The sequence below is a fragment of the Ceratotherium simum genome, chromosome X (assembly GCF_057802395.1).
Source record: "Ceratotherium simum simum isolate JZ-2026a chromosome X, ASM5780239v1, whole genome shotgun sequence".
In the NCBI taxonomy this organism is placed as follows: domain Eukaryota; kingdom Metazoa; phylum Chordata; class Mammalia; order Perissodactyla; family Rhinocerotidae; genus Ceratotherium; species Ceratotherium simum.
The window spans coordinates 56893953-57470668 of record NC_141940.1 but is presented as its reverse complement, the minus strand read 5'-3'; the positions used below and the strand labels follow the sequence as shown (position 1 = coordinate 57470668).

Sequence of the window (576716 nt, the reverse complement as noted above, 5' to 3'; positions counted from 1 at the left end):
AATAAAGATTTCCTAACTAAATTCTTGTATTCCAGATATTTTTGTTGACAGTATCAATTGGATAAAACAAACAAAACACTTTCCTAGAAAAATTGTACTTTAGTTTATGTATGGCAAGGAGTGGGAAGGGCAGTCTTAGCAGTGTGTTCATAGTCCCTTAATCTCTTGAGTTATTTCATGTAATGTATTTTAAAGATTGAGAAAGCATAATTTTTTAAAATGGACATTTTATCTAGTAGTAAAAAAACTACAAATATATTTATATTCACTAAATATATGGCTAGGAATTCAAGTGCTGGTTCTTGCTGATCACATATCTTTATATTTCTATCTAAGAGTTGAATCATTTAAAATATATTTATTCATTCATTCAGTGTATATTTATTATCTACTGTGTGCCACCACTCTGTCAACTTCTAGGGACACCATAGAGGAAAATAACACAACCTACTTAGTCTATGGCCTTGTGGAAGCTTCCATCTAGTGATGAAGCAAACAAAAAAAATAATTACCCAAGTAAATAATTATTAATGTAAAGAACAAATATTCTGATTCAAAATTCAGTCCTTCATTTAAAGTTAAAACATATTTTATGCTGTCACAGTGGTGTCAGGTCAAAGTCAGAGCTACAAATTAGACTGTGATCTCAAATTAGAACAAATCTTAATAATTCACAGAAAGTTTTATTATTGAGGGACATTTGCTTCCAGTTTTAATGGAGTAGCTTGCATCATAACAACCCTTTAGCTGAGAACAACTACATAATCTGTATCAAATGCAAAAATATTAACAGCTTTCTGAAGGAATTGGAGAACAGCCAAGGAAACCAGTATTTGAGGGACCAGGATCAGGAAGTGATGGAAAATTCAGTGAGGTGTACCTGACATCCTTCACCCCCTTTTCCCTTAAGGCAATTATCTATTCATAGGCTATAAAAGATTGAGAGGGTGAGCAAAATATGGGGTCTTGGAACAATCTGGAGAGTCATAGGGATGGTGTTTATTGCTATCAAGTGATCCAGAATTTGAGGAATCAAGATCTTGGAGAAGGATGTCAGAAAAAATGGTGGAGTAAGAATTTACAAAATTCATCTCCTTCAAAATATCAATGAGAAGATTCAAAAATAGAATCAACTTTTTTCAGAACTCTGGAATTACTCAAAGTGTCGCAGCAATTCAGTGAGCACTTATTGAAAAAAAAAGAGAAACCAGCAGAATACTAGAAGGGCAGTGAACATTGTGATGTTTTAACTTGCCCTATTCCCATCACCCTCTCTTCAGCTCTGTGGTACCCTTGAATCCCAATAACCTACAATCAGTTGGAAACCAGCAGTTTAGCAGCCACTGGAGGAGCCCAAAGGAGGTTGGAGCTCATTCCAAGCCTCATTCCCAGAGAATTCCAGAACGTTATTTGACTTGACTTTGAGCTGTATAATGACTTACAAAGACTTTTTCTCAGGGTGTGATTCAAAAACATAGAGGCAATTGTTTAACTTCTTAGCTGTCTGAGACAATGGATACCAATTGCAGAAAACAATAGATACTAATCAAAAAGCTTAAAAGGAAAATTTAGGGAATAAAATATTCATAGGGTTTATAAAAAACTCTATATATCTCTCTATATAAAAAACTCTATATATCTATATATAGATATATTTTTGGAAATCTGTAAGGCCATGCATATGTATAGGGCTGTTAGCATGCCCAGGGCTATGTGAATACTCAGGACAGACTTGAGCAGGAGCTAAGCTCTCATTTTGGTGGACCTGATGTTCAGGAGAAGCAGGAAGTAAAGGCTAAATTGACAGCTACACGGCTGAGTGTTGAAGGCATGTATAACATGTACACAGAGCCCTTTGGCAAATACTCAGAAACATTGGTTCCAAGTTTTTAAGGAAACCTCTGTCCCATCATTAGCTTACCACTAAGCTAAGTGAGAAAGATTTCATTAACCATGCATAACCAAAAATAAAGACTTTCAAAAATGTTCAGAAAAGTCACTAAACAATAAAAACAACAAACAGCAACAACAACAAAGCTGAAGGGGGATATTTCCATAGCTGCCAGATTATAAAAGTCCACATTTTTTAAAAAATTGAGACATGCAAAGAAATCAGAAAATGTAGCCCATACTTCGAAAAAGAACCAGTAATAGAAACTGTGACTGAGGAAGCCTAGATGCTAATTTTACTTGGTAGGGAGTTTAAATTAGTTATTAGAAGTTTCTTCAAAGAACTAAAGGAAACCCTATCTAAAAAACTAAAGGACAGTATGAAAAAGATATCTTACCAAATAGAGAATACAAAGAGACATATATTATAAAAATAGAACAAAATAAAAATTCTGGAATTGAAAAGTCCAATAATATAAATGAAAAATTCACTAAAGATACACAGCAACAGATTTGAGCTGGCAGAAGAATCAGTGAACTTGAAGGTTGGTCAGTTGAGATGATACATTTTTGAGGAATATAAAGAAAAAGGAATGAAGAAAAGTGAACTTCAGAGTTCAGATGAGCTTCAGGAACCAGTGAGACACTATGCAACATACCAACACATGCAAAAGGGGAGTCCTGGAAGAAGAGGAGAGAGTGAAAGTGGCAGAAAGAATATTTGAAGAAATGATGATTGAGGATTCCCAAATCTGATGAAGAAAAATCAATGAACACATCAAAGATGCTCAATGAACTCTAAGTATGAGATACACACCTTTGACCATAGTCAAACTGTCAAAAGACAAAAGCAAAGAGAGAGTCTTGAAAGCAGCAAGAAAGATGCCACTCATCATGTGCAAGGAATAATCAATAAAATTAACATGTGATTTCTCAACAGAAACTATGGATACCAGAAGGCAGTGAGATGACATATCTAAAGTACTGAAAAAAAGAAAAAAACCTGTCAGCCAATAATTCTATATAGAGAAAAATTAAGAGGAAATTAAGACATTCTCAAATAAAGTGAAACAAAGAATTTCTCACTAGAATATCTACCATAGAAGAAATAACTAAAGGGAATTCTTCTATTTGAAATGAAAAGACACTGAACAGTAACTTGAATCCACATGAAGAAATAAAGAGCACCAGCAATGGTAATTATATTGGTAAATATAAAAGACATTATACATTCATTTTATGTTTTTAACTCTTGTTTTTCCTCCTATCGTAAATAAAAATCGACTACATAAAGCAATAATTATAGATCTGCATTGATGAGCATATGAAATATAAAGATGTAATTTTTATGATAATAGCACAAAGTAACGAAGAGTAGAGCCATATAAGAACAAAGTTTTTGTATATTATTGAAATTAAGTTGATATTAATCTAATCTGGATTTTAATAAATTGATTGTTATATATTAAAATGGTATATTAGGAAATATCTATTTAATACCAAAAAGGCAATAATGGAGGAAAAGAGGAACAAAAATAATATAAGATATTCAAAAATATAGCAAAATGAGGCATAAATCCCACCTTTTCAGTATGTATGTTAAATATAAGTGGATCAAACACTCCAAGCAACACGAAGAAATTGGCAGAATGAATAAAACAACATTATTCCACTCTATGTTGTCTACAAGAGATGCACTTTAGATCTAAAGACAAAAATAGGTTGAAAACGAAAGGATGGTAAACACACACCATGTAAATAGTAACAAAAGAGAGTAAAAGTAGCTATAGCACTATCGGACAAGACAGATTTTTAAGACAAAAATTGTTACCAGAGGAAAATAAGCATATTTATAATGATAAAAGGATTAATCCATCAAGAATATATAACAATTATAAATATGTAGGCACCTAAATACAGAGTCCCAAAATATATAAAAGAAAAACTGACAGAATTGAAGGGACAAATAGACAATTCAACAATAATATGGGGGACTTCAATGCTTCACTTTAAATAAAGGATAGAATAACTAGACACAAGACTAAGCAGGAAATAGAAGTCTTGAATAACATTATAAATGAAGTTGATCTAACAGACAACTATAGAGTACTCCACATGGAAGCAATCATTTATTAAACTTTGTATTGAACAACTGTGCATGTACATTTTATGCCTTCCCAAAAGTTTTCCCAATGAAACAGTTTAAACTGAACATCGTTACCTTTCCAGACTTCTCTCTGACTCGTTTTATTTATATTTCTCATGTTCCAGGTATATAGTCCTGGTCACTGATCTCCAAACATTCCCTATTTTTCTCATATCTAGAAAATTTCTCATATTGCTTCCTCAACATGTAAGACTCCCAAACACATATTTACTATAAACATTCCAATAATATTTCCAAGTTCAAGGCAAATGTTAACTCTTTGATGGAACCATACCTATTTCCACAGTCAAGAGTAACTTTGAATTCCCATAGAACAAAATTATTTCTTTCCTTCCTTCCTCCCCCCCTTCCTTCCTTCCTTCCTTTTTTCTCCCGTCCTTTCTCTTTCTTCCTTTCTCTTCTTCCTGCCTTCTCTTTCTTCCTTTCTTTTAATAACATTTATTATCTTCAACAACTATAGGTCATATCTCCCTTTCCAGAAAATAATGCCATTCACGGTAGAGAGAATATTTTTGTCACTGGCACTTTCAGAGTTCCTGACATATAGAAGTGCTATATTATTGAACAAATGAGAGAATGAACAAGAAATTGGATGATAAACCCTAAAAGAGAAATATAAAAACAAATCATGGTATTTGACATAGTAGCCATAACTCTTGAGGAAATATGTTTCTAAGGCCTTTCTTATGTAAGTGAAGATATCACAATTGTTGATTGGCTTAGCACAAAAAACATCCATGTTAGTATCAAAATGCTCCTATTAAATATTTAGTTAATAATCCCACTACATTTCTTTATTCTCTAATTTATAATAAAGTTGATTTAATTAAGCAATAATTTCTTTCATTTCACAATTGTTTTTTCTGATGCTCTATAAAGAAACAGTATTTAGATTCTGGGAAAAAAATGTTAATATAGGAGATGTCAGCTTTCCTTTCCTTCCACAAAGATCAATGATTAGACAACTATCCAGAAAAAACAACAGTTCTGGGAGATCCCTAGAAGCCACTTAGAAAGTGTTAACAATACTATGGAATAAACAAACTTAGAATAACCACACAAGAAGAGAAGGAAGACAGCTTCATTTTGCCTGCATCATCCCATTCCCCAAGCTGGCATTGTTCAGTGCCAATAAGAAACTTCCCAGCTAATAAGAACTCCTCTTGCCAGGAAAGTAAGAGTGGCACATATACGAACAGCTTCTCTAGATTTTCCTGGCACTGAATAAAGGTCTCATTTCAGTTTTATCCTACCCAGATTGGCAAAGATAGTTGGCTGGGGACAAAGAAGAAAAGTAGGGGTTATTATTAACAAGCACACATCTGGAGTGATTGTGGTTCATGGAGACCTGTCCTGCACTGTGTAAATAAGTAAAGAAAACTCTTTTAAATTGGAGTTGGAAGCTGTGAAGGGAGACCTCTCATGTGCTACCACTTGTTGCTGTCTGTAGACCCTCAGTAGGAAGAGACATACCTTTCATTCCCAACAGGAAGAAACTTACTTTACTACCCCAGCAGGAGGAAGGAAGATTTTCTCCTTAACTAGCAACAGCCCAACCAGTGAGAAACCACCACACTCAGCCAATGAGAAGTTCAAGCTCTTACTCTCCTCCAATGGACTTTTGTTCAAAATAGCCCCTCCCAACTTCCCTCTTTCCTCTATAAAAGCAAGCCCTTCTCTTTTGTTCTCATACTTGCCTACGGTTTGCCATAGTTTGCATTTCCTAAATTGAAATTTCTCTGCTATTCTCAAATAAACTCATTTTGCTTGTAAAATAAATGGCCATTTTATTTTTAAGGTTAACAAGACAAATACAGCAGCTTCTGTAACTGACAAAGTTACCAGCTACCTGTACAGATCTTGCCAAATGCCTCACATTTACATTCACTAACACCAGCTGCTTCAGTCCCTTTCTACTCCCCCCACTCTCCACCAACCCCACCCTGGTGGAGCCCAGATCCACACCAGTACCATCCAACATCCCTGTGGCTGTTCAAGTATAAGATGCCAGATGCCTGAGTCCCTATCCACCCCCACTAGAGCTCAGGAGTTACACTAGCAACCAGCCTAGGATTCTGCATCTGTGCAAGTGCAAGACATCAACCTAGGTGCCCTGAGCTTACCCCCACCACCATGCCTGTGCTTGTGGCTAGCCCCTCCAGCTGTGCACCTAAATGCCACCAGCCTGACAACCATCATTGGCCTCCACTGCAGCATGCACACATGGAGGGGAGAGTGTGCAACACTGACAGCCAGAGCCTCCCACAGATGCTTGTGGACATGGATCCGGCCCTGCTTTCTATCATGAGCCAGCATCACCATGCACCCCTATAGATAGCCCTTCTAGATTTGCTCCTGCATGCCCTAGACCAATCCCCATCACCAGCCCTCACTACAGTGTGTATACCTAGGGGGAAAAGAGTGTGAAGCCATAGGAGAGCATGCCAACATCCGGGGTGTTCACAGATACTTGCAGGCCCAGATCAGACCCTGCCTTCTGTCATTGGTTGGCACCACAACACCTACCTGTATATTGCCCCTAAGGCCATGCACCTGCAAGCTCTGAGACCAACCCTCATTACTGGCCTCCAGGGAAGTGTGCACACCCAGGGGGAGAGAGTGCAGCTACAGGAGAGTATACCAACATCAAGGGCCCCCACAACTGTCTGAAGGTTTGGATCAGGCCCTGCCTTCTGTTATTGGCCAACACCACCATGCTCACCTGTAGATAGTCCTTCCAGCTGTGGACATGCATGCCCCCCAGCCTGATCTCCATCACTGGCCTTCACTGCAGTATGCATACCAGTGGGCAGAGGGTAAAGCTATAAGAGAGCACACTGACAAACAGGTTACTTCTAGAATTAGTGAACCCATAACTGGCCCTTGCTACCTGCTCTGACCCCCATCACTACAAGTATTCCTGTAAGTGACCTCTGCCACTACATAGGCACCTGCAGCTGGCTTCCACAGCCAGGTGTGTGCACACCACTGGCTAGAACCACCACTGCTGCTTGCCCTGGCCCCTAGTTACTGGTCCTGGAGATGCTACTTAGGAGCCCAACAGTCCTTGTAGCCACTGTGGACACCCTGCAGTGCTCAACAAGGATTACACAGTAGTTGATACTGTGGTCCCCAGTGACCTGAGCCAAGGAGACATCACACCTATGTCAGACCTGTTGCCAACACACATCACTGCACTTGGCACCCTGCACCACTAGATCCAGAGTCACACTATGATCTCGCATGCCCCATCTGCAAGTAAAAGTCCCCTCTTACCAAAATCAGTCCATAAAGTCTGAAAGATATTACTGCTTCTTCAAATGTGCAGACACCTACACAAGGCTACAGGGATCATGAAGAATCAAGGAAATATATCTCCACCAAAGGACTACAATAAAGCTCCAGAAACTGACTCCAAAGAAATGGAGATCCAGGAATTGCCCACAAAAGAATTCAGAGTAATTTTTCTAAGCTGTTTGGTGAGCTACAAAAGAACACAGATAAACAATTTAAGGATATTAGGAAAATAATACAAAAACAAAATGAGAAGCTCAACAAAGAGATAAAAAACATAAAGAAGAACCAAAAAAAAAATTTGAAACTGAAGAATAAAATGACTGAACTGAAGAATTCAATAGAGGGTTTCAACAACACTCTTGAACAAACAGAAGAGAAAATCAGAAGACAGATCAATTAAAATTATACAATTAGAAGAGCAAAGAAAAAAAAAGGAAAATGAATGAGGAAAGCCTATGGGACACCATCAAAAGAAATAATGTATTCATTATTGGAGTCCCAGAGGAAGAGAGAGACAAAGGAGTAGAAAGCTTATTTAAAGAAATAATGGCTGAGAACTTGTCAAACATAGAGAGAGACATCCAAGTTCATGAAGCTAATAGGTCACTTCAAAATTTCATCCAAAATATTCTTCTCCAAGACACATGATAATAAAATTGTCTAAAACCAAAGACAAAGAGATAATTTTAAAGCAGCAAGAGAAAAAATATTCTCTCATACAAGGAAACCCTCATTAGGCTATCAACAGATTTCTCAGCAGAGAACTTATGGGCCAGGAGAAAATGTGATGATATCTTCAAAACGATAAAAGAAAGAAACCAACAACCAAGAATGCTTTACCCAACAAAGTTGTCCTTCACAATTGAAGGCAAAATACTTTCCCTAATAATCAAAAACTGAAAGAATTCATCAACATTAAACCTGCATTACAAGAGGTTCTTCAAACTAAAACAAAAGGACACTAATTTGTAACATGAAAACGTGTGAAAATATACAATGCACTGGCAAAAATAAGCACGTAGTCAGATTCAGAATATCCTAATCTTGCAATATGGTGATGTGCTAACCCTTTACTCTAGTATAAAGTTTAAAAGGTAAAAGTATTAAAAACAGCTGTAGCTTCATCAGTTTGTTAAAGGATACACAATAAAAATGGAAATGGGATCATCAAAAACATAAAAAGAGTGGAGGAAAAGGATTGAATTTTTGTATGCAATCAAAGTTGAATTGTTATCAGCACAAACTAGCCTGTTATATCTATAAGATATTTTACGTAAACCTCATGGTAACCACAAAGCAAAAATCTACAATTAATATACAAAAGATAAAGAGAACAGAATCAAAGAATACCACTATGGAAAATCATAATTTACATAAGAAGGCAGCAAGAAAGGATGAAAATAAAAATGGAACTATAACAGTTAGAAAAAAAAAAACTAGATGGCATTAGTAGGTCCTTACCTGTCAATAATTACTCTAAATATTAATGGATTGAATTCTCCAATCAAAAGGCATAGAGTGACTGGGTGGATAAAAAACCAAAATTAGACAATATGCTGCCTAAAAAAGACTCACCGCAGCATTAAGGACACATATAGATTTAAAATGAAGGGATGGCAAAAAGTATTCTATGCAAGTGGAAATCAAAAGACAGCAGAGGTAGCTATACTAATATCAGACAAAATAGACTTTAAGCTAAAAATGATAACTTTAACAAGAGATAAAGATTGTAATTATATAATTATAAAGGAGTAAATTCATCAAAAATATGTAACAATCATAAATATATATGCACCCAACTTTGGAGTACCTAAATATATTAAGTAAACACAAACAGATCTAAAGGAATAGACAACAATACAATAATATAAGGGACTTGAATACCCACTTTCAACAGCGAATAGATCATCCAGACAGAAAATCAACAAGGAGACACTGTACTTATACCATACTTTAGACCAAATGGATCTAACAGAAATATACAGAATATTCCATCCAATAGCAGCAGAATACACATTCTCCTCAAGTGCACACATAATATTCTCCAGGATAGATCACATGATAAGTCATAAAACAAGTCTTAGAAATTTAAGAAGATTGAAATCATACCCATAATAATTTTACTGATCATTTTAATATGAAACTAGAAACCAATAACAGTAGGAAAGCTGAAAAGTTTACAAACATGTGGAGATTAAACAACATGCTCTTGTGCCAGCCCTGATGGCCTAGTGGTTAAAGTCTGGTGTGTTCTGCTTTGGTGGCCCAGTTTCAGTTCCCGGATGTGGAACCACACCACTCATCTGTCAGAAGCCATGCTGTGGTGGTGGCTCACATAGAAAAACTAGGAGGACTTACAACTAGAATATACAACTATGCACTGGGGCTTTGGGAGGAAAAAAACAAAACACAACAAAAAGAGAGGAAGATTGGCAACAGATGTCAGCTCAGAGTGAATCTTTCCCAGAAAACAACAACAACAACAACAAAATGCTCCTAAACAATCAATAGGTCAAAGAAGAAATCAAAAGGGAAATCAAGAAATACCTTGAAACAAATGAAAATGGAAGCACAACATATCAAAACCTGTAGGATTTTGCAAAAGCAGTTCTAAGAGGGATGTTTATAGTGATATGCCTACAATACAAAACAAGAAAGATCTCAAATAAACAACCTCACTCATATCTCAACGAATTAGAAAAAGAAGAACAAGCTAAGCCCAAAGTTACCAGAAGAAAGGAAATAACAAAGACCATAGATCTTTCAACAAAGGTGATCACCTTTCAACAAAGGTGAAATAAATGAAATAGAGACCTGAAATACAATAGAAAAGATTAATAAAATTAAGAGCTAGTTTTTTGAAATGATAAGCAAAATTGACAAACCTTCAGCTAGACTAACTCAGAAAAACAGAGAAGACTAAAATAAAATGAGAAATAAAAGAGAAGACATTACAACTGATACCAAAGAAATACAAAAGTTCATGAGAGGCTACTATGAACAATTATATGCCAATAGACTGGATAACCTAGAAGAAATGAATAAATTCCTAGAAACTTACAACCTACAAAGATTGAATCATAGAGAAATAGAAAATCTGAACATACCAATATCAAGTAAGGAGATTGAATCAGTAATCAAAAACCTCCTAACACAGAAAATCCCAGGAAGGACCAGTGATTTTACGGGTGAATTCTAACAAACATTTAAAGAAGGATTAATGTCAATCCTTCTCAAACTTTTTCAAAAAATTGAAGAGGAAGAAATCCTCTCAGATTCATTTTATGAGGCTGGTATTACCCTGATACCAAAGCCAGATAAGGATACTATAAGAAAAGAAAATTACAGACAGATATCTTTTACTTATGTAGATGCAAAAATTTTCAAAAAAATATTAGCAAACTGAAGTCAACAGCACATTAAAAGGATCATTCACCATTATCAAGTATGATATATCCCTGGGATGCAAGGATGTTTCAACATATGCAAATCAATAATGGGACACACTACATGGAAAGAATAAAAGATAAAAATCATATGATCATCTCAATAGGTGCATAAAAAGCATTTGATAAAGTACAACATCCTTTCATGATAAAAACACTCAACAAATTGGGTATAGAAGGAACAAACCTCAACACAATGAAAGCCATACATGACAAACCTATAGCCAACATCATACTCAATGGTGAAAGGTTGAAAGCATTTCCTCTAAGATTAGGAAGAAGAAAAGGGCTCTCCACCCTCACCATTTCTATTCAACATACTACTGAAAATCCTAGCCAAAGCAATCAGGCAAGAAAAAGAAATAAAAGACACCCAAATTTGAAAGGAGGAAGTAAAATTTTCATTATCTGCAGGTAATATGATCTTATATATAGAATATCCTAAACACTCAACAAAAAATGGATAGAACTAATCAACAAATTCAGTAAAGTTACATTATACAAAATCAGACAGAAATCAGTTGCATTTCTATACAATAACAGCAAAATATCTGAAAAAGAAATAAAGAAAACAATGCCATTCACAGTAGTGTTAAAAAACAATAAAATACTAAGGAATAAATCTGACCAAAGAGGTGAGTGATCCATATACTGAAAACCACAAGAATTTGATGAAAGAAATTGAAGAAGACAAAAACAAATGGAAAGATATCCAATGTAAATGAATTGGAAGTATTAATATTGTTAAAATGTCTATATTACCCAAAGCCATATATAGATTCAATTCATTCTCTATCAAAATTCCGATGGCATTTTTTACAGAAATAGAAAGAACAATCCTAAAATTTGTATACAGCCACAAAAGATCCCAGATAGGCAAAGCAATTCTGAGAAAGAACAAAGCCAGAGGTATCACATTTCCTAATTTCAGACTATACTATAAAACTATTGCAATCAAAACATTACTATACTTGCATAAAAATAGACACATAGACCAACAAAACACATTCAAGAGCCCAGAAATAAACCCACACATGTATGGTCAACTAATACTTGACAAGAGAATCATAATACTCAATAGGGAAAGGATAGTCTCATCAGTAAATGGTGTTGGGAAAATTAGATAACTACATGAAGAAGAATGAAATTAGACCCCTTTCTTACACCACTCAAAAATTGAACTCAAAATGGATTAAAGACTTAAATTTAAAACCTGAAACCATAAAACTTTTAGAAGAAAACATAAGGAAAATATCCTTGACATTGGTATTGGCAGCAATTTCCTGCATATGACAGCATAAACACAAGCAACAAAAGGAAAAATAAATAAGTTGGACTATATCAAACTAAAAAGCTTTGGCACAGCAAAAGAAACAATAAATGAAATGAAAAGGCAGCTTATGGAACGGGAGAAATATTTGCAAATCATATATCAGATAAAGAGTTAATATCCAATATATAAAAAACTCATACAAGTCAATCAAAAACCTAACAAACTGATTAAAAAATGGGCAGAAGAACTGAATAGACATTTTTCCAAAGAAGACATACAAATGGCCAGCAGGCACATTAAAAGATGCTTAACATCCCTAATCATCAGGGAAACACAAATCAAAACCGGAATGAGATATCACCTCATACCTGCCAGAATGGTTATCATCAAAAAGACAAGAGATAACAAGTGTGGGCAGGGTTGGGGAAAAGGGAACCACAGTGCACTGTTGGTGAGAATGTTAATTGGTACAGCCCTATAGAAAACAATATGGAGTTTCCTCACAAAATTAAAACTAGAACTACCATAAAATCCAGCAATCCCACTTTTGAGTATATATCCAAAGCAATTAAAATCAGGATCTCATCAAAATACCTGCACTTTCATGTTCATCGTAGCATTAGTCACAGTAGCCAAGACATGGAAACAACCTAAATGCCTGTCAATGAGTGAATAAAGATGTGGTGTGTGTGTATGTATATATATATACATACACACAATAGGAAAGAATATATACAATGGGAAAGAAGCCGTGAGAAAGAAGGAAATCCTGCCATTTGTGAAAATTTGGATGGACCTTGAGAGCATTATGTTAAGCGAAATAAGTCAGAGAAAGACAAATACCGTATGATGTCACATATATGTGGAATCTAAAAAAGCCAAACTCATAGAGTAGAGTGGTGGTTTCCAAGGGTTGGGGGATGGGGGAAATGGGGAGATATTGGTGAAAGGGTACAAACTTCCAATTGCAAGATTAACAAGTCTGGGAATCTAATGTACACTTGGTGATTATAGCTAATAATACTGCACCATATACAGTCATGCAGTGCTTGAAATGGGGATACATTCTGAGAGATGCATTGTTAGGCAATTTCGTCATTGTGTGAACATCATAGGGTATACTTGCACAAACCTGTATGGTATAAACTATTAACACATCTAGGCTATATGGTATAGCCTATTGCTTCTAGGCTACAAACCTGTCAGCGTGTTACTGTACTGAATACTGTAGGCAATTTTTAACACAATGGTATTTCTGTATCTAAACATATCTAAACATAGAAAAGGTACAGTAAAAATACAATATAAAAATAATAAAATGGTATACCTGTCTAGGGCACTTACCATGAATGGAGCTTGCAAGATTGGAATTGCCCTGGGTAAGTCAGTGAGTGAGTGGTGAGTGCATGTGAAGGCCTAGGAAGTTGCTGTACAGTACTATACACTTTTTAAACACTGTACAATTAAGCTACACTAAATTTATAAAAATGTTTTTATTTAATAATAAATTAACCTTTGCTTACTGTAACTTTTTTACTTTATAAAGTGTTTATTTTAACTTTTTGACTCTTTTGTAATAACACAGCTTAAAACACAAACATATTGTACAGCTATACAAAAACATTTTCTTTCTTTATATCCTTATTCTATAAGCTTTTTTCTACTTCTAAATTATTTATTATTTTACTTTTTAAAAAAACTAAGACACAAACATACACATTAGCCTAGGCCTACACAGGGTCAGCATCATCAATATTACTGTATTCTACCTCTGCGTCTTGTCCCACTAGAAGGTCTTCCGAGGCAATAACATGCATGAAGCTGTCATCTCCTATGATAACAATGCCTTTTTCTGGACTGCCTCATGAAGGACCTACCTGAAGCTCTTCTTGAGGAGATGTCACTCTTTTCAGAAATTGTCCGTAGTGGTTTTCTTGGTTTCTTTCTCTTTTTCGTCATAGATTTGCTTGTAAGCAGATAACGCACCATGAACATCCCTTTCTATTAATGAAAATCTTTCAGTGTTGGGGTCCATGTTTTCAGACTTTTTAAGGAGTTTATTGAGGTCTGCAAAACCTTCTGCTAAACACTTCACTGTGAATCTTTTTGGGGATTCTTACTAGTCTTCTCCTGCAGTTTCCTTTTCTCTTGCCTCTTCTTCAGCTATGTTTTTCTGTTCCAGTTCCAGCAACTCCTTATTAGTCAATTCCATGAACACCTCTAGGAGGTCCTCAGTGTCGTCCTCATTCACACTCAGGTTAAAGTCGTTTGCCATCTCAACTACAGCATTGTTGATTTTTGCAACCTCCTCATCCTTTGCAAATCTTTTAAAGTCACAGTTGAACCACTTGAATGTCTTCTTCCAGATGCTATTCATACACTCCTTGGTGACATCACCCCAAGCCCAAGCAAGGTTCTTGATGCTGTCACAGATGCTGTAATTCTTCTAGAACTGCATCAGTGTCTTCTCAATATCTTCCTCAGTTGCAGCAATAGCCTGGACAAAAGTCACCCTCAGATAGTAGGCCTTAAAAGTTGCTATGACTCCTTGATCCATTGGTTGGACCAAAGCAGTAGTCTATGGAGGAAGAAACACTGCTTTGATATTGGGATGAAGATCACCAAGAATAGGACAATGTCTGACAGCATTAACAACAATAAGCAAAATCTTGAAAGGTGTGTTACTTTTTAAATAGTACTTCTCCATTTTGCTGGCATAGCAATTCAGGAAAATATCTTAGAAAAGAAGCTGGATCATCCATGATTTCTTATTTCTCCTGTAGTACACTGGCAGTATGTCCTTATTGATATGCTTGAAGGCCCTGGGGTGCCCTGGGGTGCCTCACTGTGCCAGATCACAAAGAATTTCAATTTGTAGCCTGCAACGTTGCCCCAAGCAGGACTGTTATCCTGTCCTTAAAAGCCTTGAAACCTGGCATTGACTTTGCCTCCTATGGAGAAAGTCCTTTCAGGTCTTCATTTCCAGAATGGGGAGATTTCATCCATATTGAATATTTGCTCTGGCAAGTAATTCTCCTCCACAGTCAGCTTATCTAGAGTTTCCAAAAATTCTTCAGATGCCTTCACATCAGCATTCACAGACTCACCACTCACTTTCACATTATGTAATCAATAACAACTCTTGAATCATTTAAACCACCCAGAGCTTACAGTAAATTCAACATCCTAGACAGGTCCAGCCTTTCCTTTTAACATCACAAACAAACTTTTAGCTTTAGCTGTGATTGTCATGGTCCTGAGAGGGATACAATTCTGTGTCTGGTCTTCAATTCAGGTCATTAGAAGTTTCTCCATGTCTAATATAGGACCTTCTTGAATTTTTGTTAGTCTCACTGCCTTCAATGAAGCAGATCCTTTAACAGCTTCCATCGCTTTATTCTTGTTCTTCAAGATTGTAGCTATGGTGGAATGGGACATGCCTGACTGGTGAGCAATAACCATCACTGATTTTCTACCTTTGTAGTCCTTAATCACTTTTAGTTTTAATTCCAGGTCAATCACTCAACGTGGCCTCTAATTGGCAACATTAGCAGTGGATTTTGTATGCTTAGGGGCCACGATGAGCAAAACAACATGAAATTAAATCAAGCACAAGAGAAAATGATGCAATCAAGAGACACAGTAGACATAAGGTGTATGAGACTGCTGCTGGCGTAACACAGCATACTGTTTTACTGTATACTTTTTTTATAAGTAGGAAGAATACACTCTAAAATAACAATAAAAAGTATAGTATAGTAAATACATAAGCCAGTAACATAGTCATTTATTATCATTTTCAATTATTATGTACTATCCATAATTGTATGTGCTATACTTTTATACTACTGGCAGTACAATAGGTTTGTTTGCACCAGCATCACCACAAACACATGAGTAATGTATTGTGCTACAGCATTACAACGGCCATGATGTCACTAGGTGATAGGAATTTTTCAGCTCCGTTATAATCTCATTGGACTGCCATTGTATATGAAGTTCATTGTTGACTGAAACATTGCTATGTGGCACACGACTGCACATGAATGTTGCTAAGAGAGTAGATCTTAAAAGATTTTCACCACAAAAAAGAAATGGTATATGTGTAATGTAATGGAGGTAATAGGTAATACTATGGTGGTAATAATTTCACAATTTATAAATGTATCAAATCAAGAGTTTGTATACTTAAACTTACACATGGGGTCAATTGTAATTATATTTCAATAAATATGGAAAAAATTATATTGTACACCTTAAATTTATACAATATGTCAATTATATCTCAATAAAGCTGGAAAAAATATTTAAGGACTATATTGTCATGGTTTAAATATTAAGACAATTGCATGTTTCTTTGATATAAATATTTCCTTTACTATTTATGAAATATGTATTTTTTGCAATCATATATATTTATCTCTACCTTCCTCAGCACTTACCATAAAGCTTCTATATTGTATGTTTTAAATATTTATAAGTAGAAAATTTTTAAGGACACTTATTTAAACTTTTTATTTAAAAAACGGTTTCACAAAAGGGTACAAAGAAATATATAAGGAAGCCCCATGACCTTTCCCCCATTCTCCATTAATATTAAAATATTACAAACTATAGTGCAATATCAAAACTAAGAAATTTACATTAGTAATATCCATAAGGTTTATTTATATTTCACCAGTTATACATGTATTCATTTGTGTGTGTGTAGCTCTATGTAATTTTATCACACATGTAGCTTTGTGTATCCACCACCAAAATCAAGATACTCAATTATACCACGATTACAAGTCTCCCTTGTGTTACCCTTTTATAGCCACACCAATACCCTCCCCACTAACCCTAGCAAACCACTAATTTTGTCATTTAAAGAATGTTATATAAATGGAATCATATTGTATGTATGCTTTTGAGATGGACCTCTTTTCACTCAAAATAATTCTTTAGAGATTCAATCAAATATTGCATATATCAATAGCTCATTTATTTTTATTGCTGAGTAGTATTTTATGGTGTGGATGTATACCACTTTGTGCAACTGTTCACCCATTGAAAGACATTTGGATAGTTTCCAATGTTTGGTAGTTTTGAATAAAGTTTCCACGAACATTTGTGTCAAAATTCCTGTGTAAAGATAAGTCTTCATTTACTTGGGATGAATTTCCCAAAATGCAATTTTTGTGTCATATAGTAAGTTCATTTTTAGTTTTGAATTGAACCACTTAAATTATTTCCAGAACAGTTGCACCATATTACATTCCCAGGAGCAATGCATACATGACCAGGCTTCTGAATTTTCACCAGAATTTGTTGTTTTTACTATTTTTCATTTTAGACATTTTGATAGGAGTATAGTGATTATATCTTATTATGGGTTTAATGAGTTGCATTTCCTTAATGGCTAATGATGTTAACATTTTTTTATGTGTTTATTTGCCATCTGTATATCCTCTTCAGAGATATGTCTGTGCATGTCTTTGGTCACTTTCTATTTTTTTTTTAATGTTGACTATTGGAAGTTCTTTATATATTCTATATACCAGTCCTTTGCTGGATATGCGGTATACACTATTTTCTCTAAGTCTATAGCTTATCTTTTCAGCCATTTCACAGACCAAATATTTTTAATTTTGATGAGGATCAATTTACGAAATTTTTCATTTTATGGTGAAGTTTGTGAGTTATTTTAAGTTACTTTTTGTAAGAGATTGTGATTGTTATTATTATTGCCTATGGATGTCCAGTTGTTCCAACACCATTTGTTTAAAAGCTTATCCTACATCAAATTACTTTTTCTCATTTGTCAAAAATTAATTGTGTATATTTGTGTGGGTCTGCTTCTGGGTTCTTCATTCTGTTCCACTTATTTATGAGTTTATCCTTCTGACAATACTCCCCTGTCATGATTACTAAAGATGTATAATATGTCTTAACTCCACGAAAAGTGATTCTCCCTACTACATTCTTTTTTTTTTTTTTTTTTAAAGATTTTATTTATTCAGTTTTTTCCCCCCAAAGCCCCAGTAGATAGTTGTATGTCATAGGTTCACATCCTTCTAGTTGCTGTACGTGGGACTCGGCCTCACGTTGGATGGAGAAGTGGTGCCTCGGGGCGCTCCCGGGATCCGAACCCGGGCCGCCAGCATCAGAGCGCGCACACTTAACCGCTAAGCCACGGAGCCAGCCCCCTACTACATTCTTATTAAAAAAATTTTTGGGCATTCTAATGCATTCCCTTTCTATGTTAATTTAAAAATATTTGTCTATGTCTACAAAGAACTTGCTGGTATTTTGATAGGGATTGCATTAAATCTATATATCAATTTAGGGGGAATTGATACATTTACAATGTTAAGTTTTCCAATCCATTAAAAAGATATGTCTCTCCATTTTTTCAGGTCTTCTTTGACTTCTTTTATTACCATTTTTTAATTTTCTTCATTTAGAGCCTGTAAATGTTTTGTTAGATTTATATCAAAATATTTCACATTTTTGGAGGAATTTTGAATAGTATTGTATTTTTTATTTCAATTTACACTTGTTTATTGTCAGAATATAGAATACAATTGCAATTTGAGTATTGGTCCTTGATATTTAAACTTACAGAACACAGGGGCTGGCCTTGGGGCATAGTGATTAAGTTTGGTGTGCTCCACTTCAGTGGCCCTGGTTCACGTGTTTGGATCCCAGGTGCAAACCTACACCACTCATTAGCTATGCTGTGGCAGTGACCCTCATACAATTTAGAGAAAGATTGGCACAGATGTTAGCTCAGGGCTAATCTTCCTCAAACAAACAAACAAACATAAAAAAACAAGAGGAGGATTGGCAACAGATGTTAGATCAGGGTGAATCTTCCTCAGCCAAAAAAAAAACGATCTTACAGAACACACGGAATGTTAAGTTTTAGAAGCAAATTATTATCTAAGACTATTTCCTGCTTAAAACCTATCAATGCTTTCTCATTACAGTTGAATAAAAACTGAATTTCTTATAATTATATATAAGGCCCTATTTATTCTGTTTCCTACCTGTCTCCTTGCACATTTTTCTTTCCCATTGCTTTCCTTCTGTGACTCCAACAAACTGAATACATTTTGCATTAAGGATTTTTGCTTCTGCTTGGGATGCTTTTTCCTTTTTTCTTCAGTTGAGTAGGTTCTTCATGTCATTCAGATCTCAACTCAAATATGAACTGTATTGAGATATATTCACTGACCAACTACTCTAATGTTGCCCATTTACCCCCAACTCATCCACTCAAGGTGACTATATCATATTACATTGAATTTCTCCATAGTGCTTGTCATTTCAAAGATTATCTTATTTTTGTACTAATTTATAAACACCATGAGAGAAGGAACATTGTTTATTTCAATAATGTATTCCCCAATGCTAGATAAGTACCTGGCATATAGAAAGCACTTAATTAGTGCTTGCTGAATAAAAAATTATTGAAAAATACAACAATAAAATTTTTGATATTTTAAAATAATTACATTAAAGTTAAAAGTTATTTGTTCTAGTCAAACAAAAATTACAAATGACTTTGAAAGCTATCTTGCATTACTTAGATAATTGAATATATTGATTGCACTAACAATCACTTTGTCATCAGGCATAAAATGTAATCAATTATGTTGATAATTTTCATTATAATGTTATCGATTATAAGTTGTCTTACAATTTATCTTACAGTATTATTTGAAGTTCCACCTTTTCTAAAAGATGTTTTATTTCTCAAAAAGTATAGGACCACTTTTACATTTTCATATAGATTTAGCTGATGTCTTATTTTTAGACAGATGCTTGCACAGATTTTCTTTCATAGAAGGCTCACTCTCACCCTTTAAGCTAAAATAGATATAAATCTTAGAATAGAGTGAAGACATTAATATCTTCTTTTAATACAGAATGGACACTACAGAATAGAAAAATAAACATTTGTTCCAAACTTGTAGGTCTGGCAAAAATATGTGGTGGTAGGGGTTGAAGGCAATTTTCAGCACATAGAGAGTGTCTAGGTAATATGTGGTGGATACACATCAGGGAGTACTATGCAGGAATTATAAGCATCAGATTAGAAATACACACAGCAACATATATCTTATAGACTTAGTGCTGAATGAACAAAAGTTAAGAAATGGAAAGAAATATAAAATAGAATACCAATTATGAAACCTAAAAATAGATGCTAACATGGCAATTTCACTCTTAGGTATTTACCCAAAGGAAATGAAAGCATGAGTCCACATAAAGAGTTACAGGAAAATGTTCATAGAATCATGATTCATAATATTCCAGAACTAGAAACAATGAAAATATCCATCAACATTTGAAGAGTTAAAAGTCTTATATCCATACTATGGAATATTATTCAACAAAGAAAAGAAATAAACTCAGATACATGCAAAAACATGAATAAATCTCAAAATAAAATATATACTAAATGAAAGGAGTCATACTCCAAGTAGTATATACTGAATGATTCTATTCACATGAGGTTCTAGAATAGGCAAAACGAATCTATAGTGACAGAAAACAAATCATTGGTTGTGTAGTCCTGAGGGTAGGGGAAGATTGCAAAGAGATATGAGGGAACTTTTTGAAGGGATGGATATGTTCAATATTTTGATTGTGGCAATGATTACAGGGATAAATACTATGTATCAAAAATCACTGAACTGTTTTGAACTAGGTACTTTTCATTTTATTGTATGTAAATTATCTGTTTAACATTGAAGAAAATACATGCAAATAAAATAACGCTATATATTTTACATGAACACAGAAACCCCTAAATGTGTATTAAGAATATTCTAATGGGTTCTGCAGTGTGTGTGTGTATGTGTGTGTGTGTGTGTGAATAGTATTGGGGGTTGGAGATAAAGGAGAATGAGCGATTAAGTTAAATACGATAGGAGCCTTGTATGGGTAATGATGATAATATATCATGAGCTGAGGAGCATTATTAACTCAGCCTTCCACATTTGCAATCCAAGAGAGGAGAAAAAAACACCTATATATTGAGTGATGTGTCAAATCATGTGCTAGATACTTAGGATACCTGCCTACATAGACTTGATGGTATAACGAGGGAGATAGACTTGATATGAATAACACGTAATAAGTAAATAATTATGGTTACTTAAATAAATAATTTCACACGTAAAATTCAGAGAAGAAGAATACAGAAGGCCAAGGAAGCACAAAACAGACAGATCAGGGGTCTGGGTGCAGGAAGGAAAAGCTTTCCTGTGAAAGTAATGTTTAAGTTAAGACATTAAATATGAATAAGATTTAGCTAAGCAAGCAGAGGCAAAGATTTTCAGCTAGAGCAAGTAACATGTTATTTTGCTATGTTCTCCCATAATTACTCACATTGATCTTTTAGATTACTAATTTGGCATTCAGCAGTGTCCATCTGAATTTTCAGAGCATCTATTGTTTTTTTTTAATTGAGGTAACATTGATTTATAATATTGTATAAATTTCAGGCGTACATCATTATATTTCTCCTTCTGTTTAAACTACATCGTGTTCCCCACCAAGAGTCTAGTTGCCATCCATCACCATATAAATGTGCCCATTTACCACTTTCACCCTCTCCTCACCCCGCTTCAAGCCCTCTGGTAACCACCAATCTGTTCTCTGAATCTATGCGCTTATCTTCCCCATATGAGTGAAATCATACAGCATTTGTCTTTCTCCATCTGATTTATTTTGCTTGGAATAATACCCTCAGGGTCCATCCATGCTGTCACAAATAGCAAGATTTCATCTTTTTTTATAGATGAGTAGTATTCCATTGTATATATACCCCATATCTTTATCTATTCATCTGTAGATGGGCACTTAGCTTGTTTCCAAATTCTTGGCTATTGTGAATATTGCTGCAATGAACTTAGTGGTGAATATATCTTTTCAAATTAGTGTTTTCCTGCTCTTTGGATAAGTGCCCAGACGTGGAATAGCTAGATCACATGGTAGTTCTACTTTTAATTTTTTGAGGGATCTTCACAGTGTTTTCCATAGTGGCTGCACCAGTTTACATTCCCACCAGCAATATACAAAGGTTCCCTTTTCTCCACACCCTCTCCAGCAGTTGTTATTTCTTGTCTCTTTCATAATAGCCATTCTGACTAGCTTGAAATGATATCTCATTGTGATTTTGATTTGCATTTCCCTAATAACTAGTGATGTTGAACATCCTTTAATGTGCCTGTTGGCCATTGTATATCTTCTTTGGAAAAATATCTGTTGAGATCCTCTGTCCATTTTTTCATTGAGTTGTTTGTTTTTTTGGTTGTTGTTGAAATGTATAAATTCTTTATATATTTTGGATGTTAACCCCTTATCAGATATAAGATTTGCAAATATCTTCTCTCAGTCGGTACGTTGTATTTTCATTTTGTTGATGGTTTCCTTTGCTGTGAAGAAGATTTTTAGTTTGATGTAGTCTCTTTTGTTTATTTTTCCTTTTGTTTCCCTTGCCTGAGGAAACATACTCCAAAAGACACTGCAAAGACCCATGTCAAAGAGCATACTGCCTATGATTTCTTTTAGGAGTTTTATGGTTTCAGGTCTTACATGCAAGTCTTTAATCCATTTTCAGTTAATTTTTGTGTATGGTGCAAGGTATTGCTCTACTTTCATTCTTTTGCATGTGGCTGTCCAGTTTGCCCAACACCATTTAATGAAGAGACTTTCCTTTATCCATTGTATGCTCTTGGCACTTTTGTCAAAGATTAACTGCCCATAGATGTGTGGGTTTATTTCTGGGCTCTCAATTCTGTTCCATTGATCTGTGCATCTGTTTTTCTGCCAGTTCCATGCTGCTTTGATTACTGTAGCTTTGCAATATATTTTTAATTCAGGGAGTGTGATACCTCCAGCTTTGTTTTTTTGTTTTGTTTTGTTTTTCCTGAAGATTGCTTTGGCTATTCAGGATCTTTTGTTGTTCCACATAAATTTTAAGATTCTTTGTTCTATTTCTGTGAAAAATGTCATTGGGGCTTTGATAGGGATTCCATTGAACTTGTAGATTGCTTTAGGTAGTATGGACATTTTAACTATGTTTATTCTTCCAATCCGTGAGCAGAGAATATCTTTCCATTTCTTTATGTTTTCTTCATTTTCTTCCAACAATATGTTATAATTTTTCATGTACAAGTCTTTCACCTCCTTGGTTAAATTTATTTCTGGGTATTTTATTCTTTTTGTTGAGATTGTACATGGGATTGTAATCTTGATTTCTCTTTTTGCTAATTTGTTTTTAGTGTATAGAAACATGACTGATTTTTATATGTTGTTTTTGTACCCTGCAACTTTACTATACTTGTTAATTATTTCTAACAGTTTTTTGGTGGATTCTTTAAGGTTTTCTGTGTATCAAATGACATCATCTGCCAATAGTGACAGTTTTACTTCTTCCTTTCCAATTTTGATCTCTTTTATTTCTTTTTCTTGCCTAATTTCTCTGGCTAGCACTTCCAATACTATCTTGAATAAGAGTGGTGAGAGTGGGCATCCTTGTCTTGTTCCTATTCTTAGAGGGATAACTTTCAGTTTTTTGCCATTTAGTATAATGTTAGCTGTGGGTGTGTCATATATGGCCTTTATTATGTTGAGGTACTTTCCTTCTATGCCCATTTTACTGAAGGTTTTTTCATAACTGGGTACTGAATCTCTTCAAATGCTTTCTTTGCACCTATTGAGATTGTCATGTGATTTTTATCCTTCATTTTGCTAATGTGGTGTATCACGTTGACTGATTTGTGGATTTTGAACCATCCTTGTATCCCTAGAGTAAATCCCACTTGATTGTGGTATATGAGCCTTTCAATGTACTGTTATATTTGATTTGCTAATATTTTGCTGCTGATTTTGTGTGTGTGTGTGAGGAAGATCAGCCCTGAGCTAACATCCATGCTAATCCTCCTCTTTTTGCTGAGGAAGACCAGCTCTGAGCTAACATCTATTGCCAATCCCCCTCCTTTTTTTTCCCCAAAGCCCCAGTAGATAGTTGTATGTCATAGTTGCACATCCTGCTAGTTGCTGTATGTGGGACGAGGCCTCAGCATGGCCGGACAAGAGGTGTGTCGGTGCGTGCCTGGGATCCGAACCCGGGCCGCCACGCACTTAACTGCTAAGCCACTGGGCCGGCCCGCTGATGATTTTTACATCTACGTTCATCAGTGATATTGGCCTGTAATTTTCCTTTTTTGTGTTGTCCTTGTCTGGTTTTGTTACAAGGGTAATCTTAGCCTCATAAAGTGAGTTAGGAAGTGTGCCTTCCTGTTCAATTTTTTGGAAAAGAGAAAGATAGGTATTAAATCTTCTTTGAATGTTTGGTAGAATTCACCAGAGAAACCATCTGGTCCTGGACTTTTGATTTTTGGGAGGTTTTTGATTACTGTTTCAATTTCTTTGCCAGTGATTTTTCTATTCAGATTCTCTATTTCTTCTTGATTCAGTTTTGGGAGGTGGTATGATTCTGTGAATTTATCCATTTCTTCTAGGTTATCCAGGTTTTTGGTGTATAGCTTTTGATAGTATTCTCTTATAATTCTTTGTACTTCTGTGGCATCCATTGTAACTTCTCCTCTTTAATTTCTCATTTTATTTATTAGAACCATCTCTACTTTTTTCTTAGTGAGTCTAGCTAAAGGTTTGTCAATTTTGTTTACCTTTTCCAAGAACCAGCTCTTAGCTCCATTGATCCTTTCTATTGTGTTTTCTTTTAATTTTTTTTCATTTATTTCCATTATGATTTATTATTTCTTTCCTTCTACTAATTTTGGGCTTTGTTTGTTCTTTTTCTACTTCCTGTAGGCATAATGTTAGATTGTTTATTTGAACCTTTTCTTGTTTCTTGAGGTAGGCTTATATTGCTATAAACTTCTCTCTTAGAATGCTTTTGCTGCATCCTGTAGATTTTAGTACATTGTATTTTCATTTTCACTTGTCTTCATGTATATTTTGATTTCTCCTTTGATTTCTTCATTGATCAAATAGTTGTTCAGTAGCACATTGTTTAGTCTCCACATATATGTGACTTTTCCAGCCTTCTTCTTGTAGTTTATTTCTAGTTTTATACCATTGTGTTTGGAAAAGATACTTGATATGATTTCAGTGTTCTTAAATTTATTGACACATTTTGTTTTCACACATATGGTCTATCTTTGAGAATGTTCCATGTGCACTTGAGAAGAATGTGTATTCTGCTACTTTTGGATGGAATGTTCTGTATATATCTATTAAGTCCATCTGGTCTAATGTTTCATTTAAGGTCAATGTTTCCTTGTTGATTTTCTGTCTGGGTAACCTATCCATTGATGTAAGTGAGATATTAAAGTCACATACTATTATTGTGCTCCTGTCAATTTTTCCATTTAGGTCTGTTAATAATTGTTTTATATAATTTGGTGCTCTTATGTTAGATGCATATATAATAATAAATGTTATGTCTTCTTGATGGATTTTCCCTTTTATCATTATATAACATACATCTTTTTCTCTTGTTATCTTTTTTGGCTTGAAGTCAATTTTGTCTGATATAAATATGGCTACATCTGCTTTATTTTGGTTGCCATTTGCTTGGAATATCATCTTCCATCCCTCCACTTTGAGCCTATGTTTGTCTTTAGAGCCGAGATGTGTCTCGCGGAGGCAGCATATTGTTGGATCTTAATACTGCCATTTTATCTTTTGCTTTCCAGTTGCTCCATATTTCCTTTATTTCTTTTCGTTTGTGTTTCTGTCTGCAATTTCAGTTTGGTGGTTTTCTGTGATGTGTTTCTCAGTTTCCTCTTTTTTTCCTTTGCAACTCTGTTCTGACATTTTGTTTTGTAGTTACTATATGGTTTGTATAAAATTTTTCATAGATAAGATAGTCATTTTTCTGCTGATAGCCTCTTATCTTCATTTGTCTGTGCAGATTCTGTCCTTTTGCTCTTCCCCTTCTATGTTTTTGTTGTCACAAATTATCTCTTTTTGTATTGTGAGTTTGTTACAAAATTGAAGTGATTATAGTTATTATTAATGCTTCCTTTCCCTTTAAGCTTATGTTATAATTAAGTATTTTCTATCCTATTCTGACAAAGATTGGCAAGCTTCTGATTCTGTCTATTTGTCACCTTACCCAAAGCTTTGTATACCTTTGCCTTTTTTTTCAGGTGGGAGGGCTCCTTTCACCTTTTCTTGGAATGTAGGTCTAGTGGTGGTGAAATCGCTCAGCTTCTGTTTGTCTGAGAAGGTCTTTATTTCTCCTTTATATCTGAAAGATAACTTTGTTGGATAGAGTATTCTTGGCTGACAGTTTTAATTTTTCAATATTGTGACTATATCTCTCCATTGTGTCCTGGCCTTTAAAGATTTTGCTCAGAAATCTGCTGTTAGCCTAATGAGGATTCCCTTGTAGGTTATTTTCTTTTTCTCCCTAGCTTCTTTTAAAGTTCTTTGTTTGTCATTAATTTTTGACAGTTTTATTATCATATGTCTTGGAGAAGGTCTTTTTGCATTGAGATAATTGAGTGTTCTGTTAACTTCATGGATTTGTATATACAGTTTCTTCCTCAGGTTTGGGAAGTTCTTAGCTATTATTTCTTTAGATAAGCTTTCTGCTCCCTTCTCTCTGTATTTTCCTTCTGGGATATCCATTACCCTTATGTTACCCTTTCTAATGTAGTCAGATATTCTTGAAGAAGACCTATTTTTTTTTTGTCTTAGTTTTCTCTCCTCTTCTACCTGCATAATTTCTAGGTTTCTATCTTTAAGCTTGCTAATTTTCTCTTCCATGTGGTCTGCTCTATTTCCAATGCTTTCTAATGCCTTCTTCATTTTATTTATTGAGTTCTTCAGCTCCAGAATTTCTGTTTGGTTTGTTTTCTTCAGATTTTCAATCTCTTTGGTAAAGTATTTCTTCTGTTAATTGATTTTATTTCTGAGCTCATTGAACAGCATTTCTGAGTTTTCTTGTAGCTCATTGAGTTTCTTCATGATAGCTATTTTGAATTCTTTATCAGTTAAATCACAATCTTCCATGACTTTATATTTGGTTTCTCAAGAATTGTTTCCTTTATGTAGTGCCATGGCACTGTGGTTTTTGTGGTGCTTTCTGAGTTATTCTTCTACCAGTGCATTTGTTGTAGCAAACACATTTTTTCTTTATGTATAGCTTTGTCCTGTTTCAAACTTTTCAACTGTTGAGAGATTAGAAGCCATTCTTTTGTTTTTCAGTAGGTGACGCTATACTGCTAGTTTGGGTTATCTCTTACCTCAGCTGCCTCTGGTTATATTTGAGGATCTGCATGTTCTACCCTCCACTGCCTCTATTTGGGGTGTGATTGATACTCTTGTCATTGCTGCTCATGCTTCTGGGGATCACTGATGCCTTGCTGGTGTCACTACAGTTGCTATCTTTGCCATCAGGGGCACAAGGATAGCTGAAACCTCAGCAGAGTCCAGAATCACCTGGTTCAGAAGTTCTGCTGCTGTGGTTGGGGGAGGAGGATTTGAGGGAGCTGGGTACTTGGGGAACCATTTCAGATATTGCCTGTTACCTTATGGTCATAGGTGCCACTTCAGTTGGGATGTCATTCTGTGCACACTTCTACTACTGCTACCAGGCTCTGAGCTGAGAGTGGGGGGGCCTGGGATCATAGGGCTCCACCTGCACAGCTCCTTCTCTTCCTAAGGCCACAGGTGCCACCATGACTAGCTGGCTGAAGATGCACACACTGCTCTGCTGCTGCCCACTATGTTCTCTGGGGCTGGGGTGGCTAGCTCAGCTGCCATGGCCAAGATCCAAGATCCTGGGCTCTGCCCCTGCTTTTCCCCCATTTAGCCTCCTTTTTGTGCTCCCATTCACCCACCTGTGTTCATACCAATGTGTGGATCTTTCCAGCGTCCTGGTGTGTTGTGTGATGTATCCTTTGTTGGGTTATGGAGGTTTTATTTGTTGTAGTTTGAAGAGGAGAGACAAAAGGATCCTCTAATGCTGCCATGATGATGACATCTCCTGAATGTTTTAAATTTTGATAATAGTGCTTTATTAATATTATTATTTCTTGGAGTATATTTTGTTGCTTAAATTCCTCCTTCTTTTCTCTAGCAGTCTGATTTTATTTTGTTGGTGTAAATAACAGGAATATCTAATCAAATCTTGTTTCACATGTGGTAAAACAGAATGACTGACAGACAGCCTATATTCAGACTGGCTAATATGTTTTACTGCTTTATAGTAGCAACAATTTTGAGAAAAATTGAAGTGATTCACAATAAGTATCTAATTTTATGAGATGACTTGGTGTGTAAAAGCAAAGTATTTTACTTTTTTGCTTTTAAAAGTGGTACTTTTCTGCTACTATTTTCTTGTGTTGAGAAAGAATATATGCACTCAAGGTCTGTATCAGATTCTTGAGATTTTGGAGGAGAGAAAAATTCTGTACTATAAATAAAATTATTATGTACCCTCAGACTGAAATTGTGTTAATTCATGTATCCACATTACCTAAATCCACAGATACCTATATACATACCCACAAGTAATTTAGTTGAATAATAAAATAAGATTTAAAATTGTTATTTGTCTGATTCTTTTTCAAGTAGCTTATTAAACTACGCAGTAGCAATAGCAAAGAAAATTCTACTTAATGTAACTGTAATTAAAACTTAATTAGCTAATTAATTCATTATTCTACAGTTGAACTAAAATTATTATGAAATGATTCCATTAAAATATGTCTTAATGAGAATTTCTCAGATTTTGACTGTATTTTGCTGTTTGATATTGAGTCACATGGAAATATGCATTGGAGTCTATTTTTGAATAGAAAAATATCAAAAAAGTAATTACTTAAAAATTGTTTAAGGCCAGCCCCATGGCATAGCTGTTAAGCGTGTGCATTCCGCTGCTGGTGGCCTGGGTTCGGATCCCGGGCATGCACCGATGCACCGCTTGTCAGGCCATGCTGTGGGAGCGTCCCATATAAAGTGGAGGAAGACGGGCACAGATGTTAGCCTAGGGCCAGTCTTTCTCACCAAAAAGAGGAGGATTGGCATAAGATGTTAGCTCAGGGCTAGACTTCCTCACCAAAAAAATAAATAAATAAAAATTGTTCAGTGAATGTTTCCATTTTTCTGCTGCAATTTTTAAATAATGAGCATGACAATCCTGAGCATTGATTTTATTTGCATTGTTCTCAACTGAACAGAGCAGCAATCATAATTTTGCATTATTGTTAAAGAGATACCCGTATTTTCTCTGAGAATTTAAACTCTTCAGCTAGCCCTACAGAAGTAATCAAAGGTTAAACCTCCAGTTCATTTATTCTAGCTTTTTGTCATGATAATTTTATGTGTACTTGTCAATATGGTTGGAAGATAGTACAGAAAATAGATACACAATATATAAGGGTGACAGCAAACTCTAGTGTATATAAAGTTTAATATATCAATTTATATAATAGTAGTGATGTTTTGGGGCTTCTTTAGCACACAAGAGATAGAGCTAATTGTTTTACAGATAATTTCTGTCATCTTTAACAGAGTCCTACATTTTTATCTCCCTTTTACAGGCAAATTAGAGAAACAAAAAGATTCACTGATCAATCTAAAACCACACATCTAGGAAATGGCAGGTTAGTCTTTGATAGTTATTACTTAAAATTGTACAATGAATCTGAACCTAAAGAATTAAAAACTACCTTTTATGTCCATTTCAGTGGAAGAAGACAGACTATGGATATTGCCTATATGTTCTTCCCTTGCTCTTCCTTACTAATAGAATGTAAGAGTTCTTTTTTTGGTGTCACACAGTTCTGGTAAATGAGAAGTGAGGAGATATCTAATCAGCAGCTGGCATACAGACACTAACTTTCACTGTATAGATTAGTTTTCTAGGGCTGCCATAACAAAGTACAACAGATTTGGTGGCTTAAATTTATTTTCTCACAGTTCTGGAGGCTCAAAGTACAAGATCAAGGTGTCAACAGAGTTGGTTTCTTTTGTGGCCCCTTTCCTTGGCTTGTAGATGGCCATCTTTTCTCTGGGTCTTTACATCGTCTTCCTTCTGTATGTGTGTGTGTCCAAATTTCCTCTTCTTATAAGGACACCAGTCATATTGTTAAAGGCCTACCCTAATTACCTCATTTTAACTTAATTGCCTCTTTAAAGATCCTATCCCCACAGTCATATTCTGAAATACTGGCTAGGTTAGGACTTCAACATACAAATTTGAGGGGTACACAATTCATCGCACAACACTCTTCTTTTTTTCCTTGTGGAATACTCAAATGGTTCCTGGAGGTACAACAGCCATGTTTCAACTATGAAAATAAAATCTAAACGTTAAGGAGAGTGGAGCAGGATGTTCCATTACTAACAGTGCTTTAAAGGCCCATTGTCAACTACTATATCTGATTCCTTTCTTCAAATGATCATTCTTGTGTTCTTTCATCATTTATCATCCACTTCGTATATAGCACCAATCAATTTGCTAGCTACTGGGGTTACTTAACTACAAAATTCTCCCTACCCTCAAGGAGCTTAGAATCTAGCTACTGCTTAAAGGATAGTAAATTCACAGAAATATGGTTTTCTTACTGTTTATTTGCCTATATTGTAGTCTTTCATAAGGGGCTAGCAGATGATCTTTTCTGAACTGAGGGCCTATGGATCTGGTTGCAAGGGTTTCATAATGCTACTGATATCATATCCAGAAGTGTGTACATGTACATGTGTGTGATATTTGAGGGGCTAGGATCCATAGATTTCATTAGGTCTTCTAATGGATTCATAACCTAAATTATAGAAACTACTCTAGCAGCTAAGATATACTACAAGTCTCTGATCTACCTATCACAAATACCTTCCCAATCCTCTCACGAACATTATAAGGTGTTGATGGCTGTTATTGGGCAGTTTGTTTCCTGAAGCATTTCCCCTATGAAGAGCAAATTACTACTTCCCTGGTAAACACAACAGCAATTGATAACCAGAATGTATGGTAATAATTTAAACTTGATATACAGAACCCATGACTGCATATAATGCTCCATTGTATCCTTGTGAGTTAAAATATTAATGCCACTTTCAAAAATAAGATTTTTAAGACATTGTATTTGTGAATTCTCACAGTAGTTCTAGTCATATATGCATATTTGACCAAGAAGAAAACAAAGAAAATATCAAGCTAATTTATTGGTCACAGTTTACTGAGAAATACATAAACAATTAAAATAAAATCAGTTTTGCTCATAGACTTCAAGAAAAAATTATCCTCAAATGAATTTATTCCTCAGATAAAGTTTTACTTTTCCCACAAAGATGCATTAAGCAAATATAAAATATCAAGTGATAAGTAGAATTTGAAGCATATAATTTTTCTGAAGTATTTTACTTTCCTGAACGTTTCTCTAAGAAAGCAACAAAGGATCCTTCATTGTTATCACTGCCTTTATAGTTATTGATTTACCTCATGCACTCCCCGTGAAACTTTTGGGCATGTGAACATAACAAGCAGAAAAATGAACTTGTTAACACCAGGTGCTTACAACTGATCCATAACCAGTCTTACCAGATTTACAACATTTGTTAAGCAGATGCGGGAATGAACAGCCAGCTTGAATGTAACTTTTTGACACTTGCTAACACTTAAATGTTTTATCTGTGCTAGACACTGTTTTTTATAAACATGATCTCATATAATTCTAATGGCAACATTGAGAAGTAGATAATTTTCCTAGGATATATAGCTAGTAAGGGAAGGATCCTGGACATGAAAGCCAGGTCTGACTGATTGGCTTTAAGCTCTTGCTCTCAACAAGACTGTAAAGTAAAAATACGTGGAGAAAATGCCTCTATTTTATGAACTGAATTAATCAGATTATCTGTCTACATTTATTAGGTTTACTTAATAGTTCCTTTATCTTCACTTTTTATTTCAAGAGTTTTTTAGTTTGATGTAGTACCACTTGTCTAATTTTGCTTTTGTTGTCTGTGCTTTTGTGTCATAGCCAAGAAATTGTTGCCAAGACTGATGGTCAAAAAAGTTTTCCCCTATTTTTTCTTCTAGGAGTTTTATGGTTTCTTGTCTTACATTTAAGTCTTTAACCCTTTTTGAATTTATTTTTGTGTATAGTGTAAGATAAGTGTCCAATTTCATTCTTTTGCATATGACTATCCAGTTTTCTCAGCACTATTTATTGAAGAAACTATCCTTTCCCCACTGTGTATTGTTGACACCTTTGGCAAAGGTCAGTTCACTGTATATGTGTAGGTTTATTTCTCTGCTCTCTATTCTATTCCACTGGTTCATGTGTCTGTTTTGACTACTATTGCTTTGTAAAATATTTTGAAATCTGGAAATGTGATGTCTCCAGTTTTGTTCTTTTTTCTCAAGATTGCTCTAGCTATTTGGGGTCTTTTGAGGTTCTCTATGAATTTTGGGCTTGTTTTTTCTGTTTCTGTAAAAATGTCAATGGGATTTTTATAGGGATTGCATTGAATCTGGAGATCACTTTGGGTAGTATGGACATTTTAACAATATTAATTCTTCCAATCCATGAACACAAAGTCTCTTTCCATTTATTTTTGTCTGCTTTAATTTCTTTCATTAATGTTTCACTAGTGTTTCAGTGTACAAGGCTTTCACCTCCTTGGTTAAGTTTATTCCTAAGTATTTGATTCTTTTCAACACTATTGTAAATGGGATTGTTTTCTTTTTTCAGATAGTTCATTCTTGGTTATAGAAATGCAGCTGATTTTTGAATGTTGATTTTTTATCCTGCATACATAGGTCGAAAATGAAGGGATGGAAAAAAGATATTCCACGCAAATGGTAACCAAAAGAGTATAAAGGTGGCTATACTTATATCAGACAAAATAAATTTTAAGTCAAAACTGTCATAAGAGGCACAGAACGTCAATACATAATGATAAAAGGGTCAATTTTACAGGAAGATATAACAGTTATAAATATATATGCGCCAAACATCAGAGCACCTAAATATATAAAGAAAACATTGACTGATCTGAATAGAGAAATAGACAGCAATACAATAATAGAAGGAGACTCAATTAACAACTTTCAATAATGGATAGATAATCCAGACAGAAAATCAATAAGGAAACAGCAGACTTGAACAACATTACAGACCAAATGGACTCAGCAGACATATACAGAACATTCCACACAACAGCAGCAGAGTACACATTCTTTTTAAATGCATGTGAAACATTCTCCAGGATAAGTCACATGTAAGCCAATTTTTCAATCAACTTGCATGCTCTATTACAAATATCATGGAAACTATTTACGTAATGACAGTTTCACTCTCCATTATTTGCTGAAGTTACACTAGGTGGAAAAGAAAAACAAGCAAGACTATCTCATTTTTAGGTGTGTGTGTGAGAGAGATAGTTGAACAATGTAAACAATATTTCTTTGTCCATTTAAAAGGATGTGAAAATACTTGAATCTGCTTCCTAGATTTGGGTATAGAGTTTTTTTGGGTATTTTTAAACTCTAGTGTTTTCAAAAGTTGTAGTAACTGATGAAAAATATTCCATGTATTTTGGTCAACATCACCAACAAATATGTCTATTTATACACATAATTGCCTTTAGCATAACTATTTTAAATATAACTCCTATAACTTAGCTAAAAATTGCTTTCACAATTGTTTAACTTCATGAAAGATGACTTTAACTTGTAGATAAATGAGAAAATCATTAATAACTATGCAGAAGGGTCCAGTTAAATATGGAACATTGACTATTTGGCGAGGCTATGCTCTGTCACCCTGTTCTTACTTAAATATTTATTTATTCTCTAACCAATAGCCACAGTTTGAATGAATAGGTTTCTTTGAACATGTCTTTATATAACTGAGATCAACTCCTAAAGTCTCTTGCCAAGGATTTGATAGTCTATAGCAATTTTCTTCTATTTATATTTCTATTAAACATTTACACTTTATGAGAATTTTTAATCATATAGGAGCATTCGTATTTAATATTTCTAAGGTAGTCAGTGTTTAGACACAGATGTTGTATACTTTTACATCTGTGTGACATTGCTTCTACTGTTTCCTCAGCCTTGAATGACTTTACTTAACCCATCAAAATCTTCTTATCCTTGTATATTATAGAAATGCTGTATGTTTTTAAAACTCTTCTTTAACAGTACTAACATGAGTCAATCTCTCATTCTTTTGTATTCTTAAATACCTTTATAATAACACATCTCATTCTGCTGTATATTAGAAGAGCTAGTTGTTTCATTGGTTGTAATATCCTTGCAAGTAGAAAGCTTGTCTTATTTATTTTAATATTTCCTTTCCAAGTATCAAAAACCTAATAATAGATTTTGTGTATGGAAGTTGCTCAATAAGAGAAGATAAGGTAAGATAAAATAAACTGGGTAATTGACTAAAAGCATGGATTGATAGATGGGTGGATGGAGAAATGAATGGAGAGATGGATAGACAGGTAAACAAGTCAATTCAGAAAGACATGTATCAAAGTTTCAATAACTCATGAACTTGTAGAGTGATTCAACTTTATTATTAAACTATTATGGGGCTGGCCCAGTGGTATTATGGTTAAGTTTGTGTGCTCACCTTCAGCAACCAGGGGTTTGCAGGTTCGGATCCCGGGCATGGGCCAATGCACTGCTTGTCAAGCCATGCTGTGGTGGTGTCCCATATAAAGTAGAGGAAGATGGGCACGGATGTTAGCTCAGGGCCAATCTTCCTCAGCAAAGAGGATTGGCAATGGATGTCAGCTCAGGGTTCATCTTCCTCACAAAAAATAAATAAATAAACTATTATGAATATCTTATGGTTATTTTATTAAAGTGAACTACTCAAGAGCTCAGTGGAATATCCACTATTATCTGTTCTGCATCCATGACCTGCCTAACAGAATTTGACTGTCAAGAAATGTTTCAAAATTCATAGTTTTGCTATGGTCTAAGAATTTCTCATTGGTGCTGCCTATAATTCTGTGGAAAGCTCTTCAAGAATAAGAATTTCTGCAGTATTTCTGAGTATCTTATTTGAATGAGAGTTTAGTGACATAAATTGTTTGCTTTAAAAGTTTTCCATGTGGTCTGGATATTATGTTGCATATTCAAAACTCACACTTGTCAGAAACCCAGATGAGAGGCTACTGAGAAAGGCAGAAGTATGAAATTCTTCAGAGAGGTTTTGAAACACAGCTTTAAACATTGAAGTACTCAAGAAGGTGACCAGAGAAGAATAAAGGTTGATATTCCAGTTTCGCATACAGTTCTACACATGTGCTTCTACTTCCGAAAGATCTTTCATTGACAACAACTCATGAGAGCAGACATTGAAATGGATAGACACAGCTTCTGACCCGAAGATGCTCTTCTCATTTTAGCACTACTAGTAGTACTATGATGTCAATGACAACGATGACTACTACCACTATTACTACCACTGTGCTAATATTACAATTGGCTCTAATGTTACTAATAGTAGTTATATACCTTCCATCTACTGAGCATTTACACTGTATCAAGCATTGTGCTAAGCATTGTGTTAAACATTTTACCTGCAAAGTAACTTTTTATCCTCGTAACTTTGTGAAGTAGTTATTATTGGCCCCATTTACTTACAAGGACACTGAGGTTTAGAGAGGATGTTTCAAAAAATATTGCAGATAGTTAAGTGGCAAAACTTTCTGACATCAAGGCCAAATTTCTTAAGAAGTAAGGCCAGAGGTAGTTTTTTTTTTTAAGTTACAAGTAGACATGCAAATCTTAATGATTATAGTAATTTCACCTCCAAAGGGCCAATTAATAACATCAGTGTTAAATAATTACAAACCCTCAATTTGACTTTAACACACTACCCAAAACCAGACACTTAGGAAGAGCATATCTATGCTGAGTTTATTTATTTTATACTATTTTTTCTTTTTCTCCAAAAATACATCTACAAATTTTAAATTAAAATATATATATTTAAATTAAATAATATTGTCATATGACTATTAAAATGAGATAGAGGTGTATAGAGTAAAAATACGTCATCTCTTGCTGATGTCTCCAATGTCTCCTACCTCTGTAATTGTCAACAATTTATGTATATTCTTCCATTCTTTTTACATAGTTTTAAAAGCCACATAAAATGTTGGCTTCTTTAACAAAATTGGATCATCCAATGCATATTTTATTGTAAATTTTTAAAATTTACAATATATCGTGGTGATTTTTCCATGTCAACATATATAAATTTACATCATTTGTTTGAATAATTAAATAAATAGTATCAGCACAATGCTTGGTACAGTGTAAATAGATGCACCAACACTTATTCCACAATTATTTCACTGATGAATTTCAATATTTTCCCATTATAGATAGCATTTCAATTAACATCCATGGGCTTAGGTACTTGAGCTTTTGTGTCTATGGGATAGATTCCTAGAATTAGGATTGTTGGTTCAAAAATATATGCATTTTAAAGTTTGATAGATACCACCACATTCATTGCTCAATTGATATTAACATGCAATTAACTATAATTAATGTGTTTTCCAATTACATACAAGAGTGCTAATTTATCCACATGTCCACAAGCATTTGATGCTTTCAATCTCTAATTTTTTGATCAATCTGATTGCATTTTCTTTACCAGGAATTATCTAGGAATCATCTGTCTCCTGATGATATCTGGTAATGAGCAACTTGTTTCTTCCCTTAAATGGTTTACAATGTAATTTCAGACAAAAATGCTTATAAACTATTGAGTTGTAATGTTTATAGTGGAGATACTCTTGGGGTAGAGGGCCAGGGTTACATTGCCTTAGAGGTAGAGTCATTGGGCTCATATTATTCAGTTCAGGCTCCTAGCCAAAAGATGACACATAAAATTGCATTGAATAATCAAACTTTTATTTTTAAAAGGATTATATAAACATTTGAGATTTCAGAAACAAAACCAATAAGCATTTTGTGATCTGTCATAGACAATGATTCTGAAACTCCATAGTTCTTTATGTTTCATAATGAAAGTCCCCCTTTTTCATTTTCTGCACCACATATTGTCTGAGTTTTCTTGCACCTTTAGCAGTGGAATAATTGGTGCAGCAGTTAAGAATCTTGAGTTATTTTCCTGGATTTCCCACAGATATATATATAACTTTGGACAAGTCACTTTGTCTCAGTTGTCTTAAATTTTCCCATTTGGCCTTCTTAGTCACATTAAACACACCTTCAATTTTTGTAGGAATATACAGATATAGATTAATACATATTTATATACATATAATATATTATAGATATAGATATACATTATACAGAATACCCATCTATCTCTTAAATGGTAAGTGGTCATGACATTGCAGAGACAATTCAACCATTAGAAAGAAGTTCCAAATGGATGAATTGATGACTATAGAAAATAAGCATGGAGAAAGTGCATGTGTTTTCAGTTTGTGATACTTACATTATTACCCTGGAGCAAGTAGTTTGTGATCCTGGAAATTGAGCATAATAATTGAAAATATGGAGTTTGTTGTTAGGAATACTTGTGTTACAGTTGTAACTCTGGCTATTTAGTAATATGAAGTTAGGTAAATATTGTATTAGTATGGATTCTTTCTGTTTCGAGAACCAGAAATTCTGACTCAAAGTGGTTTAAGCAAAGACACAAATATATTGGTTCATGATGAATTGAGTAGTTCAATAGTAGACATAGATTATTTAATGGCTTGATTCAGTGTTCACATAATTTCACCAGGATGGGATTCTTTCTCTGTATTTCTTGGATCTACTTTAATATCAGCTCTATTGTTTAGCACCACACGGTCACAAGATGGCTGCAGCAAATATAATCTCTCTGCAATCTTTCTTCAACAACCATTGGAGAATAAGAAATTCATTTTTCTGATAGTTAAAAAATTCTGGAATGGCTCCAAGAATTTTGGCTGAGGAAAATGAAATATATTAGTTAGATTCACTTGGATCACATGCTGCATCCCTGAAACCTGGGTAATGATGCAATTTCTCCAAAAGCATTTAAGCTGAGAGTGAGTGAAGCATGACTGCTCAAAAGTGAAATAAGCATAGTATGGTCTCCAAAATGGGGAGTGGTGCATTGTGGCAAGAAAAAAAATTGTCCAAGTTATTATAGTATTAGTTTTCTATTGCTGTTGTAACAAACTACCACAAACTTAGTGGCTTAAAACAACAATTACATATATTACAGCTCTGGAAGTCAGAATTCATAAATGGGTCTCACTAGACTAAAATACAGGTGTCAGCAGAGCTGCCTTTCTTTCCAGCTCTAGGGTACAATTACTGTCTTGACTTTTCCAGCTTCTAGAGGCTGCCCACATTATATTATTAATAATAATATCAATATTATTATTAGGAGTAGCATTATATTTAGGAATCTTACATTAACATACAGCAATCTGTCAATATATGTTTCACCTGAAACACAATATGTTTCACCTTTCACATGTTTCTGTTAATATATTGTTTCACCAATATATGTCTCAGTTTAAAATATGTTTCACCTGTCCCTTAACATTTACCCTAATTTGTAAATACAAAGTCCAATTGAAACCAAAAAGAAATAACTTTCTGAGTAATGATTCCTTCATTTGTTATCCAGATGCATCATGCCTTAGCCTGGTTCTGAGGTTAGCAGCATGAGCTTGTATTCGTTAACCTTTCTACAAGGCACTTTCAGTTTTTTTCTCCCAAAGAACAGCAGGGATGAAGTAACACTGTAGGTGAGGAGTCAGATGGCTGGAAAAGAATAAGAATATTTCTGGGAAAGCATTCTAAGAATCAGAAGTGACTCTCAGGTAGACACATATGCATTTCATTTTCTTCACCCTTCCTTTATTGTTGTTTGTATGTCTGAATTCAGGATACTTGTTATTCTTACCACTTCTGAGGGAGCCCATTTCAGTTACGCCTTTATTCCTTAGCTTTTGGCACCTGCTCACTTGTCTGATGAGCCTGTTCCTTAATAAATAAATTTTAGCCATGGTGGTAGAGCTAAGAATGTTTTACAAGGAATTTAAAACATTTTGTATTTTGGTTTCTCTCATATCCTGTGAGTCTCAAAATGACAATTAAAGAGGCAGTGAAGGGTGAGATTTTAGCATTTTTGAAATGCTCTGGATCAGATAATTGTTACATTTCAATGAGAAAAATATCCATTTCAAGGACTAATGCAAAAACATAGGTTGAGATGCAATGAAATACTAGTTGAGAACACACACTTTTATGTAGGCTGATTCACACAAGACATCACAAACTCTACAGTCAGAGTCAATCATAAGTTAAAGATAAAAGGAAGGTTTTAAGGTGAAATTTAAAGAGGCAGAGAGGCACTGAAGTGGGCTCTGCATAACAGGTGGATCAAGAAGGCGTGAGATTCCCATGCCTAAGGCATCGAGTAATGCATTTTTTGATCTTCAAAAGTAAAAAAGAGAGCCTACACAGCATCATCTTATCCGAAGCCCTTTATATGCGTTAAACCCTCTTAGTAAAAGACAGAGCGTCCCTGAAGCATAGACTTATTGAAGAACTCATACATAATTTGTCGTTGGAATAAAAGAATGTGTTATACTTAATGCCCATTATCTTTTCCCATAATATTCTGAATTCAAAATTCACTAAATAAAAATAACATCATCTAGGCTCTTATATCAAATATCATCAATTCTAGGGATTTTAGCATAATTTTGTGACAATATCTAAGTACAAAAAATATTGAAAGAACTTTCAAACTTTCTTGTATTTAGCATTTTCTAAATAACCATGAGTTTCTAGCAAACAATTTTCTTTGGCATATGCCCATTTATTTAGATGTTTTAGTACTTTATATATGAACAGTTTCAAGGTCAGTTGACTAATAAGAATTTGTCAGTTTTGACAGAAAAGCAATTTTTACAGTTATTAAAAAATGAAAACCCAATTTACATTTCAGTTAGTTTCACGCTGCCATTTTTGATAAAGAGTGCTGAGAGAAGAGGTAAAGACAAATGTGGTTGAATCCCTAAATGTGGCCGGGTAGTGTAAAACAAAAAGAGATGACATTAAATACAAAAGTTGGTTATTTATTTCACAACACAGAATCATATTAATAGAGAATCATGAAAACAGAGCCTTTAGCCTTTACCAGGTAAAATTCTATTGCAGATGTAGAGACTTTCATTTTTTTTCACTTTCTTACAAAAATGAGCATCATGAAAAAAGACAATTTTTCTTAAACATTAACAAGCATGGATTAAACTCTTTTGTTGAATCTAGACTCACCCTTGGCCGCAAAGCCCCTGTTGCAGAGCAACACTTTGTGTTCTTTCTACCCATTCTCCATCTCTTGGTTAGAAAATTAATCACAACTCATACCAAAGAGCCAATAAAAACTGTTAAGTCATTGTGTGGTATAACGACTCCTTACAGCTAATTTTCGCATGCCTATGTTTAAACCAATTACTGGAAAGGAGAATGGACTTTTCATGGCTTTCTAAATCAGTGTTCATCCCATGGAACTGGAAGGCTGTCAGCTTCCTTGAGCACATATGAGGGTAAATACCTAAATAAAGGCAGGGCTCTGCCAGCAAGGAGGAGTAGCTATCAGATAGGAAACAAACTACGTTGTTGCACCATATATTTAGTAACATCATTTATTAATCTAGGGGAAAAAAAATGCTTTGGAGAGATATTAGTAATTATAAGATAATTACTAAAAATTGGTACCTTCAATTATTATTTTAAATTATATTTATAGGTAGACTTAATATATGAATATGTTTTTAACTAGCAGATACTGATAGATGTGTATGTAACACATATGCAGTGTGCAATGATGATTAATAAAATTTGACTAAGTAATTGTCATGCTAGGTATGTTTGAGGTGGGTTTGAATCTTTACTCATAATTAGTACTGGTAATTTTCGTTTTTCACTAAGATAGAAATCTAGAGCTAAATTAAGAAAAAATGCTATCTCACTGAAAAGGAAAAAAATAATGACATTGCTCAGAAAGAGAAAAATATAAGTATGAAACATAGAACAAAATATTATAATTGATTTAACCTGCAGAGCAGAATTTCTAAATATTAACTTACTGTAATGTTTTCTTTTCGTAGCTGATTTTAAAAGAAGTTAGACTTAATGGCTTCTGCTAAAAGTTTATAAAAACATTTCCAGTCTCTGACATCCTTGAGGCTGAAGATGATTTTTTTTAAATGAATAAAAATATAAAGAAGCATATGAAACAAAATTATAATTAGCAAGAAATATTGAGTTCCTTTAGTATTCACTTAAAAGCATTTTCAAACATGTTTGAATATGCCTATGTAGAACTCTTTGATTTTTGAGGGAATTGAAAGGAAATTCCATTTTAGAAGGATATCATAAAATTGTACTTTCATAAATATAGGAGCCATGTTCAAAATATATATCTCTTAGCTAATTGAAGTTCACAAATAAGTAAATAAAATTTTAAATGGTAGAGATACATTTAAACAGTGGAATGTTGATTAGTCATTTTGAATTATTTCAGAGAAAAACATGACAGTGGTGTCATTCACCTTGGTCTGTCCTTACTATCTCTATGTATCTCTATGTAATCTTTAGAGTTTGATTTGCTTCAGTTCAGGTTTCTAACTAATGAAAAGGTAAATGTTTTAGAAAGTTAAACTGCAAGGCATATTTTAAAAACATTATTGTTAAGAACAAAATATTTTATTTGGAATCATAATTTAGAAGTTATGTACAAATCTCTACGACAGGCATAGCGGGTGATACAAAGATGACAAACTCACAGTCCTCGCCTTCAAGGAATTCAATATCTAGGAGAGAAATTAAGACATGTTTATAAATTACTATAATACAAAACAGATTGTGACCAGCATTACGTAAAAGACACAAATAAACTGCTATGAAAGTAAATAGATAGTGGTGTGGGGGCATGGTCTTTGACTATTCCTGTCCTCACCAATAAAAACAGATAACTAGGACAGAAAAATCCAAAATCTCTCAAACAACAATGACCACAAATCTAGGTGACAAGGTATTCCTAAGAACCCCAACATATGAGTGGATGAGGACAAACCACCAATAATAGCAAGACTTGGATGCTATCAGCAACTGTGAGGGAGAAAGTGAGGGAAAGACAGGGTCTCTGACAATCCTGAGAGCCAGAGAACCTAAAAATCTCCAACACATACTCTCAGGGAAGCTCAGCAGGTAACTTGAGAACAGAGGTTATAAAAAAAAAAAAAAAAGAAAGACTTAAGAGGCTCCAAATCTTGGGCACATACAGATGGATTACACTTAGGTCAGATGATGCTGGAGGGCCCTGGGCTGTATGGATTTTCAAATCTAATCAATAAGGAACACTATCCTTATCCACCTTGCCATTCAAAGAGTATAGGGAAACTAATCTTTTTTAAGTAAGAAGAACAGGAGAGGGCAGGGGCCAAATCCCACAAAAAACACTATAGGAAAAATGAGAGAACAAGGAGCAAATTGATGTCCTTACAGACAAGGAAAGTGTGCCAGGAATAAATAAAAACTGAAATTTAATTTTATAGGAGAAATGAAAAAAGTCAAGAAAATAATAGAAGGTGTGAAAGAAGATATGTATATATATATATCTATATATATATCTCTTCTTTCACGGCTTCTATTATATATCTATATATCCAAATATCTATACCTATAGATATTTCTTCTTTCATTGCTTCTATATTTATATATATAAATATATATTATATATTATTATATAATATATAAATGCATTATATATGTTTATATATTTATAAATACATGATTTATATATATGATATAATCTGAAAATATATCTAATCATATCATATTTGGAGACCACAAATTAGAGAACAAAAGCAATAAAACAGAGAAAAGTACTAAAAATTATAATTTCAAAAAAATTCTCAAATAAAAGAAGACTTGAAAATATTTATTGAAAGAGAATACAAATGTCTGGAGAAATCAACATATTTTGCTTATCATCAAGACAAAAGTGAGTAAAAGCACTAGACTTAAAAGACCAGACAAAAATATCAAGTCATTTATAAGGGAAAAATAATCAGATTTACATTAGTCTCTTTAACCACAACATTTTATGCTAGTGGAAAACTTTATGGCAAGTAACTTAAGGAAAGAAAACATAAGTCAACAATTCTATATTCAGCCAAATTGACTTTCAAATATGAAGATCACAGACTAACTCTTACGGAAACATAAGAGCTCAAGGAATTTACTCCCTTGAACCCTTTCTAAGGAATCTACTGAAAAATAGTTATGGTATGAAATAACTTTACGATTTGACAAACTAGATATAAGACAACTCTAAAAATACATGGAGCAATAGAGAGAGTGTAGGAAAGTACAATAAGCCACTGATTGCCTTTTAAGCATTAACTGGGAGTAAATGGATATTGCTTTACATTACTTCTTGGGGGAGGAGAGAAAAAAGACATTATCAGGTAATTTCAATACTTCTTATCACAGGGAGCAAACAGGAAATAGCAGCCCCTCCTTAAAAAATATGGAACTAAGTGTATTCTGAAAAGTTACTGGTATAAATGTAATGACTAGAATTTTAAAAAAAGTTGTTAAATATTAAAATATACCAAAAGACCAAGAAAGCACACAAATAAAATAGACAAAGTTAAAGAGAATTTGTATCATAAGACAATATGATAGAAACAAGAGAAAAACATATGGATGGTATCAAAACATAAGAATTGGCTAAATTCATCTATTGAAAGAAAACAATTTATAGATTGGGTGAAAAAAAAAACCCTGCCTTTAAGAGATGCATTTAAATTAAAGAGATTCATAAAGGTTATAAATTAAAGAATGGACAAAGGTATATCATGATAATTCAAATATAAAAAAATAAGATTCCCAATCTGACATCTAAAAAGTTAGAATTTAGTCAAAGAAGCATAAAATAGGCAAAAAGGGCATTTTATAATGCAAAAATATATAATCTATAATAAAAATGTAATTGTTATTTGTATTTTTTTTTTAAAGATTTTATTTATTTATTTTTTCCCCCCAAAGCCCCAGTAGATAGTTGTGTGTCATAGCTGCACATCCTTCTAGTTGCTGTATGTGGGACGCGGCCTCAGCATGGCCGGAGAAGCAGCGCGTCGGTGCGAGCCCGGGATCCGAACCCGGGTCGCCAGCAGTGGAGCGCGCTCACTTAACCACCAAGCCACGGGGCCGGCCCATAATTGTTATTTGTATTGGTGTGCCCAATAATTCAGCAACTTTCTTCTCTCAATCTAAAACAGATTAAGTGAAAAAGGAATATATTAGGAAGGATATAGAAGATCTAAACAATATAATTGATGAGAAAAATTTTATAGAAATATTTAAAGCCCTCAAACTCAATGATAATTTACTTTCTTTTAACTTTGCATGAAATAATCATGAAAATTAATCATAACTTAGACTTGAAAGAAAAGCACAATAAATTCCAATAAACAGAAAGCAAGCAAGAAGCATTTTCTGACCACAATGTAATAACACTAAAAATTATTAACAAAATTATTTTAAATGTCCTTCCTCTACTAAATCTCTCTCACTTTCTCTCTCTCTCTCATACACACACACACACACAGACACACACACACACACACACACTCTTAACTCTCTTGGGGACAAAGGAGTATCTTTAAAAATTTAATTTTAGAATTTCTTAAAAGTAACAGTATTAGAAACATGACATATTAAAACCTGTAAATACAGACATATCAGTTGTCGAAGGAAAGTTTATAGCATTAAAGAGCTGTGTTAATAAACACCAAGACAAATGAAAATAGATGAATTAAACACCCAGTTCAAAAATATGGGAAAAGAACATGCAAGAAAGAAATTAATAAATAAAAAAATCAGAAATTAATTAATTAGGACCAAACCAGTGGAATACATAAAAAATCTTATTAATAAAAAAACATCCAGTGCCAGCCCCATGGCGTAGTGGTTAAGTGCGCGCGCTCTGCTGCTGTTGGCCCGGATTCGGATCCCGGGTGCACACCGAGGCACCGCTTCTCCAGCCATGCTGTGGTGGCGTCCCATATAAAGTAGAGGAAGATGGGCATGGATGTTAGCCCAGGGCCAGTCTTCCTCAGCAAAAAGAGGAGAATTGGCATGGATGTTAGCTCAGGGCTGATCTTCCTCACAAAAAAAAAATCCAAACAATTAGCTAAACAAATCAAGAAAGAAAGGGAGAAAGCATTAATGTATACAATTAGAAATTTATCCTTAGAAGGGATAAGTAGTCATTAAAAAAATCATAAGAGACTACTTTTCTCAACTTAAAGGTAAAGCAGTTGAGAGCTGTACTAGTTTGCTAGCGCTGCTATAACAAAATACCACAGATCGGATAGCATAAACAGAAGTCTGTTTTGTCACAGTTCTGGAGGCCTGAAGTCCAAGACGATGAGTATCAACAGTTTGGTTTCTTCTGAGACCTCTCTCCTGGGCTTGAAGATGGCCACCTCCTCTTTGTGTCCTCACATGGTCTCTTTTGTGTGTATAAGCTTTCATCTCTCTGATGGCTCTGTGTTCAAATTTCCTTTTCTCAAAATGACACCAGTCAGAGTGGATTTAGGTTCAAGCCTGATGACCTCATTTTAACTTAAGTACCCCCTTTAAAGGCTTTATCTCCAAATACAGTCGCATTCTAAAGTACTGGGTGGTTAGGGTTTCAACATATGAATTTGGGGAAACACAAATCAGTCCACAACAAAAGTCTAGATGAAATGTATAGTTTTCTAAGGTAAAAATATAACTTATCAAAATTAATTCCAGTTCAGACAGTGAGTTAAGAAAAACAAACAATGTCTATAGAGGCATTCTTTTCAAGGTGGAAGTGGACCTAAGGTGGAAGCAACCTAAGTGTCTATCAACAGATGAATGGATAAACAAAATGTGATATACAATAAAATATTATTCAGCCATACAAAAGGATGTTCTGATATGTCCTACAACATAAATGAACCTTGATAACATTATGCTAAGTAAAATAAGCCAGACACAAAAGGGCACATTTTGTATGTTTCTAACTGATACAAAATATCTAGAATAGAAAAATTCATAAACTAGAAAGTAAATTGATGCCTCTGAACTGTACACTTAGAAGGCATTAAAATGGTAAATTTTGTTCTGTATTTATTACAATTAAAAAATGGGAATAAATATGAACAGATATCTCTCTAAAGAAAATATACAAGTGGCCAATAAGCAAATGAAAACATGAGTGATGTCGTTTACATCGGGGAAATAAAAATCAAATCAAAAACCACAATGAGATAGCATTTCACATCCAACAGGAACGACAATAATAAAAAGACAAGGGCGTGGAGAAATTGGAACTCATACACTTATATTCATTATAAATTTATAAGGGTATAAATGAAAGTAAACCCAAAACATAAACTTAAAAAAATTAAAAAAACATTTTTTTAGCCACCAGAGAACTATCAGGATTCCTAAGAGCAGATGCTACAGGCTCAGAGGTGTGTCATTTCAGACTCCATGATGTATCGGCCTGCTTTACATTTCAACACCAGCCATAGAAACACCTTTTAGGCCTTCTTGTATCACCCATTCTTACAAGAGGAAAGACCAGTAAAATGACCAATTTTGTTCATATGGTGTCTTGAAGGAAAGTTTAAAGTCTAGTTTGAACTCTATGAGTGGATGCAGAATGACCTACTAAATTGTTTCTCTGTAGCTCATACACTTCTGATGAGAATAGAAAATGGTTCATCCTCTTTTAGAAAAAAATTTGTCAGTTTTTCAAAAGTTTAAATATAAATTAACATATTAACCAGTATGATAGGCAACATGATTACCCCCCAAATATGCCCATACTCTATATCCCAGAACCTGTGAGTATGTTATGTTATATGGCAATAGGGGATTAAGATTTCAGATGGAATTAAGTTTGTTAATCAGCTGATTGAAAAATGGGATTATCTGGGTGGGCGCAATATATCCACAAGTTTCCTTGTATCTTGAAGAGGATGTCAGAAGACTGAGGTAGTCAGAGAGAGATTTGAAGATGTTATATTGCTAACTTTGAATATGGAGGAATACGCCATGAACTATGCTGGAAAAAGACATGGAAATGTATTCTGCCCTAGAGCTTCAGGAGGAACTTAGCCCTATCAAGAACTTGATTTTAGCTCAGTGAGACTCATTTTGGGTATTCCAAAACTGTAAGATAATACATTTGTGTTGTTTTAAGCCAGTAAATTGTGACAATTTTTATGCAAGCAATAGAAAATCACTACATCTAGCATTTGCACTCCTAGTATATAGCCAAGAGAAATGAAAATATATATCCACACAAAAACATGTACATGAGTATTGATAATAGCATTATGTATGATATGCCAAAAGTAGAAACAACCCAAATGTTCATCAACTGATGAAGAGATAAACAAAATATGATATGTCCATATAATAGAATATTATTCAGTAATAAAAGGAAATGTAGCACTGATACATGATATAACATGGATGAATCTTGAAAACATGGTAGTGAAAGAAGCCAACACAAAAACCCATATATTTCATGATTCTATTTATATGTAATGTCCAGAATAGGCAAATCTATAGAGACAGAAAGTAGATTAGAGGTTGCCTAAGGTTGAGGGATGGTTGGGGAAAAGAAGCATGACTGCTAATGGGTACAGAGTTTCTTGTTGAGATGTTGAAAATGTTCTAAAATTGATTATGGTGATGGTTGGACAACTCAATGCATGTAGTAAAATATTTTTAATTATACCCTTTAAATGAGTGAATTGTATGATACGTGAATTGTATCTCAATAAAGCTGTTGCCCAAAAAGGAGCCTTCCTTGAAGAAACCGTGCAGCTTATGAAGTTGAAGAATGTTTTTATTTGCACTTTAATTGAGAGGAAAGATAATTTGAATTTGGACTTTAATTGTGTTTGAAAGTTAAGGAATTGTGCCAAACATGAGGTGGTTGGTTGATATATTAGTGAAAGCAGATTTAATGTCTTAATTTCCTTTAATTTTTCTTTGGGAGTTTTTTGATGGAAGGGATCTTATATTAAAACTGAATGAAGGTATCTCTATGTTGTGGTGCTTTGTTATTGGAGTATTTCTATATTATTATTTAATCTTATTGCAGAACCTCTGATAGACAATACTTGACAACGTGGCTAGCAATACTTTGGGATGGGAAATATAAGTAGTGAATTTTTAGCCTTGATCATAGAGTGGATGTGAAGTAATTTAAGCAAAGTCTTGTTATTACTAATTTCAAAATCTTCTAGGGGGGAATTTAAAAATGCCCTCCAGTGATCCTAGAAGGATACATCAGAAGAGTGATGGTGGATATCAGGTAAGTGGCCTTATGAAAAAAGGAGTTGGATTGTCCTGCTGAAATGAGTAATTCCTTTGCCAAAATGAAAAGGTCATGAGTCTGTGATTGAAATATAGTGGGTAAGGAGAAAAATCAACTGAAATTGTTAAAGAAATTGTTTTTTCCCCACTTTTGATGTTTCCTTCCATATTGAGGGGCTTTCATTAGCAAAACACTCCTGATCTCTTTCTTCCTCCATTCCTCAGTTGGAGGTGAAGAATTGTGAAAGGTGGATTTGGAAACAGAAACTGGGTATGCATAGCCTAGCTCCTTATTTTGTCCTTGTCTTTTGGAAGTGAGCTTCCTTCAGTGAGTACTCAGTAATCCAGGGACAGGTTTCACTTCTTTAGAAGATAGGGCCTACATTAGTCCTGTGCTGTTGAGTAAGTATGTCTGCCTTGTTCTGTTGCTCAGAATTAGGAAACTCACTCATCCACAGATATAAACCACATTTCCTAGCAACAAGTTGATATTCTAGATTCCATCTGCCTTACTATTTTATTTTTCAATTTGCTGAAAACTCAGTTGGAGAAGAGAGGTATTCTTTATTGGATTCCTTCAAACCCCAAACAAGCACATATTCTATTTATTGGATGCCAAAAAATATAACATATTTCTTAAATGTGAAGTATACAATAGATAAGGCATGTCAGCCTATTTATTACTGAGTGCTCCAAAAGCAGTTCCTATAGGAATTCATTCACACTGTTTTCCCATGAATCTGAATGTGTGATAATACATTGAAATTAACCAAAGGGGGATAAAAAAGTTCACTTCATGTTTACATTTACTATATATATATTGACTCTACTAAATACCATGTCATTGTTGAATTCTATTAGTAACACTTGTGTTTTGATGGTCTTTAGCAGGAATTTGGAAGGATAATTCCAAACATCTCACATCTTCAAATCTCATCATTAACTTAGTGAACACTAGTATCTGTTTCAAAGCATTGCTTCCAGATGTTAGTGAGTTTTGGGTATGTGATTCACCTCTTGACATTCCTGTAGAAACAGTCATGAGCCATCTAGGGGAAGAAATTTTTTTTTTGTAATTTATTTTAAAGTTTGTAGGCAGTTATACTTGTCTTTGTAATTTCTCTGCTAGATTCAAATGAGATCATTATGTTTTATTACAGCAGAAGAATTGGTTAACACTAACGAATGGAAGATTGAACTTGGTTATTAAATTCCTCGCTTATCAGGTGAACAGACTGCTTAATTAAAATTTTTTTATCTGGAGATTAGTCTTTTCTAAAGTCTCTCATTACTGCACTTAAACAGTGCTTTTCTATAATACAGAGCACTTTACTAATCTACTTTACATTCTTGTTTTAGAAATATCACCACTCTGGTCATACACAATTTCATTATGATCATCAAATACTTCCATACATGCATATGTTTTGTTCATGAAGCTCCCTATATATTTTTTAATACTTAGTCATGTTAGATATAGGAAAGTGCACAATGACAAAATAAGCATTTACAAAATTAATCACTAACTTCCAAATTTCTAACATAAAAAGGTATATATTTTGTAAAATTTTCATGACTTTGACATTAATGAGATACAGCATTAGTAGGGCCTCATAAAATAAGCATTTTTATTATCAAATAATAAACTATCATTTTATGTTTATAGAGGAGCTGACATTAATTATTCGTATTGCTATTCATTTTTATGGTTTCTATAAAAGCATCACTATTGCTGAATCCAAGGCATATTTAATCTTTCACCTTTGGTCTTCCAATTATCTCTGTATTGTTTCATGTCAATCTACATAATCCTATATTTTTCCTCCAATGTTTTATAGAAGCTATGCCTGTAAAACTGTTACTCCTTATTTTAGTCTCCTTATTTTAGATCATTTTAATTTAAAGTATCCATGCACATGCCCACTGTTGTTTTCTTACAGTGTATTAAAATAAAAATGCTTTAAAAAGAAGAAGAATTGGAACATTTAGAACTATTCACTATCAAGTCACTTATTTGTTTATCTAAATTAAAAGATAGAAAAGAGAACACAAGTTGGGAGAACAACGGCAACCTTATTCTTAATCTCCTCTTTATCCTCCCCAAACAAGCATAAAGTCAACCAGGATAATAAGTAAAACCACAAAGTTCCCGTGCTGTCAGTATTACTAGGAAGCAGAGAACACTACAACTTTTAAAATATCTTTAAGAAAACAATTGCAAAAGAATTCCTGTTGCCTATCCACTGCCTTTTCTGCAAGCTTGTGTGCATAGAGCAAAAGGGAGGAGAGGCTTGGAAGAAGTCAAGAAAAAGAGCAGAGGGAGTAGAAGTCTTAGAGAAAGTCAATGCAAAATCACTCCCAGAAAGAGAAAGCAAAACAGTAAATCAAAAAAATACTGAACACTAGTCATGACTTGGTAGTTCTTAGCTCTGGATATTGATTAGGGATTTGAACTATGTGGGACCAGAAGTGCCAGATTCATGGAAGCAGTGCATCCTGGGAAAAAATTAGATGTACAGAAGAGAGGCAGTACTCTTGAAGATGAGGCAGTGAAAGGAAAGAAGGAAACGAGTGAGGTACACTAAGGATTCTGAAAAAACTAATGAAAAAGAAGCCAAGATGGACCTTCTCCATTCCCCAACCAACACTAAAACCATCCATAAAAGAAAGTTCACAGAAGGGGACAGAATTGACAGAAGATGATTTTGAACTAGGAATCTCATCCACAAACTGAATAGGATGAGGAAAAAGCAGATACTATCACTAATACTACTGTAAAAGATTAGAAAGTGTGAAGAAAAGTTTTTCAGCTAATGAAAATTCTCCTCTGCAAACCAACCAGGGAGCAAAAGAAATTATAACACAATACTCCAAACTGAATTAAATACCATCAAACAAGCATTTTGGGATAAGAAGATAAATTAGAATCAGAAATAGAAATACTAAAAATATAAATTGAAAAAAAAGAATTGAATTGATTGAATTCAAGAAATAAGACAAAAACTCATATCAGAAGTAAAGATTAAAATACAAAGTAAATAGGTGCTTAATAAACAGATTAGAAGAAAAGCATGGAAACTGCCAAGAGAATAAAAATGAGATAAGAAACAAGCAAAAGGATCAGAAAAAAAGTAGTAAAATGCGATTGTAAATGGGATTATATTCTTGACTTCTCTTTCTGCTATTAATTTTTAGTGTATAGAAATGCAACTGATTTTTGTATGTTGATTGTACCCTGCAAGTTTACTGTATTTGTTGATTATTTTTATTAGTTTTTTGTGGATTCTTTAGGATTTACAATTCAACAAAAGGAATAAAATACTTAGGAATAAATTTAACCAAGGAGGTGAAAGACCTATACACTGAAAACTAAAAGATATTATTGAAAGAAATCGAAGAAGATATAAAGAAATGGAAAGATATTCCATGCTTATGGATTGGAGGAATAAACATAGTTAAAATGTTCATTACCTAAAACAATCTACAGATTAATGCAATTCCAATCAGAATCCCAATGACATTCTTCATGGAAATAGAACAAAGAATCTTAAAATTTATATGGAATAGCAAAAGACCCTGAATAGCAAAAACAATCCTGATAAAAAAGAACAAAGTTGGAGGTATCATACTCCCCAAATTCAAAATATACTACAAAGCTATAGTAATCAAAACAGCATGGAACTGGCAGAAAAACAGATACACAGATCAATGGAACAGAATTGAGAGCCCAGAAATAAAACCACATGTCTACGGATAGCTAATCTTTGCCAAAGGAACCAAGAACATACAATGCAGAAAAATCTCTTCAATAAATGGTGCTGGGAAAACTGAACAGCCACAAGCAAAGGAATGAAAGTAGACCACTATCTTATACCATACGCAAAAATTAACTCAAAATGGATGAAAGATTTGAATGTAAGATCTGAAACCATAAAACTCTTAGAAGAAAATATAAGCAGTACACTCTTTGACATTGATCTTAGCGGCATCTTTTTGCATGCATGTCTCCTCAGGCAAGGGAAACAAAATAAAAAATAAACAAAGGGACTACATCAGATTAAAAATCTTCTGTACAGGAAAGGAAACCATCAACAAAATGAAAAGGCAACCCAGCAACTGAAGAAAATATTTGCAAATCATATATCTGACAAGGGGTTAATTTCCAAAATATGTAAAGAGCTCATACAACTCGACAACAAAAAAATGAACAACCCAATCAAAAAATGGGCTGAGGACTTGAACAGACATTTTTCCAAAGAAGATATACAGATGGTCAACAAGCACATGAAAGGACGTTCAACATCACTAATTATTAGAGAAATTCAAATCAAAACTACAATGAGATATCACCTTACACTGATCAGAATGGCTATAATTAACAAGACAAGAAATTACAAGTATTGGAGAAGATGTAGAGAAAAGGGAACTCTCATACACTGCTGGTGGGAATGCAAATTGGTGCAGCCACTATGGAAAACCGTATAGAAATTTCTGAAAAAAAATAAAAATAGAAATACCATATGATCCAGCTATTCCACTACTGGGTATTTATCCAAGGAACATGAAATCAACAATTCAAAAAGATTTATGCGTCTCTATGTTCATTGCAGCATTATTCACAATAGCCAAGATGTGGAAGCAAACCAAGTGCCCATCAATGGATGGATAAAGATGTGGTATATATACACAATGGAACCCTACTCAGCCATAAAGAAAGACAAAATTATGTCATTTGTGACAACAAGGGTGGACCTTGAGGGTATTATGCTAAGCGAAATAAGTCAGGTGGAGAAAGACAAATACCATATGATTTCTCTCATATGTGGAAGATAAACAAACAAACACATAGATTAGGAGAACAGATTAGTGGTTGCCAGAGGAGAAGAGAGTGGGAGGAGGGTGAAATGAGTAAAGGGACCCATATGTATAGTGATAGATAAAAAGTAAACTATTGGTGGTGAACACGATGTAGTCTATACATAAAGTGAACTATAATAATGTACACCTGAAATTTACATAGTTATAAGCCAATATGACCTCAATAAAATTTTAAAAAGTGGTAAAATGGAATCCAACAAAGAAAGTATAACATTTGTATCATTAGTGTCCCTGAAGAAGAAAAGTCAATTTAATTTAATATATGTGTACATAGAAATAAGTACAAAAATAATTACAGTTATGTCTATATACATGGGTTAGTATATATATATCTGTATATCTGTTTATCTTTCTGTTTGTCTGTCTACCTTTCTATTTGTCTATCTATCTATGTCATCTATCTATCTATCTATCTATCTATCATCTATCATCTATCTATCTGTCTATCATCTATCTCTATCAACTATCTATCCTCTAGCTCTGTCTGCTGAAAGGGCATAGAAGCTGTGACACACCAATAGCAATGAGCACACCGTGTGCCTATATCATGGTTTCTAAAAACTCTTGTCCAATAAAAGGAACCAGGGCTCCTAAGAGAAATGGCTGACTCTTGAACTTAGTCAAGGGAAGCACAAAATGAGCCCTAGAACATCTTGTAGTGACAAAATGTAAGGAAGTGCTAAAAATCAAAAGGATACAGAGACATTTCAAAGGGACACATGGCCAACTGAACTCCCAATAGCCACAGGTGGAACAATTTGAGCAACAAATTAAATAACATAGTATTGAATTACAAATCAAAGTCTAAAATAAATATCCATGAGTCCATATTGACATAAATAAATGATTGAATAAATAAATAAAATGGGAGAAGACATAAATTTTTGTACAGAATTGCAAATAATTTATGTAGATATTCCCTAATCCAGGGAGCAAAAATTAATCATCACTCTCCTCTTTACTGTGGACTGGACTTAGTGTCTCCCTTCCAAAGAACAGAGTAAGAAAAATGTAACTTTATGGTGGAGAGACTTGGCAAACATCATTAGAACCTTAAAAGATCAAGATTAACATCAGTGATGTCAGGTTGACATCATGTAATTTCTGATATAATTTGGTGAGGAAGGCCTTTCACTTCTGTGATATTCTTTCCAAAAACTCAAATCCACAGTCTAGGCCTGAAGAAAACATCAGACAAAACCAAACTGAGGGATATTCTACAAGGTACTTGACCAGTACTTTTCAAAACTGTTAAAGTCATAGGAAACAAAGGAAGGTTGAGAAACTATAACAGACCATAGATGATTAAGGAGATAGGATGAATAAATACAATATGGTATCCTGTAACAGAAAAACAACATTAGGCAAAAACTAGTGAAATCTGAATAGTGTGGAATTTAATTAATAGCAATGTACCAATGTTGATTCCTTAATTGTGTCAAATGTGTCATACTAATGTAAGATGCTAACAATAGGGGACCCAGGTGAGGTTATACAGGAATTCTCTGTATTGTCTTCGCAGCTTCACTGTATATTTAAAATATTTTAAAATAAATATTTATTAAAAGTTGAAAAATTATCATAAGATACTATTTTGTACAACTCTGTAAATAAATTTAAAAAACCCTTAAGGAATATGTATAATTTCTTAGGCAAATATAATTTATCAGAACTAACCGTAGTAGATAAAAAATTTAATCATACCAATCTGCACTGAGGATTTGGAGAAATTAATCAAGGAACTACCCCACTAAGAAACATCAGGCACAGATGGTTTCACAGAGGAATTATATTAGACCCTGGAGACTAGATAATCCTGATGCTATTTAAAATTTTTAGAATATGGAATACAAAGGAAAGTTTCTAAATTCTTTTTATGAAGCAAGTATATTATTGATACCTAAACTTGATATAGATGGCACACACACATACAATTTTAGACCAATATCACTTTTGGATTTTAAGGCAAAATTGTAAACAAAATATCATTGAACAGACTCCCACATCACATTATGAAAATAATATACCAAGATCAACTGTTGTTTATACAAAAAAGAATGTTTCAATATTAGAAAATTGACTAATACGTTTCATCACATTAATGACTCTAAGGAGAAAAACATATAATTAACTCCATAGATGCTGAAAAAGTCTTTGACAAAATTCAAAACCTATTTCTAATAAAAATTCCCGGGAAAAATATGAATATATAGATATTTCTTTGAGATATTTATTTGTATTTACATATAAATACAATATATAAATATGATTATTTATAAATATATAATTTATAAAATATAAATACATATAAATTCTAAAAGAAATATCTGTATCTATATTTAATATGTATATTCCACAGAGATAAGAAAAGGCAAGGGTGCCCACTACTACTGTTACTCTTTTACATTGTACTGAAAGGGCTACATACTGCAATTAGACATGAGATAGTAATTAGAAGCATAAGAATAGAAAAATAAGAGTCAAACTATCTTATTCCAGATATCACAATAGAATTCCTGGAAAACCCTAGAAAATCATTGATAAAATTCAAACAATACAATAATTCAAGAAGTTAGCAAGATATAAAATTATCATGAGAATAGTGATTTTTACAATTCAAAACTGAATAGCATTCAAACCCACAAATAATAAACAATTAGGTGATAAAATATTTAGGAATAAATTTAATGAGAAATATTCAAAACCTATATTAAAAAATTATGATATGCTCTTGAAAGAAAAGAGTAAACTTGAATCGTCTACTGTTAACATTTTTCCCCTTTATTGTTTGCTCTCTCTTTCCACACACACACACACACACACACACACACACACACGTACTTTTTGAGGATGGGCTGTCAAAACTAAATTACATGCATCATGGCCCTTTACCCCTAAATATTTTAGAGTGTGTTTCCTAAGTTATGGCTATTTTTTACAAAAGTACAGAATAATTTTTAAATTCCTATATTTACGTTAATGAAACAATTTTATCTATTCTACTGTTCTCATTCCACTTTTGTCAGTTCACTTAATAACATCCTTTACAGCATTTTCCCCTCCGTATGGGGTCCAATCTAGGGCCAGCCATCACATTTAGTTTCATATCTCTTTAACCTCCCTTGAAATGGAACATTTTCTCAGCCAAATTTTTTTTTATGCCATCAACATTTTGGAAGAATGTAACTCTTCCTCTGTTTTTTTATTAGAACATGTAGCATTTTGTGTTTTTCTATTTCTTCATGATTAAATTGAGGATATGTTGAAAGGAGGGAAGGAAAGAAGGAAGGGAGGAAGGACTAATCCAATTAATTTGTCAACACAGTAATTGACTATATACTCTTAGTTTTGGACAAGGTAAGGTGTGTAGTGGGAAAAAAATGGAAATTTCTTTTTTTTTACAGTTTTACTGAGTCATATTTTACATATTATAAAATTCTCCCATTTCAAGCATATAATTCAATAACTTTTAGTAACTTTACCAAGTGATGTAACTGTCACCATCAATCAGTTTTGGAACATTTTAATCCCCCAATAAGATCTCTCATTGCCATGTACAGTTAATCACTGTTCCTTAGTCTACAGATTTGCCTATTATGGACACTTCTTACAATGGAATCATACAATATATGGTCTTTTGTGTCTGGATTTTTTCATTTAACATAAGGTTTTGAGGTTCGTCTGTGCTGTAGCAGGTATCAATAGTTTATTACTTTTTATCAAGGAATAATATAACATTGTATGGATATACCACATTTTTTCTATCCCTTCATCAGCTGATGGGCATTTGGGCTATTTTCACTTTTATGTTATTATGAATTATGCCCCTGTGAACATTCTCAATCAAGTTTTTGTGTGTACATATATTTTCATCTCCCAGTTTCTACCTGGGAGTTGCAATGCTCAGTCATAGGGTAAATTAATGTTTAATGTCTTAAGAAACTGCCAAACTGCTTTCCAAAGTTGGAGCACAATTTTACATTCCTACCAGCCCCTTAAGAGGGTTTCTCTTTCTCCACATCTTCATCAGCATTTGCTATTGTCTGTCTTTTATTTTTTATCTTAGCCCTTCTAGTAGGTAAGAAATGACACTTCCTTGTAGTTTTAATTTGCATTTCCCTAATGAAAAATAATCTGGAGGATCTTTTCGTGTGCTCATTAACCATTTGTAGATCACTTTTGGAGAAGTATCTGTTTATACCATTTGTCCACGATTTGATTGTGTTGTTTGTCTTCTTATTATTGAGATATGAGAGTTTTTTGCATAGTCTGCATACAAGTCCTTTTTCGGATATATGTTTTACCAATATTTTTCCCCACTAGTTGCTTGTCTTTTCATTTGATTAATAGTAACATTTTTTTTTTTTGTGAGGAAGATCAGCCCTGAGCTAACATCCATGCCAATCCTCCTCTTCTTTTGCTGAGGAAGACCAACACTGAGCTAACATCCATTGCCAATCCTCCTCCTTTTTTTTCCCCCTTTTTCTCCCAAAGCCCCAGTAGATAGTTGTATGTCATAATTGCACATCCTTCTAGTTGCTGCATGTGGGACGCCGCCTCAGCATGGACGGACAAGCGGTGCATCGGTGCGCACCTGGGATCTCAACCCAGGCCGCCAGTAGCCGAACGCGCACACCTAACCACTAAGCCAGAGGGCCGACGCCAATAGTGACTTTTGAGTTACAAAAATGTTGAATTATGATGAGGCCCATTTTACCTTATTTTTTCTTTTGTGACTCATATTTTTGGTGCTATATCTAAGAAATCTCTGCCTAATCTTAGGTCTCAAGATTTTCCCTTATATTTACTTCTAAAAATTTTATTCGTTTTCTTCTTACATTTACATCTAAGTTTCATTTTGAGTTCATTTTGGTACATGGTATGAGGTAAGATTTCAAATTCATAGGTTTGCATGTGGATATCCAATTATCCCAGCATCACTGAAAAGGCTATTTCCTCAAGGAATTGTCTTGTTGCCTTTGTCAAAAATCTAGTGACTATAAATATAGGGATTTATTTCTAGACTCTCAAATTTGATCCATTGATTTATATGTCTTTCCTTATGCAAGAACCATACTGTCTTGATAACTCTATAGTAATGCCAAGTAATTTTAAATTATTTTCAATAGATTTGTTTATTGTGGTATGGAAGAAGAAATACTGAAATTACTTTAGATTACTATAAATTGAATCAAATAAGTAAGTATGTGGAGATTGTTAAGAATTTTTGGTATCACTGTAGAAATGACATACAAATAGACAATGGGGAAGGCAAAACAGAACCTTAAAATAAGCATATGTATGAGTACAAACATGTTTATGTACCCATGTGTGTATACATATACACACATACTAGTGTACATATTTGTGTGTGTGCATGTATATGTGTATGTATACATTTCAAATTACTACATATTTTCTAGTTCTATTTGATGAAATGGCCAAGAAACAAAAATACCTCTGTTGGAATAAGCACACCTAGTGCCCAGATCTTGGTCTCTAATACCACTGTCCAATAAAACAAACTGGGGGGCCTCACAGAAATGGATAATTCCAGGGTTGGGGCAGAGTGGGTACAAGATAAGCCTGGAACATCTTGTTATGACAGCAAATAAGGAAATTGTAAAAAAAAAAAAAAAAGAGAGAGAGAGATGATAAGACAGAAGAGCCATATTGAAGGGCTACCATTGGCCAAATATGGGACAATTTGAGCATCCAAATAGTTAAATACAGTAATGCATTATAAACCATTGGGAAAAAAATTGAATGCCTGTAAATAATGATAAAAAAATAGATAAATAGACACATGGGAAGGAAGAGAGAGCTCTGGTTTACTGTAGAATGCCCAGGATGACTGGTAATACTAGGAAGACTGCTAGTGATATAAAATTATGATTATGCAAAAATCATTGTAAAGACTGGACAGACATGAATTATCGGTGGATGCTACACTCTGCTGTGTAACTTTCATGTTGAACAAGACTTTTCCATTGCTCTAAAGTTTGTCTCCATAGACTGCTTATAAGTTGAAAGTAGCGGTAAGTAGGCAAAGAAGAAATATGGGAACACTTTGACTGGATGATAAAAATTAGCATCACCAATAAGGGGCAAATGGACATCAGGTGCTTCTTTGTCCTTCAGAGAAAGAAACAATATCATTTACACAACATTGTGATAAAAAAAGCACAACCTAATTTTAATCATGAAGAAATACCAGAAAAGCACAAAATGTTAAGTGTTCTAATAAAAAATCGAAGGGGAGTGTAGTCTTCCAAAATATTGATGTCATAAAAAACAAATTAGCTGAGGAAAAGTTTCAGCTTATAGGAAGCTATGCAGACATAACAAATAAATGCAAGATGTGGCCCTGGACTGAATCTTATACAGGAGGGGAAAATTCTATAAAGGTTATTAAGTTAAATGGTAAAACTCAACATGAATAGTAGATTAGATAAAAAATTTTTATCAATGTAAATTTAATAAATTTATGATTGTTCTTTATTCACTTAAATGAATAATCACATCTTAGAAAACACACAGTAGAATATTTAAGAATAAAGGGCTGTAATGTATGTAATTTACTTTCAAATGCCCACCCTCAAAAAGTATGTGCGTGTGTATATATATATGTATATATATATATATGTAGGAAAAGAGAGAGAGAGCAAAGAGTAAATCAAATGGGACAAAAGTTTTAAAATAGGTGATTCTAGGAAAAGAATGTATGGGTATTCTTTGAATTATTTTTATTTTTGCATCATTAAAACATGTGAAATCATTTCCAAATAAAAAGGTTTATCAAAATTGAAAGAATAATCTTTGCAGTTTCTTTTAAATCTTGTCCTTAAGGTAATTGCATGCACTTACAGTGTCTTAATTTCACTACGTAGGTATTTTGAATTCTAGTCAATTCTTCTATTTTTCTACACAGTGTTTTATTTTCATAAACATATAATAAAAGTTAATTTGGAAAAGTTGTGGTGTTTTTATAATTTTTCCTGTTTTTGTCATATTTCCAAATGGAATTGTGTAATTACTAGACTTATAAAAAACAGATTTTTTGAAGTATGGTTGAAATACAATAAAATACACATTTTTTTATAATTTTTACTTATTTATTTATTTATTTCCCCCCAAAGCCCCAGTAAATAGTTGTATGTCATTGCAGCACATCCTTCTAGTTGCTGTAAAACACACATATTTTAATGCATCATTTGATAAATTAAGAAAGTGAACACATTTATTACCTCCAAAAGTTTCCTTGTGTCACTTTATAATCTTTCCCTTCCACCTCTTACCACCATCCAATGCAGTCCTCAGGCAACCGCTGATCTGTTCTCTGTTTCTACCTATTAATTTTCATTTCCTAGAGCTTTATAGAAATTATATCATACAGTATGTACTATTTTTTCTGGCTTCTTTCATTGAGCATTATTTTGATATCCATCCACATTGTTGGAGTGTATCAGTAGTTTGCTCATTATTATTGCTGAGTAGTATTCTATTTTATGGATATACCACAGTTTGTTTCTCTATTCACCAGTTAATGCACATTAGAATTGTTTCCAATTTTGGGAGATTATGAATAATGCTACTATGAACATACATGTGCAAGTTTTTTTATGGCCATATGCTTTCTTTTCTACCCAGAAGTGGAATAGCTGGGTCATATGGTAGGTGTATATTTAACTTTTTATTTATTTATTTATTTATTTATTTTATTATTTTTTTTAATTTTTTGTTTATTGCAGTAACATTGGTTTATAACATTGTAAAAATTTCAGGTGTACATCATTGTACTTCTATTTCTGCATAATTACATCATGTTCACCACCAAAATACTAATTCTTAACTTTTTAAGAAACTGAAAAACTATTCTCCAAAGTGGTTGTACCATTTTATATTCTCACAAATAGTGCATGCTAGTTTCAGTTCCTCCACATCTTCGCTAACACTTGGTATGGGTCAGTATTTTTAATTTCATCCTCTCTACTACATTTATACTGGTAGCTTATTGTGCTTTCATCTTGAATTTTTAATTTTATTTTCTCTTTGTGTTTATTTTTAGATAACTTCTATTGTTGTGTATTCATGCTTGCCAACCTTTTTTCTTTTTTTTTTGCAATTTCTAATCTGTCTTTGCTCCCATAAAGTGTATATTTTATCTTATAGATAGTAGTTTTTATCTCTAGCAGTTCTTTCTGGGTCCTTTTTATAACTCTCATGCATCTACTTAACTTTTTGAGCATATAGAATACAGTTATAATAACTGTTCTGATGTCCTTATCTGAAAATTCTGATATTTGTGTCAGTTCTAAGTCAGTTTGAATTGATGATTGATTTACTTCTTCATTATAGGTTGTATTTTCTCACTTCTTTGCATACCTGATAATTTTTTATTGGAATGCAGACATTGTGAATTTTACCTCATTAGGTGCTGGATATTTGTGTATTCCTATAAATATTATTGAGCTTTGTTGTGTGACATAGTTAGGTTACTTTGAAACATTTTTATTTTTTGAGTCTTGCTTTTTACTAGGCAGGACCAGAGCAGTACTCAATATAGGGCTAATTATCCCCCATCGCTGAGTCAAGACCTTTCTGAGTACTCTATCCAAGGCCACACGAATCTTGAAGTTTTCCAGTCTGGTTGTTAGAAACAAACACTATTCTCAGCCACTTGCAAGCAGCAGGCACTCTTTCCTCTAATCTTTTTGTATAATTCTTTCTCAGGTTTTGGGTAGTTTCCTCACATATGTGCACTGATCAGTGTTCAGTTGAATACTTGAGGTGGACCCTCTGCAAATCTCTGCAGTGTTTTCTGTGTGTAGTTTTCTCTACTGCTGCAGTCTGTCCTGAGAATTCTACCTGGCTTGGCCTCCCCAAACTCAGCTATGTCTTTTCAACTCAGGGTGAACACTGGACTGCCTTGGTTCCCAATCCCTGCTCATAGTTGGCAGCTTTCTCCAAGTATTAGATTATTCCTTTGTGTAAAATCTATCATTAATGACTTCCTCATGGCTCTTCATTATACAATCACTGACTATTAACTACTAGTTTGCACCACTCAGGATCCTTTCTCTACGGTCAAGCCATACTGGTCTTAGTTTTTCCTTTCTCAAAAAATTTACTTTTTTCCCATCTTTTTGTCTTTGCAATTTCTATTCTCTATGCGTAGAATGACCTCCTTCTGTCTATTTTAAACTAGTATATTCTCACTGATTTTCTTGGGTTGATATTAAATATCACTTCTTCAATGGAGCCTGTTTGGAGGTTAGACAGAATGAGGAGTCCAGTTTAGTGTAATTAGCTTTGGAATCAGACGTACTGAAGTTCCAGTCTTGACTCCACTATTTCCAAGCTGTGTGGGAAATAAGAATGAAGAAAATAGATGTTTCTAGAATTGAGTCTATAAAGATGTTTGGACCTTTAATTTATTTACTTAAGAAAGTGATTTTGGAGTTGACAATTAAAAGAACTACTTACAGAATCAAGACGTTATTTATAACTTTCAGGGCAATCTGCTGTGGGTGTGTGGGGACAGATTTAAATAAAATGTTCTCTGCCTCATAGTCTCTCTCTTCCTATATATATATATATGTGTGTGTGTGTGTGTGTGTGTGTATGTGTTTTTAACACCTTTTTAGGGAGGATAAAGAGAGAAAGTGAACACATTTATATAACATGTATAACACACTTAGTTAGCACTTGGAGGGCTCACTGTGTGTGACAAATACTGTTCTAATTGACATGTAATATATACGATATATTATATATATATATACAGTCTTCCCTCAGCTTCCATGGGGGATTGGTTCTAGGACTCCTGGAAACACCAAAATCTGCCAATGCTCAAGCCCTATATGTAAAATGTTGTGTAGTATTTGCATACAACCTAAGCACATCCTCCCATATACTTTAAATCACCTCTAGATTACTTATAACACCTAATGTAATGTAAATGTATGTAAATACTTGCTATGCTATATTGTTTAGGTAATAATGATGATAAAAAATGTCTATACATGTTCAGTACAGACACGGCCATTGTGGGCCTTTCAATCAGCAGTTGGTTGAATCTGCAGATGCAGAACCCACAGATATGGAGGACTGGCTGCATATATACATAGATTAAATGCTCCTAACAACTATAAGAGATAGGTACATTTTTAGCTTCATTATACAAATGAGTAAACTGAAGCACAAAATAGTTAAATAATTTGCTTCATACTGTGCAGCTAGAAAATGGAGAGAAAGAATTTTGAGAAGATCTGTACATAAATTTTCACATGCTACTTCAGGGTGATGGCAAGCTTCTTGGAGCTCATCATGCCAGCCTTGTTGGTATAATCTGAGTAGATGATAAATGGTGTTAAGTTCTGTCTTGGAAGAAAGACCTGAATGATCCCAAAAAGTTTCCTATCTGAAAGCAATTTAAAGGTGTTTAAAATGGGGATTTAGGAGTGGCCTGCAATAAATGTAGAACAGAGATATATCGTTGAGTGCAAGCAAAGATAGAAGCTGATGTCCAGAGACCAGAAGATTCCAGAGTGGACTAGATATCTTCTCCATTACTGCATTCCACTCCCACCACGTCTCACACCAAAACTTCAGAGTGAAACTGGAGATAAAAGGAAGGGATAAATAATTCAAATTTGCTATTTCTTCTTGTTTCAGTTTTAGTAAGTTGCATTTTAAATTTATAAATTTCAAGCAATTTTTATTTTGGGTGATAAAGTTACTCATAATATCTTCTTACTGTCTTAATATATGTAGAATTTATAATAATATCTTCTTTTATCATTGTTGGAATTGTTATTTGGAACTTATATCTTATACTTTTAATCAGTCTTTCCAGGAATTTACCAAATATTTTTAGTCTTCTCAAAGAATAATTTTGTCCTTGTCGTTCCTCTGTATTTTGTTTGTTTTCTAGTAAGCTATTTTCTATTCTTATTTTCTTCTTTTCATTTGTTCTTTTGTACTTTTGAATCATTTTCTACACTTTTTCTAGCTTCTGTATATAGACAGTTACCTGAATAATTTTCAGCCTTCTTTTCTAATATATGAATTTATGTTTATAAGTACTCATCTAAGTCTCTGTTTAGCTGTATCTTACAAGTTCTGAAATATTTTCAAATTTTAGTTGAAAATATTTACTTATTTTTATTTTATTTGGTTCTCTGTCTCATTTTTTATTTAGAAGCATATTTCTAAATGATTATAAGATAATAGATTGATTATAAATATTTACTACGAGAAGACTTATGTAAGCCTCATGGTAACTACAGTGAAAAGCCTATAGTAGATATAAACAAGATAAAGAGAAAATAATGAAACAGACTGTTACAAAAAATCCTCAAATCACAAAGGAAAACAGCAAGAACGAAAGAACTACAAAACAGAAGAAAACAATTAACAAAATAGAAATAGTAAACCATTACCTGTCAGCAATTACTTTAAGTGCAAATAGATTAAGCTCACCAATCAAAACACATAGAATAGGACTTTTAGGGGCGAGGTGATTAAGATATGTCAATATAGATTCATCAATTGTAACAAATGAACCACTCTGATGGGAGATATTAATAATGGGGAAGGCTATGCATGTGTGGGGGCAGAGGGTATACGGGAAATCTCTGTACATTTCTCTTAATTTTGCTGTGACTCTAAAACTGTTCTAAAAAAGTAATCTTAATTTAATATATATACCTGTATCTCTATGAGTATTAAAGGAAGTCATGTTATTTACTTTTATTTAATAAGTTTTTAGACTAAGATGCTAGTAATTGAAAAAAGATATAGAGTGGCTAGCTGGATAAAAAACCAAGATCTAACTAGAGGCTGTCTAGATGTGACTCACTTTAGACACATTAGGCTAGAGCAATTAGGCAAGAAAAAGAAAGAAAATGTATCCAAATGGGAAAGAAGAAGTAAAATTGTCACTATTTGGAGATGACATGATTTTATATATAAAAATGCTAAAGAATCCACCAAAAAGCTATTCAAAATAATTAATGGATACAATAGTTGCAGGGTATAAAATCAACATACAAAAATCAATTGTGTTTCTATACACTAATAATGAACTAGCAGAAAGAGAAATCAAGAATACAGTTCCATTTACAATCACAACAAAGAGAATAAAATATCTAGGAATAAATTTAACCAAGGAGGTGAAAAACCTATATGCTGAAAACTATAACACATTACTGAAACAAATTGAAGAAGACACAAAGAAATGGAAAGATATTCCATGCTTATTGATTAGAAGAATTAACGTAGGTAAAATGTCCATATTACCTAAAGCAATCTACAGATTCAATGAAATCTCTATCAGAAATGCAACAACATTTGTCATGGAAATAGAACAAAGAATCCTGAAATTTATATGGAGCAACAAAAAAGCCCAAATAGCCAAAGTAATCATGAAAAAAAAAAACAAAGCTGGAGGTATCATACTCCTTGATTTCAAAATATACTACAAAGCTATAGTAAGGAACTGGGAGAAAAACAGACATACAGATCAATGGAACAGAATTGACAGCCCAGAAATAAACCACACATATATGGACACCTAATCTTTGACAAAAGAGCCAAGAATATACAATAGAAGAAAGGAAAGTCTCTTCAAAAATGATGTTAGAAAAACTGGACAGCCACATGTAAAAGAATGAAAATAGATCTTATCTTACACAACACATAAAAATTAACTCAAAATGGATTAAAGACTCAAATGTAAGACATGAAACCATAAAACTACTAGAAGAAAGCATGGTAGGTTCTTTAACATTGCTGTTAGCAGTGCCTTCCTGAGTATGTCTCCTCAGGCAACAGAAACAAAGAAAAAATAAATGAATGAGACTACATCAAATTAAAAAGCTTCTGCATGGCAAAAGAAACCATTAACAAAATGAAAAGACAGCCTACCAATTGGGAAAAGATATTTCAAAACCGTATATCTGATCAAGGGTTAATATCCAAAATATATAAAGAACTCATGCAACTCAACAAAAAAAACCAAACAACCCAATTAGAAAATGGGCAAAGGATCTGAATAGACATTTTCCCTAAAAAGTTATACAGATTGTTAACTAGCACATGAAAAGATGTTCAAATTCACTAATTATTAGGGAAATGCAACTCAAAATCACAATGAGATATCACTTCATGCCCACCAGCATGGCTATTATTAAAAAGGCAAGAGGGGTCGATCCAATGGTATAGTGGTTAAGTCCATACGCTCCACTTCAGTGGCCCAGGGTTCGCAGGTTCAGATCCCAGGTGCAGACCTATGCACTACTCATCACATCATGTTGTGGTGGCATCCTGCATACAAAAAATAGAGGAAGATTGGCACAGATGTTAGCTCAGTGACAATCTTTCTAAGCAAAAAAAGAGTACCGTTGGCAATAGATGTTATCTCAGGGCCAATCTTCCTCACCAAAAAATAAATAAAATAAAATAAAAAGACAAGAAATAACAAGTGTTGGAGAGGATGTGATAAAAGGGAACCCCTGTACACTGCTGGTGAGAATGTACATTTGTGCAGTCACTATGGAAAACATTAGGGAGATTCCTCAAAAAATTAAGAAAAGGGAGTATACAACATAGCCACTCTGAAAACTGTCCTCCATTTCATTCTGGAGCCCAGACTTTACACCCAGGCATCACAATAGCTTCTCTCCTTGCAGAAAATCAACTGCTGCAATCAACAGAACCATACAAATTGTACAAGTTTGGACAGTAAACTCTGGGTGGGTCATTAAAACAACAGGTTCAGAGTGATGTCAGCATCATGGCAGGGTGAGTTGTTCCATTTGCCTCACCCCTCTGTAAGTTAAAACCAAACAGACATCCATTGACTAACAAAGGACTCTCTACACAGCACAACAAGACACCTGAGAAATCCATGCAGTTATACATCTGAAGATATACAGATGGTCAACAGGCACTTGAAAAGATGTTCAACATCACTAATTATTAGGGAAATGCAAATCAAATCAACAATGATATATCACTTCTCGCCTATCAGAATGGCTATAATTAACAAGACAGAAATAACAAGTGTTGAAGTAAAGGGAACCCTCACACAGTGCTAGCGGAAATGGAAACTGGTGCAGCCACTGTGGAAAACAGTATGGAGATTTCTCAAAAAATTAAAAATAGGTGTTGTCTCGGTGTTAAGTGCGTGTGCTCCACTTAGGCAGCCCGGGGTTCACAGGTTCAGACCCCGGGCACGCACCGATGCACTGCTTGTCAAACCATGCTGTGGAAGCATCTCATATAAAGTAGAGGAGGATGGGCACAGATGTTAGCCCAGGGCCAATCTTCCTCAGCAAAAAGAGGAGGATTGGCATCGGATGTTAGCTCAGGGTTAATCTTTCTCACACACACACAAAAAATTAACAATAGAAATACCATATGATCTAGCTCTCCCACTACTGGGTATTTATCCAAGGAACATGGAATCAACAATTCAAAAAGATTTATGCGTCCCTATGTTCATCACAACATTATTCACAATAGCCATGATGTGGAAGCAACACAGGTGCCCATCAATGGATGAATGGATAAAGATATTGTATATATATTTTATATATAATATATATGTACGATGGAATACTGCCATAGAAAAAAGACAAAATTGTGACAACAAGAATGGACTTTAACTGTGTTATGCTAAACGAAATAAGTCTTACAGAGAAAGACAAATAGCATATGTTTTCATTCATATGTGGAAGATAAACAAACACATTGATAAGGAAAACAGATTAGTGGTTACCAGAGGAGGAAGGGGTTGGGGGAGGGTGAAAGGCATAAAGGGGCACATATATATGGTGATGGATTAAAAACTAGACTATTGGTGGTGAACACTATGCAGCCTCTACAGAAACTGAAATATAATAATGTACACCTGAAATGTATACAAGGTCATAGGCCAATATGACTTCAATAAAAAAATTAAGACTAGAACTACCATGTGATCTAGTTATTCCACTTCTCAGTACCCAAAGAACATGAAAATACTAACTTGAAAATATATGTGCATCCCTATGTTCATTGAAGCATTATTTACAATAACCAAGAGTCATAAACAACCTAAGTGCCCATCAACAGGTGAATGGATGAAGAAGATGTGGAATACTACTCAGCCATACAAAAGATGAAATCTTGCCATTTGTGACTAAATAGATGGATATTTGGGGTATTATGCTAAGCAAAATAAGTCAGATGGAAAAACACAAATCGCACAGGATTTCACTCATATGTGGAAGACAAACAAACAAACACATAGATACCGAGAACAGATTGGTGGATACCAGAGGGAAAGGGAGTGGAAGGTAGGATCAAAAGGGTAAAGGGGCACACATGTAAGGTTATGGATGACAACTAGGTTTTTGGTGGTGAACATGATGTAGTCTATACAGAAGTCAAAATATAATTAGGTACACCTGAAAACCAATGTTACCACAATTAAAAAAAAGACACATTAGCTGAAAGTGAAGGGATGGGAAAAGATATTCCATGCAAATGGGAATCAAAACAGAGCAGAGGTAGCTATAATTACATCAGACAAAATAGACTTTAAGTGAAAAAATGGTCACAAGAGACAAATAAGGTAATTATGTAATTATAAAGGGGTCAACTTATCAAGACTATATAACAATTATAAAAAGTTATGCCCCCAACGTCAGAGCACCTTAAATATATGAAAAAAATATTAACAGGACTACAAGTAGAAATAAACAGAAGTACAATAATAGTACGGGACTTTAATATCCCACTCTCAACAATGGATAGATCATCCAGACAGAAAATCAATAAGGATATCAGATTTGAACAACATCATAGACCAAATGAACCTAACAGACATATATGGAACATTTCATCCAACAGCGGCAGAATACACATTCTTCTCAAACAGACAGAGAACATTCTTTAGGGTAAATCATATGTTAGGTCACAAAACAAGTCTTAATAAATTTAAGAAGATTGAAATCACATCAAGCTTTTTTTCAATTACAAATGTGTGAAACTAGAAATCAATTACAAGAATAAAACTCAAAAATCCACAAATATGTGCAGATGGAACAGCATGATCCTCAAAAAATAATAGGTCAATAAAGAAATGAAAAAAGTAAACAAAAAATATCTTGAATGAAAATGAAAACACAACATACCAAAACTCATGGGATGCAGCAAAATCAATATTAAGAGGGAAGTTTATAGTGATAAGTGCCTACATTTAAAAAGAAGAAAGGTCGTAATTAAACAGCCTAACTTTAAACCTCAATGAACTACAAAAAGAAGAACAAACTAAACCCAAAGTTAGCAGAAGGAGGAAATAATAAAGATTGAAACAGAATAAATGAAATATAGAATGGAAAAAGGATTTTAAAAAATCAATGTATTAAGAGTTGTTTTTTTGAAAAGATGAAAAATATTGATAAAGTTTTAGCTACACTAAGAAAAAAAGAGAAAAGACTCAAAGAAATGGAAGAGGAGACAATAAAACTAATGCCATGGAAATAAAAACAAGTTAATGAGGGAATATTATGAACAATTTAAAAGCTTCTTTATAGCAGAGAAAACATCAACAGAATGAAAAGGTGAATTTTCTCTGAATGAGAGAAAATATTTGTAAACCATCTATCTCATAAAGAGTTAATATTCAAAATATGTAAGGAACACCTACAACTCAATAGTGAAAAAACAAAAAACACAGTCGAAAAATGGACTAAGGAACTGAATAGACATTTCTCCAAAGAAGACATACATATGCCTGACATATTTATGAAAAGGTGTTCAATATCAGTAATCATCAGGGAAATGCAAACCAAACCATTGAGATACCATCCCACACTTTTTAGCATGGCTATTATCAAAAAAAACAAACAAAAAAAACCCAGCAAGTGTTGGCTAGAATGTGATCAAAAGGGAACCCTTGTGCACTGTTGGTAGGATTGTAAATTGGTACAGCCAGTATGGAAAACAGTATTAAGGTTGCTCAAAAAATTAGAAATAGAGCTCACTTATGGGTCCAGCAATCCTGCTTCTGGGTATATATCCAAAGTAAATGAAATCAGGATCTCAAAGAAATATCCACACTCCCACGTCATTGCAGCATTATTCACAATAGCCAAGATATGTATGCAACCTAAATTTCCATTGAGAGGTTAAGGGATAAAGAAAATGTGGTATATATATATATATATATATAACGAAATATTATTCAGCCTTAAGAAAAAAGGAAATGTGGCCATCTACAACATGAGTGAACTTGGAGGACATTGCGCTCAGTGAAATAAGCTAGATACAGAAGGACAAATACTACATGATACCTCTTATATGAGGAATCTAAAATAGCCAAACTCATAGAAGCAGAGAGTAGAGTGGTGGTTGTCAGGAACTGTTTGTCAAAGGGTTTAAAGTTTCAGTTATGCAACATGATTAATTTCTAGAGATCATCATCAATGAACAGTTAGATTCTTTCCATATCTTGGTTACTGTAAATAATGCTTCTATGAACACAAGAGTGCAGATACCTTTTTGAGTTAGTGTTTTTATTTCCTTTGGATATATTCCCAGAAGTGGAATTGCTGGATCATATGGCAGTTCTATTTTTAATTATTTTTTTTTAAGATTCTCCATACTGTTTTCCATAGTGGCTGCACCAGTTTACAATCCTACCAACAGTGTGCGAGAGTTACTTTTTTCTCCACATTTTCACCAGCATTTAGCTCTTGTCTTTTTTATGATGGACATTCTAACAGGCATGAAGTGATGTCTCATCATGGGTTTGATTTGCGTTTCCCTAATGACTAGTGATGTTGAGCCTCTTTTCATGTACCTGTTGGCCGTTTATATATCTTTGGGAAAATGTCTATCAAGTCATTTGCCCAATTTTTAATTAGATTATTTGATGTTGTTTTTTTGCTACTGAGTTGTATGAGTTATTCATATATTTCGGATATCAACCCCTTATCAGATATATGGTTTGCAAATTTTTTTCCCATTCTGTAGTCTGTAGACTGTCTTTTTACTTTGTTGATTTCTTTCTTTTTTTTTTTTTTTTGCTGTGTAGAAGCTTCCTAGTTTGATGTAGTCCCACTTGTTTCTTTTTTATTTTGTTGCTTGTGCTTTAGGTGTCGTATACAAAAAATCATTGCCAAGACCTATGTCAAGAAGCTTTTTTCTGTTTTCTTCTAAAATTTTCATGGTTTCAGGTCTTACATTTAAGTCTTTAAGCCATTTTGACAATTTTTGTGAGTGATACAAGATAGAGATCTAGTTTTATTATTTTACATGTGAATACCCAATTTTTATAGTGTCATCTATTGAAGAGACTATCTTTTCTCTATTAAGTATTCTTGGCTCCCTTGTCAAATATTAGTTGACTGTATATGCTTGAGTTTATTTCTGTGCTTTAAATTCTGTTCCACTGATTTATTTGTCTGTTTTTATGCCAATGCCACACTGTTTTGATTACTATAGCTTTATAGTATATCTTGAAATCAAGAAGTGTGATGCCTCCCACTTTGTTCTTTCTTGGGACTACTTCAGCTATTCAGGGCTTTTTGTGGTTTCACATAAATTTTAGGAGGTTTTTTTTTTTTATTTCTGTAAAAAATGCCGTTGGAATCTTGATAGAAATTGCATTGAATCTATAGATGACTTTTGGTAGTATTGACATTTTAACAATATTAATTCTTCCAATCCATGGACCTTTCCATTTATTTATGTTGTCTTCAATTTATTTTATCAATGTTTAGTAATTTTCAGAGTAGAGATCTTTTACCTCCTTATTAAGTTTATTCCTAAGTATTTTATTCTTTTTGATGCTATCATACATGGGAACATTTTTTTAATTCCTTTCAGATAGTTCATCGTTAGTGTATAGAAACACTACTGATTTTTGTGTGTTAATTTTGTATCCTGCAATTTTACTGAATTTGTTGATTAGATGAAATATTTTTTGGTGGAGTCTTAGGATTTTCTATATAAAATCATGTCGTCTGCAAACAGAGACAATTTTACTTCTTCCTTTCCAATTATGATAGCTTTATGTATTTTTCTTGTCTGATTGCTCTGGCAAGGAATTCCAGTACTATGTTGAATAGGAGTGGTAAGAGTGGGCACCCTTGTCTTGTTCCTGATCTTAGAAGAAAATCTTTCAACCTTTCACTGTTGAGTATGATGTTAGAGGTGGGCTTATCATATATGGCCTTTTTTTTTTTTTTGAGGTATGTTCCTTCCATATGTAATTTCTTAACAGTTTTTATTATGAATGTGTGTTGAGTTTTGTTGAATGCTTTTTCTATATCTGTTGAGATAATCATATGATTTTTTCCTTTTATTCTATTGTGATGTGGCACATTGATTGATTTGCTTATGTTGAACTATCCTTGCATTTCAGGTATAAATCCCACTTGATGATAGTGAATGATCTTTATAATGTGCTGACAAATTTGATTTGCTAATATTTTATTGAGAATTTTTGCATCATTATTCATCAGGGATATCATTCTGTAGTTTTCTTTTCTGGTGGTATCTGTTTCTGGCTTTGGTATCAGGGTAATACTGGGCTAGTAAAATGAGTTTGGGAGTATTCCCTTCTCTTTGATTTTTTGGAACAGTTTGAGAAGTATTGGCATTAATTCTTCTTTAAACATTTTGTAATATCTACCAGTGAAGCCATCTAGACATGAGCTTTTCTTCATTGGGAGATTTTTTATTACAGAATCAATCCCCTTATTGGAAATTGGCCTATCCAGACTTTCTATTTCTTTTTGAGTCAGTCTTGGTATTTTGTATGTTTTTAAGATATTTTTTATTTCTTCTAGGTTGTTCAGTTTGTTGGCATATAATTGTTCATAGTAGCATCTTATGATGCTTTGTATTTCTGTGGTAGCAATTGTAATGTCTCCTTTTTCATTTATAATTTTGTTGATTTGGGTCCTGTCTCTTTTTTCTTTGGTTATTCTAGCTAAAGGTTTGTCAGTTTTATTTATTTTTTCAAAGAACCGACTCTTAGTTTTGTTAATCTTTTCTATTATTTTCTTCTTTTCTATTTGATTTATTTCTGCTCTGATCTTCATTATTTCCTTCCTTCTGCTAACTTTGGGCTCAGTTTTTTTCTTCTAGTTCTTTAAGATGCAGAATTTGTTTATTTGGGATCTTTGTTGCTTCTTAATGTAGGTGTTTATTGCTATGAACTTCTCTCTTGAACTACTTTTGCTGCATCTTCATAAGTTTTGGTATGTTGTGTTTCCATTTCTTTTTGTCTCAAGATACATTTTTATTTTCCCTTTAATTTCTTCCTTGATCTATGGGTTGTTCAGTAGAGTGTGGCTTAATTTCCATGTATTCATGAATTTTCCAGTTTTCCTCTTGTTATTGTTTTCTAGTTTCATACTATTGTGGTCAGAAAAGATATTTGATATGATTTCAATTTTCTTGAATTTGCTAAAACTTGTCTTGTGGCCTAACATATGATCTACCTTAGCAAATGTTCCATGTGCACTTGAGAAGAATGTGTATTCTGCTGTTGTTGGATAGAATGTTCTGTATATGTCTGTTAGGTCCATTTGGTTTATAATATTGCTCATATATACTCTTTCCTTATTGATTCTCTGGATGATCTACTCATTGTTGATAGTGCTATTAAAGTCTCCAACTAGTATCATATTTCTGTTTATTCCTCCCTTTAGCTCTGTTAGATTTTGCTTTATGTATTTAGGTGGTTTAATGTTGGGTGCATAAATATTTATAAATGTTATGCTTTCTTGATGTATTGACTTCTCTATCATTATGTGATGACTTTCTTTGCCTTTTTTTTTTTTTTACCATTTTTAGTTTAAAGTCTATTTTGTCTGCCATAAGTACAGCTACCCCTGCTTTTTGTGTTTATATTTTGGTTATCATTTGCTTGAAATATATTTTTCCATCACTTCACTCTCAGTCTATGTGTGTTTTTAAGGCTAAAGTGAGTCTCTTTTAGCCAGCATATCTTTGGATCTTGTTTTATTTTTTAATCCATTCATTTATTCTATGTTTTTTGATTGGAGAATTTAATCCATTTACATTTAAAGTAATTATTGATAGTTAAGGACTTACTATTATTCTTTTGTTAATTGTTTTCTCTTTATTTTGTAGATCCATTGTTCTTTGTTTATTATCCTGCTGTCTTTTTGGTGTGTTTTGATGTCTATTGGTATCCATATGCTTTGACTTCTTTATCATATTCTTTTGTGTAATTACTACAAGATTTTCTCTTGTGGTTATCATGAGACTTACATAAATATATTAAAATTATAACACCTTATTTTAAGCTAATAACAACTTAACTTCAATAGAATTCCTAAGCTTTATACTTTTACTTCTCTTCCCCTCATATTTTAGGTTATTGATGTTATAATTTGCATATTCCTTCATACTGTGTAACTAATAACAGATTATTGTAGTTATACTCATTTTGACTGCAATTGTATTTTAACTTTTAAACTAAAGTTGTAAATGAATTATGTACCACCACTAACATGTCACAGAATCTAACTTTGACTATATATTTACCATTACTAGTGAGTTTTATGCTAACTTCTATGTTTTTATGATGTTAATTAGCATCCTTTCATTTCTACTCAAAAAATTCCCGTTAACATTTCTTGTAAGGTAAGTCTAGTGGTGATGACTTCCCTCAGCCTTTGTTTGTTCAAGAAAGTCTTTATCCCTCCTTCATTTCTCAAGAACAGCTTTGCTGAGTATAGTAGTCTTGGTTGACAGGGTTTTTTTCTTTTAATATATTGAATAGGCCATTCTATTCTCTTCCGGACTGAATACTTTCTGTTGAGAAATCCACTGATATTCTTATGGAAGTTTCCTTGTATTTAACTTCTTTCTTTTCTTTTACTGCTTTTAAAATTCTTTCTTTGTCTTTGACTTTTGACAATTTAATGACAACATGTCTCAGTGTAGTCCTTTTTAGGTTCAACCTAAAAAGGACTTTGGGATCCTTTGGGCTTCATGGATCTGGATGTCTATTTCTCTCCCCAGGTTTGGGAGGTTTTCAGTCATTATTGCTTTAAATATCCTTTCTGTTTCTTTCTCTTTCTCTTCTCCTTCTGGAATTCCCATAATGTAAATATTGTTTCTTTTCATTGTGTCTCATAAGTCCCATAGACTTTCTTCACTATTTTTAATTTTTTGGATCCATGACTGGATAATTTTAAATGTCCTATCTTCCAGGTCACTGATTCTTTCTTCTGTATGATCAAGTTGCTTTTGCAGCTCTCTATTGAATTCTTCAGTTTAGTTATTGTATTTTTTATCTCTACGATTTCTGGGTTTTTTTCTGGTTTCTATTTCTTTCTTGAACTTCTCACTTTGTTCATGCATTATTTTCATGATTTCATTTAGTTGTCTGTGTTTTCTTGTAGTTCACTAAAATTTAGGAGGATTGCTTTGAATTTTTTGCCTTATAGTTCATAGATTTCCATTCTTTAGGGTCAGTTATTAGAAGTTTATTAGTTTCCTTTGGTGGTATCGTATTTACCTGATTTTTCATGATACTTGATTCCTTACATTGGTGTCTGCATATGTCAGTATCTGGTCTCCTCTTCCAGCCTTTGCAGATGCACTTTGGCAGAGACAGTTTTTCACCAGTCAGCTCAGTTTGGGATTTTGTTCATGTCTGTTGGTAATGTTCTTGGGAAGGTGGTGTCTTCTATTAGGGTGTATTTTTGGGTGAGGCGACTGTTCAAGCTTTTAGGTCAGGAGTGGGAGTGTTTGCCACTATCTGAGAACAGCTGGATAGAACTGCTGGCTTGGTTTCTTGCCCATGTGAGGCTGTAGGATGGGCTTCACATTTAGCCGAATTCTCAGGTCAGGCTTATAGATGAGCAGGACTGGGTACTATACTCAGCAGTATGTGGGTCTATGAATTAGCTTCCTTGCCCTGGTAAGGCAGCAGGACAAAACTCAGGGACTACACAGTTCATTATTTGGGGACCCAAATCAGGCAAGAGTGTGCACTGAATATCCTGGTCAGGTGAAGACACCGGTTTTACTCTTCATACAGGGAAAGCCATGGGCTGTCCTTTCTCTTTTCATGTGCCACTGTAAGCAGAGCTGTTGGATGGGCTATGGAGCTTCCCATGTGTTGTGGTAAGCTTCCCTGGTTGGGCTGGCTGAGGACTGTATTCAGCCATAAGGGAGGCTACAAATTAGTTTCCCTGTGCAGGTCAGTGGGAGAAGCAGCTCCAAGGCGACTAAGTCTCTTTGTGATCTTCACTCAAACTGATCCATGCCCCAAGTTCCCTGGCCAAACAGGGCTGCTGGCTTTGCTTTGAGGGCACATAGTTTTGCCTGCCCACCTCTTGGCTAGAGCATTGCTGGGTTATGCAGCAGCTTCCAGGTGTTCTTGTCAGCCCGTCTTGTCAGATAGGGCTGGGGGCCATGCTCCACAGCAGGTGGGGCTATGACTCAGCTCCCCCACCTGTGTGACTGGAAAGGCCCACTTCTGGCAACTCCCAAATTTTCCTGAACAGGCTTTCTGGTTAGGAGGGGTTGGGAGCCAAGTTCTGCAGTGAGTATGGCTATGAATTAACTCCTCTGCCTGAGCATAGTGGGGGAAACCCTCTACACTTGGTACTGGCTTTGTTTTTGTTTTTGTTTTTTTTTTGGTGAGGAAGATCAGCCCTGAGCTAACATCCATGCCAATCCTCCTCCTTTTGCTGAGGAAGATCGGCCCTGAGCTAACATTTATTGCCAATCCTCCTCCTTTTTTTTTTTTCCCTTTTTCTCCCCAAGGCCCCAGTAGATAGTTGTATGTCATAGTTGCTTCTAGTTGCTGTATGTGGGATGCCACCTCAGCACGGCCAGACAAGTGGTGTGTCAGTGTGTGCCTGGGATCCGAACCCGGGTGGGTACTGGCTTTGTTTTGAGGGTGATCAGCTCTGCCAGCTCTCCTCTCCACTCATACATTGCTATATTATGCAATTTTAAACTGTTCTCTCCAGCCCTTTCTGTCAGATGGAGTTGGGGGCCATACTCTGCATTGAGTGGGGCTATGAGCCACCTCTCCTGCCCTGGTGGGACTTGTAGGGCCCACTTCAGGAAACTCCCAAATTTTCCTGAACAAACTTTCTGTCATTCTCCACGGAGGGTGAAAGTATAACTCAGCACTTCTGCCTTTGTGTGGGCAGTCCAGGCTCCAGATTTAGTAAAACTCCTTCTTTGAGGACTCAAGTCAACTTGCTTCTACAGATGAGCAAGGATGCTGGTTAGGACTACTGCTTGGGCCTTGCAGGTATGAACTTGGTCTGCTAATATCCAAGTGCTGGTTGTTGTAAGCCCTTCCCTACTTTTTCATCACAATCAGATTGCCAGTGGTTTGAGCCTCACAGATTCCTCTGTGATCTCATGGGGCAAATACAGAGTAGGGGTTTTGCAAGTGATCCATAACGCTGGCGGGGCAGGGGGAGGCTAGATGTCATTGCTGGGCTTTCTTTTCTGACTGGAGAAACCATTGGGGGAGATCTCTCAGCGTGGTGCTAAGCTGGCCTGCGGAGGGGCAGTGTGGTCAGCATGTAGCCATTCTTCTTACCCTTCTAATGCAGCCTATCTTGGTCTCTGTGGTGAAGGGAATGATTCAGCTTCACTCCTGTGTTCTAGGATTCTCTCAGTGGTGTCTTGTCCATAAACACTTTTAGTTGTTTTTCTTGTGAGGGGAGAGAAGTCAAGAATGACCTACATCGCCATTTTGGTGGTGATAGTTTCCTTCTCTCCTTAGCATATTGGTTATACTATTCTTACTTTTTTAAAGTGGTTGTTCAAAAGTTTCCAATATTTATTTACAGTTAATCCAAGTCCACTGTCACTTTATGGGAAGTTTGAGTACCTTACAGTAACAAAATAATCCTAATTTCTTTCTCCTGTCCCTTCTATCATTGTTGTCATTCATTTCACTTATATATAAAAATACATGTATATATATATTATATTATATATGTTGTATATACAATCAAATACATTGTTGTATTATTATTTTGAAGAAACTGTTATCTATTAGATCAATTAAGAATAAAAAAAATAGACATTTTAATTTTACCGTCACCTATGTTCCATCTCTAGAACATGTTCTTTTTTTCTTTATGTAGGTCCAAGTTTCTAACCTATATAAATTTTCTTCTCTCTAAAAAAGAAGTTCTGTAACATTTCTTAAAGCAGGTCTATTGGCAACAAATTTCCTCAATTTTTATTCATCTGAGAAAGTCTTTATTTCTTCACTTCTGAAGGATAATTTTATATGGTACAAAATTCTAGGCTGATGGCTTTTTCTCCCAACAATTTAAATATTTCACTTCACTACCTTCTTACCTGCATGGTTTCTGAAGAGATGTTAGAAGTACATCTTTTCTTTGTTTATCTATGTTTATCTATTTTTCCTATGGCTTTTTTCAAGATTTTTTCTTTATCTTTGATTTCTTGTATTTTGAAAATGATATGCCTACATTATTTATTTATTTATTTTGTTTATTTAAATAATATCCTGTTTGGTATTCTCTGAGCTTCCTGGATCTGTGGTTTGGTGTCTGATATTAATTTAGGGAAATTATCACTTATTATTATTTCAAATATTTCTTTTCTTTCTTTCTTTCTTCTCCTTCTGGTATTCATATTTCATGTATGTTATACCTTTTACGATTATACAATATTTTTTGGATATTTTGTTTTTGTTTTGTTTAGTTGTTCTCTTTGCTTTTCAGTTTTTGAGAATTTTATTGATATATCCTCTAGCTCAGAGATTCTTTCTTTACCCATATCCAATCTACTAATAAGCCTACCAAAGGCATTCTTTATTTCTGTTACAGTAATTTTTATCTCTAGCATTTATTTTTGCTTGTTTCTTAAGATTTCCATTTCTCTGCTTATATTGCTCATCTATTCTTGCATGTTGTCTATTTATTTTATCCATTATAGCCCTTAGCATATTAATCATAGTTGTTTTAAATTCCAAGTCTGATAATTGCAACATCTCATCCATGTCTGGTTCTGATGCTTGCTCTATCTCTTTAAATTGTGTTTTTTGTCTCTGGTATCCCTTGTAATTTTTTCTTGATAACTGGACATGTTGTACCAGGTAAAAAGAACAGCTATAAAGAGTCCTTTAGTAATGTGATGGTGAGATGTGTGGTGAGGGAAAGTGTTCTATATTCCAATGATTACCTAATCATTTTTTTCATTACCTAGTCAATTCTTTTGTAAGCCTATGGCTCTCAACTGTGAACTTCACAAATCTTTCTCAGTTTTTTCCTCCCTACTGGGTGGAACAGGATAGCTAGAGCTGGCTGGATTTGGGTATTTTCCTTCCCCAAGTTCAGTTAGGCTCTCATAATACCCCAGCAGGTTAAGCTTTGATTAACTAGTTTCCTCCAAGGGCAGACCTTGTAAAGGAGAACAGATGCTCTGGTATATTTCAAAGTGGCTCCTTTTCCTGCCTCCCTGCTAGAATCACAAGAGGATTTTCTTCCAATATATACTGTGGGAACTAGGTCAAACTCTTGGATGTAAATCTCACAATATTGTACAAGCTGGCCTATGATCAGGTTCTCTGGAGTTTTTAACTCTCATATTTGTTCTCAATAAGCTTCCATCAATTCGTCAATTACAGTTCAGGTTTTCCTACCCCAGCATTGGTTCCAGAGGTGGTTTCTGTTTGTGGGTCTCTGCTCTGGTAAGCCATGACTCCTTGTATTTAGCTGTGCTTCTCTCCAGCTATGACAGCAATTTGCCGTGTGTCCTCCTCTCTCTTACAGACCCAAGAAGAGCTGTTGATTTTTTACTACGTTCAGCTTTTTACTTGTTGTTAGAATGGAGTGGTGATTTCTTAGCCCCTTACATGTGGAACCCTAAATCTCAGTTTTCAAAGATCATATTTTATTTTGAATTACTGAAATGTATCAGAGTGAACCAGATTCTCGCAAGGTTCAAATTCCCAATGAGCTGCAATTCAGGGACATTTTGAAGCACTTTTCGTATTCTTAGGTCACTAGAACAAACTTTGGTGTAGTGTGCCTGTCATACTACTAAGGTTTTTTTTTCTTTTACTCATTCTAATTATGTTCTGATTTTAAAATTATGAAAAAATATGACAAAATTAGGTATTATGAGAAGGAATATGGGGGCTTCTTAAATTTGCCACAGTGGGCCACTGGAGGAAGCTTTTTCAGCAATATAGGCACCTGGGTTTACCCTGAGACTGAATTGTGGAAAGATGGAATTGCTAGCCTTTGAATATGAACCTTGGTTCATATTTTTTAGGCATTTAGAATATATGGGCCTGGACTGATACTGTAAGTTAGCATCATTAGAATTTGGTGACCACCTAGATATTATAAGTTAGAAGAATCAGAAGATTTCAAGATTCCTAACTTGTGTCATTAGGTGAAGCTTAATGCCATTTAGTACTGAAGAGAACATGAAGAGAAAACAGTTTTGCGTGTGTGTGTGTATGCATGTGTGTGTGATAGAGAGTGGGATAGATGGAAAATTCAGTTTTTGACATGCTGAGTTTGAGGTGTTACTGGAAAAGGCTCAACAGGAAGTTGGATATATGCTTCTGGAGCTCCAGTGAAAGATAGGACAACATTATAGATTTTGGAGTTATCAGAAGATGACAATGAATTGCAATGTAAATTAGCAATGAAAAATATTGGAAGAAGTAAAGCAAAAGAAAAAGAAATGGAACCACAGTTTGTGGATAACAACAGAGAGACTTGAGCACATTATTACTAATTGGCAGGATCTATTGGAAAGGAGTAATTGAAAGTGCAAGAAATAGAGGAATAATTAATGGTCAAGGTCAGGGAAGAAGAAGGATAACATGGAATCAAGAGGCAACTGGAAAGATCAAACGTAAAAAGGAATAGGGACAATTTTTCTGAGTCAGGATGGAAGCAGCAAGGTGTAGTGAAAGTGTAGATGAGGATCAGAGAAAAATAGAAGGATTTAACGCTTCATTACATTCATTTTCTCTGTGAAGTAGGAAGCAAGATCATCTGTTGAGAGTGGGAGGACAAGGTTGAGGACTTGGAGATTGTGATAAAGGTTTGGAGCAGTAACTATGAAAAATTCAGTCAGTATAATTATATGAATTTTCTCCAAAATTGTGGCTAGCCTGAGACCAGGATCAGTAAAGATCAGAGGTTATTTAATTCTGAGATCAACATTGGAATTAATTATCTAATCATGCTTAAGTCTGCTTTCTGATGCTGGCCAGCATTCAAATGTGATATATCATTCATACCTCCATAATATATACATATATATGTGTATATATATATGTGTATATATATGTATATATATGTATGTGTATATATATGTATATATATGTATGTGTATATATATGTGTATATATATACACATATATTATGTATATATACCATATGTACAATTCATACCTCCTGTGTTTCTCTTTATCCCAGGCTTCACAGTTAATAAAAGTTGGTTCGGTGAATGAAACAAAGGAAAAAAGAACTAAATTTTAACTCTTGAAAAGTAATATCAACCCAACATATAGCTCACTATAGTGAGCTATGTATATATATATATATATAATTGAGGTGATGAAATAGATGTTCTGTACATTCAATAACAGCAATCACATTTCTCCTTTTTTTTAAAACTAGGAAACAAAGATTAGACAGTATCTCTTAATCCTTTAATTTTTTAGTTCCTTTTTAAAGGAGAATAAATCAAATTCCCAAATCACTCTACCCGGAGAATCTTTTCCATTTAATATCTATAAATGTAAAATATGTGAATGTAATATATATATGACACAATTTAAAGTCATTGAAAATAAAATAGACTTTTAGGGAAAAATATAGATCTTTAAGTAAGCAGTCCTAAGTCCATCATAATCATTAGTAGTATCCAAATTTTCTGTTTAAAAGTTATTGCAAGTAGCCTATTCTGTATTTTGTATTTTCTACATGGACAAAAATTGTTTCAGTGTCTGGAGAATGTCATACACACAAAAGTCTTGCCATTTCTATTAAAAATCTCCCTCTGTGAGACTAATGTTTTAAAGATAATTTTATGCTTCCAAAAGAATGAGACTGGTAGCTGTGGAAATTGAACTACTGCACTTACAGTAATAAGCAAGGGAGACAAAAGTAATAGATTGGAAATTGAAGGAAAAAACTATGGTGGTCATTCCCACTAGCTATATCACCTCAGCAGTTTTCATCAAATCCCAATGTCAGTCCCTAAGGGAGAAATAATTCTCTTCATTGAGATGAGAACATACTTTCTATTAATTAAATTAGTTCATCTAAACAGAAGAAGAAAAGTAGGATTGAAAGATTGTGGAGAAGAAGCAACTATATCTTGGAGCCCAAAGGCTCTCTCTACATTGTTAAAGATCAGGCTAAACGCTTCAGAGAATAGTCATAGTAAGTACAGCAGTCATCATCACCACAGAGACATTTTCTCAGACTCCTACAGAGCTATAACAGGCAGGATCACTAAATGGTGTTATCAGAGAATGTGTATCCTTTCTGGTCAGTCAGCATGGGAAAGAGAAGAGGTCTGTGCCTGAGTTAATGTTAGAATGCTCATTGGACTTGAAGGAGACATGAGTTATAGTTCTAAATCTGCAAAATCTACCTCTGTAACATTGAAAACTCTGCTTATCTTTTTGGGCCTCAGCATTACCATCTGTATAGTAAAGTGGCTAGAATATATAATCCTTTAAAGTTCTAACATTCTATTATTTTCTCTCTTATTTTTTCATTTTTATTATAGTCTGACAGTAGAAATACTGTCATATCATCAAACATTTTATTCTTGTCCCCAACTCTTGCTCGTGTGCCTAGCAACATCTATATACAAATAAGAACAAGAGGAGCTTGAACTATAGGGGTAGTCTGTTGAGTGACATTTCACTAAATGACTTAGAAATAAAACACTGTGTTTTCTATGTAAATCCCAAATCAGGAGATCAGACTCATGCATCCTGGAAGATATTCACTATAAGATAGTAAATCTTAAGTATGCTTGGATGGTATTTTAAATTTAATATTCAATGGAAATAAAACCTGTCCTTGACCACCCAGCCAACATGAATTCAACCATCACTCTAGGTATTTATAATTATTTTCCCCATGTTAGCTTACAGGACTACCTCAAAAAATTAATTAGGCCAGATGTGAGGCATTTCCTATTTTGCTACTACTTTCTAATACACAACATAAATACTCATATAAGATACTTTTTTGGAAGGAAACACCTTCCAAATATCTAAGGTTTATGCTATAGTGAACTTTAGTTTTTAACCTCACAGTCTTGATTTGCAAACACAAAAGCTTAAATCTTTTAAATTTTAAGTAAAATATGTTTTTATACAAAATAAGACCATTTTAAAGCAAATATAAATTCTTAATTCTTGATATTTGAAGCTGTGTATGTCTACTGATGAAAGATACATATTCAAATAGTCTAACACACTTTTGAGGGACAAAGTCAAATGTTTGGTTTTGTTTGCCAGAGTCTATTGCTTTCATTATCAGTGTAGGCAATACAATGACAAAAATTATTATATGTGTTTTATGCCTTACAAAGAATATTATACCACTATATTATAAGTTTAATTACAATTCTCAACTACAATTCAGGTTTTCCTTCCCAGCACTGGTTCATGTGGCAGTTTCTCCTGGATAGTTTGGAAGATAGCAGCATAGGAGAATCCTGAATTTGACTACTCACACAGATACAACAAACCTACAACTACCTGCGGAACAATTTTCTCTGAGAGACATCTGGAAACTGGATGTAAAGAACCACCACAACAAAAGAACAATGCAGAGAGGAGTTGAAGAGGTGGATATACAGCTCTGCTGAGGAAAAAAAACACATCCTAGCCATGGCACTTCAACGTCAGAAGTGATCTCAAAGACACAGAGCTTTTCCTAGAGGAGCACGGGATTCAGACACCACATTAGGCACCCCAGCCCTTAGATCCCACAAAAGAAAGACAAGATCTCAAAATACTTGGCTTTGAAAAACAGTGGGCAATACACCCAGAAAAACTATAGAACTCCAGGGAAAGGACAACCTGCTCTTAAAGGGCCCATGCACAGACTCACTCAACCAAGGAACTCAGCACAAAAACACCAGATAGAAAAGTGTATAGTCCGTTGGTAAAAGAGACTCAATTACTGAGCTCAGAGCACATCTCAGAGAAGTAGGAGGCAGCTGGGCCTACATCCTGAGGGACTGAAACACTGGCAGCAGCCATTATTGTGACCTAGTTCAGCCATGCTAACACCAGTGTTGGCAAGGCCCATTGGATCCTTCCTCTACCTTGTTAACACAGGGCCCTGCCCTACCCATTAGGGCACCTGAAGCAATTGAGTGCAGCCAGGCAGCACAAGCAACCCATTCCAGGGACTAGCCCTACTCACCAGTGAGCCCACAGGAGGCTTGCACAGCTGGGCTTTTCAAACAGCCACACTGGGGATCTGACTCATCTACTAATTCCTGAAACAATTGCACACTGTTGTCCCTCGGGCCTACCCCACCCATCAGCACACGTGAGGCAGCTGTGTACACAGGGAAAGGTAGCCAGTACATGCTAAAGTCCTGCTTCACCCAAGTGTGAGCTGGCAACAGTCACATACTGTGCAGCCAGCCTCATGAGCCTGCACCACTGACTAATGCATCCAAGGCAGTCAAGCACCACAGGGCTGTGCAGCAAGCCATACCAGGAGCCTGAAGTAGTTATGCACCCATGGGCCTAACGACAAGCCACACCAGGGGCTTGATACACTCATAAGCAAAACCACAGTAGTTGTGTGCTACCAGACCTCACAGCCAGCTGTGCCAAAGGCTTGTCCTACCAAATAATGTGCCTGTAGCAGCTGCACGTGGCCAGGCCTCACAACCAGCGAGCCTGGGGGCCAGCCTAGCCTACCCATGTGTCTGCAGCAATAGTAGCCCCACCATAACTGAATGGCACATACAGTCCACACAGTGGAAACCCCCAGAGCATTTGGCATGGGTGAGAAGAGGGGAGCATGCTTCTGGGCCCCATAAAAATTTTTCTCCATAAGGCCACTTTTCCAAGATCAGGAGAAGTAGCTGGTCTACTCAATACATAGAAATAAGCACAGAGAGGTAGGAAAAATGAGGAGACAAAGAAATATGTTCCAAATAAAAGAACAGTACAAATCTTCAGAAAAAGAACTAAACAAAACAGAGATAAACAATCTACCTGAGAAAGAGCATAAACTAATGTTCATTAGGAAGCTGGCTGGACTGGGGAGAAGAATTGATGAACACAGTGAGAACTTCAAAGAGAATTAGAAAATATAAAAAGAATCAATCAGAGCTGAAGAATACAATAACGGAAATAAAAAATTCACTAGAGGGAATCAACAGCAGAGTATATGACACAGAAGAATGGATCAACAGTCTGGACAAAAGAGTAGAGGAAATCACCCAAGCTGAAGAGAAAAAAGAAAAAAAATAAAAAGAATGAGGACAGTCTAATGGACTTCTAGGACAGCAACAAGCATACTAACATAAACAATATAGGTTTTGCAGAAAAGAGAAGAGAGAGACAAAGTGGCAGAGAATTTATTTGAAGAAATAATAGCAAAAAACTTCCTTAATCTGGGTTGGAAACAGACATCCAGATACAGGACAGACAGCACAAACAAGATGAACCAAAAGAGGCCCACACCAAGACACATCATAACTAAAATGTCAAGAACTAAAGATAAAGAAAGAATCCCAAAAGCTGCAAGAGAAAAGCAACCAGTTACATGCAAAGGAGACACCCATTAGGCTATCAGGTGACTTTTCAACAGAAAACTTACTGGCTAAAAGGCAGTAGCATGATACATTCAAAGTGCTGAAGGTAAAAAAAATACCTACAACAAAGAATACCTGCCAAGATTATCATTCAGGATGGAAGGAGAGATAAAGAGCTTTCTGGACAAGTAAAAGCTAAAGGAGTTCATCACCACTAAATCAGTCTTACAATAAATGTTAAACAGACTTATTTAAGTAGAAAAGAAAAGGCCACAAATAGAAATAAGAAAACTATCAAAGAAAATGTATAACTGGTAAAAGCAAATATACAGCAAAGATAGTGGATCAACCACCTATAAGGCTTCTATGAAGGTCAAAAAACAAAAGTACTAAAATCATCTATATCTATGATAAAAGGTCAGGGATACACAAAATTAAAAGAGGTAAAATATAATGGCAAAAACATAAAACATCATGGGGAGAATAAAAGTGTAGTTCTTTTAGTAAGAGGTGGAACTTAAGACATCATCAACTTAATATAGATTGTTATTTACATAGGTTTTTATATATGAACCTCATGGTAACCACAAACCAAAAACCTATAATAAATACACAAAAAATAAAGAGAAAGAAACCTAAACATAACTCTAAATAAAGGCATCAAATCACAAGGGAAGAGAGCAAGACAAGAAGAAAGGAACAGGAAGAACTACAAAAACATCCATAAAAAAGTAACAAAATGGCAATAAGTACATACTTATCAATAATTACTTCAAATATAAATAGACTAAATGCTCTAATCAAAAGGCATAGGGCAGTTGAATGGAGGAAAAACAAGACCCATATATATGCTGCATACAAGAGGCATACTGCAGACCTAAAGACACCCACAAACTGAAAGTGAAGGGACAGAAAAAGATATTCCATGAAAATGGAAACAAAAGGCAAGCTGGAGTAGCAATACTTATATCAGATATCATAGACTTTAAAACAAAAACTGTAACAAGGGACAAAGAAAGTTATTACATAATGAAAAAGGGAACAATCCAACAAGATGATATAATAGTTGTAAATATCTATGCACATGACATAGAAGCACTTAAATACTTAAAGCAAATATTAGCAGACATAAAAGGAAAAATTGACAGTAACATAATAGTAGGGGACTTTAAAACTCCACATACGTCAATGGATAGATCATCTAGACAGAAGATCAATAAGGAAACATTGGCCTTAAATGACACATTAGACCAGATGGACTTAATATACACAGAACATTCCACCCAAAATCTTCAGAATACACATTCTTTTCAAATGCACATGGAACATTCTCCAAGATAGATCATATATTAGGCCACAAAACAGGTCTCAATAAATTTGAGAAGATTGAAATAATATCAAGAATCTTTTCCTACCACTACAGTGTAAAATAGAAATTAACTACAAGAAGAAAACTGGAAAAGTCACAAATATGTGGAGATTAAACAAAATGCTACCGAACAACTACTGGGTCAACAAAGAAATCAAAGGACAAACTTAAAAAAAAACAGGAGGCAAATGAAAATGAAAATACGACATACCAAAATCTATGGGCTACAGCAAAAGCAGTACTAAGAGGGACGTGTATAGCAATACAGGCCTACCTTAAGAAACAAGGAAAAGCTCAAATAAACAATCTAACAATACACCTAAAGGAACTAGCAAAAGAAGAACAAACAAAGCCCCAAATCAATAGAAGGAAGGAAATAATAAAAAATCAGAGTGGAAATAACTGAAATATAGAGGAAAAAGACAATAGGAAAGATGAATGAAATGAAGAACTGGTTCCTTGAAAAGATAAACAATATTGACAAACCTTTAGATAGACTCACTAAGAACAAAAAAGAGAAAAGCCTCAAATAAAATGAGACGCAAAAGAGGAAAAATTACAATGGATGCCAAAGAAATACAAAGGATTATAATAGACTACTATGAAAAGCTATACATCAACAAAATGGATAATCTAGAAGAAATGGATAAATTCCTAGAATCGCACAACCTTCTAAAACTGAATCAAGAAGAAATAGAGCTCTGAATAGACCAATCACTAGTAAGGAGGTTGAAACAGTAATCAAAAACCTCTTCCAAAATAAAAGTCCAGAACCAGATGGCTTCCCTGGTGAATTCTATCAAACATTCAAAGAAGATTTAATATCTATCCTTCTCAAGCTTTCACAAAAAATTGAAGAGGAGGGGAAGCTTCCTAACTCATTCTACGAGGCCAATATTACACTAATACCAAAACCAGACAAGGACAACACAAGGAAAGAAAATTGCATGTGAATATCACTGATGAACATAGATTAAAAAATCTTCAACAAAATATTAGCAAATCAAATATAACAATATGTTAAAAGGACACCGTGATCAAGTGGGATTCATTCCAGGCATGCAGGGATGGTTCAACATCTGCAAATCAATGAACTTGATACACCACATTAACAAAATGAAGAATAAAAATCACATGATCACCTGAATAGACACAGAGACAGCATTTGACAAGATTCAACATCCATATATGATAAAAATTCAGAATAAAATAGGTATAGAAGGAAAGTACCTCAACATAATAAAGGCACTATATGACAAACCCATAGCTAACATCAGATTAAATGGTGAAAAAATGAAAGCTATCTCTCTATGAACAGGAACAAGTCAAGGATGCCTGCTTTCACCATTCTTATTCAACATGGTATTACAAGTCCTTTCTGAGGCAATTAGGCAATAAAAATAAATAGAAGAGATCCAAATTGGAAAGGAAGAAGGAAAACTGTCACTATTTGCAGATGACACAATTTCATATTTAGAAAACCCTAAAGAATCCACCAAAAGCTATCAGAAATAATTAATGAATATAGTTAAGTTGCAGGGTACAAAATCAACATACAAAAATCAGTTGCATTTCTATACGCTAGCAATGAAATAGCAGAAAGAGAAATCAATAATACAGTCCCTTTTATAATTGCAACAAAAAGAATGAAATACCTTGGAATCAATTTAACCAAATAAGTGAAAGACCTGTTCTCTGCAAACTATAAAACGTTGAATGAAATCAAAGACACAAAGAAATGGGAAAGATATTCCATGCTCTTCGATTGGAAGAATTAACATAGTTAAAATGTCCATACTTCCTAAAGCAATCTACAGATTCAATGCAATCCCAATCAGAACCCCAATGATTTTTTTCACAGAAATAGAAAAAAAAATCCTAAAATTTATATGGAACAACAAAAGACCCTGAATAGTCAAAGCAATACTGAGAAAAAAGAATAAAGTTGGAGGTTTCACACTCTCTGAATTAAAAATATACTACAAAGCTGTAGCAATCAAAATAGCATGGGACTGGCAGAAAAACACACACAGAGATCAATGGAATAAAACCAAGAGCCCAGGAACAAACTCACACGTCTATGGACAGCTAATCTTTGACAAAGGTGCCAAGAACATACAATCAAGAAAGGAAAGTGCCTTCAATAAATGGTCTTGGGAAAAGTGGACAGTCACATACAAAAGAAGGGAAGTAAACGATTATCTTACACAGAACACAAAATTAGCTTAAAATGGATTAAAGACTTGAATGTAAGTCCTGAAACCATAAAACTCCTAAAAGAAAACATAGGCAGTACATTCTTTGACTTCAGTCTCAGGAATACTTTTTTGGAAATGTCTTCTCGGGTAAGGGAAAGAAAAGAAAAAATAAACAAATGGGACTACATTAAGCTAAAATGCTTCTGCATGGCAATGGAAACCATTAACCAAACAAAAAGACAACCTACCAGTTGAGAGAAGATATTTGCAAATTATATTTCCAATAAAATATCCAAAGTATATAAAGAACTCATACAACCGAACAACAAAAAAACCCAAACAACTCGATTGAAAAATGGGCAGAGAATCTGAACAGTTTTCCAAAGAAAATGTATAGATGGCTAACTGGCACATGTAAAGATGTTCAACATCACTAATTTTATGGAAATGCAAATCAAAACCACAAAGAGATATCATGTCATAACTGTCAGAATGACAAGAAATAACAAATGTTTGAGAGGATGTGGAAAAACCTTCATACACTGTTGATATGGATGTAAACTGGTGCAGCCACCATGGAAAACATTATGGAGATTCCTCAAAAAATTAAAAATAGCTGGGGCCGGCCCCATGGCATAGTGGTTAAGTGGACACACTCTGTGGTTGGCGGTCTGGGTTCGGATCCCGGACGTGCACTGATGCACTGCTTGTCAGACCATGCTGTGGTGGCGTCCCACATAAAGTGGAGGAAGATGGGCACAGGTGTTAGCCCAGGGCCAGTCTTCCTCAGCAAAAAGAGGAGGATTGGCATGGATGTTAGCTCAAGGCTAATCTTCCTCACCAAAAAAAAACAAAAATTAAAAATATAACTACCATATGAACCAGCTATTCCACTTCTAGGTATTTATCCAAAGATCACAAAAACACTAATTTGAAAAGATGTATGCACCCCTATGTTCATTGCAGCTTTTTTCACAATAGCCAAGACTTGGAAACAACCTAAGTGTCCAACTATGAATGAATGGATAAAGAAGAAGTGGTCCATATATACAATGGAATACTACTCAGCCATATAAAAGATCAAATCTTGCCATTTGCAATAACATGGATGGACCTTGAGGGTATTATGCTAAGTGAAATAAGTCAGATGGAGAAAGCTAAATACCATATGATTTCACTCATATGTGGATGAGAAAACAAAAGCAACAAACAAACAGGTAGACCGAGAATAGATTCCTGGTTACCAGAAGGGTAGGAGAGAGAGAGGAGGGTGAAAGGGATAAAAGGGCACATTTGTATGATGACAGCCACTAAAGTTTTGGTGGTGAACACGATGTAGTCTATGCAGAAGGTGAAATACAATGATGTACACGTGAAATTTATGTAATTTTATAAACCAATTTTACCATTATAAAAAAATAAATAAATAAATTTAAAGCTCTCTCTCTCTCTATATATATATAATTTAAATTTTTTAAAAAGTTTAATGAATATAAACAGATGACATCCTTTCTCATTGTACCATTGAACTGGTGAGCTCACACTTACTCAATAATCACCCTTTGTTGATCTAGAGCCTATAAGACACAGATTTATTTTTAAAAGATAAGATATATGGGAGGAGTGCTGCTTCAATGTACTGAACATCTGCCAGACAGATGAGCAGCATAGTCTCAGAAGTATGATTTTAGAGATCTCTAGAAATGTTACTTCTCCTGAGGTCTTCCATATGACTGACCACTATGCTGATTTTGTATTTGTATATCTGTTCTCGGTCCTTACTACTACAGTTTCTTAATACGGAAAACTTTCTATCTCCACTTATTTTTATTTAGGAAGATAAAGCAGAAAATATTTGGCCTCATTTCTTTTGCATGGCACGTGAGTGGAGTAGATGGAATTAACTCTTCTAGAATCCTGAAATTGTATATTCCTCCCACTTATGAATAGTGAAGATAAATAGGGAAATTTTTTTCCCAAGTCTCTTTTACCTTCCAAGTTTTTACATTATTTAGTTCCTCCAAACTCTCTTACCACTAAAATAGTTAGCCATCTAGAGCAGAGGTTGGTAAACTACAGGCCATAGACCAAATTTGGACTGCCACCTCTTTTGATAAACGTTTTCATTGGAACACAGTCATATCTGTTTGTTTACATATTGACTATGACTACTTTCATGCTACAACAGCAGAGTAGAGTAGTTGTGCCAGAGACTCTATGGTTCACAAAGCCAAAAATATTTATTATGTGGCCTTTTTCATACAATGTTTGCCAAACTCTGAAAACTAACACTCGACAATTTGTGTTACAATTTCAAATACATTTAGGGAAGAGAGGAGATTTATCATACACATTTAATGTTTTTCTTTTTTTTTGAGTAGGTATTATGTTTACATAGTGAAAAATTCAAAAGATATTTTTTATATTATAACTTAGAAATATCACTATCATCCTGTCTCCACTTCCTTGTTTCCCCTTGCCTTTACAGGTAGTTGCTTTGATTAGTTTCTTAATTATCTTTCCAGTGTTTCTATATGCAAAGATAAGCCAATGCTAATATATATTTATATATTTTTGGTTTCTTATGTCTCACCTTTCTTACATAGTAAGAAACGGTAGTATACCATATATGATATTCCATATCGTATTGTTTTCATTAGAAAATGTAGTTTGGAGATCTATTGGTGCACAAATATTTTTATGAGTTTTTTTTTTATAGCTTAATAGTATTTCACTAAGTGTTTATATCATTATTTTTGCAACCTGCCCCATATTACTGGACACTTGGTCTGTTTCTAGTTGTTTGCTATTATAAGCAGCACCACAATGAATATGTCTGCGTTACAGAGAAAAACATAGTCTTACTTTAAGTGCTACACTAATGTGGTTGTTTAAAATATACATATTTCATATCTGGGTAACACTCATTTGAACTGAATAACAAGGAAGAGAATATAGCAAAAACAGATGTTGAAAGAGATCAGTAGTTGAAAAAATAGAAGGAATATGGAAGATACATAATGTGTAAACTGCCTAGCCCAATTTAATACTGTGTGACTAAAATGCAAATTGTAGGAGTGTTATAAAATATCTCGATTGGTTCAGTGGCCAGGTGTGCTATAATTTCAGGCCTGCAAACGATATAATTTTGCTCTGAGATACAGGAGTAAGAGTACATACATACAAATTTTATAAATGATCCCTTGCCAAGAGGATATGGATCTGTGCAAAACCCCCAAAGGCAAGACAATATGAAGAAAAATGGAAAACCAATCTGGAAAATCAGTATGAAAAATAAGTGAAGGAATTTGTACATCTATGGCACAGTGACAACAACAACTTTTAGCAAATAAAGCAAGAGAGTGAATCAATAACATCTGCAATCTCGATGAAATTAGGAAGAAGTAGAAAACCAGTTAATCTCAATTCATACTTATGTTTTTGAAATGCTGGGCCCTCAAAAAGTTGCAACTAAACTGAATTCTTTAGAGTATGTGTTTGAATTTACATAAAATTGAAGACAATTTGAAATTAGAAAAAGTGAAAAGGCCAAAAGTTACATAGTACTGCACTCTCAAGTGCACACAAAACATAACACAATAGATTATCACGTTTGTTTGTTTTTTTGTAACTACTTCATTGTATATAAAGAGAAGCCCTAACAGCAGGTCTACTTGCAATAGATTGACAACCTCCCTAGGGGAACTATCTGCCTTTGGTGCTTTGTGCCTTTAATCAATTTCTGTCATCATGCTAATTTGTCACATATAATATGCAATGACTCCCATTATACATAAAATGAAATGCAATTTAGTCTAACACTCAAGATCCTCCACATCATCTTTGTCAATACATTCCCTAAGTGTAGCTTATGTTTTAAAAAAGTTGAATTATTTATCATTCTTATGACATATTCTGTGATTTCTTGTCTTGATGGTTTTAACCTTGTCAAAATATCATCTTTTCTCCCCACCTCCTACACACGTAACCATTCTTTCAAGAACAACTCAACTGCCTGTCTATGAAGCCTTCCCCCATCGCTCCAATAAAATAGGCAATCTTTTGGTATTCTTGTAGTACTTACTTCATCTCTTAATAGTATTTATAACATTTAGCTGTATTTAAGAATATTTTTTTCCCATTAGGATATAAACTTCTTAAGGGTAAATGTAATACCTAGGTCACATTTGTATGCACCAAAATTTGTGCACAACCAGACAAAACTACAATGGCGCCAAGAAGTTGCATTTCTCAGACCGAGAAAAACTTTCCATCTTCCTGTTTTCACAAATGTCAATAATTGAATGAAAGTCTGAAGAAAGAGGTGGGATAAGAAGGAAAGGAAAGCAATTGAAACGATAGAGAATGAGATTCAAATATTTCCTTTTTATTCATCCCACGCTTCCCCCATTTTGAGTAGAAAGTTGAAAAATAAAGAATTTTCATCTATATACCATCTTTGTATTTTCTGAACTCAGAAAAATCCCCTTGGTACCTAGAGGAAGTTTTCCTTGGGAGTTAAAAGCATAGTTAATCCTAAAGAATATACCATATTTTGTCAATGCTCATATGTAATTGATTATATTATGCATCATTTTGTATAACACTAAGAAAACAAAAACACTACCAATTAAACTTCAACATAACAATGATTGTAAAATAAATTCACCCTGATGTGAAATCTTAAAATCTATGATATATGCTAGTTTAAACAAAATAAGCTTATTATTAGTTTATAATACATTATTTTTATGAAGTCAATGTTTTTATAGAAAGAACCAAATAAAAGGAAAGTTACATAAAAACTATTCTAGGAGCATAAAAGTGTGATTATTAGAAATAACAGGAGAAGGAGGGATGAGTGGGGTGGGGAGGTGATTCATTTTTTTGGCTTTTTGGATGCAATATAAATCTACCTCTGCATGCTATTGAGACAGCCAACTTCATCTTGTACTTGTATGGGAACAATGGGAGTTTAACATTCTCTTTGTGGATGCTATTTTTATAAAGCCCTACGTTGCATTGGCTAGGAAGCTGGTTCAACCATACTAATCAGTATATCATCTAATCACATTTATCACTGAAGCTAGTATATACATACTTTCCTATTTACCCAGTATCACAATTTTTTTTTTAATTTTTTTATTTAACTATCATCATGAGTAACATTTGCATGTTAAGTGCAGACTTTTAGGTACAGTCTGGCTTTAATTTTGTAGGTTATGTAGCGATTTATTCATTGTATAAATTTGTAATTCATTACTAAACATATCTTTCTTGAAAACGTCTTTACATTCATCTCATTTGGATGTTCTGTTCTTGAGCCCTTACGAAAATTAGTTCTATGGGAGTCATAACTAAAGAAGGTGGCCTTGATGACAGTGATCTTAAATTTGGCTAGAAAAAATATAGAGATAAAATGGTCTCTACTGTCCAATACTTTTAGCCAGATGCTATAAATATCAGAGGTAATAGCTATAATCTTGCAAAAATTACCTGAGAATACATGCTATTCAATTTACCTTTGGATTTTTATTTCCTAGGACAAAACCCCCGCATGGAAAGTTGCCTGACACTCTGTTAACCACCCAGTGAGTGTGAAATTCTTGATAGATACTGATGGTATTTGAACCTGTTATTGTAAAAAAGAAAAGGTACACCATATAAAAGAGTAAGCCACACTGTAATTATTTTCTGTAATTTTTGATGCTGAATTTTTTTTGTAAGATTTTTGGAGGCAACAATGAATTATGAAAAAAAATGTGAACTTAACTATAAAATGACAGTTCTCTTTCTGTTCCCTAATTGTCTAGCTTCCAAATTCAAGTTTTTGCTAAAAAAACAAAATATATAAGAAAAACAAAATGCTGTTATATTTTGAACTACTCTTTATTTTGATTTCTACTTCATGATTTGCAATAAAAATAAGCTATTCAGCAGTCAGGTCTTCATTACATAGGAAGAGATAAAAATCAGATTTTATGTGCAAAACACATTTTTGAAAAATCCTGATTCCTGAAGGTATTTAGTTGTTTGAAATCAATAGATAGTCAGCTTCTTTAGATGAACTGGAAATTGGAAACAGCTTCATTCTTTCATTTTTATTATTAAGCTTAGAAACAGCAAGTAAAGTTAGCATCACTTTCGGATATTATGCTATGAGAAAGAAAGGGTTGTTGTGATCCTGTTACTTTTCAAATGATTGCTTCATCTTGTAAACAAACAGGAAACTCACAAGGGATAAATCTGATTGATCTTGTTCTATTGAAAAACCACAGTACATCTCTGGATTTAGGAAATGAGGAGAAACCCATTAGGTTGCCAGCTCTAGGAAATAATCAACATAGTCTATATCTCTGGGGACTTGACTGATGAATGAGGGAAACAAAGAAGATGGAAGGAAAGCAAGTGCACATTTAAAACAACAACAATTACTACAGGCTCAGATGTACATCACAAAAAATATTCCAATATGTCTTAATAGAATTTAAGAAAGCATTTTGTGGTAACAAGGCAAAAACTTGACTAGTATAAATCATAAAAAAATATCCTTGGGGTCTAAGCTCAATGATTAGAAATATCATTAACGTAAGGCATCCGTTGGAATCCTCTATGAGGCACCCAACTCACCCACATGCACACATAAATGAGGGCTCAGTTTACTAATGCTGCTTTTTTAAGACTAAACATAACATGATTTGTATTCAAAGAAAATGCAAATTAAATATGCAAGTGCAGTAAAACTTAGGAAATAGTAGTGGTGCTGCTCTGTAGGTTTGAAGGAGATATGTCAACAGGCATCTCTCCAAAGTAAGTGAATGCTTTTTATGAGGAATTTCCCATGAAATGTCAGTTTGACATTACTAGGCTGAAATGGAAAATATATTTTTTTCAATTAAGCAGAGAGACTAGAAAATGAAAAGGATCAGTGAGAAATGACAGGGATGCCATTTTCTGTGACCTATCACAAGAAATTATTAAGGTAATAAAACTTTATATAAAGGAAATATATAATATTAGGCACGTTATTTCCTAGGATTGTGGGATTTTTGCTTAGTATAAAATTGGTATTTTAATTAATGATTGTCCAGTCTCCACACACTTGTGACTCATCTTGAGTGGACTAAATGGATAATCCAGAGCAGAGCTAAAGAAGCTGGTTGCTGTACTATAGCCTGTTGGTTTACCACATGAAAGCACAGGCTGTGCCTGAAATGCAATGCTTGAGTAACTGGAGGCAGTTGTTAGGATCATTCATATGCAAGAATCTATTCTCATTTTCATTATCTGGATAGATCAGGCAAAAATTTTCATTTAAAATGAATTTTGTTGCTGATTGCCTATTTTTTTCATATCAGTTTGCATGCGCAGATGTCGCCTGAGACTATCTCAAAGCCCAAGATGTTGCTTCCATGTGTCTGATAACTAAAAATATCCAAGATAAGGAAAATTTGGGTATTGCATATAAAAGTATTTAGCCAAGAAATTCCATTCATCATATACGAGAATTGTAGATGTAATGAGAGTGAAGCTGCCCTTCTTATTCTATACATTTCTGAATAATCAAGCATATCTCAATAAAATCCCCAAGCTATTTGATCTTTATTCCAGAGATATAACTTATTCTATTTAATTATAGTTAGCTCCAATTATAATTTCAGAAGGCCGCTAAATTTGTGTTTTTAAAAATAATTTTTGAAACAATATTTTGTGAATAGGATGAGGATAAATTAATTCATGATAAATTGAAAATATTTGTTGTATATTGGTTAGGTAGAGAATTTGTCAACATCAGCTGCAATAATTCCTACAAGAAAAATAAGGAGATAATGAAATAACAGAAGCAAAGTCCTCTTTGTGAATAAAGGTAAAAATTTACCATCTACAACGGACATGGATAACCTGTCTTTTTTATTGTGATGTACATGGTAATTTATCAATCATTTATTAAATAGGTATTATTTGATTACTCAGCATGCCCCTGGCCCTATTTTTTAACTTAATTGATAAAGAGGCGTAGTCCCTATTATGTGCTTAAACAAAAGTCAGAAGTTCTACAGCTACTGGTTTCAAGGAGATTGCAAACTCTTTGGAGAGACAAGACTACATGAAGGAGAAAATAGTGATTAAAGAGGTACTGAACCAAAAGAGATTGCATGCAATAATAATTTAGAGATTGGAGAAATATTGATGGTCTAGAATAATTGTTAGACACTTCACAGGCAGTGTGGAATTTTACCTGGAAAAGTCTAACATAAATGGTTTAGTAAAAATTTTTTAATTATATAATTTATCACTAAAATATATGCTATAGAGCACTATTTTTCAAATATTTCTTCAGAAATTGAAACTGTCCTTTAAATAGAACTACATGCAAAGGCCCAATACAAAAAAAAATGCATAAAAGTGAAACTTCTGTAAAGTGGAGATAGGGTGACTGGCTTTTTCACTTTCCCCTATTTACATATACACAACTCTATTCTTAATTTAAATAGAGCATTTGCTTTCTACCTACTACATATATAAAATCAAAATCTGAACATGTCTCACCTCTCTCTCCCTCTGTTTCTGTGTGTCTCTTTCTCCCTCTTTCTCTAGCTTATTAACTTTCTATTGAATTTAGAATAACTTCCAAACTTAGAAGGTATGCAAAGCCTGTATGACATGGACTGTATTTTCCTCATATGACATGGACTGTATCTGCCGCGTTACGTCATTAGTCCCTTCTCTCATTTGTACTGTTGCGCTCCACACTCTAACCGTAGAAATATGGTTTCCAATAGCTCATAATTGAAGTGTTAAATATCTGAATAAGACACAGGAAAAAATTATAGAATATTGACTTGTCGAAAGACATTTTGTTAAACACATTCTTTTAGACTGTTCCGGGATACTATAAAATAAAGTGCTGAGACATTCATCCATCCAACAAATATTTATTGACCTTTTCCCATCTGAATCATGAAACAGTAACATTAGTAAATGATAATAGTAATGATATATTTGCAGGTGTATTAGGATTTTTAACCTATTAATGATTTTAAAAACTTGTTTCAAATCTGCCTCACTCCAAAGAACCTCTCAAAGTAGATGAGTTTTCAAGAGAACTTTTTTTCACTAACATCTGATTTTCTTACATCTTATATCATCAATTCTAGGTATCTATTACATGGTTACTTATAGATTGCATGTTTTACTCAATTTTCTTTCTTAAATTCCATAGCTAACATATTCCATAGTGTCTTTTGTAATTTGGTGGAGGGGTCATAGCAAATGTTAATGACTCATAATAAAATTTCCTTACTGTGCCTGCTCTAAATTTTTTCTCATTAGCAGATCTTCACAAGGAGAAAGTAGCCAAAGGATCTGCTCTGCTGATTGCTTTGAAATGGAAGGGTGTGTTTAAAAAGAAATTTTTGGAAACTTCATTCTATGTATGTTGATGTTTGAATTGTTTGCTGAGTACCTGTGGTTGAAACAATAAGATTTCTTTGGAACAGCAAGAATTACAATTGATTTTCAAAAGGTTAGGCTATAGAACGTGTCCTCTAAACCAATGGTTCTAAACTGGGGCAATTCCCCCACTTCCCAGGGGACATTAGGTAATGTCTGGAGACATTTTAATTTGCCACAACTGAGTCGAAGGAGCACTACTGGCATGATGTGGGTAGAGGCCAATAAAGTTAACACACGTCCTACAATGCACGGTACAGCCACTCACAATATATAGAATTATGCAGCCCAAAATGCCAGTAGTGCTCAGGCTGAGAAACTCTGGTCTAAAAACACCAACATAAAGCTACGTATTATATTGTAAGATTTTTAGGAAGTGGAGTTTTTCATGTGTTTATGTTGTCTTATGTAATGGTAACAACAATATTTTACTTTAAGCATTAAATTATTTTCTTTTATCTAAAACTGAAATGCAAAATGTATGTCTGTGCAAGAAGCAGGGGAAATGACTACTGAAGTAAGCCAGCAAACTGGTATCCAAATCCCAGCTGTGCAATCAAATAGCCACATGAAGTGAGAGTTGCCACTTCATCTCGTGAGTTCCAATTTTCTTATCCGTAGTTTGAGAGGACTCAAACTACTGGATTAGTCAAATGGTCTATAGTCTAATGGTTTATGATCTATCATCAATATTAATAATTTCTTCTAGAAAATTGCATCTTCTAATTATCCATTCCTTGCTGAAGAAAAAAGGCAGTAGACCCCTCTCCAGTGCCTTTCTCTTTAAATACATTTTAAAAGCATCTACTTCTATCTCCAAAAATGAACTCAACACTTTGTGTACAGTTTTAACATATTTTTTTCATTTTATTTATATACTTGTTCCTATTGGTCTATTCCAAAGACTGTCTTATATTGAAATATCTTCAAAAGCAAGCAGGCTGTTTGCTTAATTAATTTGTTTTATATGAACTGTGCCGAAATATATAGAAAAAACGTCTTTTCATAAGAAAAATGGAGTAACATTAAAATAGGTCCTATTTTAATATTAAAAAATTATTTTGAGGGAGCTGGCCTGGTGGCGCAGCAGTTAAGTGCAGGTGCTCCACTGCGGCGGCCCGGGGTTTGCAGGTTCGGATGCCAGGCGTGCACCGATGCACTGCTTGTCAAGCTATGCTGTAGCTGCGTCCCACATAAAGTGGAGGAAGATGGGCACGGATGTTAGCCCAGGGCCAGTCTTCCTCAGCAAAAAAAGAGGAGGATTGGCATCTGATGTTAGCTCAGGGCTAGTCTTCCTCACAAAAAAAAAAAAATTTATTTTGAGAATCCTATATTGGAATATCTGTTTAAAAGTTATCATGTAACATATACATATATTTGATGGTTTATATTGATAATTATAATCAAAAACATAGGTAGCACGAACATAATTAAAAAACCGTAAAAAATAATGTATTCATGACTACGGTTCCTTATACGATTTCCATCTCCTTACTTTTCCTTCTCTGTCCTTTTTAAATTTTTTTAACAAATAATAGAGAATAGATTTTCTAGTCCTCTAGTTCTCATATATAATCTCATACATTCATTCTTCAGCTAGAGCATTGCAAGAATATCTAAGATCAGAGTTCATTGCTGGCACAGGATGAGAACTTTCTTAATGAACTACCGCAAGCTTATGGAGACCCATCAGAACTGGAAATGGTGAACAGCAACCTTCCGCAATTGTACCGGAAGCATAATTCCTTTACTCAGTGTGATGTGTCCCTTCCTTCTCTCACCCAAGTTTTCATGCAAACACTCACTATGTGTGAGCAGTTCCAAAGAGGACTAATTGGTCCCTCACAGCTAAATCAGAGAATTTCTCTAACTTAATTATTCAGTGCCTATGCCTGAGAGATGAGCTTAACATCAATCCAGGGTTCCTAACCTGTGTCCAATACCCAACTTCTACAGCTGCAGCCTAGAAATTTATTGTGTCTAAGTTACTTTCTCTGCTTGGAATGATCTCCCTTTCTTTCATTTGTCCACATGGGAAACACCAACTAATTTTTCAAGATTTAACACGAGTCATGTAAACCATAAGAAAAGCTTTACATGATGCCCCCCAGGCACAGTTACCTGCTTCTTCTCTCTTAGTAACTTGTGTATACGTCAGTGATATTCCATACTTGTTTTCTTATGTGTCCTTCATAAAACAGGAACTCTTTGAGTTCCCTATAGACTGCTGGTTTCTTTTTAAAATGTTGTTATATATTTCTTAATTTGGAAAAAAATGCTTATAATCACATCGACCTAATAAGAACCATTGTTAGCATTTTTTTTTCTTTTCTCATGTATTTGCATAAGTTATGGCAGTTATGGCAAAGATTCTTTGCTTGACCAAACTTTAGTCAGGCTCCTGAACCTTCTCCTAGGCCCATCTGTGCACCTCCTTATAAAATCCAGTTTTTGCAAAAACCCTGCTAAGTCACTTTAACAGATCCCCCCCCACATCTGATCACCCTCGATATCTGATCAGGTTCCTCATCTCCCACCATCTTCCAGGTGATGATCTGATACCCCCAGCCTGCCTTCAGCAAGAATCCTGTTGGGTCAGTTTAGCCAGAACCCCTCTTACCCTATGTTTCCTCTTAGTAATTTTCGATCCACTGACCCCCACCATGCTCCTTGGCTATAAATTCCCACTTGCTTATGCTATAATCAGAGTTGAGCTCAATCGCTCTCCCCCACTGTAAAATCTCATTGCATTGGTCCCTATAACTATTGCAATTGTCCTGAATAAAGTCCGCCTTACTATCTTTAACAAATGTCATTGAATATTTTTTCTTTCACAGTTATTTTATAACTTTAGTCATATAATACCCACAATTTTTTATTCTATTTTATTATAGAATATGTAAAATGAACATGTTGTTTTATTATCTTCATAACAATCACTAGTGCTTGTATATTGTGTCTTGTGAACGGACCATATACTTAAATACTAATTCTACTACCACTGAATATTTGGGTTGTGTGCTGCATTTTAGGCCACTGTTGCTGAGCTCTAGAAGCAGTCTTCTATCCTCTGTTTTGTGATGCTTGGTCTGGGACTCTGCAAACCACAATTTTCCTTTGTCGACTGGCTCCTTGTTAACCTCTACCAATAAGGGTACTGGAAGAAGCCTGGAAGGCTGAAGGAGGAAGAAGGCAAGGCCAAGAATCTTTTGATTTGCTTCTTATTCCTTTAAGAATTACACTAGAAATACTTCTTTACATCAGAAGTTCATTCCATCAGCAGCAGCTAATTCTAGTTCGCATTTTTAGAAACACTTGTAGAACCAAACTCATTGTGCCCTTTAGAGACACTTACACCAGCTGACAGGTGTTTCCTCTTCAGAGACCTGAGTCCAAACTCTACAAAGTCCTTTCTCCAATATTCTAATTGCCACTAATTCTAACATTCCACTCTTTCCTTTTGTTCCATCTGCCCTTAGTGTTTTTTAATTCTGACAAATTGAACAGGTTTAAACAGTAGTTTGAATCTTACTTTACATCGACTTTGGTCTAAGAGAAAGCTTTAACTTAACGTTGTGAGAAAAATTGTAAAAGTACATATGGAAGCTTGATAAATATTAGGTTATTAGATTTACCAAAAAATGATTAATAGTTTTCAGAAATTAGAAGAAATTAAGTCAAGTAAGTCACAGTCATCCAAAAGAGGTGGTATCTAACTGGTAGCTGGAAAGTAACACATTAAATCCCAATGGTCAATCAGGTCAAATCAAACACCTACATAACAATTATTTTAAAATAATTGACAAGTGAGATCAATAATTATGCTAGAAAATTATTGTTAGCTAGGAAAAGTTAAAAATTTTAAATCTAGGAATGTGTTTACTTAGATTTCTACATATAGAGAAGATGACCAAAGATACAAGTGGATTTTGGAGTTGAAATTAAAGATGTTGTTGGGTCTGTATAATTAGAGTTAAGAGATTTTCATGTTCTAATGAATATATGTATTTATTTAGAACTTTCCTTATGCCATAAAAACAAACATAACAGAACATGGAACCAACAAAATATTGTATATTAAAAGTGGGATAAATAAAGAGAAATAAGAAGGAGATACAAAGTGGAGCAAGGAAAAAGGCAAAAATGCATACCTTAATGGCCCACAGTACACTTTTATGACAGTCAGGACAAACAGTTAAAAGCATTCGCATTGCTATATTGGATATTAAATATTTAAATATTTCTTTGCTTATTATTACATAGCCCCTCAGTGTCCTGTGCATTTGTAGTCCCAGGATCTCCTAGACATTTTCACAAGTCATCAATTAAAAGTCTAGTGCCTACAAACTTGATTTAACCTCAGATAGTAAGGTAATATAATATTGGACATTAACAGATCATGGGAGAAAATTATGATACTCATGTTCAGAAAAAAATAATTAGCAAATATCCATAACCAGTCGTGATGTTCTGTTTACAATTCTTTTTAAAAGTTGGGATTATTGAGACACAATAATACACACAAGGTCTATGAGTCATTATAAATGCATACTGTTACAGAACCACCTCCACAATCAAAACATAAAACATTTCCATCATCCCCAAACTACCTTCATGCTCTTTGGTAGTTAAACCCCTTCTCTCAACCCCCACACCCTGCCACCCACCGATCTGCTTTCTGTCCCTAGAGTTTGGACTTCTCATGAATGTCATATGAATGGAATCATGGAGTATGTCAACTTCTGCATTTGGCTTCCTTCACAGGAAGGGACATACATGGGACTCCTGGAGGTGCAATGTACCCTTTCTTCACCTTGGTAGCAGTCACAGGGCTTGATCACTTCATAAATTATTTGTCAAATTGTAGGCTTCTGCTTTCTACAATTGTGTATGTGTACTGTGTGGTTTAAAAATATAATTAACATTTAATTTCATGTAATTTACCCTTTATAAACTTGAAGGGTTACCTATTAAATAGCAATTGTTATCCTTTAAAAAAAAAGTGTAGTGCCTGGCATAGAAGAAGGGGCTCTAGGATCCTGTTCTATGGATATGGACTGAGTCCATTCTGAGTGATCTATGTCCATGCAGCAGTGTGTGCAAAATATTTTAGATGACCTCTAAATACACAAGGACCATAAACTTGTCTTTAATAAGAAACAAGTATAGTATTCAACATTAGCTTATTCAAATTTATACACATAACCCCTGTTCTCTATATCCAGCACTCACCCTTGTTACCATTAGAATGGAGTATATTATGCAATGTTATTACTCTGGTAGTCTTTGAAACATAAATCGTCTCCAGATTAAAATGATTTTGAGAAGTATCAGCTCCTTGGTTAAGCAGAATATCAAATGATTCTAAATATTTCAAGAAATTAGTGGCACTGGGATTTTTTTTTTTTAAATAACTGGTCTTTGCTGTGTTCTGCCATCTGCCAAATAATATTCATACATGAAAAGCCATAAATATTTCCCCCAAGTATGCAAAATCTTATGGTTTGACAACTGATTTCTAACCTATACAATAACATCACCACCACCAGAGAGGTTGAGGTCCTCTTCCTCACACATGGAGCCCATGGTATAGAATTAAGGTTAGTTAGTATTCCACATTTTGGTTTAGGTTTGGAAATACTGATGTAGATAGTAGAGTCTAGAATGACTAATGTGTTAAGCAGTCTGCATTGAATGTGTTTCTTCTTGTTTTATCATTGCATGAATAATCTTATTAGCAATGATGATTCCTCTAGTTCTTGGTAGCTTTTGAGATCCCATTTCTCTTATTCCTGAGTTTCAGAATCATCCTGGGGAAGCTGTGCCATTTGTCCTATTAATTTCTTTAAATATAATTCTGTTCCATAAAGAAACATTTTGCTCATAATATGTCAATATGTCCTGACATATCATGTGTACAGAAAAGGCAGGACAAATATCTGACTTCCTTTATATAGTGGTCCAGTTTTATTCTTTTGTGTGTGGATATCCAGTTTTCCCAACACCATTTGTTGAAAAGACTATCCATTCCCCATTGTATATTCTTGTCTCCTTTGTCATAAATTAATTGGCCATATATGTGTGGGTTTATTTCTGGACTTTCTATTCTATTCCGTAGATACATGTTTCTGTTTTTATGCCAAGACCATACTGTTTTAACTGGTATTGCTTTGAAGTATAGTTTGTAATCAAAGCACGATACCTCCAGTTTTGTTCTTCTTTCTCAAGACTGCTTTGGCTATTTGGGGTCTTACGTGGTTCCATACAAATTTTAGGATTATTTGTTCAATTTTTGTGAAAAATGAGGTTGGAATTTTGATAAGAATTGCACTGAATCTATAGATTACTTTAGGTAGCATGGACATTTTAACAATATTAATTCTTTCAATCCATGAGCACAGCATATCTTTCCATTTATTTGTGTCTGCTTCAATTTCTTTCACTATGTCTTACAGTTTTGAGTATACAGGTCTGTCACTATCTTGGTTAAATTTATCCCTAGGTATCTTATTGTTTTTGATGCAATTTTAAACGGGATTTTTTTCTTAAATTCTCTTTCTTATGGTTTGTTATTAGTTTATAGAAATGCAACAGATTTTTGTGTATTTTGTATTCTGCAACTTTACTGAATTCATTTATTAGTTCTAACAGTATTTTGGTGGAGTGTTTAGGGTTTACTATATATAATATCATGCCATCTGCAAATAGTGACAGTTTTACTTTTTCCTTTCCAATTTGGATGCTTTTTATTCCTTTTTTTCGTAATTGCTGTGACTAGTACTTCCAATACTATGTTGAATAAAAGTGGTGAGATATTATTCATCCTTTTGTTGTTCCTGATCTTAGAGAAAAATCTTTCAGGTTTTCACTGTTGAATATGATGTTAGCTGTGAGCTTGCCATATATGGTCTTGATTATGTTCAGCTACATCCCCTCTATACCTACTTTGTTGAGAGCTTTTATCATAAATGGATGTTTAATTTTGTCAAATGCTTTTTTCTGCATCTAATGAGATGATCATATGGTTTTTATCCTTCATTTTGTTAATGTAGTGTATGATATTAATTAATTTACAGATATTGAACCATTCTTGTATCTCTGGAATAAATCCTACTTGATCATAGTGTATGATCCTCTTAATGTAATGTTGAATTTGCTTTGCTAATATTTTGTTGAAGACTTTTGTGTCCATGCTCATCAGGGATATTGGCCTATAATTTTCTTTTCTTGTGGCACCCTTGTCTGGTTTTGGTATCAAGGTAATGCTGGCCTCATAAAATGATTTGAGATGTCTTCCCTCGTTTTCTATTTTTTGGAAGAGTTTGAGAAGGATTGGTATTAATTCTTCTTTGAATGTTCGTAGAATTCACCAGTGAAGTCATCTGGTCTTGGACTTTGGCTTGTTGGGAGCTTTTTGATTACTGATTCAATCTTTTTGCTAGTAATTGATCTTTTCAGATTTTTCTATTTCTTCATGATTCAGTCTTAGTAGGTTGCATGTTCCCAGGAATTTATGCATTTTTTCTAGGTTGTCAAATTTGATGGTGTATAATTGTTCACGGTAGTCTTTTATGTTCCTTGTATTTCTGTGGTATCAGTTGTAACATCTCCTCTCTCATTTTTTATTTTATTTGAGTTCTCTTTTTTTTTCTTGTTAACTCTAGCTAAAGGTTTTACAAATTTGTTTATCTTTTCAAAGAACCAACTCTCAGTTTCATTGATATTTTCTATTGTCTTTTTACTCTCTAGTTCACTTATTTCTGCTCTGATGTTTACTTCCTTCATTCTACTAACTTTGGGCCTCATTTGTTCTTCTTTTTCTAGTTCCTTGAGGTGTATAGAGCTATAGGAATTTATTGCTGCAGACACTCATTTTCATTTAGCTCAAGTATTTTTTGATTTCTCTTTTGATTTTTCTTATACCCATTGGTTGTTTAATCTCCCCATATTTGAATTTTCCAGGTTTCTTCTTGTAACTGATTTCTAGTTTCATACCATTGTTGTCAGAAAAGATGCTTGATATGATTTCAATCATCTTAAATTTATTAAGAGTTGCTTTGTGGCCTAACATATGATTTATCCTGGAGAATTTCCACATACATTTGAAAAGAATGTGTATTCTGTTGTTTTTGGATGGGCTGTTACATATATCTGTTAACTCCACCTGGTCCAATGTGTCATTTAAGGCCCATGTCTCCCTATTGATTTTTTGTCTGCATGATCTATCCATTGATATAAATGAGGTATTAAAGTTCCCTACTGTTATTGTATTGCTGTCCAGTTCTCCCTTTAGTTCTGTTAAAGTTTGCTTTATATATTTAGGTGCTCCATGTTGGGTAATTATTTACAAATGTTATATATTTTCGTTGGATTGACTCGTTTATCATTATGTAATACCTTTCTGTGTCTCTGATTACAATCTTTGTCATAAAGTCTGTTTTGTCTGATATAAATATAGCTACTCCAGCTTTCTTTTGGTTTCCACTTGCATGGAATTTCTTTTTCCATCTCTTTCCCATCTTTGTCAAAAATCAATTGACTATATTTCATTGGATCTCTATCTGGAAGCTCTATTTTACTTCATTCATCTATGTGTCTCTCTTTTTACTAGTATCATATTTTCTTGATTATATATTTGCATTAAACTTGAATAGAATAATTCCACTTCATTATTCATTTGCAGAATTCTGTGGCTCTTCTATTGCCTTTGTCTTTTCATATATATTTTAGAATCAGGTTGGTGATATTTATACAAATTCATGCTGGGATTTTGATTGTAAACACGTTGACTCTATAAATCAAACTGGAAAGGACTGGTATCTTAACAATATTGAATCTTCTAATTCATGAACATAGAATATCTTTCAATTTATTTATATCATCTTTAATACCTTTCATCAGGTTTTAGTTGCTTTCAGAATACGGACTCTGCACTTGTTTTGTAGATTTTTATCTACTACAATATTTTCATTTTTACTCTCATAAATGGTACTGTCTATAAAAATGTGATGTTAATTTGTTCATTGCTAATACATAGAAACATAATTAAGTATTTTACTTTAAAAATTAAACTTGATAAACAAGGTTTTTTACTTTGTACCCAGATGTTATCCCACCTGAGAAAAGGCCAAGTTCCAGGGTTCAGATCTCTGTCTTTATGTCTTTGAGTATCTCCCAGAAGGATGATTGAGGAAGAAAGTCCTGGTTGAAATAAAGTATTCTTGGGAAGTGAAATTAGGTGATAAGAATAAACCTAACTATGAAAGAAAGAAGGAGAGGTGAGCAGAAGGAATTTAGCTGGGATGAGAGATGTGCACAGGCTGTATGAAATGGACCTAGCAGTCTTCCTTTCTTTTATCCCTTTCCTCCATTAACCCTCTTTTCATACCCCTCTGTTATTTTCCCTATTATATATGTCCATTACAACCACTCTGAGAACTATATAGGGAACTTTGAGGTAAATCTCATGGATGTGGGGGAAATATATCAAAAATACACTTAAGAAAAAATGCTCAGCCTCATTTTTAACTCTGAAAACAGAAATTAAAACAATAATTATAAACAAAACAACAAAAAGATACTTTGGAAGTGTTCAAAAGGGGGATGTGTTCAAAATGCTTTCTAAATGAGTGAAACTTTGCTAAAAAATTTTGATAAACATATAACTCTCACTGATTTTTAAAACATACAAAATCTTTTATTAAAATGTTGAAATAATGCTATTATACCAATAGAACTGCCAGAATTTTAACATGTAAGGATGGATAGTATATCATAATACCAGAATACTGATTTACTGAAAACTGATTTATTGACTGGATAAATGTTGGTTGAGATTGATGAGTATCAGGAAAAGGAGATGGGCATCCTTTGCCTTGTGCAACACATACTTTCCTGGTGAGTTGTGTTTAACGTATATCATGTTTTTTCATTAAAGAACAGTAACATTATAAGAATGTGTTGATGTTTTTATTTCCACAGTTGCCATTCTCTTTGTAATCTGAGAAATATTAACATTGTCTTACCTGAGAAAGTTTCTACAACAACTGTAAGAAGAAGAGTATATGTATTCAATTTATTTATTGTAGATATTTTTATTTCTCACTGAACATTCATGTGCTCTCCACATTAGCAAGATCCCTATCACTTAGGAGAGCCCATGTGACCAGTTCTGTTCAATGAATGGTGAGCAGAAGTGGCATGTGATATCTCTGGGCTGAAATGTTGAAGATCTGGTGCATGAGTCTCCTGATCTTTATTCCCTTTCTCTAATGATAATGGAGGCCACATGTTTATGTGATAGAGCCACAAAATGAAAGTAGAAAAGTACTAAGTTAGTGCATGGAGGTCATCTTCCTGGCAAAGTTGCCAGATTTGTATTGAGCTTTAATCAAAGTGAAAAATAAACCTTTATATGTTTACTTCGGATTTTGAGGTTTCGTGTTATTGTTGTTGTTCTTAGCACGGCATAGACTAACTTACTCTTACTAACACAATATTCTTTGTTAAAACATATTTAACCTCATTCTGAGGATTGAACATATTACTAGTTACTTTGTTAATATTTTCTAACTTTCCTTCATTTTGTGCATATAATGTTCAAGCAGTTTTTAGATAAGTTATATATTTCTTAGTTTCTTTTAGAAAAAAATATGCATTCTGTACCATTCTAATATATTCCTTATATAGTCTCCATAAGATTTTACTATAATATATTTAACTGAAAAATTTTCAGTACAACAATTATAGGAGGCACTTTTAATATTTTCAAATCCTTTTGGCCTTCCTCTAGCAAAAGCAGTGTAGAACATTATAAAAATTTTTACAACAGCATGTTTTCTCCAAAAATTATTTGAAGTTTATTAATGTCTTAAAATTCTAATTAGCTGTTTGGATAATTAAATTCTAAAGACTAAAATTTGCCATCTGCTAGAAATGGAAACTGAATTAGATAGCTAGAAATTGTGCATTCTTTAATAATGCTGTGCCATGAAAATTCCAGAGTGTTTCTTTTATTTTCTATTATCCACTCTTTTCCCAATGTGATAGGCTGCTTTGTATCTGGATAAGTATCATAGCATTTGTTAAAAAATTATTAAAGTTTATATTATATTCCTTTCCTAATGAGACAGTAATAATCCAATAAAGCATTTGGGGGTTGATTTTTGGTTCTGTTACTAAGGAATTAACATTAGCAAAGCCAAATAAGAGAAATTAAATAAGTGAATGGAGTGTTTTTCAGAATTAATTCTTATAGTAGCTATTCCAGGAAAAGGATACCACACTTAAAATGGATATTATATTAAGATTAGACAATATGAATTGTTTGAATTTTATTGCATGGAACTTTTGGGGGAGGCAAAACTTATTTATCCCTAAAATATTACGCCTGAAAAAATAGAAATAAATCATTCATACACTGAAATTTGTGGAGTGGGGTTCAGAAAACATTCTATCAAAGCTATCACTCTTTTGAAATACCCAAATTAGCTGACTTTCATCAAAAAGAAAATAATAATCTAGAAATGAGCAAAAGTGTACAATTTCTTCTTTCAGCTCAGTTTTAAACTCCAATAATGGCTTATCTGAATCCTGAATATTTATATAAAATCTAAGCAACGGTGATACTGAGCCAAAAATGTTACAAATTACAGATAAACTCAATTAATTTACAAATAAGTTTAATGACTAAATTGGCATGTATTTATTTAATATTTTTCTTTTCAGCATCAACAAAAAAAATATTTCTGTGCATTTTCCTTTGTCGACAGAATAAAGATCAAATAACATAAATTGGCATTCAGGATCTTCCCTGATTTGATTAACTCCATTTTCCTTTTTTTCTTCCCACAGTAGCAATTCATTTATTGATTCATTTAACAAATATTTGTTTACGTACCTATATTCCAAGTTCTATTTTTGCTAATGGAGCATATAATGATGATAATAGTGATGATGATGATGGTGATGGTGACCCAATGATTTCAAACCTTTATGTAGGGCTATTATATATCAGCACAGTTCCCAATGTGTCACATTCCTAAACTCAATTGACCCTTGTAGCAGACTTATGACGTTAGTGTTATTATTATCCCTATTTTACAGATAAGAAACCTAACATGGAAAGATTAAGAGAGTGGTTCAAGGGCACATAGCAAATAAAGTGTGGGGATGGGATAACTTGATCCACAGCTTTATAGGAGGCTACAGCCAGGCCCACAACCAGAACCATGTGTCACAACCAGTGTGACAATGATGTCACTGTTTGGAGCCCTCAGAGCAGGATTCATCAAATTGAATATGCAATAGAATCTGTCGAACAAGGTTCAGCCAGTTGGTTAGAAATAGAAAACCCATGCAGTGTTTATTCCATTGAAGAGGACACAGTCAGGGCTTGCAGCTCATCAGAAAAAAAATTCTCCTTGTTGACAAACATATTGATATCTTAGTTGTGGGGCTTACTGCTCATTCTAGACTGTTATGTAATTTATGCACCAATAGTCTTTTGATTCCAGTTTGTAATTGATGGACCTCTTCCTGTGTTTCGTCTTATATCTCTAATTAGAAGCAAGACCTAGATACTAACACAACAATATGGCCAGAGTCTGCATGGTATTGGGCTACTTATTCCTGGTTATGATGTTATGGGCCCTCACATTTTCCAAACCTGTCCATATGCTAACTATTTTGACTGCAGAGCTATGGCCATTGGAGCCCATTCCTAATTATCCAATACTTACTTAAAGAGATATATGTCTGTGTTTATGGAGCGAAATTTAAATGAACTGGTCAAACATGGTCTGTGTGCCTTAAGAGAGATGCTTCATGCAGAGCAGGACCTAATTACAAAGAGTGTTTCCATTGGAATTGTTGGTAAAGACTTGTAGTTTATGATGTATGATGATGATAATGTGTCCCTCACTCATGGACAGTCTTAAAGAGCATAGAGAGTGGCACAGTCTGTTCATCTTACTGATGAACCTGCAGCAAAGACTGATGAATCAATAGAACATTAAGGGATAAGCCATCTATATGTATATTATCAAATAAGTAAGAATGCAGGATCATGTACCAATGACAATAATCTATACTTTGAAACAAAAGATGCAAAGTGTTGGAATAGTATTTTTTGGAAGTAGTCCCGATGCAATTTTATTTCAAGCAGTCTCACTGAAGCCATATAATGGGGTGCATTTTTCTTTGAAAGGATGTATATAATCATTTTCTAGAAAGTATAGGTATCTGTACTAATGTTTTTATATGAGGAATATAGTGTCTTTCTGTTTTTAATTATAACTGTGAAATAAAATTGTTTCACCTACAGAAAGAAAAAGTGTGGGACTGGGATTTAAATTCAGAAAGTCTAGGTCCAGAAATTTGGTCTTAAATGTTATGGTTTACTGCTTCTCGTAACTACTTTCCATTTTTAGAATAACCGTTAAATCTACCTGCACATACTTTCTCTCTTTTTTCTCATTACTCAAATTCAGTCCATTTTTCATCCCTCATCTTACACTTTACTGGTTACTTTCTAACCAAAATTAATAATTACTTCCTCTGTGTCTCCATGATACATTTTGAGACACTATTGTAGCATTTATTTCATTGTGTCTTCTATTGTTTTTGTTGTTTATATGTTGGTTCTTTTCACAAGATCATAAACACAATAAGAACAAGATCTATTTTTGATTAATAATTATATTCCTCCATTGCCCTTAGCATAGTGCCTTGGACTTAATACATGTTCCCTAAATGTTTCTTGAGGAAATGAATCATCAGATCTGCTTTGAAGAACATCATAGAGAACTTCAAAAATATATTACCTGTTCAAAACAGAGAACTCTGAGAAAAGTCATTAATACATTTCATTGCATTCATTTTTACTCTTTCCTATTTTATTTGTGTACTGGAAATTTACTTAGCCAATATATTCTATATTACTCAACTTACTGAAATTGACCTTTAGATTTGAAAGCTATTGAAAAGTATTTCCCATCTATTTTCTTAGGCCCCTGAGAAATTTTGAAGGTGAGTTTTCATAATGAAATGTGGAGTTTCATTTCCAACCATTGTTCTACAACTGCCAAGAGAAAGAGGACTAAAGGCATACCTACACACACAAAAAAAGTATAAATGAGAGCTTTCAATAGTCTAGAATGCAAGATTATTCCAGACCATAAAAAGGGTACTATGTTTTCCAGTAAATAGAAAATCATATGTCTACTATCCCTGACTGTAATAAAGTATAGTATATCGTAGGTGACATAAATTGCTTCACTTCCATGAAAAAAGGACATAAGATAACATGCTTAGTTTGAAATCAGTAAACTTCTGATGGTTCAGTATTCATTCTTTCACTCACTAATTCAAAGAAAACCACGCATTGAGTACCTAGTGCTAGAAATACAAAGATCTCTTGAAATCACATTCTATTGGGGAAATAGATTCATTAACAGACCATGATAATATGTTCTGATAAAAATGATAATTGAAAAACGTTTAGAAGTTCTATGATTACATAGATAAAAGAGCTATTAGTTTATCTTGAGGGGGTTAAAGGAGGCTTGATAAAGGAGGTGTTATTTGAGCTAAATCCTAAAAGACTTCTAGACAGATATTGGGGAAGAACATAACAAGGATAATCACTAGAAAGAAAAAGAAATTACTTAAGGTAAAATGTGCCATTATAATGAAACCTCAGGTACTCCTCTGTGCGAAAAATGCATGTGTTTGTGGGGGAAGCAGTGTGAGGTGAGAATAATAAATCTAAAAATGTGTGCTAAATTCAGATTGCAGAAGAAATTGCAAGCCATGTTAAGCAATTTAGACTTTGTACTATAGGCATTAGGAATCCAGTAAAGATTTTTAAACAGAGAAATGATTGTATCAGATCTGTACAAAGTGTGAAAAAAAGATGGGGGTGTGGCAACTGAATAGGAAGCTAGAGCAATGATACCATTGAGGAAAGAGAAGGGTCTGAACTAATTCTTTGATAGATGCAATGGAAAAGAACAAAGCCCAGGTTTTGATAGGATCAATAAAAAAGGTTAATTTTTTAGATAGCAAATGAGGAAGAAGAAGTTGAAAATGGAACTCTTTGTTATTATTTCTCAAAATATGGTCCAACAGCCATCAGCATCAGAATCACCTTGAGAGTTTGATAAAAATGCTTATTCCTAGACTTCACAACAGATCTACTGTAGTGTAATCTGAGGTTTAGGAAGAGGGAGGGGAGTTTAAATGAACAATAAGACTTTAAAGTTTTATCTTTGGTGATCTAGAAGATGATGTAAACATGCAATAGTAATTGCAGGAAATAAGACAGTGTTGCTTCAGTGTGGATTATGATAAAGCTATTTTGGGACAAGTTGAATCTGAGTACCTATCATTTATTTTAATGGAGGTATATAATAGGAAATGCAGATTTGGAATTCAAGAGAGTCTGGTGCTATAAATGTCAATGTGGGTGTCGTCAAAAAACAAATGATAATTAAAAAATTAGGAGTGGATATGATTGCTCAAAAAGCTATGCAAAGTTGGGGTCCCAAAGCCAAGTTACAAGAAAGAAATGAGCAATGCAGACAGACTGTAGGATGAATGAAGGAAGATGGAAAACATGGCCTAAATGGAGAGAACATGCTCTGCTTGAAAGCCATTCAAATTCTTTTCGTTTTAAAATGGTGAATTTTATGATATGTAAATTGTATTTCAATAAAGCTGTTATTTTAAAAAAGCAGTCCAACTCCTCATAAGAACATATTGAGTTCAGTTATTCTGCCTAGAATTTATTCCACTAAAAGTAATCATTTTGACATTATGGTTCATTAGTTTTTGGCTAGACTGGCTAATAGTCAAATGCCTGCTTTTCTAAGGAAAAATGATAAAAATACATTTCTGAACCTCCAACAATTAAAGCCAGAACATACAGGAGCCCAATCTGAAGTCATAGGGCAAATTAGTATATTCACAGAGTTGGGCAATCATCCATGCTATCTATTTTGGGGACATTTTAATCATCCCCAAAGAAACCCTGGCCCCATTAGTAGTCACTCTCCATCTCCCTGTTCCCTGCAGCCCTTGACAACCACTGATCTACTTTCTGTTTATGTATTTGCCTATTCTGGATATTTGGAATAAATAGAATCATATAGCAAAAAAAAAAAAAAAAAAAAAATTATTTTCGTTGTTTAATATTGCAACTGCTAAACTAAATATTTCTGGAGCCAGAGTCAGCCCAAGTGTTATTAATTTATAAACCATAGAGAAGAGAATTAAAAGAAGAAGACGAGGAGAAAAATCTGGGGCACATCAACACTGAATGGGAAAACAAGGAAGATAAATCAACAATATAAACTAAGGACTGACGGTGAAAGAAGTATGGGATGAACTAGAAAGTGAATAATTTCATGGAAGCCAAGAAAACCACAACATGAGAGAGTGAGTGAGAAAAGTGTCAAATCCTATAGAAAGACTAAATAGGATGAAGCTGTAAAGAGGCCAGTTATTTTATTTTCTAAGGGTAAAGGAAGAGAACCACCAAATGTTGGGGTAATACAAAAGCACTTATATTTGTTATATTTTTATTTCCTTGTAATTATACGTTCCCCTCAAATATTGGCATTAAAATATTTTTTTAAAAAGTTTTTATGTTAGTAGTTTGTGTGTTATCAACTGTGACCATAACAAAAAAGAAAAAAATTGTCCTTCCATAGAGTATGTGTCAATTTTAATAAAATTAAAACAGATGTGATCCTTTAAACACATGTTAAGCCACTATTTCAAATTTGGAGTTACCAGGAGCAATTTCCTATAGTATTTAGGTTTACAAGCTGATCACTAAACCTCTGTTCAGTCAAGCAATCATTTACTGACTATCTTCCAATGGCCAAATCTTAATGATAAGATTAACTAGTTAATTTTGTAAATTTGCATCAATAGAGTCCAACAAAGTTAAAAGTCTCTGAAAAGAATTGCAATATTTAATAATAAAACATTGAATTCTGTGTCAGAGTAGCTCTACAAAATTACTACTTTGAAACAGACTTTTTAGTCTAGAATTGATCTAATAACATTTAAATATCACATTATTATAGGTACCATGTATATAGGGATTCAAATAATGAATAGACTGAGTGTCTCTTTAATTAGGATACTAGATTCTGGAGCTTACAAAGAAGTAGATACTTTCCAAAACAGATATGTGCAAATAGATGTCTTGGTCAGCTCAGGGTGCCATAACAATACCATAGACTGGGTGGCTTAAATAATAGAAATTTATTTTCTCACTTTTCTGGAAAGTCCAAGATTAAGGTGCTGGCCAATTTGGTTCCCGGTAAGGACTCTCTTCCTGGCTTGCAGATGACCATCTTCTCATTACATCCTCAAATGGCGAGGAGAGAGAAAGAGAGACAGAGAGCAAGTTCTCTGTTGTCTCTTCTTTAAGAGCACTGATACCATCATTAGAGCTTGACTCTCATGACTTCATCTAATCCTAATTACCTCCCAAAGTCTCCATCTTCAAATAACATCATGTTGGGGTTTAGGGCTTCAACATATGAATTGGGGAGGGGCACAAATATTCAGTCCATAAAAATAGGTATCCTCAAATGCAAGTATAGAAACAAAGCCAGACACAGCACTAGCAGAAAAAGTTCAGACCTGTGGTATCCTTCAATTTTGATATTTTGTTAGCTGTTTAATTAATATTGGTAATCAGCAATGCCTCTTTGTCAACTTTTGAATGATACAACTTAGAAAATGTAAAACAAAACTGAAGAAAACCCCTCTAGTCTGTGGCCTGTCTGACTTGAACGCAAATGATCAGCCTCTCTTATATTCACACTGAAAAATATCATAAGAGGAAGGAGATATAAAGAATAAATTGAGGGAAGAGAAGTTATATTCTACTCTGAGTCTTTATGAAGAATTGCCATTCATACCCACAGACATTTTATGAAATGATTGAGATTGAGGGTAGAGTATTTTACTTAGGTGGTAGTAAATGCCATCAATCTATTTTTCTGTGAGTAATGCCAAGACTTGGAAACAACCTAAGTGTCCATCAAGAGATGAATGAATAAAGAAGTTAAGGTATATATATACAATGGAATACTACTCAGCCATAAAAAGAAGATGAAATCTTGCCATTTGAGACAACATGGATGGACCATAAGGGTATTACGCTGAGCAAAATAAGTTCAACTAAGAAAGACAAATACCATGTGATTTCACTCATATGTGGAAGATAAGCCAACAAACAGACACATAGATACAGAAAACACATTGGTAGTTACCAGGGGGAAGGGGGGGTGGGTGAAAGTGCTAAAGGGACACGTGTACAGTGAAAGATGACACCTAGACTTTTGGTGGGGAACACGATGTGGTCTATACAGAAGGTGAAATATAATGATGTACACCTGAATTTTATGCAATGTTGTAAATCATTGTTACTTCAATAAAAATAAATAAATCTATTTTTCCATATTAGAATTTACTTTGCATAGCACTGTGTGACATTTTTCATTCATGCAGACAGAAGTTGTCCACAAAGACTTAAGAAAAGTGTGAGACTACTGTAGGTATAAGTGGCCAATTCTTGAATACAATATTTCAAGTTTTCATACCTTCAAATAGAGGTTGGGGCACCTAAAATGTGAAAAGACTGCATTAACTTAAATCTGCCAGGAGTTTATTCCTTAAAGAGAGGTATACTTGCATGGTTCCAAATGCCATTGCTTGCCCTCGGCAAAATGATGAAGTTGGTAAAACTTCACTTCAGTACCTTCCCACTTTCTTCTGCACATCTCTTCTCCATTTTAATTCACAGTATTCCAGTAAGTTACTCTTTTTTTCTGGCCAGCTGCTCAAGGGCCTTCCACTGAGGTACTCCACTGGGGCAAGGAAACCCATCCTGCATTGGCCTTTTACCTCTTTATCCTTCCTTTAGCCTCAAAACAACATTCATTGCCCCATTATCTCAGGTCTATACTCTGTATAGAAAATTGAGAAACTAAATTTAGCAAAGATTTTTATGGAAAATAATTACTTAATTTTGTCCATTTTACAAGATAGTTTCACATTAGCAGCTGTCTTTGGAGAAGAGAATTTACTAGGGATTTCAAGCACAGAATTAGTGTCAGTATTAGGCATAATTTCGGCAGAGAGAACTTTTTTGTTATAATCTCAATGTCAAGCCATTAAAGATTGTCCATACTCCATCCATTATAAAGTCAACTCTATCAAACAGAAAAGAATTAAAATCTTTTCAAAATAAAAATTCAGCGATGCTTATGGATAATAGAAAGTACATAATAAAATATCAAATAATCAGAAAATTGATTAAAGTGTTAATATTTTATTTGTATGTCTTCTGTGAAATCCACATAGCCACAGGCATTAATTCACTCAAAATTACTTGACTTAACTGATTCTCTGTTGCAGTATACAGTAGGAATATAAAAGATTCAAAAGAGTAAAATAACACTCTATTTGCCTAAATAATAACTTAGTGCCTCACTTAAAGCATTTTGATCATGGTTCCATACTTTTAATATTAAAAATATGCCCCCAGGGCCGGCCCTGTGGCTTGGTGGTTAAGTGCGCGCGCTGCAATGCTGGTGGCCTGGGTTCGGATCCCGGGTGCGCATCGAGGCACCACTTCTCCGTCCATCCTGAGGCCGAGTCCCACATACAACAACTAGAAGGATGTGCAGCTATGACATACAACTATCTACTGGGGCTTTGGGGGGAAAAAATAAAATAAATAAAATCTTTAAAAAAAAAAAATATGCCCCCATACACTGAAAAATGTAAAAGATAACTTTTCTAAATAGGGCAGCAAAGTTGCTCTGCTTAAAATATATAAACAGGAAAAAACCATCAGTGGACTTTAATAATGATGGTTATTATTGGCTGCCATCAAATAATGTCTCCAACATTCAGGTACCCCAATTAATATAATTGTTACCTAATTAACATTATATCAATATTAATAGATTACTAAATTTAAATATGCATAGAACACAATGACCACATAATTTTCATAAGAGCAATAAGAGAATTTCCATTTTTAAAAAAGATTAGGGTTTTTAAAAAATCAATAGATTTAAGTGATATTAAGCATTCACTCTTTCTACTCATTTGGCTGACCATATATTTTTTCAAAATACAAATTTGTCATTTGAAGTGAAGTAAATGATGCATAATAATATTATAAAAACAGTATGGTAAATCATTTTTATTTTTGGCACTAATTCTAGTAATTTCATATCTGTGTTTGCAAACCAAACAGATAACAAGTAGAAAATCATTATAGGTGTGATTGAGTTAAAATATATATACACCCTTAAGCACACATACATAAAACATTAAAGTAGAGGGTTGATGGTATTTTAAGGAGCATCAGAATATGTTTTCCTCTGGATGGCACGAGAAAAGAGTAACAGAAACAATTCTGGTTTCCAAGAAAGTATCAACTAGAGGAGTACATGGAACTACTAGGCTTTTGATTTGGATAAGAAAAAATCATTGCTCTTCCTGAGAATGTCTGCATTTATCAAATATTAATTTACCTGTTAGTTAATGTCTATTCACAAAATCTAGCATTTTTGACATTTTGATTACATTTTGAATGCACAAGTAATCAAGTTCATTTAGACATGTTCAAAAATGCAAATAAGACAGAAATGAATCAAATAAACATCAATAAGAAAACAACCATAATCTTCATACTTTACCTATAAATATCTACTTTATATCTTTTGGCACATAACATTTTCAGCTCTTTTGAATAGTTACACATACACATAGACAAACACACAATGTAAGAAGATAGTCCTTCATCTGATTTTGATGTAGAAATTGTTCAGAGACCATCACTTTCTCACTTCACTCAAAATAGGCAGTTCCAGATGCATGAGTATTTGGTGCCCCATGGTCAAGCGGTCTATATCTGTCTGGGTGCAGTAACATACCAGACCCTTTTTCTCGAAAGGTATACAATTCTCTGTGCAGATACTACCCCTTTGCTCCAGAATTCTAGGGGCTGTTTTGTGATTTTTTCCACTGGATTTCACCATAAACTCCACATGATATCCTTTCCCACCACTGATAGCTCCAAAACTTTAGACTCTGCCAGGTCTTACAGCCTATGTGGCAGGGCTGCTTGAACCACAGTACGGATCCGAAGCAGAATCCTTTAGCTTTATATCCTTTAGCTTAAAGTTTCTAGCTTTATTCAAAGCTAGAAGTCTTCCATGACACAGGATTTATGGGTCAAAGCAATATTCCCAGAAATGGAATTTGTTGTTTCCAGAACCCAAAGATGTCTACCATACAATGTCATTCAATGTTTGTGGTAGGTGATGCAAGACATAGCAAATTGTCTTATATTTAGGAGGGAATAACCTGGCATGCCCTTGGCCACTGGATGCCTAAAAATCTCACTGATATGTCTGGTCTCAGAATCTTAATAAGGTTTATGTCCCATCCTCTGGAATGCACATGAATTATAAAGGCATCTAGTGTATTAGATACCTCTTGATTGTCCTATCCAATCAGCATGTTGTTATTGATGTAATGATCAGGATGATGTTCCTAGGGCTGTCCAGGATTCTCTAATCTTTTCAGACTACATTATGGCAGAGAATGGGAGAGTTAATACAGCCCTGAGGCAAAAGTATAATGAATATTGTTTACTGTCATGTGACTGCAAACTCTCTCTGATCCTTGTTTTTAAGTGTTATGGAAAAGAACATATTTGCCAAATCAGTTACCATGTATCATGTACCTGAGGACTTACTAATCGGCTTTAGCAATGATACTATGTTAAATATAGCAGCTGCAATCAAGGCTCCTACTTGGTTGGTCTTGCAGTAGTATACATTCATTCACAATAAACTCATTCATTTCTTCATGTGCTAGACAGAATTGTCTAACTATGTTGGGACAGAATTGTCCCAACTATGATAGGGACTTTTATGGGCTGAATTATGCCCCACCACTTTAAAAAAATTATGTAGAAGCCCTAACCCCTCAGTACCTCAGAATCTGACTGTATTTAAAGATGGACCTTTAAAGAGATGATTAAGTTAAAATGAGACTGTTAGGATGGGCCCTAGTCCATTCTGACTGGTATTCTTATACAAAGAGGAAATCTGGACACACAGACATCAGGGATACACATGTACAGAGGAAAGACCACGTGAGGACACAGTGAGAAGGTGGCCATTTGCAAACCAGAGAGACAAGCCTCAGAAAAAGCAAAACTTGCCAATGCCTTGATCTTAAAATTCTAGCCTCAGAATTGTGAGGAATTAAATTTCTGTTGTTTAAGCCACACAGTCTGAGCTACTTTGTTATGACAGCCCTAGAAAACTAATACAGGAACCAATACCCTTGTATTTTTTTTACATCTTTAATGATGGCACTAATCTCCATCCTCTACATCCAAGATATAATATTATGTTTGTTTTGCTATCTTTCCAGGATTGGGACATTTCAGATGTATCCACTTGGACTTCCCCACTAGAATGGATAGCTTTTACCCCAGATGGCAAAGACCAAATATACTGCTTACTCCAACTTCCAAGTATAAGAATTCCAATTATCCACTCAGGGACCAGGAAAATGACCACAGGATGGGACCATGTGAGCCAAACCTGAGCCAGGAATTCATTTATTAGCTTCCCAGTGTAAGCCCCTACTCTAACAAGGAGACTTGGATAACAATTTTGGTCTCTGAGCATCAATGTCAACTTCTGTTGACAGAAGTTGTAGAATTTCTGTTCAATAGTTTTCAAAATATCTGTTTTTTCCTCTTTCTTTAGTGTGTAGTCATCTGTGTAAATAACCGTAGCTTCCATTAGGAAAGAACTGAGGGAATCAGCGTAAATAATTGGTGAGATATTACAGTGTCCTTCCATCTAAGGACTTGGTCATCTCTTATATTGATGTGTCCTGGATCTTAAAATCATCTTAGGTGTGGGAATTGAGCAACAGATTGTAACATTTATTGTGGTGACTGCTCTCAGCCACCTGTTCCTCTATTCCTATCCTTGTTTGGTTGCATATATTAAGTAGAACCCTTTTTTGTTGCCTGTTTATATTGCTCCTAAGAGTGCTGTATTCTATAAGCCATCTCCACCACTCCCGGTGGGTCAAATCTCCTTGGATGCTCCTTCTAAACTTGTTGCTTTTTAGAGAATTATGGCCACTGTTTTCTGGTGATTAAACACCACCTTCTGGCCCCTATTACTTTTGGGCTTCATCATCCTCATGGATGCTAGCAGGCCAGGTTCTGTGACCGTGTCCCCTGCCATTATCCCTGTCCTACAGAGGAAAGCCATAAATATTTTTAGTGATGCTGCTGCCCCTCTCACCAGCACATTCTTGATCACTTTTGTAAATACTGTGTCTGCTTGACCCCTTGTGGAAGGTGACACTTTGCTGGGTCTTCTGGACTTACATAATATATCCATCCCTGAATGACCATTTCTTTCAGCATCTTTATTTCTTCCTGTACCATCTGCCACTGCACTTCAGGCATTTCTACATTGTTCAATGTGGGTTACTGCTTTTTCCAGGCTTCTAAGAGACACCTGTGATGATTAATTTTATGTGACAACTTGCTTGGGCAAAAAGATGCCCAGATAGCTAGTAAAACATCATTTCTGGGTGTGTTTGTGAGGGTGTTTCCGGAAGAGATTAGCATTTGAATCCATATATCAAGTAAAGAAGATCTGCCTCATCAATATGGGTGGGCATTGTCCAATCCGCTGAGGGCCTGAGTGGAACAAAAGGCAGAGGATGGGCAAATTTGCTCTCTCTGCTTGAGTTGGGACATCTGTCTCCTCCTGCCCTCAGACGTTGGTACTTCTGGTTCTGAGGCCTTTGGTTTTGGACCAGGACTTATATCATTGACACTCCTGGTTCTCAGGCCTGGAACTACACCATCAGCTTTCCTAGGCCTCCAACTTGCAGACAGCCAATCGTGGGACCTCTCAGCCTCCATAATCACATGAACCAATCCCTCATAATAAATCTCTTTCTATATATCTATCTGTATCTCTCTCTATCCATATTGGTTCTGTTTCTCTAAAGAACTCTGACAAATATACCATCTGACCAGTGAGTTTGCCCCACTTTCAGGGGTCCTTGTCAGGGGGTTAAATCCCATATGAAAGGAAAGTTCTCCCAAGTCAATCAATTTTTGCCTGTCCATTCTTCGGTTATAGCCCCCTTGATCAAACACCTTCAAAATCCAAATTCCAGGTGTATTATTCTGGCTCCTGGAAGTACATGCTAATTCTTGCAATTCATTTAGTGTATAGTTGTTTTCCTCAGGTATTATGCCCAGCATATCCCCACCCAAGTTAGGCTAAGGTTTAACTCTAGTTACTGGCTTGGAAGCAAAGCAAGGAGGTAGGGACATCTCCTGAAGAGGTCGTACTTCACCTGTCAGTGCTTCCAACATGGGAGAAGTTATGGTGAGCCACTTGTGGAAGTTGTGGAGGTTTTGGGGGTTTCCGTAGCCAACATCATCAAGTGCATATAACTCTATGTCTCTATCCCATGCTTCAGGGTCTTAGTTTTCTCAATCAGAGCACTGACCTTAGCATAATAGACATGACTTGACTGAGCATACCAATGTCATTGGAGCTCTGCAGCATTAACTATCAGTTTTTCAGTCTGCTTCTCAATTGTACTTGCTCTTCCACTGCAGCATAGAAGGGATTCTTGATTAATTAATAAAGGGTCCCTCTAACTCTCAGAATTAGCCTTAAGTTGCCTGTTAATAACATTCTTTTTTTTTTGTTTTTTATCCTTCTATTGGGAGCCAATGCAATTTTTCAGTAGCCAATTACATTCACTATCCTTTTAGGCATTTTCATCCCACATCTGTGAAATGCCTGAATAATCATACTTGGAAGGGAGATTTCCATCAGGGCAATTTTCTATGTCACCACTGGTGAAAATTTTAGCAACTGGGTTTCCACTTTGTCCCAGATACTATCCATTGCCCATTCAGGATTGCAGCCTCTTTGATCACCAGGAAGTGAGTGAGCTAGTCCTAAATCCTCATTTCACAGCCTGTTTTCTTAAATCCCACTTAGAACAACTTGCATTAGTTTAAGTCCACCAAGAAACAGACACCAAGATGAGATTAGATGTGTAAGAGATTTATTGGATAAGAGAACAGGAGATTCTAGAGAGATCCTCAGACTGCAATGTAGATATGAGGAGGGGGGAAAAAAGGAAGGAGGATTGAGTTGGAGGAGTCTCAGATTGAAGTGCAGTTCCAAGAAAGGTTCTGCCAGGCTGATGGAGAGTTTTCAAACTAAAAGGTCCAATATATTGCTGGTTTGGGCAGAAGTATATGTGAAGAGACAATGGTAAAGACTTCCAAAATTGATGAATGACTTCATGTCACAGATCCAAGTTGCTGAGTAAATTCCAAGTTGGACTAATACAAAGAATTTCACACCTCTAGGAACATCACAGAAAACAAAAGTAGAGGTTAAATCTTGAACACAGCTAGAGAAAGAGAAAAAGACACATTACATTCAAGGCAACACTGAAAAGAATTATGACTAACTTCTGATGAGAATAAATGATGACAAGAATATAATGGCACAACATCTTTAAAGGGCTAAAAAAAAAAAGCCTTTCAATCTAGAAATTTATGGCTAGTGAATTATTCTTCAAAAAAGAAGTTTAGTGAAGTTGATTTTCAGACATACCAAAGCTGAGAGAATCCATCTGCAGCAGAACTGCACAACAAGAATGCTAAAATAATTTATTTAGACTTGAACAAAATGGAATCAGATAGCAGGTAGGAGTGACAAAGGCCAGAATGGGTAATATGTTAGTAAATATAAATGGCTTAATATATATTCCTAATATATATAAATCACCTTAACAGACCATGGTTTAAAAGTAAAAATAACGATGATGCCTAAAGGGTCTATAGTGTACGTAAAAATAAAATATATGACAAGAGAGAAGGGGAAGAAGGGTGGTAATTGGAAGTATAGAGTTGTAAAGGTCTTATATTTTTCATGAAGTTATAGAATTTTTTTTGTAATTGAAATTTGTATTGAGATCATTGTAAATTTACATGCAGTTATAAGAAACAGTACAAAGAGATCCCATGTACCCTTTATCTACTTTCTCCCAATAAATCTATAGCAGAGTATCACAGCCAAGATACTGACACTGATACAATTTATCGATCTTTTTTCAGATATCCTCTGTTTTACTTATAATTATTTGTGTGTGTGTATGTGTGTCTGGTTAGTTGTATACAATTTTTTCACAGGTATAGATTCATGCATTCACCAACACAGTCAAGATACAGAAAAGTTCCATCACAAGGATCCCTTCTGTTGCTATTTTACAATAACAGCTCCCTCCCCACTCCTCCACACTTCCTAGCTTCAGGAAATTACTAACCTGCCATACATTTAACAAATTTTGTCATTTCAATGTATGAGTGACCTAGTTTCTCTCTATCCTCACCAGCATCTGGTGTTATCACTTTTTTTTCTAATTTAACAATTCAGATAGTTATATAACACTATGCACGATGATTTTAATTTTAATTTCCCTGGTGGATAATGATGTTGAACATAGCTTCATGTGCTTATTTGCCATATTTATACTCTCTTTGGTGAAATGTCTGTTGATATCTTTTTCCCATGTTCTAATTGGATTTTTTGATTTTTTACTGTTGAGTTTGAGAGGTTTTTTTATCTTTTAAACACTAGTCCTTTGGCAGGTATGTAGTTTTAAAATATTTTCTTCTAGTCTTTAGCTTTTCTTTTCAATCTCTTTATATGGGCTTCATAGAGCAAAGTTTTTAGTTTTGATTATGTCCAATTTATCAGCTTTTCCTTTTATAAATCATGCTTTTGAAGTCAGTTCTAAGAACATGTTGCCTAATTCTAGATCCAAAAAAATTTCTCCTACTTTTTCCTTAAATTTTACAATTTTAAAATTTACATTTAAGTTCATTACCCATTTTTAGTTAATAATTATAAAAATGTGTGAGGTTTAAGTTGAGGTCTTTCTTTTTTTTTATTTCTTGGCCTATAGGTGTTCAATTGTTACAGCTACATTTGTTGAAGAGGCTTTGCTTCCTTCAAAGAATTGCTTCTCCATTTATGTAAAAAATCAATTCAAGGGGCTGTCCCACTTGCTTAGTGGTTAAGTTTGCACACTCCACTTTGGCTGCCCAGGGTTCGCGGGTTCAGATCCCGGGCATGGACCTACATACCACTCATCAAGCTATGCTGTGGCGGTGTCCCATATACAAAATAGAGGAAGATTGGCACGGATGCTAACTCAGGGACAATCTTCCTCACCAAAAAAAAAAAGAAAAAAAAAAAAACAATGTATTTGTTAAGATCCATTTCTGAGTTATCTCTTCTGTTCCATTGACCTGTGTCTATCCCTCCATCAGTACCACACCATCTTGGTTGCTATAGCTGTATAGCAAGCCTTAGTATTGTGTAGAATGATTCCTCCCATTTTATTTTTCTTTGTCAAAAACACTTTAGCTATTATAGGTCCTGTACATTTCCTTATAAATTTTAGAACAAACTTGTCTATGTTTTAAAAAATTCTTGTTGTATCAAAACTATAAGTCAATTTGGTAAGAACTGATAACTTTATTATATTGAGTCTTTTAACTGATTAGTATGACATGTCTCTCCATTTACTTCAGTCTTCCTTGATTTCCTGCATCAGCTCTATGCAATTTTCAACATACATACTTGTATATATTTTGTTAAGTGTATACCTATGTATTTCATATTTTGGAGGAATTATAAATGATATCGTGTTTTATTTTTTTATTTAGGTAACATTGGTTTATGACATTATATAAATTTCAGGTGTATAGCATTATATTTTGATTTCTGTGTAGACTACACCATGTTCACCACTCAAAGACTAATTACCATTCATCATTGAACACATGTGCTCTATTACCCATTTTGTGTCCTCCCTCTCCCCTTCCCCTCTGGTAAACACCAATCTAATCTCTATCTATGTGTTTGTTGTTGTTGTTGTTTTTATCTTCAACTTATGAATGAAATCATATGGTGTTTGACTTTGTCTGGCTTGTTTTGCTTAGCATAATATCCTTCATGTCTGTCCATGTCATCTCAAATGGCAAGATTCACCTTTTTTTATAGCTGACTAGTAGTCCTTTGTGTATATATACCACATCTTCTTTATCCATTCATCCATTGATGGGCACTTAGGCTGTTTCCAACTCTTGGCTATTGTGAATAATGCTGCAATGAACATAGAGGTGCAAATATCTTTCTGCATTCGTGTTTTCGTGTTCTTTGGGTAAATGCCCAGAAGTGGAATAGCAGGATCATATTGTAGTTCTAGTCCTAATTATTTGAGAAATCTCCATACTGCTTTCCATAGTGGCACCAGTTTGCATTCCCACCAGCAGTGTATGAGGGTTCTGTTTTCTCCACATCTTCTCCAACACTGGTTATTTCTTGTCTTGTTAATTATAGCCATTCTGACAGGCATGAAGTGATATCTCATTGTAGTTTTGATTTGCATTTTCCTAATAAGTAGTGATGTTCAACATCTTTTCATGTGCCTGTTGGCCATCTGTATATCTTTCTTGGAAAAGTGTCTGTTCAGACCTTTGGCCCATTTTTTAATTAGGTTTCTTGTTGTTTGTTTTTTGTGTTGAGGTGTATGAGTTCTTTATATATTTTGGATGTTAACCCCTTATCAGACATATGATTTGAAAATATCTTCTCCCAATTGTTAGGTTGCCTTTTTGTTTTGTTCATGATTTCCTTTGCTGTACACAGCTTTTTATTTTCATGTAGTCCCATTGGTTTATTTTTTCTTTTGCTTGTCATGCCTAGTGAGACATGATATTCAAAAAGATACCACTAAGACTGATGTTGAAGAGCATACTGCCTATGTTTTCTTCCAGAAGTTTTGTGGTTTCAGACCTTACATTCAAGTTTTTAATCTATTCTGAGTTGATTTTTGTGTAATAGTATTAGATAGTGTTCTACTTTCATTCTTTTGCATGTGGCTGTCCAGTTTTCCCAACACCATTTATTGAAGAGACTTCCCTTTCTCAACTGTGTGTTCGTGGCTCCCTTGTCAAAAATTAGCTGTCCATGGATGTGTGGGTTTATTTCTGGGCTCTCAATTCTGTTCCACTGATTTGTGGGTCTGTTTTTGTGACAGTACTATGCTGTATTGATTATTATAGCTTCGTAGTATGTTTTGAAATCGGGGAGTGTGATACCTCCAGCTTTGTTCTTTTTTCTCAGGTTTCCTTTGGCTATTCAGGGTCTTTTGTTGTTCCAAATAAATTTTTGAATTCTTTGTCTATTTCCATGAAAAATATTGTTGAGACTTTGATAGAGATTGCATTGAATCTGTAGATTGCTTTAGAAATTATGGACGTTTTGACTATGCTAATTCTTCCAAACCATGAAAATGGAATATCTTTCCATTTCTTTGTATCTTCTTTGATTTCTTTCAACAATCATTTATAGTTTTCAGTGTACAGGTCTTTCACTTTGGTTAAATTTATTCCTAGATATCTTATTCTTTTTGTTGTGATTGTAAATGGGGTTGTATTCCTAATACTCTTTCTACTATTTCATTGTTAGTGTACAGAAATGCAACTGATTTTTGTATGTTGATTTTGTACCCTGCAACTTTACTATGTTCACTGATTATTTCCAATAGTTTTTTGGTGGATTCTTTAGAGTTTTCTATATATAAATTATGTCATTTGCAAATAGTGACAGTTTACTTCTTCCTTTCCAATTTGGATCCCTTTTATTTATTTTTCTTGCCTAATTGCTCTGGCTAGGACTTCCATACAATGTTAAATGAGTGGTGAACGTGGAGTGGACATCCTTGTCTTGTCCCTGTTCTTAGAGGGATAGCTTTCAGTTTTTCACCTTTGAAAATGATGTTTGCTGTGGGTTTGTCATATATGGCCTTTGTTATGTTAAGATACTTTCCTTCTATACTCATTTTATTCAGAGTTTTTATCATAAATGCATGCTGTATCTTGTCGAATGCTTTCTCTGCATCTACTGAAATGGTCATGTGATTTTTATTCTTCATTTTGTTAATGTGGTGTATCACATTGTTTGATTTGTGGTTGTTGAATCATCCCTGTATCCCTGGAATAAATCCCACTTGATCATGGTGTATGTTCTTTTTAATGTATTGTTGTATTCAATTTGTTAGTATTTTGTTAAGGATTTTTGCACGTATGTTCATCAGTGATATTGGCCTGTAATTTTCTTTTTTTGTGTTGTCCTTGTCTGGTTTTGGTATCAAGGTAATGTTAGCCTTGTAGAATGAATTAGGAAGCTTCCCATCCTCTTCAATCTTTTGGAAGAGTTTAAGCAAGATGGGCATTAAGGCGTCTTTGAACATTTGGTAGAATTCAATGGAACATCCATCTGGTCCTGACTTTTGTTTTTTTTTGGAGGTTTTTGATTACTATTTCAATCTCCTTACTAGTGATTGGTCTATTCAGATTCTCTATTTCTTCTTGATTCTGTTTTGGAAGGTTGTGTGATTCTAAGAATTTATCCATTTCTTCTAGATTATCCAGTTTGTTGGCATGTAGCTTTTCATAGTATTCTCTTGTAATCCTTTGTGTTTATGTGGTATCCATTGTAATTTCTCCTCTTTCGCTTCTGATTTTATGTATTTGAGCCTTCTCTTTTTTTTTTCTTGGTGTCTAGCTAAAGATTTGTCAATTTTGTTTCTTTTCCAAGAACCAGCTCTTAGCTTCATTGATGTTTTCTATTCTTAGTCTCTATTTCATTTATTTCCACTTTGATTTTTATTATTTCCATCCTTCTATTGATTTTGGGCTTCATCTGTTCTTCTTTTTCTCATTCCTTTAGGTATACTGTTAGATTGTTTGAGATTTTTCTTGTTTCTTAAGATAGGCCTGTGCTGCTATAAACTTCCCTCTTAATACCACTTTTGCTGTATTCCACAAATTTTGGTATGTCATATTTTCATTTTAATTTGTCTCCAGGTATTTTTTGGTTTCTCCTTTGATTTCTTCATTGACCCAATAGTTTGTCAGTAACATTTTTTTAAATCTCCACATATTTGTGGCTTTTTCAGTTTTCTTCTTATAGTTGACTTCTAGTTTCATACTGTTGTGGTCAGAAAAGATGTTTGGTATTATTTCATTCTTCTTAAATTTATTGAGACTTGCTTTTGGCCTAATATGTTATCTATCTTGGAGAATGTTCCATGTGCATTCAAAAAGAATGTGTATTCTGCAGTTTCTGGATGGAATTTTCTGTGTAAATCTACTAAGTCTATCTTGTCTAATCTGTCATTTAAGGCTAGTGTTTCCTTATTGATCTTCTGTTTCAATGATCTATCCATTGATGTAAGTGGAGTGTTAAGGTCTCCTGCTGTTATTGTGTTACTGTCAATTTCTCCCTTTGTGTCTGTTAACAATTGCTTTGTGTAATTAGGTGCTCCTATGATGGGTGTTGTGTCCTCTTGTTGGATTGTTCCCTTTATCATTATGTAGTGCCCTTCTTTGTCTGTTATTACAGTTTTTGTTTTAAAGTCTGTTTTGTCTGATATAAGTCTTGCTACCCCAGCTTTCTTTTCATTTTCTTTGGCATGGAATGTCTCTTTCCAACCCCTCACTTTCAGTTTGTGAGTGTTTTTAGGTTTGAAGTGTGTCTCTTATATGCAGCACTATATGTGTCTTGTTTTTCTACCCATTCAGCCACCCTGTAACTTTTTATTGGAGCATTTAGTCCGTTGACATTTAGAGTAGCTATTGGTAAATGTGTACTTATTTCCATTTTGTTACTTTTTTCTGTGTGTTTTAGTAGTTCCTCTTTATTCCTTTCTTCTCTTACTCTCTTACCTTGTGATATGATGGCTTTCCTTTGTATTGTGTTTGGTTTTTTTTCTCTTTATTTTTTGTGTATTTATTATAGGTTTTTGGTTTGTGGTTACCATGAAGTTCATATATAATAACCTATGTAAATGGCAACCTGTATTAAACTGATGGTCTCTTAAGTTTGACCTTTCATTACAAGTCCTAGACTTTTACTCCCTCCCCTCAAATTTTATATTTTTGATATCATTTTGAACCTCTTATTTTGTGTATGTGTATCCCTTAATCTCTTATCATAGAGGTAGATATTTTTAGTACTTTTGTCTTTTGATCTTCATATTGGGTTTATAGGTGGTTGATCTGCTACCTTTACTGTATATTTGCCTTTATCAGTGATTTTTTTCTTTGATAATTTTATTATTCCTATTCATAGCCTTTTCTTTTCCACTTAAATAACTTCCTTTAACATTTCTTGTAAGGTCTGTTTAGTGGTGATAAACTCCTGTAGATAATACTTCTCTGGAAAACTCTTTGTCTCTCCTTCCATCCTGAATGATATCCTTGCTGGATAGAGTATTCTTGGGTGTAGGTTTTTTCTTTTCAGCAATTTGAATATATCATGCCACTTCCTTCTAGCATTTAAGGTTTCTCCTAAGAAGTCAGCTGATAGTCTAATAGAGTTTCCTTTGTATGTAACTTGTTGCTTTTCTCTTGCAGCTTTTAGGATTCTCTCTTCATCCTTAATTTTTGACATCTTAATTATAGTGCGTCTTGGTGTGGGCCTCTTTGGATTCATCTTGTTTGGTGCTCTCTGTGCTTCCTGTTCCTGGATGCCCATTTCCTTCCTTAGGTTATGGAAGTTTCAGGTATTATTTCTTCAAGTAGATTCTCTGTCCCTTTGTCTCTCTCTCCTCCTCCTGGGACACCTATAATACAGATGTTAGTACACTTGATGTTGTCCCAAAGGTCCCTTGGCCTGTCCTCATTCTTTTTAATTCATTTTCTTTTTTTTTCTGTTCACCTTGGATGATTTCCTCTACTCTTTCATCCAGATTGCTGATCTATTCTTCTGTGTCATCTACTCTGTTGTTGATTCCCTCTAGTGAAATTTTCATTTCCATTATTGTATTCTTCAGTTCTGATTGGTTCTTTTTTATATTTTCCAATTCTTTATTGAAGTGCTCGTGTTCATCTATTCTTCTCCCAAGATCAGTGAGCATCCTTATGACTATTAGTTTGTACTCTTTTCAGGTAGATTGTTTATCTCTGTTTCATTTAGTCCTTTTTCTGAGGATGTGTCCAATTCGTTTATTTGGAAAATATTCCTTTGTCTCCTCATTTTGCCTACTTCCCTGTGTTTATATCTATGTATTAGGTAGATCAGCTACATCTCCTCATCTTGGATATGTAGTCCATGTAAGAGATGCCTTATGAGGCCAAGCAATGTGCTTCCCTCTTGCCACCTGTTCTAAATTTTCCAAGAGTGACCCCTGTGTGGGCTATGTGTGCCCTTCTGTTGTGACAGTGTTGCTTTTACTGCAGGTGCATGGGTAGGCTAGGCTGGACCCCAGGCTGGCTCATTGTAAGGCTCAACCATGTATGGCTGCTACAGTCCCTTTAGTCACTTTATTGGGCTGGGAAAGCCCTTGCACAGCTGTCTGCAAGGTCTAATAGCACACAATTGCCGATGTTTTACTGCTAAGTGAGTCAGGCCCCCAGCATGGCTGGTTGCTGGGCTAAGGGGCTCACCATTGCTGCAAGCCTCCAGTGAATCTCCCTGTGGCAGGAGGCTGTTGTCAGCTCTCTCAGGAGCACAGCTAGGTGGGGCTGGCCCCAGGTGTGGCAGCACATAAATTTTTAAGGCATTGGAAGGTGGGGCAGATCCTCTGTGTGGCTGTTTGTGATGGCCAGCAGCACAATTCTGTTGTGGCTGACATGCCCCACCACCCATAGACCCACACACCCCACCAATGCAGGCCCTCACCACTCTCATGCCCCACCAAGGCAGACCTACTCACCCTGCTACAGAGACCTGACACATCCCGCCTATGCGGGCCCACAGGTTCCCTATGGGCTTGCTGATGTGTGGGGCCAGTCCCAATTGTGGGATGCCCACATTGGCTGTGCTGGATTAAGTTGGTGCTCTAGTGGGTGGGGCAAACCCCTACACTAACATGCCAGAGGAAGAAATTCAATGGCATCTTCCAGGGTCTGTGTCAGCATGGTTGCACTAGGTCGCAATAATGGTGGCTGCCAGTGTCTCAGTTACTGTGAGAGTGGGCCCAGCCACCTCTTACCTTTCAAGGAAGCACTCAGAACTTAGTGATTGAGTCTATTTTACCAATAGACTGTGCACCTTTCCTTCTGGTGTTTTTCTGTTGGTTTCTGGAATGGGGGAATCTGTGTGTGGGCCCTTTAAGAACAGGCTTTTCTTTCTCTAAATTTTGATAGTTTTTCTGTGGGTATTCTTCATTGGTATTAAAAGCCAGCAAAGCTAGGTATTGTGGAAATTCATCTCAGTTGTACTGAATTCAAAGGCTGGGATGCTTATTGTGACATAAATCTCCAGCCTAGATTCCCCTACTCCTCTGGGAGAAGATTTGTACCTTTAAGATTGCTCCTGGCTGTGAAGAGCCACAGCTAGGATGTGGTTTTTTCCTCAGCAGAGGTGTATTTCTACCTCTTCCACCCCTGTCAGTGTTGTACCTTGTTGGGAGTTCTTTTTATCCAGTTTCCAGATCTCTTTCAGAGGTAACTGATTCATAGATAGTGGTAGATTTGCTGTGTCCATGGGAAGAGGTGAGTTCAGAGTCCTCCTATGCCACCATCTTCCCAGAATCTAATGGTATTGTGTTTTAATTTTGGTTGCCACATGTTCATTTTTAGTAGGTAGAGATGTGATTGATTTTTGCATGCTGATCTTGTATCCAACCACCTTGCTGACTTCATTTATTAGTTGTAGAAATTTCTTTCTGTGCATACATTCTTTGAAATTTTTTAATATAGACAATTATATCAGCTGCAAATAGGGACAGTTTTATTTTTCTTTAATAATCAGCAGGTCTTATATTTATTTTCTTGACTTATTGTAGTTACTAGAAGTTCCAGTAATATGTTGAATAAGAGTGAGAGCAGACATTCTTGCATTGTACCCAATCTTATAGGGAAAGCATTCAGACTTATACCATTAAGCGTAACATTAGCTGTAGAATTTTTGGAGACAGCTCTTCATCAAGTTGAGGTAGGTCCCTTCTATTCCTAATTTGCTAAATGTTTTTATCCTGAATTGGTGTTGTAATTTCTCAAATGTTTTCTGCATTAATTGATATGGTCATATGGTTTTTCTTCTTCAGGCTGTTGATATAGTGTACTATGTTGATTTTCATATGTTGAAACAATGTTACATTCCTGGAATAAATATCACTTGGCAATGGTGTATAATTCATGTTATACATTGCTGTGTTCTATTTCCTAATTTTTTTCAGGACTTTTTTTTTTTTTCTGTATGTTGTTTTATTTGTTTGTTTTGGTACTGTCCTGGGTTTTGATATCAAAATAATACTAGCCTCATAAAATAAGTTGATAAATGTCCCTTTTTCTTCTATTTTTTAGAAAAGATAGATTAAGACTGGTGTTATGTTTTCTTTAAATATTTGGTTGAATTACCTACTGAAACTAACTAGGCTTGGAGATTTGGTTTTCAGGAGACATTTAATTACCAATTCAATTTTTTGTTGTTGTTGAGGAATATTCATCCTGAGCTAACATCTGTGCCAATCTTCCTCTATTTTGTATGTGGCTCACTGCTACAGCATGGCTGACGGGTGGTGTAGGTCCATGCCTGGGATCCAAATCCATGAACCCAGGCTGCTGAAGTGGAGTCCACTGAACTTAACCACTATGCCATGGGGCTGGCCCCTAAATTCAATTTTTTAATGGTTATAAGGCAAGTCAAGCTGTTCGTTTCATATTGATTGACTTTTGGTAGTTTCAGGTTTTCGAGAAATTGGTCCATTTCTTATAAGTTGTCAAATTTATGAGGATAAAGATGTTCATAGGATTTCCTCATCATCTTTTTAATGGCTGAAGAATCTGTAGGGATACATTCTGTTTCACTACTGATATTGGTGATTTGTACCTTTTTTATGTCAGTTTTGTTGAAGATTTATCAATTTTATTGAATTTTGTAAAGACTTAGGTTTTGGTTTCATTTATTTCTCTCCATTGCTTTAAATTTTCACTTTCATTGATTTCTGCTTTTGTCTTTATTATTTCTTTCATTCTGCTTGCTTTGGGTTAATTTTGTTCTCCTTTTTCAGGATCTTGAGGCATAAATTTAGATTATTGACTTGAGATCTTTCCTCATTTCTACTGTCAGCATTTAGTGCTATAAAATTCACTCTAGGCACTGCCCTAAGTGCATCCCAACATTTTATTTTTAATTTTTTTTTTATTGCAGTAACATTGGTTTATAACATTGTATACATTTCAGGTGTACATCGTTATACTTCTATTTCTGCATAGATTACATCATGTTCACCACCCAAATACTAATTACAACCCGTCACCACACACATGTACCAAATTATCCCTTTTTCCCTCCTCTCTCCCCCCTTCCCCTCTCGTAACCACCAATCCAATCTCTGTCTCTATGTGTTTGTTTGTTGTTGTTATTATCTACTACTTAATGATTGAGATCATACAGTATTTGACCTTCTCCCTCTGACTTATATCACTTTGCATAATACCCTCAATGTCCATCCATGTTGTCACAAATGGCTGGATCTCATCGTTTCTTATGGCTGAGTAGTATTCCATTGTGTATATATACCACATCTTCCTTATCCATTCGTCCTTTGGGAAATGCAAATCAAAACTGCAATGAGATAACCCCTCATGCCCATCAGAATGGCTATAATTAACAAGACAGGAAACAACATGTGTTGGAGAGGGTGTGGAGAGAAGGGAACTCTCATACACTGCTGGTGGGAGTGCAAACTGGTGCAGCCACTATGGAAAACAGTATGGAGATTCCTCAAAAAATTAAGGATAGAACTATCATATGATCCAGCTATTTCACTGCTGGGTATCTATGCAAAGAACTTGAAAACATCAATGTGTAAAGATACATGCACCCCTGTGTTCATTGCAGGATCATTCACAATAACCAAGACTTGGAAGCATCCCAACATTTTGATATGATTTATTTTCATTTCATTCAGCCCTCTCAATTTTACATTTCCTTTGAGACTGCATCTTTTACTAACAGAGTGTTTGGAATTTTGTTGTTTAATTTTCACTTCTACAGAGATTTTCCTGTTTTCATGTGTGTGTTGATTTTAAGTTTGATTCCATTATGATCAGAGGACACAGTATATAACGTTATTTATTTTAAATTTGATTTATTTAAATTAAAACATATTTTAAATATGTTAAATTTGTATTTAAAATTGAGATTTATTTAATTGCCCAGGATATGCAATTAAAGGTCTGATGGTCTGATGGGTGACTGAAAAAATATTTATAAAAAATTATTTATTCTGTTGTTGTTTGTTGCTTGAATTATTTATTCTCCTGTTTCTAGTTGATCATGTTTTTCAATTTTTCTATATCCTTGATAATTTACTTTCTGTTTAGTAGTTCTATGAATTGCTGAGATGTAAGTGTTGAATTTTTCAAATATGAAAATGGATTTGTGTATTTTCCTCTTCTTATCTGTCAGTTTTTGCTTCATTTATTTTGAGGTTCTGTTATTTGATGTGTACACATTTATGATCACATTGTCTTTTTGGTGGATTGATGCTTATGTCATTATGTAGTATTCTTCTTTGTTTCTGGTAATTTTCATTGCTCTGAGGTCTACTTTAACATATATAATTATGGCCACTCCTGATTTTTTCTAATGTACATAAAGCTGTAAATATTTCATTTATACAACTTGAGTTTGGAGATCAGTATATATCTGCAAAAGAATAATCTATGCCATAAACACGTGCATCACCTCCAAAAGTTTCCTCCCACATTTTTTTATCATCATTATTATTATTTTTGTAATAAAAACACTTTAAGTATTACTCTCTTAGTATAAGTATATAATGCAATATTGTCAACTATAGGCACTCTGGTATAGAGTAGAGCTCTAGGACTTATTCATAGTACCCTATGGCTAATATCTCCCCATTTCCCTCAGCCCCCTGCCCCGGTAGACTCCCTTTTAATCTCTGCTTCTATGATTTTGACTATTTTAGATTACTCATATAAGTGGTATCATGCAATATTTGTCTTCCTGTGACTGGTTTATTTCACTTAGCACAATGTCATCCAGTTTCAGCCATGTTGTCACAAATGGCAGAATTTCCTTCTAAGGCCAAATAATATTCCATTGTATGTGTATATCACATTTTCTTTATCCATTCATCTGTTGATGGATATTTAGGCTGCTTCCATGTCTTGGCTATTGTGAATAATGCTGCAGTGAACATAGGAGTGCAGATATCTCTTTGACATCGTGACTTCAATTCCTTTGGATGTGCACTCAGAAATGGGATTGCTGAAACATATGATGATTCTATTTTTAATTTTTAAGAAGTCTTCACACTGTTTTCATGGCTACACCAATATACATTCCTATCAACAGTATACAACTGTTCCCTTTTCTCCACATCCTCACTAACATTTGTTATCTTTTGTGCTTTTTTCGATAATATCCTTCATAACAGGTGCAAGGTGATATACCATTGTGGTTTTGATTTACATTTCCCTGATTCCTGATTTTTTAATTAATTTTTGAATTGTGTATTTTTTCCATTATTTTATTTTCAAATTACCTATGTCATTGAATTTGAAGTGAGTCTCTTATAAGCAGTATATTTTTGGATCATGTTGGTTTTTTTATCCGCTGCATCAATCTCTATCTGCTGATTGGTGTATTGAGATCATTTACGTTTAAAATAATTACTGATATGTTAAACTTACGTCTGTCATTTTCTTTTTCTTTCTTTTTTTTTTTCTTTTTGCTTCCTCTGGTTCTCATTCTACTGTTTTTCTTTTCCTCCATTGCTCTGTAGTACTGGAATGTTTTTTAGGACTCCAACTTGACTTATTTATGGTAGTTTCAAATGTATCACTTTGAATGTTTCTTGAAATAGGCTTCTTACTCTGACTAGGTTTCTCCTGTCAGTTGCCTTCTCCTCTCCTCCCTCATCTCCTCACCAGTACAGTTTTCCTCATGGTTTCATAAGCAGAAAAGGGCAGTTTCAGGTTGAGTAGGAAAAAAGAGCACTTCTGTGGGCTGCTTAATTTTGGCAGGGATCCTAATATCTCTCCTGCCAGTTCTGCCAGTTTCTCTAGTGTTGTTAAAGGGACTCCTGCTGGATCCAGAAGAGAAATTGGCCTACCTGGACTGTGTTCTGTTGCTAGGTTTGGGGTCACAAAACACTGACTCTGGGTCAACTTCTTCTTGTGTGGAAAGTCATAAAATCTCCTAACATTGTGTTGTTCCTCTAGTCTTGGGGTCCCAAACAAGTTTTCCTTCTTCTTATCATCTTTCAGTGTTCTCTTTTTATTTCATCTTGCATTATTTCCAGCGTTTATAGTTATGCTTAGCAGGGAGTTGCAGGGAGAAATAGGTCTATACCATCTCTTCCAGACCATAAGTGTAGGGTAGAATGATTTTGAAATGTAGACTATGGTATGCTAAGGTTCATATTTTAATCTGAGGAGCCAGTTAAAAATAATTCAAAAAAGCATAAGTAAACATTTAAAAGTAAAGATAAAAGGGAATACTAAAAAACAAAAATCAACTTAACCAAAATAAAAAGAGGACAACAAGAATAGAGGAATAAAGATCAGACAGAACATATAGAAAAGGAACACCAGAATGGTGTCTGACTTTTTTCACTCAGCACAATGACTTTTTCATTCACCTATATGTAGAGTGCATCAGTAGTTCACTCCTTTTTATTTATGAGTAGCATTCCATTTTATAAACAAACAGCTATCAAGTAGCAAAAATGATTCTGTGAGATGTTCTTCTGTATCTCCACCCACCAAGAAGACTCCAATTTTTTGAAAATTAAAAACAAAAGTTGTGATATATGGTTTTTGAAATAAAACTCATGATTTATCCTATTATCTCTTATGTTTCAACCTATTAAAGACAAAGAGATGGCATATTACTTCAAGTGTTCCTTCCTCTATTTTCTATTTCTTAAACTATCCATACATATAGCTCTTGCATACTTACTACAAGTTTTATCATAAGATTTCTTTGTATGCTGTCTCCCATTCACATAAAAAGGACAATAGAAAATCTAAGTAAATAAATAAAATATTCTGTGGAATAAAACATGTTATTAAGATAAACATACAATGAAATTTTGTGGCATTTATCATGGCCAATTTGAAGTGTTAGAAGAATAAGTCATTTTGACAGTGTCCATTCCTTGTCAAGCATCAATAGAGGAATATATATTTTCAGAGACTAACACATCATTAAATAATTATCCTGCATGGCTTTTTCTCATGCATCTGCTATCTGTGTATTTGCAGGCCAGGAAACACAGCAGTTAAAAAGCAAAGTAAAAGATAAAAGCAATTTGAGTTACTTGGAGTGGAAACCTGCTGGGAAGAGAAGTGCTTGATATCGTTACGTGGATAATCAATGCTATTTCACAGTAGGTTCCTTTTAGAAGAGTGATTCAGGTTATTTAGAGAAATTATTACTACTTAAGTTTTCACAGAAATTCTATTTCATAACAAGAACCTGATAGGTTTGGATATCAACCCAGGAAATTTCATTAAAAAGTTCTACTTCAGGAACCATCCGCAAATCAAAGTTCAATATTTCCTGAAACAACAACATATGAAAGGTGGTCTATTGATTTCTCTTCTCTCACAAAACATCATCCATCAATGTGTAAAACATCTCATCTGACTGACTTATTTTTAAGTCAGAAATACTGAAAATCTTGACATGCTGTAGTACCTAAAAAAATATATTTTTCTTCTTTTTACCCTCTATTTATTGTGGCATTTAATTTCAATAATGTGTTTACTAAATTTGATTACCGATTACTTTTTTCATTTTTATTGGACTTATACCAAAGAATTATAAAACTCTTAACATTTCTTTAGAGTTAATCACATTGACATTTCCATAATTTCTCAAACTTAAAATGAATGGATTGTTTTTCGTTATAGTTATTTTTGAACCATGACCCAGATAACTCATCAAGATCACTTTATGGCACCAAATAATGGGGTATGTATTCCTCTTCACTTCTTACCTGTCTCATCAAAAAAGATGTACAAGGACATATTCAAGCCTCCTCATATCTTGTGAGATAGGACAGCAATATATTTTTACATAGATTTTCACATATATATGTTCAACCTTAGTCCTAGGGATTACATATATACAACTGCAACACTTATGAAGTGTCTAATATATGGTAAACATAAAGAACTTTCCTCTGTCAAATTCTCAGACCTCGGTATCTTTCTTGATTCCTTACTCAACAGACAATTTATGAAATAAATATTTCAGGTCCCTAACAATAGACAGAGCCAAACGGACCTGAAGCATCATTTTCTTCCCCCTATAGGTAGTATGCCAGAAAGCTGACCTAGCAGGCCTAAGCTAGTTCAAGGAAGAACAGGCTATCACTGGGTTCTGGAGGTTTCTTATTTCTAACAAGATCATTTCCCCAACCAGAGAGCTTCCTTTATTATATAGTCACGTAGACCTATTCATTCTACCTGATCCTATAAATGTGTAGAACACTAACTAAGATAAGGTTCCTTTCTACTGGAATGTTGGCCACAGTACAAGCAGATCATCTGTTTCCTAAGCTGTAGGATAATGAAAATTTGGAAGAATTGCTTGGACTCTGCTACTTCTAGCTTGCAAGATATTTTTCCCTAACACATCCTATTTTATATATGCTTTATTTTAGATTAATAGAGTATTTTGTGATTCTATTTTATTTTTTTATTGCTTATTAGCTATAACACTGTTTTGTTATTTAAGCAATTGCTCTTAAGTTCACAATGTACAATTTAAACTTTTCAGAGTTAACCTTCCAGCAATATGATACCTTTTCAATGTAATTAAAGGACCTGCAAATAGCATACAACCATTTCTTCCCTCCTGACTATTGTCATCATGCATTTTATTTCTACATATGTTATAAACCCTAAAATACATTGTCATTATTTTGTTATTTATTTATTTATTTGGTGAGGAAGATTGTCCCTGAGCTAACATCTGTGCCAATCTTCCTCTACTTTGTATGTGGGACACCACCACAGCATGGATTGATGAGTAGTGTGTAGGTCCGCACCTGCAAAGCCCAGGCGGCTGAAGCAGAGCTCGCGAACTTACCCACTGTGCCATTGGGCCGGCCCCCTACTTTTTTATTGTATTTTTTGTTGAGATATAATTGACATATAACATTTTATAAGTTTAAGGTGTACAACATATTGATTTGATACATTTCTAAAATGTATTTGATACATTTATATTGCAATAGGATTATGGGGTTAGCTAATAACACCTTTATCATGTAGCATAATTATCATTTCTTCTAGTTCTAGGAAGAACTATGTTTCTTAGCAAATTTATTGTTTATAATACAGTTTTGTTTTCTATTATTGTTATATTGTGTATTAGATCTCTAGACTTAACTATCTACTGGCTGAAAGTATGTACCCTTAAACACCACCTCTCTCATTTCCCCATCCCCCAATCCCAGGTAACCACCATTCCACTCTTTGTTTTCTCATTTGTTTTTCTCGTTTGATTGTTTTTTTTTTTTTTTTTACCATCCGCACATAAGGGATATCATACTGTATTTGTCTTTCTTTGTCTGACTTATCTCACATAGCATAATGTCCTCAGGACCCATCCAAGTTGTCCCAAATGGCAAGATTTCCTTTTTCTCATGACTGAATAGTATTCGATTTTATGTATATACATAAAATCACGTTTTCTTTATCCATTCATCCATTGATGAACATTTAGGTTGTTTCCATGTTATCTTGGCTATTGTGAATAATGCTGTAATAAACTTGGGAGTGCATATATCTATTTGATTGTCTGTTTCAAAGACTGCCATTCTTATGGGCATTAGGTGATATCTCGCTGTGGTTTTGATTTGCATTTCCCTGATGATTAGTGATGTTGAGCACATTTTCATGTATCTGTTGGACATTTGGATGTCTTCTTCATAAAATTCTATTTAATTTCTTACCCATTTATTAATTGGGTTGTTTGTTTTTTGGTATTGAGTTGTATGAGTTCTTTATAAATTTTAGATATTAAGCCATTATTTGATACACGGTTTGCAAATATTTTCTCCCTTTTCGTAGGTTGCCTCTTCATTTTGTTGATGGTTTCTTTCACAGTGCAGAAGTTTTTAGGTTTGATGTAGTTCTACTTGTTGATTTTTTCTTTTGTTTTTTGTGCTTTTGGCATCATATCCAAAAAATCATTGCCAAGACCCATGTTGAGGAGCTTCTTCACTATGTTTTATTCTAGGAGTTTAACAGTGTCAAGTTCTATGTTTAAATCTTTGATACATTTTGAGTTAATTTTTGTGAGTGGTCTAAGACAAGGGTCCAATTTCATTTTGCTATGGTTGTCTACTTTTCCCAACACCATTTTCTGAAGCAACTGTCTTTTCCCGATTGGATGTTCTTGGCTCCCTTGTCAAATATTAGTTGACTGTATATGTGGGAGTTTAATTATAGGCTCTCTTTTCTGTTCCATTGGTCTATGTGTCTACTTTTTATGCTAGTACCATATTGTTTTGATTACTATAGTGTGGTACAGTTTGAAATAAGAAAGTCTGTTGCATGTAGTTTTGTTCTTCTTTCTCATGATTGCTTTGGCTATTCTGGGTCTCTTATGGTTCCATACAAATTTTAGGATTTTTTTCTATTTCTGTGAAAAATACCAATGGGATTTTTATAGGGATTGAGTTGAATTTATAGATAGTTTGTGCAGCATGGATATTTTAACAAGATTATCACTTCCAATCCATGAACATGGGATGTCCTTCCATTTGTTTGTGTCTTTAATTTCTTTTAGCTCAGTCTTGTAGTTTTATTGTAAAGATCTTTCACCTCCTTGGTTACATTTATTCCTAAGTATTTCATTGTATTTGATGCTATTGTGAATGAGATTGTTTGCTTTATTTTCTTTTCAGCTATTTTGCTGTTAGTGTATAGAATTGCAACTGCTTTCTGTACGTTAATTTTGTATCCTGCAACTTTATTGAATTCATTGATTAGTTTTAGCAGTTTTTTGTTGAGTCCTTAGTATTTTCTATATACAAAATCATATCATCTGCAAACAAAGCCAATTGTACTTTCTCTTCTTGATTTTGGGTAATTTTTTTTCTTTTTCTTGACAGATTGCTCTGGCCAGGACTTCCAGAACTATGTTGAAGAGCAGTGGTGAGAGGGGGCACCCTTGCCTTGTTTCAGATTTTAGAATAGAAGCTTTCTCCCTCTCACTGTTGAGTATGATTTTAGCTGTGTGCTTGTCATATATAGCCTTTAGTATGTTGAAGTACGTTCCTTCTATACTCAATTTGTTGTGTTTTTATTATGAAAAGATGTTGCATTTTGTCAAATGCTTTTTTCTGCTGAGCACGATCCCTTTAATGCTGTTTGAAACTTTTATCTGTCTCTTTCCCAATATCCTCCCTCTCCTCAATTATAGAGCTCCCACCTTAGTTGTTTGGGTGCTGGTAGAGAGAAATGAGTTTCTCCAGTTTCATCCCACCCACTTGTAGTAGCAAGGCATTCACTCACCATTTTTCTTTCCCCCTAAATTGGATAAATCAGCCCTGTGATGTGTTTCCTTGGGGGAAGGGCATCACTAGGGAAGTTTGTCTTACCACCTCCTTGTGACTAAATTTGTATCTTTCACTTTTTTCTCTAATTGTGTGCTGCAATCTGCCCTTGGGGCAGCTGGACTTCTGCAAGTTCTCTTTCATGTCTGAGTGCCTTCCTAGGTAAGCACTCACTTGATTTTTGCCCTAGAGCTGAAAGAGTGGTCTACGCTGTTTCACCGGTGCCCCTGGCTCTGCAGCACGTATGCAGGTTTGTCTGCCTCTTACTGGCTGCACTGGCTGCACTGAGACTTCTCCTAGGTTCCTTGAAGTAAGGTGCTTGGTTCCAAAACATCCACCAGGGTACTTTTGTTTGTGTATGGATGTCTACTTTGTTGATTAAAAAGGGCGATAAAAAAAGAGGGACATTTTATGCCACCATGTTGCTGATGTCACTTTTCTCATCATTTTTGTTTTAAACAGTAAAACATCTTTTAAAAATATTTAAATAATAAGAAAAAATAGTTTATATTTACCAATTTAACTATTCCTGGTGTTCCTCATTCCTTTGTGTAGTTCCAGATTTATAGTTTATATCAGTTTCCTTCTGCCTAAAGGACTTGCTTTAATAGTTCTTGTACTGTAGCTATGCTGGTAATGAATTTTTTTGTTGTTGTTTTTTGTGAGGAAGATCAGCCCTGAGCTAACATCCATGCTAATCCTCCTCTTTTTGCTGAGGAAGACCGGCTCTGAGCTAACATCTATTGCCAATCTTCCTCCTTTTTCTTTTTCCCCAAAGCCCCAGTAGATAGTTGTACCCCAGTAGATAGTTGTATGTCATAGTTGCACATCCTTCTAGTTGCTGTATATGGGACGCAGCCTCAGCATGGCCGGAGAAGCAGTGTGACTGTGCGCGCCCAGGATCCAAACCCGGGCCGCCAGTAGCGGAGCGCATGCACTTAACCACTGAGCCATGGGGCTGGCCCTGGCAATGAATTCTTTCAGCTTTTGTTATGTCTGAAAAATTCTCTATATCACCTTAATTTTTAAAATATATTTTAGCTGGGTACAACATTTTACGTTAACAGGATTTTTTTCTTTCAGTGTTTTAGAGATATTGGTCCACATTTTCTAACTTGCATTGTTTATAATGAGATATTGCCATTCTTATCTTTCTTTCTCTGAACTTGTCTTTATTTTTCCTAGCTGTTTTAAAATTTTCTCTTTAATGCTAGTTTTCAGAAATTTAATCAGGATATGTATGTTTCTTGTGCATGGGGTTTGTTGAGCATCTTGAATCTGTAGAACTATAATTTTCATCAGGTTTGGAAAAAAATTGGCCATTATTGATTCAAATATTTTTCTGCCCTCATCCTTCAGGCACTCCAATTACATGTATATTGTTCTGTTGGACATTGTCTTACCATTCACTGATGCTTTGCTAATTAAAAAACATTTTTTCTCTGTGTGTTTTTTTTGGGGGTAGTTTCTATTGTTACTTTCTATTCATTTTTTCAAAATGTCTAATGTGGTATTAATTCCATTATGTATATTTTTAATCTTAGTGTAGTTTGCCTCTCCAGAATTTAATTTGAGACTATTATTTTAATATCTTCCATGTTTCTATTTAACATACTCAATCTTTCTTACAACTTCTCATATGTTTGGATTGCAGTTAAAATAACTATTTTAGTGTTCCTGCCTACTAATTCTATCATTGTAGCAATTCTAGGTCAATTTAAATGATTAATAATTCTCATCATTATGGGTCACATTTGCAGGCCTGGTAATACTTGATTGAATGTCAGACATTGTAATTTTTACCTTGTTAGGTGCTGCATATTTTTTCAATCCTAGCTATATATTTTTAAGCTTTGTTCTGAGATACAGGTAAGTTACTTTGAAACAGTTTAATACATTGAGGACTTGCTTTTAAGCTTTATTTTGTGGAATGAGAGTAACATTTAGTCTAGAGGTACATTTGCCTTACTACAGAGGCAAAACCCTTACGAATACTCTATTCCTTGTCATGTGAGTCTTGTGGTATTTCTAGACTGGTTGTTCAGAACGGAAAATATCCTTGGCCTTGTGAGAGATCTCAATAGTGTTCCCTCTAATACTTCTGAGTGGTTCTTTACCTAGACTCAGGAAGTTTTCTGGTATATATGCACTGATCAATACTAAGATGAATAATCAAGGAGACCCTCTGCAGGTCTCTAGAGCTTTCTTCTACTGTAGCTATCTAATTTCTGGTACTCAGACCTGCAAACTCTAGTTTATTGACTCCCTCAAATCCTAGCTGTATCTCTACACTTATAGAGACCACCAGTATCTGTCTGGCTTCCACCTCTCTGCTCCATGATCTGAAATCTCTATTTAGGTAGTAAATGGAACAATGATAGAGCATGCTTCATTTTTTGCCCCATTCTTAAGGATCACTGTTCTTCCTTGACTGATCTTCAATGGCTGAAAATTGTTGTTTCATATATTTTGTGCAATGTTTAAGTTGTTTTAGTTGGGAGAGAAAATCTAATTCCTTTTACTTCATCTTTGCTGGAAGTAAAATTTTCAAATAAAATAGTTATATCTTAATAAAGAATGTTAAAAGATTTGGAAATATAACAATAATAAAGTTGAACTGATAGCTCATTATTTAGCAAGTGTTTAATACTTTTAAAGAGTATTGAATGTGTTTATAGAACTTCTAAATTGCCAAATGTTATCTTGCAGGGGATTCAGGCAGTTGAATTCATTAGGAAATGTATAGGAAAAAAATGAAATTAAGAAACAAAGGTTTAAAAATTACAGATGAAAATTAACTATTATGTAGTGTGACCATGAAAAATCTCCAAAAATGTTCACACCATAAAATGATAAATATAATTATTTTAAACTAGTTTTTTTAAACATTACTATGAGTCTTATGAGTCAACATGTGTGTAAAGCATATTTGCAGCCCCTATCCACCGACAGCATTTGATTCATGTTATGAATTGAGCCTCAAATCTGCTTTCTTACTAAATGTCCCAGATGACTATGATGCAGGAGATCTGGGGTTTACTTGGTCTTTACCTCTGCAGTTAATATAAACCAGCTCAAAAATTTTAAAATCCTACTATTTGCAACAATGTAGATGGACCTGGAAGGCATTATGCTAAGTGAAATAAGTCAGACAGAGATAGACAAATACTGTATGATCTCACTTATATGTGAAAGCTCATTAAAAAAAAACCCACCAAACTCGTAGAACAAAAGATCATATTTGTGGTTACCAGAGGTGGGGGTTGGGGTGAGTTAGGTGGTCCAAAGATACAAACTTCTAGGTATAAGATAAATAAGTATTAGAGATATAATGTACAACATGATGACTATAGTTAACATTGTTGTATGATATATAGGAAAGTAGTTAAGAGAGTAGATCCTGAGAGTTCTCATCACAAGGAGAATTTTATTTTTCTTCTCTTTTTATTGTATCTATCTGAGATGATGGACATTAACTAAACTTGTTGTGGTAATCATTTTGCAATATATGTAAATCAAATCATCATGCTCTATACCTTAAACTTATACAGTGATGTATGTCAATTATTTCTCAATAAAACTGGAAAAAAAACATTTCAAACTGAAGCAAGATGAAATGTGTGTCACTGCATGTCCCCAAATAACTGATTTCTTATATTTATTTATTCAAGGAGAGATGATTTCTTAACAAATAAACATCTGAGTCAGTCAACATTCACTTTTCTAATTGCCACTTTAGTATCTCTCTCAAACGTCAGCTGTGTGTGTATAATTCATTAATCAAGCTAGTCATAGCATTCAGAATTATTTTTCTTAAGAAAATTCTCTCTATTGTAGCAGAGTATAGTGTTTAAAGTGATCCCAAATAAATTGTCATCCTATGCTCTAAAAATATAGGAAGGTTAAAGTTAAAAACATTAAAAAGAAGGAGAAAGTAGTCAGGAAAGACTGTAGAAATAAAAAAAATTGGGAAAATTAGACTAATTTCATTTAAAGTCTTAAGTAAAGTTGTTTTTCCTGCTAATAAAATATAATATTAACTGTATGACATTCTAATAGAAAAAAAAATCCAGAATGTTGGAATTTCAATTTTCTTTGTTTGACCAAAACAGATTATGTATGTTGCATTTGGCTTACTTTTACCTCAATAGCTAGAGCTAGATAATGGCTACTAAGAAGGGTCAAGGTATAGTTACTTTTGATGAACGTGCTATAATAATTCTACAAAAAAAAAACCAAGTATATTGTTCCTGGAAGTCAACCAATAAGAGGTGAAAATTTGGGACAGAGACTCCAAAATTGGGGTTGGGAAGTGTGTTAGGCAGAATGTCTCCCCCAAAGCTGTCTATGCCTTACTCCCTGGAACCTGTGAATATGTTGTCATGTGCCTAAAAGGACTTTAGAGATATCCTTTTTATAGGAAATATATTTTAATTAAATACAAATTAAATTTGTATTTAATTACAAAATAACCTTTGTAATTAAGGTTACTATGCAGTGATCTTAAAATAAGGAGATTATCCTGGATTACGTGGGTGAGTCTACATGAATCCTTAAAAGCTTATAACATTCTCTGGTTGGAGTCAGGCAGGTTGTGGCAAAAGGAAAAGCCAAGAGTTTTGAAGCATGAGCAGGACTTAATGCACTGTTTCTTGTTTGAAGCCGGAGGGTCAACATGATGAGCCTTAAGAAGCTGAGACAGGCTCTCAGAAGATAGTCAGAAAGGAAATAGGGACCTCAGCTCCATAGCCACAAGAAACTAAATTCCATAAACAATATGAATGAGCTTGGAAGTGAATTTTTCCTCAGAGCCCTCAGAAAGGAGCACAGTCTAGCTGACACCTTGATTTTGGCCTGTGAGACTCTAAGCTGAAAACCTAACTGAGGTACACTGTGTTAGGACTTCTGACCTATGGAACTGTGAGATAATAAGTTTGCGATGCTTTAAGCTGCTAAATTTGTGGTAATTTGATATGAGAGCAGTATAAAACTAATACAGGAGAGTTTTGTAAAAGAAGTAGTTAGACATAAGTATGTGTGAGTTTGTGTGTGTTTATTAATGTGCACATGTATATGTACATTCATAGGTGTGGATCACATTCTGTCAAATCATGCATTCCAAAAAAATATTTTTCATGTGATTTATTCTGGGTAAAGTATTTTTTTTTTTTCAGGTATGAGGGCTTTCTTGATCAAATCTTGTAGGGGGGTGGGTCTTGTGGCCGGGAACTCCCTCAGTTTTTGTTTATCTGGGAAAGTTGTTATTTCTCCATCATATCTGAAGGATATTTTCGCTGGATATAGTATTCTTGGCTGAAAGTTTTTGTCTTTCAAAATTTTGAATATATCATTCCACTCTCTCCTAGCCTGTAAGGTTTCTGTTGAAAAATCTGCTGAAAGCCTGATAGGGCTTCCTTTATAGATTATTCTCTTGTGCCTTGATGCCCTTAATATTTTTTCTTTCTCATTGACTTTTCCCAGCTTTACTAATATATGCCTTTGAGAAGGTCTTTTTACACTGATGTAATTAGGAGTCCTTTTGGCTTCTTTGACATGTAATTCCAGCTCCATCTCCATGCTTGGGAAGTTCTCAGTTATTATTTCTTTGAACAAGCTCTCTGCTCCTTTTTCCCTCTCTTCTCCCTCTGGAATACCTATAATCCTCATGTTGCATTTCCTAATTGAGTCAGATATTTCTCAGAGAACTTCTTCATTTCTTTTTAGTCTAAGTTCTCTCCCCTCTTCCATCTGAAGCATTTCTGTGTTGCTAACCTCCAGATTGCTAATTCTATCCTCCATATTATCAGCCCTGTTGTTTAAGGACTCCAGATTTTTCTTTATCTCATCCATTGTGTTTTTCATCTCTAACAATTCTGTTTGGTTTTTCTTTATAGTTTTGGTCTCTTTTGTGAAGAATTCCTTCTGTTCAGTAATTTGGTTCTTGATTTCATTGAACTGTCTTTCAGAATTCTCATGTAGCTCACTTAGAGTTCTTATGATGACTGTCTTGAATTCTTTGTCATTTAGATCATGGATTTCCATGCCTTCAGGATTGGTTTCTGGGTGCTTGTCTTTTTCCTTCTGATCAGGAGTATTAATAAATTTCTTTATAACATTTGATGGAGTGGATTTGTGCCAGCGTGTAGTGATAGTTTCTGGATGTAGGTTCTGCCTGCTGCCACTTAGGGAGGGGAGCATGAGTTGTGTAATCTGAGCCCACTGCCACGATCCCTGTCAGCTGTGCCTGTCCAACCCTGGGTCACTCCTTGGGACTGCAGCGGCCCTATGGGGTCTCCCACTGAATGGGAATATAGTCATGTGGGGGGGCTCAGGGCCACTGCCACCTGCTACCACAGACCCCAGGGGCTGTGCTCCCTGCTTCTGGGCCACAGCGGTACTATAGGTGTTCACAGCAGCCCAGAGCTTGTTTGCTTAGACTGTGGTCTCAGCCACCCTCTGCTCCTAGGTCACACCACCCATTGTACTTGGTGGGCGGGACTTCCCCTCTGCAACTGAGCCAAAGCCACTCACTAGGACTTGGTGGCATCGTGGATTCTCTCACCAGATGAGAGTGTGGTCACATGGGATCCCAGGGCTACTGCCACCTGTTCTCACAGTCCCACTGAGACACGCTTCCCCACTTTGAGGCCGTAGCAGTACTACGGGTGTTCACGGCAGCCAGGAGCTGGTTTGCCTGGACTGGGATCTCAGCTGCCCTCTGCCCCTAGGTTGCACCAGCTGTTGTGCTTGGTGGGCAGGAGCTCCCCTCTGGGACCAAGCCAGTCACTGCCTGGGACCATGGTGGGGTTGTGGTTTCTCCCACTAGATGAAAGAATGATCACATGGGGGCTCGGGGCCACTGTTGCCTGCTCTCACAGTCCCACTGAGACACGCTTCCCTCCTTTGGGGCTGCAGCAGTACTATGGATGTTCACAGCAGCCTGGAGCTTGTTCGCCTGAGCGGCAGCTCAGCTGCCCTCTGCTCCTAGGTAGCACCAGCCTGTGTGCTTGGCAGGTGGGGCTTCCCCACTGGGTCCAAGCCTGTGCCACTCTCTGTGGGCTGCGTGGCCCTGAGGGCTCCCCTACTAGATGAGGAAGGGATCACATGGGGGGCTCAGGGCTGCCATCACCTGTTTCCACAGTCGCGCTGAGGTGTGCTCCCACCCTCGGGGCCACAGCGGTGCTATGATCACTCCAGCTGGGAAAGTAGTTGCACACATGCACTGGGATGCCTGGGGTCCAGAGGGTGTTCATCTATCTCCACCACCTCCTCAGGGGGGGTAGTCCATCCACCTTCGGATATACAGCTGCTCGGGTCTCTCAGGTGTCCTTATGTGCTGTGTGGTTATCCTCCACTGATCAATGAATGTCCTTTTAGTTGTAGTTCAAAGGGGAAGAGACACAAGGAACAGCTCACTCTGCCATATTGCTGGCATCATCCTCCTGACATCATCACTCCTGGGTAAAGTATTTTAGAACATAATATAATAAGATGTGCAAACTGTGAAGCTTACATGTGAAGACAATCTGCTCTTTTAAAACTACCACTAATTTTCTGATCCTTCTTTGGGAAGGAATGCTTTTTGCTTTAGGAAAACACATGTATAAACAGACACGCAAACACACATGATGCTTTCATAAGCTTTTCATTATGCAAGTAAAAGTGAAAATCCTACTCTAAAATAGGAATTTCCAGAGATGGAGGTGTTTTTCCTAATGACGTAGAAGGCTGATTTACTGTGAATTTTTTTGTCACTACCTGAGTCAAATATGAAAATGTTGAAAGGGATTGTGGGAGAAAACTAGTTTCTTTTCTCAAGAAAAGAATTGGAATCTTTATTTCCAATCCATAAGAAATGATAGAAAGCATTCCATTGGCCTCTGTATCTTGTGATCTGCCTAGGGAACTAAGCAAGCAGCTAATCAAAAATGAATATCTGTTAAAGTGCCTATCCACAGAGTGCTGAGGGTCAACGGACTCTAGGAGCTATGATGGTTAGTACTTACTTTTCAATTGTTCATCAGCTTAATTTAACATATTTTTTAACACTATTATGTGCCAGACACTTTTCTAAATGCTAGAAGTACATGAGTAAGTAAACAAAAATCTATGCCTTCATTATGCTTACATCCTACAATGAAGATAGAAGGTGATAAATGGCATGGAAAATAAATGAAGAGTAAAGGTGTTTGGGAGTGCCAAAGGGAAAGACTCTTCTCTCAGATATCAACATGGCTAGTTGCCTCACCTTCTTCAAATCTTTGTCCAAATGTCAAACTATCAGCAAGGCCTTCCTTACCCACCATACTTGAAATTTCAACTTATACATTCCTAAACCAATTACTGGGGTCAGGGCATGGAATGTGCTGATTGGTTTGAGCCCTCCCTTGAAGCTCAGGTTGAGTCTACTTTCCCTCAAGTCCATTGGGTGTGTGGGATAGAGGTGTATACCAACCAAAACTCCAGATACTATTATTAAGAAGTAGGGGGAATGGATGTCTGTTGAGCAAAACCAGAAAATGCCCGTTACATGGATCTATAGAGAAGAGATGCTTGGAGCAGGATGGTTAGCTGATCTAAAGATTGAATGTTTGGAATGCATAAGAACTTCCAAAGAACTTCCCAGGTATTTTCAGTAATACTTTGTTACAGAAAAAAGATAAAATATGGGACTTCCTTTCAGAAATAAAATCTGTCCTTTTTGTATAAAAGGAGTATATTCACCAAAGCCTAGAAAATTTTGGTATATCAGGGTTGCACTAGTTGTCACACAATATATAAAACAGTCCACAGGTGAAATGTGAATATTATATATATGGTATATATTTCATATTAATTATCTAGATACACAGTCATCTGTTATTATTGATGGTTGTGTTGACTATTTTATATAATTTTGCATAAGCTACTTGGTTTACTTAGCTTTATCTGTGACAATTATGAAAAATATCCTCTCAATTATCAGCAGGTAATAAGAACTGGAATATATACAGAAGTAAAACTTTAAGAAGAAAGTTATTTTTTCTCAATTCTGAAAATTTAGGGAAAAAGACATGTTATGTGCTATTGGTATAAGTAGGTAATTAATATGCAGGACTTTATTGAATACCTATTTCATATCTTGCCCTTGTTTGAAATACTCTCAAGATGATGCAGGCATTTGTCAGTTGATCTACATGCTCATCTGCTTCATAGCTTTCCATAGGAGCAAGAAGAAAAAGAAAATGGCCTGAAGCACTGGAGATGGTCAACTGAATGGCCATTATGGGTTTTGTTTGGTCCATTTCGTGGAGGTCATGTCACCTTGATGCAATGGCAAGTTAGTTAACTGTAAGTCAAGGGTTCTCAACTTGGAAGGAATTAAGCCCTTTAAATTGCCTGCAAATTGTGCATATGCATGTGTGTGAGAGTGTTTGTGTGTATATGTATAAGCATGTGTTTGTGGATAGGCATTTTTTGGGGAAAAGAGGTCTATATCTTTTATTAAGTTCTCATAGTTACAAAATAGTTTAAAACATTGCTTTGTGATATACGGGAAACAACAAAATAAACAAGGTTTTTAGTCTCTCAATCACTGAAAGCATATGCTTGTATGGAATTAAAAGAATTCACATCCTAGTTCTCCCTCCAAAATTACCCCTAATCCACAGCCAACACCATAGTCTATATCCTCATCCTTTCTCACAGTGACTACTGTAATTGCCTCCTAACTGACTGTCCTGCATTCACTTTTGCCCTCTATAATCAATACTCTACATTGTAGCCAAAGAGATCTCACAAATGTATGAATAAGATAACGTCACTACTACAGTTAAAATTTTCAGATAGCTTTCATTCCACTTAACATAAAATACAAACTCTCTATAAGGTTTGGCCCCATATGACCTGGCCTCAATCTGTGTCTCCAATATTATTTTGAAACACTCTTCCTCAGTTCTTCAGCAACATCATCTTTCTTTCTTTTGTTTTTACTTTTTATTATATTTTCCAGTTTTATTGAGATATAATTGACACACATCACCATTTAAGTTTGTGTACAGCATAACGGTTTGACTTACATATATTGTGAAATGATTGTTATAGTAAGTTTAGTTAACCATCATCTCATATAGATACAAGAAAAAAGAAAAACTAAAAAAAAATTTTTTTCATTGTGGTGAGAACTCTTAGGATTTACTCTCTGAACAACTTTCATATATATCATACAGCAATGTAACTATAGTCATCCTGTTCTACATTACATCCCTAGTACTTATTTATCTTATTAGTTTGTACATTTTGACCACCGTCCTCCAATTCCCCTTCCCCCCACACCCTGCCTCTGGCAACCACAAATCTGATCACTTTTTCTATGATTTTGTTTGTTTGTTTTTTAGATTCCACATATAAGTGAGATTATAGAGTATTTGTCTTTCTCTGTCTGGCTTATTTCACTTAGCATAATGTCCTCAAGGTCCATCCATGTTGTCACAAATGGCAGGATTTCCTCATTTTTTATGGTTGAATAACAGTCCCTTGTATGTCTATACCACAAATTCTTTATCCATTCATCTATCGATGGACACTTAGGTTGTTTTCATGTCTTGGCAATTTTAAACAATGCGGCTATGAACATGGGCATGTAGATACCATTTTGAACTAGTGTTTTCATTTCCTTTGTACATATTCCCAGAAATGGAATTGTTGGATCTCTTGGTAGTTCTATTTTTAATATTTTGAGAATCCTCCATACTGTTTTCCATAGTGGCTGTACCAATTTACAATCCCACCAACAGTACACAAGGGTTAGCTTTTCTCTACTTCCATGTCAGAATTTGTTATCTCTTGTCTTTCTGATGATGGCCATTCTAATAGGCATGAGGTGATATCTCATTGTGGCTTTGATTTGCAATTCCCTAATGACTAGTAATATTGAATATCTTTCCATGTACCTGTTGGTCATTCACATATCTTCGTTGGGAAAATGTCTACTCAGGTCTTTTGCCTATTTTTTAATTGGATTATTTGTTTTTTTTGCTATTGAGTTGTATGAGTTATTTATATGATTTAGTTATTAGTCTCTTCTCAGATATATGGTTTTCAAGTATTTTCTCTGTTCTGTAGACTGTCTTTTCACTTAACTGATGGTTTCTTTTGTTGTGCAGAATCTTTTTAGCTTGATGTATTCTCACTTGTTTTTGATTTTGTTGCTTGTGTTTTAGGTGCCATATCCCCCAAATCATTGCAAAGACCCATGGCAAGGAGCTTTTTTCCTATGTTTTCTTCTAGGAATTTCATGGTTTCAGGTCTTACATTTAAGCCTTTAATTCATTTTGAATTAATTTTTGTGAATGGTGTAAGGTAGGGATCTAGTTTCATTCTTTTATATGTAAATACTCAATTTTTCCAGTACCATTTATTAAAGAAACTGTCTTTTCTTCATTCAGTATTTTCAGCTCCCTTCTCAAATATTTGTTGACCATATATGCTTCAGTTTATTTCTAATCTCTCAATTCTGTTCCATTGATGTATTTGTCTGTTTTTATGCCAGTACCATACTGTTTTGATTACTATAGCTTGAAATCAAGAAGTATGATGCCTCCCACTTTCTTGCTCTTTCTCAGAATAGCTTTGGCTATTTGGGGTCTTTTGTGGTTCTATATAAATATTAGGATTGTTTTTTCTACTTCTGTAAAAACTGCCATTGGAATCTTGATAAGGATTGCATTAAATCTATAGATGGCTTTTTGTAATATTGACACTTCAGCAATATTAATTCTTCCAGTCCATGAACATGAGATACTTTTCCATTTATTTGTGTCCTCCTTGTTTTCTGTCATTCAATGTCTTGCAATTTTCAGAGTAGAAATCTTTCTTTTCCTTGTTTCATTGTTTTTCCTAAATATTTCATTGTTTTTAATTCTATCATAACTAGGATCATTTTCTTTATTTCTTTTTTAGATAATTCATTGTTAGTGTATAGAAATGCTACTAATTTTTGTATGTTAATATTGTATCCTGCAACTTTACTGAATTTGTTGATTAGATCTAACAGTTTTTTGGTGGAGTCTTTAGAATTTTCTATATATAAAGTCATGGCATCTGCAAAGAGAGAAAATTTTATTTCTTCCTTTCCAATTTTGATACCTTCTATTTCTTTTACTTGCCTGATTGCTCTGGCAAAGACTTCCAGTACTATGTTGAATAAGAGTGGTGATAGCAGGCACTCCTATCTTGTTTTTGATCTTAGAGGAAAAGCTTTCAACTTTTCACCATTGAGTATGATGTTAGCTGGGGGCTTATCATATACGGCCTTATTATGTTGAGAAATATTCCCTCTATTCCTAATTTTTTAATAGTTTTTATCATGAATGGATGTTGAATTTTGTCAAATGCTTTCTCTGTGTCTATTGAAATGATTATATGTTTTTTTCTTTCATTCTATTAATATGATGTATCACAATGGTTGATTTGCATATGTTGAAACATCCTTGCATCCAATGTATAAATCCCACTTGATCATGGTGAATGATACTTTTAATGTGCTACTGAATTTCATTTGCTAGTATTTTATTGAGAATATTTGAATCTATATTGATCAGGAATATTTGTTTGTAGACCTTTTTTGGCTTTGGTACCAGAGTAATGCTGGCCTTGTAAAATGAGTTTGGGAAGGTTCCTTCCTCCTCAAACTTTTGAAAGAGTTTGAGAGAATTGGAGTTATTTCTTCTTTAAATGTTTTGTAAAATATACCAGTGAAGCCAGCTTGGTATGAGCTTTTCTTTTTTGGGAGATTTTTGATTATTGATTCAATCTCCTTACTAGTAATTGGTTTATTTGGACTTCCTATTTTTTCTTGATTTTTTTTTTAATTTATTTATTTATTTATTTTTTTTTTATTTATTTATTTTTTTTTATTGCAGTAACATTGGTTTATAACATTGCAAAAATTTCAGGTGTACATCATTGTACTTCTATTTCTGCATGGACTACATCATGTTCACCACCAAAATACTAATTACAACCCATCACCACACACATGTACCGAATTATCCCTTTCACCCTCCACCCTCCCCCCTTCCCCTCTGGTAACCACCAATCCAATCTCTGTCCCTATGTGTTTGTTTATTGTTGTTATTATCTACTACTTAATGAAGGAAATCATACGGTATTTGGCCTTCTCCCTCTGACTTATTTCACTTTGCATTATACCCTCAATGTCCATTCTTGGTAGTTTGTGTGTTTGTAAGGATTTTTCCATTTTTTCTTGGTTGTCCATTTTGTTGGCATATAATTGTTCATAGTAGCCTCTAAAGATCCTTTGTATTTCCGTTGTATCAGTTGTAATGTCTCCTTACTCATTTATAATTTTGTTGATTTGGTTCCTCTCTCTTTTTCCTTTGGTCAGTCTAGTAAAGGTTTGTCAATTTTGTTTATCTTTTTAAAAAACCAGCTCTTAGTTTGGTTAATCTTTTCTATTCTTTTCCTGTCCTCTATTTCATTTATTTCTTCTCTAATCTTTATTACTTTCTTCCTTCTACTGACTTTGGGCTCAGTTTGTTCTTTTCCTAGTTCGTTAAGGTGCAGAGTTAGGTTATTTATTTGGGATCTTTCTTCCTTCTTAATGTAGGTATTTATTGCTATGAACTTCTCTCTTAGAACTGCTTTTGCTGCATCCCATAAGTTTTGGTATGTTGTGTTTCCATTTTTATTTGTGTCAAGATCCTTTTTTACTTCCCCTTTAATTTCTTCTTTGATCCATTAATTGTTCAGGAAAGTGTGGTTTAATTTCCATGTATTCATGAATTTTCTTCTTGTTATTGCTTTTGAGTTTCATATTCTTGTGGTCAGAGAAGATACTTGGTATGATTTCAATCTTCTTGAATTTGCTAAGACTTGTTTTGTGGCCTAACATATGGTCTATGATAGAAACGTTCCATGTGCACTTGAGAAGAATGTGTATTCTGCTGTTGTTGGATAGAATGTTTTGTATATGTCTGTTAGGTTCATTTAGTCTTTAGTGATGATCAAATCTGATATTTCCTTATTGATTCTCTGTCTGGATGATCCACCTATTGTTGACATGATATATAAAAGTCTCCAACAATTATTGTATTCCTGTTTATTTCTTCTTTTAGCTCTGTTAGATTTTGCCTTATGTATTTAGATGCTCTGATGTTGGGAGAACAAATATTCACAGTTGTTATACCTTTTTGATATATTGACTCCTTTATGATTATGTAATTACCTTCTTTGTCTCTTTTTACCATTTTTAATTTAAAATTTATTGATTTTTGTTATAAGTATAGCTACTCCTGCTTTTTTTTGGTTATTATTTTCTTAAAATATCTTTTTCCTTCACTTTACTCTCAGTCTATGTGTGTTCTTATAAGGCTAAAGTGAGTCTCTTGTAGCCAGCATACCATTGGATCTTGTTTTTTTGTTTTCTTTTTTATCCATTGATTCATTCTATGTCTTTTGATTAGAGAATTTAATCCTTTTACATTTAAAGTAATTATTGTTGGATAAGGACTTACACTTGCCATTTTGTTCATTGTTTTCTGCTTGTTTTGTAGATCCATTCCTTGTTTTTATCCTCCTATCTTTTTCTGTGTTTTGATGTCTATTGGTATCAGTATGCTTTGACTTCTTTATAATGTTTTTTTGTGTTATTACTACAAGTTTTTCCCTTGGTTACCATGAGGCTTACATCAAATATCTTAAAATTATAACACCTTATTTTAAACTAATAACAACTTAACTTCAATAGAATTTCTAAGATTTACACTTTTCCTTCTCCTGTCCCTCAAATTTAGGTTATTGATGTTACATTTTACATATTTTTTATATTGTCTAACTAATAACAGATTATTGTAATTATGGTTATTTTTACTACATTTTATTTTTTAACTTTTAAACTAGAGTTGTAAGTGAATTATGCACCATAATTACCATATTACAGAATATAACTTTCACTACATATTTATCATTACTAGTAAAGTTTATGCTACTTTGTTATGTTTTTATGATGTTTTATTTCCACTCAAAGAACTTCCCTTAGCATTTCTTGTAGGCAGGTCTAGTGGTGATGAATTCCCCAAGCTTTTGTTTGTTCAAGAAAGTCTTCATCCCTCTTTCATTTCTGAAGGATAGCTTTGCCAGGTATAGTATTCTTGACTGACAATTTGTTCCTCTCAATATTTTGAATATATCATCCCACTCTCTTCTGCCCTGAAAAGTTTCTGTTGAGAAACCCACCAATAGTCTTATGGGTGTTCCCTTGTATATAACTTCTCTCTTTTCTCTTGCTGGTTTAAAATTATTTGTCTTTGACTTTTGACAATTTAATTATAATTTATCTCAGTGTAGCCCTATTTGGGTTCAATTTATTTGGGATCTTTTGGGCCTCTTTGATCTAGATGTCTATTTTTCTTCCCAGCTTTGGAAAGTTTTTAGCCATTATTGCTTTAAATATACTTTCAGTTCCTTTCTCTTTCTCTTCTCCTTCTGGAATTCCCATAATGTGAACATTGTTTCTTTTCATTGTGTCCCATATGTCCTATAGGCATTCTTCACTCTTTTTCATTATTTTTACTTTTTGCTCCTCTGACTGAATAATTTCAAATGTCCTATGTTCCAGGTCACTGATTCTTTCTTCTGCATGGTTGAGTCTGCTTTTTAGCTCCTGGATTTCTGTTTGTGGTTTTTTTTTTTTTTTTTTTTTGATGGTTTCTATTTCTTTGTTGAAATTCTTGTTTTGTTTATGCATTGTTTTCCTAATTTCATTTTGTGTGTGTGTTCTTGTAGTTCACTAATATTTATGTGAATTATTCTAAATTCTCTGTTGGACAGTTCATAAATCTCCCTTCTTTATGATCAGTTATCGGCACTTTTTAGTTTCCTTTGGTGATGTCATATTTACCTGATTTTTTGTGACCCTTGATTCCTTATGTTGGTATCAGTGCATTTGAGCAAGTGGTCTTGTCCTCCAGTGTCTTCAGGTTCACTTTGGCAGGGACAATTCTTCACCAACCAGATCTTTTTGGAATTCTGGATATGTCTGCCGGTAACATCCTTAGACAGGTGGGGTCTGCTATTAGGGTCTATTTTTGGGTGAGGCAACTGTTCAAGGTCTGTAGTGAGGGAAAGGGGGTATGTCACTGTTTAAAAAGAGCTGGATAGGACTTCTAGCTTAGTTTCCTGCCCAAGTGAGGCTATAGGATGGGCTCTGAAGTTGCCTAGATTTTCCAGTCAGGCTTACTAGATGGTCAGGACTGGGTAATATGTTCAGCAGTAAGTGGGGCTATGAATTGCCTTCCATGTCCTGGCAGGGCAGCAGGATAGGACCTAGGGCCTGGATGGCTTATTGTTTGTAGAGCCAAATTAAGCAAGAGTGTGCACTGAATACCCTGGTCTGGTGAGGCCACTGATTTTTCTCTGCAGACGAGGAAAGCCATAGGTTGTGCTCTCTGTTCAAGTGCCACTGTAAGCAGAGCTTTGGATGACCTACACAGCTTCCTGTGTGCTGTGATAAGGTTCCCTGGTGTGGCAGGCTGAAGGCTGTATTCAGCAATGAGTGGGGTCACAAATTAGTTTCTCTGCCTGAGTGCAGTGGAAGAAGCATCTCCAAGACCGTAGTTTGTTGTCTTGACTGAAGCTGACCTACACTTGTTTCCTGGCTGAATGGAGCCTCTGGATTTGCTCTGGGGGTGATTAGCTCAAGCATTTCTACACAGCAGCTTCCAGGTGTTCTCATCAGCTTTTTCTGTCAGATAAGCCTGGGAGCCATACTCTGCAGAGCTGGGTCTGTAACTCAGCTCTCAGTGGGACTGAGAAGGCCCAATTCAGGCAGCTCCCAAATTTTTCTGAACAGGTTTTCTGGTTGGGAGGGGCAGAGAACTGCAGTCAGCAGTAGGTGAGGCTGTGAATTAACTCCCCTGCATATCAGGGAGCATAGCAGTGGTACCCTCCATGTCCTGCATTGGCTTTGCTCTGAGGGCAATCTGCTCTGCCTGCCCTGCTCTTGTCTGGAGTGTTTTGGGGTTATGCAGCAGCTTCCTGGTGTTCTTACCAGCCCTTCCTGTCAAGTGGGGCTTGGGGCCATGCTCTGCATTGGGTGGGGTTATGACTTAGCTCCTCTGCCTGGGCATGGGCAGACCAGGCTCCAGGGCTGGAAAACCTCCTCCTTTTAGGACCTGAATCAGGCAAACCTGCATCCCACTGAGTTCCCTGGTCAGAATGAACTACCAACTTGGTATTGCAGATAAGCAAATGTTCCTATTGTTTGGGACTACTACTTAGGCTCTACAGGTAGGAACTTCTCAGTCTTCCAACATCCAAGAGTTTGTTGTTGTAAGCCTCTGACCCCTTCTCCATCATAATCTAATTCCTAGTTGTTGTGCCCCACAGATTTACCTGCAATCGTTGTGGGTCGAGACCAGAGTAGGGGCAGTTATTGCTATTTTATTTTCTTCTCTTTTAGGTTGAAAATATGAGATCAGTAATATGCAACAGTAATATGCAACTGAATCTCCCTTTTATGACTAGGAAGGCGCTTACATTTTATCTGAGGTTGAGATGATCTTTCTCTAGAATTTCTTTGTACATTTTTCTGTCTGTATTTAAGAAAAATGTCTCTTACTCAGGACCCAAAGCTATAGGGGAAAAATTTTGAAATGAACAGTTAAGATGGGCTTCATTGAACCAGAACTATCTTAAAACTGAATGGTGAATTTACTTAAGGCAAACCAAATATAGAAACAGACCAGGAAAGAGATCGTCACTGTTGAGAGCTTAATGCCATAAAGACACCCAGTAAAGTGGCCAGAGTGCTGGATTTCAAACTGAACTTGAGTTCTGAGATATTGGCTCTATCACTTACTGTGTAACTTTACACATAATCACTTATCTAATTTCTGAGCCTTATTTTCCTACCTATAAAACTGGAGAATTAACATTTGTTTTAAAGAATTTGGGGTAATATAAAGCTCCTGGCCCATAATTGACCACCAATAATTTGTAACTGCCATTAGGGAAAGCAATAATAATAAAAATAAGCACTTATTATGTGCCAGATATTCATTTTTTGGTGTCTCTATTTAATCCTTACAACATGCTTATGGTATAGGTGGTATTTTTACTGAGGCATAGAGAAATTAAGTGACTTTCCAAAAACCACACACCTAATAAGTGACAGCTAAATTTTGAACCTCAATAGTGTGGCTTCAGAGTCTTGGCTCTTAACTATTACTCCATTGTGGCATGAAAGCCAGAGGAAGAGCTTTTAGTGGCCAGTGAGGAAAGCCATTTTATATCTAGTGAATCAGGGAAGTCATATATCAAAACCTATGGCCAAAAGGGATGTCCTGAGGGGTCAAAACTAATGAAGAAACTAGGGTATTATAAATTAGTTAAGATGATTAAGATTTCCTTCAAACATTTGTATGATCTAAAGTTATCTTAATCTAGAAGTTTGAATATCTGTAGTTAGCAGCTATCACAATACAGTTGAGGTAAACAACAAGGAATAAGTAACCATAGAAGTTGGGCTTGTTGTCAATCTGGGGCTATCTAAAGTAGAAGCAGAAATTTGAGCAGTAAAAACATCCTTTTCTCAAAGGAAGATTGGCACAGATGTTAGCTCCGGGCTAATCTTCCTCAAGCAAAAAAATAGGAAGATTGGCAAAAGATGTTAGCTCAGGGCAAATCTTCCTTAGACAAACAAACAAACAAAAAATCCTTTTCTCTTATTTTACTTTTCTTTTTTTGTTTCTTATCACTTGTTCTTTTCTCAATGACTTAGTAAATGTTCACTTGGGAAAAACAATTTTTTCTCTTCTGAAGAGAAAAATAAAATTTCTAGTCAGAGTCAGGAGAGTGTGGCGTGTTTACCCATAAAGGCCAAGTATGGTGTTAGCAGAACTTTAAATTAGTTCTGAAGTTCATGGAAATTAAGGTTCTTGTGGCATAGAGAAAGAAGAAAATCAGGAAAACTGGAGTGAAAAATAGCTAGAACTGTTTGGCCAGCCATGGATAATTCTCTCATAGAAAATGATATTGTAGGGGCCGGCCCTGTGGCTTGGTGGTTAAGTGCGCGCGCTGCAATGCTGGTGGCCTGGGTTTGGATCCCGGGTGCGCATCGAGGCACCACTTCTCCGTCCATCCTGAGGCCGAGTCCCACATACAGCAACTAGAAGAATGTGCAGCTATGACATACAACTATCTACTGGGGCTTTGGGGGGAAAAATAAAATAAATAAAATCTTTAAAAAAAAAAAAAGAAAGAAAATGATATTGCTAAAAATGAAAAGTCATAGTTGGTTACTACACAGTTAGAAAAAGTGAATTTCTCCTTAGGGGCAATTTCCTTAAACTATAATAGCATTCTCTTATATTTAGAAAGCACTCCATAGTTTACAGAACACTAGCATTTAGTATCTCAGAACCTTATTGCCTACCCTTCTCCCTGTAGAGAGAATAAAGTGTCTACTGGCTATAAAGGGGATATGCTCAAGACAATTTAAACAAGTCAAGGTCAGGATCCCAGAAGACTACAGCCCTAAAATCTTCTGTGAGTGTGGCATAGGTATTGTACATAATTTGGGTACTGTATGGTCAAGGCTTAAGGGAAGACTTTTTGGGATTGGAAACTTAGATAAGGCTTAAGAAGGCCAGAGAAGGGACAGAACAGCTTGAGGCTGGAGGGATTAAATAGGGGCTTATACTCAGAGGTAAGATAGAAAAACAGGTCCTGAGTCAAATATTTGGCCTTCATTAGTGCTGACAAGGTTGCCAAACTAAATCTACGTGGAGTTATATGTACGAGTTATTTTAGTTTGGATCCACCTAGATAGAATTGTTGGGGAAAAAATGATACTATACTCGTGACAAGCTAACCAATGTACTTGTAAATAATTTTTGTATTCTGTGAACTCATCTGTTTTCTATATGTGTGTTTGTATTTCTACCTCATTTTCTAAAAGAAATAGTTCCCTGTTAAAAATCTAACCTTATCTCTGACCAATTAAAAGTAAAGCAAATTTTTCGAGTTTCAGATAGATCCATTAAGGAACTCTACATTTCTAGTGGCCAAATGTGTGGGTGGCAGACCAAAAAAGGTCAAAATAAAGAGTGGGGATAAGATGTAAATATATGAATGTTTATACTTCTCACCTTGTTTATTATTTTTCATTGAACATACCTGTTTGATGAACTTAAAATATAGGCAGCTCATAGAATAAAGAAAGAATATATTGGCTCTTGCTAAGGCCATAACAATAATACTAGCAACCACATTCAACTCTTGTCTGAGTGACAATTTCAAAGTCTTCCCTCAAATCCTTGACCATCCAGTATTGAAAATACATCCAGTCCCTTTGCCATGGTCCTAGATGTCTCTTAGGCTTCAGTCTCCTAGAAATCCTACCCTTCAATGTGCCAGATACTAGCAGTTTAAATTATCTCATTTAATATTCACAATAGTACTATCAATAAGTAGCATCATCTTCATTTTTAGGTAAAGAAAATGAGGTTCAAAAAGTGACTCAGAGCTATGCGGTAGAGTTAGGATTTGAAATTCAGCCTCTCATAAAGCTCACATTTTTTCCCCACTACTACATGTGTCTTCTCCTGAGAAATGAAATAAGGTTAGCATATACATAAACATTTATTTTTCAAACATTCACTACTTATTTTATTTTTTTACACATATATGAAGCCAAATGAATAAAAATAAATATATTTATGCAAAAAAAATGCTGTGGCTGGAATAAAAACTATTTTTTTCTTTTTTGATTAATTTGAAATACAATGTTCTGAATTATTTCAAAATTTAATGTTGCAGGGTAAGAAAGTTGTCTCTGTATGTGTTTGTGTGTGTATGATGGGGTTATATCCAGCTAGGAGAGTCAGAATTCAAGCAGAGTTAGGATGCTAGTGTCCAGAGTTAGAATGCAGGTCAGTGCATTTGGGCAGTCTAGTACTTGGTGTCAGATCCATAGAAAAATGAGAAAGGCATCCACATCAATAAGTGAGGAAGTGTCTGAGTATGGGATGCTGGAGTCTGCATGGAATGAGGAGGGTATTTGTGCAGGGAAAGAGGTGGTGGTCATGATGGGAGAATAGATACATATGAGAGGATTGATCAAATAAGTATACATATTAAGGATAATGGAAGCCAGGTTTCTCACTGTCTTGAGAATAGACTTACAAATATAGGAAAAGGATATAATTAGATGGAATCTGTTTTGTTGGAATGGAATTGGAGGTATTGTATACATTACCCATGGTTTTCAATATGTGTAAACAATCATGCACCCACTAAGAATACAGCATTGCTTCTGTGGTATTCCTTCTATGGTAGTCAGAAATCTATGATGACCCCCATTGAGTCATTCCCTTGTATAATCCACTCCCCTATAATACACGGGACCTGTGAATACGAGAGATTTCCACTTCTTTGATTAGATTTAGATTACACTATATAGCAAATTGAAGAGATTTTACAAATGTAATCAAAGTCCCTAATCAGTTGACTTTAAGTTAATAAAAAGGAAAGTTACTTTAGTGGGTTTGACCTATTTAGGTGAGGCCTGTTTATACAGGCTGAATTGTGTCCCCCCAAAATTAGTATGTTGAAGCTCTAACCCCTAGTACTCAGAACGGGACTGTATTTGAAGGTAAGGCCTTTAAAGAGGTAATTAAGTTAAAATAAGGCCATTAGGGTGGTCCCTAATCCAATATGACTGATGTTCTTATAAGAAGAGAAAATTAGGACACACAGAGAGACAGTAGAGATGAGCACACACGCTCAGAGGAAAGACCTTGAGACGATACAGGAAGAAGGTGGCCAACTGCAAGCTAAGGGGAGAGTACTCAGAAGAAACAAACCTGCTGACACCTTGTTCTTGGACTTTCAGCTTCCAGAACTGTAAGAAATAAATTTCTGTTGTTTAAGCCATCTAGTCTGTGGTATTTTGTTACGGCAGCCCTAACAAAATGACAGTCTTTAAAAAGAGGATCTAGAGGTGAAAGACCCAAAGCAGCTGCAGATGCTTTCCTGATGGGCTTGATAAAGCCATACTGTGGTGACAGCTGTGTGGCAGTTAAGGCAGGCAGCCTTTACAAACTTATGGCTCAGGCCTCTAGCCACAAGAAAATGAATCCAGCCAAAAACCAGTGCACTTGAGAGGACTCTGAGCATCAAATACAATTACATTCCTAACACACTTTGATTTCAACCTGGTGAGATACTGAGCAGTTAAGCCTTGCCCAAGATCATAATCCATTGAAACTGTGAGAAAATAAATATACATTGTCTTAAGCCACTGTGGTAATTTGTTATGCAGCAAGACAAAATTCACATAACTGCCAAAGACACATGACTTGAATTTAATAAAAACCCAAAATGAAGGACATTTTACAAAATAACTGCCTGTATTCCTCCAAAATGTCAAGGTCATAAAAGTAAAAGAAACACAAAGGGAAACTTCCAAGCTCAAGGAGCATAAACAGACATGACAAATAAATGCAACATGAGCTTCTAAACTGATATCTATTACTATGAAAAACACTATCAGGACAGTTGGTGAAATTTGATTGTGGACTGAGAATTAGGTGATAGTAAAGCATCAATGTTAATTTCTTGATTTTGGTTTTGTTGGAGAACATTGTTTTTTGAAGCAAAGTAAATATTTTAAAAAGTGATAGGACAGCAGGTTGGAGACTTACTTTCAAATGGTTTGGAAGAAAACTATTTGTGCTAGCAACTTTTCTGTAAGTTTGTTTCCAAATTTAAAAATATATAATGAAAATATTTTTATTTATTTTCATCAAAATTATGTCAAATTTAGAAATGAGAAAAAATATATGCCAAGACCAAATCTATGTGAGTTGAAATAAGATTAAGAGTTCCAAAGAACTGGAGTTTGTCTTCTCGAATGGCATTGTGCAGAGCTCAGTGAACCAACTTCCCAGAAAAACAAGCATAAATGGTGATAATTATTTTAAAACCCAACCATTAAAAATCTCTGAAAATTTTTCGGAGTATACAGCAAGTGAAAAAACATTTATTCAAGAGAATCTACTATAACTAGAAGAATAAGGACAGTTTGTGGCATTTGAACCATGATCTGCACCCTTTTTTCCCCTCCCAGCTCATTGTGATAGAAGCTGCACTCCAGGAAGATTCAATCAAGAACATATGGCTCCGTCTCCTTCCATCTGCCAGTTTGGAGCTAAGGTATTTTCCACAGTGGGGCAGAACCCAGCATTTCTCTTCCTCCTCAGCTACATGAAAAAAATCCAGTGAAAAGGGAATTCTAGGTGGAAAAAGGAAGTCCCAATCTCTGTGCAGGACTAGGCTGAAACTTTGCCTCTATCAACGTGTAGCTGAAGGGGAAGAGTATTGCTGGTGTCCTGCCCCTTCAGGGAAGAACCAGGAAAAGAGACAGCTAAAAAGAGCACATTAGGGGTCAGAACAAATATCAAGCATTAATCTCAAAACTATCTTTGTAAAGGAGCCAAAATTTAAATGTGGAGAAATTTAGTTCCCAGGGCACTCTTAAAAACAATAGCACAGTCAGCCAATAATTAGTTGAGCCTAAGTTCATGTATTGGAAAATTTAATATTGTTAAGGTGACAATACTCCTCAAATTGATCTACAGATTCAGTAAGATCCCTGTCAAAATGCCACCTGGTTTCTTTGCAGAAACTAATAATCTAATCCTAAAGTTTATAAGCAAATGCAAAGGACTCAGAATAGCCAAAAAATCTTGAAAAACAGGAACAAAGTTAGAGAACTCACTTTTTCAGAATTCAAAACATACTACAAAGCTACAATAATATGGACAGTGTGGTAGTAGCATAAGGATAGTAATATACATTAATGGAATAGAATTGAGAGTCTAGAAATAAATTCTCACATACAGTAAATTGATTTTCAACAAGAATGCTAAGATAGTTCAATGAGGAAATAATATTGTTTTCACCAACTAGTGCTTGGACAATTAGATAGCCACATGTAAGAGAATAAATTTGGGGCCATACTTCACTCCATATATAAAAATTATTGAAAATGGATAAAAGATCTAAATGTAAGTGCAAAAATGATAAAAATCTCAGAAGAAAACATAGGGGTAAATCTTCATGACTTTAAATCAGGCGACAGTTTCATAGATATGACACCAAAAGCAAATTTAAATAAAGAAAAAATATACAATATACCACACATCATCAAATTTAAAATGTTTGTGCTTCAAAGAATACTATCGAGTGTATAATGCAAAGTGAAATAAGTCAGAGGGACAAGGTCAAATACCGTATGATTTCCTTCATTAAGTAGTAGATAATAACAACAATAAACAAACACATAGGGACAGAGATTGGATTGGTGGTTACCAGAGGGGAAGGGGGGAGGGAGGAGGGTGAAAGGGATAATTCAGTACATGTGTGTGGTGATGGGTTGTAATTAGTATTTTGGTGGTGAACATGATGTAGTCCATGCAGAAATAGAAGTACAATGATGTACACCTGAAATTTTTACAATGTTATAAACCAATGTTACTGCAATAAACAAAAAATAAAACACAGATTTATTCTTCAAAAAAAAAAAAAAAAAAAAAAAAAACAGAATACTATCGAGTGAATTAAAAATAAATCAAAAGATGATCTACAGAATAGGATAGAATATTAGCAAATCATACATGTGATAGAAATTGTATCTGGAATATATAAAGAATTTACAGCTCTAACAAAAAGATAACCCCATTAAAAATGGGCAAAAGACCCGAATAGACATTTCTCCAAAAAAGATATACAAATAGCCAATAAGCACATGAAAAGATTGTCACTATCATTAACCCTCAGGGAAATGCCAAACAAATCCACAATAAGCTATCACTTTATGCTCACTAGGATGGCTATAATCAAAAAGACAGTTTATAGCAAGTGTTGGTGAGGACACATAGAAATTGGAACTTTTATACACTGCTGATAGAAATTTAAAATGTTGCAGTTACTTTCTAGGACAGAGTGAAAGTTCCTAAAAAAGTCAAACGTAGCATTACCCTATGATCAAGAAATTCCACTCCTAGGTATATAGTCAAGAGAAATGAAAACATATGTTCACCCAAAAAGCTGTACAATAATGCTGAAAGCAACATTATTCATAATAGCCAAAAAGTGGAAATGACTCCAGTGACCATCAACTGATACATGGATTAATATAAGGTGTTATATTTGTCTAATGGAATATTATTCAGCTGTAAAAATGAATAAAGTGCTGATACATGATACAACATGGATAAATCTTGAAAACATTATGCAAACAAATGAAGCTAGTCACAAAAGACAACATATTCTATGATTTGATTGATATACAATATCCAAATTAAACAAACCATAGAGACAGAAAGTAAACAAGTTGTGGCTTAGGGCTGGGGGGATGAGTGGAATGGGAGTGACTACTAAAGAGTATAGAGTATCTTTTTGGGATGTGGAAAATGTTCTAAAAGTGATTGCGGTGATGGTTGTATAATTCTGTGAATATACTAAAAATCATTCAATAAAAGTGAACAACACTTTAAGTAGGTGAATTGTATGTCATGCAAATATTGTCTCAATTAAGCTATTATAAAAAATTTCCAAATAACTCATTTTTATTTTGAATTATGTAAGACAATTAAATACACAGATAAAACATATTCTATTATTGACACTATTAAAGTTGTATAAAGTTAACTTACAAACATTGCACAATATTATTATATATTAAAAGTCATTTGTTACACTAAATTTCTCTTCCACACTATGTGTGAGTCATTTATAGCAATAGAACTCTCAATATTTTCAAAATATTTATCAGTGTTACCTGGCTTTAAAAAGTTGCATGTGCTGTACAGAAACTATCTGTTTTTTTAAGTGATCACAAAACAAAGAATATATATCAAGTGATTAATGGTCACTATCTTTGTCAACAAAGTTTTTCCCCCTTGTAGAACAAAGCCTTGGATATAGGCCTATTTTGAAAATTACATATAGTTCTATAGCATGGAGTGTCATCAATCACCACTAGGGATGATGAGCAGGCATTATGCACCATTTGCCTTCTGGTGAGACTCAAACTTATTTGAGATAAAGGCAAAAAAAACACATCAGTGTGGTAGTGATAAATTGGATCTACTCTACAATTATGTGAATACTTAAATACTACATGGGTTTGCGTATGTGTGATCACATATCACACAAATGCCCCAGTTCACTTCATACTAAACTGATTGCCATTCCATAAAATTCAAGGCTTTAGAGAAAGGATTTCTCAATGTCTAGAATGAGAAAGTACTTAGTTTTCAGACTTTGGACACTATCTATTAAAGCTTGGCAAAATTTCTAATTTATGCAAAAAGAACATTAGACATACGTCATGAGAAAATGCAGATATTCTTAGTGTTAGTCCATGCATCATGTATGGACATGTGTATCATATTATACACAATAGCCCTTGGACACGATCTCTATTTGATGTGGACCATACTTAAATCAGCTGAATGCAAAGATATATAGTCATAAATGGAGGGATACAGTTAATAGCTACTAACAGTATTGTCTCCATACATCCATTTTTTTCTATTTGTGACCAGTTTGTGCTCAGGCTTTTGCAGAGGGAGACTCATGTTTAATTATTGATGTCTCTGTAGTATACTAATAATCCAAATATCCACATCTCTCTACTCAAAGTAAACAAAGAAATAGAACAGAATAAACCACACTAAACAATAATTACATAATAAGAATCTAATTATTTGGTTAAAATGAGAACAGAAGGATATTAAAGAAGTTGATGAGGTATATAATTGGAAGAAAAACTGAAACTAGAGAAAGCAGCCTTGTTGAAATAGGATTTGGATTAAAGGGCAAGAGGGAAAAGAGAGGGAGATAATTTAATTAATAAGAATTACGTAAGGAATTATTTACTAAAACCAATTTGTCATTTGACATTTGAATTTTAGATTCTGATCCACCAAAATGTGTTTATGGCTCCATGAGGCTATAATCTTGAAAGGGGAGATCCTGTTCTTATGAAAGTTATGATTGGTATCTACAAACCCCTTGGTGAACACAATTTACTTAGGATCCATACTTCACTATGTGTATGCCTTTCCTTCCTTCTTTCCTTCCTTCCTTCCTTCCTTCCTTCCTTCCTTCCTTCCTTCCTTCCTTCACTAAGTATTACTGACCAATCACTATGTGCCAATCACTTTTTCAGACTCTAGGGAGACAGGAGTAAACAAAACAGACAAAATTCTCTGTCCACATGTAGCTCACATTCTTAAATATATGCTGTCTAACACATCTTCTTCTAGACTCGTCCACCTGGAAAAATAAATAAGTGTTCTCTCAGTCTTCTGTTCTTATTTGTTTCGTTGGTTTGTGCTCTTTAATTCAGTTCATCCATATGCCTTTTTTTTCTGATCTTCAGTCTCTCATATCATCAACTAGCTTGGAATTTGTTTCCTTCCTCCTCAAATAACACACTTTGGCCGTATAGATAGCTTAACTCTTTGACTTTGCCTTTTAGTGAGTCTTCTTATAAACCTCCCCCATGAACATATCTTATGGTCTGTGAAGACAAATCTGTGCTTCAGAATTTCCTGTCCATTTTTAATGCTCAGGTTCAGGTACCAGATATGGGACAAAGAAAAGAATAATATAAAAAATAAACAGATAAAAAAGAAATCCCCCACTGATATTATTACTGTAGATTAGCAAATCACATGTGGTTAATTCCATATATTATCCGGAAATCAAATTGGACTAGCAAAATAATGTGATTCTGGTTATCTCATTTTTAGAAGTTTTGTAATATGGTTAATGATATTTTAATTTTTGGTGCTCAATCAACAAGCATTTATGGTGTAACTACTGTGTGCTCACTTCTGTTCTAGTATTAGGAGAAGCACTAAGGAGATGTTATCTGGCACACAGTAGACAGGAAGTAAATATTTGTTTAATCACTTCATGAAGGAATGAATGATGAACACTGAAATTCAATGTACACCTTATTGCTAGATTGCATGTTTGCCCTTTATGAACTTGTCTTATTCAACATATGTTAACACGCTTACACCAGAAGCTATGCATTACACATGAAATGCTTCCATGAGTAACTAAACTTCATCTCGGGGAATTCATCCAGGTTTGCTTTTTTTCTATCCTTTTCCAATCATTCCATACATCAGTTATTAATTTACTTGTGTTAGCATCTGTGATAGCTAATTTTATGCATCAACTTGGCTGGGCTACAGTGCCCAGATATTTGGTAAAACATTATTTTGGATGTATCTGTGAGGGTAGTTTTTGTGTGAGATTAATATTTAAATGGATGGACTTTGAGTAAAAATTATTACTCTCCATAATGTGGGTGGGCCTCATCTAATCAATTGAAGGTATTAATAAAACAGAGACTGACCTCCCAGGAAGAAGAAGGAATTCTACCAGCAAACTTCCTTTGCACTCAAACTGCAACTCTTCCCTTTGTCTCCACCCTGCAAGACTATCTTGTGCGTTTTGGACTTGCCAGGCCTCTACAAGTACATGAGCCAATTCCTTAATATAACTAACTCTCTCTCACATATTAGCATATATATATATATATATATATATATATGTTGACACACACACACACATCTTGTTGGTTCTGTTTCTCTAGAGAACTATGACTAATACAGCATCTTAGCTCTCTTTCCATTTAGCTTCATTTGAGTTTGCAGCCACTCTGGATATGTCACATGTGACCTGATCCAGCAACATTGAAAGATGCTACTTCTTAGTCATTACTTCTCAATTCTACAGATCTTCAGGGATTAACTGATTCTTTTAACCTCTCATTTAACTTCTAACTTTTCCCTCTGGGTGAAAGCAGTCAAGTAATATGGTACAGATTGTAATTAAATTTTGTATTCAGAGAATGGACAGATGATTGTGGGCCACAGTTTGTAAAGGAAGGGTTCCCTATGAACTATCAATGTTGATGAGGGAGAAGAAGGATGTTTCAAGTTCGAATGACAACATAAGGAAAGATAAAGAGAATTTAAATATGTGGAGAGTGGTATGGTGGCCCTCAAGTGAGGTAGAATATCCATCCCAAGGAAAAAAGTTTTAATGGGTATGTTGGATTAAAACAATTTTAGACTTGTTATTATTGACAGGAAACAACAATTCATAATTAAAAAGTTTAGGAGATGTACAAGAAAGCCATTTTAATCAATAAGTAAAAATGAATTGTAATACTATTTCAATATTTTTAGTTAATTCTAAATAACATGTCTCAAGTAGACTACACATTTTCTCTGCAGTGTTTTCTGTTATTCCTGTTAGCAAATAATTTTATTATACATAAACTACTTGGAATGATGATTTATACTGCTAATTTTTTTCTCTCAACTTGGTTAAATATCTTATTGTTAAACATTGCTATCTGCCAAGAGAACCTCCATGCCTTTTAAGCCATCTTCTAAGAGTAAGTTTACATAATCATGAATATTTTTTCTGGGTTTTTGAAGAATCTGGCCACTGACTATTAAGAAGGGGATCAAATCCTATACGCTGGGAACAGTGAAACTGAAGTTATGGGAAGATGCTTTTGTGATTTTTCCACATATAGTTTTATCTATGGTGAAAGCATAAATTTGTTGGTGTTATAGCTGTCTGAATATTATGACCCAAATTGGCTCTTAATATCTCAACTTAACTTCTTACTTATTTGTATATCTCAAGATTTTTCATTATATTTGCTGGTTCAGACCCTAGATTGAAAATATTTAGACTTTGAATTGAAAGCTTTCCTCTCATTTTAACATAGGAATACAATGAAATATTTCTACTATACTATTTTATACTTTAAAAGGAGGTTAAAAAAGGCTATAATAGCCTTCCTTCTTCCCTTCCATTCTTTTCCCCTTTCTTCTTTTTGAAACACGGTAAACAATGAACAATCTTTGCAGATGAGTCGGTCAAATTTTCTCAATAAAATTTAGAGTTGATGCAAATTCAAATACTAAAATTTATTGGTCAAAATATTCTGGAAGAGTTATTAAAATAATACCTTTGTTTAGCATTGTAAAGGAAATTCCCAGGTTTATGCACCTTTCACTGTCTCCAATGTGCCACATATTATATTCTTTTTTCTGTGTTTTCTGCAAAGGCTATTCTCCCCTCTTTCCATCCATAACCAACCCCAAACACAATCACAGGCACAATTGCATGTTCCTCCAGCCTAGTTAAGTTCAACACATTCATATTTTAACTCATGGTCACTTGCTCAGGAAAGTTTTCTCTGACCCTTACCTTTCTAAGCTTGATCATATTTCTGCATTATACTCTCTTACAGCACCAAGGATTGCTCATTTATAGCAGTCATCATTATTATAATAATATTTCATTTATTTAAGTGTGTTTTCCCACTAGACAATAGAAATGATGAAGGAAGGGATTGTGCTTATTTCGTGCACATTTGTACCCTAAGCAGTTTCCACAATGCCTGCAACATAGAGAGTGGTCAATAATTATTTGCAGAGTGAATGAAAGAATGAATACCTGAACACTGGTAAGCTTAGAATTTTAGGTATAGAAATTATGCACATTTTAATAATGAGTAAATTGTGGCCCAGAATAATTAAGTGAAACGTCCAAGATCAGACAATATGTTGTAAATTAGTGGCAGATCCACAACTATGTCCATGACTCTTGTAAAAATGGCACTCTCACTTAGGCAATATTCTCACCACTAATGTGGGAGCACAGAAGAAAAACAAAGAATCAGGTAAGGGAGCTATTGCTAAATTGGATGAACATTAATTTCCGATTGAAAGAGAAAATTTTATTTACAACATACACATTGCTTTATTTTGCAAAAATAATTGTGATCAGTGCTGAACACTGAGTACATGCTAATTATTTTAGTTGTAAAAACAAAAGAAAAAGATCAGTGAGCTTATGTTGTTCATTTCCATTTTCTCTATAGCTTTTGTTCAAACAGTTTGGAGTGTAAATGTATTTTGATCATGCAAATCACTTGGTGTCAAGAATTTTTAATAATGTCTAGAAATGTGTTTATAAAAACTTCTAAGTGGTTTGAAACAATATAATTTTGTAAGCTGCATTTGGGGGGAAGGGTCTGCATATTAAATGTATTATTTCTCCACATGGTTCTTCTAATTTGGAGGATACACATACTACGCCTATCTCACTTAGGAATTTAAAGGTAAGAGTTGATTTGAATTGGTTTAAAACTGTATTACTTCATTTTTTGAGTCCCTACAGATGAGTTGCCTCCCTAAGTCTTACTAACAATTGAGATAAATGTGAATATTGTTAGTAAAGGGATACAAACAGGCATTTTTTTCCTGTAGGAGCCATCAGTTTTGAAATATCTAGCTACTACTCTTAATCCAGTAGGTCTGAATTACTTACCCTAAGCCATACATTTCTGTCACCAGGTTGGATTTCCCCTGAATGGCTCAATGGGAGAATATGAATTTTCCTTTTTATTTCTGCTATTTATATCAACTTGATATCATTTCATCGTGTAAAGCCAAATGAGATATCAACAGCTATTTCATGAATTTAGGTGGTAGGGAAAGGGGGCACACCAAATAAAAACTCCCAAAATATATGGAAGTTATCATTCTGTTGCATGGCTATATAAAAAAAGAAATATACATATATATATATAATGTGTGAATCAGTATTAGTTTCTTGTATGAAAATTGAATATTGTTTTGATATTTTAATAAAGTTAAATTCATTTTCTTAGGCCTACAAAGACACTGTAGAAAAAGTCTTTTCTCACCAATAGTTTTTTAGTGTTCTTTCAAGTTCTTCATTTATTATTGTTTTTCTTTTTTTCCAGTAAGACTTCAGGCATAATAATGTCTGGATTGAGTTGAATTTTACCTTAATAGTGTATAGGAAGTTACATTAGGAATTATGGGAATTAATGAGACAAGATAAGGAGGAAAGTTGTATATTTTCTCCTGAAGAATACAATCATCAGTTAAAACGGGATTCCCAGTGAAAATGGATATATATAGATAGCACAGTTGTAATGCATATAAAAGGATACTGGAGTGGATAGTTTGTTCCTTTTAAGTTTTCATAGTTGTAAGCTTCAGTGATTAAAAGTGATTTAAAACTGTGGTTTATATTTGTGATTTTCTCATCCCTTATGTATTGCTATTCTACCACAAAATTATTATTATTATTATACCAAAACTTACGGAATGCAGTAAAATCAATGTTAAGGAAGAAATTTCTATCTATAAGAGCTTCAACTAAAAAAGAACAAATATCTTGAATCAAAACCCTAAATTTACCCCTTAATACACTACAAAAAAAACAAACAACCCAAATCTACCAGAGTAAAAGAAATAATAAAAGACAGAGATAAATAAAATAGAAAATAGAAAAGTAATAGAGTAAAACAATAAAATTCAGAGTCGGTTCTTCAAAAAGATTAACAAAACTGAGAAACCTTTACTGAGACTAACTAAGAAAAAAAGAGTCAAATAACTAAAATGAGAAATAAAAGAGGGGACATTTACAGAAGTGAAAAGGACAACAAGCGAGTACTATGAACAATTAGATGGCAACAAATTGGATCATCTAGATTAAATGGACAAAATCCTAGAAACACACAATCTACCAAGACTGAATCACGAAGAAATAGAAAATCTAAATATATCTATAACTAATAAGGAAATTGAATCAATAATCAAAAACCTTTGAACAAAATAAAGTCCTGGACCAAATGACTTCACTAGTCAACTCTACCAAACATTTAAAGAATTAACAACAATCTTCCTCAAACTTTTCCAAAACATTGAAGTGTAGGGATTACTTCAAAACTCATTTTATGAGTCCAGCATTACCCTTATACCAAAGCTAGACAATGACGATATAAGCCAAGAAAACTACAGATAAATACCCATTGTAAATATTGATCAAAAAATACTTGGGGCTGGCCCATGGCCTGGTGGTTAAGTTCACCTGCTCTGCTTTGGTGGCCTGGGTTTGCAGATTTGGATTCTGGGCATGGACCTACACCACTCATCGGCCATGCTGTGGCGGCAACCCACACACAAAATAGAGGAAGACTGACACAGATGTTAGCTCAGGGTGAATCTTCCTCAGCAAAAAGAAAAAAAAAATCCTTTAGAAAATACTAGCCAACTGAATTCAACAACATGTTAAAAGTATTACACAACGTGACCCAGTGAGATTTATTCCTAGATTGCAAGGATGGTACAACATATAAAATTCAATCAATATAATACTCCATGTTAACAGAATAAAGGAAAAAATATCCACATGATCATCACAATTGATGCAGAAAGAGTTTTCAGAAAATTCAACGGACTTTCAGGATAGTAACACTCAACAAACTGAGAAGAGAGAAAACTACCCCAGCATAACAAAGGCCAAATATAAAAACCCACAGCTAACATTATACTCCTGGTAAAAGACTGAAATATTTTTGCTTAAGATCAAGAACCAGCAAGCATATCTGCTTTTGCCACCTCTATTCAACCAAGTACCGAAGGTCCTAGACAGAGCAATTAGGCTAGAAAAAGAAAAAAAAGGCATCTAAATAAAAAAAGGAAGAGGTAAATTTATCTCAGTTCACAGAAGAAATAATCTCATGTATAGAAAATCCTAAAGATTCTACACACAAATAAACCTGTGAGAACTAATAACCAAATTCAGCAAGATCAACATGTAAAAATCATGTGTTTCTATTTTACGTTAACAATAAAAAATATGAAAAACATTTAAAAAACAATTCCATTTATAATATCGTCAGATAGAATATGATACTTAGAAATAAATTTAACCAAAGAGGAGAAAGATTGTACACTGAAAACTACAAAATGTTGCAGAAAGTAATTAGACACAAATAAATGAAAAGATATCCAGTGTTGATGGATTGGAAGACTTAATATTAAGATGTCAATACAATCCAATGTGATCTGTAGATTCTTTGCAATCTCTATCAAAATCTCAAAGACGCTTTTTTGCAAAACTAGAAAAATACGTCCAAAACTTCATATGGAATCTCAAGGGACCCTGAACAGCCAAAACATTCTTGAAAAAGAATAACGTCAAAACTGTCACAATTCTGATTTCAAAACTGACTTCAAATCTACAATAATAAAAAAAAAATGTTATTTGGATTAAAGACAGACATATAGACCAATGAAATACAATAGAGTCCAGAAATAAACCCTCACATAGATGGTCAAATGATTCTGACAAAAGTGCCAAGACCCTTCAATGGGAAAAAGACATTCTTTTCAACAATGGTATTACGAAAAGTGGATATCTACATGCAAAAGAATGAGGTTGGATCCTTATACCATACCATATACAGAAATTCACTCAAAATGTATCAAAGACCCAAAAATAAGAGTTAAAACTATAAAACTCTTAGAAGAAAATATGAGAGAAAGCTGCATGGTATTGCAATGACTTCTTGGATGTGACGCCAAAAGCATAGGCTGCAAAAAAATAAATAAATAAATTAGACTACATATGAATTTAAAACTTTTGTGCATTAAAGGACAATATCAAAAGAGTGAAAAGGCACCACACAGAAGGGGAGAAAGGTTTTGCAAATCATCTATCTAGTAAGTAGTTAATATCTAGAAAATATAAAAACTTGCAAAATTCAGTCACAAAAAACAAGCAACCTAATTAAAAAATGGGCCAATGACTTGAATAACTGTTTTTCCAAAGAATATATACAAAAGACTACTACTAAGCACATGAAAAGATGCTCAATATCACTAATCACTAGGGAAATGCAAATCAAAATGACAATGTACCTCTTTATAGCCATTAGGATTACTATTATCAAAAAGCAGAAAATAACAAGGATTGAGGAGAATGTGAAGAAATTATTATTTTTGTGTACTGCTGGTGGGAATGTAAAATGGTGTAGCCACTGTGGAAAACAGCATGGTAGTTCCTCTAAAATTAAAAATAGAATTATAGTATGATTCAGGAATTCTATTTCTAAGTGTATATCCAAAAGAATTGAAAGCAGACATTCAAACAGATAGCTGTAATACCCATGTTCATAGTAACCTTATTCACAATAGCCAAAAGGTGGAAGCAACTCAAATGTCCATGGGCAGATAAATGGATAAACAAAAGTGGTATAGACATGCAATAGAATGTTATTAAGTCTTAAAAAGGAAGAAGAGAGAGGAGGAAGTCAAGATGGCGGTGTAAGCAGACTCTAACCTCCTCCCGCGGACACAACCAATTTACAACTACTCGTGGAAAAATTACCTCTGAGACAGAACTGAAAACTGGATAAGAGGAACTCCTGCAACAACGGACAATCCTAACTGAGGTAGAAGAGGCAGAAACTCCCTTCTGGAGAGGAAAAACGCTGCCTTCACAAGCCACAGCACCTCACGGCCACCCGGGAGCAGCCCAAAGGTACGCAGCCCTCCCTGGAGGAACGGGGCCCTGAGCCAGGAGCGCCCCCATTGTGGGCATTTTGTGGACCCAGCACAATCGAGACGAGTGGCATAATATCTGACTTTGCCTGCTACTAAAACATTGGGGAGTACCCACAGAAAAGCTGGTACACAAAGACATTAAAACCGGCTCTTAAAGGGCCCACGTGCAAACTCACCAGTTTCAGAAAGAAACCTAAAATCACCAGAAAGAAAGGTGCACAGTGCTTTGGTGAAAAGAGACTCACCTAATAGGCCCTGAGTGCATCTCGGTGAGAGTTGAGACCTCTCCAGGGACTGGGACAGTGGCGGCGGCAATTGTTGTGGCCTGGTGTGGGCGTGCTGACAAAGATTCAATAGGAGTTCTCCCTGGGTCCTGCTAGCCCAGGGTCTGCCCCAACAGCTAGAGCACCATTTAATTCAGCTCAGCCAGGGCGGGCAGCCGACCCTAGAGACTGGCCCCACCCAACAATAAGCCCTCAGGCAACTTGTGGGCCTGCATAGAGTGGTGACTGGATTCTCTGCAGCCTGGCGACTGAGCCAACTTCAGTGGGGCAGGGCATGCACAAGGAGTGGGTGGAGAGTGTGGGGCAGTGGTGGAGTGTGTGGGGCTCCCGCCATGGAAAGACTGGGTCCGCTTCAGGAGGTCGGGGTGTGCACACAGGGCAGGACTGTGTTGACTGTTTGTGTGGGCCTGTGGGCGGCAGGGCTTCTCAGCTGCAGAAGACTTGTGCTTCTCAAAGACCCACATAGGGAGTTTGCCCCACCTTCCAAAGCCTGAAACAATTGGGTGCCCCCGCGCCTGAGGCCAGCCCCACCCAGTTGGAATCCTCAGAGAGATGAAAAGAGACCTAAAAGCTGGGGGCTTATAGCAATTGTAAGCCCCTGAGCGTAACAACCTGCCATGCTGGGGGCCTACTCACTTAAAAGAAGTACGGCAACACAAATGTGGTATTAGAACTCTCAGCCAACTGTGCTGGGGCTCCCCACACCTGATAAAGAGACTGAAGGGCCCACAACAGCTACAAGCAGCTGAGCATTACAACAGCTGGCCAGGAGCATAACTCAGCCTCCCTGGGCGCCTACAGGGAGAGCAAACAGGCCACAGCAGAAGTACACACATAGCCCAAATAGGGGTCACCAGTGGAACATTGAGAACTGAGGGAAGCACATGGCAGGCATCCTAAGCCATCACTTACATAAGATCAACTATCCAAGAGCAGGAGATGTAGTTGACCTACCTAATACATAGACACAAGCACAGGGAAAGAGGCAAAATGAGGAGGCAAAAGAATACATTTCAAGTAAAGGAACAGGACAAAACGCCAGAAAAGGAACTAAGTGAAACAGAAATGAGCAACCTACCTGACAGAGAGTTCAAACTAAGAGTGTTAAGGATGCTAACTGATCTGGGGAGAAGAATAGATGAACTCAGTGAGAATGTCAACAAAGAAATGGAAGATATAAAAAAGAACCGATCAGAAATGAAGAATACAATACTGGAAATGAAAATTTCAGTAGAGGGACTCAAAAGCAGAGTAGAGGATACAGAAGAACGGATCTATGAGCTGGACGAAAGACTAGAAGAAATTACCCAAGCTGAACAGGTAAAAGAGAAAAGATTTAAAAAGAGTGAGGACAGTCTAAGGGACCTCTGGGACAACATCAAGCGCACTAACATCTGTGTTATAGGTGTCCCAGAAGGAGAAGAGCAAGACAAAGTGGCAGAGAATCTATTAGAAGAAATTATAGATGAAAACTTCCCTAACCTAAGGAAGGAAACAGACATCCAGGTACAGGAAGCACAGAGAGCCCCAAACAAGATAAACCCAAAGAGGCCCACACCAAGACACATCATAATCAAAATGTCCAGAATTAAAGATGAAGAGAGAATCCTAAAAGCCGCAAGAGAAAGTCAAGTTACATACAAAGGAAACCCCACAAGGCTATCAGCTGACTTCTCAGCAGAAACCTTACAGGCTAGAAGAGAATAGCATGATATATTTAAAGTGCTAAAAGGAAAAACCTTACAGCCAAGAAGACTCTACCCAGCAAGCTTATCCTTCAAAATGGAAGGAGAGATCAAAAATTTCCCAGACAAGCAAAAATTAAAGGAGTTTGTCACCAAGAAACCAGTGCTACAAGAAATGTTAAAGCGACAGATTTAAGGGGAAAAGAGAAGACCACAAATAGGAAAAATTATCTATTTCCATGATAAGAGGGTAATGGATACAAATGCACAAAAAAGAAGTTAGATATGATATCAAAAACATAAAAGGAGGGAGGAGGGGAGTTAAAGTGTAGAGCTTTCAGAAAGGGGTCAAACTAAAGAGACCATCAATTCTGTATAGAAGAAGAAAGGAACAGAGAAGGACTACTAAAACACTGAGAAAAAAAAGTTAAAAATGGCAGTACGTACATACTTATCAATAGCTACTTTAAATGTCAATGGACTAAATGCTCCAAGTAAAAGGCATAGGGTGGCAGATTGGATAAAAAAACAAGATCCATATATATGCTGCATACAAGAGACACACTTCAGACCTAAAGACACTCACAAACTGAAAGTGAAGTGATGGAAAATGATACTCCATGCAAATGACAATGAAAAAAAAGCTGGGAAGGCAGTACTCATATCAGACAAAATAGACTTTAAAACAAAAACTGTAAAAAGAGACAAAGAAGGGCATTACATAATGATCAAGGGAACAATCCAACAAGAGGATATAACACTTGTAAATATCTACGCACCCAATGTAGGTGCACCTAAATATATAAAGCAATTATTAATAGACATAAAAACAGAAATAGACAGTAACACAATAATAGTAGGGGACTTTAACACTCCACTTACACCAACAGATAGATCATCCAAACAGAAGATCAATAAGGAAAGATTAGCCTTAAATGACACACTAGAACAGATGGACCTAGTAGATATATACAGAGCATTCCATCCAAAAACCGAACAATACACGTTCTTTTCAAATGCACATGGAACATTCTCCAGGATTGGCCACATATTATGCCACAAAACAAGTCTCCATAAATTTAAGAAGATTGAAATAATACCAAACATCTTTTCTGACCACAACGGTATGAAACTAGAAAACAACTATAGGAAGAAAATGAGAAAAGCCATAAATACATGGAAATTAAGCCGAATGCTACTGAACAACGACTGGGTCAATGAAGAAATCAAAGAAGAAATCAAAAAATACCTGGAGATAAATGAAAATGAAAATATGACATGCCAGAATTTATGGGATACAGCAAAAGTGGTTCTAAGAGGGAAGTTTATAGCAATACAGTCCTATCTCAACAAACAAGAAAAATCTCAAATAAACAATCTAACAATTGGAGTGGACAAAGAAGAACAAAAAAAGCCCAACACCAGTAGAAGAAGGGAAATCATAAAAATCAGACCAGAAATAAATGAAATAGAGACCAAAAAAAAAAAAAAAGAAAACGTAAGAAAACCAAGAGCTGGTTCTTTGAAAAGATAAACAAAATTGACAAACCTTTAGCTAGACTCACCAAGAAAAAAAGAGAGAGGGCACAAATAAGTAAAATCAGAAATGAAAGATGAATAATTACAACAGACACCTCAGAAATGCAAAAGAGTATAAGAGAATACTCTGAAAAGCTATATGCCAACGAATTCAACAATCTGGAAGAAATGGATAAATTCTTAGAATCATACAACCTTCCAAAACTGGATCAAGAAGAAGTAGAGAATTTGAATAGACCAATCACCAGTAAGGAGATCGAAACAGTAATCAAAAACCTGCCCAAAAATAAAAGTCCGGGACCAGACGGCTTCCCTGGTGAATTCTACCAAACATTCAAAGAAGACTGAATACCTATCCTTCTCAAACTCTTCCAAAAATTGAGGAGGGGGTAGCTCCCTAACCCGTTCTACCAAGCCAACATTACCCTATATCAAACCCAGAGAAGGACAATGCAAAAAAAGAAAATTACAGGCCAATATCACTGATGAACATTGATGCAAAAATCCTCAGCAAAATACTAACAAATTGCATACAACAATATGTTAAAAAGATTATACAATATGATCAAGTGGGATTTATTCCAGGTATGCAGTGATGGTTTAACATTCGCAAGTCAATCAAGGTAATACACCACATTAATAAAATGAAGAATAAAAATCACATGATCATCTCAATAGATGCAGAGAAAGCATTTGACAAGATACAGCATCCATTTATGATAAAAACTCTGAATAAAATGGGTATAGAAGGAAAGTACCTCAACATAATAAAGACCATATATGAGAAACGCACAGCTAATATCATCCTCAATGGTGAAAAACTGAAAGCTATCCCTCTAAGAACAGGAACCAGACAAGGATGCCCACTCTCACCACACCTATTTAACATAGTACTGGAAGTCCTAGCCAGAGAAATCAGGCAATAGAAAGAAATAAAAGGGATCCAAATTGGAAAGGAAGAAGTGAAACTCTCACTATTTGCAGATGACATGATTTTATATATAGAAAACCCTACAGAATCCACCAGAAAACTTTTAGAAGTAATAAACGAATATGGTAAAGTTGCAGGATACAAAATCAACATACAAAAATCAGTTGCATTTCTTTACACTAACAAGGAAGTTGCAGAAAGAGAAATTAAGAATACCATCCCACTTACAATTGCAACAAAAAGAATAAAATACCTAGGAATATACTTAACCAAAGAGGTGAAAGAGCTGTACACGGAAAACTATAAAACATTGCTGAAAGAAATTTAAGAAGACACAAAGAAATAGAAAGATATTCCATGCTCTTGGTTTCAAAGAATTAACATAGTTGAGATGTCCATACTTCCTAAAGCCATCTATAGATTCAATGCAATCCCTATCAAAGTTCCTACAACATTTTTCACAGAAATAGAACAAAGAATCCTAAAATTGATATGGAACAACAAAAGACCCCGAATAGCTAAAGGAATGCTGAGAAAAAAGAAGAAGCAGGAGGTATCACATTCCCTGATTTCAAAATATACTACAAAGCTATAGTAACCAAAACAGCATGGTACTGGCGGAAAAACAGGCACACAGATCAATGGAATAGAATTGAAAGCCCAGAAATAAACCCACACATCTATGGACAGCTAATCTTTGACAAAGGAGCCAAGAACATACAATGGAGAAAAGAAAGTCTCTTCAACAAATGGTGTTGGGAAAACTGCACAGTCACATGCAAAAAAATGAAAGTAGACCCTTACCTTACACCATAAACAAAAATTAACTCAAAATGGATTAAAGACTTGAATGTAAGACATGAAACTTCTAGAAGTAAACATAGGCAGTATGCTCTTCGACATCGGTCTTAGCAACATATTTTCAAGCACCATGTCTGACCGTGCAAGAGAAACAATACAAAAAATAAACAAATGGGACTACATCAAACTAAAAAGCTTCTGCACAGCAAAGGAAACCATCAACAAAACGAAAAGACAACCTAAAAATTGGGAGAAGATATTTGCAAACCATACATCTGATAAGGGCTTAATCTCCAAAATATATAAAGAACTCATGCATCTCAACAACAAAAAAACTAACAACCCAATTAAAAAATGGGCAAAAGACCTGAACAGACATTTCTCCAAAGAAGATATACAGATGGTCAGCAAAGACATAAAAAGATGTTCAAAATCATTAACTATCAGGGAAATGCAAATCAAAACTACAATGAGATATCACCTCACGTCCGTCAGAATGGCTATAATTAACAAGATAGGAAACAACATGTGTTGGAGAGGATGTGGAGAGAAGGGAACCCTCATACACTGCTGGTGGGACTGAAAACTGGGGCAGCCAATATGGAAAACAGTATGAAGATTCCTCAAAAAATCAAGGATTGAACTACCATATGATCCAGCTATTCCACTGCTGGGTATTTATACAAAGAACTTGAAAACACCAATGCGTAAAGATGCATGCACCCCTGTGTTCATTGCAGCGTTATTCACAATAGGCAAGACTTGGAAGCAACCTAAGTGCCCATCAAGGGACGAATGGATAAAGAAGCTGTGGTGTATATACACAATGGAATACTACTCAGCCATAAGAAATGATGAAATCCAGCCATTTGTGACAACATGGATGGACATTGAGGGTATTATAGAAAGTGAAATAAGTCGGAGGGAGAAGGTCAAATACCGTATGATTTCCTTCATTAAGTAGTAGATAATAGCAACAATAAACAAACACATAGAGACAGAGATTGGATTGGTGGTTACCAGAGGGGAAGGGGAGAGGGAGGAGGTCAAAAGGGATTTTTTGGCACATGTGTGTGGTGATGGGTTGTAGTTAGTCTTTGGGTGGTTAACATGATGTAATCTATGCAGAAATAGAAGTATAATGATATACACCTGAAACTTATACAATGTTATAAACCAATGTTACTGCAATAAACAAAAAATTAAAAAAAAAAAAAGCAGAAGATTTTGACACATGCTACAACACGGATGAATCTTGGAGACGTTATGATAATTGAAATAAGTCAGACACGAGTGAATATTATATGACTCAACTTATATGAAATATCTAGAGTAGTCAAATTTATAGAGATTGAAAGTAGAATGGAGGTTGCCAGGGATTGAGGGAAGTAGGAAACAGGGAGTTATTGTTGAGTGGGTACAGACTTTTATTTTGGGAAGATGAAGAATCGATACACAGTTTGGGTAGATGAAAAAATTCTGGAGATGGATGGTGGTTATGGTTTCACAACAGTGTGTATGTACTTAAAGCCACTGAACTTTACACTTTAAATGATTAAAATAGTAAATTTTATGTTATATATGTTTTAACACAATCAAAACATTTTTAAAAACCTCAGGAAACAATTTGCCAGTTAGCAATGCTCAAAAATGAGATGATTTTTTTTTACATTGTTAACAATTTTAATCACAATGAATTAAAAATGTCAAATATGCTTTCATTCATAAGTTCCTAATCATATTAGAAAATAAAACCTCATTACTTACCTTTGGAACATGCTAGTGAACCAACACATTATTTTGAAAATTGATTAATAAGGGGAAATAACCAAGTATATATCCTTCCTTTCTGATAAAAACTATACCCATGTGTAACCAAGTACTTGATGAGGTAAGTTTGATTCATAGAAATTTAAAACCTAAAATAGTAATTCCTTAATATAGTAAAATAGTTAATCAATGTTCAAATTCATGTATTTTTGTCCACAAGTTTTTTAGGGATTATCCATTCAAATCAATAGAAAATTAAGGTCCAAACATCATAATTGGTTGATATATCTCCTTGATCTCTTTTCATATGTCCTTTATTATTGAAATGTAATTCACATGTCATAAAATTTATCCTTTAAAATGAACAATTTCATGGGTTCTAGTATATTCACAGAATTATGCAAGTAATACTATCACTTCAGAATATTTCAACATCTCAAAAAGGAATCCTGTCATCAATAGAAGTCACTCCTCATTTTTTCCAAACCCCCCCCCAATTGTAGTCAACCAGTAATATGCTTTCTGTCTCTACACATTTGCTAATTTTGGACATTTCATATAAATGGAGTCCTACAATAGGTGGTATTTTGTGTATAACTTCTTTCAGATTAGCATAATATTTTCAAAGTTTATCCATGTTATCGCGTGTAGATTAATTCATTTATTTTTATGGCTGCCTCATAGTCCTTTCTACAGGCTTACCACATTTTGTGTATCCTTTCATCAATTGATGGGCATTGGTATTTTTTTCATTTGTTGGCTATTATGAATAACGCTTCTCTGAAATTCTGTGTAAAAAGTTTTTATGTGGAAAAATGAGACAAAGCTGAAATTACTGACATAAGTAAGAAAGGAAACTGAGGACATTACTACTGACATTACAGACACTAAAAAAAAAAATTGTAAGTGAATACTAGGAACAATTGTATGTAAACAAATTAGATAACATAGATGAAATGAATAAATTCCTAGAAAGTCACAAATTACAAATCTGACTCAAAAAGAAGTAGAAAATATGAGTAGACCTATAATAACAAATTGAATTGTAATCAAATCTCTCTCACAATGAAAATCCCTCAATCAGATGGTTTCACTGGTGAATTTTACAAATGTTTAAAGAAGAATTATCACTAATACCTCATGAAAATTACAATACCCCAACTCACTCTTTGATGCCAGTATTACCTATATACGAAAACTAGACAAAATAATTGCAAGAAAATTAATTTATACACCAATATAACTTATGAATTTAGAAGCAAAAATTCTTGAAAAATGCTAATAAATGGGATCTAGCAACATATAACAAGGATTTTATGCTATAACTAATTGGAATTTATTTCAGAAATATAAGGTTGGTTCAACATACAAAAATCAATTAATATAATATGCCATATCAATAGAGTAAGAGACAAAAAGTGCGTGATCATCTCAATATATGTACAAAATAATTTGACAAAATCCAACATCATTTCATAATAAAAACATTCAACAAACTAGGAATAGAAAGGAACTAACTCAACCTGATAACAGGAAGCTATGAAAAAAAAGTGTACCATCATACATAATGGTAAAAGATTGAAAACATTTGCCTTAACATCAGGTATAAGAAAAGGATGTTAGCTTTTGGCGCTTCTATTCAACACTGTGCTAGATGATCTTACAAGGGCAATTAGGCAAGAAAAATAAATGAAAGTTACATAGTTTGGAAAAGAAGAAGTAAAACTGTCTCTTTTTGCAGATGACATAATCTTTTATATAGAAAATCCTAAAGATTGAGACAGGCAGTGGCATGAGATTGCAGAGGAAGGAATGGATGCCAAGAAAATTCAATGGGGGGGGGAAATAGGCTTTTCAACAAATGCTGCTGGGACAACTGTATCTGCATGCAAAAGGAAGAATTTGGAACCCTAATTTACACTAGGTACAAAATTAACTCAAAAAGGATCAAAGACCTAAATGTAAAACCTCAAACTCTAAAACCCTTAGAAGAAGAAATAAGTGTAAATCTTCAAGGCCTTGGATTATGCAATGGTTTCTTAAATATATCTGAAGTGCAAGCAACAAAAGGAAAAAGAGAGAAACTGGACTTCACCAAAATTAGAAAAGAAAACAAATTGTGCTTCAAAAGATTCTACCAAGAAAGTAAAAAGACAATGCACAGAATGGGAAAAAAATATGTGCAAAATACATATCTGGTAAGGGTCTAAAGGTTCTAGTATCCCAAATGTATAAAGAAGTTTTACAACTCAACAATAAAAAGGCAATCCAATTAAAAAACGGGTAAAGGATATGAATAGATATTTCTGAAAAGAAGATACACAAATGATCAATAAGCACATGAAAAGTACATTTCCGGGATATGCAAATAAAATCTACAATGAGATAAGACTTCACATTCACTAAGATGGCTACAATAGTTTTAAAAAATAGAAAATAATAGTTGAAGATGTAGGGAAATTGGAACCCTCATACATGGCTAATGGGGATGTAAAATCATGCAGCCACTTTGGAAAACAATTTGGAAGTTCTCCAAGTTAAACACAGTGTTGCTATATGACCCACGAATTCCACTCCTAGGTATACACCCTGAAAAATTGAAAATATATGTCTATACTGAATGTTATACATGAAAGATCATAGCAGGATTATTAATAATAGCAAAAAAAACAACCTCAATATTCATTAGTTAATGAATGGATAAACAAATGTGGTAGGAATATTATTCAGATATAAAAAGGAGTGAAGTCCTGATTCATGCTACAACACGGATGAACTTTGGAAACAATTTTTAATTGAAAAAAGGCAGAACCAAAAGGTCACATATTTTATTATTCCATTTATATGAAATATTCTTAATAGGCAAATCCATAGACACTAAAAATAGATTAGTGTTTGCCAGAATTTGGGTAAAGGAGAGAAAGGGGAATGACTGTAGCATGTATGATGTTTTTTGGAAGGGGAAATGATGAAAATGTTATGGAATAAGATAAAGATGATGGATGTTAAAACTTTGTGAATATACTAAAATTCACTAAATTGTACACTTTAAAATGATGAATTTTATCATTTGTGAATTGTATCTCAATATTTCTTTCAAGACGCATGCAGAAACATTCTGTTTTAACTTTAAACACATAAATTATTATTCATTTGCCAATCTTTTAAAGTAGGCAGAATTTCTTTGCACAATGTGTCCTCTAAATAAATTCTGAGTTTTCTTTTTTGTGTTAATCATACCCATAATGGCTTGTCTAAGATTTCTAATGTGGGCTTGCTTAAATTGAAGCCAGAATTAAAAGACACAAATGAAGTAATATGCATAAATTCCTTCTAGATTTTTATAACACTTCCCCCAACAATTTTTAGGTGTCTGACATACATTTATTTTGATTATGGAATGACATTATCTAGTCATTCTAAAGCATTCAGCTGTGTGTCCATAGGAAACCTGTTTTTGAATTGGTATTTAATCCATTTATATAATATTAATTAAAATTATATTATTATAATTACAAACAAGTTTTGTGTACCAAGGAAACAAGTTTTAGAAAGCATATAATCCATGTTATAGAACTAGAAGCCTTTTAAATATCATTCAACAGAAACTAAGCCTCATTCACTGTGCTTTTTTGAGAGTATTGGTGTTTTGGTGAGTCAGATAAGTGGAGATTGATAAGAAAAAAGTCTCTTGCATTCAAATGTGTGTGTAAATATTTTTGACAGTGTGCAGTCAAAACAAAATACAAATATTGATGCTAAAACTAATATAACACATTTTTACCTTTGCTTAATTAAAGCATCTTCATTGTTTTCATTGACTAACATAATAAGTGCATGTTAGACCTTCCTTTTTAAATGTTTTTACTAATGAAATTTATACTTATAAAATGTCTTATTTGTGTTATGTATTTGGATTCATATTTCAACATATCAGATTTGATTTCCAAACAAGCTTCCACTGCTTTAACAAAGACAACTAGTGATAATTTATTATAGACTTCATGGAACATTCTCATTGAAAAATATATTACGGTTTATAGATTAATTCCTAATTCACAGTCCATTCAGTAAAGATGAACTTACTGAGTTAAATTACTGTTAAAGTTTTGTGATATTTATCAATATAAAGAGCACCAAACAGCCACATGAGAAACAAAGAATGCAGTTGACTTTTGTGGTGTGAAACAGCCCACTCTACTATGTTACATCTGAAGTTCACTGGATAAACTTAACTTAATAGCTACACTAATTCTTTTTCCTTATTTTGAAGTTCAATTGCTATTTGCAATATTAGTTTTGGTTTATTAGGTAATTATTTTGAAATCTTATTCCAATTTTTACCTTTTCACACATAATTCTTCAGAGACAAATTCTTCAGGATACCTTTTGTCTCTAGAGTGTGCTTTAGATTCAAAATGCTTTTCAGAAAAATATCATTAACATTGACTTATTTGGAGATATTTGGCAATGGCTTTCACAATCCTTAGATACTGCATAGTTCATAGACGCTTTGAGACCTGAAAATAAATTTTATGGAGACACAATTCAATAAGATGAAACTGCAAATATGAAAGCATTTTTGAAAGCCACACTTATCAGCTTCTTTTTAAAAATACATCTCAGAAGAGTGATGTCATCATCATAGCAGCATGAGATACTTTCTTTGTCTCTCCCTTCAATCTATAACAAGTAAAATATCCATAACCCAACAAAGGCTACATTGCCCAACACACTAGGATGCTAGAGAGATCCACAAATTGATACATCCAAAGGTGGATGGATTGGAACACATGGTAAAGGTGAACCAGAGGAACAGGGAAGGTGAACCAGAGGAACAGGGAAGGTGATCCTAGGATCCTAGCCCCCTGGCTGTGGTGGCTGAGCCAGTCACAGTCAGCCCCAGAGAATCCAGTGGGCAGCAGTGGAGGCATGTGTCCAATTCCAGCCTCCCAGCTATGGCAATGCCTGAGGCCATGGGGAGCAGAGCAGAAGTGGAGGTAGAGCCCTGTGATCCTAGCCCCTTGCCTGGGCTCAGAGCCTGGTAGAAGTAGCGTAGGTGCATACATGACTCCTGGTAGAAGCAGCACCTGCAGCCACAAAGAAATGAACAAAAGCAGAGGCCGTACTTTGTGAACCTAGCTGTTTCCACACCCAGCCCCTCCCCCTGCCACTACAGCAATGCTTCTGACCCAGGAGATCCCAGACATGATGGAGGCATCACATATTTCTGTACCCCCAGCACTGAAGCCATAAAAAATAGCAACAGGAAGGCATCAGTGACCCCAAAGGCACAGGCAGTGATGATGAGAGTATTGGTGACACCTCTAACAGAGGTAGTGAAGAGTGAAAAGTGCCAAATCTCAAATATAACCAGAGGCAGCTCAGGTAAGAGAAACCAAAAATTGGTGCTGTAGCACCATCTACAAAATGAAAAGCCTCTAATTTCCAACTGTTTGAGTAATTAGAATTAAAAAAACAAAGCTATACCTAAATAAAAAAAATGTTCACTACGACAAATGTGCCAGTGGAGGAATAACTCAACAAGCACTATGAAAAGCCATAATAACACAGCATCACACACACAAAAAATAACAATTCTCCAGAAACCAAATATAAAGTCATGGAATATTGTGATATAACTAATAAAGAATTCAAAATGGCTGTCATGAAGAAATTCCATAAGCTATAAGAAAACTCAGAAAGGCAGGTCAATGAGCTCAGGAAACAAATAAATGAACAAAAGGAATACTTTACAAAGGATTGAAGCTTTGAAAAAGAACCAAACAGAAATTTTGGAGCTGAAGAAGTCAAAAAATGAGATGAAGAATGCATTAAAAAGCACTAGATATGGGCCAGCCCGGTAGCATAGTGGTTAAGTTCATGCATTCCACTTCAGCAGCCTGGGGTTCACCAGTTCAGATCCTGGGTACAGACTTACTTACCACTCGTCAAGGCATGTTGAGGATGTGTCCCACATAGAAGAGCTTCAACTCTACAACTATGACATACAACTATGTACTGGGGCTTTGGGAAGCAAAAAAGCAGAGGAAGATTGGCAACAGATGTTAGCACAGGGCCAATCTTCCTCAATTTCAAAAAAAGCACTGGATATAGAGCAGAATATGTGGAAGGGAGAATTAGCAAGTTCAAAGATAGAAAACTAGAAATGGTGTTTCTAGTTTTGGTTCTAGAAATGGTGTTAGAAGAGAAGAGAGAACTAAGATTTAAAATAAATTCATAGAAATTCTATGAGAATTACCCAACTCCATTAGAAAAAGCAAAATAAGGATAATGGGTATCCCAGAAGGAGAACAGAGAGGGACAGGAACAGAGAGCTTATTTAAATAAATAATAGCTGAGAACTTTGCAAACTTGGGGGAGGAACTGGAGAGGAACTGAATATACAAATACATGAAGCTAATAGAGAATCCAATTATTTCAACAAATCAAGAACTTTTCCAAGACAGATGATAATAAAACTGTCACAGTCAAAAACAAAGAATATTAAAGGAGCCAGAAAAAAAAAAATAGAGCCAGACCCCGTGAGCTAGTGGTTAAATTTGGCATGCTCCACTTCAGCGGCCCTGTTTTGGTTCCCAGGCACAGATCTACCCTGCTGATCAGTGGCCATGCTGTGGTGGCAGCCCACATAAAAAATAGAGGAAGATTTGCCACAGATGTTAGCTAAGGGTGAATCTTCCTCAAGGAAAAAGGAAGATTGGAGACAGCTGTTAGCTCCAGGTGCATCTTCCTCAGCAAAAGAAAAGAAAAGAAAGACAAAAAAAACCCAATAACCTACAAAGGAGCTCCCATTAGGCTATCAGCAGATTTTTCATCAGACACTCTATAGGCCAGGAGAGAGTGGAATGATATATTTAAAACATTGAAAGATAAAAACTGTCAGCCAATAACACTCTATCTAGCAAAGTTATCCCTCAGATATGAAGAAGAAATAAAGACTCTTCCAGACAAACAAAAGCTGAAGGAGTTCACTACTGTTAGACTTGCCTTACAGGAAATGTTGAAAGGGGCTCTCCTACCTGAAATGAAAAGGTAATGATATACAAGACTTCAAGCAAGGTGATAAATAAACAGATGGGATCATAAAATTGCAACTGTACATCAGAATAGGTCAGTAAACAATTATAAGGTAAAATTTAAAGAGAAAGGAAGCTTTAAAAATAACTATAACCACTTCAATTTGGTAACGAACTCACTAAATCAAAAGGGATAATTTATGATAACAAAAACATAGATGAGGAAGAGGAAAAGGATGGAACCTGTATAGGCAAATGAAAATGAGATGCTATCAGTAGAGAAAGGACTATTTTATCTATGAGACATTTTATAAAAACCTCATGGAAACCACAAAACAAAAATTCAGAACAGAGATACAAAACAGTAAAAAAGAAGAAACAGAAAAACATCATAGAAAATCACAAAACTAAAGTGGCTGACAGAAACACAAGGAAAAAGAATCAAAGAAAATATAGAGCAATCAGAAAATAAGATAAAATGGCAGTATTAAGTCTCCATATATCAATAATCACCCTAAAAGTAAATGGACTGAATTCACTGACAAAAAGATACAGAGTAGCTGGATGGATTAAAAAACAAGACCCAAAAATATGCTGTCTCCAGGAGATCCATCTCAGGTCTAAAGACAAATATAGGCTCAAAGTGAAGCGAGAGAAAATGATACACTAAGAAAATGGCAACCAAAAGAAAGCAGGTGTATCCATACTTATATCAGACAAAATAGACTTCAAGCCAAAAAGATAATGAGACAAAGATGGACATTATATAATGACAAAGGGGACAATCCATAAAGAAGACATAACATTTATAAATATATACGCACTTAACCTAGGAGCACCAAAATATATAAAGCAATTATTAACAGAGCTAAAGGGAGAAATTGACAGCAACACAATAATAGTACAGGACTTTAATACCCATCTTACACCAATGTATAGATCATCTGATGGAAAGTCAACAAGAAAACATTGCTCTTAAATGAAACACTGGGCCGGATGGACTTAGTAGATATATATAGATCATTCTATCCAAAAGCAGTATAATACACATTTTTCTCAAGTGAACATGGAACATTCTTAAAGATAGACCATGTTTTGGTAAAGAAAACAAGTCTTAATAAATTTGAGAAGATTGAAATCATGTCAAACATATTTTCCAACCACAGTGGTATGAAACTAGAAATCAACTACAAGAAGAAAGCTGGAAAAGTCACAAACATGTGGACACTAAACCACATGCTACTGAACAACTATTGGATCAATGAGGAAATCAAAGGAGAATCAAAAAATACCTGGAGACAAATGAATATGAAAACACAACATACCAATATCTATGAGATGCAGTGAAAGCAATTGGAAGGAAGTTTATAGGAATACAGGCTTACCTCTGGAAACAAGAAAAATCTCAAAGAAACAATCTATCAGTACACCTAAAGGAACTAGAACAAGAACAAACAAGGCGTAAAGTCAGTTGAAGGAAGGAAATAAAAAAAATCAGAATGGATATAAATGAAATAGAGCCTAAAAAGGCAAGAGAAAAGATCAAGGAAACTAAGAGCTGGTCTTTGAAAAGATAAACAAATTGACAAACTTTTAGCTAGACTTACCAAGGAGAAAAGAGAGAAGGCTCAAATAAATAAACTCAGAAACAAAAGAGAAGAAATTACAACAGATACCACAGAAATACAAAGGATTATATGAGAATATTATGAAAAGCTATACACTAACAAACAAATTGGATAACCCAGAAGAAATGGATAAATTCTTAGAATTACACAACCTTGCAAAACTGAATCAACAAAAAATAGAGAATCTGAATAGACTGATCATTAAAGAAATTGAAACAATAATCAAAAACTTCCCCCAAAACAAAAGTCCACAACCAGATGACTTCTCTGTTGAATTTTACCAAACATTCAAAGAAGATTTAATACCTATCTTTCTCAAACTGTTCCAAAAAATAGAAGAGGAAGGGACATTTCCTAACTCATTTTACAAGACCAGCTTTACCCTGATACCAAAACCAGGCAAAGACAACACACACAAAAAAATTATCGCTGCTGAACATAGGTGCAAAAATTCTCAACAAAATATTAGCAAACTGAAAACAATAGTACATTAAAAAGATCATGCACCACAATCAAGTGGGATTTATTCCAGAGATGCAAGGATTGTTCTACATCCACAAATCAAGCAATTTGAGATACCACATTAACAAAATGAAAAATAAAAATTATATAATCATCTCAACAGATACAGAGAAAGAATTTGACATTCGTCATTCATTTATGATACACACTGCCAATAAAATGGGTATAGATGGAAAGTACATTAATTTAGTAAAGCTCATATATGACAAACTCACAGCTAAATTCATATTCAATGGTGAAACACTGAAAGTTATCCCTCTAAGAACAGGAACAAGACAAGGCTGCCCACTCTTGCCACTCTTATTCAACATAGTACTGGAATTGCTAGCCAGAGCAATTAGGCAAGAAAAAAATAATAAAAGACATTCAAATTAGAAAGGAAGAAGTAAAACTGTCACTATTTGTGAATAACATGATTTTTTATATAGAAAACCCTAAAGAATTGGCCAAAAAGTATTAGAAATAATTAATGAGTACAGTAAAGTTGCATGGTACAAAATCAACATACAAAAATCAGTTACATTTCTATACACTCACAATGAAATAGCAGAAAGAGAAATCAAGAATACAATCTCATTTATGTTGCAACAAAAAGAATAAAATACCTAGGAATAAAATTAACCAAGGCAGTGAAAAACCTGTACATTGAAAACTAGAAGATATTGTTGAAAGAAATTATAAACACACAAAGAAATGGAAAGATATTCCATGATCATGGATTAGAAGAATTAACATATTTAAAATATCCATATTACCTAAAACAGTCTACAGATTCATGCAGTCAATATTAAAATCTCAAATGAAATATTTCACAGAAATAGAACAAAGAATCTTCAAACTTGTATGGAATAACAAAAGATCCTGAATAGCAAAAGCAATCCTGAGAAAAAAGAACAAAGCTGGAGGTGTCACACTCCCTGATTTCAAAGTATACTACAAAGCTATAGTAATCAAAACACCATGGTATTGGCAGAAAGACAGACATACAAATCATGGAAGAGAATTAAATGCCCAGAAATAAATGCACACATATATGGACAGCTAATTTTCTACAAGGTAGCCAAGAACATACAATAGAGAAATGAAAATCTCTTCAATAAATGGTGCTGGGAAAACTGGACAGGCACATGCAAAAGAGTGAAAGTAGACCACTATCTTACAGCATACAGAAAAATTAATTCAAAATGCATTAAAGACTTGAATGTAAGACCTGAAACCATAAACATCTAGAAGAAAACATAGGCAGTAAGCTCCTTGACATCGGACTTTGCAGTATCTTTTTTGAATATGTCTCCTCAAGCAAGGGAAACAAACTAAAAAATAAACAAATGGGACTAAAAGTAAAAAGCTTATGCATAGCAAAGAGAACCATCAACAAAATGAGACCACAACCCAGTAATTGGGAAAAGTTATTTGCAAATCAAACGTCCAATAATGGGTAATGTCCAAAATATATAAAGAACTCATACAACTTAACAACAAAAAAACAAAGAGCCAGCTTAAAAATGGGCAGAGGATCTGAAAAGACATTTTTCCAAAGAAAGTATACAGATCGCCAACAGGCACACGGAAAGATATTCAACATCACTAATTACTAGGTAAATGCAAATCAAAACCACAGTGTGATATCACCTCATGCTCATCAAAATGGCTCTTACTAAAAATACAAGAAATAACAGGTGTTGGAGAGGATGTGGATAAAAGGAAACTCTCATACACTGCTGATGGGAAGTAAATTGATGCAGCCACTATGGAAAACAGTATGGAGATCCCTCAGAAAAATAAGAATAGAACTGCCATATGATCTAGCTATTCTACTTCTGGGTATTTATTCAAAGGATAAGAAAACACTGAGTTGAAAAGATATATGCACTCCTATGTTCATTGTAGCATTATTTTCAATAGCCAAGTCATGAAACAACTTAAGCACCCATTGACAGATAGACAGATAAAGATGTGGTATCATGGAATACTACTCAGCAGTAGAAAAAAGATAAAATCTTGCCATTTGTGACAACATGGATGCACCTTAAAGGTATTATGCTAAGTGAAATAAGTCAGGGGAAGAAAGACAAATACTATACGATTTCACTCATATGTGGAAGATAAAAAGCAAACCCAAACAAACAAACACAAAGATGCAGAGAACAGATTGGTGGTTACCAGTGGGGAAGGGAGATGGAGAGAGGGCAAAAAAGGGTAAATGGGGACATTTGCCAGGTGATGGATGACGAGTAGACTTTTGGTGGTGAACCCGATGTAGCATATACAGAATTTGAATTATAATGCTGTACACTTGAAATCTATATAATGTTATAAACCATTGTTACCTCAATTAAAAAAATAAAAATACATATCATTTTTGTGCTTATTTAAAGATGAAATTTTACTAAGCTAATGAGTTATTGACCAAAAATTTAAGATGGTAATATATTAATCGAATTACAATAATGTCTTACATTAATCCAATTGCTTGTTGACTGGCTTATTGAATTAATGAGTATATAAGATCATACAGGAGATATGAATTGATACTTTTGGTGTAATGATATAGAGCTTATTGGCCATGGAAGCAGAAGATTTCAATTTGAATTCTGATACTTTTACTTAATAGATATGAGACCTCAAGAACATTGATAACCTGTCTGAACCATTATGTTCTCCTTAGAGTAAAGAAAAACATGTTTTAACTATCTCATGATTTACAGGTAAGAATCAAGTGAATCAATGTGCAGAAAAGGGCAATTAAAACTTTAAAAAGTGCTATATAACACGTTATTAGCAACATATTTAAGAGGTTAAATGGTCTATCAATTATATTAATTATCTAGAATGAAATAAAAATGTTCTAAGTTTATATTTATATCATTTCAGTACATTAGGATTGGGGTCTCAGAAAAAGGGAGAGGTCAATGAAAACACTAGGAATAACGCTATCAGATCCACTTTGCTTAAGTAGCATGCATTTAAGTCCAAGTCTGCTGGGACAGTTCCAGTTTATGCCTACTGTCCCAGCATAAGTATTATTAGTTCCTATTTTCGCTTTTAAAATTGTACTAGTTTTGACAATGATCTATATGCTCAACCTGATGTTGAGTTGTCAATGCCATTAGTCATGACTAGGAAAATGAATCTTCAGGAAGGATTTAGAAGTAACTCTGCACAAAGTTAGTAGATTGACCACATGCCACAAGAGTTTCAAGATTCCATAAATTTTAGATATTAGCATCTTGAATATTTATTAAAGCTTTTTAAAATATGCAACACTTCATATACATATATTACCATTATCATGGCTATATGACTAAATAACGTTTTGTCTGTTTTCAGTAATGGAAAGAGATTGTAATGTTTCAATAAATGCATCCTCATAATAAAATTCCATCATTGGTGAGTTTATAAATAAGCAGACATCTTAAAATGTACATATTTAAGATTTCTTATTATGTTTCCAAAGGGATCAGAATGGAGGGCTAAGGTTATGAGAAATAGACACAAGACTCCTTTAATTCCCTGAAGGAAATTCCATAAATCCTTTAACTCTTACCTATCCAACTTTGTCCATTCAATTTTTTACCAAGAATGTTTTATCCATCCTTTACCCATTTTGCACTACAACTTCAACTATTTTATCAACATTTGGTTCTCAACTGAACCTTTTTGCTTATATCATTGAGTCTCCATTTTCTTTATATTTATTACTTTCTAATACTTATTGTGAATATTGTGAGTAAAGATGCAGGAAGTATTTGACAAATCAACAAATCTGTAAGGAATGAAGTCACCCTCCTAGTATTAGAATAACTATTGACATGTGTAGAGGAGGTCCCTTTCGTTCCTTGTCCAGAACCTTATGAAGTTAAAGTTGGAATCACCTCACGTTTATGAGAGTTGCAGAAAGAATATAGTGTCCATATAGCTCCTTGATCAAATTATTCCCCTAAGCTTATTCTGGTATAAGAAGTTATTTATAAACTCCAAAGAATTACAACATTTCTGGAGACCATTATAGACACAAAATGACCTGGTTTGAAACAAGTGGACTCAGGAAAGTTAAGGAAAGGGAAAGACTGTCAAGTTTTTAATTTTCTTATAATGTTTCTACAGAGACATATGCTACTTAAAATGCAGGGCTATGTAATCATATACTTTATAGATAACCAATTTAATTTTCACTTAAATTCTTGATATGTAGTCTGAACGTTTTGAAGATCTATAGCAGATATATAAAATGAGAACTTCTGTTACAATGTATTCATAAGAAAATATTTTTTGAACATTCTGAGATACAGTTTCTATATTTAAAGATTAGAAATGCTTCCTCAAGTCTGCTTGACAATGCATTATGAGTTTTGGTTTATGCTTTTGGAGTATGCTAGCAGAACAGCTTTTGTTTTAACATGACAATGCTTTATTCTTGGAAGTAAATGTGCTATACATGCGATGCAGTCATTGCATTACAAACAGAAGGAATAAAGTCATAACTGCCTATTTACCAATTGAATGTTATGAAATTCAGCTTGGGGGAGAAATATGCCTTGAGGCCAAACGCATTATACAATTCATTCCTCTAGAGGTTGTTAAATTATTAATAAAAGACATTGCCACTACTTTACTAAACAGATGGCCAAGACAATAACAGAAACATAGTTTTAAAAAGCACATTGCAGGTACTACATTTTTCAAGGTCCATATGAATATCAGTCAAGAACATCAACATCTAATTGCTCTACTAGGACATATATATTTTTTCTAGGGATAATAATAGTGATTTTGAACATAATAATAAAGCAATCATTAGAGACAAAAATAGTGAAATAGGAAGCATGTCTTGTAATAAAACTTTTTTCTTGGTGGTTAATCTTATTAGCATGAATACTAAAGCATTTTGTTTGTCATCCAAATCAACTAGTTAAATATCTGGAGGAGATATAAACTTAATAGAAAAATTAATGCATATTATGTAGTTCTAAATATATTAAGTGAAGTTTTAGTAAACTATTAAAAGCTGGGGGAAGGAGAGTGATGTCACCAAGCCATGACATAGGAGATTCCAGCCTCTGTCCTCCCACAAAGATCAACAATTAGATAGATATCAATGAACAAAAACATTTTTGGGAGAGTTCTGGAGTCCCCTTAAGAAACTTCAGCAACACAGTGAAACAAAAACCTGAAAATAACTTCACAAGAAGAAAAGGAAGACAGCTTCATTTTACCTGTATCATCTAACCCTCTAAGCTGGCATTCCTCTGTGCCAAGAGGAAACTTCCTAGCTAGAAAGTGTTCTCCTCACCAGGAAAGGAAGAGCAAGGTGTCTGACGCTTCCTCATACTTTTGGGGCCCTGCACGAAGATCCTTCTTCAGGTTCACCCCATTCAGACTGGCAAAGCTGAGATGTGTAGAGATGGCTACAAACAAGGAAGAAAAGCAGGGGCTACCAATAGCAGCCATGCAGGCGTAGTAATCATTGTTCCAGTGATCTGTTCTGCAGATATACCCAGCAGATTTCACCACTGAAGAAACCACTGGCTAGCACAGCTACGTGGACCCCTGAAGATTTCACTAGCTGCTGCGCTATGGGTAGTGGTATTTGCTGATGCAAGCCACCTGAGTCTTTTCTCATTTCTCCTCTAGCCCCCATCAGAGCCCAGGAATTGCACTTGCAGCCATTCCAGGCCACTGTGGCTGCACATGTGCAAGACACCAGCTTGGACCCCTGTGCTGGCCCCTACCGTCATGTACGTTCTCAGTGCTATCCCTCAAGCTTTGCACTTTCACTCCACAGGCCTGACACACATCACCAGCCTCTTCTGCTGTGGATATGTGTGGGGGGACATTGTGCAGCTATGAGAAAGCCATGGGAGAACATGCTGATAGCCAAGGTCACTGCAGATCAGGCCCTGTCTTCTGTCTCTAGCTAGCACTACTCCGCTCACTTGCAGCTAGCACCTCTAGCTATGCACCTGAATGCTCCTAAGTCAACCTCCATCACTGGCCTCCACGGCCTTGTGCTTGTGGTGAGATTCAACAGCCACAGTAGTGCAAACTGACAACCAGGGCCCCTGTAGCTGCCAGTGAGACTGTAGTTGTCCCCAGACTTTTATGTCTGCCATGGCCCCTACCAAAGCATGTGTGTCTACTACACAGATACCTGCAGCTGGCCCCTGCAGCCAAGTGTGTGCACACTACTGGCTCTCGCCACTACTGCTGCCTGCTCAGTTCCCTAGCCACTGTACTAAGAGGCACAGTTGAGAACCTCAACAGCCCTTGCAGCCACTACAGATCACTGTCATGCTCACCAAAAACCACACAGTTGTCAATGGTGTGATCCCCAGCAACATGTGCCAAAGATATATCACCACCCACCCCAGAACTGTTGCTGCCACATGCCCCCTTACTTGGTGCCCTGCACCACTAGACCCAGGGTCACCCAGGGTCACAGCATGCTCCAGTATGCCCCCACTTGTGGTAGAAAGTCTTCCCTTATTGAAGTAAGTTCATAAAGTCTGAAAGAGGTGAAAGCTACAGGGATCACATAGAATAAGGGAGACATGACCCTACCAAATGCTATAGAAAACCTTCAGTAACTGGCCCCAAATAAATGGACATACAGAAATTGCCCAACAAAGAATTCAGAATAATTGTTCTAAAGATGCTCGGAGAACTACAAGAGAACAAAAATAAACAATTTAACAATATCAGGAAAACAACACAGAAACAAAAGGAGAAGTTCAACAGAGATAGAAAACAAAAAAGAACCAAACAGAAATTTTGGAGCTGAAGAAGACAACTGACCTAAGGAATTCAATACAGAACTTCAAAATCAGACTTGATCAAATAGAAGAAAGAATTAGTAATCTTGATAAAAGATCAATTAAAATTTCCAGTCAGAGGAGCAAAAAATAAAAAAGAATGAAAAGGAATGAATAAAGCCTATGGGACTTCTGTGAGACCATTAAGAGGATCTCAATACCTCAATGAGATACCAGGAGGAGAAAGTGAGAGAAAAGGCTGAAAGTTTATTCAAAAAGATAATGGCTGAGAATTTTCAAATTCTAGGGAGAGATTTGGATATCCATGTTCATGAAGCTCATAGGAAACCAAACAAAATCAAATTAAAGACATCCTCTCCAAGACACATTACATTAGAACTCTCAAAAATCAAAGACAAAGGGAGAATCTTAAAAGCAGCAAGAGAAAACAAGCTTATAACTTACAAGGCAACCCCCATAGGCTATCAGTAGATTTCTCAGCAGAAACCTTGCAGGCCAGGAAAGAATGAGATAATATATTCAAAATATATTCAGAAAGAAACACACTGCCAACAAGGAATATTTTACCCAGCAAAGTTGTCCTTCACAACAATAAGCAAACACATAAAGACAGAGATTGGATTGGTGGTTACCAGAGGGGAAGGGAGGAGGGAGGAGGGCGAAAGGGATAATTCGGCACATGTGTGTGGTGATGGGTTGTAATTAGTATTTGGGTGGTGAACATGATGTAATCTATGCAGAAATAGAAGTATAATGATGTACACCTGAAATTTATACAATGTTATAAACCAATGTTACTGCAATAAACAAAAAATTTAAAAAATAAAAAAAAAAGAAATGAAGGCATGATAAAGACTTTCCCTAACAAACAAATGCTGAGGGAGTTCACCACCACAAAACCCACCTTACAAGAAACGGTGAAGGTGGGGCCATCCCAGTGGCACAGCGGTTAAGTGCGCACGCTCCACTGCGGCAGCCCAGGGTTTGCAGGTTCGATCCTGGGTGCACACCGATGCTCCACTTGTCAAGCCATGCTGTGGCTGCGTCCCATATAAAGTAGAGGAAGATGGGCATGGATGTTAGCCCAGGGCCAATCTTCCTCAGCAAAAAGAGGAGGATTGGCATTGGATGTTAGCTCAGGGATGGTCTTCCTCACAAAAAAAAGAAATGGTGAAGGGAGTTCTTTAAGCTGAAATGAAAGGATTTAATTAGTAACGTGAAAACACATAAAAATATATAACACGCTGATAAAGGCAAGCATATATTCATCAATTTTCCGAGGAAAGCAGCAAAAAAGAAAGAAAACAAGGGAACTACAAAATGTCCAAAAAGCTATTAATAAGATGGCATTAGTAAGTCCTTACATATTGATAATTACCCAAAGTGTAATTGGATTGAATTCACCAATCAAAAAGCACAGTGAGGCTGGATGGATTTTAAAAAATAGACCCAACTATATTCTGCTTAAAAGAGACACACTTCAGCTTTAAGGACACACATAAGTTCAAAGTGAAGGGATGGAAAAAATCTATTTAAGTGAAAACCAAAAGAAAGCAGATATAGCTGTACTTATACCCAAAAAAATAGACTTTAATTCAAAAATGGTAAAAAAAGACAAAGACAAAAACAAAAAAGCAGGTCATTATATAAGGATAAAACGGTCAATTCATGAAGAAGATATAACAATTGTAAATATATGCACACCCACATCGGAACACCTAAATATCCTCAGCAAATACTAACAGATCTGAAGAGAGAAATAAACATCAATACTATAATAGTAGGAGACTTTAATATTCCATATTCAACAATAGCTAGATCATCCAGACAAAAAATCAACAAGGAAATGTTGGACTTGAACCATATATTAGAACAATAGAGCTACCAGATATTTGTAGAACATTCCATTCAACAGAATCAGAATATACATTTTTCTCAAGTGCACATTGAACATTATTGAAAATAGATCACATGATAGGCCACAAAACAAGTCTTAGAAAATTAAAGAAGTTTGAATCATACCAAGTATCTTTACCAACCACAATGGTAAGAAATCAGAAATCAAAAAGAAGAAAGCTGGAATACTTACAAGCATGTGGAAACTAGAAAATAAACTCCTGAACAACCAATGATCAAAGAAGAAATCAAAAGAGAAATCAAAAAGTACCTGGAAACAAATGAAAATTGAAGAACAACATGTGGAAATTTATGGAATGCTGCAAAAGCACTTCATAGAGGGAAGTTTATAGCAATAAGTGCATATATTTAGATATAGAAAAATCTCAAATAAGCAACCTAACTTTTAGTCTCAGGGAACTAGAAGAAGAAGAGCAAACTAAGCCCAAAGTTAGCAGAAGGAAGGAAATAATAAAGATCAGAGAAGAAATAAATGAAATAGAGAACAAAACAATGGAAAAGAACAGCAAAACTAAGAAATTGTTTTTTGAAAAGTCAAAATTGACAAATCTTTAGCAAGACTAAGAAAGAGAGAAGACTCAAATAAAGTTATTAATGAAAAAGGAGACATTAAAACCGGTACCAAAGAAATATAAAGGGTATATTTATATTCTTAGAATACTATAAACAAGTATATGCCAACAAATTGGATAACACTGAAGAAATGCATAAACTTCTAGAAACACACAACCTACCAAGACTGAATCATGAAGAACTAGAAAATCTGAACAGACCAATACTGAGCTAGAAGTTGGAATCAGTAGTCAAAAACCTGCCAACACAGAAAGCCCCAGGATCAGATGGCATCACTGGCAAATTCTAGACAACATTTAAAGAGAAATTACCCCCAATCCTTTCAAAATCTTCCAAAAAAATGAAGATGAGGGAGTATTCTCAAACTCATTTAACAAGGCCAGCATTACCCTGACATCAAAGCCAGATAAGGATACTAAAAAATAAATAAATAAATAAAAACTATAGACCAGTACCCCTGATGAATATAGATGCAAAATACTAAAATTATTGGCAAACCAAATTCAACAACAAATTAAAAGGTTCGTACTCCGTGACCAAGTGGGATTAATCCCTGGGATGTAAGAATGGTTCAACATACACAAATCAATAAATGTGATAGACTAAATTAATACAGTGAAAGATAAAATGATATGATCATCTCAATAGATACAAAAAAGCATTTGACAAAATAAAATATCCTTTCACGATAAAAACCCTCAATGAATTGGGTTTAGAAGGAACATACCCTATCAAAATAAAGGCCATAAATGACAAACTCAAAGCTATCATACTCGACAGTGAAAGACTAAAAGCTTTTTATATAAGATTTGGAATAATACAAGGGTGCCTATTCTCATCACTCTTACTCAATATAGTGTTGGAAATCCTAGCCAGAGCAATTTGGCAAGACAAAGAAATAAAAGCCATCCAAATCAGAAAGGAAAAAGTAAAATTGTCATTATTTGAAGTTGATATAACCTTATTTACAGAAAATTCTAAAGACTCCACCAAAAGACTGTTGGAATTAATCAACAAACTCAGTAAAGTTGCAGGATGTAAAATCCACATACAGAAATTAGTTGTATTTCTTACACTAACAACAGATATCTGAAAAAGAAATAAACAAAACAATCCCACTCACAATAGCATCTAAAACAATAAAATATTTAAGAATAAAGTCAACTGAGGAAGACAAAGATATACACAATGAAAACTACCAGAAACTGATTAAAGATATTGAGAAGACAAAAATAAATGGGAAGATATTCCATGTTCATGAACTGGAAGAATTAAGATTGTTAAAATGTCCATACTACCCAAAGCCATCTATAGATTGAATGCAATCTCTAACAAAATTCCAATAGCACTTTTCACAGAAATAGAAAAAACAAGCCTAAAATTTGTATGGAACCTCAAAAGACTTGAATAGCCAAAGCAATCCTGAGAAAGAACAAAGCATCACAAGCATCACACTTCCTGATTTCAACTACAGTAATAAAAGCATAAAAACAGACATATAGATCTATGGAACAGAATAGAGAGCCCAGAAATAAACCCCCACATTTATGGTCGACTAATATTTGATAAGAAAGCCAAGAAACTCAATGGGGAAAAAAAAATAGTCTCTTTAAAAAAAAAGGTTGGGAAAAATGGATAACCACATGCAGAAAAATGAAATTGGACTCCTATCTTACACCACTCACAAAAATTAACGCAAAGTGGATTAAAGACTAACATAAGACCAAATACCATAAAATTCCCAGAAGAAAACATAGTGAAGAAGTTTCTTGATGTTGGTCTTGGCAATGATTTTTTGGACATGACATCAAAAGCAAAGACAACAAAAGCAAAAGTAAACAAGTGGGACTACATCAAACTAAAAAGCTTCTGCACAGCAAAAGAAACAATCAACAAAAGGAAAAAGGCAACCTACAGAATGGCACAGAATATTTGCACACCATGTGCCAGATAATGGGTTAATATCCAATATACAAAAAGAACTCATACAACTCAATAACAACAACAACAAAAAAATCTAGGTGAAAAATGGGCAGAGAACTGTATAGACATTTTTCTAAATAAGATATACAAATGGGCAGCACATACATGAAAATATGTTCAACATCACTAATCATCAGTGAAATGCAAATCAAAACCACAATGAGATAACACCTCACACCTGTTAGAATGGCTATCATCAAGAGGACATGAGATAACAAGTGTTGGCGAGGATGTGAAGAAAAGGGAACTCTTGTGCACTGTTGATGGAAATGTAAATTGGTTTAGCCACTATGAAAAACAGTATAAAGTTTCCTCAAAAAATTAAAAATATGACTACTATATGATCCGGTAAAACCACTTGTGGGTATATATCAAAATGAAATAAAAACAAAATATTGAAAAAATATCTTCACTCCCATGTTTATTGCAGCATTATCCACAATAGCCATAATATGGAGACAAACTAAGTGTCTGTCAAAGGATGAATGGACAAAGAAGATGTGGTATATTTTATACAATGGGACAATGGGAAATTATTCAACAGTAAGAAAGAAGAAAATTCTGCCATTTGTGATAACATGGATGGACTTTGAGGGCATTATGCTTAGTGAAATAAGCCAGACAGAGTGTGTATCACTTATATGTGGAATCTAAAAAGCCGAACTCATTGAAACAAAGAGTAGAATGGTGGTTACCAGGGGCCAGGGTGGGGGAATTGAGGATATGATGCTAAAGGTTACAAACTTGCAGCTAGACGATAAATTAAGTTCTGGGGATCTAATGCACAATGTAGTGATTATAGTCCACAATATTGCACTATATATTTCAAAATTGCTAAGGGTAGAACTTAAATATTTGCACTATAAAAAAGAAATGATAATTATACGACGTGATAGAGGTCTTGGCTAAACTAAGGTGGTAATCATATTGTGATATATAAATATATCAAATCAATATATTGTGCACCTTAAACTTACACAATGTTACATGTCAATTATATCTTAATTTAATTAAACATAAATAAATAAATAAAACCAGGCAGAGATCCATACAATGGACTACTATTCAGCAATAAAAAGGAACTATTTACACATCAACAACATTGATGAATCTCAAAATAATTGTTCTGAGTGAAAGAAAACAGATTTAAAAAGTACATGTCGTATGTTTCAATTTATATAAAACTCCATAAAGTGAAAATTGATATGTAGTAACATAAAGACAATCAGCAGTTACCTAGGAAATTAGGGAAATGAAGGAGGAATTACAAAAGGGCCCAAGAAAACTTTTGAGAGTGGTAGATTTATTATCTTGATGGTGGTGATAATTTTAATAGATATATTCATATGTTAAAACTTATCAAATTGGACACTATACATATGTATTGTTTATTGTATGTTAAGTTTACCTCAATAAAGCTGTCAAACAAATAAAAATCACATACATGGAGAATCCAATCCAAGTGGATGAATCAATCTTAAGGTGTTAAAACTTATAAGAAAGATTAGTGAGGTACTTATATACCAGTTCACTATACAAATTAAAGTAGTGTTTCTTTACATCTGCAGTAATAATTTAGGAAATATGATAGAAAATATACTAGAATTTATAATAGCAACAAAAACTATAAAGCATGTAAAACCTAACAAAGGATATATAAAACCTTTAATGAGAGGTGGGTTTTCAATCTAGTGATAAAAATATGGCCTGATTAATGAATGTTAAATAAATTAGCACTACTAATTACTGGTCTAAAAAATTAAAATTGGAAACCATATAAAAAACTGAAGTCCTGGAGGGAAATATAGAGGTGGATAAGATCTTCTTGAACAAAACTGGAAGCATAACATATGTTTGCGTAAAAATTTTAAATTCATGTGGCAAAGAATATTATCAATAAAATTAGTAGAAAAGCAATATATATTAGAAAATATTTATAACATACATAAATAGGAGATTAGAAGATAAAACATACAAAATCTTTTTTAAATTGACAAGAGGGGATAGAAACATCCTTAGCAAAAGTGGACCAAGGACATGCATGGAAAGAGCTCAGAGAAACAAAATCAAATGGTTAAATACCAATGCAAAGATGCTTACATTCATGAGCACTCAGGGAAACATAAATTAAAATATCAGTTTGATAATCTTTTATGACTTTTAGAATGCCAAAAGTTTGAAACATAGATAACATTCATTACTGGCAGAGATTTATTTAAAGGATACTCACATACATTTACAGTAAAGAAAAAAAGTTGAATTATTACATCTTTTGGCAGGAAGCAATATGATAATATCTATTTTAATAACTGTATATAACTTTTGCATCCCAATTTCTGGGAACTGTTCTATAAAAATAAAAGCACTATTTATAATATAACTAAGTACTGGGGATGTAATGTATAAGTTAGCACTACTATATTGTATATTTGAAAGTTCCTAAGATAGCAAATCCTAGAAGTTCTCATCACAATGATTTTTTTTCTTTTTTCTTTTTTTAATCCATATGAGATGATGGATGTTAACTAAACTTACTGTGATAATCATTTTACAACATATGCAAGTTGCATCATTTTGCTGTAAACCTTAAACTTATCCAGTGCTGTATGTCAATTATATCTCAATGAAACTGAAAGAAAAAAAATAAAAGCACTAGTACCTAAGAACATATATACAAGAATATATGTGACCTTATAAAAAATGCCAAAAACTGGATATAAGTGAAATGGCCATTCAATAGGGGAATGATTTTAAATATAATACATTCACATCAGAGAATATAATGAAGCTATTAAAAAATTCACAATTGATCTATATCAGATGTATCAGTCATAGTTCTCCAGAGAAACAGAGCCAATAGGACATTATATATAATATGTGTATACACACACACACACACACACACAAACACACAGAGTTAATTCTTGTCATCCATGGTAGTTATTTCTGTTAAAAGTCATCACAAGCACTGGATTAGCAAATACTGAACCACTGCTCTTCAGGAAAATACACACACACACGTATACATATCTCACATAGATTATATCTTAAATCCCCAAAACAACTTATCCTGATAGATTGTATTTTCTATATTTCACAAAGGAGAAAACAAGGTTCAGAAAGGTAAAGTGATTTGCCTGAGGCCACCCCACTAACAGGTGCCAGAGCTGGGATTCAAATCCTGTCCAGCTGGCCCCAGAGCCAGGACTTCTTGCACTATACTGCACTGTCCACTACTGTTTCCATCCTCTGGTCATTTCTGTATTAGAGTTGAAAGAAGGAAGAGTGTAACCTTGACCTCAGCTAGGAATATGTGCACTGGATGACTCAAATTTTTTGCTGCTCTGCACGTGTCCACAAATAACCAAGAAAGCACTACAAATATTGATTTTGGGGTTACAAACAAAATTTTTGTTAGTAGGCGAATTCACAAATATAGAATCCGAAAATAATGAGAATCAACTGTGTGTGTGTGTGTGCATACGTGCATGTATGTGTGTGAAGAGATTTATTTTATCGATTTGGCTAACTAGATTATGGAAACTAGCAAGTTCAAAACCCTTAGGGCAGGCTGGCAGGCTGAAAACTCAAGTAGGAGTTGATGCTGCAGTCTTGAGTTAGAACTTCTTCCTGGGAAATCTCCGTTTTTTGCTATTTTGCTATTAAGGCCTTCAATTAGATAAGGCTCAACCATATTAAGGCTAATCCCCTTTACTTAAAGTCAACTGATTGTAGATGTTAACCACATCTACAAAATACCTTCACAGCAACACCTAGATTTGTGTTTGATTAAATAACTGTGCAGGTTGACACATAAAATTAGCAATTATACAAGATGACTTGGATTTACTTTTATGAAATACTGTTGAGGGAGAAAGAAGAAGATCCCAAAAAGCATGGATAGAGGAATCTCATTTTGTGAAACACATATTCAAAATTATTATATATATGTGTGTATGTATACACACACAAAAATGTGTGTATACATGTGTGTGTAATGTTCAGTGTATAGTAAATGAGCAAGGAGAAATCTGACAGAACATGGTAGTTAACTAGGGAAATAATAGGGAAATATGTAATGGAGGATAGAGAGAAAATGAGGAAGAACCTACCAGGAAACCAAAAATAAATAAAGAGGGAAAGAGAAAGAGAGAAAATAAGAAAGAGGGAGGAAGAGGAGGAGAAGGAGGAAGGGAGGGGAAAAGGGTGGCACTAAAACAAAGACAGCATATATAAATGTATGGAAAATTTTATAGATATAATATTTTAAAGCATGATAAATACAGAAAAATCATGGTTTACATGAATATACATTTATATGGAAGTAGTAAAAGTCATAAATAGTTGAGATAATTCTTTTTTTTGGGGGGGGGAAGATTCGCCCTACGCTAACATCTGTTGCCAATCTTCCTCCTATTTTGCTTCCTTTTTCCCCCCAAAGCCCCAGTATATAGTTGTGTATAGTTGTAAGTTCTTCTGGTTCTTCTACATGAGCTGATGCCACAGCATGGCTAATGAGAGACAAGTGGTGTGGTTCCATGCCTGGGAACTGAACCCGTGCTGCTGAAGTGGAACATGCTGAACTTTAACTGTTAGGCCTCCAGGGCTGGCTAGAGATAATTTTTTTAATGGAGAAAAGTGGAAAGTCACCCTATGTAACATTAAAACATATTACAAAGCCATGATCACTAAAATTGTGTGTCACTAGCACAGGAACAAACAAGTATACCAAGGAAAAAAAGAGATAATTCTAAATCATATACATTCACACATATACAGACACATATAATACTCGAAATTCAGAATAAGCAATATGGGGAATGAGCTATTTGGGAAAAAGAAAAGTTGGCTCACTATATGGAGAAAAATGAAAACAGACATTTCATCTATTAAAAAAAAGTCCAAATTGACTAAGACTTAAATGTGAAAGAAAACAGTAGAAAAATAACTTTCTAAATGTTGGAGAAGAAGTTTGTGAACCCTGGATGGGGAATAATTTTTTGTGTGTGTGTGTGTGTGTGTGTGTGTGTGTGTGTGTGTGTGAGGAGGACCAGCCCTGAGCTAACATCCAATGCCAATCCTCCTCTTTTTTGCTGAGGAAGACTGGCCCTGGGCTAAGATCCGTGCCCACCTTCCTCTACTTTATATGGGACGCAGCCACAGCATGGGTTAACAACCTGTGCGTCGGTGTGCGCCTGGGACCCTAACCGGCGAACCCCAGGCCGCCGCACCAGGCTGCCGCAGCGGAGCGCGTGCACTTAACCGCTTGTGCCACTGGGCAGCCCTGGGAATAAATTTTTAATCAAAACTCTCAAAAGCAAAAATTATAAAAGGGAAAAATTAATGGATATAACTACGTTAAAATGAAAGTGTTCTGCTTAGTCAGCATATTTAGCCAACTAGTAATACACTGGGAGATGATATTTGCAGTGTTTGTAACAAAAAGTGATTAATATATCTAGCTTGTATAAGGAATTCCTGCAAATCAAGACAAATACAGGAAACAGCAGAAAACTGGGCAAAAGATAGTTGTAGGCTATTTTGAGAAGATGATAACCAAATGTCTAATAAATATATGAAGACCTGCTCTACATCACTAGATATCATAAAAATGCAAATGAAAACAAAAAAGTGAGATACCTCTTTACACTCATCAGGTTTGTAAAAATTATAGTGAAATAATACCGTAATAATATGGGAAATGGGAACCCTTGTTCACTGCTGGTAGAAGCATAAATGTGCGCAGCCACTTTTGTCAGCAATCTAGCTATATTTAGTGAAATCAACTTTGGGTATACCCTACAACTCAGAAATCCCTCTCTTTACCATATAATCAAAGAAAACACTCACCCAGTGTGTTCACAAAGGTGTTCATTATAGTATTGTTTGAGGTAGAAAAACTTTGGAGGCAACATAGGTGACTATAGGGAAAAGCTTAAGTAAAATGTAACATATGAAATACTGACAAGCATATATAAATAGTTACATAAAAAGTACAATAAAAGATGCATCAGTCAGGATTATTTCAAATACAGTGGCTTACTCAACTGCAATGATTTCAATCGGAAGTAAGAAGTCTCCAGATGGTGCAAATGCTTTTTCTAGTCTCCTGCTCCATGACCAGAGGTATGTGGCTTTGCATCTTCATAATTGCAAGGTAGTTGCTTACCTTCAAGTATTACATACACATTCCGGGAAGGAAGAAGATGAGAAAAATGTAGGGCAAAGGGACAAGCTAGCTGAGTTGTTCCCTTTGAAGCTGGAAAACAATATTTTTCCTGTAATCTACTCCCAGTAGAATGCACCTACATTTTTTTAGCCAGAAGCAAGTCTTATAGACACTGCCAGATGCAAAGGAGTACGGTGAGGTGAGTATTTTAACTGGACACATTGTCACCTAGAACAAAAAGGGAACCTATTAGTAACCAGGAAGGAAAGAAAAAATATTGAGTAGGCAGTTGGCAGTTTCTATCACACATGAACAAACATTAAATACAAAACCGTGGGCAGGGTATTGAAATGGGATGAAAGATAAAATATGGGGGAGAATAACTAAATAAGAAAATAAAAATACACCATGTACAGACAGATGGTGATAGTATATCTTGAACTGAGGAGTACCAGCCAGCTTGTTTTTGTTCAACTGAGGCAAAACAAGCAACAAAGCAACAACATTAAAAAATAATGAAAACAACAAAACAAAGGCAAGATTGCCGTATTAAACAAGATATATTTGAGGTACTGAAAGACATTTAAAATGATTTAAATATAAAGTTTGGAGTGGGGAAAAATAAAGAGAGAAAGCCAAACAGAGCCTTGTAAACAAGATTTAGGAGGTTGAACTTTATCCTAAGAACACTTGGGGATCCATTGAAAGTTATTTTTCTTCAGCATTGACAAATATATGGTTGTGTAAATATGTTAGAAAGTGGAGTCAACATTTGATAATTATCTAAGGCAGCCCTACGTTTACCAGTGTGAGAACTCAGAAAAAGAATCAGTCATATCTTATTCTCTAATTCTCATTAAAATACTTTCTTCAGGTTTTAAAGAACTATATGAGTGACATTATTTAGAATATATTATAAGTTAACATTGCAATTACATGTAAGTTATACTATAATTTCACATGTGTTTATTGCAATGTATTTGTAAAGTTAAAAAATGTACATTCTGGAATTAGATATTGGTGACAGTTGCACAACCTTGTGAATATACTAAAAAACATTGAATCATACTCTTTAAAAGAGTGGATTTTATGGTATGTGAATTATATCTTAATAAAGATGCAAAAATACATTTTTAAAAATTTTTTTTCCCCCAAAGCCCCAGTAGATAGTTGTACGTCATAGTTGCACATCCTTCTAGTTGCTGTATGTGGGACGTGGCCTCAGCATGGCCAGAGAAGCGGTGCGTGGGTGCATGCCTGGGATCCGAACCCAGGCCGCCAGTAGCGGAGAGCATACACTTAAGCGCTAAGCCACGGGGCCGGCCCCAAAAATACATTATTTTAAGAATACATTGTATTCACATTTTTTGACATTGAAAGCTCTGGTCTGAATAATGAAAAAATACGTATACTTGTATAAAAATGTCACAAATAGAGTTTCAAAGCTATTTTCAAGATTTATGCTAAAAATCTTCAAAATTATATGCTTTAATATGATTTGAAAATTAAATCACAACTTCTGATAAAGAAACATTTAACAACTTTAATCACTTTTTTCTATCATATGAAACAAATGTAACTTGAAATAGCTCAATGAGCTGTAAAGATTGACAGTAGATGCATGTAAGGGGATTTTGACAAAGCAATTACCTGAAACTAATTTGAAATAATTTACCGTGCAGAAATTAAACTTACATTGTAAAATGTTAGCATTTTTGTGTCAAAACAGTAACTCAGATTTGTACTTCGATATTGCAATAACATGAATGATAAACTGTTTTGCCTTAAGGTTGTCTATCTGACTACGCAGTCAGAAATTGACCTAAATCGACTGAAAGATCAAGTTAGATAATTTAGGTAAATATAGCATATATAGTAGTTGAGAAAGTCATTGAAACAGAAAATGGCAATGTGTTTGTTTAGATTAGAACGTTAAACTTGCTAATAACAGAATAAAGTTAACAATCCTTAGTTTGCCATATAAGGTCTTTCATTCTTTGATCTCTGCCTAGCTCTCTAGTTTCACTTCCAGATGCTTCACTTGAATTCTTACTACATTTCACTGTATCAATCTAGCAATATTAAGATACTAACTTATAACACACCTATATGACTTTCTCATACGTTTTGTATTGAAAATATTTCAATAAGAAACATAATTGTGAGTATGGTGATATATAGAAAACATTTGTTTAGAAAGCATTATGATTTAAACAACATCTATAGTTGTAGCTAGAGAGAGAGGGGTTTTTCTGGCTATCGAATTGTTCTTTGAAGACCGGTTTCCCATCAAAAATCTACCATGCTACTATTTCCTGGGGATTCTTCATAACTATATCTATACTGGGAAAACATCAGATAATGATGGGACAATTAGTTTAAGAGTAAAATATTCAACTTTTTAGTCCTAATTTATTAATTATCTGCTGTGTAATTTAGGAAATTAAATGTAATAAGCTTTTTCTCTAACAGAGTAATAAATACGTAAAAAATATTTACATTGTGAATACTCAATGAATTCATCTGTGGGAACAGTTTGAGTTATCTGTAAAAAAAAAGGTACTACAAATTCAAGCTATTTCTTGGAAAGTAACTAGTCAAAACTGTTTAGGATGTATAGGATAGCAGTTAATCAAGTTTTCTGTGTAAACAGAGATTTAGAAGTAATTCGTTTTAACTTTTGTTGTTGAAAAGCTTTCTAAGTGTATCAGTCCACTCTGTGATCCTAGTAAATATGGTTTAGTGAACATATTGGCATCAGTCTGCTGAATTGGGATCTTACAGACACTCAGGGTCTTCATTTAACAAATATAAGAGTTGTATCTGCAATGCAGTCCTATTCAACCATAAAATGAAGGAGATCCTGCCAATTATGATAACATGGAGGGACCTTGAGGGCATTATGCTAAGTGAAATAAGTCAGACAGAGAAAGACAAATGCCATATGATCTCACTTATATGTGGAATTAAACTCAAAAACTCATAGATATAGAGAATATATTGCTGATTGCCACAGGTGGGGGCTGTGAGGTGGAAAAAATGGGTGAAGTTGATCAAAAGGTACAAATTTCCAGTTATGAGATAAATAAGTATTGGGTATATAATGTACAACATGATGACTATAGTTAACAATGCTGTATGGTATATTTGAAAGTTGCTAAGAAAGTAAATCCTAAAGTTCTCATCACAAGGAAAAACAAAATTTTGTAACTCTATGAGATGATGGATGCTAACTAAACTTATTGTGGTTTCACAACATATACATAAGTCAAGTTATTATGCTGTACACTTTAAACTTATATTGTGTTGTATGTCAATTATATCTCAATAAAACTGAACAAAAAACAAATATAGGAGATGTATTTGATTAGGCTGAATTGTACTTTATACTGAGATAGCCTCTTTAAGCATCTCTTCTTTTTTACAATCCTTACTCCTTTTTAGGCATCACAATCTCTATATTTTAAAGGACATTCTAAATAATTCAACAAATGGTACTTTCTATACCATTATCATCTCTAAGAAATATGTACTAGAATTGAAGTACTTTATAAATGTTGGGATTGTTTTATATTCTTTGGGGGATTTCTTTACCAAATAGGTAATTTTGGTCAAGCTCTCCCCAAAGCTATTGCTCTAAAACAGTGGTTGTCTAATTTTAGGGCCATAAATAATAGTTTAGAGGAGAGCTACATGTTAAAAATGCATGTTCCTGGTGCAACCTGAAGAAAGTCTAATTCAATAGGACAAAAATATGGCCCAAGAGCATACATTTTAATATGCTTTTAGAGAATTTATGAAAAGTGGTCCTTGAACCACTTGAAAAACATTTCTCTAAGCCTCATGTAAGATTTGTTTGTCTTCAAAGAACTTTTCTATACATATATATATTCTTTGATTCGATCTTATATTTCTCCTTTGTGTGTGTGTGAGGAAACTGATCTTTAGGCAAAATGGTTTCACTTAAGATGGCATTAGTCAAAGTATAATATCTATTCCACAAGGGAAAGTTTAAATATGACACGTTTTGTTACCATGTCTCAGCTTTGAATGTTCTTGCCAAAGCAACTTTTTTCCTGCTGATATATAGTTGGAGGCCTTTTATTCCTTGTAGCAGCACAGTAGGTGGTCTCCTGAGTCAGCAGGTTAGAACTAAGCACACTGCTCCTTTCCATCCTACTCAGTGGGAGAGACAGACACCTGTAGGGACCCTTAAGCTAAAAGGTTAGAAAAGCCCGTCTTTGCTCATATGCTCAAGACTTCTCTTACATAGATAGCTGGCTTAACTTAGCATGTAAGTACAGATAAAGAAGAAAGTTGTTTCAGGGCTAATGCTGGGGAAAAAGAGAAAAAAATAAAGAGTAATTCATTAAGAGACGTAGATTACCTTATCCTGTAGATATTATTTTGCTCAAATCATATTCTTTCAATTAGTAACTCTCCAACATATTCTGCGGCTCTATTGCCATAATTTTGGTATTTCAAATTTTTAATGGGGTATAATGTCTTCTGATTTTACATTATTCTCACATTCTTTTTTACTCACTTGCATTGTAGTTTTCCATGAATGAGGAAAATTGCAATTGGTGTGGCTAACATTCAGAGAAATCAAGAAATTAAAAAATTATAATCTCTCATACAAGTTTCATAAAATCTTCCCACAGCATTGTTTTTCAAAGACTCAGGAAAACGTTTTAAAATATTTGGAAATTGACAAAAAGGTTACTGGGTGTACTTTTAATGGAATGCTGGGTATTCTCTGGGGCACTCTTCTGGGGTTATCTGATTTTATAGCAGTTTGTACATTTAATTGCCTTTGAGCAAGTTTATAACTATGTAGGTTGTGGGAAACTGATAATGCAAATAATTCTCTTCCATACAGATGCAAATTAATTTTCTCCAATGGATATGCAATTAGTCATTTCCTTGTACTTATTGACTAATTTTGCATTTATTAGCAAATTCAGGTCAGCTTTCATAATTGCCTGTATATGTGTTGATTCTTTGAACCCTCCTTTGAATCTTTTTTTTCCATCTTGTTTCCTCATAAATTGATGAGTCAAACAAAATTTTTCACAAATATTCATTTTACATTTATATAAGGGTCATGGTTTTTCCCTGTATGAAATGCACTTTTAGAAAAAAATAAAACAGTGACAGAATATAATTTTAAAATACTACAACAATGTGTTTTTCCAGTTGAGGTAACAATTTTTCAAATATTTCTCAGAGTAACCACTATGATACAACAATGGAAGGCTTTGGCGATTTAAAGCTTCTTTACAAAAGAGCCTCTCTTCACTGAAGTTCCAGGAAGTTATATTATTATACTATCATTCTGTTAAAAGAATGTCTAGCTATCCTGAAAGTAACACAGCTTAATAATTTCTCAGAACACTATACTGTCCTGACATAAAGAAAACTGTTGTAAGAATATATTGAATTAATGAACCTAGTGTCAGATTTCTCCATGAAGGCTTCCAATGTAAACTTATATCAGTGGTTCCTGAACTGGATGCCCATAAAAAACCCTGGGGAGCTTATTTCTAAATATAAATAAAATAAAAGTTACCTTTAGCAATTCTGGTTTAATTATCTGGAATGAGGCATTAGCATTTTTTGAAAAGCTCCCAAGGAGACTCTAACTTATGACTAAGGTTGAAGACTACTAGTGTAAACCATTAAGAAATTATGGGGAAAATGCAACATGATATAGCAAAGAAGTAGTAGCAGACATAATACAACTATGTCTCATTCGCTAGAAATGAACAGCTCTAAAAATGTCTCCTCTAGCATCTATACTATAAATTACAAGGTAATCATTAAAATAGAATGAAATAGGTTTCTGGGATGACCTATAAAGATATTGGAAGTTGTCACATTCATCCTCACAGTAAGAAAACAGATGAACAAGCTGAATATCAACAACTCTTCTTAGATTCATCAGAGAATTAACGTCACAGGGAAAACTGCCAGCCCAATAACTGGAGACACAGGTGAATATAGAGAATCAGAGCTTGCTGGAAGCAGAAGCCGTTACTGGAGCCTGATAGGAACTTTAAAAGGATAATTGACCAATCGCTGGAGACTAAGCATGGATGAACTTGAAAGATACAAACTCCTAGTGACCCAGCCTTTGGGGGTCCCCCATACTTTCACAGGTTTTACTTCCAGGAGTCCTACCAGCTTCTCAAAGTGAAGATTAGAGAGAAATCCCAAAGCGCTTCTGGCAGAAGGAGAAGAAAAGTAACTATTTTGAAATAACCCAGAGCTCTCTGCTCTCATTAGTGAAAGCCTTCCCTCAAGAAAAACCATTTTACCAACATGATGTTTACCAGAGGCTAACTGACATCAAGGAAGGGAAACAACCAACTCCAGTCTCCTCTTTTTCACCTAAGATGGGGAAAAATGCTGAGAAGCACTTAGGAAGATCACAGTCCAGGGGTATAAGCCCACTAAAAAACTAAGACCTAATCTTAGGAATAGAGAACACTCCACCTCTCCCCACACTTTCCCACATCTAGAAGGCTCCTCTAAAATAATAGAGCATTACAGCTGAAAAGAACTGCAAGGCTCAGATTCCATTTAAGAAGGAGTCGATAGGGAAATTCAAAGACAATAGAGAAGAAAAAAACAAGGACATCAGGCAGGAAATTTTAGCCTCTGACACCTATAGCTATAACAAATATTAAACATAGCCTAACTTGTAATCAGATAACTATACAACTTCACATTAAAGAATTATATACCTCAGTTCATTTTACCAGATACAGCATGATCAGCTTTAAATTTAAAAATATATATATACAAATAATAATTGAAGGCAAAAAGCACAGTCTGAAGAGACAGAGCAAGCATCAAAAACATTTGAATTAGATATGACACAGATTTTGGAATAATTAGACAAGGAATTTAAAAGAACTATGATTAATACGCTAATGGCTCTAATGGAAAAAGTGGACAACATGCAAGAACAGATAAGTATAAAGTAAAGAGAGAGATGGAACCTCCAATAAGAAATAAAAAGAAATGCTAGAAGTAGAAAACACTGTAAAATAAATGAAGAATGCCTTTGACGGGCTTATCAGTAGACTGAACACAGCTGAAGAAAGAATCAATAAGCTTGAAGATAGATCAATAGAAACCTAAAAAAGTGAAATGCAAAGAGGAAAAAGAATGAAAAAAGGAGAAGATTATCTTATCCAAGAACTCATAATCATACTGCAAAGACAAAGGGGAAATCTTAAAAGAATACAAAGGAAAAGAATACCTTACCAAACAAGAATAAGAATAAGAATTACATTGGACTTCTCTTCAGAAATCATGCAAGCAAAAAGACTGTAGACTGAAATGTTTAAAATGATTAAAGAAAGAAAAACCCACCAACCTAGAATTCTGCATCCAGTGAAATTATCCTTTGAAAGTGAAGAAAAATACATTTTTTCAGACAAACAAGTTGAGAGAATTTGTCACCAGTAGACATTCCCTTTAAGAAATATTAAAAGAAATTCTCCAGAAAAAAATAAAATAAAATGTCAGACACTTTTATCTACATACAGAAAGGAAGAGAGTTAGAGAAGGAATAAATAAAGGTAAATTATAATATTTTATTTTTCTTATTGTTAACTGATTTAACAGATAACATTTTGTTCAAGCTAATAATAGCAACAATATATTGGAGGATTATAGCTGATGGATAAGTGAAATGAATGGCAGCAGTGTTATAAGGAACAGGAAGAAGAATGTGAGGATACACTTATAAGGTACTCTGCCTTCCCATGAACTGGTCTAGTGTTATTTGAAAGTGGATTTAGATTTGTTGTAAATGTATATGTTAAACTCTAGGAAAACTACAATTTTTTTTAAATGTGTAATTGATATGTTAAGAGAGGAGAGAAAATAAAATCATATAAAATGCCCAGTTAAAACTAGAGAAGGCAGAAAAAGAGTAGAAGAACAAAAAGAAACTAAGGATAAGGGTGATAAATAGAAAATAGTTACAAATATGGCTGATATTAATGCAACTATGATGCATTAATGATTTAAAATCAATGATTATGATTTTAAATATGAATTATCAAAATACACCAATTAAAATACAGTAACTGTCAGAGTGAATAAAAAAAGACACACTCATATGTTATCTACAAGAAACCACTTTAGATAGAAAGCACAGATGCAAAGGCATGGGAGAAAGATAGACAATGCTAATACTGATCAAAACTAAGCTAGAGGAGTTATATTAATTTTAAGCAAAATTAATAAGCCTTCACAAGGGCTTATATGCAAGGAAAATTTTAAGGCTTATGTACAAGGAAAATAAATAAAGGCTTCAATGAAAGGAGAATTTTCAGAGATAAAGTAGGTCATTACTTAATGATAAAGGGGACAATTCTATAAGAATTCTTAATGTGTATGCACCTAATATGAGAACATCAAATTACGTGAAGTAATAATTTATAGATCTGCAAGGAAAAGTATACAAATTCATTAATTTACTTGGAGACTCTGACAGCCCTTTATCAGTAATTTAAAGACCCATTAGAAAGAAAATTAGTAATAATATAAACTCTACAGCACAAAAAATCAACCAGATCAATTTGACGTTTATGGAATACTTCATCCAACAACAGCAGACTACACATTGTTCTAAGTTCATATGGAACTTCCACCAAATTTGCAACATTTTGAGCCATAAAACACACTTTAACAAATTTAAAAGAATGGAAATCTTACAAAGTATGCTATCAGACAAAAATGAAATTAAATAAGAAATTAATAACAGAAAGATAGCTGGAAAATCTCAAAATACTTTTGAGATTAAACAACACATAAGTCAAAGAAGAAGGATCAAGAGAAATTTAAAAACATTTTGAACTAAATGAAAATTAAAATACAACCTATGAAAATTTGTGGAGTGCATTAAACGCAGTGCTTAAAGGGAAATTAATAGCATTAAGTGCATTTATTAGAAGAGACGAAAAATATAAAATAAGTAATCTAAGCTTTCACTGCGGAAAACTAGAAAAAGAGCAAATTAAATCCAAAGTAAGTAGATGAAAGGAAATAATACAAATGAGAAATCAATGGAATTGAAAATAGCAAATTAATAGAAAATTTTTTTTTAATTTTTTGTTTATTGCAGTAACATTGGTTTATAACATATAAATTTCAGGTGTACATCATTATACTTCTATTTCTGCATAGATTACATCATGTTCACCACCCAAATACTAACTATAACCCATCACCACACACATGTGCCAAATTATCCCTTTCGCCCTCCTCCCTCCCCACTTCCCCTCTGGTAACCACCAATCCAATCTCTGTGTCTGTGTGTTTGTTTATTGTTGTTATTATCTACTACTTAATGAAGGAAATCATATGGTATTTGACCTTCTCCCTCTGACATATTTCACTTTGCATAATACCTTCAATGTCCATCCATGTTGTCACAAATGGCTGGATTTCATCGTTTCTTGTGGCTGAGTAGTATTCCATTGTGTATATATAACACAGCTTCTTTATCCATTCGTCCCTTGATGGGCACTTAGGTTGCTTCCAAGTCTTGCCTATTGTGAATAACGCTGCAATGAACACAGTGGTGCGTGTATCTTTATGCACTTGTGTTTTCAAGTTCTTTGGATAAATACCCAACAGTGGAATAGCTGGATCATATGGGAGTTCAATCCTTGATTTTTTGAGGAATCCCCATACTGTTTTCTATAGTGGCTGCACCAGTTTGCGCTCCCACCAGCAGTGTATGAGAGTTCCCTTCTCTCCACATCCTCTCCAACACATGTTGTTTCCTGTCTTGCTAATTATAGCCATTCTGACGGGCGTGAGGTGATATCTCATTGTAGTTTTGATTTGCATTTCCCTGATAGTTAATGATTTTGAACATCTTTTCATGTGTCTGTTGGCCATCTGTATATCTTCTTTGGAGAAATGTCTGTTCAGGTCTTTTGCCCATTTTTTAATTGGGTTGTTAGTTTTTTTGTTGTTGAGATGCATGAGTTCTTTATATATTTTGGAGATTAAACCCTTATCAGATGTATGGTTTGCGAATATCTTCTCCCAATTGTTAGGTTGTCTTTTCATTTTGTTGATGGTTTCCTTTGCTGTGCAGAAGCTTTTTAGGTTGATGTAGTCCCATTTGTTTATTTTTTGTATTGTTTCTCTTGCCCGGTCAGACATGGTGCTTGAAAATATGTTGCTAAGACCGATGTCCAAGAGCGTACTGCCTATGTTTTCTTCTAGAAGTTTCATAGTTTCAGGTCTTACATTCAAGTCTTTAACCCATTTTGAGTTAATTTTTGTGTATGGTGTAAGGTAACGGTCTACTTTCATTTTTTTGCATGTGACTGTGCAGTTTTCCCAACACCATTTGTTGAAGAGACTTTCTTTTCTCCATTGTATGTTCTTGGCTCCTTTGTCTAAAGTTAGCTGTCCGTAGATGTGTGGTTTTATTTCTGGGCTAGAAAAATTTTTTTTAAAAAAAGCTTAGTCTTTGAAAAGATCAATAATTAATAAACTTCTAGCCAGGCTAACAAAGAAAAAAGAGAAGACACATTATAATATCAGAAATGAAAGAGGGGTCATAACTACCGATTCAATGATATAATGCAATATTATTCAGCCTTAAAAAATACGGAATCTTGCCATTTGTGATGATATGGATGAACTTGGAGGACATTATGCTAAGTGAAATAATCCAGACACAGAACAAATACTGCATGCTCCCACTTATAGGAGGAATCTAAAGTAGTCAAACTTATAGAAGCAGAGAGTAGAATGGTGGTTACCAGGGGCTGGGAGGAGGGGAATACAGGAAAGTGTTGGTCAAAGGGTACAAAGTTTCAGTTATGCAAGATGAATAAATCCTAGATATCGCCTGTACAGCATAGTGCTTACAGTTAACAATACTGTATCTTATACTTAAAAATTTGCTGAGAGATCTTATGTTGAATGTTCTTGTCACAAAAATAAAATAAATAATAAAGATGTGGAAGGAAATTTTTAGAAATGATGATGATATGATCATGGCATTGAATGTGGTGTTGATTTCATGAATATATACTTATCTCCAAACTCATCTAGTTGTATCTATTAAATATGTACAGCCTTGTGTATATTAGTCACGCCGAAATAAAGTGTTTTATATAATTAGATCAAAAATTAATAACCTTCCAAAACAAAACAAAAAAAACACCAAACCCAGATAGGTTTATATTTCAACCTTGCTATAATCACTTTTTATTTCAGGAATATTTTTTTCCAGTTCTTTGAGATTTTCTACATAGACAATCATGTCATCTGTGAACAAAGACAGTTTTATTTCTTCCTTCCCAATCTGTATACCTTTTATTTCCTTTTCTTCTTTTATTTCATTAGCTAGGACTTCCAATATTGTTTGACAGGAGTGGTCATAGGAGACATCTTTGCCTTGCTCCCAGTCTTAGAGGGAAAACATCTAGTTTCTCACCATTAAGTATGATGTTAGCTGTACAGTTTTTTGTAGATGTTCTTCATCATCTTGAGAAAGTTTCTCTCTTCCTAGTATGCTCAGTGTTTTTATTGTGAATGGATGTTGGATTTTGTGAAATGCTTTCTTTGCATTTATTGATATGATAATATGTTTTTCCTCCTAAGCCTGCTGATGTGATGAATTTTATTACTTGTTTTTTGAATGTTGAACCAGACTGGTCAATCTAGAATAAACCCAAATTAGTAATGAAGTGTAATTATTTCTATATAATATTGTATTTGGTTGGTAATACTTATGGAAGAGTTTTACATTTAGTTCATGAGAAATATTAGTCTTTAATTTTCCTTTTTTGTAATAAGCTTTTCTAGTTTTGCTATTAAGGTAATACTGACCTCATAGTATGAGTTAGGTAGAAAATCCCAAAGAACTCGCAAAAAAATATTCCTGAAACTAAAAAGTGATTATAGCAAGGTTGCAAGATAAATGATTAATATACAAAAGTCAATTATTTTTAAATATACCAGCAATAAACTATTGAAATATGAAATTAAACATAAATCATTTATATTAGCACCAAAAAATGAAATACATAGGTGTAAATCTAACAATATACATAAAATCTACATGAGGAAATCTACAAAACTCTGTTGAAAAAAATCAAAGTGATCTAAATAAATGGAGAAATATTCCATGTTCGTGAATAAGAATATTCAATGTTGTCAAAATGTCAGTTTTTCTCAACTTGATCTATAGATTCAATGCATTCCTAATAAAAATCCCAACAAGTTACTTTGTGGATATCAACAAGCTGATTCTAAAATTTATACAGAAAGGCAAAAGAAACAGAATAGCAAACACAATATTGAAGAAGAACAAAGTCAGAGGACCGACATTACCCGACTTCAAGACTTACTCTAAAGCTACCGTAATCAAGACAGAATAGTATTGGCAAAAAAATAGACAGCTGATCAATGCGAGAGAATAAAGAGCCCAGAAATAGACCCACACAAAAATAGTTAACTGATCTTTGACAAAGGAGCAAAGGCAATTCAATGAAGAAATTATAGTCTTTTCAATAAATGGTGCTGTGACAGCTGGGCATCTACATGCAAAAAAAAAAAAAAAAGAATTTATTCACAGATCTTACACCTGTTATTAAAATTTGCTCAAAATGGATCATAAAACAGAAAACTGTAAAATTTATGGAACATAACATAGGAGAAAATCTAGGTAACCTTGGGTTTGTAAATGACCTTTTAGATACTACACCAAAAGGATGATCCATGAAAGAAAAAAATAAATGTTGGACAACATTAAAATGAAAAACCTCTGTCTTTCAAAGGCACTGTTAAGAGAATGAAAAGACAAACCACACAATGGAATAAAATATTTGCACACACTTATTTGATAAAGGACTTGCATTCAAAATCTCAAAATAATTCTTAAAGCTAAGCAACAACAAAACAACCCAATTTAAAAATGGGCAAAAGATCTTAACAGGCATCTCACCAAAGAGGATATAAAGATGGTAAATAAATATCTGAAAAAATACTCAATATCATATGTCATTAGGGAATTTCAAATTAAAATGACAGTGAGCTATCATTTCATATTATTAGAATGGCTAAAATGCAAAACCTGCCAACACTAAAGGCTGGCCAGGATGTGGAACAAAGGAATTCTCATTTATTTCTGATGGTAATGTAAAATGGTATCAGCCACATTGGAGGATAGTTTGGCAGTTTCTGGCAAAACTAAACATAGGCTTACCAAACAATTCAGCAATTACACTCCTAATATTTACCCAAATAAGTTGAAAATGCATTTCTACACAAAAACTTGCATACAAATGTTTATAGTGGCTTTATTAATAACTTCCAAAGTTGGAAGCAACCAATATAACCTTCAATAGGTGAATTAATAAACAAACTGTGGTACATACACACAATGGATTATTATTCAGGAATAAGAACAAATGAGCTGTCAAACCACGAAAAGATATGGAGGATCCTTAAATGCATATTTCTAAGGGAAAGAAGACAGTCAAAAAGCTAGATACTGTGTGATTCCAACCAAATGACATCCTGGAAATGTAAAACTATACAGAGAGTAAAAGATTAGTAATTTCCAGGTGTTCAGAAAGAGGGAGGAATAAGTGGGACACTAAGAAATTTTAGGGAGGTGAAACTCTTCTGCATGATATTGTAATATTGAATACATGACATTATTCATTTGTCAAAATCCATAGAACTGCACAGCACAAATGTGAACCCTACTGCAAACTATGGACTTTAATAATAATATATCAATATTGGTTCATCATTTGTAACAATAGAGCCACACTAATTCAGGATATTAATAATAGGAGAAATTTGAGAGGGAAAAGAGAAGGTGTATGGGAAATCTCTGTACTTTCTGTACAATTTTTCTGTGAGCCTAAAACTGCTTTCAAAATGAAGGCTATTAATAAAAAAATAGAATGATGTAAACTTATATATGTCAATATGGAACAATATCCAAGATTTAATGTTTAAAAACAATATACAGAACAATGTGTGTGTTATAACACTTTTATTAAAAAAGTGATATATGTTTATACATAGACCCAAGCATATACAGATATGTGTGTGTAAATATTTGTTGAAAGATAAACACAAAATAAGAAATTTTTAACAATAGTAGCCACTGGAGAAGGGAGGACATGGGGATGTCATATCAGAGATGGGAGAAAGACAAATTTTTCTATGTGTGTCTCTTTGTATTATTTGCACTTTTCAATGTCCATGCACTATTTTTATCTATTAAGTTAATTAATTTTAAAGCAACTCAGAACAAAAAACATTTGCTTTAAATCTAAATGTATGGGTTAGAGGGGAATTTATGATCCTCATAGGCAAATTACTCAAAAACAGAACATATTAATAAAATGTCCAAGAAATAAATATGAGGTCGCAAACAGGTCTGAGGTAGAAGACAAGTAAAGCATCTATCACAAGTAAGAACTACACATTTAAATAAAAATTTTTGTTACTTTCTTCTATTATACAGGGCATCAATAAATATTGAACATCTTAGCAAATGCTAAATGTGACAAAATCTGTCTTGACCATAGAATCTTAATTGCTATTATTTTATAATTTCATTAGCTATAAGCTTCATTAGAACAATAACTGGGTGCATTTTTTTGTATCTTCAGAGCCTTTCACTGTGCCTGTTACAAAATTGGTGTTCAATAGATATCTGTTGAATGAGTGAATCAATTCTGGCTACATCTAAAAGAAATAGCCTGATAAAAAGAGTACAAAATATTGGTTCAAAAATACTCGGAAGTAAAGAATAAGTTAATCAGAGAAAAAGAAATTTCAAGATAGAGCATTAATTATGTAACAGACAAACATACATACAGCCACACCCACACTCATTCCTCAAAAATATAGTCCTGCAACTAGCTTTCTCATTTCAGATTCATGTAAATGGGAGTAAATGTTTTGTTGTGATGAAAAGTATGGCTTCTATATATTGTGCACAGTTAATATAAAGTGAAGAATACTTGTATAAGCCTAAAATATGGAATTGCTTCAAGACATCATTTCTCTTTAGAAAATTCTAGAAAAACTATTCACAATTTAGTACATCCATGACAAATTTTACTTAGGGGAAAAACCGTGCTTTTAGGGAATGTAAAATTAGCACTGTTATAAATATGCTGAATAGAAAATGCAAGTGTTGCAAAAAAATGACTGCTCTAATTACAACAACCAGTCATTGTGCTGAGCATGTAACCTGCTTGAATTATCTTACTTTACCCTAGAATAAGCCAAAGAGTTAAGTACTAGTATTAGCTCCATTTTTCAAATAGGAAATTGAATCTTGGAAAGGTTATGTGGTTTGCTTCAAATTTCACAGGTGGCTGAATTGAGCTTTGAACCACATTCTGCCTTAGACCAAAGCTTAAGTTTTTCCTATTATGCAAACTACCTACCCATCATGCTAGAGCTATAATGGCAAATTTTTTAAAAAGCTGGATAGAGGTAAAGGAACACTTCTCTCCTTTTCAATCCATAGTAACAACCATTACTCTTGATCCTGGACTACAGGTAAAGAGCTAACTCACATTATAGATACCTCAAACAGATAATAAGACTATTAAGTTATTCACTCATTTTTAATATTATTTTCTGTAGCTCTCACAAGAGTTTTGCTGTTGTCTGCCAGAATGACATTAAACTATTTGTTCCATCATGTGCATAGGGACTTTCTGACTTCACCTCCTAAATTTAAAGGAAATGGAGGAAAATAGGCATGTGTCTGTTCCCCATTTGAACCACTTTTGTTCATCACTGAGATCACAAGGCACTCTGGCTCTCCACAGGAAACCTTTCACGTCCTAATGACAAAACACTTACAGTGCCTGTTCAAAGCTCTTTACTACTGACTGCAACCAGTAATGGATCACATGTAATAATTGCAGCCTGTCTAAAAATGTCCTCAGGGGAGAAATCAGCACAGGAGCCAATCATGAGAATAGGAACTCTAATAACTGAGCTCACACTAGATGCACAAAATGACAAAAGTATCCTATTTTTTCCTGAGTGAGACTTTCTGATGGCTCTTCAAACATTGTCAATCAAGGTTCACAACTCGCATCATTGAAAAAGCTAGGTTGCTTCATCAAATACCCAGTGCACTCAGATGGGCTGCTTTGCATTAACTTTCTTTACAACATTTTGAGGAAGGATATCATCTGATAATAAAACTCAAATAAAAAGCATATAACAAAGATTCCATATACTGTCACTTAGGTATTGAAGAGTCTTAATCAAACGTAGGATTCCAAACAATTGGACACACAGGTAAATAGAATAAAAAGAAAAGTGAAAAGAAAAGTAAATAACTCCTTTCATTGCTGTGACCAAACTACTGATAAATAAAACTGACTTTTAATATATATGCATGCAAAGATATGCTCACACACACACATACACCGCTCAGTCAAATATAAGATTACAACTAGTTTAACCAATTTTTAGATCTTATGCCTTCCCACTTATTTGTATAGGGTTTCTTATAGAATGCAGCAGTATGATGAAAATGAGTTAAATGTTTTCAACAAACGTCTTTTGTAAACAACTTTATTGAGATATAATTTACATGCAATAAAATTCATACAGTTTAAGCATACAGTCTGGTGAGTTTGGAAAAATCTAATTTTGTAACCTCCAGTACAATCATATTATAGAATTTTTCCATCACCTCAAAAAGTGCCCATATGCCCAGATCTTGGTTTGCAATACCACTTTCCAATGGAAGGAACCACGGCTCCTCGGAGAAATGGCTGATTTAGAACTAGGGTAGGGGAAATACATGATGAGCCTGGAGTATATAGTAGTATCAGAAACTAGAAAGTGCTAAAAAAAAAACAGTGTATGGGGCTGGTCAAAAAATCATGGGAGCCAACCTTAAAATGTTTCCAATGTCAAATATGGAATAATTTAAACAATAAAATAAATAACCATAATATCAAATTACAACACAAATAAATATATGAAATAAATATACATAAATCCACATTAATATACATAAATGATTACATAAATAACTAAATAAATGGGGGAGAAGAGACAAATTTTCCTTACAGAAGAATTCCAAATAATATATGAAGATACTCCCCCATACCATTGAGAGTTGTTGGACGTAGTGACTTGCTTGTAAAGAAGAGTATGGAAAGGGAGAATAATTGTAACTTTACAGTAGAGAAAACTGGCAAAAGCCACTTTAACCAAGTGATCAAGATTACCATCACCAATGATAGGTCATGTTAATGTCATGTACCTGCTGATGTGATATAATGAAAAGAGTGTTTCACCTGTCTGTTATTCTACCCCAAAACCCATAACCCCCGTCTAGGTATGAAGAAAACATCAGACAGACCCAAGTTGAGAGAGATTCTATAAAATACCTGACTAGTACACCACATAACTGCCGTGAACATGTAAAATAAGGAAAGATTGAGAAAATGTTACAGACCAGAGGAGATTAAGGAGATGTGGTGACTAAATGCAATGTGGTTCTGTGGGTTGGATCCTGAAACAGAAAAAGGACACTAGGAGGAAAAATGGGCATAATCCAAATAAAAGCTTATAGTTTAGTTAAAAATGTTATACCAACATTAATTTCTAAGGTTTGACATATGTAACATGGTTATATAAGATGTTAACATTAGTGGAAGCTGGATGAAGTGTGTACAGGAACACTCTGTAAATATCTTTGCAACTTTCCTATAAATCTAAAATTATTCCAAATTTTAAAAAATAGTTTCCTCATGCACTTTTGCAGTTTACAGCCTCCATTCCTCCCTAGGTTCTAGAAAACATTCATAGTTTTCTGTCACTTTAATTTTGCTTTATCTAGAATTACATAAAAATGGAATCAATATGTATTGTTTTGTATCTGGCTTTTTTCACTTAGCATAACTCTTTAAGACTCAGCCACAGATTGTGTGTATCATTAGAGTGTTCCTTTTTATGGTTGGGTAGTATTCTATTGTACGGATATAATATGATTTGTTTTTCCATTCACCCAGTTAAGAGGATCTAGATTGTTTCCAGTTTTTGGATATTACATATAAAGCTATTGTGAACTATTTGAGCTCAAGTCTTTGTATGAACATGTTTTCATTTCTCTTGGGTGTATACCATCCACTATTTTTACTCTAATAATGCAAGCAGTTCAGACTGAAGTCATAATATAAATATGCTGTAATTAATACCTGGTTTTGTCTGTTATTAATCTTGATTATCTTCAAGTAAATGAAATTAACTTCTTCAAAATGTCTTAGAAATCCTAGTTTAAGCTGTATTAGAGGAAATGTTCTCATTTTCCATAATTGTTCCAATGTATAGTAAGAAATCTGAAAAACAAATTTCAAGTATACCATTCAGCGTTATTAACTATAGTCATCATGCGGCACGTTAGATCCTCAGAACTTATTCATTTAAAAAAAGCTTTTTATTTGAGTTTCATTATAAGATATTATCCTTTCTCAAAATGTTGCAAAGAAAGTTAATGTAAAACAGCCCATGTGAGTGCAATGGGTATTTTATGAAGCAACCTAGTTTTTTCAATGAAATGATGGATGTGCTAATTTATCTTGATTGTAGGGAACATTTCACAATGTATTTGTATATCAAAACATCAAACGTATACTTTAAATATATTAGAATTTTATTTGTCAATTATATTTCAATAAAGCTGGAAAAATAAAAGAAAACCAAAGCTAATTATTCAAGGTCTTCTTTAAACTAAACAGCTTTCTTCAGGTCTCTACGACATTTCTTAATTTCTACATCACTTAATGTTGTTTTTTTTCCCCCTATAGCTATTGTTTTCCACTTTCTCCCATCCAACTCTCTTGAATTATCTGGAGTTAAACTCTTATCCCCTCTAGTCTTAAATAATGTAGATTATAGTCATTTAAAACAAATTACACACACAGAGACATGTACACACTTTTTCTTGGTAGTACAACTCCGTTTAATTAGCACTTCATTAGAAACCACAATTCTAGCCTGCTGAAGTTTGAGAAGTGGGTTTGAAGATGCACCAGTTCTCAGTAATTAGAAAGTGGAAAGAAGAGTTCTGGATTCAGTAGGAGTAATACAAATATATTATGCATTGATATTCTTTTCCTTTCCTCTTTCAAGTTATTGGGTCATTCTTCATGTTGCATTTTTTCAATTTGGAAGATTAGGTGATTTTTTTGGATATGGATGTAATGATCTGAATATTTGAGATGAGAAGAAAGAAATTGAAGAATAATTTAATATTTTATGTACATATTGAGTATCTATTATGTCTTCAGCATTGTAGAAAAGACAAAAACACAAAGCTGAAAATAGCATTGAGAAGATAAGACACTCTTACAAGGCATGGATAACAATAGTGGACAGTATGCATAATGGAAAACTCTGATTATACGCCCTAATAAATTATAATGACAATAAGTGTTATCATGGTAGATACTGCTTGATGACAGAACAACAGAACTACAAAACAACTGTCCCACCTTCCAGGAAAATAGTACAGGACAATTAAGGAAAATGACAATTACATGGACATGAAGCAATTAATTCATTGGATGCAGAGGTTTAACTGTTGTGAATAGATAAGCAAGTGGCATTATACAAGTTTTTAAGAGGTTAGCAGGCTACTCTTGTGACAAAATTTTGTGTCATTATGCTGCTGGCTAAATGACACATTGTCTGAGCTTCCTAAGGTCTTTGAAGTTAGCAGTAGTGTTGAAATTCGTGCCGCGCTTTTCTCACTCCTAATTCTTCTCTAAATTTCCCATAGATTATCTGCTTACCTGTATCAGATGGTGAAAATGCTGATCATTAGATAACACTCCTTACTTTTGTAATGGTGTGCAGTACAGTGTATAATGTACTTTTTCAAAACATCTTTAACATACGTTCATAAAAATAAATTAATATTCCCACTTTAACTCATTTATGAGAATACATTTACATGTCAAAGGAGAAAGAGAAAACAGGGAAAGTCTTAGGTAAATGAAGAAAGAGAAGTAATTATCAAACCAGTGTTGGCGTAAAATTATACATTCAAATTTGTCAATGCATTATGGTTTTCATCTGATCTGGGAATGTAGATCACTGGGTTGAAATGTTCTAAACATTGAATTTTCATCCTTGGTAAAAGAGGAAAAAAAACTATCTTGGAGCCTGCTTATCCCAGATGTAATTAGAACTGAAGATTTTTGAAGAAAAAATTATGTGGAATTTTATTTTATTTTATTTATTTATTTTTTCTTTTTCTTTTGCCTTCAGGAGTGTGTTTATTGTGTTTCAGATGATACATCAGGGACTCGCTGATCTACGAAGGGTAAAAGGAAATCCTCTCATTACAAACTGAGAAAGGTAAAAGGTACAACATTTTCACAGTGGCAAGAACCACATACTCAGAAGTAGATCTTGGTTTAATACAAATGATCTAATTCCTACTGATCTACGGCTATTTTTATAACTGGCCAAACCCCAACAGGTCACTTAGGTCAGAGATCAGTTATGTTCACATTCTCCTCTATGGATTCCTAGGGGTTACTGGCCTCTCTTACAAGATTTTATTTGAAGGAAGAATTCTGGTATTTGACAACAACGACTGAAAAAAAAGCAACATAATGAATAAAAAAAGAAAGTTAGGGATCACTGATCTAGCCCAACATGCACCTTCATTTTTATGGACAAAGCAAATGATGTTCACTGAAGTTAAGTGACTTGTCCAAAGTCACAGGACTAGTTTAATTTCAGAGAGAACATTAAGATTCACAGTCCATACATTTTTCCATTAGTCCACAATGCTTCTCAGATTAATGAGTTTTTAAAGAAGGAAAACTTATAGAATTCTGATTATTTTAATAAAAGATCATATATATTTCACAGAAGCATGATTAGATAATTATTTTCAAAATCCCTACTATTCATAAGAAAATCATTTCCTGACAATCTCAAGAATATTGTCCAATCATAGGGTTAAAAAAGAGACTGAAACTAAATGTTATTTTTGTCACTATAATAAAGATTGTGATTTTAAAACCTTAAATTTTCCCTAAGACATATTTCTTGGAGGATTGAAAGGATATCCTGGGGCGGTATCTGGGCTTGCTTAAAAAAAAATGGATTATCACTCAGCAATGGCAATGTATACATTTCTCATACTTAGCAATGATACTTTGCTCACACTTCAGGATTCATAGTTATAGAAGGTATTATTTAAGTCCCTTAAGATGGATGGGATTTGTCAGTACAATATTAACATTAAAAATCAACTGTTATACACATTAGCCAACGTTATCTAATACCTTTCAATTGGTATAGATATAGTTTTAATTCTATAAATTGGATTCAAGATTGAAGAACAATTAGAGCTGATATTATTTCTTCCAGTATGGGAAACTTTAAAGATATTTATAATTTATAATAATATTTCTTTGGTTAATTTTCCCTTTGAATTAAGTGCTTCAGAGCATGGGCTCAGTTTTCATATAGAGACATCCTCCATTACTATAATTTCCCTACTGATAATACTCCAAGCACAGAAGTACTATCGTATACTCCTTTTTTCTAAGACTTATTAGAATTTTAGTACTAGTAAGTCCAGTGCCAGTGAAGTACTAAATGGAAAAAATATATATATTCAAGTAATAAATTTTAATTTGAGGATTGAACTTATCAGGGTAACAAAACACTGAAATAGCATCAATGTCTGCCTGGCTTATTAAATAAACTATTTATATTGCATTTATTTTATTTATTTAAAATGTCATTGAAAGTAAGTGAAAAATTTCTTAGAAGAGCCTGTTCAGTTTTATAAAAACAAAAAACATAAAATGAAACTATCCACAGAATATCTTTTCATCCATCACAGTGATCAATACACACACATAGACACACATGCACACACATCTCCATGTTTTGGTAGTAAGTGTGACAATACAATCTGCTGCAGAATACATTCAAGAAAGGAAAAGATTGAGATAGGCAAATTAAGCTAGACTCTGGAACCAGAATCTCATGTTCTCAGTTCCCCATTGCCAGAGGAGCTGCATGACTACTCACAGAGTTTAAATACCCTGATAAAACAGTTGAAGTATTTATGTTGCCAATCTTTTTTTCATCTTCAATGTTTGAAATTAATTTACATTGACAGCACGTCTTAATTCAGACCACTGCACTTCAAGTTCCCAATAGCCACATGAGATTAGTAGCTATGGTACTGAACAGTGCAGGCTAGATTTCTTACCCCTTCAATCTAGTTGTTGCTATGTTCAATGAGTGTAGCACACAGGTATAACTACTCGGACTGAATCTTACCCTTACCTCTGTAAGGTGAAACCGCACTCTCCTTGAGATTAAGACCCGTTGAAATCTCGACTGAATTTTCCCATGCTTGCACTGATATTTGAAGGTTTTACCTACAGCTTACTGATGGATTGAGTTTAGTCCATGATGTTCCTCATACTTTTAACAATCAGAAATTAAATTTTTGGGTAAAGGGAGGATTTGACATTCAGTCTGCAATAGTCAAAGGCACAAAATAATAAACATTTTAAAATGCAAAGCCATGTTAAATTGATTCAAATGTTATCTTCCAGGTCTATCCCAGAGAATCATAGCTGTTGCTTACATAATAAAATAAAAAAGGACTTCACATGCCAATTGAATAATTGCAGGAATAGGTAGTTAGCTGCCATCTACCCAAATGGACATCAAATTACCCAATTTTCAAGTGTAAGTGTAAGAGAGCTTTTTTATTTTTTTGCACACAGTGGTATCAGAAATCTAATGTGACAATAATTAAAGAGATCTCTTATAAACATTATGCATGCTTATTAAACACCATAGAATCAAAATCAGCGGCTGGTTTTTGTCATATTTGAATGTTTTGCACCTATATGTATACTGGCAATTATCTGAACGGTTTGAAGCAAATGAAGTGCTGTGCTGGTTGGTCTTCTCTACGTAGCGAATCATATTGTTTCTTTGAGAGGTCAGTGGTGTTGCTGCCTATATTATAACCTCAGTATGTTCACTTCTTAGACAATTTTTCTTCTAAGGCTAGGAGGCCAATCTGCAATCCTCAGAATAATCTCTGAGTGTTTAAATATTCCCAGGATAAAATTTAGTGGAGAAAACACCATAGCCTTGTACTATTTGGGAGGACCAAAACAATAAATTTAAAGTTTACTGTTGAAAGAACTAAGTGAATAAATTTCCTCCAAAATTTACTTTCAAAACTTCAAAACTGCCTTTTTAAAGCCCTGTGTAGTGCCATCTTTTCTCTTGTTCTCAAACAACTTACATTTCTTTTGTTCTGAATGTGAAATTCAAGTGAAAACAACAAAAGAAAGTTTTCTATTCAGCTTCTGGAATACCCCTCTCACTGTAAACAAGTCCCAAACTGAATAACATGTATGCATCAACTGTTTTTAGATGCTAAGAAACAGGCAGTTCAGGACTATGATTGTTCATTAAAGGTGATACCTATAGCCACCACTGTTTTCTGCGTGAGGGAGCCTTCTAGACAGATATTTTACTGAACTAGGGAGACAGAAATCAGATGTCAGAGCTGCTGAGGAAGTTGGAGTTTGTGGTGCAGGCCCTTGCAGAGGATGGAATGGTGCAGAGAAGCAATTACAGAAACTTGCATAGAGGTCCTTTTAGGTTTTTGCCTAAATACTAAGCTTTTCCTGCACAGGATGAAAATCAACAAATCCTGGCTGAGAATAAATAGAGGGAGCAGTAAAGTGGATGAAGGTTCCAGAAGTAAAAGTTCTAAAACACATAGGAACTCAACCAGACAAACACACAAGACTTCAGTGAACATCCAGATACTCTGATGATACTCCAGAAGGTGTCATAACTTAGGAGTAGAACAAATCTAAAAATTATAGAGAAAAAAATCAAGTAAAAATTATATAAATAAAAGATGTAATGTATGAAATGAAGAATTTATTAGCTAGGTTTAATAGATTGGAGATGTGAGCAAAATGTGTTAGTGAACTTGAAGTTAGACCAATAGAAATTATTCAATTTGAATAAGATTGAGCAAAAAAAGTCAAAGATGAATAGAATTTAAAGGATGTGTGGAAAATATTAAATAATCTAAGATACATGTAATTTATCTTGTATCTCTTGTATCACTTTAAGGAGAGAAGAGAATGAATATAAAGGAGAAATATATCTTAAGAAATGATCACTAAAATTTTGCAAGTTTAGTGAAAACCATAAACTTACAGATCCAAGATGCTCAGTTAATACCAAGTAGATCACATACAAATAAAACTGTATTTAGGCATATCATAGTCAAACTGGTAAAAACCAAACATAAAGAGAAAATCTTGAGAGAGACAATGAAAAATAACACATCATATAGGAGGAAACCAATATGAATGATGGCTGATTTTTCATCAGGAACTACACTAATGACATCTTTAAATTTTGAAAAACAAAAACAAAAGAAAACCTATCAACCCAGAATTCTATATCCCGCGTAAATGGATATACAATGGATATACGTTAACATATGAAGTCAAATAAAGACATTTTCAGAGAAACAATAACCAAGAAAATTTGTCACTAGTAGATCTGCTACATAATAACTGCTCAAAGAAGTTCATCAGTTTGAAGAGAATTGACAGAAAATGAAAAGTTGAATCAATATGAAGGAGTGATGGGCAATGGAAATGATATATAAGAATGCAAATGTAAAATAAAATATTATTCTTAACGTCTTAATGTCTAAGACATCTAGGATGGCTTAAAGTGAAAATGTGACACTGTATTATGAGGCTTATGCTTCATGTAGATATAATATATTACAATAACAACATATAGGACAGAGTGGCAAATAAAACTATACCACACAAGGTGTTCATATTTTGTGTAGAGTGGTACAAAGTTAATTTTAAGTAGACTGTGATAAGTTAAGAAGGCATATTGTAATCACTAAAGCAACAGCTAAAAAATGCAAAGTGGTATAGTAGAAAAGTCAAAAGAAAAATTAAGATCGAATACTACAAGATGACTTCCAGATTCCCTCCCAGGATGCAAAGAGATAGAAGGAGTGTCTGTCCCACTCTTACAACAAAAAAGAGTCAGAAAAACTTCATATTCATAACTATTTTCAATTCCATGAGAGAGCTAAGGATACAGAGCACACAAGTGGAACAAAATCAAATGACAGACTGCCTACAAGGAAACAGGAGGGGCAAACTCATATTTATCTGGAGTAGACCAAACCAGACACAAGTAAGAAAAGTTCAATTAGAATAGCTGAGAAATGTGTGAAGGTAAAGTGGAAGTTGAAGCAACAACGTGAATTCTTTGGGGGACACAGAAATTGTATGAGCCTGTGATATTTGCAGAACCTTTCTTGACAAATGCCACTGTGCACCCACAGAAAAGGTGAGAAAGTGCCCTAGAAGTGTCTATCGTTGTGCAAATCTGGGGGAAAAAAACAGCAGTAGTGTATATTGGATAAGAGACTGTCTTGATCTTTGCAGTTGGTCATCCATCGAGAAAAAGAAAAGCCTTAGTCTCTGGGAGCAAGGGCCACAATGACAGCCTTAGGGCACACTAATTGTAGCCAGGGGCAGGAAAACTAAGAAGGCCACATCCTCTAGAACCAGGAACACAGGGAGGCTTCTAAAGCTAAGCATTAATCAGAGCAATAGAGACCATACAAATTCCCCCAGACCTACTGCCTAGCAAAGAAGCTTTGAATAACAAGTAACAAGAGAAAACTGATGGGAAAAAAAAAGGAGAGGAATCAAAGTGTAAAAAGAGACTCTCCCTGAGTCACAGCTTAAAAGAGTGACCTAAAATTCAGAATCAAATAGACATTGCACTGGTGACCCCTCACTCTCACTGCAGACCTTACAGGAATGTGAAGCCTGTGACACACTTAGGGTAATCTTAGCAACAACAAATCATAAACCTAGCACAATTCCTAAGTATCTTAATGCAAACATCCACACTAAAGTCCTGGCAGAAGTAAAGGCATGTACATTTCTAGACATAGTATCATTTAACTCAATCTCTATGTACTACACAATATTACTGTCTTTCAAAAAATTATACATCATATGAAAAAACTAGGAAAAACATGCCACCAAGACACAGAGCAATTATCAGAACCAGACTCATATATGACATAGATGTTGGAACAATCTGGCAGGGAATTTAAAATAACTATGATTAATGTGTTAAAGCTCAAACAGAGAAGAGGAATAGCATGCAATACCAGATGGGTAATTTCATCAGAGGAATGGAAACTATGAGAAAGAATCAAATGGAAATGGTAGAGACAAAAAGCACAACAACAGAAAAGAACACTTTCAAAAGGCTCATCTGTACTCAACATAGCCAAGGAAAAAGTCAGTGAACTTGAAGATAGATCAGTAGAAATTACCCAACTACAACAAAAAGAGGAGAAAGAAATAGCAAAAACAAACCAAAAAAAGCAGAACAGAACAGCCAAGTGTTGTGGGACAGCATCAAACTGTCTAACTGTAGTAGGCAGAAAAATGGTTTCCCAAAGATGTTCACATCCTAATCCCCAGAACCTGAGAATATGTAACCTTACATGGCAAAAGAGACTTTGCAGATGTGATTAAGTTAAAAAAACATGAAGAGAGGAGAGTATTCTGTATTATCTGGGTGGACCCAATCTAGTCACATGGATCCTTAAAACTGGAGAACCTTCTCCAGTAGAGTGAGAGGAAGTTGTAACTAAAGAATAATGATAATAGAACTGCAATGTTTCTAACTTTGAAGGGGCCACCAGTCAAAAAAGGTAGGTGGCCTCTGGAAGCTAGAAAAAGCAAGGAAAAATATTCTTCCCTAGCGTTTCCAGAAAGGAATGCAACCCTGTTGATACCTTTATTTTAGACCAGTGAGACCAGTATCAGACTTCCGAAGCACAGACTTATAAAATAATAAATCTGTGTTGTTTTAAGCCACTGTTTGTGATAATTTGTTACAACAGCAATAGAAAACTAATACACTAACATACACATAATTGAAATTCCAGAAAGAGAAAAAAAAGAGAATGAGAAGAAAAAATATTTGAATAGATAATAGCAAAGAATTCTCCCAAATTAATGATAGACACCAAACCTTAAACCTAAGATGCTTATAAAATATTAAGTAAAACAAAATCCACCAACCACAATTTAAATATGAAATATGAAAACAGAGGTCGCTTTAAAGTAAAAAGGTGGAGGATCTGGTGTCAAGATGGCAGTATAGGCAGACTCTGAACTCACCTCCTCCCATGGACACAACAAATTTACAACTACTCTTGGAATAATTATCCCTGAGAGAGAACTGACAACTGGATAAAAAGAATGCCCACAACAAGGGACAGTGCTGACTGAGATAGAAGAGGTAGAAATTCCTTTCTGGAGAGGAAAAAGCCATCTTCTAGCCATAGCACTTCACAGCCTGCTGGGAGCAATCTTAAGATACAAAGCCTTTCCTGGAGGAATGGGGTATCTGAGCGGGAGACCTTTACCACAATAAGCAACATTTGGACTCTTGACAACTGAGACAAGTGTCATAATATGTCATAATAACTTTGCTGGTTATTAATAACAATGGAGAATATCCCCAGAAAAGCTATCAGATATAAGGGAAGAAAAAGCCTTCTGGTAAAGGACCCATGCACAAATTCACCCATTTCATGAAGCAACCTAAAATCACCAGAAAGAAAGGTGCACAGTCCTTTGGAGAAAAGAGACTCACTTGATAGGCTCTTGGCGCATCTTGGCGAGAGGTGAGACTTCCCCAGTTTGGAACCACCTCCCCAGGGACTGAGACATTGGCGGCAGCCATTATTCTGACCTAGTAAGGTGTGCTGACACAGACACTGGAAGACACCATTGGAGTTCTTCCCTTGGCCTATTAGTGCAGGGGTCTGCCCCACCCACTAGAGCACAGATTTAATACAGTTCAGCCAGGGCAGACAGCCCACCCTAGGGACTGGCCCCACTCAAAAGCATGCCCGTGGGCAACTTGTGGGCCAGCATAGGCAGGGTGAGTGGGAGCTCTGCAGTGGGTCGAATGGATCCACTTCAGTTGGTCAGAGCATGTGCACAGGGCAGGACTGTGTTGAGGGGGTGGGTAGGCCTGTAGGTGGTGGGGCACGTCAGCTTCAGCAGACGTGTCCTTCTCAAACAGCTACATAGTGGATTGGCGCTACCTTCCAAAGCCTGAAACAATTGGGTGCTCCCATACATGGGACTGGCCCCACAAAGCTGCACTCCTGAGAGAGCTGGCAATAGCCTTGCAGGCCAGAGGCCTACAGCAATTGTTAACCCCTGAGCCTAGCAACCAGCTACACTGGGGGCCTACTCACTTAACAGAAAAACTGCAACAGAAATGTGCTATTAGACCTTGCAGCCAAGTGTGCTGGGGCTCTTGATGCTGGATAAAGTGACTGAAGGGACCATAGCAGCCATATTCAGCTAAGTATTACAACCAGCCAGCCAGGGGGACAGCCTACCCTCCCTGAGAACCTGCAGCAAGAGCAACCCTGACACAACAGAAGGACACATGTAGCCCACACAGGGGTCACTCTTGGAACTTTTAGAACTGGTGATGAGAGGGAAGCATACTGCTGGGCCTCATAAGACATCTCTTGCATAAGTCCACCTCTCCAAGATCAGGAGATGCAGCTGATCTATCTAATAAATAGATACATGCACAGAGAAAGAGGCAAAATGATGATACAAAGGAATACATTCCAAATAAGGGAGCAGAACAAATCCCCAGAAAAAGAACTAAACAAAACAGAGATAAACAATCTATATGAGAAAGAGTACAAACTAATAGTCACAAGGATGCTTACTGATGGTGGGAGAAGAATAGATGAACTCAGTGAGAACTTCAACAAAGAATTGGAAAATATAAAAAAGAACCAATCAGAGGGGCTGGCCTGATGGCATAGCTGTTAAGTGTGCACACTCTCAAGTGGCAGCCCAGAGTTTGCAGGTTCAAATCCCAGGCACGCACCGATACACTGCTTGTCAAGCCATGCTGTGGCGGCATCCCATATAAAGTAGAGGAAGATGGGCATGGATGTTAGCCCAAGGCCAATATTCCTCAGCAAAAAAAAAAAAAAAAAAGAGGAGGATTGGCAACAGATTTAGCTCAAGGCTAATATTCCTCACACACACACAAAAAGAACTAATCAGAAGTGAAGAACATAATAATGGAAGTGAAAAATTCACTAGAGAGACTCAATAGCACAGGAGATAATAGAAAAGAACGGATCAGTGAGCTGGATAAAAGACTAGAGGAAATCACCCAAGCTGAACAGATACAAGAAAAAAGATTCAAAAAGAATGAGGACAGTCTAAGTGACATCTGGGACAACAACAAGTGCATTAACAACCATATTATAGGTGTCCCAGAAGGGGAAGAAAGAGAAAAAGGGGCTCAAATAAACAAAATCAGAAATGAAAGAGGAGAAATTATAACAGACACCTCAGAAATACAAGAGATTATAAGAGAATACTACAAAAAGCTACACACCAACAAATTGGATAATGTAGAGGAAATGGATAAATTTTTAGAATCATACTACTTGCAAAATTGAATCAAGAAAAATAGAGAATTTGAATAGAACAATCACCAGTAAGGAGATTGAAATAGTAATTAAAAACCTCCCCCAAAATAAAAGTCCAGGACCAGATGGCTTCCCTAGTGAATTCTACCAAACATTCAAAGAAGACTTAATACCATGTCTTCTCAACCTCTTCCAAAAAATTGAAGAGGAGGGGAAGCTTTCTAACTCATTCTACAAAGCCAACATTACCCTGATACCAAATCCAGACAAGGACAACACACAAAAAAGAAAAGGCCAATATCACCAATGAACATCAATGCAAAAAACCTCAACAAAATACTAACAAATTGAATACAACAATATGTTAAAAAGATCATACACCATGATCAGGTGGAATTTATTCCAGGGATGCAGGGATGGTTCAACATCCAAAAATGAAGAATAAAAATCACACGGTCATCTTTATAGATGCAGAGAAAGCATTTGACAAGATACAGCATCTGTTTATGATAAAAACTCTGAATTAAATGTGAATAGAAGGAAAGTACCTCAACATAATAAAGGCCAAATATGACAAACCCAGAGCTAATATCATTCTCAATGTAGAAAAACTGAAAGCTATTTCTCTAAGAACAGGAACCAGACAAGGATGGCCACTCTCACCATTCCTATTTAACATAGTATTGGCAGTCCTAGCCAGAGCAATCAGGCAAGAAAAAGAAATAAAAGGGATCCAAATTGGAAAGGAAGAAGTGAAGCTGTCACTATTTGCAGATGACATGATTTCATATATAGAAAACCCTAAAGAAGCCACCAAAAACTTTTAGAAATAATAAATGAATACAGTAAAGTTGCAGAGTGCAATATCAACAAACAAAAATCAGTTGCATTTCTATGCACTAACAACAAAGTAGCAGAAAGAGAAATTAAGAATACAATCCCATTTACAGTCGCAACAAAAAGAACAAAATACCCAGGAATATATTTAACCATAGAGGTGGAAGATCCGCACACTGAAAACTATAAAACATTGTTGAAAGAAATTGAAGAAGACCCAAAGAAATGGAAAGATATTCTGTGCTCTTGGATTCGAAGAATTAACATAGCTAAAATGTCCATACTCCTAAAGCAATCTACACATTCAATGCAATCCCTAACAAAGTTCCAATGACATTTTTCACAGAACTAGAACAAAGAATCTTATAATTTATATGGAACAACAAAAGACCCCGAGTAGCCAAAGAAATCCTGGGAAAAAAGAACAGAGCTGGAGCTATCACACTCCCTACATGCAACATATACTAACAAAGCTATAGTAACCAAAGCAGCATGGGACTGGCACCAAAACAGACACATAGATCGATGGGACAAAATTGAGAGCCTGGAAATAAACCCACACACCAATGGACAGCTAATTTATGACAAGGGAGTCAAGGACACACAATGGAGAAAGGAAAGCCTCTTCAATAAATTGTGCTGGGAAAATTGGACAGCCACAGGCAAAAGAATGAAAGTAGACTATTACCTTACTCCATACACAAAAATTAACTTTAAATGGATTAAAGACTTGAATGTAAGACCTGAAACTATGAAACTTCTAGCAGAAAACATAGGCAGGACACTCCTCAACATCGGTCTTAGCAGCATACTTTCAAATACCATGTCTAACCAGGCGACAGAAACAAAATATAAAATAAACAAATGGGACTACATCAAACTAAAAAGTTTCTGCACAGCAAAGGAAACCATCACCAAAATGAAAAGACAACCTAACAATTGGGAGAAGATATTTACAGACCATATATCTGATAAGGGGTTAATATTCAAAATATGTAAAGAACTCATACATCTCAACAACAAAAAAACTAAAAACCCAATTAAAAAATGGGCTAAAGATCTGAACAGACATTTTTCCAAAGAAGATATACAGATGGCCAACATGCACCTGAAAAGGTATTCAACATTACTAATTATTAGGGAAATGCAAATCAAAACTACAATGAGATATCATCTCATGCCCGTCAGAATGGCTATAATTAAAAAGACAAGAAATAACAAGTGTTGGAGAAGATGTGGAGAAAAGGGAACCCTCATACACTGCTGGTGGGAGGGCAAACTGGTGCAGCCACTATGGAAAACAGTATGGAGATTCCTCAAAAATTTAAAAATAGAACTACGATATGATCCAGCTATTCTACTGCTGGGTATTTATCCAAAGAACATGAAAACACAGATGTGTAAAAATTTATGCACCACTATGTTCATTGCAGCATTATTCACAATAGCCAAGACTTGGAAACAATCTAGGCGCCCATCAAGGAATGAATGGATAAAGAAGATGTGGTATAAATACACAATGGAATACTACTCAGCCATAAGAAATGATGAAATCCAGCCATTTGTGGCAACGTGGATGGGCCTCAAGGGTATTATGCTAAGTGAAATAAGTCAGAAGGAGAAAGTCAAATACCACACGATCTCACTCATAAATAGAAGATAAAAACAAGAACAAACAATCACACAGAGACAGAGATTGGATTGGTGGTTACCAGAGGGGAAGGGGGCAGAAAGGAGGGTGAATGGGGTGATTAGGCACATATGTATGGTGATGGATTGTAATTAGTCTTTGGATGGTGAATGTAATCTACACAGAAATTGAAATATAATGATGTACACCTGAAATTTATATAGTGTTACAGACCAATGTTACCTCAATTAAAAGAAAGAAATGGTAGATGTTAATATTATTGTTACTATGACATTTTTTCATTCAATAAAAATTACTAACTAATTATTAATCCTGAAAAAAATAAAGTAAAAAGATTTTGAAAGATACAGTTTGAAATACTAAAGAAAAAATTTTGGAGCAGCTATATTAATCTCAAACATAGCAGAATACAAATTTTATCAGGGATAAAAAAGGATATTACATAATAATAAAGAATGGAACCTCACCAAGAAGACACAACAATCATAAAAGTGTATGTTCCTATCAATGGAATTTTGAAACTGATGAACTGAAAAGAGAAATAAATGAATCTGCAATTATGGTTAGAGACATCAACACTCGTCTCTCAGTAATAAATAAAACAAGTAGACAGAAAATCAATAAGGATATAGAAGACCTGTAAAACACTATCAACCAATTAGTCGTAAGTGACATTGGTATAATACTCCATGAAACAACAGCAAAGTTCATAGTCTTTTCAAATTCACATTGTTTTATAAGATTTATAGAGTGTTTCAACGACAGGACAGAACACATTGACACTTATATAGATGAAAGGAAGAATCCTTTGTTTCCCACAGCTCCAAAGAAAAGAAGGCTACCACACAGGGCCAAACGGGGTTGTACTGAGGACAGAGTAATAGCAAACTGAGTTGTAGGGGACAGCTTGTGTATGGCAAGTGAGGTGGGGTTAGCTAGGTTTCATGGGTTCCCTGTGAATTGGCTAATGTGAATAATTTTGCCAGTTCTAGGACATAAGGACTGTCCCTAGTTGTCCGGTACCTGGCCCCAGAATATGGAAGCCCAATAAGCGGTGCGGTTGGGATGTATATGCTTAGTGGCCTCCACAAGTGAAAGCCTGACAAGGGAAATAGCTGGGGTGGGGGCATAGTCAACTGCTCAGAGAGAGAAATTGAGAGTTTTTATCCATGATTTTAAAACTGTAACATAACACTTTTGAAATGTTTTCTTACTATTGTCCCCTTAGTGTCTTGACATCAGTTTTGAGCTCTATTTTGGGAGGTATTTAAGTGGCCCAAATAGTAGAGGAGATTTCCAGAAAGTAGAGCATGGGTTGCCCTAAACAGCATAGAAAACATTTTATTATGATAGTGAAAAGGAAGAAACCAAGTAGGGACTTGAGGAGTACCTGAAGGCAAGTTTGTAGCAGGGCTTCCTATTGTTTGGTGTTAACTAAGAGAATAAATCAGTCATGTCAGGGACCTCTAATAATATTTTGGTTGAGTTACAAAATGTCCTAAATGTGTGGGTTATGTTTTGTATGATGATTATTTAGTGGTCCAGGCTTTTTGTCAGAGTAGCCTCTTGATTGGTGTTATTAATCCACATACAACAAGAAGTACTAATAATATCACAAGTACCTCTTTGATTAGCTAATAATTACTCAAGGGTTGATCTATTGTCAAACACCATTTCTGCCAGGGTTCCCTGGTCTTAAATAAGCAGGCTTAATATTTGTTGTACTTTGAAAAATAAAATGCTGGAGTTTTGGATACTTGTGGGTTAGTGTCAATGATTTTTGATTGTTAGATTAGAGTGATAGTTCCTATGGCCATTCCAGAAAGTCCCAGAGTAGTGGTGAGTCCCAATACTATAGGTATGAATGTGGCATATTGATAACATTTGGTCAGGGTGGGAGAATGATTAATATTTATATAAATGGGTAGTTCAAGAGACGCCAAAATGCATCGATGTGATTTGTAACTTAGGAGTACTGGAAGGGCAAAATAGAGGCAATGAGTACTCTTGTTTGTTAGGCCACAATATGGTCCTATGGTGTTATCTTTACATTGGAAAATTGTAACTCATTTCAGGTAAATGGAAATTACTAAAGAACAAAATAGGAGGAGGACAGTGGGTTTTGTTGGGCATATGGTGAGGGTGTGGAGTTGTCCATTAGGTAGTTCATATGTGCTATGTACTGAGGAAACATGAGAGCAGTTGCCACTTGTGATGACAGGGATACCCAGATACAGAGGAGGTGACAGTTTAGAAGAAGTTATAATTTTCTAATATTTTTCATCTCAGGGCCAGAGAGCTGGGTAAATGTTTGGTGTAGAATGTGTGGAAGGAGGCTGATGATACATACAACAATTATAGGTAGTAAATGCGTGAGAAGCTAGTTCAGTTAAATGTACATATATGTTGAATATCCATGTAAATCCAAGTGGAAGGGGTGATGGGTTTAGATTTTATTTGCCATATAGTGTTTTGGAGAGTGAGAGGGTTAGGCACTATTAGGATAAGACAGACTGAGATGGAGGTGTGGATGCTGAACAGTGAGGAAAAGGGAGGGGAAGAAGATGGAGAAGAATGAGTGCTTTGAGCATTGAGAAGCTAGCAGAATTCTGTTATACCTAGGAGAGCACAAAGTGTGAGTACTTCAATAAAGTCACCTTTAGGCAGGAGAGGAGGGTGGTATTAGCAGGAACCTTGAGCATGGAGTCATTGTGGAGACATTGGACTTGGTCCCATAGGGGCTTAACATGATAGTAGGTAAAATTACAATCATAGCTCGCAGAACTTAGTTCTACAGGCATCAAAAAGCAAGGTTGGGTCATGGGGCAAATCAATTACAGTGTCTAGAAAATCTCTCCAGTCTTTTGGGTCCCACCTTTTAAAATAGGACTTGGCATTGTGATTAGTCACTGAAGAACCAAAGGTGTCTAGTGTTACCAATGGTAGAAAGACTTTGCCAGGTCTGGTATAGTCGGGACTCCAAGTAGTTGGTTAGGAAACAGGAGTGAAATCATCTCCAATGATTAGTCCTTGGGCTGGGCAATGTTGTTTGAGGTGATACCATCTTCTGCAATGAGCTCTTGGGCTGGGGCGATGTCTTATGTGAGGTGGGATTGGGGTATCCTTACCAACTCAGGTTGATATGGGTAATGTTTTTTTGGTTCTATGGTATTACAACGAGGCTGCCACTTGTAGAATTTGAAGGCAACCTTTGAAGGACCCGGAAGCTGGATTAACAAATACCTTTTAATTTAAATAAAAGGGTGGTGTGGGTGCATAGCTAGCAAATGTGATGCCGACATCTATGACCCTACCATAATTGGACAAAAGTGCCTGAGCCCATCTGGCACAATTAAAGCCCCAAATAAGGGTAGTCAAGTCTAAAAGCTTCCAAGAGTTCGAGGTTTTGCCCAAATGGGTGATGAGAGGGGTTCTGCTGCACATAGATTTCAAATCATATGGCCTGAATTTGGTGCTTGTTGTTAATAAGGTGTCAGGTTGTTTCCCAATTAAAAAATTTTTGGCTGAAGTTGAAGCACCAGCATTAGCCTTTAGGTAGGTCCTCCAACTTAGCCAATTACTATAGGCCCTTTGCCTCAGTTATCAGTCCAGCGTTGACAGGCAAGCAGACAAAGTCTTTGAGTCGCAGGACTTGAATTATTCAAGTTCAATGGCATATGAGCCTCAGAATTTGCCTTATTTGATTGAAACATTAGCTTATTTGGAGAGTTTGAGCTTCCAGATGACAAACCAGTGAAAGCACCCACACCAAGAATAACAAGACCAAGAGCCAACAGAATGGTGTGCAGCTGCATTTTATAGGCTTTTAGTTGTTTGATGCTTCTTTGCCTCCAGCATAAATTATTACCAAGGAGGGGTTGTCAGTGTTCATCATGGTGGGGTAGAGTGTTGTTTCCATTATTATTTTTTATGTAATTTTTATTTATCAAGTAGAGTTGCTCTTCTCCCTCCTTGTTAGTTCACATAGTCTTTGGAAATGGCCCTGCAGGAATAATTTCAATTTCCTGGAGAGAGTCACAAGGGGAGGCTAGATGAAGCATCCATTCCTTATTACCTAGATAGCATGGGAAATTTCTAGGTGGTAGAGATTTAGGTTTAAATGGGTCCCATAATACATGGACAGGTGTCAGGCCTGTAGGGCAGTCTATCATTAATGGGTCTGAGGAGAGCATCTGCTCTAAATCCTGTAATTTGGAAAGACTTTTGGTGTCAGGTTTAGCCCTAATCCTGAAGGTACCATTTTCATTATAACAGTGACGATTCTGTGGCTGCACCAAGCCACTGAGGTGATAAGTTCTTTAACTCACATCATAATGGGAACCAAAGTAGGCAGAGAGACATGTTGGAAGCCTGTGATGGCTTCTGTTTCTATGAGTGCCCAGTATGTAGCAAGGAGCTGTTGTTCCAGGGGTGTGTACCATGCAGCTACAGTGGGCAGTAGCTTAGTCCAAAACCCCATGGAAAGCTATTTGCTATTGTGCAGTGTCTATAGGCTCCAAGAAGTGCAGTTCTTGGGGGCCAGGACCTCAACTCCAAATTTGGATCCCAGAAAATTTAGACCCAGAGCAAGGCCTGTTGTATGACCAACTGGGTAAGCTCCAGGGTTTTCTGTTTCGGGAGTACCCACATAAAGGAGGATGTTTTATGAATAAGTTGACAGAATCCTTAATAAAATAGGCAAATGAGGCCAAAGAGGCCCAGCAGATGTTAGGCCTGTTTTAAGGTAGTTGGGACCTGTAGTAACTAGAGTTGATGTTTGACCCCCTTGGAAATCTGTCATCCCTCTGCTGACCAGGTAATATCCAAGAAATTAACAAAAGTCATCAGTCTTTGGATTTTATGCAGGGCAATACTCCAACTTCTGGCTTGGAGTCTGGCCATTGTGGCATCCAGGTCTGCCTGGATGGCCTCCAGAGATTCAGACCCTAAGAGAATATTATCTGTATAATGCCAGTGGCAAGTGGATGTGAAATGGGTGTATTTTCCAGGTCTTGATGCCAAAGGTTATGGGCCGTGGCAAGGCTGTTTAAATATTCCATAGACAGGCAGATAGAAGTACATTGGGTGCCTTCTAAAGAGAAGGCAAATTGCAACTGGGAAGCCACAGTAACGAGAACAGAATAAAACATATTGGTTAGGTCAATGACAGAAAAATATTTCCCAGGGACTATTTGAATATCCTCAGTTATCTCAATAAAATATGGCTGTTTTAATGAGAGGAACTGTAGCATTCAAGTTATTATAATCAACAGTGAGCTTCCATTCATTTTTATCTGTTTTAAGGACAGGCCAAATTGGACAATTGAAAGGAGGAATTGTGGAGATTATTGTCCTTTCTTTAAATAAACCTGGTATGACATGCCATAACCTTTCTGTTTATTGTTTCAACTGCTATTGTGGGATATTAACTATTTTTATTGGTATAGATAAATCAATGGGGTTCAATTTGTCATAGCCCATGAATAAGGCTATATATTTTCATTTCTTTCAGTCAGCAGATCCCCCTGGCATGGTGTCCCTTTCAATCATGGTGAATTTGAGTTCAAGAGATGGAATAACCAGTGGAATTTTTCTCAGTGAGATTATTCCAATTGTGACATCTAATTTAATTAACCTACTTAGGATTTTAGAACCAGTGACTCCTTGTAAGTTTAAAGGAGAACCTTTATTTTTAGAGGATGTGTGAACAGTACTGTTATTTGGGTTCCTATACCTAAGACAGCCAGGAAATGCAAGAAATTGTGCAGACTCCAATGGACCAACAAGATAGTATAGGAGCAATTGTCCCTCAGAGGTGACAGAGGTCCAGGGGACAAGCTAAATTGATATGGTGGAGGCTGAGGTGGATGCCATTGGAGCAAATCAGGGTAAGGGACTTGGGCTTGAACTGATGAAGCCAGAGTTCTGGGGGGCCATTGGGGCTGTGGTTGGGAACACCTCTGAGGAAGGAAATGAAACTTAGAATATCTCATACTTGTCAGAGCAAGCACCCAAAATTCAATCATTAGTTACCCTTAGATGCCTTAGTTGCCAATATGAGGTATCTTGAGCATTTTGAGGTGGTAAAGAGTTAAAAGGAGGTTGAGGAGGCTGAGGAGCATTAAATTTAGTGGGACAGCCTCATTGGAAGTTGTCATAATTGCCCCATTAGTAGTTAAAACTTGGGAAATTGGGTGAGCAGGTCCTTCATGATCAGCTAACATCTCTATACTATCTAATGCTTCTCTAATCATATAAATAGGAGTTATTAAAGAGAGTATGGTTATCCAATAACAAGTAAGGGTGCCCGTGAAAAGAATTATTTTGCCTGGGCATTGAAAGTTGCTCTCTCAGTTGTAGGAATAGCCTCCTCTCTCTCAGGTTGTTCTGCAAAATGATACACCCATTGAACCATGCCAATTTTATGTAGCAAGGTATGTTCTTCCTTTCAAAGAAGTTAAGTGGCTTTAACCTTCATGGCTATTACAGCAAAAGATAAGTGGACAGCCTTCTGGGCCATAAAGACCTAATGTAATAAGGGCAGAGCATCCTGGGGTAGCACCTCATCAGAGGAAACAGCATCTTCTATTTCTGAATCACCTCTCTTTTTAATACCAGTGTGAACAAGACCCCATTGTGGTTCCTCATTATCTTAAGGTTGTGAGATCTCTTAACAAATTATACATTTTTGGATGCTAGACAAACCAGCTAATTGTCTTATTTCAGCCACAGTAAGCAGTAGCTTCTATCTCATGCAAAATAGACATAATTGTCAAACAGCCTCTTTTTCATTACCGTTTGGAGGAAGTGCCTTAATATGTTCTATATTTCTAATCTAGTAAAATAGAGGCTTTCCAATTCAGTTTCTGATTTATTGTTGACTGTTAACTTCTGAGTGGTAAGAGGGAAAATCTCAGGGAGGCCTTGGTGGCCCACCTCATAGGCAACCGCCTCTCATTTTAAAGCCTCTCAATCCACCTCTGAGGGGTCAGTATTTGCACTCAGTACAGTGATAATTGCCTTTCCCTGAGAAAAGGTAGTTTGCTCCTTACCTCTAAGTATTAGACCTTTAGCAGGTTGATATGCACTAGCTTTTAATAGGGCCCATCCACATTGACTGAGGGCATTACATTGTTTAAGTAATTGGATCAATTTAAGTAATTGGCTCTTGTTTGGGGGAGTACAGGGATAATATATTCATTCTCTTGTCCCCTTTGAATTCAACATTGGGATACTGGGCTACTACTCCATCTGTGTGATTCACTATACTTTTGGGGATCGCCATGGCGAGCATGAAATTTATTGGCGATAGTAGCAAGGTATACAGCATCAAAAAAGATGAATAAGGTCACTACCCTCACCTGAGTAACATTGTCAACAATACTGGGATGCAGTTTCTCTACCACGGGGAAGCCCAAAAAACACCTTCCTCTACAAGAAGTTGCCTCAAACATACAGACTAGAGTTCTTCCCCAAATAATAATAAACACTGACACTGAAAAAGTGATGGGCCCCTGAATAAGCCTCTACTCTATACAATTGTGATCAGAAACATCAGAAAATCCCACCCCAGAAATTTGGGATGTGAGATGTGGCTCAAGTAACCTATCACTTCCAATTGTCCTAAGGAAAGCCACAATCTGGGCTGATAAGTAAGTATCCCCTGGATTTTAGCCAATTAGTACTGTTTCTTTTGAATAGTCCCACCCCATGGATTTTGAACAAGGAGAGACATGGCAACCACCTGTAGATGCACATCAGCAGACAACACCAGCTAAAGTGCAAGCTGGCCAACAGCCAGCAGTTCTGTCCCAAGCTGCTTTCACAGAGGTCTGGATCAAATTAGTAAACCAAAAGTAATCCCCACAAGAAGTAATACAAAAATTAACAGTCATGGCCATGCTATGCTGCTCATAACACCAATTGTTTTATAAGATTTAAATATTATTTTGATGGCATGGCACAACACACCAACATTCAGATAGATGAAAGGCAGAGCTCTTTGTTTCTTACAGCTCCAAAACAGAGAAGTCTGCCACAGAGGGCCACGCAGAAGGTTACACCTTGGGACAAGGTAACAGTAAGCTGGAGCTGTAGAAGGCAGCTTATGTATGGCAAGTGGGGGGGGTGGAGTTAGCTAGGTTTCACAGACTCCCTGTGGATTGGCTAATTTGAATAATTTTTGGAGGCTTTAGGGTATAGGGGCTGTTCCTATTTGACTAGTGCTTGGCCCCAGAGTGTGGCAACCCTTTCAGAGGAGCAGTTGAGGTATATACTTAGTAGTCTTGAAGAGTAGGAACCAAATAAGGAAGGGTGTTAGGGTATGTGCATAGTGGCCCTGAAGAGTGAAAGCCTGATAAGGGACATGATTCAGGTGGGGGTTTAGATAACTGACCACAAAGGGGAATTGAGAGTTTTTAAATCATGACTTCAAAACTGGATCAAGATAGCATTTGGGAAATATTATATTACACACTTGGGATATCAACAAGGTACACAATGTTCTGGGTCATAAAACAAACCCTAACAAATTTAAAAAAATGGAAATCAGGGGCCAGTCCTGTGGCACAGCAGTTAAATTTGGGCGCTCCGCTTCGGTGGCCCAGGGTTCTCAGGTTCGGATTGCAGGCTTGGACCGACACAGTGCTTGTCAAGCCATGCTGTGGTAGTGTCCCATATAAAGTAGAGGAAGATGGGCACGGATGTTAGCCCAGGGCCAGTCTTCCTCAGGGGACAAAAAAAAAGAAATAAGAGGAGGATTGGTATCAGATGTTAGCTCAGGGCTAATCTTCCTCACACACACACACAAAAATATTGGAAATCATATAAAGTAGGTTTCAGACCATAGTTGAATTAAAGTAGAAATGAATAACAGAGGATATCTGGAAATATCCCCAAATATTTGCCATTAAGCAAGACACATATAAATAACATATGGGTCAAAGAGAATGTTTCAAGAGTAAAAATCTATATATATATACATAGTTTGTACTTAAGGAAAATGAAAATACAACATATGAAAATTTGGTGGATGAAGCTAACATAGTATTTAGTGAAATGAATAGCATAAAATACTTATATTAGTAATGATATTTCCTTAAAAATGTTAATAAAATAGATAAATATGTAGTCAGGCTAACCAAGAAAAAAAAAAGAGGCAATGCACAAATTAACAATATCTTGAGTGTAAGATGGGAGATCACTACCAACCCCACAGATATTAAACAGTTAAAAGGGAATACTATGAAAATTTCAATGTTCATAAATACAACAACTGAGATAAAATGGACCAATTTCTTGAAAGACAGAAACTGTTAAAATATACTCAAGAAGATATAGATAACCTGAATAGTCACATATCTATTAAAGAAATTGAACCTGTAGTTAAAAGCCTTCCAAAAAGAAAGCACCAGTGCCAAGTGGTTTTACTGATGAATTCTATCAAATACTTAAGGAAAAAATAAAACAAATTTTATGTAACCTCATTTTAAAAACATAAGAAGAGTGACAATTTGCTTACTCATTTAATAAGGACAATATTTATACTAATAAAAAATCAGACAAAACCATTACAAGAAAAGAAATCTACAGACCAATATCCCTCATGAATATAGAAGCAGAAAATCCTCAAAAATAGTAGAAAATTGAATCAAGAAACATGTAAAGAATGGATTCATTCTGGCAATCCTATACTAGTTCAACATTCAAAATAAATAAATGTAATTCACTATATTAACTGATAAATTAAGATAAATCATATGGTCAACTCAATAGATGCAGCAAATTATTGAAGAAAATTCAGCACCCATTCTTGACTAGAAATTCTCAGCAATACTCAGAATACAAGGGTGATTCTCAAACTAATAAAGGACTTCTGCATAGATACAGAGAACATAATACTTAATGATGAGAGATAGAATGCTCGCCTCCTATGATTGAGGACAAGGTAGGGAAATTCTTTCTCACTTTTGCTATTTACCACTGTACAAGAAATCTAGCCAGTGTTATAAGGCAAGCAAATATAAAACAAAAGGAAATGAAAAAGACTAAAAGGGAAGAAATCAAACTCCATTCAAAGACAACGTAATTGTCTACAAGGAAAATCCAAAAAAATCAACTGAGAATCTCCTATAACAGATAAATGAATAGCAACATCATAGTTTACAAGGTCAATATACAAGAATCAATTATATTTCTATATATTAGAAAATGATAACTGAAAATTGAAATTTTTTAAAAAATTGCAATCACATCTAGAAAAATAAAGTACTTTGATATAAATCTAACAAAATATGTACAAGTAATATATACTGAAATCTAGCAAACACTGATGTAAGAAAGAAAAGAAAAAGACCTAAAGTAAGGGAGAGATTTACTATGCTCATGGATTGAAGTATTCAAAGTTGTTAAACATCAACCCTCCTCAAAAGAACCCAAATTAAAATCACAACAATTTTTTTGTAAATATATACAAGCTAATTCTAAAATTTATATAGAAAGGCATAGTAACTAGAATAGCCAAATCAATTCTGAAAAAGAAGAACAAAGTTGGAGGACTCAAATCACTTGATTTTAATACATTATAAAGCTACAGTAATCAAGACAGCTGGTGTTAGAGAAAGGATAAACACATATATCAATGTAACAGATTATAGAGACCAGAAACAGATCTTCAAAATCAAATTCAATTAATTTTTACAGAAGGATAATCTTTTCATCAAATAGTATTGGAACAATTGGACATCCATATGCAAAAAAATAAATAACTACACACATATCTCACATCTTATTAAAAAATTAACTCAAACCAGATCATATACCCAAGTATAAATATAAAAATATAAAACTTATAGAAGAAAATGGAGAAAATTTGCATGAATTTTTGTTTGGTAATACATTAATAAATTGAACTTTATCAAATTAAAAACTTTTGCTTTGCAAAAGATATGTTTAAGAGAATGAAAAGACAAGCCACAGATGGGAGAAAATATTTACCAATCATATATTTGAGAAAAGACTTGTATTCAAAATATATAAAGAACCTGCAAAACTAAGCAATAAACCCAGTTAAAATTGGGCAAAATGCCAAAAGAAGGAAAACAGATGGCAAATAAGCTTATGAAAAGATGATCAATGAAAACCTAGATGACCTTGAAAGTAACAATGACTTTTTAGATATAACACCAAAGTCACAATCCTTGAAAGAAATAATAGATAAACTGGACTTCATTAAAGTTAAAAACTTATGCTCTGTGAAAAACAATGTCAGGAGAATGAGAAGATAAGCTACAGACTGGGAGGAAATATTTGCAAAAGACACACCTGATAAAGGACTGTTATCCAAAATATACAAAGGAATATTTTCAACAATAAAGAAACAATCTGATTAAAAAATGATGCCTCACCAAGGAAGATATACAGATGGCAAATAAGCATATGAAAAGATACTGCACATCATATGTCACCAGGGAAATGCAAATTAAACCACAATGAGATATAATTACACACCTACTAGAATGGCCAAAATCTGGAACACTGACAACACTAAAAGCTCATGAGGATATGGGTCAACAAGAACTCTCATTCATGGCCAGTGGGAATGCAAAATGGTACAGCCACTCTGGCTCTATAGCCGGAAGACAGTTTGGCAGTTTCTTACAAAACTAAACATACTCTTACTATATACAATCCAGTAATTGCACTCCTTGGTATTTACCCAAAAGACTTGAAAACTTGTATCTACACAAAAATCTGCTTACAGAAGTTTATTGCAGCTTTATTCATAATTGCCAAAACTTCGAAGAGACCAAAATGTCCTTTAGTAGGTGAATGGATAAGTAAACTGTACTACATCCAGACAATGGAATATTATTCAGTGCTAAAGAGAAGTGAGCTACTGTGTCATGAAAAGACATGGAGGAACCTTAAATGCATATTGCTAAGTGAAAGAAGCCAATCTGGAAATGCTACATACTGTATGATTCCAACTTCATGACGTTCTGGAAAAAGCAAAAATATGGAGGCAGTAAAAAAAATAAGTGCTTGCCAGGGGTTGGGAAGTGAGTGGGATGAATAAGCGTAGCACAGAGAGTTTTTAGGGCAGTGAAAATATACCGTATGATGTGATAATGATGGATAGGTGTCATTATACATTTGTCCAAACCCATAAAATGTACAACACCAAGAGTGGACCTTAATGTAAACTATGGACTTCGGGTTTATGATGTGTCAATGTAGGTTCATCAGTTGTAACAAATGTACCACTCTGGTGATAGATGTTGATAATGGGGGAGCCTATTCATGTTTGAGAGTAGGGAGTATATGGGCAATCTCTGTACCTTTCCCTCAATTTTGCTGTGAACTTAAAACTGCTTAAAAAATTGTCTTAAAAAAAGATGCTCAACAGAATTTGTCATTAGAGAAATGCAAATTAAAACCACAAGATACTACTGCACACTAATTAGAATGGCTAAAACACACACACACAAAAATTGAAAATAACAAATGCTGGAGAGGATACAGAGCAACAGGAACTTTCCTTCATTGCCGTTAGAAATTGGAACTGTTACAGCCACTTTGGAAAACATTTGACAGTCTCTGGTAAATTTAAAAATTGACTTAGCATACATCCCAGCAATTGCACTTCTGGATATTTAACCAAGTTAATCGAAAACTTATGTCCACACAAAATATGTAAGAGAATGTTTATAGCCACTTCAATGATACTCACTAAAAACTGGAAGCAATCAAGATGGGGAATGGTTAAACAAACTGTCAATGGAATATTTTTTCAGAGATTAAAAGGAATAGAGATTGATTCACAAAACAAAATGGATAGATCTTAAATTAATTTCAGAAAGTGACACAAGGCAAATATCAAAACCAATATACTGTATGACTATTCATATGACATTCTAGAAAAGGCAAAATTATAGGAACTGAAAACAGATCAGTGGTTGGCAGTGTTTTGAAGAAGGGCTCACAATTGACTACTAAGAGGTCACAAGGAAAAACTTGTAGGGCATTGTTTGTCAAAAGCCTCACTATTGACATTTGGGCTGTATAAGTTTTTGTTATGGGAGGAGTGATGTACTATAAAATATTAGCATTGTAGGATACTTAGCAGCATCTCTGGTCTTTACTTATTAGATACCAAACTCTCCAGGTATAGCAACCAAAAATTTTTCCAGACAATGGCAAATGTCTCCTAAGGGAAAAATGGCTAAAGGTCAAGAATCACTGTTTTATGGTCAAAGAATTTGTCTTTATAGTACTGAAGTGGTGGACAAATGACTTTATGCACTTGTCAAAATCCATAAAACAAAAACAAAATCAACCAGCATGTTGGGGGATTCCAGTATCTAAGGAGACTCTGAGAAGTGAAACTATTATAATTTATGGTATAACTTCACTGAAGGGGAAGTGAGAGGAGAGAAAAAGAGCTGAAATAATTTAACTCTACAAAACAGTGTTTTGATTGGATATTTTAAGGCTAAACATAAAAACTCTACGTGAACACTGTACACTAGCTGGTAAATTTTTTCTCACAGGGATACGGGTCAGCAATTTTGAAATTACCTTATACTTAAAGTATGGCTAAATCAATCAATCAATAATCTGGTGATGATGGGAGCCAGATTTCTCACTATCAGATAAAGAAATTATAAATAAACAAGACAGAGAAGGCTGGAATAAATCTTATGGTGCTGGATGAGACTTTGAGATATCAGTAAGAACATTTTTTTTTAACATATATTCAGATGGATAGATACAGAAACAAATATAGATATGTGAGCACACATAGGCTAGTATACATACATATATCATATCCAATTTCTAAATATCATTCTCCAATAAATGGAGCAAAGTCTCCCTGCAGAAATGGCTGATTCTAGGACTGGGACAGGGAAAATACAAGACGAGCCCGGAATAGCTAGTAATGCCAGAAAATAAGGTCATAAATAAGCAAACAAGTAAATAAATTAATAAAATAAGGACAGGAAATGTCAAAAAGACACAGAGGCCAACCTGGAAGAGCCCCTAATGGCCAAAGTCGAAACAATTTGAGCCAAAAAATAAAGTAGTATTGGATTATACTCCAAAGTATAAAATAAATACACATGAGCCCATACTGATATAAATAAATGGTTGAATAAATGGGGGAAAAGAGACAAATTTCCCATACAGATGAATTACAAATAAATTAGGCAAATACTCCACTCTCCTCTTGAGCATGGGCTGGACTTAGTGACTCCCTTCTAATGATTAGAGCATAAAAGGGAAAATTATAATTTTAAGGTGAAGAAATTTGGCATATACCCCCTTAGCAAGTGATCAAGGTTTATATGACCAGGTAATAAGTCAGGTTCATATCATGTATATGCTGATATGATGTGATGAGAAAGTGCCTTCTCCTTTTTGGTATTCTTCCCAAATGTCCATAACCTCTTCTTAATCATGATAAAGCATCAGACAAACCCAAATTTAGGGCCATTGTGCAAAATATTTAATCATTATTTTTCCAAAGTGTGAAGGTTATGAAAAATAAGAAAAGACTAAGATCAGTGGAGACCCAGGAAACGACCACTAAATGTGATATAGTATCCTGGATTGGATCCTGGTGCGTAAGAAGGACATTAGTGGAAAAGCTGGTGAAACTTGAATAAAATTTAGCATTTAATTAATAGTAATGTAGCAACATTAATTTCTTCATTTTGACAAATGTACCAATTTTATATAAGAGGCTGACATTTGGGGAAGATAGGGACGGTGGGTTGAGCATATACAGAAACTCTTTGTAATAGTTTTATAGTTCATATGTAAATTTTAAATTATTCTAACATAAAAAGTTTAGTAATAAAGCGATATCCAAAAACATAAAATTGATAATCAAATTTAAAAAATTTAAAAAGGAAAATCATAGCCCAGATTTAATGGCAATGTATCATGGACATCTGTCTCTTTCTTCCAAACCCATCCTTGGAAATTCCACAAAAGAGAGGAATTTACGTCACCCAAAAATTAATAAGCAAATTGTAGAACCCTCTGGGAGATAGGAATTTGTTTGTACGGAAATTGCAGAGGGATGGACTTGTGATGTAGAGATAGGAGAGAGGCAAAATGAAAGCTTTCTAATTGTGCTCAAGTTTCTCTTTACTTTCTCCTATAACCCCATATACCCTTGGAACTTCTGATGCAAGGGGCAGTATTATCCAAAAATATGGAGGTTTTCATTCCAATGGTCCAGATAAAGAGAAGCACTGGCCCAGCACCCGCCACGGAGGTAACATCAGAGCAATGCCAAGATCAAATGAGATCAAGAGGCACTAACAAGTACCAGTGGAATTATTCACATCATAGTTTTTCCTCCTTACCTCCCATCCCTGATCTCAAGAGAAAATACAAAAGAAAGAGAGTGGCTGGTGAAGCAGTGCCTGAAGTACAGATAATAGGTGATTCCCTGAAGGCCAGAGGCTCTTGGTTGAGTGAGGACAAATAGGAATATTTTGAGGCTAGGTTTTAAACCTGAATCTTTGAACCAGTAGTCCCAGTCCCTGATTGTACCTTTGACTGGCCTAAGATGTTTTACAAAGATACCAATGAGTGGCCTCTAGCTAAGTCTAATTAAATCAGAATCTTGGAAGTTTGGTGCTATTTGCAGATACAAAATCTCACCAGGTGATAGAACAAGATTAAGAAACACTGTTCTATGCTCTGAGGTACACTTCTCTCTAAAAACTCATGCAGATGGTCACATTTTAGGACTAAAATTTTACTCCTCTTTCTGGATAAAGATGAGTAGTGCAGGGAATTAATAATCCAGTCAAATCAAGGTGGATCTCTTTGGGACTGCTGTTTGTCATAACAGAAGTTATGTAATGAATTCCTTAACATAACATTGGTTAAGGAATGGGCTTTATTAAGGAAAAGGGATTCTTACACAAGCCAGGGTTCAGCATGAAAAGAGACTAGGATCCCCATTGTCCCATTACCTCACAGGAAAGTGTACCAGGACCTGAACAGCACTTTTGGTCCTCCATTGGAGAGTGAAAAAAATCCTACTTTCCTTCTTATGAGGAAGAGTGGGTAAAAAAGGAATAATGAGAGAAACGTTATCAGTGACAGGACACACAAATTACTGGGGCTCCAGGCAGTCAAATTTGTGTGCCAAATTTGTTTTTGAGCAATCATAGAATGCCAGAACTATGAAAATTTAACAGTTTATGGAAATTAAATTTCAGATCCCCTATGCTAGTGGGAGTATGAATTAGAGAATGGGGAAGAAGCCACCATCCTGTGTGGAACTAGTCTACAACTCTTGCTTTGTGCAGAAGGGAGAGCTCTGGCTCAGCTATCTCATTGTTGACACAACTCAGAAAGAACATATGATATCGTTTTTAATAATCCTGCCCTTTGCATCAGAAGTCCCAAGGGAATATGAGAATGCAAACTAAAGTAAAGAGAAACTTGATACACTTAGGCCCTATAAAAAGACAAACTGAACAACATATACAAGAGAAAAACTGAATTAATAGACCACACAGAACAAGAATTTGAAATAAACATAATGTATATTCCCAGAAAGATAAAGAAGATAGCAGAAATATGAAGCATGAATAATTAAAAATAATGAATCGGAGATGCTGAGTGTGAAATACATAATTGTCCAATTACAAAACTCAATAAATGGGTTGAATCATATAATAGACACATCTTAAGTGTATCATTGAGATGGAAGACTAGGTTGAAAAATACACTTAAACAGCAACACCAATACTCTCAAACAGCAACACCTAAGTGCATATTATTGAGCTGAAAGACAGGTTGAAGAGCAAGCAGCAACAATAGAAAAGATGAAAGGATGAAATAAAATTAAGAAATCTGGAGGGGAGCCGGCCCCGTGGCTTAGCAGTTAAGTGCGTGTGCTCTGCTACTGGCGGCCCGGGTTCGGATCCCAGGTGCCCACTGATACATCGCTTCTCCGGCCATGCTGAGGCCACGTCCCACATACAGCAACTAGAAGGATGTGCAACTATGACATACAACTCTCTACTGGGGCTTTGGGGGAAAAAAAGGAGGAGGATTGGCAATAGATGTTAGCTCAGAGCTGGTCTTCATCAGCAAAAAAAAAAGAGGAGGATTAGCATGGATGTTAACTCAGGGCTGATCTTCCTCACAAAAAAAAAAAAAAAGAAATTTGGAGGATAGGATTGCAAAGTAGCAACATCAGCATATAAGGAGTCATTGATGGAGGTGTAAATGGAGGGTAGATATTATTCAAATAAATACTGACCATTATTTTCACATGATTAAAGATGTAAGCTGTATCATTGCAAAAGTTCATAGAATGCCAGATAGGAAAGATAAGGTTAAAAATCTAGGCTTAGTGACATTTTAAAACTTTAATAGATGTATAAATGTATGCTGAAATTTGCACATATCAGAAGTGTACAATGAATTTTTACAAACTAAACACATCTCTGTAACTACCACCCAGATCAATAAATAGAACATTGCTGGTATCCTTCCCCCCAAAAGTTCTCCTCACTCTTCCTTCCACTTATTATACCCCCAAGAGTATCCACTATCCTGAATTCTAACATACATATTAGGTTTTCCAATTTTTACACTTTATTAAAAGAAATCATATGTAAACAATTAATATTTGAGAGTCAGACAGACTTGTATTGAAATCCTAGTTCCTCTGCCGTTAATTGACTGTCTTTTGACAACTTTCCCAACCTCACTGAGTTTCAGTTTCTTCATGTATAAATGATGGAAATGAGAATATCTACCCAATAAGGTTGTCGTAAAAGTTAAGTGAAATAATGCATGGAAAATATTTAGCAGTGTCTAGGACATAATAACCACCTCTACCTAAATAATGGTTGTATGGTTATTATCATGAATATTGTGTATACCTGACATTTCTTTTCATATGTAATCTATCTAAAAAACATGCTCCTGTATGAAAAATAGAAAAAATATATGACATGCCTATTTTGTGTTGGATCTAGGTTTCTAGTAGGCATGTGAAGAGAGGGTAAATAAGTCACAGCCTGATCACAATCATATCTACCTTAAGTAGCTAAACATCATCTCAAATAACATTATAGTTAGAGCAGCCAGAAGAAAGATAAAATATATGGAGAGAAAAATGCACACCAAGATTCAAGACATATTACTGAGATAGAGGTCAACACTTCAAATTTATGAGGAATTTGATGACTCTGGCTATGTATCCATTTAACTTGATCAATACCAGCAGCCAGTCCAGATAATTCAAGATTTTTTTTAATTGATTTGGGGCCAAATTATAGTGTCAGTTGTCTACACTGACTAAAGGAACTAGAAAAAATCCAGGGCCTTAATGAATACATACAATATTTTGAATGTAAGATGGGGTTTTAACATTGAGGTTTTCAGAAGACTGTAAGTGCACTATGCCCAAAATTACCAGTATAGATAATGCTCTGGACCAATTGAAGTAGTGTGGGTCAAGAAAATCAGGTCTTATTCTTCTCTGTATTCTTCATACAATCTATCAGCATTTAACTTTTAGAAGACATTTCAAAAATATACACTGAATTGAATTTATTTTAAAATTTTAAAAGGTTCCTTAGGAGAGACATGTTAGTAAATAGTAAACATGTGCCTATACAAATATATTTTTATTAATTGCTTTGTTATATTAGATTACTTCTTGTTATGACAAAATTTTATTTTTAAAGGAGAAAAGCATTCTCTATTAACATAAGAATAAGCTTAGATGATCTCTACCTTCTCTTATACTTTTGAGAGTCTGGGATATATTTTACTTTTTTTTTTTTTTTTTGTGGTTAGGAAGATTAACCCTGAGCTAACATCTGTTGCCAATCTTTCTCCTTTTGCTTGAGAAAGATTGTCCCTGAGCTAACATCTGTGCCAATCTTCCTCTATTTTGTATGTGGGATGCTGCCACAGCATGGCTTGATGAGCAGTGTGTAAGTCCACGCCTGGGATCTGAACCTGCGCACCCTGGGCCGCCAAAGTGGAACACATGAACTTAACCGCTACTCACCAGGCCAGATATATTTTAATACATTATATTCCCTTTATCTATAAACACATTGGGACAAAAATCTTTTTCTCCATGACCCCTGTCTTCATTTCTATTAACATATTTAAAGTCTACATCTAAACAAACAAAATAAAAAGATGCCCTGTGTTATTTTAAGCAACTGTGTGAAAGACTGCACATTTCACATATTTTGACATACTTTATCAAAAATGTTAAAGGAATTTAAACATTTATGGCATATTCTTAGAAAAAAATTATGGTAAAAATGATTTCCTTACATTTATGAGGCTTATTAGTTTTTTTCATTCATAATTATACATAAACACTATGTCAGAATCAAAATTAAGTAAACTCTATCCTTTATATGAATCTATCTTGAAATACAGGGCAACAATCATCTAAATTCAGTAAATGTCAGTTAATACTACGTAGCTCTATGTAGTTAGAGCTTTCTAGTTCAAGTTAATTAATATGCAAATTTAGTTGGCTTTTACTAATTCTCATTAATGACTGAGAAGCCTATTAAAAATGACCAGATGTTGATAAATGATTATGTGAATAAATATTGTACAGATAAAATTGTCAATGCTCCTGTCATTGTATTAAAATATGGAGACATAGAAGTCCTTTTTTAAAAGTCAAGGGCACTGCAAAGTTACTACATAAAGGGAAAAAAATCAATGAGCTACTGAGTATCTATTTCATTTCTAAGTGTGGTGATAAAAGGTATGAGACACAATTTCTTGATAAGGAGTTTATACTCTAGCTGAGTAAGGTCTTACATAAATTTTGGGAAAAGCAGATGCAAATATGTAAAAGTAGATTATGGTTGTTCTAATTACTAAAGGGAATAAAGTAATCATTGAGGGTCTGAGAAAATGGAATAAGATTTAGAGAGAAAATAAGGCTTGAGTTGAGTCATGAGGCCCCTCAACTGTTTTTTTCATATTCTGCCCTGGTTTGCAGGACTCTATTTTAACTAGTTAATTTGTTTAGTTGTTCTATTCTACTACTATAACACCATGTTGTATATAGCCTAACGCTTCTGAATGCAGGAGTTTTCTGAAAAGCTAGAAGTCTCCTAAGTTTTTGTTTGGGAAAGCAGGGCACCAGCACTGACTTTCTCAGATTCTCCAGAACCTTTGATGTGTGTGTGTGTTGAGGGATTGGGGGTAAAATAACACATGTTTGAATGTTAACTCTCTTTCTCTCTTCTTTCCAGTGTCCTACTTATTCAAAATGTTTTCTCCTCTTCTTATTCTGTGGTTCATTTAAAAACTTCTATGATAACATTGAACATACTGCATGTTTTCTGTCTTGTATTCACTGTAAACTCTAAACAACATTACTCTATAGAATTTTTATTTGCATTTCTATTATAAACTTGCAACCACTAGTGCATATTTCCTTATACTGTTGCTCAATCAATTAGTACAAGTCTTCATTTGTGGATATCTGGTATATGCCTTAATATTTGTATTTTGCTATATGGAAGCATTCATGTTCCCTCAGGAAACCTGAGATTTTGCAGGGGAATCCAATGTGATGTTGAATATCGTATTCTGTACTTCATAGCATATTGAAAAATACTCTCTGCCTTCTTACATACAGACTACCAAATCTCACCAAATCATCGACTTGCTTCCAAAATTCCTACTAACCAAACCCATAGAAAGGGTATAGAAGAATATGAAATTTTATTCTGTGCAATGTACATATTTGAGGAAGTGTTAGTCAAACTGAAAATTTATATAATTGCATCATAGAGCATGTTCTCAAATCTTGGGAAAACACTATCTGAGCATTCATCAGGATATTGTTCACACTAGATCCTAAATACAATTTTCGCCACCAGTTAAACAATGAATATACCTTTCAGATTATTTATTTCAAAATCAGCGTATCTATAAGACAGGTAAGTGATAGCCTCATAATTAATCTATATACAATAAAGAATATTTTAAAAATGAGTATTAAATATTCTTTATTAGATTATGTATGTATGTGACATTATGAGACTTTATTAATCATATTACTTACTACTAAAATTAAGTATTAGCTAATAAGATTGAAAATCCAAGAATTAAAGTTTTTAATAGCTTTGATATTAGAAAATTACAGAACAAGGAAATTTATTAGAGAATAATGTCTTTTCCTAATGCATCTTCTCATTATTCCTTCTCTAAGTCCAGATTCAGGAGTGTGCCTGTTTTTGGACACATGAGGTCATGAAATTTGAAGTACGTAACGGAAAAAAAGAAAAATCATTCAGTGAAATAAAAAGAAATTTACACTGTCTTCCTTTTTGCCACTATGTATGTCCTTATTTTTGGCCTCTGAAAAATCAGATTTTTAGTGCTATTCTCTAGGCTACAATTTTTTTTTAAACAAGTACTTAATTTGTATAAAGAGACAACATTGTTTCTTCCACTTCTAAAGAAAAATATAGTACAGACAGCCATATCTCTCCAAATAAAGCATTATTAAAACACAATGTAAATATGAAAAATGTGCTGAAAGTAGAGTGACCTTTTCTAGGAAAATAAAACAGCTTTTAGAAAGTTATAGAATAAATGACAATTCAAATGCCTTTTCACATTGATTTTCTACTTGGAGAAATTTTGCCTGACCTTTGATCAAATTCAAGTACACATTATTCTATGATGTTAGTTGATTTTTTAATTAATAAACTAGGAAAGTGATATGTGTTTTGTTTTCATTGTTTCTGTAGTAAATTAAGAACAATAAAATCCATCCTCATGATTGATTATAAAACGGTGGCTTTTTTTACATTTTCAAAACATTGATTTTTTTCAATAGCAATTTAGAGGGGAGATAAAGCAACTATGGGCTAGGTAATGGGACATTAGCCTGAGAGGCATTCTAAATAAGCATGATGTCTGCAGGACAGTCTAATTCTCAAGAATTAACTGTTGTTTTGCTTTATCTCTCACTTTGGATAAATGTTCTTCTTGGCCTATAATATCAATCTTGCTATATAGTTTCAAGTGTGATTAAATTGTTTATCTTTTTGCTGATTTAATAAACTACATACAGATAACAAACCCACAAACATATGGACAGTCCAAGTTAAGACACAACCTCAAATTTAGGAAGCTACTTTATTACCTGAATGTTACATAATTTCATAAAAGAGTTTTAATAGAGTGAAAAAAATAGAGTTTTGTTGAATCAGGCCCTATCTCAGAGAGGACTTGTTCTGTGAATATTGCTCAGTCACTAGGGGATGTCACTAAAAGTATTGTGGCAAGAAACCTTGAATTTCCTTGCCTTGGTAGGTTTATGCCTCAAACTTAATGATGTTTGGATGTAGGCTATTTCTGTTTAATTTGTCTTCTGGTAACATAACTTCTCTTGACAGTATTTCATTTTGACTGTCATTGTAAATAACCTCTGCAGACTTCCAATGAAATTGTTCTACCATTATACAATACTTTCAAATAGTGGTAATACAACAATTAGGTAGCTGTAGTTTTACACTAAAACTATTTTGCCCAAAGTCATATACTCATATCACAACATCATAATGCAGTAGCTCTGAGATTCTGTTGACATTGTAATAGCAACATAATATTCTCATATAGGACTACAAATAGAATTGTACTCAAATTGTTTTTTCATTGAAATTCTACATTGTAACCGCCTTCTTAATATGGTCTCCATAGGCTACTGCTAAAAACTTTGTGTTCCATATACGGATGTAAACTTTGTATAAGGTGCTGGGAATTTAGAACCAAAGCACAAAATCAATAAGAGAAAAGTCATTATTTCCCTTTCTCCATTCAATATTTTTCAAACTAAGAGTTAAATTCCAAAAACTTCATTTATTCTTAAAATTAATTTTTAAAAAAAGATTGGAATTTATTAAAGCCAAAAGACAGTGCAAAACGTTCCTTGGAGTTTGATGACTAAGCTTATCATAGAATTATTTCTATACTCCAGAACAGAAACATGAACTATCATCAAGGAGAATGGAATCTTAAATCTTTAGCTTTACATGGGCAGCTGTGGCAGGAAAAACAACATCATCAAAAAAGACCAGGGCTTGAGTGACTGCAAACCAGAGAGTATTTAAGAGACATGACATATTTTATTTCAAAGTAAGTTCTCTTTATGGAAATTTTACTTTTGAGTTGAGTGTGGAAGCAACATGATTTCCTGAGTCTCCTTAAAGCTTCTGTATGTCCTATAGAAATTTCAGCCCAGTATGTGCTTCTATGCAGGTCCTCATCACCTTACATCTTAGTCTTTTTTTGGGGGGTGTGGGGGGTGGGATCTAGCTTATTCAGACTTTTATCATCTCTGGCCTAGTTTACTTAAACTCAGCTTCCTCTGTCTCCCTCTCCCCAGTCTCTCTAATCCAACCCATTTTCTACTATCAATCTAAATTATCGATAATGTTTCTTTCATTGAATCTCTCCCCATACTATAATAATCTTCCCCTCTTCTGAATTATGTAATACTTTTTTTGTCTCCACCATAAAATCAAGTACTGGATTTTACACTCCTTTGTATTGATCTCTAATGGTTTTATGCCTGTTCCTCTTAGCTCCCTATTTGATACTTTGAGGCAAGTTAACATTTATAAGAGCTGCCTTGATAGTTTTGTGTGCTGGTTTGTATTAGCTACCTGATCCTGCCGCCAAAAAGAGGAAACACTTTTTATGTTGAGAGAATTACAGTTTGCTAAAGTTGGTCTCTTCAGTAGCCTCACTGACAAAGAACAATCATACAGTGATTAAAGAAGATGCTAATTAATGGGCTTTTAAGTTGTTTCATTACACCAAAAGAGAGGAGAAGGGTGAGTGTAAACTCTATCTGGCTCTCAGTTAGCAGTGCTTTCAGAGAGGTCTTTAGAGGGGAGACAAAGTATAATTAGCCTTTAAACCAAGCTGGGATATTTCTTTTTGAGTACAATTTAATCACTAGCAGCCATCCCAATTAAGCAGAATTACTATCCCAATTAAGCAACAATCTTTGTTGTTAATTAGTATTAATTCAGCAACTTGGGATATGTCCCATGTAAGTGGACTTCTTAATTAAGTATCAATTAGATTGAATGCATTATATTAGAAATGATGATTAAATACTCTGTATTATTTACCAATTCTAAATTCAGGGTCTGATCTTTTAGCCCGTATTCCAATATGCTTTTGGAGAAGCTTGTGTGAAAAACTGAATTGATAGAATTTTAATGATGTTCCTATCGATTCCATCTGTGGTGAATGTCAAAATATTCTTCAGGGTTAACTATGTAGAATTTTTTGGTGTTACAAAAGAAATTTTAAAAAGATACATTCGGAAACAAACCAAAACACATTTTATCAATGACTTAGGTTTAATTTGGCAACATCCTATAGACAGGGAGTTAAGAAAATTGATTTACAGTTAATGGTTTTAAATAACTGTTATGTTAAACTCGTTCGACAAAATAGTACTTACTGTAATTTTATGAATTCTGTTTTAATAGCACACTATTCAATGTGAAAATCAGCTAAATACTTTTGAAATAAATGAAATGGCCTAACTAAAAGTTTAATTTTAGCTATTTAAATTAATCAACAGAATAATTCTATAGTGCATGTTTCTAAAGTTTTTTTCAGCAAGTATAAATTATCATATTTCTCCTGTTCATTTTCAGTATTGACGTCAAAATATCATGGTGTAATTAATTTTCATAAAAAATACTTTTCTAGTGGTTGTTTCTTTATAAGCAAATCAAAATATAAAACTGAAAACTTCTCTTTTCCTATTTGCTTCAAGTTATCCAGACATTTGTTTCAGAGTTCGGTTTTGCTTTGATTAGGTAAATATCTATGATGGTTAATTTTATGTGTCAACTTGAGTGGGCCATGAGATGCCAAAATATCAAGTTAAATACTGGTTAAATATTATTTCTGGGTATTTCCAGAAGAGACTAGCTTTTGAATTGGTGAACTAAGTAAAGCAGATGGCCCTCCCCAGTGTGGGTTGGCATCATCCAATTAGTAGAGGACCTCAATAAAACAAAAAGGTAGAAGAAGGTTGAATTTACTCTCTGCCTGACTACTTGATATGAACATCAATCTTATCCTGCTCTGAGTGCTCCCAGTTCTCAGCCCTTCAGACTCAGACTGGTATCTACACTGTCAGCTCTGTGGCTCACAGGCCTTCAAACTACACCACCAGCTTTCCTGTGTCTCCAGTTTGCAGATGGCAAATTATGGGACTTCTCATTCTCCATAATCATGTGAACCAATCCCTTATAATAAATCATATATATTCAGTTTCTCTGGAGAACCTTGACTAATACAATATTAAATGAGTTCATTAAGTACAATCATTCTTCCTTTTTAAAATATTGTCAGTTTCTTATTAAAATATATATACCAGGAGTTTCCAGGTTGGTACACACATTGATGTGTTAGGAAGGTGGTGTACCAAATTGGGCACGGAAGTTCTGTACCACTGAGATAGTCAGGAAGCTAGACGTGAGCTGGGAGCAAGGTCATTCCACCAGGTGCAGCACCCTAATTGCCTGGCAGCAGCTCTTCAGAGGTACAGTGCTCCCCACAACCCCGACTGAGAGTAGCCCCCAGCCTCATTATACCCTCATTTGCATTGTGGTTTTGACCCCCTCTGTGAGAGATCACCGCCATGACAGTTCTGGAGATGCCTATGTAAGGAAAAAATCTCCCGCTCCCGACGTGAAGGTGGAGACAATGCCCCGAAAGGCATACGTTCCAAGACCCTCACACACCCCCGGACCCAACATTCCAAAACCACTGACCACCACAAATTTGGTGCAGTTGCTCCCTGGAGCCTGCCTGCCCCTCCCCTTGGGGGTGTACTTTCGCTTTGCTAATAAATCTTCTATTGTTAAAACTGCTGTGTGTCCACTCTCAAATTATTTTGTGTCTGTGAACCAAGAACCTGGGATCCCACCACACTGAGCTGACCAGTGCCGGTAACACCACCTCCCATTCCTTGCCCTATACATATCTTCTTTTTGACTGTTCCTGAATTGTATCCTTTCATGATAAACTGGTGAACATAAGTTAAGTGTTTTCCTGAGTTCTGTAAGTCGTTCTGGTGAATTATCGAACTTGAAGGGGGTTGTGGGAATTGCTGAATTCATAGCCAGTCAGTCAGAAGTATGGGTGGCCTCTGGGACTTGCAACTGGCTTCTGAACTGTTCGAGTTTTGTGGCATTGAACTCTTAACCTGTGGGGTTTGTGCTAACTTTGGGTAGTTAGTGTCAGAATTGAATTAAATTGATAGACACCCAGTTGGTGTCAGAGAATTGGTGAGGGAAACACCCACACATTTGATATCAGAAAGAACCTCAGAATTAATGTTGAAAAACATGGAATTAGCTAGCAAGGCCCTGGATCATGGAAATAAGTGGTTCAGGAAGAAAAAGAATGAAAGGTCGGAGGATGAGGAAACTTTCATTTCTCAGTGACTTTGTGGTCACCCATGGTATAAAACAGCAGCTGTGTTGTGTTAGTTACTGAAGGTAAGAGTTATCAATGGAATTTAGAGATGGATTCAACTTCCAAGGAGTTGGTTCACTAGAGGCATAAGGAAATGCAAGCTAATAAGAAAAATGTAAAGTATAAATTCCCTTGATTATTGCTATCTGTAGTAGCTAAAACAAAATTAACAGAGAGTGTGGGGTTAGACCTTGATGTTCAACCAAGCTCAGATTTTGGTTGGTATGAGTTGTAGCCACTAACCTCAAAGCCATCCTCAAAGGGAAAAATCATACTGGAACAACAGAGAGTCCCCCTAAGACTTCTTGCCACCAAGAAGGTAGTCTATGTAGAGGGAAGGCTAAACCAAGAAACTACTGAAACCAGTGAGTATAGTGTAAAGAAGTTGTCTGTAGAACAGTTTCATCAGCTCCTTGAGAAACCTTTTACTAAAATGGATTGTGAGAGTGAATAGTTTAGGGAAAGAACTTTTGGTTTTGAATGCTACAGAGTGGAAGAGTATATTTGAGTTAATACAGGTCCCATGGCTCAATATGGAACAATCACAAATGGCTATTGATGATCCAGACACACAGCAGCTTATTCTCAAGGGAACAGCCAGGCTGATGGACTACATAAAAGCCACTGTGAAATCTCTTTACCCTGAGAAGGGGGACCATCTGATATCCCCTATAAATGTCAAGTGGGACACCCCAGAAGAAACAGTGGCTATGATTCCTGTGCAAGTCAAGTGGGACTGGCTTTATGATGACCAAGATATTCACCCAGTGAATATGCCCATTACCCGGGTCATGGTAAATGCAGTGGTTAAGAGGACTCTATCTTCATGGGCACCCTAGGTAAACTTACCACTGCAAAATCAAGCAACAGTATAAGAAGACTTAACAAACTTGCTGTTTCAGCTTCCCTTCGTGGGTCTTAAAAATATGTTAATATGTTTAATATGTTAATAAACATATTAAATTAATTAACAACAGAATGGAGAGAGGTAGAAGGGAGAGTCAAGGGACTCATCCTAACAGGGTGGAAATTTTTAAATGGTTATTAAGAAATGGAGTGAATAAAAGAAACATTGATAGGGCAAAGCAAAGAAAAAGAAAGTAGAGAGTCCGGGGACTTGTCCCAGCAGGATGGAAATCTTTAGATGGTTGTTAAGAAAAAGGATAAATAAAACTGTCATTGATCTGGTTGAAACAAAAGTCTTAATACAGCACTATCAAAGGTTGAGTGGACCAAAGGAACCCCTTATTGGTCTTTCAACAGTAAAGTGACTCTAAACAAGCTTGCTCTAATTACCCCTCTTTTAAGAAATTTAAAATATCTGAAGGTGAAGATTGCAATGAGAAACCTAATCTGGAGTCACTTGGAGCAGTTGATACGAATATTAATCATGAGAAAATTTACAAAAGGCCATAGTCCCTTGATTCTGCATAAAATGTTCAGGGAATGGAGAAAAGAAGTTTCTGGGATTCCTTTACATGGGAGCCTCACGCACTGTGGGACTAAAAACCCATTGGTGAAACCCTAGCAGGGGCTACAATTAAATTCAGAGAACATAGAAATGTAAAGGTTGATAGGATTGTTAAAGTTGGAATATTTAAACAGACTTTACGTGATGAGCTTCTCTCTTCTTTACCCAATGTTTTGTGGGAATGGATATTATGCCTGACTGGGGAACACTTCTCTTACCTAGTATTGTTAAACCAAAACCTGTTGATGAAGTCCTAATGGAAGTTACAGTTTGGAGTGTGTGAGTATATGGGACTAAAGTGACAATTTGGAGGAGAATAGTTTTGGAGAATTGGAGGAGAATATGGTTGAACTGGCTTTATGTGAAGGGGTTTTGCCTCTTTTACCTAAACATATTATGCGGATGTGTCAGACTAGGAAACATTTCCCCTACCCAGTATAATGAGACTGAAGGCATTGGAAGTGTGCGTTAAAGTAAGACATGTTGATGCTGTTGGGGGAAGAGGGAGAATCTCCCTCTGCCCTTTCCCTTAAGGTTCTTCTGGCTGGCCAAATAATCAACAAGACAGGTTAGCAGGAGAAAATAATACCAAGTTTAATAACATGTATACATGGGAGAAAGCAGGGACACTGCGTTTCTCAACACAATAGCAGAAATTCTCGTCTTAAATATCATTTTCAGCCAATGACAAAGGAGGATTTGGGGGTGGGGGGAGTCAGTTACAGGAGATTACCACTAAAGCACAGTAAACAAGAGTAAGGTTTATTATACAGCCCCAAGGCCTCATCTTCCACATTGATAAGTTACTAGAAATGAGCTCACCCCCCCCTTTTTCTCAATACAGAGAGGGAGATACCTTTACAAATGGAGACTTCCCTTGTAAATGATTGTCTGACAACTCCTCGCAGGGCCATCCAAAGAATGTGGCCAGAGAGACAGAACTCCCGATAAGATGGGCTTGTTGGTGCCTTTTCTATTGTAACCTCTATCCTAAATTATCTTTTATAGCAGTCATGATAATAACCCCTTCCTAAAACAGATTTTTTGGTTTTAAATTTTTTAGGCAATTTGGGAGGGGAAACTCAAATATTTTTCCTGAGCTCTCTGAGTCCTTATTGTCTTCAGCTCGAAATAATCCGCATACCAGAGTGGTGCTTCCTGGGGCAGCTTGCCCTGAGCACCATCAATGCCCATCAGAAGAGCTCCCTTCCAGGTTTAGAAGATGATGGGAATCGATGAATGGATATCTCGATATCTTCACTGGAGGTGATGTTCACCTGAGTTCATGAAATGAGTGGACATTGGGAGGACTACAGCAATGCAGACGTGGGCTGAATCTGGACATATTCCTCTTGCAGCATCTGAGGCATAAAATGCCAATAAGAACTGTTCTGTCTGCCAACAAAAGAGATAGAGACTGAAGATGGCTATGTTGCAGATTCTCTGGGAAGAAGGTCCTAAACATAGGTGGCAAGTCAGAATGGTGCTTGTAGCCCTAGGGGGCTACAAATGAGTCCTGAGAGAAATAGATACTGACTCTGGACTGAGAGTTTCTTGCCCAATGATTGATGTAACTGTTCAGAGTACTATTAAAAAGTGGAACAAAAGATATTGCAACAATTTGTATTGCTGAGTCACATTTATTAAGACCAAGGAACACAATTTACAATCCATAAAGTCTAACAATAGGTAGAGATATATCTTCCTCAGAATAATACCTTGATAGAGAATTGGAATGGGCCACTGAACGTTGGTTGTCTAAAATGGGAGAAGATATAAGCACGAAGGGCTGGGTTACACAGCTTCACAAGTGTGTGCTCACACTCAACATTAGAGGGAGTGGTAAGGGAGTGTCCCCACTAGATAAAGTCCTCTGTTTTTCTGGTGGATCTGGGGAAGAAGGGGTAGAGGAGGGTACTGGTATGACTATATAATTTCTTCCCACGAGGGGGAGAATGCTTGTATGAATATATATTCTTACAACAGTCGAAGGACACTGTTATAACAACTATACTTTTTTTCTTCCTTTCCTATATCACATCAACTTTCTTTTTCCTACTTGATGCCATGATTGTAGGAACAGGGCTACAAGTACAAATGCTGGAAATAAGGATGATTCTGTGGAGGAAGAGGGAGAATCCTCCCTCCTTTTCCCTCTGGTTCTTATGGCTGGTCAAATAATTAAAATGACATAAGGCAGGTTAGCAGTAAAAAAAATAAAACAAAGTTTAATAACATGTATACAATGGGAGAAATCCAGGAAAACTGAGCAACTCATCACGATGGCCAAAGTCACCACCTTAAATACCATCTTCAGCTCAAGACAAAGGAGGATGTTGCGGGTAGTGGTTTGGGACTTCAAAGGGGAGGAAGGCACTTCACATGGAGATGGAAAAGTAAATGTTTGTTGCACAACTGTCTGCTGGGCCACCTACAGAATGTGGCCTGAGAGACAGAACTTAGATAAAATGGGTTTGTTGGTCCCTTTCTTATCATACCTATTTTACATTACATTATAGTTATCTCATGGTATTAGCTCCTTCCTGGAACAGGACTTCTATCTTAAATTCTTTTATGCAATTTGGGGGAAGGCCAAATGTTCTTCTTGAGTCTTCTGAGCCTTTATTGTCTTCAGCTCAAAATAATCCACACACGTCTTGGGGCTGCCTGCCGTAAACCTCATCGATTCCTAAGCAAGAAATTATAACAATATTTTTAACCCTTTATGTCAGAATTCCTAAGGGGCTGTTAGGGTGAAATAAGCCTGCATCACACTGGCAAAACTGGGGTTGAGAGTGAATGCTGCTATGTTGCCTAATGGTTGAGATAGCTCACTAGTTCCGTATCTATGTGACCTTGCAGTATATAAATGGAAACAGACTGAGGGGGAGGCACTTGATAGACTAGTATTGCTGCCTGTAATCTGGAGCAGCACAGTGGCCAAACCTAATGTTCCTTCCAAAGGTGAAAAGGTTTGAGAGAAAATGAACAGATGGAGAAACAGTAACTAAGAGTAAAGGAATGAATAAATGGATTATGTAATGAGAGAAAATATTATAAGAACACATTGAAAGAGGCTCAGAACAAGAGATGATATTGTCTCAGCTTGATTATACCAGATGCCTGAAAGATTGAAGCTTATAGTGCTGAGACCACTCTTGCTTTTAGAACTTGACAAGATCTAATGGAAGCCTACAAACTTGAGTGGCCTCACCCTGAAAGACATTTTAGTATGATAGGATGATTAAATGGAATAATATTAATTACTGAATGTGATTCTGGTAATGTGCCAATATCTTTCAACTTCTATGATCCTTTTGCTATAAGCGATCCATGATCAAAGACCAAGACGTGGTCTGTGGTTTAACAAAAATATATATTTGGTCTTTGTCCTGAGTTCTTGGTACAGATGCCCTAAAATTGTTGGAATTTCCTGAGTTATAGAAATGTCTTTTATTATTCATAATGAACCCATTTCCACAATACCTTAGTTTATGCTAATGAAGTGACTCAGTGTGGGGCCCCTAGATTGCCTCAGGATGGGGGCTGGTCACCAGAAAGACAAAGGTATAATTAGAGAAGTCAGCAAGACGAATTGCTAAGAGGTCCCAATGCAAATATCCCCAATAAAAACAACAAAAACAATAAATAAACAATTACAAACTAATGAAAATAGCTCAGGGAAAGCCCTGGACTACAACAAAGCAGCAGCAAAACCCTGCAGAGATAAAAAACTGAGAATGGCTGCATAGAAAAGTGTAGGAAGTATTTTACCTCTGACACTCCATTTCTTTCTCCAGAGCAGCTTGGTACCAGGAGGGATACCCTCAAAGGAATTTCATCCCATTGGGAAAAGGAGAGCAGAAGAATCCCAGCAAGTCTCACTGCCATAGACGTTTGCAGCCTTTGATACCAAGGGCAGCCTTTGATACCAGATCATGGATCTGACCCGTGATTGCCAGGGCCATGCTTCTGCTGCTCTGAGCTTAGCTTCCTGGGTCCCAGGTCATGGTTTGAGACTGTGCTGCTGATTGTGACAGTCCCCTGATGCCAGAGTTGAGATTTTGACCCAATATCCCCAGTCTGTACTACTGCTCCCTGTTCCCATGGCCCAAACCACCACTGCATCCTGTCAGTCCAGGGCCTGTGCCACTACTGCTTCCCTGCCCCTCCTCCTGGCCCAAGTTACCGCAGCAAGCCCCAGAGACCCAAACTCTGGTTCCATGGGAGATCTGCCCGTGCCTGAACCTTAGATACTGTGGGAGATCAAGGTTTGGCCACCCTGAAATCTATCTCTTTACCTTGGTTGTTTTCTCTGAGGACATTTGACCTCCCCCACTAACTGCCTAAAGAATTTAAAACAAAAGATCTGTTTCAGGAAGGAGTTATTATCATGATGGCTGTAAATATAATGTAAAATAGATGTTACAATAGAAAAGGCATCAACAAGCCCATCTTATGTCTCTCTGGCCACATTCTCTGGATGGCCCTACAAGGAGTTGCCAGACAGACATTTACATTTATAAGGGAAATCTCCATTTGTAAAGGTATCTCCCTCTCTGTTTTGGGAAGAGGGGGGATGGCTTCATTTCTAGAGACTAATCAATGTGGAAGGTGAGGCCTTAAATCTGCACAATAACCTTACTCTTGTTTACTGTGCTTTAGTGGTAATCTCCTGTAACTGACTCCCCCCACCCCCAACATCCTCCTTTGTCATTGGCTGAACATGGTATTTAAGACGAGAATTTCTGCTATTGTGTTGAGAAACGCAGTGTCCCTGCTTTCTCCCATATATACATGTTATTAAACTTGGTATTATTTTCTCCTGCTAACCTGTCTTGTTAATTATTTGGCCAGCCATAAAAACCTTAAGGAAAAGGGCAGAGGGAGATTCTCCCTCTCTCTGACAATACCAATGCCACTGCCACATAAAGTGCATCTGTGCTTCAGGACCCAGGTGCTGTGGTAGTTCCATGTATACCTGATCCCAGGACCCAGCTCTGCTATAGCTCTGAGTGCCAGGATGCCAGACCAGGCACCATGAGTGATCACTTTGGCTAGAACTTACTCCCACAGGCATAAAGCAGAACAGGAATACCCCAGCAACATTTGCCTCCAAGGAACCAAATAGCCGTAGCCACCACTGCCACCCACAGGACCTCTGTAGTTTTCGCTACAGAAGATACCCTCAATCTGAACAGACATTGACCACAGCTAATGGAGCTGCCTGGAAACTATGTTGCTATAACCTTCCAGGAACCAAAGATGCTGCACCCCGCCCAGGTGGCACCTTCACAGCTACCTTCAGGTGAAAATCTTCCCCCCGAAGCCAGTCTGAAAAGGTCACTGCACCCTCAAATGCGCAGACGTAAATGTAAAGCCATCACAAACATGCAAAAGCAAGAAAATACGACAACACCAAAGGAAAACACTATTTCCAGTAACTGACCTCAAAGAAATGGAGATCTGTGAGTTACCTGAAAAAGAATTCAAAATAATTATTTTAAGGAAGCATAGTGAGATTCAAGATTGCAGACCAGGAGAGGGTGTCCTTCAGTAATGAAAGGGAGACAAAGACTCCTATACAAACGAAAACTGAGGGAATTTATCACCTCTAGACCTGCCTTAAAAGAAATGCTAAAGGGGGTTCTTTAAGCTGAAATGAAAGGATGCTAATTAGTAACATGAAAACATATGAAAGTATAAAATTCACTGGTAAAGGTAAATATATAGTCAAATTTCAAATACTCTAATACAGCAATGGTGGTATGTAAATCACTTTGAACTCTAGCATTTGGTTATAGGCAAGTGTTAGAAATAAGTATAGCTACAATATTTTGCTAATGGATACACAATATAAAAACATGTAAATTAGGACATCAGCAACAAACTTTTTTGGGAGGAGATAAGTAAATGTGTAGAACTTTTTTATGCAATTGAGGTTAAGTTATTATCAACTTAAAATAGACTGTTAGCACTATAAGATGTATTATGAAAGCCTCATTGTAATCATAAAGTATAACCCTGATGGTGCTCAGGGCAAGCTGCCCCAGGAAGCACCACTCTGGTATGCGGATTATTTCGAGCTGAAGACAATAAGGATATTTGACCTCCCCCACTAACTGCCTAGAGAATCTGGCATGGTGGCTCATTCCTGGAACAGATCTTCTATCATGATGGCTATAAAGATAATGTAAAATAGATGTTGCAATGGGAGGGGCACCAAGCCCCTTTTATCAAAAATAACTCTATCTCTCCCTGACCAAATTATCAATAGATGACCCTGAAAAGAATTGTCCTCCTGCCCTCTGAAGTCCCAGGCCACTACCCACCCCCAACACGTTCCTTCGCCTTTAGCTGCAATACTTAAGCAAGCAGCTTAGACAGAGGGACGAGTTGCTCATTTCTGAGCTTCTCCCATGTATACATGTTATTAAACTTGGTATTATTTTCTCCTGCTAACCTGTCTTGTTGATTATTTGGCCAGCCAGAAGAACCTTAAGGGAAAGGGCAGAGGGAGATTCTCCCTCTTCCCCCTACAACCCTATATAGATACACAAATGAAAAAGAGAAAATAATCAAAGCATAGGACTACAAAAAAATCATCAACTCACAAGGAAAGACAGCATAAGAGGAAGAAAGGATCAAAGGAAATACAAAATAATTAGAAAGCAATTAACAAAATAATGATAGTAAGTTCTTATCTATCAATAATTACTATAAATGTAAATGTTTTAAATAATCAAATTAAAAGACATACGGTGGCTGAATGGATAAAAAAAAAAAAAAAGACCCAACTACATGCTGCCTACAGGAGACTCACATAAGCTTTAGGGACACTCATAGGCTGAAAGTGAAGAGATGGAAAAAGTTATTCTATGCAAATGGAAACCAAAAGAGAACAGGGCTGGTTATATTTATATCAGACAAAAGAGACTTTAAGTCAAAAGCTGTAAAAAGAGACAAAGAAGGTCATTATATAATGATAAAAGTGTCAATTATTCAAGAGGATATAACAATTGTAAATATATATACACACAATATCAGAGCACCTAAATATATTAAATAATTATTAATAGATCTGAAGGCAAAAATAGACGACAGTGCAATAATAGTAGGGGACTTGAATATCCCACTTTCAACAATGGATAGATCATCAGCTGGAAAATCAATAAGGAAATAATGGACTTAAAATACACAAATAGACCTAACAGACATGTACTGAACATTCTAACAGTAGCAGAATATTCATTCTTCTCAAGTGCACAGGGGATATTCTCCAGGATAGATTGTATGTTAGGTCACAAAAAAATTCATAGAAGGAAATCTTGCTATTTGTAACAACATGGATGAAACTTGAAGGCATTATGCTAAGTGAAATAAGCCAGATAGAGAAAGACATATACTATATAATATCACTTATATGTGGAATCTAAAAAAAAATTTGATTTGGTAGAAACAGAGAATAAAATGGTGGTTGCCAGGGGCTGAGGAGAGAGAGAAATGGGCTGGTGTAGGCCAAAGGGTACAAATTTTCAGTTTAAAAAGAATAATTTCTGAGGATCTAATATACAGCACGCTGACTATACTTAATACGGTACTGTATACTTGAAAGTTTCTGAGAGTAGATCTTAAGCATAATCACCACACACACACAAAAAGAGTTAACTGTGTAAGGTGATTGATGTCTTAATTACCTTGATCTTAGTAATCATTTCACGGCATATATGTCTATCAAATTATCACATTGTACATTTTAAATATAGACTACTATATTTGTCAATTATTCCTCAACAAAGTTTTAAAAACATGCAATTTGAGGACGAGGATTTTCAGCCTCATCCCCAACCTCTAGGGAAGGGAGGGGGGGCTGGGACTGCATTATAAAAATTCTTGAAAAATAAGTTTCTGGGTTGGTGAACACATTGATGTGCTGGGAAGGTGCTGCACCTGGAGAGGGCATGGAAGCTCTGTACCACCCCTCATCATATCTTGCCCTATGTATCTCCTCCATTTGTCTGTTCCTAAATTGTATCCTTTATAATAAACCAGTAAATGTAAAATATATATGTACCATAATATATTCAGTGTATAATCTCAGATTGTATGTGTTTGATACAATAAAAATGTTTTTCACTCAGTCACAATGGATTGTAAATTACAGTAAAAACATATTTGTCTTTATTAAAGCTTTCAAATAAATAATTAAAATTTTTTGCATTATTGATGTTTTATGTTTTAAATATTCTGAAAATTTCAATTTACCCTTAAGAGTTTTTTTTTTCCTTCTTATAATTTTCAGTTAGCATTTCTACTAGTTGTTTTATTGGGGTTTATTTTCCTTGTTGTTACAGACTGTATTCAGCATTTTCATGTAGATACTACGTGAATACATGAAGGTAATGCCAGGAGATGAAATTTGCACAATATTTTTATTTTAATAACAAGAAACAATATATTTCTTGTTAAAGAAGAAACTGAAAATGAAAGGCACTTTGCTCTGTTTCTTATACCTGACAGCTCTGGAGATGACTTTGTGGTTAGCAACTGTACAGCATCTTTTTCTCTCTAAAAAACTGACATTTAATTATACTATTTTGGCTTGTCTTCCTTCAGTTATCTCATTAAAGAAAGACAACTCAAGGAAGTTGTATATATTTCCTCTAATGTTTAAGTTTTCTAACTAAAAATAGGAGGGCAGATTCAGGATAGCAAAATGTTGTTGAGGGAGCAGGGTTTAAGAAGGAAAATTTGCTAGTTAGGATTGCTTTTGACTATATATAAAAGAAAATCCATTACATGGCATGAAGAAGTAAGGGATTTATTTTTCTTGGGTATTAAGAAATTCAGAAGTAGGCAGTTCATAGCTCACCTGGCTGCTCAAAGATGCTTTATAGGCTCAGGTTTCTTCTCCACGCTTTTCTACTATCTTGATCATGTAGTTTTCTTCTCAATGATCAGAATTTGGTTGTGTGCCAGGCAGGAAGAAAGGCAAAGGGTAAAAGAACAACGGCTAAAACCTTTGTTATTTTATTTGTGAAGAAAAGTACTGTCCAGGGACTTCTGTTTATATCTTATTGGTCACAATATGATCACAAAGCCATTCCTAGTTGCAAAGAAGCATGGGTAGGTTACCGATTTAGGCATATTGCCTGACACTCCAGTAAAATCAGTGGTCTGCTAGCAAGAAAGAAGGGAAGAACCGATATCAGATAAGCAGCCAGCACTTTCTGCCAAGGGTCAATATGATACTGTCTTGTACATAGTTGTGACTTAACAAACACTTGTTAAAAAAATTGATGTTGAAGGCTCTCTGAATTAGTGACATTTGAAGTGGTTTTAATTTTTATCTTGTGCTTTTCTTTATTATCCAAATTTTCCACAGTAAGTACATTGTAAGATACAGATGTTAGAAAAAGAACAAAAATAATTTTAGTTATTAAAAGAATATTTTGTCGGGGCCAGCCTGGTGGTATAGTGGTTAAGTTTGCACACTCCACTTTGGGGGCCTGTGGTTCATGGGTTTGAATCCCAGACGTGGACCTACATACCACTTGTCAAGCCATGCTGTGGCGGCATCCCATATACAAAATAGAGGGAAAATTGGCACAGATGTTAGGTCAGGGACAATCTTCCTCAAGCAAGAAGAGGATGATTGGCAGCAGATGTTAGCTCAGGGCCAATCTCCCTCACCAAAAAAAAAAAAAAAAAGACAAAAGAATATTTTGTCATTCATTTCAATACCTTATATTGGACAAATGGCATAAAGAGTAACTGTTTGCTTACACTATATGTGTTTAGAAGAAAGAAACTTAGAGTAGTGCTTAAACTCCAAAATCTATGCTCAGATGACAAAAGAGAGTTGTTAAACTAGCTAAGGTAAGTAGGTCCTATTAGCTGTTATATTCAAATACAAACAATATTCTTCTCAGGAGGAATTCTGGTGAATTAAAAATTTCTATCACATGATAAACTATACTTAAAACTATAGTATTTAGGGCCGGCCCCGTGGCTTAGCGGTTAAGTGCGCACGCTCCGCTGCTGGCGGCCCAGGTTCAGATCCCGGGCGCGCACCGACACACCACTTCTCTGGCCACGCTGAGGCTGCGTCCCACATACAGCAACTAGAAGGATGTGCAACTATGACATACAACTATCTACTGGGGCTTTGGGGGAAAAATAAATAAATAAAATTATTAAAAAAAAAAACTATAATATTTAGAAATAATTGCCCTACTACATGAGCATTTGGCTGAGAACAAAGCAGAATTATCTGTTCTTTTAAAGACATTATATACCTGCTAAATCAGGCTGAGATCAAGCTAGCTTTCTTTTGGCAATCAATCACACAACTGACAATTCCAGTCAATTATGATCTTTAGGCTGTTTTTTGTTTATTTTTTAATTGTCTGCTGTTGTGTCCCATATTTCATATGCAATACGTATATCAGTTTTCACTCCACCCAATTTTACAATTTTATATTTTTAGTTTTGAAAATTCATCTTTTTATATATGTCATATTGTTATAGCCCAAAAGATATATTTGGATTCTGGTCCTGTCATCCAGCATACTGTCTATTCTTTTTGCCATGCCTTCAATGACATCATCAAAGTCATTGATAAAATATTAGAAAAGAACATAAAAGGGTGATGAAGATCTTCTGGCACTCTAAGGAAACCTCAGTTCTAGCCATCCTTTCATCGGTAGCCATTGGATAATGTTCTCAATCTTTTATAAATCCATGTAATGGTTATATCATCTCATCTTCATTTTCCCACATTGCACAAAAGCCTATTATGTACCTTTGCAATTTTTTTTTTCTGATCATTGCATATATCTCATTTCTATAATTAATCAGATCATAATCTCTTACTAAGAAAGCAAATATATGCAGCCTGTTGGGTATTTTGTTTTTGTTTCTGAACTCATGTTTACTCATAGTGATTCCTGTTTACTTTTCTAAGTATTAATAATCCATCTATATACTTTAATTTACTATTTCCTTTATTATATATATTTTTAATTTTCATAATTATTTTATTTTTATTATATTTTAATATTTAAAAATAGTGCCAGTCATCAAATTATTTGGTGATCTAATCCAGTATCAAGAGTTTAGCTAAGCTATTCCATGGTATTACTGCCTCGGCATCCATTTTGTTTGGCCAAGCAGCCTTCAGGGGCCTTAAATTGATAGACGCTAGCCCTTCACACAAGTGCATGTCCTAGATAACAGGCCATGGAGTCTCAAGTAAATGTAAGTTCCTGATATGACTTCCTCAACCTCCCTTGTGATAAACAGTCTCTCCCACCTCCCAGGGTCTTCCCCTTGTGCACCCCTTAGATAAGACCCCTGTGGAGTTTATTAAACCCCTCCTCTTTTTGCTTTGAAGTGACCGATACAGCCCTAGCCCAGGAACCTCAAAGCACTCCACCCATGGACCCTAATAAAGGCATGGGCCCCAGGTCTTGTTGCTTTCTCTGCTTGCACCCTGCCTCGACCTTCCTGTGTGGCTCCTCAAGGCATGCTGTGTACTTCCTTTAGGACTTGCAAGTGATAAACTTCTCTATCTCACTTTCTCTTATGGCCTTTTGCTAAACTTCAGCTCACCATTTGGCACCCTGGGGCTCTACTTAACAAATGTTTACTTAACAAAATCATAACAATTGACTTCAGGAACAGAATGGTAGAGTCACACTTGCAATTGACCAGAGGAATGCATTTTAGCTGCAAATGGCTGACTGACTGGCTCTCCCAGGTGAGTAATTCTATCTAGGAGGGGTTCACTGCTAGCTGGAGTTCTTTTGTGCTCCTTTGCTCTGCAGCATCCTGCTTATACAGAATGCTACTACAATCTCCCATCCCAAAGTCCAAGCTTTGAAAGAAACAACCAGACTCCTCCTGAAACCTCAGAGTATTGCTCATCAGAGCTTGTTTGAGGTGCTCTGGATGTGTTTTCCACTTGTTAATGCCCCATGAGGAGTAAATGCCCCTAGCAGGTGTTAGACTTCGGGTTTATTTCCCAACTCTCAGCACAGAAGCAACTACTGACTTTTAGAATTGGCTAAGATTTTGGCAGGGTCCCATTGTGTTGGTTAATGGCTGGGACACATCACTGGCAACTCCTGCCCAAGTGTGGGCTACCAGATAAAGATGCTGGGCAGTGACCTTAGAAGAAGAAGGAGACTCCCCTTCCTTAACTGCTGTGTTTTTGAGCAGCACCAAGACTCCAAGTCCTAACCAATATGATAGGGGAACTCTCACTCAGAAAGTCCTGGCTCCTCATAAAGGCAAGTGCTGCCAGACCCAGTGGTCCCTCTTTTGCTGGATACCTTGCTGCTATCATACCTCACCCTCTGTCCCAATGGGATATAGCAGGTCCCACCCCTGGTGCATGGTAGCACAAGATCTAATGGCATTATGTAAAAAGCCTGAACACCTAGTGCCAGCACCACCTAAACAAAGAGGAAGTTAACAAGCTCCTCACTAAATGTAAAATGCTCATAGAAGCAGCCTGGGTACTACTCAGCACCATAGCATACCAACATGCCAAAGTGATGATTCTAGCTCTCAGACTCTAGGGGCCAGCCTCAATGATCCTGCTGCCACTGTGCTAGTGAAAGCCAATCCTAGTCTTAGTGAGGTCGATTGGGACACTCTGGGGAAAGAAGCCTATGTGTCTGGCAGCCGGGGATGTACACAGCAAATCTTTCTGATAACAACTCATAAGGTCTAATCAGTGGGGGATAATAGAGAAGTAGAAACTGAAACTCAAAACTTTACACATCTCAAGATTCAAAATATCTTAAAATACTTTGTACAACAGGATGGAGAGAATGGGGCTTATTGGCTGTTGAGAGTGTTTAATACCAGCTCTGAGCTGCTACTCGCAGCCACAAAAATGAGGTAACTAGCCAGTATTTCCAAAGACCCCATAATGCATAACATTTTAAAAGATTTCTGGAGCCTAAGGGCCAAATTCTTGAGAGACATGGGGAACCCAGACCCCCCATCCACGAGGGGCTTCCCCAGAACCCATATCACTTTGTCAACCAGAATCAAAGCAAAATCTGCTACTGCAGACAATCCCAATGCCATAATTGAGGCTTCCAATGATGAAGGAAAGTCTAACTCAAAGGCATCAGTCCTAAAAATATAAAGGAATAATCCATTCCCCTGCCTACTTGGATTTTTATGGCTTGTATCCAAACTCACTCTTCTATCATGGTTATTACTGCAAAGACTCAAAGTCAATGGAAGACAGATGAAGTCCAACTCTTTCTCTGTAAGATTGATATGGTCCAATGAGTCTATCACTTCTTTGAACATAGCAACCCAGATGACCTGGATTTTATCTCCAACCCTGAAAAGGCCCCAGTTGACCCCCCCAATCCAGAGAATTCTTCTTACAGGGAGCCCCCAAATTACAAGGCCACACTTGTCCACCTTGTGAAGACCTCCCATACTATTCAGGAGGCCCTAAAGAAAATAGACATGGTGGCCTGCCATGAAGGAAATGTTCACCCAGACTCCCAGATTTTATAGTACCATGGTGGCCCACAATCCCAATGCTAGCCCTCAGATACCGGGTCCCACAATTCACCTCGCAGAGCACCCTTCCCATCTCCTGGTCCTGTAGCCCCATGCCAGTCCTGTTAGGAAGCAATACCTGGGGCAATTCTAAACAGCAGAGGGCCTTGTACAGGCAGCTCCCCCAATTGGGAATCCCTAGTGATCTTATATTTGGACAGCCCTGGCACAAGCCCCTCTCTCTAAAACAAATGATTACCTCAGTACAGAGCCCAATCTTAATGGCCCAGAGGCCTTCAGAGAGTCCCTAGCTTTTCCAACCTATGAGCTTCACACCTCCCCAAAATATTACCCTAGGGACTCCGTGGCTCCCTGGGACTCACCTCTCAGGGACAATCTCCCATTTATGATCAAGGTAATCCACTGAGAAAAGGCAATAACCAGACATTCTTGGGTCTATTGGACACAGGAGCCCAAGTCACAGTAATTCCAGGTAACCCTTCTAAATTCCTCAAGGGAATCTCGTATATCCTATAAGTCATAGCAGGTAAAACTGTAAAGGAAGTACAAACTAAGCTAAATTTGTCTATTAGCACCCTATTTCTAAAACAGTTGCCAGTGGTGGTGGCGCCCTGGCTCTCTCTTTTCCTATTATAGGTAAGGATGCCCTCACCCAGAGACATGCCTGATGAAATAAACCTAAATTCTTGGCCTTTCTCATAGGAGTTGTCAAATGGGAATCTGTCTAAGGGCCTCCTCCAGCAAAAGTAGCAAATATATCACAATATCAGCTGAAACATGGTATAAAGGGCCTTTGATCCATCATTAGAGATATGCTTGACACCTGGGTCATTAGGCTCTTATATTAACCTTTAATAGCCCTATCTGGCCAGTGTTAAAACTATCCACCAATGAATAGAGATTAACAACTGACTACTAAAACTTAAATACACAGAATCCTGCAATTAAGGCTCCCATTCCCACTATTATAGAGATGATAGATGACATCCAAAGGGCTCAAGGCCCCTACTTTGCTGTCCTAGAGTTAGCCAACATGTTTTACTCAGACACCTTTGGTATTATATAAATGACATTCTACTATGGGGGCCCTCTAAGGATGCTGTCTGGGAAGACTTACATTTAGTAACACAACATTTACAGCAAAGAGGATAGGCTATTGCCTTGGGTAAGATGCAAGGACCAGCCACTTCTGTCAAGTTTCTTGACATAGTGTGGTCAGTTGAGGGCCACAAAATTTCTCTCATTGTAAAATAGCAACTCCTCATGATCAAGCCTCCCACTACACTACAGCAGGCATAGCACATACTAGGTCTTTTCACCTTTTAGAAGTAACACATTTCAAACGTATCCATTCTACTTAGGCCTATTTATGCCATTACACACAAATTGGTTTCTTTCCATTGAGGAGAACCTCAACAAACTGCCTTATGGCTAGTACAACAAGCTATACAACAGGCCCTGCCTTTAGTCCCTCCGTGCTCAGACTTCCAAGTTGAATCACTGGTGAAGCTTGATTATGCTTCATGGATTCTCTGGACAAAGCATGCCTCTACTTGGCTGCCCATGGGGTTCTGAACTAAACATCTGCCCCATAGAACAGCCTGCTACACACCACTCGAGTGCCAAATCTTGGGCCTCTTGGGCCCTTTTATAGACAGAGGCATTAACAGGCTCAGCCCATACTGCTTTGCACACAAGTCCCCATCCTGCCTTGGGTCAAGAGTTCAAGCCAGCAGAGGCTCAGCTAGGCCACAGAGGCCTCACAGTTAAAACGGAAATGGGATCCTCAGGAAAGGCCTGATGTCAAAGGCCTTTCCAAATTACAGGAGGCTGTGGCTTCCCCCATGCTTATCCTCTTTCCCACTGACATTGAGGTACATCTAGTGGCACCCCTACTGTTGGCCCATTTAGCAGCTTGGGTAGCCCCTTGGGACCAACCGTCTGACATGAAAAGGAAGTTAGTGTTCTTCACCAATGGGATACCACTATTGTACATAATAATGCCTGCTGGAAGGCTGCAGCATATCAACCTGCTACCAGCAGATCGCTCGTCAAGGAGGGCTCTCCTGGCTCAGCCCAACTGGCACAGTTGGTGGCAATGCACCAGGCTCTGTAAGGGGCCATAAAAAAGAGACTCCCAAAGACACAATTTTTATTGATTCCTGGGCAGTAGCCAATGGGCTTGCAGTCTTGTCTGGATAATGACAAAGAATAATTTCATGATTCAGGGAAAGCCCATCTGGGGTGTCTCCACTTGGAAAGAGATAGCCAACTCACGGCATGCCAATTTTGGTCACTCATGTCTGTACACATACAGGCCAAGAAATACCAGAAGCACATTATAATAACATTACAGATTCTTCATCCAAAATACACACTTGTTCCAAGGACCCGCACAAGCCATCTCCCAGGATGCCGGACAAAACCCCAGACATAATTATTCCTCCAGAGATGCATACTCACTAGCAGAGTGGGCCTATGTTACATCAAGCCATAGGGAAGTGACGTAATCACTAAATGTGCATACAGGCATGACATTCCCCTCACCCCGGCCTAGCCAAAGTAGTGGTAATTAATTACCCACTTTGCTCCCAAACAAAACTCTAGAAAGTTCCTAGATGGGGACATGTGCCTCAGGGTGACAGATCCTACTCACAGTGGCAAATTGTTTTTATTGGGCTGATGCTGCCCTCTGCTATAGCTAGCAGGTATGCAACCACCATCATTGATACATTCACTGGACTCCTGCTCCCTCTAGAAACACTGTTTCCCATCATGTAATCTGCTTCTTAACCCACCAGACATCATAGATTCAAATCTAAGTTCCCATTGCACCCCCCAAGTTGTTCAGTCATGGAATCTTGTGAAATTTCCACCTAGCGTACCAGCCCCAACCAGCTGGACTTACAGAGAGGCACAGTGGCCTACTCAAAAGACTCCTCAAGCTCAAGCTTTTAAACAATAAGTAGTCCCCTAAATAGACAAAAAATTTACCCCACGCTCTAAGACTCTTTATTCTGGCCCTCAAGTCTCCAAATCCCCCACACCCAACTACCAGTCTTCTCCAAAGCCGCCCCTGTTAGTACTTACAGGGAACCCCTACACCTTGGACAACATTCATATCTGCTCACCAGATAAAAGCTCCCCTTAACATTTTAATTTTTTAAATTTTTTCGCCATCTTCCACACACTGGTGGATTATGCAATATGATCCTCTTGTAATAGAGAGCCCAAGGGGAAAAACCCCTACCAAATTGCTTAGAGATCATGATTATACAGATTTTATTGGCCCAGACAATGGCCCAGTAGTAGCAGCAAAGCTAAGGCTACTGGCTTTGCTTTACTATTTGGGTAATAAAGGCTGGCTAATTAAACCAAATTTATTAAAATTTTGTATGAGATTGAAATTATAGCTCCAGGACACACTAGTGGAACTGTGTGGATCAGAGAGAGGAAAAGAGACCCTCTACCTAGTAGATGCCAGTCACATTGGTAAATGAAATCCAAACAGACCCTGGGATCTAGCTGCCGCTATCAACAGACACAGCCAAGCCCCTACCTCACTTTAGGCGAAGAGGTAAAGGACCTCTTGCTCCAAAGCAACTACACTCCACCTTCGGTCAGTATCCAGATTGTTCACCCTGAAGGAGGCCCCTGCAAGCTAGTCAAATGCAAATGCTCTCTCTTGTTGAGGCTATTACCGTTATTGTGTACAGCCTGGATAATAGAGTTGCTATTAGACCCCCTTAAGCCTAACCCTGTCTGAGAAGCGCTGGAACAAAATCAGCCAGATGGACAACTGCATCACAAGTTGAGTAAGCACTAGATATTTGCAGGCCCTGTTAGAAAGGCTTTGGCCAGCATTCCACCAGACGTGGATTCTGACCCTGAGCTCATCTCCCTCTATAGTAAATGGTAATAATGGAAGTGATGCTTAAATGAGTTGCTCCCTCCTTATACCATGCCTCAAATTATATCCTAGGTGGAATGGTCCTCCCAATTTAACCAAATCAGTCCCATCTGGCTGGCAGGTTTGTGCTCTAATGATCTTACTCTTTGATGTATCAATCTCTGGATTATAAAGGTGCCATCCACAAAATATCCCTACAATTAGCTAATCAATGTGCTCAGAATCTATATGCATCATTGATGGAGTCCCCACAAAGCTCCGTCATGGACATCACACTCTCCTTTACAAGGTGCACCTCTGATGATCTGATGGAGCTCACTGAGATCTGTTCAATGAGCAGTAGAGCCCATGCTTGTAGTTCCATCCTGAGCCAGGCCTCTAGTATATATACTCAGAATTTAACACCTGCCCAAGAGTTTGTCATTGGAGATGACTACACCTCAGTTGGCGATGCCACAACCCAAGAGAGCAACAAGGGAGACAACGTGCCACAACCTTGCTGAACATTGGGACTTCCCCTCCCAGGTTGCCTCTGCACCAGGAAGGCAATGACTGTGGCAACTGTCAACCTTGAGGCCAAATTGCAAAAATGCCTCCAGTTGATTGACACTGAGAACTAGCTATTTTTCTGAAATAGCTAACTGCTTGCCTCCTGAAACTTGCCTTTATCAAAAAATTTGCAAAACCTAAGTCCCCTGATGCCTACCTGGCAGCACTAGACAGCATTTCACCTTTATAGCAAGCCACAAAATGTATTCTAAACCACACTAGCCACAATAAGGTACTTCTTTGTAAAGTCCTTAGCTTGACCTGCTTATTTCCTGCGATTGTGGACTTCTTCCCGCTTTGTTTGCTACTTAGTGGACTAGATTACAGCCTTGGTTTTCTACCTGACACATCCACAACAGACCCTACACACCTTGGCTTTTTTAGAGTCCACATATAAGTGATAGCATACAGTATCTGTCTCTCTCTGTCTGACTTATTTCAATGCCCTCAATTTTTATTCATGTTGCCACAAATGGCAAGATTTTCTTCTTTCTCATGACTGAATAATATTCCATTCTGTATATATAACACATCTTCTTTATCTATTCATCCATTGACGGACACTTAGGTTATTTCCATATCTTGGCTATTGTGAATAATGCTGCACTGAACATGGATGTTCAGATACCTCTACAAGATACTGATTTAAATTTATTCATAGATATACCCAAGAGTGAGATTGCTGGATCATATGGTAGTTTAATTTTTAATTTTTCAAGGAACCATCATGCTGCTTTCCATAGTGGCTGTACCAATTTACTTTCCCGCCAACAATGTATAAGGGTTCCCTTTTCTCCACATCCTCACCAGCATTTGTTATCTCATCTCTTTTTGATAATAACCATCCAAAAAGCTGTGAGGTGATATTTCATTGTGGTTTAGATTTGCACTTCCTTGGTGATTAGTGATGTTAAGCACCTTTTCATACACGTATTGGCCATTTGTATGTCTTCTTTGGAAAAAATGTCTATTCAGGTCCTTTGCTTTTTTTTTAACTGGATTATTTGTTCATTTGCTATTGAGTTGTATGAGTTCTTTATATAATTTGGATATTAACCCCTCCCAGATATGTCGTTTGCAAATATTTTCTCCCATTATGTAGGTTGTCTTTTCAATTTATTGATTGTTTCCTTTGCTGTGCAGAAGATTTTAGTTTGATATAGTCCCACTTGTTTATTTTAGTTTTTGGTGTCTTATACACAAAATCATTCCCAAGATCGATGTCAATGATCTTCTACCCTATGTTTTCTCAAAGAATTTTACAGTTTCAGGTCTTACATTTAAGTCTTTGATCCATTTTGAGCTAATTTTTGTAAGTGGTTTGAGATAGGGTCCATTATTTTGCATGTGGATATGCAATTATCCCAACAGCATTCATTGAAGAGACTTACCTTTCTGCATTGTGTGTTCTTGGAGAATTTGTCAAAAATTAGTTGACCAAGAGCTATCCAAAAATACCTGAGTTTATGTTTGGGTTCTCTATTCTGTTCCACTGGTCTATGTGCCCTTTTTTCTGCCAGTAGCATACTGTTTTGATTACTATAGCTTTGTAATACAGCTTGAAATCAGGAAGTGTGATGCCTCCATTTTGGTTCTTTTTTCTCAAGATTGCTGGCTATTTAGGGTGTTTTGTAGTTCTGTAAAAATTTATGATAGTTTCTTCTATTTCTGTGAAAAATGCCATTGGAATTTTGATAGAGATTGCATCAAATCTATAGATGGCTTTGAGTAATATGGACATTTTCAAAACATTAATTCTTCCAATCCAAGAACATGGGATATCTTTCCATTTATGTCTTCTTCAATCTCTGTCATCAATGTCTTATAGTTTTCAGTGTATTTGTCTTTCATCTCCTTGGTTAAATTTATTCCTAAGTCTTTTACAGTTTTTGTTGCTGTTGTAAATGGTATTGCTTTCTTAATCTCTTTTCGATAGTTTGTTGTTAGTGTATAGAAACTCAACTGATTTCTGTATGTTGAGTTTGTATTATGCAACGTTATTGAATTCATTTATTAGTTCTAACAGTTTTTTGGTGGAGTTCTTATACTCTTCTATATCTAACATTGTGTCATCTGCAAAGAAAGATAATTTTACTTCTTCCTGTCTGATTTTGATGTCTTTTATTTCTTTTTCTTGCCTAATCACTCTGGCTGATACTTCCAGTACTATGTTGAATAGGAATAGTGAGAGTGGGCATCTTTGTCCTCCTCCCAATTTTAGAGGAAATACTTTTAAATTTTCTGCATTGAATATGATGTTAGTTGTGGGTTAGTCATATAAGGCCTTTATTATGTTAAGGAACATTCCTTCTACACCTAATTTGTTGAGAGTTTTTATCATGAAAAGATGTACAATTTTGTCACATGCTTTTTCTGCATCTATTAAAATAATCATAGTTTTTATCCTTCATTCTGTTACTGTGGTGTATCACTTTTACTGATTTGTGTATGTTGAATCATTCTTGCATCCCAGAGACGAATCCCACTTTATCATGGTGTATGTTCCTTTTAATGTGCTCTTGAATTTGGTTTGCTATTATTTTGTTGAGTATTTTTGCATCTATGTTCATCAAAGATATTATCCTGTAATTTTCTTTTCTTGTAGTGTCCTAGCTTGGTATCAGGGTAATGCTGGCCTTTGGATATGGTTCTTTCTCTTAAATTTTTTGGAAGATTTTGAGAAGGATTGGTACTAATTCTTCTTTAAATATTTGGTCGAGTTCACCTGTGAAGCCATCTGGTCCTGGGCCTTTTCATTTTGGAAGATTTTTGATTACTATTTCAATCTCCTTACTCATTATTGATCTGTTTAGTTTTTCTATTGCTTCATGACTCAGTCTGGATGTGTAGAATGTTTCTAGAAATTTATCCATTTCTTCCAGGTTATCCAATTCATTGGCATATAATTGTTCATAGTAGTCTCTCATGATCCTTTGAATTTCTGTGGTATCAATTATAATGTCTCCTCTTTTATTTCCGATTTTATTTATTTGTCACCTCTCCTTTTTTCTGATTTAGTTTAGCTAAAAATGTGTCCATTTTATTTAACTTTTCAAAAAATAAGCTCTTTGTTTTGTTGATCTTTTCTATTGTTTTTATGATCTTTATTTCATTTATTTTTACTCTGATATTTATTATTTTCTTCTTTCTGCTAACTTTGGGCTGGTTTGTTCTTTTTCTAATTCTTTGAGGTGTGAAGTGAGATTGGTTATTTGAGGTATTTCTTGTTTTTTAGTATAGGTATTTATCACTGTACATGTCAGTCTTAGCACTGCTTTTGCAGCATCCTCTAAGTTTTGATATGTTGTACTTCCTTTTTTGTTTGTTTGAAGATACTTCTTGATTCCTTTTTGATTTCTTCTTTGACCCATTGGTTATTCAGGAATGTGTTGTTTAATTTCAATATATTTGTGAATTTACCAGATTTCCTCCTGTTATTGATATCTAGTTTCATATCATTGTGGTTGGGAAAGATATTTGATATGATTTCAATGTTTTTAACTTTGTTAAGATTTGTTTTGTGTCCTACCATATGATCTATCCTGGTGAATGTTCCATGCACACTTGAGAAGAATGTGCATTCTGCTGCTGTCAGATGGAATGTTCTGTATATGTCTGTAAGTACCAATTGATCTAAAGTATGGTTCAAGTCCAACATTTCCTTGTTGATTTTCTGTCTGGATAATCTACCTATTGTTGAAAGTTAGGTATTGGAATCCCCTGCTACTATTTCCTTTTATCTAACATAAGCATTTAGTGTCATATATTTCCCACTGAACACTCCTATAAGTGCATTACACATATTTTGATTATTTATATTTTCATTTTTATTCCATTCAGTGTACTTTTATTTATTTATTTTTTTGAGATTTCCTCTTTCAGGCATAGATTATTTAGAAATGTGCTAATTTCCAAGTGTTTGGAGGTTTTCCTGTGGTCTTCTTGTTATTGATGTCTAGTTAAATTCCAATATGGTCAGAACACATACTCTGGGTGATTTCAATTCTATTTAATTTATTGAAGTTTTATATCCTTTTAATGTCCCCAGATATGATCTATCTTCATTACTGTTTCACAGGCACTTAAGAAAATGTGTATTATTTTGTCATTGTGTGGAATGTTCTATATATCTCAATTAGTTTCTGTTTGATAATTGTTTTTTCAGATCTTCTGTATCCTTGCCGATTTTCTGTCTTTTAGCTCTATCAACTGCTCACAGGGGGTGTAGAAGTCCCCAACTATAACTGTGGATCTTTCTATTTCTCCTTTTAACTACACCAAATTTTGACTTATATATTTTGTGGCTCTGATATTTGGTGTATACCCATTTTGGATCACTATGTCTTCTTGGTTTATTGATTAGTTTATCATTATGTAATGTCTCTCTTTGTTACTAGTAATTTCCTTTGATTTAAAATCTACTTTATCTAATATAAATATAGCTACTCTTGTTTTCTTTTGATTCATGTTTGCATGATATATCCTTTTTATCCCTTTACTTTCACTCTACCTGTGTTGTTATGTTTGAATTGAGTTTCTTATAGTTGGGACATCGTTTTTTGGGTTTTGTTTTAATCTACTCTACCAATATCTTCCTTTTAATTGAGGTATTTAAACTACTTAATTTCATGATAATTATTGATATGTTAGTGCTTAAATCTGCCGTTTTATTATTTATTTTGTTTTTATTTCTTCTATTTCTTTTTCTTTTATTTGTCTTTTTTGGCCTTCCTGTGGATTGCTTGAAAATTTTTAGGATTCCTTCTTGATTTGTTTATAGTATTTTTGACTGTGTGCCACTTTGTATAACTTTTTGACTATTGCTCTTGATATTACAGTATATATTATAATGTTACTTAATCTATTGATATCAACATTTAGCACTTTGAATGAAGCGTGGAAATTTTACTTCAATTTAGGTCCCTTTGCCCTCCCTTCTTTGAAATAACATTGTCTTAAGGACATAATGATATAACAATTTTTTTTAATTATCTTAATTGTCATGTTCCTTTCTGCATTTGGATATGTTATACTCTCTACCCGGTGTGTTCTTTCCTTCTCTCATTGCCTAGTTAGTCTCTGGTGATCTTTTTTATCTCGACTGAAATATTACTTCCTCAGGGACACTTGCCCTGACCTGTTATCTCAACAAAAGTCGATGATAAAGAAACTCAAACAGTTCTCTCTTTTAGTAAATCTCATAGTTGGAATTTTAACATCTGTATAAGTATTTATTTGGCTAATGTCTGTCTTTTCTACTAGAATGAATGCTAGATGTAACCAAATACCACAGGTGGTTTTGCTCACTGATGTATCCCTAACACTTAGTACTTTGCTTGGCACATGGTACTTATCCAGCAAGTAGTTATTGAATGAATAAATAAACCTCTCTGAAGTGTGGTTTCTTCATCTGAATTATCAGTGTACAGTGAATTTTTTAATTTGTAATGAGAATTACAAGAGATGATGTGTATGAAAATTATAGAAAACGTAAAGAATAGACAGTGGCTATTATTATTGATAGACATAGGGAAATTATGATATGAGTGAATGAAGTTAGGAGTTCAATACTGTGTGCTTTGAATGTGAGGTGATTGCAGGCCATTCAAGTGAAAAGATCAAGGAGCTGGTTTGTAATACTAAATTGAAACTTCATAAAAAGTATAAAGACCTAGATTTAGGCTTTGAAAAGAGGCGTTGTTAGACTGTTGGTCTTGTATAGCACTCTTTAAAATACATTGGTCACTTTGGCACAACATAAAGCATTTATAGAACTATTCATGTATGCTTAATCATTTTGATAAAGTGTTTGTCTTTTTTTAATTTCTCCATTTTTTCCCTCAGTTTTTATTCATTCTTGGCCAATTATTCTTGCTCTGCATTACTTCAGATATTAAAGAACTTGGAAAGAACCTCAAAATATATACCACCTGAGGCTTCACCTCTTGTCTTTTGTTTTGCACTGGTAATTTGAGACATTCAAATATTTTTTAAATGTTTTAAATTTCTAAATAAGTGTATCAGGCTTAATTGTCTGAAATTAGCTTAAAAATTTATAACACAACCTCAAAATCTTTAAATAATCCAAATCATATGATTCTATTGCTTTTTGTCAAATTTATCTGATTTGCATTAATTAAAACTTAATCACAAAAGTTTATTATAGAAAAATCAAATAATACACAGGCAATGTTATTGGAGAACATAAGGGAAAACCGTATTTTCACACACAAAATCACTGTTAACCTCTTAGTGTACATTGTCTTGCATAGCTTCCTCTATCTTTGACAGAGGATTTTATGAGTAGCTACTATTTGCCAAGGAATGTTTCAGAGACTGGAGATACACAGTTAAGAAAATAGATAAAACTTCTTGCCCTCATTTGGCTTATATTATAGTGTCAGAAGGAAGAAAATAAATGCGTATCATGACACATGATGATTAGTGCCATGAAGAAAAACAAATAGGGTAAGGGATTTGAGACAGATATAGGATTGTGTGATGGTCATTTGGCTAGGGTTTTCAGGAAAGACCTCTCTTATGAAAAGATATTTGAGGGTTTCTGAAATGAAGAAAAAGCCATTTCTGGGGGAAAAGCATTCTAGGAAAAATGACAGATTAATAAATTTTCTCTTGTGCTTGCTTCTGTACTATTCCATTTACACATTCATAAGCCCAAGGAATGTTTGAGATATCCTGCAGTTGTACTCCAGATTACAAAGTTTCTCTTGGCCAATCATGGAGAGGAGGTTGTATTTTATTTTTCATATTTAAGTAACAGGTCATTTTCATGTTAAAATGATGAGGATCAAACTACTTTCAACTAATGCTCCTTATCTGTTGTGTTTTGAGGTCATTTACTTATTCAACCAAAGTTTATTTCCTTTTTTCTACATACTAGGAGTTGTATTAGGTACTGGAGATTCAGAGATAACTAAGATAAAAACCTTGCCCTTAAAGAGCTCTCATTCTATCAAGGGAGACAGATCTTTACACAAATAAGTGTAATAAAATCTGAAAGTTGCATAGAGGAGTGCAGTGATCAACTCTGCTCAGGTGGCAGCATCAGGAAGAGCAATATAAAGGATTTGATCCCGGGTCAAGGTTTTCAAAGACAAATAGAAGGAGTGATGTCAGCATCATCGTGGCATAGACGTCCACTATTTTTGTCCCCACTTTCAACAAGAAAAATTTGGCACACATTCACAAACAGAAGTGCCTATGTGGGAGTTGTGTGAGCCAGCACCATATGCCAAGGGACTTGGGCAGAGTCTCACCCACCTCTACATGGGGTAATAGGCAGAAGGACTTCAGCACCAGCTGTAGAACCTACAGGTGACTGAACTGGTTCTTGCCCCTCTTGGCCGTGTTCCAAGAGCACCTGCAGGATACTAATTTGAGTGATCACCTATGGATGAGAAAGCCTTTGTGTAAGTCCATGTTTCAAGAGGAGAAGTTCCTGCATTCTTTTGAAGCAAAATAAATATGAGTTTGGATGCACTGGAGTGGATGAGAGGAGTAGCTTGACTTTGCCAGCATCACCACTCCCCCAAGGTGGCGCATCATAGGACCAAGCAAGACTTGTAATTTCTCCCACAGGGGAAAGGAAGAGCCAGTGAGTGAAGGTGCAGCTTCCCCAGCTGTGCCGGACACTACCAAAGAAACTCATTTCTCTCTTGCAGCATCCAGCATGTTAAATTAGGAGCTCCATAACTGGAAATTGTATAAGATTTCCAGAGGGCATTAAAGAGACAAAGTTTCTGCTGACTGTATTCTGAACTCCATCAGGAAGTCTGCCCATAAGCCATGAGAAAAACCTCACCTTCAGATTCTCCCAACTGCTACATGGGCACTCCCAGTGTGCCATATGCCAAACCCACACTTCCTCCCACTCTACAGCTGGCTCCCTGAACAGAATGGAGAGAGCCCAGAAATAAACCCTAGTATATAAAATTAACTAATATTTGACTAGGAAACCAAGAATACTCAATAGGGAAAGGATAGTGTCTTCAACAAATGGTGCTTGGAAAACTGAATAACCACATGCAAAAAAATAAAATTGGACCCTTATATTATACCATTCACAGAAATGAACTCTAAATGGATTAATGACTTAAATGTCTGAAAAGACTGAAACTGTAAAACTCCTAGAGGAAAGCATATGGGAAAAGTTCCTTGGCATTGCTCTTGGCAATGATTTTTTTCTATATGACACCAAAAGCACAAACAATAAATGCAAAAATAAATAAGTGGGACTACATCAAACTAAAAGCTTCTGCACAGCAAAAGAAACAATAAACAAAATGAAAGTCACCCTATAGAATAGTAGAAAATATTTCCAAACCATATATGTGATAAGAGGTTAATATCCAAAATATAAAAAGAACTTATACAAATCTATAACAAAAAAACAAACAGTTCAATTAAAAAATAGGCAGAGGAACTGAATAGACATTTTTCAAAGAAGACATACAGATGGCCGTGAACATGAAAAGTTACTGGACATCACTAACCATTAGGGCAATGCAAATCAAAACCACAATGAGATATCACCTCATATCTGTTAGAATAGCTATCATCAAAATGACGAGAGATAACAAATGTTGGCAAAGATGTAGAGAAAAAGGAGCCCTTGTTTACTATTGGTGGGACTGTAAATTGGTATAACCACTACGGAAAATAGTATGGAGGTTCCTCAAAAAATTAAAAATAGAACTACCATATGATCCAGCTATTCTACTCTTGGGTCTATATCCAAAGTAAATGAAAACAATATTCAAGAGATATCTGCACTTTTATGTTTACTGCAGCATTATTCACAATAGCCTAGATATGGAAACAACCCAAGTGTCCATCACAGAATCAATAGATAAAGATGTGATATATATATATATATATATATACACACACACACACATATACACACACACACACACACACACACACAAATACAGAATGGAATGTTATTCAGCCATGAGAAAGAATGAAATCCTGACATTTGTACACCATAGATGGATCTCCTTGAAGGCAATATGCTGAGTAAAATAAGTCAGACGGAGAAAGTCAAATATTGTATGATATTACCTATATGTGGAATCTAAAAAAAGCCAAACTCATGGAAACAGAGATTAGAATGGTGAGTACTAGGGGCTCTGGGGTGTGGGAAACCGGGAGACATCGGTCAAAGAGTACAAACTTCCAGTTACAAGATGTATAAGTTCTAGGGATCTAACAGAGTATTGTGATTATAGACAACATTACTATACTATATACTTGAAAATTGCTAAGAGAGTAGATCTTAAGTGTTCTCAAACAAAAAAAGAAATTGTAATTTTGTGACATGATGGAGGTGTTAGCTAACACTCCGATGGTAATCATATTGCAATATATAAGTGTATCAAATGAATCAACACTTTTTACATCTTAAACTTACACAATGTTATATGTCAGTTATATCTCAATAAAACTGGAAAAAAAGGACAGATTAATGGAAGTTCACCATTTAGATAATGGTGTGCAAGAATGCATTAGAGACAGAGGGTATTTGAAAAGGTATGGAAGTACAAATAATATGGCATGTTCTAGGAACTGCAAATAGTCTTATGGGGCAAAAGAAGGAAGAAATTGAATTTGTCTCCTATCAGAATGTCAGCTCTGTGATGTCGGGGACATAGACCTGCTTGTTCACTAATGTGTTCCAAGAGCCTACAACAGCTTCAGTACCAGAGAAGGCGTTCATTAAGTTGGATAAATGAATGAAGCTGGGAATGTAAGTTGGTGCTGGATCATGAAGGATTATTTGTTTCTCAGAGTGTAAGGGATGCAGTTTGATATTTGCCTTCAAAATATTTTCTTTATTATTTTCCAGCAATTTCAGGAAATGAATATCCATGGTTTTCATGTTCTGCCTCTCTTAATTCATCTATATCTATGATTGCTACAGTTCTGTTAAGATTAATTTTAAAGACATAAATCTCAGAATAAAGGAATCCTCAATGAAAGCAATCCCCTACTTTGTGTCTAACATATAAACTTAGCTAAAGCATAAGTGCATATTAACCTGACTGAAAAAACAAAACAAAACAGTAACCTAAATATGTTCCAACCTTTGCAACATCTTGTACAAAAGATTATACTAGCCCACATTTTTCTGAATGAATAATAATAACAAGACCTAAAATTTTGATCTGATGATAAAATTTTACATTGGTATAATTTTGACTCACTTTTAATTTACTTCTGATTATTCTCCCTTTTTTTCCCATGGACATTTCTTGATTAGTCCTTTTTATTTTGAGTGTTGGTATATATATATATATATATATATATATATATATATATATAAATATGGAAGAGTACACACAGCCATAATCATAATCCCAACTATTATATACAGGGACATATCATAGTTCATGTCATTGAAACCTTTTACTACTATAATCTATGCAAAACTTGTAAAATAAGTTATTTTTTATGCACAATGTTGACAAATCCAGAAGTCATTCATTTTTATTCACCATTCATTGTTTTATGCATCAGCACCTTTTCCTTTGACCATTTCTGACTGCCTCCAATTTATAACATTCATTTTTATATTCTCAACACAGTAATCAAATCTTTAGACTTTGAGGAAAAGAAGAAAATTAAAGCTATTAACATGATAGAGAATGGTTTTATTTACTCATTATAAATGATTCTGAATCTGAGAAGATCATAAGAGATGCCTACAGGGATGGAGAATTTTGACTGGCAGTGTCAGAAGAGCCAAGGTCAAGGAAGACATTGCTATACATTTTTAAATGGCTTTAAGAAATGTTGAATTGTAATTGGACATAAGTAAGTCATAATCATAAATGCATGTTAATATAATTCTACAGAATGAACACCAAAATGAATAGACTTGACAAGGCTTGGACAATGTATCTGTGAATCATTTCCCTGAATTTTTACTTTTGGTGAAAAAAAGAACTTTGCACATCTTTCTCTACATTGTTTTTTTTTTTTTAATCAAAAGTGTTTTTTTTTTTTAAATCAAATTTCATGAGACCATGAATTAAAAAATGTCTACTCATGCAGACATATATCCCTATATTTGGACCACAAGAACATGGAATTTACAATGTGTTAATAAAATAGCCAAGAGAGGAAAATACCTGTACTTTGAATACATTATGTTCAAGTACCTTAACCTCATGAAAATAGTAAAAGTAGATAAGCATGGATGAATGAGAAAGTGTTTTATAATAATGCAAAAATTAAACATTGCCTAAAATAGCCATTCTGTATCCATTTTGCCAACCTGATGTTAAAAATAACCCTCTTTTTCCTTACTATGTGATTTTGCCTCATTTATTCCCAAGGGTGTTTCAAAGGGGCCAAATAAGGTTAGGTATTGGGGAGGGGATAGATTTCAATTCTGGATTGAATACCAAGTTCAGATGTTCAGAACAAGGATAAAACAATTGCAAAGAACTCTGGGAAGCTATTTCACTACATTGTTCAAAGTAAATTTTTATTATCAACACAAATCTATGGCATAGACACTGTGATATAGACCACCTGAATTGGAGTCTATTTACAATCTCCTCCTGAAGCAATAATTAAAGCTAATATTTAAAAATCAGGCATATGAAACACACTGCTTCTCCATTTAAAATAATATATTATTTTTATTCATTTAGAGAACACGTTGTAAAGGATTTAAAACTCAAAGCTATAAATTTTGTAGTTACAATTGCAAAATGTCTAATGACAACCAATACATTGCTACATTAAGTAATTTTCTCCTCATTATAAAATCTTATCTGAAGTTCCTTACCCAAAGTGTATTTAATTAACTGGTTATTTTATCTTAACCTATTTGATCAAACTTTAATTACCACTGACTACAAATTCACTGATAATCTTTAGAGTGCACATTTTGAGGAACAAATATCTTTCATAACCTACTTACATGGCATTTAACAAACACACACCACCCAGTTGTGTAAATACTCTGTGATGATAATGGCAATGAATTATTTGTGTATATTTAAAATTTCATCCTGCAACAGCTATATTGAAAATTGAATATGGCTCATGAAACATATAGGCTAAATGTTTCTTTAAATTGGACTTCCAAATGGGATTTATTTAGATGTTCCCAAATTACTTTTCTGAGTAACTTTACTTCCCAGGGCCAGAAAAAATTGTTATTCATTTTCATATCATTGAGCATAAATGACCTGTAATTCTCATAATTTTAAAGTAAATCATAATAAAATATGAATCAATTAGAAAAAAACAGTGTAATTATTTACTTTTAGTTTATTTTTATCAAAATGCTTTTAATACCCAGTAATATTTTTTGCTAAGGCCTGTCATTATGGGTTAACAATAATAATTGATTTTGACATTTATTTAAGAATTTAGAAATTTTCTTATTAATGATTAAAGAGCTAATCCCAATTGTTATCAGATGAACATTCATAAACAAGCATAGAGTATTTTCTATGAAAATATTAAAGCTTTTATAGGCAGAAATGACTATCTGCAATATTTGTGGGAAACTGAAGTATTTTTTCACAAAAAAATAAAACCACACTATAAGCACTGACATTAAAAAATATATATTTTATTTTGTGGGCTTAGTAGTCTGCTTTAAGTCACTTGTCAATTTCCTTTTAAAAATTAATCTCATATTTTCAAACAGTTGAAGTTGATATCATTATAGACACCATACTTTTAAAAATATAATGTATGACAGTAGGCTATCCCTTTTTAGGAACCAAAACAGCCTTTGGAATTTTCTAATTTTTTCAAGCTTTATTAATATATAATTGAAATATAACAATGTATGAATTTAAGAAATACAAAGTGATGATTTGATACATGTATCTATTGCGAAATAATTACCACGTAAGGTTAGTTAACACATCTATCACCTCACATAGTTACAATTTTTTTTTTGTAGTGAGAATGTTTAAGGTTTAGTCTTTTGGAACATTCAAACAGTATTGTTAACTATAATCACCATGCTGTACATTACATACATAGAACTCACTCATCTTATAACTCAAAATTTGTACCTTTTGACCACCTTCACCCCTTCTCGCCATGTACCTGCCCTGGCAACCACCAACCTACTCTGTGTTTCTATGAGTTTTTTTTTAATTTCAAATATAAGTGAGATCATACAGCATTCATCTTTCTCTGTCTGACTTATTTTCCTTAGCATAACACCGTCAAGTTTCATTCATGTCATTGAAAATGGCAGAATTTCCTTCTTTTTTATGGCTCAATACTATTACATTGTATATGTATATCACAACACCTTTATCCATCCATTCATCCATGGATACTTAGGTTGTTGCTATGTCTTGGCTATTGTAAATAATGTTGCAATGAACATGGATGTGCAGATATCTCTTTGAGATAGTGATTTCATTTCCTTAAGATATATGCCCAAAAGTGGAATGCTGGATCATATGGTAGTTCTATTTTTAATTTTTTGAAGAACCTGCATACTGTTTTCCAGAGTGGCTATACAAATATACATTCCCACCAACAGTGCACAAGGGCTTCTTTTCCTCCACATCCTTGCCAACATTTGTTAACACTTGTCTTTTTGATGATAGCCATTCTAACAGGTCTGAGGTGATATCTCATTGTGGTTGTGATCTGCATTTCCCTGATGATTAGTGATGTTGAGCACCTTTTTATGTACCCATTTGCCGTCTTTATGTACCCATTTGCTGTCTGTAGGACTTCTTTGGAAAAATGTCTCTTCAGATCCTCTGCCTTCTTTTTAATCAGATTTTTGTTGTTGTTGTTATTGAGTTGTATGAGCATTTACATATATGTATATATTTTGGATATTAACCCCAAATCAGATAAGTGGCCTGAAAATATTTTCTCCCATTCTGTAGGTTGCCTATTCATTTTGTTGATTTTTTCTTTTGCTGTGCAGAAGCTTTTCAGTTTGATGTAGGCGCGCTTGTTTGTTTTTGCTTTTATTGCCTGTGATTTGGGTGTCATATTCAGAAAAATTAGTATCAAGACCGTGTCAAGGAGTATTTACTGTGTTTTCACTTAGGAGTTTTATGATTTCAGATCTTACATTTAAGTTGTCAATCCATTTTGAGTTAATTTTTTGAGTGGTATAAGATAGAGGTCCAGTTTTATTCTTTTGCATGTGACTATCTAGTTTTCCTAGCAACATTTATTGAAGAAAATATATTTTCCCCATTAAATATTCTTGGCTCTCTTGTCAAATATTAGTTGACAATATATACTAGGGTTTATTTCTGAGTTCTCAATTCTGTTCCATTGGTCTATGTGCCCATTTTTATGGAAGTGCCCAACTCTTTTGATTACTATAGCTTTATAGTATAGTTTGCAATAGGAAGTGTGATGCCTCCAGTCTTGTTCTTTCTCAAGATTGCTTTGGCTATTCAGGGTCTTTTGAAGTTCCATACATATTTTAGGATTTTTTTTCTATGTGTGTGAAAAAAATGGCTTTGGAACTTTGTAAGGGATTGCATTGTATCTGTAGACAGCTTTGAGTAGTATGGATATTTTAACAATATTAATTCTCACAATTCATGTACATGGAATATCTTTCCATTTATTTGTGTCTTCTTCAATTTCTTTCATCAATGTCTTATAGTTTTCACTGGACAGGTATTTACCTTCTTGTTTAAATTTATTCCCAAGTATTTTACTGTTATTGAAGCTATTGTGAATGGAACTGATTTTCTTATTTCTTTTTCAGATAGTTCATTGTAAGTGTGTAGAAATCCAACTAACTTTTGTATGTTGACTTTATATCCTACAACTTCACTGAATTCTTTGATTAGTTCTAACATTTTTTTGGTGAAGTCTTTAGGATTTTCTAAATATCAGATCATGTTATCTGTAAACAGAGGTAATTTTCTTTCTTTCTCATTTGCATGCCTTAATTTTTTTTTTTCTTGCCTTGTTGCTCTCACTAGGACTTCTAGTATTATGCTGAATAAGAGTGGTAAGAGTAGTTATCCTTGTCTTGTTCCTGATCTTAGAAAAAAAGCTTTTAACCTTTCACCATTGAGTATGATATTAGCTGTGGGCTTTTCATATATGGTCTTTATTATGTTGAGATATGTTTATTTTATACCCAATTTGTTGAGAGTTTTATTATGAAAGGATGTTAAATTTTGTCAAATGATTTTTCTGCATATTTTGAGGTGATCATATGATTTTTATCTTTCATTCTGTTAATGTGATTTATTTCATTTATTGATTTCTATATGTCGAACTATCCTAGCAACCCAGGAATGAATCCCACTTGATCATGGTGCATGACCCTTTTAGTGTGCTGTTGAATTCAGTTTGCTAGCGTTTTGTTCAGAATTTTCGCATTTATGTTCATCAGAGATATCGGTCTGTAATTTAATGTGAAGAAACTTACAAAGTAATCTGAGTGCAATGTTTCCAGATTTTTGTGATTACTTTTTCCTATCCTTTTGAGATTTTACACAATTCTCTCACACACATTATTTGAATGCAATCTTTAAACCAATTCTCTATTACAGAGACTTCTCAAAGCACTAAACTTAATTTTAATGAAAGCAAATCACCATCTTTCTTTTTGCATTAATATTTAATAGGTTTACATAATACTTAATTATATAATTGTAATAATAAATAAAGTTGGATCTATAGGTTTGATAAGTAATAGCACCATAGATAAGCATAGCCGTTAACTTGTAAGTGCAAAAAATGTTTGCAAACAAGCAAGTAGCCAACTGGAAGTGAGCCATAAAGATCCTTTTACAGAGGGAATTGAAAGTGTTGGTTAATCTGGTGAGTTGATTAAGGGGAGGTGGGATAAATGAGATTTTATTGTAATTTGTAAGTTGACTTCTTTGCATAATAGTTATTATGAAATACTAATTGCATATATGATGCCTTTTGGGATTTCAGTCCATAAAACAAATCATTTAAATTATCTAAATCACATATTGTCATTTATTTCAAAACACTATACTCTGTAATATTTATGAACATTAAAAGCATAATGTCAAATAAAAGCAAAAGTATAAATAAAATCTCTTTATATCAGAATTAAATTTAGAAATTTAATTTCTAAAATTCTCTATCTACTAATTTATATAGATGTAATGATTATTTGATTCAATATTGCATCAAATTCATATTCGTTTGTTAAAGCTGCATTTAAAAGTACCACAGACTGGGTCGCTTAAACACCAAAAATTTATTTTCTCACTGTCTGGAGGCTGGAAGTCAAAGACCAGGGTTCTGGCAGGATTGGTTTACTCTGAGGCCTCTGTCCCTGGCTTGCAGATGGCAGTCCTCCTGCTGTCCATTCCCATGGTCATCCTCCTGTGCACATGGTTCCCTAGTGTCTCTCCATGCATCATAATCCCCCCTTCTTATAAGGACACCAGTCTGATTTTATTAGGGCTCACCCTATTGACCTAATTTTGACTTAATTATCTCTTTAAAAGCCCTATCTCTAAATACAGTCATATTCTGAGGTACTGGAGTGTTAGGGCTTCAACATATGAATTTGGAAGGATGCAATTTAGCCCATAACAATATTTAGTAGAGAAAGAATAAGTTATAATTACATCTGTGTTCTTGCTTCCAATAAATTTATATCATAACGATTTCAGATTTTCATTAGATTTAAAAACAGTTTAACATGGAAAAGATCATTTTAAACTTTAAAAAATAGCTCTATTAGAAGGGGATTTACTTTCATCATATAAATGCGTGCTTTAATTTATTGATCTTATCTCTGAAAGCTCTCTCACTCATATTTCTGTGCATTGTTTTATGTCCCTGCCAGCAAGATAAAATATAGGTAATGGTTTCTCTAAGAGGTGACATAGCTGTATTCTAACTCCACCAACTGACATTTGCCTGACTATTTCTCACTTAGAGGACAAAGTAGAAGACAATGGCAGTAGCTCCAGGGTTACAATTATTGGGAACAAAAATAAAAATATTTTGACTGGAGTAATACCAAATGTTGTCATGCTGCTGCCTTTGACACAGAAACTCACAGAAACAAAAACTTGAGCCTCAAATCATTTTTCATTTAAGCATGTTTAAAATGGAAAAAAAAAAGAAGTATAATATTGGATACATTAATTTATATTTCAAGTTCTTCTTTCTTATCTGCTTTTCTCTGTCAGCCTCCTAAAGCAAGAAAAGGGGGTAAAAAATAGTTATTATACAGCAACAAGAAGATTAAAGAAAACAAGCTGTTATTTTTCACACATTCATAGTTTAAAACATAACCATAATGCTGTCTACCCTCATAGACTTTTCTTTTCACATCTTACTCTGACCTTCCATCTGAAGATGAATCAATACTGCTTTACAAAAGCTTATAAGACTATATGAAATACTAAGTCAATATTCCATTTTCATCATGTTGGTAATTTAGTGTAATGCATTGTTGTATCACATCAAATAACCTTGAAAAGTCAGGTGTCCAGACCTATTATGTGGAAACCTTAACAGAAGTAGATCTAAGTGCACAGTCTAATCTCAACAAAAGACAAATAGTGATACCTAAAGCCAACACTTAGATAGGGCTCATTAAGTTCCAGGCACACTCTAAATGTTCTACATACATTAACTCATTTAATCCTCATAATGTTATGAATAAGGCACTAATACCATACATATTTTGTAGGTGAGAAAATCAACCACAAGATCCCACAGTTTGAATTCCAAGATTCAAACTCTGTTAATCTGACTGGAGAGTTGGCACTCAACTGTTACACTGTAATGCCTGGTATTAAGGAATCAGTGTCTAGAATTACACTGAATTCAGCTTCACAGCCTAATTCTGCCACTTCCTCAGGCAGCTTTTCTATCACTTGTTGTGCTTCAGTTTCCTCACCTATAAACTGGGAAAATACTGGCATATCTAAAAAGAGATATGCTGGGAAACAGAATAAAAGAGAGAGAGAGAAGGAAAGCAAAGTACCCCTTTAGAAACCATTCAAAGCAAGGAGTTTGGCTTGGTGATTTTGATTTTTATATTCTACCTCTGGATACAAGTGAATTTTGTCAAGGACCAAAGAAGTATGGAAGTGCATGATGCAGTTCTCTAGACTAGAGCTGTATCTCTGGCAAGTAACTCAAATTCTCTAGTCCAGTTCTTCAACTACAGATCCCTCATTGACTCTGAGGTTAATGACATCTTTCAAGAAGTTCTTTTGGCTGTGATTGACTCAGTCCTGAGTCAGCATTTTAATACTATTTGGAACCTATAGCCTCCAGAAATAGGATTCACATTAAGGGTAAGTTCAAATAGTATACATTTGGAAATGTAGTAAGATAGAAACTTCATATTTTTAAATGTAGCAATTCTTCCATACATGTATAAAGTCTATGCTTTGAGACATCACTGAATATATTGAATCTTGATATGCACATGACAATTTCAATATTACTTTCAAAAATTTAAATCAACTAAAATTTTAAATACCCTGCAGTTGCCAAGATATTTTCACTTTCATGTGTCCACGAAGAAAATTGCATGTAGGAATGCACGATAAAAGCTATCACAAAATGTTACTCTTATTTTTATTTATGCCTATTTTTATTGTATTTACTCTTTACCTCTTGTTAATAAAATAAAAACAACAAGATTTAACTGTTTAAAAATTATTCGTTATGATATCAGTTAAAAATATCAGTGATCTTAATGCATGCAATGATGTAATTGCAGGTTTCACTACTACCGCAGTTTTCAATCTTTTTCGGGTAGCACTATGTAGTTTGTTCAAAGTGAAGCTTGAGATTTTGCCAGGGTGGTTGACCATTGAGATGGCTGGTCATGAATCTGTCTTGCATTTCTTTGCGTTGTGTAGAAAAACAGACGGACAGAAAGAAAGAGAGAGGGAGAGAGGGAGAGAGGGAGAGAAAAGGAAGGAAAAGAAAAGAAAAGAAAAGAAAAGGAAAGAAAAGAAAAGAAAAGAAAAGAAAAGAAAAAAATGAACACTAAGTATTTATTTTAACCATGATAAGTCTTCTTAGAGTAAGGTTCTCTCATAATGGATCAGCAGGCTTTATACCCAGAATATTTTCTTAAGGTTTATGTCTGTCTTTCTTCTTTGTGCTAATAGTTTTGTTTGAAGTCTAACACCACTCACTAACAGCATTTCATTTTGATAAGACTGAAACCAGCTTATTTCATAAATATCACAGAGGATACATATCTCTTCTAGATAAATGTCCTTTCATTTATGGATTTGTCTAGTGGGTGCTAAAAGGCTTCTATACAGAATTGAAACTTTTTACAATCAGGATTTTCTCAATTTGGTTATTCTTGGTATCTGGCCTCCTGATTTGGAATTTATTCACATACCCTGCTTAGGAAAGAGATTCAGATTTGAATTTTTTAACTTAGTCCTAATTTACATGTTTTTTCTTGTATTCAAAGAATTTATTTCATCATATCATCCATTAACCATCTTGTTTTATTATATATGCATGTACGTGTATACACACTGGGGGTTTGAGATGTCCTGTATATTTCAAGGGCAGAGTGTCTTTATTGCCTTCAGCCTGAGGAATCTGTATACATGAGACGAATGTGGCCCATGTAAACAAAATCTTCATACACACTCTCTAAAGACAAAAGTGTTTTTTGTGTTCAAATAAAGCTGCAAGGCAGTCTCAAAACAAGCATTCTGTTGGATCAATAGCTGTAAATTGAATAGAACAATGTCTCATGCTGTTTTATAGAATTTTCAAAAGGTTCGCACCACATAAACCCAACTTTTCAAGCTCCACACTGGGATTTATTGTTTTGTTTATTTTCTCTAAAAAATCATTATTCACAAAGTAATAATAATACCCTAAATTCAAGGGTGTTTTCCTTAAAAGAAAAGAAGCAGAACTGTGCTTATTTAGGGCTCATATTCCCATTTTCCGAGAGAAGACAATGTGATAACCCAAGTCTGTTCAAGGATTGAGAGGATTGAATAGGGATGACATTTCCCTTTTTATTTTGGCTTCTATGAAATTAAAAGTATGTTTAACAGTGTTCAATTCTATTTTTTGCAATATTGTGTCATTATGTTAAAATGATTATCTCAAGATAAACAAACTAATATTAGAAAACAATATACATAATGCATAAAGAAAATAAATACAAATATTCATATTAATTATTCAATATAAAAATTAATACATTTTTTAAATTTCCTAAAGTACTAATTATATTTTCAGCCTTTGTTAACTTGTTTCTCATGTTTGTATTGAAAGCAGTATATATTTTTCTGTGTGATTTAAAAATAATATTCTGAAGAAAATTTTTCATTAAAAACCCTGTTTCTTCTAACATTACTCTATTTTCAAGTTTTGCTTTAAAAAAATTGTTACTTTCGCATAGGGTTATATTGTGCTTTCTTTTCTTCAGTAAAGATTTGGCAAAAATGGCTAAATTTTATTCAGGATTCCAGATATAAGTACAAGCATTTTATAAGCTGGAATTCTGTGAATATTTATAACAGGGAACAAAGTAATTTTCACTGGAGCTGTCTAGATCTTCCTTTAATATAGTTCAAAATTAAGCATTATTAGTAAGCATCCAAATTTGACAGATAGAAGTAAGACTTAAAACAGTTTGAATCTGTCACCAACCTTTTCTACGTTTAACATTAATACCCCTAATTACAGTGTCAGCATCCTTAAATGAATAGACTCATTTCCTCTAGGATCAGACCAATTTCCTTCATCTTTTAATCACACATTATTATGAATGCTTAACCACAAGGATATTGTAGGCCCCTCCTGTGAAATGGATAAGCCATATTAGCATGCACCACCACCAATAAGTGAAGCCAAAAGGGGAAAATGAAATAACACTAAAATAGCAGATTATGTAGATTTCTACCTTGGATACAAACCTGAGGCTACATACATTATACATATAACCTGTTGGGAGGAGTTCCCGGAGCAAATTATTCAATTTAGTTCTATACACCCAGAATCAAAGAAATCGTTTTCAATATAAAAGATAATGATATATAATTTTCATATTTATCTAACCTGGCTATCAATATTCTTAAGTTAAAATGCTTTATTTTAATCATTGCACAGAATCTTAGACAGACAAAGATATTAGTTTCTTGGCATTTTTTTTTTTTGTCTTTAATATCTTGTGTAATTGTGCATTTTATGGAAGTCATACACAAAGAAGTCAAAAGGAAACATGTCAAACTTAAAAGTCTCATGACTTATGCAGTTTAACAGGGAATTTGATTGCTCCATAATATAACAGGAAAGCAAGAACAAGGTTAAATGTATGAAATAATAAAAATATGTAGGAATGAATAATAGTAAAGCACAATACTTGGTGGAGTCAAATACCTGATATCCTTCTGGCAGGGTTCACCTCTCAGGCAACGTTGTGAAGTGGACACATTTTTCATCTATAAATTTCCAAGTCTCTACTTAATGCATATCTTTCCCCAAATTCCTATAAGGACTCTCACTCTAAATACCATATCAAAATCTGCTACCAGGAAAAGATCTGCTGTCATTTACCCTAATAATTTTTACACTCTAATTTTCATTTTAAATTTCAAAAGAAAAAGTCTTAGCTGCAGTTAATGCAATTTTCAATGTTAGTAAACAGGTCTGGATGCTCTGCAAACATAATTTACCAATACCAATACTAATGACATGATAATAATAGGATTCCTCTAGCTTGTTGGATAGTATGTAAACTCTTGCTTTATTTAGTTTTTCTAAATGTTAAAATCTATTACCATTTTAAGGAATAGTTTCTGATTTTCTTTACATAAATTTCATCTTTTACTCTATTAGATTGTCATCTCCCTATAGGTCAGGGTCATGTCTATTATACTCACTATCGTATCCCCATAAAAGAGCCTAACACTGAAAAAGTAATTGTTGAACAAATATCGAATCAAAACTTGGTTAATTACTTGGTACTTTCTGAGGTCATCAAAGAACTGATTAGAATTGTGTCCGTTTCTCAATTAATTAATAACTTAATTCAATTTTCTGAAGATAGTGTTGTTAAGAAACTCCTCTAAAATTTTCCTCATTGCCAACTTATACTAAAGAGAGAAAAAGGAATTATGCATTCTCTCCAATTCAGTGTAACTGGTCACCCTGATCAAATTCTAACTGTAATTATCTTTTTCTAAAACTTCTCGTCTCTATTTTGGTACTAGATATACATGAGGACATAGTAAGCTTCATCCTTCTGAGGACAGCTGGGTTGTATTAACCTTTATTAAAAGATACTTATTTTACTTTATTTTATTATTATTTTTTTTTTGCTGAGGAAGATTTGCCCTGAGCTAACATCTGTTGCTAATCTTTCTCTTTTTTTGCTTGAGGAAAATCCGCCCTGAGCTAACATCTGTGCCAGTCTTCCTCTATTTTGTATGTGAACCGCCACCACAGCATGGCCACTGACAGATGAGTGATGTAGGTCCATGCCTGGGAACTGAACCCAGGCCACCAAAGTGGAGCGTGCCGAACTTAACCACTAGGCCATGGGGCCAGCCCTAAAAGATACTTATTTTTAAAATGACGTCATCAGAAAATGTGACTCTGATCTTTTGAAAATTTTCTAACAATTTACGGAGGTTCAGGTGATGAATCATGTTTTTTGTATGCTAGCTTGTTATAATTAAATTTAAAATGTAGATGATATTTTGATATTAAAAATAAAGCCACAGTGTTAGTAAAACATTTAATTAACACATATTCTTGTGAGAAAAGGCTAGTGCCTCACCAAACTGTTTCAATTATGTCCAACTTCTATTAGACATTTTATTATTTTAAAATAAAACAGACATCTACTGACTGATACAAATCTTAAATAAATATTAAACACCTGAAATAATGATGCTGAGATTTTTATCATTGTTTTGTTTTATTGTATTATTACCATTACTATCACTGCTGTTATTGATATTTTACACACAGGATTCAAAAGAATAGACTAAATGAAACAATAAGATTCTACTCCCTATCTATCTATCATAACTATTTGTGGGCAAGTGGCTACTTACTGTTGGAGTCTACCAAATTAATTAAATATGATTAAAATTAGAGAATACTCAGGTAATACATTTTCTCATAGCATTTTTTTCACATAAAAGGAAACAGTGACATGTAGAAATCATGATACTATGGTTATCTCTGAGATTAATAAAGATTAAAGTGTTTGATAATAATATGTTCACTTTTGATAAGATGTGAAAAAACAAACACTCTTATACACCATTGGCGGGAGTATATATATTTTGGGGAGGGACCTTTGGCCATGGCAATAATCATTACTAACGCACATACCCTTAGCCATAACAATTCCATTAGAGATTCATCATACCAACATTCTCATGTAAGATAGACATGGAGATACACACACACACACATACACACATATAAATGCACACACACACACACACAAGGTATGTGAGTGTGGGAGATCAAGATTTGGCCACCCTGAAATATATCTCTTTACTTTGATTATTTTCTCTGATGGACATTTGACCTCCCCCACTAAGTGCCTAAAGGAATTTAACTCTGGCTATGGACAGACTGGCAAGGTCCTGGCTAAGCCCATTCTTTTCAAAGTTCTGTTTACGAAAACATTTGCATTTACAAGGGAAATCTCCATTTGTGAAGGTATCTCCCACTCTGTACTGGGGAGCCACGGGGGAGGGTGGTGGGTGGGGTGGGGGGATGGCCTTATCTCTGGAAACTCTTATCAGTAAGGTAGGAAAGGACTTAAATCTGCATACTCTCGATTACTGTGATTTCTGTCTCCCTCCTGTCTGCCTCCCCACTACCCCCAATATCCTCCTTTGTCTTTAGCTAAAGATGGTATTTAAGGTGGTGGCTTTGGTCATTTGTTGAGAAACTCAGTTTCCCTGGTTTCTCCCATGTATACATGTTATTAAACTTGGTATTATTTTTTCCTGCTAACCTGTCTTTTTAATTACTTTGCCAGCCATAAGAACCTTAAGGGAAACGGCGGAAGGGGATTCTCCCTCTTCCCCAACAATTAAATAATTTTTAATTTGTAATATCTCTAATGAAGTACCTGCCTGCTTTTTATGTTAATTCAATGTTAATTCAACAGATGTCTATTTTAGAAACTATAAATTTCTTATTTATTGTTTTTCTCATTGTGGCCACTGAAACATTATTTGTTTTCACATACTTGCTAACATTTTTGTGAGCTATGTTCTTATTTCATTCTGATTTGCGGCTGTTTACTTTCACAAATCTTCAAGCAATTGATGTTCATCATTTTACCGAATGAAACAATGATTTTTCATGAAAACTGTCAAGCAGTATTTACTACATCTATGACTGTCAAAAATAAACCCCCACAGTCTAAAATTCTCAAATCACATTTCTCATCACCATAGTTATGGCAGTAAATTAAAACCTCAGAAATGAGGGAGCAGATAAGAAATTACTAATGCTATTTGAGTAAAGGATAATGTCTTCTTCATAAAGGAATCAGGCTGATACTTTAATTCACCAGTTCTATATCCTAAGATTTATTTATTTGGTTTGGGGAGGAGTCAGCTGTTAAACTTGCACATCAATTTTACAGAAAGAAAATTTGTGTATGTACTTCCATGGTCTGAAGAAACATTATTATCCTATCATAATGAAAAATAAAATAACTTAAAAACTCAGAGAGTACACAGCAGGACATATTTGCAACACCAGTACTATAAATTTTGAATATTCATGTGTCATCTCAGATTGAGAATGTACAGGTCCTTATAGGATTAAAGCCCCATCATTCAATCTATAGTTAAGGAAAGAGGGGGCAGGGAATTACCTTTCACCGTCAACTGAAGTCAGTGCCAGAGCCTTGAAATAAAAAAAAAAATAGAGTCAGTTAAAAGAGGGAATGGTTCTAATCACTCCTTCAACAAATATTTGAAAGCATGGATTCTCTCTCATTCTCTTATCTGAGTTTTTCCCAGAGAGACTGAGAAAAGAGCTGTGACCAAGGCCAAGTAGCTGCTAGGGGTCTGTGACAAATGGAAGCATGATGAGGTGGGGTTAGGTTACATTCTCCAACCCAGTCCTTCCCTTTGTACCAAACACGCTCTTGTTTGGGCAGGTACCAAAATGCAGAGGGCTGTCATCCTCTTGATTATTCAATAGTCTCCTCCATTTTTCCTTTCATCTTTCTCTTTGTTTGTTTTTTTTTTTTTAAGGTAACATTGGTTTATAACATTGTATAAATTTCAAGTATACATCATTATACTTCTATTTGAGCATAGATTACATCATGTTCACCACCCAAATACTAATTACAATCCATCAGCACACACATATGCCTAATCATCCCTTTCACTTTGAAAAGTTTTCTTGGGATGATAAGAATTGTCCCTTTGTAATCACTTTCCCTATCCAGAAAACTGCTGTTGAAAAACCCAGCTCTTAGAAACCAATGTGTGCACAGCTCCTGAGAAAGCCATCAATGGGCATGCACGGGCATGCACGCGCACAGACACACAGGCACACACACAGAGAAAAAGGGCTAAAGAGAAAGACAGAAATGGATTCTATGGTACAGAGTATTCAGATTTAGCAAGGAAATAAAAGTTGTGAGAAAGTACCAAGATGTCAACTTTCTAAGGTGGCAAAAGCTCTCCAGAGAATTCTCAGAGCTTCTCTCCCTCTTTTTAATTCTGCAACAAAAGGGTAAAATGCTTTCCTCCCAGTCCACTCCAATCCAGATGGCAATGAAACATAATCTCCCTGCCATCCTGTGCAGTTATTCTGCATGACTGAGCTCTAAAGTTTTATCAGAGGCAACTGTAAGGGTTGTGAACCAAACTTTTTCTTACAGATTATAGGGAGACTTTTTTCTTACAAGACACTGACAAGCAACCCAGGGGATGTGTAAAGTCATTTTGTAAAATCATTTACACAATGTTGATATGACTGAGATAATCTCCACATCCTCTAAACAGTGATCAGCATCGCTCAGAAGAAAAAGGAATTAAAGAGTTAACAGAGTTGGGAGCTGCTTTCTTACCCTTATTTGAAACTTGAGCCTGGTTCTTGGGCAGTGCTGAGGTTTATGTCCTTTTTCTCCTTTTACACTGATTGCACTTAACCTTTTTTAGCGTTTTCCCCTGAGTCTTACCTTTCCCTTTGTTATTATAGCTGTTTTGCAAACTTTCCCCACCACCTGCCCACCAAAGGTCAGTCTAACAGATTTCTTAGTTGGATCAGGAGCTTGCTGGTTTAGTATTTCGTGCTTTGAGGCTTTCGGGGAACTAAAATCAGTGGTCCTAGGAATCCTCCAACACTGTAATTGTCACTTTCAAGACCCACTTTGTTGAAATATTTTATTTTCTTCCTAGGAAAAAATTTTTCCCTATCTTCAAATGTTCCATAATGCAAACATTCAGAATGCTTTCTTTCAGAATGCATTTTATCTATGTGTCAAACATCAGACATTGCCTATATTTCATTTTAAGGTTCAACCCTAGTAGTGAGAATTTTTCCTATAAAATGTAAGGTACAATACTCAGAACACATGGACTCCAGTTACAAAAAAATGATCATGTATGATTTATTTAAAATTACATTCCCATCAAATATTTCAGACTCCAATTCAATATATCTTTCATTTAAGCCATTTGAAAAAAGCAAGTATAAAATGTTTGATTCAAGATGAATTCAGGGCACTGCAAGCTGTCAGCAGATGGAGCTATTCTGCAATATATGCTTAAAATTTTTTCAATGAAGAAAGCAACTAAAATTGTTTAATATTTTAACTACATGCTTGTTTCATGACAGGATGATTAAAATTCATCTAGGAAAAAAAATTGTCTTTCCATAATTTAGGGTACTGATTCCTACATGTTTTCTTCCAAACTGTTTTCCATAAATATGTTAAAATGAAAACTTAACTGAATTTAATAATAATAAAGATCTGAGACAAATAATTGGAATGTCTAAATTTAGAAAAAAAAAATAGTGTATAGCATCCCTGCAATGGTAAAGAACTATTTTGTTCTTTTAACAAACATGAAACACTGTGAAAGTAAAGAAATTCTCTATTGCAATAATCCACCGGCTACTCTGGGATCCTATTTATGAGAGTTCGTAAAATTCCCACAATAAACACAAGGCTGTCTTCCTTTGATTTTGGACTATGTAAAATTTCCATTTTGATTTTCTTTTTTTTTTTTTGTGAGGAGATCAGCCCTATGCTAACCTCTGCCAATCCTCTTCTTTAATTCTTTGCTGAGGAAGACTGGCCCTAGGCTAACATCTGTGCCCATCTTCCTCCACTTTACATGGGGCGCCGCCACAGCATGGCTCACCAAGCAGTGCCTCGGTGCACGCCCAGGATACGAACCGGCGTACCCTGGGCCGCGGCAGTGGAGTGCGCGCACTTAACTGCTTGCGCCACCGGGCTGGCCCCCCATTTTGATTTTCAAGAAATAAAATCTCTTTAAAATTAAAGTTGCTGAATTACAGAAGTAGGAAGAGAAATTGGAGATATTCTCCGTGCCTAACATTGGCTTTGTCACCTAAAAGTCAATAAACATACTTTTCAATAGGCCGATAAGCAAGATGCTGATCTAAAACTATTCTCTAGGTAACACTGATTTTTCATTTCTAACTTCTTCAACCTTTTAGATTCCTTCAACCTTGACTGTGTTCTAACCTTCATCTCTGGATCATCAGTCACCTCCACAGTGTAATTTTGGAGGAATAATCAGAAATCTGTCCATGGCCTTCGTTTTATGCTGATTGATTCTATTTCATCATTTATTGACTCCTAAGCACACGTTAGAAAGCAGTGATTTTGTGTTTTTACCTTTCCTTAAGTCCTTTATTCTGTGTTTAGTTCAGGGAGAAATCTCATCTCTTATTTTATAGAAAAGTATACTGTTAATATTGTTTATTACTGTAAACATAGCTCTCTGCTCAACACATGAGTTCATTCATTCACTCATTCAAAAATAATTTAGTGAATGCCTACTATGTGACAGATGCTATGCTTTACATGTGCTATTTCAATTATGTTGCACAAAAATATATTGAATATGTACTATAGTATTTTCCATTGTGCAAATGAGGAAACTAAATTTTAAAGAGGTTATTTGCCCAAGGTCAAATGGTTTGAGTAGAAAGGAGAAGGAGTGTGGAGACAGGGGAGGCAAGGACTCTATTCCACATAGACATTCAGAGATCCAGAGGTCCTGCCATCTTCAATGCTTAGCTCCTAAGATCACCCAGAGCACTAAAATCCAGTCTGTGGAAAAGGGAATGGGGAGACTGTAGAAAATTTGTGGGCCATGCTTGGAAGTGGCTTATATTACTTCTGTCTGTGTTTTTCCAGCCAGAACTCAGTCACTAGGCCATTTCTAACTGTAAAGGAAGGTGGAAAATTTAGTTTAGCTATAGACTCAGGATAAAAAGTAAGTGGCTAGAGACTGAGTAATTCTTCTCCAAACCCTTGGAGCCTGGGAAGTCCATAAAGAGATGCCTTGCTGTTTATGTATCATTACAAATAATAATAACTCACTAAAGTTTTTGGTACCAATTCCAATGTGTGGGGGCAATTTCCCCACACCACCAAGCAATTCTCCAACACCAACTGGGTGTCTTACAATTCAACTCAATTTTGACACTCTCTATCTACCTGGATAGCATCAGATTCCACAGGTTAAGGGCTCAGTCTTACAAGACAGTCCTCCACTTCAGATGCCAATCACAAGTCCAGGTTTTTACCCGTACTTCTGATGACTGGCTACAAATCAGAGCTTCCCGTGACCCCCTCCTGGGGTTCAATTAATTTGATAGAGTGACTTCCAGAACACAGGAAACCCATTTACTTGCTAGATTATCAATTTGTTACAAAGGACATTAAAGGATACAAATCAACAACCAGATGAAGAGATACATAGGGCCAGCTCCTGAACAAAGGAGCTTCTGTCATCATGGAGTTTGGGGTCCCAGCAAGGTGGCATGTGGAAGCATTCTGGTTCCCCAACCTGGAAGCTCTTTGAACCCCTTCCTTTTGGGTTTTTATGGAGGCTTCATTACTGTTATGCATCACCTAGCGACGGGAACACATTCTAAGAAATGCGTCATTAGGTGATTTTGTGGTTGTGTGAACATCATAGAGTGTACTTACACAAGCCTAGATGGTATAACCTACTATACACTTAGGCTATATGGTACTAATCTTATGGGACCACCATCATATATGTGGTCCCTCGTTGATCAAAACGTCATTATGTGGCACATAACTTTATATAGGAATGGTTGATTAAACTTGGGCCATTGGTACTTGATTAAACCACTAGCCCCTTTACCCTCCCCAGAAATCAGTGGCTAGGACTGAAAGTTTCACCCTTCAATTCATGGTTGGTTCCCTTGGCAACCAGCCCCATCCTCAGGTGCTTTCCAAAAGTCACCTCATTTACATAAATCCAGTTGTGGTGGAAAGGGGCTTGTTATGAATAACAAAACACCCATTTTTCCTTTATAGCTCTGAAGAATTTTCAGGAACTGAGGACAAGAGACCAAATATTATAGCAAAAGATTCTCCCTTTGCTCTTATAGCTCAAGAAATTCTAAGAGTGTTAGGAGTTGTGAGCCAAAAACATTGGGCTGAAGGAAGACCAAATATATATGAGAAATATATTTTGATCATCTGAACGACCAAATATATACTTTTTATGAATCACACTCAACTTAATGTTTATTGTATGCAAAGTACTATGGGGAGTGAATGCATGCATTTTCTCATTTCATTTTCATAACAACCTCTGAGGTTGCTACTATTATTATCCAAAATTTACAGTAGAGTTGTATCTTATTTTGGTTTTAAATAAAATGTTCAAAAATACACAGTGGCAAATCCAGGGCTCAGACCCAAGCCAGAGCTCTAAACCACTTTTACAACACAGTCTTTCATTTTCTGAATAAATCCTGTTTGTAATAGAGAATTTAACCTACGTGTATTTTTTCACAGCACCTCTCCTGTCTATATCTTTTCTGCTTTTAAAAACCAGTCTCATTAAGTAGAATTGATTGAAATGTTGTATGAAAAGTACTAATAATTTTAAAAACTTGTTAACTAAAAATAGTGCACAAAATAATTACTTTATATATGCACATTCTCCTGATAGGCATATTTTGCTGTAGGTATACTCTAAGAGTTGACTAATTTTTATTTGGAGTTACTCTAAGAAAATATATCTTGGTGTTTTATGTAGTATTTATTATTGTTACAGTATTGGTAGTGGTTTAGATGTTTATTAACTTTTAATGTATGACATTCTTCCTGGTATTACCCTCGTCAGGATAAACAGCTATCATATGATTTTCTTTGATGTAAGTGGCTTATTTGCTTTCTCAATTTTTATGTGAAAATATTATCTAAATCTGATAATTTTTAGTACAAATATTTTAACCTTCTTTCCATTCCCATATTCTTTCTTTTTTTTCTTTTTTTTTTTTTAAATTTTTTGTTTATTGCAGTAACATTGGTTTATAACATTGTAAAAATTTCAGGTGTACATCATTGTACTTCTATTTCTGCATAGATTACATCATGTTCACCACCAAAATACTAATTACAACCCATCACCACACACATGTACCCAATTATCCCTTTCACCCTCCTCCCTCCCCCCTTCCCCTCTGGTAACCACCAATCCAATCTCTGTCCCTATGTGTTTGTTTATTGTTGTTATTATCTACTACTTAATGAAGGAAATCATATGGTATTTGACCTTCTCCCTCTGACTTATTTCACTTTGCATCATGCCCTCAATGTCCCATATTCTTCTAACTTGGAAGAAGGGGAACATTGGTTCACTCACAAAACCTATTATCTATGATACCAACTCAACGCAAGGTTGACATAGGGAAGCCATATTGTAGAAAAGAAACCATGTTGTAACTTTGAATGACCTCTGATTAACTAACCCAGACATGATCTGTGGATTTTATGGCCCCTCCCAGCTGCTATAAGTTGATAACTTTGTTCTTTTGAGTTCCTTAGGAATGTAATGACCCCTGGGCAGAGAGTTTATACTGATAGCCATCATCAATGACAACTTAAAGGTCAGAATATAGGGCATTGCTCCTGTCTCTGATGGTTATCCAGTAAAACAAAAGACTATCAGGAACTAAGGCCAAATGTCTGCCCCCACCTGGAGATCATATGCCTCCCCAACCCAGAGACCAGCCCCCTATATAACTGGCTTGTAGTTTTTGTTCTGTAAGATGGTTCTTTTGGACATTAGTAGGTCATCTTCCCTTTTGCTAGCAAGCTGTAATAAAAAGTCCTTTCTCTCCTACCACTTTGCCTCTTGACTATTGGCATGTCTTGCATGGGCAGATGACCCCCCTCCCTTGGGCGGTGACATGTATACAATTCTGAATTTAGGGTTAAAGGGCCCAAGCACTCAATTCCAATGTCTGTGTGTGTGTGGGGGGTGGTTCTCCACACCAACAAACAATGCTCTGATGCTAACTACATGTCTTACAATTCAACTAAATTCTGACACTACCTATCAGGAGATAGTGTCAGATCCAACAGGTTAAGAGTTCGTCCACAAGACTGCCCCTCCCCATGGTTTCAGGCAACAATTGCATGCCCAGGTTATTACCTGTGCTTCTGACTGACTGGCTATAGATTTGAGGTTCCCATGACCCCCTCCTTGGGTTCAATTAATTTGCTAAAGTGGCTCACAGAACTCAGAACTGAGGACAAAAGACCAAATATTGTCTCCCATTGATCTTATTGCTCAGGAAATTCCAAGAGTTTTGGGGGCTGTGAGCCAGGAACCATGGATGAAGACCATATAGATGAGAAAAGATGACCAAATATATATTTGTTATTAACCACAATACCATAAGGGACATGAATAAACCCTCTTTACTAATTTTTCAAATACAATTTAGATCTTATACATTGATATTAAAAAATTTCCAAAATTTATTTTAAGTGAAAAGGCAGGTTGCATACAATCAAGGAAAAAAGATGACACAATAAAATTGGGCACCACACTTGAACAGACTCTTCATAAAATACCCAAATGGCCGATGAACATATGAAAAGTTGTTCAACCTCATTATTAATTGGGGAATATATAATTTGAACCACAATTAAATGCCACTACATATCCACCAAAATGGCTAATATTAAAAAAGACTTATAATATCAAGTGTTGGCAAGGTTGTGGAACAGGCAGAACTCTTACATACTGCTGGTGAAAGTGTAAATTTGTAAAACCACTTTGGAAAACTGTTTGGCATTTTCCACTTTTGGTGAACATATTCACAACTCAAGACCCAACAGTTCCACTCCTAGATATATACTTAGAGAAATGTGTGTTTATGCGCACCAAAAACCACATACAAGAATGTTCAAAGCAGCACTATGTTTAATAGCCAACATCTGGAAATAAGCCAAATGTTCATCAACAGTAGAACAGATAAACAAACTGTGGTGTATTCATACAATGGAATACAACATGCAAGTGAAAATACAGTGAGCATCCGCTAAACAAAACAACATAGATAAAACTCACAAATAATATATTTGAGCAAAAGAAGCCAAACTGAAAAGAGAACATACTATATGATTCCATTTATATGGATTTCTAGAACAGGCAAAACTAACCTATATTGTTAGAAGTCAGCATACTCTTTAACTTTGATAAAGAAGGAGAATGTATCATTGAGAGATGATGGGGCCTCCAGGGTTCTAGTATTGTTCTATTTCTTGACCTTCATGATGGTTACTTATGTATGTTCACTTTGTGATCATTCAGTAAACTATACAGTTCTAACTTGTGCACTTCCTTGTAGTGGTTGTCATATTTATTTTAAAAATTTAAAAGGTAAATCCAAGTAAAAAACATCAAGCATATTAACATCTGATTTAGTAAAATAAATACTTTTATATAAGCTTACTAATTGAGAAAGATATATTTCAAATTGTTAAAATGTTCAATTCTGGTATATGAAATTGCATGACTTTAATATTTTCCTTTATATAGTTTTATATCATGTGATTTTTTTTCCCATCGTGTATGTTACTGTTATCATCTATAAAAAATGTTTATAAAAAATCTCTTTACAGGCTTTTGGTATTAGATAAGTGATGCTTTACCTTAATATAGTAACAGGATATACATTAACCTGCAAAGCAGCACATATTATTGCATAGTTTGGCAACTGTTGGTAATGTAGTCGTAAACTCATTTTTTTTCATTGACTCAAAATGGGAAAAAATGCTCACATATCACTAAATTCTGGTCTTCAAATGGAAATCTCCTGAAAGAAAAAAAAAACATAAAACATTAGATTATGCAATAAACATACACCTGTATTTGCTCCCTGGTTTATAAAGAGATCAGAAATGTCATCATTAGCTAAATAAATATTTACATAATCTCTCAAAAAGTAAGTAAATAGCATTATCTAAAGTTAATCAGATGAAATAGAAGATTTAGAAATGGTAACTCAAGAATCAGACATTTTACTTGCCATGTAATTTCCATGTACAATAAAATATTGAATCAAAAACTTCTCAAAATTTTCTTACAAATATCTTTGAATTGTTTTGATCTACAAAGATAATTAGCAGATGAAAAAGCTAATTTTAAAACTCGTATTAAAGCTTTTAATAGAAGCATTTTAAAAGCCTAACTCTATGGTTTCTCATCATACATCTATGTGCTACCTATATACCAGGTGAACACTTCCAACTCCTTCCTTGAGCTTCAGATCATTATATACAACCATTTACCACACATATGTACCTAAATTTTCCACTGTAACTTCAAACTCAAACATGTCCAAAACGGAACTCATGATTCCACTATCCAGTTGCAAAAACGCATTATCGTTTAGGAAAAGGGAAGAATGATCCTGAAGGCAGTTCAGAGGTTGGGAAGACTGCCAATACTACCAAAGATCCAGAGAGCACAGGATCTGGGAGTGGGACTGTCTCTTCTTCAGTTCCAGAGGGTAGGGTCACCTCCTCAGATTTAGTGAGCCAAGCCACCATCTCCCAGGAGTGAGGGGGCAGTATCATTATCCAGGGCCAAGGGGCAGGGCTACCATCCCTATGAACCTATAGAACAGAGCATGGAGTCAAAGAGGATTATTCTCTAGCCTTAAAATTTAATTGTATAACATTGTGCTTATAACTAATAATCTGTACTCAACACATAAAAATTTGTCAAGAGATTAGATCTCATGTTGTGTGCTTTTACCACAACAAAAAATATTTAATGGAATTTGTCCTGCTAGGTTTCAAATTTGCTTGGAACCCATGACTTCTTTATTTTTTCCTGTTTTTCCTTTTTTGGAATGGGAATGCCTATCCTATGCCTGTCCATTATTGTATTTTGGAATCAGATAACCTGTCTGATTTCACAAGTTCACAGCTGGAAAAGAATTTGCCTCAGGCTGAATCATACTTCTAGTCGTACCTATATTTGATTTAGGTGATGTTTTGGACTTAGCATTAATGCTGGAATGGGTTAAGACTCTTGGGTCTATTGGGAAAGGATGAATGTATTTTTTTTTCTTTTTATTTTATTGAGGCCATAGTAATTTATGACATTGTGAAATTTCAGTTGTTCATTATTATTTGCCAGGCACCATATGTATGTGCCCCTTTACCCCTTATGCCCACCCTCAATGCCCTTCACCTCTGGTAATCACTAATCTGTTCTCTCTGTCCATGTGTTTGTTTATCTTCCAAATATGAGTGAAATCATGCAGTGTTTGTTTTTCTCTGTCCAGATTATTTTGCTTAACAATACCCTCAAGGTCCATCCATGTTGTTGGACATGGGACAATTTTGTCTTTTCTTGGCTTAGTAGTATTCCGTTGTGTATATATACCACATCTTCTTTATCCATTCATCAGTTGTTGGGCACCTGGGTTGCTTCCATGTCTTGGCTGTTGTGAATAATGCTGCAATTAACATAGGAGTGCATAAGTCTCTTTGAATTGTTGATTTCAAGCTCTTTGGGTAAATAAGCAGTAGTGGGATAGCTGGGTCATATGGTATTTCTATTTTTAATTTTTGAGAAATCTCCATACTGTTTCCCATAGTGGTTTCTCCAGTTTGCATTCACACCAGCAGTGCATGAGGGTTCCCTTTTCTCCATGTCCTCTCCAACATTTGCTATTTTTTGTCTCGGTAATTATAGTCATTCTAACACGTGATATCTCATTGTAGTTTTGATTTGCATTTCCCTAATAATTAGTGATGATGAACATCTTTTCATGTGCCTGTTAGCCATCTGTATATCTTCTTCGTAAAAATGTCTGTTCATGTCCTCTGCCCATTTTTTGATTGGGTTGTTTGCTTTTTTTGTTGTTGCGTTGCATGAGTTCTTTACATATTTTGGAGATTAACCCCTTGTCGGATGTATGATTTGCAAATATTTTATCCCAGTTGGTGGGTTGTCTTTATGTCTTATTCCTGGTTTTGTTTGCCTTGCGGAAGCTCTCTAATCTGACGAAGTCCCATTTGTTTATTTTTTTCTTTTGTTTCTCTTGTCTGAGTAGATATTGTATTTGAAAAGATCCTCTAAGACTGATGTCAAAGAGTGTACTGCCTATATTTTCTTCTAGGGTTTTATGGTTTCACCTCTTACCTTCAAGTCTTCAATCCATTTTGTGTTAATTTTTGTGTGTGGTGAAAGATAATGGTCTACTTTCATTCTTTTGCATTTGGCTGTCCAGTTTTCCTAACACCATTTATTGAAGAGACTTTCCTTTCTCCATTATATGTTCTTAGCTCCTGTGTTGAAGATTAGCTGTCTGTAGATGTGTAGTTTTATTTCTGGGCTTTCAATTCTGTTCCATTGATCTGTGTGTCTGTTTTCGTACCAGTACAATGCTGTTTTGATTACTATAGCTTTGTAGTATATTTTGAAGTCAGGGATTGTGATGCCTCCAGCTTTGTTCTTTCCTCTCAGGATTGCTTTAGCAATTGGGGTCTTTTGTTGCCCTGTATTAATTTTAGGATTCTTTGTTCTATTTCCATGAATAATGTCATTGGGATTCTGATTGGGATTGCCTTGAATCTGTAGATTGCTTTAGGTAGTGTGGACATTTTAACTATGCTAATTCTTCCAATCCAAGTGTATGGAATATCATTCCATTTCTTTATGTCATTATCAATTTCTTTCAATAATGTCATAGTTTTCACTGTATAGGTCTTTCACCTCCTTGGTTAAATTTATTCTTGGATATTTTGTTCTTTTTGTTGCAATTGTAAATGGGATTGTCTTCTTGAGTCCTCTTTCTGTTAGTTCGTTATTAGAGTACAGAAATTCAACTGATTTTTGTAAGTTGATTTTGTACCCTGCAACTCTGCTATAGCTGTTGATTATTTCTAATAATTTTCCAAAATATTCTTTAGGGTTTTCTATATATAGAATCATGTCTTCTGCAAGCAGTGCGAGTTTCACTTCTTCATTGCCAATTTGGATACATATTATTTCTTTTTCATGCCTAATTGCTCTGGCCAAAACCCCCAGTACTATATTGAATAAGAGTGGTGAGAGTGGGCAACTTTGTCTTGTTCCTGTTCTCAGAGGAATGGCCTCCAGTTTTTCCCCATTGAGTATGATGTTGGTTGTGGGATTGTCATATATGGCCTTTATTATGTTGAGGTATTTTCCTTCTACACCCATTTTATTGACAGTTTTTATCATAAGTGGATGTTGGATCTTGTGAAATGCTTTCTCTGCATTTATTGAGATGATCATGTGGTTTTTATTACTCATTTCATTAATGTGGTGTATCGCATTGATTGTTTTGTGGATGTTGAACTGTACCTGCATTGCTGGTAAAAATCCCACTTGATCATGGTGTGTGATCCTTTTCATGTATTGCTGTATTTTGTTGCCAATATTTTGTTGAGGATTTTTGCATCATGTTCATCAGTGATATTGGTCTGTAATTTTCCTTCTTTGTGTTGTCCTTGTCTGGCTTTGGGATCAGGGTGATATTGGCCTTGTAGAATGAGTTAGGAAGTGTTCCATCTTCTTTAATTATTTGGAATAGTTCTAGAAGGATAGGTATTAAAGGATGAATGCATTTTTAATGTAAGGAGGTCATAAATTTTGGAGGTCAGAGGGTGGAGTATTACTGGCTGAATTGTGTCCCCCTAATTTCAGATTTTGAAGTTTTATTCCTCAGTACCTCAGAGTATGACTGTACTTGCTGATAGAGTCTTTAAAGAGGTAATTAAGTTAAAATTAGGTCATTAGAGTGGCCTCTAATCTGACATGACTAGTATATCCTCATAAGAAGAGGAAATTTAAACACAAATATGTACAGAGGAAAGACACTGTGAAGACACAGGGAGAAGATTCCATCTATAAGCCAAGCAGGGAGGCCTGGAGCAGATCTTTCCCACACTGCTCTCAGAAGGAGTCAACCCTAACAACTCCTTGATCTCAGACTTCCCAGCCTCCACTAGTGTGAGAAAATAAATTTCCATTCTTCAAGCCACCCGGTTTATGATATTTTGTTATAGCAGACCTAGCAAACTAATACGCTAATCTTCACTGACACTTCTCTATTGTAGTTCTTCATCATTTCTCAACTGAACTACAGCAAAATTCTCTTAAAAGCTGTCCAAGATGCCAAGCTAACACTAATGATCTTTTGCTCTTCCTCACCTCTGGATCTCTGCATGCTTTGTTTTCTGCCTGAAATGGATTTCTCCACTTCTTCCCAGCACCCTTCATGATCCTCCCTCACAGCCAAGCTCAGAATACTTGTGAAGACTTCCCTGACAATACCCTCTTTTTACTACCATTGTGGTTGATAACACATCTATTATTGAATTTACTGCTTTAAAATGATTTACTTACATACCTGTTTCCCCTATAAGTCAATGCATTCTTAGAGATCAAGGACCATGTCTTTATGTCTTTGTATTCCCAGTGACAAGGAGTTGAATTAAAGAAGTGAGATTATGTTATATACAGGTCCTTCTGATATTTCCATAGATAAAATCACATAAAATAGGTCTATCATTGGCTCAATTTATACCAATTCATTCATTCAGTCAATAAAATATATATTAAATGCCTACTAAGTGTCAAGCATTTTATAAGCTGCTACAGTTTCAAATGAAATAAGAAAATAGCCCCTCTTATCAATAAGCCCACAGTACCCTGAAAGATGTGAGAAAATCAGTGACTTAAACACTATATAATAAGAACCATAATAGAAATATGTACAAAATACTATAGATACAGAGAGAGACTTCTCATTTAGAATAGAATAAATAAGCTAGAGGCTGGGGAGAGGGTCCAGTTTTGGTATATTAGAGTTTATGCTTGTAAAGAAAAGTGGTTCCAGTAAAAAGAAGATACTGGGCCATGGATTTTACACGTATTATTTCTTTTTTGTCTCTATAACAACCCCTATGAGATAGGCAATATTATAATCCTAATTAAAGGACAATCTTCATATAAGGACAATGAGGCTTAGAGGTGTTAAAAAATTTGGTCAGCATCACATAGCAAGTAAGTGACAAAGCTGTAATATAAGCTAAATTTGCTTCAAGGAAGTGTCCAAGCTATTAGACATCACATTTTCCTCCCAAGAATATCAAGGAAAAAATGTTATGCCAGTGCCATCTAATATATTGAAATTTTAGCTATATGAAGACTTCAACATCATTTTAAAAGAACAAGACTTTTGTTCATACCCAAAACGTCAAAGCGTATATTCAAGGAGGTATAAATGTTTTATTTCTTTCTTAATGAATGTTATTATGGTTGGAAAAACAATGAGGTTACTATTCACTAATTCCATCAATATTGTCTTTGATGCTAAGGCTTTTATAAAACTCAGGATAATGACTATGTCTTCTTTTTTTACTCTATCCAATTGTTTCTCTTTATATGGGGTCTGGGGTATTGATGCCAAAGGCTTAAAACTGATAAAAGGTCTTAACATTGTTCTGTGGGAGGAACAAAAGAATTCTATGCATAGTTTACAAGTCATCATATACAATAAAAATGTTCTCTTCTCTTACTAATCTGTAAAAACCCTAATATAACATGACATGCATGATAAAGTACAGACACAATTGCTATACTCATAAAAATGATCTCAGAATGTTTCATCAAATATTAATATCTAAGTATTCTATTACAAATGCCTAAATAAGGGCACAAAAAACTTAATGGTAACACACAGGGAAAGAAATATTGGGAATTTTCTAATTGGACTCAATAGCACACTCACATTTTAAATTTTCCAAAAGAAAAATATGTTTTTTATGGTAAGTAATGAAAAAGATGTTATTCAAGGCACCTAACCCTTGCATCATTTAGTATCCCATAAATCAATAACATAAAGGCTAAGCCCCTCATGAGAGTTAAAAAATGTGTTTATGGATGGATTGGCTACAAAACCAACAGCAGGCAGAGGCAGTGGGTGCCTCCATGATCTAAGTGCTACAAAGCAGCATTTCTCATCTTGTAGTACATAGGCCACTTGTATATCTCCAGGTGGTCCTTGGGCTGATGCAAAAAATTAAGTCTTACAAAAATACATGCTGTTTTATTAACATGTATTTTCTACTGCCGATTTGAATCTGCATTAAAAAGCAAAACAAAAAATAACCTTTATTATATCCAAAGTAATGATTAGCGTGCCTGGAAATAGCAAAATGATTTTTCGATGTTTTGTTTTTGTGTTTTATTTTATTTTGTTTTTGCTTTGTTATTATTTTGTCTTGTTTTGATGAAAACCATCAGGAAAACAAGTGCTGTTACAAAAGTTTGCTGTTGTTTTATTTTATAGCCTTGTAAGTGAACCATCCAAAATATATAAAAATATTATATATATTCTCACAGCATATGCTCTGCCTGATCTAGATTGTTTTCTCAGTATTTTCAATGTTTTTCAAAGCCAAATTTTGTCTATAAATGTGGTTTGGTGCTTCAGCCTGCAGAAGTGTCAATAGTGCTTATCAAAATAGCCAGTGTCAATGACATCCTCCTGCAACTCTTCAGGTCACCAGTGTAAGAAAACAAAAGGTTACATGAGAAGCCAAAAGAAATATGGAGGCTTACTACTTAATTTCCTAACCTGTTTAAATTTCCCATAGCTTGAAGCTTGAGGACACACGGATCTGAAAACTGCTGTTAGCTATATTGGTTACAGCTGCATTTCCTAAACTCGCCTGATGATAAGAACCTGGAAACCATCACAGGCCTATTAAATCAGAATCTCTAAGGGATCCGGTCTGGAAATCCATTTGTTTAATAAGCTTACCAAGTGGTTCTTATGAGCAAGCAAATTTGGAAAACAGCAGGTTAGTGTATAATACTAACAATGTGAAAACTGTGATTTGTATCCTCTTATTGCTGACCTTTCTTTTACTCTGTAACCATAGATATTATCACTAACACCAACCATTTCTCCAACACATGTGTGATATTCTTCTGATGTACATGCTCAAGACAAGAACAAGTGTACTACATGGTTGGGGAGGAATATTCTGTTTTCTGGGTATGACTCTATTACTGATCCATCGACACTAAGCCATATTGTGTTACCTGTTTCATTAATTGTTTTCAGTAGAGGTGATCAAATTTGACAGATATATTCACATTTTGTGACAATTTATTGCAGACATTCAAACATCTGAAACAAGTAGCTTACCTGTTTGGCAATGGGATCAGTATCCCAGACCCTTGCCTTCTCACTCTCAAACCAGCAGACCTTGGGGCATATTGACAGAACTGTGGGACTCTGAGCATCATCGATTCAGAAACATGCCTTAAATAAATTTCATGCTTTATTCAAATTATGATGCACCATCAAAAAAGTATTCCAGTCTTCCATACTCCCCATCCCAAATATGAAGGAATATATTAGATGTTTATTTAAGCTAAGAAATTAGCATTTATCAACATGTATCAATTTAGATCAAAATTTGTTTCAGTAAAATATAGCATGTATATATGTTTTGTTATGTTCCACATGTTGAAATGTTATAACATATACATTATTGATTTACTACTTGAATTATGTATTGTAAAGTTTAATTTTTATTTTACTCATGACAGAGTTGATATTTAAAATTGGTAGTAGATCTTCCATTTAAAAAACACACATATAATAAAAGTTTTGTATTGATACTCTGTTTACAACCAAACATCCCCCAGTGTCCAACTGGAAGAAAAACAAGCATCATGGGGTGCAGAGTTAAACCCCAAATATGAGAACTTTTAGTTCAGAGATATGTCTACAGTACTGATTAAAAACAGGAAGAGGTTGACAAAGAAGGCTGCTAAAGTCTCTCCTTGAAAACTTAAATATATTCTTGAAAATAGAAATGGGAGGAACTGCCCAGTCTCCAGATGATTACTTTGTATTTACTGAGAACTTGTACAACTTTTCTACTTTTCACCACTTATCCCCTCCCCACCTCAAGAAACACTCCTACTACTTGCCTGGTTTTGGGGGGTCATGTGGCTGGTAAGTTGTTTTTTGTGTAGTGATTGCTATTTACCGCTTGATATCTATTTGCCACTTATTACTTAGAGACAAAAACTCAGTACTATACAGGGAGGTAATGTGCCCAAATAGAAGAACATATTTTTGGTCTGCTTTACACTCAGTGTGGCCATGCAATTCATTTTGTGGGACTTCTGGGAAGGCTGTTTAAATGAAGCTGACTCAGCCAGGCGAAGGACCCTTCTGTCCTTTCCATTTTTTTTTTGTTATTATTATTATTATTATTATTATTATCATCATCATCATCATCATCATCTGTAGACTGAAGTTTGAGAAGCCATCTTGTACCATGATGTGATTCAGAGATGGAAGCCATACCCTAAGAACAGTGGAGAAGAAAGATTAAAGGAGTCTGGCTCCCTGAAGACTTGGTAAAACCCACTGTTTTCATTCAGACTTATTTTATGTGAACTATCTGCATCCGTACTTATTTTATGTGGGAGAATAAACATTTGAATTTTTATTCTAGAGTTTCTGCTATATGGACCTGAATTTAATCTAACTGATATATGTCAATTTACTCTAGTTCCATCATACATTACACCGGTTAGGATTCCTCTATGCTAAAAAGTTTTTTTATTACAAAGCAAATGGCCTGAACAGGGTTAAGCATTACTTTCAGTCTGGTATGAATGAATAAAGTCTGGTAAAAATTTCTTTAACTTCTCTATATTTTGTTCCAGATTTTCTCTACATCTACGCCTATTGTTCTTTTCATTTCCTGTTTCAGAGGAAAAACTATCTTAACATTTTTTCAAGTATAACATAGTCATTTGTGCTCCTAATCTTGTCTTCTAGCCTCTAATGATTCTTTATTTTTTTTTTTCTATTTTCTTTCTCTCAAGCATCATTGGTTTTCCTTTGGTCTCAAAATATACCCAAATTTTCCAAAACTTACTTCCCTCAACCCTGCCTCCTTCACAGTCTGCTTCATCGATTTTCTTCTCCTAATGCCAAACTTTGTGAAAGAGCATTCTATGCTCACTACTTCCACTTCCTTACTATCAACTCATTCCTCAATTTCTTGCACTCTACCTTTATTCCATATTTTTAAAAAACATTCTCTCAAGATAACAATTGACTTTTTAACTATTATTTCCATAGTATTTTTTCATGCCTTCCCTTACTCAATCTCTCTATAGCATTTTATATGTTAACCTTTACCTCTTCTATTGGAACTCTACCCTTGGTTTAGGGCACTGCAATATCTTGGTTCATTTCCTTCTTAGATTGCTCCTTCTCAAACTCTGTGTCTCTTTCCTAACCATTTTCACTGGCTGTCTCTTGTGCCCCCTCCCATCCTCTCAGCTTAGCTTTTGCTACAGCTATTGCTTTGGCGCTTGGCTTAATGAAGATGTAAAGTGACAACATTTTGCTTCAACTGAACAAAATATCTCTTGCTTTCTGTCCACATACTTTAATGATGCTTCTAAAAAGTAGACCTGTGGAAACCTATCCATCAACACACGTGGACCTACAGGTAACTTGGAAGTGCAAGGGAGTTAATACCCTCAGAGTACATCCTATGACTACCAGAATTGGTGGATAAATGTTCTCATCCTCTGTCCTTTGGGAGGACCATTGTACACGACACGTCCTTTGGGATGACAATTGTGCATGACTCCACAGAAGATTCTGAAGGACATGAGCCTCAGTTTCTCACAGGAGGGACCATTTTGAAATGGTCTTTGAATTGGCTTTGTCATCTTCTCTGTTATTCTCTAACTGATCTGACCTCCCCATTCCTGGGATTTACTTCTCAGAACAAATCCCTGCATGCAACACTTTTTTTAGTCTGTGCTTTGTGGGGGCAACTCAGACAAAGCCATGTTTTAAACTCCACTTTTAAAAATTATAATTCTTTCAGCTTCATTGATATATAATTGACATATAACAATGTCTAAGGTTAAGGTGTCAAATGTGATGATTTGTTACACTTATATATGACAAAATTTTTACCACAGTAAAGTTAGTTAACACCTCCATCAACTCATATAATTACCTTTTATTGTGTATGTGGTGAGAACATTAAGATTTGCTATTATAGCAACTTTCAAGTATATAATACAGTATTGTTAACTATAGTCACCAAGCTGTACAATAGATCCCCAAGCTTATTCATCTTATAACTGGAAATTTGTACACTTTGACTGACATCTCCTCACTTCCCCCAACCCTGTAGCACCTGCAACACCATTCTACTTTCTGTTTCTATGAGTTCAGTTTCTTTAGATTCCACTTATGTGATATTATGCAGTATTTGTCTTCCTCTGTCTGACTTATTTCACTTAGCATAATGCCCTCAAGTTTAATCCAAGTTCTCACAAATGATAGGATCTCATTCTTTCTCATGGCTGAATAATATTACATTGACTATATATATACCACATCACATTTATCCATTCATCTATAGACAGATACTAAGGTTATTTCCATATCTTGGCTATTGTGAATAATACTGCAATGGACATGGGAGTACAGATATCTCTTTGAGACCCTGATTTCATTTCCTTTGAATACATACCCAAAAGTGGGATTGCTGGATCATATGGTAGTTCATATAGTAGTTCAATTTTTAAATTTTTGAGAAACTTCCATAGTATTTTCCATAGTGGCTGTACCAATTTACATTCCTACCAACAGTGCACAAAGTTCCCTTTTCTGTACATCCTCACCAACACTTCTTATTTGTAACTTGTCTTTTTGATAATAGCCACTCTAACAAGTGTGAAGTGATATCTTATTGTGGGTTTGATTTGCATTGCCCTGGTGATTACTGATGTTGAGCATCTTTTCATGTACCTGTTGGCTATTTCTATGTTTTCTTTGGAAAAATGTCTATCAGTTCCGCTGCTCCTTTTTTAATCAGATTGTTTTTTTTGCTATTGAATTGTATGAGATCCATATATATTTTGGATATTAACCTCTTATCAAATATATGGTTTGCAACTATTTTCTCCCATTCTGTAGGTTGCCTTCTCAGTTTGCTGATTATTTCTTTTGCTGTGCAGAAACTTTTTAATTTGATGTAGTCCCATTTGTTTGTTTTTGCATTTGTTGCTTGTGTTTTGGGTGTCATAGACAAAAAATCATTGACAGACCAATTTCAAGAAGCTTTTTCTATTATGTTTTCTTCTAGGAGTTTTACAGTTTCAGGTCTTACACTTACGTCTTAAATCTATTTCAAGTTAATTTTTGTGAGTGATTTAAAATAGGGGTCCAATTTCATTCTTCTGCATGTGGCTGTCCAGTTTTCCCAGCACCATTTATTGAAGAGACTTTCCTTTCCCCATTGAATATTCTTGGCTCCCTTGTTAAATATTAGTTGACCCTCTATACTTAGGTTTGTTTCTGGGATGTTGATTCTGTTCCATTTGTCTATATGTTTAGTTTTATGCCAGTACCATACTGTTTTAATTACTACAGCTTTGTAATACAGTTTGAAATCAGGAAGTGTGATGCATGTGGTTTTGTTCTTCTTTCTCATGATTGCTTTTATTTGGAGTCTTTTTTTGGCCATATCAATTTTGGGATTGTTTTTTCTATTTTTTTGAAAAATTACATTGGAATTTTTATAGGGATTGCATTGACTCTATAGACGGTTTTGGGTAGTATGGCCATTTTAACAATATTAACTCTTCTGGTCCATAAACATGGGATAACTTTCCATTTATTTGTGTCTTCTTCAATTTATGTCATCAAAGTGTTATAGTTTTCAGTGTACAGATCATTCACTTCCTTGGTTAAAATTATTCCAAAGCATTTTATTGTTTTTGATAATAATGAGAATGGGATTATTTTTATTTCTTTTTCAGGTAATTCATTGTCAGTGTATTGAAACACAACAGATTTCTGTATGTTGATTTTGTATCCTGCAACTTTACTGTATTAATTGATTAATTCTTACAGGTTTTTGGTGGCGTCTTTAGTATTTTCTTTATATAAAATCATATCAGGGCCGGCCCCGTGGCTTAACGGTTAAGTGAGCGCGCTCTGCTACTGGCTGCCCGGGTTCGGATCCCGGGCGCGCACCGATGCACCGCTTCTCTGGCCATGCTGAGGCTGTGTCCCACATACAGCAACTAGAAGGATGTGCAACTATGACGTACAACTATCTACTGGGACTTTGGGGAAAAAAAAAAAAGGAGGAGGATTGGCAATAGATGTTAGCTCAGAGCCGGTCTTCCTCAGCACAAAGAGGAGGATTAGCACGGATGTTAGCTCAGGGCTGATCTTCCTCACAAAAAAAAAAAAAAAAAGATCATATCATCTGCAAACAGACAGTTTTATATCTTCTTTTCCTATTTGGATGCCTTTTATTTATTTTTCTTTTCTCATTGCTCTGGCTAAGAATTCCAGTACTATATTCAATAAGATTGGTGAGAGTGGACACCCTTTTCTTGTTCCTGATTTTAAAGGAAAAACTTTCAACATTTCACCATTGAGTATGATGTTAGCTGTGAGCTTGCCATATATGGCATTTATTATGTTGAATTACATTCCTTCTATACACAATTTGTTGAATCTTGTCAAATGTTTTTTCTGCATCTATTGAGATAATCATATGATTTTTATTTCTCATTCTTTTAATGAGGTGTATCACATTTTTGATTTGTGTATGTTGAACCACCCTTGCATCTCAGGGATAAATCCTACTTGATTATGGTGTATGATCCTTTTAATGTGCTGTTGAATTCAGTTAATATTTTGCAGTGAAGTTTTGCATCTATGCTTATCTGAGATATTGAGAGGTTGTTTTCTTTTCCTGTAGTGTCCTTATTTGGCTTTGTTATCAGGGTATTGCTGGCCTCATCACATGAGTTTGGGAGTATTCTTTACTCTTCGGATTTTTGAAAAAAATTGAGAAAGATAGGGGTTAATTCTCTTTAAATGTTTGGTAGAATTCAGCATTGAAACTATCTGGCCCTGGGCTTTTCCTGCTTTGGGAGGTTTTTGATTACTGATTCAATCTCCTTACTCATAATTAACCTGTTCAGATTTTCTATTGCTTAGTGATTCACTCTTGGTAGGTTGTACGTTTCTAGGAATTTATATGTTTCTTCTAAGTTGTCCAATTTGTGGGCATACGTTCATTCATTGTTCTCTAATGATCCTTTTTATTTTTGTGGTATCAGTTGTAACGTCTCCTTTTTCATTTCTTATTTTATTTATTTGTGTCTTCTCTCTTTTTTTCTTAGTCTAGCTAAAAGATTTGTCAATTTTGTTTATCTTTTCAAAAATTCAGCTTATAGTTTCATTGATCTGTTCTGTTGTTTTTCTGGTCTCTGTTTATTTTTGGACTGATTTTTCTTATTTCTTTCTTTCTGCTAACTTTAGGCTTAGTTTGTTCTTCTTTTTCTAGTTCCTTGAGGTATAAAGTTAGGTTGCTTATTTGAGATTTCTCTTATTTTTCTGTAGATGTTTATCACTATAAACTTCTCTCTTAAACTGCTTTTGCTACATCCCGTAATTTTGATATGTTGTGTTTCTATTTTTGTTTACCTCAAAATACTTTTTTAGCTCCTTTTTAATTATTTCTTTGACCAATCGGTTGTTCAGGAGCATCTTGCTTAATTTCCACATATTTGTGAATTTTCCAGTTTTCTTTCTATTATTGACTTCTAGTTTCACACCATCATGGTCTGAAAGATATTTGGTATAATTTCAATCTTCTTAAATTTACTAAGACTTGTTTTGTGACCTTTCATATCATCTACCCTGGAGAATGTTCCCTCTGCACTTGAAAAGCATGTGTATTCTGGTGCTGTTGCATGGAATGATTTGTATATTTTAGGCCCATTTGGTCTAAAGTATAGTCAAGTCTAACATTTTCTCATTGATTTTCTGACTTGATCTATCTCTTGTTGAAAATGGGATATTGAAGTCCCCTACTATTATTGTATTGTTGTCTATTTCTCCCTTTAGATCTGTTAATATTTGCTTAACATATTTACTTATTTGGTTGCACATATATTTATGATTGTTATATCCTTTTGACAAATTTACCCTTTGCCAATATATAATGAATTTCTTTTTCTCTTGTGACAGATTTTGGCTTAAAGTCTATTTTGTCTGATATAAGTATAGCTACCCCTGTTCTCTGTTGCTTTTCACTTGCATGGAATATCTTTTTCCATTCTTTTACTTTGAGCCTTTGTGCATTCTTAAAGCTAAAGTAAGTCTCTTGTAGGCAGCATATAGTTGGGGCTGGCTTTCTTAACTATCCACCACTCTATGCGTTTTGATTAAAGAATTTGCCTTCAGAATAATAATTGATAGATACTTACTAATGCCATCTTTTCAAATATTTTCTGGCTGTTTTGTAGTTCCCTTGTTTGTTTCTTCCTCTCTTATTGACTTCCTGTGTGATTTGATGATTTTTTGGAGTGGTATGCTTTGATTCCCTTCTCTATCTTTTTTGTATGCACTATAGGTTTTTTCTTTGTGGTGATCATGAGGCTTACACACAACATTATATATATATATATCACAGTGCACTTTACTCTAATAACAACTTAACTTCTATGACATACAAAAACTTTACCCTTTTACTTCCCCCCCTTATGTTTTTCATGTCACAATTTACCCTTCTTTATATTGTATATCTATTAACATGTTACTGTAGCTACAGTGATTTTTAATACTTTTGTCTAACTTTCATTAGAGTTAAATGATTAATATGCTACTATGTTACACTATTAGAGTATTCTGTATTTGTCTATATAATTACTTTTACCAATGTGTGTATATTTTTATATGTTTTCATGTTAATAGTTAGCATCTTTTTATTTCAGTTTGGAGAACTCTTTTTAGCATTTTCTTGTACGACAGGTCTAGTGGTGATGAACTCCCTCAGCTTTTGTTTGACTGGGAAAGTCTTTATCTCTCCTTCATTTCAGAAGGACAACTTTGCTGGATAGAGTATTCTTGGTTGTCAGTTTTTTGTCTTTTAGAAATTTAAATATGCCATCCCAGTCTCTCCTTGCCTATAAGATTCCTGCTGAGAAATCTACTGATAGCCTTATGGGAATTCCCATGTAAGTTAGCAACTTCTTGCTCTTGCTGCTTTTAAGATTTTCCTGTGTTTTTATTTTTGACAAGTTTAATATAATGTATCTTTGAGAAGATCTTTTTAAGCTGAGTTTGTTTGGTGATCTGTGAGCTTAATGAACTTGGATATCCAAACCTCTCTGTGGATTTGGGAGATTGTCAGCCATGATTTCTTTAAATAAGCTTTCTACCTCATTCTCTCTCTCTTCTCTCTCTGGGACTCCAATAGTTCACAGATTGTTTCTTTTGAAGATATCCCATAGTTCACATAGACTTTCTTCACTCTTTTTCATTCTTTTATTTTTGTTCTTCTGTGACTCTACAGTTTCAAAAGTTCTTGTCTTCTAATTCAAAGATTCCTTATTCTGCTTGATCTATTCTTTTGTTGATGCTCTCTATTGCATTTTTCATTTAATTCATTGTATTCTTCAGTTCCAGAATTTCTATTTTTATGATTTATTTCTCTTTGTTCAACGTCTCATTTTGTTCATGTATTGTTTTCCTGATTTCATTTAATTATCTTTCTGTGTTTTCTTGTAGCTCATTGAGCTTTCCTAAATCAGCTATTTTGAATTCTTTATTGGATAAATCATAGATCTTCATGTCTTTGAGGTTGGTTATTAGAAGACTGTTGTGATCCTTTGGTGGTGTCATGTTTCCTTGACTTTTATTGTTCCTTGAGATTTTGTATTGCTGTTGTCACCTTTGAAGTAGCAGTCACTTTATTTAGTCCTTACTGACTTTGGAAGAGAAATAGCTACTGTCAGCTCTGCTAGGTATTCTGAGGCTTTCTCACACCTTCTATGGATATGCCTGCTCCACACTTTTTGCTCCTTCTTGTGGCAAAATTCTTAAGCTCCTGTTCCTTCTCTTGATCATCCAACACACTAGGCCAGGTGCTGATGGCCTCCCTTTTGCTTTCTCACTGGTGGAGCTAAAGCTCAAGTTTGTGGTCTCTTCTTGGCCCACAGATTCTGGTCATCTTTCTGTGTGTGCTAACTAGCTGTCTGCCAAAACTCACTCTTGCTGCCATTGGGACTGCACACGAGGAGCCGGACATTGGGTGAGGGTGGTGTGTGAGTGAGGCATGTGGAACACTGGGGGTGCCTGTGGGCTTGTTGGGGGGATATACAGGTGAGATGTCCCAAGAGGCTAATGGGTAGGTTTCTTTATGGAGCCTGCAACACTGTTATTAGGATATGTGTCCCTCTGATATGTTCCATTCCAAGTCCTGGCTGCTGTTCTCCCAGCTGCTCACTGCTCCCTAGTTGTGCAGCTCATGCCTCAGTACTCTGGGTGGGGTGAGAGAGAAATGGGCCTCTTTTGCAGTGTCCTGTGCAGCTCTGGAAGCCAGGTTCTCACTCACATGCCCTCACTTTCCCCTGCAGGATAAATCACAGACCAAGAAAGTCTCTCTTGGCACTGAACTCTGCTGAGTTGGGAGAGGGATGGCATGGGTAAAGTTAAACTGTTCCTCTTACTCTCTCCAATGTATCCAAACTCATATTTTTGGCTTCTATGATGTGCTAGAACTTCTCCACTGGAAATCTGGACTTCCACAAGGGGATTATCTAAGACAGTGTTCTCCAGAGGCTCCTGAACCATGACCAAGAAGTGCTAGAGCTGGTTCACAAGCCACTTAAGTGTCCACAGCCAGGTCCAATGTCTGTATGCTTGTTACCTGATCTACAGGTTGGCAAAGCTCCTCTTGGGTCCCTTGGCATATGTTGCTGTATCCCATAGCTCCCACAAAGAAACTTTCCTCTGTGGATGGAGGGCAAGTTATTGTTGCTGAGGGGGGATATGAGTGAGGGCCATCTTATTTGGGCATGTTGCTGTCCTCACCCCATCTTATTCTCTACTGTTTTATTGTTTGCTTTGTTATCTGCTCTGGGCCCCATCTACACTCCCATAGCTACAACTTTTATCTCTATCTCTGCTTCCTCTGATGCACACAGGGCATTTTCTGCCTATGCTATTTTTGCTCACGCTGTTATCTCCCTCACTTTTCAAGGTTCAGTTCAAATATCACTTCTTCCTTGAAGTCTTCCTCACTGTTCTGAGTTGTAATTTCTAGTCTTCTTTGTTCTCTCAATGACTTACTTAAAACTACATCAAGCTCAATTAAAAATTCCTTGAGTTCAGGATTAATCATTTCTGTTTTTCCCCAGCCCTTATCACAATGCTCTGCACATAAGATGTGATTGAGTATTCAAATGAACAATGGACAGATCATATAAAAAACACAGCTCTGACCTAGAATCTGCAACAATCAGTCCATGAAACCAATCCCCTATTTTCATCAAGTAGCCCAGGAAGTCAAACCAATATTTGCTGCAACCACTTCTGGAAGCCAAACAACAACCTCTGTAGAAATCATCCTCAAATGGCCAGGACTTGATCAATAACTGACGGCTTTCCTAATATTTCCTCCATTTCCAACTTAGAACCAATGAAAGAAAGCCAAATATGCCCCTCTAAGCAGTCACATAGGATGCCCCTGCTTCTAGTTAGCTCACTTACAATATTCCCATGCCAACAGCTTCCAATTAAGACACACCTGAAGCTTTCCTTTTTTCCTACTATATAGCTTTTTCATTCCTCTTCCTGCTTATGAGTCTGTGCCAAATGCAAGTGATGGTAGCTGACTCCCTTGCTATAGTAATCTTTGGATATAAAGCCTTTGCTTGTTCTTATTTGAGTAGTCTTCATTTATTTCCACAGAAGAAACCAATAATTATTTGGTGAAATTATAAAATTTACTCAAGGTTTCATTAAGAATGGTAAAGGGAGATTTATCAGCGCTTGGTTAAAAGTAGTGATTTGGGAATTTTAAAAAGGTCTTCCTTTTTAATATTGCATTGAGTTCAGACTCCTCAATTAAACAAGCTATATTAACTAGTAATGTGATCTAGCAGAAAATGTTTTGCTGAGAGAATATCAGAAAGAACAGCATGTTTTAATATTTAGTGAAGGTATAGAGTATTAAAAAGTGTCCTATCAGTCTCTGTTGGTGACCATCAAATAGTCGTAGCACACCATGATGTGGAAGTTTTGAGAAATGACATAAGCCCTCTGAAAGGAAGTAGGGGGAAGGATAGCATGCCCCAAACCTTTTACTATGCAACCTCTGCCAAAGGTTGACCTTTTCTACACTGAAATATAGGAAAAATGACTCATCTTCCCCCACGCTACATGAGAACACATTTTTTTGCTGGTTGTGACTATTTTGTTGTTTTGAAAGAGTATATTTTTGTTTTACTTTGCTTAATTGAAAGATTTTATCTTTTCTACTGTTCCCTGGGAACATATAGCTGTATTTTATATTTCTTCTAAATTCTGCATAATTTCCAAGCTCCAGTTAAATTTTCTCCTACAACTGCTGCTTTACCTGAATGCAAGTTTTTAGTAAACATACTTTATTGAGAAAGATTATGGATGGGAAAATACCTCTATATTAGTACAGTCATCAAAATAATGACTTCATTCAGAACACTGAGACTTTGTTTCTAAATTAAAACTTCTGGGCCGGCCCCATGGCTTGGTGGTTAAGTGAGCGCGCTCCACTGCTGGCGACCCGGGTTCGGATCCCAGGCTCGCACCGACGCGCTGCTTCTCCGGCCATGCTGAGGCCGCGTCCCACATACAGCAACTAGAAGGATGTGCAGCTATGACACACAAATATCTACTGGGGCTTTGGGGGGAAAAAATAAATAAATAAAATCTTTAAATTAAAACTTCTTTAAATTGCACGTCCCTGTTTGAAGACATCTTGGACAGGCTCCTACATTCACACTACTGTGCTTGAAAAAAAAGGGTGGTATATTTTAAAATAACAGATCTTAAGAATCACAATGTCTCAGATAAAATCATTTTTAATGATTAAACCTAAGGTTAACACACCTGTAATTAGATATTTTTCAGTACGATTCTTTCAATTAATTTTCTTTGCCTATTTTTAAGAAAAGGTTAAAAGCCACTTAAGAAACTCTCCAGTTTAAACCTGACTCTGCCATATAATTGGAGATGTTAGGAGAGAATGCATATTTGTTTTAAAGAATATTTATAACCATCAGATCTGGACAGGAAATTAAGCCGTGAACTCACTGCCAGGAAGAACAAATACACAGGAGCCTTTTCCTGTAATTTCTATTGTTGTGGTTCTGTAATCAGTGTTTGAACATAATATAAACCTCTTTGCAGTCTTCAGTGACCATTCCCGTGTCCAAACCTCAGAGGACAAAGTGTAAAACTGACATGTAGGCATCTCTTGATTCAATATAAATGAGGGGTAATATTGGTTTAAGAATTAAAAATAAATGAGAATTTATCCAACTGGATCCAAGCTGTGTTCCCACTTACCACAGCAGTATTCTCACCCTTGTAATGAGGAAAACCCAAGCGTGAATAATCAGGAGTAGATTTTGAAGTGAAATCCCATTTGTAAATTATTTTCCTAAAGTGTTAGTCCAATGTTTCTCAAAGTACTTATTTACATTCACATAAAGAAAAAAAGGAAATATAAAAGTTTGGAGGTTTATTGTTACTATAAATTCAGAAACAAAAATGCTTAGACACCTTTTTCTGCTTTAATTTTCTTCTGTGTCCTCATGTTTTTTCCTCCTGCTTATTCATACTTTATTACTAACTATACATATTTCCTAATAAAATATAATAATAGCTAACATTTATTGACTGCTTAACTCTCTATTACATTTTTTTGATTACTCTGATCTAAGAGAAAAATAATTGGAAGGAAATATTTATTAGTGAATTGAAGTAGAGCAGGAAGCCTTGCAAACACTTTCTTTTGCAGTATGACAATACTGTTGAATTGACTGTCGTTATATGACGGATTGTGCAGAAGGCAGAATAGCATAGTGATTTAACAGCTCAAACTGGTATGAGCTTATCTAGATTTAAAACCTGACTGTACCATTTACCAGATGGGTCAACTTGGGCTAGTTATTGTTGTTTTCTTTATTCCTTGTTATTTTTTATTTGTAAAATGGGGATGATGAAAATAATAGCAATATAAGGTTTTTGCGAAGATTAAATGAGTTGTCTCATTCTACTTAGAACTTTTCCCAGCACACACCATGCACTTAATTAGAACTGACCCTTATAATGCTTTGATTTAGTTTGATTTCTGTATGATCCAGTTAGGTGTGCATCATTCCCTAGCTACATAATGCACTCCAAGCTTCAGTAAGCTGTGTTACAGAGGGATACTGCTAATTATATGACACTATAGATACCAGCCATAAGGGTCATGGACAAATCAGTTAAAATCCAATTCTGCTATTAGAAACAAACCACCTTGCTAATGTGACTTCATTGTCTTTATATGCAAAGGACAGTACTTCAGTAAAATCTTGGTTATTAGAATACCATGATAATTCTAAAACCCTGGAAATCATTCGATTCATTTTTTGCACCTGATTTCTGACACTAAAGTTCATTTTTTCTACAATGTAAAAAATACATTTTTAATAAAGGATTGCATGTCATGTCAAAGAAACATTTGGCAATGTTTCAAATGCTAGAAGTTGTATTGATTCTATGATTAACTCTTCAAGTTGTTCTCAATTTCTCTTGGAATTTCTCTATTTTTGTCCCAGAAGTAAGAGATTTAAAAAAATAACACAAAATTTCTATTAATGGTAGTACAATGTTAATTAGATTACTATATTATTTCTACATCCTACAGAGTGAGACTTAGCAATAGTAGAAGTAACAAATTCAGAGGTAAAAAAGAAAATGTAAAAGGGAAATTATAAATTTACTAAGTTTTATTTCTTGACAAGTAAGTGAGAATTATACACAAATCTTCAAATGACTATTCTAAATGAAGACTAAGAAAAGTGAAGAAAATATATAATTATATCTAAAAAGTGATAGTCACTAATTAAATAATGGTGTCCTTCACCCTCTCCTCTCTAGCCCCTCATCAAATTCCTAGATCCTCACTCTTTCAAACCCTGGTCACCAACTATTGTTAAGCTGACCATACAGAAGTCTTCATTGTTGTCTATCAGCCATACCTTCCCTTTTATATTTGGAAATTATCTCATCAAATACCCACTGTGAAGCATATGAAAAGACGTTTAACATCATTAGCCATTGGAAAAATGCAAAACTCTGATGAGATACCACTCTATACCTATTAGAATGGCAAAAAAAAAAAAAAAAAAGATAAAGCTGTAAGCTGGCGAGGATACTGAACAACAGGAACTCTCATTCATTGCTGGTGGAAATATGAAATGGTACAGCCACACTGGAGACAGTTTGGCCATTTCTTATTTAATTAACCATATACTTAACCATGTAACCCAGTAATCCCATCCTCGGTATCTACTCTAGTGAAATGAAAGCTATGTTCATGCAAAAACTCATACATGAATGCTTATGGCAGCTTTGTTCATTAATGCCAAAATCAGTAAACAATCCAAATGTCACTCAGTGGGTGAATGGATGAGTTAGTACATCCATACAATAAAATACTGTACAGCAATATAAAGGAATGAACAATTGATACATGAAACAACTTGGATGAATCTCAAAGGCATTATGCTGAGTGAAAGAAGCCAATCTCAGATGGTTACATACTATATGATTCAATTTATATGACATTCTCAAAAAAAGAAATTATAATGATGGAGAGAAGATCAGTGGTTATCAGGGATTAGGGGTAGAGAGGAGGGTGTCACTATAAAGAGATAGCATGAGATAGTTTTGGGGGTGATAAAACTGTCTATCCTGATTGTGGTGGTGGTACACAATCTATATATTTGTTAAAATTCATAAGACTGTACATCATCAGAAAAAAAGAATAAATTTTACTATATGATATTTAAAAAAATAAATAGTAAAAGAAAACTCCCACTCTGTAGTGACTTTTATTTTCATTGTGCCAGGAAAAAACTCTTCTAAGAGCTTTTGATTCTTATAAATAAATCTATATTCAGGTATGGAAAATTATTTTGTACAATTTTTTGATCTTTCAAATTTTATTTTAATTTTTAAAATAACTTTCTAACACAAAAGAATATATTCACAAAGACAACATTTAAGTGAGATAGTGCTTCTTCCATAGAAAAAAACAGCTGACCTAGAAGATTTCACAAATAACTCATGCTCCTAGACTGGCCAGTAGCCCAAAAAGTTTTAACACTTTCTGCTTGCTCTTTGATAACCCCTTTCCCAGATTGTCATTGCTCAGCCAGCTTCTAAAGATACTGATCACTTGATGAGGCCTTCTTCCATATCCCAGGCTACGATGGCCCCTGGACCTACAGAATGAATAGTTTCCCAGTGACCTCACTTTTTCCAGTGAAAAAAAATGTGGGTGATAACTTGAACTGTTTACTTATCTTCCATAAGACATTCCAGGACTAATACTATCATGGTGCATATCCCTTTTATCTCAGTCACAATCAGAAGAGCAGGCTTTTTATACTGATCCCTAACTATCCCCATACTGCTCTCTCTGTATATCCCCTAAATTGACCCAAACTCTTACCTTTATGGGCCTTTCTATTATGATTTCTGGAACACTTTTGATCAACATCTACCATATTAACTCACAATCTCCTCTTTAAATGTTCTACTCCCTTTTTTGATCTAGTTGAAACCAGTTACTTGAAGAAACTCCTCTCTCCCTTCACTGACTTCTCAAATGGGAGCTGTTTTTCCTTTCTCTCTCCACTTTACTCAGTGCCTGGAGGTAGAGTCAGTTTACTCCTTGTTGAATAATTCATGTATACACTTGAGCAGTTGATTTTTTGCTGTAGAAAAATCATGCTACTTAGTTTCACTTTACATTCACGAATAAAAATCTCAGTGGGTTCGTTGATAAAACTCACTCTGCAAGATGATAACTTCACATTTTCTCTTTTCTACTCAAAATTTCAGTTTATGATTTCACTTCATTATTCACTGAGAAAATTGAGGCAATCAGATGAGCACTGCCATATCTCACCATCATATCCACCAATGTACTGCATCTCTTTACAATTATTAAGCCTTTTCTCTTGTTACAATGAACTATATACTGCTGCTCCTATCTAAGGACACTCCACTTCCCTATCCTTTGACTAGAATGATTATACATACTGGTTTTCCTAGGAAAAACTTACTCCCTTTATAACTAATTATTAATAGCTCAGATTGCCTTCATATTTCACTTATAAAGATCTGTGATTATTTTGGGCTCACCCAAACAATCTAGCACAATCTCCTCATCTTTAGATCCTTACCTTGATCACATCTGTAAAGACCTTTTGCCATTTAAGGTACTATATGCACAGGTTTTGGGATTAGGATGTGGACATCTTTGGGGAGGCATTATTCTGTTTAGCCCAGTCTTTAAGAGTTTTTCAAGATTTAGTGGATAAAGAAAGACAGAAGGAGTATAGAACTAAGTCTCAGAGGAGATTTACATAGATGGGTTGGGAAGAACCACTTTAGAAAGGGCACCTCTTTCTCTAAATCTGGAGGAATAAGATGATAGAAATGGAGATAGGTATATTCTAAGGAGAAGACTTTTTGCTGAATAATTCTGATCTTCATAAAGTTTTGATATTATATATTGTGAGTGAGTGTATTTGTGTATATATGTTGTGTGTAATTGAAGAAGAGTTTTTTTTAGTGGAGAAATAGTTGCTTAAGGGCTAGGAAGTAGTTTGAGAAAGCTAACAAGTTAAGTCAATGAAGAAAACGTAATAGAGATTCTAAGTTAAAACATCAATTTTAGTGGTTCTAACCTGCTCAGGTATAATGTTTTCTCCAGGGAAGTTATGCATCATTGAGTAAAAATAAATGATGATAGTTTATCAGGAATGGAGTGATGGAGAGGCTTAATATCTATAGCAGATGAAGATGGGGGACGTTGTTGAGGGAGTGTAGAGCAGTAGAGAAAGCATTAAGTATCTGACCACATAACAAATGAGAAAAGAGTGGGGCCACAATCTGAAGATATTATTCAATGCTTAATATTAATATTAACAAATATAAATCATACCTTTAGGAAATGTTAGCCAAGTGTATATACAACAGATTGAAATATAAATATATAAATAACTAGGTATTTGCAACATATATTTGCAGAATAATGATGTATTTTTAAAATTACATCAATTATTTAAAATATTTAACTTGTTCAAAAATGATATTGAAAAAATATTCAAATATAATTATTTTCACTGTTTTTCCACCAGGCCATCATAGTAGTTGACTAGATATATGTGTAGATAGCCTTAAAAGATGGGTTTTATATAATTTTGTGTTAAATGGGCCACAAAGTCTTTTCCTTCTATAAGTTGTTTACATTTTTTTTTAATTTTAGTAAAACTGAAAACCACATAAATATAAAAGATCAGATTACTCAATTAAAAATAATGGTTTAACTTTGTACAATAGTATAGTAATCTGCTTGCATGAATGAAACTGTTGTACTGTTAAATACCTTAAATAGAGATATGAAAACAGAATTAGTCTTTTAAATGAATATTCTCCTAAAACAGAACCTGAATTTCCACAATAAGATAATTATCATTTGTACATAATGAATGATGATTGAAGTCATAAGCTTGCACACAATGAAAATATAAAATGCATAGATTGGTTAATAAATAAAAAAAACTTTACAGTGTATTTAGGCTACGTTGACATGATATCAAATGAAGTACTTAATTTAGTTAATATATTATTGGAGAAAAGGTTTGTCTAATATATTGGTTGGTATTGTAAAGTCAAACAAGAACTAGAGGCACATAATAAATCTTTTACTTTTCAATCGATTGTATTGGTATTGTGAAGATATTACTTAGAGTAACAATTAGAATAATTTTTATTTCTAAACAGCTATTGTCGATTCTTAATGAGTAAAGCAAATATTCCTTTCATTCAACAAAGACCTTGGGGTCAGACAGACCCATATTCTAGTCTCAGATTTGCCAGTTTTTGGAGCTGTGACACTTAGGTAGAAAATTAAAGTGCTCTGACCTCAGTTTCCCCTCAAGACATCAAGAGCAAAGAGAAGAAAAACACCTCCCTCACAGAATTGAAGTGAAAATTTGATGAATTCCATATGAAGAGAATGCAGAGTACTTGTCATCAGGCAGCCTAAGAGTCCAATCACAGCTCTACCACCTAGTACCAGGCTTTCCCACCAATATGAGACTCATCTTTTCAACTGTAAAATGAAGATAATAATGGCCTCATTGTAGCATTGTCACAAGATTAAATGAAATTACATATTAAATTTTTAAAAAGTCAAAAGTTTATACAAATTTGGTGATGTGCACAGTTATAAGGACATGTTGTCATGATTATGAATGCCTATGAGTTAACGAAACATGTAAGTAATAATTTTTTTTAGTATTTTAAACAATTGGTTGGATTTTCTTGCTTGATTTTTCCTCATTCATAGCAATCCACTGGAAACTGTAAATTAGCAAAACAGCTCTAACTTGGCTTTGACTTTATGAGGGACTTGAAATTACTCTGTCTCTGAGAAACAGTACTACAAAAGAAATTGGATGTGTGTTGTGTATATGAAACATTTTTTTCCAGAAATTCACATACCATTAAACACTAGAATATAAACATAAACATTGTAATATATTTAGCTACTATTTTGGTTTACAGAAAATAAGAGGTCTAGGATTTGAAATTTGAAATTTTCAATATAAAAATAAAATATGTTTTGAATATTAAACTTGATGGAAAGTTTTACTTATTTAAATGAATTAAAAATACATGATACAAAGAAAAAATACTAACAAATCCAACGTTTTCTTGCTAACAAAACATAAGAAAAAATAAGTTGTATTTTTATAAGGCAAATTTTACTTATATGCTGCTCAGATTGGACCTTCTTTTAATTGTTATTTTCTTTTGACACAGTGACTGTTAAATAATTACAAAATTATTAATGTTGTTAGTTGTTGTATTAATGTTGTATTAATGTTGTATAATGTTATATAATGTTAGCATGGGGTTGGAGTGGGGAAAAACTTCACTAAATAATATAATAATTTTTTGGCTTTCAAGAGTTCACAGTAAGTGGAGGTGTATGCTTTGCAAGGTTTCATTCTACATGAAAGAAGACCTTTGAAAAAGAAATTGATCATCCTAAATTTATCGTCTGGGCCACTGGATAACTTTGACAACTTTTGATCAAAACTAATTAAAACTAAAACCAATGATGCATATATTGTGGAACAACTTTCATGAAATGAGTAGGGAGCTATTTAAAGGCACAGCTCATTAACTTCATTGCTGATTCCTTTGAGTACTGAAAAAAAAAAATGTATGATGTGTCCATTACCATCTCTCTTTGCTACAAAGCTCGTAAACTGTCCACCCATTTACTGGAAGAATGCAATTAACACAGAAGGAGGTTATTCATTTTAGATGAAAAGAAGCATGTCATGTTTGAAAGATAACTTCCTTTAATGTATAGATGAAGGAATATAATTCACCTACAAAAATAGGTCAGATATAGAAGAAATAAGGGAAATTGAGAATTCTATCAGAAAAAATATAGTCTCTACAGTGTATTTGGGTTATTGGTAACCTCATTAACTGCATATTTTATGAGAACTTTATGGACTGTATAGTTTAAAAATTTAGTGTCTAATCATAAGAACCATTTTAGAGTCTTTCATTTTCGAAGCAGGGTCATTTATAGTGCATATTTGTGATTCATTCAAACTCTTGGCATGTTATCGATAGGAAAAAAAATAGAAGATTGTTCCAGCATTTGGCATTTATATGCCATAACAAAATTTTAATGAATTTGAATATGAAGATGCTTTATGTAAGCCTTGTATGTGAGGAGTGTTTTTTTTAATCTAAACATTCAAGTTGGAAAAGCAAAAGTCAAGAGCCCAGCTCTCAAGGGTTAATAAGTGAATCTGATAAAACTCACTGAAATATAATAATACTGCAACTAAAACATAAGCCAGTTAAATGACTTATCTTTGACTATAGGCCCAATTGGGAATAAATAGATTGTAATTTGCAGTTGTGTGTTATTTGGTTTCATACATTTATATGTGAGAATGGCCTCTACCAGGTAGCATGTGGCAGTTACCAAGGAGATGAAAAGATAATTCTTTACCCCCCAAATTCTAGTAAGAATAGTAATCATATTGGGATTGGAATTAATTTGCCACATGGTGTACAGAAGCCTAAATCATAATTAAGTTGTATTTGACCACATATATTTATGTATTTATCCACAATACCACATTCTAATCATAAAATCAAATCATAGAAATATATATGAACTAGAAAGAATGATAAACATTCCCCGTTTTAACTGCCGTATATAAGTAACTCAAATTTAAAACTGAGAAAAATGCAAATCAGAATGAGTAGTCAACAAGATAAAGATTAAGAAAATATTTTGCTCCATGACATAGAGTCAAAGGTCGTTTTGTTAATCTAGTAATTTCCAAGTGGAATCACACTGGGATCATTAACAGTACAGACAATTGTGAGAACATGTTCTGTAGGGCCACAGTATGATCAAAGATACTGCCAAATTCTTGTACAACTCCTACCTAAGTATCTCATATTGTTCTCTACATGAGAAGATTTCATTCTAGAGGAACCAAGTAACAGTGGTACTTCATTATTAAATAAAACTCCATGAAGCTACATATTATTATTAAAATACCTTTTCAAGCTTCTGGCTTCCGGGATAGAATATAGAAAGCCAGAAGGGGTATGGCTCCATCCCTTACAATAAAAAATAGAATAACTTCAAGTTCAAGATTTAAAAAAAACAACTCATTGGAGATCTGGGGTTGCAGAGTAGACAACTGACCTTATGTCTCATGAAAAAGAATGCTTGCTGGGAAAGAGGAGAGGCAAACACATGTGTACCTCAGGTAGATACAATGGGACACTTGTAAGAAGACTTCAGATAGAATAGCTGGTGTAGTGGCATGAATGATGGCCCCCAAAAGATATCTCTACTACATGCTAGCCCCCAGAACCTTTGAATGTGACCTTATTTGGGAAAAGTGTCTTTGCAAATAAAATTAAGGAACATGAGATGAGATCAACCTGGCTTATCAGTGTAGGCGCTAAAATCAATGACAAACATCATTATAAGAGACACCCAGAGAGACACAGGGAAAAGTAGGAGAAAGCCATGTGAAGATAGAAGTAGCGATTGGAGTTACATAGCCGCAAACCGAGGAATTCCTGAAGCCATGAGAAGCTGCAAGAGGCTTGTAAGGGGAGAGGCTGGAAGGGGAGAATGAAAGATTCTCCCCTAGAGCCTTCAGAGGGAATATACCCTGCCAACACCTTGATATCAGACTTAAGCCTTCCAGAATTGTGAGAAAATAAATATCTATTGCTTAAAGCCACACAGTTTGCGGTAATTTACTACAGTAGACCTAGGAAACTAATAGGATTTTGATACTGGGAAGTGAGGTGATACTGTAACAAACATCTAAAAATACTGAAGTGTCTTGGGAATTGAGTAATATGTAGAGGCTGAAAGAATTTTGAGAAGTATGATAGAAGAGGCCTAGATTGCCTTGAGGAGACTGTTCGTAGAAATATGGATATTAAAGGCACTGCTAGTGAGGGCTCATAAGAAAGTGAAGAGCATGAGAAAGAAAGCCATATCATCTTACAGGATACATATATCATCATAAACAAAATGTTGATAAAAATATAAACATTAAAGGTGCTTCTGATGAGAGGCCAGAAGGAAACGAGTAAAATGTTATTGGAAAATTGAGAAAGGCAATCCTCGCTATAAAGTGGTAGAAAACTTGTCTGAATTGTGTTCTGCTATTGAGAGGAAGACAGAACTTGTAAGCAATGAATATGGATATTTAAAATGAAGAGATTTCAAGCTTAGTGTTAAAGGTGCAGCCTGGTTTCTTCTTGGTGCTTATAGTAAAATGTGAGAGGAAAGAGATAAATTGAGGAAAGAACTGTTAAGCCACAAGAAACACAAATTTGATGACTTGGAAGATTCTTAGCCTATTCAGATTGCAAGAGATGATAAAATTAGGAAATTAACTGCTGGGAAGGTATGCTCAGAAGAGAAGGCTTGTAGGTGTCACTGGAAACCTTTTGCTGAATAGATTAGGTGTGTTAATCATGGATCTAATCAACCATCTTGGCAGAAGTCAGGAATAGAGATAGAGTTATCATGGAAAGTTCTGTGGAGGACCCTCTTGTCTAATAGAACACCATGACATACACAGGAGAACCACAAGATGTTTTAGAATATTATATTAGTTGAAACACTACCAACTTGAACTGAAAGGGACAGAGAAAGGACAAAATAACATTATTCATCTCTATCCAATGTCATTTATTTGAAATGTCCAGATAAACAAATCTGTGGAGATAAAGAGTAGATTAGTAATTCTCTGGGGCTGGAAAGGAGAGAGAGAGGATTGAGAGTGATTGCAAATGGGTATGGATTTCTTTTGGAGTGATGCAAGTGTTCTAAAATTGATTGCGGTAATGATTGCACAGCTCTGTCAATATGCTAAAAATCACTTAATCTGACACTTTAAATGAGTGAGTGGCTATATGGTTTGTGAATTAAGCTGTTAAAATTTTTAAAAATTGACCTAAGAAAAGAAGACGAAGAGTTTTTAGGTTAATGATAGAGGTAATCCTTAATCTCCTTGTTTAACAAATGTGTATAAAAATAGTGTTCTTGCAAAAATAATTGAAATCACCCAAATATGCAAATAGCTTAAAAAGGAACCTAGTACAAAGTAAGAGTTAGGATACATGGACTACTATTAGGGTCTATGTTTTACAAGTAAACTCACCAATTTCCCATTTGGTAAATTTTCACTGCGTGAAACTTCTTGGAGAATAGAACTTACTCTTACAAAGCCTGGCACACACAAATCAGAACTGTTGCCAATTATCCTAAAGAAAACTGATTTGTTGCTAAAACTACTACTGTAGAATTAACCTAATATATACCTACTATTATCAGTAGAGTTTTAACTGTACTTTGAAACACTTGTATTTAGTTCACGGTGATATACAGCTTCCACTTCATTTAATGAAAGACATCAAGCAGTTTAAGAATGGTCATAAACATGATCATTCTGGGAAAGAAGTGTCAGGGAAATATATAATAAAGCTTGAAAGCCTTTCTTCCTTTGTATCAGACCTAAAAGTTTTCTGAAGCACTTATTTGGCAATTTGATCTTGTTATTGAGTACCCTCATGATTTGTTAGCAAAATTCTGCTTCTCTGCCTTGAAACTAACATTTCTTTCTGGTTTCTGACAGACAGCTCTAGTCTTCTGTAAAGATTAATTTAGCATGTCAAGGAAGGGAGCCACCTGGGATATTTTACCACAAAAAGAGGAATACACTGAAATAATCACATAATCTTTGCTGCCTTTTTCCTTCTCAGTCACCTTCTTAATCAGTCTTCTTATATGCAAACCCTTTTGGTTGACTTGAATGTTCATGACCTAAAGCCTGTTTATATTAGATATTTTAGGACCTTGTGATCAGAATCAAATGCTTGTTTTCTCACACATTACAAATGCGTAGGTGATAGATTCAATTAGAAAAAATAAGTTTCAGAATACATAAGGGCTATGTATTCTGGCAGCTATCATCAAGGCTCCTACAAGTTTTATTGCCATTCAATACTGGTAACTGAGCTGTAAAATGACCAGCATAGGTAGGAGTAAGTTAGCTCCACCACTAGATGTTCAAAATGACCAGAAGCTCATAAACATATCATTAATCTACTTAATTACTCACTGCCAAAGCATGGCTGTATTTACGCACACCCTATAAGTTTCATTTTACTCTTTTAGAAATCTCTTTCAACTGAATATCACCTACATTAAAATGTTGAGAAGGATGGAGGGCCCAGTGTTTTTTTTTCTCTCGGTCCCACAACTCTTAGGATTGTGAAATTTAGATGCATTTACTTCCTGTAGAAATCATCACTACTTTACTGAACACCATGTTCTGGGTTCTACACTAGGTGCTTGTTGATGTAAAGGTAAATATGATATGATCTCTGACTTGAAGGGATTCATAGTCTTATGGAGGAAGATAAAAATGTATTTCTATCTATCTATTTAGCTCATCAAAATGGCATGTTATGAATACTATAATAGAGGAATATGCATGGTTCCCTGGGCATGAGAAGGCCAGGGATCAAAGACAACTCTTCAGAGGAAGCTATATCTGAGCTGAGTCAGGAATAATAACTGAGCTGAGTCTGGAATGACAGGTAGGATAAATAAGTGGTATTTAGACAAGGAGAAAAGGCAGGGATGAAAAATGGAAAGACTATAATCTAAGCAGAAGGAGAAGCATGTGTGAAGGGCCAGAAGTGATAGATAATATAACTAATTCCAAGAATTAAAAGCAGTTTAAGCATGTTGAAAGATGGGTGATTTAAAGAATGTCTAGACTAAAGGGTCCAAGATGGCAGCATAAGAAGGCCCTGAACTCATCTCCTCCCTAGCACACAATGAATTTATACCTAAATATAGAGTAATTCCTCCTGAAGAAAAACTGAGGGCTGATTGAACAACTTTTGCATAGCAAACCATAGTGGCATCACATAGAGATGGGTAGGAAAGACGGAGACAAAGTATCAATAGGAACCTCAGCCCTAATGCAGTGACCTCCAGCATGAAGGGATATCACTCAGGGGCCTCCAAGCAGACTTGCTCACCCTGGGGCACAACAAAAAAAAGCAGTGTAAAGGGCACCTAGAATATAAGGGCAAGAAAATCTATTTACTAACTGTAGAGCATCTGCCAAATGAGCGGAACTGCTGGAACTCTTTCTGAGGTCATTCATCCAGGGTGGCCCAAACAAGGTGTGCCCCAGGGTTTCCCCACCCTCCACCCTTTCTAGCTTCAGCTGGCCTGACAAAGCTGTTCAGCACAAGCAGTCTACAGAGGGGATGCTTCTATACAAGGCTACACCTTCAAGACTGGGAAAGGTAGCTGTTTCGCCTAATTCGTAGAAACAAATACGGACAGTCAAACAAAGAGATAGAGGAATATGTTCCAAACAAAAGAACAGCATAAAACCTCATATAAAAACCCTAATGAAACAGAGATAAGTAATTTACCTGAAAAAGAGTTCAAAATAATGGTCATAAAGATGCTCACTGAACATGACAGAAGAATGAAGGAACACAGTAAGAACTTCCACAAAGAGTTAGAAAAATATAAGAAAGAACCATACAGAGCTGAAGAATACAATAACTAAAATGATAAATCACTAGAAGAATCAACAGCAGATTAGATGATACAGAAAAACAGATCAGCAATCGGTAAGACAAAATAGCAGAAATCATCCAATCAGAATAGCAAAAAGAAAACAGAATTTTAAAAAATGAGGATAGTTTAAGAGACAACATCAAGCATACTAACATTTGCATTATAGAAATCTCAGAAGGAGAAGGGAGAGAGAAAGGGGCAGAAAACTTATTTGAAGAAATAATGGCTGAAAACTTTCCTAATCTGGGGAAGGAAACAGACATCCAAGTCTAGGAAGAGCAAAGGGTCTCAAACAAGATGACTCACAGAGACCCACACTAAGACATATAATTAAAATGGCAAAATTTAAAGATAAAGAGAAAACCTTCAAGTCAGCAAGAAAAAAACAACAAGTCACATAAAAGGGAACCCCCATAAGATTATTAGCTGATTTTTCAGCAAAAATTTGGAAGGCCAGGAGGCAGTGGCATGGTATATTTAACGTGCTGAAAGGAAAAAATTACAACCTAAACTACTTTACCCAGCAAGGTTATTATCCAGAATTGAAGGAGAGATAAAGAGTTTCCCAGATAAGCCAAAGCTAATGGAGTTCATCACCACTAAAATGGCCTTACATGAAATGTTAAAGAATTCTCTTTAAGTGAAAAATAAAAGGCCATAACTAGAAATAAGAAAATATATGAAAGAAAAAATTTCACTGGTAAAGACAAATATTTAGTAAAGGCAATGGATCAGTCACTTCAAAAGCTAGTATGAAGGTTAAAAACAAAAGTAGTCAAGTCAACTATAACTATAATAAGTAGTTAAGGACTACACAAAGTAAAAAGATGAGAAATCTGACATCAACACACAAAACATGGGGAGAGGGAGTAAAAATGTAGTGCTTTTAGAATGCATTTCAACTTAAGTGACTATCACCTTAAAATAGACTGCTATATATATATGTCAATATATATGAACCTCGTGGTAACCAGAAATCAAAACCTACAATAGATACACAAAAAATAAAGAGAAAGGACCCCAAATATAACACTAAAAAAGCCATCAAACCACAAGGAAAGTGACAAAGAGAAGAAAGAAACAGAGAAGAACTACAAGAACAACCAGAAAACAACTGACAAAATGCCAATAAGTACATACCTATCAATAATTATTTTAAATGTAAATGGAATAAATGCTCCATTCAAAAGAAATAGGGTGGGGCCGGCCCCGTGGCTTAGCAGTTAAGTGCATGCGCTCTGCTACTGGTGGCCTGGGTTCAGATCCCGGGCATGCACTGACGCACCGCTTCTCCGGCCATGCTGAGGCCGCGTCCCACATACAGCAACTAGAAGGATGTGCACCTATGACATACAACTATCTACTGGGGCTTTGGGGAAAAAAAAAAGAAGGAGGATTGGCAATAGACGTTAGCTCAGAGCCGGTCCTCCTCAGCAAAAAGAGGAGGATTAGCACGGATGTTAGCTCAGGGCTGATCTTTCTCACACAAAATAAAGAAAGAAAGAAATAGGGTGGCTGAATAGATTAAAAAAACAGGACCCATCTGTATGCTACCTATAAGAGACTCAGATCTAAAGACACACAGATACTGAATATGAAGGGATAGAAAAAGATACTCCATGCAAATGGAAACAAAAAGAAAGCTAGGGAAGCAACACTCATATCAGGCAAAATAGACTTTAAAACAAAGACTGTAACAAAAGACAAAGAAGAGCATTACCTAATGATAAAGCAGTTAATCCAAGAAGAGCATATAACATGTATAAATATTTATACATCCAACACAGGAGCACCTAAATATATAAAGCAAATATTAACAGACATAAAGAGAGAAATTGATAGTAATACAATAGGGACTTTAATGGCCCCTTAGATCAGTGGATAGATTGTCTAGACAGAAAATCGATAAGGAAACATTAGCCTTAAATGACGTATTAGACCAGATGGACTTAATAAATATATACAGAACATTCCATTTAAAAACTATGCATCCAAAAACTGAACATTCTTTTCAAATGCACATGGAACATTCTCCAGGATAGATTACATGTTAGGCCACAAAACAAGTCTCAATAAATTTGAGAAGGTTGAAATCATATCCAGCATCTTTTCCAACCACAATGGAATGAAGCTAAAATCAATTACAATAAGAAAACTGGAAAAAACACAAACACGTTGAGACTAAACAACATGTTACTAAACGATCAATAGGTCAATGGAAAAATCAAAGAAGAAATCAAAAAGAGCCTTGAGAGAAATGAAAATGAAAACACAATTGTTCAAAATCTATAGGATGTAGCAAAAGCAGTTCTAAGAGGGAACTTCGTAGTGATACAGGCCTACCTCAAGAAACAAGAAAAATACCAAATAAACAATCTAAAATTACATCTAAAGGAACTAGAAAAAGAAGAACAAACAAAACCCAAAATTAGGAGAAAAAGGAAATAATAGAGATCAGACTGGAAATAAATGAAATAGAGACTAAAAAAAGCAGTAAAAAAGATCAATGAAACTGAAAACTTGTTATTTGAAAAGAGAAATAAAATCAATAATTCATTAGCCAGACATTAAAAAAAAAGGAAAGGGGGCTCAAATAAATAAAATCAGAAATGAAAGAGGAATTACAACTGAGACCACAGAAATTCAAAGGATCATAAGAGACTACTATGAACAGTTATACACCAACAAATTGGAAAACCTAGAAGTCAATAAATTCCTAGAAACACACAACCTTCCAAGACTGAATCATTGCAGAAATAGAAAATCTGAATAGATCGCATACAAGTAATGAAATTGAATCAGTAATTTAAAAACTCCCTTTTCTCCACATCTTCTCCAATACTTGTTACTTCTTGTCTTTTTAATAGTAGCCTCTGATGGGAATGAGGTGATACCTCACTGTGGTTTTGATTTGCATTTCCCTAAAAATTAGTGATATTGAACACCTTTTCATGTGCCTATTGGCCATCTGTATATCTTCATTGGAAAAATGTTCAGACCCTCTGTCCATTTTTTAATTGGTTTTTTTTTAAATTGTTGAGTTGTATGAGTTCTTTATATACTTTGGATATTAACTTCTTATCAAGTATGTAATTTGCGAATATCTTCTCCCAATTGTTAGGTTGTCTTTTTGTTTTGTTGATTTTGTTTTGCCATGCAGAACCTTTTTAGTTTGATGTAGTCCCATTTGTTTATTTTTTCTTTTGTTTCCCTTAACTGACGAGACATATTCAAAAAGATATTGCCAAGACCAATGTCAGAGAGGGTACTGCCTATATTTTCTCCTAGGAGTTTTATAGTTTCAAGTCTTATATTTGAGTCTTTAATCCATTTTGAGTTAATTTTTGTGAATAGTATAAGATAATGTTCTACTTTCATTCTATTACATGTGGCTGTCCAGTTTTTCCAGCATTATTTATTGAAGAGACTTTCTCTATCATATGTTCTTGGCTCCTTTGTCAAAAATTAGCTGTCCATAAATGTGTGGGTTTACTTCAGGACTCTCAATTCTGTTCCATTGATCAGTATGTCTGTTTTTCTGCCAGTGCCATAATATTTTGACTACTACAGCTTTGTAGCATACTTTGAGATCGGGAGTATGATGCCTCCACCTCTGTTCTTTTTTCTCAGGATTGCTTTGGCTGCTTGGGGTCTTTTGTTGTTTCATATAAATTTTAGTATTCTTTGTTCTATTTCCATGAAAAATGGCATTTGGACTTTGATAGGGATTGCATTAAATCTGTAGATTGCTTTAGGTAGTATGGATATTTTAACTATGGTAATTCTTTCAATCCATGAGCATGGAATATCTTTCCATTTCTTTCTGTCTTCTTCAATTTCCTTCAACAAAACGGAACCCTCATACACTGATGGTGGGAATGTAAATTTGTGCAGCCACTTTGGAAAATGGTATGGAGATTCCTTAAAAAGTTAAAAATAAACTACTGTATGATCCAGCTATTCCACTTCTAGATATTTATCCAAAGAACAAGAAAACATTAATTCAAAAAGATATAGGCACTCATATGTTCATTGCAGCATTATCCACAATAGTCAAGACTTAGAAACAACCTAAATGCCCATCAATAAATGAATGGATAAAGAAGATGTGGTATATATATATATATATATATATATATATATATATATATATATATATAATGGAATACTACTCAGCTATAAAAAGATGAAATCTTGCCATATGTGACAACATGGATGAATCTTGAGAGTATTATGCTAAGTGAAATAACTCAGACAGAGAAAGTAAAATACCCAATGATTTCACTCATATTTGGAAGATAAAACAACAACAATAACAAAAATGAACAAAAACATAGATACAGAGAATATATTGGTGGTTACCAGAGGAGAAGGGAGTGGGGGAGTGTGAAAGGGGTAAAGGGGCACATTTGTATGGTGACAGAAGGGAACTAGACTTTTGGTGGTGAACATGACGTAGTCTATGAAGAAGTTGAAATATAATGATGTACACCTTAAATTTACATAGTGACATAAACCAATGTTACCTCAATTGAAAAAAAAACTCCCCAAAACAAAAGTCCAGGACCAGAGTACTTCACAGGTGAATTCTACCAAACATTTAAGGTAGAGTTAATAATTATCCTTCTCAGTTTATTCCAAAGAATTAAAAAGAAAGAAATGCTTCAAAACTTATTTTACAAAGCCAGCATTACACTGATACCAAAACCAGACACGGACGCTACAAAAAAGAAAATTACAGGCTAATATCACTGAGGAACATAGACGTAAAAATCCTCAACAAAATATTAGCAAACCAAATTCATCAATACATTAAAAGGATCATACACTGTAATCAGGTGGAATTTATTACAGGGATGCAAGGATGGTTCAGCATCCACAGATCAATCCACGTGATATACCACATTAATACAATGAAGAATAAAAATCATATGATCATCTCAATAGATACAGAAAAAGCATTTGACAAAATTCAACATCCATTTATGATAAAAACTCACATAAAATTAGGTATAGAAGGAATGTACCTCAACATAATGAAGGTCATATATGAGAATCCCGCAGCTGACATGATACTCAATGGTGAAAAGCTAAAAGCTTTTCCTCTGAGATCAGGAACAAGACAAGGATGCCCACTCTTGCCACTTTTATTCAACATAGTATTGGAAGTCCTAGCCACAGCACTTGGACAAGAAAAAAAATAAAATCATCCAAATTGGAAAGGAAGAAGCAAAACATCACTATTTGCAGATGACATACTATATGCAGGAAACCCTAAAGACTCCACCAAAAAAATATTGAAACTAATAAATGAATTCAGTAGTTACAGGATACAAAATTAATGGACATAAATCTGTTGTGTTTCTATAGACTAATAAAGAGCTATCAGAACAAACAACTAAGAAAACAATCCCTTGTACAATTGTGTCAAAAAGAATAAAATACCTAGGAACAAATTTAACTAAGGAGCTGAAAGACCTGTACTCTGAAAACTGTAAAACACTGATGAAAATTTTTGAATATTACACAAATAAATGGAAAGATACACCATGCTCATGGATTTAAAGAAGTAATAATGTTACAAAGTCCATACTACCCAAAGCAATGTACAGATTCAATGCAATCCTCATCAAAATACCAATGGAATTTTTCACAGAATTAGGACAAAGAATCCTAAAATTCGTATGGGACCACTAAAGACCCCAAATAGCCAAAGTAATCTTAAGAAGGACAAAGCTGGAAGTATTATGCTCCCTGATTTCAAACTATACTACAAAGCTATAGTAATCAAGTCAGTACGATACTGGCACAATAACAGATACATAGATCAATGGAATAGAATAGAGAACCCAGAAATAAACCCATACATATGTGGTCTATTAATGTATGACAAAGGAGGGAAGAATATACAATGGCAAAAAGACAGTCTTTTCAATAAGCTGTGTTGCAAAAACTGGACAGCTACATGCAAAAGAATGAAACTGGACCACTATCTTACAACAAGTACAAAAATAAATTCAAAATGGATTAAAGATTTGAATCTAAGAACTGAAACCATAAAATTCCTGGAAGAAAACATAGACAGTCAGCTCTTTGGCATCAGTAGTAGCAATAATTTTTTTGGACCGTTTTCCTAAGGCAAGAGCAACAAAAGGAAAAATAAATGGAACTGCATCAAACTAAAAAGCCTTTGCACAGCAAGGGAAACCATCAACAAAACAAAAAGGCAACCTACTAAATGAGAGAAGATATTTAAAAATCACACATCCAATAAAGGGTTAATATCCAAACTATAGGAAGAACTTACACAACTTAATAAAAAAATTTTAGAAATTGGCAGAGGACTTGAATAGACTTTTTTCCAAAGAAGACATATAGATGCCCAACAGGCTCATGAAAAGATGCTCAGCATCACTAGTTATTAAGGGAAATACAAATCAAAACCACAGTGATTTCTCTTCTAGCCTACACAATGGAATACTAGTCAGCCATAAGAAACGATGAAATCCAGCCATTTGTGACAACATGGATGGACATTGAGGGTATTATGCAAAGTGAAATAAGTCAGAGGAAGAAGGTCAAATACCATATGATCTCCCTCATTAAGTAGTAGATAATAACAACAACAAACATACACATAGAGACAGAGATTGGATTGGTGGTTACCAGAGGGGAAGGGGGGAGGGAAGAGGGCAAAAGGGATAATTCAGCACATGTGTGTGGTGATGGGTTGTAATTAGTATTTGGGTGGTGAACATGATGTAATCCATGCAGAAATAGAAGTATAATGATGTACACCTGAAATTTATACAATGTTATAAACCAACGTTACTGCAATAAACAAAAAAATTAAAAAAATAAAATAAAAATAAATAATTATAAAAAAAAAACACAATGAGATACCACCTCACACCTGTCAGAGTAACTATGATCAAAAAGACAAAAAATAACAAGGGCTGATGAGGATGTGGAGAAAAGGGAACACTTGTACACTGTAGTTGGGAATGTAAATTGGTGAAGCCACTATGGAAAATAGTATGGAGTTTCCTCAAAAAATTAAAAATAGGGCTACCATGTGATCCAGCAATTCCACTTCTGGATATTTATTTTTTAAAAAATGAAAACACTAATTTGAAGAGATATATGCATCCCTATGGTCATTGCAGCATTATTTACGATAGCCAAGATATGAAAGCAACCTAAGTGTCCATTGGTAGATGAGTAGATAAAGAAAATGAGAGCTATATATATATACATGTATACATATATATATAGGCTATTTATATATGTATAATGGAATATTACTGAGCTATAAAAAAGAATGAAATCCTGCCAATTATGACATTAGTGGACCTAGATGGTATTATGCTAAGTGACATAAGTCAAAGAAATACAAATACCACATGATTTCACTTGTATGTGGAAATCTAAAAAACAAAACAAAAGAGAAACAGACTCATAGATACAGGAAACAAACTGGTGGTTACCAGAGAGGGGAGGGATTGGGGCAGGTGAAATAGATAAAGGAGATTAAGAGGTGTAAACCCCCAGTTATAAAATTAACGTCATGGGGATGTACTATACAGCATAGGAAATATAATCACTAATATTGCAATAACTTTGTATAGTGACAGATCATAACTAGACTTAGTATGGTGATCATTTCACTATAATGTACACCTAATACTAATAGGATATTGTATTTCAATTATACTTCATTTAAGAAAAAAGTTAGTGAAAAAAAGAATGTCTAAAGCTGGAGAAGACAATGTTCAAATTATGAATGTACTTTTAAATAAAATGGAAAAGTTCTGATTTTATTATAAATGCTGTAAATGAACATTAAAGAATTTTAAAATAGAAGATAATGTGAATAAATTCCCAGTTTAGAAAGAAAACTCTAGCAGCTGTGTGGAAAATTCATTAAGAATAGAATGCATGGAGGGTAGAAAGGGAAATTAGCAAATTTTAAACCATTATAGGCAAAAGACCATGAAGCCAAAAATTAGATAGTTACAGTAGATTAGGAGAGGATGTTTGGAGTCATACTAATAATATAGTGTCTCTTAAACTAGGTTACCATATGAACATAGAAGGTAAAGGAAAGGAAAAGCGTCACAAAATGACTGCAAATTGATTTTTTAAGTACAGATCCACAAGAATAAAAAGAACAAGAGAGGTTATGCTGGAAGCTAGAAAGCAAATGAATGAGTAGCAACTACTTTGGTATTCCTGAGAAAGCTAAATCCTAATATGGAAATTAGAAAAGCCAAGAAGCAACAACATTTATGTTGGAGAACCCATATTTGGCTTGCAAGACACCAAATTCTTCCAGTTTTCCTGTTCTTATTGCTACTCCTTCTCAGCCCTTCTTTTGTTTTTTTCTCTTTTCCTGACTTGCAAGTAATGGTGTATCTCAGAGTTTGTTTTTGGACCTCTCTCTGATCTATTTACACTTTCTTTCTTAGAGATCTCATCTAGTTCCATGGCTTTAAATACTACCGCATTGTAATGAATGGAACTACTATTTAGGGCAAAACTTCAAATTTTTTCTTGGTTTCTATCTTGTCCTCCAATTCCTCATTCAATCTGTCTGCAAATCCTCTTAGCTATTATTTAAAAATATTTTTAGAATCCAAACACTTTGCAGAAGCTTCACTACTTCTACTTTCACATAAATTAATGTTTTACCTCTTACCCATACTAATACAATAACCTCTTAATTAATTCCCTATCAGCTGTTAACTCCCCAAGAAGATCACCAGAAAAGCCTGTATATCAAGCAAAAGAAGTTTATTGGAGTTATTACAATAAGAGAGAACATCACATTGACAGTCTTAATAATATGTCTGAAAATGGGGAAACTGGGATGATATTAATTCAATTTAAGAGCCTGGGCTTAGTGGTATTAAAGTAGGCCTTTCTAGGAGAACTGGTTGGTATTGGCCAATTTACGACTAATAAGCTTTGTGTTGGTGGGCACAGCAAGGCGAGGGCATTGCAGTGAGTACTGATGAGTAAGCTGTTAAATAAGCTATTTTTGTAGTTCACAGATTTATCTTCAAGTAATAAGTATTTCTTGAAGCAAGGAGCTAAATATTGTGCATAATCTCAGTATTGTTTAACACAAAAAAAGGAATATATACTTCCTCTCAGAATTTTTAAACACAAAGACAAGAAAATATGTTGGTTTCAGTGTTCTTTTCTTTTTTTTTTTTTGTACTATATGGATTAGACCTGTAATTTACTGTAGGAAATTACTATCATTTCCACATAAATAGTGAGATCTCTACTATACCTACATTAATTCAAATTTTCCTTTACAAATGTTCCAATTGAGCTGACTTTTACATTTTAAATATGATGTTTTCCCCCTAGTCGTGGGGCTGGGTAACCCTTAGCATTTCTTTTGTTATTAATTGAGGTAACATTGACTTGTAATATTATATAAATTTCAGGTGTACATCGTTATATTTCAATTTCTGTGTAAATTACATCACGTTTACCACTCAAAGACTAAGCACAATCCATCACCATACACATGTGCCTAATCACCGCTTTCAGCCTTCTCCCTCCCCCCCATCCCCTCTGGTAACCACCAATCCAATCTCCGTCTCTATGTGTTTGTTGTTATTTTTATCTTCTATTTATAGTGAGATCATCCAGTATTCCACTGCTGGGTATTTATCCAAAGAACATGAAAACATGAATGCATAAAGATATATGCACCCCTACATTCACTGCGGGGTTATTCACAATAGCCAAGACATGGAAGCAACCTATGTGCCCATCATGGGACAAATGGGTAAAGAAGATGTAGTGTATATATATATATATATATACACACACACACACAATGGAATACTACTCAGCCACAAAAAAGGATGAAATCTTGCCATTTGCAACAACATAGATGGACTTTGAGAGTATTATGCTGAGCAGAATAAGTCAGATGGAGCAAGTCAGTTTTCATCCCTTACTCCTACTCTTGCCTCACTTCCATCAGTTCTCAATAGAGCAACAGGAGAAATTCTTTGAAAGTATAACTCATATCAAGTCACTCCTGTACTAAAAACTTCTAATTGAAGGGAAAAGTATCTAATATATATTGAGCATAGTCTATATGCCAGGTACTGTGTTACATTTTCATCTTTCCTATTCTATTTAATTTTCATGGCAACACAGGTGGTAGGTAATACTATTATCCAACTTTTATAATGAATAAATTAAGGTCCCAAGAAGCCCCAAGATTACAAAACTTGTAGTCAGGAGAACTGAGATTTGAATGTACCCTTGTTAAACTACAATATTTGTGGTATTTTCATTATTCTTTGATGTACAAGACATAATCTCTTCTTTCAATTGCCCTAGCACAATTCATTGACCAATTCCCCTTATTGGAAGGCTATATTTATTATTTACTAAATTTTTATATAATTTTTATCTTAGAACAATCACACTTCAAGTTTTGAGATGGACCAATGCCAATTGAAAAAATAAATTGAGATACTGTTAACAAAGAAGGAAGAATCAAAAGTTGGGTAGGTAACAGTTTCTGCCACATTCCACTCTTTTGATACTCAATATTTAAACTCATTGCTTTTACTATACATATACTTCTACAATTTGTTATATATATATACAATTGGTTATATATATATATATATGTGTGTGTACATATATATGTGTGTACATATATATACACATTAACCCACTTGCCTAACCCAAGGTTGGAGTGTATTACTGCATTCAGCTCAATATTCAGGACCTTTGGGTAAGATAAAGGTCCTTCCAACAGATCTAGGTGTTGATCTTTTTGATCTGCTGAACTGTAGCCAAAAGACAAGTTATAGTTCCCTAACAACCCAGTATATATATAATTGTCAACATGTTAGAGTATAACTACTACATAAGCTCTCATTCTGGAAAATAGAGAAAGGAACAAGAGGTAATCACTGATCCATGACCCATATTTTACTGGACAGGAATAATGAGGACTACTTGCTTTGAGAGAGGAGTTTTTTCTCGTGTTTTCTGAAAAAATCTTCCTTACCATTGCCTTCCATAGCCACTGGTTGTGCCCTCTTGGAGGATTTCCCTTGTCAATTTTCCTCCATAGCTACATCTGAACTTGATAATGAGAATGGTGATAAGATCTTAGAGATGTCCTTGTGAAATCAAATTATAGGGGACCATAAGAAAGAGTAACCAGGGAAGCTAGGTTCATTAGGAGAATTAATTTGGGGCTGAGGCATTTTAACCCCTGTGTTTGATGTGGTTGCACTAAGTTACACGGAGTGTTGTCTGTCATCATTATCTAACTCTACTGGCTACCTTAAGAGCCTGTCCTGCTATTATTTACTATTATATCTCTGTGAAATAAAGTCATGGCAGTCATTGTATGACATTTCAAGTTTTTCCACTACATGTGTGTCATATGAAAATGTTTTAGCGTTTGCTCTTAAACTCATAGTACCAAGAATTAAATATCACACTCTAGTTATAGTTTTCCTAGTACAGAATAAAGTGCTATGCTAGTGCTAGCAATGGCACTTATCTCAGTCTTCACACTCTTTGACGATATGCAGCTCTAGATTGCGATTTTTGTTAATCATATCACCACTTTTTACTCCTATTGAGTATATTGTCCAATGAAACCATAGACGTATGCATATGTGCTGTAACGAGCAATGTATCACCATCATCCTTACTTAGATGATTTTTAAACTTCAAAATTATCTTATATTGTTATTCAATTTCATCTTGTTATATTCTGCCCAGTTTTCAGGCAGCATGCATTTAATGTGTATCTTCTCTAATGGTGAAATATTAAGAAAAGTGGGGAAAAGTTCAAGTAAAAAAATCCCCCAGTTTCCAAAATAGTGATTTTAATGCCCATGTTTACCTTCTATTAATTTTTTCCTAAGTAGCCTTAAATAATTAAAATATATAAAAATTATGTAGAACATCCAGAAAATATGCAATATTGTGATATATGGGTCCAAGAATATAAAGAGATTTCTGTGCAATATAAATACATCTAATTATTCATTATTTGAAACCCAACTGACCTTCTCTCATATTTCCATCTCATATAATGCCAAGCCAAGGCAGCAAATTATATTTTACATGAAACAGATTGTATTTAAATTGAGAACATTTATTCTGAGACTTCCAAGAAGAAGGGAAATAAAATCCCAAGATATACAGGATATTACATTTAAGATTAGAAAGTAATTTAAGATGCAGAGTGAGAAGCCAGAGCTTGAATAATGTTAGCATTTTTGGTATACTACATAAAATTTAATTGTATAATATGTGAATTATCTTCCTGTCCTTTTAGCCAAACACAAAGTTACATCAGGTGTCCATAACCAGATAGTACTGCAGCTTCAATCAAGGCTGTAATTATTGTAAGAGAATTTTGGCAAAACTAAAGGAGCCCTTGAAATTGTTTGACAAATTATTTTATACAAACCCCGCTATGTACTGAATAGTGTCCCAATATTGGTGGTGAAATGAAAGAATGTATCTCAAATAAATGTTATTCTCTTTTTGAGTTATCTCCAATTATCAATTACTTCCTAGTAGCAACATCCTGCTCCTTTCCTTACCTCACCTTTCTACGGCATTTGATACTCCTTTTTGAAATTCTTTCCACCCTTGGTTTCAGGGGTATTATTCTTTCATAATTCTCTTCTACATCTATGAACATTCCTTGTTTTTCTTCTTTACAGACTCCTCTTCCTATACCTTTACATTCAACAGTGGTGATCCTTTAACATCTGAAATGATATACAATGTGTTCTTCTCATTCTATACACACTGTGTGAATAGCCCCATGAGCTACCTGGCTTCAAATGCTACCTAAAATGCTGGTAACTCCCAAATTGCTATCTCCAGTTATGGTCTCTTTCCTAACCCATAACCCACCTGCTTATTAGATAGCACCATCTGAATATTACACAGAGACTTCAGATTTAACAAATATTAGGTTGAGTTAGTCATCTCTCAACCAAATTTGTTTGTCCTCTTGCATTCAGTGTATCGTATTGGTTAATATTACAATTATCCATCTAGTAACCCAAGTTGCAAATTAGCCTTCTCCATTTCTCTTATCCAATATTCAACTGAGCATCAAATTCTCTACAGTTTAGCTCTATAGTATTTCCTAAATCTTTCACTGCTTTATACCTTCTTTTATTAATTTCAGTTCATCATTACCTCATGCTTAAAATATTGCAAAGTTCTCCTAACTGATGTCCCAGTGTCCAGTTTTGCTTTCCTTCAATCTCTTTCCTACATTGATACTTGAGTAATTTTTTCTAAAGCTAAAATATGATCATTTTAATGTCTTACATGAAACTACATAGATTGATATTGCTCATATCTATTGGTCTCAAATTTACTGTACATAAGAATTCTTTGGGGAGTGTTATTTAAAATGCAGATTGCTTCGTCCTCAACCCCAGAAAGCCTGAAACATTAGGAGTCAAATGGGGCCCAGGGGCATTCATGTTCAACAAGCCTTCTTGATAATTCCTATATCAGTGCACCTTGGATCACACTCTGATAAATATTAAAGTACAGATTTAAATCCAAATGTCTTGAGATGACTTATAGTCAGATATTAATTCTGTTTGTTTAGTATTCATGCATTACCAGTGCTTAATAATATAATATGTATTTTTTATTGTGGTAAAAAAAAAACATAAAATTTGAGGCCGGCCCAGTGACACAAGCAGTTAAGTGCACGTGCTCTGATCCGGTGGCCCAGGGTTTGTGATCCCAGATCCCAGGCACACATCGATGCACCACTTGTCATGCCGTGCTGTGGCAGTATCCCATATAAAGTAGAGGAAGATGGGCACGGATGTTAGCTCAGGGCTGATCTTCCTCACACACACAAACAAAAAAACAACAAACATAAAATTTACCCTTTTAGCAAATTTTTAATGTACAGTACAATGTTGTTAACTATATGTCCATTGTTGTTCAGCAGATCTCTGAAAATTTTTCATCTTGCATGACTGAAATTCTATACCCATTAAACAGCAACTCCCATTTTCCCCCTGCCCCTAGCACCTGTCAACTACCATTCTGCTTTCTGCTTCTATGAATTTGAGTACTTTAGATACCCCATATAAGTGTAATCATGCACGATTAGTCCTTCTGTGACTGGTTTAATTCACTTACCATCATGTCCTCAACCTTCATCTATGTTGTAGCATATGACAGGACTTCCTTTTTTTAAAAAAAAACAAAAGGTGAATGTTATTCCATTATATGCACATATCACATTTTTTTTATTCATTCACCTGTCACCGGACATTTAGGTTGTTTTCACCTCTTGGCTATTGTGAATAATGCTACAATGAACATGGGAATGCAAATATCTCTTTGATAACTTGTTTTCAATTCCTTTGGATGTATACCCAGAAGTGGGATTGCTGGATTGTAAAAGTTGTTCTATTTTTACTCTTTTGAGGAATCTCCATATTATTTTTCACAGTAGCTACACCATTTTATATTCCCACCAAAAGTACAAAAGAGTTTCAATTTTTAGACATCCTCACCAACACTTGTTATTTTCTGTTTTTTTTTATAGTGACCACCCTAACAGGTGTAAAGTTATATCTCATGGTTTTGATTTGTATTTCCCTTATGATTAGTGATATTCAGCATCTTTTCATTTACATGTTGGCCGTTTGTATGTCTTCTTTGGAGAAATGTCTATTCATGTCCTTTGCCCATATTTTAATTGGTATATTTGTTTTCTTGCTTTTGAGTTGTAGGAGTGATTTGTATATTTTGGATATTAACATTTCAGATGTATGGCTTGCAAATATTTTCTCCCATTCTGTAGGTTGCCTTTTCACTCTGTAGATCATTTCCTTTTTGCACAGATGCTTTTTTGTTTGATATACATTCACTTATAATTTTTGCTTTTGCTGCTTGTGCTTTTGCTGTCATACCCAAGAAATCATTGCCAATGACAATGTCAAGAAGATTTTTCCCCGTATTTTTTCTAGGAGTTTTACAGTTTCAGGTCTTACATTTAAGTCTTTAATCCATTTTGAGTTGATTTTAGTGCATGGTGTAAGATAAGGGTCCAATTTTATTCTTTTGTATGTGGATATCCAGTTTTCCCAATACAATTTGTTAATGGGACTATCTTTTCCCCATTGTGTAATCATGGCACCCTTGTTAAAGATCATATGATTGAACATGTATGGGTTTATTTCTGGGCTCTCTATTCTACTCCATTGATCCATATGTCTGTCTTTATGCCAATACCACACTGTTTCGATTACTGTAGCTTTGTAATATATTTTAAAATCAGAAAATGTGTAGTCACTAACTTTGTTTTTTCTCAAGACTGTTTTGGATTTTTTTGTGGTCTTTTGTGGTTTTATATGAATTTTAAGAATTTTTCTATTTCTGTAAAAAATGTCAATGGGATTTTGATAAGGATTGCATTGAGTTTGAAAATCTCTTTGAGTAATATGGATATTTTAACAATATTAAGTCTTCCCTTCATGAACACATGGTGTCACATACAAAACATCATTGCCAAAACCAATGTGAAGAAGCTTTTTTCCTATATTTTATTTTAGGAGTTTTACAGTTTCAGGTCTTACATTTAAATTTTTAATCTATTTTGATTTGATTCTTGTGTATGATGTAGGATAAGGGTTTAATTCATTCTTTTGTAAGTGGCTATCTAGTTTTCTCAATACAATTTTCTGGAGAGACTATCCTGTTACCATTGTGTAAACTTGACACCTTGTATATAATCGTGGCACCTTAGGGTGTCTTTACCTTTATTTGTGTTTTCTTTAATTTCTTTCAGCAATATTTTATAGTTTTCAGTGTACAAGTCTTTACTTCCTTGGTTAAGTGTATTCCTAAGTATTATATTCTTTTTCATGCTATCATAAATGAGATTATTTTCTTTTTGGATTGTTTATTGATAGTGTACAGGAATGCAACTGATTCTGTATATTGATTTTCTATATTACAAATTTGCTGAATTCATGTATTAGTTCTAATATATTTTTTTGATCTTTAGGGTTTTATACGTATAAGATCATGTCATCTGCAAAGAGAGATAATTTTACTTTTTCCTTTCTGATTTTGATGCCTTTTATTTCCTTTTCTTGACTATTTGCTCTAGCTAGGACTTCCAGGACTGTGTTGAAAAGAAGTGACAAAAGTAGGCATCCTTGCTTTGTTCTTAGCGGAAAAGCTCTAAGTTTTTCACCATTGAGTATAACGTTACCTGTGGGTTTTTCGTGAATGGTCTTTACTATGTTGAGGAAATTTCCTTCTATTTATACTTTGTTCAACCTTTTAAAGTGTGTTTATCATAACAGGGTGTTGAATTCTGTCCAATGATTCTTCTTCATCTATTGAAGTGATCATGGGTTTTTCATCCATTCTGCTAATATGGTGTATCATATTGATTGATTTTTATATGTTGAACCATTTTCGAATTTCAAGGATAAATCCTACTTGGCCATGTGAAATTTTCTTTTAATATGCTGTTAAATTCTGTTTGCTACTATTTTGTTGAGGATTTTTGTATCTATATTCATCAGGGATATTGACGTGTACTTTTCTTTTCTTATAGTGTCTTTTTCTGGCGTTGGTATCAGGGTAATGCTCGCCTTATAAAAAGATTCTGGATGTGTTCTATTCAATTTTTTGGAAAACTTTGAGAAGGATTGGCACTAATTCTTCTTTAAATTTTGGTAGAATTTACCAGTGAAGCCATCAGGTCCTGGGTTTTTCTTTCTTGGGTGGTTTGGGTTTGGATTCAATCTTCTTACTAGTTATTAGTCTGTTCAGATTTTGTATTTCCTCATGATTCAGTCTGGTGGTTGTATGTTTCTAAGAATTTATCCATTTCTTCTAGTTTACTCATTTTCTTTGGCATACAATGGTTTATAGTAGCCTCATAATCATTTTTATTTCTCTGACATTATCTTTAATATCTCCTCTTTTATTTCTGATTTAATTTGAGTCTTCTTTCTTTTATTAGTTAGTATAGCTAAGGGTTTGTAAATATTGCTGCTCTTTTAAAAATACAAATATTAATTTCATTGATTTTTTTTTTATTGTTTTTAGTATTCTCAATTTTCTTTATTTATACTGTGGTCTTTATTATTTTCTTCCTTCCACTAACTTTGGGCTTAGTTTGTTCTTCTTTTTCTAATTCATTGAGGTGCAAAGTTAGATTGCTTATTTGAGATTTTTTTTATTTAAAGTAGATGTTGACTATCTTAACTTCCCACTCAGAACTGCTTTTACTGCATCTTATAAGTTTGTATATGTTGTCTTTTCTTTTTTATTTATCTCAAGTTATTTTCTAATTTTCCTCTTGATTTCTTATTTGACTGATTGGTTCTTCAAGAGTGTGCTGTTAACTTCCACATATTTGTGAATTTTTTTGTTTCTTTTTTATTGTTGATTTCTAGTTCCATTCCATTGTGGTTGGAAAAGATACTTGGTATGGTTCCAATCTTCTTAAATCTGTTAAGACATGTTTTGTGATCTAATATGTGATCTATCATGGAGAATGTTGCATGTGTGATTGAAAAGAATGTATATTCTGGTGCTGTTGAATGAAGTGTTCTGTATATGTTTGTAAGGTCCATTTGGTAAATAGTGTTTAAGTCCTCTATGTCTTCATTGATTTTCTGTCTTATTGTTATATACATAATTAAAAGTGGGGTATTGAAATCTCCTATTATTACTGTATGACTATTTCTCCCTTTTGTTCTGTCAATGTTTGCTTCATATATTTGGGTGCTCTTATATTGAATGTGTATATATTTATAATTGTTATATATTCCTAGTGAAATGATCTTTTTATTATTATATAAATTCCTTCTTTGCCTCTTGTGACAGTTTTTGACTTAATTTTTATTTTGTCTGATATAAGTATGGCCACTTCTACTGTCTTATGTTTACCATTTGCATGGAATATCTTTTTCCATCATCTCACTTTCAGCCAATATATGTGTCCTTAAATCTAAAGTGAGTGTCTTTTAAACAGCATATAGTTGGATCTTGTTTTTTCATCCATTCATTCGCTCTGCCTTTAATTGTGGAGTTTAATCCATTTACATTTAAAGTTATTACTGATAGTAAAGGACATATTATTGACATTTTGTTAATGGTTTTCTCTCTGTACTGTAGCTTTTTCGTTCTTTCCCTCTCATGCTGTCTTCTTGTGTGTTCTTTAGTGACATGCTTTGATTCCTTTCTAATTTTCTTTGGTGTATCTTCTATAGGTATTTTCTTTGTGGTTACCATGGGACTTACACAAAACATCTTATAGTTATAACAATCTATTTTAAGCTTATAACTTAACTTCAATTGTATATAAAAACTCTACTCTTTTACTTCCTCCACACACACTTTGTTGATGTCACAAATTACATCTTTTTATAGTAGGTGTCCATTAACATATTTTTATAGTTATTCTTTTTACTTTTAATTTTTATACCAGAATTAAAAGTGATCTGTGCACTACTGTTACAATATTACATATTCTGTATTTGTCTATGTATTTACTTTTACCAGTGCGATTTATACTTGCATATGTTTTTATGTTGCTGTCTAGTGTCCTTTTGTTTCACCTTAAAGATCCCCCCTTAGCATTTCTTGCAAGGCAGATCTTGTGGTGATGAACTTTCTCAGCTATTGTTTTTCTAGGAAAGTCTTTATTCCTCCTTAATTTTTCCAGGACAGTTTTGCCAGATATAGTATTATTGGTAGGCAATTTTTTCCTTTAAGTTCTTTGAATATATCATCTCATTCCTTTGTAGCTTGTAAGTTTCTGCTGAGGAATCTGCTGATAGTCTTGTGGGGGCAATACATGACAAGTTACTTTTCTCTTGCTTCTTTGAAAATTCTGTCTTCAACTTTTGACAATTCACTTACAATGTGTCTCGATATGGACTTTGGGTTCATCCTTGTTGGAGTCTATTGGGCTTCCTGAATCTCGATGTCCATCTCCTCCAGATTAGGGAAGTTTTTGGCCATTATTTCTTCCAATAAACTTCTGCCCTTTTTTCTCTCTTCTCCTTTTGGGACTCCCACAGTGCATATTTGGTTCACTTGATAGTGTCTCATAAATCTGTTAGCCTTTCTTCACTCTTTTTCATTCTTTTTTTTTCTTTTTACTCCTCCAACTGTATGATTTCCAATGACCTGTCTTTGAGTTCACTGACTGTTTGATTTCCAATGACCTGTCTTTGAGTTCACTGACTGCTTCTTTTACTTGACTATATCTGCTGTTGAATCCTTCTAGTAAATTTTTCAATTCAGTTATTATTTTTTCATCTCCAATATTTATGTTTTTTTTTTTTTTATATTTTCTCTTTGTTGTTATTCTCCTTTTGTTCATGGATCATTTTCCTGAGCTCATTGAGCATTTTTATGATGGTTATTTTGAATTATTTTTCAGGTAATTCATATATCTTTATTCTTTAGGCTCTCTTTCGGGATATTTATTTTCTTCCTTTGATTGGACTGTGTTTCTTTGTTTATTCACGTGCCTTGTAACTTTCCGTTGGCATCTGAGCATTTGAAAAAACAGCCACCTCTCCCAGTCTTTATGGACTGGCTTCATACAGGTAAAGATCTTCACTATTTACCATGCTAAGTTTCTGGAGGTCTTTCAAATATTTCTGTGGGTATGTCTTCTCTGTACTTGTGTTGGTAAATTCTCAATTACAAGGATTTTTTGGTTTATTTTTTCAGGATTTTATAATCTCTTCCTCCTTTTGGCATGTATCTACAGTATTACGGGTTCTCTAGAGTTCTTGCAAGCCACCCAGCTCTTGTTTGTTCTTAATGGCCTTCAGGCATTTAGAATTCTGCTGGTCCCATCAGCACTCCAAGACAGGCAAAACAGAAACCAGTCTCTTGGGCAACCTCTTGCAAAACCAAAATGTTGGAAAAATGCTCCACTCTTCCCTTTTCCCCTGGAGGAAAAGGCCACCAAGCTGTCTTAGCCACTGTTTGCTGTACCGTGTCTCTTTTGGGTCTACAGCAAGCTTCCCAGCTCTCTTTTGTTCTCAGTGGCTCCCAGGCATCTAGATTATGCCCATTCCCATTAGTACTCTGAGATAGGCAAGATGGAAAAAAGTCCCTTGGACAGCCCCCTGAAAAGCTGGAACATTGGACACATTCTCAAACTATTTCCCTTCCCATGGAGAATCCAAGAATTGAGAGTTTTCTCCCACTCGTTCCATGCTAAGCCAATGAGAGGGACTATGGCAAGTGAGTGCTAATTCAAACTTTTGCCTTTATTCTCAGTGGTCCCCAACCCAGTGCCCTTTCCTTTTAGTACTTAAATTAAGGCAAGACAAAAACCAGTCCCTCGGGTAACTTCCTAAAAAGTCTGCACATTGGACATATGTTTCAGTCTTCTCCTTCCCTCTCCAGTGAGAAGCTGGGGACTGGAAGCGTTCTCCCACTTGCACTATGTTGAACCAAAGGAAAGGACTATAGTGAGTGGGTGCCACAAATTTTACTACTGACTTTTATGTGGCTGGTTTCATGCTTACCTGGGTTGCAAGAACCTCTCAACTGTTCTCTGGATTTCTCACAAAAGGAATTGGTCCATGTATTGTTGTTGAATAGGTATTTCCATGAGGGAAAGGAGAGTCTGGAACCTCCTATTCTGCTATCTTGATGAAGTCACCCCCTGTAAGTTTTTAAAAGTTATTTTAATAGGTTGGCATTCAATATCTGACTTCTACCCTCCCCTCCAGTTAATTGAACACCTCTTTTTTGTGCTTACTTATTTCACAGTATTTTTATACTTTATCTCTTATCTATCTGTTTATAGCTATGAACTTCTTGCTAGCAGAAACTATATCTCATTCATCTCTACGTCTTAAGCACCTAGATTGTGACCTGATATGTGACCCGGCACATAGTTTTATATCTTTGATTAGAAAAATAAATTATAATTCACATTACCTCTTCACCTACATATGGAAGAATTTTCAACATCTGGACTCTGAACCTCCCCAGAGTAAGTTCCTGTCTGCCTCAATTCTGCTCAGCTATAGGTACTAGACAACTTCAACTTGTCTTCCAATCCCAGCAAAAGAAAACCTTGACCAAAACAGGAAATATATTAAGTGGTTCATCCCTACTATTGAATGTGAAGATTTATTATTACTTGTACTATTTTAAGTTTGCTGTCTAGTGTGTTCTGTATTCATGTGTGCCCAACAAACTATATCAGTTTTCTACAAACTTTTTCTAGGTGTATTCATTTCTATTTTGTTTTGTTTTGTTTTGCATGGTTCTCAGTATTCTCTGCTGGAGCTAGAGCCCTGCCATGAATCTAAAATCCTTTTTCTATTGATCAGTTCCTCACCATAACCTTCTCTCTGAATGTTACATCCTCAAATCACTGTGCTACAGCTATTGAAAAGAGATGTGCTTCAAACTAGACTGTAGCTACTAAAACTATAAAAACACCCCCACTTCACAAATATATACTCAGATTGCCATAGTTTCTAGATGCTGTGATTTGTGTTACTATCCATCCATGTGAAGGCTTAGCCTCTCCATAACCCGTTAAGTCTCATATGACCACACCTTATCTCTATTTACTTTTGGTTTATTTATTTTTCCTTGCTGCTGCTCCTCTGTGACTTCAGCATGCCTTAAGGCAATCATGTCAAGATAATATTCCAGATCCTCATGTTACAATTCAAATAAACTGGGGCTACATTAAGATTGTATATGAGCCTTAATTCTATTTTCCACAAGCTTGTGGGAAATATTTTTGCCAGATAAAATCATGACATTCTTAACTATGAGCTTCTTGTACTACCTGTATGATTTTATGTTTATCTTTACTTATTTGAAGGTAAAATAATTTTCTACTGCTCACCAATTCACCTTTACTTCCAAAATTACAAAATCTTGAAATTAAAAATTCAAAAACTTAACAACATTTTGTCACTAAATCTTTATTTCAATGTCTGGTAATGGAATATCTTCTTCTTCAACACATAAGTAAAAAGAAAGTGCTCTCTATAACTAATTTTTACTTCCTGCCTAATTCTTCTTCTTCAAGACTTTAATATAAATATAAAATCAAAACAAATTTGAGACTTTTAAATTATCCACCTTCCTAATGTATCTGTTTCACTTAGTACATGGTAATGGAGTAGGGGGAAAAGGTGCTTCATTAATCATGAGGGCTGATATTCATCTGGCATTCAATGCTAAGTTCTACTACCAATCATCTCCTTATTGGCTTGGGTCCTTTTTGATTGGTCAGTGTCCACACATTACTGATTGCTAAATATTTGAACATCAGAAAGCCCATTGTTTTTCAATACATTTTTGGAAATAATCAGCTAAGTCACCACAGTTTTTACACATTTTATTAAGTATAAGTAAAACTAGTGATCAAATAGCATATTTGAATTAATTTTTGTGGTTTATGTAAGAGTGTATCTATACATATCTATCTATCTATCTGTAGAAAGAGAGAAACTATATGGGGAGATTTTAATTATTGATAATAAACTTCCACTTGTCCGAGGATTTATAGTAACCTTACTTATTCAATAATAAACAGCAGCAGCAACACTACAAAAAAGCTCTGTGTGTCTCAAATTTCTACAGATCAGCCAAAATTTCCTTGATATAAGCCATCTACTTTTTTTTTTGAAGATAAGAAATAGTGACAATCTAGTTTAAATTTTTTTTTCAAAGTGGATATTTGAATTGCCAACTTCAACATCTTCCAGCTCTCTGGAAACGCACCAAAACACCTACACACACTTACCCCTATGCATAGTGATATTTGTTGATTAACTAATGGTTTAATCCTTAATTTTAACCATCAATTTTTTTGTGTTGATTAAAATTATTTTTGTAGTAGCAACAAATTTACTGAGGATTTTCTGTAAAAATATGTTATTTAGGAATATTAGATTTGATAGTAATAAAAAATAAAGGAAAATGAATAATTATGTAACATAATAATTCCATAGTCCAAATTATTTGTTGTAAATTGTATAACTGTTCAGAATATGTTCACTCTCCCTTCTTCCCCCTTATTGTCAAAATACTGCATATATTTCCCTACCCCTTTGATATTTATCTTGGATATGTGACTTATTTGATCAATGGCACATGCACAGCTGTGATGTACAAATGCCCAATAAATGCTAATTACTGACACTCCTCATGAGCTTCTGACAGCTGCCTAGAGAATAAAATGTCCTTTTTAATGGATACTAATTCATTCTCGGCCCCCAAATGGAAAAACACATCATTCAAACCTTAACTCTACCTTCAGCCTGAATCCAAGCCAAGATGAGAGCTAAACAGAATCACAGCTAAACTGAAGACTCAGAAATGAGAAATAAATTTGTTGTAGTTTGTGAGATTCATAGGTTGCTTATTACTATGACAAAATCTAGCTAATCCATTATGTTTAGAAAACATATATTTGATGTGTCAATTTGGAATACTTTTTTGTTGTAAGTAATAATCATAATAATGTAAACAATTACTGATGCTTAAACAGTCCGTATAGTTTTACTTTTCTCATGAACAAGGAAGTCAAGACAGTAAGAAGTTGCTGCTGACATTTATTACATGGTTTAACAGTATCCCTTGGTATCTCTGTGGTTTCCCTCTTTGGTCTCAACATGACTGCTGTAATTCCAGATATTGCATCAGCATTTAATGTAGAAGAATGGGAGAAAAGGAACGGATAACATCTTGCTTTTCTTTTTTAATTGAGAATGGAAAAGCTTTTCCAAAGATGACCCTGGAAGACTTCTTCTTCTGCCTTATTGTCCAGAATTATGTCACATGGCTACTAATATCTATAATGTAGGCTGTGAAACTGGGCAATGCATTGCCCTGATTGGGTTAGATAAATTATGACCCATTGCTGAGGACTGGTAAAATGTTGCCCCATACAAAATCCGGCTTTTGATAGCAAGGAAGAAGGGAGGTGGTGGTGATGAATATTGGGAAGACAATTAAAAATGATTTCTCCACTAGAATTGTTTATTATACCCTCTAATTCTTGCTCTCCCCATCTACCTGTAACGCCAGAGTATGGTAATATACATGATGCCCAACACTATATATTTCAAAAATATGTTTTGCAGCCTTAGAAAAATGCCCTGTATTAATAATAAGACTTAACCAACAGATATTACACAGTTAATTGAAACAGGATAAGCATTAAAGTTAATTGAAACAAAGAAAGTACAGTATCAAGGTGAAGTCATCTTCACTTAAAGTTCATATTTAGTGGGCAGTCATCCTAACAACAAGGCTAAAGAGAATAAAATTTGATGTGTCAGATTTAATGATACAGAAAGTGGAGAAAGATTATATTAAAATGCAGTACATGTACATAGTCTGAGAGAGTTTATGACCCCTAGGTTTTATTACTCACATTCTCTTATGTGATTGGATGCTGTATATTATAATGCAATCTTCAGATGTTCAAGGCAAGGCTGTGGCACTGCTGTAAAAACCTTGTAATGCAAAAGGATTTAGTCTCTACAAGGTAATTCTCTATATACATCACTTTCACTGTTTCGAAGATTATGTGAAACATAATCTTTTAATATTAAGTAAAATCTAAAATACAATCACACATCTAGCTTTTGCATACTGGTTTACTTTTTCCTTTGTATGCAACTACTTTGCTCTAAAAATATAAATGCAGCACATACTCTCAACAATGCAATCCTTTCTTGATTTAGTTAATATCAACTTCTACAAAATTATTGTTACATTTTTTTCTTCCCTTCTAGAACAGCTGGTTTCCTCCTTACTTGGTGTATAATTCAAGGAAGATTTACTAGTATCTTCTTATTTCTAACATATTAACCCTTCTATTAGTTTTAAGAGAAGCTCATCACTTTAATCTAACTAAAATAGAAGACATAGCAGCAATTAACTTAGGTCATCTGTCATGTATGGTCTTAATTGGGCATATTAAAAATTTCTTCTTAAGTTTAGCTTGAATTCTTTCTGTTTTATTAAAAGGAAAAAAAAAAGTCATGTCTTTTCCTACATAAAAATGTGGGGGATTGAAGAGTAATTTAAGCATAAAATACCAAATTTCATGTTTGTTCTGCAACAATATTGGGTCCAAGAATGCTCTCAGTAATAGCAATTTAATATATTTGCTACTAGGAATTTGCAAATATGGACTTCAGTAGACATCAGAAAGGACAGAATTAGCCTCTCATTGTACCTAGTGACTAAATACATAAATCACAACAAATAAAGCTGCATTTTACTCAAAAATTAATGTGTAACATATCAATAAGGAATCATGGATCATAAGTGGCAACTGGATAAAATACACCCTGGGCTTATTAAAAATCTTTGATAAAATGAAAAATAATTGTGGGGCCAGACCGGTGGCATAGCGGTTAAGTGCATGCACTCCGCTTCGGGCAACCTGGGGTTTGCAGGTTCGGATCCCAGGCATGCACCAATGCACCACTTATCAAGCCATGCTGTAGTGGTGTCCCATATAAAGTAAAGGAAGATGGGCATGGATGTTAGCCCAGGGCCAATCTTCCTCAGCAAAAAAAGAGGATGATTGGCATCGGATGTTAGCTCAGGGCTAATCTTCCTCACACACACACACACACAAAAATGAATAATAATTGTGAACTATAGAGAAATAAAGATTAATTTACCACTTTTAATAAATTATAGAAAACATGTATAAATAGACACAGCAGACAATAAAATATGACGAAGTTATACTGACATTGATCTCAATTTTTAATGTACAACTTTGAATCAAAAGAAAATAGTTTTTTTCTAGTTGAAGGTGATTTTTTTGGTAAAAGTTAAGCTACTTAATGGAAATGTGAGAATCAGGGCCTCAGAAAGTAAAAGGTTAAGTAGTTTTTGATAAATTAAATGATGACATATAAAGTATCAAAGATCAACAGTCATAAATTTATTATGCTACTCTTTTTTTTTCCATTCAGTAAGAAAAACTCTATCCATGAAATCCCACTCACATCTTTCTCGTCTTTCAACACACATTATAGGAAATTGCATTTTTTTCTTACTTTTTACCTTTCTTGGTATTTTATGCTTTCTAAAGAAAATTTTTAAGAGGAGACCAGTAGAATGTCTGTGAATAGCATTTAATAAAGGTAGATGAAAAATAAAAGTAGAATGACTTCTTTAAAGAAAGGAATATAGCTTTTCCACTATTAATGTATAGTCATGCATGAAAAAGGAAAGACTTTATGTTGAAAAAACTTAAATTAATAACGTCAAGACAGCAAGATGAGAGTTAAAGACAAAATTAATAAAGAATTATTGTATTTATTTTCCTACAATTTATAACTATTGGGGCCAGCTACTTAGAATCTGATTTATAAAATGTACTGGTACAGTAGTGTATAGGAAGACCTAGTAAAAGAAAATTTGAATATTTTTGATGTATTCAAATCTGTAAGACCTAATGACTTGCTTCCTAGGGTGCTGAAAATGAGTGAGGTCATTGTAGGGTGACTACTTACTGGTTCTAACAACTTGTAGATGAGTGGGAGAGATGCTCAAATATTAGAAGAGGGACATTGGAAAAGGTCAAAGTCTAGAAATTACACATTTCTAAATTTAATCTCTATAACTCAGAAAAGCATGATAATTAATTTTTTAAACCCTTAGAAAACTATGTGTTTTATAACAATGCTTCACATATTCAAAAATTATGTTTGAGTAAATTAAACACTTTCTAAGCTACAATAATAGGCTTAGGATATTAAGAAGTTATAGAAATCTGTGTTTATTTGCGAAGGTTTCATTCAGAGACAAGTACTTAGAATGAACAAAAAAGGCAATTGTAGTCTAATGCATAAACTTGAACCAATGTTTTTATGAGGTCATAATTAGTAGTTAGTTTTAAGGTGCATGAAAAACCAAAATATAAAGACATACACACACACATGCATGCGCATACATACACACACATCCTAAATAGTTTGCAAATGAAGTCAAGGTGTAAGAACTCTATGGAGAGGAAAGACAATTAGACATAATTTAGACAATTATGTCCAAACTGAGAGATTCCATACAAGTCAATTAACCTTTCTAGACTTGTTATCTGTAAAATTAGGATGACTAGATAATTTCCAAGGTCCCTTACAGCTGTAAGGTTTTATGAGTCTGTTAGAGACAACCAACAGTTTAGAAGACAGATGAAAAGCACAGTAGAGAAATGTTTAAAATATCCAAACAGGATAAAAATTATTCAATACAAAGCCATTTCCTTTCTCACTGATGAAATTATCTCCCCCAAATACCATCTCAAACAAAAATTCTTTTATCAAGGAGACATATGTATCATATTAGAGACCATTGTAGATATGTCAATATTAGATTTGAACTACAGTTGTAGCAGTAGAACTGCAACGAGAGAGTTTAAAAAGAAAGAAACACTTTGAAGGATGAATCAGCAGACCTTGGTGATTGATTATATATATGTGGAAGATGGGGGGAAAAGAAGAATAAAAGTCGAATACATCTTTAATTTATGAGCATTGAACTTAGGAGAATTATATTACTGTTGATTAAACTGGGTGAGACAGAAGGGAAATTGGTTTTTGGATGGAAGATGACTACTTCACTTTTTGTCGAATTAAGTTTAAGAATATGGACTCGAGAAGAATTATCCAATGAATAGTATAAAGAATATGATAACAGCCTGGTAGATATGTTAAAAGTGGAGTCTAGTTTAGGCTACAGACTTTCTGAAGGCAAAGACCCTGTCTAATTTGTGTTTGTCTTATTTGTCAGGGCAAATAAGTAAAAAATTCTGGCTCAGATCCTGGTGCATCATAGATTCTCAATAAATAACTGCTGAATGAATGATTAATACATAAGTTCTTGAACAGATAAAGTAATGAGAAAAACAAGTAATCTGAGGAAAGCATAGAAAGAAAAACTGATCTTTACTGAGAGCTTCAGTTTAAGAACAAGTACAGAAACCAATGAAGAAAACAGAAAATAGCTAGTCAAGAAAAAGAAGGAGAACCAGGATTATAGTGTCATAATCACCAAAGGTTTAGTATTTCAAGAATATAATTCCCAGAATGATATTTCAGGTTTCAGATTTTCAGAGGAAATTCTACATCAACATTCCGACTGGAATAGTGCAATAATCTTCCTCATTCTAGTCAGGAATTTGCTTACCCTTTCATCAACTCTGACCAACAATCTCAATTATGTTGGTAAATAACTTTCCCCAACTACCATTTCTAACACTCTCATGACTACTCAGCTTAGTTATGTCATCCTCTGTCTATTCTACCCTTGTTCATGCTTCTGTTAATGCTTTATACCCTGTGGAAACCTCATTACATTGTGTATAAACGTCTCTATATACTTATTTTTCCATAGGATCTTCAATATACTTACCTCAGTTAAATCCCTTAAAAGATGACACCTTTTACCCAAAATCAACTATATCTCTTCCTACTCCCTATGAATCATTGAAAGGGACATAATTGGCTCACTCCTTCTTCCCTAGTGTCACTCGTAAACTATCTGTGTTCAGAAATCTGAAAATATATCGCTCAAAAAACTCTCTTCTTGTGACGTCCATGTTATTTATTTACACTTTCCTACTCTTTTTCAAACTCATCCCTCTTCTTTACTTAATTCCAAGACAAACATGTTCCTCAAAGTATTTACCACCTCGATCAGAGATTACCCAAGATGACTTTTACTTCTATATTTGTAGCTCTTTAAAGATACCAAACTCATAAATTTGTATCTTTATTCTCATTAAATTGATCCCCAAAGTATTTTTTTTTCACCCTTTGGTGTGGCCACAAGTATATTTTTAATAACTTTTCCATCTTGGTCCCTCTCTAACTACAATATCTTTAAATTCAGCCTCTCTCACCCGTCCACATTTATAGGGACTACGATTTGCTTTCACTGCTACTTCTATCCCCTTAATTCTCTCTATGCTTAAAAGTTTATGTATCTCATTCTGCTTTCTCTGGACTTACCAACAGTTTTATTCTGCTTTCACTGGCAAATGATGTAGTAAGTGGTTCACAAAAACAAATGTTTATTACTTTGTCACATTGCCTGTTGGTCTGGGGTTGGCTTCAGGTCTTCTCAATATGTCTTCTTGGTTCTGGGATTCAGGCTAAACGAGAAACCTCTATCTGTAACATAAAGTTTCAGTGGTAGAAGAAAAAGAGTAGTGGTAGAATCACATGATTGTTCTTAAAAAGCTTATGCCCAGAAGATCTAATTTCCATTTCATTGTCAAAGTATGTCATATGCAAAAGCCTATCATCAATGAGGCAAGGACTTATATACTCCTCCCTCAGTGAGGGTCAAAGCAATGATGTATATCCTTCTAATAAAGAATGACATCAAACAATAGGGAACAGTAATATACACTTTAGTAGAGTAGCCATCATGAATTTCTATTGCCAATAAAATATATGATGCTTTTGCTGGAACCATATGCAACCCTTGCCACATCCAACAAGCCAAGCTCCAAAATTGAATACTTACTACCATTGGTAATCCTTGCTTTGTCTCCTTGGATGTTGAACATCACTAGAGAAAGTCACAAAACCATGCTGGGTGGGTCCGCTTCAGAGTTAGGTTATGTCTTCTAGCATTCTTTGTTGCTCAGCATATTACTTTACATTTCTTATGTCCATTACCCTCACACTATTATTGCTGTGCCAAATATTTGCCATATTCCTAAAATTTCCATTCACAGTTTTGGTCCCTTCACTTTTAGCAGGTGAATTTGACTGTTTTAAAGATTTTTTCAATATATTTTATTATTCTATTTTGCCACTTTGAATCTTCTTTAAAACATTTTTTATCATCTCTGTCTTCTTTCAATACTCAGATCATGAGTTTCTTCAGTGACTGATTCCACTCCATTAATTTGCTTGAAACTATATGGAATTTGGAATCCAACAGACTTAGGTTTGAACTATGACTATCCTCATATGAGGATGGTAAAATAGAAAAATATTAATACTTCATAAGGGTAATATGAGGATTAAGTGAGATGATATGAGTTTAACATGTAATAGGTAATGATAACACGTAATAGGTAATGATAATAATTCGTTTTCTGTCCTCTCTTCTGCTCAGTATATACTAGTTTCCATTTGCTCTCTGTTGCCAAAGCAATTTGTATCTTCCATCTTGTCTTTCTCACTAGACTGTAAGGTACTTGAAGATAGTGTGTCTTATCTGTAGCTTTAAGTCTGATGAAGTTATGCAAATCCTGAAATATTGAAGTCACTCAATAAGTACATGATGAATAGATGGGTAAATGAATGGTTGAGAACTGTTTTAATTTGTAAGAAAGATTAAGTTCTCTTAGTATTCTTTCCATCTTCCCCTGAGAATGTCATCCATAAATATCCTTCTATTGTTTATATCTCTTTGTCAACAGACATTTTCCTTAACCTATGTTTCTTTGCATAAAATGGCTACAATTCTTCACATCTTTCTGTTTTAATATCCTATAGAATGTGACTCTTCAGATCTTCCTGTGAAAAAGTAGAGCCTATTTACTCACTTCCTTGAATTTGATTTGGACTTATGATTTGCTTTTGTAAAAATAATGCCACAGACGTAACTGAGTTCCCATTTTGAGTGCATGCCTCCTTGTAACTTTTACTTGCTCTCTTGTTACCTTGTCTAATAATCATGAGAACAATCCAGGGATAGGCTCCTGAATGATGAGAAACTCATGACCCAGTCACCCCTGCTGCCCCAACCAACAGCCACCCAGCTGCTGGACGTGAGAACAAGACCATCGTAGACTAGCCACCTCTCTGCTGACCTGTCAAGTCATGGTCTTTTACCTTTCACAAAATTTGACACTGATGAATACGCGCAAATCAGTGTGATGTCCACAAGGAAGGGGAAGCAAAGAGCACAACATTTCTTGTGTATTTCTACCTGCCAGGCACTAGGTTGGATCTCTTGTATAATCTATCTCATTTGATACTCACAGCCATATTCCGACAGGCAAAATTAAGCAAAAATTGCTTTGTTTAGTGTTTGAGAAAACTAAATTTGAAAAGATTGAGCAATTTTCTCAAGGTCACATAGTCAACATAAGATAAACCTAGCTCTACCAATCTATCAGAATCCCTCAAAGATTAAAGATAAAAGGTTACTAATAGTGGTTTCTCTATTATAATGATTAATAAAGGATTATGAAAATAGATTTTTCTTATGAAACACTAAGAGGAAGTACAATATTATTCTAATAACAGGTAGCTAAAACTGGGTTTCAAGAAATAATGGTCAAGTTTGCCTTTTAATATCTTGTATGGGCAAGTTTTATCATTTTATCTACTTCCTGTTTAGTATTTATGTGTCCAGCAATTTTGCTATCTTTATTTTTATCCTGCAAGCATTAACTAACATGGTATAACCATGTTTAACCCTCCTGCCTTTTTCATAATCACAAAGTTAGATTTCTGTTTATTCATCAAAAATGGATTTGATAATTCTGAAAATACAGTGGGAATGTTGACTGTTGTCTTCTTTGAGATTACTCAGCCACCTACAACTGGCACAAATATTAATGACCCTGTGGAAGGGCTATTATCTATGCAGTCAATTCTCGATATTCTGCGTGAGAATAGCTCATGGTAACTACAATATTTTCCTTGTTGTAAAATGTTAGAAATCATTCTTCATGCTAACGTATTACTTATTCAGTTATAGTTTAGTTCTAAGAAGACAAAGTATATCCTAATCTTAGAAGAAGCACAATAAAATATGCCACTATATTAAAATTAATGCTTCTAAATTGTCAGCAAAATGTCACTATAAATGGCCAATGTAAAAATAAAGTTTCAATTTACTGTAGTGAAAAAGGACTGGCCGTGGAATCATTGTTTTATCAAATGTCATGGGTGAAATTAACTGAGTTTTACCTTTTATTTTACAGATGAGGTACCTGAAGAAAGGCGAAGTAACTTAAGAAAAGTACTTGGTCTAGATCACAGTCTTATATTTCTAGGCTAACTTTCTTTCCAATAAGTCATGCTGGAAAAGTGGTGGCAGTAGCACTGGACTTGGAATAAGAACACAGTGTGGTCAATTAGACAGAGCATTAGCTTAGAAACCAGAAGACCTGTGCATAAATCCTAGCTTTACAACTTACTTACTCTGTGCTCTTGAACAAGTCACTACTCCTTTCTTAGTTTCAGATTCCTTCCAATTTTGTCACCATGTACTCTGAGTATCAATTTTTCTCTATGCCTCCTTAAAAATTTTAGTTGAATATTCCAAAGAGTGTTTTATTCTGTAATCCTAAAGGACTTGCTCTCTTACCATTCAACAAGTATTTTTCATTTACAGGCATATCTCATTTTATTGCATTTCACTTTATTGCACTTCATAGATATTGTATTTTTTCACAAATTGAAAGTTTGTGGCAACCCTGTATTGTGCAAGCCTATCAGTGCCATTTTTCTAACAAACAGCATTTGCTTACTTCATGCTTCTGTGCCACATTTTGGTAATTCCCACAATATTTCAAATTTTTTCATTATTATTATATTTGATATGGTGATCTGTGATCAGCAATCTTCGATATTACTATCATAATGGTTTTGGGTGCTATGAACCACACTCATATGACAGCAAACTTAATGGATAAATGTTGTATATGTTCTCACTGCTCCATTGACCACCCTTTCCCCCATCTCTCTCCCTTTCCTTGGGCCTCCCTATTCCCTGAGACACAATAATAATAAAATTAGGTTAATTAATAATCCTACAATAGCCTCTAAGTATTCAAATGAAAAGAAGAATCATACATCTCTCACTTTAAAACAAAAGCTAAAAAGGATTAAGCTTGGTGAGGAAGGCATGTCAAAAGCCAAAATAGGCTGAAAGCTAGGCCTGTTGTGCCCAACAGATAGCCAAGTTGTGAATGCAAAGGAAAAATTCTTGAAGGAAATTAAAAGTTCTGCTCCAGTGAACACACAAACGATAAGATAGTGAAATAGCCTTATTGTTGATATGGAAAAAGTTTTAGTGGTCTGGATAGAAGATCTAGCCAGCCACAACATTCTCTTAAGCCAAAGCCTAATCCAGAGCAGGGACCTAACTCTCTTCAATTCTGTGAAGGCTGAGAGAGGTAAGGAAGCTGCAGAAGAAAAAATTGAAGCTAGCAGATGCTGGTTCATGAGATTTAAGGAAAGAAGCCATTTCCATAAGATAAAAGTGCAAAGTGAAGCAGCAAGTGCTAATGTAGAAGCTGCAGCAAGTTATCCAGAAGATCTAGCTAAGATAAGTAATGAAGGCAGCTACAGATTTCAGTGTAGACAAAACAACCTTATATTGGAAGGAGATGCCACCTAGGATTTTCACAGCTAGAGAGGAGAAGTCAATGCGCTGCATCGAAGCTTCAAAAGACAGGCTGACTCTCTTGCTAGGGGATAATGCAGCTGATGACTTTAAGTTGAAGCCAGTGCTCATTTACCATTCTGAAAATCCTAGGGCGCTTAAGAATTATGCTAAATCTACTGTGCCTGTGCTCTATAAAAGGAAAAACATCACCTGGATGACAGCACATCTGTTTACAACATGGTTTACTGAATATTTTTAGCCCACTGTCAAGATCTAATGTTCAGAAAAAAATAATTCCTTTCAAAATATTACTGCTCATTGACAATGCACCTGGTCACCCAAGAGCTCTGATGGAGATGTACAACAATATAAATGTTGTTTTCATGAAGGCTAACACAACATCCATTCTTCAGCCCATGGATCAAGGAATAATTTTAACTTTCAAGTCTAATTATTTAAGAAATACATTTTGTAAGGTTATAGCTGACATAGACAGTGATTCCTATGATGGATCTGGGCAAAGTCAATTGAAAACCTTCTGGAAAGGATTCACCATTCTAGATGCCATTAAGAACATTTTTGATTCATGGGAAGACGTCACAATATCAACATTAACAGGAGTTTGGAAGAAGTTAATTCCAACCCTCAAGGATGACTTTGAGGGGTTCAAAACTTCAGTGGAGGAAGTAACAGCAGTTGTGGTGAAAATAGCAAGAGAACTAGAATTAGAAGTGGAGCCCGAAGATGTGACTGAATTGCTGCAATGTCATGATCAAACTTTAATGGATGAGGAGTTGCTTCTTATGAATGAGCAGAGAAAGTGGTTTCTTGAGATGGAATCTACTTCTGGTGAAGATGCTGTGAATATTGTTGAAATGACAACAAAGGATTTAGAATATTAGGTAAACTTAATTGACAAGCAGTGGCAGGGTTTGAGAGGATTGACTTCAATTTTGAAAGCAGTTCTATTGTGGGTAAAATGCGCTCAAACAGTGTCATGTGCTACAGAGAAATCATTCATGAAAGGAAGAATCAATTGATGTGGCAAAATTTATTGTTGTCTTATTTTAAGAAATTGCCACAGCCACCCCAACCTTCAGAAACCACCACCCTCTCCAGTCAGTAGATATCAACATTGAGGCAAGACCCCCCACCAGCAAAAAGATTGCAACTTGCTAAAGGCTCAGATGATGGTTAGCAATTTTTAGAAATAAAGTATTTTTTAATTAAGGTATGTACCTTTTTTTTCAGACATAATGTTATTGCACACTTAATAGACTACAGTATAGTGTAAACATAAATTTTATATGCACAAGGAAACCAAAAAGTTTGTATGACTCACTTTTTTGCAATATTCACTTTATCGCAGTAGTCTGGAACTGAACCAGCAATATCCCTGAGATATGCCTACACTTTTTTTCATTGTTTGCTATCTTTCAAGTACGTCTTCCTCAAAGGCGGAACACTTAGATTCTGCACTAGATTGTAAATTACTGGAGGACAAGAACTGTATTTAATTTAACTTTGTATCCCTAGTGCTTGGTACATAGTAGGTGCTCAATTAGCATTGATGACTCAGTGAGTGTCTCCTGTACCTTACAGTGTCACCTACAATCAGTATAAAATGGATAAATGACTGATGATCGTAACAATAATAATGCATTGAGTTATTCCAATGTATGAGGTACTGTGTCAAATGCTTTACATATATTATGTCATATAACCCACACAAAACTCCTATACATTAGGTGCAATTATTATATCTCTTTTGCACATGAAGAAACTAAGGTTAAGAGAACTTAAGTCTACACAGTAAATAAGTAGTAGAGACAGAATTTGAACCCAATATTCTGAATCCAGAGCTAACTGATGATAAAACAATATTGAGTTAAATCTACATCCACTTTATAAGTAAATTGAATTATCCCAAATACTATTATTTATCCCAAATACACTATCCAAAGTAAAATACTGGTTTATTTTTAGTAGTGCAAAAATGATATTTCATGCTAATATTTCCCATAAATACATTTATTCATTCATTCTTGCATTCATTCAATAAACATTTATTTATAACTTTCTTTGTGCCTAGGATGGTAATTCACATTGTCTGATTCTATATTGATATGATTTTGCTATTCAAAGTAACTATTATTTATATTACAGGCTTAATAATGTCTTTTATAAATCCAAAAAGATGACACTATCTTCTTAGACTGTGATTCAATGTCAAATTTCCTCTCTGGTAATAATGTCTATAGCTGAATATGCAGCATGATTTCTGGATTTTGAGAAACACTAAAATATCTTCTACGTTTTTACGACATAAAACACAAAGCTCTGAAATTTATTCTTCTGTACTTTAATGCACACAGAAAACCTCATCAAAAAATTTCAGTCATACAGAGAAAACTGGACTGTGGTTACCAGGGGCAGTGGGGGTGGGGGGTGGGCACAAGGGGTGAAGGGAGTCATATATATGGTGATGGACAAACAAAAATGTACAACCCAAAAATTTCACAATGTTAGAAACCATTAAAACATCAATAAAAAAAAAAAGCAAAAAAAAAATTTCAGTTATAGAACTAAAGTATGTTTTGGAAATGCTGGAATATTATCAACCTTACTCAAAAGAAAAGTTCTAAAGTATCACACTTACCTGTTAGTGTCTATAGTCATTGAACTTTATAGTAGGACATTTTGCTTCACACTTGACATTAAAAAAAATGTAAGAAAATACTGTGTGCCCTGAGCACACTTTGAGTTTATTTCCTGGGCCACCATAGTCTTTCTTTCTAAATTAGATCTTTTATTTTTGTCAGCTGTGGTGACCTGGGCTTTGTAGAGTGGGAATTCCTCAGCATTCCACAGACTTGCTGTTTTTTATGTTCTTTCTCAGAGCTCCCTGACAACAAAACAAAATAAGAATCCTTACTATTATTTTTTCTTTAATATTCTCCTGCAGAATATTCCCAACTGTATGAAGCAAACAATATCTTTGCAATTACTTCCCAGTAGAGAGAAGAGGTTTGTATTTCTGATACAGTCTTGGTTTGTAACAAATAGAAAGGATAAACTGGACCAACAGGGAAAAAATAAAAACAGACTACAGGCAGAATTTCATAAATGTAAAGGGAAAACATATATCTAAACCAAAAGTATGTTCACAATTTTACACCAAATATATTCAGGATATATTTTATATGGCATTAAATAAAGTATAAGATGTTATCTATTCTGAAGTTTGATAGGGTTTTCATGATGTTTAAAATTTTAATCACATTATTAAACTTTTTCATGAGAGCTTTGTTCATATGATAACTGCATCAAGACTTCTAAAAGTTACTAATATTTTTAGGAAAAATATTAAATTATTTCTATCGTTAGGCCAGGAATTATAAGAATCAATATGTTTTATAGGAATGTATTAGTGGAAGTATAGCAACAATTTTCAAAGAAGTTCTGTGAGATGCTTTTTATTTAAAAAATACAATTCCTTGTTAAATAATCTTTGGAAATGTGGCAAATTATATCTCCCTCTTACTCACAATATGCATTGGCATGTCAGGAACTTCGAGAAGTCCTGCAGTACAGAAACTTCTTTAACTTGGTAATACAGAATTTCCAATCTTATTTAATTATGGAGACATTGTTATCAAGTCTTATCCTACATAGCTGGTGATCTAGTTTGGGAAGCACTGTAAGTGATTATAAGTGATTATATTAATAGACAGTTATCTTTATATAGGTTAGCAAAAACCGTTGGAATGACATAAGCAGTGAAACTAGTGTTCCTAGATAAACCTCTTGCAAAACCCTGGTTTAGATCAGAAACAAGTACGTAAGTTGAATATGTGGTCTTTTCTTTAGAAAATTTGTTGTCTTTGAATAAGGACATATTGAATGCACAGATAACTGACATCTACAAACATGATCAAACTCAAATTAATGAGTTGTGGGAGTTAGGAAAAGTTGAAGTTTCCTAACTGCAGTTTATCACTTACATCAAAAGGATATGCACAGATCCATCTGTTAACTTCAGAGTTCCACATGGTCTAAGAGTTTAAGGGAAGGTAAGAAGAGAAACAAAGGGTATTTCAAAATGGAGATTGAACATAAAAGTAGTAAAGGCAGAAAAAAGAAAGATAAATATTTAAAGAAAGTAATAAAAGCATAACCAGCATAAATAAGACCTATGATATACACTCTAAAGTCTCTTGAAGACTCAGTCTTACACAAAGAGTTTTACAATCTTCTGCTTCCTGTATAATTCATCTTTTAGTTATTTTACTTTTCAACCTAAATTACTACCCTTTGCACGACATACACACATACACACACACACAAACACACACTCTTACCTTTATGGTAATCAGAGTATTAAAACTACTGAACATAAATATCGCTATAGAGGACTATTGCTAATGGATTGATTCTAAATCCAGAGAAAAATCATTACTCTCACTTAAGAGTGTTTTCCAACTTTATATTTTTCTGCCACTAAATATAGTCCTGGGGAAAATAACTGACCAAAGATATATGACATGATAGACTAACATGCATATCCCTTATATACACACAATGTGAGGATTCTGTGTGGCCTTAATCAGTATATCTGGTAGATAAGCAGATGTTTCATGGAAACATATAGTTTTCTTTAAAATATATTAAATAATAGAAAAATGTAAATAAAAGATAAAGCAAAGATGACAGTTCACTAAACTTTGGGATAAATTAAAAAATGATCTTACCAGTTAACTTGATAAGAGTTCAAAACAAGAAAAGGCACATTGAGAAGATTTCAGATCTGAGTGAGGTGGGAGTAAAGCTGAGAAAAATAGGCAAAAATAGATGAATAGATAAATACATTCTAGATGACTATGAATAAGTAAGATAATAATTTTATTAAAATAGTACCATGTCATATTTTAAAAAAATATTATACTGAAGCCAGAGGAGGCTTTCCTATTATTACACTGGACATTGGCAAAGCCATGAATAATATACTGCAGAGTGATGCTGAGCATAGTATATATCTTCATGACAATCACAGAAAGGGAGGATTATGCCAACATTTTAATATTCAATATTTAAGGCAATCTAATTATTTTATTTTATTAAGAGGAAGAACTGATGCCTTTATAATAATATTGCAGGAACTTTTAAAAAAAGAGCAACTTATCTATCACACAATTTTAGTTTTGAACTTCTGATAGTGTCCTCCAAAAATGTCTTTGAAAATAATAAACACATTAAAGATTATAGTTAAAATACAAACATGAAATATTTGCGTATATGTATATATATAAAATCCATTGTGTGTATGTATGTATCCCGTTATTTTACCCAATGCCTCTACGAAATAGTTATTGTTATTCTGATCTATTGTTATAGATGAGAAACTGAGGCTCTGAGTGGTTATGTGATTTGCCCAATGTCACACAGTTGGTGAGTAGTTGAGCTGGGATTTGAAACAAAATATATCTTACTTTAAAGACTGTATTCTTAAATTCTATGTTATTCTGTTTCAAAATAGTGCCTTACAAGTATACAGTTTTACATCTATCACAATATTTCCTTACATGATATTTATATACTTTGACATTTCTCAGTTGAAAATATTGTTAAATTGTTTCCATATAAATATTCTAGTGAATTTTTTGTAAATGATTAGCCAAGTAAATAAGAAGGAAAGAAAACAGTGGTTCTGTTTAGTCTTTCTTTTTATTAAACAAAAATGAAGGAGTCAATAAAAGTGCATTTCATTTTTAACCTCAAACTAATCCTCTTTTTTCTCTCTGAAGAAAAACTATCCAAGGACAGATAGCTCCAGAGAGACTAATTTTTAACTTTTTTCATAATAATCATGTAAAAATAAAAGATAATTGGAATACATTGTCATATAGCTTTCAGACTACAGAGAAAACCTGAAATTTTGAATAAGTTAAAACTCAGTTATGAGAGTGAATACATAAACAGGTCAAGTTAACACTGCCACAAACTATTTTTAAGGGAGAAACATGGGGAAATAAGAATAATGCCTTCTTGGGGACAAAGAGGTATAATTATTAATTTTTCTTCTGAATCGCATACTACAATTTTGCTCTCTGTCAACCAGTTTTCTAGGATACCTTATTCCTATACTGAGTTAAACTCTATTTTTCAGTCAAGTTTGTGTCCTTTTAAGACCAATGCTGCTTCCAGCAACTAATCTCGTCTCCTTTAAGTGAGCAGGTCACCTCCAAAAGCCATACATATCTCATTGCAATCTGGCTTATCATATTCAAGGACTATCACAAGCACTACAGTCCATGTGAGTGCTTCAGCAGTTCCATTTTATCTATACCCAGAAAATGCCATTTCCTTGTTGCAATCTGGAAGTTCTCTCCAAGGACTCTCTCCACAGTAAAAATAAATGGAAGGACATTGAATTAGAAGAGTGAAGACTTTTGTTACTTTCCTTGCAATCAATAGGTAGGAAATATCACAAGGGCACAGATGAATTTAATATACAGCTTTTGAAAGAGACAAAGCCTCTTTTAGAAAGACCATGGTCAGCTCTGATTTAGGCCATGGCAAGTGACAGGAGAATGCCTCTGTGCGAGTTTTCTTTTCTAGGTTTGCTTATCATGCAATCAATTAAGAAACATATTTTAGTTATAGGCCAAGAGGACTAAGATTAATAGCAAATATAACCAGTTTAGAAGTTGTGGATCTCTTGGAGTTTTGGGGATATAGGAGCTGAATCTTCTTAGCAGGAAGGAAAAGGAGAGAAAAATGGTATACTTTTTCTAATAATTTATGGCTTCCAATCAGGTACAAACTATGATTTGTGGACATAGATTTAGTAGTCACCTCAATAATTACTATAATAAAAGAGTGAATAACCTAGCTTCAACTGAGTAATGATACAGGAAAGATAAATTTAAGGTCATAATAAGAGGTAAATAAAAACATTTCTTTAGCTGGTGATTTATTACATATGAATAAAATCACAACTTTATTATATTTACTCAATTTTCTAAGACAAATCTTCCCTCAGGGAAAAGAAATTGAGTCTATTAGAGTGTTTTATCTTTAATTTCTCCTTTGTTTAGTTAATCCTTTCCTTAGTCTCAGATCATACAACTTCACATTTCTTGACAGAAACTACTACACAAAAATTAAAATTAAAGAAGTCTATTGTGGATCAATTTATGATCACTAAAATAACCATAGAGTTTAACTAATGCTTGTAATTTGCTAGATTTAGCAAATATACTTGAGATGCACTTTTGTTTAAAAAAATATTCATTGGTTACCTGAAATTCAAATTTACCTCAGTTTCTGCATTTTATCTGGCAATCATATCTATGTAGGAATTAGAGTATAATACTGATTACTAGGGGCTGAGGAGAGTGGGAAATGAGATGTTGATCAAATGGTACAAAGTTTCATTTATTGAAGATGAGTAAGTCCTAGAGATCTACTGGACAGCCTAGTGTCTAAAGATAACAATACAGTATTGTATACTTAATGATTTGCTAAGAGGGTAGATCTTGGGCTAAATGTTCTTATCACACAAAAAAATAATAAATAAAGAGGGCAAGAGGAAACTTTTGGAGGTGATGGATATATCTACGGCATAGACTGTGGTGACAGTTTCACTGGTATATACTTATCTTCAAACTCATCAATTTCTATACATTAAATATGTACAGCTTCTTGTATGTCAATCATACATCAATAAAGTGGTTTAAAAAACTAATTAGATTGACCATATTGTGCTTTATTAATTGCTTGATATTTTAATATTATTAGGGAGTGTGATGGTAGAGGTATCAATCTACGCCATAAACGTTGATCCAGTTTTGTCATGGGGACAAAACAAATGATTTTACACGTTTTCAATCATTTCAAAGTTGGTCTATATGGAGGAAAAAATGCTACTTTTAATATGAATATTATACAGGCATGATTAAGTCCATGTATATATATTTAAAAGTGGGATAATAAATATCCAAATATATAGCGCAAGATACCTGAACTTTAAAAAGATATGGCATTTAACTTATTTTTTTCTTAAATTGATACAAGGCAAGCTCTCTCTCTGACTCTTTCATTATCTAAGCTATCCCAAAGCAATGAAATAAATATCTTAAATTAAATCAGTATATTACAATGTACTATGAACATAATTCATAAAATGGGGAAATGGTTAAATCTTAAGGGTACTAAATCATTGGTATTTTTAACAGCTTTATTGAGATATAATTAAATTCTATTCCATTGATCTATATGTCTATCTTTAAGCCAGTATCATACTTTCTTGATTACTGTTGCTCTGTACCATTGGTGTTTTCAATTTAATTACTTTAGCTTCCATAACTATGCTACAGATGTTATAAATGTGTTTTCATCTATGCTTATACATGTATATTCAATTAGAAATATAAAAGAAATAGCAGATCTAATTACTGCTGTAAACTGCTGTTAAGCTGAATATCTCTCTGTGGTAAATATAGAAAGAATTTCCCAGTTTTGTGACACATGCAATTAAAGTTTGCACATTAATAATCTTTGAAAATGATATTAGTCACCTTTAAAAGTCCAATAGATACAATAAAAGTTTTATGGTAAATAGAAGTATGAGATGTCATTAAAATCTGTGAAACATTCTTTTGTCATTGTTCTATGTTTGTGCAGATAGAACAATGCAGATTTCTGCAGATCTCTCTGTTCAGGCATGACTGCAACATGAGAAACATAATTCAAGTGCTATTTGATCTATTTATATTTAACTTATAGTTTTGGAGCCTGTCTACCTGTCTGATAATAAGGTCTTCTCTATCAATGTTATCACATATAATCATGGAAGTTTGGCACATTAATCTACAGAATTGCCAGATGTTCCACCATGGTGCAATGTCATTAAAGAGTAGAATTCTCCCTTGGCATATGTCTGCTTATTGTCTCCTGTATATAGTCCTGCAATAAGTGTTAACTTGGTTATGATGTAAAGCTTTGTACTCATATAATGCTAAGGATTTTCAAGATGGTGAAATGTAATAAGCTTTTTGTTTATGAATCTCTTTACCAATAAAAGAATCATAAATTATGATACTTCTGAAAGCTTCAGGAATAAACAGAAACATGAGAGGTGTTTTATAATGACATAGGCTGTTGAATAATGCGCTACAGCATAGGAGGCTCTTTTTGAGGTACTTTGAAATGACATAGAGTTTTATAACTGCAATCCCTTGGGAAATAGTCCAAATGGGGTATTTTATTTCATGAGTGGCTTGGAATGGGAAATGAGTTAAGGAGCAGTAGATTGCAAGAGTTGCTACAAACATTTGACCCTAAAATTAAACCTAAAAACATTATCAATCTCATCTTTTGGATAGGAAGGAAAATTCAATTAACTTAATCAAAGTGCAATTGAAATAAAATCTCCCGTAAATTTCAGGTACAAATAAAATCATCTCTTTATTTTTCATTTATTTTTGTGTTACATTATTATCAGGAATTTAAACATTTCCCTATGAAACTGTTTACTTGGATTGTCATAAAACATTGGGAGTTATGCAGTCTTTGCTTTTCTCTGTCACTCAGTTTTGTTGTCTCCTTGTTGAAAATGAGTCTTATTTTTCACAATTTGACAAATCCAATGATGAAATGATTCAACCTTGGTTCAGATATTTGCACAGGATGAAGTGATTCTTTGAGAGAAGATGATGCCACTCCTGAAGAGTTAAGTATTCAAATGTGCTCCAAATTTAGGCTCATAAGGTTGTACATAACCAAATTTAGGCTCATAAGGTTGTTCATAACCTTTCTACCTCAAAGAATGTCAATATCCTCAGAGGCGCTTAGCCAGAATCAGTAAGGATACATGTCATTCTATGAAGCATCAAATTCCAAATCCTTCTCTCCTGAATACTTTGGGGTTTTTTTAATCATCAAAACACTTTTTGGTCTGCTAACAGAGCCTTTCTCTGGAATATGGTGCTTCTATTCCCATACATCCCTTTTTTCAAGACAACCATCCATAAATCTGGGAACCCTAACCCCCCCTTCTAAAGGCATTTATCTTTAATAATTCAAACGTGATTTTCCTTGCTAAATGAAGCTTCCCAAAGTGCCCATACCTACCTTTCTATGAGGAGCTGCTTCAGTTACTTGAGGGGATTTTCTAACACCACTCTTGCAAAGGAAAAAAAAAAGAGAGAGAGAAAAACTTTAGCTGAGTACCCCATTCCATAGCTCCTTAATAAGCTGAAACTTTAACATGTCTGACTGTGAAACATTCATTAATGTAAAAATCCTAACTAAGAATTTATTCACCAGTAAGAACAGCCTGATTGTGTAACATTTTATTACTGTCATAGCAAGGTTGAAGAGGAGTTTATGAAAAGTTAGAAATTAAGTTAGAGAAAAATTTTATACTAAATGATGAATGAACAAAAAGACTGCAGTATCTACACATAAATGCTTGCATTATTCAGGTGCCTAGCACTGTGTTGCATGTCACAGCTGAGAAAAGAAAAATAAAACATGTTGTTTCTACTCTGGAAGAATTTCTAATTTGCATAAACATGACCAGCATATGTGAAATAATTAGAGAAATAAAAAAAGGTACTGTGTGTTCAAGGATTAAATTGAGTGATGTAATAGCAAACATTTTAACCTAGTGAAACAATGCTTCCCACCGATTAATTTCATTAATAGTCTTCAGAGAATAAACTACAGAGGAATATTTCTGATTATAAAACTACATTTGCCTTTTAATGCTTAGTATTATGAAATAATAGTTTATTAAGGTTATCTGGGATGGTTATTTCTTTCTGCAACATATATTAAGATCCTCTTCCAAACAAGAAGAGTTCCTGAAGAAATACTTGTGCTTAATGTTTTCCATTGTAACAGAGTTAAATATTTATCAGTATTTAACCAAATCTCAAATTGTTTGCAACAATCAACATAGAATAAATGCTTTAAATTTATTTTATTTTTGCAATACTCTACTACTATACAACATAAACAATATAATATATATTTATCATATACGAACACCCCTATTGTACATTAGGAGAGCCTATTTATCATGACACATGGGAAACTGTAAGTTTCCATTAATGTTAACGATAGGTACACATCTAAACCCCAGGCTATTATAATTAAGAATTTTCTCCATTTGTTTTGAAAAATTGGAAAATACATTTGGTTGAAAAGTTCACCCTGTAAATTCTTCTACAGTATTGTCAACTAAATAATGTATTTATGTAAGATGAAATCCACTCTATATTTAGTTTGTCAATAAGAAACTAAACTATTATAAACATTATTAGATTGATGAGAAGTGAGAAGGCTAACAACCATCAAGTAACTATTTTTATTATAAAGATAAATGGAGTAATCTTCTGGGTGTAAAAACAATATATCATAAAATATATTGAACAGAGTTTACTTATAAAAATTACAAACTGAAAAAATCATTAGTTGTCAAGGGACATTCATCTTATAATTCTTTTCAAAAATGGAAAATTATTGACTAGACGTACAAGCACAAACAAACAAGACCATACACTATACACCAAGATTTAGTACACTATGTTCCACCTGGAAAAAGATAAGAATAAAAATACTTGTTTTTTTAATGCGTAGAGGTACAATTACATCCCTTAGCAATTGTTATAGGATACTTAAACTAGAGTTTTGCGTGACCATCTTCCAAATTTCTCCTATTTCACCAAGGTGAGCTGCTTAGCAAAAGTAGCATTAGTTTTAAAACTTAGAAGAGAAAAAAATTGTGCCATTAAAAATGAAATTATTTCATACTGTACTAAAAACATTTTATTAAAAGAGGGATATAACTCCCAACTTCCACATCTAACTGTGTGCAATAGTTTAATGAGCAAGAATTTACATTGCAAAACTTGGACCTCTATTGGGTGAGATGGAGAGAGAGTTTGGGAAGGGGTTTATGAGAGCATTACAAGAAAGAGGTCCAATCAGAACGCAAAATGAAATAGAAACATTAGGATTCCCAAGAGCTCTGTTTGGGTAGTTTTCTCTTGAATTAAATTCCTGAAAATTGTTTTATGTTTATTTTTTCTGCACTTTTTTTTGTACAACAGATGTTTTTGGCACAACAATGTCAATTTACATAATATATTAATCATATTTGCCATATTTCTTCTGCACATCTGTCCTAAATTTTTAAGCATATGATTTAGAGTATGTTTAATCAAAGGAAGTTTAGAGATATTATACAGATTTGCTACAAGAAAAAGATTATCTGGATTGACTAATGACAAAATGTATATTCTAGGCAACTGATCCCTCTAGACATGAATCTAAGGGAATATTGTCCAAGGCAGATAATTATTATATTTAAAAAGAATGTTATTTTCTACTTTTTTAATAAGTATATTGAAAATAAAAATTCTCACAGACACCGAGAAAGGTGTAAAAAATGATTAGGTGCATAAGAAAAAATAGTAAGAAAATACTAAGAAAGATATTGATTATTTTGATTAAAAACAGGATAACTAATAATGTCTTGTGATATGAATGAAGAGGATAAAGATTAGACCAATTTTAATAGATCTTTATTGATTAAAATATGTAGTGCTATACCTCAACCAGAAGCATCTCACTTGCATGGACTAAGTCAACAAATTTTAAGAAATTCTGCCAATATAGACAATTTGAGTTGACTTGTAGGCCTGTCCACCTTAAAATACCTGAAAATACTGGGTAAAACATAAAACATAAGAAAGCAAAAACAACACTCAAAACAAAATAAATAAATGCAAAAGAAGAAAAAGAATATTCTCTGGTTCCAGAAACAAAGATGAAACTTCAAATCAGATATCTTAGAATAATCTTCTCCATAAATGGCAGAAGGCCAATATGATCGTTTAAATATATGTTCACAAATTCTGTGATGGTCATCCTGTCCAAAGATGGATTCTAATTCCCTTCCTCCTTGAATATGGGCTGATCTTAACAATTCATTTATAATAAATAAAAGAATGTCAGGAAGTGACATTTTGATTTCTGAGGATGAATAAGAAAAGACAACTTAGCTTATGATTATCTCTATATGCTTGCTCTTGAAACTCAGCAACCATACTGTGAGGAAGTCATGTGGCTAAATAGATAGGCCACTAGTAGGTGTTCTGGCCACAGCCCCATTTATTGAGCTCCCATTATCAACCACCACACAGAGTATCAGCATCATGGTGATGTAAATCATTCCTCCTTTCTTTCCCATTTTTAGCAACTAATTAGACCTCTGTACATGAACAAAAGTGCTTCATTGCCCTATGCCAAGGGATCCTGGAGAACTCTTGCCTACTTGTGCATCTGAAAATAAACAAGCAAGGCCACAATAAGGACTGTGGATCCAAGGAATTTGGAGAACCTGCCTTACTCCTACTTGCCATGGTCAGGAAAAAAAAAAAAAAAAAAACCTGAGAGTGTTAAATTGGGCAGATACTCATAGATGAGAAAGACTTTGTAGAAGTCCAGTCTGCCTGAGGCGAGATTCCAGCACACCATCTAAGTAAGATAGAGATGAGTTTGGACACAGAGGAGAGGGAGGAACTTTACCAGAGCCACCCCCCCATCCCAGTGTGACACTATATAGGGTTAAGTTGTTTGGCAGTGCCAGCAGCAAGCTTTCTCATGGAGGAGGTGAGAAACAGTGACCTCTCCCATGGAGGAGCTGAAAAACAGTGCTGGTCACAGCTGGAGAAGCCTGTTTCTCTACAGAAGCACCCTGATTTCTGAGGTGTACCTCCATGACTGGGGGAAGAAAGAGAAAGGAAGGGAAGCAGATCAGAATATCAAAGGCCATTAAAAGAATATGGTTCTTGCATCTGCTTCAGGACTTAGCAGGAAGTCTACCCATAAGTCAAGGAATACCTCACTTGAAGATCTTCCCACTGGGTCTGTGGGCACCCAAAACACCCCAAGTGCTAAACTAACATCTCTCTCCACTCTGTGGCCATCTCCTTGTGTACACTGCCAATTGCAGCAGTGAGAGCAGGTGGAGTAATCAGAGTGCTCTCAGAAAAATGAACCAGGTCTGTGGGCAAGGGAGAGAACACAAACTGGAACTACAGCACCAACTTTGGGAAAACAAAAAAGAAGTTTCTTGAAGCCAACCTGATGACTTATAAGACCAAGAGACAACACAAAGCTTTAGAAACACAAAGGTTAACACAAAGGTTAAGAAATCCGCCACAAGATGGGGCAAGAAGAGTGCAGCAGGTCTATCCATAATAAGCCTAAGAAATCCCAGAGAAGCAACACCAAAAAATAGTACTCCATCTGAAGACAACCAGTGAAGATACTACAAATGTAAAAACAGCAAAGCAAAAACACAAAGAGCTTAAAAATCAAAGAATTATGCCATCACAAAAATATATCAATAATTCTCCAACAACTAAGTCCAAAGACATGGAATACTGCAAAAAAGCTGTATTGATGAAATTCAATTCAATACAAAAAAACTCAGAAAGACAGTTCATTGAGATTAGGAAAAAGATATATGAACAAAATGAGTTCTTTACAAAGACATAGAAACCATAAAAAAGAACCAAACAGAAATTCTTGTTCTGAAAAATTCAATGAATGAGATGAAGAATACAATAGAGAACATCTGTAGTAGAGTAGAGCATATGGGAGATAGAATACATGATTTAGAGGATAGGAATTTTGAAATAACACAGTTACAAAAGAACAAAGAGAAAAGAATAAAAATGAGTGAAGAAAGCCTGCATGATCTATGGAACTCAATCAAAAAAGCAAAAATCTGAATAATTAAGATTCCAGAAAGAGTAGAGAGGAAGAAGGCAGAGAGTTTATTAGAAGAAATAATAGCTGAGAACTTCTCAAGCCTGAGGAAGGACTTGGACATAAAAATCCATAAGGGTATTAGAACACTCTACTATCTCAATGCAAAAAGACCTTCTCCAAGACACGTTATAATAGAAGTGTCAAAAATCAATGATAAAGAAAGAATCCTGAAGGCAGCCAGGGGAAAAAAATAAAGTAACCTATAAAGAAACCTTGATTAGGCTACTAGTAGATTTCTCGGCAGAAATTCTGGAAAAGTGGAATAACATATTCAAAGTGTTGAAAGATAAAAATTGCCAACCAAGAATACTTTATGTGGCAAAGTTATCATTCAGATATGAAGGAGAAATAAATGCTTTCCCAGACAAACAAAAGCTGAGAGAGTTCACCACCACTAGACCTGCCTTGCAAGAAATGCTGAAAGGAGTTATTCAAGCTGAAATGAAAAGATATTAATCAGCGACATGAAAACATATGAAAATACACAACACACTGGTAAAGATGAAAAATAAACAGTCAGAAGTAGAAAACTGTAACTCTATATTAGGATGATATATTAACCACTTAACTATAGTATAAAGGTTAAAAGAAAAACGTATTAAAAATAAATATAGCTAACTATAATTTGCTAATGAATACACAACACAAAAAGAGGTAAATTGTGATATTAAAAATATAAAAGGGGAGGAGGAAAATGGTGGAGCCTTCACTGACAAATAAAGATAAGTTGCTATCAGCCTACAACAGACTGTTTTACCTATGGGATGTTTTATATAAGGCTCATGGTAACCACAAAGCAAAAATCTAGAGTAGATTCACAAAACATAAAGAGAGTAAAACAGAGCACACCACCATGGAAACTACCAATTTACAAAAGTAGGCAGAAATGGAGGGAAAAAGAAACAATGGAAGTACAAAACAGAAAGCAATCAATAAGATGACAGTAGTAAGACCTTACATATCAATAATCATTCTAAATGTAAATAGACTGAATTCACCAATCAAAAGGCACAGAGTAGCCAGATGGATAAAGAAACAAGACCCAAGCCTATACTGCCTAAAAAAGACTCATTTCAACTTTAAAGACACACATAGACTCAAAAGTGAAGGGAGAGAAGAAAATACTTCGTTCAAGTGGAAACCAAAAGAGAGCAGCCATAGACCTACTTGTATCAGACAAAATAGACTTTAAGCCCAAAATGATAAGAGACAAAGAACGTCATTATATAAATATATAGGGGTAAATACATCAAGAACATCTAACAATTGTAAATATATACACACCCATCATCAGAAGACCTAAATATTTTAAGCAAATACCAACAGATATGAAGAGAGAAATAGAAAACAATACGATAATAGTAACAGACTTCAAAACCCCACTTTCAGCAATGGATAGATCATCCGGACAGAAAATCAACAAGGAAACATAAGAATTGAACCAGATTATAGATCAAATAAACTTAGACATATATGGAACATTCCATCCAACAGCAGCAGAATACACATTCTTCTCAAGTGCACAGGGGACTTTCTCAAGGATAGATCATATGATAGGCCACAAAACAAATCCTAGCAAATTTTAAAAGATTGAAATCATATCTTTTCTTACCACAATAGTATGAAACTAGAGATCAACAATATGAGGAAAGCTGGGAAAATCTACAAATATGTGGAAGCTAAACAATACACTCCTGAACAAACAACGGGTCAAAGAAGAAATCAAAAGGAAAACTTAAAAATATCTCAAAACAAATGAAAATGGAAACACAACAATACCAAACCTATGGAATTATGCAAAATCAGTTCTAAGAGGAAAGTTTATAGCAATAAATGTATATATTAAGAAATTAAAAAGATCTCGAATAAAAAACCTAACTTTATACCTCAAGAAACTAGAAAAACAAGAACAAAAAGAGCTCAAAGTTAGCAGAAGGAAGGGAATAAGAAAGATTAGAACAGAAATAAATGAAATGGAGACCAGAAAACAAAAAGAACCAACAAAACTAAGAGCTAGTTTTTCAAAAACGTAAATAAAATTGACAAACATTTAGCTAGACTAAGAAAAAAAGAGAAAAGAATCAAATGAATAAAATTAGGCATTAAAGAGGAGACAACTGATACCACAGAAATACATAGAATCATAAGAGGCTACTATGAACAATTATATGCCAACAAATTAGATGACCTAGAAGAAATGGATAAATTCTTAGAAATACACAAAGTACCAAGACTGAATCAGAAAAAAAAAAACAAATCTAAACATCAATTACAAGTAAAGATTGAACCAGTAAGCAAAAACCTCCCAACACAGAAAACTCAGGACCAGACAGTTTCATTGGCAAAATCCACCAAACATTTAAAGAGGAATTCACGTCATCCACTCTTAAACTTTTCTAAAAAATTGAAGAGGAAAGAACACTTCCAAATTCATTCTACGAGGCCTACACCAACCTGACACCAAAGCCAGATAAGCACACCACAAGAAAACTATAGACAAATATCCCTGATGAATATAGAGGCAAAAATTCTCAAAAAAAATATTAGCAAACTGAATTCAAGAACACATTATAAAGATTATACACAATGACTAAATGGGATTAATCCTGGGATGCAATGGTGGTTCAATATATGCAAATCAATAAATGTGATATACCACAATAATAGGATAAAAGATAAAAATCACACAATCATCTCAATAGATGCAAAAACTCATTTGACAAAATACAAGATCTTTTTGTGATAAAAACCCTCAACAAATTGGGTATAGAAAGAAAATACCTCAACATAATAAAAGCCATATATGACAAATCCACAGCTAACACATTCAATGGTGAAAAACTGAAAGATTTTCCTCTAAGATCAGGAACAAGACAAGGTTCACCAGTCTTTTTCAATATAATACTTGAAATCATAGCTAGAACAATTAGGCAGGAGAACAAAATAAAAGGCATCCAAATAAGAAAGGAAGAAGAAAAATTGTCATTATTTGCAGAAGATCTAATTATGTATATAGAAAATTCCAAAGACTCAACCAAAAAACTGTTGGAACTAATCAAGGAATTCTGTAAAGTTGCAGGATATAAAATCAACATATAGAAATTAGCTGCCTTTGTATACACTAATAACAAAACATCTAAAAAATAAAGAAAACTATCCCATTTACAATAGCATCAAAAACAATAAAATACCCAGGAATAAATTAGACCAAGAAAGTAAAAGATCTGTACAATGAAAACTGTAAGACTGTTGAAAGAAATTGAAGAAGCCACAAACAAGTGGAAATACATCCTGTGTGCAAAGATCAGAAGAATTAATATTTTTAAAATTTCCATACTACCCAAAGCCATGTATATTTTCAATACAATCTCTATCAAAATTCTTTTTTTTTTCAATTTTTTGTTTATTGCAGTAACATTGGTTTATAACATTGTAAAAATTTCAGGTGTACATCATTATACTTCTATTTCTGCATAGATTACATCATGTTCACCACCAAAATACTAATTACAACCCATCACCACACACATGAAACGAATTATCCCTTTCACCCTCCTCCCGCCCCCCGTCCCCTCTGGTAACCACCAATCCAACCTCTGTCTCTATGTGTTTGTTTATTGTTGTTACTATCTACTACTTAATGAAGGAAATCATATGGTATTTGACCTTCTCCTTCTGACTTATTTCACTTTGCATTATACCCTCAATGTCCATCCACGTTGTCACAAATGGCTGGATTTCATCGTTTCTTATGGCTGAGTACTATTCCATTGTGTATATATACCACAGCTTCTTTATCCATTCATCCCTTGATGGGCACTTAGGTTGCTTCCAAGTCTTGGCTATTGTGAATAACGCTGCAATGAACACAGGGGTGCATGTACCTTTACAAATTGGTGTTTTCAAGTTCTTTGGATAAATACCCAACAGTGGAATAGCTGGATCATATGGTAGTTCTATCCTTGATTTTTTGAGGAATCTCCATACTGTTTTCCATAGTGGCTGCACCAGTCTGCACTCCCACCAGCAGTGTATGAGAGTTCCCTTCTCTCCACATCCTCTCCAACACATGTTGTTTCCTGTCTTGTTAATTATAGCCATTCTGACGGGCGTGAGGTGATATCTCATTGTAGTTTTGATTTGCATTTCCCTGATAGTTAGTGATTTTGAACATCTTTTCATGTGCCTGTTGGCCATCTGTATATCTTCTTTGGAGAAATGTCTGTTCAGGTCTTTTGCCCATTTTTTAATTGGGTTGGTAGTTTCTTTGTTGTTGAGATGCATGAGTTCTTTATATATTTTGGAGATTAAGCCCTTATCAGATGTATGGTTTGCAAATATCTTCTCCCAATTGTTAGGTTGTCTGTTCATTTTGTTGATGGTTTCCTTTGCTGTGAAGAAGCTTTTTACTTTGATGTAGCCCCATTTGTTTATTTTTTCTATTCTTTCTCTTGCCCGGTCAGACATGGTGTTTGAAAAGATGTTGCTAAGACCAATGTCGAAGAGCGTACTGCCGATGTTTTCTTCTAGAAGTTTCACAGTTTCAGGTCTTACATTCAAGTCTTTAATCCATTTGGAGTTAATTTTTGTGTATGGTGTAAGGTAAGGGTCTACTTTCATTTTTTTGCACGTGGCTATCAAGTTTTCCCAACAGCATTTGTTGAAGAGACCTTATTTTCCCCATCATATGTTCTTGGCTCCTTTGTCAAAGATTAGCTGTCCAGAGATGTGTGGGTTTATTTCTGGGCTTTCGATTCTATTCCATTGATCTTTGTGTCTGTTTTTGTGCCAGTACCATGCTGTTTTGGTTACTATAGCTTTGTAGTGTATTTTGAAGTCAGGGAGTGTGATACCTTCAGCTTTGTTCTTTTTTCTCAGGATTCCTTTAGCTATTCGGGGTCTTTTGTTGTTCCATATAAATTTTAGGATGCTTTGTTCTATTTCTGTGAAAAATATGTTGTTGGAACTTTGATAGGGATTGCATTGAATCTATAGATGGCTTTATGAAGTATGGACATCTTAACTATGTTAATTCTTCCAATCCAAGAGAATGGAATATCTTTCCATTTCTTTGTGTCTTCTTCAATTTCTTTCAGGAATGTTTTATAGTTTTCAGTGTACAAATGTTTCACCTCTTTGGTTAAGTTTATTCCTAAGTATTTTATTCTTTTTGTTGCGATTGTAAATGAGATGGTATTCTTAATTTCTCTTTCTGCTACTTCGTTGTTAGTGTACAGAAATGCAACTGATTTTTGTATGTTGATTTTGTATCCTGCAACTTTACCATATTTGTTTATTACTTCTAAAAGTTTTCTGGTGGATTCTTTAGGGTTTTCTATATATAAAATCATGTCATCTGCAAATAGTGACTGTTTCCCTTCTTCCTTTCCAGTTTGGAACCCTTTTATTTCTTTCTCTTGCCTGATTGCTCTGGCTAGGACTTCCAGTACTATGTTAAACAGGAGTTGTGACACTGGGCATCCTTGTCTGGTTCCTGTTCTTAGAGGGATAGCTTTCAGTTTTTCACCATTGAGGATGATATTAGCTGTGGGTTTCTCATATATGGTCTTGATTATGTTGAGGTACTTTCCTTCTATACCCATTTTATTCCGAGTTTTTATCATAAATAGATGCTGTATCTTGTCAAATGCTTTCTCTGCATCTATTGAGATGATCATGTGATTTTTATTCTTCATTTTATTAATGTGGTGTATTACGTTGATTGATTTGCGAATGTTAAACCATCCCTGAATCTCTGGAATAAATCCTACTTGACCATGGTGTATAATCTTTTTAACGTATTGTTGTATGCGATTTGCTAGTATTTTGTTGAGGACATTTGCATCGATGTTCATCAGTGATATTGGCCTGTAATTTTCTTTTTTGTCTTGTCCTTGTCTGGTTTTGGTATCAGGGTAATGTCAGCTTCGTAGAATGAGTTAGGGAGCTTCCCCCCTCCTCAATTTTTTGGAAGACTTTGAGAAGGATAGGTATTAAGTCTTCTTTGAATGTTTGGTAGAATTCACCAGGGAAGCCGTCTGGTCCTGGACTTTTATTTTTGGGGAGGTTTGTGATTACTGTTTCGATCTCCTTACTGGTGATTGGTCTATTCAAATTCTCTACTTCTTCTTGATCCAGTTTTGGAAGGTTGTGTGATTCTAAGAATTTATCCATTTCTTCCAGATTGTCGAATTGGTTGGCATATAGCTTTTCATAGTATTCTCTTATAATCTTTTGTATTTCTGAGGTGTCTGTTGTAATTTCTCCTCTTTCATTTCTGAGTTTACTTATTTGTGCCTTCTCTCTTTTTTTCTTGGTGAGTCTAGATAAAGGTTTGTCAATTTTGTTTATCTTTTCAAAGAACCAGCTCTTGGTTTTATTAATTTTTTCTATTTTTTTTTTGGTCTCTATTTCATTTATTTCTGCTCTAATTTTTATGATTTCCCTTCTTCTACTGATTTTTGGCTTTGTTTGTTCTTCTTTTTGCAGTTCTTTTAGGTGGAATGTTAGATTGTTTATTTGTGATTTTTCTTGTTTGTTGAGATAGGCCTGTATCGCTATAAACTTCCCTCTTAGAACCGCTTTTGCTGTATCCCATAAATTCTGGCATGTCGTATTTTCATTTTCATTTGTCTCCAGGTATTTTTTGATTTCTTCTTTGATTTCTTCGTTAACCCAGTCGTTGTTCAGTAGCATTTTGTTTAATCTCCATGTATTTGTGGCTTTTCTTATTTTCTTCCTATAGTTGATTTCTAGTTTCATACCGTTGTGGTCAGAAAAGATGCTTGGTATTATTTCAATCTTCTTAAATTTATGGAGACTTGTTTTGTGGCCTAATATGTGATCAATCCTGGAGAATGTTCCATGTGCATTTGAAAAGAACATGTATTCTTCGGTTTTTGGATGGAATGCTCTGTATATAACTACTAGGTCCATCTGTTGTAGTGTGTCATTTAAGGCCAATCTTTCCTTATTGATCTTCTGTTTGGGTGATCTTTCCATTGGTGTAAGTGGAGTGTTAAAGTCCCCTACTATTATTGTGTTACTGTCTATTTCTGTTTTTATGTCTGTTAATAATTGCTTTATATATTTAGGTGCACCTACCTTGGGTGCATAGATATTTACAAGTGTTATATCCTCTTGTTGGATTGTTCCCTTGATCATTATGTAATGCCCTTCTTTGTCTGTTTTTACAGTTTTTGTTTTAAAGTCTATTTTGTCTGATATGAGTACTGCTGCCCCAGCTTTCTTTTCATCGCCATTTGCGTGGAGTATCTTTTTCCATCCCTTCACTTTCAGTTTGTGAGTGTCTTTACGTCTGAAGTGTGTCTCTTGTATGCAGCATATATATGGGTCCTGTTTTTTTATCCAGTCAGCCACCCTATGCCTTTTAATTGGAGCATTTAGTCCATTGACGTTTAAAGTAGCTATTGATATCTGATTACTGCCATTTTTTAACATTTTTTTTTCTCAGTGTTTTAGTAGTCCTTCTCTGTTCCTTTCTTCTTCTATACAGAATTGATGGTCACTTTAGCTTGACCATTGTCTGAAAGCTGTACTCTTTAACTCCCCTCCTCCCTCCTTTTATGTTTTTGATATCATATCTAACCTCTTTTTGTGCATTTGTATCCATTATGTTCTTATCATGGAAATAGATAATTTTTCCTATTTGTGGTCTTCTCTTTTCCCCTAAATCAGTCCCTCTAACGTTTCTTGTAGCACTGGTTTCTTGGTGACAAACTCCTTTAATTTTTGCTTGTCTGGGAAAATTTTGATCTCTCCTTCCATTTTGAATGATAACCTTGCTGGGTAGAGTATTCTTGGCTGTAAGTTTTTTTCCTTTTCGCACTTTAAATATATCGTGCCATTCTCTTCTAGCCTGTAAGGTTTCTGCTGAGAAGTCAGCTGATAGACTTATGGGGTTTCCTTTGTATGTAACTTGACTTTCTCTTGCGGCTTTTGGATTCTCTCTTTATCTTTAATTCTGGACATTTTGATTATGATGTGTCTTGGTGTGGGCCTCTTTGAGTTTATCTTGTTTGGGGCTCTCTGTGCTTCCTGTACCTGGATGTCTGTTTCCTTCCTTAGGTTAGGGAAGTTTTCATCTATTATTTCTTGAAATAGTTTCTCTGCCCCCTTTTGTTGCTCTACTCCTTCCAGGATACCTATAACACAGACGTTAGTGCGCTTGATGTTGTCCCAGAGGTCCCTTAGGCTGTCCTCACTCTTTTTAATTCTTTTCTCTTTTACCTGTTCACCTTGGGTAATTTCTTCTAGTCTTTCATCCAGCTCACAGATCCATTCTTCTGTATCCTCTACTCTGCTTTTGAGTCCCTCTAATGAAATTTTCATTTCCAGTATTGTATTCTTCATTTCTGATTGGTTCTTTTTTACATCTTCCATTTCTTTGTTGACATTTTCACTGAGTTCATCTATTCTTCTCCCCAGACCAGTGAGCATCCTCAACACCCTTAGTTTGAACTCTCTGTCGGGTAGGTGGCTCATTTCTGTTTCACTTAGTTCCTTTTCTGGGGTTTTGTCCTGTTCCCTTACTTGGAATGTATTCTTTTGCCTCCTCATTTTGCCTCTTTCCCTGTGCTTGTGTCTATGTGTTAGGTAGGTCAGCTACGTCTCCTGCTCTTGGATAGGTGATCTTATGTAAGTGATGGCTTAGGAGGCTTCCAGTGTGCTTCCCTCAGTTCTCCATGTTCCATGGGTGACCCCTATGTGGGCTACGTGTGTCCTTCTGTTGTGGCCTGTTTGCTCTCCCTGTAGGCACCCAGGGAGGCTGAGTTATGCTCCTGGCCAGCTGTTGTAATGCTCAGCTGCTTGTAGTTGTTGTGGGCCCTTCAGTCTTTAATCAGGTGTGGGGAGCCCCAGCACAGTTGGCTGAGAGTTCTAATACCACATTTGTGTTGCAGTATTTCTTTTAAGATAGTAGGCCCCCAGCATGGCAGGTTGTTAGGCTCAGGGTCTTACAATTGCTGTAAGCCTCTAGCCTATGAGGTCTCTTGTCAGCTCTCTGAGGATTGCAGCTGGGTGGGGCTGGCCTCAGGCACAGGAGCAACCAATTGTTTCAGGCTTTGGAAGGTGGGGCAAACCCCCTATGTGGGTCTTTGAGAAGCACAAGTCTTCTGCAGCTGACAAGCCCTGCCGCCCACAGGTCCCCACACACAGTCAACACAGTCCTGCCCCTTGTGCATGCCCTTACCTCCCCAAGTGGACCCAGTCTCTTCATGGCAGGAGCCCCACACACTCCGCCACCACCCCACACTCTCCACCTGCTCCTTGTGCACACCCTGCCCTGCTCAAGTTGGCTTAGTTGCCAGGCTGCAGAGAATCCAGTCACCAATCTATGCAGGCCCACAAGTTGCCTGAGGGCTTGTTGTAGGGTGGGGCCAGTCTCTAGGGTGGGCTGCCTGCCCTGGCTGAGCTGGATTAAATCCGTGCTCTAGTGGGTGGGCAGACCTGGGCTAGCAGGCCTCAGGGAGAACTCCAATGGCGTGTGTGTCAGCATGCCCACACCAGGCCTCATCAATGGCCGCCGCCAATGTCCCAGTCCCTGGAGCGTTCTCACCCTTCACCGAGATGCACTCAGGGCCTATTAGGTGAGTCTCTTTTCACCACAGCACTGTGCACCTTTCTTTCTGATGATTTTAGGATGCTTTCTGAAACGGGTGAGTTTGTGTGCGGGCCCTTTAAGAGCTGGTTTTAGTTTCTTTGTGAACCGGGTTTTCTGGGGGTACTCCCCAATGTTTTAGCAGCAGGCAAAGTCGGATATTATGCTGCTGGTCTCGATTGTGCTGGGTCCACCAAATGCCTCCAGCGGGGGCTCTCCCCGGCTCAGGGCCCCGCGCCTCCAGGGAGGCTGCGTACCTGTGAGCTGCTCCTGGCGGCCGTGAAGCTGGCGGCTTCTGAAGGCGGTGTTTTGCCTCTCCAGAAGGGAGTTTCTGCCTCTTCCACCTCAGTTAGTATTGTCCGTTGTTGCAAGAGTTCCTCTTATCCAGTTTTCAGTTCTGTCTCAGGGGTAATTTTTCCACGAGTAGTTGTAAATTGGCTGTGTCCGCGGGAGGAGGTGAGTTCAGAGTCTGCTTACTCTGCCATCTTGACTCCTCTCCTCTCTATCAAAATTCTAATGGCATTCATCACAGAAATCGAAAATACAATCCCAAAATTTGTATGAAACAACAGAAGACCTCGAATAGCCAAAGCAATCCTGAGAAAAAAGAGCAAAGCTGAAGACATCACACTTCCTGATTTCATATTATGCTGCAAAGCCATAATAATTAAAAAAATTTGGTACTGGCATAAAAATAGACATATAGATGAATGAAACAAACAAAGAACCTATAATTAACCCCCCACATATACAGTCAACTAATATTCAACAAGGGAACCAAGAACACCCAATGGGGAACAGATAATCTCTTCAATAAATGTTGCTGGGAAAACTGGATAATCACATGTAGATCAATGAAACTGGACCCTTATCTTACATCACTCACAAAAGGTAACTTGAAATGGATTAAAGACTTAAACACAAAATCTGATACAATAAAATTCCTAGAAGAAAACATAAGGAAGAAACTCATTAATGTTGAATTGTGCAATGTTTTTTTGTATATGACACCAGAAGCAGAAGCAACAAAAGCAAAAATCAACAACTAGGACTACATCAAACTAAAAAGCTTCTGCACAGCAAAGGAAACCATCAACAAAATGAAAAGGGAACCTACAGAATGGGAAAAATATTTGCAAACCCTATATTAGATAAGGGGTTAATACCCCAAATATATAAAAATTCATACAACTAAATAACAACAACAACAACCAATCCAATTAAAAAGTGGGCAGAAGAATTAAATAGTAATTTTTCCAAAGAAGACATCCAAATAGCCAACAGGTACATAAAAAGGTGCTCAACATCACGAATCATCAAGGAAATGCAAATCTAAACCACAATGGTATATCACCTTGCACCTTTTAGAATGGCTATCATCAAAAAGACAAGAGATAATAAGTGTTGCTAGGATGTGGAGAAAGGGAACATTTGTATACTGTTAGTGGATATGTAAATTGATTCAGCCACTATGAAAAAACTATATGGATGTTGCTCAAAAAATTAAAAATAGAACTATTATATGATTCAACAATTCTACTTCTGGGTATATATTCAAAGGTAATGAAAACAGGATATCAAAGAGATATATGTACTTCTCTGTTGCAGCATTATTCACAATACCTAAGTTATGGAAACAACCTAAGTGTTTGTTAACGGATGAATAGATAAAGAAAATGTTGTATACATAAACAATGAAATATTATTTAGCAGTGAGAAAAAAGGAAATCTTGCCATTTGTGACGACATGGATGGACCTTGAGGACATTTTGCTGTGTGAGATGTCATATAGAAAAAGACAAATACTGTATAATGTCACTTATATGTGGAATCTGAAAAAGCCAAACTCATAAAAATAGAGAGTAAAATGGTGCTTACCAGGGCCTTGTGGTGGTGGAATAGGAGAGATGTTGTTTAAGGGTACAAACTAACAATAATAGCAAATAAGCCCTAGAGATCTAATGCACAGTATAGTGAATATAGACAACAATACTGTCTTATAATCATGAAACTTGCTAAGGGACCAGAAATTAATTATTCCAACCACTGAAAAAAGGATAATTATGTAACATGATAGAGATGGTAGTTATTGCTACAATAGCAATCATACTAAAATATATAAATGTATAAAATTAACATGTATACCTTAAACATAAACAATATTATATGTCAAATATGTTTCAATAAAAAAATTGAAAATCAATTAATGTAATCCACTTCATCAACAGGCTAAAGAACAAAAATCATATGATCATATCAATAAATGCAGAAAAATCATTTGACAAAGTCCAACATACATTCATTATAGAAATTCTCAGTGAATTAGGATCAGAGGGAGAACATCTTCAACTGGATAAAGAACATGTACCAAAAACCATGACTGAGTGTGATTTATCCCAGGGATGTAAGATTGGATTAGTAACTGAAAACCAATTAATGTAATATATTATATCAATAGAATAAAAAACAAAAATCACATGATTATCTCAATAGAAGCAGAAAAAGCACTTAACAAACTCCAAGATCTTTTCATTATAAAATATTTTACAAATTAAGAAAAGAAAGAACTTCCACAAGCTGATAAAGGTCATCCATAAAAATCCCAAAGCTCACATCTTACTTAATGGTAAAAGTCTGAACGTTTTCTCCTTAAGCTCAGGAACAAGACAAGAATGTCTACTCTTGCTAGGTGTATTCAACATTTTACTGGAGTCTCTAGCTAGGACAATTACACAAGAATAGAAATAAAATGCATCTAGATTGGAAAGAAGAATTAAAACTTTATTCACAGATGACATAATCTTGTATTTAGAAAATCCTAAGGAATCTACTTTAAAAAATATTAGAGACTAACGAATTAGTTCAGTAAAGATCAATGGAACAGAATTGTGAGTCCAGAAATAAACTCACACATCCATGGTCAATTGATTTTTGACAAGGGTGCCAAGACCCTTCAATAGGGAAAGAACAGTTTTTCATATAAGCAAACTAACAAAATCCAGCTAAATGTTGTGATGAGAATCTCACAACATGTCACTGAAAAGTTAAATTAAAAGTGATTAATATTAAAATGGATTTTTATAATATTTGAAAACTAGAAGCACACACAGACACTTTCCAAGGATACATAAGGACCTATCCTATTTGTCCTGTTTGCTTAGACATGTTATTGAAATATAAAATTATTTAAATGAAAATAAAGAAGTCTGTAATAAATAATATTAGAAGTGAACAGTGTCTTATAGCTAAACACAGAGTATGGGTATTTTAAAGAACAAGAAAGTAGTATGAACAACTTTATGCTAAATCACTTAAAAAGAGAGAAAATGAAAATTTTCTAAAAAATATATATTGTTTCTGGCTAGCAGAAACAAAATATCTGAATAGACCTAAAATCATTACAAAAAAATGAATTAGCTCATAAAAATGCAATCACAGATAATAAGGATACAAACTAAAGAATAACCCCCATGTTCATTTTATGAAGCTAGTGAAACTGCAATACCAAAACTGAATAAAAATATTCCATAGGGGGAAATTATCAGCCATATTCATATACGATCATATAGTCAACATTCCTAAGTAACATATCTGCATAGAATATCCAGGAAACATATTTAAAAAAAATTATTCTGGTAAATTAGAACAAGAATTAAAAGTTGATTTAACTACAGAAAATTTGTTAATGTAATTTAACATATTAAGAAATTAAAGGAAAAAAATTCATGTGAGCATTTTAATAAATTTAGAAAAACCATGTAATAAAATTCAATACTCACTCATTCTAAAAACTTGTAACCAAATCAGAATAGAAGAGAACTTCTTAACCTGTTAAAGGGTATCTAGCAAATAATTTGGAACAAAAATTAAATTTACTGATGAAACATTACAAGCATTTTCTTTAATGTTATATATGACAAAGATGGCTATCATCATTACATTTAAATAACATTGTATTGTAGGTTATAGGCAACAAAATAAGATAAAAATAGAAAGCGTGATTATTGTAAACAAAACTAGCATAGGAAGCATAATAATCTGCATAAAAAATAAAAGGAAATGTATAGACAAAGATTAGAACTCACGACAATGTTTAGGAATGTGGACAGATGCAAAATTGGTACATAAAATAAATATTGTTTCTATAAACCACCACAAAAGTAGATGATATAATTTTTAAAACAATCACATTCACAATAGCATACAAAAGAAAACGAATATGTTAGTTATGAATAAATATAGAACTTGAGGTTCCATATTTTCATGGGCAAAAGAAAACAAATTGAATAATATGGCACATTCATAAATATGAATATTTGATATTTGTCAATTTTCAAGTTAATCTATAAAATCAATGCAATTTCTACAAAAAAAATATTAGCAGTATATATTGTATAACTTAACAAGCAGATTCTAAAATGTAACTAGAAGAAAAAATATGCAAGATCACTATAGAAAAATGTAGAGGAAATTAAACCTGCTTAGCCCACAGACTTCCATCTCAGTGAAGTGTATTATGTGTTCTATTGGCAAAACTCTTCACATTATCCTTATCTTTCTCTCAAACTCCATATCCAATCCACATTCAAAGAAATAGAAGTACAATGATGTACACCTGAAATTTTTGCAATGTTATAAACCAATGTTACTGCAATAAACAAATAAGCTAAAAAAAAAAAAAAAAAGTATATCTGTAATGTGACCACTTCTCACTCCCTACATCACTAGTAATTTAGTCCAGCAGAAGTCATCTCTTGCCTATACTACTCCTAAAACCTAAATTGATCCATTCTACTTTTGATCACCTGATGCTTATTTCTCTCACAGTGGCCGGTTATCTTTTAGAAATGTAAATCAGATTGTGCCACTGTCCTAATCTCATCCATCCATTGATTTCCATTACACTTAGAAGAAAATCCACAATTGTTACTATGGGTTACAAGACCCTACATAATCTCTTCCTTAACCACTTCACTGACTTCATTTCCTACAACTTTTCTCTCTTTTTACTGTCAACCAACACCTCTTGTTGTTCCAACCCCATGCCAAGCAGTCTTGTCTGAAGAATTTTCCACCTCCGTATTATTTGTCTAAATATATCTTTTCTTGAACACTTTTTTATGGATTACCCTCTTTTTTATTCATGTCTCTATTTAAATATGATATGGCCTCAGAGAGGCCTTTTTTGTCCATATAACTATCCCTTTGCCCTATATTATTTGTCTTTATAGCATATATTACTGCCAGAAATAATATTATCTATTATTTTTTTTACTATTTCCTGCATTAGAATGGAAGCACCACAAGGGCAGGGACTTGGTTTTGTTCACCGTTGCAGCCCTAATACGAGAAGTGTGTCCAGCACATAATAGGCACTTACTAAATTATTACTGTAAAAGTGGATATATAGGATACTACACCTAACAATTAGAGAACACACATTCTTTTGAAGCATACAAGGAACGTTTACAAAATTTACCATATATTATACTACTATGAATCACACCAAATATGAAAGAACTAAGATAATGCACATGAACATTTCTGGCCACGATAGAATTAATTTATAAATTAACAATAATAACAATACAACAGCGCTAGCAAACACTTAGGGTTCATTTGTCAGGCACAGTTCTAAGTGCTTTACATATATTAACTTACTTAATCCTCACAACAATCCTATGATGTAGATATTATTATCATTCATTTTACAGAAGAGACTGAGATGCACAGAGGTTAAGAAACTTGCTCAAGATAACAGAGCTATGAAGTGGTAGAGCTCAATGTGTACTGAGGTAGCCCTAGGTAGTCTAGCTCCACAGCTTATATTCTTTTTTTTTTTTTTGGGAGGAGGACTAGCCCTGAGCTAACATCCGATGCCAATCCTCCCCTTTTTTCTTGAGAAAGATTGGCCCTGCGCTAACGTCCGTGCCCATCTTCCTCTACTTTGTATGGGATTCTGCTACAACCTGGCTTAACAAGCGGTGCATTGGTGCATGCCCGGGATCTGAACCTGTGAACACCGGACTGCCCCAGCAGAGCGCCCACACTTAACCACTGCACCACCAGGCCGGCCCCCACACAGCTTATAATCTTAACAACTAGTCAGTATTTAAAAAATAAATCATACATTTCTAGATTTAAAAATACCATTCTAAAAACTCTTGTGTCAAAGAAGAAATCATAATGTAAGTTAGAAAATATTTAGAAACAAAATATAATTAAAATATTGCATATAATAAACATATGTAATGTAGCTAAAAAGCCAATTAGAGAGAAAGTTTTAATGTCAATATTTTAATTTAGAGAGGAAGAAACACTCAAAATTGCTAAGTTAATCTTCTAACACATGAAGCTAGCCTATGAAGAAAAATGACAGTGAACTAAATTCAAGGAAAATAGAAAGCAGATAATAATAAAGATAAAAGCAAAATTAATGAAACATAAAACAAAGTCAAAATGGAGAGGTAAGAAAAAATATTCCAAAGATTTTTCTTTGAAAAGACTAATAAAATTGACAAATTTCTGGCAAGGTTGAAAGACACATAGAGAGAAAGAGAAACAGAGAATGAGAGAGAAATCAAATAAAAATATTCAGAGTTGAAAATAGGGGGTAATCTATAGACAGAGCCATGATATAAAACATAGAGAAAACTATAAACATTTTTATGGCAATATGTTTGAAATCTTGGAAAACTATAAAAATATATTATGCCAGTACGATTCAAGAAATAGTAAAAAACCCAAACAGACCTGTAATTGTTAAAATATTTGGTTTTAAGAACCTAATAATAAAAAGGAAATTAAACAAAAAACTTGAGACCCAAATAGGTTTATGTGTGAATTGTAAAAAAACATTTACAAAGTAGATTATCCCTCTCTTATACAAACTATCTTAGAGATGGTAAAAAAGGTTACATTCCAAAATTCATTTAATGAGACTTTTATAGTCTTCATAGGAAAACATAAAAACAAAAATCTTAGAGAAGATACTTTAATCGGCGTAAGATGGAGTAAGCACATGTCACCCTTTCCATTCCACTAACCGTAACTATAAAACCGGTACAGAACGTATGACACATCTATTTGAGAGCTCTTAAATGTGAATATCAGAAGGATGATTGGAGACCACCAGAATGAACCTCTAGTGAGTTCTATCATTTTTTTCTTCAACAATACCCCTTGGCCTGAATTCAGTATAGCCTGAAACCCAGAAGTGAGCATGGTGGTTTACCAGATAGAGATTCAGGAGAAGCCCTTCAATTCTGTCTCAAGGAGTGGTAAAAGGAATGCCTGGAACTTAGAGAAAGAAAAGGACATGCCTTGCTCTCTCTCTCTCTCTCTCTCCTTTTTCTCTATTCTCATGCTCCAGCTACCAGGTAATCCTGTGGCAGTGACAACGGCTGTCAGAGGGTGTGTGCAGAAGCCAAAACACTGAGAAAACTCTGAGGGAGAGGAAATTTCTTAACATAACAGCCAAAATCTTAACTCCCCTCTTTGCCTCAGGAGGCATGAGAAGTCCAAAGTGGCCAAGTGGCAGTCTTAACTTCCAGTTCAGTGGGATTATTCTTATGTTTCCTGCTGGAACTAAGACCTCTAGACCAGCACAGCATAAAGTCATGGGAACAGGAAGCAAAAATTTTGCTAGTGGGTCACCAGGGGTAATAGTGAGTGGTGGCACTACCATTGCCACTCCTTGATTCCTGGACTGGTGAATCCTGGATATGAGAAAAAAAAACACCATATATTGGCCACTGATTCAGAACACATTCAGACTTCTAGAGAATCTTGCACAACTCTGAATGGTGTTGCCACCTACCTAGTGCTCTGAGTCTTCAAAAGGCCATTTCGTTATTCTATCAAGTACCACTTTAGGATAGCAGGAGACATGGTTAGACAAGTGAATTCCATGAGAATGGGCACATTGTCTCACTTCTTTCACTGTGAAGTGACTTGCTTGATCATAAGCAATGTTATATGGAACACCGTGATAGCGGATAAGCCATTCTGTAAGATAATTGATGGCAGAAGCATTACATACAGGAAAGGCAAATCCACATCTAGAGAAAGTATTCTTAATTCCAGCAAAGTACTGCACCTTTCATGATAGAAGTGGCCCAATGGAATCAACGTGCCACCAGGTAGCAAGATAATCACCCCCACAAATGGTCCCATATCAGGAACTCAGTGTTGGTTTCTGCTACTGGTGGATTGAACACTCAGTGGTGGCCATAGCCAGATTGGCCTTGATAAGGGGAATTCCACATTGCTGTGCCCACACAACCTCCATCCCTGCCACCATGGCCACTTTGTTCACAAGACCATTGGATAATGAGAGGGGTGACTGGGAAAAAAGACTGACTGGTATCCACAGAATGGGTCATCCTATCTGCTTGATTTTTAAAATCCTCTTCCCCCGAGGTCACCCTTTCATGAGCATTCACACAAGATGCAAATATGTTAACATTTCTTGCACATTCAGAGATGTCTATCCACATAACTAGTCTCCAAATTTCCTTGTCACCAGTTTTCCAGTCATGTTCCTTCCAAGCCCTTTACAATCCAGACAAACCATTGGCCAAAGCCCATGAATCAGTATATAATTGCATGTCTCTTCATTTCTCCTTCAAAGCCAAATGAGAAACCAGGGCACTGCTCAAAGTTCTGCTTATTGGAAGAATTTTCCTTCATCACTGTCCTTCAGTGATGTCTCAGAACGGGTCTGTAGCGCTGAAGCTGTGTACTTTTGGGTAGTGCCTGCATATTGCACAGAATCATCTGTAAATGAGGCCTGAGTTTTCCTCTGTCAACTATTCATAGGGAACTCACCATGAATCCATAGGTGCAGGCTAGGAGAGAGAAGGTAGTGCAGCAGGAGTGGGGAATATGGTCATTTGAGTCACTTCCCTATGTAACTTACTTGTGCCTTCAGGGCCTGCTTGGGTCTGATCACATATATACCACTTCCATTTGATGATCGAGTGCTGCCGTGTGTGTCCAACTTTATGGTTTGGTGGGTCAGATAACACTCAGTTTGTAATGGGCAACTCAGGTCACATGGTAACTTGGTGGCCCATGATCAAGTGTTCAGTCTCTACTAAGGTCCAGTAGCAGACCGAGAGCTATACCTCAAAAAGAGAGTAGTTATGCACAGAGTATGGCTGTACTTTACTCCAAAATTCTAAGGGCTTGTGCTGCAATTCATGTAAAGTAGTCTGCCAAAGGCTCTAAACAGCATTTCTCACTGACACTGACACTTCAAGCATCACTGAATCTGCTGGATCATGTAACCCAAGCAGCAGAGCAGCATGTACAGCAGCCTGGACCTGTTGCAGAGCCTTCCCCTATTTGGACCCCACAAAAAACAGCAGCTTTTTGGGTCACTCAGTAAATAACCCAGAGTAACACATTCAAATGAGGAATATGTTACCTCCAAAATCCAAAGAGGCCCACTAGGAATTGTACACCTTTCTTGATTGTAGGAGGCAACAACTTATCCTTCACCTTAGAAGAGATATCTCAGTATGTCCCAACCACTGGACTCAGAGATATTTCACTGAGGTAGAAGACCCCACTTTTTGTCAGATTTATTTCAACCCTCTGGTACACAAATGTCTTGACAATAAGTCTAGAGTAGTTGCACTTCTTGCTCACTAAGTCCAATCAGCATAATGTCATCAATGTAATGGCCTAGTGTAATATCTTATGGAAAGAAAAGATGACCAAGATCCTTGCAAGCTAAATTATGGCATAGGGCTGGATATCTAATATACTCCTGAGGTAGGACAATGAGGGTGTATTGCTGACCTTGCCAGCTGTTAGCAAACTGCTCTGGTGGACCTTATGAACAGGGGTGGAGAAAAAGGCATTAACCAAATCGGTAGCTGCATACCAGATGCCAGTAGAGGTGCTAATTTGCTTAAGCAATGAAACCACATCTGGTATAGCACCTGCAATTAGAATCACCACTTTTGGACCCTCCCAGTATGGGTGAGTAGATCTCAAATGATCAATCCAATCTAACATTCCAATCTTCTTAAGTCTTTGGACCTCTTCCTCTACGTTAAATCAAGGCTGGTCTGGCATTCCCATTTCTGTGGGCCATCTTTTTGTCCATGTTTCAGCTAACCAATCAAACTGTCAGAGCCCTTTCTAACTCCCCAAGCTGCAACATTAGATGCAAAGTCTCTGCTTAGTGAGCCGATATCAGTGAATTTGGCTTGATCCAATTTTATGTTTCTTCCACCCTTATCTCATACCATCAGTATCTATTCCCACACATGTTTCCAGGCTTTCTGTCTCTATAAATCAGAAAACTCAAGTAGTCCTTTTGAAGTGTAGCCCATCTCCTCATAGGCCATGCCTTGTACCTCACCTTTCCACCACAATACATTCTACACAAAGCTAAATTTAAGATAGGCTATATTGGTATGGAAAAGTGTAAAGGAAAACAGAAATTAAGATGTGGATGATGAAGTTAAATAAAAACACAAACCATCTGATTGTGTGGTGAACAAGAAGCCAGATACATTTCAGTAATTTATTTAAAAGCATTAGATCTTAAATTGAGAGGTAATTCATATATTCTATTCAGTCACAACACAAAATGAAACAATAGTTAACTTAATGGTACCCTAGGGATGTTCCTTAAAAGGAATAATAAAGAAATAAATAAAATTTTAATGCTGCAGCCAAAATAGTATGCAGACAAGAATAAGCATAAACTTGTAATTAAAGACTCACCAGACCTAGTACAAGAAAAGTCTTTTAATACTAGGGGATTTTACAATTGGAGTAATTACTATAAGATGAGAGCTTATTGAATGTCCATTAAAATTTTTTAAGTACTATAAAATTAAATAATTTCTATTATTAATTTAAGATTGATACTTTGTTTTCTCTAGTCCTTTCTTCATTGTAGTTTATGATGCTGAATTTTTAAATTATTCATTCTGCATCCACTGTTTTGCAGAATACCAATGGGCTAAGTGTTAAAGTAATAAACATATAGTCTCTTCTAATAAGATATGCACAAGATGAAGAATATTTTTATTAACTTTATTATAAGCAACTATAACAAACTCACTTGTTCAATTTATAGAATGAAAAATCAAAAATTAAGGAATATGGTTAGGTTAAAAGACTGGCATTTTTCATTGATAATTCGCATCATCAAAAATAATTGCCATCGGTCTTAACAACATCATTTCAAACACCATGTCTGACCGGGCAAGAGAAACAATAGAATAAATAAACAAATGGGACTACGTCAAACTAAAAAGCTTCTGCACAGCAAAGGAAACCATCAACAAAACGAAAAGACAACCTAACAATTGGGAGAAGATATTTGCAAACCATACATCTGATAAGGGCTTAATCTCCAAAATATATAAAGAACTCATGCATCTCAACAACAAAAAAACTACCAACCCAATTAAAAAATGGGCAAAAGACCTGAACAGACATTTCTCCAAAGAAGATATACAGATGGCCAACAGGCACATGAAAAGATGTTCAAAATCACTAACTATCAGGGAAATGCAAATCAAAACTACAATGAGATATCACCTCACGCCCGTCAGAATGGCTATAATTAACAAGACAGGAAACAACATGTGTTAGAGAGGATGTGGAGAGAAGGGAACTCTCATACACTGCTGGTGGGAGTGCAAACTGGTGCAGCCACTATGGAAAACAGTACGGAGATTCCTCAAAAAATCAAGGATAGAACTACCATATGATCCAGCTATTCCACTGTTGGGTATTTATCCAAAGAACTTGAAAACACCAATTTGTAAAGGTACATGCACCCCTGTGTTCATTGCAGCGTTATTCACAATAGCCAAGACTTGGAAGCAACCTAAGTGCTCATCAAGGGACGAATGGATAAAGAAGCTGTGGTATATATACACAATGGAATACTGCTCAACCATAAGAAATGATGAAATCCAGCCATTTGTGACAATGTGGATGGACATTGAGGGTATAATGCAAAGTGAAATAAGTCAGAAGGAGAAGGTCAAATACCGTATGATTTCCTTCATTAAGCAGTAGATAATAACAACAATAAACAAACACATAGAGACAGAGATTGGATTGGTGGTTACCAGAGGGGAAGGGGGGAGGGAGGAGGGTGAAAGGGATAATTCGGTACATGTGTGTGGTTATGGGTTGTAATTAGTATTTTGGTGGTGAACATGATGTAATCTATGCAGAAATAGAAGTATAATGATGTACACCTGAAATTTTTACAATGTTATAAACCAATGTTATTGCAATAAACAAAAAATTAAAAAAAAAATTGCCAGAATAAATGATATCTTGACATGAAAGAATAGGGCATATTCAATGCTGAGTAAATTACATCATTTTCCCATTGAGACTATCTCAACATTTCCAAAGATAAGGAAATAATTCCAAAATTACAAAAGGAACTTTTTCTTAAATATCCCCCAAATCTCCACAAAAATTACATATAAAAAATAAAGTCATAAAACTCAAAATAAGGACCCTCTTCCTGCCCATTAAGAATGTTAAATGGTAGTAACTCTGTAGCACATCAGGCTTGAGGTCATTATCCCAATAACACCTGAAACTGAAAATATTCATTCTCATAAAAAGAGATTGTTAACTTTGAGTTTAGATCATAACACTTTATAAAATTTTGAATTAATGCAAAGTACAAAAATGTGTATTTTACATCCATATTATTTTTTCCACATTTTAATTCACAATAAACAGCTTCAATATCCAAAGTTCCTTGTTCCAGGAAACACATATTTTCTCACATTCTTAAAGTCCTGAAATTAACATGAATGTTACAATAGATATTAAAATAAACTTGTCATCCACCAGATGGAATAAATGTGCCACAGTTGTTGCTGTCTATAATTGTATAAATTTAACTTTCTGTAGAAAATATCTCTTCTCTTCACCACCTTATTGAAGTTATGTATGTGGTTAACAATATACACTGTTCTGTTCTATTAAATATAATAGTTCACTTCTTTACATCAAAAACATAAATATTCTATAAATATGTCCTAAGGACAAAACTGAACACATGCATAAAGATGAATTTGTAAGGATAGTAGTGCAAATGTTGCAGGATACAAAAGAGCAAATGTGATCCAACTTATTATTTTTATTGAAGTATAATTGACATATAACACTATATTACTTTCAGGTGTACAACATATTGATTCAATATTTGTCTATATTATGAAATAATCGCCACAGTAAGTCTAGTTAACATCTATCACCATACCTAGTTACAACAAATTTCTTTTATTTTGATGAGGACTTTTAAGATCTACTCTCTTAGCAACTTTCAAATATGCAATACAGTATTATTAACTATAGTCACCATGCTGTACATTACATCTCCATGACTTATTTATTTTATAACTGGATATTTGTCCCTTTTGATCCTCTTCACTCATTAAGCCCATGCCCTGCCCCACCTCTGACAACCACCAATCTGGTCTCTGTGTCTATGAGCTTGTTTTTTTGTTTGTTTATTTGTTTTTAAATTCTACATATAAGTGAGATTGTACAGTATTGGTCTTTCTCTATCTAACTTACTTCACTTAGCATAATATCCTCAAGGTTTACCCACATTGTCACACATGGCAAGATTTCATTCTTTTTCATGGCTGAATAGTATTCCTTTGTGTGTGTGTGTGTGTGTGTGTGTGTGTGTGTGTGTGTGTGTGTGTGTATACACCACATCTTCTTTATCTATTCATCCATTGATGGACACTTAGATCGTTTCCATATCTTGGCTATTGTAAATAATGCTGCAATAAACGTTGGAATTTATGTATCTTTTTGAATTAGTGTTTTCATTTTTTTTCAGAAAAATATCCAGAAGTATAACAGTATAATTGCTGGATCATATGGTAGTTCTATTTTTAATTTTTGAGGAAGCTTAATACTGTTTTCCATAGTGGCTGCACCAATTTACATTCTGACCAACAGTGAACGAGGGTTCTCTTTTCTCCACATACTTGCCAACACTTGTTATTTCTTATCTTTTTGATAACAGCCATTCTAAGAGGTGTGAGGTTATATCTCAATGTGGTTTTGATTTGCATTTCCTTGATATTTAATGATCTGAACATCTTTTCATGTACTTATTGACCATCTATATGTCTTCTTTGGAAAAACATCTATTTAGATTCTCTTTCTGTTTTTTTAATTGGATTATTTGGGATTTTTGTTATTGAGTTGTATGAGTTCTTTATATATTTTGGACATTAACCCCCTATTAGATATAGGATTTGCAGTTATTTTCTTCCATTCAGTAGTTTGTCTTTTCATTTTGTTGATGGTTTTTTGCTTTGCAGAAGCTTTTTAGTTTGATATAGTCCCACTTGTTTATTTTTGCTTTTGTTGCCTTTGCTTTTGAAGTCAGATCCAAAAACTCATCTCCAAGACTGATGTCAAGGAGCTTACTGCTTATGTTTTCTTCTAGGAGTTTTATGGTGTCAGGTCTTACATTCAAGTCTTTAATTCTTTTTGATTAATTTTTGTGTATGGTATGAGATAGTGGTCTTGTTTTGTTTTTTTGCATGTGGCTGTCCAGTTCTCCAACACTATTTACTGAACAGACTGTCTTTTCCTCATTGTATATTCTTGGCTCTTTTGTCATAAATTAATTGCTCGTGTATGTGTGGGTTTATTTCTGGGATCTCTATTCTGTTCCACTGATCTACGTGCCTGTTTTGATGCCAATACCATACTGTTTTAATTTCTATAGTTTTGTAATATTGTTTGAAATCAGAAAGTATGATGTCTCCAACTTTGTTCTTCTTTCTCAGTATTACTTTGGCTATTTGGGGTCTCTTCTGCTTCCACACATATTTCAGGATTGTTTGTTCTATTTCTGTGAAAAATTCCATTGGAATTTTGATAAGGATTGTATTGAATCTGTAGATTACTTTGGGTATTATTTTTGATTGATGATTAAAATCTAAGATTATTAGTTCTGAAAACATAAACCCCATTTAATATGTCTCTAAGTGACTTGACCAAAGTGTATAGTGTACATCAAGGTGCTACAATCAGATAGACGTCAAAACAATTGTCATGTCATCCTGTAAAAGATGTAATGTGTTTTTCTATATAGATATGTAAACCTAATAAGTACATTAAAATAATTTTCCTAGGAAATAAAGTAATATTTAATTAATACCTAAAATGTACAAATAAGACACCATGCAAATTATCACCCAACTACAGCATTTAGTTTGCTTTGTCCCTTATCTCAGAGGACTAATTCATAATTGCAGAAAAAAAAAATAATGTCTCTTTAGAAGTTTACATCAATGTCATAATTAAGGAATGCTTTCTGCCAATTTTACACCCTTGCCCAAGAAGAGGGCAAAATTCCATCTAGTCCACCGCAAGAGTAAATGCAAAATTCCAGTCCTGATACAAGTTTCCATGGTATGTATTTGTGTATTTGAATAATATTTAATTTCATCAACATGCATAGAATATTTATTTTTCTCTCATATAAAAGTCAAAATTGGACAGATTGGTGGTTACCAGAGGGGAAGAGAGAGGGGAAGGGCAAAAGGGGTAAAGGAGCATGAGTGTACAGTGACGGATGGCAACCAGACTTTGGTGGTGAGCATGATGCAGTTTATACAGAAGTTGAAATATAATGATGTACACCTGAAATTTATATAATGTTATAAACCAAAGTTACCTCAATAAAAAATAAAAATAATATAAATAATTTTTTAAAAAATGTTTAATCACTTAAAACCAAAAAGAAAAGTCAAAATTCATAGGAAGTCAAGGGAGAAAGGTAAAAATGCCAGGTACCTTAGCAGAATATTGAGAAAGATATTGGAAGGCTCAAGGAAGTTGGTGTGTCAAAGTATCCATAACTTGAGGTCATAATATCTATCAGGTGACAAAATTTGCTTAGGGTAGCCTGGAGGACACTCCCTTCACTAAAGCAATAATGAAAGCACTAATGAAGAGAGAAGGCACCAGCATCAAATATAATCCAAGAGCCCATTGTAAGCCTCATTTAGAGGATTATAATGCTCTGTAAACCAGGGTTGATAGTGAGAGATTCTACCATGGGACTAGGATCCCTAATGATATTGGGAATGACAAGATTATGGAAGAACAGACACCAAGTGGCACCAATTAACAATCAGAGAAAACATAGACTTTTTTTTTGTGATAGGCAGTAGGGCTGAAGTAACAATCGTGACCCATAGAGATGGGGAAGTCTCTGGCTAATATACTATGGTGTTCCTAGGGTTGAGCTGGAGAGCCAACAACAGCATAGCTTGATTTATATAAACAAAATATATTAAGAGCTGATGGGTAAGAGCTGATGTCAGCTGTTGCAATTGAAAATTGTGATCCTTTTCCCAGTGTTCAGATTAAAGACAGTTATTATCCCCAGAATCCACTGAATGAAGGAGAGTCCAGTTTCCTCTGAAAAAGGATCCTGTAATGTCACTGAAAGTATATAAACAAATATTTCCCAAATCCTTCCCCAAAGGAAACTGAGCTCATTTACCAAGTAACTAAATACTGAGGAAAAGAGAATTTCTACAAGTGTTATGGGCCATTGGATAAAGACCCTGAGCTGATACTGATACCTGGAGACCCAAAATTCTACCATGTTTTACCACTTAGAGGGATGATTATTTAGACAAAGTGATATGTAAAATTCTGGCCCAAGTCTGTCTCATAAGGAGTCCTATGAGTCCGCAGAAGTATCCTATAGTTATTTACCCAGTCTCTGAGGGAGTAATTGGAAGGGATATACCTAAATGCTGACAGAACTTTCACACTGTTTCTGTGATGTGTAGAAGCAGAGCCATTGTGTTAGGAATGGGCAGATCAAAGTTCCTGAAACCTCTTCTCACCACCAAGGCAATCACTAACACCACCACATGCTGAAAGTAATTCCTAAGAGTAGCCCTACACTCAAATAATTAAAAGATGCCAGGGTGGTATCTCCAGTCATATTCCCATTCAGATCACTGGTTTGGTCACATTAAGATCTTGGTGGATTATAAAAGATGGTAGTGGACTAGAGTGAACTTTAATGAAGTGATTTTCAATAGCAGCTGCTGTGCCATGTGTAGTATACTTGCTGGGAGGAACGGATTATACAGATTATGTCACTAGTTATAAGATATTGATTTGGAAAATGTATCTTTTTCGATCCCCATCCATTAAGAGGACCAAAAACAGTGTATATTTTTGTAGCAAGAGAAAAAGTAAGCTCTTAGTAGGACTATTCCAGAGAACTATTTTCTCTCTCCCTCTTTCTGTCACAAAATTAAAAAAACAGAGACCTTGATCATCATGATATGCTGGAGAATACCATGATGGTCTGCTCTACTCATGACGTCATGATGCTAATTATGCCTGGTGAACAAGAAGTGAGAAGTATTTTAGAATCTCTAGCAAAACTCATGCATACAAAACAGCGAAATATAAACTCTTCAAAGATTCAGGAGCCTACTATATTGAGAGAATGCATGCCAAGACATCTCAAAAGGTAAAGTAAGAGTTTTTGTACCTTGCACATTCTCCTATCACTAATGTGGGCTTCTTTAAATCAAAGGTGTCGTATACTGTACTTGGTAATACTGTTCTAACACACTTTACAGATAATTCATAAGTTTTTCTGTTTGAGAAGAGGCCCAGGAAGAGAGAAGACTCTAAAGTAGGTAAGATTGAGGTAAAGTGACCTTGCCTTTTGGGCCTTATGAATAACAAATCCTGTGGTGCTGGAAGTATTAATGACAGATAAGAATGCTGTGTGGATTCCTGATGAGCACATGTAGGATAACCACAGCACAGACCTTAAGTGTTCTCGAGAATGTCCACGCCATTTGCAAGAAATATCTGTTTATTATTTAAAAAGCAGCTCCTCCTATGCTACTAAGCTCCAGCAGAGAAAGAGTGATTAATCATGGGACATTAATTGACAATGCAACTGGAGCTGCTTATCAGAGCAGAATATCGTCAAACTCACCTATTAGAAGTTCTGATTACTCTCATACAATAAGGGGACCCTATTGTATGATAGAAATGGTTCAGGTAGGATCAAACTAAACCAAATCAGAAGGGTGCAAGTAAGTTACATGAAAATGTGGCTATTACCTACTTCTATTGCATCAATACTTCCCCTCCTTCTTATACCTATGGCCTTGATGTGCATTCCTTATCACCAGCTGATTGATAGAAAAAAAAGGAAAACCAGGTCTAGTTTTCAAATGGATCAGTTTGATATCTTAGACCCAACAGAAAATGGACTGCAATTGCACTGCAGTCTCACTTAGGTGAGACCATGAAAGATAATGATGAGGGGAAATCATCTCAGTGGTCTGATGTAAGAATGTATAGAGAGTCCTGAGCATTTGGCTAGAATCCTGGAAGAAGCAAAATTAGAAGACAGAGGACGAAGAGGTCTGGGAAAGGAAAATATGTATAGATCTATGGTAGGGGGAACAAAATGTAAAAATATTCGTTATCTTACATCATTGCCTGGCAGACAGCATCCACCACAAAGGAGGTACTGAACAACCAAGTGGATAGGATGATTTATCAAGTGGAGGTCAACCAGCCTCTGTACTTGCCTACTCCAATGCTTACACAATAAAATATACCTTGTTGTAGTGATGGAAGCTATACATGGGCCCAACAGCATGAGCTCCCTTTCTCCAACGGCTAAATACCACTGCTGAATGTTCAACCTGTCAGCAATAGAAACTGAGACTGAACCCTTGATATAGTATCATCACTCAGGGAGATTAACCAGTCACTTGATGGCACATTAATCATAGGATGTCTCTACATTGGGGAGGCATTGATCCATCCTTACCAGGATCCGTCCGTTCTAGAATACACATTCTGGGTAGGGATTTTGCTCTCTCATTCTGCATTGCCTCAGCTAACACCACAATCTGAGGAGTCACAGAGTGCTTGATTTATTATCATGGGATCCTGCATGACATTTACCTTGAATCAATTATTCACTTTACAGTAAAGTGAGTACAACAATGGGCACATAACAAATCCCACTAGCCCTACCATACATGGCATTGTATTTTGCATGCATAAAGGACGTGAATTTTGAGGGGGTCAAGAATGGAATGCTATAGTTAGAATGTGTCCTCCCAAACTTCTTATGGTGAAACATAACCCCTAAGGTGGATATTAGGAAGTGGTGTCTTTGGGATGTGATTAACTCATGAGGGCACAGCCATTATGAATGCGACTAATGCCCTTATAAAAGAGGTCCAAGAGAGCTGCCTTGTCCCATTCCACCATGTGAGGATACCAGAAGTCTGTGACTTAGAAGAGGACCCTCCCTCAACCATGTTGGCACTGTGATCTCAGACTTCAAGCCTTCAGAATTGTGAGAAATGAATGTCTGTTGTTTATAAGCTACCCAGTCTGTGATATTTTGTTATAGCGGCCCAAACAGACTAAAGCACATGTCATCCAGAAGTTACTAGGCTGATAGAACAATAAAATAGACTATTAAAACCACAGCTAAGATGCCAGCTTGAATATGACAACCTGTAATATTAGTGTGCAGTCCTTCATTTTGTAGTATATACTTTGAATCAATGGTTATTTTATTATGCTTTGCCCCTGATAGGTAGACTATGCAAGTTTAAGAACCAAGGGGTAAAAGTAGAAGTGATCCCTCTCCCTATCAATCTTCAGTGATTCATTTGGAAAATCTGCTCTTCCTCTTCCCTGTACTTTAGGCTTTGCTGGATGAGAATGAGATGGGATGATGAGATCCTTTTCTAACAGGGGACACAGTAACCCCATCAGTAAACCTAGAAATATGGCTGCCACTTGGTAGATCAACAGGTGAAGGAAAGATTATTATATTGGTAGGGATAATTAACTCTAATTTTCATGAGGAGTTTGGTTTGGTGCTACAAAATAAGGGTATGGAGGAATATGTCTGAACTCAAAGGATTCACTGAGCAATGGGATGCCTATTGTTTCTCCCATGTCTAATGATACCCATAAATGAAATAGCAGCAACTATAGCTTAACAAGGGCATAATAATCAGGGGTGAATATCCCTTAAGGATGACATCCTGGGTGGCCTTGAGACAAAGACAAACTGTAACTTGTTCCATTCATTTTTTTTTTTTAAGAAATTTTTATTGTCTAGCACCTTGAAGAAACACTGGCCTCTTTCTTAGTGTGACAAAATGTGAAATACATGAACTTATCTTTTACCTTGTGGGGAATGTTTAGGCAAGTCCCAGATTAAGGTACCCTAAAAAGTTCAACAAAGTGGCAGGCCCTGTACTTTTATAGGATTTCTCTCCCACACTCCCACTCTGATGTACATGTATCTTACCAGGATATATAGAATGCTTGTTACTTCCTGCTCTTAAAGTCTGCTTAACATGATGTCACCAATATAGTGGACCAGTGTGGAGTTTTACAGAACATCAATATACTCAAGATTGTCTCTTCAGACTATATTGTGACAGAGATTAGGAGAGTTAATGTAGCTCTAGTACATGGCTGTAAAAGAATACTACTGTCTGTTATAAGTAAATGTTAATTGCTTCTAACCCCCTTCTTAATAGATGGGAGAGAATACATTTTAAAGCTCAAGAGCTAATTACTGAGTGCCAAAGGCTATGTTGATCTGTTCTAATATTGGCACAAAAGTTGCAATTGTGGTCATTATTTGATGAAGTATATGGCAGTCCATTGCCATCTGCCATAATCAATCATATTTTCAGGGACCAGACTTGTGAATTAAATGAGGACTGTTATCCCTAAATTATTGAAGTCTTTGAGATTGGTATTAATCTTTGTCATACCACCTGGGGTGGAGTATTGCTTCTGATTTACTATCTTGCCTGAGAGTGATACAATAGTTACAAGATCTTCCACTTGGCCTTTCCTACCATTGTGTCTCATATGACACAGGAATCAATGAAAGGATTCTGAGAGCTAAGTATATCCATCCATTTATGCACCCAGGGACTAAGGAAATTACTATAAAGTTGGTCCTGGGACCCATTGAACCTACTGTGAAACAGACATGAGTCAGAACTTCATTTATTACCTGGTCTTCATTATTCCCTCACTTTAACATGTTGATGAAAATTTTATGTCCCCTTGTGTTAGTATCAGTTCAGAATCAGTATTGAAAAGTTTTTGAAACATTTTTGTATTTCCCATTACCCAGTGTATATTTACTTAGGTAAATGGTAAATTTAGTGGCATTACAAGATCCTCTTTTAAAGGGAATTGGCTCTCCCTTCAGTCAATAGGCTGTGGGACATATAACTATCCAGATCTGGAAACAAGGTGAGAAAACATGATTTTCTACTGTGGAAATTAACACGACCTCACTTGCCCTTGATTTCATGGGGAGTAAGGATGGTGGGAGGGTTATATACATCAAATAGTTGGCTATTGGCCATCCATCTATTTCACCTTTTGAACACTATGGTTTATTTGCTATCACTACTTGTCAGATTTCTCTGGTTGCTATTCAGACTTTGAGAACTGTTATAGTTACATTTACCTTGCCTTTGACAGTTTAGTGCTACTATATTGTCTTTGCCATTCTAGAATCCTCTCATTCTCACTGACACTTGGGGGCAGGTTTTCATAGCAGCCTTCCTTACCTTTAATCCCGATCTATCAAGGAGGCTATTGTGAACTTTTAAATACATTGAACATTTTAACAAGGTTAGTGCTCCCCTCACTAGCACTTGCCATATTATTTTAGTGAGGGGGGAATGTTCACTTGTTGGCTTCTCTGTTCTTATGTAATAAACCTATCCTAACATTTCCACTACTCTGAGCCTTTTGATCCCTTTCCTCTAAACTCTGTCAATACCCACCTCAATTACAGTAAGCCATTATTTTTTTCAAATTTCAAGGAGACATCCTAGTAGCATATTATGTACAATTCCAATGTCCTTGCGAAGATATTTAATCTTGATTCATGGTGACAGACTTCACGTCAATAAACTGTACTTTATCGCCCCTTGTATTCCACTGTCCTGCCATGCCAGTCCAGCACCATTGCCAGGCATGTTCTACCAATTTCTTCTGGTACATATTAGCCACATCATTGAGCTCAATGGTGACTAATTCTTTTCTTCCTATAACATGGAGAATACTTCCACACCTGGTGCTTGGCCCTAGTTATTGGTCTAGAAGCCAAGAAGGGAGGTAGCGGCAGAACATGAGGAAAGCATGTATCATATCCAACTCAGCTAAGGCCCCTGCATAATCTCCAGGCAAGGAAAGGCTGCTGTTCCCTTATAATGTGGAATGTTCTACTTGTCCAGCACAAGGGAGTCTAGCAGAATCTAGATATTCAATGTTCTCAAGTGCCTCCACCCATATGTCCCCATAAGTTTCAGAGTTCCACTCATCTCATATGAAGGCTGAGACCTTAACATACTACAACAATTAAGATTTTAATCATATTATTTATAATTCTGATACACTTACAATTAAGTCACGACCTGATTTCCAGCACTCACTTCCCTAAAGGTACTGGAGAAGATTTTTTTCATAGAAGTTTTATGGCATTTGCCCTATCTGGACATTTGGCTGACTTGAACCATCATTTACTTCCCTCAGGACATGTATGGCAGTGAACAACAACCAGCTAACTTCATATTCCGTATAATTACTAGTTCTACCACCTTTGTCAATACTAGAAATGCTATAGAAATGCCAGTGAATCTCTTCCCATCTGTAATCCAACCCTACTCACAAGTGAATCATCACCCTCTGTGCAATCAACAATAGGGTGTTCCTATTTGGCCAATGAGTGATCCAATTACAAAATCCTATCCTGAGAAACCTGCTTTCTAGGGCCTTTGCCAGGAACAACTCTCTTTCTTTTAGTTCCCTCAGACACAGACATTGAACCCAAGATTAAAGTACATATAATTTATTTTAATGATAAAAAAATATAATGATAGAAGAGTGGAGAAGGGAGACAAGGGAAGAAAGGCAGCCAATAAAGAGTAAATTATCAAGTCAATTACTACTGAAGGAGACAAGAGCTTAATCCTTTGGAAAAACTCTAGAAAAGAGTGTCAAAAACACGCTTAAGAGTTGTGCAAACAAAGTAGGTGTGGTACTTCGGTATTTATAAGTCAACTCTTTAAGTCATTGATTGAAGGCAAGCTGGCTTCATACGCCTCTGACTTGTGTAGTTACACAAGGCCCCATGCACAAAAGGGTTCTGTGGTTGATATAATACTCTGTACCATCATCATCTTAAAATCCTTAATAATTTTAACAAGGATTCTCTCATTTTCATTTTGCCCTGAGCCCCCAAAATTATGTAGCCTATTTTAGTTGAAGGCTACTTCTAGGCAATTAATTTCCTAGTACTTCTGGTCTTCTATGTGCTCAGGCAAAATGGCCTTTCACTGCTTAAGAAAAAGCCCACAGGCAAAAAACTGCAGCTAATGGTAGTTGGAAGTCAACAGACATGCAATAATTTGGTGAGTATCTAGGAATATGAGCAGAACACCAAACCTGCTTCTCTTTGTCTTACTAGTTTGGCTAATATTTCTAATAAAATGTTCACCTCCTTCCACGAGCACATCAAATCTACTGCTATAAGTGGAAAAATTTCCTCTACAAAAACCCTAAAAACTGTCAAGGCAACCCTTTCATATTGGGCAAATGAGAGGGAAACCACATCAAAGTGGGTAGGAAAGGCTGAGACTCAAATTAACCATAAACTCCACCCCTGGCATGGAGACCCACAATCAGGAGGGAACTCAAAACGTGGAGTTTCTCCCTAAGGAGTGAAGAGCTTGTACCCTACATTTGGCACCCCAACTTTTAAGACCGGCACCTGAGAGATGAATCCCCAAAAAGTCTGGCTTTGACAACCAATGGGGCTCATGCCTACAAGAGCCGTGGGATTGTGGCAAACTAAGAAATGGCTCCTATGGCTCATGTGTTCATGCTCTCCCACACCAGGGCCCAGCACAGAAGCAATCTTTTGAAAAGTGCCCAGACTTTATGTAAAAGAGACTCATTTGCTAATTTTAAAGCATTGGTCTGAGGGGCAGGGGCCTGCTGGGATACTCTCTAGAGACAGAGGCTAGTGAGTGCCATCTTCCTGTTATTCGTCTGCTTTTCTAAAGCTGGCAGGCACCATCTTTTTTCCCCCATTTCTAGGGAGTGTCATCTTCATGCTCCAGCTGCTGGGCACCAGCTTCTGTGCTCTTTTTCTGCCTTGCTAAAGCTATCAGGCACCATCTTTTATTTTCCTTTTCCTTTTTTTCTTTTCTGTCTTCTTTTTTCTCTTTTTTTCCCCATGAATGCCATCTTTCCACTCCCCCTCTGCCTCACTCCAGACAGTGGATACCATCTTTGTGCTCTCCCTCTGCCATGCTCCAAAGCACCAGTATCTCCTGCAGGGGAGCTTTTACACATGTCTGGTACTCCAGTTTTTATATCTGGTGACCCAGTTTTTATGACTGCCACCCAGGGAATACTCCTTGAACAGCTGGCCCTGGAGGTCAGAGGGGCTTGCATTCCTGGGTCCCATGAGCATGTAACAATCAGAAACACAGCTCTTGGCTGAGCACTGTACAGATAGTAGACTAAAATATATCCCCAGACTTTCTGAGAAAGACATCTATTTGCTTGACCAGGAGCTTTGGCCTGAGGGGCAGGCTTTGGGTTTGGCACATTTATGGGCACCTGTAGGGGGGCTCTCAGGGAACAGAGGCCAGTAGATATAATTTTTACGCTCTCCCTCTGCCTTGCTTCAGCTCACCAGTATCTTATGGAGAAGAGTTTATACCCTTGTCTGATGCCCTGATGTTTGTAGCTGCTGCCAGGGGGCACCTCTTCACCACCTGGCTCTGGTGGTAAGTGGGGCTAATGCTCAAGGGTTCTACAGGACTGTAATAAAGGGAGAAAGAGTCCTTAAACAGCTACCACCCCCAGGGCACAGCATGAGGCAACAGACCCAAGAGCTTAGTCTTTCTGTGAAAGAGGCCTATTAGCTTATCATCATGGCTGCAGCCTGAGGGACAGGCATTAATTAAACATACATGTAAGGTTTGACTGTAAACCTTTCTTGAGACCTCAGAGGGTGGACACTATCTTCATTATGTCCCTCTGCCACACTTCAGAGTGCCACTATCTCTCAGAGGGGAGCTCTTATATGTGTCTGGTGCCCCACTTTTTATGTTTGGTACCCTGGTATTTGCAGCTGCCACCCAAAGATACCCTTTGATTGCCTGGCTCTGGTGGCCAGGGGTGTTTGGATTCCTGGGTCCCACAGAGCTGTAACAATCAAAGAGACAGTTCTTGGCAGGCTACCACTCCCAGGGCACTGCACAGATAGCACACTGAAACACACCCCCAGCCTGTCTGTGAAAGAGGCATACTTACTTGTCCTGGAGATTCAGCCATAGGGGCAGGCTTCAGGTTTAGCACACATATAGAGGCTATGGAGCTGCTCTCAGAGAATATAGGCTGGAGAGTGTTATCCTTGTGCTTTCTCTCTACCTCTCTACAGCTCACCAGTTGTTTCCCAGAAAGGAGCTTATACACTCATCTGTAGCCCTGACTTTTGTGACTAGTGTCCAGGGGAAACCTCCAAATTGCCTGGTTCTGGTGGTCAGCTGGGCTTATGCTTGAAGTCCCACAGGACTGTACATATTTGCATTATTTAGAAGATGCTGCCTGAAGGTCTGTCCTCCAATCAGCCTGAATCTAGGTTCTAACTGAGATCCTCTCCTTTGGGACACTGACAGGTCTTGGCAAGCCCTCAGCTTCTGGGAGCTGTTAAAAATAAAACAGGCTGCTGGGACAATCACAAAGGATACCAAAACTTATGGGATGCAGCAAAAGCAATCCTAAGAGGGAAGTTCACAAAAACAAGAAAGAGCCAGCCCTGATGGCCTAGTGGTTAAAGTTTGGCACTGTCACCACTTCGGCAGCCTGGGTTCATTTCCCAGTCAAGGAACCACACCACCCATCTGTCAGTTGCCATCCTGTGGTGGCAGCTCACATAGAAGAACAACAAGGATTTACAACTAGGATATACAACCATGTACTGGAGGGCTTTGGGGAGGAAAAAAAGAGGAAGACTGGCAACAGATGTTAGTTCAGGGCAAATCTTTCCCTGACAAAAAAAGAAAAAAAAAAAAGAAAATAATAAATAAACAACCTAACTTTATGTCCCAAAGAACTAGAAAGAGAAGAACAAAAAAAGCCCAAAGTTAATGGAAGGAAAGAAATAACAATTATCAGAGTAGAATTAAAAAAAAATAGACTGAAAAGATCAATGAAACCAAGAGCTGGTTCTTTCAAAAGATAAACAAAATTGACAAACCTTCAGCTAGACTCACCAAGAAAAAAGAGAGATAACTCAAATAAATAAAATCATAAATGAAAAAGGAAACATTATAACTGATATCACAGAAATACAAAGTATCATTAAAAAACTACTACAATCATACAAAAACAAATTGGACAACATAGAAGAAATGGATAAATTCCTAGAAACATGAAACCTTCCAAGACTGAATCATGAAGAAATAGAAAATCAGAACAGAGTGATTACTAGCAAGGAGATTGAATCAGTAATCAAACACCTCCCAACAAAAAAAAAAGTCCAGAACCAGATGGCTTCACTGGTAAATTCTACCGTACATTCAAAGAATTAATAACTGTCTTACTCAAACTCTTCCAAAAAATAGAAGAGGAGGAAACACTTACAAACTAATTTTTTGAGGCCAACATTACCCTGATACCAAAACCAGACTAGGACACCACAAGAAAAAAATTACAATATCTGTAATGAACATAGAGGCAAAATCTTCAACAAAATCTTAGTAAACTGAATTCAACAATACATTAAAAGGATCATACAAAGGATCATACACCATGATTCAGTGGGATTTATTCCAGGGATGCAAGGATGGTTCAACATCCACAAATCAGTTAATGTGATACACAACATTAACAAAATGAAGGATAAAAATTATACGATCATCTCAATAGATGCAGAAAAAGCATTTGACAAAATTCAACATTCATTTATGATAAAAACTCTCATCAAAGCAGGTATAGAGGGAACGTACCTTAACATAATGGCTATATATGAGAAACGCACAGCTAACAAGATATTCAACAGTAAAAAGCTGAAAGTTTTTCTTCTAAGATGAGGAATGAGACAAGGATGCCCATTCTCATGACTTTTATTCAACAGAGTCTTGGTAGTCCTAACAAGAACAATTATTCCAGAAAAAGAAGTACAAGACATCCAAATTGGAAAGAAAGAAGTAAAAATGTCACCATTTGCAGCTGACATAATATTATACATAGAAAACCCTAAAAACTCTATCAAAAAACTGTTAGAACTAATAAATGAATTCAGTAATGTTGAAGGATACAAAATAAATACACAAAAATATTGCATTTCTATACACTAATAACAAACTACAAGAGATAGAAATTAAGAAAACAAGTGCATTTATAATTGCATCCAAAAGAATAAAATATCAAAAAATAAATTTAACCAAGAAGGTGAACAACCTGTATGTTGAAAACTACAAGACATTAAGGAAAGAAATTGAAGACACTGATAAATAGAAAGATGCATGCTGCTCATGGATTGGAAGAATTAATATTGTTAAAATGCCCTTTCTACCCAAAGCAATCTACAGATTCAATGCAATCCCTATCAAACTTCCAATGACATTTTTCACAGAAAGAGAACAAACAATCCTAAAATTTGTATGGGACCACAAAAGACCCTGAATAACCAAAGAAGTCTTGAGAGAGAAAAATAAAGCTAGAGACATCATGGTCCCTGATTTCAAAATCTATTACAAAGCTATAGTAATCTAAACAGTATGATACTGGCATAAAAACAGCCACATAGATCAATGGTACAGAATGGAAAGCCCAGAAATAAACCCAATTATTTGGTTTATCAACTAATTTACAACAAAGGAGCCAAGAATATACAATGGGGAAAGGACAGTCTCTTCAACAAATGGTGTTGGGAAAACTGGATTGCCAGATGCAAAAGAATGAAACTAGACCACTCTCTTACACTGTAAAAAATTTACACAAGGGGCTGGCCTGGTGATGTAGTGGTTAAGTGTGCCTGGTCTGCTTTGGTGGCCTGGGATTCACCTGTTCGGATCCTGGCCATGCAATGACGCACCGCTTGTCAAGCCATGCTGTGGCAGCGTCCCGTATAAAGTAGAGGAAGATGGGCACAGATGTTAGCCCAGGGCCAGACTTCCTTGGCAAAAATAGAGGAGGATTGGCATTGGATGTTAGCTCAGGGCTGATCTTCCTCACTTACACACAAAAAATTTACACAAAAATTAATTCAAAATGGATTAAATATCTGAATGTAAGATCTAAAATGATAAGACTCCTAGAAGAAAACATAGGCAGTAAGCTTCTTGACATACACCTTGGCAATGACTTTTTGAATCTGATACTAAAAGTAAAAGAAACAAAAGCAAAAATAAACAAATGAGATTAAATCAAACTAAAAGGCTTCTGTATGGCAAAAGAAACCATCAACAAAATAAAAAGGCAACCTACTGAATGAGAGAAGATATTTGCATATCATATATATGATAAGGGGTTAATATCCAAAATGTATAAAGAACTCATAAAACAATAACAACAAAAAAAAAATCTGATTAAAAATGGGCAGAGGATCTGAATAGAAATTTTTCCAAAGAAAACATACAGATGACCAACAAGTACATGAAAAGATGCTCAAGGATGTTAATTATTAGGGAAATGCAAATCAAAACCACAATGAGATATCACCTCACACCTGTTAGAATGGCTATTATCAAAAAGACAAGAAATAATAAGTGGCAAGGATGTGGAGAAAAGCATAACTTCATACACTGTTGGTGGGAATGTAAATTGGTGCAGCCACTATGAAAAACAGTATTGAGCTTCCTCAAACAAAAATAGAACTACCCATATGATCTAGCAATTTCACTTCTGAGGATTTATCTAAAAAAACAAAAACACTAATTCATAAAGATATATGAACCCACATGTTTATTGCATCAGTATTTTCAATAGTCAAGATATGGAAATAACTTGTGTCCATCAACAGATGAGTAGATAAAGAAGATGTGATCTCTATATACAATGGAAGATTATTCAGCCATAAAAAATAATGAAATCTTGCCATTTTTTACTTCATGGATGGACTTTGAGGACATTATGCTAAATGAAATAAGTCAGACAGAGAAAGACAATACCATATGATTTCACTTATGTGTGGAATCTAAAAAACAAAAAGAGCAAAACATGACAAGCTCATAGACACAGAGAATAGATTGGTGGTTACCAGAGATGGAGGATGGGGGGAGTGGGCCAAATGAGTGAAGAGAGTTAAGAGGTACAAACTTCCAGTTAGAGAATAAGTAAATAATGGGGATGTAATGTATAGCATGGCAACTATAGTCACTAATACTGTATTGCATATCTGAAAGTTGCTAAGAGAGTAGATCTTAAAAGTTCTAATCACAAGAAAAAAAACTTGTAACTGTGTATGGTGACAGATGTTAACTATATTTATTGTGGTGATCATTTCACATTATATACAAACATCAAATCATTATATTGTACAACTGAACCTAATAAAATGTTGTATGTCGAGTATGCCTCAATGAAAAAATAAAATTTAAAAAGATGTTAATTAGTCATGGAAATAGTTAACATCTTTAAATTTATTCTTAACTTTAGTGGGCAGGACTTTTGTGTTTCCCAATGAGCAAGATAATGGCTTTTGTGCTGATATATATGTATTGATATATATAATATACATAAATTACATATAATAGTTATACAACAATAGTATATGTATAATAGTTATAATAAAAGGATAATTATGTATAATAAGATTGTATAGTAAATATATTTTGATCATGTTAAAGAAGTAGACATAAATTCCAATTTTACTGATTTTTTAAAATTAAGGAAATGGTGAATTTTGTCTAGAAAACTAGGTATAATTCATTACATTAACAGATTGAAGGTGAAAAAACATATGATCTCTATAATCATATTAGTTTTATATACAGTTATATTCATTATATTAATAGATTCTTTAGTAGTGAACCATCCTTGTACTTCTGGAATAAACCATACATGCACATGATGTATATATTTTTTAATGTTGGATTATGTTTGTAAATTTTAATTTGGAATTTTATGAATATTCATGAGTTATGTGATCTATAGTTATTGTGTGTGGCATGTGTGTGAACACTTGTATGCATGTATGTGTGAATACAATCCTTATCAAGTTTAAGTATTAAAGTTATACTTGCTTTATAAGAAGAATATGGAAGTTTTTCTGTGTTTTGGAAAAATTTTAAAGCTTGGTGATTAATTAATCTTCAAAGATTTAGTAGAATGCCCCCATAAAATTGCCTAGGTCTATTATTTCTTGTTAGTATAATTATTTGGTAATATTTTCTTTTCTATGGAAATAGATCAGTTTATGCTTTTGACCTTTCCTGGGGGCAAATTGTTTTTTCTTACAAAATTATTAATTTTTACCATTATGGTATTACAGAGTATTTTTATTGCCCTAAATATCCTTTGCGCTCCACCTATTTATCCTTCCCCTAACCCTGGCTCCTGGTAACCATTGATCTTTTTACTATCACCATAGTTTTGTCTTGTCCAGAATGTTATATAATTGGAATCATACAGTATGTAGCCTCTTCAGATTGACTACTTTCAATAAGTGATACACATTTACAGTTCTTCCATGTCTTTTCACGGTTTGATAGCTCATTTCTTTTTTGTGTTGAATAATGTTCCTTTGTACAAATGTACCAGTGTTTATATTATCCATTTATCTACTGAAGGACATCTTGGTTGCTTCCAAGTTTTAGCAAATATGAATAAAACTGTTATAAACATCCATGTTCAGGTTTTTATGTGGACATTATTTTTCAGCTCCTTTGGGTAAATACAAAAGGGTGCTATTGCTAGATTGTATGGTAAGGGTATGTTTAATTTTGAAAGAAAGCACCAAGCTGTCTTCCAAAGTGGCTGTACCACTCTGTATTCCCACCAGCAATAAATTAGAGTTCCTGTTGCTTCATATCCTTGCCAGCATTTGGTGTTGTCAGTGTTCTGGGTACCGGATATTCTAATAGGTGTGTAGTAGCATCTCATTATTGTTTTAATTTGCAACATCCTGATAACATATGATGTTGAACATCTTTACATATGCTTATTTGCCACTTCTATATGTTTCTTCTTTGGTGAGGTGTCTGTTAAAGTCTTTGTCCCATTTTTTAATTGGGTTGTTTCTTTTCTTACTGTTGAATCATCAGTGTCCTTTGTATATTTTTGAGAACAGTCTTTTATCAGATATGTACTTGTAAATATTTTTCCCAAGTCTGTGTCTTGTCTTGTCATTCACTTGAATTTGGCTTTTGCAGACCAGAAGTTTTAAACTTTAATGGAATCTCATTTATCATTTATTTATTTCATGAATCATGTCTTTGGTGTTGTATGTGAAAATATATCACCGTACTGAAGGTTACCTAGATTTTGTCCTATGTTATTTTCTGGAGCTTTATAGTTTTGCATTGAACATTCGGGTCAATGATTCATTTTGAGTTAATTTTTGTAAAAAGTGTAAAGTCTGTGCCTAGATTCATTTTTTTGCATGGAGATGTCCATTTGTTGCAGAGACTATCTTTGCTCCACTGTACTGTCTTTGGTCCTTTGTCAAAGCTAACTATTTATGTATATTTGGGTATATTTCTGGGCTCTCTATTCTGTTTCATTGATTTATTTGGCAGTTCTTTTGTTAATACCATGTTGTCTTGGTTACTGTACCTTTATAGTAATTCTTAAAGTCAAGTTATGTCATTCCTCCAAATTTTCTCTTTTTCCTAAATATTATGTTAGCTATTCAGAGTCTTTTGCCTGTCCATATAAGCTTTAGAGCCAGTTTGTCAATATCTACAAAATAATGTGCTGGGATTTTGATTAGGATTGCATTGAATCTATAGATCAAAGTGGGAAGAAATGACATCTTGACAACATTAAATCTTCCTGTACATGAACATGAACTGTATTTCCATTTATTTAGTTCTTCTTTGATTTCATTCAAGAGATTTGTAGTTTTCCTCATATGGATCTTATACATATTTTGTGAGATTTATACCTAAGTATTTCATTGTTTTCATTGATAATGTAGTGTTACTGTGATTCAGATTTCAAATTCTAACTATTCATTGCTGATATATTGATTAACTTTTATATAATAAACTTGTACCCTGCAAACTTGTTATAGTGCATATTAGTTCCAGGAGTTTTTTGTTGATTCTTTCAGATTTTCTACATAGACAATCATGTTATCCACAAACAAAGACAGTTTTATTTCTTCCTTATCAATCTGTATACTTTTATTTCCTTTTCTTGTTTTATTGCATTAGTCAGTACTTCCAGTATAATGTTGAAAAGGAATTGTGACAGAGATCATTCTTGCCATCTTCCTGATCTTAGTGGAAAATCTTTGAGTTTCTCATTGTTAAGTATGATGTTAGTTGAAGTTTTTCATGGATATTCTACATTCATTGTTCTTTGATCCATTGGTTGTTCACGAGTGTGTTGTTCAGTTTCCACATATTTGTATATTTACCAGCTTTCCTCATGTTGTTGATTTCTAGTTTCATATCATTGTCACCGAAAAGGATACTTGGTATGATTTAATTTTCTTTAATATGCTAGGAATTGATTTGTGTTCTATCATATGATCTATCCTTGAGAATGTTCTATGTGCACCTGAGAAAATATGTATTTTGCTACTGTTGGATGGAATGTTCTATATATATGTTAGGTTCATTTAGTCTAATGCATGATTCAAGTCCATTGTTTCCTTTTTGATTTTCTGTCTGGATGATCTATCTATTGTTAAAAGTGAGGTATTGAAGCCCCCTACTATTAATGTATAGTTTTCTATTTCTCCTATCATATCTGTTAGTAATTGCTTAATATATTTAGGTGCTCCAATTTTCAGTGCATATATATTCACAATTATTATATCTTCTTAATGGATTGCTCACTTTATTATTGTATAATGACCTTCTTTGTCTCTTGTTACCATTCTTGGCTTAAAGACTATTTTGTCTAAGCATAGCTACCTTCACTTTTTTTTGGTTTCCATTTGCATGGGATATCTTTTTCCATCCCTTCACTTTGACTCTATATATGCCCTCAAATCTGAAATGGTTTCTTGTAGGCAATATATAGTTAGATTTTGTGTTTGTTTTTTTAATCTACCTAGCCACTTTGTGCCTTTTGATTGGTGAATTCAATCCATTTACATCTCAGTGTTATTGTTAGTAAAGACTTCCTAATGCCAAGTTATTGACTGATTTCTGGTTGTTTTGTATTTCCATTGCTTCTTTTTCCTTCTGTCTTTACCTACTTTGTAAAATTGGTTAATTTCCATGGTGGTATGCTCTGTTCCTCTGTCTTTGTCTCTTATGCATCTACTCTACATTTTTGCTCTGTGCTTACCTTGTGATTTACATAAAACATAGATAAAACTTTCCATTTTAGATTGATAGCAATTTATCTTTGAACACCTATAAAGCCTCCACTCTATTATGCCTCCATTTTATATTATTATGGTTACAATCTACCTCTTTTTATGTTGTGTATGCATTAACAATTTATAGTATAGTTATTTTTACTACTCTTTAATTTTTATACTATAGTTGTGTGGTTAACACACCATGCTAATATAGAGTTACAGTTTCCCAATTCTGTCTATTTTTCACCTTTACCAGTGTGCTTGTACTTTCATATGTTTTCATGTGACTGATTAGCATCTTGTCATTTCAGCTTGAAGAACTCATTTCAGTATTTCTTGTAAGGCAGATCTAGTGGTGGTGAACTCCCTTTGCTTTTATCTGGGAAAGACTTTATTTCTCCTTCATATCTGAAAAGTAACTTTGATAGATAAAGTTTTCTTGGCTAGCAATTTCTATCTTTCAATACTTTAAATATGTCATTCCACTCTATCCTGGCATGTAGCATTTCTGCTGAGAAATAAACTGATAGCCTAATGTCAGCTCCTTTGTAGGTTACTTTCTTCTTTTCCCTGGCTGCCTTTAAGATTCTTTTATCATTGAGTTTTGACAGTTTCATTATAATGTGTCATAGAGAAGGTCTTTTTGTGTTGAAATAATAAGGTGTTCTATTAGCTTCATGGACTTATATGTTGAAGTATTTCCCCAAGTTTGGGATGTTCTCAGCTATTTTTTCTTTAAATAAACTCTCTGCCCCCTTCTACTTCTCTTCTCCTTCTGGAATCCTAATTATTCAGATATTTGCCTTTCTGATGGTATCTGATATCTCTCCTAGGCTTTCATCATTCTTTTTAAATCTCAATTCCCTTTCCTATTCTAACTGTATTATTTTTATATTCTTACCTTCCAAGTCACTTATTCTTTCTTCTATCTGGTCTGCCCTACTTCTGTTGCTTATATTGCAGTCTTCCTCTAATTCATTGAATTCTTTATCTCCAGGAATTTTTTTTATATAATTTTAATATTTTTGTTAAAGAACTTCTTCTGTTCTTTAGCTTTATTCCTGATTTCATTGAATTGTTTTTTCTGGGTCTTCTTGTAGTCATTGAATGTCTTCATAACAGCTATTTTGAATTCTTTATCAATTAGATCATAATCTGTGATTTTGATTTCATTTTATGGAAATTATTATTTTGTTTTTGTCATACCATTTTTTCCTTGATTTTTCATATTATTTATAGCTATGAGTTTCTGCTTTCACATTTGAAGTGGCAGATGCCCGCTTAAATAATATTTTATGTAGTTTTTGGTTCTTAGAATTCACCAGTTAGTAGAATTTTTTTTATATTCCAGAAGGTGGCGCTACAACTCAAGTTTGAAGTTTCTCCCTTGCCCACTGACATTGGCTTATTTTCTGAGTAGGTTCCCTGTCTGCAAGAGCTCACTCTTACTGATGCACTCAGGAGTGTGCACAAGAAGCTGGCAGCAGAGGAGGGGTGGTGTGTGTTTAGTACTCAGTGCATGTGGGCTCCCCCTGGACAGATGAAATGGGGAAATTCCCAGGGGTGACACTATCAGAGGCTTGTGAGTGGACTTTCTGCTGAGCACAATCTGTTCAAAACCACATGAAATTCTTATCTGCCTCTTTCTCAATATCCTTCTTCCCCGCAGCTGCAGAGCTCCCACCTTAGTACTCTGGGTACTGGTTGAGAGAAATGGGTTTATCCAGCTGTATTCCTGCCAAACTGAGGTAACCAGGCCCTCTCTCACCACCCTCCTCTTTCCCCACAAGAAGGGGCACCTCCACCAGGTAAATCAGCCCTGATCAGCACCTTCTTGTGGGTAGCAGGGCACTGGGAAACTTTCTCTTATGCCTCCGCTGCAACCAAAATTGCCTCTGCTGTGACCAAACTTGTGTTTTTATTTTTTTTCTCCAGTAGTGTGTTGGAATCTCTCTCTCTCATGGGTGAGTGCCTGCCCAATTCAGCACTCACCTGATTCTTGTCCAACAGTGGCCAGGGAGGTCCAGAGAGTCTCACTGGCTCCTCTGGTTTTGCAGCCGATATGCAGGTTTGTCTATCTCTTACCAGCTGCACTGGTGGGTGAGATACATCTTGGGTCCCTTGGAGAAAGGTGCAAAGTCTGGAAACTCTCACAAAAGCACTCTTGTTCATGCATGAATATCTAATTCATTGATTAAGAAGAAGGATAAAAAGAAGAAATGTCTTATGTTGCCATGTTGCTAATATCACTGATTTCTGTTATTTTAAATTTAAGATGTGTTTTATGCCCCCAAATATGGTCTATCTTGGTGAATGTTCCATGCGACCTTGAGAAGACTGTGTATTCTGCTGTTGTTGGATGATATAGTCCTCAGATGTCCATTATAGTGAGTAGGTTGATAGTGTTTTGAGTCCATTTATCACTGAATTATTGATATTCTGCTTACTAAATTGTACATTTCTCATACAAAGTTGTTGAAGTCTCCAACTATGATAGTGGATTCATCTATTTTTCTTGAAGTCCGGCTAGTTTTTGCCTCATATAGTTTGACCCTCTGTTAGGCACATACCCATAAAGGATTGTTATGTCTTCTTGGAGAACTGACCCCTTTATCATTAAGTAATGCCTTTCTTTACCCCAGAAAACTTTTGTGTTTTGAAGTCTGCTCTGTCTGAAATTAATACTGCTACTCCTGCTTTCTTTTGATTAGTACTAGCATGTTATATCTTTCTCCAATCCATTTACTTTTAATCTATATGTGTCTTTATATTTAAAGTGAGTTTCTTGTAAACAACATATAGTTGGGTCTTGTTTTTGATCCACTATGAAAATCTCTGTTTTAATTGTTGTATTTAAATAATTGAAGTGTAAAGTGATTATTGATATAGATGGATCAATATCTACTATATTTGTTACTGTTTTCTATTTGTTGACCCTGCTCTTTGTTCTTATTTTTATCTTCCACACTTTTTCTGCCTCTTATGGCTTTAACTGAGAATTTTATGTTACTCCATTTTCTCTCCTTTCTTAGTATTTCAGTTATACTGTTTTTATTTAAAAAAAATTTAGTGGGTGCCCTCGAGTTTGCGATAGACATATATACATATACAACTAATGCAAATCCACTTTCAAATAACATTATACCACTTCATGAGTAGTATGAGTACCTTAAAATAACAAAATAATTCTAATCCCTCCCTCACATCCGTTATATCATTGTTGCCATTTATCTCACTTATATATAAGAATATATAAATACATATACGTGATTTATACAAAAACACGCATAATTGAGTAAACTGTTGCTTTTATTATACTTTTGAGCAAAGTGTTAGCTGTTATTTCAATTAAGAATAAGAAAAATAAAAGTTTTATTTTACTTTCATTTATTCCTTCTCCTATGGTCTTCCTTTCTTTGTGTAGATCTGAGTTTCTGACCTATAATCATTCTCCTTCTCTCTCGATAACTTCTTTTAACATTTCTTGTAAGGCAAATTTACTGGCAACAAATTCTGTCAATTTTTGTTTGTTTGAGAAAGTTTATATCTTCTTTACTTTGTAAGAATAATTTTGCAGGGTACAGAATTCTATATTGGTGTTATTTTTCTCTCAACACTTGAAATATTTTATTTCCCTCTTTTATTGCTTTCATGGTTTCTAAGAAGTTGGATCTCATTCTTTATTTTTGATCCACTATAGGTAAAGTGGTTTTTTTCCCTCTAGCTTCTTTTAGGATTTTTTCTTTATCTTTGATTTTCTGTAGTTTGAAAATGATATGCCTAGGCATAGTTTTTTGGCATTTATCCTACTTGTTGTTTTCTGAGCTTCCTGGATCTGTGGTTTGGAGTCCATCATTAATTTGGGGAAATTCTCAGTCATTAGTCTTTCAAATATTTCTTCTTGTTTGTTCATTATTTCTTTCTTTCTTCTACTTTGGTATTTACATCTCACATATGATGCACTTTTTGTAGTTGTTTGAAAGTCCTTGGGTATTCTGTTCTTATTTTTTTTAGTCTTTGTTTTCTTTACTTTTTTCAGTTTTTGAAGTTTTTATTGATATATTCTCAAGCTCAGAGATTCTTTCCTCAGCCACATCCAGACTACCAATGAGCCCTTCACAGGCATTCTTCATTTTTGTTCCAGTGTTTTATATCTCTAGCATTTCTTTTTGGCTCTTAGGATTTCCATCTCTCTGCTTACATTGCCTTTCTGTTCTTGCATGCCATCTACATTATCCATTAAAGCCCTTAGCATTATTAATCATAGTTGTTTTAAATTCACAGCCTGATAGTTCTAAGAAGCCTGACATGTCTTGTCTGATACTTGCTCTGTCTCTTCAAATTGTGTTTGTTGCCTTTCAGTTTGCCTTGTAATTTTTTCTTGATAGCCAGACAGGACGTAGTGGGGAAAAAGAACTGCTGTAAATAGGCCTTTAGTAATGTGGTGGTAAGGTGTGGGGGGAAGCGAAATGTTCTATAGTCCTATGATTTGTTCTGAAATTTTTAGTGAGCTTATGCCTTTGCACCCATCTTCACAAGTATTTCTCAATGTTTTCCTCCCCCCTTAGGTGGGAGAGGATGGCTACAGTGGGCCGGAGTTGGGTATTTTCCTTCTTGTTTATGGAAGGCTAGAGCTGAACTGGAGTTTGGTATTTTCCTCCCATAGGTAAGTTAGGCTTTTATAATACCCCAGGCAAGTTAGGCTCTGGTTCACTTGTTTCTCCTGAGGCCAGGCCTTATTAAGAACAGAGTGCTGCACTGTGTTATAAAAGGATTCCTTTTGCCCTCCATCTGCTGGAAGCATGAGGAGATTTTTCTCCAATATTTACTGTGGAAACTTGGTTCAGCTCCTGGACATAAATGTCAAAATCGTGGGGACTTACTATGACTGGGTACCCCTGGAGTTTTTAAGTCTCCGAATTGTCCACAGTGAGCCTTTAGCAATTCATCCGTTACAATTCAGGCGTTCCTACTCTGATACTGTTTCCTGAAGCAGTTTCCACTCATTCTCTGATCTAGCAAGCCATGACTCCATGTATCCACCTCTCTTTCTCTCAAGTCTTGGCCATAGCAGTTTGCCCTGTGTCCTCCCCTCTCTTATGAACCCAAGAAGAGTTGTTGATCTTTCAGTCTGTTCAGCTATTTACTTGTAGTTAGGACAGTGTGGCAACTTTTAAGTTCCTTACATGCAGAACCAGAAATCCATTGTTTTTAATGTAGTTTTAAAATTTTTAAATGGAAGTCTATTTAATGGATGTTTTTAATTTCTAGTTTTATTGCAGTGTGAACATATTTTTACCCTTTCTCCTTTAGTGAATTTATTGAAACTTCCTTTGTCACATATTACAAGTCCATTTTGTCTATCTGTATGTCCTATATGTGTTTGAGAAGATTGCACATTTTTTGTTCTTGGAATATATATATCAGTATACATCAACCAGATATACTATGCTATTTAGTTCTTATAAAACCTTACTTATTATGTTTTCATTTAACTTATCTTAGAGTATGAGTGGTATAAATTCTCCTAAAATTAGTTTGTTTCTGTGTATTTCTCCTTAGGTCTTTCATAGTTTCTACTTTTGCAAGTCATTGCAGTTTTATTTGTATGATAGCTATTCCTAACTATTTTATCTTCATTTTGAGTTGTGGACTTATCATCATAAAGCATCCTTCTTTGCCAGTTTTAATACTTTTGTTCCGAATTCTACCTTGCAGAGTACCCAGATCATAACCCTTGCTTTCTTATTGTTTGCTTTGCTTTATAAATGCTGGCCCATACTTTTATTTTGGTCAGTTGAAATCACTTTTTTTGTGTGTGTTTCTCTTATAGTGTGTATTTCTCTTTTTGTGTGTGTTCCCCATGAATTTGCTCAGTGAGACAATCTGAAAATTTTTTAATGTATGTTAAGCATGATTACATTTATTGATATGATTCATATATTTGCTCTCAATTTGGTCTAATTATATTATATGTACTGTTTCCCCACAGAGTTTACTTTCTTTGCTTCTTATAGATTTTCTTTCTATATTTTGTCTGATATTTAGGAGATTTATATTTTTATTTGAATATTTACTTTTGTATTAATACTTTTATAATATCCTTAGCCCCTGCTTTCCTTACTCAGGCTTCTACTCTTTGGTTGGTCAGCTTTAACTGATATCTTTTTGCTTCCATTTATTACTATGTGGCAATTAATGAGCTTATTCTGGATACCACCTTTTCTGATCCTTCTCCTTTCATAAGATTCATTATTTTTACATTTTTAGAACACACAACATCTAAATACACTTTCTTCTTACACCCTTGCCCATCTATGTTTTAGTCTGAAATCTGCAACTACATATGCTTAATGATCCCCATCAGTCCTTTTGCTAATGTTTCCACAGTCATACCTTAGTTAGAAGAAATTTGTTCCCTTGTAAATTTACAATGATGGACTTGTGAACACAGTATTCCCTGAATTGTTATACCCTTTAAAAATGTCTTAACTTTGAAACCCGAAAGGCAATTAGCTGGATAAGTGCTGTCCAAAGACATAGGAAAATAATATTGTGGATCTAACATTGATTTAAATTATTTTTATTATAACATTTAAGTATTTTTGGCATAAAACTTGATGTAATCTTAATTCCTTATATCAGTAATTCTTGTTATTATATGTGAAAAACATTCACAAACCAAATAAAGAAAAAACAAAAAAGCTAGTGTAATTTAAATTTGAAAATTAATTTAATAGGGCATGTGATATGGCTTTGCTGAAACTAAATTGCTGTCCAAAATGTAAATATAGTACTAACTGCTAAAGAATTATTTGATTTGATTTTAGGTTCATTGTCCTTATTATATACCAGCATATTTGTTATATATGGATGTTAGTTTAACAGTATCCCTATTAAGTATTAGAAATATTTGTTCACACAGACTGCAGTGGGAATTCAATTCATAATTTACAAATAATCTCTGCTTCTGTTCTAATCTTATTAGCTAGTGATAATTTGTAGTAGTTCTCTTTGACACTAGTGGATTGTTAATTCCATAGCAATACTCAGTCAGTCATTTATATCACAAATATTTATGGAGCACCAACTGTGTGTGGGTTACTGTTCTAGGTGCTGAGATAAAACAGTCAAACAGAATTCCTGCCTATGTGAAGCTTAAATTCTAGAGAGGTAAATGATATATAAATGAACAGATACATAATTATAATGTCAGGTAATTATAAGTGATATAAAGAGAAAAGAGCAACATAAGAGGATTTTGAGTGATCAGTGTCAGGGAAGGTTTCTATGAGGAAGTTAACTTTGAGCAGAGAGATGAATAATGCAAAAGGAGTGAGGCATTCAGATATCTGGAAGAAGGCCATTTAAGGCAGAAGGAACAATAAGTGCAAACTCTTTGAGGTATGAGTGTACTAATTTATAAGAGAATTCAGATGATCTAAACAGTATTTGTTAAATCATCATTAAAATAAAAATATATGTTGTATAAAAAATGTAGAGAAGTGAGAACCTTTTCATATTATGTCTAATGAAATCAAATTGATAAAAATTGGTATAAGAGTTGGGCATATTTTCTTGCAATCAGTAAAATAGTGCTCCACATTTAATGATTTTACTTTGGGGAAACAAATTCTGATTTTTTTCAGCTTTGGAGACACAGGTGAAATACTTAAATTTCCAGAAACTGGCAATTGCGATTTGAGTTCAGAGTCTTAATTTCAAATATAAGATTTTCTGTCTTTATTGCATTTTAATTTTATTTTTTCGGAAGGTTCTTTTTTTTTTTTTGTGAGGAAGATCAGCCCTGAGCTAACATCCATGCTAATCCTCCTGTTTTTGCTGAGGAAGACCAGCCCTGAGCTAACATCTATTGCCAATGCTTCTCCTTTTTTTTTTTTCCCCAAAGCCCCAGTATATAGTTGTATGTCATAGTTGCACATCCTCCTAGTTGCTGTATGTGGGACGGGGCCTCAACATGGCAGCAGAAGCAGTGCGTCTGTGCGTGCCCGGGATCTGAACTCGGGCCGGCAGTAGCAGAGCACACGCACTTAACCGCTAAGCCATGGGGCCAGCCCTAATTTTATTTTTACTTTGAAACAATCTCAAACTTATATAAAAGTGGCAAGAACAGTACAATAAACGTTTTTCCTGAAATATTTATTTATTTATTTTTTATTGTGGTAACATTGGTTTATATCATTATATAAATTTCAGGTATATAATTATATTTTAATTTCTGTATAGATTACATCATGTTCACGGCCCCAGGATTAATTACAATCCATCACCACACACGTGCCTAATCATATCTTTTACTCTCTTGCCTCCACCCTTCTCCCCTGGTAACCACCAATCCAATCCCTGTCTCTATGTGATGGTTTGTTGTTGTTTTTATCTTCTACTTATCAGTGAGATCATACCATATTTGACTTTCTCATTCTGACTTATTTCACTTGCCATAATACTCTCAAGGTCAATCCATGTTGTCACAAATGGTCAGATTTCATCATTTCCTATGGCCGATTAGTATTCCATTTTGTGTATATACCATATCTTTATCCATTCATCCCTTGATGGGCACCTAGGTTGCTTCCAAGTCTTGGCTATTGTGAATAAGGCTGCAATCAACATATGGGTGTATGTATCTTGACTCATTTGTGTTTTCATGTTCTTTGGATAAATATCTAGCAGTGGGATAGCTGGATCATATGGTAGTTCTAATAATTTTTTGAGGAATCTCCACACTGCTTTCCATAGTGGCTGCACCAGTTTGCACTCCCACCAGCAGTGTATGAGAGTTCCCTTCTCTCCACATCCTCTGCAACACTTATTTCCTGTCTTGTTAATTATAGTCTTTCTGACGAGAGTGAGTAGTATCTTATTGTAGTTTTGATTTGCATTTCCCTTATGGTCAATGATGTTGAACGTCTTTTCATGTGCCTGTTGGCAATCAGTATGTCTTTGGAGAAATGTCTGTTCAGGTCTTTTGCCCATTTTTAAATTGGTTGTTATTTTTTCTGTTGTTGAGATGTATGAGTTCTTTACACATTTTGGATATTAACCCCTTATCAGATATATGGTTTGCAAATATCTTCCCCCAATTTTTAGGTGGTCTTTTTGTTTTGTTGATGGTTTCCTTTGCTGTGCAGAAGATTTTTAGTTTGATGTAGTCCCATTTGTTTATGTTTTCTATTGTTTCCCTTGCCCGGTCAGACATGGTACTTGAAAATATGCTGCTAAGACCGATGTCAAAGAGCACACTGCCTATGTTTTCCTCTAGAATTTTCGTGGTTTCAGGTCATATATTCAAGTCTTTAATCCATTTTGAGTTAATTTTTGTGTATGGTGCAAGATAATGGTCTACTTTCATTCTTTGGTGTGTGGCTGTCCAGTTTTCTCAACACCATTTATTGAAGAGACTTTCCTTTCTCCATTGTATGTTCTTGCCTCCCTTGTCGAAAAATAGCTGTCCATAGATGTGTGGGTTTACCTCTGGGCCCTCGATTCTGTTCCATTGGTCTATGTGTCTGTTTCTGTGCCGGTACCACACTGTTTTGGTTACTATATCTTTGTAGTATATTTTGAAATCAGGGAGTGTGATACCTCCAGCTTTGTTCTTTTTTCTCAGGATTCGTTTGGCTATTCAGGGTCTTTTCTTGTTTCATATAAGTTTTAGGATTCTTTGTTCTATTTCTGTGAAAAATGTTATTGGAACTTTGATAGGGATTTCACTGAATCTATAGATTGCTTTAGGAAGTATGGACATCTTAACTATGTTAATTCTTCCAATCCAAGAGCATGGAATATCTTTCCATTTCTTTGTGTTTTTTTCAATTTCTTTCAACAATGTTTTATGGTTTTCAATGTACAGATCTTTCACCTCTTTGGTTAAGTTTATTCCTAGGTATTTTATTCCTTTTGATGCAGTTGTAAATGGGATTGTATTCTTAATTTCTCTTTCTGCTACTTCATTGTTAGTGTATAGAAATGCAACTGATTTTTGTATGTTGATTTTCTATCCTGAAACTTTGCAATATTCATTTATTATTTCTAAAAGTTTTTTGGTGGATTCTTTTTTTGTGTAAGGAAGATCAGCCCTCAGCTGACATGCATGCTAATGCTCCTCTTTTTGCTGAGGAAGACCAGCTCTGAGCTAACGTCTATTGCCAATCCTCCTCCTTTTTTTCCCCAAAGCCCCAGTAGATAGTTGTATGTCAGAGTTGCACATCCTTCTAGTTGCTGTATGTGAGATGCAGCCTCAGCATGGCTGGAGAAGCGGTGCATCGGTGCACGCCTGGGATCTGAACCCGAGCCGCCAGTAGTGGAGCGTGCGCACTTAACTGCTAAGCCACGGGGCCGGCCCTTTGGTGGATTCTTTAGGGTTTTCTATATATAAAATCATATCATTTGCAAATAGTGACAGTTTCACTTCTTCCTTTTTTAAAGAGTGGTGAAAGTGGGCAGCCTTGTTTGGTTCCTGTTCTTAGAGGGATATCTTTCTGTTTTTCACCATTGAGAATTATGCTAGATCTGGGTTTATCATATCAAGCCTTTATTATGTTGAGGTACTTTCCTTCTATACCCATTTTATTCAGAATTTTTATCATAAATGGATGCTCTATCCTGTTAAATGCTTTCTCTATCTTGTTAAATGCTTTCTCTGAATCTATTGAGATGGTCATGTGATTTTTATTCTTCATTCTGTTAGTGCTGTGCATGACATTGTTGATTTGTGGATGTTGAACCATCCCTGCATCCCTGAAAGAAATCCAACTTGAACATGCTGTATGACCTTTTTAATGTATTCGATTTGCTAGTATTTTCTTGAGGATTTTTGCATCAATGTTCATCAGTGATATTGGCCTGTTATTTTCTTTTTTTCTGTTGTCCTTGCCTGGTTTTGGCATCAAGATAATATTGACTTCATAGAATGAGTTAGGAAGCTTCCCCTCCTCTTCGACTTTTTGGAAGAGTTTGAGAAAGATAGGTATCAAGTCTTTTTTGAATGTTTGGTAGAATTCACCAGGGAAGCCGTCTGGTCCTGGACTTTTATTTTTGGGGAGGTTTTTTGTTGCTGTTTTGATCTCCTTACTGGTGATTGTTCTATTCAAATTCTCTATTTCTTCTTGATTCAGTTTTGGAAGGTTGTATGATTCTAAGAATTTATCCATTTCTTCTTCTAGATTATCGTATTTGTTGTTGTATAGCTTTTTGTAGTATTCTCTTATAATCTTTTGTATTTCTGAGGTGTCTGTTGTAATTTCTCCTCTTTCATTTCTGATTTTACTTATTTGAGCCTTCTCTCTTTTTTTCTTGCTGAGTCTAGCTAAAGATTTGTCAATTTTTTTTTCTTTTCAAAGAAGTAGCTTGTGTTTTCACTGCTTTTATCTATTGTTTTTTAAGTCTCCATATCATTTATTTCTGCTCTGATTTTTAGTGTTTCCCTCCTTCTACTGATTTTGGGCTTTGTTCTTCTTTTTCCAGTTCCTTTAGGTGAACTGTTAGATTGTTTATTTGAGATTTTTTTTTTTATTGAGGTAGGCCTGTATTGCTGTACACTTTCCTCTTCGAACCACTTTCGCTGTATTGCATAAATTCTGGCATGTCATAGTTTCGTTTTCATTTGTCTCTAGGTATTTTTTGATTTCTCCTTTGATTTCTTCATTGACCCAATCGTTGTTCAGTAGCATTTTGTTTAATCTCCACATATTTGCAGCTTTCCTGATTTTCTTCCTATAGTTGATTTCTAGTTTCATAGTGTTGTGATCAGAAAAGATGCTTGGTATTACTTCAATCTTAAATTTATTGAGACTTGTTTTGTGGCCTAATATGTGATCATTCCTGGAGAATGTGCCATGTGCATTTGAAAAGAATGTGTATTCCTCAGGTTTTGGAGGCAATGTTCTGTATATATCTACTAAGTCATTCTGTTCTAGTGTGTTATTTAAGGCCCATGTTCCCTTATTGTTCTTCCGTTTGGATGATCTTTCCATTGGTGTAAGTGGAGTGTTAAAGTCCCCTACTATTATTGTGTTACTGTCTATTTCAACTTTTATGTCTGTTAAAAATTGCTTTATATATTTAGGTGCTCCTATGTTGGGTGCATATATATTTACAAGTGTTATATCCTCTTGTTGGATTGTTCACTTGATCATTATGTAGTGTCCTTCTGTCTCCTGTTACAGTTTTTGTTTTAAAGTCTTTTTCGTCTGATATAAGTATTGCTACCCCAGCTTTCTTTTCATTGCCATTTGCATGGAATATCTTTTTATCTCCCTTCACTTTCAGTTTGTGAGTGTCTTTAGGTCTGAGGTTTGTCTCTTGTATGTAGCTTATAAATGGGTATTGTTTTTTTATCCAGTCAGCCACCCTATGCCTTTTGATTGGAGCATTTAGTCCATTGACATTTAAATTAGCTATTGATAAGTATGTACTTACTGCCATTTTTTGACTTTTTTTTTTCTCAGTGTTTTAGTAGTCCTTCTCTGTTCCTTTCTTCTTCTATACAGAGTTGATGGTCACTTTAGTTTGACCTCTGTCTGAAAGCTGTACTCTTTAACTCCCCTCCTTCCTCCTTTTATGTTTTTGATATCATATCTAACCTCTTTTTGTGCATTTGTATCCATTACGTTCTTATCATGGAAATAGATAATTTTTCCTATTTGTGGTCTTCTCTTTTCCCCTTAAAACAGTCCCTTTAACATTTCTTGTAGCACTGGTTTCTTGTTAACAAACTCTTTTAATTTTTGCTTGTCTGGGAAATTTTTGATCTCTCCTTCCATTTTGAATGATAACCTTGCTGGGTAGAGTATTCTTGGCTGTAAGTTTTTTCCTTTTAGCACTTTAAATATATCATGCCATTCTCTTCTAGCCTGTAAAGTTTCAGCTGAGAAGTTAGCTGATATCCTTATGGCGTTTCCTTTGTGTGTAACTTTACTTTCTCTTGCAGCTTTTAGGATTCTCTCTCTATCTTTAATTCTGTACATTTTGATTATGATGTTTCTTGGTGTGGGCCTCTTTGGGTTTATCTTGTTTGGGGCTCTCTGTGCTTCCTCTACCTGGATGTCTGTTTCCTTCCTTAGGTTAGGGAACTTTTCATCTATATTTCTTGAAATAGATTCTCTGCCCCTTTGTCTCACTCTTCTCCTTCCGGGTCATCTATAAAACGGATGTTAGTGCACTTGATGTTGTCCTAGAGGTCCCTTAGACTCTCCTCACTCTTTTTAATTCTTTTCTCTTTTACCTGTTCAGCTTGGGTAATTTCTTCTAGTCTTTCGTCCAGCTCACAGATCCGTTCTTCTGTATCCTCGACTCTGCTTTTGAGTCCCTCTAGTGAATTTTTCATTTCCAGTATTGTATTCTTCATTTCTGATTGGTTCTTTTTTATATCTTCCATTTCTTTGTTGACATTCTCACTGAGTTCATCTATTCTTCTCCCCAGATCAGTGAGCATCCTTAACACTCTTTGTTTGAACTCTCTGTTGGGTAGGTGGCTCATTTCTGTTTCACTTAGTTCCTTTTCTGGGGTTTTGTCCTGTTCCCTTGCTTGGAATGTATTCTTTTGCCTCCTCATTGTGCCTCTTTCCCTGTGCTTGTGTCTACGTATTAGGTAGGTCAGCTATGTCTCCTGCTCTTGGATAGGTGACCTTATATAAGTGATGCCTTAGGAGGCTTCCAGTGTGCTTCCCTCAGTTCTCAGTGTTCCAGGGGTGACCCCTATGTGGGCCCGTGTGTCCTTCTGTTGTGGCCTGTTTGCTCTCCCTGTAGGCACCCAGGGAGGCTGAGTTATGTTCCCGGCCAGCTGTTGTAATGCTCGGCTGCTTGTAGTTGTTGTGGGTCCTTCAGTCTCTTTATCATGTGTGGAGCCCCAGCACAGTCGCCTGCAAGTTCTAATGCCACATTTCTGTTGCAGTATTTCTTTTAAGTGAGTAGGCCCCCAGCATGGCAGGTTGTTAGGCTCAGGGACTTACAATTGCTATAAGCCTCTAGCCTATTAGGTCTCTTGTCAGCTCTCTGAGGATTGCAGCTGGGTGTGAGTGGCCTCAGGCACAGGAGCACCCAATTGTTTCAGGCTTTGGAAGGTGGGCTAAACCCCCTATGTGGGTCTTTGAGAAACACAAGTCTTCTGCAGCTGACAAGCCCTGCCGTCCACAGGTCCACACACACAGTCAACACAGTCCTGCCCCGTGTCCATGGCCCGACCTCCTGAAGTGGACCCAGTCTCTCCACAGCGGGAGCCCTACACACCCCACCCCCTCCTCACACTCTCCACCCACTCCTTGTGCATGCCCTGCCCCGCCAAAGTTGGCTCAGTTGCCAGGCTGCAGAGAATCCAGTCACCAATCTATGCAGGCCCACAAGTTGCCTGAGGGCTTGTTGTTGGGTCGGGCCAGTCTCTAGGGTGGGCTGCCTGCCCTGCCTGAGCTGGATTAAATCCGTGCTCTAGTGGGTGGGGCAGACCCTGGGCTAGTAGGCTTCAGTGAGAAATCCAATGGTGTCTGTATCAGCCCGCCCACACCAGGCCACAACAATGGCCGCTGCCAATGTCCCAGTTCCTGGAGAGGTCTCACCTCTCACTGACATGCACTAAGGGCCTATTAGGTGAGTCTCTTTTCACCACAGCACTGTGCACCTTTCTTTCTGATGATTTTAGCTTGCTTTCTGAAACGGGTGTGTTTGCGTGTGGGCCCTTTAAGAACCGGTTTTAGTTTCTTTGTGAACCAGCTTTTCTGGAGGTACTCCCCAATGTTTTAGTAGCAGGCAAAGTCACATATTATGCCGCTCGTCTCGATTGTGCTTGGTCCACAAAATGCCCACAGCAGGGGCGCTCTCCGGCTCAGGGCCCAGCGCCTCCAGGGAGGGCTGCATACCTGTGGGCTGCTCCCGGGTGCCTGGGCCGTGAGGCACTGCGGCTTCTGAAGGCGGCGTTTTGCCTCTCCAGAAGGGAGTCTGCCTCTTCCACCTCAATTAGGATTGTCCGTTGTTGCAGGAGATCCTCTTTTCCAGTTTTCAGTTCTGTCTCAGAGGTAATTTTCCACGAGTAGTTGTAAATTGGCTGTGTCCACAGGAGGAGGTGAGTTCAGTGTCTGCTTACGCCACCATCTTGACTTCCCTCTCTCCAATTCTTTTTTGATGTTCTCACTGAGATCATCCATTTTTCTCCCAAGATCAATGAGCATCCTTATGACTCTTTGTTTGAACTCTTTGTCAGGTAGCTTGCTTATTTATATTTCAGTTAGTTTTTTTCCTGGGGTTTTGTCCTGTTGCCTTACTTGTAATGGATTCCTTTGCCTCCTCACTTTCCTTCTTTCTCTATGCTTGCATCTATGTATTAGGTAGGTCAGCTACGTCTCCTGATCTTGGAGGGGTGACCTTATGTAAGTGATGCCTTATGAGGCCCATCAGTGTGCTTCCCTCTCATCACCAGTTCTAAATGTTCCAGTTGTGACCCCTGTGTGGGCTATGTGTGTCCTTCTGTTGTGACAGGGTTCCTCTTGCTCCAGGTGCTCAGGGAGGCTGGACTGTCCTCCTGGCTGGCTGATTGTATTTCTCAGCTGTGTGTGGCTGCTATGGACCCCTCAGTTGCTTTATTGGGTGTGGGGGTGCCCAGCACAGTTGACTGCAATGTTTAACAGCATATTCCTGTTGTGGTTTTTCTGTTACGTGAGTAGGCCCCCAGCATAGCTGGTTGTTAGACTCAGGGGCTTACAAGTGCTCTAGGCCTCCAGCCTACAAGTCTCCTGCCAGCTCTCTCAGGATTGCAGCTGAGTGGGGCTGGCCCAGGGACAGGAGCACCCAATTGCTTCAGGCTTTGGAAGGTGATGCTGATACCCTATGTGGCTCTTTGGGAAGCACACGTCTTCTGCAACTGACAAGCCCCACCACCCACAGGGCCACACATCCCATCAACACTGTCCTGCCCCATTCGTGCACCCCATGCCCCTGAAGTGAACCCAGTCACCTCACTGTAGAGGCCCCACACTCTCCACCCACTCCTCATGCATGCCCTGCCCCACAGAGGTCGACCCACTCACCCAGCTGCAGCAGATCCAGGCACCCAGCCTATGTAGGCCCAGCAGTTGCCCGAGGGCTTGCTATTGTGTAGGGCCAGTCCCTAGGGTCAGCTGCCTGCCCTGGCTGAGTTGGATTAAATTGGTGCTCTTTTAGATGGGACAGACCCTGGGCTAGCAGGCCAGGGGAAGAACTCCAATGTCATCTACCAGCATCTGTGTCAATACAATAGATCACAATAATGGCTGCCACAAAAGTCTCAGTCCATCGAGAGGTCTCACCTCTCACTGTGATGCACCCAGAGCCTATCAGGTGGGTCTCTTTTCACCAAAGAACTGTGCACCATTCCTTCTGGTGATTTTTGGTTGCTTTCTGAAATGAGTGAATTTGAGCATGGGCCCTTTAAGAGCTGGCTTTTTTTTCCTTATGTCTGATAGCTTTTCTCGGGGTATTCCCCATTGCTGTTAGTAGCCAGAAAAGCCAAATATTATGACACTCACCTTGGTTATGCTGGGGCCAAAAGGTACTTATAGTGGTAACTTTCCCCCACTCAGGTCCTCCAGTCCTCTAGGGAAGGCTGTGTACCTTTAGATTGTCCCCAGGTGGCCATGAAATGCTGTAGCTTGTGAAGGTGGCTTTTTTCTCTCCAGAAAGGAATTTCTGCCTCTTCCACTACAGTCAGGATTGTCTCTTGTTGTGATGGTTCCTTTTATCCAGTTTTCAGTTCTCTTGTTCCAGGAGTAGCTGTAAATTTGTTGTGTCTGTGGGAGGAGGTGAGTTCAGAGTCCACCTGTGCCACTATATTGACACCAACTCCTGAAATATTTAATAGTATGCTGTCAAACGGATACTGCATTACCTCTAAAAACCTCAGTACAAACCATTAAAATCAGAAACTATACATTTATACATTATAAACATATTACCCACAGACCCCATTCAAGTTGCAACAATTGTCTCAATAATGTTCTTTATAGTTCTTTTGACCCAGTTCAGAATCATGTATTTCATTTATTTGTCATGACTCTTTCTTTAGTCTCTTTCACCCTGGATAGTTCCTGAATGTTTATTTGACTTTCATGAGGATTACATTCTTGATATTTAGATATGTTTAATGTTTCTTTATGATTATATTCAAATCTTTTGATGTTTCCTGGCATGCTGCAGCTGTTCATCCTCAGCACCAACCATACTGAAACAAAAATGTGTGTGGTTGCTATGCTCAGTGGGCAGAACTCTTAAGTCACTTTCATGGCTCTGGTCAATAGCCACCTTCATAAACTTTGTTATATTTTCACTGACTTTTAGGCTGTTGTCAACATCCCGGCTATTTTGTCTTCCAGGTTGAAACTACACACTGGTAGATAAACAACATAGCCCTTTAAAGCTATAAAATGTGGAAATAAATCTTGAGTGCAGATTGAACTATCTGAGTCATTTCACATAGACACTCATTATAAAATCCCATTCTATGATGAGACTGACTGGAATCAACCTGCTGATTGAGCCTCCACTGCCCAGAATACCATGATTGCTGCCTGGATTTACCACCATAATGAATATGGCAATAGGTAAAGTACATTATGTTTCTGATGCAGAGGCTACCACTGCATGACATATTTGTGTCTCCTGCCAAAATGTGACCCAATTGTTTTAAAGTGAAGGAGAGTATACTGCATGGGGTATGGTCTCTGCCTGATTCTGGCAGATTGATGACATCAGACCATTTACTCTCTCTTCAGGCTGTCAGTTACTGAAAAAGGAATGCTATAATCTTCCAGTATAATTTTAGATTTTTAAAATTGTTTTGATTTTATTAATTTTACATAATATATATATGAGGTTCTTTTATGTGGTGCATAGAAGATCAGAGTGGGTAGATCCTTCAAATATTTCTTTCTTAAATCAATATGTAGAAATCCTCTCTATCAGGGGTCGGCAAATGTTTTCTTAAAAAGGCTAGTTATCTGCAGTTAATAATACTGTATTGTATATTTTTCAAAAAGGGTCAGGGCCGGCCCCATGGTGCAAGTGGTTAAGTGCCCATGGTCCACTGCGGCAGCCCGGGGTTTGCTGGTTCAGATCCCGGGCATGCATCGACATACCGCTTGTCAAGCCATGCTGTGGCAGCATCCCATATAAAATGGAGGAAGATGGGCATGGATGTTAGCCCAGGGCCAGTCTTCCTCAGCAGAAAAGAGGAGGATTGGCAGATGTTAGCTCAGGGCCGATCTTCCTCACAAAAAATAAATAAGTAAAAATAAAAAAATAAAAAAAGGGTCAGTTAGTGAACATTTTAGATTTTGTGGACCATAAGGTCTCTTTCCTAACTCTGCTCGACTCTTACTCTGCGGTTGTGGTACAAAAGCAGCCATGGATAATATGTTTAAAAAAATGAACATGGCTGTATCCCAACAAAAATATCTTTACAAAAACGGGCAGTGAGCCAGATTTGGTTCATGGGCCATAGTTTGATAACACTTGTTCTATATTATTATTAATAATATTAATCATTATTTTAAACAATATTAATTATTTCTTCCTCAAATTCTATTTTTGTGACATAAATCTTATACCACCTTTCTTTTGACTATTTGGTGTGTCTATTTTCATCCCTTTATTGTCAACCACACTCTATCAATACCTTATAGGTGTGTCTGTTAAATACAGTATATTTTTTAAAAAATTCTAGTTTTAAAATATTTTACCTGTCATATTATTCCATTTATGTATATATAATTACTTATATATCTGCGTCATTTCTACCTCATTATGTTCTTTCTTTTTAACATAGTTTTACTTTGTGTATTTTTCTTCTTTCACTAGTCACTGTTGGACTAATAGATATTTCAAAGTTCTCTTTTTTAATTTCTCTGGTTTGGATACTATTATTTTATTTCTATTTTTAGTGAATACCTTTAACTTTTTAATCTGCATATTCAACATAATTGAAATATTAAACATTATCTCTACTCTATTCCAAGGAACGAAAATTACTACCACTAATCTTGTTTGTTACAACCTTGTTTTTTTTGTTGTTGTTTGTAGTTAAAATTTTTTATTAAAATAAGTGTACATTCACATTCAGTTCTAAACCTTAATGCAGAGAGATCCTATGTATACTTTACTCAGTTTCCCCCAACGGTAACATCTTGCAAGCTATAATATAATATAAAGACCAGGATATTGACATTGATATAATCTATAGATCTTACTCAGATATCCCCAGTTTTACTTACACATATTTGTGTGTATCTGTGTGTATTTATTTCAATACAATTTGATCATAAATATAAGTTCATGTATCTACCACCACAGTTAAGAAACTGCACATTTTATGACTACAAGGCACGGCTTCCTTCCTTTACCCCTGGAAACCAGTAATTATTTTCTGCTTCCAAAATCTTGTCATTTGAATCAAAGAGTATGTGACCATTTAATTTTTTTTCCACTTGGCATAATTCTCTAGAGATTTATCCAGGTTCCTGCATCAATGAACAGTTTGTTTCTTTTAATTGATCAATAGTATTCCATTGTAGGGATGTACCAGAACTTATTTAACCATTCATTCATTGAAGGACGTCTGGGTTGTTTCTAGTTTTGGCTATTATGGATAAGGCTGCAATGAAAATTCATGTACAGATTTTTCTATAAGTTTATATTTTTCTGGGTCATAAACACAAGAGTGTAATTGTTAAGTCAAATCAGTAAGTGTAAGACCTCCAAACATTTCCTTCTTCAAGATTGTTTTGGCTCAGGGTCTTTTGAGATTCAATATCAATTTTAGGATGGGTTTATCTATTTGTGAAAAAATAACCAATGGGAAATTTCATAAGGATTGAATTAAGTTGGTAGATTGCTTTGGGTAGTATTGTCATCTTAACAATATTGTTTTCCAATCCATTAATGCAGGATGTGTTTCTATTTGTATCTTCTTTCATTTCTTTCAACAATGTTTTGTAGTTTTTAGTGTACATGTCATTGATCTCCTTGGTTAAGTTTATTACTAAGTATTTTATTCTTTTGGATGCTATTGTAAATATAATTATTTTCTTAATTTCCTTTTGAATTGTTCATTTTTAGTGTACAGAAATGCAACTAATTTTTGCATGTTGACTTTGTATCCTACAACTTTGCTGAATTCTTCGTTTCTAATTTGGATGCCTTTTATCTCTTTTTCTTGCCTAATTTCTCTGGCCAGAACTTCCAATACAATGTTAAATAGAAATGGCAAAAGTGGTCATACTTGCATCATTCCTAATCTAAAGGGAAATTCTTTCAATCTTCTATCACTGAGTATGATGTTATCTGTGGGCTTTTCTTATATTGCCTTTATCATGTTGAGGAAATTTCCTTCTATTCCTACTTTATTGAGTTTTTTTCTCATGAAATACTGTTGCATTTTGTCAAGTGCTTTTTGTGCATCAATTGAGATGATCATGTGTTGTTTTTCCCTTCATTCTATTAACGTAGTATTTTATATTGATTGATTACCTAATGTTGAATCATTCTTGCATTCTAGGAATAAATCTCACTTGATCATGGTGTATAAAACTTTAATATGTTGCTGAAATCGGTTCATTAGTATTTTCTTTTTGAAGCTTTTTTGCTTCATTCTCATAAGGGATATTAATCTATAAATGTTTTGTGGTGTGTTTGTCAAGATATAATATCAGGATATTTTGACCTCATAGAATGAGTTGGGAATTATTCCATCTTTTCAGTTTTTTTGAAGAGTTTCAGAAGGATGTGTTAATTCTTTTTTAATTGAAATTTTTAAATATTTTTCATGGAAAAATAATTGTTAGCTAAACTTAAAATAAAATTAAAAAAAATTATATAATATTGTATAAGTTCAAGGTGTACAATGTTGATTTAATACATTTATATATTACAATATGATTACCACTATAGCATTAGCTAACACCTCAACAATGTCACAAAATTATCATTTCTTTCTGTGGTGAGACCAATTAAGATCTAGGCTCTTAGCAACTTTTAATTTTATAATACACTATTGTTGACTGTAAGCACTAGGCTGTCCACTAGCTCTCTAAGACTTATTTATCTACTAGTCCCATGTTTATAGCTTCGTTTGTTTGTTTGTTTATTGCAGTAACATTGGTTTATAACATTGTATAAATTTCAGGTGTACATCATTATACTTCTATTTCTGCATGGATTACATAATATTCTCATATTCACCACTCAAATACTAATTAAAATCCATTACAACACACATGTGCCTAATGTTCCCCCTCATCCTCCCCACTCATCCCTGCCCCTCTGGTAATCACCAATCCAATCTCTGTCTCTATGTGTTTGTTCACTGTTGTTATTATCTACTACTTAATGAGTGAGATCGTAAGGTATTTGACCTTCTCCACTCTGATTAATTTCACTTTGCATAATACCCTCAATGTCCATCCATGTTGTCACAAATGGCTGGATTTCATCATTTCTTATGGCTGAGTAGTATTGCATTGTGTATATATACTACATCTTCTTTATCCATTCGTTCCTTGATGGGCACTTAGGTTGCTTCCAAGTCTTGGCTATTGTGAATAACGCTGCAATGAACACAGGGGTGCATGTATCTTTACGCATTGGTGTTTTCACGTTCTTTGGATAAATACTCAGTAGTAGAATAGCTGGATCGAATGGTAGTTCTATACTTAATTTTCTGAGGACTCTCCATAATGTTTTCCACAGTGGCTGCACCAGTTTGCACTCCCACCAGCAGTGTATGAGAGTCCCCTTCTCTCCACATCCTCTCCAACACTTGTTTCCCATCTTGTTAATTATAGCCATTCTGACAGACATGAGGTGATATCTAATTGTAGTTTTGATTTGCATTTCTCTGATAGTTAATAATTTTGAACATCTTTTCATGTGTCTATTGGCCATCTGTATATCTACTTTGGAGAAATATCTCTTCAGGTCTTTTGCCCATTTTTTAATTGGGTTGTTATTTTTTTTGTTGTTGAGATGCATGAGTTCTTTATATATTTTGGAGATTAACCCCTTATCAGATGTATGATTTGCAAATATCATCTCCCAATTGTTAGGTTGTCTTTTCATTTTGTTGATGGTTTCCTTTGTTGTGCAGAAGCTTTTTAGTTTTATATAGTCCCATTTGTTTACTTTTTCTATTGTTTCTATTGCCCAATCAGACATGGTACTTGAAAATATTCTGCTAAGACCAACGTTGACGAGCGTACTGCCTATGTTTTCTTCTAGAAGTTTCATGGTTTCAGGTCTTACATTCAAGTTTTTAATCCACTTTGAGTTAATTTTTGTGTATGCTGTAAGGTAATGGTCTATTTTCATTTTTTTGCGTGTGGCTGTCCAGTTTTCCCAACACTGTTCATTGAACAGACTTTCCTTTCTCCATTGTATGTTCTTGGCTCCTTTGTCGAAGATTAGCTGTCCATAGATGTGTGGATTTATTTCTGGGCTTTTGATTCTATTCCATTGATCTGCATGTCTGTTTTTGTGCCAGTATCATACTGTTTTGGTTACTATAGCTTTGTAGTATATTTCAAAATCAAAGAGTGTGATACCTCCAGCTTTGTTCTTTTTTCTCAGGATTCCTTTACCTATTCGGGGTCTTTTGTTGTTCCATAGAATTTTGGGATTCTTTGTTCTATTTCTGTGAAAAATGTTATTGGAACTTTGATAGGGATTGCATTGAATCTATAGATTGCTTTAGGAAGTATGGACATCTTAACTATGTTAATTCTTCCAATCCAAGAGCATGGAATATCTTTCCATTTCTTTGTGTCTTCTTCAATTTCTTTCGGCAATGTTTTATAGTTTTCCATGCACTGATCTTTCACCTCTTTGGTTAAGTTTATTCCTAAGTATTTAATTCTTTTTGTTGCAATTGTAAATGGGATTGTATTCTTAATTTCTCTTTCTGCTTCTTCGTTGTTAGCGTATAGAAATGCAACTTATTTTTGTATGTTGGTTTTGTATCCTGCAAATTTACCACATTCGTTTATTAATTCTAAAAGTTTTTTGGTGGATTCTTTAGGGTTTTCTATATATAAAATCATGTCATCTGCAAATAGTGACAGTTTCACTTCTTCCTTTCCTATTTGGATCCCTTTTATTTCTTTTTATGGCCTGATTGCTCTGGCTAGGACTTCCCATACTATGTTCAATAAGAGTGGTGAGAGTGCGCCTCCTTGTCTGGTTCCTGTTCTTAGAGGGATAGCTTTCAATTTTTCATCATTGAGGATGATATTAGCTGTGGGTTTGTCACATATGGCCTTTATTATGTTGAGGTACTTTCCTTCTATACCTATTTTATTCAGAGTTTTTATCATAAATGGATGCTGTATCTTGTCAAATTCTTTGTCTGCATCTATTGAGATGATCATGTGATCTTTATTCTTCATTTTTTTAATGTGGTGTATCACGTTGATTCTTTTTTTTTTTTTATTTTATCGCTATAACTTTTATATTTTGATTTTTTAATACATAATACTAAATTTTGCATCATTAAAAGATAAGGACACAATTATATCATCCCCAATAATTTTTTTTTTTTTTTTTAATTTTTTGTTTATTGCAGTAACATTGGTTTATAACATTGTAAAAATTTCAGGTGTACATCATTGTACTTCTATTTCTGCATGGACCACATCATGTTCACCACCAAAATACTAATTACAACCCATCACCACACACATGCACCGAATTATCCCTTTCACCCTCCTCCCTCCCCCCTCCCCTCTGGCAACCACCAATCCAATCTCTGTCCCTATGTATCCGTCCATTGTTGTCACTATCTACTACTTAATGAAGGAAATCATACGGTATTTGACCTTCTCCCTCTGACTTATTTCACTTTGCATTATACGCTCAATGTCCATCCATGTTGTCACAAATGGCTGGATTTCGTCGTTTCTTATGGCTGAGTAGTATTCCATTGTGTATATATACCACAGCTTCTTTATCCATTCGTCCCTTGATGGGCACTTAGGTTGCTTCAAGTCTTGGCTATTGTGAATAACGCTGCAATGAACACAGGGGTGCATGTACCTTTGCAAATTGGTGTTTTCAAGTTCTTTGGATAAATACCCAACAGTGGAATAGCTGGATCATATGGTAGTTCTATCGTTGATTTTTTGAGGAATCTCCATACTGTTTTCCATAGTGGCTGCACCAGTTTGCACTCCCACCAGCAGTGTATGAGAGTTCCCTTCTCTCCACATCCTCTCCAACACATGTTGTTTCCTGTCTTGTTAATTATAGCCATTCTGACGGGCGTGAGGTGATATCTCATTGTAGTTTTGATTTGCATTTCCCTGATAATTAGTGATTTTGAACATCTTTTCATGTGTCTGTTGGCCATCTGTATATCTTCTTTGGAGAAATGTCTGTTCAGGTCTTTTGCCCATTTTTTAATTGGGTTGGTAGTTTTTTTGTTGTTGAGATGCATGAGTTCTTTATATATTTTGGAGAATAACCCCTTATCAGATGTATGGTTTGCAAATATCTTCTCCCAATTGTTAGGTTGTCTTTTCGTTTTGTTGATGGTTTCCTTTGCTGTGCAGAAGCTTTTTAGTTTGATGTAGTCCCATTTGTTTATTTTTTCTATTGTTTCTCTTGCCCGGTAAACGTGGTGTTTGAAAAGATGTTGCTAAGACCGATGTCGAAGAGCGTATTGCCTATGTTTTCTTCTAGAACTTTCACAGTTTCAGGTCTTACATTCAAGTCTTTAATCCATTTGGAGTTAATTTTTGTGTATGGTGTAAGGTAAGGATCTACTTTCATTTTTTTGCATATGGCTATCCAGTTTTCCCAACACCATTTGTTGAAGAGACTTTCTTTTCCCCATTGTATGTTCTTGGCTCCTTTGTCAAAGATTAGCTGTCCATAGATGTGTGGGTTTATTTCTGGGCTTTCGATTCTATTCCACTGATCTGTGTGTCTGTTTTTGTGCCAGTACCATGCTGTTTTGGTTACTATAGCTTTGTAGTATATTTTGAAGTCAGGGAGTGTGATACCTCCAGCTTTGTTCTTTTTTCTCAGGATTCCTTTAGCTATTCGGGGTCTTTTGTTGTTCCATATAAATTTTAGAATTCTTTGTTCTATTTCTGTGAAAAAAGTTGTTGGAACTTTGATAAGGATTGCATTGAATCTATAGATGGCTTTAGGAAGTATGGACATCTTAACTATGTTAATTCTTCCAATCCAAGAGCACGGAATATCTTTCCATTTCTTTGTGTCTTCTTCAATTTCTTTCAGAAATGTTTTATAGTTTTCGGTGTACAGATCTTTCACCTCTTTGGTTAAGTTTATTCCTAGGTATTTAATTTTTTTGTTGCAATTGTAAATGGGATGGTATTCTTAATTTCTCTTTCTGCTACTTCGTTGTTAGTGTACAGAAATGCAACTGATTTTTGTATGTTGATTTTGTATCCTGCAACTTTACCATATTCGTTTATTACTTCTAAAAGTTTTCTGGTGGATTCTTTAGGGTTTTCTATATATAAAATCATGTCATCTGCAAATAGTGACAGTTTCACTTCTTCCTTTCCAATTTGGATCCCTTTTATTTCTTTCTCTTGCCTGATTGCTCTGACTAGGACTTCCAATACTATGTTAAATAGGAGTGGTGACAGTGGGCATCCTTGTCTAGTTCCTGTTCTTAGAGGGATAGCTTTCAGTTTTTCACCATTGAGGATAATATTAGCTGTGGGTTTCTCATATATGGTCTTTATTATGTTGAGGTACTTTCCTTCTATACCCATTTTATTCAGAGTTTTTATCATAAATGGATGCTGGATCTTGTCAAATGCTTTCTCTGCATCTATTGAGATGATCATGTGATTTTTTTCTTCATTTTATTAATGTGGTGTATTTCGTTGATTGATTTGCGAATGTTAAACCATCCCTGCATCCCTGGAATAAATCCCACTTGATCATGGTGTATAATCTTTTTAACGTATTGTTGTATGCGATTTGCTAGTATTTTGTTGAGGATTTTCGCATCGATGTTCATCAGTGATATTGGCCTGTAATTTTCTTTTTTTGTGTTGTCCTTGTTTGGTTTTGGTATCAGGGTAATGTCGGCTTCGTAGAATGAGTTAGTGCGCTTCCCCCCCTCCTCAATTTTTTGGAAGAGTTTGAGAAGGATAGGTATTAAGTCTTCTTTGAATGTTTGGTAGAATTCACCAGGGAAGCCGTCTGGTCCTGGACTTTTATTTTTGGGGAGGTTTGTGATTACTGTTTCGATCTCCTTACTGGTGATTGGTCTATTCAAATTCTCTACTTCTTCTTGATCCAGTTTTGGAAGGTTGTATGATTCTAAGAATTTATCCATTTCTTCCAGATTGTCGAATTGGTTGGCATATAATTTTTCATAGTATTCTCTTATAATCTTTTGTATTTCTGAGGTGTCTGTTGTAACCTCTCCTCTTTCATTTCTGATTTTACTTATTTGTGCCTTCTCTCTTTTTTTCTTGGTGAGTCTAGCTAAAGGTTTGTCTATTTTGTTGATCTTTTCAAAGAACCAGCTCTTGGTTTTATTAATTTTTCTATTGTTTTTGGTCTCCATTTCATTTATTTCTGCTCTGATTTTTATTATTTCCCTTCTTCTACTGATTTTGGGCTTTGTTTGTTCTTCTTTTTCCAGTTCCTTTAGGTGCATTGTTAGATTGTTTATTTGAGATTTTTCTTGTTTGTTGAGATAGGCCTGTATCGCTATAAACTTCCCTCTTAGAACCGCTTTTGCTGTATCCCATAAATTCTGGCATGTCGTATTTTCATTTTCATTTGTCTCCAGGTATTTTTTGATTTCTTCTTTGATTTCTTCGTTAACCCAGTCGCTGTTCAGTAGCATTTTGTTTAATCTCCATGTATTTGTGGCTTTTCTGATTTTCTTCCTATAGTTGATTTCTAGTTTCATACCATTGTGGTCAGAAAAGATGCTTGGTATTATTTCAATCTTCTTAAATTTATGGAGACTTGTTTTGTGGCCTAATATGTGATCAATCCTGGAGAATGTTCCATGTGCGTTTGAAAAGAACGTGTATTCTTCGGTTTTTGGATGGAATGCTCTGTATATATATACTAGGTCCATCTGTTCTAGTGTGTCGTTTAAGGCCAATGTTTCCTTATTGATCTTCTGTTTGGATGATCTATCCGTTGGTGTAAGTGGAGTGTTAAAGTCCCCTACTATTATTGTGTTACTGTCTATTTCTGTTTTTATGTCTGTTAATAATTGCTTTATATATTTAGGTGCACCTACATTGGGTGCGTAGATATTTACAAGTGTTATATCTTCTTGTTGGATTGTTCCCTTGATCATTATGTAATGCCCTTCTTTGTCTCTTTTTACAGTTTTTGTTTTAAAGTCTATTTTTGTCTGATATGAGTACTGCTACCCCACCTTTCTTTTCATTCCCATTTGCGTGGAGTCTTTTTTTCCATCCCTTCACTTTCAGTTTGTGAGTGTCTTTAGGTCTGAAGTGTGTCTCTTGTATGCAGCATATATATGGGTCTTGTTTTTTTATCCAGTCAGCCACCCTATGCCTTTTAATTGGAGCATTTAGTCCATTGACGTTTAAAGTAGCTATTGATAAGTATGTACTTACTGCCATTTTCTAACTTTATTTTTTTTTTTTTCCCTCAGTGTTTTAGTAGTCCTTCTCTGTTCCTTACTTCTTCTATACAGAATTGATGGTCACTTTAGTTTGACCTCTGTATGAAAGCTGTACTCTTTAACTACCCTCCTCCCTCCTTTTATGTTTTTGATATCATATCTAACCTCTTTGTTGTGCATTTGTATCCGTTACGTTCTAATCGTGGAAATAGATAATTTTTCCTATTTGTGGTCTTCTCTTTTCCCCTTAAATCAGTCCCTTTAACATTTCTTGTAACACTGGTTTCTTGGTGACAAACTCCTTTAATTTTTGCTTATCTGGGAAAATTTTGATCTCTCCTTCCATTTTGAACAATAACCTTGCTGGGTAGAGTATTCTTGGCTGTAAGTTTTTTCCTTTTAGCACTTTAAATATATCGTGCCATTCTCTTCTAGCCTGTAAGGTTTCTGCTGAGAAGTCAGCTGATAGCCTTATGGGGTTTCCCTTGTATGTAACTTGACATTCTCTTGCGGCTTTTAGGATTCTCTCTTTATCTTTAATTCTGGACATTTTGATTATGATGTGTCTTGGTGTGGGCCTCTTTGGGTTTATCTTGTTTGGGGCTCTCTGTGCCTCCTGTACCTGGATGTCTGTTTCCTTCCTTAGGTTAGGAAGTTTTCATCTATTATTTCTTGAAATAGATTCTCTGCTCCCTTGTCTCGCTCTTCTCCTTCCGGGACACCTATAACACGGATGTTAGTGCGCTTGATGTTGTCCCAGAGGTCCCTTTAGACTGTCCTCACTCTTTTTAATTCTTTTCTCTTTTACCTGTTCACCTTGGGTAATTTCTTCTAGTCTTTCTTCCAGCTCACAGATCCGTTCTTCTGTATCCTCTACTCTGCTTTTGAGTCCCTCTAATGAATTTTTCATTTCCAGTATTGTATTCTTCATTTCTGATTGGTTCTTTTTTATATCTTCCATTTCTTTGTTGACATTCTCACTGAGTTCATCTATTCTTCTCCCAGATCAGTGAGCATCCTTAACACTCTTAGTTTGAACTCTCTGTTGGGTAGGTTGCTCATTTCTGTTTCACTTAGTTCCTTTTCTGGGGTTTTGTCCTGTTCCCTTACTTGGAATGTATTCTTTTGCCTCCTCATTTTGCCTCTTTCCCTGTGCTTGTGTCTACGTATTAGGTAGGTCAGCTACGTCTCCTGCTCTTGGATAGGTGACCTTATGTAAGTGATGCCTTAGGATGCTTCCAGTGTGCTTCCCTCAGTTCTCAATGTTCCAGGGGTGGCCCCTATGTGGGCTACGTGTGTCCTTCTATTGTGGCCTGTTAGCTCTCCCTATAGGCTCCCAGGGAGGCTGAGTTATGCTCCTGGCCAGCTGTTGTAATGCTCAGCTGCTTGTAGTTGTTGTGGGCCCTTCAGTCTCTTTATCAGGTGTGGGGAGCCCCAGCACAGTTGGCTGTAAGTTCTAATACCACATTAGTGTTGCAGTGTTTCTTTTATGTGAGTAGGCCCCCAGTGTGGCAGGTTGTTAGGCTCAGGGCCTTACAATTGCTGTAAACCTCTAGCCTATTAGGTCTCTTGTCAGCTCTCTGGGGATTGCAGCTGGGTGGGGCTGGCCTCAGGCACTGGAGCACCCAATTGTTTCAGGCTTTGGAAGGTGTGGCAAACCTCCTATGTGGGCCTTTGAGAGGCACAAGTCTTCTGCAGCTGACAAGCCCTGTTGCCCACAGGTCCACACACACAGTCAACACAGTCCTGCCCCGTGTGAGTGCCCCGACCTCCCCTAGCGGACCCAGTCTCTCCACGGCGGGAGCCCCACACACTCCGCCACCACCCCACACTCTCCACCCGCTCCTTGTGCACACCCTGCCCCGCTCAAGTCAGCTCAGTTGCCAGGCTGCAGAGAATCCAGTCACCAATCTATGCAGGCCCACATGTTGCCTGAGGGCTTGTTGTTGGGTGGGGCCAGTCTCTAGGGTGGGCTGCCTGCCTTGGCTGAGCTGGATTAAATTGGTGCTCTAGCGGGTGGAGCAGACCCTGGGCTAGCAGGTCTCAGGGAGAACTCCAATGGCGTCTGTGTCAGCACGCTCACACCAGGCCACAACAATGGCCGCCGCCAATGTCCCACTCCCTGGAGAGGTCCCACCCCTCACCGTGATGCACTCAGGGCCTATTAGGTGAGTCTCTTGTCACCGAAGCACTGTGTACCTTTCTTTCTGGTGATTTTAGGATGCTTTCTGGAACGGGTGAGTTTGATTTTAGGATGCTTTCTGGAACGGGTGAGTTTGTGCGCGGGCCCTTTAAGAGCCAGTTTTAGTTTCTTTGTGAACCGGGTTTTCTGGGGGTGCTACCCAATGCTTTAGTAGCAGGCAAAGTCAGATATTATGCCGCTGGTGTCGATTGTGCTGGGTCCACAAAATGCCCACAGCGGGGGCGCTCCCCGGCTCAGGGCCCAGCGCCTCCAGGCAGGGTGCGTACCTGTGAGCTGCTCCCGGTGGCCGTGACGCTGGCGGCTTGTGAAGGCGGCGTTTTTCCTCTCCAGAAGGGAGTCTCTGCCTCTTCCACCTCAGTTAGGATTGTCCGTTGTTGCAGGAGTTCCTCTTATCCAGTTTTCAGTTCTGTCTCAGGGGTAATTTTTCCACGAGTAGTTGTAAATTGGCTGTGTCCACGGGAGGAGGTGAGTTCAGAGTCTGCCTACGCCGCCATCTTGACTCCGCCTCCTCACGTTGATTCTTTTCTGAATATTGAACCATCCCTGCATCCCTGGAATAAATCCGACATGATCATGGTGTATAATCTTTTTAATGTATTTTTGGTATGCAATTTGTTGGTGTTTTTGCATCAATGTTCATCAGTGATGTTGGCATGTTATTTTCTTTTTTTCTGTTGTCCTTGTCTGGTTTTATTATCAGGGTAATATTGGCTTCATAGAATGAGTTAGGAAGCTTCTGCGCCTCTTCAATTTTTTGGAAGAGTTGAGAAGGATAGATATTAAGTCTTCTTTGAATGTTTGGTAGAATTCACCAGGGAAGCCCTCTAGTCCTGGATTTTTATTTTTGGGGAGTTATTTTATTATAGTTTCTATCTCCTTACTGGTGATTGGTCTATTCAAATTCTCTATTTCTTCTTGATCCAGTTTTGGAAGGTTGCATGATTCTAAGAATTTGTCCATCTCTTCTAGATTGTCCAATCTGTTGACATATAGCTTTTTATAGCATTCTCTTATAATCCTTTGTATTTCTAAGGTGTCCGTTGTAATTTCTCCTGTTTCATTTCTGATTTTAGTTATTTGAGCCTTCTCTCTTTTTTTCTTGGTGAGTCTAGCTAAAGGTTTGTCAATTTTGTTTATCTTTTCAAAGAAGCAGCTCTTGGTTTTATTATTTGTTTCTATTTTTTTTTAGTCTCTATTTAATTTATTTCTGCTGTGATTTTTATTACTTCCCTTCTTCTACTGATTTTTGGCTTTGTTTGTTCTTCTTTTTCCAGTTCCTTTAGCTGCATTGTTAGATTGTTTTTTTGAGATTTTTATTGTTTGTTGAGATAGACCTGTATTGCTATAAATTTCCCTCTTAGAATCTCTTTTGCTGTATCCCATAGATTCTGGTATGTTGTATTTTCATTTTCATTTGTCTCCAGGTATTTTTTGATTTCTCCTTTGATTTTTTCATTGACCCAATCGTTCTTCAGTAGCATTTTGTTTAATCTCCACATAGTTGCAGCTTTTCTGATTTTCTTCCTGTAGTTGATTTCTAGTTTCATACCATTGTGGTCAGAAAAGATGCTTGGTATTATTTCAGTCTTCTTAAATTTATGGAGACTTGTTTTGTGGCCTAATATGTGATCATTCTTGGAGAATGTTCCATATGCATTTGAAAAGAATGTGTATTCTTTGGTTTTTGGATGGAATGTTCTGCATATATCCACTAGGTCCATCTGTTCTAGTGTGTCATTTAAGGCCAATGTTTCCTTATGGATCTTGTGTTTAGATGATGTATCCATTGGTGTAAGTGGAGTGTTAAAGTCCCCTACTATTGTTGTGTTACTGTCTATTTCTCTTTTTATGTCTTTTAATAATTGCTTTATATATTTAGGTGCTCCCACATTCGGTGAATAGATATTCACAAGTGTTATATCCTCTTGTTGGATTGTTCCCTTGATCATTATGTAATGCCCTTCTTTGTCTCTTTTTACAGTTTTTGTTTTAAAGTCTATTTTGTCTGATATGAGTATTGCTACCCCATCTTTCTTTTCATTGCCATTTGCTTGGACTATCGTTTTGCATCCCCTCACTTTCAGTTTGTGAGTGTCTTTATGTCTGAAGTGTGTCTCTTCTATGCAGCATATACATGGGTCTTATTTTTTTTATCCAATCAGCCACCCTATGCCTTTTAATTGAAGCATATAGTCCATTGACGTTTAAAGTAGCTATTGATAAGTGTGTACTTACTGCCATTTTTTAACTCTTTTTCCTCAGTGTTTAAGTAGTTCTTCTCTGTTCCTTTCTTCTTCTCTTGTTCTCTTCCCTTGTGGATGGATGGCTTTCTTTCTTTTTTTTTTTAAACAGTTTTATTTATTAATTTATTTATTTTTGTTAGGAAGATCAGCCCTGAGCTAACATCCATGCTAATCCTTCTCTTTTTGCTGAGGAAGACCAGCTCTGAGCTAACATCTATTGCCAATCCTCCTCCTCTTTTTATCCCCCAAAGCCCCAGTAGATAGTTCTATGTCATAGTTGCCCATCCTTCTAGTTTCTGTATGTGGAACATGGCCACATCATGGCCAGAGAAGCGGTGCCTTGGTGCGCACATGGCATCCAAACCTGGGCCGCCAGTAGTGGAGTGTGCGCACTTAACTGCTAAGCCATGGGGACGGCCCTGGCTGGCCTTCTTTAGTATAATGTTTGGGTTCCTTTCTCTCAGCTTTTTGTGTATTTATTATAGGTTTCTGGTTGGTGATTACCATGGGGTTCATATACAGTAACCTACATATATAGCAATCTATATTAAGTTGATAGTCTCTTTAGTTTGACCTCTGTCTGAAAACTCTACTCTTTAACTCCCCTCCTCCCACATTTTATGTTTTTGGTATCATATCTAACCTCTTCTTTGTGCATTTGTATCCATTACCCTCCTATTGTGGAAATAGATAATTTTTCCTATTTGTGGTCTTCTCTTTTCCCCTTAAATAACTCCCTTTAGCATTTCTTGTAGTAGTGGTTTCTTGGTGACAAACTCCTTTAATTTTTGCTTGTCTGGGAAACTTTTTATCTCTCCTTCCAGTTTGAATGATAACCTTGCTGGGTAGAGTATTCTTGGCTGTAGATTTTTTCCTTTTAGCACTTAAAATATATCATGCCACTCTCTTCTAGCCTGTAAAGTTTCTGCTGAGAGGTCAGCTGATAGCCTTATAGGGTTTCCTTTGTAATTAACTTGTCTTTATCTTGCGGCTTTTAGAATTCTTTCGTTATCTTTTATTTATTTATTATTATTTTTATTTTGGTGAGGAAGATCAGCCCTGAGCTAAAATCCATGCCAATCCTCCTCGTTTGCTGAGGAAGACTGGCCCTGAGCTAACATCCAAGCCGATCTTCCTCCACTTTATGTGGGATGCCACCACAGCATGGCCTGACAAGTGGTGTGTCGGTGCATGCCCATGATCCGAACCCAGGCCACCAACAGCAGAACTTGCACACTTAACTGCTACACCATGGGGCTGGCCCCAGTTTCTTTATCTTTAATTCTGGACATTTTAATTATGATGTTTCTTGGTGTGGGCCTCTTTTGGTTTACTTTGTTTGGTGCTCCCTGTATTCCCTTTACCTGGATATCCATTTCCTTCATTAGGTTAGGGAAGTTTTCAACTATTATTTCTTCAAATAGGTTTTCTGCCCCTTTGTCTCGCTCTTCTCCTTCTGGGACACCTATATCACAGATGTTAGTGCACTTGATGTTGTCCCAGAGGTCCCTTAGACAGTCCTCATTCTTTTTAATTCTTTTTTCTTTTACCTGTTCAGCTTGGGTGATTTCTTCTAGTCTTTCATTCAGCTCACAGACCCATTCTTCTGTATCCTCTACTCTGCTTTTGAGTCTTTCTAGTGAATTTTTCATTTCCAGTATTGCATTCTTCATTTCTGATTGGTTCTTCTTTATATTTTCCATTTCTTTGTTGATGTTGTCATTGAGTTCATCCATTCTTCTCCCAAGATCAGAGAGCATCCTTAACACTGTTTGAACTCTCTGTTGGGTAGGTTGCTGATTTCTGTTTCACTTAGTTCCTTTTCTACAGTTTTGTCCTGTTCCCTTACTTGGAACATATTCTTTTGCCTCCTCATTTTGTCTCTTTCCTTGTGCTTGTGTCTATGTATTAGGTAGGTGAGCTACATCTCCTGATCTTGGAGAGGTGACCTTATGTAAGTGATACCTTATGAGGGCAGCAGTGTTTCCCTCTGTTCTGAATGTTCCAGGAGTGACCCCTATGTGGGATGTGTGTGTCCTTCTATTGTGGCATGGTTGATCTTCCTGTAGGTACCCAGGGAGGCTGAGCTATGCCCCTCGTCAGCTGTTGTAATGCTCAGCTGCTTGTAGTTGTTGTGGGCACTTCAGTCTCTTTATCAGGTGTGGGGAGCCCCAGCACAGTTGGCTGAGGGTTCTAATAGCACATTCGTGTTGCAATATTTCTATTTAGTGAGTAACCCCCAGCATTCCAGGTTGTTAGGCTCAGGGGCTTGCAATTGCTATAAGCTTCCTGCCTTCAGGTCTCTTGTCAGCTCTCTGAGGATTGCAGCTGGGTGGAGCTGGCATCAGACATGGGAGCACCCAATTGCTTCATGATTTGTAAGGTGGGGCAAACCCCCTATGTGGTTGTTTGAGAAGCACAAGTCTTCTGCAGCTGACAAACCCCACCGCACACAGATCCACACACACAGTCAACACAGTCCTGCCCTATGTGTGCTCCCCGACCTCCAGAAGTGGACCCAGTTTCTCCAAGGTGGGAGCCCCACACACTCCACCACTGCCCCACACTCTCCACTCACTCCTTGAACACACCCTGCCCAACAGAGGTGAACCCAGTCCCCAGACTGTGGAGAATCCAGGCAGCTCACTTAGCAGGTCCACAAGTTGCCCAAGGGCTTGTTGTTTGGTGGGGACAGTCCCTGGTGTGGGCTGCCTGCCCTGGGTGAGCTGAATTAAATCAGTGCTCTAGTGGGTGGGGCAGATCCTGGGCTAACAGGCCCTAGGGAGTACTCCAAGGGCACCTGCCAGTGGCTGTGTCTGCACTTGCACACCAGGCCACAACAATGGCCACTGCCAATGTCCCAGTCCCTGGAGAGGTCTCACCTCTCACTGAGATGCACTCAGACCCTATCAGGTGAGTCGCTTTTCACCAATGCATTGTGCAACTTTCTTACTGGTGATTTTAAGTTGCTTTCTGAAACAGGTGAGTTTGAGCACGGGCCCCTTAAGAGCTGGTTTTAATTTCTTTGTGAACCAGCTTTTCTGGAGGTACTCCCCACTGTTTTAGTAGCAGGCAAAGTCAGATATTATGCCACTCGTCTCAATTGTGCTGGGTCCAAAAAATGCCTATAGCAGGGGCGCTCCCCGGCTCAGGTCCCCACTCCTCCAGGGAAGGCTGTGTACCTTTGGGCTGCTCCCCGGTGGCTGCAAAGCACTGTGGCTTGTGAAGGTGGCATTTTTTCTCTCCAGAAGGGAGTTTGTGCGTCTTCCACCTCAGTTAGGGTTGTCATTTGTTGCAGGAGTTCCTCTTATCCAGTTTTCAGTTTTGTCTCAGGGGTAATTTTTCCAAGAGTAGTTGTAAATTGGCTGTGTCCATGAGAGGAGGTGAGTTCAGAGTCTGCTTACACTGCTATCTTGACTTCTTTTCAATCCCACGTTTATACCTTTAAACAACATATTCCCAATTCCTCCACTGCTCAGCCTCTGCTAACCACCATTCTACTCTCTCTTTTTATAATTTTGTCTTTTTTAGATTCCACATATAGGTGATATCATTTGTCTTTCTTTGTCTGACTTATCTCACTTAGTATAAGGCTGTCAAGGTCCATCCATGCTGTTGCAAATGTCAAGATTGCCTTCTTTCACATGGCTGAATAATATCCCATTGTATATATATATCCCACAACTTCTTTATTCATCCATTGATGGACGTTTAGTCTTTTTCCAGATCTTGGCTATTGTGAATAATGCTGCAATAAACATGGGTGTGCATATATGTCTTTGAACTCCTCTTTTCATTTCCTTTGGATATAAACCCAGAAGTGTGATTTCTGGATAATATGGCAGTTCAATTTTTGAAATATTTTCAGGAACCTCCATACTGTTTGCCATAGTGGTTGTACCAATTTGCTTTCACACCAACAGTGCATTATGATTCCTTTTTCTTCACATCCTCACTAGGACTTGCTATATTTTCTTTTTTTTTTTTTTTAATTTTTTTTTTTTTCGTGAGGAGATCAGCCCTGTGCTAACATCCGCCAATCCTCCTCTTTTTTTTGCTGAGGAAGACGGCCCTGGGCTAACATCTGTGCCCATCTTCCTCCACTTTATATGGGACGCCGCCACAGCATGTCTTGCCAAGCAGTGTGTCGGTGCGGGCCCGGGATCCGAACCAGCGAACCCCGGGCCGCCGCAGCGGAGCGCGCGCACTTAACCGCTTGCACCACCGGGCCGGCCCCTCTTTTCTCTTTTTATGATAGCCATTTTAACAGGTGTGAAGTACTATCTCATTGTGGTTTTGATTTGCATTTACCTGATGATTAGTGATGTTGAACATATTTTCATATACTTGTTGTCCATTTGGATATCTTCTTTGGAAAAATGTATATTTAGTTTCTCTGTTCATTTTTTAAAAGCAGATTGTGTCTTTTGCTATTGAGTTGTATGAGTTATTTATATATTTTTGATTATAACTACTTGTCAGATACATGATATAAAAATATCTTCTCCAATTCTGCAGTTACCTTTCCATGTTATTGATTGCTTCTTTTGCTGTGCAGAAGCTTTTTAGGTTGATGTAGTCTCACTTGTTGACTTTTGCTTTGGTTGTTTCTGCTTTTGGTGTCATATCCAAAAAATCATTGCCCAGTCCAATGTTAAGGAGTTTCTTCTCTATGTTTTCTTCTAGGAGTTTTACAGTATCAGGTCTTATGTTTAAGTCTTTCATCCATTTCAAGTTAATTTTTGGAGGAGTGTAAGATAGAGGTCCAATCTCATTTTTCTGCATGTGGTTATCCAGTTATCCCAACACCATCTTTGAAGAGACTATCCTTTCTCCATTGAGTATTCTTTGCTCCCATGCAAATGCAAGTAGACAATACATGTAGGGGTTTATTTCTGGGCTCTCTATTCTGTTTTATTGGTCTATGTGTCTATCTTTATGCCAGTTGCATTCTGTTTTAATCACTATAGCATTGTATTATACTTTGAAATCAGGAAGGATGATGCCTCCAGCTTTGGTCTTTCTCATGATTGTTTGAGGTCTTTTGTGGCTCCATACAAATGTTAGGGATTTTTTTTTCTATTTTTGTGAAAAATGGCATTGGAATTTTGATAGAGATTGCATTGAATCTATAGACGGCTTTGAGTAGCCGGGACATTTTAGTATTTATTTTTGCAATCTATGATCACCTGATATCTATCCATTCGCTTGTGTCTTCTTCAATTTTTTTGTCAGGATCTTATAGTTTCCTTTGTACAGATCTTTCACTTCCTTGTCAAAATTTACTTATAAGTATTTTGTTGTTTCTGATACTATTGTAAGTAGAATAGTTTTGTTTAGTTCTTTTTCAGATATTTCATTGTAAGTGTATTGAAATGCAACTGATTTCTGAATATTGATTTTATCTTCTAAAATTTTACTGAATGCATTGATTAGTTCCAACAGATTTTTGGTGTAATCTTTAGGATTTTCTACTTACTTATAAGAAAATAGAGACGTCTGCAACCAGAGACAGTTTTACTCCTCTTTTTTGATTTGGATGAATTTTATTCTTTTTCTTACCTGATTGCTTTGGCTATGACTCCCAGGATTATATTGAATTGAGTAGCGACAGTGGACACCTTTGACTTGTTATGACTTTAGAGAAAAAGCTTTCAACCTCTCACCATTGAGTATGGTGTTATCTGTGGGCTTGTCATATACAACCTTTATTATATTGAGGCATATTTCTTCTATACTCAATTTGTTAAGGGTCTAAATAATGAAAAGATGTTGTAATTTGTCAAATGCTTTTTCTGCATCTATTTATATAATCATATTATTTTTATATTTCATGTTATTAATGTAGTGTATCACATTTATTGGTTTGCATATGTTGAACCAGCCTTGCATCCCATGGATAAATCTCATTTGGTCATGATGTATAATCTTTTCAATGGGTTGCTGAGTTATTTGTTGAGAATTTTTCGTCTATATTCATCAGGGATAATGATCTATAGTTTCATTTTCTTTCAGTCTCCTTATCTGGTTTTGGTATCAGGGTAATGCTGGCCTTATAAAATCAATTTGGCAGTATTCCATCCTCTTTAATTTTTTTAGAAGAGTTTGAGTAGGATTGGCATAATTCTTCTTTAAATATTTAGTAGAATTGAATAGTGAAAACATCAGGTCCTGGGCTTTTCCTTGTTGGGAGGTATTTTTTACTACTAAGTCGATCTCCTTCCTTGTCATTGGTCTGTTCACACTTTCTGTTTATTTTTGATTTACTCTTGATAGGTTATGTATTTCTAGAAATTTATCCATTTTTTCTAGGTTATCCATTTTTTGGCATATAATTGGTCATAGTAGGCTCTTAACGATCCTTTGTATATCTGTGGCATCAGTTGTAATGTCTCCTTTTTCAATTTTGATTTTATTTATTGGAGTCTTCCCTCATTTTTTTTAGTTAGTCTAGCTAAATGTTTTAAGTTTTGTTTTTTTTTTTTTATCTTTTCAAAATACCATCTCTTGGTTTTGTTCATCTGTTCTATTATTTTTTGGGGGGCTCTCTTTCATTTAATTCTGCTCTAATCTTTGTTATTGTCTTCCTTCTGGTAACTTTGGGCTCAGTTTGTTCTTCTTTTCATAGTTCCTTGAGGTGTAAATTTAGGTTATTTATTTGAGGTTTTTCTTTTTTTTCTTAATGTAGACATTTATCACTATCAGCTTTGCTCTTAGCACTGCTTTTGCTACTTCCCATAACTTTTGGTATGTTGTGTTTCCATTTTTACTTGTTTCAAGATTTTTTTAAATTTCCCTTTAGATTACTTCTTTGATTTATTTGTTGTTCAGAAGTGTGTTGTTTAATTTCCATATATTTGTGAATTTTCCCAATTTTCCTCTTATTACTGATTTCTAGTTTCATACCATTGTGGTCAGAAAAAGTGCTTGATATGGTTGCAATCTTCTTAAATTTGTTGAGACTTGTTTTGAGACCTAATATATGATCTATCCTGGAGAATGTTCTGTGCACACTTGAGAAGAATATTTATTCTGGTGCTCTTGAATGGAATGTTCTTTATATATTTGTTAGGTCCATTTGGCCCAATATATGATTGAAGGTCATAATTTTCTTATTGGTTTTCTGTCTGCGTGATCTTTCCATTGCTGAATGTGGGGTATTGATGTCCCCCACTATTGTAAACTGGCTATTTCTCCTTTCAGATCTGACAGTGTTTGCTCAATATATTTAGATGCTCCAATGTTGGGCATGACTGTATATTTACAACTATTATATCTACTTGATGAATCGAGCCCTTTATTATGATATAATGACCTTTTTTGTCTCTTGTTGCTGTTTTTGGCTTAAAGTTTATTTTATCTGATATTAAGTATAACTCCCACTTTCTTTTAGCTACCACTTGCACAAAATATCTTTTTCCATATCTTGACTTTCAGCATATGTGTCTTTAAAGCTGAAGTGAGTTTCTTGTAGGTGGCATATAGTTTTATTTTTTTATCCATCCAGTCACTATATGCCTTTTGATTGATTAATTTAGTCCATTTACATTTAAAGTAATTATTGATGGGTTAGGACTTACTAATGCCATGTTATTAACTGTTTTCTAGCTGTTTTGTTGTTCTTTTTTTCTTATTTTCCTCTCTTGCTATCTGCCTTTGTGATTTGATGATTTTCAATAATGGTATGCTTTTATTCCCTTCTTTTTATCTTTTGTGTATGTACTGTATGTTTTTGCTTTGTAGTTACCATGAGGCTTACATGAAACTTCTCATAACAGTCTATTTTAAGCTGATAACAATTTTGATTGCATAAAAAACTCTGTGCTTTTATTCTCCCTTCACATTTTATGTTTTTGATGTCACAATTTACATCTATTTATATTGTGTATCCATTAACAAGTTATTGTAGCTGTAGTAATTTTTAATATTTTGTCCTTTAACTTTTATATTAGGGTTAGATGGTGAATATACTATCATATTATACTAGTAGAGCATTCTAACTTTGTCTACATACTTACCTTTACAAATGTGTTGTATATTTTCTTATGTTTCCATATTACTAAATAGCATCCTTTAATTTCAGGTTGAAGAATTACTTTCATTATTTTTTGTAACACATGTCTAGTGATCATGAACTCCCTCAGTTTTTGCTTATCTGGGAAGGTTTTTATCTCTCCATTTCTGAAGGACAGCTTTACCAGGTATTGTATACTTGGTTAGAAGTTGTTTTCTTTTCAGCACTTTGAATATACCATCCTCTCCCTTTTGGCCTGTATGGTTTCTGCTGAGAAATTTTCTGATAACTCTATGGGAGTTCCCTTGCATTTGAGGAATTTTTTTCTCTTAATAATTTTTTTATTGATGTTTTAATAATTTATAACATTGTGAAATTTTGGGTTGTATATTTTTGTTTGTCCATCACCAAATATATGTCTCCCTTCACCCCTTGTGCCCACCCCCCACCCCCATTGCCCCTGGTAACCACAATACAGTTTTCTCTGTCCATCTGTTGGTTTATATTCCACATAAGAGAGAGATTATATAGTGTTTGTTTTTCTCCTTCTGGCTTATTTCACTTAAAATAATACCCTCCAGGCCCATGCATGTTGTTGCAAATGGGACGATTTTGTCTTTTTTTATGGCTGAGTAGTATTCCATTGTGTATATATATACCACATCTTCTTGATTCAATCATCAGTTGAGGGACACTTAGGTTGCTTCTACTTCTTGGCTATAGTGAACAATGCTGCAATGAACATAGATGTGCATAAGCCTCTTTGGATTGCTGATTTCATGTTCGTTGGATAGATTCCCAGTAGTGGGATAGCTGAATCATAGGGTATATCTATTTTTAATTCTTTGAGGAATCTCCATACCGTTTTCCATAGAGGCTGCACCAGTTTGCATTCCCACCAGCTGTGTATGAGGGTTCCTGTTTCTCCACATCCTCTCCAACATTTGTTGTTTTTTGTCTTGGTGATTATAGCCATTCTAATCGGCATGAGTTGATATATTAGTGTTGTTTTGATTTGCATTTCCCTGATTATTAGTGATGTTGAACATCATTTCATGTGTTTATTGGCCATCTGTATATCTTCTTTGGAGAAGTGTCTGTTCATTTCCTCTGTCCATTTTTTGATCGGGTTGTTTGATTTTTGATGTTCAGTTGTGTGAGTTCTTTATATATTATGGAGATTAACCCCTTGTCAGATATATGTTTTGCAAATATTTTCTCCCAGCTGGTGGGTTATCTGTTCATCTTGATTCTGGTTTCATTTGTCTTGTAGAAGCTCTTTAATCTGATAAAGTCCCACTAGCTTATTTTTTCTTTATTTTCCCTAGTCTGGGTAGGCATATCATCCAAAAAGATTCCTTTATGACCAGTGTCATATAGTGTATTGCCTATATTTTCTTCTATGAGTTTTATAGTTTCAGGTCTCACCTTCAGGTCTTTGATCCATTTTGAGTTAATTTTTGTGAATGGTGATAGTAGATAGTGCACTTTCATTCTTTTGCATGTGGCTGTCCAGTTTTCCCAACACCATTTATTGAAGAGACTTTCCTTTCTCCATTGTATGTTCTTAGCTCCTTTGTCGAAAATTAGCTGTCTATATATGTGTGGTTTTATTTCAGGGCTTTCAATTCTGTTCCATTGATCTGTGTGTCTGTTTTTGTATCAGTACCATGCTATTTTGATTACTATTGCTTTGTAGTATGTTTTGAAGTCAGGAACTGTGATGCCTCCTGCTTTCTTCTTTTTTCTTAGGATTGCTTTAGTTATTCGAGGTCTTTTGTTGCCCCATATGAATTTTAGTATTCTTTTTTCTATTTCCATGAAGAATGTCATTGGGATTCTGATTGAGATTGCATTGAATCTGTAGATTGCTTTAGGTAATATAGACGTTTTAACTATGTTTATTCTTCCAATCCATGTGCATGGGATATCTTTCCATTTCTTTACGTCATCATCAATTTCTTTCAATAATGTCTTGTAGTTTTCATTGTATAGTTCTTTCACCTCCTTGCTAATATTTATTCCTAGATATTTTATTCTTTTTGATGCAATTGTAAATGGTATTATCTTTTGGAGCTCTCTTTCTGTTAGTTCATTATTAGCATACAGAAATGTAACTGATTTTTGTAGATTGACTTTGCACCCTGCAACTTTGCTGTAGTTGTTCATTATTTCTAATAGTTTTCCAACGGATTCTTTAGAGTTTTCTATATATGAAGTCATGTCATCCACAAATAGTGAAGAGTTTTACTTATTCCTTGCCTATTTGGATTCCGTTTATTCCTTTTTCTTGCCTAATTGCTCTGGCAAAAACCTCCTGTACTATGTTGAATAAGAGTGGTGAGAGTGGGCAGCCCTGCCTCGTTCCTGTTCTCAGAGGAATGGCTTTCAGTCTTTCCCCATTGAGTATGATGTTGGCTGTGAGTTTGTCATAAATAGCCTTTTATTATGTTGAGGTACTTTCCTTCTATACCCATTTTGTTGAGAGTTTTTATCATAAATGGGTGTTGTATCTTGTCAAATGCCTTCTCTGTGTCTATTGAGATGACCATGTGGTTTTCATTCTTTGTTTTGTTGATGTGGTGTATCACGTTGATTGATTTGTAGATGTTGAACCATCCCTGCGTCCCTGGTAAAAATCCCACTTGATCATGGTGTATGATCTTTTTAATGTATTGCTCTATTCGGTTTGCAAATATTTTGTTGAGGATTTTTGCATCTATGTTCATCAGCGATATTGCCTTGTAATTTTCCTTCTTTCTATTGTCTTTGTCTTGCTTTGGTATCAGGGTGATGTTGGCCTCGTAGAATGAGTTAGGAAGTGTTCCATCTTTCTCTATTTTTTGGAATAGTTTGAGAAGGATGGGTATTAAATCTTCTTTGAATGTTTGGTAAAATTCACCAGAGAAGCCATCTTGTCCTGAACTTTTATTTTTTTGGAGGTTTTTGATTACTATTTCAATCTCTTTACTTGTGATTGGTCTATTCAGATTCTCCATTTATTCTTGGTTCACTTTTGGGAAGTTGTATGAGTCTAAGAATTTATCCATTTCTTCTAGATTGTCCAATTTGTTGGCATATAATTTCTCAGAGTATTCTCTTATAATCCTTTGTATTTCTGTGGTATCTGTTGTAATTTCTCCTCTTTCATTTCTAATTGTATTTACTTGAGCCTTTTCTCTTTTTTTCTTAGTAAGTCTGGGTAAGGGTTTGTCAATTTTGCTTATCTTCTCCAAGAACCAACTGTTTGTTTAATTAATCCTTTCTACTGTTTTTTTGGTTTCAGTTTCATTTATTTCTGCTCTGATTTTTATCTCTCTCCTTCTGCTGACTTTGGGCTTTGTTTGTTCTTCTTTTTCTAGTTCTGTTAGGTGTAATTTAAGGTTGTTTATTTGGGCTTTTTCTTGTTTGTTAAGGTGGGCTTGTATCACTATGACTTTCCCTCTCAGGACAGCTTTTGCTGCATCCCATATGATTTGGTATGGCATATTTTCATATTAATTTGTTTTGATATTTTTGAATTTCTCCTTTAATTTCATCAATGATCCATTGGTTGTTCAGTAGCATGTTGTTTAATCTCCACATTTTTGTCACTGTCTCAGCTTTTTTTCATGGTTGATTTCCAGTTTCATAGCACTATTGTCTGAAAAAATGCTTGTTATTATTTCAATCTTCTTAAATTTATTGAGGCTTGCTTTGTTTCCCAACATATGGTCTATCCTTGAGAATGTTCCATGCGCACTTGAGAAGAATGTGTAGTCAGCTGTTTTTGGATGCAGTGCTCTGTATATGTCTACTAGGTCCATCTCATCCAGTTTTTCATTTAAGTCCATGGTTTCTTTATTGACTTTTTGTCTGGATGATCTATCCACTGATGTAAGTGGGGTATTTTTTTTTTTAATTTTTTGTTTATTGCAGTAACATTGGTTTTTAACATTGTAAAAATTTCAGGTGTACATCATTGTACTTCTATTTCTGCGTAGATTACATCATGTTCACCACCAAAATACTAATTGCAACCCATCACCACACACATGTACCGAATTATCCCTTTCACCCTCCTCCCTCCCCCCTTCCCCTCTGGTAACCACCAATCCAATCTCTGTTCCTATGTGTTTGTTTATTGTTGTTATTATCTACTACTTAATGAAGGAAATGATGCGGTATTTGACCTTCTCCCTCTGACTTATTTCACTTTGCATTATACCCTCAATGTCCATCCATGATGTCACAAATGGCTGGATTTCATCATTTCTTATGGCTGAGTAGTATTCCATTGTGTATATATACCACAGCTTCTTTATCCATTCGTCCCTTGATGGGCACTTAGGTTGCTTCCAAGTCTTGGCTATTGTGAATAACGCTGCAATGAACACATGGGTGCATGTACCTTTACAAATTGGTGTTTTCAAGTTCTTTGGGTAAATACCCAGCAATGGGATGGCTGGATCATATGGTAGTTCTATCCTTGATTTTTTGAGGAATCTCCATACTGTTTTCCATAGTGGCTGCACCAGTTTGCACTCCCACCAGCAGTGTATGAGAGTTCCCTTCTCTCCACATCCTCTCCACCACATGTTGTTTCCTGTCTTGTTAATTATAGCCATTCTGACGGGCATCAGATGGTATCTCATTGTAGTTTTGATTTACATTTCCCTGATAGTTAATGATTTTGAACATCTTTTCATGTGTTTGTTGGCCATCTATATATCTTCTTTGGAGAAATGTCTGTTCAGGTCCTTTGCCCATTTTTTAATTGGGTTGGTAGTTTTTTTGTTGGTAAGATGCATGAGTTCTTTATATATTTTGGAGATTAAGCCCTTATCAGAAGTATGGTTTGCAAATATCTTCTCCCAATTGTTAGGTTGCCTTTTCGTTTTGTTGATGGTTTCCTTTGCTGTGCAGAAGCTTTTTAGTTTGATGTAGTCCCATTTGTTTATTTTTTCTATTGTTTCTCTTGCCCGGTCGGACGTGGTGTTTGAGAAGATGTTGCTAAGACTGATGTCGAAGAGCGTACTGCCTATGTTTTCTTCTAGAAGTTTCACAGTTTCAGGTCTTACATTCAAGTCTTTAATCCATTTGGAGTTAATTTTTGTGTATGGTGTAAGGTAAGGGTCTACTTTCATTTTATTGCATGTGGCTATCCAGTTTTCCCAACACCATTTGTTGAAGAGACTTTCTTTTCCCCATTGTATGTGCTTGGCTCCTTCGTCAAAGATTAGCTGTCCATAGATGTGTGGGTTTATTTCTGGGCTTTTGATTCTATTCCATTGATCTGTGTGTCTGTTTTTGTGCCAGTACCATGCTGTTTTGGTTACTACAGCTTTGTAGTATATTTTGAAATCAGGGAATGTGATACCTCCAGCTTTCTTCTTTTTTCTTAGGTTTCCTTTAGCTATCCGAGGTCTTTTGTTGTTCCATATAAATTTTAGGATGCTTTGTTCTATTTCTGTGAAAAATGTTGTTGGAACTTTGATAGGGATTGCATTGAATCTATAGATGGCTTTAGGAAGTATGGACATCTTAATTATGTTAATTCTTCCAATCCAAGACCCCGCAATATCTTTACATTTCTTTGTGTCTTCTTCAATTTCTTTCAGAAATGTTTTATAGTTTTCGGTGTACAGATCTTTCACCTCTTTCGTTAAGTTTATTCCTAGGTATTTTATTATTTTTTTTGTTGCAATTTTTAATGGGATGGTATTCTTAATTTCTCTTTCTGCTACTTCGTTGTTAGTGTACAGAAATGCAACTTATTTTTGTATGTTGATTTTGTATCCCGCAACTTTACCATATTCGTTTATGACTTCTAAAAGTTTTCTGGTGGAATCTTTGGGGTTTTCTATATATAAAATCATGTCATCTGCAAATAGTGACAGTTTCACTACTTCCTTTCCAATTTGGATCCCTTTTATTTCTTTCTCTTGCCTGATTGCTCTGGCTAGGACTTCCAGTACTATGTTAAATAGGAGTGGTGAGAGTGGGCATCCTTGTCTGGTTCCTGTTCTTAGAGGGATGGCTTTCAGTTTTTCATCATTGAGGATGATATTAGCTGTGGGTTTCTCATATATGGTCTTTATTATGTTGAGGTACTTTCCTTCTATCCCCATTTTATTCAGCGTTTTTATCATAAATGGATACTGTATCTTGTCAAATGCTTTCTCTGCATCTATTGAGATGATCATGTGATTTTTATTCTTCATTTTATTAATGTGGTGTATGACGTTGATTGATTTCTGAATGTTAAACCATCCCTGCATCCCTGGAATAAATCCCACTTGATCATGGTGTATAATCTTTTTAACGTATTGTTGTATGCGATTTGCTAGTATTTTATTGAGGATTTTTGCATCGATGTTCATCAGTGATATGGCCTGTAATTTTCTTTTTTTGTGTTGTCCTTGTCTGGTTTTGGTATCAGGGTAATGTCAGCTTCGTAGAATGAGTTAGGGAGCTTCCCCCCCTCCTCAATTTTTTGAAAGAGTTTGAGAAGGATAGGTATTAACTCTTCTTTGAATGTTTGGTAGAATTCACCAGGGGAGCCGTCTGGTCCTGGACTTTTATTTTTGGGGAGGTTTGTGATTACTGTTTCGATCTCCTTACTGATGATTGGTCTATTCAAATTCTCTACTTCTTCTTGATCCAGTTTTGGAAGGTTGTATGATTCTAAGAACTTATCCATTTCTTTCAGATTGTCGAATTGGTTGGCATATAGCTTTTCATAGTATTCTCTTATAATCTTTTGTATTTCTGAGGTGTCTGTTGTAACCTCTCCTCTTTCATTTCTGATTTTACTTATTTGTGCCTTCTCTCTTTTTTTCTTGGTGAGTCTAGCTAAAGGTTTGTCAATTTTGTTGATCTTTTCAAAGAACCAGCTCTTGGTTTTATTAATTTTTTCTATTTTTTCTTGGTCTCAATTTCATTTATTTCTGCTCTGATTTTTATTATTTCCCTTCTTCTACTGATTTTGGGCTTTGCTTGTTCTTCTTTTTCCAGTTCCTTCAGGTTCATTGTTAGATTGTTTATTTGTGATTTTTCTTGTGTGTTGAGATAGGCCTGTATCGCTATAAACTTCCCTCTTAGAACTGTTTTTGCTGTATCCCATAAATTCTGGTATGTCGTATCTTCATTTTCATTTGTCTCCAGGTATTTTTTGATTTCTTCTTTGATTTCTTCGTTAACCCAGTCGTTGTTCAGTAGCATTTTGTTTAATTTCCACGTATTTGTGGCTTTTCTGATTTTCTTGCTATAGTTGATTTCTAGTTTCATACCGTTGTGGTCAGAAAAGATGCTTGGTATTATTTCAATCTTCTTAAATTTATGGAGACTTGTTTTGTGGCCTAATATGTGATCAATCCTGGAGAATGTTCCATGTGCCTTTGAAAAGAACGTGTATTCTTCGGTTTTTGGATGGAATGCTCTGTATATATCTACTAGGTGCATCTGTTGTAGTGTGTCGTTTAAGGCCAATCTTTCCTTAATGATCTTCTGTTTGGATGATCTATCCGTTGGTGTAATTGGAGTGTTAAAGTCCCCCACTATTATTGTGTTACTGTCTATTTCTGTTTTTATGTCTGTTAATAATTGCTTTATATATTTAGGTGCACCTTCATTGGGTGTATAGATATTTACAAGTGTTATATCCTCTTGTTGGATTGTTCCCTTGATCATTATGTAATGCCCTTCTTTGTCTCTTTTTACAGTTTTTGTTTTAAATTCTATTTTGTCTGATATGAGTACTGCTACCCCAGCTTTCTTTTCATTGTCATTTGCGTGGAGTATCTTTTTCCATCACTTCACTTTCAGTTTATGACTGTCTTTAGGTCTGAAGTGTGTCTCTTGTATGCATTGTATATATGGGTCTTGTTTTTTTATCCAGTCAGCCACCCTATGCCTTTTAATTGGAGCATTTAGTCCATTGACGTTTAAAGTAGCTATTGATAAGTATGTATTTACTGCCATTTTTTAACTTTTTTTTTTCTCAGTGTTTTAGTAGTCCTTCTCTGTTCCTTTCTTCTTCTATACAGAATTGATGGTCACGTTAGTTTGACCTCTGTATGAAAGCTGTACTCATTAACTCCCCTCCACCCTCATGTTTTTGATATCATATCTAACCTCTTTGTTGTGCATTTGTATCCATTACGTTCTAATCATGGAAATAGATAATTTTTCCTATTTGTGGTCTTTTCTTTTCCCCTTAAATCAGTCCCTTTAACATTTCTTGTAGCACTGGTTTCTTGGTGACAAACTCCTTTAATTTTTGCTTATCTGGGAAAATTTTGATCTCTCCTTCCATTTTGAATGATAACCTTGCTGGGTAGAGTATTCTTGGCTGTAAGTTTTTTCCTTTTAGCACTTTAAATATATCGTGCCATTCTCTTCTAGCCTGTAAGGTTTCTGCAGAGAAGTCAGCTGATAGCCTTATGGGGTTTCCTTTGTACGTAACTTGACATTCTCTTGCGGCTTTTAGGATTCTCTCTTTATCTTTAATTCTGGACATTTTGATTATGATGTGTCTTGGTGTGGGCCTCTTTGAGTTTATCTTGTTTGGGGCTCTCTGTGCTTCCTGTACATGGATGTCTGTTTCCTTCCTTAGGTTAGGGAAGTTTTCATCTATTATTTCTTGAAATAGATTCTCTGACCCCTTGTCTCACTCTTCTCCTTCCGGGACACCTATAACACGGATGTTAGTGCGCTTGACGTTGTCCCAGAGGTCCCTTAGACTGTCCTCACTCTTTTTAATTCTTTTCTCTTTTACCTGTTCACCTCGGGTAATTTCTTCTAGTCTTTCGTCCAGCTCACAGATCCGTTCTTCTGTATCCTCGACTCTGCTTTTGAGTCCCTCTAATGAATTTTTCATTTCCAGTATTGTATTCTTCATTTCTGATTGGTTCTTTTTTATATCTTCCATTTCTTTGTTGACATTCTCACTGAGTTCATCTATTCTTCTCCCCAGATCAGTGAGCATCCCTAACACTCTTTGTTTGAACTCTCTGTTGGGTAGGTTGCTCATTTCTGTTTCACTTAGTTCCTTTTCTGGGGTTTTGTCCTGTTCCGTTACTTGTAATGTATTCTTTTGCCTCTTCATTTTGCCTCTTTCCCTGTGCTTGTGTCTACGTATTAGGTAGGTCAGCTACGTCTCCTGCTCTTGGATAGGTGACCTTATGTAACTGATGGCTTAGGAGGCTTCCAGTGTGCTTCCCTCATTTCTCAAAGTTCCAGGGGTGACCCCTATGTGGGCTACGTGTATCCTTCTGCTGTGGCCTGTTTGCTCTCCCTGTAGGTGCCCAGGGAGGCTGAATTATGCTCCTGACCAGCTGTTATAATGCTTAGCTGCTTGTAGTTGTTGTGGGCCCTTCAGTCTCTTTATCAGGTGTGGGGATCCCCAGCACAGTTGGCTGCAAGTTCTAATACCACATTTGTGTTGCAGTATTTCTTTTAAGTGAGTAGGCCCCCACCGTGGCAGGTTTTTAGGCTCAGGGCCTTACAATTGCTGTAAGCCTCTAGCCTATTAGGTCTCTTGTCAGCTCTCTGAGGATTGCAGCTGGGTGGGGCTAGCCTCAGGCACAGGAGCAACCAATTGTTTCAGGTTTTGGAAGGTGGAGCAAGCCTCCTATGTGGGTCTTTGAGAAGTACAAGTCTTCTGCGGCTGAGAAGCCCTGCCGTCCACAGGTCCACACATACAGTCAACACATTCCTGCCCCGTGTGATTGCCCCGACCTCCCCAAGAGGACCCAGTCTCTCCACGGTGGGAGCCCCACACACTCTGCTACCACCCCACACTCTCCACCTGCTCTTTGTGCATACCCTGCCCTGCTCAAGTTGGTTCAGTTGCCAGGCTGCAGAGAATCCAGTCACCAATCTATGCAGGCCCACAAGTTGCCTGAGGGCTTGTTGTTGGGTGGGGCCAGTCTCTAGGGTGGGCTGCCTGCCCTGGCTGAGCTGGATTAAATCGGTGCTCTAGTGGGTGGAGCAGACCCTAGGCTAGCAGGCCTCAGGGAGAACTCCAATGCTGTATGTGTCAGCACGCCCACACCAGACCACAACAATGGCAGCCGCCAATGTCCCCGTCCCTGGAGAGGTCTCACCCCTCACCGAGATGCACTCAGGGCCTATTAGGTGAGTCTCTTGTCACCAAAGCACTGTACACCTTTCTGTCTGGTGATTTTAGGGTGCTTCCTGAAACGGGTGAGTTTGCGCGCGGGCCATTTAAGAGCCAGTTTTAGTTTCTTTGTGAATTGTGTTTTCTGGGAGTGCTCCCCAGTGTTTAGTAGCAGTCACAGTCAGATATTATGCCGCTGGTCTCGATTGTGCTGGGTCCACAATATGCCCACAGCGGGAGCGCTCCCCGGCTCAGGACCCCGCGCCTCCAGGGAGGGCTGCGTACCTGTGAGCTGCTCCCGGCGGCCGTGACGCTGGCAGCTTGTAAAGGCGGCATTTTTCCTCTCCAGAAGCGAGTCTCTGCCTCTTCCACCTCAGGATTGTCTGTTGTTGCAGGAGTTCCTCTCATCCAGTTTTCAGTTCTGTCTCAGGGGTAATTTTTCCGCGAGTAGTTGTAAATTGGCTGTGTCCACAGGAGGAGGTGAGTTCCGAGTCTGCCTACGCCGCCATCTTCACTCCTGGGTTCCAAGAACCTAAGTGGGGTATTAAGATCCCCTACTATTATTGTGTTGTTGTTAATGTCTCCTTTTAGGTTTGTTAATAGTTGCTTTATGTACTTTGGTGCTCCTATGTTGGGTGTATATAGGTTTATAAGAGATATGTTTTCTTGGTGGAGTGTCCCTTTTATCATTATATATTTCCCTTCTTTGTCTCTCTGAACCTGTTTTATCTTGAAGTCTACTTTGTCTGATATGAGTATGGCAACACCTGCTTTCTTTTGTTTGCCATTAGCTTGAAGTACTGTCTTCCATCCTTTCACTCTGAGCCTGTGCTTGTCTTTAGAGCTGAGATTTGTTTCCTGCAGTCAGCATATTGTTGGGTCTTGCTTTTTAATCCATCCTGCCACTCTGTATCTTTTGATTGGAGAGTTCAATCCATTTACATTTAGGGTAATTATTGATATATGAGGGCTTAATATTGCTGTTTTGTCACTTATTTTCTGGTTCTTTTGCATTTCCTTTGTTTCCTGTCCCATTTGTTTCAGACTGCAAATTCAGTTTGGTTGTTCCGTCTTATGACTCTTCTAGTTTTCTCTTTGTTTATCATATGTGATTTTGTTTTGATTATTTGTTTAGTGGTTACCTTGAGGTTTGTATAAAAAATCTTGTGTATGAGATAGTCCATTATCTGATGGCCTCCTATTTCCTCATACTAAGTCAATTCAATCACTTTCCTCTTCCCCTTCTAAGTCGTTCTTGTTATACCTTATTCTATTTTGTGTTGTGGCTGTGTGTTTACAGTGATGAGGTTATATTTATTTTTGGAAAATTCCTTCCTTTGATCTTTGATTTTGGTGTTTAAGTGGTTGCTAATCTATTATGGTAATGATCTACTATTTTTCTGATTTTGTCTACCTATTTTTCTCCTTGCTGTAAGCTTTGTATTCCCTTTCTCTTCTTTTTTTAGGGCCTGAGGGCCTTCTTGAGTATTTCTTGTAGTGGGGGTCTTGTGGTCATGAACTCACTTACATTTTGTTTATCTGAGAAAGTTACTATTTCTCCATCATATTTGAAGGATAGTTTTGCTGGATAGAGTATTCTTGGCTGAAATTTTTTGTCTTTCAGTATTTTGAATACATCATTCCAGTCTCTCCTAGCCTGTAAAATTTCTGTTGAGAAATCCGCTGAGAGCCTGATGGGAGTTCCTTTGTACATTATTTTTTGTTTTTGTCTAGCTGCCCTTAATATTGTTTCTTTGTCATTTTTAGCCAGTCTTACCACTATATGTCATGGAGTGGGTCTTTGTCTGTTGACATATTTAGGCGACCTATTGGCTTCACTTACTGGTATTTCCTGCTCCTTCTCCAGATTTGGGAAGTTCTCAGCTATTATTTCCTTGAATAGGCTCTCTGTTCCTCTTTCCCTCTCTTCTCCCTCAGGAATACCTATAATTCTTTTGTTACATTTCTTAATAGAGTCAGATATTTCTCCAAGACTTTCTTCATTTCTTTTTAGTCTTAGTTCTCTCTCCTCTTCCATCTGAAGCATATCTGTATTCCTATCCTCTATAATGTTAATTCTTTCCTCCATATTGTCAGCTCTGTTCTTTAAAGATTCCAGATTCTCCTTTATCTCCTTCATGTGTTCTTCATCTCCATCAGCACTGATTGGTTTTTCTTTATGATTTCAATCTCTTTTGTGAAGAAACTCCTAATGCCATTGAATTGTTTGTATGTGTTATCTCTTATTTCATTGACTTTTTTTACGATAGCTATTTTGAAATCTCTGTCATTTAGGCTATGGATTTCTGTGTCTTCAGGGTTGGTTTCTGGGTGCTTGTCATTTTCTTTCTGGTCTGGCGATTTCATGTACCTCTGCATTGTGGTTCCTGTATTGGCTTTGTTTTCTCTCATCCTGGAAATATCTGGTTGCAATTTCCACCCGCCACCACGGTGTGGGGTTAAGGGCTGTGTAATCTGAGCCCCCTGCACTCTGCTCCAGCTGCTCGCTGTGATCAGCTGACCACTTGGTCTGGTCTGGTCTGCTGAGCTGCAGTGTCCAGCATGTGGGGGTGGCTCTCTCTTTTGCCTTCTGAGTCCCTGGCGTGGGGAGCCTCTCGCTTGACCCTCATTATCCGCTCTCCTAGGGTGCTCAGATGTTGATGGTACCCCTGTAGCAGTTCTGAGTCCTCTGTGTGGGAGTTTCCTACTGGCTGAGAGAACCCGAAGAACTATGGTTTCCTCTCAGAGGGCCGCCCCTCCCCCCTCTCTGGGAGCTGCACAGACTGGTATCGCTGATCTGATGGGGAAGGAGAAGAGTTCTCCTTACCACTCCCCACTTCCTCCGGGGCCCCCAGCATGTTCCACTTTCAGATGTGTGGCAGTGCGGATCTTTCCAATTTTCCTTTTCGCTGTCTAGGAGTCCCTTGTTGGTCTGTGACTGTTCCTTTTGGTGTATCTTCTCTGGGGAAGAGTTTACGGGAAAGCTCACACCGCCATGATGCTGACTCGTCATGACGCTGACTCGCCATGACGCTGACTCGCCATGACACGCATGACGTCACTCCTCTCTTAATACTTTTAAAATTCTCTCTTTGTATTTTATTTGAGACAGTTTTATTATAATGGCTTGGAGAATTTTTTTTTGGGTTGTGTCTGCTGAGGACTTATGAGATTCATAAACTTGGATGATCAACATCTTATCAGACTTGGGAACATCTCAGTCCTTGTTTCTTTAAGTAAGCTTTCTGCCCCTTTCTCCCTCTCTTCTCCTTCTGGGACTCTCATAATCTGTAAGTTGTTTATTTTTATGGTATTCTATAATTCATGTATATTTTCTTCACTCTTTTTCATTCTTTTATTAATTCTCTGACTGGATAATTTCAAACGATGCTTCTGTAAGTTCGCAGATTCTTTCCTCTAGTTGATCAAGAATACTGTTGATGCTCCCTAGTGCATTTTTCATTTCATTCATTTTCGATTCCAGACTTTCTGTTTAATTCTTGCACTAATTTCTATCCATCTGTTAATCTTCTTATTTGTGTATGGTTTTTATCACTTTACTGAATTATATCTCTGTGTTTTCTTGTAGCTCACTGAGCTTTCTTAAAACAAATATGTTGAATTCTTTATCAGGCAAATTACAGCTCTGTATTTCTTTGGAATCAATTACTGGAAAATTATTGTGGGTTTTTTTGGTAGTGTCATGTTTCCTTGATTTTTCTCATTTCTTGAAGCCTTGCATTGCTGTCTTTGCATTTGATGAAGTAGCCACCTCCTCTTATCTTTATTGACTGGTTTCAGGAGAGAAACACCTGCTGTCCGTCCTCCTAAAGATTTTGAAACTTTCTTAGACGTTTTCTATGGATACAACTCATTCACTCTTCCTGTTCCTTTTTGGGGGAGATTTCTTAAAGTTATATGCATTTTCTCAATCCTTCAAAGTCAGGCCAAGTGCTGACAGCCATGTATTTGCTTTCCCTAGGGTGATGCTGAATGCTCAAGTTTATGTGCTTATCCCAATCCTACAGAGTTGGGCTGGCTTTCTGGGCTTGCTCAGTAGCCATCTGCAAAGGCTTGTGCTTACTGCTCTAGGGGGCATGCCCAGTGAGCCAGCCACTGCCTGGAAGTGTATGTGGGTGAAATATGCAGAGCATCAGTGGTGCCTGTGGGCCAGTTGAGGGGATCTGCCAGTGAGGTATCCTCAGTGGCTTGTGTGTTGGCCTCCTGATGGGGTCCATGATATGGTTAGTAGGTATGTGTCCTTTTAATGCATTCTAAGCCCTATATGCTGTGCTCCCAAACTATTCCTGACACTCAGTCATGCAGTTCACCTGAGTATTCTGGATGGGATAAAAACAAATTGGGCCTCTTTGGCAGTGTCTTCACAGCTTCGGAAACTGGGCCTTTACTCACAAAACTCTCACTTTTCTCCATAAGAAAATACATAGGCCAAGAGGGTCTCTCTCTTTTTTTTTTTATTGCAGTAACATTGGTTTATAACATTGTATAAATTTCAGGTGTACATCATTATATTTCTATTTCTGCTTAGATTACATCATGTTCTCATGTTCACCACCCAAATACTAATTGCAATCCATCACCACACACAGTGCCTAATTATCCCTTCTGCCCTCCTCCTTCCCACCTTCCCCTCTGGCAACTACCAATCCAATCTCTGTCTCCGTGTGTTTGTTTGTTGTTGTTATTATCTACTACTTAATGAGTGAGATCATACGGTATTTGACCTTCTCCCTCTGACTTATTTCACTTAGCATAATACCCTCAATGTCCATACAGAGCTGTGCTGCATGGGAGAGAGGTGATGTGGGTAAAGTGAAACTGTTCCTCTTACACTCTTCAACACATCAGATTTTTTTTGCTCCAATGGTGAGTTGGAATATCTTCACTGGATTCCAGTGTTTCCAAAAACATACTCTCATCAATAGGTGATGGTCAAAATCAGTGTTCTTTGGGGAGAAGATGTTAGAAAACGCCTAGTCCACCATCACGATAATGTCACTCTCACAGCTTTTTCTTTTTCTAATTCCTTTTTTATAAAATCAGGACTTCCAATCCTTCTGAAAATTGTTTTTAATTATGTTTAATGTTTTTAATCATTTAAAAATTATTAGTATCCACTTTCAGATTCTTTTCTATTATGTTAGGGTTTAGAATATTAATAGTACAGTTGCATCTGCTTGTTGTCCTTAGTAGGTTGTTTTATCATATTTTGTATTTTTGATAGAAAGTTCATGTTGAACAGAATTAATTTTTTTTACATAAGAATTCCATTTGGCATGTGTTGTAAAATTGTCTCCTGAAAACAGTTTTATATTTAGTTCTTAAGGCATACCCTGGGTTTCACCAGCCTGTAGAAAGAAAATGTTTGCACTTTTCTAGAGCAGGGGGACATCAAAAAAATTTTCTTAAAGGGTAAGAAAGTAAATAAGTTAAGCTTGTGGGCCATGAAGTCTGTGTTTCAACTATTCAACTCTAATGTTGTAACATTAAAACAGCCATAAGTAAATCAATGAATGCAGCTGTTTCCAATAAATCTCTGTTTACAAAGACAAGCAGTCTGCCCCCCCAGGCTGTAATTTGCCAACTCATGATCTCTAGGCTTATATCCTCATGAATCTCATTAGTGGAGGCTATTCTTAGTCCAAACCATGCCAAGTGTAGGTTTAATAGTTGATGTCTCAAGGTGGACTCTCCTATTTCTTGGTACTTTATATCCAGGTCTCAGACAGAGGAATTATTGTGTGTGCCAGTGAGTACATATTCTCCAGTTTTAACTAGTTCTGTATGCTTGCAGCCCTTCAAGTAATATGGCTTTTCCTAGGGGATACAATTAAAATTCTCAACATACAGCAGGTCCAACTTCATTTTGAGTATTAGAACCCAAGATTCTGAATTCATACTTCTTTTGCCAGTATAGTTCACTAGATTATTTTGATGTCCCTTCCAATAGAAAGCAAATAGATGATGAATAAAATGTAAATTTTACATTTCTATGTTCTCAAGAAGTAAGGAAAATTTCCAAGTGGCCAAAAATAAGCAAACAACAACTCTATAAGAAGAAAATTAAGCTGTGAGATGTGATCATATGTGAAGAGCAAGGTTTTTTGGGGACAGTTGCAATGTGGGCTTTGTGTTCAGAGGACACCTTATACTCAATGTAAGTATAGTAAGGATTAAAGCCATTATGTTCATTACAGTTACACTAACTATCGTAACAGATTTTTCTTCAAATTTTAGAATCTTACCAGAGACGACATGTATTTCTCATTTATATGAGATGAAAAGTCATAAGTGATGATTTTAGGCCTCAGATTCCTTCTCTCTTGTGACACCATATTCAAATATATCTTCTGAAATCATAAAACATATTTGCAATAAGGAGTAAAGGAAAACAGAATGGATAATCATGCATGATCATGCATGGAAAACTTATGTTCCTGGCTTGGAAGAGGCCTCATCACTTCCACTCATATTTCAACAACTAGAACTCAATCGTATTTTCAGAATAGCTGTGAAGTATACTGTTAATGGAGTTTAGCTCTTTACCTAAGAATAAAGGAAATGAATTTGGGAATCATCTAACATTGTGCCACATTCACTTTTATGTTTACCAACTATCCTTTTTACTCTCTTCATTCATGCAGAATCTACTTCCCAATTCGCCAGTAAGACAACACAAACTTCCACCCAGTCACTGCATGCATATCAATTTCCAGGATCTCTCTGATTCCCATCTCCTTTCATAAGCTTGTTATAGGTATCCTTGTTGTCTGCCAACATAAAATCTTAAAAGTCAAGTCATCCTTTTCTCCCTCCATCTATACAATATATGATGGTTGATCTGGGACAGGATGACAACAATAAAAATTTACATTTGACAAATAGAAGAATGAAACCTCACAGAAATCACCAGTCCATGGTAAAGATGAAATACTGCTAAGCAGGCATTATAAAATTTTTGAATATTAGTAGTCAGGGAAGTTACTTTTATATCCAATGATAATATATTATATTCTCTGTATCATATTATATATATTTTATCTAAATTCTCTATGACCATATTTGAATTAGATATTGAGAAGTTTTCACTAATACTTCTTTCTGTTGCAAGTTTATGGGCCTGAATGTTACCTTTTCACTTGAATAGTGAAAAATACTTGGACTTTTATAGTGAATTTTTAGTTCAGGTTCATGTTGTCATTAACAGTGTATTTATCTCCAAACCACAGTGGGCTTCAAAGACAACAGAAGGAAGGAAATAAGAAAGATTAGAGGAGAAATAAATAAAATAAAGAACAGAAAAACAATAGAAAAGTTCAACAAAATAGAGATTTTTAAAAGATAAACAAAATTGACAAACTTTTAGCTAGACTAATCCAAAAAAATGAGAGAAGACTCAAATAAATGAAATCATAACTAAAAGAGGAGATATTACAACTGATACCACAGAAATACAAAGGTTCATAAGAGACAATTATGAACAATTACACACCAATAATTTGGATAACCTAGAAACAAGGGATGAAAACCTAGAAACATACAACCTACCAAGACTGCATCAAGAAGAAGTAGAAAATATGAACAAATAAATAATGAGTAAAGAGATTGAATCAGTAATCAAAAACCTCCCAACAAAGTCTAGGACCAGACATTTTCATTAGTGAATTCTACCAAACATTTAAAGAAGAATAAACACCAATTTTTCTAAAACTCTTCCAAAAAATTGAAAAGAAGAGAAGACTCCCAAACTCATTATACAAGGCCAGCATTACCCTGAGTGAAGGTGTATAAAGATACCAGAAGAAAAGAAAACTACAGACCAATATCCCAGAATGAACATAGATGCAAAAATTCTCAGGAAAATATTAGCAAGTTGAATTCAATAGCACATTCAAAGGATCATAACAATGATTAAATGGGATTTATCCTTGGGATATAAAGATGGTTCAATATAGGCAAATCAATAAATAAGATACACCACATTAGTAGAATGAAACATAAAAATCATGTAATCTTCTCAATAGATGCAGAAAAAGCATTCAACAAAATACATCTTTTCATTATAAAAATGCTTAACAAATTAGTATAGAATGAACATACCTCAACATAATAAAGGCCATATATGACAATTCCACAGCTAACAACATACTGAACAGTGAAAGTTTGAAAGCTTTTTCTCTAAAATCGAGAACAAGACAAGGGTGCCTACTCTTACCACTCCTATTCAACATAGTCCTGGGAGTCCTAGCCAAAGTAATCAGGCAGGGAAGAAAGGAAGGCATCCAAATTGAAAAGGAGATGTCAAATTGTCTTTTTGCAAATGATATGATCTTATGTATAGAAAATCCTAAAGACTTCACCAAAACCTGCTAGAACTAATCAACAAATTCAGTAAAGTTACAGGATACAAAATCAACATACAAACATCAATTGTGTTCCTATACACTAATATTGAAATATTTAAAAAAGAAATAAAGAAAACAATCCCATTCACAGTTGCATCACAAACAATAAAATAAATACTTAGGAATAAATTTAATCAAGGAAGTGAAAGCTCAGTACAACAAAAACTATAAAATTTTATAGAAAGAAATCAAAAGAGACACAAACAAATACAAAGACATTCCTTCATGGATCAGAATAATTAATACGGTTAAAACGCCCCTATCACCTGAAACCATCTGCAGATTCAATGAAATCCCTATCAAAATTCCAATGGATTTTTCACAGAAATAGAAAAAAATCCTAAAGTTTGTATGAAACCACAAAAGACCTCAAATAGACAAAGCAATCCTGAGAAGGAAGAACAAAGCTGGGGACTTCAGACTTCCTGATTTCAAACTATACTACAAAGATATAGTAATCAAAACAGTATGGTACTGGTATAAAAATAAACATATAGACTAATGGAAGAGAATTGAGAGCCCAGAACTAAACCCTCTTATATATGGTCAACTAATATTTGACCAGGGATCCAAAATACTCAATAGGAAAGGATCATCTATTAAATAAATGGTGTTGGGAAAACTGGATAACCACACATAGAAGAATGAAAGTGGACCCCATAAAATAGGGTTACCCGATTTACCCCATGAATTTGGTAACTTACAAAATTTAAAGATTTAAACATAAGACATGAAACCCTAAAATTCCCAGAACAAAATACAGAGGAAAAGCTCCTTGACATTAGTCTTTGCAATTAATTTTTATATATGACACCAAAAGTGCAAGCAACAAAAGTCAACAAATGGGGCTATATCAAACTAAAAAGCTTCTGCACAGCAAAAGAAACAATCAACAAATTGAAAGGCAGCTACAGAATGGGAGAAAATACTTGTAAATCATATATATAATAAGCAGTTATAATCCAAAATGTGTAAAGAACTCATGGAACTTAATAGTCAAAAACAAGCAATCCTATTAAAAAATGGGCAGAGGAACTAAATACAGTCATGTGTTGCTTAACAATGGGAATATGCTCTGAGAAATGTGTCTTTAGGCAATTTCATCATTGTGCAAACATCACAGAGTGCACTTACACAAACCTAGATGGTATAGCCTACTACATACCTAGGTTATATGGTATTAATCTTATGGGACCACCATCATATGTGCTGTTCATCGTTGACCAAAATGTCATTTAGTGGTGCATGACTGTGAACATTTTTCCAAAGAAGACATAAAATTGGACAACAGGTACATAAAAAGGTGCTTGACATCACTAATCATTAGGTAAATGCAAATGAAAACCACAATGAGATATTACCTCATACTTATTAGAATGGCTATCAATAAAAAGACAAGTGGTGAGTGGTGGCCAGGAAGAGATAAAAAGGAACCTTGGTGCACTGTTGGTGAGATGTAAATTGGTACTTTTGCTGTAGAAAAGATTATGGAGGTTGCTCAAAAAATTAAAGATAGAATTCCACTTCTGGGTATCTATCCAAAGGAAATGAAAACAAGATCTCAAAGAAATATCTCCACTCCCATGTTCATTGCAGCATTATTCACAGTAGCCAAGAGATACAAAAACAACCTCTGTATCTGCCAACAGATGAATGAATGAAGAAGAATATATATATACACACACATACAATGAAATATCATTTAGCCATTAGAAAAAGGGGAATCTTGCCATTTGTGACAGCATGGATGGACCTTGAGGTCATTATGCTAAGTGAAATATATCAGACAGAGGAAGACAAATACTATGTGATATCACTTATATTTGAAATCTAAAAGGTCAAACTCTTAAGAACAGAGAGTAGAATCTTGGTTTCTAAGAGTTGAGAGGTGGGGGAAATGGGGAGATGTTGGTTAAAGGGTAGAAACTTCCAGTTATATCATGAATAAATGCCAGGGAATCTAACATACAGCTTGGCGATTGTAGTTAATAATATTGTATTATATACTTGAAAGTTACAAGGAGAGTATATCTTAAATGTTATCATCAAAAAAAGCAAATGGCAATTATGTGAAGTGATGGAGGTGTTAGTTAATGCTATGGTGGTAATCATTTTGTAATATATGTGTATCAAATCAACATATTGTATACTTTAAACTTACACATGTTACATCTCAATTCTATCTCAATAAAGCTGGAAAAAAATAGTGGTCTTAATGTCTAATTTCTCCTAATCAGTTTCATGTGTGAGTAACCACATTGAAAGTTCTTTCTTGATATAATTTTTAAGTCAGATTTATTTTTTGCTTGGTGCCCATACTTCTCTGTCTCTCAAGTTAATGTTGGCTACTGTGAAGCTATTAGAAAGCTATTAGATATGATATGTTGGAAGACCGTATCCTTAATCTGATCTTTATGGCAGAGCTGAATTATTTGTTCAATGGTGGAAATTTGTTATTCCTTTGTTCTTTAAAACCTTAAGTCCTATCTTTTAATATGTAGGGTGTAGAAACAACGGACCTTCCCATTTCAATAAAGCCCTTCATCTCTAGATTCTGTCTACTATTTCCTTCAATCTACTTGAAAATCAGCCATTCTCACTTGAGCTCATTTACTTATACCTTGCAAAATGCAGACAATTCTATCCAAAACACAACATCTCTTTGATTCTTCTCAACCACTTCCCTTAGTACTACACACTCAGTCAGTAGACACTAAATGTGCACAACAATATAATGTAAGCAACTTCAAAAAGATATATTTTGCCATTTCATAATTCAAATTTTTCAAACTAAGAATTTAGTTTTCTTACACTACCACTGAACCAATACCACATATATGTTTTCCTTTGATAGCATCTTGCTTTTATTTATTCTACTTGATATACATTGTGCACCTTATAGAAGACTCAATAAGCAATAACCATTTTAAAAGGTTGATAAATTTGGCTACAATAAATTTAAGAACTTCAATTCATTGAAATATTCATTAAAAAGTGAAAACACAAAAAAAGGATCTTATAGAAGACATTTGAAACACAAAGAATAGAGAAAGGATCAGTATCCAGAATATATAAAATCAGTAATTCTGAGAAAAACAACTGAATAGAAAATGGGAAGAGATGTTGTGTTATTCCATCTATGTCCTTTCACACCCCTTTATCATTTTTAATGCTTTTATGCCCAATAGCCAGCACTTTAATCTTTTTTGTCGAGGAACTCAGGTTACAGGAGTTGGTTCTGTTTGTCTGCATGAGGAGTAGAAGGTAACTGGGAAATTGTTGCCATGGGGGCATCTCTTAACCAAGAAGGTGGATGTGGTGGCTAAGTATCTCCTGGAAACATTTCCTGAGAAAATGCTATTGTGTAAATCCCCATCTCAAGGTCTGTTTCTACGAGTGCCAACCTGAAACGGACACAAATCGACACTTTATTATTTTTTTTTGTTTTTTTTTTGTTTATTGTGGTAACATTGGTTTATAATATTGTATAAATTTCAGGTGTACATCATTATACTTCTATTTCTGCATGGATTACATCATGTTCTCATGTTCACCACCCAAATACTAATTACAATCCATCACCACACACATGTGCCTAATTATCCCTTTTGCCCTCCTCCCTCTCCCCTTCCCCTCTGGTAATTACCAATCCAATCTCTGTCTCTATGTGTTTGTTTATTGTGACCTAAGTGTCCATCAAGGGATGAATGGATAAAGAAGATGTGGTATATATATGCAATGGAATACTACTCAGCCATAAGAAACGATGAAATCCAGCCATTTGTGACAACATGGATGGACATTGAGGGTATTATGCAAAGTGAAATAAGTCAGAGGGAGACGGTCAAATACCGTATGATCTCACTCATTAAGTAGTAGATAATGACACTTTAAATAAAGGAAACACAAGTGGCAAACAAACATATGAAACAAAGCAAACTCCTTCAGTTATCAGAGAAATGCAAATTAAGTTTACAATTAGATCGAATTTGATACCAATTAAATTGATAAAAATTAAGATGTCTGAAAATTCCAAGTGTTGATGACGATGTGAATCAATGAGAAATCTATAAATCACTGGCGGGGGGTATAAATTGGTGCAAACACTTTGATAAATTTTTTCACGCTATTTGTAAAGCTGAACTTGCACATACTCTATGACTCAGAAATTCAACTCCTAGACATATAACCTGGAATATTGCTACTCAAAATGTGAATTAAAACCAGAAGCATCAGCATCACTTGAGACATTGTTAGAAATGAAGAATTTTCATTGACACTTCAAGACCTACTGCAATGGCATATACATTTTAACAAAATCAACCAATTTTGTCAAAATCAATCATTTGAGAAGTATCGTTCTAGAGACATGCTACATAGACATTTAGTACTCATGGAGCATCTATGTACTCCTCTACATTTACTAGACACCCTCTAGTTAATCCAGGTCACATGACTAGTTCTGGACAATAGGCAAAGTGTGGAAGTGGTATGTGTCACTTCTAGGACCACAGATTTAAAAACAGATGCATTATCTTCTAGGTCTCTCTTCCCATGTTTTGGTGACCTGGAAATCATGTTTACTATAAATTGGTATGTGAATGATGGATCAGTCTGAAACAGTGATTCATCACTTGGAGAACCTTCAGACTTAGATTAAATGATGCCTTAAATTATACCTTAAGCCACACAAATTTCAAGTTTTCTAATAATTTATTTTTTCTATTTTCCTTTTCTATAAGTAAGAAATACTTGAAACATTTGAGACGTAGATTTCTTGCAACCAAACAACTTTTTATGATTGATTTATACCTTGTTTTCTGAAATCTTTCCAGAAAATATGTATATTCATGAATTAAAAGTGAGTGGTAGACAACATTGACAGTTTGATGAAAAATTTGCTTAGGTACAGAGGGTAAATTTGCACAACTGTTCTAATTCTTTATCATAAAAAAACAGAGACAACAAACTGTCAGCAAAGCTGCAGTATAAAGTCAACACAACTGAACGGCATTTATCTTAATCTGCTCCACTGAGCTATGTATAACATTATGACATTCTGTCATAATGTTATACTTATGGGGCTTAGCTCTGATACTACTATCTGTTTTTTCTGTGACTATATTGAGAAATTGTGCATTTAAAGCTATTAGAATTAACATTAAAAACTATATACGACTATAATTTCTTCTAATTGAGTGGAAATATAATTAAAAGGCATAGTAAATTATATATTTTTCTCTTTTGCCATTAATTGACAGAACACACGCAAATGTTTTCCGAAGATTAGTGTGTAATATAAAATAAACAGCTCTTCTAAGCCATGACACATAATGCATATTCTTCCATTTAAATAATTGGATAGTTTTAAAAGTTCTAGATGATTAATTTTTTAAAAATTCAAATTTTTCACAAGTGTATCACAATCATTGTCATTTGATATGCTAACAAAATCAAGCAGATGTTAATTATATTTCTAAACCACAGAGAACTTAAACTTAGAGAAAAAAGTCCAGACCTCCCAAAGCCATCGCCTTTCATCTGGATTAAAGCTAGGGTGTGAGAATTCTTCTTTCTCAATCAATAGTTAACAAAAATTATTTTCCAAGTTCCCTTTTAAGTGCTGATAAGTTTATATCTCAAAGGTTATATAAAGGATCTTTTTTCAAAATTCATTAGAACCTTCTTTTTTATTCATGTCTACCATGGGAGTTTTAAAATTCAGTACAGAAATGTCTGCGTTGTTACTTACTGATAACCATGTTAAAAGTAAAATTATGAGTATGATTTTTGATATTTCAAACTGGCGAAGAACATCCCAGATATCACTTTCTTTTTCCTGGGCTACCAGTATAATATCCTGAATTATGTCTTTTTCACTCATGCCAGAATCCAGCTTATTTGGGAACAGAAGACAGCATTTCTCAGAAGAGGGAAGAGGATAAATAAGCAATGGTTGCAATCTGAAGACTCACTTTTATATATATCCTGAGTATTAGCTCCCATTCCATAGTTAAACATAGAACATCTTCAACACTATTCAATATCTTACTCTGGATATTGCCCCACCTGCTCATGCAGGACCACAACACTCTGAAAAGACCCCTCCCAAATATTTCTAGGCATTCCCAAGGAGTGTCTTACAATTGTTTATGGATAAGTATAACTTACTACCATGGGGCATGTTTTGGGCAAAACTGCCAACATTGGACATAACAGCCAATGCAGTGACATTCAACTACTATAAATTTCCTGTTTTGCTGCCACTTTCCCTGGTTACCATCATATTTACTGTGCAGTAGTCAGAATGCCCATGCTAAATACAGCCACCAACACTAATTTACCAGAATTCTGAAGGGGCTAAAACTTTACAGTGTTCTGGAGTGAAATGAGAAACAAAGCTTCTCATCTGTTTATGCATTACACTCTGCTAGTGCAGTAAAGTTTATACTCCAAAGTTTTAGAGGCTTTTATGAAAAATTATTCAATTTTTATCTAAAATATATTTGCTCTTCATATGATCCAGGCATGCTTTCATAGAACTAGATAGATGATTAATTGGAAAGACACACATAATGGTATCTTCAAAATTTTTACTCCCTTCTGACTCTAAATATTGCCATGTTCTACACTCTCTTCCCTAAAATGAGTTTGCTTTTAGAAGTTGCTAGTTACATTGTGCAGAGAGATACTGGCAGGCTTATTCCACCATTTTATTAACTCTGGTCAGGTATATGTATATCCTAGAAGTGGAAACAATCACAGGTAAGGGCAGCCTCTGATTACACACACACACACACACACACACATCTATCTATCTATCACACTTGTCTGGAGCTCCTTTTGTTATGTATTTTCTGCTCATTTTAGAGAGCCATGTTAAAACAAGGAGACAGGATATATATAGTGTTCCTCTGTAGGTATTTCTCTATGGAAGAAATTTGTTGTGTTTGTTGCTGCTGCTGTTTTCTCTGAAGGTGTAACAATGAAATTTATAAAACTTAATGAATAGAATTTTACTCTGCCTTAGTATTACCAACTGAACATACATTTTAAAAAACATCATCCAAGATTTCTAATGGTCTTTTAATAGAGTCAAGTAATTCTTCAACTTCTGTGACTTAAAAATCTGCTTATTTTACAACTAACTATGGATTTGGAAAATTTTATTTGGGGATTAAAAGGAACAACATTTAATTGTTTGTCATTGACTTTTTTTAAATATGGAAGTTTTTCTGTCAACCTGATAAACTCAAGATTCTGTTTACTTTTTTCTTCTGCAAGGGGCATTAAAAACATTTTTATCACTTGGCAAAACTTCTAGCTCCCATCTAGCTAAAGAGTTCCTATTGGAAGAAGAAAGAATAATAGGAAAGAAAAAGATGTCTGCCTATGCTAAATTCATATTCTACCTGTCCAAATATTATTTTTTTCATCCCCTTTTCGTAGTAAATAGTTCTTATTATTAATTCCAGATTGGTTGGCAAAGAACTATAAATCTTTCTGGAATGCAGGAATTTAATTTCCTCAGTTCTGTTTCTTAACTTAATATCTCACAAGATAACAGTCCTGGCTTAGCATTAATGAACTTGCAGCCAGTCTTAAATTTTTAAAACCAAGCTTTGTTTTCCCTCCAAATCTATTTTTGTATAAATTTCTTTAATCTACTTTGCTTTAGTCCGGGTCATTATGAGAGACTGACATAGTAATTAAACTCATTTTTTTATAATTCCTTCCCACATGAAGCCTATTGATTGCTTTCCATTCATTGTCCCAAGAATGACTTGAAAGCAGAGAGAGGAAGTAATGAGTTTTTGGTCAAGCTCTCACTTCATGCTCCTTGACAATAGCTTTGGGAAGGTATCAATTATTTCTCACTTCATTTTTCTATAAAGTGTTGACTCCGCTAATATAGGTCTGGACGGGGCATTGGAATCATGGTAGTGAACCCTGGACAGTCAAGGGCAATGAATGAACACTGGGTAAGTATGAAATTGCAAGCTAGACATAGAAGTGATTGAAATTGAAATCAAGAGGTGCCTAATTTTGCTAAATTTGTACATTATTGAACATTCCTATAAATGAAGTTTGTTTCTACTAGAGAATATGGACAAAATATTGGCCATTTTTCTGTAATGTTTAGCTCAAAGACAATTAGTGATTGTGAGTTTCTTGTAAATGTTTTTGGAACAAAGGATGGTTGTTAAGATTAGGAGGCACACATTCTTTTCTAGAAATACTATCTAGGTTCAAAATCATCTGCTAACTGGAACATAATTTTTACCATCATCTTATTGAGCATATAATAAAAAAATTAACAATTGACAAAAAAGCACAAATTCAGGATAAATAGAAGAAAAAATTGTGAGTGCATTGAGTCCATGCAACCAACAATGACAGTGGCAACTCAACACATGATAATTTTCATTCTGTTTTAGAAAGAGTGTGCATATGATACTGCCTAGAATACTCAGAGACAAAGTGGCTAGTTGTGCTTGACTCACCTGAGACAGCATAAAATGTTTGGGAAGAAGAAAAGTTCACTTTCTCTATCATTCTCTCAGCACCACTCCCAACACACACCTTCTTCCTTTGAAGTCAGTGCCACCATGCTGCTCCCTGACAGACTAGATAACACTCTTCTCAGTGTCGCACCTTACTAAAATCAGCATTTTGAGTTTGTATCAAATTTTAAAGACTTTTTTAGAATTCATCTTTCTACAAAACAAACACTGGTCTTCCTAGGTCGCTTCCTATTTGGGCCTAGGATTACCTCACATATAATCAAATTTTTTCCAAAATATTTTTGACAGATGGGCATTATTACACCATTCATTCATCCATTCATTCAAACATAGCTACTAAGTATCTCTTGTTTATCGGGAATTATGCTAGTTGCTGGTGGTACAAAAATAAACATAATTCTGTGACTAACCTTTGCCTTCTGGATTTTACAGTCCAGCTGGAAAATCAAGTAAGAAAATAGTTATCACACAATGTGCCAAATGCTATAATAAAATATGTGAGATATCTCTGGGTAACAATTCAAACTCTCCTGAAGGAGTCAAGATTAATTATTTTTGGAAATTCCTGGGTGACTCTTCTCAGGTAAAATATTTGCATATTAATTGGGGAATTTCCGTGTTCTAACACAAAGTGCCTCTTTAAGAGTAGGAATTTTGTTGTAAATATTTGAGGAGGGTACGTTTTCCATGTCCCTCAAATTACATTACTTGGGTAGGAGGGGCGGAGTCAAGATGGCGGCGAAGGCAGACTCTGAACTCACCTCCTCCCGTGGACACAGCCAATTTACAACTACTCGTGGAAAAATTACCCCTGAGACAGAACTGAAAACTGGATGAGAGGAACTCCTGCAACAACGGACAATCCTAACTGGGGTGGAGGAGGCAGAGACTCCCTTCCGGAGAGGAAAACGCCGCCTTCACAAGCCGCCAGCGTCACGGCCGGCCGCCGGGAGCAGCTCACAGGTACGCAGCCTCCCTGGAGGAGCGGGGCCCTGAGCCGGGGAGCGCCCCCGCTGTGGGCATTTTGTGGACCCAGCACAATCGACACCAGCGGCATAATATCTGACTTTTCCTGCTACTAAAGCATTGGGGAGCACCCCCAGAAAACCCGGTTCACAAAGAAACTAAAACTGGCTCTTAAAGGGCCCGCGCACAAACTCACCAGTTCCAGAAAGCATCCTAAAATCACCAGAAAGAAAGGTGCACACTGCTTTGGTGATAAGAGACTCACCTAATAGGCCCTGAGTGCATCTCGGTGAGGGGTGAGACCTCTCCAGGGACTGAGACATTGGCGGCGGCCATTGTTGTGGCCTGGTGTGAGCGTGCTGACACAGACGCCATTGGAGTTTTCCCTGAGACCTGCTGGCCCAGGGTCTGCTCCACCCGCTAGAGCACCGATTTAATCCAGCTCAGCCAAGGCAGGCAGCCCACCCTAGAGACTGGCCCCACCTAACAACAAGCCCTCAGGCAACGTGTGGGCCTGCATAGATTGGTGACTGGATTCTCTGCAGCCTGGCAACTGAGCTGACTTGAGCGGGGCAGGGTGTGTACAAGGAGCGGGTGGAGAGTGTGGGGTGGTGGCGGAGTGTGTGGGGCTCCCGCCGTGGAGAGACTGGGTCCGCTTGGGGAGGTCGGGGCACTCACACGGGGCAGGACTGTGTTGACTGTGTGTGTGGACCTCTGGGCGGCAGGGCTTGTCAGCTGCAGAAGACTTGTGCTTCTCAAAGACCCACATAGGAGGTTTGCCCCACCTTCCAAAGCCTGAAACAATTGGGTGCTCCTGTGCCTGAGGCCAACGCCACCCAGCAGCAATCCTCAGAGAGCTGACAAGAGACCTAATAGGCTAGAGGTTTACAGCAATTCTAAGGCCCTGAGCCTAACAACCCGCCACACTGGGGGCCTAATCACTTAAAAGAAATATTGCAACACAAATGTGGTATTAGAACTTACAGCCAACTGTGCTGGGGCTCCCCACACCTGATAAAGAGACTGAAGGGCCCACAACAACTACAAGCAGCTGAGCATTACAACAGCTGGCCAGGAGCATAACTCAGCCTCCCTGGGCGCCTATAGGGAGAGCTAACAGGCCACAATAGAAGGACACACGTAGCCCACATAGGGGCCACCCCTGGAACATTGAGAACTGAGGGAAGCACACTGGAAGCCTCCTAAGCCATCAGTTACATAAGGTCACCTATCCAAGAGCAGGAGACGTAGCTGACCTACCTAATACGTAGACACAAGCACAGGGAAAGAGGCAAAATGAGGAGGCAAAAGAATACATTCCAAGTAAGGGAACAGGACAAAACCCCAGAAAAGGAACTAAGTGAAACAGAAATGAGCAACCTACCTGACAGAGAGTTCAAACTAAGAGTGTTAAGGGTGTTCACTGATCTGGGGAGAAGAATAGATGAACTCAGTGAGAATGTCAACAAAGAAATGGAAGATATAAAAAAGAACCAATCAGAAATGAAGAATACAATACTGGAAATGAAAAACTCATTAGAGGGACTCAAAAGCAGAGTAGAGGATACAGAAGAATGGATCAGTGAGCTGGAAGAAAGACTAGAAGAAATTACCCAAGGTGAACAGGTAAAAGAGAAAAGAATTAAAAAGAGTGAGGACAGTCTAAGGGACCTCTGGGACAACATCAAGCGCACTAACATCCGTGTTATAGGTGTCCCGGAAGGAGAAGAGCGAGACAAGGGGGCAGAGAATCTATTTCAAGAAATAATAGATGAAAACTTCCCTAACCTAAGGAAGGAAACAGACATCCAGGTACAGGAGGCACAGAGAGCCCCAAACAAGATAAACCCAAAGAGGCCCACACTAAGACACATCATAATCAAAATGTCCAGAATTAAAGATAAAGAGAGAATCCTAAAAGCCACAAGAGAATGTCAAGTTACATACAAAGGAAACCCCATAATGCTATCAGCTGACTTCTCTGCAGAAACCTTACAGGCTAGAAGAGAATGGCACGATATATTTAAAGTGCTAAAAGGAAAAAACTTACAGCCAAGAATACTCTACCCGGCAAGGTTATCGTTCAAAATGGAAGGAGAGATCAAAATTTTCCCAGATAAGCAAAAATTAAAGGAGTTTGTCACCAAGAAACCAGTGTTACAAGAAATGTTAAAGGGACTGATTTAAGGGGAAAAGAGAAGACCACAAATAGGAAAAATTATCTATTTCCACGATTAGAATATAATGGATACAAATGCACAAAAAAGAGGTTAGATATGATATCAAAAACATAAAAGGAGGGAGGAGGGTAGTTAAAGAGTACAGCTTTCAGACAGAGGTCAAACTAAAGTGACCATCAATACTGTATAGAAGAAGTAAGGAACAGAGAAGGACTACTTAAACACTGAGGAAAAAAAAATAAAAAAGTTAAAAAATGGCAGTAAGTACATACTTATCAATAGCTACTTTAAACGTCAATGGACTAAATGCCCCAATTAAAAGGCATAGAGTGGCTGACTGGATAAAAAAACAAGACCCATATATATGCTGCATACAAGAGACACACTTCAGACCTAAAGACACTCACAAACTGAAAGTGAAGGGATGGAAAAAGATACTCCACGCAAATGGCAATGAAAAGAAAGCTGGGGGAGCAGTACTCATATCAGACAAAATAGACTTTAAAACAAAAACTGTAAAAAGAGACAAAGAAGGGCATTACATAATGATCAAGGGAACAATCCAACAAGAGGATATAACACTTGTAAATATCTACGCACCCAATGTAGGTGCACCTAAATATATAAAGCAATTATTAACAGACATAAAAACAGAAATAGACAGTAACACAATAATAGTAGGGGACTTTAACACTCCACTTACACCAACAGATAGATCATCCAAACAGAAGATCAATAAGGAAACATTGGCCTTAAACGACACCTTAGAACAGATGGACCTAGTAGATATATACAGAGCATTCCATCCAAAAACCGAAGAATACACGTTCTTTTCAAATGCACATGGAACATTCTCCAAGATTGATCACATATTAGGCCACAAAACAAGTCTCCATAAATTTAAGAAGATTGAAATAATACCAAGCATCTTTTCTGACCACAACGGTATGAAACTAGAAATCAACTATAGGAAGAAAATCAGAAAAGCCACAAATACATGGAGATTAAACAAAATGCTACTGAACAACGACTGGGTTAACGAAGAAATCAAAGAAGAAATCAAAAAATACCTGGAGACAAATGAAAATGAAAATACGACATGCCAGAATTTATGGGATACAGCAAAAGCGGTTCTAAGAGGGAAGTTTATAGCGATACAGGCCTATCTCAACACACAAGAAAAATCTCAAATAAACAATCTAAAAATGCACCTAAAGGAACTGGAAAAAGAAGAACAAACAAAGCCCAAAATCAGTAGAAGAAGGGAAATAATAAAAATCAGAGCAGAAATAAATGAAATAGAGACCAAAAAAACAATAGAAAAAATTAATAAAACCAAGAGCTGGTTCTTTGAAAAGATCAACAAAATAGACAAACCTTTAGCTAGACTCACCAAGAAAAAAAGAGAGAAGGCACAAATAAGTAAAATCAGAAATGAAAGAGGAGAGGTTACAACAGACACCTCAGAAATACAAAAGATTATAAGAGAATACTATGAAAAACTATATGCCAACCAATTCGACAATCTGGAAGAAATGGATAAATTCTTAGAATCATACAACCTTCCAAAACTGGATCAAGAAGTGGAGAATTTGAATAGACCAATCACCAGTAAGGAGATCGAAACAGTAATCATAAACCTCCCCAAAAATAAAAGTCCAGGACCAGACGGCTTCCCTGGTGAATTCTACCAAACATTCAAAGAAGACTTAATACCTATCCTTCTCAAACTCTTCCAAAAAATTGAGGAGAGAGGGAAGCTCCCTAACTCATTCTACGAAGCTGACATTACCCTGATACCAAAACCAGACAAGGACAACACAAAAAAAGAAAATTACAGGCCAATATCACTGATGAACATCGATGCGAAAATCCTCAACAAAATACTAGCAAATCGCATACAACAATACATTAAAAAGATTATACACCATGATCAAGTGGGATTTATTCCAGGGATGCAGGGATGGTTTAACATTCGCAAATCAATCAACGTAATACACCACATTAATAAAATGAAGAACAAAAATCACATGATCATCTCAATAGATGCAGAGAAAGCATTTGACAAGATCCAGCATCCATTTATGATAAAAACTCTGAATAAAATGGGTATAGAAGGAAAGTACCTCAACATAATAAAGACCAGATATGAGAAACCCACAGCTAATATCATCCTCAATGGTGAAAAACTGAAAGCTATCCCTCTAAGAACAGGAACCAGACAAGGATGCCCACTGTCACCACTCCTATTTAACATAGTATTGGAAGTCCTAGTCAGAGCAATCAGGCAAGAGAAAGAAATAAAAGGGATCCAAATTGGAAAGGAAGAAGTGAAACTGTCACTATTTGCAGATGACATGATTTTATATTTAGAAAACCCTAAAGAATCCACCAGAAAACTTTTAGAAGTAATAAATGAATATGGTAAAGTTGCAGGATACAAAATCAACATACAAAAATCAGTTGCATTTCTGTACACTAACAACGAAGTAGCAGAAAGAGAAATTAACAATACCATCCCATTTACAATTGCAACAAAAAGAATAAAATACCTAGGAATAAATTTAACCAAAGAGGTGAAAGATCTGTACACCGAAAACTATAAAACATTTCTGAAAGATATTGAAGAAGACACAAAGAAATGGAAAGATATTCCGTGCTCTTGGATTGGAAGAATTAACATAGTTAAGATGTCCATACTTCCTAAAGCCATCTATAGATTCAATGCAATCCCTATCAAAGTTCCAACAACATTTTTCACAGAAATAGAACAAAGAATCCTAAAATTCATATGGAACAACAAAAGACCCGAATAGCTAAAGGAATCCTGAGAAAAAGAACAAAGCTGGATGTATCACACTCCCTGATATCAAAATATACTACAAAGCTATAGTAACCAAAACAGCATGGTACTGGCACAAAAACAGACACACAGATCAATGGAATAGAATCGAAAGCCCAGAAATAAACCCACACATCTATGGACAGCTAATCTTTGACAAAGGAGCCAAGAACATACAATGGGGAAAAGAAAGTCTCTTCAACAAATGGTGTTGGGAAAACTGGATAGCCATATGCAAAAAAATGAAAGTAGATCCTTACCTTACACCATACACAAAAATTAACTCCAAATGGATTAAAGACTTGAATGTAAGACCTGAAACTGTGAAAGTTCTAGAAGAAAACATAGGCAGTACGTTCTTCGACATCGGTCTTAGCAACATCTTTTCAAACACCACATCTGACCGGGCAAGAGAAACATTACTTGGGTAGGAACCTATTCCATCTTGACTTACCAATGACAAACACAAGACAATATCAAAAATTGTGACAGTTATACATTTTCATTTGGCTATAGAAAAACGATTTTTCTCACATAGTTGAGAACTTTGTGTAGGACTGTGACTCTATATAGCTAAAGATAAAACAAATGCAGAATCTTCTGCAAAACACATTGAAAAATTGACATTAGGGATTCAAATGTTTAAAATGGCCATATATATTAATTGCCTATTCCTTGAGAATGAGTGGAGAATAGTGTTCCAACTAACCAAAAGATACCATCAATGACACATTTCGTTTGAAAAATAAAAGTAGAAAAAAATATTCTTAATAGTAAAAGTATGGTATATATAATATTATGAAATACACCTCTTTACTGTCTACCTTTCACCTCAATACACACATAAAGTTTGCTATAAACTACTTATCTTTGAGATCTAAGCTCAAAAATAAATTAATAAGGGAAGATTTCTCTGATCCCCCAGACAAGATTAATTTCTCTTTTTCTATTTTTTCATAATTCTGTGAACCTTGATTTTTTAGCATTATGTGCAAAATGGAGTTTCAGTACCTTAACTGTATTCATTCTCCTCATTGCCACCTGTATATATCTTTGAGGGTAATGATGTACCATAATTATAACATTAGAGACACTCAATATTAATAGGACAAACATTGGTATCTTTTGTAGCCACTTTACTCTGAATTATGTAAGTCCTATAAGCATCCCAAAATGGAGCCAAGAATGATCTCCCCTGGTCTTCACTTTGAAGTACCTGAAAAAAAGTTTCACTAGCCTCAAAGTCAAGAACTGTGTTCAGGATGGATCTGGGACCTTGGAAAATGTTGATGTATGAAGATGCTAGTCAAATAATCTTTCAAGTTTGCATTGAGATCTTTTATATTTTATGCTGAACAAAAAAAATTCACCATAGTTTCACTATTTATTTATTTACCTATCTATCTATCTATCTCCAGGCCAATTGTACTCAAAGTATAGAGACAGCGGATACAAACACATATTGTCGCTGGATGTCTTTACCCTTGCTAAGGTCACATTCTTTAAGTAATTTTCCTTATTTCAGACTTAAACAAAAATGGTGTATTTGTTTTCTATTGCTGCATAAGAAGTTACCACAAATTGAGCAGCTTAAAACAACACACATTTACTATCTCACAGTTTCTGTGAGTCAGGAGTCCAGGCACAGTTTAGCTGTGTCCTCTTCAATGCTGCAATCAATATGTTGGCCAAGATTGATTTCTCATTTGGATCCTCCACTGTGGATGGATACACTTACAAGTACACTCAAACTGTAGGGAGAATTTATCTCCTTGACATTGTAAGACTGAGGTTCCTAAATTTTTGCTGGAAGCTGATGAGGTGCCACTAAGAGCTCCTAGGGGCTGGCTATAGTTTCTTGTTATACTTCCCTCTACATAGGTCCTTTTACAATATGATAGCTTACTGCTTCAAAGCCAACAAAAGAGAAAGTTAGCAAGACAAAATTATATATCATAATATATTTATGGGAATGACATCAATTTGTTGTATTTTATCAGTTAGAAGCCAGTCATAGGTCCCACCCACACTTATGGAGAGGGGATTATACAAAAGTGTGCACACCAGGAGGCAGGGATTGCCAGCCACTCTAGGGTCTGTCCGCCAAAGACTGAGATTTTGTTTTCCTTTGGTAGTGTTTTTGCTTTGGCTTCAGCTACTTTTGGTAGTGTTTGTCTTGGCAGTCTAATTCAATAATTTTTTTCATTTGTAGAATTAATCCATTAAAAACTTGTTCATTCATTTCTAATAGTTTCCTATTGCATTTGTAATGAACAGAACCATTTTACCAAAAGAGAATCCTCAAATGACAATTTTCTCTCTTTTTTTTTTTTGTGAGGAAGATTGGCCCTGAGCTAACATCTGCCAATCCTCCTCTTTTTTTTTTTTTTTGCTGAGGAGGACTGGCCCTGGGCTAACATCCGTGCCCACCCTCCTCCACTTTATATGGGATGCCACCACAGCATGGCTTGTCAAGTGGTGCGTTGGTGAGCACCCGGATCCAAACTGGCGCACCCCAGGCCGCCGCAGAGGAGTGCGGTCACTTAACCGTTTGTGCCACCAGGCCGGCCCCATCAAATGACAATTTTCATCAAGTATCCAACAAAAGTATTAGAGAAGACGTAAGGAATTATAAAGATAATTGAAAGCGGATGACTAGTTATGCAATAGACTGTGAGTGATAAAATTGCTTAAATGGAAACATTAAACAAAAGCTAAGTTAATATGAAATGATAATTCAAACATAGGTTTCCATAAAATGAGTTTGTTTCAAGTCACAACCATTAACAAGCATAACATTTTTTGGTTTAATAATGTGTACAGGCAATCTTTAACTCGTACCTCTTACATAAATTTTCACATCACAATAGTTGTTACTCAAGTGACTACACACTGCAAACATCAGATAATTTTTGAGCTGAAAATTAATCGGAAATGCTGTGATAGATATACAGAGATTATAGATAGATAGATAGATAGATATAGATATATATAAATAATTTTATATCCAAATTGACATATTTGGTTTATTCTCTAAGTTACAGATGCAAGATATTCTAGCTTTATCCTCATAGATTCCTTACACAAGTGATAAAAATATATTTTTTTCTACCTTACGTACTCTACAGTCTAATGAGATGTTGTTGCTAAGACACACAACCTTGATCTGTTTTGTTATTGCTGTTTTATTCTTGGGCAGTGTTCAAATAATTCCAAACAAAAATGACATTTGTAGAATACATATCTGGTAACAAAAATAGTGGAATCAAATTCAAGACTTAAATACAAGATTAATATTTAAATACCACCACAAATTATAATTTTTCATTAAGAATTCATGCTTGTTTTCATGAAAAAAGAACAAAAGTCATATTGAGCAATTGAGAAGTGGGCTAATGGGGATTCTGAATACATAAGACAAAGCATAGTGGAAAAGAATAAATATTTAAATGTATTGTAATCTTCAAATTACATTTTTGAAAAGGAATGAAATCACTAAATAAGCTGCACTTTCTCCACTTTATGTGAGAGAATAGTATTTCACAATGTGTTGCTTATCTTAATTTAGGAAATGGTGGCACTCTTCTACTAATAAAAATGGCATACCATAGTACAATATAAGAAATTTTCATATATTCATCTAAGAAAAGTTAAAATCAGAGCCCCCCAAAAAAGAGGAAAAAAATTATAGTCTTTAAGTCTCTGGTTCACACAGTTTCTAGAGCTTGACCAGGGAGTGAATATGCTTTCTGTTTTTTTCATCCTTTTTAATTGTATATAATTAATGATTCCCACATGAACCTACTCAATTTTCTTTTAATCTCTCTGTTTGATTTCAAGACCAGTAGCTCTTAAAGGAAAAAATAGGACTTCAAAATTGGACTTCATGGAGTAGTCCTAAGCCATGCCCCAGATGGTTAGTGTAGCAAAATGGCTCAACTTACAAGTGAGCAATTCTTTGTCCTATTCAACTTGTATAATGAGCTAGAAAAATAACAAGTTTGAGATAGTTCAGTTTTTTAGTCTTTCCCCTCAAAATGAAATGTAATAATAAAAACAAGTAAATGAGAAAAAAATGATGCATTCATAATTCTTGGCTTCTAGTGAAGATTGTAAATTAGTTTTACCAATACCTTTGATTCTCCTAGGAAATAATGAGAACCCACCACTTTAATTCATATTGTGAAACTCAAATTGAAGCTGCAAATAACTGATTAAGTCGAACATTAAATGAAAGGTCAAACACTAAATTAGAAAGATGCTCTTTATGTGAACCACTGATATTTCTACTCATGTGTCAAGATAAAAATAAATTGCCTTCACTATTGAGCAATCTGAATCATCAACTGAATTTTGAACTGAAGTTACTGCTCTACTAGAGAATAAGTATATCATAGATATGCACGCACATAATTCACAACAGGTGCATATAAACATTACATGAAAAAGGGTTTCATTCAACAGGCACACTGGAAAAAGAAATAAAAACATTATTCCCTTAATATGAAGTTTTCTTATATCTATAATGTATAGTTTAGAATAACTTTTCCAACTCAGATATGCATGGCATATATACCGGCATATATATGTGTATATATATAGGCATATATGTATACTGTCATTATGCATTTATGTAATTGTAAAATATCAATAATTACTGGAAAGAAATTATTGAACTTACATACTGGGTGCATATCACTAACTTGTTAGTCAACTTTATGAAATATGCTACAAACCTCATGATTTCAAATACTCTCCCTGATGGTTTCTGAAGGTAGAATATATATCTGACATGAAGGGCTGAGGTACAGAGTCACAAACCAGGTCACTTACCACTCATTACTCATAAGCAAGTATATATGAGATGTTGAAACTAATGTTGTGTACTCTATGGCTAGTAAAGAGAAAGATTAGAGGTCAGAAATTAGGTTAATTAAATTGTCAAAATTCTCATTTAATATTAAATATTTTACATAAATTATATTGAGAACTACTAATAGGATAAGCATACAATAGAAAATGTCCTCCTCCGTGGTAGAAAAGATTTATAAAGAAATATGCTCGCCAAGTTTCCCATCTGTGACCCCTTCACACTCCTATCAAAAACATCACATTGGAGTACCTCAGCTTAAACAGATCAGAAAAAAATGAAATTAACAACAAAAAAAACATATGCTTGGATTCTCTTATCTTTGACTGTGATAGCTGCAACTGAGGAGATGATTGAATGGTAAACGAGAACAATCATTTTAACTAAGCATTTTTCTTCATACTAGAGCCTAGAGTTTTTTCCATTAGCCAAACTCCAAAATATTTTATCCAACTTCTTTTCTCTAGGATTAGAAATATAGAGCATACTTATAATTAAAATATCTAATATAAGTATATATTAGATATTGTATACGGTAGTTTTTGTACATTACTATTTATTCTTCATAAAGATTATAAAATATTCTGAAATATGTGGAAAACATTCAGTTATTTATTCATATACTTCAATTCAAATAGAAATGACTCAACCTAAAGTTAGCATAAATAATCATTTGTTTATAATAAACTGAGTCCATTCTAGAAAACACATAAACTTCTCAGACCTGAGATCCTATTTGACAGGTGGTTTAGATTTTCATCTAGGTTTACCTCTCAAAAATCTACCCTAGTAAGTGTGAAAATAGATACATATTATAAAATTTTGTCAATCAATTAATAGATACTCAGTACATTAGAAAATTGTGAAATCCAGAGCAAGAAACTGTATTTCTTTGCATTTCACCTTTGGAACTATATTAATGCTGCCTATTCTTAAAATAATAAATACCAAAATACAAGCTCAGAGTGGCAAATGTGTTAACTGAACTAGGACTCTGGAGACAGGCATCCAGATTCGCCACTATGAGCTGGATGATCCTGGGCAGTTTATTACATCTTGAGACATAGTTCTCATTACCTAAAGAATGGGCATAGTAATCTCTGCACAACTTGCCTCATAAGTTGATGGAGAAAATAATGGAAGACAGCAAAATGCTTTGCTATCAAAGCATTTTGGTGTGACATCAGCAAGATGGCAGAGTGAGCTGCTCCCATTGCTTTTCCCCCTTTTGAACTACAACTAAATGGACATTCATTGACCAACAGAAGAAGCCTACACAGCACAATAGGATGCCTGAGAGACACATGCAGCTATACATCTGAGGGTGGATGGACTGACCCTCTGGGAAGTGGTAGAGATAAGTGAGCATTCCCTATCCACCCCACAGCCCTGTGCACACACAGGATCACTTTCCACCCTGGCACAAGCACCCAGCAAGTGGGAACAGAACGTGCCCTGGGGCGGCTGTAGGAAGAGACAGTGGCAGCCCTTAGCTTGCTGGTGATCTCTCTCCTGGTGAGGGGTGGGGAGCCCACCAATGGCCCTGTGGCCCCAAGGAATGGCCCTGACTGGGTCCACATGAGAAACCTTGCCCACCAAGCACATTAACGTGCTTGTCTGCAAACAGAGTCTGTGACAGAACTAAACATGCCAGGGCAAGCATTCTCCAGGCCTGCGCCAGTGCACATAGTACCGCTGAGCCCTGAAAGAGGGAGTGAGCCATGGAGGACTGCAGGAAGAGGCAGTAGCCACCCTTAACTCACTCATGATCACTTCCTGGACTAGGGAGGGAGCCCATCATGCCCCTGCATCTCCAAGGAGTGGCCCCAGCTGGGTCCCATGGGAGGAAGCCCTGCCCACCAAGCACAATCCACACAAGTGCCTGAATGCACTCCTAGGCCAGTGCAAGCACCTGCAGTACCCATACAACTTCCATCAGACAAGGCGGGACCAGAAATTCTGCTCCTGCTCCCCCTAGCAGTAGCAGGTGGAATCTGTGACCTAATACGACCATGAATGCCCCAACAAAAGATTAGCTCATTAAATACCATAGGAAACCACAGCAACAGTTCAGACCAGAAGGAAAATGACAATTTTCCAGAAACCAACTTTGAAGGCACAGAAATTTATAATCTAAATGACAAAAAGTTTAACATGGCTGTCATAAAGAAACTCAATGAGATACAAGAGAACACAGAAAAGCAGTTCAGTGTGCTCAGCAATAAAATGAACCTCTTCACCCAAGAGATTGAAACTATAAAAAAAAAAAACAAGCAGAAATTCTGGATATGAAAAACATAATCAGTGAAATAAAAATATTGTTGAATCCTTAAAGAATAGAGCAGATGTTATGGAGGAATTAATTAGTGATTTAGAGGATAAAAATATAGAAATGCTACAGGTGGAGGAGGAGACAGAAATAAGATTTTAAAAAAATGAAGGAATTATTTGAGAAATATCTGACTCAATTAAGAAAAGAAACATAAGGATTATAGGTATTCCGGAGGGAGAAGAGAGGGAGAAAGGAGCAGAGAGCTCGTTCAAAGAAATAATAGCTGAGAACTTCCCAAACCTGGGGAAGGAACTAGATTTACAAATGCATGTAGGCAATAGAATGCCTAACTACATCAATGCTAAAAGACCTTCTCCAAGGCATATAATAGTAAAACTGGCAAAAGTCAATGACAAAGAAAAAATATTAAGGGAAGCTAGATAAAAGAGAATAACATTCAAAGGAACCTCTATCAGGCTTTCAGTGGTTTTCTCAGCAGAAACTTTACAGGATAGGAGAGAATGGAACGATATATTCGAAATACTGAAAGACAAAAACTTTCAACCAAGAATACTCTATCCAGCAAAACTTTCCTTCAGATACAATGGAGAAATAAAATCTTTCCCAGACAAACAAAAGCTGAGGGAGTTCATTGCCAGACTTCCCCTACAAGAAATAATTAAAGACACACTCACACCACAAACAAAAAGACAAAAGCCTACAATGTGTTGAGCAAGGAGATAATTAGACAGACCAAATCAGAAAACTGCAGCTCTCTATCAGAACAGGGAAACAAATACTCAGTTATAACCTAAAGATAAAAGGAAGAAAAGCATAAAAATTAACTATGTACACTTCAACTTAGTCACAAACTCACAACATTAACAACAGAATAATTTGTAACAACAATAACTTGGAAAGGGAAGAGGTAAGGGATGGAACCTGCTTAGGTTAATGGAGATAAGAGACTATGAGAGAATGGACTATTTCATCTACGAGATCTTTTATACAAACCTCACGGTAACCACTGAGCAAAAAAACAGAGAAGAGCCACAATTCACAAAAAGAGAGAAAACTGAGAAAATCTCCTCAGAAGACCACCAAAATGAAATGGCAGTCAGAAATACAGAGTAAGAGAAACAATGGAAAGAGAAAGAGAAAACAAGCAATAAAATGTCAGTATTAAGCCTTCATATATCAATAATCATTCTAAATGTAAATGGATTGAATTCACCAATCAAAAGACAAAGAGTAGCTTCATGGATTAAAAAAACAAAATCCAACAATATGCTGCCTCCAGGAAATACATCTCAGTTCTAAGGAAAAACATAGGCTCAGAGTGAACAGATGGAAGATGATACTCCAAGCAAATGACAAGCAAAAGAAAGTAGTTGTAGCCATACTTAGACAAAGCAGACTTCAAGATAAAAAAGATAACAGGAGACAAAGGTGGGCACTATACAACGATAAAACGGACATTCCACCAAGAAGACATAACACTTATTAATATATACGTACCTACCACAGGAACACCAAAGTATATAAAACAACTATTAACAGACCTAAATGGAGAAATTGACAGCAACACATTAATAGTAGGGGACTTAACATTCCACTTATGTCAATGGATAGATCATCCAAACAGAAAGTCATCAAGGAAACTGAGGCCTTAAATGAAACACTAGACCAGAGGGACTTAATAGATATATATGTAGAACATTCCAACCCAAGACAGCAGAATACACATTCTTCTCAAGTGCACACAGAGTATTCTCAAATGTAGACCATATGTTGGGAAACAAAGCAAGACTCAATAAATTTGAGAAGACTGAAATCACATCAAGCATCTTTTCTGACCACAATGCTATGAAACTAGAAATCAACTGCAAGAAAAACAACTGGTAAAGTCACAAATATGTGGAGACTAGCAACATGCAACTGAACAACTATTGGATCAATGAAGAAATCAAAGGAGAAATAAAAAAATACCTGGAGACAAATGAAAATGAAAACACAACATACCAAAATCTTTAGGATGCAGCAAAAGTGGTACTAAAATGGAAATTTATAGCAATGCCTGCATATCTCAAATAATAAGAAGAATATCAAATAAACAAGCTTACACTATACCATAAACAACTTGAAAAAAAGGAACAAAGCACAAAGTCAGTAGAAGTAAGGAAATGATAAAACTCAGAACATAAATAAATGAAATAGACAAATAAAAATAAAAGAAAGAAAAGAAAAGAAAAAGAAAGGACCAAGAAACCAAGAGCTGGTTGTTTGAGAAGATAAACAAAATTGACAAACCCTTAGCCAGATTCACTAAGAAAAAAAGAGAGAAGACTCAGATAAATAAAATCAGAAATGAAAGAGGAGATATTACAATGGACACCACAGGAATACAAAGGATTGTAAGAGAATATTATGAAAAGCTATATGCTAACAAACTTGATAACCTAGAAGAAATAGATAAACTCATATAATCATACAACCTCCCAAAACTTAATCAGGAAGAAATAGAGAATCTGAATAGACAAATCACAAGTAAAGAAATTGAAATAGTACTCAAAAACTTCCTAAAAATAAAAAGTGCAGGACCAGATGGCTTCTCTGGTGAATTCTAGCAAACATTCAAAGAAGATTAATTCCTATCCTTCTCAAATTATTCCAAAAAATTGAAGAGGACAGAACACTTCCTAACTCATTTTATGAGGTTAACAGTACCTTGATACTGAAACCAGACCAGGACAAGGCAAAAAAGGAAAATTATAAGCCAATATTGCTGCTGAACATAGATGCAAAAATCCTCAACAAAATATTAACAAACCAAATATGACGGTATATTAAAAGGATCATACACCAAAATCAAGCAGGATTTATTTCAGGGATGCAGGGATGGTTCAACATCTGCAAATCAATCAATGTGATACACCACATTAACAAAATGAAGAATAGAAATCACACAGTCATCCCAATAGATGCAGAGAAAGCATTTGACAAGATCCAACACCATTTACGATAAAAACTCTGATTAAAATGGGTATAGAAGGAACATATCTCAACATAATAAAGGCCATTTATGACAAACCCACAACCTCACACTCAATGGTGAAAAATGGAAAGGCATTTCTGTGAGAACAGGAACAAGACAAGGATGCCCACTCTCACCACTCTTATTTGACATAGTATTGGAAGTCTTAGCCAAACCAATTAGGCAAGAAAAAGAAATAAAAAGAATCCAAATCAGAAAGGAAGAAGTAAAACTCTCACTATTTGCAGGTGACATGACTTTATATATAGAAAACCTTAAAGAATCCACCAAAAATTACCAGGAATAATCAATAACTACAGCAAAGTTGCAGGGTGCAAAATCAACATAGAAAAATCCGTTGCATTTCTATACACTAATAACAAAATACCAGAAAGAGAAGTCAAGAATACAATCCCATTTACAGTCACAATAAAATGAATAAAATACTTAGGAATAAATTTAACCAAGGAGATGAAAGACCTATACACAGAAAACTATGAGACATTTATTGAAATAAATTGAGGAAGATATAAAGAAATGGAAAGATATCCCATGCTCATGGATTGGAAGAACAAACACGGTTAAATTGTCCATATTACCTAAAGCAATCTGCAGATTCAGTGCAATCCCAATCAGAATCCCAATGATATGCTTCACTGAAATAGAGCAAAGAATCCTAAAATGTATATGGAACAATAAAAGACTGAATAGTCAAAGCAATCCTGAGAAAAAAGAATAAAGCTGGAGGTATTATACTCCCTGAATTCAAATTATACTGCAAAGCTATAGTAATCAAAACAGCATGGTACTCGTACAAAAACAGACACACAGATCAATGGAACAGAATTGAGAGCCCAGAAATAAAACCACACATCTATGGACAGCTAACTTTTGACAAAGGAGCTGAGAACATACAATGAAGAAAGGGAAGTCTCTTCAATAAATGGTTTTGGAAAAACTGGGCACCCACATGCAAAAGAATGAAAGTAGACCATTATCTTACACTATACGCAAAAATTAACTCAAAATGGATTAAAGACTTGAATGCAAGACCTGAAACCATAGATCTCCTAGAATAGAATATTGGCAGTACACTCTTTGACATTAGTCTTAGCAGTATATTTTCTAATACTATATCTACTCAGGCAGGGAGAACAAAAGAAAAAATAAACAAATGGGACTACATCAGATTAAAAAGCTTCTGCACAACGAAGGAAACCATCATCAAAATGAAAAAACAACCCACCAACTGGAGAAAATATTTTCAAATCACATATACAACAAGGGGTTAATTTCCAAAATACATAAAGAACTCACACAACTCAACAACAAAAAATAAACAACTCGATCAAAAAATGAGCAGAGGACATGAACAGACATTTTTCCAAAGAAGATATCCAGATGGCCAACAGGCATGTGAAAAGGTGGTCAATATCATCAATTATTAGGGAAATACAAATCAAAACTACAATGAGATATCATCTCACACTCATCAGAATGGCTATAATTAACAAGAAAAAAAATAACAAATATTGGAGAGGATGCAGAGAAAAGGGGACCCTCATACACTGCTGGTGGAAATGAAAACTGGTGCAGCCACTATGGAAAACAATATGGAGATTTCTCAAAAAATTAAAAATAGAAATACCATATGATCCAATTATCCCACTACTGGGTATTTAGCCAAAGAACATGAAATTAACAATTCAAAGAGATTTAGGCATCCTCATGTTCATTGAAGCATTATTCACAATAACCAAGAGGTAGAAGCAACACAAGTGCTCATCAATGGACAAATGGGTAAAGAAGATGGGACATAAATATACAATGGAATACTACTCAGCCATAAAAAAGACAAAATTGTACCATTTGCAACAAAATGGATGGACCTTGAGGGTATTATGCTAAGGGAAATGTCAGAGATTTTTTTTAAATCTTATTTCTGTCTCCTCCTCCACCTGTAGCATTTCTATATTTTTATCCTCTAAATCACTAATTCCTTCCTCCATGACATCTGCTCTATTCTTTAAGGATTCGACGTTATTTTTGTTTCACTGATTATGTTTTTCGTATCCATAATTTCTGCTTTTTTTTTTTTTATAGTTTCAATCTCTTGGGTGAAGAGGCTCATTTTATTCTTCAGCACACTGAACTGCTTTTCTCTGTTCTCTTGTATCTCGAAGAGATATCTGAACTCCCATGTTCATTGCAGCATTATTCACAATAGCCAAGATATGGAAACAACCTGTGTCCATCAACAGATGCATGGATTAAGAAAATGTGTATACATGCAATTAAATATTACTCAGCATCAAAAAAGAAGGAAATTCTGACATGTGATAACAGGATGAACTTGGAAGATATTGTGTTAAGTGAAATAAGCCATTGTACAGTAGGCCAAATACTGCATGATTCACTTTATATTAGGTACATAAAATAATCAAATTCATAGAAGCAGAAAGTAGAATAGTGGTTTTAAGGGGCTAGGGGGAGGAGCAAATCGAGACATGCTGTTCAATGTTTATAATGTTTCAGTTTTGCAAGATGAATAAGTTCTAGAGATCTGCTGTACAATATTGTGCCTATAGTGAACAATACTCTATTGTGCACTTAAAAATTGGTTGAGGATAGATCACGTGTTAAGTGTTCTTGCCACAATAAATAAATAGGCAAATAAATAAATAAATGACAAGAGTATAAAAAAGAATTCTCTTTTGTGAATTTAGGTTTCTTAGCTAAAAATGGCAAAAAAATCAGATATGCCTCACTCTAGTAATAAAAGCAAAGCTTTAAAAGCAGATTTATTAAAATTTAATTTAAGTACAATTAAGTGCATCAATTTTAAGGTAAGAATTTGATGAATTTCAACAGATGTATATAGTCAAATAACCACAGACACAATCAGGTTATATAACCTCTTTCCATCACCACAAAAAAGATCTCTCATGTTCCTTTATGTCAAGTCAACGCCCTCCTCCTCTCCAGTCCCTAGCAATAGCTATTTTTCTTTCTGAAATTATATTTTTGCCATTTCAGGAATTTCAAATAAATAAAATGACAATGGTAGGCAATCTTTTGTGTCTGGCTTCCTTATGCTTTTAAGACTCATTCATATTGTTTCACATATTAATAGTTTATTCCTTTTTATTGATGAGTAGTATTCCACTGTATGTGTATGCCACAAATTATTCATCTATTTCCACCTCATGCACATTTGGGTTGTCTCTAGGTTTTGGCTATTATAAATAAAGCCATTGTGAACATTTGACTATAAGCATTTTGGGAAGCATATATTTTCATTTCTACTGGGTAAATTCCTAGGAGTAGAATTTTGGGGTTGTATGATAAATATACGTTTAACTTTGTAAGAAATTGCCAAAGTCTACCCAAAGAGGCTATAACGTCTCGCAATTGCAGTGTATGAGATTTCAAATTGTTTCACATCTTTTTCAAGCTTAGTATTGTCAGTCTTTTTAATTAGAATCATTTTAGTGTGTATGAATGATATCATAGTTTGGGCTTAACTGCTCTTTTCTTTATGACAAATGAAGTTGAGCATCTTGTCATGTGCTTATTTGCCATTTGTTTATCTTGTTTGGTTAAGTGTTTATTCAAATATCTTGCCCTTTTTAAAACTCTGATTTGCGATTATTGATTTGTAAGTGTGATTTATATATATTCTAGATGCAAATATCTGATATATGTGTTGTGAATAATTACTTTCAGTCAGCACATCTTGGATTTTCATTACTTTTCTCTTCTTTTGATGTGCAAATTTGTAAAAATTTTGTTGATGTCCAATTTACAAATTTTTCTTTCACGTTTCATTGTGTGTGTGTTTGCATTTGTGTTTGGTCAAAGAAATTTTTGCCTAACCAAAATAACAAAGATTTTCTCTTGTTTCCTTCCAGAGTTTATACAGTTTTAGGCTTTACATTTAAGTGTAGATATATTTGAAGTTAATTTTTGTGAAATGATGAGGTAAAGTTCATGTTTTTTTTTTTCCATATGGATATATATTGCATCCAACACCATTTTTAAAAATATCTTCCACTCTCCTTTGAATTATCTAAATATATTTATTTAAAATATGATTAATCTTACACATGGGTGGGTCTATTTCTGAAATCTCTTTTCCATTCCATTTATCTATATATTTATTCTTTAGCTAAAACCATGTTTTTTTTTTATTATTGGATTTTAAATAAATCTTGAAATCAGGTAGGGTAAGTGCTCCAACCTTGTTCTTCTTTTTCAAAATATCTGTCTGTTGTAACTGCCTTGCATTTCTATACAAATTTTAGCATCATTTGTTGTAAAAAATATCCATTCTACATAGGATTTTCTTTGCACATTTGGCAAAAATCAGTTTCCATAAATATGTAGATCTCTATTCTGTTCTGCCCATCAATCCATCTATCTTTACATTAACACCACAGTATTTTGATTTTCATAGCTTTATAATTAGTCTTGAAATCAGGAAGTATTTGAGCTTCAACTGTATTCATCTTTTTCAAAGTTGTTTTGGTTATTCTAGGTCCTTTGCATTTTCATATGAATTTTAGAATCAGAATTTCAATTTCTTTAAAAAAAACTATTGGGATTATTTATGGGGCTGCATTGAGTCTATAGATCAAATAGGTCTTCTGACCTATGAAGAAGGTATATTTTTCTACTTCTTAGCTCCTCTTTAATTTCTCTCAGCAATGTTTATAATTTTCAATGAACAAGCCTCTCACATTTTTTTGGCAGATTTGTCTCTAAATTTCTCATATTTTTGATGCTATTGTAAATGGTATTACATTTTTAATTATAATTCTGAGAGTTTTTGCTAGTATATGGAAATACAACTGACTTGTGTCTCTTCATTTTGTACCTTGCAGTGTTGCTAAAAACTTTTTTATTAGTTCTAGTAGAATTTTTTGAGATTCCATCAGATTTTCTATATAATCATGTTATCTGTAAAAATAGGACAATTTTACTTCTTCCTTCCCATTATGAATACCCGTTATTTAAATATTTATTGTTTGATTGCGCCTGTCAGATCCTCCAGCGCAATGTTGAAAAGAACTGAATAGAGTGAATAGTGTGGTCTTGCTCCTGATCTTAGGGTAAAAACATTCAGACTTTCACTACTAAATATGATATTGGCTGTAGTTTTTAATAGATGCTCTTTATCAGCTTGATAAAATTCCCTTTTATTCCTAGCTTCTTGAGAGCTTTTTATCATGAATGAATGATGATTTTTGTCAAATGTCTTTCTTCTTGTAGTTATTTTTTCTGATTTTGATATCAAAGTGATGCTAATAAGTAACTAATCTCTCCCCTTTAATTGTCTGGAAGAAATTTTTGTAGAGTTTGCATTGTTTCTTTCTTAAACGTTTGTTAAAATATCTCATTGCGGTCACCTGAGCCTAGAGTTTCCTTTGTGAGAAGGTTTTTAACTAAATATTCATTTTATTTAATAGATATAGAGCTATTCATGTTATCTATTTCTTCTTGAGTGAGCATTGATAGTTGTGCTTTCCAAGGAATTTGTCTATTTCATTTAAGTTTTCACATTTATAGACATAGCATTTTTCATTATATTCCCTCATTATTCTTTTAATATTTTTGGATATTTCTTTGTAACATAAGGATTCAAAGCTATGTATTTCCCTCTAAACACTGACTTAATTACAAGGTACAAAATTTAATATATTGTGTTTTTATAGTTTTTATAGATAGTGTTTTTGAGATCTTCTACGACATTACCATTTTTTCCCCAGTTATTTTATCAATTGCTGAGAGAGGAGCATAAAAATCTTCTATAATTTTAGAGTTGTCTTTTATCTCTTTTAATTGTGTTAATTTTTCAGCTTCATTATTAATCATATGCATATTTATAATTGCTATGGTTTCTTGATGAATCATCCCTTATATCTATCAATCAAGTGATAATCTCTTTATATTTAATAATACTATATCTTGAATTCTACATTAAAATATCCACTCCAGCTTCTTAGTACTTACTGTTTGCATGGTGTAATATTTCCCTTCCATTTACAGTCAACCAATAAACATCTTTTTATTTAAAATATGTCCCTTATAGGCAGGATATAGTAGGATTTTGGTTTTTTACCCATTCTTTAAATCATTGGCTTTTGTTTTTAACTAAGTGATGAACTGTTCAGACGTAAATAATTTTTCACTAATATCCTTTTCTATTTTCAGATGTAATTCAGGATACCATATTGAATTTAGTTGTAATGTTTCCTTAGTCTCCTTTAATCTGTGACAGATTCTCAATGTCTTGGCTTTCATAATCTTGACATTTTTGAAAAATACTGGTCATAAATTTTGTAGAATATCTCTCAATTTTTTTTCTTTTGATGTTTTTTCATAATTAGACCAAAGTATGGGATATTTGGGAAGAATACAGCAGAGATAAAGTGTCTTTCTCATTGTATTCTATCAGGGGATATACAATATCAATATGACTTATTATTGGTGAACCTTAGTCACTTGACAAACAATGTATCTGCCAAAATCACTGTAAAGTTACTATTTTTACCTTTTTATACTCTATTTTTTAAAAACAAGTCACTATGTCAGGCCCACACTCAAGGGACTAAGAATTAAGCTCCACCAGTAGAAAGGAGACTTACCAAACAATTTGTGGATATATGTTGAAATCACCTGATATTTGAAAGCATATAAATATAAATATAAAAACATCTTGTTTCTCCTTAATCTTTTGCCCACTAATTTTAGCATTTATTAATGGATCTTGCCTATAGCAATTATTACTGGTGTGTTCTAAAGTGAATTTTATCCTTTTCCTCTTTATTTCTACACCTATTATTTGAAATTCCTCTGCAAGGAAGATTTGTCTCTCTTCCATATTTATTTTATTACCCAATCATATATGAATATGGTTTCACATATATTTTGTTTTTTGAGATTATTGTCCAATACCATCAATATTTATAATGTTTCTTCAATTGTTCAAGTTTTGGACACTGAGAGCTCATTCATGTTCATTCCCAATCTCTTTCCCCTTCATTCTTTCACTAGCTTTTTGAACATTTCTTTACTTTCTTGCCTTGAATGGTGTTCCTGGCTCATCATTTATATTCCTTGCCCAAAGCCCTAGAATCAACCATTACTTTAAGGAGTCCTGGTTCATTTTATTAGAGAATGGCATTTAGAAACCAACATCTGGGTGCTAGGTATGATCATACTACTAGGGTGTCATTAATTCTATGTCCTCTCAGCAGAAACAAAACACAAACAACAACAACAAAACAACTAGGTAACATATGTATTTATAGACTCATGAATATACACTTATCTATATTTATTTCTGTTTCCATCTATCTGAAATAAACATGAGTTCATAGTGATGTCTATGTAACTCTAATCTAGGTACTCAAAGTTAATTCTAGGCATTGCCTCTCACTTATTTACAACTTCCTTCTCTGAAATTGAGAAATCTTGTCCCCATTGTCTGTGAATTGTTTATGTATTTGTTTGAAGCTAGTAGACATGTAGAGAAGTTTAAAATTGCTAATACCCCTGTGTGAAACAAATTTACCCACTACAGTGATTTTTATGTATAGTTCATTTTGTATTTAACTTTACAGTATTGAATTGAAATACTGTGTTGCAAAGTTGCTTAGGCCAGCATTTTTTATAAATAAAATTTTCAACAATAATTGTGCCTCATGGTACATCTACATAAAAATAGTTTCCAATATATTTATAGTTATACTAAGTTAAGTTAAATAGTGAATATTCATTGAGTATCTAGATCATTTCCAAATAAGATAAAATACTGAAATGTTAATTATTGAATATAAGTTTTCCTAATTTGGTAAGTAGGTATTAAATAGAAACTAAAGATATTTGGTTCTATTAGCAAACATGTCTTGTGCCACATTAAATAATTTACCATGTGGCTGAATACACTTCCAGAAATTATGAAATGTATTCATAAACTTCCCAGTCTAAAGAATGTTAGTGTAACACACAGTTCACAATTGTTTACTTCCTAGTTTTCACTAGAAATTAAGATTTCTAAGAGTTAAGAATTTTAATTAATATAAGTAATTAAAACTACTAGAAGTAATAAGGAAAATAACTCTGTATGCAATGAAAGTAAGATGTGTTTTTAGCTAAGGGAATGTGTGAGGTATGGAGATTTGGTTTTATCAACGGAAAAAGTAATTTTGTCCTAAAGTACAAGAACTGGTTGTTTCAGAATGAGAAATAAGCTAATAAATTACAAACTAAATGGATACAAAAACTTGGGAAGAGAGAGAGAGAAAGATAGAGAATTTTACCTTTTGTAGAGAAGGTGGCTAAAATGAAATGAATTTATTTTTCTAATAAACCTTAATATTAATAGGTGTACTTATATACTTATGTATCAATATGTAAAACTAAAACTTAATTTTCTTTCATCTGATAAAAGGACAAACTTTTCTTAAACTATTCGTCAGATCCTAACAAGAGATTGTGGAAAGTTTTTCTTTACCTTTTAAGTAATATACCTAGAAAGCAAATATTTTGTGTTTTGTCAAAATAATTTCCTGTACTTCATGTTGTCTTTATCATCAGGTCTTTGATTACTTAAGAAAACTGAGTCTTCTCAATATTAAAAGAGCTAAGTTTTACTCATAACCATGTAATCTTCTATATCTGTCTTTAAAATCTTGTATTGTCGCTTTGATTAAATAGATAGTTAAGTATTGTTTCATAATGATCTGTAATCCTATTTAGTCAAGTGTCCTAAACTTTTGATATTTTTGAAAAACCTCTCAAAATCAAACTCTAAATGAAGTCTTTATGACCTAGAATTATCTTTGGGATTTTCCAGAGGGGTCCTAAAAATCTCAAAGGATTTATTTTCTCTCCTTATCCAAGAAGAGATGTTAAACTAATTAGGCTTATTTGATGTGTTGAATTACATGGGAAGCATTGTCAAATAAGAAGTAATACTAAACCTTCTTTAGGTTACATTTGTATGGATACAAGTTGTTAATATAAAAGTTCAAGAATTTGTATGAAATTCTTAAAAATCTGATATGTCTTGGTATATTTTTATCATTCATTATTCTAGTTATTATCTTAAAATGTTGTATGTCATAGAAATAACCAAATTTCCTTATCAAATCTATTATAATAAACTGTCATCACATCTTTAACCATGGGCTTTTTAAGTCTTTAGTCATTTACAGATGGTTATTGTTTTACTCTGATGCTTTTGCAAAAGTGAGATTCATGGAAATGACTCTGCCAACTACTCTTGACCACTGACATCACTGCCAAATTACAAAGTGTTGAATCTTGGTTGTGTCGGGGAAGAGGGAGAATCTCCCTCCACCCTTTCCCTTAAGGTTCTCATGGCTGGCCAAATAATTAAAAGACAGGTTAGCAGGAGAAAATAATACCAAGTTTAATAACATGTATACATGGGAGAAACCAGGGAAACTGAGTTTCTCAACACAATAGTGGTGATTCTCATCTTAAATACCATCTTCATCTAAAGACAAAGGAGGATGTTGGGTGTGTAGTGGTTTGGGATTTCAGAGGGGAAGAAGACAATTCACATGGAGAGGGAAATGTAAACGTTTGTCAGACAATTCTTTACAGGGCCATCTATAGAGAATGTGGTTGGAGAGACAGATATCACAGTAATCAAGAGTATGTAGATATAAGTCCTTTCCTTCTGTACTGATAAGAGTTTCCAGAAATAAGATTCATCCCCCTCTTCCCAATACAGAGATGGAGATACCTTTACAAATGGATATTTCCCTTATAAATGTAAATGTTTGTCTGGCAATCCTTTGCTGGGCCACCTAGAGAATGTGGCTTGGGTGAGACAGAATTTTTGATAAGATGGGCTTGGTTCCTTTCCTATTGTAACATCTATTTTACATTAGATTACAGCCATCATATGATAGTAACTCCTTCTTGAAACAGGCCTTCTATGTTAAATTCTTTAGGCAGTTAGTGGGGGAGGTCAAATGTCCATCAGAGAAAATAATCAAGGTAAAAAGACATATTTCAGGGTGGTCAAATTTTGATCTCCCACAGATGTATATTTTACAGCTGAGGAAGGCTCCACCTGACATCTCATCCTATACAAATGCTAGAAACCTCAAAACCAAACTGACAAGGAAGAGAAGTAACTGACATTGAGGTAGACTGTTTCCTCCCAAGACATCAGATCAAGAACGTTTCTACCTATTATTCTTTTCCTAATTCTTACATGATGAAAGCCTTTATAATTTTTTGTCCACCTTTTGCCTTGCTCTGTCTTGGAAAGATAATGCTGTTGTTCACATATCTCAGACCATTGCAAAGCAGGGTAATCCAACCTCCAACTGACTGTTGCTTTTGCTACAATGCTAGTGATCCCATAGTTCTGCCCATAACAAACTTCTCACTGATTTCCAATGCCTCAGATTCTCTGGGACAAACTTAGCCCCTTTTCTAATGTGTTAGACTCCTTAACCCTAGGAGTCCATTTCCTACTCAAGAGGAAATAGCAGGGTCCACTGCCCACCAGAGATCATTGGACTCACTTGCAGAAGTTGTCTTAGACAATAGGGTAGATTTGGATTACCTACTCACAGAACAAGGAGGAGTTTGTGCAGTGACCAACAGCACATACTGTACTTGAATAAACACTTCTGGGGAAGCGGAGACACAGTTACACAAAATACATAAACAGGCTAACTGGCTTAAAGAAATATTCACCTCTTTGTGCTCATTTATTTACTTATTTGATTCTAGTTGGTTTGGGTCATATGGACTCAGGATCAGGAATGCTCTTTAAGCCATGGGTATTGTTTTGTTGTTAATAATTGCCTCCCTAATGCATTGCATCCTTTCAAAAGTTTAAATACATGTGGGCAGCCATTTCCCAAGTAATAGATGGTCTCTCTCTGAATGGAATGACAAAAGAAAAGAACATAATCAGTTCCAAGAAAATGAGCCTGACAATATCTCTTGTAAATACTACACTGAGACCCCAAGAGACAATAGTAACTGAGAGTCACACTAAAGCCAATATTTTTTATCAACCCTCTTGACTGGTCAAGAAAATTGTCATAAGAGGGGATTGTTGAAATAAATTTCAGGGCCCAAGTTGAAGCTGCTCCTACTCGGGGTGCCGTGTCAGCAAACCAGTCTCTTGTTCTTCTAAATGCTCTGCTTGACCAGAAATGCAGTATATCCAGTCAGCTAATCAACAAATGCTAGGCCAACTCTGGGCTTTATACTTATTTCCTTATTCCTTGATCTTTCTAAATAAAGTCAGATATGCAACTCCAACCAAACATGCCCTGTTTCCATATTGCCACTTCTAACACTCTATAAAACTTGCTCTTGCCCAAACTTCCCTCTGGAAGAGTGCTCCACTGCTTGTGAAGCACTATACTCTCCCAACCCACGAGTTGTTTTCCGTTGAGTAAAGGACATCAAATTAGTTACTAAATTGTTTTATTTTTGTCATTTGACAATGTCTAATGCTTAACTGTAAAATGACAGTTAAGCTTTAGGGAAAAAAGGCTGAATATTTTATATAATAAATTCTGAGCTAATATCTTGGTGAACAATTATTTTCCTGACTATTTTTGATTAAAAAATGAAGAGTTTATAGTGATACTTATTCATTTTCTCACTATAATAAAAGAGAAAAGTTTTCCTTATTTGAAATAATAAATACTACCCCCAAAAATAAACTTACATATACTGATTTCATACATATGTTTGATATCTGGAATTGCTAGCTTTTACTCTAAGCTTTCATTATATCATTTTTTTCTTATATACATTTTTTCTTATATACAGAATGTTTTAAGATAAGATTCTGTATATAAGATGTCTCTTATATACTGAACGTTTAAAACACATCTACCATTAACATTTTTTATTAGTAACACTATTTTGTAGTTTGTAATGTAATTGAGATAGGTGTGTAGAAGATTGATAATAAATGATATAGTAAAACTGGAGATATTTGTCTTGGGTCAAATTAAAACTATTTGAATTGTGCAAGTCATGTGGCTATATGGAAATTTAATTTTATAAAATATATAATATAGGCGCTGGCCTGGTGGCGTAGCAGTTAAGTGTGCGTGCTCTGCTTTGGCTGCCCGAGGGTTCACAGGTTTGGATCCTTGGCTTGCACCAATGCACAACTTGTCAAGCCATGCTGTGGCGATGTCTCATATAAAGTAACGGAAGATGGGCATGGATGTTAGCCCAGGGTCAATCTTCCTCAATAAAAAGAGGAGGATTAGCATTGGATGTTAGCTCAGGGTTGATCTTCCTCACACAAAAAAGTGTATATATATATATATAAAATGTATAAAATATTTGTATAACAAAATGATTGTGAAGTACCTGTGAAAACCATATTAGAATAGAACTTTCAACCTGACATATTCCAGGGTAGATCATACATTTGATTTCTGAGTTTAAAATTTAGTTGCAGGAAAACACTTTTTCCCATTGGATTGCATTTTGGATACTTCTGGGTTTCCTAAAATTAAACATGTTTCTAAAATATATCCCTCAAAATGTTACTAATTAATTTAACAGGCATGTATTGATCATTTCCTCCTTGGTAAGGATTCTGATAGATACTATAGGGAATATAAAGTTGATTATGAAAGCATTCTGATTCTTAAGAAACTTATAGTCATTTGAGGAAGGCAGCTATTTAAACAATTAAGTAAAATATGCTATAAACAAAATACAATAAATTTGTGTAATGTGCTAAGAAAAATAGCAGATTACCTTTTAAAAGAACTTTTTGTAGGAAACTAATATTTCAATGAGCTTCCTCTTCCTTCTGCTTCCAACACATATTTACACTGTATTGTGCCTGATGAATTAACAAACTGAAGCCATTGACCCATTAGCCAAAATTCTTTTGGTAACCAGAAACTAAAACTACTGATAAAGTTAATTCACATATCCGGAACCACAAAATGGAGGCTGTTCTAGTGGCTTGTCCCAAGTCACAGATCTAAACCTAGGTCAGCCTGCACTCATGGGAAACACCTGTCAAGGAAACCTAACAAAGACCAGTTCTTCAACTCAGCTTACATTACCCTGGAAAATGAGAGCTGATAGCCTTATAAGGAAATCCTCGACCTTCTAGCCAATCATGCTCTGTTTCTGTATTGCCACTTCTAACATTCTTAAAACTTTCTCTTGCCCAAAATCCCTCAGGAAGAGTACTCCACTGTTTGTGAGGTACTCTACTCCCCTAATCCATGGATTTTTTCTTTTGAATAAAGAACATCAAATTCATTACTAAATTGCTTTAGTTTTGACATTTAACACTATATACTACATCTCGCTGCTAGTGCTAACTAAATAAGAGTCTATATCTCGGTCCCAAACTTAATTAGGCTCTGTATTATGCTGAAATCTACAGTAATAGGATCTACTTTTTACTTAAAAAAGACAAATATACAAAGCCCAGGAAGTTAAAATGTTACACTTTGATGGTTCGACTCTTCTTGGATCTTATTTTCTTTTTTTAACAAGTAATGCTTTATATCGATTGGCACATGCACTTCCAGAATATATATCACTGCTGCTCTAAAGCCTAATTCTAATGTAACTCTATATTCTGGTGAAGATTTTGTGCTTATACCAAGTATTGGAGCTTTAGATCTCTTTTTGCATACCTTCTATATTTGTTCATTTCTGCTTTGACTTCTGATATAATTCACAATCTTCTGGCTCAGTGTTACATTAATATTAATAAAAAGTATTAATAAACTCTCAATTTCTATTCAGATATAATTTTCCTGTGTCTTTTGTTTTATTATTATTTTTTAATAATTCTCTTTCTCATTATTATTGTTTTAATTATAGTTGATGTAGTATTCCCTATTGTTTTTTCCTAATTTGTAGGTTTTTCCTAAAAATACATCATTTTAAGATTTAATCACCTGGTCTAAAACAATAAAAATATACAAATCTTATACAAATAATATATATTATTCTTGTGGTCTCCTAGGGTAGCTATGAATTTTGTAATATATAAAATACTACAACCATTGATATTTTAGTCCTATGCCTTTTTTCTCATAGTTGAGAAGTAGTTTTGGTTTCTGCAGTTGTGATTGTACCCCAGAATGCCAGCAGCTAGATTAACAAGGTCTATAATGAGTGGTCACAGAGAATCTGGGTCATGATCTCAAAAACACTGGGACATGGAAGAAAAAAAAGCTTTGTAAGCATTTGCTTTTGGATGATACTATCATAATAATGGTTTTATTATAAGAAATACACTGCTTCTGTGGATTAAAGCATATCAAATCTTCTCAAAGCTCTTTTTTTTCTTCCCTTCAAAACATAGATGTTAGAATAAAGTATGAAACACTAAAAAAAAGATGTTTCAAACTTTTATATTGAGATGAATTGGTTATGGAAAGGACACATCACATATTTTAAAAATGGGGTGACAGGAAAAATGTATGAATTTCTTTCACCTCCAGAAAAATACCAAGCTAAACTAATTTATGTACAATCACATTTAAGGAAGTCAACACTTGATAAAATATGTATAATCTGATCAGAAAAATATTATTCTGCCTTTGACCACTACTCTATTTATGACGTTAATTTTTCATTGGAACCACAGTGCTATATTTAGAAGAACATGTCTACTAGGGATTATTTGATCAACATCCTTGCTATTAAAATATATATTTATTGAATTTCAAAAATCTTTCATTATAGTTTATAATTGTTTCTTATACAATTTTTAATATTTGCAGACTTGAATATGCTTTGCTGAAAAACACAACCTAGGCTTCTGATATTTCATCTTGCACACCAGTGTTAGTTCTATTGGAACTGTGACTCAAGTATAATTTTTTGTGAATTTGGGTAAAAAGTTAAAGTTCTAGGATTATATAAAATATTATTGATTAGTTTTAGTCTTACAGCATAATCCATCTTTTTAAGACATGAAAATCCCAGGATTTATTTATATACAAAATATTATTTTTAAACAACCCAAAGTGGTAAAATGGAGTCCTGAAGAATGCAGATGGCCTGACCAAAAGCATGGTGTAAATCACTGAAATAAACAAGAGAAAAAGAAGCTATGATTGAAAATTATCTGATTACATTCTTTTAGAACAGTAGTTCTCAAACTTGATAATATATCAGAATCCCCTGGAGTGCTTATTAAAACAAACTGCTGGGTCCCACTCCCAGAATGTCTGTAGGGTTAAGGTTAAGCATAATAATTTGCATTTATATTAAGTTTCTAGGTGATGTTAATGCTGCTGATCTGGAGATCACACTTTGAAAAACACTGCCTTAGAAATACTGGAGATTAATTTAAAAAACTTGTTGACACAATTAACAGACTTGACAGTGGAAATGTTCCTTTACTGGTAGTAGACAACAGCAGTCAAAAGTCTTCAAGGAGATACTTGTTTTTACTTTTATTTAAATTCTAATCTTTCTTGTAACCTGAAGTTTTGAAATTTATTTTCTTTCTTGGTGAATAGTAGATATTTTCTTTTATGTAGCCACATAAAATTGATTTTTATGATGACTAAAAAAAAAATCATGGTTCTGAGACCACAAATAAAATTAACATTTGTTCTTTCAGAAAAGAGAATCTTCTGTTTCCTACAATATGAACTTTCAACAAGTGATCATGGTTTTGAACTCCTCTATTTGGTCCAACTCTTTCTACCCCCATCTGCCCCTCTGATTTATCTGATGGAGACAGGTTTTGTGTTTCCTAGACAATATGACCACAACAACACTAAACCCATTCAAAATGCTCTTAGAATTTTAATTGCTTGTTTACACTTAAGTCTAATAAAAACAATTCCAGATTTAGATAGGGAGAGACTTTAATTAAAAAAGAACACAATTTTCATGGGGAGCACACTTTGGATTTCAGAAATCTGTGAGTGTTTCAAAATCAAAAAGAAAAAGACTTTTTTTAAAGGTAAAGAAGAGACAAGCAGAGATAAGCAGAATCTTTGGAGGGGAAACTGGAGGAACAAGGGGAAATGATCAGTGAGTTCTGACAGGAAAGTGTCCTGCTGTGCTCAGATGATTGCTAAGAGACTTTGATGAGGGAAGCACATTCCACTTTGTTTGTGCTTGCTTGTTCAGTCTCAAGGGCAAGCAGAGTTCAGCGTCCTGCAAGAAAGAGAAACCTGACTAAAGTTTGGCCAAGACAAAGCAGAGAAAAAAAATGGTCAATTGTAAACATTTGATCACTTAAAACAAAATTGTCAATTAAACTATATTTAGCAGTCTATAGTTTATGAACCATAGTATTTAATAGAAGTGGTCCTAAAACAACAGAAATTTAATTAAACTTACTGATTTATAATTTTAATGTAAATATATTATTTATTGAATGACTGAAGGAATTAAAAAAGTCAGAAAAGTAGTATTTAAACAATATTTTACAATCTTTAGTCCTTATCACCATCTACACACACACACACAAAGTATGATGAAATGGAAAGTAAAATATATTTCTAGGCAGATATAGTTATTTATCAATTCATTAAATAGACATTTAACAAAGGTTGTCAAATTATTTAACCTCTCTGATTTCAGTTTCTTCATCACTACAATCTATTTAATGTGAGGAATAAATTAAATATAATAGCATATATTAAAATACTAAGCATCGTGCCTGGCACATAGTAGAAATTATAATTTTATATGTAATAAACATTTGTTGAATGAATGAATACTTGCAAAGGATGGCAGAATATGCTGCCCCAAAACATGCCACTTTGGCATAAGAATTATTTTGGGCTGAAGGCAATTGAGAAAAAGTAGATACAAGAAAAGTTCCTGTCCTCCCCTTATTTGGCTAAAAGCAGGGTATAAACTTTCAAAGGTGTCCCTTCTCCCCTCTCTACCAGAAGTACAAAAGTTAATCACCAGAGACAACTTTAGACCATGTCAGCCTGAAGACAGCACCAAAGGAATCTATATAAGAAACTTTACTAACTAGCCTTTATCTAGTATTACTTTCCTCCCATATATTTAAATTTCCACAATTTGCAGCATTTGAAAGCCTAAAACTGCTTTATTTTTGCCCTCTCATTTCTCCAGAAATGTATTGTTCTTTGTTGACGATGCTATATAAACTGAAGTTCTAAGCCACTGTTAGGGAAGAGGGAGAATCCCCCTCCACCCCTTCCTTTAAGGTTCTTTTTGCTCACTAAATAATTAAAAGACAAGTTAGCAGGAGAAAATATCAAGTTTAATAACATGTATACATGGGAGAAACCAGAGAAACTGAGTTTCTCAACACATGGTGGCAGTTTTCATCTTAAATAGATTTAGACAAAGACAAAGGAGGATGTTGGGTGTGGGGGAGGAGACAGCTATGGTGGATTTTGGAGGGGAAGAAGACAATTAACATGGAGATGGAAATGCAAATGTTTGTCTGACAACCCTTTACCGGGCCACCTAGAGAATGTGGCCAGGGACAGATACTTTTTGATAAGTTGGGCTTGGTGGTGCCTTTCCTATTATAACATCTATTTTACATTATATTATAGCCATCATATGGTAGTGGCTCCTTCCTGAAACAGGCCTTCTATGTTAAATTCTTTAGGCTGTTTGGGGGAGGTCAAATGTCTATCAGAGAAAATAATCAAGGTAAGGAGACCTATTTCAGGGTGGTCAATTTTGATCTCCCACACTACCACTCCAGATTACTCATTTTTCCCTGGATATCTCCCATGTATATACAAGTTAAACATGTTAATAATAAACTTCTATTTGTTTTTCTCTTCTTCATCTATCTTTTATTTTTGGTGAGTAAGATTGTCCCTGAGCTAAAATCTGTGTAAATTTTCCTCTACTTTTTGTATGTGGGTTGCTGCCACAACATGGCTTTGATGAGCAATGTAGACCCATGGCCAGGATCCGAACCCATGAACCCCAGGCCACTGAAGTGGAGCACATGAACTTAACCACTATACCACTGGGCTTGCCCCATCATCTATCTTTTATTATAGGGTCTCAGCCAAGAACTTAGAAAAGGTTAGAGGGAAAATTATATTTCCTCTCTTACATTTGCTTATGAGAAGGTATACTACAGAAATGAAATTGGACTAGTTGACCCCTTTAGCTTCTTGATATTCATGAGTGACACTATTGTATAATAAAATCATCTAAAATATTTTCAATTTCTAAAGAAATGGATAATTATTAAAACAATTCTCTTTTTTATTTATGGTCATTGACATCCACGAAAACTTCATTGCCTTAAAATTCACTTTTTAGTTATCTAAAAGAAGAAACCAGCCTCTAGAAGATATGGAATTAAAGAATCACAGTATGTATTACTTTCTTATAAACAACCTAACATTCACAACGAATGCCTACTAAATTATAAATGTGAGTACTTGGTAGAGCACTTTTGTTTTGCAAAACACAATAGCATTTGTGAAATAGTTACAGATTAATATAACTTTATCTCATACTGAAAATTTTATAACATTTGGCATCACAATTTTTAACATTTATGATAAAACCAACATTTATATAACATCTATTAGAACAATTTAAGAAGTTAATGATTATCAGCAAAAGGAAAATTGATAGGTTCCCTTTAAAAATATTTTTCATATTTAATCAATTCAGTTAAATTATGGAAGAAATAATAATTGAACATAGATCCTTCTGAATAGTCATAAATTAAAACAAAATGCTATCCACACCTGAAGTACAAAAATTTAAAGAAAATTTTTCTAAAAAGCCCACACATAAAATAGATAAATCAACAAAACTATTGCCTTTTAAAAATTGAATAAAATTGGTAAATTGTGGACAACACTGAGGAACAAAAAGAATTTGTACCTCACTACAGATCCAATAGACATAGAAGAAAAATATTAAGAGAATACTAACAACATATTTATCCATATATTTATGTGAATAAATTTAACAATTTTGATGAAGTAGACAAATACCTTAAAAAAGAAAACTTCTTATAAAGGATATAATAAGAAGTTTTAAAAATATGAAGAGTCATATGTCTCATAAAGAAATTTAGTCTATTATTAAAACCTTTCAACAAACAAAATATCAGGCTAAAATGACCTTATCAGGGAATTCTTCCAAATATCAAAATACAAGAGACTGTCAATCTCAAATTCTTTCACAAAAAATATCAGGGTAAAATTCTCGACTCATTTTACAAAGCCAAGATAAGTTAGATAAAAAACCTCACTAACATCCTACAAAATAGGAAAATCATAAAGTTTTCTTGTTTAAGGTTGAAAAAATTCTAAATAAACTATTAGCATCTCTAATATCTATATAATCAAGTTATATATAAAATGAGTGATGCATCATGATGAGGGCTTTTTTTCATAAATGCAAATGTAGTTTGACTTTTTGTGGGTGGATGGTGAGGAAGATTGTCCCTGAGCTAACATCTGTGCCAATCTTCCTCTATTTTCTTTTATTTTGGATGTAGGACCTTGCCACAGCATGGCTTGATGAGCAGTGTGTAGGTCTGTGCCCAGCATCTAAACCCACAAACCCCAGGCCACTGAAGCAGAGCACGCAAACTTAGCCACTATGCCATGGGGCTGGCCCCAGTAGTTTGACACTTTTTTAAAAATGAAAGAATATTATATCACATTGACAACAACAACAAAGAGAAAATCCATGTGCATATCTCAGTAAATGCAAAAATTTTTGATAAAAGTCATCATCCATGATATAAAAGTTTTAGGAAACAAGAAATGAAAGGAGACTTCCTTAACCTGATATAGCACAACTAGAAAAAAAAGAAAACTAGCAAGTAATATCATACTGACAACATATTGAAAGATTTTGCCTTGAGATCAAGAAAGAGACATGTTTGCCCACCATCACTATCATAGTCAGTTAAGTAAGGGGAGAAATAAGTAAAATGAATAAGAATACAAAAGGACAAAAGTAGAAAATTAGGTTTTATTGGAAGATTACATGGTTCTGTGCATAGATAATCCACAAGAGTCTATAGGAATACTACAAGAATTTACAAGTGAATTTAGCACGTTTGCTCTATAGAAGACAGTATAAATAAATGGTATTTCTATATCTAGGTAACAATCAAATAGAATGTGAATTGTAGAAGAATGTGATGCCATTTACAATACCATCACAAAACATCAAATACTTATGAAAAAATTCTAGGGATAGATATGCAAGACTGATACATTGAAAACAGCAAAATATTATTTAGATATATTAAAGAAGACCATAGTAAGTGGAAGGACAAGAAAATTATCCATAGATTAGAAGATTCAATGTCTTATTATTTTAATGATGCCAAATAGAGAGGGCATCACAGGCTACAGAGAATTACAACATAAAGTAGGGAGGGATAAAAGGATCTAAAAGCTTATAAAGTTCCAACATTTCAACTATAGTTGTAAAATATTAATTTTAAATAGACTATGAAAATTATGTATGTATTTTGTAATCCTCAGAGCAACCACTGAAAAATATAAAAAGTGATATAGTCAAAATTACAATGGATAAAATATTATGGAATAAGAACAAATGTTTAAATAACCCAAAAGAATGCAGGCAAGGAAATGGAAAGAGAAACAGAGGAACAAATAGAAAGAAATAATAAAATGGTAGACTGAACATATTAATGATTACATTAAAGTAAATGTTCTAGGCACATGAATTAAAAGTCAGAGATTGGCAGAATACATTTTTAAAAATGACCCAACTATATTGTAGCAGCCTGAATAATGGCCACCCAAAGATATCAGGTCCTAATCCTAGGACTCTGTAAATGTTCCTTTATAAAGAAAACGGTCCTTGCAGATGTGATTAAATTAAGGATCTTGACATGGGGAGATTATCCTGGATTAACAATATTGTCTTTTAATTCAATCACAAGTGTCTTTATAAGAGAGAGGCAGAGAGATTAGACCACCACACACAGAGAAGAGGTGAAGGCAATGTGAAGACATTGTCAAAAATGAGAGTGATGTGGCCACAAGCAAAGGAATGCCAGCAGCCACTAGAAGGTGGAAGAGGCAAAGAACATTTTCCCCTAGAGCCTCCGGAGGGAGTGTGGACAAGGTACCACCTTGATTTCTACCCAGTGATACTGACGTTGAACTTCGAGTCACCAGAACTATGAAAGAAGACATTTCTGTTGTTTTAAGCACTAAGTTTGTGGTAATTTATTAGGGCAGTCTCTATTGTCAGAACTAAATTTCAAGTGATGCCTTGACATCTTTGAGTCTCACAGGGTCCCAAAAGCCTGGCCATGAGTTCTACTGCTTTTGTCAGATATGGCTGTCTACCCAGAGGGAAAGATCACCACCAGGTGAGTTCCCCCATCAGCTAGACCATCTGTGTCCCACCTGGTCCTTGAGCTACCAGGTTTCACTTCCTTCTCAGCCAGCAAAATTATTCAAACAAGCCAATCACATCCTTCCACAGGAACCAAGGGGCACCTACCCCCCGTTCCTTCCAAGACTGCTTCTCACAGCCCTTCTGTTTCACTCTGCTCCCCAATGCAAACCCCCTTGTGGCCCTGTATGGTGTGTGGCTTCCTCCTCTCTCAGGCTGTGAGTATATGTGACTAATAAACTGATGTGAATCTTATCTATTTAGTGTCAGATATATGTGTTAGACCATCTTATACTGCTTAGGAAGGGGGATTTCTCTTTTACCAACAGTAAAAGTAAACAGTAGTTGATCAGAACAATTGGTGTCATAAACAGGATGGCCCAGCCAGGATCAAGGACATCTAGACAGCTTTAATTAACTTCTCCTTTGCTAATTAATGGGTTCCTGATACTGTGAAAGGTACCTGGGATGGAACTGCCAATTGCTGGCCAGTTTGTACTTTAGGTTACACTGTTTTCAGTTGTTTCTCTTGGGTGCTGCCATCTCCTGCCACTCTAAGGTGTCATTCTCACCACCCAGGAGAGAACTACCATTAATTGACTATATCTTGGTGTTAGGTGCCAGCAGGTGGGGCCTGTGTTTGGCAGATGGTCTCTGGAACTCCTACCACTCAGTCTGAGGCAGGGGGACCGTCCACAAACCTGTACAGAGGAAAATAGTGTGTTGATTTACCAATAGGGGATAGGGAGCACAAGACCAGGCATTTGGAACTGGTTGGCCTTTGAGTCCCTTTTGTGAGGGATCAGGCTAGAACTCTGGAGGATAAGGATTCCGGTGTACTGTGCGTAGCCTGGTGACTACAGATTGATCACTTGGGGTGAAGACTCAGCCACCTATTTGGCAAGTTAACTCCATCCAACACATACACCCAGAGCTCAACATCCTAAAGACCTGCAGAAAAGCATTATCCCAGGCCACCAACAAGAGAGGAATTAAGAATAACCCCCTGATAGTGTAGTGAGAGTGGTTCTTGTTCAGGCAAGGACAGCAACTTTGCCTATCTGCTGTGTTATTTCTTCCCTTGCTGTTATTGTGAGTGTTCTCTTGATGCCCAAGGATATTGAGGTATACATCTATGGCCTCTCATGGTCCCAACAGTGATTACAAAAAAAGGGGGAAAGGACATTTGGTGTTCAACTCTTCTCCCAATGCAAAACCCCTAGACAATGCACTTGGGCTTTGCTCAATACTGCTGCTAACCAACACACCAAAGGGCTAATCTTTTAACCATTGAGCTTGATAGCCCCCACCAAGGGCCATAGACAAAATGACCTTACTGTATGTGGACCTTGATTCCTGGGAATATTGACTGGCATTCCCAGAGGAGGAAGATGATTCCCTAACATAGTGCCCCCACATCTTTCCAAATAACTACTCAGAAAGTCAGCATTATGAGTGATCAGATGAAGATCTAATTCCTGAGTGACCAGAGAGTGATAGAAAATGAACCTCAAAACTATATGGCCAGAAATTCAAAAGGTAGAAGACTAGGCAGCAGGAAAAAGCAAGAGCCATGTGAGAGGGTGGTTTTAATCTGTCCACCTCTGGATTTTGTGGGCCCATCATTCTTCCACTGCACCATTCTGCTACTTATAATTGTATTGCAATAAAGAGTCTAATCCTCAGGGTTATAGTGGAAAATCCTCTGTGGCACTGTGAAGGGGTTTATTAAAACATGACTTAAGCTCAGAATCTTAAGCCATTGCCATGGAGGAGGTCCTTAACCTTGAGGATACTGATTTGATGCTTTCTAGAAGAAGAAATTTATAAATAAGAACAGAGTAGAAGAGAACACTTTCTCCCCCCAAGTATATTCAGTGACGAAAAATGAAGGGAGGGAGGGAAGGAGGGAAATAGAAAGAGAGAGGGAATGGAAGAGAAAGAAAGAAAAAGGAAGGAAGGAAGGAAAGAAGGAAGGAAGGAAGGAAAGAGAGAGAGAGAGAGAGAAAGAAAGAAAGAAAGAAAAACAAAGAAAGAAAGAAAGAAGGAAGGAAGGAAGGAAGGAAGGAAGGAAAGAAGGAAGGAAGGAAGGAAAGAAAGAAGAAAGAAAGAAAGAAAGAAAGAAAGAAAGAAAGAAAGAAAGAAAGAAAGAAAGAAAGAAAGAAAGAAAGAAAGAAAGAAAGAAAGAAAGAAAGAAAGAAAGAAAGAAAGAAAGAAAGAAAGAGAAAGAAAGGAAGGAAGGAAGGAAGGAAGGAAGGAAGGAAGGAAGGAAGGAAGGAAGGAAGAATACAGGGAGGGGGGAGGAAACAAATAAACAAAACTTGAAACAAAGGCCTACAATTAGACCCAATTGGAAATCTAAAATTTACTAAAATAATTCATTCAGCAAGAAAGATAAAAGGACATTGACTGGTTTTTGGACCTCTATAACACAAGTTTGAATTAACTTCAACGTCTACTGAAACGCACTGACTGGCAAAACTTCATGGACTTAATGCTGGGGTTCAAATTACAGTTCTACATGGGGATCTCACTAAGTTTAAACATGGCACTCCCTATAATCTTAGGGGTGTAACTACATATAAAATAGAGGACAAATAGATATGCCTCACCTTAACCATCAGAACTATTGCCTTGTCTAAATTTTCCATTGTCATAGCATCCATTGCCCTAAAATATCCTACAGTGGGCATGGACATTCTGATATGATGATTAGTAAATTAAACTTAATTCTTTGATGTTTAAAATTAGACTTGACAAAATGAGATCCTACAGACCCCGCAGTTAAAATAGTTAATATGGCCCAATGTAAATTGAAACAGAGACTTCAAGGATTGAAATCTATTAAGACTTAATTAGTGAAGGATAATTATCCCACTGTTTTCTCCATGTGAGAACCCAATTTTACATGTTCTTAAACCTGGAAAGAATGAATTATGTCTCACTATGGATTACTGCAATCTTATTGCTGTGGTTCCAACCATTATAGCCCCCACATTAAATATTATTGAAATGATTGACTCCACCCAATCAGCAATCAGTAAATATTTTGCTATTTATAGATATGGCTAATATGTTCTGTGAAAGATGACATGAGTGGAGCCATATTAAAATAGAGCCAGAGAAGCCATTTCAGAGGAATTGCCTTGCATGTCTTGTTTTCTTTATCTTTCAAACTAAACCAAACTCTCAACATTCCAAGAAGTCAGTAAGGACAAGAATATCCTGCCTGTAAAGACTGATGAAGTTGGACTTTGCTGATGACAGAATTGCTAAACAATCAATGAAGTACAATTCTAGCCTTTTGCCCCATGATTGAATCTCAAGCCAATCCATGAAGTACAAACCTAGCCTTACCTCATCTAACACCAATGAGCTCTTCTTTAATACAACTTATCTCATCTTCCATCCTTTTTCTCATAAAAACTCTGAGCCTCTCTCCTGTAATTGGGACACTATTTTGGTTTTTACCTGAATCTGTGCTCCCTGAATTGTAATTCTTCGATCCCAAATAAATGCTTTGCCTCAAACTCGTTTCTGTTTTTGTAGGTTGACAGTTCTATTGTCTACCTATTTATACAGCATCTCAGCCACAATTTGCCTTCACTTCCAAAGGGACAAAATACACCTTTACCAGGCTACCCATGAGGTACCTCAGCAGCCTTGTCTTTGCACACAATCTTTGCAGACAAGATCTTAACTGCATATACCTTTCTCCAGGAACATAAGTATGACATTATGTGAATGACACCATCCTCTGAGGAGATTCATTTAACATACAAGTTATTAAGGACATACAAGTCCAATATCTTTATTATTTAGTGTCCTGGGGGCAACAGATTCTTCAGTTAAAATTTTACTTAATCTTACTGATATTGTTATTTACAAATTGGCCCACCTGGAATGAGGCTCCCTCTAACAAGAGGCTCTGGAATGAGTTCAAATTGAAATCAACGGGTATTCTGTTAATGCTCTCAGAGACTACTTCCCTATAGAGGCTTTAGAACCTCCTCTCGTGCCTCCTGGAGTCTCTGGACTAACCATAATGGCCATAAGTTGCTCATGGGCAACATGGAAGAAACTGCCCTTCTCAGCACTACTTTATACGCCATTAGAGTGGCAATTGCTATCCACATACTGGGCTTTCCTGGAAATAGTGGTTCTCACCTACCTTGAACCTGTGACCTTCTATACTTAGCTACCCATTATGCCTTGGGTCATGAAAGCAGCACCTCACAAGCTTGGCAGAGCTACTCAGGCCTCCTTGCTACAGGATGGAGCCAAACTTGGCCCCTCTGGCATATTACATATGCAGGAGGGCGTGACCTCCCCTATCCCCAGTACCTTGCCAGATAGCATAGTGCTGGAGGAGCTAATTCACCCTAAACAAACCCCTTGGCTACCTGAGAAGTCCCTTGGAATTAAATAATAGAACAGCAATGGAGATTCATATACTTTATGTGTGGCATAGACTATATGGATAGCACCATCATAAGTGGTGGAACTCAGTAGAATTTTGCTGCTTTCCATCCCTTAACCAGGATGTCCCTGATAAAAGACAGGACCCAAGGGTCAGCATAATCGGCCAAACTTAAGGCAGCCATCTTAGCACTGGATGCCATGGCCAATAAATGCACCCATCTGCACATTTTTGCAAACTCTTAGGCCATTTCCTAAAAATTGCCCATTTTGGGGTAAAGAACTCCGGGAATTTCTTGCCCCGCAGATATGCAAAAGGTAAATCAAGGTAACGGATGTCTCTACATATGTTAAGGACACAATAAAAGGCCTCACCAGGACATTCTTTATCTCTTTTTGAGTTTCAGATATTATTAATGGTGACCAAGACGCATATTTCACTTTTCAGCATACACAGTTCTGGGCTCTTGGAAAAGACATTCACTGAAATTTTCTTCTCCTCAAAAAATCCCAGACAGCCCGTTAAATTTAGAGGCATAATGTGTTCCTCAAAGAACATCTCTTTAAGTAGCAAAGTGATAAATAGACCCTCTGTTGTATGTCACTATTTCCACAGTGACTGATTAATCTAAAATTAAGCCCCCTGGAGACATACACTCCCTACACTAATGCTACACAGATCTTTTAATTCCCTTTATTGGCCGTAAAGGAGGGGACACCTCTAAAGTTCATGTTTTTGATGACCACCTCATGATGTGGCCCTCTCCCTCATAGTCAAATGCCTACTTTGCTTTCTAGGGAGGCATTTCCACTCTCTACAAGTTTTAGTCATTACCAAGGGTTGAAATGATGTCAAGGCATCAAGAGGTCAATGGTAAAGTCTGATCTAAAATTTCAAGTGCTTCCTTGACATCTTTGAGCCTCATAGGGCCCCATAGGCCTATCTATGAGTTACTCTGTTCTTGCCAGATATTTGGCCTCTGCCATCCAGTGGGAAGAGCTCCCTATCCAGCTAGTTCTCCTATTAGCCAGAATAGCTGCACCCTCCAGTCCTTGTTCTAATGGGTTTCACTTTTTGCAAGCCCACAGAATTATCCAAACAATTCAATCACTGCCTACATGGGTATATTCACTTTGTGAAAATTCATGATTTGTATGTTTTTGTAATGTATATTACACAACAATAAAAACCTTAGAAAATTATTTTTAAAAATTCAAACTAGATTAACACACACTATTAAGAGAATAGGAATTCTAGGTATGAGCCTGAAAGTGTAGCATTCAGATTATCAGGGTGTGTATTTTGCATGAAAACATATCTATAAATGTGAAGGTAAAATAGCTTTTATTTTTTAGTAGAACCTGAAAATGAGAAATATAGCTGGAGGTACTGGTAATCTTCTTGTCAATTGCTATCGGGTTTCTTAAGTGTAGTTTAACTTGTGGTATTTGAATAAGTCAGTGTCCTAGTAGAATATAAAATCTAAGTTAAATAGAGGAAATTTCCTTTAAAATGAGAATCGTGTCTCTTTGAAAATTTCATTTGGGGCCGGCCCCGTGGCTTAGCGGTTAAGTGCGCACGCTCCACTACTGGCAGCCCGGGTTCGGATCCCAGGTGCGCACCGATGCACTGCTTCTCCGGCCATGCTGAAGCCACATCCCACATACAGCAGCTGGAGGAATGTGCAACTACGACATGCAACTATCTACGGGGGCTTTGGGGAAAAAAAGGGAGGAGGATTGGCAATAGATTTTAGCTCAGAGCCTGTCTTCCTCAGCAAAAAAAAAAAAGGAGGGGGATTAGCATGGATGTTAGCTCAGGGCTGATCATCCTCACAAAAGAAAAAAAAGAAAATTCCATTTGGTTCAAATAATGTTTCTTACAAATACAAATATTTCTCACACACACACATATATGAACATACATATTCCAATGTATATCCAAAACATACTCTGGATCAGTCATTCTCAAGCTTTTGTGTGCATCAGAATCCCTGAAAAGATTGTTGAAATACAGATTATTGAACCCAATGTCAAGAGTTTCTAATCAACAAGTCTGGGGTAGAGCCCACAAATTTGCATTTCTAACAATATCCCAGGTATTGCTGATGCTGCTGATCTTAAGACCACACTTTGAGAACCACTGAAATAGATACAATTAATCAGAAAAATAAAAAAGGAAACTTATCTCTTAAGCTTATAAAGTTTTGGATTAATTTGAAATATGTATTTTAATATTCAATAATTTCCATTGCTAGGAATGGAAACTTTTGTAAAGTGAAGGAGGGCATGTATTAGGAAAGCAAATAGGATGTAACAATTATTAAATCCATTAAAGGCCATCCTGAATGGAGGAAATATTCTCCAAGGGATATAAACAGAATCCTTTCTTATAAAAATAATAATAGTGTATATAGTTATTTACTGGATTTCACAAAATGATGTCAATGATGTGAATTGCCTGGCCTACTTAATTCTCAAATATTCCCCAAACTGAAGGAAAACCGGCATTGAAAGAAACAAATTAATCAGTTCAACTGTGATTCAAAATGTAATTACATATATGACTGATAATCTCTTTGACGTTGTCTGAAAATGGAGAAATATTGATGTAATGATTGTTGGGAGAGCATTTGTATTGGTTCTATGAAATTCTGTAGATGAATTTGCAAACAAGATTTTTCTTTAAAGAAAGTCTCCAATCCTTCTTAAGATATCATGGTCATAATTTTTTACCATATATGTAATTTTGTGGAGGCAGATGTTTAAAAAGCATGAATTACATGCCACTCACATGGAACACCATGTACATATTTCATTTAATCCTTGAAAGTGCTGTGAATTATCTTGTTTGCTCATTTGAAAAACAGGAAACTGAACCTAAGAAAAGTTATGTAATTTTTCCAATTTCATAACGATGGTGAATGTAATACTCAGGATTTGGATCCAGGACTATTTGACTTTGGAGCCAAGTTCTGTTCAATTTAATCAAATTCTTTGAGGGTAGCTGAGCTACATACTTTTTACTTCTTTACAGTCAACCTTGGTAAAGTTAAGAATACAGATGGTAGATGTTGGAAAAAATGGACAGAAGGATAACTACTTCATTGTGTCTTGGTAAAGTAAATTTTTCCATGTTACTAGGGTCTGAGGTCCTCCATATGTCTTAGCTAAGTCTCTCCCATAATTCTGAGCAGTCTTCCCAGACCTAGTTATTTCTTTTGCATTCAACTGCCCTTAGTTCCATGATTCTCAGTACCAGACCTCAGCAAAGTCTTCCCTTACTTGAGTTTTTCCTTGGTAAACAATAAAAAGCCACCCCATTCTAGGTCACTACTCTGATCACACTCTCTGTCCCCGTTGAAACTTGACTGTATTTTATCATTCCATAGCTTCAGAGTGCCTATAACTGCATCTGTATTTACTATTAAGCATTAACATTTAGTGAGCAATCATTGTGCGTTGTCCATGAAATGCTAAGTGTATATTACTTCATTTAATTACACGTATTATTTTATTTAATTTGCACAATAATCCTATGAGGTAAGTACCAGGATTATTCTCATTTTTTAAACGATATAACTGAGGTACATAGAAGTAATGTAACTTGTGTAAGGTTTCACAGTTAAAATTTTAATGATGATGGTGATGGCAATAAGGTGAATAACCTCTGTGATTTATTGAGCACTTGATATGTGTCCAGAACTGTCCTAAGCTTTATATATTATCTCAATTCATTCTTCCATCAGTCCTTTGAGGTAAGAACTGTTACCTCTGTTTTACTTTGTTTTGTTTCTTTTGTTTGCCTTATTTTTTGAACAATTAAGGCACTGAGAGGTTAAATAATTAACCCAATATGACAGAGCAAGGATTTCAGTTTAAGTTCCCTAGTTCCAAATCATTGACTTTTCCACTACTCCAAACTTCCTCTCTAGGTAGAAATAAGGATCTGTAGATATGTAAATTACAGCACAGCACATGGGAGCCCAGGTGATGGAAAAAGAGCAAATGTCATTCATTGAGGAACTCCTATGTGCCACTTACTAGTGACACAAAAGTGAAAATGGCACAAAACATAGACCTTGCAACATATAACTTTTTTTCACCCTGTACTACCATGATCAGAGCCATCATAATTACCATAGAAACTACTGTAAAAATAGAAGTCTATCAAGAACACGAAAATTTCTAAGGGAATATATTGAGAATCAGAGGAACTGATCCTCAGGGCAGATTCTGAAGGAAGATGGACTTTATGCCCCAAAGCATCCTTCTCCATAAGTCAAAATTCATTCATTACATTTAGCTTCTTGTGTAAAAATCCATTAATTTGAGATTTTAGTTAACAAATACTTTCCTTTTAAAGGGAAAATACCTCTTAGAAGAATAAGAAACCTTAACTATCACTATAGTGATCAACTAAAGGGTTCCATGAGTCCATACTGATATACAAATAAGTGGTTGGAAAAGGAAATAAATAGGGGAGAAGAGACAAATCTCCTATTGAGGAGAATTCTGAATAATTTGTGTAGGAAAGAAAGGGAGCATAACCCACAAGTCTCTAACTGTAGGCTATACATGTAGCTTCCTTCCAAAGTGCATAGTATGGAAAGCGGGAAAATGAGTAACTTTACAGTGAGCAAGGATGATAAACACCATCTCAGTCAGGAGACAAGGTCTATATCTACACTGATGTCATGTTGCTAGTATGTATCCTTGATATAATGGGCTAAGAATGGCATTTTAGCTCTGTGGTCTTCCTCCTGAAAACCTGAGGCAAACCGTGAAAAAAATCAGATACATCCAATTGAGGGGCATTCTACAAAGCACCTGAGCAAGAATTCCCCACAATTGTCAAGGTTATTAAAAACAAAAAACATCTGAGAAACTGTCATAACCAAGAGGAGCCTAAGGAGACATGATGCTAAATGAAATGTAGTATCCTGTATGAGATCCTGAAATAGAAAAAGGATATTAGGTAAAAACCAAGGAAATATGAATAAAATATAGACTTGAATTAATAATAGACTATCAATATTGGTTTATTAATTGTTACAATATAAAATACTCATGTAAAATAATAGGGGAAACTGGGTGTCAGATATATGGGAACTTTCTGTACTAATTTGGCAACTTCTCTGTAAATCTAACATTGTTCTATAATTTAAATTTATTAACAAAAATGTAGGCAGGTGTTACTGCATCCTGTTTGTTCTGTAAAAAATTTGAAATAACCATGTAATAACATTTAAGTAAATTAAACACCTACTACCACCCCTACACACAAACACAGACTAATGCTGAGGAAAAGCCTGACACAAAAGAATACATACTACACATACATAGTACACAATACCTTTTAAATAAAGTTCAAAAACTTGAAAATTTAATCCTTGGTGTTAGAAATCAGGATGAGGTTTTCCAGGGTGGGTGTAGTACCTGGAAGGAAGCATTTATAACACCATATGAAAGCTCTGTCATTTTTAAGCTTTATATGAATTGAATCATAAAGTATGTACTTTTATGTCTTTTATGTAACTGTCTTTTTTCCTTAATATTAAGTTTTTGGGATTCATCCATGTTTTTGCATATAACTGTAATTCATTCCTTTTCAATGCTCTAGAATATTCCTTTGTGTGAAAATACCAAATTTATTTGTCTATTCTTCATGCAATAGCCTTTTGAGTTTTTGCAGTCACAGCTATCATGAACAAAACTATTATAAACTTTATTTTGTTCTATATGTATGGAAGTCTAAAGGAGTGAAAATGTGGCCTCTTAGAGTATGAGAATGTTCAAAATTAGTTGATAATGCCAAAGAGATGACTTAAAATGTACAAAATCTAATGTGCACACCAATATAAAATGTGATAGTAGATAAAATTGTATGTGGATAAATAATTCTTGTGTTCTTCCTCATAATTCATTCATGTATCCAATCTAAACTCAAACTTTTCATCCCTGCTAAAAAACTCTGTCATATTGCTTATGTACAAATTTATGAATAAAGTCCTAGCAATAAAGTTGCTGGACCAAGGGTATGTCATCAAGGGTTTGTAATTTTGATCATTGTTACCATAAAGGTAGTACAGTTTATACTTCCACCAGCAGTGTATGAATGGAACGCCTGTTCCCACGTATTCTTACAAACAATGTTTTCATATTTTTAAATCTTTGCTAGTCTGAGTGATAAAAGCTGGTATTTCATTGAAGTTTTAACTTGCACTTCTCTTATTACTAACAAAGTTTATAATAAAGTTTACCTTTTCATTCATTCAAAAAAAAAAAACTCTAGCAACTTTAAATTAAGATTTGGGACTATTAGAAGCCTATTAAAGAGAAATTTGTTTTATTTGTAACCATGTGAAGATTTTGTCTGATATTGACAATAATGTAAAATATGGGTGTAGGTATAAAATAATTTGAGTGGTTTGGGGAAAGTTAGAGGTAAAAAAATAATGAGACAACCTTATCAGAGTCAGCCATGTCATAAAAATATTGTGACATGAACATGATTAAATATTGTACTTCCTAGGACACTCAGCTATTCTGGTAACATTGGAAAAATTAATAAAATAATAAAGTTACTGTTAAGTCAAAGAGGAGCATACAATCCAGCCCTGAGATCTGTTGTCATTATCATTTTTCACTTTTTACATTTTTATATTTTATTTTTTCACATTATCATTTCCTTCATGAGCAAATAAATTAAAAGTCCTTTTTTGAAAATCAGGTGAGGACATTTCTTTATACATGAAAGCTTAACAATACCGCAAAATACTTGAGAATAGTACTAGGCTTAGAGATCATAATAAAATATAGATTTTTTTTCTTAACTCTGTAAATACATTAATGTAGTAAAGGAATTAATGTAGAAAGATAGAGGAAAGACTTGCTGTATTTTATCTCAACTCATTAGCAGTTAATGAAGCAGAGAAAAACAGGAATCTAGAAGGAGATAGTTAATAATATCAGTGATAAAGGCCAGGAAATGAAGACAGATGATGAGCACAATGAGCCAAGTAGGTTTTCAAGTTTAGATTCATGGATAACACCAGATGCCTTCTCCCAGTGCCTCTTAGAATAAAGCTTGTGGAGAAAATAATCTTCAATGGTTAATTATACTTAAAATTGTTTTTTCCCAGAAAGGGCATGAACCTTGGCAGTATTTTTGTGGTTATAAAAATTATTTAGAACAGAGTCAAATGTAGAATGGTCAGGATTACCAAGTAAATTTCAAAATATATCCTTTCCATTTGTGCTTGTCTCTAAGCAGCTCTCTTTGCAAATCATCCAAAGTGTCAAACTTAAAAGATGTAGAAAATTTGGTCCTGGACCCTATAACATACATGTTACTGAAGTGCCTGAAAGATTATGATGGTCCTGGACACATTAATCCTTGAATAAAGATTCTCATAAGATATTCTTACATTAAAATCTCCACATTCCTTTCTTTCTAAGAGAGTTTGTATCTCAGAAATTGATTATTAAAAAAATAAACTTGGGAAACTAGGCTTTAATAGGAGGAAAAGTGAACAAATATTTTCCATAATTCTTTGAAAATGTTATCAAATGAATGCATGAGACACTGGCATAAACCTAAATTATTATTTAGCTTACTATCTTGTGAATATTTATCAAAGCACTTTAGAAAAATATAACACGAACCACTGACTTGACATTATCAGTGTTTTTTTTGGTTTATTCTTTGATGATAATTTTACTTAATACAAGTGAAATACAATATATATCTGAAGCATAAAATTACTTTCTTATGGGTGAATAATAGACAAATAGAACAAATCTTTGCTCCTTCCTTTTCCGTTCTTTCTCTTGTGGTAGGCAGAATAATGGCAACCCAAATATATCTATGGCATAGTCCATGGAGCCTATGAATATGTTACCTTACGTGGTGAGAGAAATTTTAGATACATGACTAAAGTAATAATCTTGAAATGAGGATATTGCCCTTGGTTATCTGGGTGGACTCAATGTAATCACAGGGGTCCTTATAGGAGAGAAGAAGTATCAGAGTCAGAGTTTGATATTTAAAGACTTATCCTGCTGGCTTTGAAGACGGAGAAATGGGCCATGAGCCAAAGATTGTAGGTGACCTTTAGAATCTGGAAAAGGCAAGGAAATGGATTTTCCTCTAGACCATTCAAAAGGAACACAGGCCTGCTAATATCTTGGTTTTAACCTAGTGAAATTCATTTTTGATGTTGTGACATCCAGAATTTTAAGATAATAAATCTGTGTTGTTGTAAGCCACTAAGTTTGTGGGAATTTTTTACAGCAGCAATACAAACTAATACACCAATATTCAATTCAATATTATCTTTATCGAGTCTCTACTACATATCAAGCACTATACTAAGTTCTAAGGAAACAGTGATAAGCGAAATCTAGCACATAGGGTAACACCTTCTTGAATGACAGAGTGAGAAGTTCTGCAGATCCTCTTCCAACAAAACAAGCATAACTGACAAAAATTATTTAAAAAATCAAGGATAACAACAACAAAATTTAAATTAATTGGAAATTACCCTAGAGTAACACGGCATATGTGCAAATATTTATTCAAGAAAATCTACTAAATATCATTAAGAACAGCTAAACTCTGTAGCACTTGAGGTTCTCCCTCCTCACCCACGCACCCTGACCTTGCCCCATGCTCAGCATGTCAGCCTGATGGAAACTCCAACCAGGTGGTTGTGACCAAGAAAACAGGACTCTTTCTTCCTTCAGCTCCTAGTCAGGTGCTACATTATCTCCGCAGGAGGGAGTACCTGCATTTCTCATTACTCCCCAAATCTATGTTGAAGGGGCTAAATTCCAGAAGAGTATGGCCAAGAGGTTACCAGGCATGGCAGGTAAATACTGGGGCCTCAATTGTTCTCATCTCAGCTTGCATGTAGGACAAAGTTTCAACAATGGTGAGGAAAGCCAAAATTAGAGGTTACTACATTAGCTCAGAGCATTGTTTGTAAAGTGGATATAATTCTGGGAGAAGCAGAACATTGTCCCTTCTCCCAGCTCTGGAGCAATGGTTCAGAGATTTTACTCAGGTGTAGATGCAGGCCTTAAGAAGAGAGAATTCTGAAAGCTTTCCCAAAGATATTGACTTTATTTGAAACAGTGTATAAGGAACTGTAAGTTTAAGGATTCTATCCAAAATAATAGTTATTGGTGGGGGGGGTAAGTAATAAAGAGGAGGCTGGTAGCTCCATGAGACCATCAAGCTAAACCATAAGCCAGCAAGTTTACCAGAGAGAAGCAGAGAAACAGACAGCTAAGAAGAGTCATTCTGGGATCAGAACAAACCTCACAGACTGAACTCATAAACTATCTCTGCAAAGGGGCCTAAATTTTATTGCCTCAGAATGTAAAGCAATTTATGCCCCGGGGCATTGTCAAAAACAACAGAGTAATCATTCTGCAATTACAAGAGCTTAACAGCTAAAGGTGATCAGGGAAAGAAAAAGTCAAAGGGAATTCTATAAAATCACTGTCATCCCAGAGTTACTGTGTGTACACCCAAGACTGAATTCTCCCAGCGATGGAACCAAAGGCTTCATATTGTGGAAAAATAAACTTTAAAAAAAATCCAACCAAGTCACAAAACAAATAAACAAGTAAGCAACAACAGTAAAATGCCCTGGAAAGAATTATTCACTAGAGTTGCCACATTTATTATGAAAAAGACTCCAGTTTTCAACATAAAATCATAAGAAATGCAAAGAAACAGGAAAGCTTGACCCAAATACAGAATTTGTTTTAAAAACTTGGGTAATAAAAACTACTGGAAAAATTGCCCAGATGTTGCACTTAAATATTTCAAAGGAAACATTATTTATATGTTCAAAGAACTAAAGGAAACCATGTTTTAAAAAGTAAAAGAAGAGATAATGACAAAGTGTCATCAAATAGAGAAAATTACTAAAGATACAGAGATTATAAAAAATAATCAAATAGAAATTCTGAAGTTGAAAAGTACAATAACTAAAATTAAAAGAATCATTAGAGGGATTCAACAACTGATTTGAGCACACAGAAGAAAGAATTAGCAAAATTGAAGAAAGATTGATAGAGATTATGTAATCCAAATACACAGAGGAAAAAAAGAAAGATCATAATTTAAAATGGATTGTTATATGTTTATAAGATTAATTGTAACTCCTAGGATAACAATTAAGAAAATAACTAAAAACTATACACAGAAAAGGAAATGAGAAAAGAGTCAAAATGATACACTACAAAAATCAGTTAAACATTGGTGTGACATCAGCAACATGGTAGACCAGGAAGCTCTACAGATGACCAAAATAGCTTTGTGGGAACTCTAAACACCAGTCAAGGATCTGCAGTAATCAAGTGAAAAAGCCACACTCATAACAATAGGAAATATCATGACATTTTTGCTCACACTTGTCCACCCTCTCATTGATGTAGCATGGTACAGTTAGGAAACAACAACTCAAGTTCCAATTCCCTCCCTCCAGATGAAAGGAATATAGTGAAACTTATTAATAATGTTTTGATCTAACTGTAGGCTGCCCAAGAAACTCATTTCTGTCTCACTAGACTTGGAAACCACAATAGAATGGCAGCACAGTTTTGCATAGCTCAGATACTGAGTTGGGAGAGACCACAGAAAGCAGTGGGGGGCAGCTGCATATAAAAACTGCAGGGATATTGCAGACCCACAGAAGCATGGGGGCAAAAGAATCTTGGCAGAGTAATATAATAGAATGCCTAAGGCTCAAAGTAGAAGCAGAGGTGAGACTCTAAAGGAAAGTAAGATATTTGAAAGCCACCATATATATGAAGAATTTGGGGGAAAAAAACACCCAGACAAGTCCAGGGAAAGTGCATGCTCAAAAGAGGTCTGAGAAGACCTTAAGACCTTATGCCGAGCTAATTAATGAAGCTCTTTCTCTGCATAAAACCATTCTGCAAGGACTGGCAGAAGTGGCTCTTTTATCGAATGCTCAATTTTAGGAAAAGATCACAAGACAGAGAAACAAGAAAACATAACCTATTCAAAGGAACAAAATAAATCTCTAGAAACTGACCCTAACGAAACACAGACTTCAGTACTACTAGAAAAAAATTATAACAATTGTTTTATATATGTAAAAAGAGTTAAAGGAAAATGCAGAGAATTAAAGGAAATCGGAAATTGGTAAATAAACAAAATGAGAATGTCAACAAAGAGACAAAAGTTACAAAAAAAAAGAAATTCTGCAGTTGAAAAATACAATAACTGAGTTTAAAAATTCACTGGAGGGAATTGATTAAGCAAAAGAATCAGGGAACTTAACACAGGTGATTTAAACTTGTTGAGTCTGAGGAACAGAAGAAAAAATAATTAAGAAAAGTAAACAGAGGCTAAGAGATTTATGAGAAATCATTAAGAACACCAACATACACAATATGGGAATCCCAAAAGGAGAAGAGGGAAATAACAGAGAGCTGATGTGAAGAAATAATGACCTAAAACTTCCCAAATTTGAGGAAACACATGGATATACAAATAGAAGTCACTTAATGAACTCCAAGAAGAAAACCCAGAGATCTACAGAGACACATTATAGTCCAACTGTTGAAAGCCAAAGTCAAAGACAGAATCTTGAAAGCAGCAAGAGAAAAGTGACTTAACACATACAAGAAATCTTCAATAAGATTATCAGTGGATTCTCAACAGAAAATTTGCAGTCTAGAAGTCAGTGTATAATATATTTAAAGTGCTAAAAGAAAAAAATACTTGACAATTGTATATCTGATAAAGGTGTTCTTTAAACCTGAGGAAGAAATTAAGACATTCTCAAATAAACAAAAGATGAGGGAGTTCATTACCACTAGATCTTTTCTATAAGAAATGTTAAAGGGAGTCCTTCAAGTTGAAACAAAGGTATGCTAGACAGCAACCTGAAACCATAAGAATATTAAAGATCTCTGGTAAAGGTAAATACATGGATAAGTATAATATAATTTTGGGTCATAACAGTACTTTTCTTTCCTCTATAGCATTTATAAGAAGAAGCATAAAAGATTATTTTAAATCTAGTTAATGAGTATACAATAAATAAATATTTAATTGGTGACATCAATAACCTCAGGGAGGGAGAAGAGGAACTGTAAAGGAATACAGCTTTTGTTTGCAATTGAAGTTAAGTTGGTATCAGTTTAATATAGATTGTAATATCTTCAGATATTATATGCAATCCCCATGGTAACCATGAAGAAAATATCTATAAAATATACAAAAAATGAAAGAATGGAATCAAAACACCACAATACTTAAGATTAACTAAACATAAAGTCAAGGAGGAAATAAGAGACAAGCTACACAGCACACAGAAAGCTAATAAAATGGAGATAGTAAGTCCTTCTTTATCAGTAATTACTTTAAATATAAATTGATTAAACTTCCCAATAAAAAGATGTAGATTGGCAGAATGAATTAAAAAAAAAAAAAACAGGATCCAACCATATGCTATCCACAAGAGATTCACTTTAGATCTAAGGACACACATAGTCTGGACGTGAAAGAATGGCGAAAGATGTTTAATGCAAACTGTAACCAAAAGAGAATATGAGTGGCTATACTTATTCATAGAAAATAGATTTTAAATCAAAAACTGTTATAAGAAACAAAGAAGGACATTATGTAATAATAAAAGGATCAATTTACCAAGAAGATAGTATGATTGTAAACATATATGTACCAAACATCAGAGCTCCTGTACATATGAAGCAAACATTTACATAATTGAAGGGAGAAATAGACAGCTCTACAATAATCATAGACTTCAATACCCCCTGCAAATTATAGGATGGACAACTAGAAAGAAGATCAAAAAGCAAATTGAGGACTTGAACAACACAATAAACCAATTGGACCTGACAGAAATATACAGAAAATTCTACCCAACAATAGCAGATTACACATTTTTCTCAGATGTACAAAGAACATTATCCAAGATAAGTCATATCTTAGGCTGCAAAATAAGTCTTATTAAATGTAAAAAGATTGAAATCACATAAAATATCTTTCCTGATCACAATGGAATGAAACAAGAAATCAATGGTAGAGGATAACTTGAAATCCACAAATAGGTGAAAATTAAATAGCATTATCTTAAAAAAGCCATGGGTTGCAGAAAAATTCACAAAGAAAATTAGAAAATATCTTGACACAAATAAAAATAAAACCACAGTATACCAGAACATATGGGATGCAGTGAAAGTTGTGCTAAGCAGAAAATATACAGCCGTAATGCTTACTTATGTTAAAAAGGAAGGAAGATCTCAAGTCAGCAACCTAATTATACATCTTATGGAATTAGAAATAAAGAACAAAAGAAACCCAAAGCTAGCAGGAAAAAAAGGAATAATAGAGATTAAAGCACAGATAAACAAAATAGAGAATAGAAAATATTGAAAATCAATAAAACAAAGTTCTTTGAAAACATCAACGAAATTGATAAACCTTTAGCTAGTATGACTAAAAATAAAAGAAGACTCAAATACCTAAAATCAGAAATGAAAATGGTGACATTACTATGGATTTTACAGAAATAAAAAAGGCTAGAAGACAGTAGTGTGAACAACTGTACGCTGGCAAAGTGGATAGCTTAGCTGAATAGGAAAATTTCCTAGAAACACACAACCTTCCAAAGTTGAATCTTGAAGAAATAGAAACTCTGAATAGAATATAACTGATAAGAAGATTGAATCAATAATAAAAAATAACCCAACAAAGTAAAGCCCAGGACCAGATAGCTTCATTGGTGAATTATACCAAACATTTAAAGAAAAATTGAGTCTAATACTCCTAAAACTCTTGAAAATTTGAAGAGAAAATACTTCTAAACTCATTCTATGAAGCCAGTGTTACCTTAATACCAAATCTAGAGAAAGATATTACAAGAAAAGAACACTATAGACAAATATCCCTTATGAATATTGATGCAAAAATCCTCACGAAAATATTAGGAAACTGAATTCAATGGCAAATTAAATGAGTATACACTATGGTCAAGTGACATATATTCCTGGAAGGCAAGAACGGTTCAACAAATGAAAATCAATCAGTGTAATACAGCACATTAACAGAATAAAGGGGGAAAACAACCAGATGATAATCTCAAATGATGCAAAACAAATATTTGATGGAATGCAATACCTTTTCTTGATTGAAAAAAAGAGCACCTCAAAATACTAGAAATAGAAGGAAACTATTTCAATATAATCAAGGTCATACATGATAACCTCACAGGTAACCTCATATTTCATGGTGAAAATCTGCAAGTTTTTTTCTCTAAAATCAAGAACAAGATAGTAATGCCCACTTTCATCTCTTTTCATCAACAAAGTTCTGGAAGTCCTAGCCAGAGCAATTAGGCAAGAAAAAGATATAAAAGGCATCCAAATTGGAAGAGAAGAAGTAAAATTATCTCTGTTCATGGATTACATTATCTTATAAGTAAAAAATATGAAAGATTTCACAAAAAAATTTTAGAACTAATAAACAAATTTACCAAAGTTGTGGAATACAAAATCAACACACAAAAATCAGTTGCATTTCTATACACTAATAATGAAAAATTAAAAAGGAAATTAAGAAAACAATTCAATTTACTATAGCATCCAAAAGAGTAAAATACTTAGGAATCAACTTCACCAAGGAGGTGAAAGACTTGTACACTGAAGACTACAAAATGTTGAAAAAAATTAAAGAAGACACAAATAAATGGAAAGACATATCATGCTTATGTATTGGTAAACAATATTACTAAGATGTCAATACTACCCAAAGTGATTTACAGATTCAATGTAACCCTTATCAAAATTCCGATCACATTTTTTTTTATGGAAATAGAAAAATCTATCCTAAAATTAATGTGGAATCTCAAGGAAATTCGAATAGCCAAAACAATCTTGTAAACATAGAACAAAGTTGTAAGTTTCACACTTCTTGATTTCAAAAGTTGTCAAAAATCCACAGTAATCACAGTATTGAGTAATCATTGATATATATACATATATATCACATGATATATATATAATATATATATTATATATATATAAGCACAGTATTGAGTAATCATTGATATATATATATATCATGTGATATATATATATATATATCAGTGATTCAACGGTTCAACAAATGAAATAAATCATCACATATATGGTTAAATGATTTTTGACAAGGGAACTTAACACAGGTGATTTGAACTTGTTCTCTGATTCTTTTGCTTAATCAAATCCCTCCAGTGAATTTTTAAATTCAGTTATTGTATTTTTCAACACCAGAATTTCTCTTTTTTTGTAGTTTTTATCTCTTTGTTGACACTCTCATCTTGTCCATTTACCATTTTTCTGATTTCCTTTAATTCTCTGCATTTCCCTTTATATTCAGTAATATACTGAAGGGATAGTCTTCAACAAATGGTGCTGGGAAAATTGGATATCCACATGCAAAAGAATGAAGTCAAACCTTTACTTTACACCGTATACAAACAATTACTCAAAATGAATCAAAGACCTAAACATAAGAGGTAAAACTATAAAACTCTAAGAAGAAAACATAGGGGGAAAATTTCATGATATTGGATTTGGCAATGGTTTCTTGGATATGGTACCAAAAGCACAGACAACAAAAGAAAAATGGATAAATTTGACTACATCAAAATTAAAAACTATTGTGCATCAAATGACAATACCAACAGAGTGAAAGGCAACTCACATGATCAGAGAAAATATTTGAAAATCATATATCTGAAGAGGGTTTAATATCGAGAATATTTAACAAACATCTACAACTTAATAAAAAAACAAACAAGCAATTTAATTAAAAAATGTGCAAAATACTTGAATAGACATTTTTCCAATGAAGATATAAAAATGGCCAATAAGCACATAAAAAGATGATCAATATTACCAATCATCAGGGAAATGCATACCAAAACCACAGTGAGATATTACTTCCCTCCAATTAGGATGTCAATCATCAAAATAACAGAAAATGACAATGTCGGTATGTGGAGAAATTGAAACACTTGTGCATTGCTGATTGGCATATAAAATTGTGCAGCCACTGTGAAAAATATTAGGGCAGTTCTTCGAAAAGTTGAACAAAATTATCACATAATCCAGCAAGTTCTCTACTAAGTATATACCCCAAAAATTTGAAAGCAGGGATTCAAACAAATACTTACACACCAAGTTCATAGCAGCATCATTCATAATAGCCAATAGTTGGAAGTAATCCAAGTGTCTGTGGACAGATGAATGGATAAATAAAAAACGGTATATATATATATACAATGGGGTATTATTCAGCCATAAAAACTAACGAAATTTTGATATATGCTACAACATGGATGAACCTAGAAAAATTATGCTAAGAGAAATAAGTCGGGTAAAAAAGGACAAATATGTCTTTTAAGAATTGGCAGATTCATAGAGACAGAAAGGAGATTAGAGTTTACCAAGGACTGTAGTGAGGTGGGAATGGGGAGTTATTCCTTAATGGGTATGGAATTGCTATTTGGAATGATCAAAATTTTATAGATAATAGTGATGGTTGTACAATATTGTAAATGTTATTAAAGCTACTCAGTGGTACACTTAAAAATGGTTGAAATGGCAAATTTTTATGTTATATATTTTACCGCAATAAAAATAAAAGAATGAAGCACAGATACATGCTATAACATGGATGAACTTTGTAAACATGCTACAGAAAACAGCTCAGACATAAAAGGCCACATGTGTGATTCTATTTATATGAAATATCCAGAATAGGCAAACCCATAGAGACAGAGGAGGAGGATAGGTGCATATTAAAATTAATTAGGTATGGAGATTCTTTAGAGGGTGATGGTAATGTTTTGGAACTAGATAATGGAGATGATGGCACAACATTGTGAGCATACTAAAAACAGCTGACATTTAAAAAAAAACACTGAATTGTACACTTTAAAATGATGATTTTTATTATGTTATGTAAATGTAATCTCAATTTTTAAATTATCCAAAAAGAGAATGATGCTTCTATTTCATCACTAAGTTAATATTGTATCACTTCTAAAATTTGCTTAGCATATTGTCTGTTATTGGCATTCGATATGAAATAATATTATGGAAATAGCTTTTAAAACAGTTATTATTAGGAATGAAATAATACTATAGAGAAAATCAATGGGTAATTTTTGAAACTAATTATGTCTCAGACAAATAGGAAAATGACAAGCATCTCCAGTATATAAATTATGGAATGCGAAAACAAACGATTCATTACTAAATATTAAATCCAGAAATGTTAAAAGAGAATGTGGTAAAACATTGGAATGGATGTTAGAGATAAAGTAATAATGACTTTTTTTTAAAATATTTTGTTTATTGCAGTAACATTGGTTTATGAGATAGAGTAATAATGACTTTTATCCCAAGCAAATGGGAACTCAAACTTTAAAATGTCAGAAAAAAAAATAAACAGGTAGATATTACGGGGGAAAATTGTTCGGAAATATTCTGCTTATAGAATATGCTTTTTGTACAGTTAATTTCCAGAAGACATAGGATTGTCAGTCATCTTTAAAACTAATTTTCAAAGAATTCTTTCTGAGCTCCATTGAAACTCAAACATTGCCTGGAGGATAAGAGGGAAAGGAGAAGAAACACTACTCAAGAAACTAGAAAATTTTAAATATACAATAAAAATAACTTTTATTCACCCTAAATAGTTCTCTAATTTCCTCAAGGTAACCTTTAAGAAGCAATAACCTTCTCAGTGAGCCATACTTGAGAGGGAGATTTCATTGTATAGGATGTTGTTATAGCCTTCACAATACATTTAAAAGACATAATGTTGAATTTATTGATTTTTTAAAAAGTTTTATACTATAGTTGGAAAAATACATTGTAGTGCCATCTGTTTTAAATGTATTAATTTCACTCAAAACCTTTTTTTTCACAATTCTCAGGCTTACTTTTTATTAGTTTCTTTCCCATTTTCACTGAGGGCTGGTAGTGAGCTTGTGCTCTGTTTATATGCAAATATTCACCTAACTTTTTAATGTAGAGCTTAATTGACTAAATGCATGACAACTGTGTTTTAAATCATATGATAAATAGTGGAAGTAAACTATATATCATGAATTCATAAAAATATAATCTTAAAGTATTAGAATTTAATTTACATTCTTGTTGTTTCCCTATTTTTGAAAAAAAAATAAACTATGTTTTGTGAAAAGAGAGTTCTGCTCAGTGATTTTAGTTGTGAGAAAAGAAGAATAGAGCAGGTTCCACTTGTTCCACTTCAAAATTACTTTTCTCTTTGGTTTTAATCTCTTCATTAGGATTACACTTTATGGTGTGCAGCACAATAAAAGTAAATTTTTATTTCAAGGTACGCTGCTAAAAACATATCCATCTTTCATTTATTTGTTTTTTTCTATTTTTTACATGATTTTATTTGTTCCACAATGGTTTTGTCAAATTTTAAAAACACATAAAAGAAAATAAACAACATTAAATAACAAACAATACATAACAAGGTCAGAAAAAAATCAATTGTAAGAATGAAAAATGGACACAGGAATAACACAATTTGAAATATTTAATCATTAATGTCCACGCACCCATTAGAGATGAACCCGATATTTAGTCATAAAGTTTCTTGTACAAAATATGAAATGGAAGAAAAATATCAGTTAGGTCATGCACAGTACCCATTAGATGAAAATAAAGCAATTGCTAAAAGAAGTAAAACCACGGCTTGTATAAAGAACAGAATCTACAGAGAATCTTAATAAAGGAAACACTGAAATAAAATAAATAAGCCCAACATCCCTAGAGAAGATAAAATAATAACAATACTACTATTACTAGTTATATAGTGCTAACTAAACACCAGTCACATGTCT

The 576716-nt window shown here is 35.1% G+C and overlaps 1 pseudogene; it reads left to right on the top strand.

Annotated features, from left to right (window-relative positions):
- Positions 1-111439: 111439 nt before the first annotated feature.
- LOC101398969 (proteasome subunit alpha type-1 pseudogene) lies at positions 111440-112147 on the top strand (annotated as a pseudogene).
- Positions 112148-576716: the final 464569 nt, after the last annotated feature.